The sequence below is a fragment of the Grampus griseus genome (genome assembly GCF_964374135.1).
Source record: "Grampus griseus genome assembly, chromosome: 16".
Classification (NCBI taxonomy): domain Eukaryota; kingdom Metazoa; phylum Chordata; class Mammalia; order Artiodactyla; family Delphinidae; genus Grampus; species Grampus griseus.
The window spans coordinates 23138375-23715090 of NC_139010.1; the positions used below are offsets into that span (position 1 = coordinate 23138375).

At 40.1% G+C, this 576716-nt stretch overlaps 12 protein-coding genes and 1 pseudogene across 28 annotated transcripts; 8 read left to right on the plus strand and 5 right to left on the minus strand.

Annotated features, from left to right (window-relative positions):
* Nucleotides 1-8327: 8327 nt before the first annotated feature.
* SLC25A16 (solute carrier family 25 member 16) lies at nucleotides 8328-42731 on the minus strand. Of its 7 annotated transcripts, none has more exons than XM_082674172.1 (9): nucleotides 42501-42731; nucleotides 37460-37552; nucleotides 32566-32699; nucleotides 31786-31849; nucleotides 21813-21934; nucleotides 21499-21565; nucleotides 17099-17261; nucleotides 12631-12699; nucleotides 8328-9527 (listed from the first exon to the last, which is right to left on the minus strand). In XM_082674172.1, the coding sequence occupies exons 1-9, from the start codon at nucleotides 42622-42624 to the stop codon at nucleotides 9503-9505; spliced, it is 861 nt and encodes a 286-aa protein (XP_082530298.1). In that variant the 5' UTR covers nucleotides 42625-42731; the 3' UTR covers nucleotides 8328-9502. The 7 variants fall into 7 exon arrangements, with proteins under 7 accessions (XP_082530298.1, XP_082530297.1, XP_082530303.1 ...); XM_082674171.1 differs by lacking the exon at nucleotides 8328-9527 and adding an exon at nucleotides 9577-11270; XM_082674177.1 differs by lacking the exon at nucleotides 8328-9527 and adding an exon at nucleotides 9577-11298.
* Nucleotides 24269-24666, minus strand: LOC309834689 (large ribosomal subunit protein eL31-like; annotated as a pseudogene). The gene has a single exon. The product of its transcript is annotated as a large ribosomal subunit protein eL31-like (transcript).
* Nucleotides 42732-67439: 24708 nt separating the features above from the next.
* Nucleotides 67440-190765, plus strand: TET1 (tet methylcytosine dioxygenase 1; the record flags this gene model as incomplete). Of its 4 annotated transcripts, XM_082673487.1 has the most annotated exons (12): nucleotides 67440-69347; nucleotides 97337-97390; nucleotides 143754-146073; nucleotides 148757-148847; nucleotides 149385-149478; nucleotides 171146-171357; nucleotides 176004-176154; nucleotides 176507-176593; nucleotides 180448-180537; nucleotides 182448-182585; nucleotides 184331-184679; nucleotides 189753-190765. In XM_082673487.1, the coding sequence occupies 12 exons, from the start codon at nucleotides 67440-67442 to the stop codon at nucleotides 190763-190765; spliced, it is 6507 nt and encodes a 2168-aa protein (XP_082529613.1). The 4 variants fall into 4 exon arrangements, with proteins under 4 accessions (XP_082529613.1, XP_082529614.1, XP_082529615.1 ...); XM_082673488.1 differs by lacking the exon at nucleotides 176507-176593; XM_082673489.1 differs by lacking the exons at nucleotides 143754-146073; nucleotides 148757-148847; nucleotides 149385-149478.
* On the minus strand, nucleotides 135054-135506 carry LOC309834437 (large ribosomal subunit protein eL32-like; the record flags this gene model as incomplete). Its single annotated transcript, XM_082673234.1, has 1 exon — nucleotides 135054-135506. The coding sequence occupies exon 1, from the start codon at nucleotides 135459-135461 to the stop codon at nucleotides 135054-135056; it is 408 nt and encodes a 135-aa protein (XP_082529360.1). The 5' UTR covers nucleotides 135462-135506.
* Nucleotides 190766-202225: 11460 nt separating the features above from the next.
* CCAR1 (cell division cycle and apoptosis regulator 1) lies at nucleotides 202226-257255 on the plus strand. Of its 2 annotated transcripts, none has more exons than XM_082673593.1 (25): nucleotides 202226-202347; nucleotides 203696-203821; nucleotides 214713-214885; nucleotides 215299-215343; nucleotides 217683-217715; nucleotides 220183-220376; nucleotides 222381-222495; nucleotides 222592-222784; nucleotides 225395-225524; nucleotides 225782-225943; nucleotides 228415-228640; nucleotides 229231-229344; nucleotides 229889-230055; nucleotides 230790-231000; nucleotides 231819-231902; nucleotides 235039-235224; nucleotides 240063-240254; nucleotides 243268-243507; nucleotides 243897-244008; nucleotides 251180-251262; nucleotides 251672-251818; nucleotides 252671-252791; nucleotides 253020-253205; nucleotides 253743-253948; nucleotides 255285-257255. In XM_082673593.1, the coding sequence occupies exons 2-25, from the start codon at nucleotides 203749-203751 to the stop codon at nucleotides 255342-255344; spliced, it is 3453 nt and encodes a 1150-aa protein (XP_082529719.1). In that variant the 5' UTR covers nucleotides 202226-202347; nucleotides 203696-203748; the 3' UTR covers nucleotides 255345-257255. The 2 variants fall into 2 exon arrangements, with proteins under 2 accessions (XP_082529719.1, XP_082529718.1); XM_082673592.1 differs by lacking the exon at nucleotides 202226-202347 and adding an exon at nucleotides 202472-202625.
* Nucleotides 257256-277527: 20272 nt separating this feature from the next.
* Nucleotides 277528-326364, plus strand: STOX1 (storkhead box 1; the record flags this gene model as incomplete). 3 transcript variants are annotated; one of them, XM_082673594.1, is made up of 4 exons in its annotated part: nucleotides 277528-277837; nucleotides 319963-320115; nucleotides 321300-323658; nucleotides 326217-326364. In XM_082673594.1, the coding sequence occupies 4 exons, from the start codon at nucleotides 277528-277530 to the stop codon at nucleotides 326362-326364; spliced, it is 2970 nt and encodes a 989-aa protein (XP_082529720.1). The 3 variants fall into 3 exon arrangements, with proteins under 3 accessions (XP_082529720.1, XP_082529721.1, XP_082529722.1); XM_082673595.1 differs by having other exon boundaries at nucleotides 321300-321496; nucleotides 326217-326237; XM_082673596.1 differs by lacking the exon at nucleotides 321300-323658 and having other exon boundaries at nucleotides 326217-326263.
* A 5940-nt stretch (nucleotides 326365-332304) lies between these two features.
* Nucleotides 332305-332799, minus strand: LOC309834621 (deoxyuridine 5'-triphosphate nucleotidohydrolase, mitochondrial-like; the record flags this gene model as incomplete). Its single annotated transcript, XM_082673599.1, has 1 exon — nucleotides 332305-332799. The coding sequence occupies one exon, from the start codon at nucleotides 332797-332799 to the stop codon at nucleotides 332305-332307; it is 495 nt and encodes a 164-aa protein (XP_082529725.1).
* Nucleotides 332800-333956: 1157 nt separating this feature from the next.
* DDX50 (DExD-box helicase 50) lies at nucleotides 333957-366493 on the plus strand. Of its 2 annotated transcripts, XM_082673597.1 has the most exons (15): nucleotides 333957-334133; nucleotides 337579-337875; nucleotides 340420-340495; nucleotides 341479-341657; nucleotides 343750-343867; nucleotides 343972-344157; nucleotides 344653-344798; nucleotides 348591-348740; nucleotides 357580-357741; nucleotides 358965-359084; nucleotides 359836-359909; nucleotides 360133-360292; nucleotides 361970-362104; nucleotides 363198-363242; nucleotides 366003-366493. In XM_082673597.1, exons 1-15 carry the CDS (start codon nucleotides 334044-334046, stop codon nucleotides 366288-366290), a joined length of 2226 nt encoding a protein of 741 aa, XP_082529723.1. In that variant the 5' UTR covers nucleotides 333957-334043; the 3' UTR covers nucleotides 366291-366493. The 2 variants fall into 2 exon arrangements, with proteins under 2 accessions (XP_082529723.1, XP_082529724.1); XM_082673598.1 differs by lacking the exon at nucleotides 357580-357741.
* A 7588-nt stretch (nucleotides 366494-374081) lies between these two features.
* DDX21 (DExD-box helicase 21) lies at nucleotides 374082-398247 on the plus strand. Its single transcript, XM_082673618.1, has 15 exons — nucleotides 374082-374245; nucleotides 376152-376601; nucleotides 377770-377845; nucleotides 378563-378741; nucleotides 380535-380652; nucleotides 382987-383172; nucleotides 385127-385272; nucleotides 385990-386139; nucleotides 386521-386682; nucleotides 388575-388694; nucleotides 389857-389930; nucleotides 391899-392058; nucleotides 392846-392980; nucleotides 395063-395107; nucleotides 395674-398247. Exons 1-15 carry the CDS (start codon nucleotides 374159-374161, stop codon nucleotides 395941-395943), a joined length of 2358 nt encoding a protein of 785 aa, XP_082529744.1. The 5' UTR covers nucleotides 374082-374158; the 3' UTR covers nucleotides 395944-398247.
* A 4604-nt stretch (nucleotides 398248-402851) lies between these two features.
* On the plus strand, nucleotides 402852-444333 carry KIFBP (kinesin family binding protein). Of its 2 annotated transcripts, none has more exons than XM_082674183.1 (7): nucleotides 402852-403332; nucleotides 410041-410139; nucleotides 426361-426440; nucleotides 426750-426933; nucleotides 429472-429568; nucleotides 438652-438767; nucleotides 442924-444333. In XM_082674183.1, exons 1-7 carry the CDS (start codon nucleotides 402907-402909, stop codon nucleotides 443797-443799), a joined length of 1878 nt encoding a protein of 625 aa, XP_082530309.1. In that variant the 5' UTR covers nucleotides 402852-402906; the 3' UTR covers nucleotides 443800-444333. The 2 variants fall into 2 exon arrangements, with proteins under 2 accessions (XP_082530309.1, XP_082530310.1); XM_082674184.1 differs by having other exon boundaries at nucleotides 429472-429556.
* Nucleotides 414660-415270, minus strand: LOC309834730 (thymosin beta-4-like). The gene has a single exon (XM_082673744.1). The coding sequence runs from the start codon at nucleotides 415208-415210 to the stop codon at nucleotides 415076-415078; it is 135 nt and encodes a 44-aa protein (XP_082529870.1). The 5' UTR covers nucleotides 415211-415270; the 3' UTR covers nucleotides 414660-415075.
* A 73038-nt stretch (nucleotides 444334-517371) lies between the features above and the next one.
* On the plus strand, nucleotides 517372-533811 carry SRGN (serglycin). The gene is made up of 3 exons (XM_082674039.1): nucleotides 517372-517506; nucleotides 526359-526506; nucleotides 532906-533811. Exons 1-3 carry the CDS (start codon nucleotides 517431-517433, stop codon nucleotides 533135-533137), a joined length of 456 nt encoding a protein of 151 aa, XP_082530165.1. The 5' UTR covers nucleotides 517372-517430; the 3' UTR covers nucleotides 533138-533811.
* Nucleotides 533812-548047: 14236 nt separating this feature from the next.
* On the plus strand, nucleotides 548048-573422 carry VPS26A (VPS26 retromer complex component A). Of its 2 annotated transcripts, none has more exons than XM_082674185.1 (9): nucleotides 548048-548142; nucleotides 552713-552862; nucleotides 559415-559490; nucleotides 560603-560759; nucleotides 561396-561560; nucleotides 563209-563315; nucleotides 566744-566812; nucleotides 568765-568907; nucleotides 571667-573422. In XM_082674185.1, the coding sequence occupies exons 1-9, from the start codon at nucleotides 548134-548136 to the stop codon at nucleotides 571778-571780; spliced, it is 990 nt and encodes a 329-aa protein (XP_082530311.1). In that variant the 5' UTR covers nucleotides 548048-548133; the 3' UTR covers nucleotides 571781-573422. The 2 variants fall into 2 exon arrangements, with proteins under 2 accessions (XP_082530311.1, XP_082530312.1); XM_082674186.1 differs by lacking the exon at nucleotides 548048-548142 and adding an exon at nucleotides 550350-550782.
* The last annotated feature ends 3294 nt before the right edge of the window (nucleotides 573423-576716 follow it).

A 576716-nucleotide genomic window follows, 5' to 3' on the forward strand; every position in this document is an offset into this window, starting at 1 on the left:
TCCCTTGTTAGCTTACGGAATTTTTCACTCTTTGGCAAACAACCTCTCCTCCTTTTTTTCTGGCTCAACTGAGAAAATGGAAGCTGTCAGAAAAGAACTTCCTCATCATGCCATGACTAAATCTACAAAACCACTAATATCTCCTCCCCATTTTATAACCTCTTTCCACTTTTTTTCAGCAGTGGACAGAGCGTTCCTCCTATCAATGGGCAATCCCTCTACTTCTACTTGGGATCCCAAGGCCTCTTACATTCTCAAGGGCATTACTTCTTCTGTTATTCCCTCATTCTCTACTATCCTCAATCTGGCCCTCATTACTGGATCACTCCCTGGTTTGTAATGCTTCCCAGTATCTCTCATCTTGAAATGATGTTACCTTGATGGAACCTTTTCTCTCTTGGCCACCCTCCTGAGGAAAACTTCTTTAAAGAATTTTTTTCAAGGCTATATCCAATTTCAACTCCTATTCACTGCCGCAACTAAACATGCCGCAACTAAACATGCAGCAACGAAGATCCCGCATGTGGCAACTAAAACCTGGAGCAGGCAAAATAAATAAATAAATAAATATTTTTTAAAATACAGAAATGTGTAAAATCACTTCCTAAGGGTTTCACCAAACTTAAAATAATTTTTATCAAAAGTTATCTTTCACATTCATGTTTATTCATATAAAATTATGAAGAAGTTATGCTCAACTTCCTGGAAAAACAAGAATGGAAAATCCTTGCCTGTAGTAGTTACAGATTTTGTATCTGTGATGCCACAATCAACTGGTTTTCCTCCAACATCGCAGGCCCTCCTCAATCTCCTCTACTGTCTCTTCATTTTTCTGCCCAATCTCTAAATGTTGAAAGTCCTCAGAATTCAGTTCTGAAAATTTTATTTGTCTACTAGCTCCCTAGGTTATTTCAACCATTTTCATGGCTTTATTTATTTTTATAAACTTATTTATTTTTGGCTGTGTTGGGTCTTCGTTGCTGTGCGCGGGCTTTCTCTAGCTGCGGTGAGCGGGGGCTACTCCTTGTTGCGGTGCACGGGCTTCTCATTGCGGTGGCTTCTCCTGTTGCGGAGCACGGGCTCTAGGCATGTGAGCTCAGTAGTTGTGGCTCACGGACTCTAGAGCGCAGGCTCAGTAGTTGTGGCGCACGGGCTTAGTTGCTCCGCAGCATGTGGGATCTTCCCGGACCAGGGCTCGAACCCGTGTCCCCTGCACTGGCAGGCGAATTCTCCACCACTGCGCCACCAGGGAAGCCCCATTGTCATCGTTTTAAATACCATCTCTATCCTGCCAATTCTCAAATTCATATTTACAGGCAAAGCTTTTCCTCCAAATTCAAGAGTCCAACTGCCTGCTTGACATCTACACTTGGAGGGAAGGGGGAAACTTCTTTAACATGGCCAAAATGGAAAAATAAATTTTTTTTTTTGGCCGCGAGGCTTGCAGGGATCTTAGTTCCCCAAACCCAGGCCTCCTGCAGTGGAAGTGCAGAGGCCTAAACACTGGACTTCCAGGGAATTCCCTAAAATAGAACTTTATATTTCCCCAACAAACCTATTATTCTTCTCAGTAATAGCACTAACCACCCAGCAGATAAGGCCAGAAACCCAGAAATCATCCTTGATTCCTTTCTGTTACTACCCACATCCAATCCATAGGCAGACCCATAGATTCTGCCTCTAAAACTATCTTAAATCTCTTCATTCCTTTCCATTTCCACTGTCACTACCTAATCATTATCTCTCACATGTGCTTCCATTCTTCTCTCCCTGCAATTTATTCTTTTCCCTTTCCTAATATTTTATCATAAAAACTTTCAAATGTACAGAAAAGTTAAAAGAATTATATCATGGGGCTTCCCTGGTGGCGCAGTGGTTGAGAGTCCGCCTGCCGATGCAGGGGACGCGGGTTCATGCCCCGGTCCGGGAAGATCCCACATGCCGCGGAGCGGCTGGGCCCGTGAGCGGCGGCCGCTGAGCCTGCGCGTCCGGAGCCTGTGCTCCGCAGCGGGAGAGGCCACAACAGTGAGAGGGCCGCGTACCGCAAAAAAAAAAAAAAGAATTATATCATGAACACCATATACCTATCACCTAAATTCTACAATTAACATTTGCTATCTTTAGCAAATGTTATCATTCATTATCACAATGTATATCTATCTATCCATCCCTCTATCCATCCATGAATTCAAGTGTTTCTTTTTAAATGCATTTCAAAATAGCAGACATCAGTGCATTTCACCCCTGAACACTTTAGCATGCACATCATTAGCTAGAGTTCAATATTTTGTCTGTGGTACTTTAAATGTTTTATGTAAATTTCATATGTGAATTGTAGAATTTACATAAAATGAAATGCACAAATCTTGTGTGTACCATTTGATGAATTTTGACAAATGTGTTTGACACCAATACTTATTAAGATACAGAATGTTATCATCACCCCCAGAAAGTTCTCTCATACCTCTTCCCAGGCAATTCCCACATCCATCCCTACTGGAAACCCAACCACTAAACTGATTTTTTTTCACCAGAGATCTGATTTGTCTATTCTACAAGTTCATATAATGAAAATCACATGGTATGTACTATTTTGTATCTGGTTTCTTTTACTCAGTATAATGTTTTTGAGATTCATCCATTTTATTACATAAACCAGCAGTTTGTTCCTTTTTATTGCTGAATAGTAGTCTACTTCGTCAGTCTCCAGTTGACAAACACCTAGATTATTTACGGCATTTTGCTATCTTGAATAAAGTGGCTACAAATATTCTTGTATACATTTTTTCATGGATGTGTCCTTCTGTTTCTCTTGAGTAAATACTTTGGTGTGATATTTCTGGGCCATGGGTAGGTTTATATTTAGGTTTAACAGAAGAAACTGACAGACCTTTATGCAAATGGTTGTAACATTTTACACTATAGCTGATGATGTTTCAGAATTCCAGTTTCTGCATATACTTGACAATATTTGATGCTATCAGTCTTTTCAGTCTTAATTTGCACATCCCCATCACTAATGAAATTATTTTATCATGTGCTCAGTCATTTGTATATCCTCCTTTGTAAATGTCTGTTCAGATCCTTTGCCCAGGGACTTCCCTGGTGGTCCAGTGGTGAAGAATCCGCCTTGCAATGCAGGGGATGCGGGTTTGATTCCCGGTTAGGGAACTAAGATCCCACATGCCGTAGGGCAACTAAGCCCACGCGCTGCAACTACTGAGCTCGCGCACCTCAACTAGAGCCCACGTGCTGCAAACTACAAAGCCCACGCGCCCTGGAGCCCGCGCCACAACTAGAGAGAGAAAACCCACACGCCACAACTAAAGAGAAGGCAGAGCACCACAACGAAGAGTCCACATGCCACAAGGAAAGATCCCGCGTACCTCCACGAAGATCCTGCGTGCCGCAACTAAGACCCGACACAACCAAAAATAAATAAAATAAATAAATAATAAATAGGGCTTCCCTGGTGGCGCAGTGGTTGAGAATCCACCTGCCAATGCAGGGTCACGGATTCGAGCCCTGGTCCGGGAAGATCCCACATGCCGCAGAGCAACTAAGCCCGTGTGCCACAACTACTGAGCCTGTGCTCTACAGCCCGTGAGCCACAACTGCTGAAGCCCACGCGCCTGGAGCCCATGCTCCGCAAGAGGAGAAGCCACCACAATGAGAAGCCCGCGCACCGCAATGAACAGTAGCCCCTGCTCGCAGCAGCTACAGAAAGCCCGAGCACAGCAACAAAGACCTAACGCAGCCAAAAATAAATAAATAAAATAAATTTTAAAATAATAATAATAAATAAATCTTTTTCAAAAATCCTTTGCCCATTTTCTTCTTAACTGCATTGTCCTTTTATTATTGAGTTACAAAAAAATTTTTTTTTCTTTTTTGTGTGTGCCAAACAGCGTGGGATCTTAGGTCCCCGACCAGGGATTGAACTCAGGACCTCGGCAGTGAGGGCTCGAAGTCCTAACCACTGGACCACAGGGAATTCCCCGGGAATTCTTTATATAATTCTTAATAAAAGACTTGTCAGATAGGTTTTGTGAGTATTTTCTCCCCATCTGTCACTTGCCTATTCATTTTCTTAACAAGATTGTAACCCAGCAGGACCCTATGGGCCTTCCCCAAATCCTCTGCTTTAGCTCCTCTCTGAAGTCCCTAGATAATAGTATCTGATACACATTTCCTGAGTAGTTCTATAGACGTGAAAACCCCCCACCAAATGGAAGATGTTTGTTTTTTTTTTTTGGCCACACCATGCAGCTTGTGGGATCTCAGTTCCCCGACCAGGGATTGAACCTGGGCCACAGTAGGGAAAGCCGGGCATCCTAACCATTAGACCACCAGGGAACTCCCTGGAAGGTGCTAACTACTTGATGATCATGAACACATAGCCCCCAGGCCTGAGGGAGCCTGATTGATGATGTTAACCCCTGTGACACACCCTGTTACCTCACAAGCTGATCACATACCTTGCGACCCCACCCCCTCACCTGGCGAGGCAGGGAGACGCAAGAGGGAAGAGATATGGGAACATATGTATATGTATAACTGATTCACTTTGTTATAAAGCAGAAACTAACACACAATTGTAAAGCAATTATACTTCAATAAAGATGTAAAAAATAAAAAACCTTTGCTGAAACCCTTCGGGGAGTTTGGGGATTTTAGAGCATGAGCCCTCCATCCTTCTTGTACTGGCGCCTTATAGTAAATGCTGCACTTTGCTTCACCACAACCCAGTGTCAGAACCTTTACTGCAGTGGTGAGCAGACCCAAGTTTGGTTCGGTAACAAGATCTTTAGATATGAGTAAATTGTAATATTTATGAAGTCTAATTTATCCATTTTTCTTCTATGCTTTTCGCTTTCTGTGACCTGTGGAATCCTTGCCAACCCCTAGGAAGTAGAGATATTCTCCTTTGTTTTCTTCTTGAAGTTTATTGCTTTATTTTTCATTTAGGTTTATGATCCATCTAAAATTAATTTTTGTGTGTGGTATGAGGTAGAGAATGAGTCGTGTTCGCCCCTCCCCGTTCCCCCAACCATGTGCATATCCAGTTTTTCCAGTAGCACCTGTACAAAAGACTACCCTTCCCCCATGGTATTGCTTTGGCACCTTGTTAAAAAAAATCAAATGACTACATAAGTACAGGTCCATTTCGGCTCTCTATTCTGTTTTTTTGTTGTTGTTTTTTTCGTTTTTTTTTTTTTTTTTTTTGCGGTACGCGGGCCTCTCACTGTTGTGGCCTCTCCCGCTGCGGAGCACAGGCTCCGAACGCGCAGGCTCAGCGGCCATGGCTCACGGGCCCAGCCGCTCCGCGGCATGTGGGATCTTCCCGGACCGGTGCACGAACCCGTGTCCCCTGCATCGGCAGGTGGACTCTCAACAACTGAGCCACCAGGGAAGCCCCTATTCTGTTCTTTTGATGTTTGTGACTCCTTATGCCAGTATCACATTGTCATGATTACTACAGCTTTATAGTAAGTCATACAGACAGATGCTATATGTCTTTGTTCTTTTTAAAGATTGCTTTGGGTATTCTAGGTCCTTCACATTTCTATATAAATTTTAGAATCAGGTTGTGAATTTCTACAAAGAGCCTGTTGAAATTATGATTGAGATTACATTAGACCTAAAAATCAATTTGAGAAGTACTGATTTCTTTAAAATAGAGAGACTTCTAATATATTAACCTGGTTTATCTCTCCATTTATATAGATTTTCTTTAATGTCTCTCAGCAACATTTTGTAATTGTCAGTGTAAAGCTATTGCATATATTTTGTTAAATTTAAGTATATATATATTTTTTATAAGTTTTTTTAAATTTTATTTATTTACTTTTTTTTTGGCTGTGTTGGGTCTTCGTTGCGGTGCACGGGCTTCTCATCGTGGTGGCTTCTCTTGTTGCGGAGCACAGGCTCTAGGCACGCGGGCTTCAGTAGTTGTGGCTCACAGGCTCTAGAGCACAGGCTCAGTAGTTGTGGCAGACAGGCTTAGCTGCTCCGCGGCATGTGGGATCTTCCCGGACTAGGGCTCGAACCTGTGTCCCCTGCATTGGCAGGCGGATTCTTAACCACTGCAGCACCAGGGAAGCCCTAAGTATATTTTTTGATGCTATTTTAAATGAAATTGTTTTTTAATTGCTTCCTGCTAGTATATAAAAATACAATCCTTAAAGTTTACCTTAGGACTTTCCTGGTGGTCCAGTGGTTAAGATTACACGCTTCCAATGCAGGGGGCACAGGTTTGATCCCTAGTCAGGGAACTAAGATCCCACATGGCGCATGGTGCGGCCAAAAAAATAAGATAGATAAAATTTACCTTATATCCTGAGACTTTGCCAGTAGTTGTTTTGTAGATTCATTAAGACTTTCTATGTAAATAATCATGTCATCTACAAATAGAGGTAGTTTTACTTCTTCCCCTCTGATCTTTATGCTTTTTATTTCACTTTCTTAAGTTCACTGGTTAAATAGAAGTTCTGACACTGGGCATCCTTGCCTTCTACTGATCTCAGGGGGAAAGCATTCAATATTTCACTATTAAATATGATGCTTAGTTGTAGGTTTTTCATGAATATTTCCTATGGTTATCTAATCTATGTAAAAAACAAACCTCCAAAACTTAGTGTCTTTAAACAACAATCTTTTTTTAAATTAATTAATTTATTTTTGTGGCATGTGGGATCTTAGTTCCCGAACCAGTGATCAAACCTGCGCCCCCTGCAGTGGAAGCAAGGAGCCCTAACCACTGGACCGCCAGGGAAGTCCCCAACAATCATTTTTTTAGCTTATGAATTTTCATTTTGGGCAGGGCTCTGTGAGGAAAGCTTTTCTCTGTCCATGAAGCATCAGCTGGAAGCTGGAGGATTCACTTTGAAGATGGCTTACTCAAATGGCTGGCAAGTTGAGGCTGGCTGACAGTTTCTCTACAGGGGCTGCCTGGCTTCCTCACAGCATGTCGTGAGGATTCCAAGAGCAAGCATTCCAAAAGACCAGATGGAAGCTGTTTCAGCTTTATGACGTAACTTCAGAAGTAACACAGCATCACTTCCACTGTAGACACAAGCCCACTCAACCAGATGTAAGGGGAGGGAATGGTCTCTACCTCTTGATGGGATGAGTGTCAATGACACGAGAAGAACATGTGAGATGAGATGTACGGTTGGAAAATTAATCTGATAAAATGCTCTATCAGATTGAGGAAGGTCTACCCTAATGTGATTTTTATAATGTATCAATTTTGAATTTTGCCAAGTGCTTTTTCTGCACTTTTGAAGTGCAGAAATTGAAGAATCATGTGTTTTTCTCCTTTATTCTGTGATTACAGGAAATTACACTATTGACTTAAGACTGTGAAACAACTTGGCGCTCCTAGGATAAACCCAATTTCGTCACGATACAATAAACTTTTTATGTATTGCTGGATTTGATTTGCTAATATGCTGTTAAAGATTTTTCCATCTTTGTTCCTGAAGGATACTGGTTGGTAATTTTATTTTTCTGTAACAACTTGGTCAGGTTTGGGCATCAAGGTTATAGTGGCATCATAAAAGTGCTGTCTTCTAATTTCTGAAAGTTTGTATAAAATTATTTCTTTCTTAGATGTCCAACAGAATTCACAATCTGAGCCTGGAGTTTTCTTTGTGGAAGGATTTTTGATAAATTCAGTTTCTTTAATTGGTTATGCAGATTTTGTTTCACCTACATCAGTTTTGGTTGTGATTTTCAAAGCCTCTGTCCATTTCATCTAAGTCATCAAATTCCTTAGCAAAGAGTTATTTAGAAATCCCGTATTATCTTTTTAACATCCATAGGATCCATAGTAATGTCATCTTTTTCATTATTTTCTTTTTGGCCACGCCACATGGCTTGTGGGATCTTAGTTCCCCAGCCAGGGCTTGAACCCGGGCCTTCGGCAATGAAAGCGTGGAGTCCTAACCACTGGACCACCAGGGAATTCCCCATTCTTGATATTGGTAATTTATATTCCTTTTTAGTTATCAGTCTAGCTAAGGGGCTTACCAATTTTGTTGATCTCTTCAAAAAACCAATTTTGGGGTTTGTTATTTTCTCTATTATCTGTTTTTAATTTTGTTGATTTCTGGTGTTTTTTATTTTGTTGTTTTGTTTGTTTGTTTGTTTTGGCTGTGCCAGCATGTGGGATCTTAATTCCCCACCCGGGGATCGAACCCACACCCCCTGCATTGGAAGCACAGAGTCAACCACTGGACCACCAGGGAATTCCCTGATTTCTATTTTAAGTGCATATAATTGTTGATAAAGCAGTAATCTTTGTACAAATATAATCAGGCAATTTTATTCCCCTACTGAAAACCTTCAAGGCTTCCCATTGCATTTAGAATAAAAGACAAAATCATTACTACATCCTATAGAGCCCTAAATACATTGATCTGCCCTTTGTCTACTTCTCCAACCTATTTATTGCTACTCCCTCACTCAGGGAGCTTCATTCACACAGGGCTTAGATCCACCACTTATTGTGTGAACCTGGGCAAGTTACTTGATATCCCTGGGTCTCAATTATCCCAACTGTAAAAAAGGAATATTTAATAGTGCCTATCTTATAGTACTGTTATAGAGTTAAGGCATCAAATGTGCTTAAAATAAGGAATGGAACATAGTAAATACTCAGGAAATATACATGACTTATTATTTGTCATTGATTTCTAGTTTGTAACAATGTCTAATATTCAAAGAATTGATGTAAGTGTTTAAGTATACAGTTGCTATACAAGTATGTCAGATATCATTGGCCCAACTCTGCAAGGCAACGCATACTCACATAATATAGGTATTATTATTTGCCATTCATCCTGGCTCAAATTAGCAACAAGACATTTCTATGAAGAAAAAACAAATAACTTTCTTTCTAAATTGCTCTTTCCGTAAACTATTTGTGCCTCGTTTCTCTCTACTAGAACATTTTCTCCAAAAACAGGAACCAAACCTTCCTTCTGCCCATCAGTAAACATCACTGAGCAACTATTAATGATGCCATACCCTGTGCTCCTTAAAGGGGATGAAGGTATGACTCTGCCCATGAAGGAACCAATGGGAGGACACATAAACATGCAGTAACCAAAAAGTATGGTACATACCCTGTTAGAGAAATACCCAGTGATAGATGCTATTGGGAATCCAAATCAGACTGCAAGTACAGTTAACAGACCTCTCAAGGTATGCCCCCATAATGCTGATATAATCCGTGGCACACAATGGGTGCTGCAAAAATGGATGTTGAGTAATCTGGAGGAAAATGTTGTAAGATATTATTATATATACCCACTAAGCTTTTCATCTCCATACAGACCACCATTAAGAGCTAGGAATGGTACCTCACTCATCAGTCCCTAAACAAAATCACTGCCCCATTCTATAGATCAGAGGGCTGTACCCAATAAAAGGCAAGGAAAGTATTACAATGGAGATCAAAACAGAAACAGTCAATATTCAAATTGAAGATAATCTGTCAAGATTCACTTTGCGTTATCAATCTGAAATAAATCAGATAAAAATACAGTCATTATTTTAAGTATTCTTCCATTATGTTTAATATTTGTGCTTCAATAATGTAAATAGTTAAAAGAGAGGAATAACTTGAAATATGAAAATTTATTTTTAATAACCTATGTATTCTGTAACAGACATAGAATGCAAATTTTTATTTAAAAAAATATTTGCAGTCCTCTTTTATTGTTAACATAACTGAGATACTTATTTTATAAATTTAAATTATCTTGAGATTTGATAGCAGTATTTAGCTACAGTGTAGCCGAGAAATGAAAATATACAAAATAGTTTTAGGAACACATGTATTTTTACCTGTGGGTACACTTATAAATCATACAAAGATACACATTTATTTTAAAATAAAGACTTTGAAAATGAAACCAGTTCATAAAATTTTTACCAAGTTATGACAAGAAATCTTTTATGCAAAAAAAAAAAAATTGAAGCAGAAATAACACTTTCAATTTAGTTTTCTAATGTCTTAAAAATCACATCAATTCTACAAATTGCTGTTTCTGAGGACAGAACTATAACTGTTCCCCTCCCATTTTTGTCATGCTTATAATAAAACATAAAAACTACTCTAAACATAATAACTGGAATTCTTACATTTTAAACCATTTTAATATAAATGATAGCAATTCAGATCATGTTTTACATTTCTACTTAAGTTTATATTGCACTAAAATTATTTTACGTGGAAGAACTAGTTGCTGTGTCATAACATAATACTTGGAAACATTCTTTGACATTCACACCTATATTAATGGATATTTCACAGTCCACTTAAATAAATTTTCTAGTATACATCAAATCATCTAACAAATCTATAATGCTAACTTGTTTTGAGAGCAAAGATATTCAGTATTTACTATTACTGCCTTTGGGAAATACACTGACTTATAAAAACACATTTAAATCACTCAGAAACTGGGAATAACATTTGAGCAATACCTGAAAATTCTTGACTTACTGATGAGTCTCTACATGGTTACTTTTTGAATACAACATTTATCAAAAAATGAAGAGAAAAAGTGTTTGTCCTTTTATCCAGTGGAGCAGAATTATGAGAAGAGAAATATTAAGAATAATACTTCAATACTGGCTTCTAACCTATGTTTTATATAACTTAAAAGTTCAGCTCTCATCATTCTGCTGCAATATAACCAAGACTGTTAATAATAACAATAACAGCAACCAACATTAGAGTCTTTGAAAATCATGATTACAATTAAAAGCTTGGAATAGCATGATAAAACTAATGGCAACCTTTTGAATCCCATTTTAAGTTAGTTCTATCCAAATAATACTTTAAAATGGTTTCAAATAACCTTACTGATTAGCCAGCATCAGCTTAGGATTTTTTTGCAATGTTCTAAGATATAACTTTTGGCATAAAAGTATAGTAAGCACTTTTGATTTGTGATGAATAGAAAAATCAAGTACTAAAATACCAGTGGTTCCTGTGACAGGGTAAATATCCCCCTTCAAGTAATGTTCTCCCCAAATTAAATTAACATTTTATTTTTCCCTCTGAGAGTTTATTAAGGAAAAGAAATAACGATATTTTTTAATTGAGGTGAAAAAACTGCTTCATAAGTTCATATGTTGTAAAAGCCACTGCCTGAGAAGGAACGCAGCGAATGTAATTAAGAGATAAACCACGATATAATCCTTTTCGAATTCCATGGTGTCCATAGACATACTTCATAGTCTCCCGCATGGTACTGAAAGAGAATGGTTAAATGATGACACCTTTATGCCCAGTCATGAAGAGACAATTTCAGGATCCATAATAGCATTTTTAAAAGAAGCTAAAAATGCCATCTTGAGTAGCTTTTGGAAGGCAAGTGTTAAAACGAAGCCGGCGCACTGCAACAAAGAGTAGCCCCTGCTCGCCACAACTAGAGAAAGCCCGTGCACAGTGACAAAGAGCCAACGCAGCCAAAAATAAATTAATTAATTTTTTTTAAAAAACCAAGCTAAAAATTCATAATAAAAGAGCAATTCATTCTAAACAAGTACAAGCATTATGCACAGAATTCCGTGGCTCATTAATACAATATATTTTGTTTGCATTATGTCTGTGACATTTACTAGCAACACTATTTCATAATAATATTTGAAATATTGATGTAGTCTTTTTAAAGGATATATGAGCAGTTGCCCTTTAAACTCTCAAGTTTCTGCTCAAGTTCTATGCTACTAAAGCTTGAAGGACTATCTTCCAGATTTCATCAATAAAGACTTTCTTGTTTCAGTGTTCTTTCCTTTCAAACCAACATTTTGGGCTTTGTCTTTCTCTTTCAATATGCAATGTAGACTGAAATATTCAAAAAATCTTTTGGGTGAATGAAGGCAATTCATGGTCCTGAATAAACATTCTGCTCTTCCCCTGAGGAACAACACATCACCAATCAAACAGAATGATTCGAAATCTCTACAGATTATAGAAAACTCTAGAGCTGTGTGCTATGCAATAGTGGTAGCCACTAGCCACATGTGGCTACTGAGTACATGAAATGTGGCAAGTCCTAAATTGAGATGTGCTGTGAGTGTAAAATACACCCTGGATTTCAAACACTTAGTGTTTTTTTTAAAAGGATGTAAAATACTGAAATGTTGAAGTGATAAATTTTAAATATATTCGTTTAAATAAAATACTTTAAAACAATTTCATGTTTCTTTTTATACTTTTTTAATGTGGTTAGGTTACCAGAAAATTTTAAATTACATATGTGGCTCACATCATATTTCTATTTAACAGAGCTGCTCTAAAATTAAATTTGTTTTTGTTTTTGTTTTTTGGCTGCAAGGCTTGTGGGATCTTAGTTCCCTGATCAGGGACCGAACCCTGGCCCCCACAGTGAAAGCACCGAGTCCTAACCACTGGACCACCAGGGAATTACCTAAAATGAACATTTTAACAGGAGGATTAGGACCTGATTAAATTCAGTTTACCAAAGAATATTATGGGATATAAAATGAAAGCTCTAGACTACTAGTGAGATCACAGTCCTATCTCCCTACTTACTATACACATTACATTTCCTAAAGAAACTGAACAATGACAAATGAAGAACTTACAGGCACTTTTCAAATTCTGGAAGAACAGTTCCTAACTGCATTCGCCGACGTGTTACATCAAATGGGTAGCTAAAAGAAGAAAAAGAAGGACTTAAAAATGATTTTTAGTTTTCTACTCAGCAATTATTGAATACAAAGCCCTATGTATGCTAGGAAATAATGTGTTCCTATTTTCTTACTGTTTTGTCTAATCTGGGAGTCAGGATATAGGCATATGAATAAAATCAAATAACAATACAGAGGTCTCCTTGCCTTTGCCTAAGTGGTTCCCTTGGGTTAAATGATTCTTCTTTCATCACCCATTATCAAGTTCTATTTATTCCCCCAAACCAAATTAAATGCCGCTTCCTGAGGAAATAGACTGGGTGCTTTCCATTGTTGTAACCCTAAGACAGGGTTTCTTAACTTTGGCACTATTGCCATTTTGGGTTGGAAAATTCTTAGTTGTGGGAGTTGCCCTGGGCATTGTAGGGTGTTTAGGTAAATCCCTGGCTTCTACCCACTAGATGCCAGTAGCACAACCCCAGTTGTAACAACGAAAAATGTCTCCAGACATTAATAAATGTCCACTAGAGACGAAACCACCCCAGTTAAGAACCACTACCCTAAGAGTATTCAGCAAGTGCCCCTGTATACAGTAGGCCAACAAAAAATTCTTCTTAAGGGCTAAAATTAACAATACAGATAATTGCTTATAGAGGATAGAGAAAATTCTATGTGAAAAGATTGCCTGATTCTGCAACTATGTATGGTGATGAATGTTAACCAGACTTAATATCAAATCATTATGTTATATACCAGAAACTAATAGAATATTGTATATTAATTATACCTCAATTTAAAAAAAATTTTAAAGATTGCCTAAAATGAAATATACAAAAGTAATCTCTTAGGAGTGGGACCCTAGGTGATTTTTTTTTTAAATTACTTTTTTGGGGCTAATGTTGACTGCTTATGTTAGGTCCTGTGCTAAGCAATTTATGTACATTATCTCATTCCATCTTTACAACTGTGTTAAGTAGGTACTGTTATCTCAATATTAAGATAAGAAAATTGAGTCTTAGGGCTTCCCTGGTGGCGCAGTGGTTGAGAATCTGCCTGCCAAGGGACACGGGTTCGAGCCCTGGTCTGGGAAGATCCCACATGCCGCGGAGCAACTGGGCCTGTGAGCCACAACTACTGAGACTGCGCATCTGGAGCCTGTGCTCCGCAACAAGAGAGGCCGAGATAGTGAGAGGCCCGCGCACCGCGATGAAGAGTGGCCCCCGCTCGCCGCAACTAGAGAAAGCCCTCGCATAGAAACGAAGACCCAACACAGACAAAAATAAATAAATAAATAAATTTATTTAAAAAAAAGAAAATTGAGTCTTAGAGACATTTGCCATGTCATAAAGCTGCTTTCTACTTCCCTATTCAAAGCTCTCGTTCATACACACATATATATATATACACACACATATGTATATATACATACATACATACATACATATAATATATACGTAAGTGATATATGACAAAAATAATTATATACTTTTATATACATTTAAATTTACTATGAAATAATTGTAATAAAAAAACCACCCATGTACCAACCAAACAGCTTAAGAAATAACATTACTAACAGATGAAGAGCTCTATGCATCTAAGCAGCATCTCCATGAATTATCTTTTTTTTTTTTGGCCCTGCTTCACGGCTTGCAGGATCTTATCTCCCCAACCAGGGATCCAACACATGCCCCCTGCAGTGAAAGTGCGGGGTCCTAACCACTGGATCACCAGGGAATTCCCCTCCATGAATTATCTTTTTTAAAATTTTTAAAATATTTATTTATTTTTGGCTGTGTTGGGTCTTCGTTGCTGCACGCAGGCTTTCTCTGTTGCGGCGAGTGGGGGCTACTCTTCGTTGTGGTATGCGTGCTTCTCATTGTGGTGGCTTCTCTTGTTGTGGAGCATGGGCTCTAGGCGTGCGGGCTTCAGTGATTGTGGCACATGGGCTCAGTAGTTGTGGCACACGGGCTTAGTTGCTCTGCAGTATGTGGGATCTTTCCAGACCAGGGCTCGAACCCGTGTCCCCTGCCTTGGCAGGCGGATTCTTAACCACTGCGCCACCAGTTAAGTCCTGAATTATCTTTTAATGGGAGGTGGAGATAGGAAAAAACTTTATGGGGAATAAAGGGACCAAAACCTCAACCTGAAGGATTCAGTTTCCAAGCAGGAAAAGATGTGTCCGGGTAGAAGGAATTGATTAATAAAGAGAAAGTAAGAAGACAAAGTACAAGGATCAGAACTAGGGAAATAACAATGGGAAAGAAAGAAAATAACATTCTAGGTAATGTTTTTAAGCAAAAAAATGACAAAAATACTTGGATATGTACAATGTGAAAAATGATCTCAAGGTATTATCAGGACTAGAAGATTAATGGTGATCGATAACAAATAGGAAAGTTGGGGGCCGAGGACAGACATGAAAAAAAAGACAAGAAAGCAGTATATGAATTACAGAGCTTGAACTGAGGACAGAAGTCCAGGTATAAACATCCAAGAGCTTGCTAGAGAAGTAATGAGTCAGCAATGAAGATTTAAATAGAATTAGTTATCTGTACAGAGGTGACCATTGAAACAATAAAGATAGATGAGCTATTCTGGATGTTTACAGGAAGAGCAGAGGACCAAAGTCTGGCTAGGCCTTAAAAAATCAGCACAGATAGGTAGGAGGAGGAAGACATGAATCAGCAAGATACCTGAAAAGGGAAAGTTGCCGCAACTAAGAGTTCGCATGTCACAACTAAAGATCCAGTGCAGCCAAATAAATAAATAAATAATTTTTAAAAAAAGAGTCAGTGGGTGTAGAATATAGCTTATGAAGTAAGTGGAAAAGAGAAGACAGATTTTAAAGATCTAAACTGGAAGTAAATAATAAAGAAAAGGGGCAGTAAAACCAAGAAGAGAATCAGAATAGCTAGAGGTGATCATGTCTCCGCAAATGAACAAGGTTCCGCAGCCATGTTTCTAAAAGTAAACTACACACCTTTTTTTTTTTTTTAATATTTAGTTATTTATTTGGCTGTGTCAGGTCTTAGTTGTGGCATGCGGGATCACTCTTGCCACGTGCGGGATCTTTTAGATGTGGCCTTCGGGATCTTTAGTTGCGGCATGTGAACTCTTAGTTGCAGCATGTGGGATCTAGTTCCCTGACCAGGGATTGAACCCGGGCCCCCTGAATTGGGAGCGCGGAGTCTTAGGCACTGGACCGCCAGGGAAGTCCCTACACCTTTTTTCCTTTACTTTCAGTCTAGTACGATCTGCTCCCACACACAAGCATACTGAATCTGCCTTCACAAAAGTAACCTTCATTGTGAAATCCGATGAATACCTTACTTTTCAGTACTTATCTTACTTTGAGTTTTCTTTTTCCATTGGATACTCTTTTTTGAGCCTTTGTGACACTACGATTTCCTGTTGTCTTCCTGTTTTTCAGGATACTCCTCAGTCACAGAGAGCTTCCCTTCTTCCTGTTCCTGAAAAGTTCCTGCTTCTTAGTATTCCAGCTCTTTTTTAATCTCATCTATCCAATCTCTCTTGGTCTACAGAAATTCTCTACAGCCAACTTTCCAATTACACTTTCCACCTAATTTATCTATGTCCCTAATACACTTATATTAATATAAAACTCCCTTGTATTGCTACTGTCTTAATAAGAGTATAGGCTTCTTGGGACTTCCCTGGTGGCACAGTGATTGAGAATCCTCCTGCCAATGCAGGGACACGGGTTCAAACCATGGGAAGATCCCACATGCCGCAGAGCAACTAAGCCCGTGAAGCCTGCGAGTCTAGTGCCTGTGCTCCGCAACAAGAGAAGCCACCACAATGAGAAGCCCCCGCACTGCAACGAAGAGTAGCCCCGACTCGCTGCAACTAGAGAAAGCCTGCATGCAGCAACAAAGACCCAAGGCAGCCAAAAAAAAAAAAAAAAAGAAAAGAGTATAGGCTTCTTGAGGCAATACTTTTGTTTTTCCTTCAGTGAAACTCCCAATGCCTAGCATACTGACTGGCACAAAGTAGGCCTTCAAGATTTAGTGCAAGAGAAGTTGTACCTACACACATACACACACACACACACACACACACACACAATAAATGGCTCAAATTTCAGAAAACTCATACAGGCAATTCATGAGGAAATATGGATGAAAACTATAGTGTTTCTTTCTAGCTTTCTTTTTCCTTTCTTTTAAAATCCACAGAAATTGAGTAGGTTCAAACTAATTTGGTCAATTTGGCACGAAGTTATTTATAATATGCTTAAAGTGCAGGCACACTGGAAAAAATGTATTAAATTAATATTTATATTTTGCAAGGGATCCTGTGTCTTAATAATCTATTAGAAAAAATAAGACAACTAACCAATGCTAAAAATCAGTATTGGATAAATGTAATTTAACTTAATTAAGTTGATGAACAAACTTACGATATTGTCTGTGCTATTGCTCCAGCAACACCACCACAAAGTAAGTTTATGTGAGTTTTCAAAACTAAGACATTAGGATTGTCTGATGAAGGTCTGCCAAGAAGGGTAGGAGCATGGGAAAGCCCAACACTCTTTAAGGTACCAAAAGTAAAAAACGAAACACCTGAAAAACAAAATATAAATTCACCACAATGCTTAACAGAGATGTGAGCTGTGAGAAGACACCATTCTTACATAATAACCAATTAACTCAATTGGTTATTATCAACCAATTAACTCAAGGGACTAACTATGCATTTCCTGATTTCCAATGTTTGGCTTAATCTAAGACAAAAAGATTTAATTAATGTTTACAAATAACCTAAAGATAACAAAATTACCACCTATAAAAAATTATACGTTGGTTTTTCACACACTAACATAATGTTCAGTTCACTGAATAAAGGTAGTAGTTGAGTATAATGCCACCTTATACATGAATAGAATTGAACAGTTTTCCAAGGTTTTACATAAGTAAAAGTTAAATTAATGATTAGTAACCTTACGTAAACATGACATATTTACAATAACAATGATGGTGATAATGTAAGGTAGAGGCAAGAAATTCAAAAGTGATAAAGCATTGTTATTTCAATTCAATGTCTAATGTTGTCTTCCAGGAAAAGTTATGACAATGAGAGACTCACCAGACACATGGAATCTAATGAATATTGAATTAAGTTATTGATAATGTGCAGTTGGTGCTGGCTGAATATTTACACGATTTTATAATAAAAGGATTAAAGTCATACATTAAAAAAATTAGCAGAACTCAAGTATACCTATCAACTAAATATTACTCAAGATATCTTGATATTTACTGAATTTTAAAAACATACTGTAAAAGATACTTGATTCTTAAGAACAAATAAGCACTAACAAAAATTCAGTCTAGGATAACACCTCAATATATGCATTTATTCTTTGTATAAAATTCTTACGATCTTATAGTATTTTATAATGATGCTATACAACTTTAGAATATTCATATACTTTTTTTTTAAAGAAGTGGTTTTTATTTTTTAATTTTAATTTTATTTATTTTTGGTTGCATTGGGTTTTCGTTGCTGCACGTGGGCCTTCTCTAGATGCAGCGAGTGGGGGCTACTCTTTGTTGCGGTGCACAGGCTTCTCATTGCAGTGGCTTCTCCTGTTGCAGAGCACGGGCTCTAGGCACGCGGGCCCCCAGCAGTTGTGGCACATGGGCTAAGTAGTTGCGGCTCGCGGGCTCTAGAGCACAGGCTCAGTAGTTGTGGTGCATGGGCTTAGCTGCTCCGCGGCGTGTGAGATCCTCCCAGAGCAGGGCTCAAACCCATGTCCCTTGCATTCGCAGGCGGATTCCCAACCACTGCGCCACTAGGGAAGTCCCCATACACTTTTATATATGGGAAATCTATTCTATAGACTTAAATACAGAAATTTTAACCACAGGAAAAGCTCACAACAAGGAAATTCATAGCAAATTAAACACAAGTAGAAAAAAAATAGAAATACCTTAATTATGCAGAATGGTATTCACTGAAATATGACACAATTAATAAAAATGTGAATACTATTCAGAAATATGAAAAACATTTGGGAAATGGGAAAAAATTAAGAAACAAAATTATATACATACTATAACTATGTAAAAAATGTATTTCAAAAACAAAACTGAAAACAAACAAAAAAAATTAGAAAGAGAAAAAAATATAGTAAAAAAACTAAAGAGTTCTGATTCCAGCATAATGGCAGTCTAGGTATTCTGAGGGACTTTGTCATTGCAGAACAACTATATCCATTGCTGGGCTTACAAAAAGGAAGAGAAGGTTTCCAAGAATCCCTAGCAGCACCACCTTCCAAAAATATGATATGGGGCCCACTTGGGAATTGTGGCCCATGAGAGAGTTGGAGTGACTCTACATTTTGATGGCAATAGCAGCCAAGCCATTGAGACAGATCCTGCCACTGGGCTACAGAAGATGGAATCACTGGGTCAGAAACTCAGAGGTTAAGATCAAGTAATGGACTCATAATTAAAGACCGCTCAAAAGAAGCCACAAGAAATAAAACAAACAACAAACTAACTAACTAAATAAAGACCATCAAGCATAGGAGGAAGCAAATAAACTTATATATTTATAAAATATTGGGGGGGGGGCTAAGGATTCAGAAAAATAAGCAAACAAGATAAGAAAGGAATAAAAAGAAACGTATAAAGAAAAACAGGGCTTCCCTGGTGGTGCAGTGGTTAAGAATCCGCCTGCCAATGCAGGGGACACGGGTTCGAGCCCTGGTCCTGGAAAATCTCACATGCTGCGGAGCAGCTAAGCCCGTGCGCCACAACTACTGAGCCTGCACTCTTGAGCCCATGAACCACAACTACTGAGCGTGCATGCCACAACTACTGAAGCCTGTGTGCCTAGAGCCCGAGCTCCGCAACAACAGAAGCCACCACAATGAGAAACCCGCACACCACAAGGAAGAGTAGCCCCCGCTTGCCGCAACTAGAGAAAGCCTGTGTGCAGCAACGAAGGCCCAATGCAGCCAAAAATAAATAAATAAAACAAATAAATTTATTAAAAAGAATAAAAAAAAGAAAAACAAGTGGAAATCAATAGCAAGGTAAAGAAACAAGTCCAAATATATCAATAACCATTAAGTATACTGTCAATTAAAAGATTTTACTGACCAGATTAAAGAAATACCCAGCTATATATATATAATGATTACAAAATAAATATCTAAAACAAAAACATAACAAAGTAGAAAATGAAAGGATGAAAAAAGATATCCCAGGCAAATATTAACTTGGATCTGGGCAAAAAAAATTATAAATGGGGGGAATTTGAAAAATGACAATATACTAGATGATATTAAGAAAGTTTCATAATGGTAAGACAAATACCATAAGATATCACTTATATGTAGAATCTAAAATATGACACAAATGAACCTATCTATGAAACAGAAACAGAATCATGAACATAGAGAACAGACTGGTGGTTGCCAAGGAAGAGGGGGTTGGGGGAGGGATGGAATGGGAGGTTGGGGTGAGCAAATGTAAGCTTTTATATATAGAATGGATAAACAACAAGGTCCTACTGTCTAGCACAGAGAACTGTATTCAGTATCCTATGATAAACCACAATGGAAAAGAATATATATATAAAAAAAAAGAATGTTGGGTTTCCCTAGTGGCACAGTGGTTAAGGGTCCGCTTGCCAATGCAGGGGACACAGGTTCGAGCTCTGGTCTGGGAAGATCCCACATGCTGCGGAGCAACTAAGCCCATATGCCACAACTACTGAGCCTGCGCTCTAGAGCCCACGAGCCTCAACTACTGAAGCCCACGTGCCACAACTACTGAAGCCCACGCGCCTAGATCCCGTGCTCTGTAACAAGAGAAGCCATCGCAATGAGAAGCCCACACACCGCAACGAAGAGTAGCCCCTGCTCACTGCAACTAGAGAAAGCCCGCACGTAGCAATGAAGACCCAATGCAGCCAAAAATAAATAAATAAATTTATAAAATCAGTAACGAGCCAAAATGCCAAGTATCATCACTTTTATTGACTACTGCACTGTAGGTCCTTAGCTGCTACAGTAAGATAAGATAAACATAAATAGACAAAGAAATAAGGATTTGAACAGAAGTAAGAAAAATGATGTTATTTGCACAGGATGTGATGGTCCACACAGAAAATCCAAAGCATTTACAAGTAGCATGGTAGCTGGCTATCATATCAACAAGTAGAATAATGGCTAGCTATAAAATCATATAAAAATTAAATTAAGCAATAAACTGAAAATGTAATTTTCTAAAAGACACAACAAAACTTATAAGATGTCTATGAATATATCTAACAAAAACATCCAAGATCTGTATGCAATTTCATTCAGAATTCCAGCAAGGATTTTTGTGCAACATCAAAAAATGATTCTAAAATGCACATGGGGGCTTCCCTGGTGGCGCAGTGGTTGAGAGTCCGCCTGCCGATGCAGGGGACACGGGCTCGTGCCCCGGTCTGGGAAGATCCCACATGCCGCAGAGCGGCTGGGCCCGTGAGCCATGGCCGCTGAGCCTGCACGTCCGGAGCCTGTGCTCCACAACGGAAGAGGCCACAACAGTGAGAGGCCCGCGTACCGCAAAAAAAAAAAAAAAAAAAGAAAAACGACTTACTATAAAACTGCATTCTATTATTGTTTTAAGAAGTAGCACTACAGATCACTGGGGAAAGGAGAAATTAATCAGTGACTATCCTTAGGGAGGAAAAAAAGTAATTCTGGACAGATTAGGGGCTTAAATATAACATGCTAAACTTTAAAATTATTCCTACAAGAAAATGAAAAACGAAGATTTTGCCAAATTTAAAACATACCTGCATATGGAGCCATTCCTAATATAGTAGGCATCAAGCCTCTGTAAAATCCAAGGAAACCACCTTCCTTTTGAGTGAAGAAAAATTAGAAGTGAAATTACACTGGGCTTATTATGATAAATGCAAAAGAACAAAAGCATACATTATATAGGAAAAATTATTCTGGACCCACACTGAAACACATGTGTTTTCACAATTATGATTAGTATCAGTAATTATAAGTAAAACAATAACTATTCAAAACAATGACATTCAAAACATTTGCCTAAATATAAAAGGACATGTTATAGACAAGATAAGTAAAAATGAAATACCTTTGCATAAATTGTTTTGAATGCATGAATAATTCCCGTATAAGTATGTTCCCCTTTCACCTGGAATGCTAGGCGTACTCTAACCATATCAAGAGGGTAAGTACAGATAACTGCTGTCATACCTGAAAAGAAAGCAGAAACTTAAATGTATAAGAATCATATATTATGTGTGTATATATATATATATATGTACCATTACTATCATTAGTAATGCTCTCAAATTATATAGTAATGACGAAAACCCAATGAAATCAAAGTAATATTACTGACAGAATTATATCATAATATTATCAGCTGAAAAACTTGTAAGTAAAAGGGTCAGTTTGTAAAATCTTTTCAAGTTCTTCCCATTGTGAAGTTATAATGTTAGCACCAAAATAGTACAGTATTAGTGGATCATGTTAGTATTTTTTAAATTCTATTACTTGTCTATTCACAGGTAAGACATCAGAAAAGAAAAACTGACTATCTCCAAAGCACTAGGCAGGATATTTGACTTTTTCCTTATTTTCTCTAATCCTAAAATGGAGAGATGCTTAACCTACCTAAGGAATTCTTTTAAAAATAAAATAAAGGCATTTTTTAAAAAAATTCAAAGCATGGTCACTATTTTCTTTTTAAAATTTAGGTAAGGGTAATTCCCTGGTGGTCCAGTGGTTAGGACTCCATGCTCTCACTGTCAAGGGCCTGGGTTCAATCCCTGGTCAGGGAACAAAGATCCTGCCAGCAGAGCAGCTAGACCAAAATAAAAAAACAAAATATACAGGAATTCGATAAATAAATAAATAAAATTTACATAAATTTGTTACTGACTAAACATAATAAAAATATAAATGTCCAAGGTCATAGAAACAATTTATTTTAGGAATAAAATCTCCTGATAAACAAATTTAGTATTAAGTTCTAGATTTTCATCAATATATGATTTCAAATTCCATAAAATATCCAGATGAATTTTTTTAAATATGTATTTATTTATTTGCTTATTTGTTTACTTATTTATTTATTTATGGCTGCGTTGGGTATTCCTTGCTGCGCGGGGCTTTCTCCAGTTGGCGGTGAGCGGGGGCTACTCTTCGTGGCGGTGCACGGGCTTCTCATTGCGCTGGCTTCTTTTTTTTTTTTTTTTTTGCAGTACGCGGGCCTCTCACTGTCGTAGTCTCTCCCGTTGCGGAGCACAGGCTCCGGACGCGCAGGCTCAGCGGCCATGGCTCATGGGCCTAGCCGCTCCGCAGCATGTGGGATCTTCCCAGACCGGGGCACGAACCCTATAACCCTGCGTCGGCAGGTGGATTCTCAACCATTGCGCCACAGGGAAGTCCCCCAGCTGAATTTTTATTTGCATCTTTTTTACTGAGGTATAGTTATGTATCAGTTATTTTTAAAATTAAAAATAATCTTCTATTTTTGTAAAGTACCAAAGAAATATATGCTCAAGGTAAAAAAATTAGAAAATAATTTTTAAATATACATATTCATCCTCCAGAAATAACCACCTAAATATATAATATTACAAACCTTTTATACAGGGGCATTTACACACATCTAAACACATACACACATTTAAAACATGACAATGGGTTTCGCTGGTGGCACTGTGGTTAAGAATCCACCTGCCAACGCAGGGGACACGGGTTTGAGCCCTGGTCCGGTAAGATCCCACATGCTGCAGAGCAACTAAGCCCATGCGCGACAACTACTGAGCCTGCGCTCTTGAGCCCGTGAACCGCAACTGCTGAGCCTGTGTGCCACAACTACTGAAGTCCACATGCCTAGAGTCCATGCTCTGCCAACAACAGAAGCCACCATAAAGAGAAGCCTGCACACCACAATGAAGAGTAGCACCCGCTCGCCGCAACCAGAGAAAAGCCCGCGTGCAGCAACGAAGACACAACGCAGCCAAAAATAAAATAAATAAAATAAATTTATTTTAAAAAAGTACAAGATAATGGTGTAATTCTATTTTGTAGTAAATTTTTCCTACTTCACATTATATTGTGAACATCTTTCCACATGAGAAAAACATTACCTGGATGTACTATAATTTATTTAAACAATCCTCTTAGACATTTAGGTTGTCTCCATTATTTGCTACATGACACTGTAATAGTAAACAGTGCTTTGATGAATGTCCTTATAACTAAATATTTCATTATGGATTAAATTCCTAAAATAAAATTATTAGGACAATGCATAAGGCTTTTAACAGAAACTGCCTTCCAGAATGATTGTGCTGATTTATAATGTCATCCGTTAGAATATAAGTCCTATTTCTCTAACTTATCAGAAGTATTAGATAATTATTAGACAAGCAGAATATTCAATTATTAGATAATTTTTCCAACATTGGATGGGCAAAAAAACACTCTGTTATTTTGGTTTGTTTCTCATATGACATTCTTTTTCTTTTTTGGGGGGGTGCAGGCAGTTTTATAACTTTCTTTGACAATCAGTGGTCAGTTCCCTTCCACATCACCTGTGTAGATTTCTGAGAGTGGTGACAGATTTTTGAAAGTGGTTACCTCCTTGGTACATAGGTAACCAACATATAGAGCTTGTTTGGTGAATCTTCATCATCATTATGTTTTCTGGACAACTGCACACAGATATGGTAGGGGATATTCCTCCTATCTTTGGCCCAGACAGCTTTGTTAAGCATAGTGTCAATGAGCACATCGGGAGTTCCCATCTCCTTGCTGGCCAATTTCTGGATCTCTTTGAGTACCTGAGGGGCACACACTTGAAGTCCACTCCAGGGATGTGCTTGTGAATGTTAGTGGTGTACTCCCTGGTCACGACCTGGTTGGTGAGCAGATCGATGCTTCGTCTCACCACCCTTCTTTGCAGGAACCATCCTGCCAGGCCCAGGTTGGAAAGGAAGAGCTTGAGGTATTGTCAAGACTTTCTTTTTCTCTGTAGGCTTTTAACATGATAATTTCATCTTTTTATTAGTCTTACCAAATGAAAATATAATTTTTTTGCCACAACTTCGGCCTACAATAGCATACTAGGCATAAAAGTGGCAATTTAAGTGATTTCTGTATTCTTAACCTAATTTAACTTTTTAGTTTTAATTTTTTTGGCATGTTATTATTATTACTATCATTATTATTATTATTATTTTGGCTGTACCACATGGCTTGCGGGATCTTAGTTCCCTCTCCAGGGATCGAACCTGTGCCCCCTGCAGTGGAAGCACTGAGTCCTAACCACTGGACTGCCAAGGAAGTCCCAGTGTTAAATTTTTAATATTTGTTTAATATTATTTAAATAGACCTGAGATACCTTACCCCACTTACTTAGCAAATGCTGCTGTAACTTGCATCCATTTTTTTTAGCCCAAACTTAAATCTATACTAATTTTCAGAGCTTCTGCCACTCTCCCAAAAATCTAAATCAGTTCGCCACTCCTTATACATGGATTAGAAAACAATGTTCTTTATGTTATTATCTAGGTATCTCTCATGGCATCTCTACCTGGGTGATTATAACATTATCTCTGAGCTAAAAATCTACACAGCTAATATACTGTTAATACTTTAATGCAAACAAATGCAACCCTTCATTCTCTTTTCCCCGCTTAGTTCTCTCTTGAGAATGACCTCAATTACTTTAGACAATGAGCCGAAAGTCAGTTTGAATATGTTTAATTTTAAAAGCAAGGAATACTTTGTATCAAGTTTAGCCTAATGGTACTCCGAACAGGTTAGACTCATAGAAGAAAGGCTGATTTATGATTCACTTATCTGTGATTTAGCTGTAAACGATATTTTAAACCTTCCTTTTTTTAGTTTGCACATAACAATAAAGACTGTCTACTATGTGCCAAGCACACCATACCAGGCACTTTACAAATACCACCTCTAATCCTCAAATACCAAGTACCACCAACAATCCTACAAGGTAGAAAATTGAGGCTCAAAGTAGTTAAGTGAGTTGACCAAATTCACAGTTTCTGTATCACAGAGTAGAATTTGAGACTAAATTTTCTGACTCATATCACAACATATATTGCCTTCCCTGTAATTTTCTTTTCTCAAACATTTAGTTAGTATTTTCTAAACTTAAATTTTTAGTTCAGAAATTCCATCAGTTCAGTGATTAGAAATGTCAGTCCCTCATTTCAGCCAATTTGATTTTGAGCTGTACATCTGAGCCATTTGTTTTCAAGCTATTCATTTTCAAACTTGTTTTTTATTTAACTTGTTTTTTATCTATTGGTATTCAAACCAGCCATGTCTGGCAGCCAAGGCAGTGACTCTTCTAAATGGCCTCTTTGAAGCTGAATCTAAACTAATACAGTACAAATGTGATGTTCCTAAGACAAGGTTTGGCAATAATATCACATTTAAGTCACAGCAAATACCTTATTATCCAGATATTTATAAAACTACATATTTCGCAGCTTGGTTTAATTTTTTGCAGCTTGTGCTAAATATTTTGCAAGGGAAAATTTTACAAAATAAAATGAGGAGAGATTATCTATAAACTAGTTCCATGTTTATTGAAAATGGTTCATATTAAGGAGTTTAACAAATATAGGAAAGAATCAAAAGGCTGACCATTTTAAGGCTTGATCATCCTGACACAATTTGAACATCAGATTTTGCTAGGATTTGCCCAGATCATCACTATTCATTTTTTTTTTTTTATGCTTCTGTACATTTTTACAACTCCCATATTTTTTTTCTACTCCCTATCTGGATCACTTTCGTCTTGCCTCTCCTATTTGTTCTCCCCACTCCATTTATTTCTTCTTTCCTTCTCACATGCTCCAAGCCTTCTCATTGTCTTCTTACTGGTTTCAAGTGGCTTAACATGAAATAACTGAATTAACAAAGTGATCAAAACAGTAAATTGGTAGAAAATGGAAATGGAAAATGGAAATTTCTGGACATCCAGAAATTTCTAAAGGTAAAGGAGGCATTAGTTTAAAAGCTGTAAGACCATGAGTCAGGCTGAGGAACTGGCATAACCTAATTGTACATCAGAGAATGGTAAAAATAATGCCAATGATTACTATAATGCTAAACTGATGATCTAGTTTTACAATTTTTCGGCCAGTTTACTTCACTATGTTTTTATATGGTATATTTCTTTTGAATTTGAGCAATCAAATCTTCCTAAAGAAAAACAAAACCTTTTAACCAGGATGTTTAAAACTTTCAAAGTTTGGGCTTCCCTGGTGGTGCAGTGGTTGAGAGTCCGCCTGCCGATGCAGGAGACGCGGGTTCGTGCCCCGGTCTGGGAGGATCCCACATGCCACGGAGCGGCTGGGCCCGTGAGCCATGGCCGCTGGGCCTGCACATCCGGAGCCTGTGCTCCGCAACGGGAGAGGCCACGACAGGGAGAGGCCCGCGTACCGCAAAAAAAAAAAAAAAAAAAAAAAACAGCTTACAAAGTTTTTTGTTGTTGCTGTTGTTCACTATTTCTAAAAACAACTCAGTGATTTAAATGTAATTTTAAAATTTAGAATTTAGCAAGAAGATTTTTAATAATTTTGTACTCCGATAAATCTTGAAAACTCTTTAAGATTTTAAATGTTTTCTTTTAAAAAAAAGATTTTAAATGTTTATTTATCCTTGGAATAAGTGGGATGTGAGAACTATTCTTCTGATAGTCATATTTTACCCTTCACTCTAAGTATAAAATTATGAAGCCCTCTACAGGCTGGATTTAGACTTTCAAAAGCTGTAAAAGTCTAAAAGCCCTAAATACAGAAAAGATTATGACATCTTATATTGTTCAAACGAGAAACAATAATGCACTGTAAAGTAAGTTTGAGCATATCCAACTAAGTTCTTTTTTTTAAACATTTATTTATTTATTTATTTGGCTGCGCTGGGTCTTAGTTGCAGCACGTGGGATCTTTTAGTTGCGGCATGAGGGTTCTTTAGTTGCAGCATGTGGGATCTAGTTCTCTGACCAGGAATCAAACCTGGGCCCCCTGCATTGGGAGTGCAGAGTCTTAGCCACTGGACCACCAGGAAAGTCCCTCCAACTAAGTTCTGATTCACTTCATGATGACTATGTCAATGCTTTTTTTTTTTTTATGTCAATGCTTTTTAAAAATACCACACCATTAAGTTCCTTTTTCTCCACACTCTCTCCAGAATTTATTATTTATAGACTTTTTGATAATAGCCATTCTGACTGGTGTGAGGTGATACCTCATTGTGGTTTTGATTTGCGCTTCTCTAATAATTAGCGATGTTCAGCATCTTTTCATTTGCCTGTTGGCCATCTGGATGTCTTCTTTGGAGAAATGTCTATTTAGGTCTTCTGCCCATTTTTTGACTGGGCCGTTCATTTTCTGAGGAATAAGGAATTCAAGTGGCTGGCTCAAGAAATGTAACAAGCCGCTGGCATGGAAAGTTTAATAACATTCCCCCATACTTATGGAGGACCTCAGATCTTTCAGAATGTTTTCACAGAATTCTTTACTCTGACCCTTAGAACAACTAAGAAAGAAAGGGAGTTGAACAATCATAAGTTCTACTTTAACAAATGGATAAATGAATTATGGCAGGCTCAGATGACCTGCCCATAGTCAAAGGACATGTATGTAATGGAGGCCAGCCACGATCCCAGGCAGTAAGTGTTCTGTCCATCTGACCTCCCAGCCTTACGCCAAGCACTAAACTAGAGCAGACCAGAAATGGCCACAAGCAGAACTCAGCTCGTTGCTTCTGGTTTCTGACAACTTCCTTCTTTTTCCTCTTCTCTATCCTGTCACTCTTAGTTTCATAGGAACTGGCAGATCAAGATTTATTTCAAACAAGTGAAACATACAGAAAGAAAGGAGAAGGCCTTCCTTAAATATACAAACCTTGATTCTCAGTCTCTAGTTTTTCCTTTTTGAATGACTGAGATTCAATATGTACTGGATTGTAGTTGTAGGATGAGGGAAAATGTTGAAGTTCAAAAAAGCTTTAAAATAAGCTCTGTTGAAATGATCATGAAAAACATACCATTTTTAATTTTGGCAAATATAAAATTTCCAAACTTATGTTCAAAGACCACCAAAAGTACAGAAGCAAAGATACCAGATATAAATAAAATTAACCAGAACATTTATTTCAACTGTTTAAAATCATAAAAGCAAAATGTAAATTATAATTACTTAAACATGGTAATAAAAAGAGAAATATTGGTTAATGGAAGCACTAGTCTTATCTATAATAGCTAGAATTTTTTTAACCTCTTTTCTTTAAAAATTAAAATTTATACTTGAAGTTCCTTTGGTTTATTATTATTTTCTAGTGTATATTGAAACCTTGATGTTAACACGTCTTTCATTTCAGAAATATGAACACGCTAGTCAAGAAATAATCAAGTGCCACGAAAAGGAAATAATACAAAGTCTTTAGGATTTTACTCATATTCATAATCCTACTTCATCTTTCCTACAACCCTAAAAGAAAGAATTTGACCTGTCACTTATAAAATCAAATTTAAGAGACAAAAAAATTTTTAAGTGATGTAAGAAATCATAAATTTTAAGATTTGGAAACTTTACTAAAATTTTCCTTCTGCAAAATGAGAGATAATCATAGCACTTTCCTCACAGTATCTTTCTGTGAACTACATGTCAAGTACTCAAAGATTACATGGCAAGTGCTCAGGTCTGTGAAGGGTACAAAGCAAGTGAACAATACATGCTAGCTAATGTTACTCACCAGCACTGCCATGCCAGGGTAAAATACTAAAATATTTCTACAGCAGTTGACAAATAGCTGTTGCTCCAGCTTCCAAGATCTCCCACATCATGACTCTGGTAGTCTCTTCCCCAACCAGAGCTCCCACCACCACCACATACTGTGTCCTGATCCAGTCATGAAAAAGTTAGTTGGAGGCTTTCAGAGCCTGTCCTATTTGTTAGTACCTCTACGGTTGGTTTGCTAAATATTTTAGATAATATTCCTGGTTACTTTTAATACTTATTGATCTTGGGTCAGTCTGCCAGAAGTCAAAAAGAGTTAAATAAACATTGCGTAAGGCAAAACCCTGGATAAGGTAGGTCAGGTTGGACATTATAAATCTAGGTCCAAAAAAATCAACTGAAATCCTACAAACCTTGTGATAACCACATAGTTAAGATTTTGATATACCACCTTCCAATGGTCTTATTTCCATTAGCAGAAATAAAAACTGTTAACGTGTTGGTTTATAACCTTGCAGATGTTTCTTTAATGAATATTTACATATGTATTTACTTTTTAAAAACCAAAATATGATATAGCATATTAAACATTCTCTTTTGTAACTTCCTTTCTACATATGATGTAAACATCCTTCTCTGTCAATAAATACAATTCTACAAATGTACAAAAAAAATCTAGTACTGGAAGTATAGAATTCTGACATGGATTTTTTTTTTTTACCACTCTTCTATTGCTACATACTTAAATTACCTTTTGGTGTGAGAAACAAAAAAACAATGAAAATCTAACATTTAAAAAAAAATCAATATAAAAAAAAGTTTTAGTGGAAAACATGAATAAATGTTTTTATCTTAGAATGGGGAAGGCATTTCTCAACACAATTCAAAAAATTTTGAAGCCACAGAGGAAAAGACTAACCCATTTGGCTATGTAATATTTCTATATGGGGGGGAACTTTTGGATGATTTTTCCAAAAAAATCACAAATAAGGTTAAAAGACAAATCTAGAACTGGGAAATAAAATAATAGCAATATTTGACAGAAAAAAAAATGTCTTAATTCCCAAACTCATAAAAATGAATATTCAAAGAATAGAAACAATTCAAGGCTGAAAGTAAGAAATACAAATGGTCAATAAACATTTGAAAAGCTGACCAAGCTTACTCATAATTAATTGCCAAATACTAAAAATTTAATAAGGCCCAGTGTTGATATGGTATGTAGGGGAAAGGGCTACTGAAAGCATTAAGGAGATCAGTTGTTTGCAAAGGTCTATCAAAAATTAAATACAGGGCTTCCCTGGTGGCGCAGTGGTTGAGAGTCCGCCTGCTGATGCAGGGGACACGGGTTCGTGCCCCGGTCCGGGGAGATCCCACATGCCGCGGAGCGGCTGGGCCTGTGAGCCATGGCCGCTGAGCTTGCGCGTCCGGAGCCTGTGCTCCGCAACGGGAGAGGCCACAACAGTGAGAGGCCTGCGTACCGCAAAAAAAAAAAAATTAAATACACATATCCTCTGATAAAGTAATTTCCCTTCTGAAAATTATTCTACAGATATATTCACACAAGTACAATGTGTTATTTGCAAAACAAAAATTTTAACTATCCCAAACGTCAATCAATAGGGGACTGAGTAAATAAATAATGGGCCATTTTTACCGTAGAATATAACACATTTCTTCACAAAATTAAGAAAGATCTATGTACTGATACAGAAGAGAGTCCTAAGATAACTATAAAAGTTCTAATCCTATAGAATAGTATTGGAAAAAAGCACACATAAGAAACTGCTAATAGTGATTGCTTCTAGGGAGCAGAACTATTTTCATTGTATAGGAATATGTATTACTGTAGTCATTATAATTTTTTTAATTTTTTGAAAGAAAAAAATAAACATTTCCAGAAGGAGAACTGTCAAAGGGAATGTATGATTTTCACATAGCTGTAAGTTTAGACTACTCCTTATATCTCCTACTGTAAAACACTCTGAGTTGGGATATTAATGATTTCTTGCATAATTGAGCATAGGAAGATAACAAATGTGTGCTACTTAATCAATGTCACACATATTACCTAAAGCAAATTAAGTATTTTAATAGAAAATTAATTTGCAGAAATAAAATATACCCACTCCTGTATAGCACAGGGAACTATATTCAATATCCTGTGATAAACCATAATGGAAAAGAATATTAAAAAAAAGAATGTCTCTATGTGTATAACTGAGGCACTTTGCTGTACAACAGAGATGGCACAACATTGTGAATCAACTCTACTTCAGTTAAAAACAAAAAATTACCCACTCCTCTTACCTGCCATGGACCCAGCCATTAATCTGTGTACATGACCAGAAACTCCCAGTTTTGTAGTTATTAACTAGAAACCAAAAACATCAAATTATGCACTTTTACAGAAGCAATCTTGCCAAATGTACTATATTACACATTGATGACCACAAATACTCAAAGTGTGAATGGGAGTAGTAGGAATAAAATGCTACTATAGACAGTGAAATCTTGATACTGCTTACTTTTCATTTTAAGATACCCTATGATAATTTTTTAAAAATTATTCTTAGAATACCCTATGAAATTTAATTCATTAAACTCCTTTCTGTGTTAAGATGTTTGAGAGAATAAACTTTCAGTCAGCCAGAAAAGAGAAACTTAGTATGATGGGAAAAGCTGTTAACTTACAGCATTACTCAAAAACAGACTTTCACAATATGGTCTCACTAGTTTATTTAATAAGAAAATCCAGTGTTCCTCTCCTACAACTGAGAAACAAAAAGCATATCAAAAAGCTATTAATATTTTATGGATTTATTATTAGCTACTTGAAGGATATTTTGGCTCTTCTTCGTAAGTATAAACATAAACAATTTACTAAAAAATGACTAACAATCCTGGAACAGATAACTCCAAAACCAAGTTATATTTAAAAACTTAAACTATCACAAGCCTTAGTCTTTCAAGAAGGCATTACTTTATCCATTCATCCAAAGTAACTTTAAAGGTCAAAGCAAATGCCTTGTCAATTAAGTATGATATTCAAAGACACAAAAGAGGAAAACAAGATAAAGTTTCAAGTACCGTTTTATAATGCTCAAATGCCATAAACTGGATTGCACCATAAGGAAAAATTCGAATCATCATTGCACCATTCCCTTTATACAATCCAAGGTATCCCTCCTTTTGGGGAACAGCACGCAATGTAGAAAATACTCCTATTTTTAGAAAGATTTTTAGAAGAAAAATACTATTAAAACCGAGAAAACTACCTAAATTCAAATTTTCATGACAATCACAGATAAAGATTACTATGCCATCATTCATGATATAATTTTGCTTGAGGAATTACATGAATAGTAATTTCTGTATAACAGTTAAAGCTACGTAAAATACATCATATGTCCAAATTATGTAAATATTCCTCATGTAAAAATATAAAACATACTATAGCAAGAACAGTTACAAATTATAGTAAATTATATTTATAATTATTGTAAATTAATTAATCTCTAGCAACCTAAAAGAATATTAATAGAAATATATTCAACATCCAGATAATACACTGTGGATGACTATTTGGAAGGACGAAGGAAGGTTTCCCAGACTGACCCAGACACCTGTGTGGTTTGTTTACGAAAGAAACTGCTAAATAGAAGAAACAAATAAAAAACCTACCAATTAAAAAACTATTTAAATTGGGGGGCAAATTTTCATTAGTAGTACACTTTAATTAGGAATAGAGATAAACAAAGGCCTGAGTTCTGATCCGATATACTGATATGTTTATTATTCTAATAATGTCAATCACTAATCCTATTTGCAGTACAGACTTCTACATTCCATTATTAAACTATTTAAATTCCAATATTAAACTATTTAAATTCAGGTTCCTTTCCAATTTTTCAAACAAAAATCAGATCAAATATGAAGGTAAATCACTGGGCTCATTTCGAATTTTAGAATTCAAGTAACCTTTTGATCCCTTCGCAGAAATCAAAACTGTAGGTACTTACTAACATCCAAGAAAAGATATACTCTAAAAGCATTTTTAATAAGCAGATATCTAAGTGGACTAATAATGTATTAAAAAGAATTTTATTTGGGTTGTTCCCTGCTGGCCTAGTAGTTAGGATTCCAGGCTTTCACTGCTGTGGTCCGGGGTCAATCCCTGGTCGGGGAACTGAGATGTCGCAAGCCACGTAGCGCGGCCAGGGGGAAAAAAAAATAGAATTCTGATATATATATATATATATATATATATATATATACACACACACACACACACACACGTACAGCTATATGTATAATATAAAGTTCTTCCAAAATACATGAATAATACAACTAAATATATTCACCCCTCCCTAAAAAAAATTCTATCAAAGACATCCTCTTGCTGGAAGAGAAGAGTAATGATAAGCTCAGTTTAATTTTATTTAAATGTGTTTGTAATAATTTAAGGGTAATCAAACTTAGAACAGTGGCCACCTAGCAGGAACAGGAAGGCTAACGATGAGAGAGAGTACAGAGGAGGTTTCAACTGTACTGATGATGTTTATTTCTGAAGTTCTGTGCAGCTCCCCATATGTTTATTATATTATTCTCTAAAACTCTTTGATTGTTACAAATATTTAAAGAGAAATCATTAGTAGAAGTGAAATAAAGTTATTTCAAAAAAAGGAAATCCAGGGACTTCCGTGGTGGTCCAGTGGTTAAGCCTGCGCTTCCAGTGCAGGGGAGCACAGGTTCAATCCCTGGGCGGGGGGGCGGGAACTAGGATCCCACATGCCGTGGGGCCAATAAATAAATAAAATTTTTTTTTTAAAAAAAGGAAATCCAGGAAACAAGGAGCAGGGGAGGGTGGCTGGAGAGGATACAAGAAAAGCACAATGAACAGAAAACATAAGTCTATGATTGAAAAGAAAATCTAAAAGATATAAATCCGGGACTTCCTTGGTGGTCCAGTGGTAAAGAATCTGCCTTCCAGTGAGGGGACACGGGTTTGATACCTGGTTGGGGAACTAAGATCCCATATGCTGTGGGGCAACTATGCCCGTGTGCTACAACAAAAGAACCCACAACGAAGATCCTGCATGTCTCAACTAAGACCTGACACAGCGAAAAGTAAATAAATAAAACTTAAAAATATTTTTTAAAAAAAGATATAAATCCTTCTATTAAAAGCCAAACTCTCAAATTCTGTTAAAAGGCAATGCCTAACCAAATGCTTTTCACAAAAATCTCACCTAAAACAATAACACAGAAAGACAGAGTAAGACTGAATGTTGAATGTTTTCAAATGGCATTTAAATATCCATTGAGATAATCACGTTATTTTTCTCCTTCAACCTATAGTCTACTATTTTTACTTTGGGAAATTGAGATTTTCTTTATGGCATAACACTGAACCAAGTTTTGCATGTGTTACAAGCATATTTGGAAAGAATATGTATTCTCTGCAGGGTGCAAAGTCCTCTTGTCTATGTTATATCAAGCTTGTGTGTTATTTAGATCCTTTTCTGTATCTTTATTTTGTCAAGATAGGATTACAAGGAATTAACAGTTGGTAAAATATAAGCATATGCTTGTGTATATATACATAAGCTCTGAAGGAAAAGGGAAGAAAACTGTAAATGCTTGATTCTAACGAGGGGACAAGGAGAAAGACGTTTGCTTTTGCACTTTTTGAATTATGAACTTGTGAAAATATTATACATTCAAAAAATAAATAAAATGTAAAAATAACAAAATTTAAAGGATTTTTAAAGAATCCTATTATGATTCAGCTACCTATTTTTATATCACATTGACTGTAAAAAGTTAAATGGAGGTCAAAGATTTTTAATATACCACAGGAAAAAATTCTTTACATTCGGTGCAAATTGCGGAAGAAGAAATTCTGATTATACCCCTTCCTTTTCATTTGGCCACAATAATTTTGATTCAAAATAAAAAGTAGTTTTTGATGCCTTGGAAATAACGCCATACACTTTTTAAAAGAAGCTAAAGTACAAATTTTATTCAATAGCATACCTTTATCATCTTTAATTTGACTGTGAAAAATCATGTTTTTAAATTTAAGCAAAACTGAAAAACTATCTTATGCATGTAAAAAGGGAGGCACCTAGAATAAAATGCCCAACAATATTTTTAAAATAAATTAATAAGCCATTAATACTTTTCTTTTGGCTTGTATATTTTAAAGATACATGAAACTCCATCCACTACACCAATAGTTCATTGCTGCACTACAGGAATTCTGTTTCAAATTCTGCATGCCTTGTAGGGTACACTGTAACCCGTGGCATGCAGCCCTGTAGAGCGTGAAATCTAATGTGAATATGTAAACTAACGATTACAAATCAGGAAACAAAACAACATACATCAGCATGGGGAGAAGTTTAAAAGAATAAAACAATACTGCTCAGACATTCATATGCTGGGTCACTGTCAAACACCGCGAGATATTGGGTAATATAATTCATCTCCTTTTCACCCTCAATTTAGACTACAAAAGAAAATCATTTCCTTCCTTTCCAGTTTTATATAATCTCTCAATAAGTTCAAAGGTCTTATTCTTTCTATACATGAGCAGTACACTGAGAAGATATAGAATTCATTTCTAGATACAAAGATATTAGCAAAATTTTTCTTTCAATTTAAAGAACAGACTTTGTATTAAAAATATTGACAGGAAAATGAGACACGATAAATATAAAATCACATTTTAAAAACCCAATTGTTAAAATAATTGATTCTTATTCACTCTGTTAAATATCTTTCTTAAAAATGATGCATAGATCATGCAGAGCACACATCATTCCCATTACTGAAGCATGAAACTGTAAAGCAATGGAGTAGTATGAGTTAGTTGCCTTGACCTAACTTCTTTCTTGGTCTCTATTCACATTAAATTTATTCTTTTAAATCTTCTTCCCTCTAATTGAAAATTTAATATATGTTTAACATGTATTATAAATTAGCTTAGAGGAAAAAAATTACCTATAATCTCACCACTGAAAATTAACCACTTAATGTTCATATTTCTCCTTCTAGCCTTTCGTCTAAACACATTTACTTAGATAAAATGCAATATGATTAAACCATTTGCAACATTTTTTCATTTAACTAATATATTATGAACATTCTTCCTAGTCAATTAATATTCTTTTACAATTTTTTATGATTGCAAAATAGTCTATAATATGGACTTATCTATTTAAGTAATACTTTTATTTAACTTAGCCAATTCCCTATTAAACATTTTGGTTGGCTCTTTCTTTTTTTTAACCAACATAAATAATGCTTTCATTCTTGTATATACATATTTGAGCACATTTCTGATTACTTGCTTGAAACAACCTCCTAGAACTAGAATTGCAAGGCCAAAGAATATGTATCTTTTCAAGACTTTTGATGCATATCACCAAAATGCCCTCCAAAAAGGCTATAAAAAATCCTTACTCCCACCAATGATATATCAGAGTGTCCATGTTAATTATAATAGCTGGTTTTTATGTTTACAAGGAACAACTAAGGGCTCGATATTTTTTTAACAATGCAAGTTTATACTAATTGCATTGGATTCTGCTTGCCCTAAGATATCTATAACACATGCTTAAGTGTTTAAAGGAATAAACCTTATCTCTATCACTAGTTGGATTTTTTTTTTAAATCAAGCTGAGCTATTATGTGTGTCCATTAAGGATGTGATTTGTTAATCTCAATAAATAAATATGTAGTACTTACTTCAATGATTCAAAGATTTTAGAGTACATTAGTACCCTAAAATGATAAACATATATAACCATTATTGCAAATGAAATGATTAAAATAGCTAAGAGATACATCCCTTGTAAAATCTGCCCCCAAACTTGAACTCCCTTTTGTGTCCTCTTTCCACTATAATTCACAACTAGAAACGAAGACAGCAGATGGATAACATTTTCATTTTTCTCTTTAGCATCAATTAACTCACCCAAGTGTTTGTAATGGTGATTGTGAGCTTGTAATAAAACCTTCACTCGATCCAAAGGAGCAACTGTTGTTTTGGCACAGCATCCAGCAATACCTAAAAAATTTGAAAAGATCAGGAAGAAATTCCATATCATTTCTTTCCAGATGGAAATCATTATTTAGAGGCTAGCATACCCTCTAATCTCTAATTTGATCTCCATGGGTAGAACTGCCCAGTAGCAGGGATATGTAGATGATGGGTCCCCATTCTCTACAATTTAATTATTGAGAATGTCAGACTTAATAAGTTTGAAGAGTGTAAATCTGCCCCCTAATTCCTGATGAACATTGGAATCTTGCTAAATGTGGTTATGGAGACAGACACTTGGAGGGACTTACCCCCCTATAAGCCTCTGTTTGAAATAACATCTTCTTCTTCTGGATGACTTCTCATTGAAATAATCAAATTTCACCCGTAAAATTCAGTCATTCATTTATCCACTCAGCAATTATGTATTTGGTCCCTACCACATGCCACTGTGCAGACATGTGGATGACGGTAAAGTGCATACATGGGCTTTAGCATAAATCAGAATCCAGGTGAGCCCTAATAGCTTGGCATGCTTCTAAGGTGACAGTATATAAAGATTTTTTGCTACAGACTGTTTGTGTCCCCCCAAAATTCATACGTTGAAAACTAATTCCTAGTGATGGCATTTAGAGGTGGAGGTGGTATTAGAGGAGGTGATTAGGACCCTCATGAACGGAATTAATGCCCTTATAAAAGAGGCCCCAGAGGGACTTCCCTGGAGGTCCAGTGGTTAAGGCTCTGTGCTTCCACTGCAGGGGGGCACAGGTTCAATCCCTGGTCGGGGAACTAGGATTCCGCAGGCTGTACGGCCAAGAAAAAAAAGAGGCCCCAGAGAGATGCCTGGCCCCTTCCACCATGCAGAAACACCAGCTATGAGGAAGCAGGTCCTCCCCAGATATTTGCTGGCACCATGACCTTGGACTTCCCAGTTTCCAGAACTATGAGAAAGAAGTTTGTTGTTTATAAGTCACCCAGATTACAGTATTTTTGTTATAGTAGCCTGAACCATCTAAGACACTTCTGTAAGGTACCTTACATGTAGTAAGCACTCAACCAAATGAGTTGTTACTATCATAACAAGGTGGACAAAAATGTCCTTGGTGTCTTTTTTTTTTTTTTTTTTTGTGGTACACGGGCCTCTCACTGTTGCGGCCTCTCCCGTTGCGGAGCACAGGCTCCGGACGCGCAGGCTCAGCGGCCATGGCTCACGGGCCCAGCCGCTCCGCGGCATGTGGGATCCTCCCGGACTGGGTCACGAACCCGTGTCCTCTGCATCGGCAGGCAGACTCTCAACCACTGCGCCACCAGGGAAGCCCCCTTGGTGTCTTTTTTATGGTTATGTTAAGCTCTTCATCATTGCATATTTGTTAAGGAAGGTACAAGAGGACTGGGATACTGTGAGTCTCTTTACTACTGCATCCCCAGAGACCAGTTCAGGGCCTGGCACCTAACAGGTACTCAATACCTGTTTACTGAATGAATGAAGAGTCTTACTTTACAAACTTTTAAAAATATAAGACAAAATCCACACACATTTACTTAATAGCTCAGCATGTAACTGATGCTAAAATGCATATTCTGAAATACCCAAAAATAAAATGCCTATTTGTACTCAAATATTAAATCCACATATAAGTTTCTATATCAAGCTTCTCTTATCTGAACTAATGGAAATAACAGTTATGGCTACTCAAAATTGAGAATAAGCTAAAAATAATTTTCATTCGGTATATTTGGTTTCAGAATAGTTTTTTATATAATTATCTTCCCATTCATTATGAAATAACCACATAAAAATTATTTAGAAACTGTTGAATAAGTAGTTTCTTTTAACAATATCTTTACTTGCTTATCACACCACTTTATAGCTCAATTAATCATCACAAAAGTCCACTGAGTAAGGTCAAGTAGCCTTTATCTTCATTTTGAACAGCTGAACTTAAGATATTTGCCAAAGACGACTTCCCTGGCGGCACAGTGGTTAAGAATCCGCCTGCCAATGCACGAGACACGGGTTCAAGCCCTGGTCCGGGAATATCCTGCATGCTGCGGAGCAGCTAAGACCCTGCGCCACAACTACTGAGCCTGCGCTCTGGAGCCCACAAGCCACAACTACTGAACCTGCATGCCGCAACTACTGAAGCCCGTACGCCTAGAGCCAGTGCTCCTCAACGAGAGAAGCCATGGCAATGAGAAGACTGCGCACCACAACGAAGAGTAGCCCCCCGCTCACGGCAACTAGAGAAAGCCTGCGTGCGGCAATGAAGACCCAGTACAGCCAAAAATAAATTAATTTATTTATTTAAAAAAAAAAAGATTTGCCAAAGACCACTGCTAATCACCAATAAAAAACATGTATGGGTCTTCCCTGGTGGCGCAGTGGTTGAAAGTCCGCCTGCCGATGCAGGGGGCACGGGTTCGTGCCCCGGTCCGGGAAGATCCCACATGCTGTGGAGCGGCTGGGCCCGTGAGCCATGGCCGCTGAGCCTGCGCGTCCGGAGCCTGTGCTCCGCAACGGTAGAGGCCGTCGCAGTGAGAGGCCCACGTACCGGGGGAAAAGAAAAAAAAAAAAAAAGAATCAGGTTAAAAACACATATGGTGGGGCTTCCCTGGTGGCGCAGTGGTCTGCCTGCTAATGCAGGGGACACGGGTTCGAGCCCTGGTCTGGGAGGATCCCACATGCCGCGGAGCGACTAAGCCCGTGCGCCACAACTACTGAGCCTGCGCGTCTGGAGCCTCTGCTCCGCAACAAGAGAGGCCGTGATAGTGAGAGGCCCGTGCACTGCGATGAAGAGTGGCCCCCGCTTGCCACAACTAGAGAAAGCCCTCGCACAGAAACGAAGACCCAACACAGCAAAAATAAATTAATTAATTAATTAAAAAAACACGTATGGTTTCCTTTGTACCCGGTACTAGGCTAAGAGATTCAACTGCAGGCACTATGCCAAGGCTTTTACAGGTCCTTTCTCATTTAATCATTACAATTACATTCTGAGGTAGGTACTCTATTTTCCCATTTAAAGGATGGGGAAACTGAGGCAAAGGGAGGTTAAGTAACTTGCCCAATGGTATTTTCTCATATCACTTGGACCAGGAGCGCCTATAATGGTTATAAAAATCTGTGAGCAACTTTTTTTTTTCCTTCCCATTTCAATGACAACTTCATCCTTTCAGCTGCTCAAACCAAAATAAGTCCCCCTTTGACTTCTCTTCTTTACCCATCTCTAATCTGTCAGAAAATCATTTATTCTATCTATATCCAGATTATCACAATTTTTCACCACCTCCCCTGCTACTAACCTGATCCAAGCCACCATCATCTATCATCTGAATTACTGCAATAACCACCAAACGGGTCTCCCTGCTTCCATATTTACATCCCTGCAGTTATTCTCCACAGAGCAGCCCAAGTAATCCTTTGGAAACATGTCATATCATGTCACTTCTCTACTAAAGACCTGCAATGGCTCCCTACTTCACTCCAAGTAAAAGTTAGAATCTTTACAGTGGTTTACAAGACCCTTCATTTCCTGTCCCCTTTAACTTTCTAACCTCCTTCCCCCATCAGCACCACCTGGCTCCAGCCACGTAGGTCTCACTGCTGTTCTTTGAACCGATAAGCTCCTCCCTGACTTTGAAGACTTTGCTTTAGCTTTTCTTCCCACCTGGAAGGCTCCTTCTTAGACATCAACTTGCTAAACTCCCTCACGTTTTCAAGTTTGCTCAAGTGTCATCCTCCCAATGAGACATCACGAATTATCCTATTTAATACTGTACCCACGTAGCCTCTACATTTCCTTGCCCCATTCTCCTTTTTACTTCTTCCCATTCCATTCGTCATGTTCTAATATACTATATAACTTATTTTTTCATTTTGCTTATCGCCTTTCTCACAACAAGTCCCCAACCAATGTAAACTCTAGGATCTTTGTTTTATTCCCTTATATACACTGAGCATGTAGCAGACACTGAAATATTCCTTGTATAAATAAATGAATGACTTTTTATCAGCAGAACAAAATAATTCTTAATACTATTGCAGCATACAGATATCTTTCTACAAGTCCTCATAATGTGGAATTTTAAAAATTCCCAGTCTTTACAAATAAATAAATGATGACAACCCAGACAGTCAACTAAGAGAGGGTAGAGACTGAAACACCTCTTTATGGGAAAGCAGAAGAAATTTCTGAGAGACAATATGAAACTTCTGGCCCGACAGTCACACCAATAGTAGGGCTGGGGCTTCCCTGGTGGCGCAGTGGTTGAGAGTCCGCCTGCCGATGCAGGGGACACGGGTTCGTGCCCCGGTCCGGGAAGATCCCACATGCCGCGGAGCGGCTGGGCCCGTGAGCCATGGCCGCTGAGCCTACGCGTCCGGAGCCTGTGCTCTGCAACAGGAGAGGCCACAACAGTGAGAGGCCCGCAAAAAATATATATATATATATATAGTAGGTTTGTACCAGCTACCTGTCAAGTACCTGTGGCACAGTGTTCTAGAATCACCGGAACCAGCTTTGCTTGTAGACAGTTTTGCACAATTTCCCAGTCATCCTTAAAAAGCTGACCTCCCATGTTTATTTTCTTTTAAGCAAACATCAAAATCCAATTCTACTGTCCGTCGTGCAGTCTTTATAAAAGAAAGGAGTGCCCAGCATGTTGCACTGAAACCCTGACGTCCTTTAAGGGACTCCTCTCTTTTTCCTACTATCCAACCCTGAAGAACTGGTGCCTGGTTCAGCCCTTCCACGGCTCCAGTCGCTCCTCGACAGCTCGAGACCCTTCCTCCCCAGGATCCTGCTGTCATTAGTCAAGGGATTCTTAGAGGTTACAGCGGGTCCGGGCAAACACCTGCCAGGGCATTGGAGCAGCCAGAGTCCAAGAATGTTATCGCGGCCGCATACACCCGACCTGCCCCGGATCCCGCCCCGGCCACCCAGTGCGCGGCCAGGTCCTCCCGGCGGAAACCCACCTCCGGCCAGGAAGGAGCGCAGCCAGTAGAAATCTCTGCGGGCGGCTGGCCCTCCGGCTCCTGCCGCCTGCGGCATCGCGGGAGGTGGCTCGGCTGCTGCCAGGGCCGCCGCCGCCTCCGCCATCAGGACCAGGGCCGCGTCGGGAGCTTTGGTCGCTAATTTATAACCCAAGCGCCCTAGCCATGGCCAGAGCAGGCAGTGACAGGGCACCGACCGCCGCACGGCGGGACGGAACACCACGGGCGGCGCGGCGCTGGCTGATGGCGTAGGCCAGGGGCGGGGCCTGGGTCAAGGCCCGAAGCGGGAGTCGCCGGGGCTGGACACCTCCCACTCTCACCAGGCTCGCACCACATCTCTACTTCTGGCCTCGCTGTGCAGGCGTCTTCTGTTACACGCGGAAGAAGGGAAGAATGGCCAGCGAGAAGGTCCTTCCAAAACCCACCACCTCAGAAAGCACTCCCCCGCCCATCAACCCATATTGATCATTGTTCGACATGTAACCGTCCATCGGGCTGCCTTCTGACCTTCCCAAAATGAACCCTTTCCAGAACCAACCTTTGGTTCCTCACTATTTCCAGGAACTTCTGAAATTGCACTCTCTCCCACCTGATCAGCTATACCTTCTCAGATCTTCTCGCTGAACCTCACATTCTGCCTCCCTAACCCCCCCACCAACTAAGCTTCTATTCCACCCCCAACCCCTCTGCCAAAGAAATAATTGCTAAAGCAAGTTCTTCTTTCTTTGGGGTGCTACGAATTACACAAATACTTCTGCCTTGCCAGGACTTTCTGAATCTGTGCTTTGTGCTTAGCTCTGAAATTCCAGTGCTCTACTCCCCACCAACTCCTAAACTCTCAGGAACCTCCCAGTTTCTTCTCCCTGACCCCGCTGTATTACAAGACTATTTTTTTCAAACCACCCCTTACCCAGCACTATTCTCTTACTGTGCGTCCCTCATCACCTCCAACTTGAGCAAAATTCATACCTATTCTTTGTGACCAAAGTTGTTCTGAACTTTTATCCTCTTTTTCAGAAATTACCTATTATAATTTTCATTAATACTTACTCCAATCTTCCCTATTATTGACACTGGTCCCCACTTTCTCTTTCTATGGATATGCCTCTGCAAGGTGTTTCTAGCCAACATTTATCATTAATGGTGAGTCCAGATTTCAAATTTATTTTTTCCCATGCTCCCAATATTCAATTTCTACCAGAAAATACAGACCCATATAATAATATCATTATTTATAATTTGCATGTCTAATGTGAAGAATTGAAAGCTCCCAAAAGTGGGGATGGTTGCACAACATTGTGAATGTAATTAATACTACTGAACTGTACACTTTAAAATGGTTAAAAGAGTAATTTTTTTTTTTTTGGCCGTGCGGCTTACGGAGTGACCAGGGATTGAACCCGTGCCCCCTGCAGTGGAAGTGCAGAGTCCTAACCACTGGACCGCCAGGGAATCCCTGAAGTATGTTTTATTACAATAAAAAAGTACAAGAAAAACCTCCCTAAGGTTTTTTTTTTTTTTCTTTTTTTTTGCGATACGCGGGCCTCTCACTGCTGTGGCCTCTCCGGCCGCGGAGCACAGGCTCCGGACGCGCAGGCTCAGCGGCCATGGCTCACGGGCCCAGCTGCTCCGCGGCACGTGGGATCCTCCCGGACCGGGACACGAACCTGTGTCCCCTGCATCGGCAGGCGGACTCTGAACCACTGCGCCACCAGGGAAGCCCCCTCCCTAAGGTTTTTGTTTGTTTGTTTGTTTGTTTATTTTGGACTGAGTTGGGTCTTCATTGCTGCCCACGGGCTTTATCTAGTTGTGGCGAGCAGGGGCTACTCTTTGCTGTGGTGCACGGACTTCTTGTTGCGGTGGCTTCTCTTGTTGCAGAGCTCAGGCTCTAGGCACACGGGCTTCAGTAGTAGTGGCTCGTGGGCTCAGTAGTTGTGGCTCGCAGGCTCTAGAGCACAGGCTCATAATTGTGGCACACGGGCTTAGTTGCTCCGCGGCATGTGGGATCTTACCAGACCAGGGCTCGAACCTGTGTCCCCTGCATTGGCAGGCGGATTCTTAACCACTGTGCCACCAGTGAAGTCCCCAGGTTTTTTTTATGTAACAAAAAAAAAACAAAGGTCTATGCTTTCATATTACATAACTAGCAAAGCTGTCCCAGCTCCTAGTGCTAATGTGTATTTTTCCCCGTCCTGTAAGCTGGTATTTTTTCCCTGTCCTGTAAGCTGTACTAGTATCTCTTCTAATCCATTTCCGTTTCAAATGAGATGCACCTTACAGATTTAATTTATCACGTAATGGCCCTCAACTCCAAAACTCAATCCAGACCTAGGATGGAAAGTTTATATACATGATAACCGACAAGTCTAGTGACTTAAACATCCAATTATTTCTTCTCTACTCAGCTGGTTACAACTAAGCTACTCAACCTACAGATGTTATTACACTCACTCTCAGAGATCTTACCCAACCTCAGAGTTTTAAATACATTTATATGTAGTCATTGGGATGACTGCTAATCTCCAGCCCTTCCCACCCACTCTCCAAATCTATTGATCCATATTTCCCACATCTCCACCTGTATACCTAACTGGCATCTATTTATCATATCCAAAACTAAATTCCTCATCTTCTTTCCCAAACATGCTACTCCTGCAACCTTTCGTCATTTCATTAAATCACAACTCCAACCTCAGTCCATAAACATTGAGTAATTTCCTAATTAATCTCCCTGCTTTCTCTTGCTTCCTACTTTCTGTTCCTAATATGGCAGCCAAAGCAATTCTTTAAAACCTAAAACAAATCTTGTCACGCCTTATCCCCAAACCCTTCAATGGCTTCCCATATCACTTGGGGGAATTCTTAAAATGGTCTACTGGTTTCCTGTTATATCTCTGGCCTCAACTCCTAGAACTTCCTTCAGTCACACTGGCTTCTTTGTTCCTCATAAATACCTGGCATGATTCCCTCAGGGCCTCTGCACATGCTCTTCTTTCCACCTGTACTACTTTCCCCCTAGATATTCCATGTAACTTCCTCTTTCTATATCCTTCTTCAGGTTTTACACAAATGTAAGCTTCTCAAGGAGGCCTTTTCTGGCTGTAATATTTAAAATTACTACCCACTCCACCCTCACCCCTACCAAAACTCTATCTCTTTTCTCTCCTTTAATTTTTTCCACAGAATTTACCAGTGCTTATAATATATATAAAATGTTTTTATTATTAGTTTTCCCCGACTAGAATGTAAGCTCCATGAAGGTAGGAATTATCTGTTTTGTTCATTTGATTTGACACTGAATAGATGATATACAATGGTGCCTCTACTTAAAGACCAAGTCTTTCTATGTGTGTCTTTCACTGCTAGAATATCTAGCAACTAGTGGCCAGAGGCTAAAGAACTGGAGAAAAATGAATCCCTTTCCTCAATGAATGTACTATTTCATGGAATGAATGTGAACCTAATAGTTAAATAAATAACATACACAAATAAAAAGTAGGGATGCAGAAAACAGACCATGTTTGTCAGAGATCATCAGGGAAGGAGGTAATTGAACAGACTTTTGACACAGCCAAGCATGGGCCAGGGCAAACACACATACATGTATACACATGCATGCACATGTGCACATACACACACACACACACACACACACACACACACACACACAAATAAGGAAACTCAGCTTGGTCAAAGAACAAAGAATTGTCCAGTTTGCCTGTCTTAAGATTCTTGACACCCTCTCCTTGACTCCCCAACACTTGTATGGCAGACCACTGACCAATAGCATTAGAGAAATAGGTCAAGGTTATATCATGAACAGTTTCAATCTTGGGCTAAAGAGTTTAGACTTAATTTAGTGGCTAATAAGAAACTGGTGACAGCTATGTTTTAGAAGAATTAATCTGGGAGAGATGAATACAATAATTGGGAAGACAGTCACTGACAGATCGGACAGTAAAGAAGCCAGTTAGGAAGCTTTTGCAATAATCTAGGCAAGAGAGTTGATGGGAGCATGAAAATATAATCAGAAAGAAAATGGATGGAGGAGATAGCACCTCTGGGCTTGCTAAGGAATTAAATATGGAAGGCAAGGAATAGGATAAGTCAAAACTGATGCAAAGTTTTTTGCTAGGGTGGTTAAAAGACTTGATGGACCATTAACAGAAGAGGGAAAACAGAAAGAGGGACTGGTTTGGGACTTCCCTGGTGGCACAGTGGTTGAGAATCTGCCTGCAAATGCAGGGGACACGGGTTCGAGCCCTGGTCCAGGACGATCCCACATGCCATGGAGCAACTAAGCCCGTGCGCCACAATTACTGAAGCCTGTGCATCTAGAGCCTGAGCTCTGCAACAAGAGAAGCCCACGCACCACAACGAAGAGTAGCCCCTGCTCACCGCAACCAGAGAAAGCCTGCGCGCAGTAACGAAGACCCAACACAGCCATAAATAAATAAATAGATAGATAGATAGATAGATTTAGAAAGAGAGACTGGTTTAAGGCATAGAAAGGGGATGGAAATGTTGGCACAAACTGTAAAGATGAAAATATACAGAATACCAAAGGACAAAGGTTTGGCAAAGGTTTTTGTTTTTGTTTTTTGTGGACCATTTTTAAAGTCCGTATTGAAGGGACTTCCCTGGTGGCACAGTGGTTAAAAATCCACCTGCCAGTGCAGGGGACACAGGTTCACAGGCTCTAGAGCTCAGGCTCAGTAGTTGTGGCGCACGCCTTAGTTGCTCCGTGGCATGTGGGATCTTGCCAGACCAGGGCTCGAACCCATGTCTCCTGCATTGGCAAGCGGATTCTTAACCACTGCGTCACCAGGGAAGCCCCTGCTTCTGTTTTATGTTTTGGCTTTTTGGCCATGAGGCATGTGGGATCTTAGCTCTCTGACCAGGGATTGAACCCGCACCCCCTGCAGTGGAAGGCGAAGTCTTAACCACTGGACCACCAGGGATGTCCCAGGCAGTTTTTCTTTAAATATGGGCAATACGTGAATACCATATAGACTGGATATAGCAATAACTACCTAAAAAGCCTTCTTTGGGGTCTTCCCTGGCAATCCAGTGGTTAAGACTCCACACTCCTGATGCAGAGGGCACAGGTTCTATCCCTGGTAGGGGAACTAAGATCCCATATGCCGTAGGGCGCAGCTTAAATAAATAAATAAATGTAAAAAGCCTTCTTTGAAAGCTTCACCCAACCCCACACATACCCCGACGTTTCATGAAACAGGGATAAATCAATGTGCCTTTTTTTATTATTATTATTATTGGTTTTCGCGGTAGAAAAGTCTTTTATTATATTAGTCAGGCCCCATCTGGCCGGGCCTAGACCTGGGCCCAGGAATAGCTGAGAAGAGCCCGTCCCCCTCCCTACTACTCAAGCTTCTCTTTGTCCTGCTTCTTCTCCTCCTCCAGCACCAGGGTTCGTTCTCACTCTTTCACCAGCTGGACACCACAGTAGATGAGAAACAGGATCGCCAGTGTGGTCTGGGGGAACCCTGTGAGTAGCAGGCACTGGGCGACCAGCTCTGTGAACTCAAGGCTGCTCAGGCTTACAAGGTTGTACATGATGATGGCCCAGAAGTTCATGGCCCCAAAGATGGCTGAGACCCTGAGGGACATCTGCTCCCACACAGAGGCCTCAATTTGCGCTAGGGACCCCCACTCTGACAGTTCCTGTACCCAGAGCTCAAAGGTGAGGCCAAAGCAGTTAAGACATGACCACAGGTAGACATTATCACAAGGCCCAAGCCACAGAGTGGTGATGGCAAATGTGGCCACACTGGCCCCCAACTCTGGAATCACCGCAGAGTTGAGTAGGCTAGGCCAGCCGGGGACAAGGGGCTGTCCCTGCCTGGGGGGCTTTACACCTTCCCCCCCACCCCCCCACTCTGACCTGGGCCTCCCAAAATCCAGGGGAGGCCCCATTTTAATAAACATTGTCATGGACCTTAGCTATCTTTATTTTACTTACTTACTTATTTATTTATTTTTGGCCACACGGTGAGGCTTGCAGGATCTTAGTTTCCTGACCAGGGATCTAGCCCGTGCCCCCTGTAATGGAAGCCCAGAGTCCTAACTGCTGGACCATCAGGGAATTTCCTTAGCTATCTTTAAGTTAGGCTAGGTAGTCTCTTTTAGACCACAGATCATTAATGTTTATTTACTTATATTTACCAGGAATAAGCATCATATATCACAGATGCCTTATAATTTAAATAATTTTGGAGTCATATGTAATTTATCTGATATATAACACACGATCTTTGCTCCTTTAGTAGCATTTGTACGCTCTTTTATATGGTTAGATTTTTTTTTTTTTTTTTTTGGCGGAGCTGCACAGCTTGCGGGATCTCAGTTTCCCAACCAGGGATTGAACCTGGGCCACGGCAGTGAAAGCCTGGAATCCTAACCCGTAGGCCACCAGGAAATTCCCTGATTTTTTTTTTTAACTACTCTTTTTTTTTTTTAATTTACTTATTTATTGATTTTTTGGCTGCATTGGGTCTTCATTGCTGTGCGTGGGCCTTCTCTAGATGCAGCGAGCGGGGGCTACTCTTCATTGCGTGCGCGAGCTTCTCATTGCAGTGGCTTCTCTTGTTGCAGAGCACTGGCTCTAGGTGCGAGGTTTTCCATAGTTGTGGCTCGCAGGCTCTAGAATGCAGGATCAGTAGTTGTGGCGCACGGGCTTAGTTGCTCCATGGCATATGGGATCTTCCCGGACCAGGGCTCAAACCCGTGTCCCCTGCATTGGCAGGCGGATTGTTAACCACTGTGCCACCAGGGAAGCCCCCTGATTTTTTTTTTTAAAGCACACTTTGGTTATATTTTGACCTTAGGTAATTAGATCTTAAGAAATTGCATAAGATAAAGATGATTCTTATTATTTTTGACTCTAGAAATAATATTAGATATGCTTAAGTTGTGACGTCAGCTTTCCATGACTAGTGTACAGTTGAAAAAGTTTGTGAACATGAGGTAAAGTTTAATCAGGAAAGCAGGGATTTTAGGAAACAGCTTCAGGTTTCTTTTTTACTACGGCATTAGTAATCTGGTATTCAAAAAATGAAAAGTGACATTTTTAAATCAAATCTTTTGCTACAGTCCTCCAAAGCTGTACATTAAACTTCTAACAGAGTATAGCGAAAAAGAACAGAAACATGGAATGTCTGTTTCTCTACTTAGTAGGTAAGTGATCTTTTTTTCTAAATTTTATTTATTTTTTGGCTGCCTTGGACCTGCGTTGCTGCACATGGGCTTTCTCTAGTTGCAGTGAGCGGGGGCTACTCTTCATTGCGGTGCACCGGCTTCTCATTGTGGTGGCTTCTCTTGTTGTGGAGCACAGGCTCTAGGTGCACGGGCTTCAGTGGTTGCAGCACACAGGCTCAGTAGTTGTGGCTCGTGGGCTCTAGAGCGCGAGCTCAGCAGTTGTGGCGCAGCACAGACTTAGTTGCTTCGCAGTATGTGGGATCTTCCCGGACCAGGGCTCGAACCCGTGTCCCCTGCATTGGCAGGCGGATTCTTAACCACTGCTCCACCAGGGAAGTCCCGTAAGTGATCTTAAAGACAATACATACCTGATATACAGTTTCTAACCTGTAAAATATGGCTGATCCCCCAGATATGATATGGATATCAAATAAAATCATTTAGACAAAGGACCTACCACAGTGCACAACACATAATATGTGCTATATTCCTTTCACTTCCTCAGTATGTGCACCCCTAGACCTGCAGAACAGATCATTATTCATCCAATCCATACATATTTACTATCCACCTGCTGTGCACCAGGTGTTATGTTAGATGGTCAAGCTATGAAAATAAGATAAAATTCCTACAAAGACTTTTGTAAGAGAGCAAGCAGTTACAAAAAAGTAAGTATAATTTACCAGTATTTGTCTAGTATTAGGGGTATGCATAGAGTACTATAAGGAACAAAGAGGGAAGAGACCAATTCTATTGGGGTGGGGTTGGGGGATGGAATTAAGAAAACCTAGAGAGTTGAACTGAGCCTTGAAAAATGAGTAAGAGTTTTCTGAATATTTCAGAAGAGGAACTATATCATCTCAGTGTAGTTACAATTATATATAGCAATGAACTGGAAATTATTTAGAGAACTGATCTAATTTATTTTTGTTGTTGTTCATCACGTATTTCTTGTACAGGTGCTAGGCATCAAAGATACAATAGTAAATAAAAACTTGGTCCCTGCACTTCAGGGAGCTTATATTCTAGTGGGAAAGAGATCTTAATCAAGTAACCACAGAAATTTATGTAAAATTTAAACTAGAATAAGTACTTCGGGGAACTAAGTTCCCACATGCTGCACAGCGCGGCCAAAAAAAGACCATAAAACAGGGATTGACCTAAACCAGTTTAGAGAAACCTTCCTTAAGGAAATGATGCTTGAACCCAAAGGTGAAGAATGCCTAGGGCTTAACTGAGGAAAGGAAAAAGAAAAAGCAGAAAAAAGAAACAGAGCTTATGGTGGAAGAGTTTGCTGTCTTCAAGGGTCCGATCACAACTTCGAATGCATTACCATGCTATGTCCTTCCAGGCTTCAGGCAGGTCACTCACATTGACAAATGTGTAAGACAATAGAGGGAGCTGCTAGACTGAAGAACTGTAAAGTGCTTGCTTTGCCTAAAATGAAACTTTTCTGCAAATGAAACTTACTGGTTTACAAGAGTGGAATTATTGGTTTCTGTAATTGGTAATTACAGAAGAAAGCCACTGAGGCTGGAGTGAGAAGAACTAGGATGTTTGTGATATAAGATGAGATAGAGAAATAGGTCAAGTCTTACAGCCACTAGCAGACTTATAGCCCATGTAAGAGTCTTGACATTATCCTAAAGCAATATGAAGCCAGTATTAAGCTGTGGCTGACATGGTGAGGTGTGTATTTCAAAATGATCATTCTGCTCATGGCTTGGACAATGGAATAAGGACAAAAGTGGACGTGAGTACACTATTGCAAGACGTGGCAATTGGTCTAGAGTAAAGGCCATGGGAGTGGAGGGAAGTAGGTGGATTCGAGACACACTGAAGTGATGAAATGGACAGAACTTGGTGATCGATTCAATTAGGGTGTGAGGAAGGGGAGATAAAGATAATTCCTAGGTTCCTGGTTTACATGACTGGATGGGGAATTCCCTGGCAGTCCAGTGGTTAGGACTCTGTGCTTCCACTGCAAGGGGCATGGGTTCGATCCCTGGTCAGGAAACTAAGATTCCACAAGCCACGTGGCACGGCCAAAAAGAAACCCACAAAAAACATGACTGGATGGACTCACTGAGGCAGGAATCACTGGAAGAGGGTCAGTTTGTTGTTGCTTTAGGGCAAAGTGGAAGGACAGGGGAGAAGATGAGTTGCATGGTTGGGACACACTGAGTATGCGGAGGCCTCAGAGACATCTAAGAGGAGATATTAAAGAGTAGAATATATAAGGAGCAGCCCGGGCTGAAGATATAATATTAGTAAGCCAAGCCTAAAGAGAGAGTGAGAACCTAGAACTCAGCCTTGAGTAACTGCAACACCTAATGGCCAGTTGGAGAATAATGAGGCGGTAAAGGAGATAGAGGAGTAGCTAGAGATGTGTGTGGGTGAGGGGGCGAGGGTGTAGGATAGAAGCCAACGGAATGGAGTGTTTTAAGAATAATGTAGTATTGGAAACGTTGAGTTTAAGATGTCTATGAAGGATCTAAGCTGAAATATTCTGGGAATTCCCTGGCTGTCCAGTGGTTAGGACTCCACACTTCCATTGCAAGGGGCACGGGTTCAGTCCCTGGTCAGGGAACTAAAATCCCACAGGCGTGTCCAAAAAAAAGGAAAGTCTGGAGCAATGGGATTCAGTCTAGAGAGATAAATTTGGAAGTTTGGGGCATTTACATTACAACTTAAAGCCATGTTTATTTAGAAAGCATAGTATAATGTGTAAAGACATTACTCAATCAACTGTAGCAATTGTTATTCACACACTTGAGCAATAATAACACTGATGGATTTACTTAGTGTTTTTCTCTGAGAAGATAAAAACACTTTGGAGATATTATCCAATTGCTTCTGTCATTCGGTATTTGACCTGTCAGCAATATTTATTGAGGGTATTATAGTATTAGGTCCTATAAAAAGATAAGACACAAAAGAAATAGAAGATATGAGTCTTACCCTTAAGCTTTCACGTAGTTGGGGAAACAAAATGTTGACATATGCGGGCTTCCCTGGTGGCGCAGTGGTTGAGAGTCCGCCTGCCGATGCAGGGTATACGGGTTCGTGCCCCAGTCCGGGAAGATCCCACATACCGCGGAGCCTGCGCGTCCGGAGCCTGTGCTCCGCAACGGGAGGGGCCACAACAGTGAGAGGCCCGTGTACCGCAAAAAAAAAAAAAAAGTTTACACATGCAATACTAATGAACAGAGTCAAAATTACATAATCAGTGATACAAATTAATAAAGTTCGGGCTTCCCTGGTGGCGCAGTGATTGAGAGTCCGCCTGCCGATGCAGGGGACACGGGTTTGTGCCCTGGTCCGGGAAGATCCCACATGCCGCGGAGCGGCTAGGCCCGTGAGCCATGGCCCCTGAGCCTGCGCGTCCGGAGCCTGTGCTCTGCAACAGGAGAGGCCACGACAGTGAGAGGCCCGCGTACCGCAAAAAAAAAAAAAAGAAAGAAATTAGCCTCATTTGTGCAAATATATAGAATTACATAATCGCAGTCACAGAGTTTAAAAAGGACCTCTGAGAGGCGTTTATTTATTTATTTTTTAAATTTTTGAATGCGTTGGGTCTTCGTTGCTGCGCGTGGGCTTTCTCTAGTTGTGGCGAGCGGAGGCTATTCTCCATTGTGGCGCTCAGGCTCAGTAGTTGTGGTGCACAGGCTTCGTTGCTCCGCGACATGTGGGATCTTCCAGAACCAGGGCTCGAACCCGTGTCCCCTGCATTGACAGGTGGATTCTCAACAACTGTGCCACCAAGGAAGTCCTCTAAGAGGTGTTTAACAAAGTTTCTTGAGCTATTGGGTATCTGCTTTGTGCTTAGTCCTGAGCTAGCACTGGGAATATAAAAAAAGGAAGATAAGTCCTTTGAGAGACATACAGTTTGGTAACTGGAGTACAGTGTGTGAGAAGTGCTATGACAGAGATCTGGGGCTGCTGCAGAAGCAGTGTGGAGAGAGTTATGAAGCTCCTAATTCTGCCTGGGTTATTACATGAGGCTTCACAGACAAGGAGTTTTGTGAGCTGGGTTTTTAGGGATGAAGATAAGTTTGCCAGGTTGGCAGGAATGAGAATAATGTAGAGGAAGGAGAGGACGGAACCAGAGGGAGAAGGACATTCCAGGCAGACCTGTATCTGTCCCAACTTTTTCGTCCCCTCTATTCACAGAGCTGGAGAAAGTATGTTTGTTAGAACAGACTCACCAAATAATCAAGACAGCTTTAAATGAATTCTCAGAGGGGAGGAAGAAAACATTCAGAAATAATTCAGTCAGTTGTTTTTAATGTGCTTACTATGTAGAGGTCATGATGTGTGAGGCAACGAGAAGGAAGAATTAGAACGGAGCAGGTCCCAGAATGTCTCAGGTGAAAAATGCAATGAAAGAGGTCAGGAACACAGCACAGTTCTTCAGGGGTTAGAGATAATGGGCTGCAGTTACAGAGCAAAACCTTCAGGGCCGGGGACTTCCCTGGTGGTCCAGTGGTTAAGACTCCGTGCTTCCAATGCAGGGGGCACAAGTTCGATCCCTGGTCGGGACACTAAGATCCCACATGCCACGGGGTGAGGCCAAAAAGTTAAAACAAAACAAAGCCAAAGAATACCCTATTCACTCATGGTGGAGAGTCAGCTTTGGAAGTTTCTGGCTGGACCAGGAGTCTCGAAGTGCTTGCTGTGCCAAGAGGGGTCTGAAGAAGGAAGCATCCAGAGGAAGAAGATGGTGAAGGCATTTTGGTTGGACTTATAGGAGGAGAACCAGGATGGCCTATAGGTGTCGCAGAATTCCAGGACTGAGGAATTTCAAAATGTAGGGGGAAAAAAAAGAGAATGAAGCTGTGTTGTGAATGTAACTTCAGGAGAGTAGGTCAGTGGACTCAGAAATAAACAGATGTTATAGGAACAAGAAAGAGCAAGAAACAGAATTTGTCATGGAGAGAAATAGGGCTAAAGGTAGATGGGAGAGCAAGGTCAAGCAAAGGCATGACCTGGGCATGATAAACATGGACAACCCCTAGACAGCAGAGAAGAAGGCGTTAATGAAGAAGAGACTGAAGATGCTAGAAGGAAGGGCTCATTAATGTAGTAAAAACTGCTTAAATAAAATAGCATGGAGAGACCTCCCTGGTAGTCCAGTGGTTAAAACTCTGCACTCTCAATGCAAGGGGCCCGGGTTTGATCCCTTGTTGGGGAATCAAGATCCCACCTACCGCAACTAAGCCTGCATGCCACAACTACTGAGCCCGGGCGCTGCAACTAGAGAGACCCGCACATTGCAGTGAAGACCCAGCACAGCCTAAAAAGAAAAAAAAAAAAAAGTAGCATGGAGACTAAGCTAAAGCGCACAAGATAATGGACAGCCCCATAACAGGGAAGAAACTTCAGGTAAGGAAGGAAATTGTACTGTTGAGCAAGGGAGGAAAAGATTAATAAGAAATCTATGGTGATCATTTTGTAATGTATAGAAATACTGTGCACCAGAAACTCACATAGTGTTGTAGGTCAATTACACTTCAAAAACAAACAAAGAAACTCATAGAAAAGGAGATCCGATTTGTGGTTACCAGAAGTGGGGAGTGGGGGGGGGAGGGGGAATTGGGTGAAGGTGGTCAAAAGGTACAAACTTCCAGTTATAAGGTAAATAAGTACTGGAGATATGATGTACACCATGATAAATATAACACTGCTGTACACCGAATATGAAAGTTGTTAGGAGAGTATATCCTAAGAGTTTTCATCACAAGGAAAAAATATTTTTTCTTTTATTTTGTATCTATATGAGATAAAGGTTGTTCACTAAACTTACTGTGGTCATCATTTCATGATGTATGTAAATCAAATCATTCTGCTGTACACCTTAAACTTACACAGCGCTGTATGTCATTTATATTTCAATAAAACTGAAGAAGAAAAAAAGAAACCTATTGCTTGAGGGCCTCTTTTTTTTTTTTTTTTTGGCTACAGCACTTGGCATGTGAGATCTTAGTTTCTTAGTTCCCTGACCCCTGCAGTGGAAGGGCAGAGTCTTAGCCAGTGGACCGCCAGGAAAGTCCCTTGAGGGCCTCTCTTGACAGCCTGGGCTATGGGCAGCTTTGGAGGTGAGGCATAGGAAGGCTTAGAACAGGTCCCATGGCAGGAGGATACTCAAAATCTTCCAAAATAGGGATTGCTGAGGAGAAATAAAGACCTCAGGCAGATTTAGGTCTTAAGATTTCAAAGTTGGCTAAGGCTCCCACAGAATTCTGCCGCTTGCAAGCAGCAGAGAAAATGAATGATGGGGATATAGAAGTCAAATCAGGGTGCTTCCAGGTTGAGTTTGGGAGAGGCTAAGCGGACAAATGAATTAGTGGGTTGGAAAGCTTACCATTAAAGTTGCTGGACAAGGCATAAATGGAGAAAATGGCCTAATCTTGTCATAGGAAGTAGAGAAGGAGTTTTCATCAAAATCATACTTGATCACACTCAAGTTCTTGATCACACTCAAGTTCATTATCATAACTAGACTATATCTTCATGCTCTGCAGTTACTATGAAGGTATGCTAATTTTTCCAATTCCTTCCAAAACCAATTCTGGCAATTCCAATTTTTTTTTCTCCCTCACAGTATCAATTTGATTTCCTCTTTCTTCCACCTTCTCTACTGAGGTGTCTTTTGGTTTGTACCTACCATGTATTGTATGTATTCTTGACAATCTCTGGATTCAATGTAGAAGCTTGAGTGAGAAAAAGACCTTAAGTCTGTGTCTGCCAGTAAACTGACCAGTAAATACCAATTCCTGCAAACCTGCTCCATGCAAATTCTCTGAGAATTCCCTTGGGTCTTTTCTACTTTAAGTTTTCCTTGCTCTCTTGGACTCCTAGCAGAATTGACTGCGTTATAGCTTTTTCAATGCGGAGCTATTATTGCAGGTTTATCTTGCCCAGCCTCCCCTGCTCTTCCAGGACCTTGTAGATTGTGGTGTCCCAGATCACCAAGGGACTATTAACTTTTTCCTACCTACTATTATATTATCTATCTATCCCTGATGTCTTTTTTTTTTTTTTTTTTTTTTTGCGATACGCGGGCCTCTCACTGTTGCGGCCTCTCCCGTTGCGGAGCGCAGGCTCCGGACGCGCAGGCTCGGCGGCCATGGCTCACGGGCGCAGCCGCTCCACGGCATGTGGGATCTTCCCAGACCGGGGCACAAACCCGTGTCCCCTGCATCGGCAGGCGGACTCTCAACCACTGCGCCACCAGGGAAGCCCCCTGCTGTCTTTATAGAGAATCATAAGTTTGCCTTTCTTATTTGTTTGTACCATTAATACTACTAGAAATGTGTAAGAGTTCCTCATCAGCACTTAGTATTTCCAATTTAAGAAATTTTTCCAATGGAATAAAAAATTTTTTTTTTGTCAATGGAGATTATATTCCTTAGGAAAGAAAGCATGTGTGTGTGTGTGTGTGTGTGTGTGTGTGTGTGTGTGTGTGTGTGTGTGTGTGAGGGGAGTATATATATTTCCCTAGGACACTGCCTAAGGTAATTAGTAAGCAGGGCAGCTAAGATGAAAGTCCGGTTATGTATTTAGGAAGCTATATAAGCAGAATTCCAATACTCACCTTACGTGTATTTGGAAATACACATAAGGTATATTTGGAAATAAGACAGGAATTCTTGTTTTGTTATTAAGAAAGAATAGATAAGGATAGTGGGAAATTGCTTAAACGTTTATTCTTGGATATTGAGGACTGGAAATAATTGCATTTTCTTTTTTTCTCCTTGGGTAGACACCTCATGTTATTGTTTAGCTTCCCATGGCTTGTTCAACCTTTTAGTTTCTGTTATAATTATCAGACCCCTTTTCTAACAGGTTCAGATGGACATGACGTTGCTAGATGCTATGTTTGAGTTTCAGATGCCAAGGTGGCTTTCAATGTCATCTACGTGCTGATGACTTCCAAATTTGTTTTTCCAAGCTAAACTTCTTTTCCAAACTAAAAATTGTCTCAGACTTGGTCAGTGGGAGTTATATATAATATATATATATATATATATATATATATATATTTTGATGGGCACCTACAGTTTCCAATTTTTTTTACCATTGTGAAATACAGTGAAATTGTGTTGCCGCAGACACAAACCTACCTTCAGGGCCTTTGCACTTGCTCCTTCCTAAGCATAAAATCTTCTCCGGTTTCCTTCCTTAATCTCTTTCAGATCTATTCCATGAGCTGATCGTTGTATTTAAAATTGCAGCCTTCCCCAGCACTCCCTGTCTCCTTCTCTGCTTTTTTTCCCCTCCCTCTGACCATCACCATCTGACACACTGTATGTATTCTGCTTTCTAGCCTTTTTTATTCTCCTGGCCCCATTCCATGATTGAATGCAAGCACCACAAGAGCAGAGGTTTCATTTTGCTCACTGCTGTTTCCCCAAAGTATGGGACCGTGCCTGGCACATGGTATGGACTCAACTAATATTTATGGAATGAAGAGAATAAGCATTGCCATGGTCATTTTTTTTAAATTTATTTTATTTATTTTTGGCTGTGCCTGGTCTTAGTTGTGGCACATGGGATCCTCGTTGAGGCATGTGGGATCTTTCATTGCGGCGCACAGGCTTCTCTCCAGTCGTGGTGTGCAGGTTTTCTCTTCTCTAGTTGTGGCGCGCAGGCTCCAGGGCACGTGGGCTCTATAGTTTGCGGCCTGTGGGCTCTCTAGTTGAGGCCCACGAGCTTAGTAGTCATGGCGCAAGGGCTTACTTGCCCCGGGGGCATGTGGGATCTTAGTTCCTTGACCAGGGATCTCACCGAGTCCCCTGCATTGTAAGGCGGATTCTTTACCACTGGACCACCAGGGAAGCCCCACCATGGTCATTTTTCTACATCTTTGTGTGATTTTCCCATTTCAATACTTTTTTAAGTTAATCATTTCAATTAATTGACAAAAGCCAGGATATGGCTATTACATGATAGTCTTTCTCCTTTTGTTCTTTAAGAAAATCAAGTTTTGAGTCAAACTCTGACAAGATATTAACAATTAGGCTTTTGGAAACATTGACTGAGAAGAGTCCCATTTTTCAGATAAGATTTATTTTAAACACCACATGTCTTTCTCCAATCACTGTATTTATCTGACTGTAGCACTGAAAACACTGTAGTGCAGCCATTGGTTTGTTCTGCTTGCAAACCCAGAATGTGTTCCTCCTGGGTGGGAAGCAAATTGCATTCAACTCTGTAGGCCAAGCTTCTAACTCAATAATAAGTTTGAATGAATCAATCAGTGAGAAAAGTTGAAAGTTTAGGAATCTTTCTCAAAAGAACAATCTGGTTATGCTTATTAATGCAGGTATAACAAAGAATAAAAATTATGTGCAGAATGGGGATAGAATGGTGTGGAAGGCAATGATAGAAGGAGTCTTTACCTTCCGTTGAAGTTTGACCTGGGAGGAATGATTGTTCCATGAACAGCATTTTCCTTCCCACTGTGACTCCATTGAAGATCTGGATTTCCATGTCTGTTTAATAACTGACTGCTGGAAGAAGCAACAGCCATCAAACACTTAGGGAGAAATTCAGATGCCCCAGTCAGTCTTAATTTTGGCATAATGCTACTGGTTATTCCTCCTAATGATAAAAACTTACTTCTTCCTGTGCCTTCATTTCTTCATCCATAAAGTGAATACTGCCAAAGCACGGGGGCAAATAACTAACAAAAAATGTTATGACGACCTTTGCAGACATCAAGCTCTGAGTCAAGGGAACACAACCCTCCTCTGGCTTCTCTCTAAGGTATTGAGGCCAGTTTTCCATTGCTCGCCACGCAGATATGCCTCAATGGTGTCATCTCTGACCTGGCGTCCCATTAATGCACCTACAAACATTCAATTGAGAGACCCTAAAACTTTTCCCTCAGCCAGAGAGTCCCTCGGAAAAAAGATAATGACAAGAAAACGTTGACAACGCTCTCCCTCTTCAATACTCTCCTTTGACCTTAACAAAAAAGAAAAAAGAAAAAAAAATGTCAAGAGAGACGAGGGCCAAGGGGAAGGGGAAGGGTCGAGAGATGAGTCCAGCTCCAGTTTGGGGAAATCCAGCTCGCGTTTTGCCTCTCGCTCAGTAGTGCAGGGTCCAGGGAAGGCAGAGCCCCAGCTTCGCTCCCTGAGGTCTGTCCTGGGGAGACACTGCTGCTCCGGGGGGCTGACCTGGCGGGGAGTGGCAGCGCAGTCCGCTCCCGCGCCGCTTTGTGCGCGCAGCCGCTGGGCCCTCTGCTCCCGGGTCTGCCCCCCGGGACGCCCCCCTGCCCCGCCCCAGTCATGCAACTCTACCTGCCTTTCCGCTGTGGACCTTTGGGAAGCAGTCGCCCACCCCGGGGGCTCGGGCCCTGACCCTGCCAGGAGCCGGTAGGTGTTCGTTCGGGGCCCGCCCGCGCCCCTCGCGCCCCCCGGGGCCCCGGACTCCGAAGTTGTGGGGACGAGCGCAAGTTGGAAAGTTTGCCCGAGGGCTGGTGCAGGCTTGGAGCCGGGGGGACGCGCGCAGCCCTCGGAGCCTGAGGGGGCCAGTGGTGAGTTGGGGTTGGGGCAGAGGGCAGGGGTCCGGGGAGCCACACGCGGAGGCCGGAAGGCGTTGAGAGGGGCAGTGCACCGCTGGGGCTGGACGTGGGCCGGGGCTCGGCGGCCGCGCGGCCGCCGGGGCCGCGGGGGTGGGCCCGCTCCCCGCGACGACCCCATACCCAGGGCTGCTTGGGGCGCTTTTGTTGCGGGTGATAAACAATGCCCCCCGGCCGGAGGACTCGGCTGCGGCGCCGGGTGAGGAGAGCTGGAGCGCCTCGAGGTAGGACCCCGGGCTCCGCTGGAAACCGGATTGGGCGGGGAGGGCAAGTGCGGCCTGAGGTGGGGATGCCTGACTGGGCCGGCGATTGATGCGGCTCGGGCTGAGGAGAGGGAAGAGTTAGGGCAAGTTGCGGGTAGGGAACCCTGGCTGTCCCACGCTCAAGCGTACCCCCAAACAAGTTTTCTCCCTCCCCTGTGCTAATATAGGGGCCGGTTCCTTGAGAAAACATTTGGCACTTGCCTCCTTGAGCTTTTCCGGGAGGGAGCTTCAGGGACGTAGCTTTTGGAGTGGAGGTAGTAGGAGAGTCTTGCCAGAGGCTTGACCTGGAGTTACGCTGATCTGGGAAGAAGGGAGTGGAGGAATAGAACAGTGTTCTGTCAAAATGGCCTAAAAACTCTTAAGAGCGCCACTCGTTCGCCGAACGCGCTGGCTTGCCGTCGCATCGGTCCCACTAGGGCGGAATCCCGGAGCGGGCCCCAAGGATGAGAGGTCCGCAGAGCCGGGTGCCGGGGACCGGCCGGGCGGCAAGTGAGGGGCCGGGGCTGGGCTAGGTCTCTCGCCGTCTCCCCCTCACCCCTCTCTCCTCTTCCTCCCCTCTCCTCCCTCCCTCCCTCCCTCTCACCCACACTCCCAAACGATTCGGCTACTGAGGGCTGTGTGCAGTCCATAAATTTCTACAGAAAGTGGTCGGGAAGTTGCTGGCCTGCCCCAGTAGGCTTTCCACGGTAATGGGGAACACAGATTGGGCTTTTCTGACCCCATATAAATTAATGTATCAACAAGAGAACAGATATTGCTTGAACTAGGAGTCTTTTCCCCCGCCGGCAACTCGTCCTCCCAAAGTAACCAGGTCGCTCCAGTGCCTCTTTCTCTCCTCCCCCGTAACACTCTCGGGCACACAAATGAGCTGCATCATATATCATAGTAAGGGTCAGTTTATAAAGACATGTTTGAAAAGTGTTTCAAGACGCTGAGGGAGGAAAAGATTAGGTGCACAGCCTAGTGTCGGCAGGGTGCGCTGAGCGCTTGCACCCACATGAGTTGAAGGGCGGCGCTACAGGGTAGCAACCCCAGGTCCGCCCTGAACCGAAAAGGGACCATCCTGCTCTCTTCCCCATCTCAACGTTAAAGAGTGAAATAAAAACGTTGGCTTCCTCAGTCCTCACTCAGGATGCCAAAATGAATATGGGAAAGGTGTTTGTGAACCAGTTAGGGCGAGAGCTTTTTAAGGCATATTAGGAATTTTGTCTACAATTAAACAAGGCGGGTGTGTAGATAAGGATGTGTTTGGGGATTGGTCAGCGTTGTTTCTAAGAACTAAAAGCCTCAGGTAACGTGATGTTGGGTGCGCTTCCTGATTTTATTGGTTTTATTAGTTTGTATTAGTTACACAGGTTAAAGCCCAAGTCCCTTGCCTCTCCAATTAAGAGGTCTTAATTAGGTTGGTTGTCAGTGTATGACAGTGTTTAAAACAATGTTATGATTTCAATTAAACCGAATCAAGTACGAGAGTTATTAGTATACACTGTCTGTATCTCTTTGCAAAGATTGGTAGCTCAGATTAAGAACTCCTGGATCACTGCTTACCATTTTAATGAGGGTTAACTATGGCTCCCAGCTCTGGTCTTCCAGAATTGATTGGTTGGAGGTTTGGATCACCTCTGTCCCTGCCCTTTGTTTCTCTTCCTCCTCCAATCTTCTTTATCTTGTTCGTCCCTCCCCTCCCCCACCCTCTTCTTTGCCTCTGTATTTTTCCTTCTCTGTACACTTAAGTTTCTCTTTTTCCACCCCCTCTACCTTTCTAGCTTTAGTCTTCAGCATTTTGATCCCAGTTGTCTTTTTATATTCTAGCTTTATTACTATATAGTCCTTCCCCTTCCTCTACTTTTTGGCTTTTTTTGTTTTTTCCATTTTAGACATTTTCTTCCTTCTGCTTTTTCCTCTTCTTCCTAACGTGTTTTATGCTTTTCTTGTTTTTGGAATGGTCATTCCATCTTCATTTAACTTGTCCCTTCCCTTTTCTGTGGCCCTTTTTGGCCTTTTTTTCTTCGCTCTCTGCAGGGCAGCAGGGGTGTTTTACATATGGAAGGAGGCTTTGACTAAATCTGCTGGCATTCTAGTGAGTTTGCCTCCACAGCCTTTCCATGTGCCGAAGGCTCTCACACTTCCTGTGGTACAAAACTATCTAGGAACAGCAAGCAGCCCGCCCACCTCCTCTTCCTTTAGAACTAAGTTGCTGGAGGAAACTAAGCCAGGTGGTGCCTTTTAAAAAGAAATGTTTTAAGTCTTGTATTTCTCAGTCAAGTGCAGTAGCCTTTAAATTCTAAGGAGCTGAATGGAGTGACTATTAAATCAGAGTTTCTTTTGCAACTAGCTCTATGTATGCAAATACCACTTTTTTGGCCACTGCTGGTGGTGGGAAGGATTGCAGTATAATTTTAAATTGACATGTGGGCTGGATGGTTACATCAGTACAGCCACTTCCTGCCCAGGGGACTTTGGGAGATCCAGAAGGAGGAGGGGGGATGTAAGTGGGAGAGAATTTTTCTGACACGGTACTGTCGATATTGTCCTTTACAGACAACTGATACAGTTTAGGAAGTCAGCTTTTCAGTTTCTAGGCAAGGTGATCACATCAAATAATTGCTTTTTTTTTTTTTAAGACTCTTTAGGGAAAGGCTGACTACTTAGTAAGCTCAGATAATATTGAGGCAAAAGTCTGATCCTGTTTGTTGACCAATTTGGTTAGGTATGTTTAAATTATGTGTGAATAATTAGCAGATCCTTACATAAGCCCTGGGGCCTGATCTTGCCACTTCTCCTCTTTCTCTGTAATCTTATATTTTCTTCCTTGGGCTGGCATCTCTTTTCATGTTTCAAATTATGAGTTGGCCCTTATCTCCTGGACAGTAATATTTGGATCTCAAACACTACTCCAGTCCCCTATGTCACAAGGACATCTTAGGAAAAGAAAAAAAAATTTTTTTATTGTGGGTTAGGGGTCTTGGTGCCCTCTGGTGAAAAGGCTAGTTAAGTAATGTTTTGCATCCCACAGTTGTAGGGAATTTTGTTTGTTTGTTTGTTTCACTTTGTTTTCTCTTCTAGGAAAACAAAAACTCACAGGATAGTGTCAATTAACTGCATGTGGTTCCCCCTCCGGGGCCTGCTATATATGTTTGATAACAGGGACATTATTCTCTTATTTTCTCTCCAATCATGTTATCCTGTAGCAACCTCAGTAGCACTCAGACTCTTGAATATACTCTAGAGTAGAATAAAACTGATTCTGAGAAATATTGAAATGTCAGTTTTCATCAAAAATGAAAAACAGAAGTGGAATTAGTATTTAATTGTAAATGTATTTTTCTATGACTTAAACACTCTGTAGTAAATAAAAGCACAAAAAAAGGAAATAAAGCATTTAATAATGTTTCCAAATTAATAAGGAAAATAAATTTCAGAAGATCTGTGTAGATAATTCCATATTTAAATGTGGATCTATATAATAGAATGGACTCCTCCCCTCCCTCCAGCCCTGGGGATAACTTAGTTTATTTACAAAAGGGGGTTACATTTCATCAGTGGAGCCAAGTAAAATTAAGATCTTGTGGGAGTCCTTATTTTGTTTCTGATTGTTTCTTTGGCTGGGTGGTACCCAGTGGTTTCTTCCCTGCATTTGGGTTTTTCAGGGGTCATTGGCCTCTTTCACAATCTCATAAAATGCTGCTACCATTCAAAGAGGCCACATCTTTCCAATCCATGTTGCTCATACCTTTTCCATTTCCTTGACAGGCTTTTTCAAGAGATAAGGTTTGAATAGTAAACATTATCTTAATTACAAGTCTGGATTTCTAAAGCACTTCCATTTAAAAATATAAAAGAATATATGAGACAGAGATCAATTTATAAACTACTTTCAAAAGCAGATCCCATGACACCCTCTGGCATATTCAGATTACTTGCAACATATATGAATTTTAATTTTCATGGCAGATTGCAATATTTAGATTATAGGCTCTTAATAATTTTTTAGCAAGGTAATCCTGATATAAGAGATAAAGCATGTTTAGACAGATATTGTTGAATTTCTAGAGAATGGAATGGATTGTTTTTTGTTATCCGAAAAAACATCCTTATAAAGATTGCTGACTTTCTGGAGATTAGAATTGGAATGTCTTTTGTTTTCTAAAAATGCTGGTTACAAAAAGCAGTGGTCTTTGGAGAAAATATCCTATAGCTTTTCACAGCCAAAGAGGTAGTGCAGCCAAACTTTTTTTTTTTTAGGAAAAGGGGGAAAACCATAAGCTTAGATGCCAAGAACTCAAGTGGAGTATTCTCTGGCCTAGTATTTGTATTCAGCACAGGTTTATCAAAATGTTATTTTTCTTGTGGTTAATGTTATCACTAATGTCTGTTTTAAAAGTCTTTCTTAAAGGCTCAATGCCTTGACTCTAAATGTTGTTCTCTGAGATCTTTTATTATAGTGTGTGGCCTACAACGTGTTAGATGAGAACAGAAACAAAAGAACTAGATTTTGTTTTGCAGGATACGGCAGACTGAGGATTAAACTTGTTCTACAATAATGATAACTACCATTAAGCTTATGGCTAGTAATGTTTCTGATCTGGAAATTGAACCCATGTCTACCTAATTCCAAAGTCCTCCTTCTTACCTCAGATATCACAAGGATGAAACCACTACCGCTAGGTTTTCCTCAGAGGAACCCATTGATATCTCAAAACAACCTCATTTCAGATGCAGAAACCTTGACTCCTGTTAAGTAGTTTGCTGAAGGACACAGCTGGTGATCACAGATTCAGATTCAGGGTTTTCTGATGTGACACCATCTCTAGCCACTAAACCAACGAGTGCATCCCAGGATTACCAGGATCAGATGAGTACAACAAAAACAAAACCAAGATTTGAGAATCAGTAGAGGGCCGTCAAATTTTTACTTTGCCAAGTAATAACATTAAAAAAAATAAGCCTATCTCCACCCTTTCACAAAAAAAAGGACTTTTATTACTTTATTTATTTATTTGGCCAAGCCTCGCAGCTTGTGGAATCTTAGTTCCCCAACCAGGGATCGAACCTGTGCCCTTTGCTGTGGAAGTGCGGAATCCTAACCACTGGACTGCCAGGGAATTCTCCACGTTTTTTAGAAAGGACATTTTAATGAGAGAAAACAGGAAAGCATGATTAAATAATAATAAATTCAACCTTATGAAAAACTTTACATGGCCTCATTTTTTTTTTAATAGAAGTGTAGTTGATTTACAGTGTTGTGTTAGTTTCAGGTGTACTCAGCCTCTTTTTTTTTTTTTTCTCATTTCGCCACAGACTGGTGATCACTTGGTTGCAGACCAGTTTTTGGTAACCATTCTCCTACACCAGATTTTCTTACAAATCCAGCAACCTGTCAACTGTTAAAGAATCCTCACCCAGTTTGTTGTCACACTCTTGATTCCATGATGTTTAGGAAGTCTACTGGTATGTTTTGTATGGTGAGCTTCACTCTTCCTCATAGCTTGGTCTTATTTGGGGTCAGGGAGGCAATCTGAGGAGACAAAAATGCAACTGATTATGACTCTTAGTCAGTCCCCTTTCGTTTTCTCCTCTTTTCTTACTTTTCAAATAATAGTTGCTTATCTAGTATGCTTTACTGTTCTAATTATCTCATTTTCTCTTTATTTCCAATTTCTTTGCCTAGGCATTGATCATGAAACTTTTGGGACCCTTGGTAGAAGGGAGTTTAGAACCATCAGTCTTTGGATTAAGTTGGGTGAAAGAGGAAGGAGGGACACCATTTCTGGGTGTGGACCGTGCCCGCCACAATGCTTTCCTTATACAGAGGAGGTACTCAACAGTTATTTGTTGGACCTGTGAGTCTTATTTGTAACCTAATCTGTAAATACTAACTCCCAAGAGTTTACGCTACTTTTGTGTGCATGTATAAAACTCAAAATTTGTGTATGGTTAATTGGAATATGGTATTAATGTTACTGGATCTCCAAAGAGTAGAGTTTCTTGGATAATACAAGCCTCTTCTTCCTCTGGCTTTACCAGCTTTACTGTCCAACAGATGATACCTCTGTCTGTATGGTGATGTGCTGAGGAAAGAGCTTAAGAGATAAATTTTTAAGTATCCATATTTGTAAAGATTAGGATTTGAGCTTTAAACTACATGTAACTGCAGTAGTTGTGGTTTCTTTTTTTTTTTTTGGTTGCATTGGGTCTTCCCTGCTGCGTGCGGGCTTTCTCTACTTATGGTGAGCAGGGGCTACTCTTTGTTGCTGTGCGCGGGCTTCTCATTGCGGTGGCTTCTCTTGTTGCAGAGCATGGGCTCTAGGCGCGCGGGCTGCAGTAGTTGTGGTGTGCAGGCTCAGTTGCTCTGCAGCATGTGGGATCTTCCCGGACCAGGGCTCGATCCCATGTCCCCCGCATTGGCAGGCAGATTCTTAACCACTGCGCCACCAGGGAAGTCCATGGTTGCGGTTTCTAATGTAAAGAAACTCCCATGCTTAACTTATTCAAACAACTTCATCACCTTAATCAGTTGTCACAGAAATTGAAGTTAAAGGAGCTTTATTTGTGAATCCAGGATTTATAGGATACTTTAGTATGTTTTATGTCTATTATATTTTCCTTTTACAGTCAATATTCTCAGCTCCTTAATTTTAATTAATACTTGCTAGTAAATATTCTATTTCAAATGAGGGAATGCATAGGAAAAACACTCACTCCCAATGTTTTGTCATTGTTATTTCAGACCAAAACCTCCTGCGACTGAGCACAACCATGGTGCATCCGGATTCTCCTCAGAAGTGAGACTTTCCAAAGGACCAATGACTCTTTTCCTCATGCCCTTTCAGTTTTTCCTGCTCCGTAGCTATGTCTCGATCTCGCCATGCAAGGCCTTCCAAATTAGTCAGGAGGGAAGATTTAAACAAAAAGAAAAACAGCCAACTGAAGAAGGGATCTAAGCCAGCCAACAAAAATGTGGCGACAGTCAAGACTGTGAGCCCTGGAAAATTAAAGCAATTAATTCAAGAAAGAGGTGTTAAGAGAAAAACAGAACCCAAACTGCCTATGCCAGTCAGAAGCCTTCTGACAAGAGCTGGAGCAGCACGAATGAATTTGGATAGGACTGAGGTTCTTTTTCAGAACCCAGAGTCCTTAACTTGCAATGGGTTTACAATGGCTCTCCGAAGCACCTCTCTTAGCAGACGACTCTCCCAACCCCCAGCGGTCATAGCCAAACCCAAGAAAGTTTCACTGCCTAAGAATCTAGGAAAGCAACATGAGTGTGATTATAAGGTACTTACTGACATGGGAGTAAAGCACTCAGAAAGTGATTCAGTCCCAGTGCAAGACCCCTCAATCCCTCCTGATATAAAGAATCTAATTGGCATACAAAATGCATCATTAATAAAAAACGAGAGCCAAGAGACAACCCAGTCTTGGTCCCAAAGTGTGGAGGATTCCAAAATAAATCACTCTACTCATAGTGGCCCTGCAGCAGAGGTTCTTTCTGGGTCATTGGAAGGGACACGTGGTGGTGAAGGACTATTCTCTAGAGAGACATTGAATGATATTAGTGATTCCCCTAGAATGTTTGCTCAGGACACTTTCTGTGTTCCTTTGCTCCAAAAAGCAGCCCTCAGGGTTACCTCTGAAGGAAACCCCAGCATTCAGTTAGAAGATTTGGGTTCACGAGTAGAATCTCTTAAGCTATCTGATTCTTACCTGGATCCCATCAAAAGTGAACATGATTGCTGCCCCACCTCCAGCTTTAATAAGGTTGTACCTGAATTGGACCTTAGAAACTGTTTGTCTATTGGTGGGTCAATATATCCTACCTCATTAATACAACTCCTCTTGGCAGGTTCAGAACAAGAAACCCTTGGTGCTAAACCAGATCATCAAGAGGTACTCAAATCTACCCCAGATGAACAGGAAGTTGCTGATACCACCCCTGTCCTAGGACGGGCCTTTAGTGCTGTCCCACATCAATGGGAAGTTCCTGGTGCTAACCCAGTTCATGGAGAGCCTCTGGGTCAGACCCCAGACCCACCAGAGATTCTTGGTGCTATTCCAGTCCAAGGAGAGGTCTTTGGTGCTATCTTAAATCAACAAGTCCTCGGTATGGTTGGTGGTACTGCCTCAGACCCCAATATCTTTCTTCCTGCTCCTCTTAACCCAATTGCTACCTGTAATGCTCTCCCAGAATGGCCTGAGCCCCAGAGCACTGTTTCATCTGGGCTTGAGGTCCAGGGCACTATGCAGATTTTGCCTTCGGGCTTAGGTCACACTCCTCAACCATCATCAAACTCAGAGATAAGTTCGGTACCTCCCGCAATGGCTATAAACAATATAGAAAATAAGAAGAAGGTTCATATAAGCTTTCTGCCAGCTAACACTCAGGGGTTCACAATAGCCCCTGAGAGAGGACTCCACCATGCTTCACAGGGCATTGTCCACCTCTCCCAGGCCAGTCCCAGCAAATTGGAAGGAGAGAGCTCCCAGATCAGTGCCACCAGCATGGTTGACATCAACACCACAGTGGTGTCTAGGCCAGTGTCACTTGTCAGTACCTCCTCTTCTCCTTCCTACACAACTTTGCTACCTACTTTGGAAAAGAAGAAACGAAAGCGATGTGGGGTCTGTGAGCCCTGCCAGCAGAAGACCAATTGTGGTGAATGTACCTACTGCAAGAATAGAAAGAACAGCCATCAGATCTGTAAGAAGAGGAAATGTGAGGAACTGAAAAAGAAGCCATCCATCATTGTGCCTTTGGAGGTAAGTAAATACCCAAGGGGCTGGGGACACCTGTGAGACTTAGTAGTGTGATTTGTGTGGAGACAGTTTGCTTCTGTATTACATCCTTTTGCTTTGGTAAAATGTTGCTTTAAGTTGCCTATAGGAATTTGTGGACCTACCTGAAGTACGTCTTGGGCACTGAGTGATGCATTAGCTTATTTTTAGAATTTGTCTCAGAAAACTAGAACATAAACATTTTCCATTATAAGTTTTGATGGAGAATAGGAAAACTGTATGAAATGTGGTTTTGGAAGGATTTCCACTGTGCCTCATTTTAGCCAGTTATGTGTCTTTTTTTGGGAGTTACAGATTTAAAAATTAGGAGCACAAACTCACTAACTGTCCTGCAGCCTGAGAAACCAGAGGAATTAAACTTCTTTTCTTTTGAAAGAATAAAACTGTCTCTATCTTTAATCTTAAAACTTTGCCTTGGAGGTATAGTAATGATAAAGCTTTCGTCTCAACTTTTGGCTTGTGATTTTCACCTGCTCACAGGATTGTTGAGATTCAATGGTAATCAGAAGTTGAAAATGGTTTTTAAACTCCAAAGTGACATACAAACATTTGTACTTATTATTACAGTTATGAAACTAGGGTAGTAAAAATATTGGTTGCCTTAGACTTTGTTTAAAGGATTTTATGGAGGTTGGTTAATACTCAAAATTGCTTTAATTAAAGCAAGCTTGCTTTAATTAAAATACCTGTCAGCTATGGTGTTTTATGATTTTTAGATTACTCACTTGAAGTTATATTTATTTTGAGTCTACTATGAATATGGGTGTAGTAGAATAGATTAATTTAAAATATTATGAACTTAATTTCAGTCAACCTTTTTTCTATTTCATTCTGGACTTAAATTATGTCCAAAAATGCTGACTTCCTATTTGACTGACACGTTGCAAATAAGAGATCAGACATTTAGCCAATCATGTATTGATGACATTTAATATTTCCAAAATATTTTGTTATTATAAATCTTACTGCAATGAACTATCTTCTTTACTCAAGTCACTTCACACGTGTGAGAGTAGATCAAAATGTGGCCAGTAACTTAATAGTCTACATACTTACATCTAAAACACTTAGTAGCAATATTTTTATAACAAGAGTGATCTCCCTGATAAGCTCCTGATTTGTAACATTGCCAATAGACATAGTTGCCAAAGGTACTCTATCTCTAATAGGTATAAACAAGTTTGTTCTTTTCTTTTTGTTTTTTTTCGGTACGCGGGCCTCTCACTGTTGTGGCCCCTCCCGTTGCGGAGCACAGGCTCCGGTCGCGCATGCTCAGCGGCCATGGCTCACGGGCCCAGCTGCTCCGCGGCATGTGGGATCTTCCCGGACCGGGGCACGAACCCGTGTCCCCTGCATCGGCAGGCGGACTCTCAACCACTGCGCCACCAGGGAAGCCCTGTTCTCTTCTTTTCTAAACTGGCTCCTCCTCTTGCATTACATTTTTGGTTAACGGCTTACTGTCTACACGGTCACCCAAAATGGAAAATTCAGTCATGTTTAATGCCTTTCTCTCACTCTTGTAGTATCTCTTGTTCTACAACATCAGAGCACTTCTATCTCTCCATTTTCTTGGCTCCAGCTGTAGTTGAGCCTTTATCTCATACTGGGACAATTTCAGTGTCATCTTTATTATCAGCAAGTATTTATTGCACTTCTACTCTGGGTTGAGGGTACCAGCTAGCTGGGAAGTCAGGATGTTGAACAACAATTCTCCTTAGGTACAGTTCAAGTTTTCTTTCTATAACCCTGTTTCTCCTAGTTTAATACATTTAGTGCTCTTCTGTATATGTAATTTATCTCACTCAAAACAAAAGAAAATAGAGCAAAGTTTTCAGCGCCTTCCAGTTGTAGATGAAGCCTAGCTTTCTTAGCATGGAATACCAAGATTTTTTAAAATATATTTATTATTTTTTATTTTTTGGATGTGTTGGGTCTTGCAGCACGTGGGCTTCTCTCTAGTTGTGGCATGCAGGTTTTCTCTCTCTAGCTGGGGCATGTGGGCTCCAGAGGGTGTGGGCTCTGTAGTTTGCAGCACGTGGGCTCTCTAGTTTAGGCACGCAGGCTCAGTAGTTGTGGCATGTGGGCTTATTTGCCCCGCAGCATGTGGGATCCTAGTTCCCCGACCAGGGATCAAACCTGGGTCCCCTGCATTGGAAGGCGGATTCTTTACCACTGGACCACTGGTGATGTGGGAAGGTACCAATATTCAAGATCTTGGCATGACTGATCTCCTCTGTCTTGTTTGCTGTCACTTCTCACATTATACTTGAAGTTTCAGCTGTATCCAGCTACTTATATATCCCCAAGCTCACCGTGCATGATCCTGCCTCAGTGTCCTTGCTCATGGTACATATTCTTCCTTTCCCTATCTGACAAGACTCCATCCATTCACTCACCCCTCCCTGTGCCACACCTGTATCTGTGCATGTTCCCCCGGTTTCATTCCAGGGGACTTTGTTTTTCTAGTGCCTATCTAGCCTTGGTACAGTGATAGGTGCTAAATAAACACTTGTTAGTTAAATGAAAAGAATATATTTGTAACTCAAATAATCAGGTTTAGAAATTTAGATGTTGGCATGTGGTTTATTTCTGTAAACTTGCTCTGGCAAGCAAGTGTGGCCACTGTTGTCAAGGTCCATCCGTGTGAGAAAAACCAGTATTTGTTAATGAATGAATGAATACCTTGGCTATAGCTCACAATCTCCTAAGCACCACATTCTTTATTAAAAACAAAACAAAAAACTCTTTTATTTTGACATGTCAATTTTATAGAAATATTGCAAGAGTAGTATCGAGAATTTGGTTTATCTTTCAGCCAAATGATAATATTTTATCATATTACTTTATCTCTCTTTTTAGCTCCTCCCCATGTGTATATTTTTTTCTGAATCAACTGAGAGTAAGGTTTTCATAGACATGATATCCCTTTATCCTTGCATACTAGAGAATATATTTCCTAAAAACAAGGATATTCTCTCCTATTATTATCAAAATTAGCAAGTTAACATTGAACCATTATTATTGTCTAGCCCACAGACTTTATTCATATTTTGCCTATAAGAAAATATCCTTTTGACCTCCTTTAATTTGGAATAGTTCCTCAAACTTTTAAAACAACTTTACTGAGGTATAATTGACATATAATAAACTGCACGTATTTAAAGGGTACAGTTTGGTAAGTCTGACATATGTATACACTGTGTGAACATTACCACAGTCAAAATTCATTACTCCCCCAAATTTCTTTGTACCCCTTCATAGTCCCTTCTCTCCTACCTGCACCCTTTCTCCTCAGGAAAACACTCTTTCTATACATTAGTTTGCATTTTCTAGAGTTTTATATAAATGGAATCATATAATATGTACTTTTTGTGTGTGTGTGTGTGTGTGTGTGCACTGAGTGATGCATTAGCTTATTTTTAGAATTTGTCTCAGAAAACTAGAACATAAACATTTTCCATTATAAGTTTTGATGGAGAGTAGGGAAATTGTATGAAATGTGGTTTTGAAAAGATTTCCACTGTGCCTCATTTTGGCTAGTTGTGTGTCTTTTTTGGGGAGTTACAGATTTAAAAATTAGGAGCACAAACTCACTAACTGTCCTGCAGCCTGAGAAACCAGAGGAATTAAACTTCTTTTCTTTTGAAAGAATAAAACTGCCTCTATCTTTAATCATTACATTAGTTTGCATTTTCTAGAGTTTGATATAAATGGAATCATATAATATGTACTTTTTTTTTTTTTGGTTTAGAATAGTTCCTCAACATTTGTTTTTAATGACATTGCTTCTTTTGCAAAGTGCAGATTACTTATTTTGTCCCTCACTTTGGGTTTGTCTAATGCTTCCTCATGACTAGATTTGGATTATACATTTTTGTATGAATACCTTCTTACAGGAGGGATGTAATGTCCATTTGTCTGACTATTCATGATCTTAATTTTGATCACTTGGTTAAAGGTAGTGTCTTCTAGATTTCTCCATTGTAAAATCAGTATTTTTCACTTTGTATTTAATAAATATCTTACAGAGAGATCAAGACATGTAAATATACTGCTATCCCTCAAACTTTCACTCCCCAATTTTAATGTTCATCAGTGATTTTTGCCTGATAGTTGCCAAATTGTGGTTCTGTTTCCATTGTTTCTTCTAAATCTGTTAATTAGTTTTAAACTCCAAAGAAGAGCTTTTTCTTCTTATTTGTTTCAGTGTGAACCTGTAGATTTTTGTTATATTCAGTAAGTTACACTCCTTTATTATCATTACTTATTTTGTTGCTCAAATTTCCCCAAATCTGGCCAGGGAGCACCTTCAACCATTGTTTGAATAATTATTTATTTCCTGGGACAAGTATTCTAAGGTTTTCTATTTTCCATCCTGCCCCAGACCAGATGATCAGCTGTTTATCCAAGGAAACTTGGTTCTTTTTGGTGGAGAATGATACTTAGAAACCAAGATCTTGTTAATAGGTATTATCGTTGTTGCTGAAATGTCAGTGGTGTGTTCAAAAGTTAGAATATGCATATGTTGAATTACTTCTCTCTCTCTCTCTCTCACACACACACACACACACACACACACACACACACCACCCTAATGCTTCAATGTAGTTATGTTGTTCATTTGAAATACAATTTTAATTAGTTTATTTGTTTATTTTCTATTTCAAAGGTCCCCTATAGTTGATGATATTCATATTCTCTTGCTTTCCCCCTCCCCCAAAAGATTGCCCTTGCCCCTGACAAAGCTGATTCTGAAGAATGTATTGTGTTGTCCTTATATTGAACTCTGACAGTACAGAGACTTACGCATCCAGCAATGCGTGGAGAGGCAGAGGAGAACATAGGGAACACTTCTCTGAGGAATTTCATTCTGAGAGAGCAAGGAACAGTTGTACACTCATTTGTTTCTGTCTTCTTTTGCTTAATATTATGTTTATAAGATTTGCCAATAATGTTGCTTATAGTTATAGTTGTTCATTCTTGTTGCAGTGTAGTATTCCATTGTATGTATATATCACAATACCTGTATCCATTCTATTGTTAATGGGAAGTGAAATGTTACAGTACAGAACAGAACAGTAGAATGAACATAGCAGTACTACTATGGATTTTTTTTGGGCCGGGGGTGGTGGGCTGGCCATGCAGCTTGTGGGATCTTAGTTTCCCCACCAGGGATCAAACTTGCCCCCTGCAGTGGAAGCACAGAGTCCTAACCACTGGACCACCAGAGAATTCCCTGGACACTTTTTTTTTCTATGTTAAAGTCTCTGTTTTTTTTTTAATGGAACTTTATATTTATTTATTTATTTATGGCTGCGTTGGGTCTTTGTTGCTGTGCGTGGGCTTTCTTTAGTTGCGGCAAGTGGGATCTACTCTTGCGGTGTGCGGGCTTCTCGTTGCAGTGGCTTCTCGTTGCGGAGCACGGGCTCTTAGCACACGGCCTTCAGTAGTTGTGGCACAGCAGGCTCAGTAGTTGTGGCTTGTGGGCTCTAGAGTGCAGGCTCAGTAGTTGTGGCGCACTGGCTTAGTTGCTCCGTGACATGTGGGATCTTCTCGGACCAGGGCTTGAAGCCGTGTCCCCTGCATTGGCAGGGGGATTCTTAACCACTGCGCCACCAGGGAAGCCCCCTGGACATTTTTATAAAAGTCTTTTGGTGACTATATGCATGCATTCTGTTGAGTGTATTTCTAGGAGTGGAATTTCTGGGTCATAGAATATGTGTATGCTTAGCTTCCATAAATATTACCAAACTGCTGTGATTGTTCCAATTAAGACTCTCATCAGTAGTGTATGAAAGTTCCACTTGCTCCACATCCTTGCCAACACCGGATATTTTCTGTCTTTTTAAAAAAATATTTATTTTCTTTATTTTTTTGGCTGCATTGGGTTTTTGTTGCGGCATGTGTGCTTCTCTCTAGTTGCGGTGCACGGGCTTTCTCTAGTTGTGGCAAGCAAGGCCTACTCTTCATTGTGATGCGTGAGCTTCTCACTGCGGGGGCTTCTCTTGTTGTGGAGCACGGGCTCTAGGTGTGCAGGCTTCAGTAGTTGCAGCACGTGGGCTCAGTAGTTGTGGCACACAGGCTTAGTTGCTCTGTGGCATGTGGGATCTTCCTGGAGTAGGGCTCGAACCAGTATCCCCTGCATTGGCAGGCAGATTCTTAACCACTGTGCCACGAGGGAAGTCCCAATTGTGCTTTTTAATGAACAGAAATTCTTAACTTTAATGTAGTCCAGTTTACCAATCCTCTCCTTTATGATAACTTTTTATTTCCTGTTTAAGAAAATTTTTTTGGACTTCCCTGGTGGCACAGTGGTTAAGAATCCGCGTGCCAATGCAGGGGACACAGGTTTAAGCCCTGGTCCGGGAAGATCCCACATGCCTCAGAGTAACTAAGCCTGTGCGCCACAAATATTGAGCCTGCGTGCTACAACTACTGAAGCCCGTGCACCTAGAGCCCGTGCTCTGCAACAAGAGAAGCCACCGCAGTGAGGGGCCAGAGCACCAGGAGGAAGAGTAGGCCCCTGCTCGCCACAACTAGAGAAAGCCCGCGCGCAGCAACAAAGACCCAACGCAGCAAAAATAAAATATAAAATTAATAAATAAATAAATTCTTAAAAAAGAGAAAATGTTGTCTGTTTTTTGCAAATTCCAAGGTCATGAAGATGTTCTCTTTTGTTTTCTTCTTAAAAAGTTACTTTTTAAAACCTTTCACGTTTAGATGTACAAACTGGAATTGACTTTTGTGTATCACATGAGATAGGAGTCAAGACTCATCCTTTTTCATAGGGATATCTACTTGACCAGCACCATTACTGAAATGACTATCCTTTCCCCACTACTACAACATCAACTTTGTCACAAATCAAGTGATTAATTAGTTCTCAATCTGTTTCTAGACTGTTTCATTGGCCTTTTGTCTATTTTTCTGTCTGAACTCTCATTACTAGCCTTTACAACTAGTCTTGCTAACTGGTAGTATAAGTCCTTCAGTTTTGTTTTCAATATTTATTTGGGCTATTTTTTTGGTTGTTTGTATTTTCATCAAAAAATTTTTTTTAATATGTGTATTTATTTGGCTGCACTGGCTCTTAGTTGCCGCGTGTGTGTGGGATCTTTGTTGCTGCATGCGGAGTCTTTTTTTTAAAAAAATAAATTTGTTCATTTTATTTATTTATTTTGCGGTACGCGGGCCCCTCACCACCGCGGCCTCTCCCACCGCGGAGCACAGGCTCTGGACGCGCATGCCCAGCGGCCATGGCCCACGGGCCCAGCCGCTCTGCGGCACGCGGGACCCTTCCGGGCCGGGGCACGAACCTGCGCCCCCCGCATCGGCAGGCGGACCCCCAACCACTGCGCCACCAGGGAAGACCTATTTATTTATTTTTGGCTGCACTGGTTCTTCGTTGCTGCGCGCAGGCTTTCTCTAGTTGCGGAGAGCAGGGGTTACTTTTCGTTGCGGTGCATGGGCTTCTTATTGTGATGGCTTCTCTTGTTGCAGAGCATGGACTCTAGGCACACAGGCTTCTGTAGTTCTGGTGCACAGGCCTAACTGCTCTGCGGCATGTGAGATCTTCCCGGACCAGGGCTCGAACCCGTGTCCCCTGTATTGGCAGGCAGATTCCTAACCACTGCGCCACCAGGGAAGCCCGTGGAGTCTTTTTAGCTGTGGCATGCAAACTCTTAGTTGTGGCATGTGGGATCCAGCTCCCTGACCAGGGATCGAACCCAGGCCCCCTGAATTGGGAGTTCGGAGTCTTAGCCACAGGACCACAAGGGAAATCCCTTCATCAAAATTTTTGAATCAGCTTGTAAATTTCCACCAAAAACCCTGTTGGAAGTTTTATTGTTTGTGTTGAATCTATACATCAGTTTGCAGTCTAATGCTCTTACTGAGCTATATATACCCCCTCTCATCAGTTTGAAGAGATTGACATTTTTTTTTTTTTTTGCGGTACGCGGGCCTCTCACTGTTGTGGCCTCTCCCGTTGCGGAGCACAGGCTCCGCACGCGCAGGCTCAGCGGCCATGGCTCACGGGCCCAGCCGCTCCGCGGCATGTGGGATCTTCCTGGACCGGGGCACGAACCCGTGTCCCCTGCATTGGCAGGCGGACTCTCAACCACTGCGCCACCAGGGAAGCCCCGAGATTGACATTTTTACAATATTGAATCTTCCAGTTCATGACCATAGTATATCTTTATTTATGATTTACTTTCTTTCAATAACATTTTGTAGCTTTCAATATAGAGTTATTTAGTTTGTTTTATTTTTAGGTATTTGATATCAAAATTTTTTTATATTTATTTTATACACATCAATGATTGAAGCCCATTTACTTTGATAAGTAAGAATATTGGTAAGCAAATATATTTCATGTATTTCTTCCTCACATCAGAATTATTTTACTTATTATTGAGAGTTGGAGTGAGAAAGAGAAAATACATTTACAGTTTTTAAATGTTAATATTTTTATTATTAGAATATTTATTTTATTATTTATTTATAATAATATATATATATTAATTTATGTATTTTGGCTTCGTTGGGTCTTCGTTGCTGTGTGCAGGCTTTCTCTAGTTGCAGCAAGCGGGGGCCACTCTTCCTTCCAGTGCGTGGGCTTCCCATTGCAGTGGCCTCCCCCTCTGCGGAGCACAGGCTCTAGGCACCTGGGCTCCAGTAGCCATGGCACGCGGACTCAGCAGCCGTGGTTCACGGGCCCAGTTGCTCTGCGGCATGTGGGATCCCCCGGACCAGGGTTCGAACCCGTGTCCTCTGAATCGGCAGGCGGACTCCCAACCACTGCACCACCAGGGAAGCCCTATAATAATATTTTATTATATGAAACAAATGTACATTTTAAAAACAGAACTGTTAGAATTTTTTTCTTCTAAAATATACTTAGCCCCCAAAGGCATATGCCATTTCTCAGAATGTTAACTACTAATGTCTGGGAGAAGTAAAAACAATTTTGATCTACTCTTTTTTTGATCATAGATTATATTTTTGTCTCCCAGTTGTTTCTTTTAATTGAACAACAAGGTAATTAGATAGTCTTCCCAGTGATCTCTTTGGCCAAGAGATAAAGTGTTATTTTTTGCCAAGTTTAGTTCAGCTTAGTGTTCTCCATATTCAGAAATACAGTTAATTAAAACCATTGACTTTACAACTTATAGTCATCTAGGAATTTGCTCCTGGCTAGGTATTCCTCATTTTGCATTTGTAATTTAGCATACTGAGACATAAGCATTATTCTATTTATTGAATAGTGAGTGATGTTAAAAGCGGGGGAGAGGTGCTTTTTAGGGACTTAAAGTGTAGGTGCTTTGGCCAGGCTACACTTTCACACACTTTTTAGTATGTTCAAAAACAACAACGACAACAAAACACAGTTGTTTGTAGATATGCTTCTGAGGGCAGTGTTTTGAATTATATGTCTATAGCTTGATGATTTGGTATAGTATCACACATTTAAGTAATATGAATTGAATGACTAAGCAGTTTGTGAGTTGGTTGCCAAAGTGAAATAGTCTCTTAATATTTACTCCAATTAATCTTTTTTGTTTCTTGGGTTTTTTTGTTTGTTTTTGTTTTGCCATGCCAGGCAGCTTGTGGGATTTTAGTTCCCCGACTAGGGATTGAACTTGGGCCATGGCAGTGAAAGCTCCATGTCCTAACCATTGGACCACCAGGGAATTCCCTACTCCAGTTAATATTGATTTTTTTTCCTCCAAATATTAAAGGGTTATTATATGCTTGGTTACATTAATAGCAGTATATTAGATAACACTGTAAAATGTGCTATTTATTACCATGCTACCTTCTTAGCTAATAGAAATTACACCTGGGAAAATAGCAATACCTATATAGTTTGTGCTTGAAAAGCTAAAAGTTAAGTAGTATTATATGATACAAATTGAACCACTGACTGTTCACTGTCCTGTGGATAGTGTGATAACAGTCTAGTTCCGGAGATGTCCCTTCAGAATTGGTTGACATACTTGTTTAATTTTATTTTATCCATTTTAGTGGGAGTTGCGTGGGACAGGCCTCTTCTGGCCACTGCTTTTCTCAGTGTTTTCAAACAGCCAGATTTCATTTTGGCATATGTTATATATGGCATATGGAACAAATTTTTGCTACCAACTCTTGCAATTGAGGGCAGATGTTATATGTCCCTAAATGTGCCTTTAAGGAATCTCTTAGGATCACTACTGAGACTTCAGTAGCATACCTCACCACTGAGCTGACCATAGGGAAAAAGCCTGTGGCGTCTAGGATCTTTGCATGTTTAGAATATGTGTATATATGTATAACTGAACCATTTTGCTACACACCAAAAATGAATACAACATTGTAAATCAAGTATACTTCAAATAAATAAATAAATAAATAAAAATAAACCCCAAGCATGTAAACAAAACCATGCTGATCTTGACTGATTATGACTGGTGGGTGTTAATTTCTGGAATCTTGTCAGTATGGTTCAAATCTTACCTTGCCATTTTGTGTAGACCATCTTATCCAGAAAGAAAAATGTGTGAAACTGACTTAACACCTTCATCTAGTATCAGTATAATCCAAGTTATACTATCACTTACTAGTGAGCACTGTAGTTTGGTACATGTTTATTTTGCTACAGAGCTTATCTCCCCATGTCTTTGTTGGTCAGCTTCTTGATAGTTTTATTCCAGAGTAATATTTCAAGAGTTGATGGTTTCAGAGCTGCAAAAGTCATTCTCCCGGGTTTCCCTGGTGGCGCAGTGGTTGAGAGTCTGCCTGCCGATGCAGGGGACACGGATTCGTGCCCCGGTCTGGGAAGATCCCACATGCCGCGGAGCGGCTAGGCCCGTGAGCCATGGCCACTGAGCCTGTGTGTCCGGAGCCTGTGCTCCGCAACGGGAGAGGCCACGACAGTGAGAGGCCCACGTACAGCAAAAAAAAAAAAAAAAAAAAAAAAAAATGTCATTCTCCCTATAAAGTAGCCAGTCACTGTAGTACTATGATGGATGTGGCACTAGTGTAACCAGCTAGGAGAGAAGGTGGGATCATATATTTTTGTAGTATTATCATATTAAAATAAGACACAGCTAGCAAATGCATCAAACTAATCTAAGCAATTCAGGTTATTACCTTGATAATGAGACTCAGTGCTCAAGTCATGATTATCCAGAAAGTTTTGGCTAATTATCTATCATCAGCTCTTCGTGTCTGCTAGTAAGCAACAAGAGAAATCTTGCTCTTTTCTGATTTATTTATGTCCTGTTAACACTGCTACAGTTTTTTAAAAAAGGGCATGGTGAGAAAGCAGGATTAGAAGTGAGATGTTTAAATTACTTCTAAAGCCCAAGCTCAGGCTATAGAGGGTGCTAGCACATCACAGGTGCTCAATACATGTTTGCTGAACAAATGATTCAATGAATGAATGAAATCTCATAAAAAATGTAAGATTCAGCCTATCTCACATACCAATGTCTCTTAAAAAAAAAAAGTGCACTGTAAACCATTATATCCCATGTGTACTTAATATATCATCTTAGCAGCTAGTACCTCAAAACATTTTGGGGTTTATTCTATATATGTCATTTTCAAGTACCAAAGATATTAGGATCATGGGATGTCTGTAGCAGAAATTCAAGTAGAGGACTTGAGAAAAAAGTTTATAGGAAGTACACAGTGCTTTAAAAATATGCTTAAAGGGCTTCCCTGGTGGCGCAGTGGTTGAGAGTCCACCTGCCGATGCAGGGGACGCGGGTTCGTGCCCTGGTCCGGGAAGATCCCACATGCCACGGAGCGGCTGGGCCCGTGAGCCATGGCCGCTGAGCCTGCGTGTCCGGAGCCTGTGCTCTGCAACGGGAGAGGCCACGACAGTGAGAGGCCCGCATACCACACACACACACACAAAAGCTTAAAAAGCAGCTGCTTTTGTTGTTTAAAATTACTGCCATGTCCATTTGTGATTATGAGTTATACCAAGATGCAAAGTTTGGACACCTCAAAGTTCTAAAGGGAAAAGGACCATGAAAGCTCAAAATGACGCTTTTTCTAATTGTAAATGGAGTTTAGAAAAACAATTCTAGAAGGATACATACCTACCAAACCAAACTGTTGGAAGTGTTTAACTCTGAGGACTAGAGTTTTTGGATGGAGGATGGGTGTATTAGAAAATAAGTGACTTTAAATTTTGCTTAAATTTTTATACATGGTTTGAATTTCTACATAAAGAGCTTGTGTTACTTTAAAAAGTAATAAAATCAAAGTAGTGTAATTTGCATTTGGAAAGCTTAGAAGCAGGAAAAAGACAAACTTTAATTCTACTACCTAGATGCAACCACGATGAGTATATAGGCATATTTACTTCCAGTGTTTTTTCTGCATTTATTTTTTAAAAGATTTTTTTGATGTGGACCATTTTTAAAGTCTTTATTTAATTTGTTACAATATTGCTTCTGTTTTATGTTTTGGTTTTTTGGCCCTGAGGCGTATGGGATCTTAGCTCCCCAACCAGGGATCGAAGACTCACCTCCCTTCATTGGAAGGCGAAGTCTTAACCACTGGACCACCAGGGAGGTCCCTGCATTTAAAAAATAACATAGTTTTTAAATTTTTTCTTTTTGTTTCACTGGAAATATGATGCTCAGTTGTAAACGTTAAAAGCGTACAAATTGTGGGCTTCCTTGGTGGTGCAGTGGTTAAGAATCTGCCTGCCAATGTAGGGGACACAGGTTCAATCCCTGGTCTGGGAAGCTCCCACGTGCCGTGGAGCAACTAAGCCCATGCGCCACAACTACTGAGCCCGCATGCCACAACTACTGAAGCCCGGGCACCTAGAACCCGTGCCACCACAATAAGAAGCCCACACACTGCACGAAAAGTAGCACCTGCTCGCCGCAACTAAAGAAAGCCTGTGCAGCAACGAAGACCCAACGTGGCCAAAAAAAAAAAAAGTATACAAATTGCTTTGTTACGATAAAACTAACCGTGTATACACACACACAGAAAAAAATAAATAACATCTTTAAAGTTGAATGAGGTAAAATTTCTTCTTTTTTTCTCAGTATATCATCAACATTTCCCTTGCAAGTAAAAATTTGTAAAGATTTAAAAAGTATGTGTATAATATTCCTTTGGGTAAACGAACATAACCTACTAAATTACTTTTCATGACTGGATGAATTATTTTGGGTCCCATTTCAAATTATGTTCTTTTTTTTTTTTGGCTGCATTGGGTCATAGTTGTGGCATGCGGGATCTTTTGTTGCAGCGCGGGCTCTCTGTTGTGGTGTGTGGGCTTCTCTCTAGTTGTGGCGTGCGGGTTTTCTCTCTCTAGTTGTGGCACACAGGCTCCAGAGTGCGTGGGCCCTGTAGTTTGTGGCAGGCCAGCTCTAGTTGAGGCACAGGAGCTCAGTAGTTGTGGCACGCGGGCTTAGTTGCTTCACGATATGTGGGATCTTAGTTCCCTGACCAGGTATCCAACCTGCATCCCCTGCATTGCAAGGAGGATTCTTTGCCACTGGACCACCAGCGAAGTCCCCTCAAATTATGTTCTTGACACTGGAATCTACTAGTCCTGAATTTCAAGCTAGAAGTATTAGCATAACCAAAAAATTTAGTATTTTGTTAATGATTTATTATTGCCTAATGGTTTCTAAATCTTTACCACTTTTGGAAACCTGAAGTTTGTAGTACAGGTAGGTTTTGGAAAGTCAGGTCCATTTCCTTCTCTCAAAAAGAGAAACTAAAATTTCTTTTACCTTCTTTCTGGTAAACACATCTTCATGCCCTCTCAAAGATGGGGGTTGAGCCAGCATTTAAGCATATCTCAGCGTAGCTAAATGACTGGACACTAGCCAGATCAGATTAGGTACTTGGTGTATTTTTAGCTACCATGAAAAAACCCAGAATTTTAAAGTTATTATTATTATATTAGTGCTTAAGTCCCACTAAATTTTCTACATGGTTTTTAGTTGCTAGGCAAGAGTTCCTAACACTAATTTGATCCTGATTTAAATGATCCCAACACTTGTCTTTCATATGATGTTTCAAAAATCATAAAGTTAGAACTTCTACATCAGAGGTTTTTAATCTGGATGGGCTTCAGTGCTCTGTGATCCCATCTCCTCAAAATTATATGTAACATATTGGTTTTTTTTTATTTTTTGGGTTTTTTTTGCGTTACGCGGGCCTCTCACTGTTGTGGCCTCTCCCGTTGCGGAGCACATGCTCCGGACATGCAGGCTCAGCGGCCATGGCTCATGGGCGTAGCCGCTCCGCGGCATGTGGGATGCTCGCGGACCGGGGGGCACGAACCCGTGTCCCCTGCATCGGCAGGCAGACTCTCAACCACCGCGCCACCAGGGAAGCCCCATGTTTTTTGTTTTTTAACATATTGTTTTATATGCATTTTTCTGGAGAGATGGTCTTTAGCTTTCATTAGATTTCACAGAAATATAAATCATGTCTCCTACTCCCCAAAGTAAAAACAAGTAAGGGGGTCACACCAATCTTTTAAGACTTTGAAGGAGTAAAATTGACAACTGTTACTCTGGTTAAGCTATATTAAGATCCTTTATTCCCCCCACGTGGTCATCAGTGTGAGAATGGATCTATTTGTAACATTGTGATAGACCCCTGAAGCAGGGATGCCTGAGGAGCAGAAGTGATGTCTACAAAGGGTCTGGTAGAGTCCTTGCTACATAGTAGGTGCTTAATGTGGTGGTTATTGTTTTATCCTTGAAGAGATTTGCCTATTCATTTCATTACTTTCACCCATTTCCCTCTTGCTACCTGACTCACGTTACTTAGAGGAAAGTAACTAAAGTCCTCAGAATTAGCCAGTACACACCATTTCACAGGATCTGCAAATGCATTTTTCCTGCAAGAGCATTAGGGTTATGAATGAATTGGTTTCACTGTTCCCATGTGATGCAGAATTATAGCTGTGGTTTCCGGCGAGACGATGCCACAGTTATTTTCTTGTCCTTGTATAATGAGAGGGTTTTGGTGTTTCTGCCATATTCTAGATATTTACACTACATAGCTCATTTTCGTATCATATTTCATATGGAACACCATTTTGTGGTGAGTTTTCTGTTAAAGGGCAAAAGTAGGATCAAGACAGGAGGAAGTGGGAGGACAAGACAGTGGAAGCCCACAGTTGATCCAAGCCATGGACTTTTTTGGAGGGAGCTGATCCAGTTTAGATTTAGAGAGAAAAGTGTGTGTGTGTGTGTGTGTGTGTGTGTGTGTGTGTGTGTGTGTGTGTTAGTTTCCTCCACACTTGCAGGAGTAAGTAACTTGTTTAGGAATTAACACAGAATTACAGGGAGATTTGTCTACTAGGCAACATAAAATTAAGTTACCTTCTTTATTCACCTACTTCCATTTTCTAGGGACATTTCTGGTACACTATGAGATGTCAAAACAAACAAAAATCAATAAAACAAGGAAAACAAAACAAAGTAGTGTTTAACTTATTTCTTTTAAAAAAGTCAGTAACCAGGGAACTTTGTCTTCATTGATAATTAAGTACATAAGATTTTAACAAAATTTAAACTTCTTTGACTTGCAGTGCAGGAAACTGGCAAAGGAAAGGAAAAAGGGAAAAAATGAACATTTATTGAGAGTCTACTATGGGCCAGACACTGTGCTAGAAGGCTTAATGTTACCATATTTGATCCTGACAGTGACCCATGAAGTGTAAGTATTAGGACTCTCATTTAGCAGACCAGGAAACGGAAACCCACATTAAAAAATGTATTAATTTCCCCTGGCTAGCAAGTAGTAGAGGCACTCTTTCCATTATGATAAAGGAGAATCAAACAATTTCTTCTTTTTAAAAAACTGAGATCTGGGGGGGGAGAGAAAAAAAAATAACTGAGATCTAATTCATGTATCATAAAATTCACTCTTTTGAAAGTATACAATAGTGCAATAGTGGTTTTATATATATATATATATATATTTTGTTTGTTTGTTTGTTTTGCCTGCAGAGCTTGCAGGATCTTAGTTCCCCAAACAGGCATCGAACCAGTGCCCCCTGCAGTGGAAGCACGGAGTCCTAACCACTGGACCGCCAGGGAATTCCCGGTCTTTAGTATATTTACAAAGTTGTGCAACTTTTACCACAATCTAATTCTAGAACACGTTCATCACTCCAAAAAAGAAACCCAGTATAATTAAGCAGTGACTCCCCATCCTTCTCTCCCTCAGCTCCTGGTAACCACTGATTTGCTTTTTGTCTTTATGGATTTGCCTATTCTGGGCATTTCATGTAAATGGAACCGTACAATATTTGGTCTTTTGTATCTGGCTTCTTTTACTTTAGCATAATGTTTTCAAGTTTCATCCATGTCATAGCATTTATCAGTACTTCGTTCCCTTTTATGGCTGAATAATATTTCATTGCATGAATAAACCACATTTTGTATAAACATTCATCAGTTGATGGACTTCTGAGTTGCTTCTACTTTTTGGCTACTATGAATAATGCATTTACGAACATTTGTGTACAGGTTTTTTTTGTGGACATGTGTTTTCAGTTATTACGGGTATATCCCTAGGATTGGAACTGCTGGGTCATATGGTAACTCTTTGTTTAACTTTAAGGAATTGCCAGACTGTTTTCCAAAGTAGCTGTACCATTTTAGATTCAACAATCCTCATCAAAACTTATTATCTGGGGCTTCCCTGGTGGCGCAGTGGTTGAGAGTCCTCCTGCCGATGCTAGGGGACACAGGTTCGCGCTCCGCTCCGGGAAGATCCCACATGCCGCGGAGTGGCTAGGCCTGTGAGCCATGGCCACTGAGCCTGCGTGTCCGGAGCCTGTGCTCCGCAACAGGAGAGGCCACAGCAGTGAGAGGCCTGCGTACCGCAAAAAAAAAAAAACAAACCAAAAAAACTTATTATCTGATTTTCTGATTATTGCCTTCCTAGTCGGTGTGAAGTGGTATTCCAGGATGGTTTTGATTTGCATTTCTCTAATGATTAATGATATCAAGCATCTTATCATGTCCTTATTGACCATTTGTATATTTTTTTTGGAGAAGTGTCTATTCAAGTCTGTCTCAGTTCGTTTGGGCTGCTATAACAAAATACTGCAGATGGGGTGGCTTATAAACAACAGAAATTTATTGCTCATAGTTCTGGAGAAGGCACCAGCATGGTTGAATTCTGGTGAAGGCCCACTTCCTGGTTCATGGTTTGTGCCTTCTCACTGTGTCCTCACATGGTGGAAGAGGCTAGGGAACTCTCTGGAGCTTCTTTTAGAAGGCACTAATCTCATTCATGAGGGTTCTACCCTCATGACTTAAGCATCTCCCAAAGGCCCCATCTTCTAATATTATATTGGGCTTTAGGATTTCAAAAAATGAATTTTGGGGGGACACAAACATTGTGTAGTGCCTGTCATTTGGTAGCCACCAAACAAATGTTGGTTGAATTAAATGATACTAGTCATAGATGTGGAACTGGTATGTAGTAAACATTGATATCTGAAGGGGTTAATAACAACTATTATATACTGAGTACTCACTAAGTGCCTGATACTGTATTAAGCACTGACATGCTCATTATCTCATGTAATCCTTGTAATAATCCTATGAAACATACATTCTTCCCCCAATGTATAAAGTAAGACACTGAGGCTTAGACGGGACAAGTAACTTGTCTAAGACTACACAGTTGATCTTGGATTAGAGCCCTTGGCTTCGATGGTAAGTGCTCATTTAAAGCACCATGTTCCCGGGAATTTCCTGGAGGTCCATTAGTTGGGACTCAACACTTCAGCTACCGAGGGCCAGCGTTCGATCCCTGGTCAGGGAACTAAAATCCCACAAGCGGTGTGGCATGGCCAAAATAATAAATAAATAAATAAAATTAACCACCATGTTTCTGAGCAAGGGGAAGAAGCCAAATATGAAGAACCTGGAGGATAGAGAGAAGTGGGACCAAAATGTGGACTGGTTAAGGATAGCCCTGCTAAGGCGATTGCTGCTATCTTTTAGACTTTTGAAACTTTGAAAGAGATGTTGTATAAGAATCTTATACTAGGTTCATTTTAACAAGGAAACTATATAGCACAGGAAACTATATAGCACTGTATAGCACAGGAAACTATATTCAGTATCTTGTAATAACCCATGATGGGAAAGAATCTGAAAAAGAATATATATATGTGCATATATATATGCAACTGAATCATTTTGCTGTACACCAGAAACTAACACACCAAAAAAAAGCTCCCTAGGGACTTCCCTGGAGGTCCAGTGGTTAAGACTCCATGCTCCCAATGCAGTGGGCACAGGGTCGATCCCTGGTGGGTGAACTAAGATCTTGCATGCCACACGGCACAGCCAAAAAAAAAAAAAGAAAGAAACTAACACAACATTGTAAGTCAACTATACTTCAATAAAAATTAAAAGAAAAAAGAATCTTTTTTTTTAAATTATTATTATTTTTTTGCGGTACGCGGGCCTCTCACTGTTGTGGCCTCTCCCGTTGCAGAGCACAGGCTCCGGACGCGCAGGCTCAGCAGCCATGGCTCACGGGCCCAGCCGCTCCGCGGCATGTGGGATCTTCCTGGACCGGGGCACGAACCCGTGTCCCCTGCATCGGCAGGCGGACTCTCAACCACTGCGCCACCAGGGAAGCCCTTAAATGAGTTTTAATTGCTTAATACCTTGTTTATTTGTACATGTTCATGTGACAGCCATCATTCTCCGTTGCTGTAGTGGAACCACCTGCAAGTCAGCTGCCATACCAGAAGCTTTTTTCATAGCCATTACAGCATTTAACCCTAAAGTCAGCTTTGTCCCTCACTGAGTCTATGGGGGGTTAACTTACTCCGGGTCCCATAGTTAATAAGCATCATTGGGATTTGGATCCCACCAAGGACATACTGATCTTGTATAAGATCATATTTTGATATTGTTTGATGTAACATCTTAAGGTGGACAAGCCATGAGGAAATACTACTTTCTTTTAAAAAAATCTAAATTAATTTTCTTTGATCACATACATAGTTACGATTAAGAGAATTGTTAGGTATAGTGGTCCTTCTTCCCCACCACCCCCTCCCCAAACCCACTAATGCTTCATTTATGATGATGATTAGCAAAAGTAGCCTTATAAGAATATGGTATATATTCATAAAGTTGGACACAATCACAGCATCAGTGAATGCAGTTTGACTTATTCTCAAATGATGTGCATGAAAGAACTGTTGTTATGAGCAAGGAAAATATCAATTCACAGTTTATAAATATCTAGTAAAAACATTAAGAACCATTTATTTTATTTTAAACAGCAAGAGCTAATGTACACTTTGAATAAGTGTTTGGAACTCAGGTAAATCAAACAGATTTGGGGGAAAATTGCATTTTCTTAACTAGTCATTAAGAGTATCTATGGAAACGCCATTATAATCGTTTAGGCTAAAACATTCCTGATAAAGATAGGCAAGTTTTTCATTTAAATCTGCACAGTTAACACGGATATAACCTTGAGCTCCATACTTGTTGATTTCTAAGGTGGACTGTGGGGAAAATAACTTTTTTGTTTTCTTGCTACGACAAATATATCTCCTCTTGATCCCACAAGTTATTCCTAAAGGGCTTTACATTGCAAAAGCTCAAAATGATCCCCTCAGACAATGAAATGGCAATCTCAAGTTAGAAGAAATGTCTCTAGGACTTCCCTGGAGGTCCAGTGGTTAAGACTCTATGCTTCCGCTGCAGGTGGCACAGGTCCCATCCCTGGTCAACCCCTGGTTGGGGAACTAAGATCCCACATGCTCTGCGGCCCAAAAAAAAAAAAAAAAAAAAAAGGTCTCTAGTAAGAATATCAAGGACTGTTTATTTATTTTAGTTTAAACAAGAGCTAATGTACCCACTGAATAAGTATTTGGATATCAAGAAAGTTAAAAAGACTTTAGAAAAAATTAATTTTAGGCATTCTATAATTATAAATATTGTGGGCTTCATGTCAAGTTTTTTCTTTTTTCTCTCTACCTGAGTTAAGCTCAATGGAAAAGTTATTCATTGTCAGAGATTCCACAGGTGTTAGGCAGTGCCTCGAATATAGCTGGTGTTCTCTGTTCTATTTCTGGAATGAACAAAAAAGAAGGGCATCCCTTTCTCCAAACATCAGAAGCATCTCTCCAGTACAACCAGAGTTACCCAGCTGAAAGAGTAACATTTCTTGGCAGGCAAATCTTGCTTCTCCATAGATTGTGTGGAACTCGAGTAAATTAGTTCAAAAACTAAAGAGGTTAACCCTTCCTGAGTAACTGATCTCATCTCAACAAAAACCTACATACACTTATTCTCAAAATATTGCTTTACTCTGATTAGGAGACTTAGTTACATGAGAGTTTTTTCTAGCTAAGATACAAAGGTTTCAGACCTAGGATAAACCAGTCACCTCTCCTTAGTTCTCTTGAAAAGGTAGCTGTTTGTGTTGAACAACTTAACAGGGGTATCGTTGTCTTTTGAAAGGACCAATTATGGAAAGTTGAAGGATGGAACAGAAACATTTCAAACCAGAATGTTAGAGAATTAAGGCTGATTACATCTCTTCATATGCATTCTCAATGACCCGCATTAATGCCCATGTTGTAGCTATCTATTTATATGCATTTCTCCCCATAGTGTTACTGTCAATAGCCACAGTGCTCCCAGTGTCCTTGTATATGTTGTTACCTCCATCTGGGGCACATACTTTTCTTCTGTCCCTCTATGTTTAACCAACTCCTACTTACAGTGGAAATAAATGTCAGTTCCTCTGGGAAGCCTTCTCTGGACTTGCGTAGATTTCTGGGCTCATCCCTTTTCTATACTACTTCATAATAATTATCTGTTTCTGTCTCTCCTGAGATGGTACGGTCCAGTGGGGAGCGGGGAGCCCAGCACCATGTCTGCATATTGAAAGTGCCCAACACTTGTTTTAAAACAACACTATTGTTTTAAGTTTTTGGTTATTAAATGGGGGTATTTCATTGTCAAAACATGAATTAACAAATTGGCTTAATTTTGCTAAACTTAGGAGACACCTAGGTCTAACTTTCTCTGAAAGAAGTTGTATGTGTGTAAATGCTTTGAGCTTCTCAGTGAAACAAGACAGTTTTAGGATTTTGCTATTAGATCAAAAACTGAGGGTATTGGACTTCCCCGGTGGCGCAGTGGTTAAGAATCTGCCTGCCATTGCAGGGGACACGGGTTTGAGCCCTGGTCCGGGAAGATCCCACATGCCGCGGAGCAACTAAGCCTGTGTACCACAGTGACTGAGCCTGCGCTCTAGAGCCTGGGAGCCACAACTACTGAGCCCGCGCGCCACAACTACTGAAGCCCGCGCGCCTAGAGCCCATGCTCTGCAGCAAGAGAAGCCACCACAATGAGACACCCGCGCACCACAACGAAGAGTAGCCCCCACTCGCCGCAATGAGAGAAAGCCTGCGTGCAGCAACGAAGACCCAATGCAGCCAAAAATAAAAAATAAATAATAAATAAAACACAAAAAACTGAGGGTACAATGCTCTCTAGAGTCAGCTCTCTTGCATGAATAACATAGAGAAGGAGCCCGAAGGTACAGAACTTCCTTTAAAAAAAAAAAAGAATAACATTAATTATAAAATACACAGGACAGACTAGGAATAATAAGAAGCATTCAATATATCATTCACAAAAGGGGAAATATTTTCTAAATTGCAGCATCCTTTGTGATTTGTTTTTGACAAAAAGCCATAGATGCTGTTATTGGATTTCGCTGTGCAAATTATGGATCTAGACTGTAATAGAGGTAGTAGACTTGTCAGTTTCAAATTAGTACTACGAATTGTTGAAAAGAAATTGGGGAGAGGGGATATTTTAGCCCCGTTTAGTATCTGGCATTATCTATGGTTCACCTCATTGTCAACTGTTCTCACTTGGCAGCTGCTGAAGATCACTGCTTGCTTACTTGTTCCTTAGTTCTTGCTATTGAAGAGCAGTTATTTTTACCAGCAGTAAGCAGGACTGCTAGAGAGAATGGAGTTGGATACTTGGTAGACCAGGCCCCTTAGAGGGAAAAAGCATTACTGCAGATAAGCCTCAGGGAAGGAAGTGGGGGAGGGAAGCCAGGGAAAGGCTGTGCCAGGGGATCGACTCAAATCACTCACGATTAAAAACTGAGAAGATCTCCAGTGTTAGCCTTTCGGGTTCCTATGTCTCACACGACATAAAATTAAACTCACTTTAAGATCTCCATTAGAACTGTTAAAGTATGAACCGCCTTTTTTTTTGTGATTCTTATTGATTGGAAGTTTACAAAAGGTGGTACTTGGAATATCTGAACCAAGTATCACAGCAAAAGCTATGTCTCCAACAGTAAATAAGAGGAGACATATAGAAGGATTTCATGGGAGGCGAGAGTGTGGCTTATATTGGAAGGATTTTGTGCTGCGCAGGTATCAATTTTGAGGAATAGTAAATAACTCGAGATTAATTTAGAAGAAGACTCCTCCTAGGCAGTATCTGTATGTCTAGTTTCTTGTGGGTGCAGAACTGCTTATGTTTAGAAAGAGAAGTAGGATTTTGAAATTATTCATAAATTTATCTCTGAGGGCACACAATATTATCTTTTAAAAAATACACCTAGGGCTTCCCTGGTGGCACAGTGGTTGGGAATCTGCCTGCCAATTAAGGGGGCACGGGTTCAAGCCCTGGTCCAGCAAGATCCCACATGTCACGGAGCAACTAAACCCGTGTGCCACAACTACTGAGCCGGCGCTCTAGAGCCCGCGAGCCACAACAACTGAAGCCTGTGTGCCTAGAGCCTGTGCTCTGCAACAAGAGAAGCCACCGCAATGAGAAGCCTGCACACCGCAACAAAGAGTAGCCCCCGCTCGCTGCAACTAGAGAAAGCCCACACGAAGCAACAAAGACCCAACACAGCCAAAAATATATATTAATTAATTAATTTAAAAAATACTGGGGCTTCCCTGGTGGCGCAGTGGTTGAGAGTCTGCCTGCCGATGCAGGAGACACGGGTTTGTGCCCCAGTCCGGGAAGATGCCACGTGCCGCGGAGCGGCTGGGCCCGTGAGCCATGGCTGCTGGGCCTGCGCGTCCGGAGCCTGTGCTCCACAACGGGAGAGGCCACGGCAGTGAGAGGCCCGTGTACCGCAAAAAAAAAAAAAAAAAAGAAAACTAATCTTTGGACTTCCCTGGTGGTCCAGTGGCTAAGATTCCTCGCTCCAGGCCCGGGTTCCATCCCTGGTCAGGGAACTAGATCCCACATGCCGCAACTGAAGATCCCGCATGCCGCAACGCCCACGTGCCGCAAGTAGGACCCGGTGCAGCCAAATAAATAAATAAACAAATATTAGGAAAAAAATACTAATCTTCTTGAGCTGCTGTTGTAGCCTAAAAACGATGCATGTGAGGGGTTTTTTTTGGAAGTATTGTTGATTTACAGGATTATATTAGTTTCAAGTGTACAACATAGTGATTCAATATTTTTATAACTAAGGGTGTGGTTCTGAAGTGTTTTTTGTTTTTGTTTTGTTTTTGGCTGCATCACACAGCATGTGGGATCCTAGTTCCTGACCAGGGACTGAACCCGTGCCCCCTGCAGTAGAAGCGTGGAGTCTTAACCACTGGACCGCCAAGGAAGTCCCTTTTTTTGCGTGTGAAGATGGTTCTTTTAAGGTTATTTTGGGATATTTGCCAATCCTATTGTTGAGTAATGAAGAGGAATTATAGAGAGAGCAATGTAAATGGTTAGATTCAGGCTCAAGTTCAGGTTTTAACTTGCTGTGTAACCTGAGTTAAGTAATTTTACCTCTTTGGGCCTCAGTTTATCTATGACCTAAATTTTCTCTGATGTTCTTTTTTTAGCTCTGTAATCATGTGACTTTTAAGAGAAAAGAGATAGATCTCATTTTGTAATATTTGAAAAAACCTAATACACTTGAGTTATTACAAAATTAAGTAACTCATGCAACTTAATAATGGTTCCTTGTAGGGAAAAACAAATAGATTTAAATGACAAAAATAAGTTCTGAATAGGTTGGACTACAACGCAATGTGTCTTAGTTTCTCAACTTGTCATTCATTCAACTGGATCTAGTTGTATGCATTTTGCCCTAAATAATAAGATAATGGAGGGCTTCCCTGGTGGCGCAGTGGTTGAGAGTCTGCCTGCCGATGCAGGGGACATGTGTTCGTGCCCCGGTCTGGGAAGATCCCACATGCCGCGGAGCGGATAGGCCCGTGAGCCATGGCCGCTAGGCCTGCGCGTCCGGAGCCTGTGCTCCGCAAAGGGAGAGGCCACATCAGTGAGAGGCCCGCATACTGCCAAAAAAAAAATAGGATAATGGGAATGGCTCTCGACCTCCACTTTCTCTGCTAGTAATTTCTGATTATTTTCTCCATCAAAGTTCATTTCACCTAAGCCTTGAGCTGAGATGGACAAATCGCTAGGTATAGGATTTAGAACAGATGGTCACAACTAATTGATGTTACCAATCTACTCTGTGTTCAAACAAGTATAGATCTTCATGGTGTAGTATCAGTTGGATATTTGGAGTTAATGTTAGTTCTGGTCACTTCCATCAACCCCCATTTAGCTGGGATGAGCTTTGGCTTTATTATTAACTCATTTTACAGAACACTAAACATAGACCTTCGATGTTTGCTTAGGTTGCCAAGTGCGATGTTGTGTGGTTTCATGAGTATCCCATACAGTGAAAACGCCTGTCCATGGGGCTTTAAAAAATGGACCTCTCACCAGTGTGGATATTCAGTAGACCTAAGACTCTGATCCTGATTTTATTTTATTGAGGGAAACATATGGATCACACAGGTAATAAAATGATTTAAAATATATAATTATATCTTTTTTATTTTTTCGCCACACGGCACATGGGATCATAGTTCCCCAACCAGGGATCGAACCCGCATCCTCTGCACTGGAAGCACGGAGTCTTAACCGCTTAACGGCCAGGGAAGTCCCCTATAATTATATCTTAATATATCATGGCCATTTTACTAAATTGTGAGCAATCAACCTGGGAAAATGTTGATGCTTTTCAAAAATGTTATTCGGCTATTCAAGGGGAGAGGCATAACCTGTAATTGAAATGGAAGACACTTTAAGAAATATAGGGCTACCCTTGTGTGCATTGCTGATGGGAATGTAAAATGGTAAAAAATAGTTTGGCTGCAGAAAATGGTTTGGTGGTTCCTCAAAAAATTAAACAGTTGTCATATGACCCAGCAATTCTACTCCCAGGTATATACTCAAATGAATTGAATGCAGGGACTCAAATAGATACCTGTATACCCATGTTCATAGCAGTATTATTCACAATAGTCAAAAGGGAGAAATGACCCAAAAGTGTATCAACAGAAGAATGGGTAACAAAATGTTGTTATTCAGCCTTAAAAAAGAATGAAATTCTTAATACATCTTACAACATGGATGAACCTTGAAAACATTATGCTAAGTGAAATAAGCCAGACGTAAAAGAGCAAACATTGTGTGATACTACTTATATGAGGTACCGAGAGCAGGCAAATTTATAGACTCGGAAAGTAGAACAGAAGTTCGCACGGGAGCGGGAAGTTACTGTTTAATGAGTACAGAGTTTCTGTTTGGAATGATGAAAAGGTTCTGGAAATGTGAAGTGGTGATACTTGCACAATATTGTGGATATACTTAATGCTACTAAATTGTACACTTTAAAATGGTTAAAATGGAAAATTTTATGTTATGTATGTTTTACCACACACACACAAATCTCCAAAGAGAAAGAAATGTAGGGTTAAAAGGTTTAGCACTCATTTTCAAATCTTGTATTTGGTCCTGTTTTCCTACCCATTCATTTCACGGTTGCTTCATTCCCCACAGAGAGCTTCTTAGCGTGGGCTCGGTGTGCTTAAAGTTGCCGTGGTGGACGTGGTTAGGTCAAAATCCACTGGTTTTGCTTGCTGCTTACATTTGTTAAAAATTTTGAAAGTGGGTGGGTGAGGGAGAGGTAGTTTAAAGTGGGGAAACAATGCATGTTGGACTTCCCATTCCAACAAGAAAAGCGTGCTTTTGTGGCAGACTGAAAGGCTAGGAATCAAGGGTGATGAAATACAGGCTTTCCGGCCCTCTCTCTGTTCCCGATTTCTGGTTGTGGGAATCTGTTCTGAATCCAACTGCAAGTGGAAAACCAATCTTTGGCTGAGCAGCCAGTGAGGCCCTCCTGCCAATCCCCCAAATGTGCTGCTGAAACTTTGGCCCTGTGAAGATGGAGCTGAGGCTGTCTTCCCAAGATCTGTGCAGCTGTCAAGGTGGCTGTGATGGGACTGTGACTGGCCTCTGCACTGCATTTTGGCAGTGACCTTGAGACCTGCCAGCTCAAACAGCTGTCCTGGTTCTTCGTCTACTGCCCCTGTTCCATGTCCAGGAAGCTGAAGGGAGGGGCTAAACTCCTCTGGCTCTGTCATTCCCAGGGTCTGGCAAGTTCTAACTGTGGTGCCCAGCTCTCCCAGTGCTTACCACCCACTGGGCATGGGGGCAGTTCAGGTGTGTTGAGTGTGGCTGGTTGCTTGTTCCACCTCTGGCTCGGCTCCCAATCCCTGGGAAGTAAGTGGCTGTGTCTGTCCATCAGCCCGTGCACAGACAGGCTCCACGTGGGGACTTGCTTGGCAGCTCTGCGGAGAGATGCTCAGTGACAGTTGATGATCCTGGGAGGCAGAGGAGCCAGAGGTGCTTCTTCTGTCCCAAAGTTATGAATCCGCCTTCTGGAAGGGATGGATTTCTTTGGGAAATGAAGGTCATCAGAAATGTCCAGAGCAAGAGAGAGAAATCTTTTTGAAACCTCCAGCCACTCAGAGTGGCAAGTGCATTTTGAAAACTCCTCCACCTCTCCTTGCCCTCATCCTGTCCTTTCCCTTTTAAGTGGCTTTATTATTATTTTTTAATCCGCCTTTATCATTGGACATTTATTGACAGAAATCAAATTGCTCTGTTTCTGGGCAAAGCGCCTGCTGCAGAGAGGTGTGGTTCCCGAGGAATGAGACACGCAGCCCAACAGCTGAGCCTACACTGTCCTCACATAACCTCCCTGCCTTAAATATCGCCAATATTTAGCCTTGCCTTATAAAGTAAAAATGCACAATACCTTCCAGAGTTTCAGCAAGCCCAAATGCCCCCATCAGCTCAGTTATATCTCCTGTACGTTAAAGATAGGACCGCGCACCCCTCCCCCCGCGCAGACCTGCCCTCGGAGCCGCCAAGAGGTTACTAATCAGGGAGAATCCGCCATCGATCCGATGGTGGAGACCTGGGGGATTTGTGTGCATTGTTTTTGCTGAAGCCTCCTGTGATTTCGGCGCGACCAGATCCTCTGCAGCGAACTCCATGTCGCAGCTTGTGGCTGCCTGTGTCCTGTGGTGAGAGCGGAGCCGCACAGGAGATCCTTTGTCTAGGAAGGCTAGGCAGAGAAGATCACTTTGGAGTTGCTAAGCTCTGCATTGCCATTGGCTGCACTCTTTGTGGGGCTGTTTTTGCAAAAGGCATGCCCAGCACGTCTACAGTGCTGGCAGGCCAGGGCTGCCTTTAAACACCATGATAATAATACCAAAAAGCAGTTTGCAGAACTGTTCAACTGTAGAGGCTTCCTCTGCAGAAGCAAGCAAGATGGCTACCTCGTGGGCTTCGCTGTGAAGAATGCAGAGGCTAATTAAGACAGACTTTAAGGGGAAAAAAGGGTATTTCCCTACTTCATCTTTATGCAAGGCTTTTTTTCAGTGACTTTTGAAGTGTACATTTTACATAAGCTCTTTAGGTTCTGTCTAGCAAACATGTTGATGATTTTAGATGGTATAAGTAGTTTTATAGAGAATAGCCAAAAATTTTTTGGGGGGGGAGGTGGGAGCTAATTTTTTTTCTCTTATATGGAGGCTCATTTTGCAATTTGATTTTTTTTAGGTTATAAAGGAAAACAAGAGGCCCCAGAGGGAAAAGAAGCCCAAAGTTTTAAAGGTAATCAGCTATTGATTAACTCATATTTAATATTTTTCCATTTCATATAGTATTTTTCTGTCACTTAGGGGTAAATTTGGAGTACAGTAGATGTAAATTCTCCCAGATTTTCAGTAGATAAATGAATTTTCACTCAACTAAAGTGTTTTCTCTCTCTTTCTCTCTCTCTCTCTCTCTTTTTTTTTTGATACGTTGCATAATATGCATATTAGCATCCTTTATTTTCAACTCCACACGAGTCTGCAGACAGAAAACTTTATATGCAAGTGTTGTGAATAAAATTTGTGGCTTTTTTTTGTAGCTCCATTTGTAGCATCTGCATTTGTGGTGTTGCACCAGTGTGTAAACTTCAGCTCTTAAGGAGAAAGACACTATTTAAAGTTGACAGCTATGATCCATTGTGATTTTAATGGACCTTCCATTAGAGACTATTTTAAAATGTGTGATTTTTCCAAAGGAAAAGGTGCTTAGAGGTTCTAGTTCAGCTTAAAATGTGTAAGCCATTGAGGTTTTACAGCCAAATTACAATTGCTTAATCCCAAATTCTCATTATATCATCTTTAATTTGGGCATTCATGGAGCTGTAGGATTGTGTATGCTTTCTTTATTTTCAGTAGTTTGCCTAATGAGTATTTAGTAGTTACCTAATTCAGTGATAAGCTAGCAGTCTGTGTTATGAGCTTTGTATAGTATTTAAAATGGTTAATTTAAAAGCATATGACATTACTAAAAGTTCAAGACTAGCTTTAGCAAATAGGTGCTTATGTGTTAAAGGTTTCAAGTGGTATATTGCTATTATGAATGTAACTATCCTGAGCAGTCAAGCTTTTTAATTCAAGAAGACATATTAAACAATAAAACGACTGGTCTTTAAAATTATATTGTGTATATATAATTGAAAATATCTTACCTTAATCTTAGCTTTTCTTCTGCAAATAAAGTTTTGGCACTCATAGAGGAACAACATGTTTGAACTATGGCTATAGCACATTTTAAAATCTCATTTGTTTCCCCAGTTGTGTACCTTGAAAATGCTATTGACATGCAGAACCAAACCTTGCATTGCTTTCTAATTTGTCTGACCACTTCAAGTTTCTGTTTCCTGTGTGTACACAGCATTGCCATGTATATTTTTCATCAACCAACAAGTATTTATTTAATATTTACCACACAGTCATCAATGTGCCAGGCACTGTGAAATGAATGAGATTGCTTGGCACAAATTCTCACTGGGCCTGGACAAATAGAATACTGGTTATTTTCAAGGTAAATTAAACCCTTCTCTGTTTTTCTCCTGCATATTGATCCACCTGCCCCCTTTTAATCCTTTCCCCTCCCCCAATTATAGAAGAATATCATTAAAATCCCTAAGTATATTTCTCAATCTCTTTTTACACTTCCTGTGTTGGGTGTATCCATCTCAGGTGTTTTGTCTTAAAATCTTCAAGTGAGAAATAGTTTCAGTCCTGCTGTTATAAATGGCTCTCAAATTTGTGTGTGTGTGTGGGGGGTGGCGTGGGGTGGGAAAGCAGCATGGAAGAAAGGGATGGAGACTGCATGGACAAACTAACATGGACTAATCTTGGTAGCTAAATCATCACCTGCCTTTCCTACAAGGTAGAATCGGACTTTGGGAATACTATTTAATTCTATGTTTATTTTGTTAGTCTGTGGGTGTCCTGTCACCTGAAATAAATTTCAGAAGTAAATATACTGTGTATTGCTTTTTTGAATCATGGCAATGGACCCTGACTTTTAAAAAGAAATAAGTGCCTGTGGATGGCTGAAATTCATGTGCCACAGCAAGCAGAACCAAACTGTTGCTCACTTCCTCTATAGTTATCAGTTGTTGTACAACAGTAGAAAAATGCTCTAAAAGGAAAAAAATTATTTTTTTTCTGATGTTGGCATTTTTAAATGTTTTCTTTAATTTTCTGTTGGGCATAATTTTTTTTTGTTCCTTTTCAAAGAAAGCTTTGTTTCTCTGCTCCACAGGAGAAATGCTAAAATACTTTCAGATTTTAGCTTGATATGTGTAAAATATAGTTAGAGCAAGTGTAGAATATTATATAGCCCGAAGGAGATGTTAAGAAAACTAAATCCAACTTTTGGGAGGGAGGGTGGAGGAAAAGTAAAGCTTTCCATTTAGGATTTTATGGGTGAGAACTTAACATTCCAGCTGGCTGCTACCCAGGGGATCAGTCACGGGAATCTACAGGTTACACCTTGGTTTCCTTTCATAATTCTTTCTTTGGTTTTGGCATTGTGCCAGACTTCTACTCTTCTTCCTTTGACTCTGGCCTCTTAAGTCTTCACATCTCCTGCGTCCCTTGCTCTTTGTCAGGGTGGCTGCTACATATAGGTATCCTGACTCATTTTCATCTTCATCTATTGGAAGGTAGTTGGATAAATGAAGAGTCTGACTAAGGAAATTGGGAATAGAATTGAAGCTTGTCTCATCCTACTCTGAACCTGCTAACTAAATACTGAATCCAGTTGTGGGGCTGAAATTGCCTGGTGTGTCTCACACCTCTCATCTTTAAACAATCTATTATCTATTATCTATATCAAACAATCTATTATCTATATCGAAAACCTGTATGCATTCTATTACAATTCGAAGTTTAAAACTATACATAGTGATCTGAAATCCCAGACTACAGAGAGCGTTTTCCTCGAGCTGAAATGACGGTTTCTGTCCAAAGCACTCTAATGGCCAGAATGGGCACCAAATCATGGGGGTGAGGGTGGGGGTGCTCAGCACAAACTCCTGCCCCCACTGGGGCTGAAGGACCAGGTTCCTGCTCAGGCGCTCTTGTTGATCACTGGAGTTGATCTGTCTTCATAGATGGCAGCATGTTAGCTGTGCTATAATTGTTTGCTTGACTGTTGAGTAAGGTGAAGGTATGAGATGATTTCAGGCCTTGATTCATGAACTTGTACTTGTGAGTGGCATGGTTTGGAGCTCCTCTTGGTAGAAACATTTATGTAAATAATCACTATTTTGTGTTTTGGGGTGGGAGAAAGTCAATTTTAAGGTAATATCACTTTAGTTAGGTTGTCACTCCCTGTCCCTAGAGAAAATCAGATTACACAGTCAGTTGGGAGTATTGGGGAGAATTTAATAAAGGGATTGTTTAAAAGATGTGGGCAGGGTTCAGAAAAATCTAGGGATGACAAAGCATCCTGGGACTAATGACAGCAGAGAGATATTGCCGTTCCTAGGCCTGAAGGGACAGGGGCTTTTGTGTGGCCCTTGATAATGGGATCTTTCTTGAAGTGAAAGTCATGGGGAGGTGGGTATGGAAATAAATACTCTGCCATCCAGTTTCCTGCTGCTTTCATTGGTTGATGCCAATCAGAAGCCAAAAGGAAAAAGGGAGCCTACTGATGATGAAATATATCTTGTTCCGCCTCCTGTGTCATGTAAGAGGGTGTAGAAGATGGAGTGGGGACCTGAAGGGCAAACCAAACATACATTCAGCATCACTACTGACCACAGGGGCAATATGGTAGGGTCAAAAATGGTACCAGAATCATGGTTATGTAAGAAAGTAACACTGGACAGGGTTGGGTGAAGTTTATATAAGAACTCTATACTATTTTTGCAACTTACCTGAAAATCTAAAATCATGTCAAAATAAAAAGTGTGGGTATCCCTGAGAATGAACTGCATTTGTACATTCTGTAATTTCTTATCTGGTAAGGAACATTTTCTAGCTATTTGATTATAAAATATCATCAAAGTATTATTTGGAAGAACTGGGTGAACAAATATAAAGAAATGTCAGTGTATATTAAACCAGGACACTGTCTACAAATGATTTAGAAATGAAAAAAAAAAAAGAAAACTAAGTGATCTTCCTGCTAGCTTCTATGCCACCAGCTCTGTTCATCACTGTTTCCTTCCTTCCTTGATGATGCTGATAAGAGTAGAATGAGTGGTTGTTGCGGGGGACAGGGGGTGGGATGGGGGTAAATAAGACATATTTCACTAGGAGAGAAGGACAAGACACTGGCGTGTAGCTATAGTGGTAAGTCTTTTAGAAACGTTTTAAAAGGAGAATCAAATCATAAATGAATCACATTCATATGTGGTCTTGATTTACATGACAGTGATATTCAAAATATTTAGTACCTTCATGGCCTGGCACACAGTTAATGCTCAATATGTGTTGTTTCTTGAACAACAGTATTATTAACATTCGATAAATACTTTTTTAGCCCATACTAAATGCTGGGCTACAATGGTGTGTAAGACCAAAGTGATTTCAGCCCTCAAGGAGATTAAATGTTGCTGAGGAAAGGCCAAAAAAAATTAAAGACAAATTAATAAATTACAAATTGTGGCATATACTTTGAAGGAAACAAAGAAACAAAAAAAATTTGCCAAGACAGGGGAAAACACCCCCTAGGGAAATTTACTTGGTATCTTTGAGAACTATTCCCTTCTTTTGTAAATTGTTACATACACTAGTGAGGGTTTAAAACTACCAAATTAGATACAATTGAGTTACCCTGTTTATCTTAAAAACTCATTAAGCTACAAGAAATGAAAGTAACAGGGTTACTAAAGATTTTTTTTCTGTGCACACTTATCTACAACTTTGTTTCAGTTAGTTAAAGAAATCATTGGTAAAATGATAAACTTTTCTTAACTCTAGTTATAAAGTAACATTCCATGACTTATAGCAGCAACATGTTACAAATTTTAGTGACATTCTATACTGAGCTTGATGGTTGTTCAGGGGGGAAAAAAGCCATTTGATAGTCTTTTTTTTGGCTGCACTATGCGGCATGCGGATCTTAATTGCCTGACCAGGGATCAAAACTGCACCCCCTGCAGTGGAAGCATGGAGTCTTAACCACTGGACCGCCAGGGAAGTCCCTTGATAGTCTTACATAGTCCCAGGCAAAGAATCCCAGACTTCTGAATATAACAGACCATGGGGGCAGTTGGGGGTGGGGGGCGAGGCAGGGGAGATTCAGAGTGGTGAGAGCATCCACAAAGGGATACCAGCTTTATAAACAAAACAATAACAACAACAAAAAACCCCCCACAAACATATAAATTGGAAGAAGATAATCTCAGAATATAGGGTGGTCATATAAAATTTAATAATTTATCCTTATGATTCAACACATGGTCCTTATTTTCCTCATGTCATAAGCTGGCAAAAACTATCAGAGACTAGTGCTTATCCATCAGTGTTTATTCACACGCTCAAAGGCACACATGGGGCTTCTGTTTTGCATACCCAGAAATTGTAACATAGCATTTTGACCAGGGACGATGAGACTGAGTTCAGGCTGAGAACTCAGACTCGGGGCTGAGTTCTCACTAAGTCAGCTCACATACAGTCAAATCATTCATTTATCATCGCAACACGAACATTTCCAGTGATTCAAAATTCATGTCCATTTTGTAATTTCTAGGAATGATCCCAAACAGAGAATCAGTGAATAGAAGCCAAGTGGGGTGAATAGGCTTGAAGAAAATTTCATTCAGGCTACAAAAAAAGTGTTGAGTTTTTCCTAGCTTAGAAAAGAACATATGCTTTGTGTCTTGAATCCTTATGCTCATCTGATAATGTGTTTGTGCTTTGATAGTGCTAGATTCATACTGTTTTCTGAGGTCTGCCTTGCTTGTTGTATAGCTCTCCATCTATTGGCTAGAATATCATCTCAATAGACAGGGGCTTCTCTGGGGCTTCCCTGGTGGCGCAGTGGTTGAGAGTCCGCCTGCGGATGCAAGGGACACGGGTTCGTGCCCCGTGTCCGGGAAGATCCCACATGCTGCGGAGCCGCTGGGCCCGTGAGCCATGATCGCTGAGCCTGCGCGTCCGGAGCCTGTGTGCCGCAGTGGGAAAGGCCAGCATACCGCAAAAAAAAAAAAAAAAAAAAAAAAAAAAATCAATAGATAGGTAAAAAAAGCCAAATTTTTGTTAAAACCTCACTAGTATCTTAAGTCATTTTCAAGTTATAATTAATTTTATAATGGAATGCCTTTCAATATTCAAAATGTGTCATAAAAATAATGTTTTTAAAGATGTGATGGCAAGGGAACTTCCCTGGTGGCGCAGTGGTTAAGAATCCACCTGCCAATGCAGGGGACACGGGTTCGAGCCCTGGGTCGGGAAGATGCCACATGCTGCGGCACAGCTAAGCCCATGTGCCACAACTACTGAGCCTGCGCTCTAGAGCCCATGAGTCACAACTACTGAGCCAATGTGCCACAACTACTGAAGCCTGGGCGCCTAGAGCCCATGCTCTGCAACAAGAGAAGCCACCACAGTAAGAAGCCCATGCACCGCAACGAAGAGTAGCCCCCGCTTGCTGCAACTAGAGAAAGCCCACGCACAGCAACGAAGACCCAACGTAGCCTAAATCAATCAATCAATCAATCAATCAAACACCATTTAAAAACCTTTGGTAAAAAAAAGACGTGATGGCAAGATTTATCCACCGCAGTGGCCTATTCAAGAGAATGAAGGTTACAATGTCATTCTTTAACCTGTTCTGATGCTTCATAGTTTTAAATACTAACTGTTTTAGTATTTTTTGAGCTAAAAACAGGACTTTCTGCACATGAAAAATTTTAAGGGAAGAGATGTTACAGTTTTATTATCTATGTTTAAAATTAATGATATATGAATTTGATTAAAGCATAGGTTCTTTTCATGGTTCTAGGGAACCAGATGTTAAACAGTAAACTTATTTTAGCAACTTAGTTATTTTTAAGTAACTAAATTATTTATTTTAAGCATTATATTGTGTGCTTAATTTTAAATATAGTATACAGAAATACACACTCATAGGATCATAAGATTGTTATAGACTTAAGTGAATTATTTAATACATGTTACATTGCCTAGGACAGCTTGACATATAGTAATTTCTCAATTAGTGGTGTTATTACATCTAAAGGTATAATTTATCCTACTAAAAATATTAAGTGAGCCTTTAAGAAAATGTGTATTTTCTTAGCAATATATTCGCTTGCCTTATTTGAGAAATATAAACCTGTATTACAAAAAGCCTTTTCTTTCCTTTTAAAAATGTCACTTCTGCTTTTTCTAATAAGAATTATCAGAAAGGAGTCTTTAAACCTTGAATATATTAAATTTCTCTCTTTCCTGTTTTATTTACATGTATATATTTTATAGAATCAATAATCCTATAATAAAGAGTAGAACATCATCACTATGAAAAATAATCTCACAGCTGATGGTTAGTTTCAATTATAGAACTCAGCTGCAAAGGACTAGTATGAACATATTTGAAACAGGATATAAGTTATAGTGACGTTTGCAAGTTCTGTACCTTAAGCATGATTTCTTCCAGATAAGAATCACATAAGAAAGTTCTCACTAAATTATCACAAAATTTATCTTAGATATCTGAAAGTATCTTTTTCTTAGAAAAAAAGTTTTTACTTAATATCTTGTGTATTATTCTACTTTAGAAAGGGGAAAAAATCTAATAACTGTGTATTCCACTTCTTGAAGTAAGTTTAATATTATTTTAGACTAACTTCTCTGAAAATAGAAAACACAAATCTGAAATTTTCTGAGTATTTAATTTTTTCTTTTGCCACTTGGCATGTGGGATCTTAGTTTCCTGACCAGGGATCTAACCCGTGCCCCTTGCATTGTAAGTACGGAGTCTTAACCACTGGACCACTATGGAAGTCCCCAAGTATTTAATTTTGATATCATAGGTATTTAGGGCTTTTGATTACTTTTAGTTTTAAAATTTAAACCATGTGTATTTTTGTGGTATCAGCAGTGCCCAAAGGAAAGTGCCTGACTGAGGGAAATTTAATTGAACTATCTGAGAGCTATTTTCATTTTTTTTTTGGATTACTTTTTTCTTTATTATTATTAATAAATTAATTAGTTTATGGCTGTGTTGGGTCTTCGTTGCTGCGTGCGGGCTTTCTCTAGTTGAGGCGAGCGGGGCTACTCTTCCTTGTGGTGCACAGGCTTCTCATTGAGGTGGCTTTTCTTGTTGCAGAGCACGGTCTCTAGGCATGTGGACTTCAGTAGTTGTGGCATGTGGGCTCAGTAGTTGTGGCTCACGGGCTCTAGAGTGCAGGCTCAGTAGTTGTGGCGCATGGGCTTAGTTGCTCTGTGGCACGTGGGAGCTTTTGAGACCAGGGCTCGAACCCGTGTCCCCTGCATTGGCAGGCGGGTTCTTAACCATTGAGCCACCAGAGAAGCCCTATTTTCATTACCTTTAAACCAGAGTGGATGTTCAATAAACGATAGCTATCATCATCATGATTGTTTTTGTTATGGTTGTTAATATAAAATAAAATCCTTTATAGAATATTGATGTGTTTAGATTTTTAGTTGCTTTTATTATTCGGTAAACTAGATTGTAAATCTCTTAAGCTTAGAGCAGCATTCAACTTTGTGTTCTGCAGTCTTAATGTAATGTCTTGTGCCTACAAGTCAATAAATGTTGGTTTAATGAATGATTGAATTAATGCATTTCATGGCCTAACTTTATTTAGTCAGTTAGGTCTGAAGTGTAGAAATTATTATAGTGACATCTGGGTATATAAGGGAAACTGTACTTTCTGAAATCATCAGGCCAGCCTTGAATAGTGTTGATAATGAATTGCTATGGAAATCAGGATATATAGCTAATATGTTTATTTTAATTTGATTAATTGTTCTGTAAATTTTATTTGAAAAAATCAAACCTACAGAAAAGTTGAAGGAATAAAACATTGTCCATCAATATATATATATATTTTTTTGCTGGATCATGTGACATTTTACCTATAAATTCTTCAGCGTGCCTCTCCTTAACTGCAGTACAGTGATCACACTGAGGATAGTTAATGATTCAGAAGGTACTGTCCATTTAAAAAATCTTTTCCATCGTTTCCCCCTCTACCCACTCAAATCCTTTTTAGCTGTTTCCTCCTGATCTAGCCTCTAATCTTTTTTTTTTTTTTTTTTTTTTTTTTGGCGGTACGCGGGCCTCTCACAGTTGTGGCCTCTCCCGTTTCGGAGCACAGGCTCCGGACGCTCAGGCTCAGCGGCCATGGCTCACGGGCCCAGACACTCCGCGGCATGTGGGATCTTCCCGGACCGGGGCACAAACCCGCGTCCCCTGCATCGGCAGGCCGACTGTCAACCACTGTGCCACCAGGGAAGCCCTAGCCTCTAATCTTAAATCATGTCTTGGATTTGGTTGTCTTGTCTCTTTGTTCTCCTTTTATTTGGTCTTACTATCATTTTGAGTGTGTTTATATAAATTTATTTATTTTCAGCTACGTTGGGTCTTCGTTGCTGTGCGCGGGCTTTCTTTAGTTGCATTGAGCGCGGGCTACTCTTCATTGCAGTGCGCGGGCTTCTCTTGTTGCGGAGCTCGGGCTCTAGGCGTTCATGTTTCAGTAGCTGTGTCACGTGGGCTCTAGAGCGCGGGCTTAGTAGTTGCGGCGCACGGGCTTAGTTGCTCCGCGGTATGTGGGATCTTCCCGAACCAGGGCTTGAACCTGTGTCCCCTGCATTGGCAGGCAGATTCTTAACCATTGCACCACCAGGGAAGCCCGTGTGTGTGTGTGTTTCTTGATTGGTGATTTTGAACACTACTTCTCTTCCATTACATTTTTATAAAATGTTTTGATTTGAAGATCAAGCAATCTGGGTAAATTACAATAAATTTCAGGTGTCAGGTAGGTTGTCCAATCTACATTTAGCTGTTGGGGTCTTTGTCAGAGATTGCCCAATGCTTCCTGGATTGGATCCTAAATTCTTAATTAGAGGAAAGTAGCAGATTGAAAAAATAAATGTAGTTGGCTAAACTCAGATTAAATTGACCTGCCCCATCTATACCAGGTAGTAGCAGGGAGTGGAAGAGAAAATGGATACCTTAATTATGGTTTCACTGAAATAAAGAAATGAAAAAAAATGAAGTAGGGGTATCTATAGAACCATGGGGAAGCACTTTCAGTACTATTGGCTTGAAGTCAGGGTATTGATGAACCTTATAAAAATCTGACTGTTATTTGCTGATTAAAATAAATAGAAGCTATTTCCAAATGTTGATTTTTGTCACTCTACACCCATGAAATCTAGTTTATGCCCTCACTTAATGGACAGGATAAAATAACTGCAGTTTAGAACATTTCATCAGAAGTTTTTTTTTTTTTTTTTTTTTTTGCGGTACGCGGGCCTCTCACCGTTGTGGCCTCTCCCGTTGCGGAGCACAGGCTCCGGACGCGCAGGCTCAGCGGCCATGGCTCACGGGCCCAGCCGCTCCGCGGCATGTGGGATCTTCCCGGACCAGGGCACGAACCCGTGTCCCCTGCATCGGCAGGCGGACTCTCAACCACTGCGCCACCAGGGAAGCCCCTCATCAGAAGTTTAATCCAGCTGTCCAGGGTTTACTTAAAGCCTCTGATATTTGATCACTTCATTAAAACAAGTTAGGAGGGCTTCCCTGGTGGCGCAGTGGTTAAGAATCCACCTGTCAATGCAGGGGACATGGGTTTGAGCCCTGGTCAGGAAGGTCTCACATGCCACGGACCAACTAAGTCTGTGTGCCACAACTACTGAGCCTGTGCTCTAGAGCCCCTGTTCCACAACTACTGAAGTCTGCTCACCTACAGCCCGTGCTCCGCAACAAGAGAAGCCACCGCAAGGAGAAGCCTGCATACTTCAACGAAGAGTAGCCCCCACTCCCTGCAACTAGAGAAAGCCCACGCGCAACAAAAAAGACCCAGCGCAGCCAAAAAAACCAAAAAAACCCCCCAAACCAACAAGTTAGGACCATCAGAAAACTGAGTTATCTGGGCCACATTTCCTAAGATACTATGCATCATGACATACCATAGTTATATAAGGGACAGGCTAACTTATGCTCAGTATAATTTCTAGTGAAAAATTATCAAGATTAATTTATGAGCTGCCCATGGTCAGAAAAAAAGGCAATATAAATAATGTGTTTTTCTATTTTGATTTTTGAGTCAGAAAACTCAAATTTATTGGTCAAGCAGTGTAATATGCTCAACTACGAAATGAGAAAGCATCTTGTCTTCCTGCTTCATTCTTGTTAGCCTCATTAAAATTAAAAAAAAATACTTTGACATAATTTCAAACTACAGAAAAGCTGCAAGAGTAGTGCCAAGTATTCTCATATATCCCTCAACCAGCTTACCCATGTTAACATTTTATCTTATTTGCTTTATCTCTCTCTCCTCATATACAAATTTTTCCCCTTGAATTATTTGAGAGTAATTTCAGACATGAGTTCTCTTTACCCATAAGTACTAAAGTGTGTATTTCCTACAAGCAAGGACCTCTTCTTTTTTTTTTTTTTTTTTTTTTGTGGTATGTGGACACAGGCTCCGGACGTACAGGCTCAGCGGCCATGGCTCACGGGCCCAGCCGCTCCGCGGCATGTGGGATCTTCCCGGACCGGGGCACGAACCCGTGTCCCCTGCATCGGCAGGCGGATTCTCAACCACTGCGCCACCAGGGAAGCCCAAGGACCTCTTCTTGCATAACTATAGTACAATGATCAAAATTAGGAAATTAACATTGACACAATACTATTATCTACTGATCAGAATTCACTATTTGTCCTTAATAATGTAGAGCATATCAAAAGATAATCTCAGATTATGAATTTCATTCAGTTGTTCTGTCTCTTTAGTCTTACCAGTCTGACATTTTTCAGAGTAAGGTCAGTTAGAATGTCTCTTAATTTGGGTTTATTTGACGTTTGCTCATGATTAGATTCACGTTATGCATTTTTAACAGGAATGCCACAGAAGTGAGTTAGTGGGTTTTTTTTTTTCCAGTGAATCATATCTGGAGGCACGTGATGTCAGTTTGTTCCATTATTACGATCTTTACATTGAAAACTTGGTTAATGTGGCCTCTGCTAGGTTTCTCCTAAGTTACTCTTTTACCTCTTGCAGTTAATATCTCCTGTGGAGATACTTTAAAACTGTGTAAGCATTCTGTTACTTCTCATTGGTTTTTAGTATCCATCCATGTTTCTTGTCTGATGTAATTATGATGGACTCCATTTTAAGCTAAACATTTTATTTTGTTACCTTTAAGGCATCTTGACTTTCCTTTGGGCGTAGAAATGGCACATGTTTTAAGTTTTAGAGATTAAATGGATAAAACTTTTAAGTAATAATGAAAAATGCCTATAACTCTATTTAATGTCCTCTTGCACAGTGTAGCCAAATGGTTAATTTGGGTTGAGAAAGTTGGACCCAGGTCACTGTATGATAAAATGGGTATAGTGACGATCTGGAATGTTGAAAAAATGCAGGTATGAGGATGATGAGGCTAACTAGGCGTAGAATTCCAAGAGAATGTGACTTAGAGTTCATTCCTTCTTTATCTTGTCCTTTCCACTTTTATCTTCCCGGCAACCCTATCTTACCAAGAACTCAATACAAAAGAAAGAAGCCTAACTCAGAGGAACTCAGTGGAGACAAAGTAAAACAGAAGATAACCAGTCAAGTAGCGACAGCCTACTCCCTCAGTCTAGGACAAAGTAGCATTAAAGACAAGAAAAAAGATTTGTTTATGAGGCAGATAGGAAGCAAATTACATTAAACATCTTTCAGGGTGTATATAAGTAACAAAACTCACAAAATTAACTCCAGGTGACCTTTATAGGTTATCAGAATAGCAGCAAAAGCATCCTAAAATCCTGTGTACAATTAGTGATCTGAGACAAACATCAAAGTGTAGTCAAAATTTTGTTGAGGAAGAAAATGCAAACATCAGGATGATTTAAAAGGAAATCCAATGAACTCATTTAACAATAGTTTTAAATTGCAAAAAAAAAGAATAATCTTGAAAGGAATTTGAACACAAGTGTTTGAAGGAAAGGAAAAATGTTCTCCTTTATACTCATTGTCCCTCCCTTCGTTCATCCTTATTCTCACACCTGAGGGGTATAACCTCTTAGTAGTTTTGTGGGTATTCTTCCAGATAAAGTCTGTATACATACCAGTGTAGCTATAGTTACATATATGTCATGTATATATACAACTGCATCAACTCATTCTTTTTAAACAACGGCCTTATTTTTTGAAATGTACTTTATATATGGTGAAATATCCAGGTCTTAAATATATTACTCAACCAGTTTTGATGAATGCACAGAAAGACACCAATCTTTTCTGTCATCTCAGCCCCTCTTCCTAGTCAACCTGCTCCCCCGCCAAGCAACTACTGATTTGATTTCTATCACTTTAGGTTGGTTTTGCCTTTTCTGTAATTTTTTACATATGGAATTTTATAGAATATACTTTTGGGGGGGTATTCGGCTTCTTTGACTCAGGACTAGGTAGGTAGATGGTTTTGAACATCCTTAGTTGTTTTTTTTTTTTTTGTAATTTATTTATTTTTAGCTGCATTGGGTCTTCGTTGCTGTGCGCAGTCTTTCTCTAGTTGTGGCGAGCAGGGGCTACTCTTCGTTGTGGCACACTGGCTTCTTATTGTGGTGGCTTCTCTTGTTGCAGAGCACGGGCTCTAGGCATGTGGGCTTCAGTAGTTGTGGTACACAGGCTCAATAGTTGTGGCTCGCGGGCTCTAGAGCGCAGGCTCAGTAGTTGTGGCGCATGGGCTTAGTTGCTCCACGGCATGTGGGATCTTCCCAGACCAGGGCTCGAACCCGTGTCCCCTGCATTGGCAGGCGGATTCTTAACCACTGCACCACCAGGGTAGCCCCATCCTTAGTTTTTTGTTTCTGTTGTTTTTTTTAAATAGCCTTATTGAGATATAATATTATACTACCCAATTCACTTATTTAAAGTATACAATTCAGTGGCTTTTAGTATATTCACAGTCGTGCATGGATCACTACAATCAATTTTAGAACATTTTCATTATCCCCCAAAATAACCTATTTCATAGAAATAGGATCATATGAAACGTGGTACTTTGTTAAGAGGTTTTTTTCATTTAACATAATGTTTTCAAGATTCATCCATGTTGTAGCATGTATCCTTCCTTCTTTCCTTCATTCCTTCCTTCTTTCCTGAATAATATTCCATTGTATGTATACAGCACATTTTACTTACCCAATCACCATTTGATGGCCATTTGGGTTATTTCCACTTTTTGGCTCTTGTGAATAATGCTGATATAGTCATTAACATACAAGTTTTTTTGTGTAGACATGTTTTAATTTCTCTTGGGTATATGCCTAGGAGTGGATTGCTGGGCCATATATTAACTCTGTGTTTAACTCTTAGAGGAACTGCCAGTGTATGAGAGGTCCAATTTCTCTACATTCTGACCAACACATTCTTATACAAGTGCTTTTTCTGGGTGTGAACATATATTTTTCATTTATCTTGGATAAATAGGAATTGAATTGCCTGTAGGGTAGGTGTATGTTTAATATTTTAACAATCTTCCAGTGAAATTAAGGGAATATTAGTTGCTCCACATCTTCTCCAACATTTGGTGTGTCAGTTGTTTCATTTAGTCATTCTAATGATAGCTTTGTTCTTGTTCATTGTTACCCATTAAATGGCTCTATAATAACTGCTTTAACTTATTTTTTAACTTATTTTTGAATAATATTCTATATATTACCTAAAATAGTAGCATTATCAATTACAATAACATTTTCAGGAAAATACTATTGTTCAGGAGAATTAATTGGCTTCTAGTTTTTCATCATTATAGTTATTGCTAAAGTAAACATACTTGAACACAGATTTTTTAAAAATGTTATATAATCTATGAGCATGTCATATAACATTAAGCCTGTAATAACAATATGAAGAAGAATAAAGTTAAAAGTGAGGTGAGATTTTTTTTTTATTCTAAGGGTTTGTGTTTAATTTTGGTAACTGTAGAGAGGAAACAGAATTTATCTTGTAGTTTGCCATTTATTTGCCTTTAATCTTTAGATTAAAGCATAGATAGAACATAGAGAAGAGGAATTAAACTTACTAAGTGGTCAGCCTCTATAATAATTTGAAGAACATACATTATTATAAGATATCTTTTTTTCCCATATGAATTTGGAAAGGTAGGAGAACACAATTAGCAAATACGGAAAATGTGAGTTGAAATGGGACAGTCTTGGAACTCTGTGAGAAAATAAATTGGTACTGTCTTTCTGGAGAGCAGTTTGGATAGTTTTGAAAGTGTGAGTGCCTACTTCAGTCTAAAGAAAGGAAGAGAGCTTCAACAATGTTTTGTTTTTTTTTTAACATCTTTATTGGAGTATAATTGCTTTACAATGGTGTGTTAGTTTCTGCTTTATAACAAAGTGAATCAGTTATACATATGTTCCCATATCTCTTCCCTCTTGCGTCTCCCTCCCTCCCAGCCTCCCTATCCCACCCTTCTAGGTGGTCACAAAGCACCAAGCTGATCTCCCTGTGCTATGCGGCCGCTTCCCACTAGCTATCTATTTTACATTTGGTAGTGTATATATGTCCATGCCACTCTCTCACTTTGTCCCATCTTACCCTTCCCCCTCCCCATATCCTCAAGTCCATTCCCTAGTAGGTCTGTGTCTTTATTCCCGTCTTACTCCTAGGTTCTTCATGACCTTTTTTTTTTCTTCTTAGATTCCATATGTATGTGTTAGCATACGGTATTTGTTTTTCTGTTTCTGACTTACTTCACTCTGTATGACAGACTCTAGGTCCATCCACCTCACTACAAATAACTCAATTTCGTTTCTTTTTATGGCTGAGTAATGTTCCATTCAACAATGTATTTTTAAAGTGAAAAAAATTAGGTTACAAAATGACATATGGTGTAGATCTCATTTTTGTTTTAAAAATATAGTGCATCAGGGGCTTCCCCGGTGGCGCACTGGTTGAGAGTCCGCCTGCCGATGCAAGGGACGTGGGTTCATGCCCCGGTCCGGGAAGATCCCACATGCCGCGGAGCGGCTGTGCCCATGAGCCATGGCCGCTGAGCCTGCGTGTCCGGAGCCTGTGCTCCACAACGGTGAGAGGCCCAAGTACTGGAAAAAAAAAAAAAATATATATATATATATATATATATATAGTGCATCAAATATAATATATTTATATACATAAAAAGGAATCTGACAGACTTCATACTAGTTTTTCCTGGGTAGATGATATGGAGTCTTTCCTCTGGTTTTCCTTATCTATGTCTGCTGGGTTTTGTTTGTTTGTTTTCTGTTCTGAGAGTGTAATAAAGGCAAATAAATTTCTAATTAAAATTTAAAAACACAAACCCTAGGAAATATAAAAAAGAGGGAATATATGTATAACTGATTCACTTTGCTGTACAGCAGAAACTAGCACAACATTGTAAAGCAACTATAAGCCAATAAAAATTAAAACAAAAAACAAAAACTCCAAAACAAAAACACAAACCCTAATATTATGATTAAAAAGCAGAGTGATCAGCACAGTGAACATTGTGAAAACTATTCCCTCTGTGTGAAAGTTCCAGTTAAGCTTTGAGAGGGGACAGGGGTCTTTGGGAAAGGGGAATGGGCTCTAGACTATGATAGGTATATTTTTTTTGACTTTTTATTTGCTTATCATTTTTAATTTATAAAAACATTGCAAAAATAGTACAAGAATTTCATTTTACCCTTTACCCAACATTCCCAAATGTTAACATCTTATATCACCATAGTTCCGTGATCAAAACCATATCATTGGGCTTCCCTGGTGGCGCCTGCCTATGCAGGGGACACAGGTTCGTGCCCCGGTCCGGGAGGATCCCACATGCCACGGAGCGGCTGGGCCCGTGAGCCATGGCCGCTAAGCCTGCGCGTCCGGAGCCTGTGCTCCGCAACGGGTGAGGCGGCAGTGAGAGGCCCACATACCGCAAAAAAAAACCCAAAACAAAACAAAACAAAAACCATATCATTGGACTTCCCAGGCTGTCCAGTGGTTAGGGCTCTGCGCCTCCACTGCAGGGGGCATGGGTTTGATCACTGGCCCGGGAATGAAGATCCCGGGCTGCATGACCAAAAAACCCAAAAACAAACTAGGTCATTAAAATTGACACAATACTACTACCAATTCTAAAGACCTATTTCAAATTTGACCAATTTCCCCACTAATGTACTTTCTTCAGTGCAGGATTTAATTTTGATCCCTCATTGCATTTAGTTGTCAGGTCTCTTTAGTCACCAAACTGTAGTAGTTCCTCAGTATTTTGAAGTCTTTTATGACTTTGGCACTTTCGAAGAATTCTGGTCAGTTATCGTGTAGAATGTTTCTCAAGTTGGGTTTGTTTGATGCTCCCTCATGATTAAATTTAGGATATGTACTTTCGGCAAAAATCTACAGAAGCAGTGTACCTTTCTCAAATATCTTATCAGGTCTCATATTTGAGTTAACATTGTTCACTTGCCTTAACTGCACATATCCTGTTTTCCATCATGTTTTTACCCACTAATTTTAGCATCCATAGGTAATTCTTTTTTTCTTTCTTATTTTCTTTCTTTTTCTTTTCTTTCTTTCTTTCTTTCTTTCTTTCTTTCTTTCTTTCTTTCTTTCTTTCTTTCTTTCTCTCTCTCTTTCTTTCTTTCTTTTTCTTTCTTTCTTTCTTTCCTCCCTCCCTCCCTCCCTCCCTTCCTTCTTTCCTTCTTTCCTTATTTCTTTCTTGCTGTCTGTGCCAAGTGGTATGCGGAATCTTAGTTCCCCGACCAGGGATGGAACCCATGCCCCTGAATTAGGAGCTCAGAGTCTTAACCACTGGACCACCAAGGAAGTGCCCCATAGATAATTATTGCCTCCAACAATTATTAATGTTGTGCTTACCAAGTGGTCATTTTCTATTTCCACCATTCCTCTCCATCTTTGCAGTGGGAACTCCACTGCAAAGAAGCACTGTCCCTCTTCTCCAACTTATTTATTCATTCAATTATTTATTATATCAATATGGACTCACACTGTTTATTTTATTCTTTGGAGTATAATCCATCACTGCTAGATAAATGAAGGGTTAAGGGAGACTCGCCCTGTTGGGTTCCAAGGAAAAAGCAGGACAGGTGGGTGAGGGGTGGGACAAAAGAGCACACTGGACTGTTTGCAGGTAGTTTCTTGTTACTTTGAGTACTTAAGCAGAGGTTGATGGATTGCTTAACAGAGGTAATGCAGAGATCGTTCATGCCTGGCATCACTCCATGACCTTGAAGGTCTCTTCTAACCTTGAGATCCTCTCAGCAGCTTAAGCAGAAAACACAGATGGCCACTTTATAACTTACTTAACCACTAAGCTTGTGCAGTAAGGGTTTTATATCAGAGCATGTTTAGCCCCTGGTGTATCTGTCCCATAATTAATAAAACCCAGCCGGCACCACAGGCAAAGGGTAAGGTGTATAGAACTTCAATGTAAATAATCTAAAAATGCCAGACCTAACAGATTCCACTATTATTTTGTAGCTCAGTTCTCACTTCTTAGAACTAAACATTATGATGTGTAAGTTTAGCTCAAGGTGACTTCTTCTTGGGATGTGTAAAGGAGATTATTGCATTTGCTGGTATAGTTGTGTTTCCTAGTACCGAGTACATTGCTTTATGATTTGTTGCCTTAATGCCACTTCAAATCCTTTTTCATCACTTCTTCAGAATTTCAGCTTTGGATTTATTCCCCTCCAGACATTTCCATATTTATCAGATGAATTCTATACTTGTCTTTATTTCCATGATACTTCCTTGAAGCAACATAATTATTTTAACAAAATTATTTTTCTTATTTTGTATTTATTTATTTTACTAAAATCAAACTTTATTTTGATTGAAACGTTTTTTAAAATTATTTTTTTCCATTCTTCATTGAGGTGTAATTGACACATAACACTATATAAGGTTAAGGTGTACATTGTGATGATTTGATATATGTCTTTTAAAAATTTATGGCTGTGTTGGGTCTTCCTTGCTGTGCGTGGGCTTTCTCTAGTTGTGTCGAATGGGGGCTACTCTTTCTTGCGGTGTGCAGGCCCCTCTTTGTGGTGGCTTCTCTTGCTGTGGAGCACGGGCTCTAGGTGCGCAGGCTTCAGTAGTTGTGGCCTGTGGGCTCAGTAGTTGTGGCTCCCAGGCTCTAGAGCACAGGCTCAGTAGTTGTGGCACATGGGCTTAGTTGTTCCACGGCATGTGGGATCTAGCCAGACCAGGGCTCCAACCCATGTCTCCTGCATTGGCAGGCAGATTCTCAACCACTGCGCCTCCAGGGAAGTCCTTGATATATGTGTATGTTGTGAAATGATGATCACATTTTTATGTTCTTTTGGAACGTCACTGAAATTTTCTTCCCTTTTAGTAGCTTGTAGCATTAGTCTCTTTATTACTGGCCCCAATTTTGCTCTTTGCTGTGTTTTTCAATTAATTGTTAGTTAAAAGGTCTTAGATATTATTTGAATCTCTACTAGCCAAATACTGCTCACCCCTGGCGCAAGGGTCCTTTGTTTACCATATTTAATCCAGCTTTTAGTTCCTCTGATTGCTCATCCCCAAGCTGATTGGTTTGAATCAGTTTTGCAAGTAAAATACCAAGAGATCTTGTTGGAATTGCTTCATTATCAATGCCCAAATGTATAACATCTGCTGAGGTTTTTTCGTGCCTGGAGTCTTGTGTTCTCAAAACTCTTATTAGTTTCCACAGTTGTCATCTCATTTGTTAGCAAGCATCAAAGTGGTTTAAGAACAAGCCACAAAAGTCTAGCTCACAGCTTTCCAGCGAGGTGCAGAATAGAGGTAATTTAGGGTCAGGTTGTAACTTTGTAATTTTTAAAAGAGAGGTGAGAAAAATTCAGTGTTAGCAAAAAGCCCTCAGTGTTCACAGACTAGGAAACCATTTTGTTGCTATTTTTGTTTATTTTTATTAAAAGCCTTACACTCAGCTGTCAGTCTTTACAACCAAATTCAGTGTATGATATTAAAATTCAATGATATCCTATTTTATTGTATAACACCAGTCTTTTGGGAACTGTGAAATTCAGAATCTTCTTTCTGATTTATGACTTTATTCTTGTCTTCCTTTATTTGATTTATATTCCATGATGTTTAAGATGTTTATGAGGAATTAAAAAGTAATGGAGGCCCAGAAGTGAATTTGTCTGTTTATAATTGTTAAAGAAATACTTAAAAGGAAGGGGGAAAATGCAGTGCCCTCCTCTGTATGATTATAATGACTTCTAACTTGGTTTTTTTTTTTTTTGGTAATGCCTACATATTTTTTGTAATGCCTTCATTTTCATCTGTGGCATTTTGTTTGCACTGTGAAGTACATGAAACAATGGTGGCAACTCATGTGCTGGTGTTTTATTTCAAATAATGTGAGTCCAAGCAGATGATATTCTAGACACTTATTAAGTATCTTTTCCTTTAATTGTAAATTTATTTGTTGTGGACTATTAGCCTCCTCCAACTCACCCAGCTGGACAGTATTAACAGTTGTCTCATATTCTTTCAGATCTTTTTAAAAAGTATATTTATTTATTTATTTGGTTGTGCTGGGTCTTAGTTGTGCAGGCGGGCTCCTTAGTTGTGGCACGTGGGCTCCTTAGTTGTGACATGTGAACTCTTAGTTGTGGCAGGCATGTGCAATCTAGTTCCCTGACCAGGGATCAAACCCGGGCCCCACTATATTGGGAGCTTGGAATCTTAACCACCGTGCCACCGGGGAAGTCCCTTTCAGATCTCCTTTGTTACATATATAAGTACATAAAGAGAATGGTATCATACTATAATATATTTTGCCATATACTTTTTTTTTTTTTTTTGCGGTACGCGGGCCTCTCACTGTTGTGTTCTCTCCCGTTGCGGAGCACAGGCTCCGGACGCGCAGGCTCAGCGACCAGCCGCTCCGCGGCATGTGGGATCTTCCCGGACCGGGGCACGAACCCGTATCCCCTGCATCGGCAGGCGGACTCTCAACCACTGCCCCACCAGGGAAGCCCTGCCATATACTTTTTAAAACTTTTTTTTGAGTTCTGAAATAATACATACAGAGTGTGTGTAAGATGTTTGTGTAGTTCAAACTTATTACAGGAACACTCAATCACCAGTCAAGTGGTTAAGAAATAGAATATTGCCAATACTGCAACCATCTGTGCATATCCTTCTATCATCTCATCATCCTACCAACCCCCAAGAGGAAGTTTCTCTCCTGACCTTAGGATAATCATTTCTTTGTTCTTCTATATAAAGTTTTATCATTCTTGTATTCATCTTCGACAGTATAGTTCTTAAGGGTAAATTTCTATAGGTTAAATACCTAGGAGGGAGATGGGCTTGTAGTTAAAAAAATTTTTTTTTCTCTTGCATAAAATTTTTATTTTTTTCTCATTACAAAAACGATCATGTTTATTATAAAGTTATTTGACATCATTCTACAAATTAAACACTACAGAAATGTATGATATAAAACATGAAAGTAACCAGTAACTAATCCCATACCAAATAATATACATTTGGTTTATGTTCCTATACTACACTAACATTTATTATTATTTTATAAAAATTAGATTGTATAATATTACTTCTTTGAGGCTTCATTCTTTTCATATTAATTTTACGTACTTCTTTTTGGGTCCCGGTAAGTAGATTTCTATCATAATTTTAATAGATTGAGAAATATGGATTTAAGAGTACTATTTATTTATTTATTTATTTATTCGGTACGCGGGCCTCTCACTGTTGTGGCCTCTCCCATTGCGGAGCACAGGCTCCGGACGCGCAGGCTCAGCGGCCATGGCTCACGGGCCTAGCCACTCCGCAGCATGTGGGATCTTCCCGGACTGGGGCACGAACCAGTGTTCCCTGCATCGGCAGGCGGACTCTCAACCACTGCGCCACCAGGGAAGCCCCCAAGAGTACTATTTAAAGACATAAAGGGAATCAGTCATAAAATTAGAGTGTATGTCTTTTAAATTAATAGAGGAAAAGAGAAAAAAAAGAAAAACAACCCATTTAGCAAAACACCTGCCTGCACCAAACATGTATTATTACAATAAATGTTTATGAAATATAGTCCCCATCTAAAAGAAATGCCACAGATTGTATAAATAAAACAAAATCTAAATTAAATGATATATTGTCCACAAGAGACACTCCTAAAAGCAATATGAATTGAAACACAAAGGATGGGCAAAAAATATTCCAGAGAAATGTAAACAAAAATAGAATGTACTTCTAGGTGTAAATTGAAAATTTTTGATAGTTATTGCCCTCTAAATTTAAACTTGAACCAAGAGCGTCAAGTTTATCACCTCTAAATATTATCAATCTTTATTCTTTGTCAGTCTGATATTTTTAAGTGACTACATTATTTTTATTTTGAGATTATTACTGAGATTATTTTCAGCCTTATGGAGGTATAATTGACAAATAGAGGGAATTCCCTGGTGGTCCAGTGGTTAGGACCCTGTGTTTCCACTGCTGGGGGCACAGGTTCAATCCCTGGTCAGTGAACTAGGATCCCACAAGCCATGCAGCCGGGCCAAAAAAAAATTGACAAATAGATTTGTAAGCTATTTAAAGTGTACATTGTGAAAGTATTCCCTCCACTGAGGTAATTAGCACACCCATAACCTCACAGATTTATCTTTCTTAGTGAGAATATTTAAGTTCTACTGTCTAAGCAAATTTCAATTATACAGTACAGTGTTATCAACTAGAGTTACCATGTTATGCATTAGAAACTCAGACCTTATTCATCCTATAACTGAAAGTTTGCACCCTTTTACCAACTGCTCCCTATTTCCCTCACCGCCCCCAGATCCTGGCAATCACTTTTTTACTCTCTGTTTCTGTGAGTTTGCCTTTTTTGTTGTTTTTTTTTTAGATTCCACATATATGTGATACCATGCAATATTTATCTTTCTCTGTCTAATGTATTTTACTTAGCATAATGGCATTAGGTTGATCCATGCTGTTGCAAATGACAGGATTTCCTTCTTTTTAAAAACAATAAAATCCCGTTGTATATATATCCCACATTTTCTTTACCCAGTACCCATTCATCAGTGGACAGACACTTAGGTTGTTTCCTTACCTTGGCTATTGTAAGGAATGCTGCTACTTCATTTGAGGTGCTATCTCATTGTGGGTGTTTTTTTTTGGCTGTGTTGGGTCTTTGTTGCTGCACGTGGGCTTTCTCTAGTTGCGGTGAGAGGGCCTACTCTTCATCGCGGTGCACGGGCTTCTCATCGCGGTGGCTTCTCCTTCTCATTGCGGGCTCTAGGCGCGTGGGCTTCAGTAGTTGCAGCTCGAGGGATCTAGAGCGCAGGCTCAGTAGTTGTGGCACACAGGCTTAGTTGCTCTGCGGCATGTGGGATCTTCCTGGACCAGGGCTCAAACCCGTGTCCCCTGCATTGGCAGGTGGATTCTTAACCACTGCGCCACCAGGGATGTCCTCATTGTGCTTTTGATTTGTATTTCCTTGATGATTAATGATGATTAGCACATTTTCATGTACCTGTTGGCCATCTGTATGTCTTCTTGGGAAAAATGTCCATTTAGGTCCTTAATTTTTATTTCTTTATTATTAATGGCAAGAAACTATTTTTCATAGAAAGTTTATTAATACTGAAATTTGGTAGATATGGTTTTCTGAATTTTATTTCAATTTTTTTGTGTAATTAGAATTTTTTCAACCTTTATAATAAAGGTAACGGATGCTGGTTGAAAAAAATAATAAAATAGCAAAGTGCTGACAGATAAATATTCTCTGTTTTCTTTGTACCCTCCTCTCTATCTCATACTTCACAGCAGTAACCTCATGACTAGGTTGTGTATTTTTTCAGATGTTTTAAATCTACACTTACATAGATAACTCTCCAGCACTCCCCACATACACATGGAGGACTGTATCACATGTAATTTTTCAGCTGTTCTCTTAATGCTATGTTTTGAACCTTTTGCCATTTCAGTGCATGCTATTTTAATGGCTACCTAGAATTCCATTGTATAGACATATCATACGATACTTCATTCACCCAGTCCTGTATTCTTTTGAAATATTTCTTATGATGCAGCTCAATCAAGCCTTACATAAATATTCTCATATTTTTTTACTCTTAGTAAAGAAAAATCTAAAAATATTTTAGTTATTACTTTTAATAAAAAGGGAAGGATAAAGAGAAATTTCCATCATTGTAAATTATCTACAAGAATAAGAGGAAAAAAGGACAACTCATGATGGGAATTTTGATGAGTGTGTAGTACCTCTAAGCTTCATGACTGTGCCTGTAAGTGCTTATCTTGGTTTCTCTTCCTGACTTTCCAAAACTGAGTCATGCAGTAAGAGAGGAATTAGATGGAAAAAGACCAGAGCTGTGGTTAAGAAGAAGGGTGTTGTATCCAGACTCAGTGGTGGGTGACAAAGTTGATGCTAGATCCTGTAGACTGTTTTGCAAGAGGCAAGAAAAGAGTAGAACAAGTGCATCTAAAATAGCTTTTCCTAACCAATCCTGCTATTTAATGTGTCTGGTTCCAAAAGAGCCATATTCTGAAAAGAAGTATTGGAAAAGTTGACATTTAGAAAAGAGAAGGACTCTATTCCTTTATTCTAAAATAATATTTACAAATGCAGAGTTGGCAAATCTCCCCAGATTAAGCCACTGTGCAATACCTGTTTCTTCTTTATTTTAAAATCATTTGTGCATTTATTCATATTTTTATTCTTTAAGATAAACATCGAACTTTTTTTTAAAATCAAATTTATATTTATTTATTTGGCTGTGTTGCGTCTTCGTTGGTGCGTGCGGGCTTTCTGTAGTTGCACTACTCTTCGTTGTGATGTGTGGGCTTCTCATCTCTGTGGCTTCTCTTGTTGCAGAGCATGAGCTCTAGGCACACGGGCTTCAGTAGTTGTGGCATGCAGGCTCAGTAGTTGTGGCACATGGGCTTAGTTGCTCTGTGGCATGTGGGATCTTCCTGGACCAGGGCTCGAACCCATGTCCCTTGCATTGGCAGGAGGATTCTTAACTACTGTGCCACCAGGGAAGTCCCAACATCCAACTTTTTAAATGAAAATTTTCAAGCATAAAACAAGTTGAGAGGATAATGCAATGAACACCACAGTACCCATTATGTCAATTCAATAATTGTCTTTTGGTATGTGTATTAACCATTGGAAAGCTGTAGGTATCATCCTTAAGGTTAAATCTCTTAAGAACATTGTGCACAATCATACCATTATTACCATTTCCTAGTATTATCTAATATCTAGCCTATATTTTGATTTCTTCCCCAAATAAAGCACACATATTTGAGTCTAGAGGACAGCCACCAAGATCTGTCCTCTGGGGACTAAAGTCCAAAATGAGGAGACAGCATTGCAAACAAATGAGTAAGTGCAATCAATTGATGTGATAAATATCTGTGCCGAGATAGTACAGAAGGGAGTGTTCAGTTTTATCTGAGTGAAGCAGAAGGATAAGAAATACTTGATTCTACCAGCTGGAGGATTGTTAAGAAATACTTGATTCCACTGGTCCCCTTTCCTCTAGTTCTCTAGAGGTGAATTGGTGCTTTAGAGGCAAATTGGATGGGGGAGGGTTGAATGACCAAAGAGCTTTCTATGTTGAAGCTGCTACTTGAGAAAAGACGGAGCTGCTTAAAATAGCCTAGAGGAAGCAGGGCTGGGGGTAGGGCTGGTGTGGGGAATACTGTTGTACAAGATGGTCTGTAAACTTTGGCTAGGGGTAGAACTGGGGAGGCCTTGCTTTGCTTGCTGGACTGAAAAATGTGAATTTTGCTCTTGGGATTAGTGGTTCCCACTTTCCTTTACCAGGCTACTCTCTGAATCTTTATGGGGTTTTTAGCTTCAGACCTAAGGGAGCCATGCAGGGGTTAGTTTAGAATCTGTGGTTTTCTAAAACCCACTTGGATGATGTTGATGTTTAGCCAGGTGGTGTGGAATACAGCCTAAAGCAATGAGATTTGCATTTAAAATGAATTCCATAAGTAACTGCATTGTCTAATAACTTGAAATTTGGATAGGACAACTGAGAAACTGACTTTGTGATTTTATTTTAATTAATTTCAAATTTAAAACTGAAGCAAAGTGAAATATTTTCCCATTAAATACAACTTTATTTTGGTACCACTACATTTTACTTTAACCATTGAATATTTAGCACTGAATTGTGATTCATTAAGTATAAAATATAAACTAAATTTCATAGGTTTTATATAAAAAAGTAAAATATCTGATGATTTTTATATTAATTCCATGTTGAAATAATATGTTTGATATGGTGGCTTTAATAGAAATATATTAAAATTTATTTCACGTGCTTCTTTGTACCTAAAGAAAATATCTCCTAAAACCTTTAAAATGATTTCTGTAGCCCACGTTGTATTTCCATTGAACAGTGCTTCCTTGGAAGAATATGAAGGTTTGGGAGTGCTACATTCTGGAAGCCAATCCCAATTCTGAGATTAATCTACTAAGGGTACAAGATGAAAGATTAGGTTCTGAAAATGTTTGTTATCTAACACCCATTAGATTGTGAAGCCACTGCAATGAGAAGCTCACGGTGCAGCAACGAAGACCCAATGCAGCCAAAAATAAATAAAAATTAAAAAAAAAAAGAGCTGGTACCTTTTTTCTCCTATTAACCATACATAGAGCATGTTATGGGTACTCCATAAATGTGTTGAATGAATGTACTGAGGCAGGGCAGTAGGAATGGGGAACGCAGGGGTAAATGGAAGAGATTTTTAAGTAATAAGATCCATCGAACTTTGTAGCTGAATTTGGGTCTTGAACTAGGAGGCTTCTTAGAAGACTCATGGATCATTAGGTGGATTTGGGGGTTAAAGCAGGCCCCAAGGACAAGGTAATTCTTTAAATTTTAGATGTGGTTCCATCTTTTTGTTTTTTTTAAAGGTTGGTTTCTTTTTTTTTTTTAATTTATACATTTTATTTATTCATTTTTGGCTGCTTTGGGTCTTAGTTGTGTGCGGGCTTTCTCTAGTTGCGGTGAGCGGGGGCTACTCTTTGTTGTGGTGCATGGACTTCTTATTGCGGTGGCTTCTCTTGTTGCGGAGCACGGGCTCTAGGCACGTGGGTTTCAGTAGTTGTGGCACACGGGCTCAGGAATTGTGGCTCATGGGCTTAGTTGCTCTGCAGCATGTGGGATCTTCCCAGACCAGAGTTTGAACCCGTGTCCCCTGCAGGCAGATTCTTAACCACTGTGCCACCAGGAAAGCCCCAAGATGTGGTTCAGTTTTAATTGCCAGGTGAAGATGTCCAGTTGGTGGATGACTGAATTTGACATTCAGGAGAAATATCTTGTCTTGTTGTGAGAATTAACAGCAAATAAGCGTAGACTGAAGGGCAAGTATGTGGATAAACGGGCGATTGGGGATGAGGCAAAGGGAGACACTATCGTTTATAAGTGGGCAGAGAAGCCAGCCAGGGAGACTGAAATGATGCACAGAGAATTGAAGGGAGGATCTTAAGTGAGAAATGGTATCAAAAGATACTCTGCAAGTCCACTGAATTTGGTATTGGACTACACTGGTGAATCTTGGGTAGTTTCAGTGAGGTGGTGGGAGCAGAAGCCTAATTACAATGGGTTGAAGAGTGCAGGATAGATAGGGTGATTGCAGTTTGGAGGAGTTCTTTGTAAAATAGGACAGTGAGGTAGGGTGGGAGCTAAATATTTCTGGAGGATTTCGTTTTCTTAAAATAGAAAAGATTTAAATTTGTTATAGCCTGTGGGGAAGGAGGTAGTTGGGAAAGATTTACAGATCTTTGGCTCCAGAATGCTCTCTGATTTTTCTATTAGGAATGTGTAAATACCTCTGTGCATACCATCACCAGCTAAGTGCTGAATAAATACTCAGTATTCGTGACGATTATATTCTTATTCTTAGAAAGTCTAAACTGAAATAGGCATATTTTCTTCAAAGGAACACCTTGGAGGAAGGGAGTAGAGACCCAAAGCCACATGGGCGATGTGGAAAGAACTAAAAGCTGAAACCTGTCTTGGTGCCTTGTAGGATCATGAATTAACTAGTTATCTGATGGCCTTCTGGAAGGAGTTAGGTGAGGCAAGGTCCTTGAATATTATCTTTGATTGAGGGAGCATTCCAGGTGGGGTGACTTGATAGAAGCCAAACCCTAATGGAAAACAGGATTACAGATCTCCTGAAATCTTGAGGAGCATTTAAGCGCCATTAACAAAAAAAAAAAAAGGGGAAAAAAAAAAGTGCATATAAACTGAATTTGTAAAGAACTAGCGTGATTGGATTAAATAATCTGTAATTTGTATGTCATTCTTTTGTTTTTTAAATTAATATGGCAATTCATATTGGGGTACTAATTAATACCAAGAAGTTTTCAACGAATTTTACTCTCCTAATTATATGAAACTAACAATTTTTTTAACTACTTCAAGTTAATTTCTTTTTTTTTAAACATCTTTATTGGGGTATAATTGCTTTACAATGGTGTGTTAGTTTCTGTTGTATAACAAAGTGAATCAGATATGCATATACATATATCATCATATCTCCTCCCTCTTGCATCTCCCTCCCACCCTCCCTGTCCCACCCCTCTAGGTGAATACAAAGCACCGAGCTGATCTCCCTGTGCTATACAGCTGCTTCTCACTAGCTATCTATTTTACGTTTGGTAGTGTATATATGTCCATGCCACTCTCTCACTTTGTCCCAGCTTACCCTTCCCGCTCCCCGTGTCCTCATGTCCATTCTCTGCATCTGTGTCTTTATTCCTGTCTTGCCCCTAGGTTCTTCAGAACCTTTTTTTTTTAAGATTCCATATATATGTGTTAGCTTACGGTATTTGTTTTTCTCTTTCTCACTTACTTCACTCTGTATGACAGTCTCTAGGTCCATCCACTTCCCTACAATTAACTCAATTTCGTTTCTTTTTATGGATAACATTCCATTGTATATATGTGCCACATCTTGTTTATCCATTCATCTGTCGATGGACACTTAGGTTGATACCATATCCTGGCTATTGTAAATAGAGCTGCAATGAACATTGTGGTACATGACTCTTTGAATTATGGTTTTCTCAGGGTATATGCCCAGTAGTGGGATTGCTGGGTTGTATAGTAGTTCTATTTTTAGTTTTTTAAGGAACCTCCGTACTGTTCTCCATAGTGGCTGTATCAATTTACATTCTCATCAACAGTGCAAGAGGGTTTCCTTTTCTCCACACCCTCTCCAGCATTTATTGTTTGTAGATTTTTTGATGATGGCCATCATCAAAATGGCCGGTGTGAGGTGATACCTCATTGTAGTTTTGATTTGCATTTCTCTAATAATTAGTCATGTTGATCATCCTTTCATGTGTTTGTTGGCAGTCTGTATATCTTCTTTGGAGAAATGTCTATTTAGGTCTTCTGCCCATTTTTTTTTTGCGTTACGCGGGCCTCTCACTGTTGTGGCCTCTCCCGTTGCGGAGCACAGGCTCCGGACATGCAAGCTCAGCGGCCATGGCTCACGGGCCCAGCCGCTCCGCGGCATGTGGGATCTTCCTGGACCGGGGCACGAACCCGCGTCCGCTGCATCGGCAGGCGGACTCTCAACCACTGTGCCACCAGGGAAGCCCATTTTTTTATTGGTTTGTTTGTTTTTTTGATATTGAGCTTCATGAGCTACTTGTATATTTTGGAGATTAATCCTTTGTCAGTTGATTCATTTGCATATATTTTCTCCCATTCTGAGAGTTGTCTTTTCATCTTGTTTATGGTTTCCTTTGCTGTGCAAAAGCTTTTAAATTTCATTAGGTCCCATTTGTTTATTTTTGTTTTTATTTCCATTTCTCTAGGAGGTGGGTCAAAAAGGATCTTGCTGTGATTTATGTCATAGAGTGTTCTCCCTATGTTTTCCTCTAAGAGTTTTATAGTGTCTGGCCTTACATTTAGGACTTTAATCCATTTTGAATTTATTTTTGTGTATCATGTTAGGGAGTGTTCTAATGTCATTCTTTTACATGTAGCTGTTCAGTTTTCCCAGCACCACTTATAGAAGAGGCTGTCTTTTCTCCATTATATAGTCTTGCCTCCTTTATCAAAGATAAGGTGACCATATGTATGTGGGTTTATCTCTGGGCTTTCTATCCTGTTCCATTGATCTATATTTCTGTTTTTGTGCCAGTACCATGCTGTCTTGATTACTGTAGCTTTGTAGTATAGTCTGAAGTCAGGGACCCTGATTCCTCCAGCTCCATTTTTCTTTCTCAAGATTGCCTTGGCTATTTGGGGTCTTTTGTGTTTCCATACAAATTGTGAAAATTTTTGTTCTAGTTCTGTGAAAAATGCCATTGGTAGTTTGATAGGGATTGCACTGAGTCTGTAGATTGCTTTGGGTGTATAGTCATTTTCACGACCAATCCAAGAACATGGTATACCTCTCCATCTGTTTGTATCATCTTTAATTTCTTTCATCAGTGTCTTACAGTTTTCTACATACAGGTCTTTTGTCTCCTTAGGTAGGTTTATTCCTAGGTATTTTATTCTTTTTGTTGCAATGGTAAATGGGAGTGTTTCCTTAATTTTTCTTTCAGATTTTTCATCATTAGTGTATAGGAATGCAAGAGGTTTCTGTGCATTAATTTTGTGTCCTGATGCTTTACCAAATTCATTGATTAGCTCAAGTAGTTTTTGGTAGGATCTTTAGGATTCTCTATGTATAGTATTATGTCATCTACAAACAGTGACAATTTTACTTCTTCTTTTCTGATTTGGATTTCTTTTATTTATTTTTCTTCTCCGATTGCTGTGGCTAGTACTTCCAAAACTATGTTGAATAATAGTGGTGAGAGTGGCAACCTTGTCTTTTTCCTGGTATTAGTGGAAATTGTTTCAGCTTTTCACCATTGAGAATGATGTTCGCTGTGGGTTTGTCATATATAGCCTTTATTATGTTGAGGTAAGTTCCCTCTATGCCTACTTTCTGGAGAGTTTTTATCATAAATGGTTGCTGAATTTTGTCAAAAGCTTTTTCTCCGTCTATTGAGATGATCATATGGTTTTTCTCCTTCAATTTGTTAATATGGTTTATCACATTGATTGATTTGCATATATTGAAGAACCTTGCATTCCTGGGATAAACCTCACTTGATCATGGTGTATGATCCTTTTAATGTGCTGTTGGATTCTGTTTGCTAGTATTTTGTTGAGGATTTTTGTATCTTTGTTCATCAGTGATATTGGCCTGTATTTTTCTTTTTTTGTGACATCTTTGTCTGGTTTTGGTATCAGAGTGATGGTGGCCTCGTAGAATGAGTTTGGGAGTGTCCCTCCCTCTGCTATATTTTGGAAGAGATTGAGAAGGATAGGTGTTAGCTTTTCTCTCAATGTTTGATAGAATTCACCTGTAAAGCCATCTGGTCCTGGGCTTTTGTTTGTTGGAAGATTTTAAATCACAGTTTCAATTTTGGTGCTTGTGATTAGTCTGTTTATCTTTTCTGTTTCTTCCTGGTTCAGTTTCAGGAGGTTGTGCTTTTCTAAGAACTTGTCCATTTCTTCCAGGTTGTCCATTTTATTGGCATACAGTTGCTTGGAGTAACCTCTCATGATCCTTTGTATTTCTGCAGTGTCAGAAACTAACAATTTTGAGGAAAAAGTTATGCTAGAAGGTAAAACATGTAAGGGTTATCCAGAAATAAAGAGGGTTATAAGCCAAGGAACATTTGCGGGAGGAAATAGACAGTGACCTCCTACTGCTTCCTTAAGAACTAGATTCTAAATTGTGTTCCAGTTTCACTCCTTTCTGTAATAAGTTTGCGTGAACCCAGCGTGCATATACTGAATTTGGAGATTAAGTTATGATATTTTGAATAGCAGTGTTGTACTGCTACAACTCACAAACAGATGAATAAAAGTAGACCTAAGAGAAAAACAGATACTGTATGCTAATGCATATATATGGAAGTTTAAAAATTGGTAGTGATTAACCTAGTGGCACGGCAGGAATAAAAACACACATGTAGAGAACAGAATTGAGGGCACAGGGAGGGAAGGGGAAGATGGGATGAAGTGAGAGAGTAGCACTGATATATATACACTAACAAATGTAAAATGGGTGGCTAGTGGGAAACTGCTACATAGCACAAGGAGATCAACTCGATGCTTTGTGAGGACCTAGAGGGATGGGATAGGGAGGGTGGGAGGGAAGCTCAAGAGGGAGGGCATATGGGGATATATGTATACATATAGCTGATTCACTTTGTTATACAGCAGAAACTAAGACAACATTGTAAAGCAATTATACTCCAATAAAGATGTTAAGAAAAAAAAAAAGTAGGCCAGTCAGTTCAGAAAGATAATTCCCACAATCTAACAAAGGAAACTTCCATAGGAGCTGTGTTGTTCTTTTTAGTTCTAAGCATCTATGGCAATCTTAGTTCAGTAAGCATTAGTAAATATTAGTAAGTAAAAGAATTTGTTTTAAATGTTAATACTTACTTGCTGCTGACAGGATTATTTTTAGGACAGTGCATTTGATTAAACACTAGGACCTTGTGACTAACACTAGGACCTCTCTAAAGAGACATTTGGTTTGAATTTTGGCTCAGAGCATTGATCTGACTTTGGCTAGTGACTTAACCTTATCAGAATCTTCCTTGTTAAAAGACTGGAGAAGTGAATATGATTTTTTTTTTTTTTTTGGCTGTGCCACACAGCTTGTGGGATCTCAGTTCCCCAACCAGGAATTGAACCTGGCCCCTGGCAGTGAGAGCACCAAGTCCTAAGCACTGTACCACCAGGGAATTCCTGTAAATACATTTATCTCAGTAGGAAAATTAAATGAGATAATTCATATAAAGTGCTTATAATGACGCCTGGCAAGCATTACATGCTCAATACATAGGTAATAGCTATTAATAAATATTCTTTTCTTAATTGTGGATTTGAGACTGGAATTACTGAGTTTTTGCCATATATTGAAGGACATGTAGAAAAAGAACTACCTAATATGTATTTTTCCCTAAATAGTTTGTTTCTACACATAAGATCCAACACTTATAAATGTGTATAAATAAGTTGTTTGATTTAATCCCCACAATAAACCTTTTCAATAAGTTCTATTACTAGTCTTGATTTATCTTTTTTAAATTTATTTTTTATTGAAGTAGAGTTGAATTACAATGTTGTGTTAATTACTGCTGTACAGCAGAGTGACTCAGTTATACATATATATACTTTCATTTTCATATTCTTTTCCATTACAGTTTATCACAAGATATTGAATATAGATATATATTGTGCTGTATAGTATAGTATTGATATATACTGTGCTATACAGTAGTTATTTATCTTTTTTTAATAATTTTTTTAAATCCTGAGAAATTCTTTTTAAATTGAAGTATAGTTGATTTATAATATCGTGTTACTTTTAGGTGTACAGCACAGCAATTCAGGTATATATATATATATGTATATATGAATATATATAACACACACAGATATTCTTTTTCAGATTCTTTTGCCTTATAGGTTATTAAAAAATATTGAGTATAATTCCGTGTGCCATATAGTAGGTCTTTGTTGGTTATCTATTTTATGTATAGTAGTGTGTATAAGTTAATCCCATAGTCTTGATTTATCTTAAGGAAACTGAGGCTCAATTAGCAAGGACTCGCTCTATGCCATGTGGTTGGTAAGCAGTCGGAGAGTCACCAGTTCGATTCCAGTAAAACTCACGTTATTAAAAATATATGAAACAGTTAAGATACATAAAAAGTGTAAAGAATAATAACTGGGGACTTCCCTGGTGGTCCAGTGGTTAAAACTCCGCACTTTCAATGCAGGGGGCGTGAGTTTGATTCCTGGTCGGGGAACTGTGATCCCACATGCCGTGAGGTGTGGCCAAAAAAAAAAAAAAAAAAAACACTGAACATGAGAGTTGGTTATTAACTTTAAGCTTGGATAGGATTGTTCATGAAAAGTGCGAAGAACAAAAAGTCTGTGGGTTTTGACTTAGAATCCTCTATGGAATGGGCTCAGGGGGACACACCCACAACCAAGGGACAGACACCCAAGAGTGAGGCTCCAGGGGAGACCTAGATTATAGTTTCAGTTGAGAATCTCCTTGGGGATCCACAAAAGAGCAGGTTAGGTCTATGATATTTAAGGAATGATTGGACTTGGCAGTTAAGAACTCATTTATAACCTTGGGGGATAACTACTTAAGATATTTGAATCAGGAGGGAATTTGATGGGATGATAGCTTGAGGCAGATTTGGGGTCTGACAGGCTTTTTGTCTTTTGTTGTTACATGAATTAACCCAGTTATTGTAAGCTAGCAATGTTACCAATGGTGGACCTTCCACTGGTCTTACAGTTCCTTCAGTCAGATTTTATAGCGATGGTAGGAGCGGTACTGTAGGTCTAGGCATCAACTGCAAGCTTTCAGGAACCATGGCGCCAGGTCCCCAAAGCTCATTTCTTCATTTTGGTTTTGCCACCAGAGAAACAAGTGTACTTGGCGTGCTGGCTGATTTCAGTTTTCTTCACCGTCTTCCTGAGGGAGGCAGCATAATGGGCCCGTATTTACCGACAATCCTGACCGTAGTGCTTTTAGCATTGTCACCACAAACTAGCTCCGAGCCCAGAGAGTGGGTTTTTATCTTTTTGACTGGGAATAAATTATACTGACTCTTAGCTCCAGAGGAAGAGGTCTAGGACTAGGTCATCTGTGACTACAGAGGTTTAGCTCTTAGGTCAGTTTTGTATACATTTGGAACTAATCTGCAATTAACTTGGTTTTTTTTTTGTTGTTGTTGTTGTTTGTTTTTATTTGCGGTACGCGGGCCTCTCACAGTTGTGGCCTCTCCCATTGCGGAGCACAGGCTCTGGACGCGCAGGCTCAGCGGCCATGGCTCACGGGCCCAGCCACTCCGCGGCATGTGGGATCTTCCCGGACCGGTGCACGAACCCGTGTCCCCTGCATCAGCAGGCGGACTCTCAACCACTGCGCCACCAGGGAAGCCCCTAACTTGGTTTTTGATTAAATACAAGTTGTCCCTCCGTTTAGTAACTCTCCTCCTTTGCCCCACCCCCAAGTTAAAGGAATTACTTTGGATACTAAGACCCTGTGGCCAAACGAGGGTGGAGTTTTTGTTTGGGGATAAGAATAAAAACATTAGAAAAGCTGTCTGGATCTGGTGTCTGGATCTGACTGAGAGAATTGGGAAACATTTGAAGTTTCTGCCATGGCTCCTATTCGGCGCAAACTTGGAAAAGCCGTAAGTCCGTATGGCAATGAGGTAGGGCAGGTGGGGATGCATGCTGACCTAGTTCCTTAGACTCCCCCTCTCCTGGCTGACGCAGCCCTGCCTTTCTGTGGCCTTTGAACCCCTCACCGGGTGGCTCTAGGCAAACTGGAGAAACAGAGATCAGAGGCAAAGCTCAGAGAATGTTAGGGCTACAAAACTTGGTCGGGCAGGTATTCCCTTTTTATGCCTAAAAAAAAGGAAAAAGAGAGCTTAATGGCTGGGATTCTGGAGAAGGTAATTTCACTGCTATACGAAAATAAGGTAGCTTTTTGCAGGTCCCCTTTGAAGGAGGATATTTTTGGTGTATGTGTGTTAAATGTCTATTTTAGAATCCCCTTGGGTGGATCTTGATTCATCTTTACTTTTGACTTAAATTTGGTTTTGTTATCAAGCAGTTGTGGTTAGCATTGCATGGTGGTAGGTTGCAGAGCAGGGCTGACCTCCATGCTTCTTTTTAGAGAATGTGGGAGGGAAAATACAGTATCAGGCATGATTGTGTCATCTTAAAGTCAAAATTAATGGAGGCCCCAGTGGTTCTCCCTCAAAATTTTCTCCAAGCTCTCAATTTTCAGGTTGAGAACGTAGATTTTGAAGGTGTCACTTCCGATTAGGAATAAATGCGCTGTGGGCTGCTCCTCCTGTTCTACATGTTTTTAAAATTGTTTTTTACTCTGAGGGGATTTATATTGGTGAGGGGGCAGGGCGAAAAAATCTTAGATATTACAAGGGGGCCACAGTACGTAAACAGATACCCACAATATCTGTCGTATTAAGATCTCACGGGGAGGGCTATTAGGGAAAAAAATGTTTTAAAAGACTCCTGCAGGGACTTCCCTGGCGGTCCAATGATTAAGACTCAGCGCTTCCACTGCGGGGTGGGGGTGGCAGGGTGGGGTGTTAGATCCCTGGTTGGGGAACTAAGATCCCACATGCCCACGGGGCAGCCAAAAAATAAAAAAAAAAAAAACTAAAAGACTCCTGCAGTAAGGGATGAAAAAAAATGAAAAGAAAGTTGAGAAACACACTGATCTACCTGTGTAGCAAAGGTCATAGTCTTGTAGGACCACGTCTCTGAACATGCTTCGAAAGTCTTTATTTTTTCATGTGATCTGGGTACCTGTTTCTTGATACAGGACATGCAGCATGTAAGGAATGTGAGTGTGTGTTGGGAGGAGCTACAGTCAGATCCGGTCCATAGGGCAGGGTCATTTCAGAATAAAATACCCCTTTGCTCAGTGTCATTTGAGCTCCTTCAAGAGCGGGTGTAAGAGTATCCTGATGATAGGAATGTGGAAAAATGACAAGATGGAGGGGGCCTGGGAACTACCGGACCCAGATCTGATCTAAGGAGTTCAACATTCCTGTTAGTTCAGAGTGCGAACAACCTATAATCTTGAAATGGGTATAGAGTGGAAGACAGACAACTAGGGGAGTTTTAATCACTTACTGTCTTGTAAACTGTTCCCTTGGGCCCTTTTGGAGTAGCAGAGGACAGCAGTGGGACCGGAGAGGGAGGGGGGTTGGAGGAGGAGGAGAAGAGACATAAACACAGGTGGGTAGGTGGCAAGAGTTTGGTGTCCCCGGAGTGTACATGAAACTTGAGGGGATAAAACAGCCAGCATTCCAATATTCTTGAAACACTTCACTTCCTTCAGAGAGTTGGCTTCTCTTTAGAGATAAATGTTAACAATAATAATTTGAGATTCAAGATAGATGTTCAGGAAATACACTATACCTAAGCAGATTAAATGTCAATAAAATCTTCATTAAAACAATGTAGCCACTGGGGCCTGGATTAGTGCTCTCAGTGGTGTCATGGAGACAGCTCCTTCCAGCTCACTAGATGTGTGCATTTCTTCCCAACTCTTGCTCAGGTGGTCACACTGATAGTTTACAATCCACCGTGGTGGGTGTATTTACACCACAAAAATTGGCCAACCCTACAAAACAGGGCTTTCTCCCCACCACTTCCCAAGTTGATTGTTAAACATTTACCAGAATACCACTGAGTACAGTTTCTATAATACAAATGTTGACAGTTGTATATACCCTTCCTGAAATATCTTAAACAAATATTAGCAAATACATATGTACTCTGCACTCTTCCTTTTGCTCTAATTTGTTTGTAATTTGATACTACATAAACTATTCTGCATTTAGGTTTTTTCACTTAATTGTACCCTAGAAATCTTTCCATAGAGTGCTTTGTCAATTTTGGTTTAATTTTAAAGGAAACATATTAAAAAGTCAAAACAGTGTTTAATCAGATCTGGGTCTAAATAGTTCCCAGACCTCCTTGCTGTTTTCTCACTGTCAGGTATTTCTCCTAAACTAAACTCTTCCTATTCAGCATTAGTTTCTTTTGTATTCTTCCATAGTTTCTTTTTTTTAGCCGAGTTTTATGGTTTTATTAACACAAACTAAATGTGTACGTGAGCTGTCTATTCATTTTCTTCGCTGAGCAACCTGGCGTTGGGATTGGTGATTCTGATGGCCAGCTGGGCTGCTCTTTCCACAATGGCTTTTTGGTTCTTGGAGGAGAGGTTGTGAGCAATCTCAGCATAGTAAGCTTTGTTGCACATCAGCCTCACTTCAAGCTCCTTGACCAGGTGGACCAGGCACTTACGGAAGCTGCTGGGCAGCGTGTGCTTTGTTTTCTTGTTGCTCCCGTTACTGATGTTGGGCATCAAGATCTGGCCCTTGAATCTCCTGCACACCCTGTTGTCAGTGCCTCTGGGTTTCCACCAGTTCTGCTTAATTTTGACATGTTGGTCTGACTGGTGCCGGATGAATTTCTTGGTCCTCTTTTTGATGATCTTGGGCTTCACGGGGGGTCTGAGGGCAGCCATGATGCCGAGCTGGAGACAGCTGCCACCTCCGAAGGCAGTGCTGAGGAACAGCTGTATTCTTCCAGAGTTTCTTTATGCAAATATGAATGTGTATATTATTTCTTTTTATACAAAAAGATATATTTCATATACAAGTACTATATTTTTAAAAACATATTTTGGACATCTTTGCCTATTAGCTCTGGAACTTTTTATCATTCTTTTATTTATTTATTTGTTTATTTTTGGCTGCGTTGGGTCTTGTTGCTGCACGCAGGCTTTCTCTAGTTGCGGCTAGCGGGGGCTACTCTTCGTTGCGGTGCACGGGCTTCTCATTGCGGTGGCTTCTCTTGTTGCAGAGCAGGGGCTCTAGGCTCATGGGCTTCAGGAGTTGTGGCACACGGGCTTCAGTAGTTGTGGCACGCAGGCTCAGTAGTTGTGGTTTGTGGGCTTCAGGAGTTGTGGCACACGGGCTTCAGTAGTTGTGGCCCACAGGCTTAGTTGCTCTGCGGCAGGTGGGATCTTCCCAGACCAGGGCTGGAACCCCTGTCCCCTGCATTGGCAGGCGGATTCTTAACCACTGCACCACCAGGGAAGTCCCTATCATCCTTTTTTATAGTTGCAAGGCATTATATTATATTATATTATATCACAATTGAATTAGTCTGCTACAGATGGACACTGGGATATTTTCAGCTATTTGTTAAAATATACAAAGCTGTCAAAACATGTAATTATATGCAGGTATAACTAAGATAAATTTCAAACTGCTGTATTAAAGTTGCACTTAATTTTGATAGTTAATTATTGCCAAATTGCCCTAGGAGTAATTGCATAGGGGTTGCACTATTTTGTACTTCCACCAACATTTTATGAAAGTTTATCTCCCTACAGCTTGCCCAAGGGTCTAGGTGGTCAAACTTTTTCATTGTTACTCTGATAAGTGAAAAATGTTATCTGTGTCACTTTAATTTGCATTTCTTTTAATGCTGAGCACCTTTTCACAGCGTCTTCATCAGGGTTGTATGAAGATTAATGAGTTACTGCAAGTAAGGAGTATATTAGAATACAGCTAACTTTTTTTGAATTATAACTATTGTAATGAAATTGTGCTCTCTCAGTGATAGCTCATCATCACTGTGCTCTTGAGTCATATTATCTCATCTAATTCCCATCACAATCATATATGATCTCTTAGAAGGAAGAAACTATAGTTTAGGCCAAGTACCGTCTCCTGGGTCACACAATTCCTAAGGATTGCTCTCTTCCCTTCCCCATCTTAGTGTTCAAGATTAACCAGTAATAGCACATAGGTTAGTTTCTTTTCTTTTCAACACTTTTATTTAAAAACAAACCTAGGTATAGTTTGTTTAGATGTATGTATACTTTATTTAGATGTATCTATTTAAAAAGTTGATTTTATGCATTTTTAAAAATTGAGGTATAGTTTATTTAAAATATTATATATTATAGTTATATATAAAATACTATATAGTTGTATGTTATAGTTTCAGCTATACAACATAGTGATTCAAAATTTTTATATAGATTATATATTCCATTTAAAGTTATTATAAAATATTGGTTTTATTCCTTGTGCTGTACACTAGATCCTTATAACATTTATTTTATACATAGTAGTTGATACGTCTTAATTCCCTACCCCTATCTTCACCCTTCCCCCTTTCCTCTCCCCATTGATAACCACTGGCTTATTCTCTACATCTGGGATTCTGTTTCTGTTTTGTTATATTCATTCATTTGTTTTATTTTTTAGGTACCACATATAAGTGATATCATACAGTATTTGTCTTTCTCTGTCTGACTTATTTGACTAAGAATAATATTCTCCAAGTCCATCCATGTTGTTGCAAATGGCAAAATTTCATTCCTTTTTATGGCTGAGTAGTATTCCATTGTATATAATATACCACATCTTCTTTATCCATTCATCTGTTGGTGGACACTTAGTTTGCTTCCATATCTTGGCTATTTAAATAATCCTGCTATGAACATTTGGGTACATGTATCTTTTTGAATTAGTGTTTTCATTTTCTTTAGATATACCTAAGAGTGGAATCACTGAATCATATGGTAGTTCTATTTTTAGTTTGTTGAGGAATCTCCATACCATTTTCCACAGTGGCTGCACCAATTTATATTCCTACCAACAGTGTACGAGGGTTCCCTTTTCTCCACATCCTCACCAACATTTGTTACTTGTGGTCTTCTTGATTATAGCCATTCTGATGTGAGGTGATATCTCGTTATGGTTTTGATTTGCATTTCTCTGAAGATTAGTGATGTTGAACATCTTTTCATGTGCCTTTTAGCCATCCATATATCTTCATAAAAATGTCCATTAAAATCTTCTCACCATTTTTTAATTGCCTGTGTTTTTTTTATATTGAGTTGTATGAGCTGTTTATATATTTTGAATACTAACCCTTTATTGGTCATATCATTTGCAAATATTTTCTCTCATTTAGTAGGTTGTCTTTTCATTCTGTTGATGGTTTCCTTTGCTGTGCAAAGCTTTTAAATTTAATTAGATTCCATTTGTTTATTTTTACTTTTGTTTCTTTTGTTTTAGGAGACAGATCCAAAAAATAATGCTGTGACTTATTGCAAAGAGTGTCTGCCTATGTTTTCTTCTAGAAGTTTTATGGTTTCAGGTCTTACATTTTGTTCTTTAATCCACTTTGTGTGTATTTTTATATGTGGTGTCAGAAAATTTCTAATTTCATTCTTTTACATGTAGCTGTCCAGCTTTCCCAAGCACCACCTATTGAAGAGACTATCTTTTCCCCATTGTATATTCCTGCCTTCTTTGTTGTAGATTGACCATAAGTGCATGGGTTTATTTCTGGACTCTCTATTCTGTTCCATTGATCTATGTGTCTGTTTTTGTGCAGTACTATACTCTTTTGATTACTGTAGCTATATAGTATAGTCTAAAGTTAGGCAGTATGATACGCCTAGTTCTGTTCTTTGTTCTCCAGATTGTTTTGGCTATTCAGGGTCCTTTGTGTTTTCATACAAAAATTATTTGGTAATTTTGATTTGGTATTTTGATAGGAATTGCATTGAATCTGTAGATTGCCTTAGATAGTATGGTCATTTAAAAAATGTTAATTCTTCCAATCCATGAATGCAGTATATCTTTCCATCTGTTTGTGTCAGCTTCAATTTCTTTCATTAATGTCTTATAGTTTTCTGAGTACAGGTCTTTTACCTCCTTAGTTAGAGTTATTCCTAGGTATTTTATTCTTTTTGATGGGATTCTAAATGGGATTTTTTCCTTAATTTCTCTTCCTGATGGTTTGTTGTTAGTGTATAGATATGCAAGAGATTTCTGTATATTAATTTTCAGTCCTGCAACTTTACCGAATTCATTGATGAGCTCTTATAGTTTTTGGTAATTTTTTAGGATTTTCTATGTATAGTATGTCATCTGCAAACAGTGGCAGTTTTACTACTTCTTTTCAATTTGGATTGCTTTTATTTCTTCTTCTTGTCTGATTGCTATGACTAGGACTTCCAATACTATGTTGAATAAAAGTAGCAAGAGGGGCATCCTTGTCTTGTTCCTCATCTTACAGGAAATGATTTCAGCTTTTCACCATTGAGTATGATGTTAGCTGTGGGCTTATGGCTTATCATAATGGCCTTTATTATTTTGAGGTGTGTTCCCTCTATACCCACTTTGTGGTGAGTACATTATTTGGATGTATCTCTTTTTTTTTTTTTGGCTGTGCTGCACAGCTTGAGGCATCTTAGTTACCTAAACCTGGGTCCCTGGCAGTGAAAGCGCCAAGTCCTATCCACTGAACTGCCAGGGAATTCCGTTTCCTTAAAGTTTAGTTTTATAGTTAGCAGAGTTTAGGACATGTTTTCATGTACTTATAAACTTGTGATACCCAGTGTTTTTTAAAAGCTGCATGAGTTATAACTGAATAATAAGTCAATTTTTTTTCTAATATGTATACCAAGTATGTTCTATTACCTGCTTTGTCTTTGAAAAATGCAGGAGATCAAAGAATAAAACTATTGAAACAGCAGTCCAAGGGATCTAGATTGAGTAGGAAAACAAGAAAATCAGAAGTTGCAAAATGAACTGTGAATAGGTAGGGGTGGTCTAGAAACTAGAGGGTATCGTAAAGTAAAGATCTTTAGTACTATCAGAATTCTTGGAAGTACATTTTTATTTTTATCTTATTTTATTTTATATATATATTTTATATCTTTATTGGAGTATAATTGCTTTACAATGTTGAATTAGTTTCTGCTGTACAACAAAGTGAATCAGCTATATGTATACATATATCCCCATATCCCCTCCCTCTTGAGCCTCCCTCCCACCCTCCCTATCCCATCCATCTAGGTGATCACAAAGCATCCAGCTGATCTCCCTGTGCTATGTGGCAGCTTCCCACTAGCCATCCATTTTACATTTGGTAGTGTCAATGCTACCATATATGTCAATGTTATATTCTCTCACTTGGTCCCAGCTTCCCCTTCTCCCCCATGTCCTCAAGTCCATTCTCTACATTTGTGTCTTTATTCCTGCCCTGCCACTAGGTTCATCAGTACTGTTTTTTAGATTCCATATATGTGCGTTAGTATACAGTATTTTTCTTTCTTTTTCTGACTTACTTCACTCTGTATGACAGACTCTAGGTCCATCCACCTCATTACAAATAACTCACTTTCGTTCCTTTTTATGGCTGAGTGGTATTCCATTGTATATAGATGCCACATCTTCCATATTCATTCATCTGTCGATGGACATTTAGGTTGGAAGCACATTTTAAAAAATTGAAGTTTAGCTGATTTACAATTTGTGTTAGTTACAGGTGTCCAGCAGAGTGATTAAGTTATACATATTTATATACATAATCTTTTTCAGATTCTTTTCCATTATAGGTTATTACAAGATATTGAATATAGTTCCCTGTGCTATACAGTAGGTCCTTGTTGTTTATCTATTTTATATATAGTAATGTGTATCCGTTAATCCTGAACTCCTAATTTTTCCCTCCCCCCCTTTTCCCTTTGGCAACCATAAGTTTGTTTTCTGTGTTGGTCAGTTGCTTTTTAATTAAGCTCATTAATTAATGAGACTGTCTTATGCTTTTAGTACATAAATTTTAAAAGAACCTCAAGATCGTCTCTGTAAGGGAATGTATAGTCCAGTGTGTTCGAATATGCATACCTATAAACTTAAAAGCTTCAAGTAAAAAAAAAAAAAATTCCCCTTTAATTCTATTTCACAGTGGTAACTATTATTAACATTTTAGGTTTATACTACCAGCTTTTTTTCTGTGCTAGATCAATTTGTGTGTGTGTGTGTGTTTGGCTGTGCTGCAAGGCTTATGGGATGTTAGTTCCCAGAGCAGGGATCAAACCCCGGCCACAGGAGTGAAAGTGCTGAGTACTAACCACTGGACCGCCAGGGAATTCCCAGTGTTTGTGTGTTTTAAATAAAAAGGGATGATAATGTCACATGTGCATCTTATTTTGGTTAATGATATACTAAGAATATTGATACATAGAGTAATGGCTGCACATTTTTCACAATATGATTATATGAGTTTATTTCATACTTTCTCTACTGTAAATGTTATGTTGTATTATGATTTGCTTACATACATTTCTACTTTTTCAGTTTTGCAATTTGGATGGATGAAAACATGACATTTATTTTCACTTGCTTGTCTTCTAGTAAAGTTGGACAGCTTTTGATCCTTTTGATTTCCACCTAAGTGAATTGCATATGCCTATTCTTTCCTCACTATTCTATTGAGTCATTTTCCTTCTTAATTTGTTGGAGCTTTTTTATTAAGAATGGTAACTCTTTACATGTACTGCGAATATTTTCCCAGTCTGTCACTTGACTTTTCAATTTATTTTTGGCAATATTTCTCCTACCTTTATAAGTAGCTACGCATATCAGGAAATAAATACATTTTACATCACGATTCAATGCACAAACACATACATAAAAATTTATATGATAGGGTTTCCCTGGTGGCGCAGTGGTTGAGAGTCCACCTGCAGGTTCAGGGGACACGGGTTTGTGCCGCCGTCTGAGAAGATCCCACATGCCGCGGAGCTTCTAGGCCCGTGAGCCATGGCCGCTGAGCCTGCGCGTCCGGAGCCTGTGCTCCGCAACGGGAGAGGCCACAACAGTGAGAGAGGCCCGCATACCGCAAAAAAAAAAAAAAAAAAAAAAAAAAAAATTATGATAATACTTATCTTTACTAAATGTAGTGTACACATTTTTCTTTAATATTCCATTAAAAGACACTTGTCACAAAGCATGATACTGGTATTGGGACACATAGGTTGTGATCAGCAATTTGAAAAGCATATTATGGTGTCTTTGCCTTTAAGATTGTTAATATCATATGTAGTTAAAGAATTCTATCTTTTCTTCTATGGCTTACCACTTTTTGCTCTTGCTTTGGAAGATTTTTCCTTACACCTTTTTATATTTACATTGTTAATGTATCTGGAATTTTTTTTTTTTTTTTTTTTTTTTTTTTCTGTACGCGGACCTCTCACTGTTGTGGCCTCTCCCGTTGTGGAGCACAGGCTCCGGACGCGCAGACTCAGCGGCCATGGCTCACGGGCCTAGCTGCTCCGCGGCATGTGGGATCTTCCCAGACCGGGGCACGAACCCGTGTCCCCTGCATCGGCAGGCCACCAGGGAAGCCCCTGATTCTTTTTTTTAGTCGATACTCCTGTTTTTTCTTTGCAGTCAGTTATATAATCATCATTCAGTAAGAAGTCTCCTAATTTTTTATGTTTAGATTTTACTGTCTTCAAGGCATTGACTAGAACATCCAGAGCCACGTTAAATATTATAGAGCTTATTTTCTATTTGCTCTTGACCAAAATGTCCCCTATTGTCTCCTCCTGTGGTATAATTTTGGATGAACTATTTCAAGGTTTAAAAAAATAGGGATTAGAGGGGGGAATAATGATTCCTTAATGGGTACAGTGTTTCTATTAGGGGTGATGAAAATGTTCTGGAATTAGAGGTGATTGTTGCACAACACTGTGAATAAAATCAGAATTACACAATTTCAAATGGTAAAATGATGACTTTTATTTCATAGGAACTTCATCTCAAAAAAATTTTTGAAAAGGGGTGTCACTACCCACTCACCAGAATGTCTGATGTATAAAGATAGAAAATACTAATTGTTAATAAGAATGTGAGCTAATTGTTAATAAAAATTGAAACTCATAATTTCTGGTGGGAGTGTGTATTGACAACCACTGTAGAAAATGATTTGGCCTATCTCCTAAACTACACGCATATATACACACACTGAATGACTGAGCACTTCCACTCCATGCAATGTATGTACAAGTTCACCAAAATATAACAGTAATATGTTATAGCAGTGTTCTTTGTTATAGCCAAAAACTAAAACTAAATGTCCATCTACAGTAGAATAGAGATATACATTGTAGTATATTCAGTCAATGAATTACTGTATAGCAGTAAGAATGAATGGATTACAGTTAAACTTTACAACATGGATGACTCTCAGAAATATAATTTTGAGTAAAAGGAAGTCAGCTGTATAAAGTTGGGAAATAAGCCAAAGAAATCTATGATAGATGTGATAGCAGTAGCTACCCTTTGACAGTGGAGTGATGACTAGATGTGGTTTTTTTAATTTAAAAAATTCTTTTTGTTATTTTTATTTTTTTATTGAAGTATAGTTGATTTACAATGTTGTATTAATTATTGCTGTACAGAAAATTGATTCAGTTATACATATATATACACATTCTTTGTTATATTCTTTTCCTTTATAGATTATCGTAGAATATTGAATATAGTTCTCTGTGATATACAGTAGGACCTTATTATTTATTAGATGTAAGTTTCTTGGTTGGGATCTGGGTATATAGGTGTTCATTTTGTAAAAATTCAACAAGCTATATATTTATGATTTATATTTTGTGTGTGTGTGTGTTCTACTTCAGTACAATTTGCATTGAAATGATAAGTATTGTTCATTGAATGGCATCAATGTAAAAATATTTTAAAATTTTATTTTGGAAAAAAATGAATATACCAAAATATTAACAGTCATGGGAATATGATGGTTTCCACCTCTCTTTTTTTTCTTTCCCCTTTTTGGTATTTTATAACTTCTAAAAATGTAAAAAGTGAAAATAAAATATTTTCAGGGACTTCACATTTAGTTGCTTTTAAATTGTAAAGCTCTTACAGCTCTTACTCAGATATTTGAGCAGATTATAAAAGTAATTTCTCTGTTTATTTTATAGGCAGATTTTGACAACAAACCAGTAAATGGCCCCAAGTCAGAATCCATGGAATACAGTAGTTGTGGTCATGAGGAAGAACAAAGATTGGAATTGAATTTATGTCCCTTAGAAAATGTAACTAAAAATGAAGAAAGTATGACAGGTATTGAAGTGGAAAAGTGGACACAAAACAAGAAATCACACTTAACTGATCATGTTAAAGGAGAATTTAATACAATTAAAACAGAAGCTGAAAATTTGAAAAGCTCTGAAGATGACAGGAAAAAAATCCTACTTACTGACCTCCTTGAACCTCAAAAGTTGTTTGCACAAACTGTAAGAAACGGCATTAAAAATGTACACTATTTGCCAACTGAAACAAATTTGTCATTTAAAAAAATCAACATTGAAGAACTTGGCAAGGCATTTGAAAACAATCCTTATAAATTCCTGAAAGACACTGCAAACCATAACAATGCCATGAGCGCCATTGCTACTAGTGCGAGCTGTGATCATCTCAAGGGGAGAAGTAATGTTTTGGTCATTCAAAAGCCTGGCTTTAATTGTAAGTCTTTTCCAGATCCTGCAAACTGCAACTTAAATAGTCATACAAGTATACACAATGAAAGTGATCAACCAAAATCCCTAGAAATTATAACAAATAGAGAACTAAAAGAAGGATCAACACTTCAACCAAGTCTTCTATCCCTAATGAAAGATAGGAGATTAACGCTAGAACAAGTAGTGGCCATAGAAGCTCTAACACAACTTTCAGAAGCCCCATCAGAAAATTCCTCACCATCGAAGTCAGAGAAGGATGAAGAAACAGAACAGAGAACAGCTAGTTTGCTTAACAGCTGTAAAGCTATCCTGTATTCTGTAAGAAAAGACCTCCAAGACCCAAATTTACAAGGGGGGCCACAAAGCCTTCATCACTGTCCATCTCTGGAAAAGCAAAGTTCATGCAACACATTGATGTTCAATGGCCAAAATATTTCTAAGTCACACAGCAGCTCACCTAGTGACCAAGCATCCACAAAGACACAGGAATATTCAACAGTCACAAATTCAGTATCTGTTTTTATACCAAATTCAAATTCATCTAAAACCGATACCAATAAAAATGTTGCTCAAGGTAGAATTGCTCTTGACAATTCCAAAAATTTGCATCAGTTGACAACAACAACTAATAAATCGGAGTATTGTAACCAGTCACTGGACAGCAGCATCAAGTTGGACTCAAAGGATGATCCCTCATGTCAAGATACAGTTCATAGTAAAATAGAAGAAGATGTTGCTGCACAGTTAACACAACTTGCATCAATAATTAAATTCAATTGTATAAAACCGGAGGACAAAAAAGTTGAAAGTACACCAACAAGCCTTGTTGCATATAATGTACAGCAAAACTATAGCCAGGAGAAGGGCACAATAGAGCATAAACCACCTTCCAGTGTCCAAAATAATCAAGGACCTTCAGTAACAAAGCAAAAGAACACAATCCAGAAAAAGACAAAATCTACCCCATCAAGAGATCGACGGAAAAAGAAGCCCGTGATCATAAGTTGTCAAGAAAATGACCAGAAAAAACAGGAACAGTTGGCATATGAATATAGTAAGTTACATGACATTTGGATAGCATCCAAATTTCAAAGATTTGGTCAATTTGGTCCACATGACTTTCCTATTCTATTGGGAAAAATTCCTCCCTTAACCAAAGTATGGAAACCACTGACTCAAAGGAGCTCAGCATTAGAACACAAAAAATTATTTCCTCCACTCACTCAAATAAAATTTGAGCGGTATTATCCTGAATTAGCACAGGAGAAGATGAAGGTTGAACCCTTGGATTCTCTCCCCATAATCCAGTTGAAAACAGAATCCAACGGACAGGCGTTTACAGAAAATGGATATGCTCAGGTACAGCCAACAGTGAATGTCAATCAGAAAGCTCATCCTTTACTCCAGCCATCCTCTCCAACTAACCAGTGTGCTAATGTGGTGGCTGGCAATGACCAAACACAGTTCCAACAGGATGTTAAAGACCAAGTCACACATCAGAGGCTGCCAACATTGCCTGGTATCTCTCATGAGACCCCTTTACCAGACCCAGCACAAATTCTCAGGAACCTAAATGTAGTATGTTCAGGTGGAATTACAGTGGTTTCTACCAAAAGCGAAGAGGACGTCTGTTCATCTAGTGTTGGAGCATCAGAATTTTCCCCAATAGACAGTGCACAGAAAAGTTTTAATGATTATGCGATGAACTTCTTTACTAATCCTACGAAAACCCTGGTGTCCACAACAAAAGATTCTGAATTGCCTACCTGCAACTGTCTTGGTAAGTGAGTTTCTTCATTTTCTTGCATTAATGGCCTCAAGTTGTGACTGAATCAAGTTTGTTTTACGTTTTATATATGACATTTTTGCCCCACTCATATTCTAGCTAGGATGGACTAAATAATTCTATACCCATTTTTCTGTGGGACCTTTATTTATGCTGCTCAGATAAATGGGAAATCCAACTGGTAATTTGGAAACTTTCTTAAGTGGAAAATTTGATTTCTCTCAAGCTAGATGTCTCTCAAGTTGTTTACTGTGCATATCATAAGAATGAAGTCCCTTAATACGTTATCACAGTTTATTCTTCCTATATTCAAAAGAATTTCAACCTTTAAGTCTTTTGTTTAAAAATATATATATTTTAAATTGTGCAGTATAGCATGCATACAGAGAACATAAAATATATGTACAACTTAACAAATAACTATAAAAAAAAGTATCTGTGTAATTGCTAACCCAATCAAGAAGCAGATGGTTCATTAGTATATTCCAGAATGGGTGGTTAAAGGATTGATGGGAAGGATAAAGTAAATATATCATTCTGATATTTTTTTAACCACAATAGAAAAAATAGTGAAGTGTAGCAATGACTTTTAGTTCTTGATTTTTCAAAGTGCATTTGATGCTCTGAAATGAATCCTTCCATTTCTCTGCTCATCATTCAACACTCAGTTTTGACAGCTTACCACATACCAGGCACCAAAGATAGGCTCCTCTGAGAATGAAGAGCCTCCAAGGAGGAGGATCTGACAATCTGGAAGGGGTGGCAATGCTGTCTGAGCGGGGTCAATTTGGCAGAATGAGAGATTCTTGGACCAAGGACAGAAGATTGTAATAATGATAACGGCTCCTATTCCAGGTCTTTTACTGCAAGTCTGATAACTGTCCTACACCCTTGACTTGTTATATTCACAACAACCCACCAAAGGGAATGCTTATTATCCCCATTTTACAAGTAAGGAGACTGAGTCAGAGAAGTTCACAGCTAGTAAATGATTAAACTGGAATTCTAAGACAGGCAGTCCCAGCTCCAGCGGCTGTATTTGTAACTTCCATCCTACGTTGCTTCAAAAATCTGAAGTGAAAAAGAGACTGTTTCTCTGAATATCATTAAAAATGGAAAAAAGGCCTTTAATTTAAAATGCCAGTAAGATTTATATACCTGAGCTCGTCTAATTTGACTGCATATATAAATTTCAATAGGATGATTGTCTAGTTTCAAGACCCTTATACATACTACCTTAACACAATGTGGGAGTCAAGACAGCCAGGCATTCAAAGTTCATTCAGTATCTGCAGTGGACCTGGAACTGTTGAATACCCTTGTCAGTTGCATGTTTTCCTATAATTGTTACATTTGAGGTTTTTGTGCTCATTGTGTAGAAATCGGAACTTAAAAAGAGAAACAAAAAAGTAGACTTCAGAAATCATCCAAAGTGAGGGTAAAGGATCCCAATCATATCTGAGGGTAAAGGATTTCTGTGGAAGTGTTATTATGTTCTAGCAAAATTAGAGTAATTAACCTTTAGATCAAGTTTCCTCAAATTTAGCACTATTGGCATTTTAGGTGGGATAATTCTTTGTTGTAGGGGGACCACCTTATCTATTGTAGGCTGTTTAGTGGCATCCCTAGCCTCTACTCACTAGTGATGCGCAAACACACACACACACACACACACACACACACACACACACACACACACACACACACACACACACACACGGGTGCCCGTTTGCAGTTGTCACAACCCAAAGTATTGCCAAATGTCCCCTTTGGCAAAAATACCCCTGATTAAAAACTACTGCTCTAGATTACCAATAAGTTAAAAATTATTCACCATATCTTGCTTAAGTAGCCCCAGAAATAATCCTATGTTATATCTGATATCTGATTAAAATGGTAAGTAATGATCTCTTGGTGTAGGTAGACATGCATTTCCCAGTGATTCTAGTTAGACATGAATCTCAGAGGCCAAGTTTTAAAATACCATTTTCTAAGAACTATGTAATTTACACAAAAATTCAAATGGTACAGAAATATGGTGCAAATGTCTTTTTCTAGAGAAAAACGGCTGTTATATTTTTTCTATACAAATTAATATTATTAGTGATTTTAATTTTGTTTCCAGTTTTACAAAATTTAAGGCTTTTAAAACATACTATTTAACTATTACCTCATTGAAAGATGTTAAGAGTGTTTCTCTTTTTTAATATTACATACAATTGTAACAAGGAATATTCTTGTATACATGTGTATTATAAATACATAATTGCGCGCATGTGTAATAGAATAAAATCTTAGCAGTGCAATTGTCGGGCTCAATTTTAATAGGATTCTGAAGCCAAGCTTTTAAGATGTATTGCTCTTGGGTAGCTTAATTTTGTACCTCAATTTTTATAGAATTTTTTTAAAGCAGGAGATCTGAGAATAAATATGAACCACAAGTTAAAATATGTTTTTCCTCCTCTGATTCTTAGAGAAAGAGTGGACTAATTAGGAGCAGAAAGAAAGAGATAAGTTAAATTCCAGGGCCTATTGTCCTAGACTTTAATTACTAAAGCTTACCAAAATCTTGTCAAGATTCATTGTTCTGAATTGAAAAAAAAAAAAAAAATAGCTCTTCCTTGCCCCTATGCAATTCTGTAAAGTTTTGGGTCTAATAATCTTATTCCTTCCACAGATCGAGTTATACAAAAAGACAAAGGCCCATATTATACACACCTTGGGGCAGGACCAAGTGTTGCTGCTGTCAGGGAAATCATGGAGAATAGGTGAGGAAATATGCTTCCCTGTTAAAATCATTCATTATTGGGGATCTGACTCAATGCAGAGAAATCATCTCTGGGAACAAACTCGAGGTGAATGGAAAACTTCCAGGAGCATGAGTTTGATGTTTCTTAGGGCCCAGGAAAAGCATAGAGTCCTGGTGTCCCTGCTGAGTCACTCACATGAGCCATTGGGCACTCAATAAGACCTTCATAAAGCAAGGCTATCTTTGTTAAATGCAGACATACTTATTTTTATTATTGTATAATGGTAGAAATAGTTAAAATTACCTCTGTCAACACTGCATTCACATTCCTTTTGCTTGTCTTGGAGCCAGGCCATTTTTTAAAAGAGTGATCCTTAAGGACAAGTAAACAGAACTGGATAACAAATAAAAATACCTGCCACACGAAAGTAAATTTTTAACAAAGTTATAATTATGAGTGTTTGAATTTTGTACTTCTGTAAATCTATATCTTATGCACATGAAGATGTTAAAAGTGTATTGCAATTATTTTCCCTTCACTGTGTTTCATACTCAGGTATGGTCAAAAAGGAAACGCAATAAGGATAGAAATAGTAGTGTACACGGGGAAAGAAGGAAAAAGCTCTAATGGGTGTCCAGTTGCTAAGTGGGTAAGTATTTTGCACTTATACATTTTTCAAAATGGATATATTCCACATATAAACTAAATCAATTTTTTTCCATGAAGATGTGGACTAGAAAAATACCCACCCCCATTATTCCCAGGGAAAAAAGGAAGCTATTTGTCTTAGCCTGGGCTTTTTATGTTAACGAACAAAAGGGTATGGCCATTCTCAGTTGGTATCTTGTGATATAGGGTCATTAGTCTTAGAGTTTTTTGTTACTTTTAGACAGCATTCAGTGCATTTATAATTAGACAGCATAAATAAATGGTACTAAATTATATATATTGTTTCCTATATCTTTTTTTTGTACATTCTTTTTCATATTCTTTTTCATTATGGTTTATCATAGGATATTGAATATAGTTCTCTGTGCTAGACAGTAGGACCTTGTTGTTTATCCATTCTAGATATAAAAGCTTACATCTGCTCACCCCAACCTCCCACTCCATCCCTCCCTCAGCCCCCTCCCCTTTGGTGACCACTAGTCTATTCTCTATGTCCCTGATTTTGTTTCTGTTTCATACATAGGTTCATTTGTGTCATATTTTAGATTTCACATATAAGTGATATCATATGGTATTTGTCTTTCTCTTTCTGACTTACTTCACTTAGTACGATAATCTCTAGTTGCACCTATATCTTACTTTTATCAGTTATTTTGAAATTCTAATTCATTGTCTCATAGGGCCACCTTAATGGAGATCATACAATATCGAAAACAAAACCAAACTTTTTACAACATATTTCCAAAATTGTTTTATGACTACTTTGAGTTTTCTAAATTTGCGGAGCTATAAGAAGAACTGGATTTAGCTTCTTTAGGAAGTTCTCAACTGAGAAACAGTATCATATCAGGAGGATGTTCACATCCACAAGGATATTGACCAGTTTACTTGGAATTCTTGACCAAAGGATCATTTGAGATGCTGTCCTATCATTTGTCAATAATGATGATGACTATAATAAAATAGTCAATGAGTAAAATAATAACAACTACCTCTCATTAAATATCAGGAACCGTATTAAGAACCTGACATACGTTGCCTCATAAATCCCTATAGAGAGACTCATGATTTTGGAAAAGGGAAAAGTCATTGTTTTTATGCCCATTTCAGAAGAATAAAAAACATTAAATGCAAAATGGAGATAGGATTGGAACCTCGGTATTCCTAAACCAAGACCATTGAGACATCCTTATGTATTCCAGCAGACTGTATGACGTGGTTATTAATTTATTTATTTTTGGCTGTGCCGCGCGGCATGCGGGATCTTAGTTCCCCAACCAGGGATTGAACCCATACCCCCTGCAGTGGGAGAGCGGAGTCTTAACCACTGGACCGCCAGGGAAGTCTCTCTGGTAGGGTTTTGATTAGAATTGTATCAGATTGTATCAAACCAATTTGGGAGAATCCTAACCATTGGACTGCCAGGGAATTCCCTGTCTTGGTTACTTTTCAGCCTTTGGAGGGTGACAGCAGTGATGAGCACAAGAGCTGGGCACTGAACACTAAATACCTTAGAGTACTTTCAGTTTCTTCAATCCGTTTGGAGTGCATAGTCTTGTCAAAATATAAATGAACATATCAAGGAATTCTCCATATGTATAACACTACCCAGATAGTGATATAAATCTTTCTAGCACCCCAGAAATCTTTCTGGCCCCTCCCAGTTGGTAACTCCATGCAAAGATAACCACTATATAACCACTTCATTATACAGGTCTTTTTCATGATTTCTATACAACTAGAGTCATATAGAATGTACTTTTTTGTGTCTATCTCCTTTCCCTCAACATTTATAAAACATGGGTTTAATGGCTGGAGCTCCCACAGCCGACTGGAACCATGAATTGACTTGATAATAGAAGATATGTACTAGGATGGGGAGAAGAAAGATAGGAGCCCGAGTCCCTGATGATACCAATAGAAGCGCTGTACCAACCTTAGGCTTCTTAAACCTGGATTTCTGTAACATGAGAGAATTTTTTTCACTTCTTTAAAACCTGTTACTAGACAGTCTTCTGTTACATTAAATAGAATCGAATCCCAAGTAAGATACCTGCCTTCAATTTGCTCAATTTCCACAAAACATTCACCCACACAAGTCAGTCTCCACATGTAAGAGTTTTGGTGAAGATATATGTAAACGGTAGTCAGAGTGATCTTTATTTTTATTTTTATATTTTATTCACTCTTGAGAAAGTTAAGACAGTCAATCCATAACATTTTAAAGTAGGAAATAATACAGAAGGGCCGTTTTTTCTATTGAGTTATTAGGCTTCTATTGATTTTTATAGAAGATCCTTTAGAAAACTGACTGTGGTAAGTTGCAAATATATTTTCTCTTTGTCTTGTTTCTTTGGCTGTGCTGCACAGCATGCAGAATCTTAGCTCCCAGACCTGGGATTGAACCCACGCCCCTTGCAGTGGAAGGGTGGAATCTTAACCACTGGACCACCAATGAAGTCCTTGTTTGTCATATTTTTTAACATACAGATTTTTTTTAATGAAATGAAATTTAAAAAATTTTTTTTTTTTAATTTTTGGCTGTGTTGGGTCTTCGTTGCTGCACGCAGGCTTTCTCTAGTTGTGGTGAGCGGGAGCTCCTCTTTGTTGTAGTGCGCAGGCTTCTCACTATGGTGGCTTCTCTTGTTGCAGAGCACAGGCTCTAGGTGCACGGGCTTCAGTAGTTGTGGCACCTCTGTCTCAGTAGTTGTGGCTCGCAGGCTCAGTAGTTGTGACACATGGGCTTATTTGCTTTGCGGCATGTGGGATCTTTCCAGACCAGGGCTTGAACCCATGTCCTCTGCATTGGCAGGCGGATTCTTAACCACTGTGCCACCAGGGGAGTCCCCAATGAGATGAAATGTTGAGTTAAATTTTTAATGGAAAACTTTGCTTTTATGGCTTCAGTGTGTCTTAATTAGAAAAATCTTTACCACTTCTACCTTATAAATCTCGATTTTTCTTTTCATAATATTTTAATGATTTCATTTTTTTCTACACTTAACTGTTTTATTCATCTTGTGTGTAGAATGTTAGTCACAACTTGAGTTTTTTCAACTGGCTACCCAGCTATCCAACACCACTTTCTTTTCCCTACTGATTTGTATTTGTTTATATTAGTAGATTTTCTGTTCTGTCACATCATGTTATGAATCAGCATCAAATTACTCTAATTATTTGGGTTTAAAAATATGTTTTAATATCTGATAGAGCTAATTCTTCAGAAATTTCCTAAATATTCTTGCCTTGTTTTTTTTTCCGTATGAGTTTATGATCGCCTTGTCTATTTGCAAGAAATACCTTGTCGATTTTGGGGTTTTTTTTTTTGTTTAAGATTTATTTTATTATTTATTTTTGGCTGCGTGGGGTCTTAGTTGCGGCTCGTGGGATCTTGGTTGAGGCATGCGGAATCTTTCTTTTGTTGTGGTGCACGGGATCTTTTGTCGCAGCATGCAGGCTTAGTTGTGGCATGCAGGTTATCTCTCTCTAGTTGTGGCATGCAGGCTCCAGGGCACGTGGGCTTAGTTTCCCCGCGCCATGTGGGATCTTAGTTCACTGACCAGGGATCGAACCCACATCCCCTGCATTGTAAGGCAGATTCTTTACCACTGGACTACCAGGGAGGTCCCTCGATTTTGGTATTTTTATTGGAATCATATTACAGAGAGAATTTGGAGAATTTACATTTTTGATGTTTAGTCTTCCTATCCTAAGTGCTATACCTTTCCATTTGTTGATGTCTTCTTTTGTCCTACAGGAGTGTTCTAAAGTTTTGTTCCCATAGAGTTTACATGCTTCTTGTTTTCCAATTTATTTCTCTTATGTATTTCAGATGTACAATCATAATCTGTAATGAGAAATTTATCTTCTCCTTTCCAAATTTAAACTAGTAATTTCTTTTTTTCATTTAATACAGTTAGTCTAACATACTAACTCCAAGTTTATATTGCTTTAAATATGGTCTCATCTTTTTCCTCTCTTTAGTGGGAACCTTCCAGGGTTTTCTTCTTATGAATGGGTCATCAGGGAAGGCCTCACTGGGGAGAGAACTTTTAAGCTGAGGACTACTGAGTGACAAAAAGGAGCTGAGTATGCAAAGAATACCCCCAAGAATGCAAGGAAGAACATTCCTAGGCAGAGAAAACAGCAAGTACAAAGGTCAAGGAAGAGAGTACATTCTTTTTTTTTTTTTGCGGTACGCGGGCCTCTCACTGTAGTGGTCTCTCCCGTTGCGGAGCACAGGCTCCAGACGTGCAGGCTCAGCGGCCATGGCTCACGGGCCCAGCCGCTCCGCAGCATGTGGGATCTTCCCGGACGGGGGCACGAACCTGTGATGCCTGCATCGGCAGGCAGACTCTCAACCACTGCACCACCAGGGAAGCCCTAGAGTACATTCTTTAATAATCTGAGAGGAGTCTAGTGAAGTTGAGGAGGTAAAGAATGGAAATCGGAGACGGTAAAAAGGTAGGCAGAAGCCAGAGCGTGAATGGTTTTGTAGGTCATAGTGAATTTTAGTCCATGAACAACATGAAGCCTTTGAAGTATTTTAATTAGGGATGTGTTCTCTATCTGGTTTATGTTTTATAAAGAGCATTCTAAGTAATTACTTGATAAGCTCAGTATTATTTCTCTGTTGCTGCTGTACAAATTACCCAAATTTAGTAGCTTTGAACAAAAAACATTTATTATCTAATCAGTTTCGTGAGTTAGTAATCTGTGGGTAACTTAGGAGGGTGCTTCCAGAAGAGGCCTCTATCATCTCAAACTTGACTGGGGAGGAGGGTGCTGGAGGGTCCACTTCCCATGTCATTTGCAGGAGGCTTTAGTTCCTTGATAGCTGTTCACTAGAGGACTCACTTTCTTATCATAGGATTTCTTAAATGTTTTCTCATGTCATAGCAGCTTGTTTTCCCCCAGAGTGAGTCAATCAAAATATAATAAGGAGGAAGTCACAATGTCTTTTATGACATTAACCTTGGAAGTTGCTACATTATTGAGCCTTATTTAGTGTGGGAGGGGACTATGCAGGGGCATAAATACCAGGTGGTGGTGATGATTGGGGGCATCTTGGAGACTGGCTATTACAAAGTTCAATATCTCTTCTTCGCTAAAAATATCAATATGTTAAGGATACTACATTGACATTGTAAAATATAGCTATCTTAGCCCTATCCGATATATTTAATATATAATACATCTGATTGAATCTATCTTCCTTGGCCCTATCATCTCTAAAGGCAAAAAACTTTAATTTGTGAATCTTTATTCACAAAATAATGCTCTTAAGCAGCAACATTGTTCGTTATGGAATATATAAAAAAAAAGTTTGTAAAATATAAAGGTAGAGATGACCTATGATTATAAATTGAACACTCATCAAGCAACTACCCAGGTGAAAAATACAATTTTTCTAGGTTCCCAGAAGCCCCAAGAACCCCTCCATCTTAACTTTTGTGGTAATAATTTTCCTGCTTCCCCCCCCCCCCCGCCCCCCTTATGTATTTCTTAACGGTATGGTTACTGTTCTTTTGTGTTTTCCCCCACGTACGACCTTGCATATTTGCTGAAATAAGTGGTAGGGACTGGCTCCCAATATTTGGCGCTGATAGTTTACATAGGTTTGTTAATCTGTATCTGTTAGATATTTCTGAATATTTTACTTATTTGCCTTTAAGTAACAAAGGGTGAAAATATGCTTATGGCAGCTGGCTTCCTCTTGAGTAAGTGACCCAAAAGAGCAAGGTGGCTGGGTTAAGTGGTAGAATTTTGGGTGATTCTTCCCGCCGTTCAAACCTTCTCTAGCATAATAATAATTACACTGATCGAATTTTGATATATATCAATTCTTCTGTTTTTTCTATGAAGACAAATATGAAATCTGCAGCTTAAAGATTTTGGCAGCAACTTTCTGTTTAAGTCCTATTAATGGCTTAAGTCTTCTTAAGGGTTGCTAGGTATGTAAAAGATATATAGCATTTTCCATGAAGCAGCTATAGTAAAATTACTTTCTTTACCTTTTGCAATTTTTCTTTCAGAATCTGGCTCTTTTCACAAATACAAAAACAATTCAGAGACGAGACTGAAATAAAATATAGTTGCTAAGAACTTATGCAAATTTTGATATCTACTAATGACAATGCAAAAGAATCTTTTTAAAAATTTATTTATTTATTTTTGGTTGCATTGGGTCTTTGTTACTGCACACGGGCTTTCTTTAGTTGCGTCGACCTGGGGCTACTCTTCGTTGGGTGCATGGGCTTCTCATTGCAGTGGCTTCTCTTGTTGCGGAGCACGGACTCTAGGCACGGGCTCTAGGCACGCAGCATGTGGGATCTACTTCCTTGACCAGGGATCGAACCCAGGCCCGCTGCATTGGGAGCGCAGAGTGTTAGCCATGGGACCCCCAGAGAAGTCCGGCAAAAGAATAATCTTGATAACAAAACCAAGAATTAATTCTGTGTATCTGTGAAAAAAATAGGCCTCATAAATGATTATATGTGTTAGAAAAATCATAATGTTAATCGAAGTTTATTTGAAAAATCATAATGTTAATCGAAGTTTATTTGTTGCAAAATTTCCAAGTTATGTTGCTTGTGCCTGGAGCAATGCCCAGCACATATTCAGGACTCAATAAATTTCTGTTGAGTAAATGAATATAGAGCTTAAATAAGACTGTTATTGAATATTTTCAATTGGAATTGATACCTTGAAATAGTATTGCTCTGGTATACATTATTAGCTCTTTCCTGAGACAGGGGCCATTTTAAGTATTAGAACTAATAGTCTGCTAAAGTTGTCCAACCCAAATTTGAGCTCTTGAGATTAAATAAAAAGTAGAGTAAATGGTTAGGTTTCTCTATAGTCTACATTGTTTTTAGGACTTTATTATTTTGAATGACACTAGCACAATCAAGTCTTATATGGAGGGACTTCCCTGGTGGCACGGTGGTTTAAGAATCCGCCTGCCAAGGCAGGGGACACAGGTTCAATCTCTGGTCTGGGAAGATCCCACATGCCGCGGAGCAACTAAGCCCGTGCGCCACAACTACTGAGCCTGCGCTCTAGAGTTTGCGAGCCACATCTACTGAGCCCGTGTGCCACAACTACTGAAGCCTGTACACCTAGAGCCCATGCTCTGCAACAAGAGAAGCCACCACAATGAGAAGCCTGCGTGCAGCAATAAAGACACAACGCAGCCAAAAATAAATAAATTTATTTAAAACAAAAAAAAAGCTGAGCTCTCCATTTAAAAAAGAAAAAAGAGTCTTATATGGATACTTAATACAGGAATGAAGAAAAAGGAGAGAGAGGAAATGAAGGTAAATCATTTTAAACTAAGGAATCTAATAAACCTTCAACTGGTAGATTGTATTGCTCCAAACTTACTTTTCATCTTGCATAGTTTACGTTTTTCATCTTGCATAGTTTATATTTGTCCTATATTTGATATTAAACATTAACGTAAATCAAGCATCTTGTGATTTTATGTACATTTTTCTCATCTCTGTGTGCAGACTTATGTGTAGAAATAGTGGTTGAATTCTATCCTACTTTTTAAAAAATTAATTAATTTATTTATTTTTGGCTGCCTTGGGTCTTCGTTGCTGTGCATGGGCTTTTCTCTAGTTGCGGTGAGTGGGGCTTACTCTTTGTTGTGGTGTGTGGGCTTCTCATTGCTGTGGCTTCTCTTGTTGCGAAGCATGGACTCTAGGCGCAAGCTTCAGTAGTTGTGACGCACAGGCTTAGTTGCTCCGCAGCATGTGGGATCTTCCCGGACCAGAGATTGAACCTGTGTCCCCTGCCTTGGCAGGCGGATTCTTAAACCACTGTGCCACCAGGGAGGTCCCTCTATCTTACTTTAATCATGCTGCTCTTGCCTCCTTTTCTTGAAGGGAGGTGTTAGGGTTAGGTCACACACAGAAAGCCTAAAAACAAATTATAACTGAGTAGCACAATTTTCTAAGCCAGTTTCACAATGTTTTGCCTTTGTTCTTAACACTGTTTTAATCTTGGAAATGTTTCTTTGCCAGGGTGTCATTAACACTCCTCCTTAATTGTTAGCCTTTGACAGACGTTTGCGACTCTTCTCTGCCATCACTTTGGATCTGGTCAGGGAGTAGTTACCTTGTTATTCAGTAGATCTTGGTGGAAAGGGTGATGTAGTTTCTTGGATACAGTAGGCTCTATTAACTCCCTATACTACCCCACCCCACCCCCCCCACCCCACCCCAACTGAGCCTTTGAGTTGGGAGAAGAATTCAAACAGCAAGCCTTCCCCAGATGGCTCCAGTGCTGAGCAATTCACACCAGGCCACCGGTTCATGGGTTCCCCTATGTAGGATTGTTTATTAGTCAATAGAGCAGGTGTGGCAATGAGTATGTACAAGTTAATGTTTTATTGCCTATTTGGGTGTGATGTGACCAGAGTTTTTGGGGTGAGGTGTAAACCAAGCTGAAGTATCTAAAAGTTTTAAAACTATCTAACCTGGATTTACACATTTATATAATCTTCAAAGACTTCCCTTTTTTTATTCCTTTGTTCCAAGTTTCTGCCTAGTATCTGCCTTGGTTTTCTTCACCCTGTACCATGGTACTGCTTATTTCTGTGCCCAAATCAGGCACCTCTTTGTGTATTACCATGTCAACATAATAAAGGGGTAGTTGGTGTCCTGGGCTACTTGTTTGCTGTCTGCAAAATCTTGCTAATGTGAAAAAAACATTTTATACTTCAGTGATCAAAATTAGGCAAAAGCCAAGAGGTTGATGCTATCAGTTGATGTTAAACTGACTTACATTTTTCACTGTCCTTGCTTTTCTTTTGTTATAAAACATTTTTCTTCACTTAATCCTACTGTCCACTAATGTACCATTAGAACTACTTTTATGTTAGCTTGTTTGCTTATAGAGTTCTCTTTTTTTTGGGTGCGTGCGGGATTTCTCTAGTTGTGATGAGCGGGCTTCTCATTTCAGTGGCTTCTCTTGTTGCGGAGCACGGGCTCTAGGTGCACGGGCTTCAGTAGTTGTGGCTCTCAGACTCTAGAGTGCAGGCTTAGTAGTTGTGGCGCATGGGCTTAGTTGCTCCGCGGCATGTGGGATCTTCCCGGATCAGGGCTTGAACTCGTGTCCCCTGCATTGGCAGGCGGATTCTTAACCTCTGGGCCACCAGGGAAGTCCCATAGAGTTCATTTTTTAAGGAAACTTTTTATTGAGCTATAATATACACAAAGAAAGTACGCAACTCACAACTGTGTAGCACATTGAAGTTTTACAAAGTCAAACCATCCAGATCAAGAAATAAATTATCACCACCTCCCCAGAACACCCCACATGCACCTAATCATCACCACCACCACCCCCAAAGGATGAAGTTCATTAACTATAATATATAGGCAGATTTAAATGGATGATTTTGGTTTTGTTCACGGGGGTGTGGCCACCATCATTTGTGTTGAAAATTTAACCCTACTTTTCTCTCACATGGGTATGGATAAGCTCAAAAGTGATTTCTCTTTGGTAATATACCCGACACTTGACATAAACGTTGCTCCTAGCTGTGATTCTAGCCAAGTCCTTCCGTGGAGCCCAGATTTTTATCAGAGCTGATGTAGGACCCTACTCACTGCTGCATCTTTAGAGCTAAGATTGTATTACAACAATTATTTTATTTGCTCTTTTTTTTAAAGTAACATAGTTCTATAATGTTTATACAATTATTAAATTTTAAAGTAAAATTAAATTCAGTGTTAATTTGAAGTATCCAGTCAGAAAATTAAAGTTCCATATTAAATTAAAATTAAATTTTAAAAGTCTGTTATTTTCAAAATTTATCTTAGTTTTACCCTCTGAGATGATGATTAGCAATTTTGGGTATACCCAAACTAAGAGCTAGGATGTTAAAAATTGCAATTAAAAATTATGGACAACTGCTGAAGCATGTTAAGCAGAAGAGTGACAGTCAGTAAAACTTCTGGTAAAAACTCTTTATTCTACAACTTCCTAAATTTGAAGAAAGTTTGATTAAATGAACATAGGATTGTTTTCGAGCACAGGCCACTCAAGAGTTTTCGATTCTCTTTGCATACTGAAATAGAATATATAGCTCAATTCTTCATGGGTTGTTTGAATGCAGTATTAGAAATTATAAAAAAGGCTTCAAAGAAATTGCTTAATGTAAAAAAAGGCTGAAAAAGGATGGATTCTTCCCCCAAATTCTTAATTTATAATACTTAGTAAAGAATAAATCTTTTTCTTGTTAAAAACATTTTTACTATAAAAAAATTAATCTACTGGTGAAATTTATTTTGTCATTGTTTACCTCGTAAGTAAAAAGTCAATATCTTGGGACTTACCTGCTGGCACAGTGGTTAAGAATCTGCCTGCCAATGCAGGGGACACGGGTTCGAGCCCTGGTCCAGGAAGATCCCACATGCCGTGGAGCAACTAAGCCTGTGTACTACAACTACTGAGCCCACATGCCACGAGCCGGTGCTCCACAACCAAAGAAGCCACCACAGCGAGAGGCCACGACGAGAGGCCCGCACACCGCAACAGAGTAGCCCCTGCTCACTGCAACTAGAGAAAGCCCACAAGCAGCAACGAAAACCCAACGCAGCCAAAAAAATCCACTTCATTTTCCACATGTCCTTTTCTCCCCCCCTAAATATTTATTTATTTATTTATTTATCTGCTTGCACCCGGTCTTAGTTGTGGCAGGCGGGCTCCTTAGTTGCGGCATGCATGTGGGATCTAGTTCCCTGACCAGGGCTCGAACCTGGATCCCCTGCATTGGGAGCTTGGAGTCTTAACGACAGCACCACCAGGGAAGTCCCATGTACATGTCCATTTTTGTTGACATTGTTCATTGACCCATTAGGTTAGACCATTGCTGGGCTGGTACTGCATTTTTTGCTATGGTTTTGTAGAAAAGTTTTAAATTTAGAAGGACATTTCCCTCTCCGTTGTTTAAAAAATCTTTTTCATGACTTAATGTTCATTTAATCTTTCATATGAATTTTAGAAACAAGCTAAATATATCTTAGAATGGGGAGTAGATTAGTGGCTAGAATTAAAATCTTTTAATGTCTAACCTTCCATCTAGGAACAGCTTAATTAAGATTTATTTACATGCATTTCCCTTAAGATAATCATTACAGCTATGTTTAATTTAAGCTGTAAACCAAACTTCTGTTTGGTTATTGCTGGTATATATTAAAGCTGTTGAGTCCTCAACAGTTATAAAGAGCCACCTCTTTTACTCTCTTTAAAAATCCAGTAGAGTTTTCTTTGATTCTCTTGAATTTTCTAGAAAGAATTTTCTATAAAAAATAATTGTCTTCCAATTATAATACCACTTGTTTCTTTTTATTTATTTTTTATCACATTGTCTATTTGATCTAAATTCTCACCTTTAATTCTAGTTTTCAGAAGTAATAGTTTGATTAGCCTTTGTATGTTCAAATATCTGCAGGTACCAGCAAATGTAGTAGTAATTCTGATCCAACAAACAAAATGCTGTGTTTCCAAAATAACAATTACAAAGTCTATATACCAGTAAGGGAAATTAGTGATTATAGTGGAAGATAATTAAATGTCAGCATACCATTCATTGACATTATGAATATTTTTTTGTTTTGTGCAAAGCAAGAATGTATATATCTAATTTTCTCTGGATTTTGGAGGCAGGGGAATTAAAAGGCTACTTTACTTTTTCTGTTAACCTATATAAATATACTATGGCTAGAAGCTGAGTTTGCCTGCTATAGTGGAAACTGCTCTTGGTCTTTGAGACCTTTCTATGCCCTAAGAATATAAAAATATTGTTACCTACAGTTACCTCCTTATAAATTGCAAGAGTACTTTGTGTCTTCTCTCTCCACCAGTTTTTATATCCTTAGTAAAAAATGGCCCGCTTCCCTGGTGGCGCAGTGGTTCAGAGTCCGCCTGCTGATGCAGGGGACACGGGTTCGTGCCCCGGTCTGGGAAGATCCCACATGCCGCAGAGCAGCTAGGCCCGTGAGCCATGGCCACTGAGCCTGCGCGTCCGGAACCTGTGCTCCACCACAGGAGAGGCCACAAGAGTGAGAGGCCCGCGTACCGCAAAAAAAAAAAAAAAAAAATGGCCCTAAACCCACTAGACCACCAGAGTTTATTTAGAATATCCCAGGTTATCACTCTTGATCCTGGTCTATCGTGCCTTAAGATCTCCCTGCGGGGAATTTAAATAGGTTGTCCCATCGAGACCAGGGTAACAGAAATAGTTTACAATGTACTTTTCAGAGCTATACATAAAGAGGCTGTTGAGGCAAAACAATTTATAACCCAGGACAAGGGGACTCCATCATAGAAATGCTAAGAAATCTTTTACTAATGATCATCAGACTGATCTTTTGTCTCCACTTCTCTGAAAGTACTATCACAATGATCACTAATACCTTAACTGCCAAAGAAAGTCTAGATCCTCAAAACCTTTCTTCAGCTGTTCAAACTGTTGCTTACACTCCTTCTCGGTAACATAGCTTTCCCCAAAAGATCACTCCTCAGTAACTGAAGTCAGCAGCCTGTCTATAATACGTCTTCTTAGGTGAAGAAGGCATGGCCATACCTCGTGTTATCCATGTGCTAGTTACTACTCCCCTATCACTTGCCCCTTGAAAATGGCATGTAGAGGGAACAAAGAGGGAGGAACCAAGAGTAACTTTTGGAGATGAGGTTCCAGGAAGGACTTTGGGGAGGTGTTGACCTTTGAGCTACATCTTGAAAACAGACAAAGCATTATCTTTATGTCAGAGATCCCCAAAATAGAACCAATTATGTATAATAATTTAATAAATGAAGTCTTATAATCACAGAAGCCATCTGGTATGGATACAATTGGCGGAATTCTTCCTTAAATAACACCCTTGCCTTGTAGGCTGGTTTTCCAAGAATATTAGAATTGCCTTTGTACTATCTTTTTTCTGGTGGCAAACTCTTTTTCAGTCTTTTAAGAAGGGTCTCCTCCATGAAGCCTTTCCACTGTCTCCAAACAGAAAAGAGTATGACCCTACTTTGCACCCTTATTCATACAAACCTCTCACAAGTGTCTTATATTCGCCCCTAAAAATATCACAGTAGAAAAATACATTGCTGATATTTTCTCCATTAATGGAAATGACCCTTTACGTTCAATTTTGGGTTTCACTTATGGTATTATTTGATCAGCTTCCCAGGTAATTATAATTTGCAGCATACCATGTTTAGGCAGAATAACGTCTTGCTAACCTGACAGTATTTTGGACCTGGCTACTAATTGCTTTATCTAAATTCATATACTTAATTTATATCATCAATTTATTTCTGACATCTAAAACAATACACATTGAATATCCATTGCCGCACAGATTGAGTATAACCAAAAAGAGAGATATTCCCCCATTGTTCATTCCTCAGGTTATACAAAGATTTACTTGTTGCTCTTACATTGTTTCTGACAGTGGCCTGTTTTTATTTTTTTTTACTTTATTTATGTATTTATTTTTAAACTATTTATTTATTTATTTTGGCTGTGCCCGGTCTTAGTTATAGCACAAGGGATCTTTAGTTGCAGCATGCAGAATCCTTAGTTGTGGCAGGTGGACTCTTAGTTGCAGCATGCATGTGGGATCTAGTTCCCCAACCAGGGATCAGACTCGGAGCCCCTGCAGTGAGAGCACAGAGTCTTACGCACTGGACCACCAGGGAAGTCCATTATTTTTTTAATTATTTTATGTTTCAGCTCTTGGACCGTGTATCTTTTTTTTTTTAATTTATTTTATTGAAGTATAGTTGATGTGTAATGTTGTGTTAGTTTTGGGTATACAGCAAAGTGATTCAGTTATACATACATATATACATATATATATATTTTTAGATTCTTTTCCATTATGGTTTATTACAAGATATTGAATATAGTTCCCTGTGCTACATAGTAGGACCTTGTTTATCTATTCTATATGTAATAGTTTGCATCTTTTGTTTCTCCTAATCCCAAACTCCCAATCCATCCCTCCTCCACTCTCTCTCCCCCTTGACAACCACAAATCTGTTCTCTATGTATTTGAGTTTATGTCTATTTAAGTCTGTGAGTCTGTTTCTGTTTTGTAAATAAGTTCATTTGTGTCATGTTTTAAATTCCACATATAAGTGATATCATATGGTATTTGTCTTTCTCTTTCTGACTTACTTCACATGGTATGGTAATCTTTACGTCCATCCATGTTGCTGCAAATGGCATTATTTCATTCTTTTTAATGGCTGAGTAGTATTCCAGTGTGTGTGTGTGTGTGTGTGTGTGTGTGTGTATCTCACATCTTTTTTATCCATTCATCTGTCAATGGACATTTAAGTTGTTTCCATGTCTTGGCTATTGTAAATAGTGCTGCTATGAACATAGGGATGCATGTATCTCTTTGAATTATAGTTTTGTCTGGTTATATGCCCAGGAGTGGGATTGCTAGATCATATGGCAACTCTATTAGTTTTCTGAGGAAGTTCCATACTGTTTTTCATAGTGACTGCACCAATTTACATTCCCACCAACAGTGTAGGCGGGTTCCTTTTTTCTACACCGTCTCCATCATTTATTATTTATAGACTTTTTAATGATGGCTATTCTGACTGGTGTGAAGTGGTACCTCATTGTAGTTTTGATTTGTATCTCTTTAATAATTTGCAAAGTTGAGCATCTTTTCATGTGCCTGTTGGCCATCTGTATTCCATTTTGGAGAAATGTCTTTAGCTCTTCTGTGCATTTTGTGATTGGCATGTTTGGGTTTTTTTGTTGTTGTTATTGAGCTGTATGAGCTGTTTGTATATTTTGGAGATTAATCCCTTGTTGGTCACATTGTTTGCAAATATCTTCTATTCCGTATATTGTCTTTTCATCTTATTTATGGTTTCCTTTGCTGTGCAAAAGCTTATGTTTGATTAGGCTCTTTAGAAACTTACTGTTTATTATCAGCTACTTTTCAAAATTGAGAGCATAAGGTCTTCATTTCCTTCTCCAAATTAGTTTGCAGAAGTATTTTTTTTCCTTGATAGTTGCTTTTGATGTTAATTTCTCTAGAAATTATAGGAGGATTTGATTAGACACAGCTTTAATAGCTACCCAGAACTCTTTTGCTCAAATAATTTTGATGATAATTTAGAGAAAATAGAAAATGCACGATTTAAACTCAGGAGAGAAATAGTGATAGTAATACAATGGATTTTAAATACAAATTTTAATCAGAAAAGTTGTATCTAATACATTAATTAATGAGAATGGCTTTTCCTGTGGAAATCCTACTTCAGTTTTCTCTGTGATACAAAGTATTGAAATGTAGTGGTTACAGGGATAAATACTAAGTATGGGAATAAATTCTCAGAGCATACCAATCTCCAATCACTGGTCATTTTGATTTCGGCTGCTGTTTACATTCTCAGCATCGTGTCTAAATGTATGAGTGTCCTATCTTAAGTTAACAGTAAAATATGTTAGAGTAGCCAGAATAATCTTGAGAAAGAAGAGCAAAGTTGGAAGACTCACAGTTCCATATGGCCAGGCAATTCCACTCCTAGGTATATACCCAAGAGAAATGAAAATGTGTCTATATAAAAACTTGTTACATGAATGTTGATAGCAGCTTCAATCATAATAGCAAAAGTTGATACAATCCAAATGGCAACCAATGAATGGATAAACATAAAGTTGAATATCCATGCAATGGAATATTATTTGGCAATAAAAAGGAAGTACTGATAAATACTATAAACATGAATGAACATTATGCTAAGTAAAAGAAGCCAGAAACAAAAGGTCACATGTTAGAGGATATCCTCTGTCCCAAATAAGCAAAACTTACAGAAATACAAAGTAGAGTAATGGTGGCCAAGAAAAGAGAGAAATTTGGCATGGGTGCTAATGGGGTTCTTTTCAGAGAAGGAAAATGTTCTAAAATTATATATTGGTGGTAATGGTTGGCCAACTCTGAATGTACAAATAACCATTGAATTGCATACTTTGAAAGGATGAATTTCGTGATATTTAAATTACGTTTCAATAAAGCTGATATCAAAAGACAAGTGGATGGTGGGACTTTCCTGGTGGCACAGTGGTTAAGACTCCACACTCCCAATGCTGGGGGCCTGGGTTGATCCTTGGTCAGGAACTAGATCCCACATGCGAGCCGAAACTAAGGAGCCCACCTGCCACAACTAAGAAGCTGGTGGGCCACAACTAAGGAGCCCACCTGCCACTAAGACCTGATGCAACCAAATAAATAAATACATATTAAAAAAAAAAAAAGACAAGTGGATGGTATTTACAAAAGCCATTTATTTTAAACATTCTTCATTCCAACATTATTCAATTTGGGTTATGATTTTAGCACAAGTGCTAAAAGAATGTGTGATGTTTCACAGATATAACAATTGCATAGCATGTAATATAAGAATAAATATTAAAAAGTGACAGGACAGTAGTCATGATCATTACATTACTCAGATGTTTGGGTGCATCATTTATCATCTAAAGTGAGTGTTGGGCTCCCCTGGTGGCATAGTGGTTAAGAATCCGCCTGCCAATGCAGAGCCCTGGTCCAGGAAGATCCCACGTGCCGCAGAGCAACTAAGCCCATTCATGCTCTCTAGAGCCCGTGAGCCACAGCTACGGAGCCCGTGTGCCTAGATCCCGTGCTCCGAAACAAAGAGAAGCCACTGCAATGAGATCCCACGCACCGCAACGAAGAGTAGCCCCAACTCGCCGCAAGTAGAGAACGTAAGCGCTCAGCAATGAAGACCCAATGCAGCCAAAAATAAAATAATACAAATACATTTATAAAGTGAGTCTGTCATGAGGCCTCAGCTTCAATAGCTTACCAATCAATACTTGTTCCAGTTACAAAAAAAATGTGGTTATCTCCAAAAGTTTTAAAATTTAGACTATTCGTATCACTTAAAATCTGTTTCTGAAATGAGAGTTTCTGTCTTATTAATAGTATCACTTGGTTTTGAAATTTTCATAAAATGCAACCACATTGGGTTTTTGTGGGTTCGTTCAACAAATATTTGACGAGAGCCTCCCATAAGCTGAGTTCTGTGCTCAGGAGCCAAGTATGCAGTAATAAAGAGACATAAAATAGTGGGTAATATTTATTAGATCCGAGGTCTGTGCTCCTATAGAAAGGTTAATAAAATTGCTACAATGTCCTGAGCCAGTAAATGACTAAGCAGTTTCTGTTTTTTGTTTTAAATTTAGGTTAAGGTACACTCTTAATCTTAGTGTGATATACATGCAGAAGACTTCAGAAATCCCTAAGGTCACAGAATTTTTCTAAAGTGTACACACCGGTGTAACCAGCAGTCAATATTACAGAAGTACTCTTGCACCCTCCCAGTCACTAGCTACTCCCTAAAGAGTAACCACTCTCCTGCCTTCTAACATTATTGATTAATCTTGCCTGATTTGAACTTTGTATGTAAATGCAGTCTTCTAATATGTATTCTTCTGCATATGTCTTCTGTCGTCTTCCTCACAGTATTATAATTGTGAGATTAAGCCATGTTGCTTGTAACTGTAGATCATTCTCATCTCGTTGAGCCATTCTTCTGGTGGTTAACATTTGGGTTTTTACCAGTTTTGGGTCGTCATCAATAGTGGTGTTATCTTTAGGAAATATAAGAATACATTTCTGTTTGTTATATACCTAGAAGTGGAATTGCTGAGGGGGCGGGATATGCATATGTGCAGCTTTGGTTGATACTAACACATAGTTTTCCAAAGTGGTTATCGTTTTTTTACGTTCTCATATGAGTAATGTACCAGTGTTCCAGTTGCTCTACATTCTTATCAACACTTGACATTTTCTATCTTTTCCATTTTAGACAATCTCCTGGGTCTGTAGTGCTTTTTTAAAGAAGACTTTCCTCTCTTTTTTATTGTGGTAAAATAACACATAATGTAAAATTTACCATCTTAACCATTTTTAAGTGTACAGTTCAATAGTTTTATGTATATTCACATTGTTGTGAAACAGATCTCCAGAACATTTTCATGTTGCGAATCTGAAACCCTATACCCCTTAAACCAACTTCCTATTTTTCTATGACCCTAGCCCCTAACACCATTCAACTTTATGTTTCTATGACTTTGAATATGATTTGTAAGTAAAATCATAAAGTGTTTGTCTTTTTATCATGGGCTTATTTCACTTTGAATTATGTCCTCAAGGTTCATCTATTTGCCACATGACAGGATTTCCTTACTATTATTATTTTTTTTTTTTTTGCGGTACGCGGGCCTCTCACTGTTGTGGCCTCTCCCGTTGCGGAGCACGGGCTCCGGATGCGCAGGCTCAGAGGCCATGGCTCACGGGCCCAGCCGCTCCGCGGCATGTGGGATCTTCCCGGACCGGGGCACGAACCCATGTCCCCTGCATCGGCAGGAGGACTCTCAACCACTGCGCCACCAGGGAAGTCCTCCTTACTTTTTAAGTCTGAATAATATTCCTTTGTGTGATTCAATGAACATGGGTTTGCAAATATCTGTTTCAGACCTTACTTTCAATTCTTTTGGATAAATATTCAGAAGTGGGATTGCTTGGTCATATGGTAGTTCTATTTTTAATTTTTTGAGGAACTTCATACTGTTTTCCATGGCAGTTACACCGTTTTATAATCCCACCCACATATGTAGTGCTTTTAAGTTTTTTTACTTTGCTAGATGACTAATAATGTTGAGCATATTTTCATATGCTCAACATCTGTTTGGATATTGTCTTGTGTTGAGCCTATTTAATTTTTTCAGCCAGTTTTCTACTTTGCTTTTATTACTCATTTGAGGAGGTTCTTTATATATTTTGGGTAAGAATAGTTTGTCGATTATATATATTGCAGCTATGTCTCCCACTGTATTGATTGCCTTTATACTTAATCTTTTGTTAGTTAATGCTTTTGATAAACAGAAGTTCTTAATTTTAATATATTCCAGCTTCTTAACTTTTTCCTTTAGGATTATTAAATTTGGTAATCTATTTTAAAATATTATACCTATTCCAGGTTTTGAAGGTGTTTTCTTCTAAAAACTTAATGATTACCTTTCATAGTTAGATCTACAATATAACTTGTCACTCGTGTGAAGTAGGCATCAAGATTCTTTTTTTTTTTTTCCCATATGGATGTCTATCCAGTACCATTTATTGAAAGACTGCTTTTTTGCCTTTCACTGCAGTGTCAACTTCGTCATACGTCAGGTGACCATATTTATATGGATCTGTTTTGTTCCATTGATTTCCTTATCTGTCACTGCACTAATACTAGGGTATCTTAATTACTATAACTTTACAGTAGATCTTGATACCTGGTAAATCACTTTCTCTGTCTTTGTTCCTTGTCACTTCTTGGTCCTTTGCATTTCCATATAAACTTTGCAACAAGTTTGTCAATTCCACCCCCAAACAAAACTAATTCTGGTAGGGTTTTATGTATATATATATATATATATATATATATATATATATATATGAATTTATTTATTTATTTATTTTTGGCTGTGTTGGGTCTTTGTTGCTGCGCGGGCTTTCTCTAGCTGCAGTGAGCAGGGGCTACTCATTGCTGTGGCTTCTCTTGTTGAGGAGCACGGGCTCTAGACGCATGGGCTCTGTAGCTGTGGCGCACTGGCTTAGTTGCTCTGCGGCATGTGGGATCTTCCCGGACCAGGGATCGATGCTGTATCCCCTGCATTGGCAGGTGGTTTCTTAACCACTGTGCCACCAGGGAAGTCCCTCTGGTAGGGTTTTGATTGGAATTGTATCAAATCTGGAAACCAATTTCGGGGAAATTGACGTCATTATAATAATTACTCTTTCATGAAAATGGTATCTCTCTTCATTTGTTTAGGTCTTCTTTAATTTCTTTTAATAATATGTTTATAGTTTTCAAAGGTCTTATACAGGTTTAATACTTGTCTTACTCCTTTTAGACTGCTATGAGAAAATATCAGACTGGGTGGCTTATAAACAACAGAAATTTATATCTCACAGTTCTGGGGTTTGGAACTTGAAGATCAGGGTGCCAGCATGATTGGTGATCCCTCCTCTCTTTGTGTCTTCACATGGTAAAAGGGGCTGCATAGCTCTGTGGGGTCTCTTTTATAGGAACACTAATCCCACTCATGAGAGCTTCCCCCTCATGACCTAATCACCTCCCAAAGGCCCCACCTATTAATACCATTGTTGGGATGTAGGATTTATTTTATGAATTGGGGGGTGGACATAAATATCCATATCATAGCAATACTTAAGCAGCTTATTAAACCTATATCTGAATTTAAAGACTCATTATGTTTAATTTTCCATTATTCACTGAAGGAAATATGCAAGATCTGACAAAGGCACAAATACAATGAATACAAAGCATTTTAGCATTTCCCACACAAAGACTGGATCACTATAACTTTGTTGGTTTGACAACATGAAGATTATCTGGTGTAATTTTGTTTGCTACAATATATCATTTTGCGTTTGAGCTTATTTGAAAGCAAATGTATTCTTATTTGGCTGTTAAAGGACATATAAATATAGAAAAAAATTTTAATATACGTAATTGTGTTTAGGGGGAAGGTCCTAAAGCCAACTCTACTCAAGGGATGCCTTGGTAGCAATGATTGTTAACCATCTGGAGTGACAGAAGAAAGTGATATTGGGTAACTAACATCTTAAGAAGTTTCATCTCAAGTTTTTGTAATATTATAGCAACAAAAATAGAATATTAATTATGCTATTGGGTGCTCCATTCTCGTCACAGGGGTGGGCAGTTTCATCATTTACTGATTAATGTGATCAGTCTCACTGTAAATTTGTGATATATGGAGGGACTTTTAAACATAGTTGGATGGTTTTACATGATGTCAATATTTTAATGTAATTTAAAAAAATAAACACTAGGATAAACACTAAGACCACCGGGCAGTATTTTAAATACTTAGGAATCCTTTTTTAGCAACTCATGGTTATGATGCAGTGTAAGATAAAAGGATAAATATTCAAAATGAATTGTTGTAATTTGCATTCTCCATGTCAGGTAGACCACCTTAATCTTATGATAAGTTGGGTATGATAAATCCCTGTGATAGCATGGAAAAAAATCACAGGAATTGCAGGAGTATTGCTTTATGTATTAGTTATTCTATATGGCAAAACCATTTGCCCAAGGAAAACATCAATAACTTTCCTCAGATGCTAAATACAGCGCTCAGAGTTTATTTTTAATGCTGGGAGTACTAGGTTATTTCTATCTAGCTAGATTTGTCCTGTTGTGGCAATTATGGAAGAGCAGATGAGTTAATTAGGCTCTTTTCCATGGGATCTTCTGTTGTCTGTTTTGCAATACTGTATCAACAGTGAGATAAAACACAGACTGCTTCCACAGATTTCTGCCTGTTGTTTGTTAGTCAAGTAACCTTGGATACCCTGTGATGAGTTGTATGGAGGCAGCTAGTCTAACACCTGAAGGTCCTATAGGCTTCAACCCTTTAAGAAATAGTAATTTTTTAAAAACTAAAATGTAATGATGCAGAGCTTTAAAAACAATATCCACTGCATTCAATATTAGGTTTCTTGTTTTCCATAAATGTATGCATTCTGCTTTGGCAGGTTTTAAGAAGAAGCAGCGATGAAGAGAAAGTTCTTTGTCTCGTTCGACAGCGTGCAGGCCACCACTGTCCAACAGCTGTGATGGTGGTGCTCATCATGGTATGGGACGGCATCCCTCTTCCAATGGCTGACAAATTGTACTCGCAGCTTACGGAAAGTCTAAAGTCATACAATGGTCATCCCACAGACCGAAGATGCACTCTCAATGAAAAGTAATCAAATCTGTTTTGTACTGTTTTGCCATTCAGTCTATTATATCATGTTAAATTAACTACCAACTACATATGTTATATGGGAGAACAGAATTTTAGGTATTGTGCAACTAAAGAGTGAACATTTCTTTAACGAGAGACTTGGTTTCATAGTGGGCTAAGACCATTTTAGGATATTCTCCTTTAGAATATTCTTTTCTTGCTTCTCTCTTTGGTACCTGATCCTTCTCACCCCTGGAGTCTGGAGGAGAGAGGTTTTTCTATAAAGGAACAGCTCCTCCATAAGGAATTGTACAATTTTGCATTTCCTATAGCACTGTAAGAGAATATCTGTTTTTCTACAGTTTTCCAATGTTGTCAAACTTGAGTTTTTGCCCATCTAATAGAGGATAAATGTCATCAGTTTACGTTGATTTGAATTTTTCATATTATGAATAAGAGTATTTTTTCATATGGTTAAGAGCATTTGCCATTTGTTTGTTTTTTATTTTTTAAATTTTGTTGACGTATAATTGATTTACAATGTTGTTTTTAATTTCTGCTGTACAGCAAAGTGACTCAGTTATATATATATGTATATATATACATATTCTTTTCCATTTATGGTTTATCACAGGATATTGAATATAGTTCCCTGTGCTATGCAGGAGGACCTTGTTGTTTATCTATCCTATATCATAACAGTTTGCGTCTGCGAATCCCAAACTCCCAGTTCTTCACTCCCCCACCCCTTGGCAACCACAAGTCTGTTCTCTATATTTGTGAGTCTGTTTTTGTTTTGTAGGTTTATTCATTTGTGTCATACTTTAGATTCCATGTGTAAGTGATATCATATGGTATTTGTCTTTCTCTTTCTGTCTTACTTCACTTAGTATGATAATCTCTAGTTGTATCCATGTTGCTACAAATGGCATTATTTTGTCCTTTTTTATGGTCAGCCATCTGTTAATTATTCTACCCCCTATTTCAAAAGGAGTGTTCATTTTTTCTCTCCCTTTGCGATTTAATTCTAAATGCTTTTGCCACTTTGATATTTGTCTTTTTACTTCTGCTATGTCACCTTTTGCACGTTTTCTTTTTAATGTAATTTATTGTATCTATGTTTCCCCTTATTGTGTCTGAATTCTGAGTGGTATTTAAGAACATTTTTCTCTCACGTGAGTTATAGAATAATTCACCCATGTTTTCTTTTATTGTTGAAATTTGAAATTTTTAAAACGTAAATCTCTGATGCATTTCAAATTTATGCTGGACAGAAGTGGGAAGAGGAGATCCATTTCTATTCTTTTTTCCATTTATCCCAATACTACTTACTAAAGAGTACTTCTTTTCCCCTTGATTTGAAATATTACCTTATACAAAAACTGTATATAATGGAGTCCTCTCTTTTATATGAATTCTGTATCACTGTCTGGTCTTTTCACGTACTAGTACCACATTTTTTAAGTTATAGAGGCATTATAATATATTTTAATATTTGGTAAGGCTAGCTCACTATTTTTGCTCTTTTTCAAGGCTTTCTTTGTTATTTTATGTTTGTGCTTCCAAATGAACTTTATAATCAATTTGTCTAGTTTTAAGATAAATCTAATGGTATTTTTAATGGGATTGCATTAAATTAACTTAGAATAAACTGACATTGTTATGATATTGAATCTTCCAGTCCCATAAGATGATTTTTCTTTCCATTTGTTAAAGTTTACTTTTATGTTCTTCAAGAGTGTTTTGTGTAGTTTTCCTCATAAAGTTCTTTCTTTTTTAAAAGAAATGTCATTATACAAATTATAAACAAAATATATATCATTCACTCTCTAACCTCCACACAACATTATTTGTGTACCTTCCAGAACATTCCTTTATGTTTAAAATCATTTCATTATATTTTTGTTAATCTTCCTAATCCCAAGTATGTATACATCACTTATTTTTTGAATTTTTGAATTTTATTTTATTTGTTTTTTATATAGCATTTTCTTATTACTTATCTATTTTATACATATTAGTTGTATACATCATTTTTAATGTTTCTATTTTATTATGTGGATTCACAATAATAAAATACCTCTTGTATAGAAACAGTTCTAAATGATATACATATAAACTTATTTTTCCCAAGAATTCATAAATAGTTTTATTCTATATCACTCAATGTAGATCTAGCCTATCACTTTTAAAAAACTTTATAATTACAGAAATGATGCAAGAATATTTCAGTGAACTCTTATATACCCCTTACCTGGATTCCACAAATGTTAATGGTTTGTTACATACACTTATACACATGGTCACACATACACATAAGCTTACATGTTATTATCATTATTGCTTTTCTATACTTTCTTTCAGAATAATTTGTGAACTAGTTGCAAACTTTATGACTTTTCCCCCTAAATAATACTTCAGAGGGTGTTTTCTAAGAATGAGGACATTCTCTTACTTAACACCAGTACAATTATCAAAACCAGGAAGTTTCACTTAGATAAAATGCTATTCTCTAATTCAAATATCATCTATTCTCCAGTAATACTTCATACTAATTTTCCCCTACCCATGATTTATGGATTGAGTTGTTTTGTCTTTTGGGTCTCTTAATCCTTTTATCTGAGTCTTTTTTTTGTGTTTCGTGGCATTTCCTTTTTGAAAAGGACAGGCTAATTTTGTAGACTGTTGCTCAATTTTGGATTGTAGGATTGTTTCTTCCTGATTTAATTCAGTTCAGGAATTATTGGCAGGCCATAATATTAGGAGCTATTTTAAGTCTATTTGTCTCATCATTGGTGATGTTGACTGTTTAACAGAAACTTTTAGGTCTCACAGTTAAGAGTTAAACTACATTTTTCTACTTGTTTGGCAACTTCTTTGAAATTTTGCAATTTCAAATTTACCTTCTTTGATCCTATTTATATCCTATTTTTCTTCCTTTTCAAGTTATTGTAATCTTTTGCCCCTTTAAAAGCATATATTCCATCTTAGTGGAAGTTAGAATATTTGAACTATTCCTCCTTCCTTTTTTTCCTTCATAGTGTCTTAAATGATCCTTTTTACATTCAAATATATCAGGCATTTTCCTGACTTTCACAACTAAAAATACTTATAGTTTTTTTTTTTTAAAGATTTTATTTATTTTTGGCTGTGTTGGGTATTAGTTGCAGCACGTGGGATCTTCTTTGAGGTGTGCGGGATCTGTCGTTGTGCCGCGCGGACTCTTCCTTGTGGTTCTCAGGCTTCTCTCTAGTTGTGGCGTGTGGGTCTTCTCTTCTGTAGTTGTGGCGCGCAGGTTCCAGAGCACATGGGCTCTATAGTTTGCGGCATGCCGGCTCCAGTTGAGGTGTGTGAGCTCAGTAGTTGTGGCACCCGGGCTTAGCTGCCCCGCAACATGTGGGATCTTAGTTCCCTGACCAGGGATCAAACCCACATCCCCTGCATTGTAAAGTGGATTCTTTACCACTGGACCACCAGGGGAGTCCAAAAATACTTACAGTTTTGATCTCTAAATCTCTATATTCTTTTTACTCACTGTTTTTTAAAAACGTGTGTTTTTTAATTGTATTTTTTTAATTTAAGTAATTTAATTTTATTTATTTATTTATTTTTGTCTGCACTGGGTCTTCGTTGCTGCGTGTGGGCTTTCTCTAGTTGTGGCGAGCAGGGGCTACTCTTTGTTGCAATGCCCGGGCTTCTCATTGCGGTGGCTTCTCTTGTTGTGGAGCACAGGCTCTAGGCTCGCGGGCTTCAGTAGTTGTGACATGTGGGCTCAGTAGTTTTGGCTCACGGGCTCTAGAGTGCAGGCTCAGTAGTTGTGGCGCATGGGCTTAGTTGCTCCGCGGCATGTGGGATCTTCCCGGACCAGGGATTGAACCCGCGTCCCCTGCATTGGCAGGGGGATTCTTAACCACTGCGCCACCAGGGAAATCCCTGTTTGTATTTTTAAGTCATATAAGTACTAATTCCATACTATTAGAAATTTCAAGCATTATGCAAATAGGAACCACAAGGGTGTACATTCCTTCTTTGGTTTCACAACTTTGTGTGTATGTTCTTATCATTGTCATCCTTAGTATAGAGTCATTTTGGGGTTTCAGAAATGCCCCCAAGGTTATAAAATTACTCAGTCACTGAACGAAACGAGCTTCCTCCTCAATTTTTTCTCATGACATTTATAAAGGCTTTCTTTAAAATTGACAAAGTGATTTCACATACAACACATATTATCCTTAATCAGTCCTCACAGGAGTATATCAATGTCATTTTACAAAGGAAGGATGAAGTCCAAAGAGATAATGAGATGCTTTAATTTTCACTTCTGACAGGAAACCAATCTTGGATTAAAATCCAGGCCCTTTATTTCCCTTCCTTGGACATCTCCAAGTCAAACAAGTTATGGATATATCAGATCTGTATAGTTTGTTGCCTTTTATTTGTATTTACAATCTTGAACAAACATTTCAATTGAAGATTTAGTTATATTCAAGTGCAGTTAGCCTTGTGTTGTTAACATAACACTACTTTAAATAAGTAATAAAATAGATGTGTTAAAATGATTTCATTATCCATCTATACTTCTATAGTTATATGAACCTGAAATGTTCTATTTGAGGTATTGTCCTACTTTATCAGTTCATTCCCTTGCAATTACCATCTTACAGTCGTACCTGTACATGTCAAGGAATTGATCCAGAGACTTGCGGAGCTTCCTTCTCTTTTGGCTGTTCTTGGAGTATGTATTTCAATGGCTGCAAATTTGGTAGAAGCCCAAGTCCTAGAAGATTTAGAATTGATCCAAGTTCTCCCTTACACGTAAGTGTCCTTTTTACTTATGAATTGCACAATGAATATATAAGTACATTCCTTTTAAAAAAATTTTTAATCGTAAAAAAATTAAATATTAACAAGTAGTGACAAAATAGTAACTATATGTGTATATATATATATATATATGAAAATAGTTTAAAATTCTAAATAATGTAGGTAAAGTCTTTAACTATCAACCCAAATTCCAATTGTCCCTGGCTCCCTCCTTCTTCTCCCCTAACCCCAAAGAGAATCACTGTTAAAAAAAAATCTAGAATTTTATACCCAGCCAAAGTAGGAAGAATAAATAAAGCTATTTGCCAACATTTCAAAGACTCAGTAAGTTTACTACCCACAGCACTACTATGAAAGAATTACTAAAGGACGTAATCCAGAAAGAAGATATATGAAACCGGAACCAATCTGTCCGGAACACGAGGCCATGGTGAGCAAAGAAATTAGTCAACCTTACTGTTAAGTTTAAATAAGTTGAGTACTTACATTTTTTTAATTGAAATAACAATAAGTATAATTCAATATTCTTATCAAATCAGGGGTGGGTAGGTAGTGGGAGGGGGTGGGGCACCTATATAAACTAAGTGTGGTAATGTTTTATGCTTTGTTTGGAGTTGGGAGGATTTAGATACTGATTAACTCCAAGATCAGTGTTTTTCAAACTTTGTGCTGTGACCATGAGTAAAAAACATTTTATAGTACAAACAACTATACAGGCATATATATATTCAAGTAAATAAATAAAACAAAACAATACTTCACCTTATTATATGTAGCAAAAATAATATTTAGATATTAAAAAGTTAATATATCCTATATAGTTATTGCTGAGGATCACTATGATTCAGTAAAATATTTTTTATGAAATTTTATTTCTCTTTTAAATGCTAGTTTTGACCTACTAAACTGATTTCATGGTCCACTAAAGAGTCATGACCCACAGCTTGGAAAACACTGCTCTAGATATTGTCAGAAAAACATATTTGAGAAGTGTATGTTTAAAAATTTTTTAGATGAATATGAATAGAATTTATAACATTTGAACTAGTGGTGGAAAAAAAATCCATTCATCAGTCAGCAAGGTTAGTTTAAAAAATCATTAGGGGCTTCCCTGATAGTGCAGTGGTTAAGAATCCGCCTGCCAATGCAGGAGACACGGGTTCGAGCCCTGGTCTGGGAAGATCCAACATGCCGCGGAGCAGCTAAGCCCGTGAGCCACAACTACTGAGCCTGTGCTCTAGAGCACACGAGCCACAACTACTGAGCCCGCGTGCCACAACTACTGAAGCCTGCGTGCCTAGAGTGCGTGCTCCTCAACAAAAGAAGCAACCGCAGTGAGAAGCCTGCGCACCATAACGAAGAGTAGCCCCCGCTCACCGCAACTAGAGAAAACCCTCGCGCAGCAAGGAAGACCCGACGCAGCCAATACATACATACATACATACATATATACATACATACATACATATATACATAAATAAATAAAAAATTTATTTAAAAAATCATTAAGATACAGGATAAATAGGAATCGATAAAACAGCAGGAATTAATCTAATTGTATCTATAATACAAGGAATATAACATACAAAGAAAGCTCAGAATAAATAAATAATCCCTTTAAAGAGACAATCAAAATTATTTGGTTTTTCTAGAGTTCCCATTTACTGTAATAAATGAAGGAAATGACTCTAGACAGAGAACTATCCTTTGCAGATAAAGTACCTTAGAAGAAATCTGACAAGAAGTTTATCAGAACTTTAGGGAGAAAACTATAAAAATTGCTAAAAAGACATATAAAATACCTGATAATGAGAAGATACCATGTTCAAAGGTCAGAACACTTGATAATGAGATGTGAATTCTCCCTTAAAATTTTTTTTTCCAAATAAGTATCTGATAAAGCTGTTAGTATACAAATATATTATTTATATTGACATGACTGTTAAATTTTTATTCTATAACAAATAACTCTGTTATATAATGAATGTAAGATCAGTTTTTGCTTATGGTTATTATTAACAATGAGTAATGTTTATGTAGTGTTTATAATACAGGAAGAAGCATTCCTCTTTCCAGGAACTGACAAAAGGCCAGTGAAGCACAGCAGGCAAGGGAAAGTGAGGTGCATAAAGCGACCTTGTAAACCATGTCAAGAATTTTGGAAGATCATTGAAGACTTTTAAGGCGGAGAGTGATATAATTAAACTTTTCTTTTTAAAAAGGGATCTCTCTGGCTGCTCTGTGGATTGGAGTTGGCCAAAAGTTGGTATAGCAAGATGGGCTAGCTTTGACAACAGTCCAGGGAAGGAATAGTAGTGACTTAGAATATGGCTGTGACAGAAGAAATGATAAGCAGTGGTTGTTCTGGAAAGATTTTTTTTAATTAGGTACTATTCCTTGACATAGGATATGCTGAAACAGGACCAGGTTTATAGAAGGCAGATTATTAATTCAGTTTGAATGCATTGGCTTGGAGATTCCTAAGAGAAATCCAAGTGAGGTTGTCAGGTCATTAATAAGAACCTGAAGAACCTGAAGCTCAAGGGGTGGTCTGTGGTCCAGGTGGTAATTGTAGGCATTGATGTGGAGAAGATGGTCCTAGAGATGAAGTACAGGGTGAGAAGGGCAGAGGGATGTAGGTGTGAGCCCCATTAGGTAAAGATCTGATAAGAAATCTCTATCCGACATATTCATTGTAATGAAACCATTAGAAAGTCAGGATTTTTACAATATGAATAAAGAACCTACATTCAAAAATGATACTAATAATCATCTATTTAAGTTTCATTTAATTAGCTTCTATTTGCCTACTTTATTTCATTTCCACATAATAAATGAGATATTCCATAAGATGACAAATTGCCCAGTCTGACTTGTGACACTGAATGATTCTTAATACTCTATTAACAGTAAAACACAATTACCCCACCCAATATTTCAAGTGTTATAAAATATAATAAAGTCTTTTTAATAGGCATTTAAATAATAATTCCTGAGTTTTCCTCAAATTTATAATTAATGTGTGAGTATAGCTAGGAAGTGTTTTTAAAGTAGGGGTCTGACCTCCCTGACTATATTTATTAAGCTACATTGAGTAACAAATACATAATTAGACAGATGAATGGAACAGAGCAATCTAGATATAGACCCTATATATACATGAATATCCTTTTCAATGAAAGCACCAACATAAATGAGTAGGAAACCAAAAGGATTATCACTGATGCTTTGCAGTTGCCAAGACTGAGGCTTGTTAAAAAGCAGTCAAGAATTAACTTCCTGTGTCTATATTGGCTTTGGTTTTTATAATAGTCTGCTTCATACCAGAGATGACCTGGTCCACATGAAGGCTTCCTTCCTGAGTTCTAGGCATCCACCAAATCTCAAATGAGGCGGAAGCCTTCAAACCTTCTTAAGTCCTTCATTCATCCTTCCTGTCAGTTCTCCATCACTTGTCTTCCTTAGATGTGACTGATCATTTATCAAGTCTCTGACTTGGTTTAGGATATAATCATCTCTGAAAAACTACCACAATGATTTTCCAACTATTGTTGCCAAAGGCTGCTTTCTCTCCTTCGAACCTCATGCTGTCATCAGTGACATTTTTAATATTCTTGTCATGACGGTTTTCCTTTGAAAAAATCTTACATGTTTCTACTGTCATTAGAATCTAGAATCTTGAAATGGTGTTAAGGCTTCTCCACAGTTCTATCAGATCTTCCTCAATTTATAGCCATTCCTGTGTAGAAAAGAAAACACTGGTTTTAGACAGCCCATTGCCTACTTATTACGTTTGAAGCTCTTAACACAGGATCTGATAACACGGTATGTGCTTTATGTGTGTTGCTCTCCCATCTCTGTTATAGAAACTTGTTTCACTGTCAGAATTTTTCCAAGTCTCCACTTGTTAGCAGGAAAATTGTCTTGATTTACTTCAAGTGCCCTGTACTATTGAATAAATATGAAATATGGTTCTTGTTTTTAACAACATGAGCAGTTTTGCAACTTACCTCTAACACCAGTTAGATTTCTCATTAGCTGATAACATAGACTTTTAATTCCAAAAGACTAAATTCAAGCATAACAGTGACTAATAGTTTAGATTTTATGAAAACTATCCATGTCATTTTCTATGGTAGCTCTTTTATCTGGGTAAGTATGAACCATGCATCAACCACACATCAGCAATGATGTATAATTCATTTTCATACGTTATATAATAAACTCATCACTCATCTTATATGTTATTATGAAACAACTTTTATGGACTGTCTCTTCCTTTAGGAAAAAAACCTTGAAGATAATTTACAGAGTTTGGCTACAGAATTAGCTCCAATTTATAAGCAGTATGCTCCAGTTGCTTACCAAAACCAGGTATGTTTTGGTTCCTTATACAGTACTCTTAAACATGGTTGAAATTTATATCTTAACAATGTCATTGTTAATAGAAAATTTTTTCAAATCTGAACTTAATGTAGATCTTTTATCAGACAGCTTAAAAAATTGTCTAGCGTTTTTTAAAAAGTCTATTATGGGGCTTCCCTGGTGGCGCAGCGGTTGAGAGTCCACCTGCCGATGCAGGGGACACAGGTTCGTGCCCCGGTCCGGGAAGATCCCACATGCCGTGGAGCGGCTGGGCCCGTGAGCCATGGCCGCTGAACCTGCGCTTCCGGAGCCTGTGCTCCGCAACGGGAGAGGCCACAACAGTGAGAGGCCCGCGTACCTCAGAAAAAAAAAAAAAAGTCTATTATGGCAATTGAATTAAATCTCCAGAGTGACAAAGTTATGATTGTTTCTAGGAATAAAACTTATAAAAGCAGAAATGCCTCATCAAGAAAGTAATTGGGAAGTGGTGGAGATGGGGAGATGTTGGTCAAGGGGTACAAACTCCCACCTATAAGATAAATACGACCTGAGGGGGGCTTCCCTGGTGGTGCAGTGGGTAAGAATCCGCCTGCCAATGCAGGGGACACGGGTTCGAGCCCTGGTCCGGGAAGATCCCACATGCTGCGGAGCAACTAAGCCTGTGCGCCACAACTACTGAGCCTATGCTCTAGAGCCTGCGAGCCACAACTGCTGAAGCCCACGAGCCACAACTGTGGAAGCCCGTGCACCTAGAGCCCGTGCTCTGAAGCAAGAGAAGCTACTGCAATGAGAAGCCCGCGCATTGCAACGAAGAGTAGCCCCCGCTCACCGCAACTAGAGAAAGCCCGCGCACAGCAACAAAGACCCAACACAGCCAAAAATAAATAAATAAATAAATTTATTAAAAATATATATATATGACCTGGGGATCTGGTGCCCAGCTTGGTGGCTATAATTAACAATACTATATTATATACTTAAATGTTTTAAAGACATCCTAAATGTTACTTCTACACACCAAATAATCGTAATTATGTGAACAGATTGCAATGTTCACTAACCTTATTGTGGTAATCATTTTGTAATCCATACATGTATCTAATCATCACATTGTATACCTTAATCTTACATATGTTGTATGTCAGGAATACCTCAATAAAACTGAGTTGGGGGAACACATTGTTTTAAAAAGAAAATGAAAAGACCACCACAGATTGGGAGAAAATAATTGCAAATCATATATCAGAGAATGGAGAAAATAAGTGTGTAAAATACCTAATTTTAAACATAGGGAATTCCCTGGCAGTCCAGTGGTTAGAACTCTGTGCTTTCACTGCCGAGGGCCTTGGTTCAATCCCTGGTTAGTGAGCTAAGGTCCTGCAAGCAGAGTGGCGCAACCAAAAACAAAAACAGAAACATAACCAGAAGTCCATATTTTTTTAAATATTTAATAAAAATTAAAATATTTATTTGTATTATCATGAATAACACGCTCTCTGTTAAATTCCAACCTTTCATTTAAAAAAGTTATTAATTTACTTTCTATACTGGTTCATGAATATATATGTACATCTACTTTATATAGACATTGAGAACTAGATACATGATCAAAGCACTGTATTATTCTTTCTTCCTAATGAAATATTTCAGGCTACTGTTCTTGTTTATCTACCCCCAGTAGGTATTAATGCCCTCACCCTGCCTTCAGTGATTGCCACTTTAATCCATGTAGTCTCAAATTCTTTACCCTGAATATTACTAAACTAGACAATCACTAAAATAATATACTGTAGTGTCAGATATCTCTGAAATTATAAAGTGTAATTAACTCATAAACTTTATCAGAAAGTGAGTTTTACTCTTTATTGAAGGTGATTCTTTCTATCTCTTAAAACCATGGGTCATACATTATTTTTCAGGTGGCGCTTGAACACGCTGCTCAAGAATGTCGGCTTGGCAAGAAAGAAGGTCGTCCTTTCTCTGGGGTCACTGCTTGCCTAGACTTCTGTGCCCACCCCCACAGGGACATTCACAACATGAATAATGGGAGCACGGTGGTATGTACCTGGATGGCTTTTGATTCTAAAGGCTCCATCACTGTACATTCAAGCTGAGGTCCTTAAGGATGATTATTGTGACAAATCCTATTTTATGTCTGTTCCACATAGTATATATCGATAGTGCTCCCCAAAAGTTACAGAACCAGCCTGAAATACTTTGTTGAAAATCTTGAATTATACATTTAATTGTGGTAGGTTTGTTGGGATGTAGAACTACATGATTATTCAAAGCAACCATTCTGTGCTATCAAACTGGTAGATAGGAAGTTAAGCAACTTACTCTTTCTTGCCATCTGTACTTCAGGTTTTTTGTGAGGGAACCATGCCAAATTTACCATCCTTTTTATTAATATTGGTTCTTAGTGCTCGTATGTAGAGATATTTAGAAGAAATATTTGCACATATATGTGCATACTATGTTTATAGCCATGAAAAGAATCACATGCCCATAGCAAGAAGTCAATCAAGATAATCTTAAATTAAGGAGAAGACCACAGGAAAAATCGTGCAATAGTCCTTTTATAAGGGAAATGAGTTTGCTTCAAGTAGTTCTCTTCTTACCTAGTAAAACAGATTAATAGAGAGTGATTACCTCTATTTCTGCACTACATGATTTTGGCCTCTTAGAAGACATAGCTATGATTATTACATTCTGATTGGAAGTGTACCGTCTGATCCATCAAAAGGCAGCCTTCCTTCCTTATTTGCTCAATGAGGTCTATCAGTAACAGATTAAGGAGCCAAAACAACTTTTTCCCTATCACACCCTTTCACTGATGTTGCCTATGGTCTCTGAGACCAATGTTATTTCCAAATGCTGAAATTTTATACATCCATCCAGATGAATCTTAGCCAAAGAGTGATTCGACATCATGCTTGGCTAGTACATTTTATGTGAGTTGCTCTTCATTAGAGAATATTAGTGATCAGGTTGGATTAGGTTCAGAGTCAAACTAAGTTTTAGTTCCTCTTCTCATGTTTGTTTGTTTAATTATTTATTTATTTTTGGCTGTGTTGGGTCTTTGTTGCTGCGCGAGGGCTTTCTCTACTTGAGTCAAGCGGGGGCTACTCTTCGTTGCGGTGTGCGGGCTTCTCATTGCGGTGCCTTCTCTTGTTGTGGAGCACGGGCTCTAGGTGCACAGGCTTCAGTAGTTGTGGCACGTGGAATCAGTAGTTGTGGCACACGGGCTTAGTTGCTCCGCGGCATGTGGGACCTTCCCGGACCAGGGCTCGAACCCATGTCCCCTGCACTGGCAGGTGGATACTTAACCACTGTGCCACCAGGGAAGTCCACATTATTTAAGTATTAAGAAATAGTGTGAAAAAAAAAAAAAAGAAATAGTGTGATTTATAAGCTAAAGTAATATCTTTTTATTAGTTAATATTTAATATGAAGGTAGTGAACAATTCAGTGACTGTTCCTTAACTTAGACAATGAAATAAGATGGAATGTAACAAAGAAGGTGACTTAAAATATTATAAAATGCATAAACATGTATAATATGTACTTACAAAATCAACTCAACATTATACTGGTCTGCTTACAAATAGTTGATAAGTTATTCAAATTGAAAAGCATTGAGTGGCTTGATATATAAAATATTTTTCCAAAATGAATGAATATACCAGCAGTAACCAACTGAAAACAGTTCCCTTTCACAATGGCAACAATAAGAAGGTAGGAATATCTATTATGAATGTGCAGGATCTCTAGTTCCCATTTCATGTTTTCTTCCTATCAGGTCTGCACTTTAACACGAGAAGATAACCGCTCATTTGGTGTTATTCCTCAAGATGAGCAGCTGCATGTACTTCCTCTTTATAAACTTTCAGACACAGATGAGTTTGGCTCAAGGGACGGAATGGAAGCCAGGATCAAATCTGGGGCCATCATGGTCCTCGCACCCCACCGCAGAAGAAGAACACGATTTACTCAGCCAGTTCCTCGTTCTGGGAAGAAGAGAGCAGCAATGATGACAGAGGTTCTCGCACATAAGATAAGGGCTGTGGAAAAGAAATTTATTCCTCGAATCAAGCGGAAGAATAATTCAATGACAAACAACAGTAAGGCTTCATCGCTGCCACTTTTAGGTAAGGCTTATTGAGCCTGATAATTTTCTGTGCACAACTTTCACTGGCAGTTCAGTTTGCACTTGTCTTTGCATCTTATTTTTCTTTATTGTCTTTGCCACTCTCTTAGGAGTGAGGCATTATGAAAAGAAAAACTTTAGATCAGATATCTACCAATCAAGTTAGCCAATTATTTTTATATAGTTTGTTTAGAGTTTAAACTAAAACAGTGAATATATTACCATGTACTTGCCAAAATTAAAAGCCAACAAAAAGGTGACCCATCAGTATTTCTTGGTATTTTTTTCTCTATTTATATTCTTTTTAAAAAAAAAAAGCAAAAACGAAACATGTTCTTATCGTTTGTTCCCCAGCTATTTTGAAGCAAAGCCCCTTCTCAGCATACATAAAATGACATCACTTCCTTGAAGTCCTACTTCATCAGCTTTTTTTTTCTTCTTCATCAGCTTTAGCATCAGTTTAAGTAGTCCATTCAACAAATATTACTGGGCACTACTTTGAACTGTTCGAGGTATCAGAAATGTAGCAGTGAATAAGAGGGGACAGAGTGCTGTGAAAGAATTCCATTTGAATAGGGTTGTCAAAAAAGGATTCACTGAGAATGAGGCATTTGAGCAAAGTCCTAAAGGAAATGAGAATCAGCAATGTTTTTATTTGGAGAAATAGCATTCCAGGTAGAAGTGGCAAGTGCAAAGTTCAGGAGATGGGAATTTACCTTGAATACTTGATGTAAGCAAAGAGGCCAGTATGGTTGGAGCACAGTGTGAAATGGGGAGAATTGTAGGATGTGAGATCAGAGAGGTAAGAGGGGCATCTGAGCCATTCATCTTGGGCTTTGTAGATTGCTGTCAAGACTTTGGCCTATATTTGAGTGAGAAATAGAGAAGGGCTATAATCTGACTCAAACCTAACATCCCAGTTACTGGATTGAAACTAGAGTCAAGTGGGGTAGGGTGATCATAAACAGGCTATCCTAACAACTCAAGAAAGAGATGATGGAGCTTGGACCATAGTGACTAGTGAGGAGGACAGGAGAAATGTCTGATTCTGGATGTTTTTAAGGTAGAGTCAATGGGATTTCTTTTCTTTTTTTTTTTTAAATTACTGTATTTTATTTATTTATTTTTGGCTGCCTTGGGTCTTCGTTTCTGCGCACAGGCTTTCTCTAGTTGCAGGGAGTGGGGGCTACTCTTCGTTGCGGTGAGTGTGCTTCTCACTGTGGTGGCCTCTCGTTGCGGAGCACAGGCTCTAGGCACGTGGGCTTTAGTAGTTGTGGCACGTGGGCTCAGTAGTTGTGGCTTGCAGGCTCTACAGTGCAGGCTCAGTAGTTGTGATACACGGGCTTCATTGCTCCGTAGCACGTGGGACCTTTCTGAACCAGGGATCGATGCCGTGTCCCCTGCATTGGCAGGTGGATTCTTAACCACTGTGCCACCAGGGAAGTCCTGGGGATTTCTGATAGATTTAAGTCTCGAGTGTGGACCAAAAAAAGTGTCAAGATTTACCCTGATGTTATTGGCTGGAAGAAACTGGAAGGATGGTTAAACCACCAACTATCATGAGGAAAGGAGGGAGAAGAACATATTTGGCAAGATAAAGAGGGAAATCAGAGGCCCACTTTTGGACATGGTAAAAGTTCGAGACACCTGTAGACATTCAAGTCTAGACGTTAGGTAAGCAGTTGAATAAGAGTGTAATTCAGAGAACAGTTTCAGACTGGAGATAAAATTTAAGAGGTCAACTGGATAGAGATGGTATTTGAAGCCTTGAGTGTGAATGAAATCACAGAGAAGGAGGTGAAAAGGGAATTTGATCGAGGACAAATCCTGGGAATTTTCAATTTGTAGAGGTTTCAGAGATGTGGACGAACCAGCAAGAGAGGCTTAGACTGGGAAGGTGTGGTGTGGTAGGCATGAAACCACAGAGGAGTGATCAGCCCTGTCAAATGCTGCTCCTGTGGCAAGTGAGAGGAAAACTGAGATTTTATCTTTACATTTGAAGATGACTGCTAGAGCAGAGTGCAGAACAGTGGTGAGAATGAAGGAAGTAGGTTTATAGGGAAATGGGAGAGAAATGGAAGACATGCATGTTGGCTATAAAGGGGGTCAACTGAATGGAGTGAAGGTTATAGAGTTGAGGATTTTTTCCTTAAATGGAAATTTAAAAAAAGGTACAAAGTGAGTGAATTACATAATGAATTCCACTTCCCTCATAGACTCCTAGTTTAAAAGTTTTTCAATACATAGCCATTCTATGTCATCTATACCATTACCCAGGCCACATGGGTATGAAAATATAAAGATATGACTTGTGCAGTTTTTTTTTTGTTGTTGTTGTTTTTGGTAACAAATTGTAGAAGTCATATCTTACCCACTGAATCATCTTCTATGTGTCACTAAAAGAGAGGGAATCTTTATACCCACAATACCTAAGACAAGCAAACAAAAATCAAATAACGCCTTAATACCAATCAGTGTTCAAATTGCTCCACTTGTCTCCTAATTGATTTTTTGTTTTTCACATTTGGTTTGTTTAAATCAGTATCCAAACGAGGTCACACATTCTATTTAGTTGATATGTCTCCTATACATTTTTTTTTAATTTAAAGCTTGCTTTTCTTCTTTTCCCTCATTTTTTCATTTTTCATTATAGCAGAAACCATTGTCCATAGAGGCAAATTCAACTTCAGTTTAAAAAAAAAAAAATTACTATGGCCAGAACAGTATCTGTGATTTATATACTCCTATTTCTTCACATCAGGAAGTACATAGTGTTTGGTGTGTCTTTTTGTGATGTTAAGACTAGGTCATGGGACTTCCTCAGAGGTCCAGTGGTTAAGACTCAGCGCTTCCACTGCAAGTGGTGCGGGTTCGATCCCTGGTAGGGGAACTAAGATCCCACATGCCGCATAAAGAAAAAAGACTAGGTCAGGTGTTGTTAACCTAATTGACTGATTATAATGTTCCCTAACAGCTTTCTACCTAATGGTTTTAGAAACACTTATGGTCATATTACATATTCTTTATTTCATTAGGAGTTTGTTATTCTTTTTCCACTTTTTAAATCTTCTTTTAAAAAGAAATTGTCCTTGTAATAACTTGTTAATTCTGAGGTATGGGTGATTAAAGAAATCAGAATAAATGCTTAGCTATTTGCCTTTATTCACCAGTGTTAACAAAACAAGTTAGTTCCCAAGCATCTTCCAGTGTGATCAATTGTTTTTCTTTTTTTTTAATTTAGTATCATTTTGAACTTATGTCTTTTTTAACATAGTTTATATTTCAATGTATATTAAGAAGGGGTTTTTTTTCCCACTATATTTGAAAATGCTTTAAAATCTTCAAATTCATATGCTTTCATTCAAATTCCTGTCTTGGATCAGTAGAAACACTTCAAGGTGGCTTCTGATTCTTTCGTCATGACCCCGATTGTCTTTGGTAACTTCCTTAGTTTCTGTTCTGACAAGATGTTCCAGGTTCCTCTTATGTAATCCTGCCCCATATCTAAAATCAGCCATTCCTCCAAGGAGCCTAAAAAATTAAAAAACACTATTAATTTAAACTGACATTCAAACTAAGAATTACAGTGTATTCTTTAACTTCTTTGATTTTTATATTTTTAAGAGAAGTTGTTTGTTTAAGATGAGACAACTGACTGTGCAGACATTTATATAACACTGAGAAAGATTCAATAGAGATAGTGAAGAGGCAAGGCAAGGGACAATTATCATTCCTTTTTGCTTGTAGTTCCACTTTACAGATATTTAATTTAGGTTTATTTTAAGATTCACATATCTGGTTCCATGCTGCTTGTAAACAGTAGTCATAACATTTTCATCTTTGTGTCATTTCCTAATAGCATCTTTACATGCTATTCTTTTATATATATATATATAGAGAGAGAGAGAGAGAGAGAGAGAGAGAGAGAGAGAGACCCTATTAGTAGCCAAATGCACAATATTTGGCCTAAAACTTCTTGTCCTTTTGTAATATTACCCATGAAAGCTTTTTTACAGGTTTTTCCAATTAAATAAAAGACTCATCATATTTTAAATCTTTCCTTCCTGTGAGTTGTACTTTGTTGACAACTTAACCTCTAAAATAGTAGATGCAGCCACAGATAGTAGCACAGATTTCTTGATATACCGCTCCTTGGGTCCTGTATATAAGTTCTCTTTAGACATGAGAATTATTGTGTCTCCAGGTTATATCATCTGAGGGAAAATTGCAGATCTTCTGAATTAGATAAATGTTTACTATTATATTAATTATTTTAAAACAAGACAACTTTGCTATTTATTGGTCCTTAAAATCTACTACTTTTGCCTTGCAAACATTTTATTAGAACATCAAAACAGGGAGAATGTCCTCAAGAAAAATGTTTTCAGTTGATATTAGGTTTGTGTGGATATGTCAGAGCAGATGGCCCACCTTTTGTCCAATGTCATAATAATGATCTACCTACTTGGTGAGAAAGAAACAGAGCTTAAATGCACTTGTTCTGAGGGGTAGGAATAGCTTATTTATGTGACTTTTCTTTGCCTAATAATTAACTTTGCCGGTTATGATGCTTTCATTACTCAGAAATCTTTATAAACTGTTACTTTCTTTAACATTTTCGAAAATGAGATCATGCAATACCTAAAATGTATCTAAACAGCTCTTTGGGTAGTGAAATATTGCTCTTGGTCACCATATTATCACTTGCACTGTATTCTGATGTATGGTTTTAATATTTACTTCATAGCCAATTGGTTCATTTCCAATATCTTACCATTTTAGACAATGGATATCCTTCTGGCTAAATTTGTGAACTTATTTATGATTATTTCCAAAGTAAATAATTTTTTAAGAAAAAAATATTGGGTGAAAAAGCGTACGTAAACTACCTACAATTTTTAACGTGTGCATATGTCAGGCTTAAAGTAAATAGAACAAAACTGGCCAAATTGCCACCATCAGTGTTCTGTTCTCTTATTCTCTGTACATCTCTTTAAAAATACTGTTTAAAGACAACAGCTACCAAAAGTAGTTTGTATTTATCTTCACATTTGGTGTCCTTTTCTCTGTTTAGGGAATAAAACAGAGACTGTGCAACCTGAAATAAAAAGTGAAACTGAACCCCACCTTATCTTCAAAGGTTCGGACAACACTAAAACCTACTCACCGACCCCATCCATTCCTCACCCAGTGAAAGAGGCACACTTAGCTCCAGGCTTCTCCTGGTCCCCTAAGACTGCTCCGGTCCCAACAGTTCCTTTTAAGAACGATGCATCAGTTTCGTACGGGTTTTCAGAAAGAGGTAGCAATCCCCACTGCACAATGCCTTCTGCAAGACACAGTGGTGCTAACGTAGCTGCTGGGGAGTGTGCTGAAATTGCACAGCCTGGTGAAATGGTTCCTCTTTCCACCTTGTCTACTCCCATGACAGATTCCCCGGCTTATTCTGAGCCTCCCACTGGTCCATCTGAGCAGCTAACTTCTGATCAGCCAAACCAGCAGCCCCCGTTCATCCCTTCTCCTCATGAACTTGCTTCTTCTCTGGCGGAAGAAGACGAGCAGCATTCTGAAGCAGATGAGCCTCCGTCAGATGACCCCCTATCAGACGACCCCCTGTCACCTGCTGAGGAGAAACTGCCCCACATTGTTGAGTATTGGTCAGACAGTGAGCACATCTTCCTGGATGCCAATGTTGGTGGGGTGGCCATAGCGCCCGCCCACGGCTCTGTTCTGATCGAGTGCGCCAGGAGAGAGCTTCACGCCACGACTCCTGTCGAGCACCCCAACCGGAATCACCCTACACGCCTCTCTCTTGTCTTCTACCAGCACAAAAACCTGAATAAGCCCCAACACGGCTTCGAACTAAACAAGATTAAGTTCGAGGCGAAAGAAGCAAAGAATAAGAAAACTAAAGCCTCCGAGCAGAAAGACCAGGCAGCTAACGAGGGTCTTGAACTGTCCCCTGAAGTTAATGAATTTAACCAGATTCCTTCCCACAAAGCGTTAACATTAACCCATGACAATGTTGTCACCGTGTCCCCTTATGCTCTCACACATGTTGCGGGGCCCTATAACCATTGGGTCTGAAGGCTTTTCTCCCCTTCTTAATGCCTTTGCGAGTGCAGTGTATTTTTTCAAGGTGCTCTTAAAAGAAAGTCACGTTGTCGTTTACTCTATTTTCATCTCACCCATTTGAAGGCTGAGGTAAAAAAAAAAAAATGGGGGGTGGGTATTTCTTAACTGTGACTATATTTTGACAATTGGTAGAAGGTGCACATTTTAAGCAAAAATAAAAGTTTTATAGTTTTAAATACATAAAGAGATGTTTTGGTTAGGTGTTAACCTTGGTAGAATCACTCAGTTTGGTGCTTTAAATTGTTTACTATGAAACGAGTCATTTTTAGAGGATTTTAACAGGTTCATGTGCTATGATGTAAAATTAAGACACACAGTGTTAACTCTACACAGCTTCTGGTGCTTAACCACATCGACACAAAAATAAGCTGAATTATTATTTCATGGTGCCATTGTTCTAACATCTTCCAATCATTGCTAGAAACTCGGCATATTCCTTTGAAATGAACCAATGAAATGTTTTCTCTCTTAAAATCTCTCTCCTGTATAAAATAATTCATTATTGTTGGTGATGGTTGGAGGCTGTTCATAAATTGTAAATATATATTTTAAAAGCACTTTCTATTTTTAAAAGTAACTTGAAATAGTATAGTATAAGAATCCTATTGTCTGTTGTTTGTGCATATTTGCATACAAGAGAAATCATTTATTCTTGCTGTGTAGAGTTCCATCTTGTTACCTGCAGTATGTATTCTAATCATGTATATGGTTTGTATTTAAATGAGTCCTTTCTCATTCAAAGATTAGCTACTTATATAAAATAGTTAGGTCCTGCAAAAATGGTTAATTCTCTCTAAAATTGGAATTAGGAAGCATATTACCAATATTGATTAACTTTTCTTTGGAACTAAATAAGAATGGTCTCTTCTGATTTATTGAACAACAATGGCCCTAATTTACTTTCACCCCAGCTTTCTCAATATAATCCATGAAAGGTGTTTCCAAAAGGAGATGAGACATAACAGGATTCTGAAGAGTCAAATGCTTCTAAAGTTTCAAGGTGATAAAATACAAAAATTAAGTAGCAAGAACCTTATCCACCCCAAATTGCCTTATTCATGCTGAAAGTCATTCTGATCCAGAATAAGAATAAATTGTCCTGTAGAAATATTTTGAAAATAAGTTCCCTATCATCATCATCACACACACCCCCACACTGTAAACAAACAGTAGGAATGGTATTATAAGCATGGTTTGTCCATTAAGAGCTAATCCAAAGTAGTTCATCTAAGTATATTGTTCTGGGGAAATGTTAACTCATGTTCTTCTAGGTAATGGGAAAATAGGCATTCCATTTAGTTTAGTCCCCCCCCCCATTATTTTTTCCCATTACTTTATTAACTCATTTTATAGCAAAACAAAAGTAATTGCCCAAACAAAGAACAAGAAGAAATTTCAATGAAATACTTGATTCTGTTAAAATGCAGAGGTGCTATAACATTCAAAGTGTCAGATTCCTTGGGAGTATGGAAAACCTACTGGTGCTTCTCCCTTGGAAATGCCATAGGAAGCCCACAACCGCTAACACTCACAATTCTGGTGCAAAAGCAAAAGTTCCAACAAGCTCTCTAAAGGAAAACTCATTGTAACTTATATTAAAATAATATATGGTGCAAAGTATCAGTTTCAAGCTTTTGACTAATTTTGACTAAAGGAATATGAAGGGATTGTAAATAACAAAATGTCCATTGATAGACTATCATCTTGTCGAGTAGATTTCTGCTTCTTGAATATGTAAAATAGAGTAATTCATTGACTTGTTTTAGTATTTTGTGTGCCTTAGATTTGTTTTAAAACATGTATATTTTTGTGAGCCTAAGGTTACTTATACATATAAGTATATAAATAAGTGATTGTTTATTGTTTCAGCTGCTTCAATAAGATATTACTAGTATTAGACTATCAGGAATACACCCTTGTGATATTTTGTTTTAGAATTTAGGCCTTAGCTCCCACTAGAAATTATTTCCTCACCAGATTTAATGGATAAAGTTATAAGATCCTTTATCCATCCACCCATCTATCCGTTCTTCCATTCAATTTTTATTGACTGTACCCCAAATTTAAGTATTAGCTTTTGTTTTTCTTTGTCACCACCCATGACATAGTAAACTTGAAGAATTAAAATCCTAAAAGATAATCTAACACATTTTTCAAAAATAGCAAATTTCCTTCAAAACAATCCATTGTGATACATCTGCAGCAATTCAAATCAGTTTGTCACCAACTTTAAATAAATTCCTTAACAATCTAAACCTGAAGCACCAATGTTGACTTAGGGGAATATTTGGATTTGTGAAGTTAGTTGCAATTTACCAAAACAAGTACATGAAAATACCCTATATCAACTAAAATATTTCCATTCTGTTATTGTAAGTAACACCATGAATGGCCTGCCTCAACTGATAACCCCTTGGTGGGACCCACATATGATTCTTTCCTTGTTGAACTCTATTTCCTAAATTTCACAGTGTACCATCCCGTTGTTTGCCCTGTGACTTTTTTTTTTTTTTCAAAGCTCATGCTTATTCAGTGTCCTGCAGCATTGTGATTGTATGCTGGCTATACTGTTTTTAGAATGCTCTTTCTCATGAAGCAAGGAAATAAATTTGTTTGAAATGACATTTTCACTCAGAAAACTGGTCATCTAACATTATTTCTACACTTATGTTTTACTGTACTATCACCTTTTGTTTTACCCCTTTTATAGCACTCGTTGGGTTTTTAATCTTCTGCCTTTGTTCATGGTATGATAATTGAATTCATTGATACTTGACTCCCAAGTTAGCCCAATCTGTTCATAGTAGTTACAGAGTTACCAACTATAATGAGAGAATAATTCCTACCTGTTGTAGAATCCTACAAAGTGTCATGCTGCCCTTCAAAATCCTGCTTCTAATGGATCTCAGGCCATCGATGAAAAGTTTTTCTTGTGCTTGTCAGCCTCACCTACATCTTTCCAATTCATCCACAAAGTACCAATACATCGTGTCATAAACCTGATTGAAATATATTATTGGAAAGTGAGGCTAGCTGAAAATGTTTAACTATAGGTAAATTTTTGCAACATGTTAGCAAAATGTTTGCATCTTAAATAACCTTCCACATCTTTATTATGCAATCTGCATGTGGATGAAACAATTTCATTTGTTAAATATAGAATTTCAACTAGATGAGATTCATAAGCAATTAGACATAACCCCACTGCATAGTTAATTGAATGCATACCCCTGTGTAAATGAGATACTGACTTAATTCATATGAAGTAACCTACTTTCTAATGTTACTACTTCAGTGGACTCCTACAGATTATTATTTATTTCACAATAGCATGTATGAAAATCACCCCAATCTATTTAAATTAGTCTTCTTAAAACAAATTATATCTTTTATCTGGAACAAACTTTTGACATTGCATGACAACTTCCACTGAATATGGGCACAGCATTTCCTTTGAATGTGCCAAGTAAATCAGTAGCTGTATGTGACCTTTAATATATAGCTACCATCTATTTCACAACTTCTTGATGCATGGAAATCTTTTTTGTCTAGATTTAGTACAACTGGGAATTTTGATCTTTTGTAGAAATTTTTGATGAGAATTGTGAAATAAGGTAATATAGAGGCCTCTCACAGCCCTGGAAGACACCTTAGAAGACATACAATTCAATCACTGGAGCCCAGACAGCAGATGTGAGTGTCAATGTGCAATTATGTTTGTAATTAAAATTTAAACAGTCAAGTGAAGGCCACTTTGTGGTTAAGAAGACTCTAGGAAAACAGACTTGATCTGCTCACCCACAGGGGATTTTATCGCTGCGAAGTAACCTTATTTTTGGTACAAGTCAAAAATAAAATGGCTTTGAGTTTTTTTCTGAGTGGTTCAGGGAAAGAAATTAAGTGAAATTGGATCAAGATTTCCCTGCCTGCAGAGTTCTGTGGGCCTTGTGTGGGAAATCTAGATGACTTTTACCTATGAACCTGTTCTGTTAATTCATCTCACAAAATGTGGCAATAGTCCTATTTGCTATTTCAATAAACAAATATCAAGTACTGATAGAGTACAGGTTTTTATTTCCCCTCGAACAAGTGTTTGGCATATATAAGGAGTTAGAAAAGACTGAATGGTTAGAATAATTGGGGAAAGTATATTTCTATTGTACATACTCCCTAGCCATAGTTGTACAGTCTATTCACACTCTTGCCTAGTTGGCCTCACAACTAAGTCCCAGCATAGTTTATTTTGATGGGACTATCTATCAGTATTAGAATAATTTTGTTGTGCACAGCTCCTAAACTTGCCCATAAATGTATGGAACTTGTATAACTTCAATGTCAATGGTTGTGGCACACTTATCCAAGTGATAGAATCAGTGCTCTGATTTCTGAAGAAGTCTGGATTTATCTAAATCAAATTATGCTCCATGTTGAGCTTTCTTCTAACAGGTTTAGAAAATGATGCCAGGAGCAGTCCCTCAGAACTATCCGAGAGATTGCCTCCTGGGCTTGAATTCCTCAGAAAGTCCTCTGAATAAAACACAATCCTCAACTTAAAAAAAGATGCCATCCACGGCTCTGGAATACAGTTTGGAAAGAATCAGTATGTCCTTTATCAGAAGTGGAATTTGTGTATTTCCTTAAAATGTTTTGAGAACATAGGAATCTTTGCTTTTCTCTAGTGTATAAAATAAGAGTGTAAGTTCCTCTGTTAATTTTGGAGATGGTGGAGCTTGCTTTTATGCAGGACATCACTTTTTTTGTCCACAATGAACTCTACAAACTTTAATTCTCTGCGTTCCAGGACCTGAATGACTTTGTTTCAATGCCAGTTTCTTCTGGGCACCCAATCGAATACCATTGTTCGCTTCAAAGGGCATGTGTTTTGTTCCTTCAAGTAATCCAAATGTATTTCTAATTTTGCCACTCCTCATTTTCCCTTCTTCTGTAAGGGCACCAAAATGTGTTTCTCTTTGGCTAGTATGCAATGTTTAATATTTCTAGCTTTAAAAGTCTAACGTTAATCTTTTCTTTGTTGGTTGTACTCCTTTCCCATCCCTACTGTGATGTCCGTGACCCTGTCTGGGTCATAAATTTTCTTCTAGTTCGTTCAGCCATAGTTGTCCCTTAAATTAAAGCAAAACTTAGTCTAAGGTAGAAATGTTATACATTAGTCAATTTAACCCATTTATGTGTGAGTGCAACTTTGGAAACCCTGGGTTAACAGTATAAACCTAGTTTTCCTAAAAAGAAAAAAATTTCCTAGCAGCTGTTATGAAAGGCATTCTCTCTTGTCTCATTCATCAGGAAAAAAATCTCGCAACTGTCAGAAACATTTTCATTTTTGGAGAAACTATATTGGAAAGTAAATTGGTTTCTTCTCCATTTGGCTAGGCATAAACTTATCATCTTTGACTAGAAACTCTGCTTGTTATTATTTTTCTTTACTCATTTTACTGAAGCTACAATGTCACTAAGTGTACTTTCATTCTTTTTACAGTTTTTAATCCTCTTTAATTTTCTTTAAATTAAAACTCTATTGCTTCCACCCTCTCTGTTCTGTCGCCATCCCCCATGTCCCCTACACAAACACACAGGGTTCATTTTAAGGATAGCAGTGATCTAGCTCAGGTTGTCTTTTCCTGTCTTTTAAAATTGTTTCACCAATCCTTTTTGGAATAATACCAAAAAGAATTAAAAGCTTTTATTCAGCCCTTTCACTTAGAGGCAAATTAAGTTTTTAGGAACCCCAGGTTAGCATCAAGTGTTCCCCTTACCTATCCCAGCAATGTTTGACCCTCAACTTTATTAGTGTTTGAGTGTTTTACAAAAAGTTGTGTAAGAAGTTATATATTCTAGCACTCTGTTTGGCTCTGCTATTTCTGTGTAACGCATCATACTAATTATCAATTGTCTGGTGACTTTGAATTATCGGGTGTGACCTATAGCAGTGGTCCCCAACGTTTTTGTCACCAGAGGCCAGCTTCATGGAAGATAATTTTTCCATGGGGGGTGGGGTGGGAGGGGATGGCTCAGGCGGTAATGCGAGCGACGGGTGTGATGGGGGAGCCGCAGATGAAGCTTCGATCGCTTGCCCGCTACTCACCTCCTGCTGTGCGGCCCTGGGGTTGGGGACCCCTGATGTATAGAATAGAAAGTTGTTTTTTTTGTTTTGGGGGGTGGTTTTTTTTTTTGCGTGTTTTCCTCCTTATCTCCCAGCTCAATTTTGTGGATGGTTTCTATTTTCTAATGTAAATTTACCCCTTTGGAATTTGGTTGTTGGCAATAATAGGAACTGTTTTTTGATCTGGGCGAGACGCTTTAAAAAATGGACAGAAAGGAATCCGAACAGTTCTTATAGAAATCAGTCATCAGAAGCTCTTTTGAGTGCACTAGGGGGAAGTTAAGGGGCAGAAAAGAGGGAGAATTTTGTTGCTTTAAGCAGCCCGCAGGTTCACCTACCAGCTCAAAAGCAAGTTGTAATGTTTCTACCCCCCACTCCATACCAGTTTCTTCTGAAAAATAGCAGCTCAATATGAGGAACCTTTTGAAAGCAAATATGGAAGTAAGAAGAATTATAATCCTTGTACTTTATAATGTTTTAGGCTATCAAACTGCTTTCCTATGTGCTGCTTTTTTCTCCCCAACACTGACGGTTGGACAGAGAACAATGTTCCCATCTTACAGGTGAGGAAGCTTGCAGATTGGCAAGAATAGCAAATGGCTTGATTCAAATCACACAGCAAGTCAACCCATGTGAAACTAAAACAGGTAATATCTGCAGGCTGCTGAACACATTTCTGTGCCATAAACTATGACTTAGAGAGTGTTGTTGAGTGGAAATTTTGTCAGACCTAATCTAAGAATAATACAAAATCTACTTATTGTAGAGAAAATACGCTTCTGAGGTATTTTGTCTCCACTATTTATTTTAGCCAGCTATTTTCTTATTCATACGTTGGAAGGTCTACCCAAATTCCTAGGACTTCTGCATTAGGGCTTAGATTAATGACGTTTTATTTTTTCCCCTGTAAAAAAATTTTTTTTCTTTGTTGTTTAAAGAATGTCCCTGTACTACTGAAACAAAGGGAAACCTCCTAAATAATATTTTTAAAGACCAAGGTCAGCAATTCATAATCGAAGTTTACTGTTTTTGTAAATTGAAATGCGATTTTCTTGAAGGGAATGTGCTGGGTAAACTGATTATTTTAGTTCCCAGGCACTCGTGGTAAAAATGTAAACTTTTTGGCATCTCTAAGAGATAGCTCTGCCTTCCACTTATTTGAAACTGTTTTGTTTTTTATTCCACTTTTCCAGCCACATCAAATCTCTGGGTCAAAGATTAAACATACCTTGGCCCAGAGAGTTAAGAAAAATAATGAGATGTATTAGTAAAGTTTTTAGTAAGCTCTTTATAAATATAAAGAGGTAGGAAAGTTGGCCTATTTCATCAGTAGATTATGGGTTACTAACAAAAAACATAGGCCAGACTGCCCTAAATAGTCAAATAACATTTTTGGTGATTCAGTTCAGTAACTGCCTAGCCTCACTAACGCCTCTTTGTGACATTATAAAATAAATAGCTGATGACATAGGACTTTACAAAAAGAGCTCTTAAAAAAACACAAAGATATATGGACTTGAAAAAAAAAAAACTTTTATGAGATAACATTGTGATAGGTGCTTTGAGAGAAATATTTTTCCAGAATGGTTTTGCGGTAAAAATAAAGGGCAGCTTTTGCATTGTTACGTATGGGTGGATGGTCCTCTTTGGGTTACTAAGAAATCACGAACTGTTCCCTAAAGAGAAGGTCGAAAAACTACTCAGCAGAAAGAAAAGCATTGATTTCTGGTTTCTTCATTTTCTCTTATGATATGTGGTGACCTACCAAATAGATTCACATGCATATCAATATCCCGTTTTGAAGGAGAAGACATTATATTCATCATTAGTGGGAGTAAAATATTCAGATTCTTCACCATGGTGAAGTAGAGTACTACTAAATTCCCAATAGAGAATTATCAATTTCACAAAATAATATTCCTGTCTCTAGCTGACTTTTTCTCTCTTTGGGGTGTATTTACTATTTATTTTGTACCTTTGGTTTTTCCCTTTGGAGGATTTTACCTATTGCCGTCCTACTGTATTAAATATCCCATACATTGAAATAGGTTAGTAAGGAAAAGATTTTCAAACCCCACATATATCCGTTTTTGGTTCTCAACATAAGGGGGAAACAGTTTAAAGAGAAAGCACTTCAACATGTAGAAGGGAAAGAGATAATCTTAATTATGATGATTTCTATTCAGGATCAATATGTAGTGCTCTGCATACAAGGGAACACTTACTAGCAGTACTTGAAGACTTGTGAGTTGGAATTGCATGTTACTTGAAAGACCTAATTAAGCTAAATTTTGGTGCACAGCAGTTGTACATGATTTCATGTTTATGTAGCAAAATGCTTTGAAATGTACTAGTTTTGAAACATACATGTAAGATAGTTGTGAAAAGTGTCTATTATATTTTCCTGTGTGTCTCATTTATTTAGAGCATAAAGTTTTTTTTGATTGTTCTAACTGAATAAGGCTAAATGAATACTGTAATTGAAATTATATTTTAAATTTTGTCATGAGTTTTTAAAAAAACTATTGCAAATTGTATCATTCCTGATTACACAGAAATTTGTGGGTCGTTTTAAATAAATTTTATACTTCTATTTTGCACCTGGTGGTCTAATTTTTCTTTCCTCTTCAAAATCATAATTTTAAAATTTAATATCCAATAAAATTCACACATTTTTAACTACAAAGGACTATAAGATTTAATATTTGGAGATGACCAAATGTATGGATTGGGTTCAACACAAAATCAAGATGGCTACACTTATGGAATCCTTATTATGAGGCAGAAGCCTTGCATTTTATGTAAACTATTTATCTCCACAGTGATGCTATTAAGTAAGGGCTCTTATCAGCCCCACTTTACAGATCAATTCAGGAGCTTAAAGTGGTTAAGCTCACACTCCTAGTTTTTAGCAAAGCTGTTAATCAACTTGGCTCTAGATTGACTCATGCCCTCCCTTGGATGTATCATTATTTTAATAAAACTTAATCCTGAACACAGTATGCTAACAGTATTTTAAAGTTGACATCCTAAAGTATTTATTGAAACCTGAAATGAAACAATACACTGACAATAGGTGTCTAGTGATATTCCAGCAAATGTCACAGAAAAATAAGTTACTTTAAATTCATCTAGTTTGAAACCTACTTCTCTGTAGCATCCTGGTAGTCCTCTTCTTCCTTCTACTGATGGGAACAACTCCATTCCCCTCCACCTCCCCTTCCCCACCTCCTCCCCAGGTTCAGCTGGGCAGCTAGAGACTACATTTTCCACATTCTTCCTGACTGGTTAAAAGGGTAACATGTGAGATGCTGAACATACAAACAGACCTGGCAACACCCTAGGGGATGAAAGAATAAACAGCTCAACTAATATCCTTTATCTATATCTTATTTCCCCCACCAGGGACTAGGGACCAGGGATTGAACCCAGGCAGTGAAAGCACTAAGTCCTAACCACTGGACTGCCGGGAAATTCCTGCCTTTATCTTTTAGATGCTCTTTAGACAACAGCTTGAGTAATATTTTATATTTTATTTTTAAAAAAATATTTATTGGGGCTTCCCTGGTGGCACAGTGGTTAAGAATCTGCCTGCCAGTGCAAGGGACACGGGTTCGAGCCTTGGCCTGGGAAGATCCCACATGCCGCGGAGCAACTAAGCCTGTGCACCACAACTATTGAGCCTGTGCTCTAGAGCCCGCAGGCCACAACTACTGAGCCAGTGTGCCACAACTACTGAAGCCTGTGCACCTGGAGCCCGAGCTCCAAAACAGGAGAAGCCACGACAATGAGAAGCCTGCTCACCGCAATGAAGAGTAGCCTCTGCTCACTGCAACTAAAGAAAGCCCACACACAGCAGCAAAGACGCAACACAGCCAAAAATAAAAAGTAAATAAATAAATAAATAAATAAAATATATTTATTGAGACTTCCCTGGTGGTGCAGTGGTTAAGACTCCGCACTCCCAATGCCGGGGGCCCAGATTCCACCCCTGGTCAGGGAACTAGATCCCACATGCATGCTGCAACTAAGGAGCCTGCGTGCCACAATTAAGGAGCCCACCTGCTGCAACTAAGACCCAGACGCAACCAAATAAATATTTTAAAATTTTATTTATTTGTCTGCTCAGGGTCTTAGTTGCGACATGCATGATCTGTGTTGCCATGTGTGGGATCTTTAGTTTCAGTATGTGAACTCTTAGTTGCAGCATATGGGGTCTAGTTCCCTGACCAGGGACCAAACCTGGGCCAAGTCCCATGAGTGATGTTTTAAAACAGTAATCTTTTAAAAACTGACCTTGGGGGGAATTCCCTGGCGGTCCAGTGGTTACAACTCTACGCTTCCACTGGCAGGGCCAGTTCGATCCCTCATCTGGGAACTAAGATTCCACAGACTGTGGTGTGGCCAGGAAAAAAAAAGAGATGTGAGAAATTGAACTCTGAAATACGTAATACATGTTGAAAGAAATTTTAAAAGACCTAAATAAATGGAAAGATACTCCATATTTATAGAATGGATACTTTATGTTGTTAACCCTGGGAATGTAAACTGGTGTAGTCACTGTGAAAACAGGTTCGCAGTTCCTCAAAAAGTTCAGTATAGAATTTACCAAGTAACCCAGAATTCCACTCCTAGGTATAAACCTAAGAGAATTGAAAACAGGAGTTCAAACAAATACTTGTATGTGAATGTTCATAGCAGCATTATTCATAATAGCCCCAAAGTGGAGACAACCCAAAAGATCAACTGACAAATGGATAAACAAAATGTGGTATTATCCATTAAAGATAATTATTTTAGCTATAAAATCGAATGAAGTACTGATGCCTGCTACAACATGAATCTTGGACACAATATAGTAAATTACAAAAGCTAGCCACTAAAGGCCGTATGTTGTATGATTCTATTAATATGAAATGTCTAGGACAGGTAAATCCATACAGAGAAAGCCGATTAGTGGCTGCCTGGGGCTGGAGGGAGCAGGGATTAAGCAGTGACTGTTTAATGGGTAGGGGTTTGTCTCAAGGGAGGAGGCGATGGTGGTTGCTTTTCGTATTTAGATACTAAAAGCCCCTGAATTGTACAACATAAAATACTTAGAGCAGTGAATTATACGTTAAAAGAATTTCATCTCATCTCAATTATTTAAAAAAGTTAGCAGATGCCACTGGATATATCCATTCTCCCAAATACTTGTACAAAAAAAAAAAAAGCGAAAAAACACAAAATGGCGGAAGCCTTATCGGATCACGTGACTGCCGATTCCTTTCCTTCCCACACTCAGGGAAGCCTTTTCCTTTGAGCTTGCGCAGAGACATAGGCTCATTATTATGCGAGGCCAAGGTAACCCTTCTTAGGCGCGCTCTAGTTCTAGCTGCGTAGTATGAGGGGTGAGCGCCTCGAAGTCTCGCTGGTAAGCGCGCACGTAGAACGCAGGCCCGTAAGCGCCGTTCCTCGGAGAGATGGGGAGGAGGGGAGAGGCGCGGAGGAAAAGGGGGAAGTTGGCGCATGCGCGTAAGGCTGACGGGTTTGAAATGGCTTCGGTGTTAGCCGGGACCGGGTTCAGGTGAAGGTCTGGTCCTCGCGGTTGGAGCGGCCGGCGGCTGAGCCGGGGTTCTTAACGTCCAGTCAGATCCGCGGAAGGGCTGGGAGCGACCGATTTGGTAGCACGGCGTCCGTAGGCCGGCGACGGTGGGCCTCTCGTGGGACTGGGACGGGAGGGACACGGTCCCTTTTGTGCGGGTCGGAGCAGGCCCCGCGCGGCCGGCCCCTCCCCCACCGCCTCGCTTTTTTCCGGCGGCCCCTCGGGTGTCCCCGGCGACCGTCAGCCTCATCCTCGGCCTGGCGGCCTCGAAGGAACTGCTGACCGCCGTCCCTAGCTCTCGAGCCGCTGAGGCTTTAGCCTCCTGGGCTGCGGTCCGGGACGTCGGGGCCGCTCACGGCGGCACGGCTTTTGGGGGATGGAGGCCTTCTCCGCCCCGCCGGGGGCTTAAGGGGATCAGGGCTCTCGGTATCCCTCTCTTGGCGTTCGCCTTGGCTCGTGGGACGGAGGTTTCCGCCTCCCCTGGTCTGCGGCCCGCGAGGAGCTAGGGCTGGAGGAAGATGGGTGGCAGAGCTGTGGCCTCTCCGAGGAGTGGGGGGAAAGGGAGTGCGCGGGCTGAGATCTTCGCCTCTTCTGGCTTGATTTTGGGTGGAGGGGTCTTCGCGATGGTTCTTTAAGGGGCAGCCATTATTTCAGCTGTCTTTCCCCTCGAGGGAGGGGAGAGAAAAGGAGCCCCCCAGTTCCTTCCCTGCTCTAGAAAGTAAGAAGATGTTCGTTATTTAAATGATATTCTTGAATCCCCTTATTCGGTGTCTCGTCCCAGCTTCCGTTATTGGTTTCTCCACTTTCAGCCCCCAGCTCATTGCCAAAAGAAACACGCAGGCTATATTTCTTTTGAACGTAAGGCTGTGTACTTTTTATTGTTAAGAATTGGATAGAAAACAACAGATGGTATTCTCTTTAAATGTGACAGTTTGTAGTCGCAGAAGGAAGTGCCTTTCTTGTAAGTCTACCCCAAATGTCATATATTGAAATTGGGTACTTTTGGTGAACTACTTGATGTGAAATGTTTTTCCTGCATATCGGACGTTCATATGCCCCTTGTTAAATAACTTGGCCTACAAAGATGTCCTTGACAAATTGAACATTTCTTTAAAATAATACTTCTGTGATATTTGTAGTTTGGTTGAACTTTAACCTGTGGATCCTTTCTTAATAGATCGCTGCTATAGAAGACAAACAAGTGAAGGTTTTCTCCCTCCCCCTTTTATCATGGCTCAGTTTGGAGGACAGAAGAATCCGCCATGGGCTACTCAGTTTACAGCCACTGCGGTATCTCAGCCAGGTCAGTCGTCTTCTGAACACATGTACTGTAGATGTATGTCGGGTTGGAGATAAAACTATGTGAATTAGGCTATGCATAATATTGTAAAAAAGTTTGCAAATGCTGTATGTTTTAAGCTTATCTGTGAAGCTTCTTTTAAAAATTCATGGACCAACTATCAAAATATGTTTTACACAGCAGTTTGGACAGTTATATATAGTTTTTCAAACATTAAATTGATTAATTGGTTTAATTATGTTAGAGGTTCCTCATTTGTCATGTTAAGGTGTCAGTATTCATAAGTTATACTTAAAAATAAATGTATTAATCCATACTTTATAAAAACTATACATGACTGGTTTTCAGTTATTTGAATTTAAAGTAGAAACACCAGCTCTAAAGAATTTATCAAGCAAAGGAAAATGATAAATAGATGTAAAAGGAGCAAATGAATATTTACATTTTCAAAATAAAGTCAACAAAAAGTCATTTTCAAAATAAAGTAACAAAATATGTCGTTGAAAGTGTTTGTTTCCATATTTCTTCCCATTGCTCTTAGGAAGACTTTTTTTTTTTTTTTTTAACTGTTTCTTGACTTATGGTTTGAAAATTAAAGCAAGTTTCCTAAGGAGTTTACAGAATGAAATTTTGGGTTTCTTTGAGTACCCAGAAAAGTTTCACCTTATTCTGTTAATTTGAATATATTTTTATTTATGACATACCTGGTACTAGTTCTTTGCTGCATTTTACTTAAAATTTTGTTATTTGAGGTCAGTTGCAGAGACAATGTGATCGTCTAACTTCGGTGTTCTAAATATGATGGACATGATTATCTTGTTATATAGGTGACCTTTCTCTTTTTCTATTAATTAATTAATTAATTAATTTTGGGCTGCGGTGGGTCTTCGTTGCTGCGCACAGGCTTCCTCTAGTTGCGGCGAGCAGGGGCTACTCTTTGTTGTGGTGCGCGGGCTTCTCATTGCGGTGGCTTCTCTCGTTGCGGAGCACAGGCTCTAGGTGCGCAGGCTTCAGTAGTTGGAGCTCGCGGGCTCTGGAGTGCAGGCTCAGTAGATGTGGCGCACGGGCTTATTTGCTCCGCAGCATGTGGGATCTTCCTAGACCAGGGCTCAATCCAGTGTCCCCTGCATCGGCAGGTGGATTCTTAACCACTGTGCCACGAGGGAAGTCCCGGTGACCTTTCTCTTTAAGGAAATGGATATATTAGGGTTTTTATTTTAATTACTCTTGATTTGAGGGGTTAAATGATCAACAGTTACTTCTGCAGACAACTGAAAATAATATGAAATAATAGTTAAAGATTATGTTTATTCAGATCCAAATATTTCTCCTCTGTGTTAAATAGTGGGGAACCTGATAATGACTTAGTTTTTTTAATAAATTTATTTATTTATTAATTTATTTATTTTTTGGCTGCATTGGGTCTTCGTTGCTGTGCGTGGACTTTCTCTAGTTGCGTCGAGCGGGGGCTACTCTTCCTTGCGGTGTGTGGGCTTCTCATTGCGGTGGCTTCTCTTGTTGCGGAGCACGGGCTCTAGGCGCGCAGGCTTCAGTAGTTGCAGCACGTGGCTCGGTAGTTGTGGCTCGTGGGCTCTAGAGCACACGGTCAGTAGTTGTGGCACACGGGCTTAGTTGCTCCACGACATATGGGATCTTCCCAGGCCAGGGCTCGAACCCATGTCTCCTGCATTGGCAGGAGGACTCTTAACCACTGCCACCAGGGAAGTCCCAGTGACTTAGTTTTGTTGAAACAGGAATTATTAGCAGCTACTTTGTGTCCAGAAACAAGTGCTGTGTACTGGTATTTTGGTAAACTAAGCATGTTTACCTGTTTTTTTCTGCATATAATTTGTTTTAATTTCGTACCAGTATTGTTCCAGTAGAATAGCTGTTATGGTGGAATTCTATTGTCTGTAGCTCTTAACATTTGTATTATAATTACTTAAATGTATACTATACTGTTTGTTTTTAAAACTTCTATTTTTTTTTTAATAAGTTTATTTATTTATTTTTGGCTGAGTTGGGTCGTTGTTGCTGCGCATGGGCTTTCTCTAGTTGCAGCAAGCGGGGGTTCTTCTTCGTTGTGGTGCGTGGGCTTCTCGTTGCCATGGCTTCTCTTGTTGCAGAGCACGGGCTCTAGGCACGCGGGCTTAGTTGTTCCGCAGCATGTGGGATCTTCCCGGACAAGGGCTTGAACCTGTGTCCCCTGCATTGGCAGGCGGATTCTTAACTGCTGCACCACCAGGGAAGCTCAACAGTTTCTATTTGTGCTGTAGGAAATTATTTATGGATTTTCTGGGACCTGTCATTAATCACAGTTTTTCAAAATCTGATATATATTGGGTTTTTTTTAAATAAAATCTGGTATTTTATTGATACATTATGACTTCAGTAACTAGGCAAGTGTTTTGTTAGCATCTGTGGTTAGTTTTCTTACAAAAATCCTGGAGTAGTTTCTAAGTGGAATTCTATTGACAATGTTTTTATTAAAATATTTAATTTTTAGGTGCTATATTTTGAGCTGTTTCCTGAAAGCCTGATATAATATTTTCTAACCTTCATTTTCAAGTCTTTGTGACTAATCATTATCTTATTAGAGTTGATTCTCAGAGCCAAGCTAATTTCTATCAAAGTTGAATTTTTTTCAACTCTAAGGCAATTAGAATTTTGTTTACACCTTAAAAACCTTATAGTTTTATTTACACCTCATTTCAATGGAGAACATTTTAGCCTAAGTATATAATGCCTTAAGTTTTCTCCTGGCAGCTTCAACTACAATTTGAGAAAAGATTTCAGCAAAGAGCATTAAAAGGACTTAATCTGGGTAATAGTATAGCTACCTGTTTTATTCTAGTTAAAAAATATATATATATATATATGCATGCCAGATATATTAGTATCAGAGGTCAATGTCATAAATCAAATAATCACGCAACAGAAAAAGGTTAACTGAATAATTCAGTTCAAATGAAATATTTTGATCTTTGTGGCTATGTATCTGACTCATTTTCTCCTGAAAGCAATATAAAAAATTACTACTGTTTCCTTTTTGTATATAACTTAAGGTGGTTTTGTTCAGTTAATGGCTTTGCTATTCCATTTTCTAGCAAGGTTATCTTGCATTTGTACTAACTTTGAAAATTCTCAGCTAACAGTGATTTGAAAATTTCAGTGCATTCACACAGGTGACGTATTTAAAATAAGATTAAAAACTTCAGTAAAAGCATGCACGCTAGCACTTTATTGCTGAAATCTGTCATAAAGTCCAAGATCAGTATTTGAATTGTTTCTGATTAATTTTAATGCTGAGTCTGTTCAATTAAGGAGTTAGTAATTTCTACATGTCTGTCATTTAATTTTCTTTTCCTTTATTTCCCGTATTCAAACATATATCAAACCTTGACTTTTTCCCCCCTTGAAAATGCCTCGAATATATTCCTCTATTTTACATTTAGGCCCTTTGCACTTTACATGTAGATAACTGCATCAGCTTTCCCTTGCTTGCAGATCTTATGCCAAAGTCTCTCACCTAACTTTCAGGCCCTTCCATACCTTTCCCAAAGCTTTATATCCTAATCTGTGATGCTTACCGTAAATCATTCACTTAAGTCAGGATGCTCTTTTCCCCATGTATCACTTAGTCATACTCTATATTTATTATCCTCTATTAAGTTCTCACTGCTTTTATTTGCTTTCCTCTTTTACTGGATATGTTGCTTATTATTTCTCCCCCAGCTCCAGTGTGTCTGTCAGATATGATATTCCTAAAGCATAATTTCTATCTAAATTACTGAACTTTCCAAAGCTGAATGGGCCCTGAACTAGATTCTGTCTCAGTTCTTTTTTCTAACAGATGAAGAATTTGAGGCCCAGATAAGTGAAGAAATTTGTTTATCAACAGAAGGTCACAGAAGAGTCCAATGTTAGGACCTCAAAATAGTGGTTATTGTTTCTTCCATTACTCTGTTCTTTTATTCATCCTCAAAAATATCTTCAAGGACTTTTAGAATACAGTTCAAACTCCTTGAGATGGTATTCAGGATCTTCTGTATTTCCAGCCTCATTTCTCATATCTCCTACACTGAAATACTTCTTTTTAAATATTTACCCTCTTTTCTATCTCCTAGCTGAAGTGCTGTATTACATATTCAATGACAGTCATAATTGGGACCAGAGCTTTAAGGTTTGAAAGCTTAACAGTTTTCTGTCGTGTAAAGGGACATTGAGAGAGAGAGCTGGCAAATCACTGACTGAATCTTTAAATATCCCGTAGATTAATTATAGTGACTTAGGAGTATCTTCAGTATATTTGACTCAAAATATTTGCATGTGTATATGTACATAATTGCAACAGTATTAAAATGTTTGGGTGGATTTAGCCAATTCAGACCTATTTTCTCACCCATTTCTTTGACCATTTGTAAGATGACTACATTCTGGCTATAGACAAAAAAATGAACTAGTTCCGGAGTTAAGATCATAGTGCTATGTGGTACTTTAACACAGGTGACTGAGGCTAATACAATTGTTTTAAATGTGACTTCATTTAAAATTGTTTTATACGAATTTTATTTTATTTTATTAGTTTATTTATTTTGGCTGTGCCATGCGACTTAAGGGATCTTAGTTCCCTGACCAGGGATCGAACTCGGACCCATGGCAATGAAAGCACCCAGTACTAACCTGGACTGCCAGGGAATTCCCTATACAAATTTTTTTTTTTTAATTAAAAAATTTTATTTATTTTTGGCTGTGCCATGCAGCATGTGGGATCTTAGTTCCCTGACCAGGGATGGAACCTGCACCCCCTGCATTGGAAGTATGGAGTCTTGACCCCTGGACTGCCAGGGAAGTCTCCCCTGTACAAATTTTAAAGGTCACACTTCATTTAAAGTTATTACAAAATATTGGTTATATTTCCTGTGCTGTACTATATGTCCTTGTTAGCTTATCTTACACTCAGTAGTTTGTACCTCCCGCTCCCCCACCCCAATCTTACCCATCCCTGCCTTCTCCCCACTGGTAACCACTAGTTTGTTCTCTGTATCTGTGAACCTGCTTTTTTGTTATAATCACTGGTTTGTTGTATTCTTTAGATTTCACAGATAAGTGATATCATATAGTATTTGTCTTTCTTCTGTCTGACTTACTTCACTTAGCATAATGCCTTCCACGTCCATCCATATTGCTGCATATGGCAAGATTTCATTCTTTTTTATGGCTGAGTAGTATTCTATTGTATATGTATACCCCATATCTTCTTTATCCATTCATTTGTTGATGAACACTAAAGACGCTTCCGTAAAATATGACTTCATTTTTTCTACCTCTTTAATCTGGCCCACTGGTTGTCTTTTAAAACCCCTCTCTCTTGAGTCAGAAGTTCAAATTGTTAAACTGCAAGATTCATGATCCTTTTCAAACAAATAATAGCTGATGTACTATGTATACTTATATTCGTTATCTCTTGATAGAGCTGGATATTTCCAACTTATTTGGTAGAAAAAGAAGATTGCAGGAATTCCCTGGCTGTCCAGTGGTTAGGATGCGGCGCTTTGCCCACTTTCATTGCCGGGGCCCAGGTTTGATCCCTGGTAAGGGAACTAAGATCCTGCAAGCCAGCATGGCCAAAAAGATTGCTATTGGTGTGGGCTTAACTCTTGTTAAACACTACTAGTGCTATGTAACAAGAAACTGTCTCCAAAACATTGTTCTAAGAGTAAAAAAAAAAATGCACAGAAATCTGTTAAGGTTAAGCCTCATTGTTAGTACATATTTTCTCCCTTATTCTCTGAGCTTGCCTTATTTGTGCTCTCATCCAGTGAGAGCTGCATCAACATACCAAACCAGTGAGTGCCCGTCTCTCTATCCTTAGTTGAGTGTGCAACTCATGTTTATGCATTTGTGGCTTCTCTTGCACTATGTGTTTTATGATCTGGGAAATAATTTTGGTCTATTATAGCTGAAAATGTATTGGAAGTAACATTGAAAGTTGGAATATTAACTTTGGGTGATACAAAACTCGTTGAAAGAAATGGAGTTGAAAACTAGGTAGATATCTGAGGCATTCAAGGATGGAAGAAATCATGACATTACAAATAGTGTCTTTAACTTCCTGGGAGGGTTGACCAACATACTTGAGTAGTAGCTAGAAGAGATTATGGCCAGGATCACTAGTCATCACTTCCATGGGACTTCAAGAGAGTGGAAGAGCTGTTGTCTGCCAGGCTATTAATCTTTATAGAGACTCCCATATAACACTGACTTATTTAAGGCTTTGCCTCTCCTTTATAGAACAGTTCTCTCCACTAAGTAGAATTTTCTGTGATGATGAATATATTCTGTGTCTTCATTATCTAATATGGTAGCCACTAGCCACATGTAGCTCTTGAGCCCTTGAAATGTGGTTAATGTGACTGAGGGACTGAGTTTCTAATTTTATTTACTTTTCACTAATTTAAATTGAAATAACCGTATATGGCTGGTGGCTAGTGTATTGAACAGTGCGGTTAGTATAGAAGATTACAACATTTAGAATATGTTATATTTAAAATACTATTTTGTGCCTTAATTTTTTTTAATATGCCCATGACTTATTTATTTTACAACTGGAAGTTTGTACCTTTGACTCCCTTAATTTCTTATTCTTAATGCCTTAATTTCTAATTCTTAAAAAGTAATGAGTATTTCCAGTTATTTGGGTACGTTATGGGCTTAGAATAGTACCTCAAAAGCAATAGCAATGCCTTGACCAGTGAGTTGTCTGATTGTAAGAAAGTTATCTGTGCATGAGGGCATCAAAAGTTTTGAATTTCTATGAAATCTAATCTTTAAAGATCACTTTTTAGGAAGGATGTTGAGTTGAAGATGACACTTAGGAGACTTGTTCACTTGGTTTAAAACTTGGGTTTATACGTGTTTTAGTAAATCCACAAGTTATAAAGAGAATCCCCCACGTCTTTATGTTGTTTTTCTTTCCATACAGTGTAAGATTGCTTTTGAACATATATTGATATATGGAAATTCCGAAGAATAAAGCATTGCTTGACCAGTGCCTTAAAAAAATTTTGCAAAAGATGAAAAAAATGAAGTTTCTCGGATTAGCTTGAGTTTTTTTTGTTTTTTATTATTTTATTTGTTTTTTATTTATTTATGTAAATTTATTTATTTATTTTTGGCTGCATTGGGTCTTCGTCGCTGTGTGCGGGCTTTCTCTGGTTGCAGCGAGCAGGGGTTACTCTTCGTTGCGGTGCTTGGGCTTCTCATTGCGATGCCTTCTCTTCTTGCGGAGCACAGGCTCTAGGCATGTGGGCTCAGTAGTTGCAGCACGCAGGCTCTAGAGAACAGGCTCAGTAGTTGTGGCGCACGGTCTTAGTTGCTCCGTGGCATGTGGGATCTTCCCAGACCGGGGCTCGAACCGTGTCCCCTGCATTGGCAGGCGATTCTTAACCATTGTGCCACCAGGGAAGTCCCAGAGATTTTTTGTTTTTTTAGCCTTAGGTTGCTTCTAAGTAGTTTTTTTTTTAATTGAAGTATAGCTGATTTACAGTGTTGTGTTAGTTTCAAGTGTACAGCAAAGTGATTCAGTTATGCATATGTGTATATATATATATGAGGTTTTGAATTTTATTATTTCAGAAGGATCACCCATCTTAGTAAAGATGGATAATACATCTTAGGTATAAGGGTAATAAGGATTTTTAAATTTGTGACTTTGATAAGATCAAGGAACAACAGACGGGACAGGTTTCTCTTATGTGTTTTAATGGTGTGTTCACTGGTATTCAGTATGTCATAACTACTAGTATGTCATAAAATGAAAGCTTCAGTCATATGAAACTGATTTTACATTTTAGAAAATAATATATTTTACATTTGTCCTTAAAGCTTTAAGGAAACTTACCCCTTAGATTTACTTATTAACCTCTGGTAGCCTTTGGTCATTTAGGGCTCATTTCATAGGTTTGTCTGTGGAAGTATTGTTACATAGTTATAAGTATATCTGTTTCAGATGGGCCATGAGACCTTCAACAATCATATTGAATCAGGTACAGATAAATGAACAGCCTGTTCCAATCTGGGTAATTGGAAAAAAATCTCCAACTGATAAGTGTTAGGCCACTTATGGAGAGAGAAAGATTAAGTCAGAGATTCATACCTTTGTACTTTGTAAGTATAGAATTATCTTACAGAATATTGATTATAGAAATTCACAAGAAGAGTGGAGAATGCTATGAACAGGTATTCAAGGATACCTTCTTAGATAGCCACAAAAAAGAGGAGCATTAATAAATTTTAATGAAATGTACTTTATTGAGGTTAAAATCGCAAAGGTAAATGATTTTAAAGAGAGCTACATTATACAGACATATAAAAGCCACAACCACATGCACAGTGATTTCACAAAATTTGAATTAAGTAGCTAGTAGAGTGCAGCAACTACTACTACAGTGTCAATTTCCTTCCCATAAAGTTCTCCTACCAATCAGTCTGCTTTGTAGTTTCTAATTCATCACATTGACTGTCAGCAGTGGAAAAGGGATTGTGGATATCAGCTATCATCCCACTTACTAAATGCTGTGTAGGAAAAAAAGAGCTCTTTCTGAGATATTAGCCCTGAGCCCTTCTGTGACAGCTATCAGTACTTTCCAGTGTTCTGGAAATTGGTACCAGCAGATCTGAGGTCAGAGCTCAGGTGGGTGAAGGAGATGCATGCGGATATGGTACTTGAATCACAAGATGTTACTTTTGTCAAGTGCAGAACATCCCAATCTAAGAATTTTAAATACTAATAATTTTTCCTAGGTTCTTTCCCTGTCTTGTGTTTACAAGAGAATTTTGCTTCTGTTATCCTAAAACAGTGGTTCTTAACCTTTTTTGGGTCCGTTATCCTTTTGAAAATCTGATGAAAGCTTTGGAGTTTCTTGTCTGTAATTTTACACACAGTTTCAGAAGGTTAACAGGAACTGCTGGTTAGAACCTGTGCCCTAGTTTCATTACCTTTATCTCCATTCTCACTGCAGTTAACTTCATTTTGAATTTACGTTGGTGTTAAGACATTCCTCATTTCTTTCTATTTAAATTAACTTTGTTAGTCTTGGTTTCTCCTTTCTGCCCATCTGTGGCGTCTGACTTACCTTAAAAACAAGAGAGATCTAGAAAAATGATACAGATGAACTTATTTGCAAAGCAGAAATAGAGACACAGAGGTAGAGAACAGACATATCGGGGCAGGGGGATTGGGGTGAATTGGGATATTGGGATTGACATATATGTACTACTATGTATAAAATAGGTAACTAATGAGAACCTACTGTAGCTCAGGGAACTCTACTCAGTGCTCTGTGGTGACCTAAATGGGAAGGAAATCCAAAAAAAAGGGGATATATGTATACGTATAGCTGATTCACTTTGCTGTGCAACAGAAACTAACACAACATTGTAAAGCAGCTGTACTCCAATAAAAATTTAAGAAACAAAAACAGGGCTTCCCTGGTGGCTCAGTGGTTGAGAGTCCGCCTGCCGATGCAGGGGACATGGGTTCGTGCCCGGGTCCGGGAAGATCCCACATGCTGCGGAGCGGCTGGGCCTGTGAGCCATGGCCACTGAGCCTGCGCGTCCAGAGCCTGTGCTCCGCAATGGGAGAGGCCACAGCAGTGAGAGGCCTGCGTACCGCAAAAAAAAAAAGGGAATAAGAGATTAATGTTGTAAGGGTCTAGAATTGTGTATTCAGGACACTCAGTAGGTTTTTTTCCCCACCTTAGATTCTTTTTTTTTTTTCTCAACCTTTTTTAATTTTTAAAAATCAGTGTTTTAGCAGGGGATAATTTGTAATTTATATTAATTCCAAACATGATTTCTGGGATTTGTTTGTTTATTTTTGCCTAAGTTTGTTGGTTTGTTTTACTTTTGAGTAGAATTAACCTGGACTCTTAAACAACTGATTGATGATGAACCTCACACTTCTAAAGATTTTCTGGTAGATTCTAGACTAGGTGCTTTGGTTAATTCATTAATGATTTCTGTTCTTTTCCTGTAAGGCACAATCTGTTCTTTCTGTAGGGTTATTAACTTAGTAGCTATAGAGCAGCATTTTTTTTAGTTATTCTCAGATATAAGCAAGATGCTTTGGAAAATGGAGTGTTACATGAGCAAATATTGCTTTTATGGCGACCTCTTTGAGATTCACAATGCTTAGTGGCATATTAAAGGTTCTGAGGATTCCTGCAGTAAACATATGTGCTTATTAATTCACTGTTTTCTAAACTTTTTAAACCTTGAACCCCTTTTTCCCAAACTTTAATGTCCCAGGAAGCTAGTCATTACTCTAGGAGATACAGTTTGGGGAAGTGCGGTGCTAGACTGCTGTTTAGTGCTTTGTGTTTTTAAACTGTTCCTATTGTCTGTTTCCTAGTTTTACAGTTCTTTAATAGAGTAGAAGTACATGAAAATTCTCTCCAGTAGGATGTTTTAAGGGTGGATCACTTCCAGCAGCGCTGTCCTTAATGTATGATTCTAATCTGCTTGAAGATAATACATTCTAGATTAGTAAAATAAGATGGTTTATTTTCTGCTTTTCTTACTAAAAATATTTCTCAAGGGTACTTTAGCCACTTGGTCTAGGTAAGGTTGGTTGGGTTCATTCTGTAGTTTAATTTTATAGATTAATGTTTTCTTATATCTGTCATGACTTGAGCATATATTTAATATAAAGCCATTGGAATCTGAAGTGGGGCATGAATCATTTAAATTCAACAAGCATTAGTAAAATTTTTCTTTAGGTTTTTACTAAGCAATGACAGACTGTAATTCATTACTAAGCACTCATTGAAAATTCCTGGACAGGATCCAAATAATCTTGATTTTTTTCCCCCTCTTTCTAATCTCATTTTAGCTGCATTGGGTGTTCAGCAGCCATCACTCCTTGGAGCATCTCCTACCATTTACACACAGCAAACTGCATTGGCAGCAGCAGGCCTTACTACACAAACCCCAGCAAACTATCAGTTAACTCAAACTGCAGCATTGCAGCAACAAGCTGCAGCTGCAGCAGCAGCATTGCAACAGGTGAATCTTTAATAGGTTTTAATATGTGACATGCAGAACTTTCAAATCTGAGTAGCTAGGGTAGGTACCTTCACATTTTAAAGAATGAATAGTTGTGGGGTTCTATTATGCTTATTGTTTTATTCTGGTGATAAAAATTCTTTATGCCCAGGACATACAGAGAGATGTAGTTGCATAGTCAAAATTCTTAAGTTCTTGTATCTTAATTATTTGAGTAAAATTCCATTCTTGATGAATCCCAAAGTATAAGTAATCATTATTTTGTTTATTTTAGATGAAGTGTAGATGTTCCAGAAAATTTCTTTTTAGTTTAATTCTGGTTATGTATTTGAATGTATATATATATGTATATGGCTTTTTGAGAATGACTAAAACTAATGTCCATATTTTTCTTTAAAAAATCTTTTTTCCAGCAATATTCACAACCTCAGCAGGCCTTGTATAGTGTGCAACAACAGGTTAGTTTATATTTTCCATGTTAAAAACTGATTTTTAAAAAGTCATTTGTTCCAACTGAATTTTTGTAGATTTTATTTCCCATCAGTAACCTTAATGTGTGATTTGAATTCTTTTGGGGTGGAGGAAATGTGGTAGGTAAAACGGAATGTCTCCAAGGGAGAGGAGGACAGGAGAGAGGTCCTGAAGACTCAAATCCTCATCTAGTAGCCAGTCCTTGTCACATGTTTCTAAGAAAGCATGCAGAAGAATCTGGAAGGAATCACTCTATTAATGAGTCTTTGGCCTAGTACTCTTATTTGAAACCTCTAGCCCTACTGTGCTGTACTGGACCACATGTGAAAATGAAAAGCTCCTTTTTCCCATTTGAAGCTAAACCGTAGACAGACCTTTGGCTTTCAGCCTGTATTTATTTAAAACAATGGAACCCTGCCTTTTTTTCCCCTAATGAAATTGTGTATTGAAACCTAATATATAAAATATAAAAATAGTGTTGAAAATGGGAGGAAGCCTCCCCTTGTAGTTCTCACCCCTATTCCCAAGGCACATTTGAACAATTTGAAAACTCCTTACTTAGAGTAAAAGTTTCTTTGGCTCCTTTTCCCTAAGCTTATACTCTAATCATATTCTTCAAGGGTTATTATATCTGGGATGGTAGAAAGAGGTAACAAAGTGAACCCAAGGAGAAGCATATCAAGCAAAGAAGAGTTTGACTTGCTCAAATCTAGATGGGTTCCAGTCTAAGCACCCATTCTAGGTTTTCCAGGGTTAAGAGGTAGTCTTTGTCCCTTCTCAGTGCCATTAAGGAAGCTTCAGGAAAGTATAGCAGTCAGGAGAGGAAAAGGGGATACAAGAGACAAGGACCAAAAACTTGGATCCAGAGACACTGTGGAGAAACAAGAGGCGTCTCAATCCATTAACACTTGTCCCTAGATCCATGCCCCAATTTCATCCTTGCCTGTTAGGTTTCAGAAGCATTTCATTTGCCCTGAAGATTATAGTATCCCACTAATAATTGCTTTAAACTTCTAAAAAATTGATAAGAGATTGGGGTCCAAGTTGGCTATCTTGTTTTCAGATACCCTTAGACTTATTTTAGTACTGTTAGGAAATACATTATTAAAGACTGTGTTTTATTTTGAACCACATGAAAATGGCAATACTCAAATGTTCTTGCCCTAAAAAAATGCCATTATTCATCCATTCTTAACTTACAGAAAAATGGAAATTTGATAGATTTAACCTTTAATACATGTCGACCTAGGTAAACAGTGTTTTGAATTAGAATGTCATATAGATTGTTTTCTCCTAGCTTATTTTTAAGTCTGACAAAGATTTATTGGGAAGCTTATTAGTCATAGTAAATAAGAAGTCATGAACAGAAGAACTGTGATCTTCAGATTCTGCCATTGGGCTTAAAACACTAGTTAGAAGCTAATAAGCATTAAGGATGTCTCAAGGGAAATCTTACCTAAGTCCAAATCTTACCCTGACCAGGATATCCACAAACACAGAAATGACGCCCATGTTCTCCTCAGACTGCTTACCTGGGCAGTAGGAAAAAAGACCTTTTCCTCAAGCTATTAAGCATCATCAGGAGATTCCTGCTCTTCTAGCTGTAACCATGGGACACTAGTGCATGATAGACAACTCCAAGCTGGGCAGCTTGAAAAGAATGCTGAAGGATGACAGGGAGCAAGCAGGGATAAGTATTTCTTTGGAGACCCTCCTGATGGTTAATACAGACACAGTCCTGAGGCTTCAGAAAGTTTACTTCTGTTCCAGAGTTTTAAAATTTCCCCCTTCCCACCAATTCCTTTTGCTTTCTGGTAATGTTATACTTTGCTATTGCCAGAGAAACTATGTCAGGGTGTATGGTCCTTTATGGTCCCCATACCTTTGGCAAGTCTGACTGTAAGGACTGCTTCTCATATTAGAGGGATATATATGAATTGGACAGTGAGTAATATTTTTGATACAGGTAGCTTACGGATGATATTGAATCATTTCTGTAGCATGGTAATTAATATGGGGCAGAAGTAGAAATTTACCCCTCTAGGGACTTGTGGGGTTTTTTGGTGGGTGTTATTCCTCTGAAATAACAAAAAAAAAAATTCTTTATCATTATTGAATGAGTTAGTTATATTTAAAGTCTGCAGTTGTTAAAAATAGTTGTAGGAAACCTTATACCTAATGACCTCTGTTACTTTTCACATATTTCTTAATTAGAAATAAAGTACTTATTTAATAGGAATTTTTCCTTTTGTAAAACATCTGTGTAACAGCAGTTCTGATTGATTCTTTTATCTTTACTGCTTTTGTTTGTTTTTCCTGTTTTTAGTTGCAGCAACCTCAGCAGACCCTGTTAACACAGGTTAGTTTGGCATTACTTTATTTCTTATGAATATCTGAATGAAAAGTAGACCAAAGTTTTATTCCTGTTCTAGGTTTTCTTTCAGGGTTTTTTTTTTTTTTTTTTAAATGTATTTATTTATTTATTTATCTGGCTGTGCCGGGTCTTAGTTGCGGCATGCCGCGTGCGGAATCTTCGTTGTGACATGAGGGATCTTTACTTGCAGCATGTGGTCTCTTAGTTGTGGCATATGGGATCTAGTTTCCTAACCAGAGATCGAACCCTGGGCCCCCTTCATTGGGAGCGCAGAGTCTTAACCACTGGACCACCAGGGAACTCCCTCTTTCAAGGTTTAAAGATGAATATTTGTTGGATTCATGTAATAGTTTTAGCAATATAATGTTAAATAAAGATGGAAAACATGTTTTTGTTTTTTCTTTTATGCTGTTTGATTGCTGTTCCTGCTGTGATCTAGTTTGAATAAATATGAGGTCTTATTTTAAATTTAATACTGATTTTGGCTTTTACATTTTCTTTGTAGCTAGTATTTTTAAGAATGTTTTTGTACATGTTATATCTTTTTCACTTTGACCTTAGGAGGTGAGTTATTGTGTTGCATTATCAGCTTGATTTTTCAGCAACATTAAAAAGTTTGTCAACTTTCGATATGTAATGCTACTTTAGGCTTTGTGGACCACTTACAGTCTATGTTGCATTTTTTTTTTTCTTTTTAAACAATTCTTTAAAAGTGTAAAAACTGGGAATTCCCTGGTACTCCAGTGGTTAGGACTCTGTGCTTTCACTGCCAAGGGCCTGGGTTCGATCCCTGGTCGGGGGACTAAGATCCCGCAAGCCACACGCCGCAACCTAAAAAGAAAAAAAAAAGTGTAAAAACGACCCTTGGCTTGTAAGTTTGTGTAAAGATGATAAACTGTGGGCTGGATTTGGCCCGTGGGTTGTGGTTCACTGACCCCTGGTGTATGCAACTGTTAAAAAGAAAGCAGAACTTCTAATAGTAACTGGAGACAGTGATTGCCCCATGGATAGGGAACTAGGTAGCTAAGGAACAGGAATAGGTGAAAAGCTTTTTACTGTATAACCTTTTGTACCTGTATAGTCTTGAACCTGTTAGTTACTTTAAAAAAATAAAGTATACTTCAGTTGAGAAATAAACCTCACTTTGTATTTATTAAAGAACTAAAATTGGGACTTCACTGGTGGTCCAGTGGTTAAGACTCTGTGCTTCCACTGCAAGGGGTGTGAGTTTGATCCCTGGTCAGGGAGCTAAGATCCCACATGCTGCACAACCAAAAAAAAAAAAAGAACTAAAATTGATGAACACCTACGTCCTATTTTCAATCTCCAATAGTAGGATTTTCAGACTGAATAGAAAAGCTGTAAAAGTTAGTCTTTGCTTAGAATAACACTTCCCAAAGTGTGCCCATAAAGCATTAGTGTCTTATCTTATTATGTTAAAGAAACTTTGTGAGAAAATTTTGTGGCTACACTTTAAGAAATGCTGAGTTCCTTTAATATATATATAGGCCTTAACTTTTTTTTTTAATTGTAGAACTTGGAGACTTGCTTTATTGGGCAGGTGTAAAACGAATTATGGAATTCATTTGAGTTGAAGAATCAGATGATCCTTTCTTTTTAATGGTTTTATTTCTGTTTACATACAGAAGTTTTAATCAGTAATATGTTGTTATTCATGTTTGATTATGTCAGAAGAGACCAATGAAAGTGTTACCTTTCCTCCCAGTTTGAGATATAATTGACATATAACATTGTATTAGTATAAGGTGTACAGCATGATTTAATAATACATATATATTGTGAGATGATTTCCACAGTCAGTTTAGTTAACGTGCATCACCTCTTGTAAGTGAATTTCTTTTTACTTCTGATGAGAACTTTCAAGATCTACTCTCAGCAAGTTTCAAATGTAGGATACAGTATTGTTAACCGTAATCACCATCCTATACGTTACATCCCCACTGGAAGTTTGTACTTTTCAACCACCTTCACCCATTTCCCCCACCACACCCCCTCCTCTGGCAGCCACCAATCTGTTTTCTGTTTTTATGAATTCTTTGTTTTTTTTAGGATCCACATATAAGTGAGATCATATATATATTTGTCTTTCTCTGACTTATTTCAATTATCTAGGGCTTTCCTGAGTCTTTGTTATGTCATTATGGATTTTGAATTTCTAAGAGGGGGCTAGAGTATGCGGTGTTTTTTTAACTCATTGCACTGTGGTGACTTTTTCCTGAAACGTCCTGTGGAAACTTTCATCTGAGGGAACTTAATCATGAAATCGATCAAAAATAACGTAATTTTTCAGACTTGATTTTCATCTTCAAGGTGTACGTATGTGTTTTCTAACTTCAAATTGTTTTTAGCATTTTGAGCTATTTTTAACTAGTTTTAAGTTCTAGACTGCTTCATATCATTACCTTAATTTGGTGTTGATTTTGTTTTATAGCCGGCTGTCGGACTGCCTACAAGCCTTAGCTTGTCAACTCCTCAACCAGCAGCTCAGATAACTGTATCATATCCAACACCAAGGTCCAGTCAGCAACAGACACAACCTCAGAAACAGCGTGTTTTTACAGGGGTGGTTACAAAACTACACGATACATTTGGATTTGTGGATGAAGATGTATTCTTTCAGCTTAGGTAAACTTCATTAGGTGTTGACAAATGCCTTCTTGTATTTAGCATTAAGTATATTGATAAGACACCTACTTAACTGTGGCATGGAATTATGGTTTAGCTCTAATTTTCTGCTTTAATCATTCAACCTGTACCTGTGACATTTTTTTAAATTAATTAATTAATTTAGGCTGCATTGGGTCTTCGTTGCTGCACATGGGCTTTCTCTAGTTGTGGCGAGCAGGGGGCTACTCTTCGTTGTGGTGCGTGGGCTTCTCATTGCGGTGGCTTCTCTTGGTGTGGAGCACAGGCTCTAGGCACACGGGCTCAGTAGTTGTGGCTCGCGGGCTCTAGAGCGCAGGCTCAGTAGCTGTGGCGCACGGGCTTAGTTGCTCTGTGGCATGTGGTTTCTTCCCAGACCAGGGCTCAAACCCATGTCCCCTGCACTGGCAGGCAGATTCTTAACCACTGTGCGAGCAGGGAAAGTCCCCTGTGACATTTTTTGATGGAGAATGTGACTGAAGGTATCTTTTTATCATTGACAAAGTAGTCATCATGAATTCTTTATAAATGTTTTGTAGGAGTGAGTTTACATTTCTAGCTATTCATGAGCAGACTTACAGTGAGATTAAAAATTGAAGGGGTTGGGCTTCCCTGGTGGCGCAGTGGTTGGGGGTCCGCCTGCCGGTTGAGGGGACGCAGGTTTGTGCCCCGGTCCGGGAGGATCTCGCATGCCGCAGAGCGGCTGGGCCCGTGGGCCGTGGCTGCTGGGCCTGCGCGTCCTGAGCCTGTGCTCCGCAGCGGGAGAGGCCACGGCGGTGAGAGGCCCGCGTACCGCAAAAAAAAAAAAAAAAAAAATGAAGGGGCTTCCCTGGTGACGCAGAGGTTGAGAGTCCGCCTGCCAATGCAGGGGACACAGGTTCGTGCCCCGGTCCGGGAAGATCCCACATGCCGCAGAGCGGCTGGGCCCGTGAGCCATGGCCGCTGAGCCTGCACGTCCGGAGCCTGTGCTACGCAACGGAAGAGGCCACAACAGTGAGAGGCCCGCGTACCGCAAAAAAAAAAAAAAAAAAAAAAAAAAATTGAAATAGTCATGTGCCTTTTAAAATTTAATCTTTTGTTTGACATATCTAATGACATGTATGTAAAATATTTTAGTTGAAAAAATGATAGGATTAAATGACTTGGGCTTCCCTGGTGGCACAGCGGTTAAGAATCCACCTGCCAATGCAGGGGACACGGGTTCGAGCCCTGGTCCGGGAAGATCCCACGTGCCGTGGAGCAACTAAGCCCATGCACCACAACTACTGAGCCTGTGCTCTACAGCCCACAATCCACAACTACTGAGCCCATGTGCCACAGCTACTGAAGCCTGCGCACCTAGAGCCTGTGCTCTGCAATAAGAGAAGCCACGACAATGAGAAGTCCGCACACCGCAACTAGAGAAAGCCCACGCCCAGCAACGAAAACCCAACGCAGCCAAAAATAAAATTAATTAATTAATTAAATAAATTTATTTTAAAAAACAGAATAAATGACTAATCAATGGATTTGAAATAGTATTTTGTTAGTGTTGTGGTGGTTGCAGGAAATATATATTTCCTTAGTTATTTCAAATGTATTTCTAATTAGCTTCCTTAGAAATACTTTGGGAAATTAAGTTTAATTACTATATAAGCTTTTTCTGTACAAGTGGGTCTCCTGTTTTCCATCTTTTCTGCATTTCTCTCTTTCCAAAGCCCAAGGCAAATCTTACTCTTGGGTTATAAAAGAAAGTGCTTTAGAGGGAGGGACACACTATTAGGAGGATACAGGGTAGAAAATTATCTCTTACACTTGAAACAGTTTATAAAGCAAGGTTGAAACACGATCAGTTCTAAAAATAAGTCTAGGAGGTATGTCTATTTTTTAATAGAGCTTTTTAGGCTTCCATTTCTGGTATAGTTTACTTTAAAATGCTAAATATATAAATCTTTTTTGGAGGAATCTCTTCTAATTGTGTTTGTATTTACCTTAATTTTTTTTTAGCGCTGTCAAAGGGAAAACCCCCCAAGCGGGTGACAGAGTATTGGTTGAAGCTACGTATAATCCCAATATGCCTTTTAAATGGAATGCACAAAGAATTCAAACACTACCAAATCAGGTATATAAAATAGGTATTATGAAAACTTGGTGGTTGGGTCTTCCAATTTACAAAGATTTTTCTTTTTAAAAATTTTTTTTCTTTATTTTTGTTAAGAATCAGTCGCAAACCCAACCTTTACTGAAGACTCCTCCTGCCGTACTTCAGCCAATTGCACCACAGACGACATTTGGTGTTCAGGCTCAGCCCCAGCCCCAGTCACTGCTGCAGGCACAGATTTCAGCAGCCTCTATTACGCCACTATTGCAGACACAGCCCCAGCCTTTATTACAGCAGCCACAGCAGAAAGGTATTACATGCAATGTATCTTTTCCTTTTAGGGTTCAGACTAACACACAAATGTTCGGTTATTGAAATAATGAGAGTATGGTATTAATTACAAAAAAGGCAGGAACTTCCAGAATACTTGAAAGGAAACTTAAATATCTTGTGTTAAGCACTTCTACTTGTATAGCGATTTGGAAGTGTTTTATTTTATTTCTCTTATTCAAAGACGTACTCTTTGTGAACTTAAATATCAAAACTCATAATCCCCTGTCCCTCTATTGGCATCTTATCATTTACGGAAGAACATGTTTTGAGCCTTATTTTCTTAATGAACATAACATTTTATATACATGTAGAATCTGGTGGCAGCACTTTACTCATTGAACCATAGTGCATCAAATAAATGAGCTGTGTTTTATTTTTTTCTTTTTTTTTTTTAAATAAATTTATTTATGGCTGCGTTGGGTCTTCGTTGCTGCCCACAGGATTTCTCTAGTTGCAGAGAGTGGGGGCTACTCTTCCTTGTGGTGCGTGAGCTTCTCATCGTGGTGACTTCTCTTTGTTGCGGAGCACGGGCTCTAGGCACATGGGCTTCAGCAGTTTGGGCTCGCGGGCTCTAGAGTGCAGACTCAGTAGTTGTGGCGCATGGGCTTAGTTGCTCCGCGGCATGTGGGATCTTCCCAAATCAGGGCTTGAACCCGTGTCCCCTGCATTGGCAGGCGGATTCTTAACCACTGCGCCACCAGGGAAGTCCCTGAGCTGTGTGCGGGTTTTTTTGTTGTTGTTGTTTTTAATTTATTTATTTTTGGCTGCATTGGGTCTTTGTTGCTGCACGCGGGTTTCTCCCTAGCTGTGACGAGTAGGGGCTGCTCTTCATTGCGGTGCACGGGCTTCTCATTGCATTGGCTGCTCTTGTTGCAGAGCACGGGCTCTAGGCATGCAGGCTTCAGTAGTTGTGGCACGCGGGCTCTAGAGCGCATGCCCAGTAGTTGTGGCGCGTGAGCTTAACTGCTGCGTGGCATGTGGATCTTCCCGGACCAGGGCTCAAACCCGTTTCCCCTGCGTTGGCAGATTGATTCTTAACCACTGCACCACCAGGGAAGCCCTGAGCTGTGTTTTAAATTTTCTTTTGCAAATTGATAATTTGAAACTCTGTACGTTTTCTTAACAAAATAATATTAAAAATGATAGCCTTGACTCTAGCAGAAGTCTGCTTAATTGGTATTTTTTTAAAATGTAATTGTGGCATTTTCTCTTATCATAAATTGACACAAATATAGCAAAGTTATAAAACAGATTTCAGTGTAATGAGCTATTAAAATGAGCACCCGTGTAATCACTACTTGTTAACTATTTTTCTTTTTTAATAGTTTTACTCTAAGTATGCATGCTCATAAATATACTTTAGCTTTGTTTGTTTTCGAATTTTACATAATGTGTGATTCCACCTATAGAATCTTTTCTGTAAGACTTTTGTTCAACATTATGTTTTAAAGTTTTTCATATTTATTCCATGTGGCTCTAGTTTCTTTGTTTTCATTATTGCACAATATTCCATTGTATGACTATTGTACAATATTCCGTTGTATGAATATTGTACAATATTCCATTTTATGAATATTGTACAGTTTATATGTTTTTCTTTGCTAAACGTTTGGATTGTTTCTAGTTTTTGTTTTCTGAAAACACTGCTGTGAGTGGTCATAATGCAAGCATTATGACATTTCACCCCTGTTTATATTAAGCATGCCTTTCCTAAAAGAGAATCCTTTCCTATATTACCAGAATCTACTGTCACTTCTAAGAAGAAGCATTTAGATACCCTGTTTATATTCAGACCTCCCCAGTTGTCTCTGAAATGTCTTTTAAAAAGGTTGTTTTTTGTTTCCTAAACGAAAAGGTAGTCAAGTTTCGTGTGTTGTATCTGGTTATGTTTCTTTAGTCTTTTTTATTCCAAAATGGTTTCCCACTTTTTGTTTCTTCGTTTATAACATTGACTTTTTAAGAAATTGGTCTAGTTGACTTGTAGATTCTTTCGGAATGTTGTGTTCTGGATTTGTCTTGATTCCTTGTGATATTTTCACCTTGTTTCTCATTCTGCCATATAAACTATAAACTAGAAGTTAAGTCTAAAGGCTTTTGGCAAGACTACATTATAGGTGATGTTTTCTAATTCATACTGCATCATACTAGAAGGCACGTGTAGTTAGATTCTTCTACTGTTATTGATGTTAAATTTGATTACTTGGTCAAGTGGTGGCCGTAGATCTCTCCATTATAGAGGTTCTTTTTCTTTGTGTGGATAATGTCTGGATGATACTTTGGGGCTCTGCGAATGTCTTGTTGTATAGCGGTCTTTGGTTTAATATCTGTAGGTCAGAGATTGGCAAACTACACCTCTTGGATTTGGTCTGTGGCCTGGTTTTCTATGGTCCCTGAGCTAAAAATGGTTTTTACATTTTTAAACAATTATTTTAAAATATACAAATATGCAGATGGTCTCTACCATTTACCATTTATGGGTCACAAAACCTAAAATATTAGCCAAATTTTTCTGTATAAAATTTGACCAAGTAATGCTTTTGAGCTTCATTTAAATAAATTAAAACATCTTTTTCTGTGTCTTTTAAAGCTGGTTTATTGCAACCTCCTGTCCGTATAGTTTCACAGCCACAACCAGCACGAAGGTTAGATCCACCATCCAGATTTTCAGGAAGAAATGACAGAGGGGATCAAGTGCCCAACAGAAAAGATGACCGAAGGTATGTTTTTAAAAGTATACTTTTGATGGTGGTGATGGTTGCACAGTGTGAATGCACTTAATGCCACTGAACTGTATACTTCAAAATGGTTAAAATGGTAAGTTTATTATATTATTTATATTTTACCACAATTTTCAAAAAGTTATTAAAAATGTATACTGTGGATTTTTGCTTATATTACCTGTGACATTTATTTCACTAAAGAACTCTTCAGTAATGCCAGAAATAATAGTAATTTTAGAAAAATTTGCTTTAAGTCGTGAAAGGGAGAGAGAAAGACGTAGATCCAGAGAAAGATCTCCTCAGAGAAAACGTTCCCGGGAGAGATCTCCTCGAAGAGAGAGAGAACGGTCACCTCGGAGAGTTCGACGTGTTGTTCCACGTTACACAGTTCAGTTTTCAAAGTTTTCTTTAGATTGGTAAGTTCTTTTTTTCCCCATTGTTTTCTTAAATTACTAATTTCATAATTTTGTGTAATTTGGAGGACTGTGATACATTGAGAGATATTTTTCTTACAACTTTCATTTCCTGACATTTGGTGCTCTTAGTTATATAAGGGCAGAAATGCAGTTGAAGTAGCATTTTAGTTCTTTGCAAGAGTGCATTATTTTCATACACTCATTAAAGATACCAGCCACTGAAAAAGGCAGCCCCTCTGTAATGGAGTAGTTCCTTAAAGGTAAAATTATTTAAGATTCAGATTTATTGATAACTTTACTAAGGGCATACATAGTTCATTGTGTATGATGAAGTAATGATACAGTAGTAACCAATTATTTTAAGTTAGCTGTGGCCATGTAGTATAATAGAAACACAGGTCTACATATATACTCACAAGACACGTAACATATACACATATGTGTGTATACATCAATACATTTTTTAGCCTTTGAAATCAGAGGTAAGTAGAAAGTTACCAAGAATTTCTGAGCTTCACTTGTGAAATGGAACTTATATCAACTAGCAGAATTATTGTGAGGTTGAGTTGATTTCATGTATCTAAAGCACTTATAACCCAGTGTATGGCAGTTGTAGATACTCAGTGGTGGTTGGGATGTGGTGACCAACTAGGTAATAGCTGGAAAATCCTAATTCATGTAGAGGCAAATTGGTAAATGACTAATTTGCTCTAATGGAAAGGAAGAATCATCTAAAGGTCTTGGGGCTGGCAATTGTGTGTAAGATAAATTAATAGATGGAAAAAACAAATTTACAGTAAAATAAGAAAAATGAATCATTAATAGTGTTTAAAGCTGTTCGGCATAGGAACAAATAACTGTGCGCAGTGTCTTGAGAGGGTATTGCTGCATTTCAACAAAGTATAATAATTAATATTCATAATACTGGCCTACAAAAGTTAAAATTTCTATTTATTCAGTTCTAGATTGAGTAAATCAGTGTAGTATTTAAGCTACTCAGTGCCCAAAAAAATCTTGCTTGATGACTTTGCTTAATTGTTAATGTAGTAGATGTTCATTTACTCTTGCATGTGGTCAAATCATCAACTATTCTTAATTTTTACTAGTTTTCTTGTTATCCCTGTTTACTTGTATACTTAAAAAATATCTTGTCTGCATATTTCAGAGAAATTCATTGGAAGCAAAACCACTTCTCCAGCCCCAGAAATATTAACTAGAGCAGCTCTGCTTTTAAACTCATCTGTTCCCAGTCTAGAATGCTATTCTGGGAGGAGCTGATACTTAGGATATAAATTGAGGAGCTGTCTTTCTCCTTCCAAGTTAAATCTTCACAGTTTCACTTCATTACTTTTTTGCTGTACGCGGGCCTCTCACTGTTGTGGCCTCTCCCGTCGCAGAGCACAGGCTCCGGACACGCAGGCTCAGTGGCCATGGCTCACAGGCCCAGCCGCTCCGCGGCATGTGGGATCTTCCCGGACCGGGGCACGAACCCGTGTCCCCTGCATCGGCAAGTGGACTCCCAACCACTGTGCCACTAGGGAAGCCCCATTCTATATTTCCTATTTTTAGGTTTCACATAAAAAGACATCCCTGTAGATACATTAGTTCATATTACGTACTCTTGCCTTTAGTTGTCATTTGAAAGGACGGTGTAGTTATCTTTTCATCTTACAGACTGTTGGTGTTTTCCACTCTTCATTATGCTTTTAACAGAAATCTCTTGGCCTATTAACCAGATTGATTTACTTTTGAGTTTCTCTCCTTTAAAAGCTCTGTTTCTTAGGAAAAAGTAAATCGTCCTTTAAAAACAAAAATTCATTATGCCAGATTTAAAAGACAAGAAACTTATCCTCTCTTTACATAGTAAATAATCAGGTATGGATCTTAATCATTAGATAGAGAGGTATGGAGATGTGGATAATCCAAAAAACGTTTGGATTTTGTTTTCATATAGACTTTTATATTTAATTTTAAATTAACTATGCCTGATCTGGGATCTTACTGTAGAATAAAGGTTGTATTTTTTCCGACACTGTATAAACCTGATTGAGGAGCACTCATACTAATTGGTACCACTCTTACTCCTTTTTTATGTCCATTTTATATGAATCATAATTTTCTCAAAAATGCAGCTTCAACTGAGGCAGAATTGCTTTTGTTCAGATCTTTTCTGGAGCTTGAAGTTATTTCAAAGGGTCTTGTCTAAATGAATTTTAAGCTACACACAAAAAATGAAATAACGGTAACACGTAGATACTAGTTATTTATTCAAAGCTGTAAGTAAACATATTTGAAAATGACATTTTCATGTACTTCTATGTAAATCTATAGCTCATTCATTAACAGTGACTGTTCATTTTCAGCTGGCTGTTAACTGTATCAGATTATATATTTAGCTTTAGAATTGAATGAATCTTTGCATAGTATTTGGTGTTAAGGCTCTTTATTCACTCCTTATGTCTGTTTTTCAGTCCTAGTTGTGACATGATGGAACTAAGGCGCCGTTATCAGAATTTATATATACCTAGTGACTTTTTTGATGCTCAGTTTACATGGGTGGATGCTTTCCCTTTGTCAAGACCATTTCAGCTGGGAAATTACTGCAATTTTTATGTAATGCACAGAGAAGTAGAGTCCTTAGAGAAAAATATGGCCATTCTTGATCCACCAGATGCTGATCACTTATACAGTGCAAAGGTTTGTATTCTGTGATACACAGCTAAAATTTCTGAGTAGTTATTCATATTAAGAATGTATGTGGAATTAATCTTCAGAAAGTGGTTATTACATTTAAGATCTGAATGCCTGTGTTTTCTTCTTGTCTCCCAGATTCTGTTTTGGTTATTTAAGTAATTTAATCTCTTTTTGCCTTTACTCTTGAGCTGTAAAAATATTGTTATTGCTTTAACATTTTGAACCTTATAAAAATGTGAAGATGAAGTTCATTTTATTGAGCTTTTTGGAATGTTCTATGACTTCTGGTAGCCCCAGATAAAAATGTAATGTTGGGTGAATGCACTATATGTGAGTCTTCAGGGTAACATTCAGTACATTGTTTATGGTCAGTAGTTTTCTGCTATTCGAAAAACATTGATCAAAAAGCATTCCTTGAAAAGTTAAAAACTATGTAATTATAAGGTATCTAATACCATTTCTGCTATAGTGTTTTACTTTCCATTTTTATAAAAAACTTCAGATATCTATTATGTAAGGATAATTAGTAGTGCTTCTCATTTTTTTACATTACTTTAGACTTTTGACAGGATTGAATTATTTGACTATAATAGGTAATGCTGATGGCTAGCCCTAGTATGGAAGATTTGTATCATAAGTCATGTGCTCTTGCTGAAGACCCACAAGAACTTCGGGATGGATTTCAACATCCTGCTAGACTTGTTAAGGTAAAGTGAAACATTTATTTTAACTTTAGGTGTATATTTGCTTTGCTTAGTTCTAACTGTGTATATATAGAATTTAAAAATACTACCATTTAAATTTTGTTGATTTGTTTTATATCTAATTTTAATATAGTTATGGCACTCAATGATGTAGATGTTTTTCTCATTGCAGATTAACGGCTATATCTTATTTGTATGTCACTAGTTCAACTGTCGTTTTGATGTTTTATATTTGAAGCATAGTAAAATCTTAGTGATAATGGGTTTAGTGTATCAGGATGCTCTTAAACTTTGAATTATAGCTTGTTTCTTTAAAAGAACTTTTTATCTGAGGAAATATTTTAGAAGGATGAGTTATGATGTATAAATCCTATTCCATTGCTGAAATGCAGTGTGGAACACGATGAACTGAACTCTTCCTTGACTGACAGATACCCGAGGTAGTAAAAATGATATTAGAAAGGTTTGTTCCTTTACTTTTCCAGTATTTCATTTGTAATTTGACAAGTTGCATAATATATGTAAATGATTCTTTGTTTTAAATTAGTTTTTAGTGGGCATGAAAGGCAAGGATGAAGCCATGGCCATTGGAGGCCACTGGTCTCCTTCGTTGGATGGACCAGACCCAGAAAAAGACCCCTCTGTGTTGATTAAGACTGCTATTCGTTGTTGTAAGGCTCTGACAGGCATTGATCTAAGTGTATGCACACAATGGTAAGTACCAATTCATTTCTTGATTAGAAATGTTTTTCTAATAGTTATATAGATGTTCTTGTCTATCAGCCTTCTCCCCCACCCCTTATTTTAGCAATCTTGATCATGCAGGTAATCTCAAAGGAAAATACTAATTTTAGCAAAAGTTTATTTGGTGCCAAAAATGTTTGGGGGAAAAAGGATTAAGAACTAATCAAAATAAACTGAAATTTTTAATGTTTTGTTATGCTGAACTTTGGAAGTTGGATGTATGTTGAAAATATTTTTCATTTCATGCATAGCTGGAGAAGATCGTCAAGAGAGAACTTCATTTCATTATAATTCTTTTGTTATAAAATGATGTAGTTGCTGATTATTTTTGTTCAGCCATATTTTCTCTTGAGGCTTATTTGTCCTGTGTATTTTAGTATATTTCTTGTGACTTAATTGAGAATATTCTTTTTTTAGCACATGAAATCTGAACAGCTATCCAGCTTCTTCAGGTATTCTCTAAAATATGGGTAGCTCTGTAATCAAACTTTGAAAATGCCTTGGGGAACATATTCTTCTTTTAACCATAAAATATTGTACAAATGTACCAAAAGAGGAACTATGGCTTCTATAATTTTTTTTTCTTTAGACCAACCTCAAGTTCTTGCAGCAAAATTTCTTTACTTGATGTGCTACAAGTGAACTAGGGTCTTTAAAATGTATTTTAGAATTTTTTTTCCAACATGCTTCTTCCCTTGCAACAGGTACCGTTTTGCAGAGATTCGCTACCATCGCCCTGAGGAGACCCACAAGGGGCGTACAGTTCCAGCTCATGTGGAGACAGTGGTTTTATTTTTCCCGGATGTTTGGCATTGCCTTCCCACCCGCTCAGAGTGGGAAACCCTCTCCCGAGGATACAAGCAGCAGCTGGTCGAGAAGCTTCAGGGTGAACGCAAGGAGGCTGATGGAGAACAGGCACTGAACGCTAATCCCTTTTTCTATTTCCGCTTCTCACAGGCACAGGAACACAGGCACAAATGCACACCACACACTACATAACAAACACACATGGAGGAACATAACTGGTAACAGCGACTGGTAATCCAGCTTTCAGCAGTATAGTTGTATGTTCTTTTCTCTTAAAAAAAAAATCTGTCTATTATGCTAACTTTAAGAGTGCTGAGACCTCAAAGGAAAATAAGTTGTGCTTAAATTGCACAGAATTTTGTTTTTATCATAGGTCTAGTTGCTGGAATCTGGGACCAGTTGTTGAGCAAGATTCAGTATTAAGCCATTTTAAACATTTTGCCATTTTCTAAAATTTAAAAAATTTTCTCTTTCACGGTCATCAGTTCTAGTCATGGATATTTGAAATTGGACAACCACAAGTCTGAGAGATTTGAAATTTCAGGCTATGTGGCATCGTCTTTGGTACATTTGAAAGGTCTGACTAAATCAGTCTTAACTTTGGGTGGCTTGAAAATTGGGGCAAGATCACACACTGTTTGGTTAGTGGAGATCGGCAGTGTTTGTGCATCCCTGATATCCTTTGTGTTGTAATTTATCACCCTTTTGTGTTTCACAGATCTGGCTTTGATTGGCTGATGAGTGTCTTTGTGATCAGTTAAAAGTGGTAGAATGTATGTACGTGGACTTGCCTAAATAATAACTTTAGGAGAAGACAATCTGAAACATTTGTGACCTTGCACAGATCAGCAACAGACTTTTAAAAGTAAATTACCTTTATTTTAAGGTTTCAGAATAGTAATTCTGTTCTTTACTTTGTATATCAGGATGAAGAAGAGAAGGATGATGGTGAAGCTAAAGAAATTTCCACTCCTACCCATTGGTCTAAACTTGACCCGAAGACAATGAAGGTAACTTTGAAAGTAATGGTATTTAATTTGAAATCTCTGAACAGGAATAGAGGATGTTGTGGACAGTAGTTTTTCAGATATAAGCCATTAGAAATGAAGTCCACTGGTTTTCTATAAATATTCTTCGTTGTTTTTGTGTGTGTGTGTGTGTGTCAAAATTAAATAAAAGGTGACTTCATACATCAGTTCAGCCACTGTCGAATGTAATATACATGTGCCTATAGTATGAGCAATATTTGCTTTTTGCTTTGGGAACTAAGCAAGAGGTGGAATTTCTGCACTTAATTAACTTAAATTCAAGCAGAAGGAATGAAACATAGGAAAAAGATTATGCAGTTTTTAAATAAAATTTAAAAATAAAATGTGGATTGATATACATCTGAAATAGGAAGAAGATAATTTAAGAGACTTTTTTGAAAATCTTTGATTAACCCATCATACTAGTTTGTTTTTGCTCCCCATCGTCTTTGGACCTATTATCTTTTTGCAGTTTTGCATCTCTGGGCCTATATTGTGAATGTAGATCCATAGATTCTACGTACATAAATTCTACATAGATCAGAAGATCAGAAGCTGGCTTGCTTTTGCAACTTCCTGTTTAACACATAAAAGCTGACCTTTTTATTAACTTCTGTCCTCAGCAAAATACAGGTTTTTTTCTTTTTTATGAAAGTCTAGTTTTTAAACCAGCATTGCTTTGTTTGTTTGTTTTTTGCGGTACGCGGGCCTCTCACTGTTGTGGCCTCTCCCGTTTCGGAGCACAGGCTCCGGACGCGCAGGCTCAGCGGCCATGGCTCACGGGCCCAGCCGCTCCGCGGCATGTGGGATCTTCCTGGACCCGGGCACGAACCCGTGTCCCCTGCATCGGCAGGCGGACTGTCAACCACTGCGCCACCAGGGAAGCCCAACATTGCCTTTTTAGTAGAGAATGTGTATCATAAGAATGTGCTCTTCTTACCCTATGCCAAGTTATTTTCCCTCAACATCAGGTTTCATATAGAGTGCTATAGATTCAGAAAGTTAGATTAAGCCTGCACTCCAAGGACTTTTTGTCAAACTGATGGCTCTGCTATTGTTTCTTATTTTAAAGTTTGTATTCCTTTTCTTCTTTTTATGAATAGACATTTATTATTTGTAAAGCACATTTCCAATAAAATTGGGATGATTTTCAGTATCTCTCCCTTAATAAAGAAAAATTTTAGTAAACAAGATGACAAATTACCCATATTATCGCGAGAAATTTTTTTTTCTTTTTTAACATCTTTGTTGGAGTATAATTGCTTTACAATGTTGTGTTAGTTTCTGCTGTATAACAAAGTGAATCAGTTATACATATACATATATCCCAATATCCCCTCCCTCTTGGATCTACCTATCCCACCCCTCTAGGTGGTCACAAAGCACCGAATTGATCTCCCCATGCAATGCAGCTGCTTCCCACTAGCTGTCTATTTTACATTTGGTAGTGTATATATGTCAATGCTACTCTCACTTCGTCCCAGCTTACCCTTCTCCCTCCCCATGTCCTCAAGTCCATTCTCTACGTCTGCATTTTTATTGCTGTCCTGCCCCTAGGTTCATCAGAACCTTTTTTTTTAGATTCCATATATATGTGTTAGCGTACGGTATTTGTTTTTCTCTTTCTGACTTACTTCACTCTGTGTGACAGACTCTAGGTCCATCCACCTCACTACAAATAACTCAATTTTGTTTCTTTTTATGGCTGTATAATATTCCATTATATATATATGTGCCACATCTTCTTTATCCATTCATCTGTCGATGGACACTTAGTTTGCTTCCATGTACTGGGTATTGTAAATACTGCTGCAGTGAACATTGTGGTACATGACTTCTTTTGAATTATGGTTTTCTCAGGGTATATGCCCAGTAGTGGGATTGCTGGGTCATATGGTAGTTCTGTTTTTAGTTTTTTAAGGAACCTCCATACTGTTCTCCATAGTGGCTGTATCAATTTACATTCCCACCCACAATGCGAGAGGGTTCCCTTTTCTTCACACCCTCTCCAGCATTTACTGTTTGTAGGTTTTTTGATGAAAACTTGTATTACTTTTGATTATAAAGATAAGGCATGCTTATTTTAAAAATTGGTGTATGCATAAAAAATTGAAGAAAAAAAATTTCTCAAGCCTTTCATTCAAACACAGCTTTTCTTTAAAATTCTGTGCATTTATATTTGGAATTTAAGAAAAAACAAAACTGTCATGAAGAACCTAGGGGTAAGACAGGAATAAAGACTGTGTCCTACTAGACCTACTAGAGAATGGACTTCAGGATATGGGGAGGGGGAAGGGTAAGGTGTGACAAAGCGAGAGAGAGGCATGGACATATATACACTACCAAACGTAAGGTAGATAGCTAGTGGGAAGCACCCCCTTAGCACAGAGAGATCAGCTCGGTGCTTTGTGACCGCCTGGAGGGGTGGGATAGGGAGGGTGGGAGGGAGGGAGACACAAGAGGGAAGAGATATGGGAGCATATGTATATGTATAACTGATTCACTTTGTTATAAAGCAGAAACTAACACACCATTGTAAAGCAATTATACTCCAATAAAGATGTTAAAAAAAATTCTATGTATTATTTTCCATTATATTTTCTGGGTACAAGCTGGTTGGTTGGTTGGTTGTTTGGTTCTAATCATGTTGTGTAAAAAAGTTGCTGTCTCCTTTTCAATTAATAATAGAGTTTCACATGTAATTATTTTTAAATGTTCTATACTGTTCCATTTAGTTGATGTACTGCTTTTTTTTCTTTGGTATTACCCTTTTATTGGATATTTAGATTCTTCACTTTTTTGGAGGAAGGGATTATGACAAGGAATGTATCCATATAAAAAGTTTCTTTCTTGTGTTTAGGTTATTTCCTTAGGGTAAATTCCCAGAAATTAGAATTTCTGGGTCAAAGAGCATTAACTTCTTCAAAGCATCTTAAAACATGTTGCAAATTATTTTCAAAAAATACTCTGTCGGTTTGCATTTTCACAAACCTTTTTATGAGCTGTACAACTGTCCCTTTCACCAAAATTTAAAAAAAAACCATACAGAAGATCATTGCAGTTCCCTATTTCACTATCCTGTTTTCTTTTTCTGTGTTTTTATGGTGTGTATATTTAGGTAAATGATCTCCGAAAAGAATTAGAAAGTCGAGCTCTTAGTTCCAAAGGGTTAAAATCCCAGTTAATAGCCCGATTGACAAAACAGCTTAAAGTAGAAGAGCAAAAAGAAGAACAAAAGGAATTAGAGAAATCTGAGAAAGAAGAGGAAGAGGAGGATGATAGGAAATCTGAAGATGATAAAGAGGTATATACTCCTAAAAATACCCTGTACCCCTTTGTAAGCATTTTCTTCTCCCACCCCTTCAGCCGCTGGAAGCCACTGATGTGTTTTCCTGTAGTTTGCCTTTTCCAATATATCATGTAAATGGAATTACATAACCTTTTTAGTCTGACCTCTTTAACTTAGCATGACGCATTAGAGATTCACCCATTTTATTGTGTTTCTATAGTTTGTTCCTTTACATTTCTGAATAGTATTCATAGTATCAGTGTATCACAGTTTGTTTATTCATTCTCCACTTGAGACACAGTTGAGTGATTTCCAAGTCACGTATTTTATTCCTCCCTCTTAAAAATGAATAATAATGTTTTAGATATAAAAAATGAAATGAAATTTGGTGGACAAAGCCACGAAGTTCAGAGATGGAGTTCTAGTGAAGTGCTTCTGTGAGAATTGTGCTGCTTTAAAGCTGTGCGTTTGATTGCATTTCAGTCCTTAAGACTCAGAGGCTGTTTATTCACTCCCATTTATGCCTCAGTCTTATGCCCAGAAGAGTAACTTATGGATGTTTTCTGAATTTGAAACATGGGGATAACAGAAGTGTGTTACAACACCAGTAATTGGATAAACTGACATTATGTGTTTCCCGATGGAATGCATTGTGAAGTATACGTCATTATTTATGAAGTATTCCTGCCGAAAATGTTTTACCTTAATCTAATTGTAAGAAAACATATAAATTTAGAATGTACGAAATTCTACAAAGCAGCTTGTCTGAACTTTCAAAAAATGTCCATGTAATGAAGGAAGAAAAATGGTTTAGATTACAGAAGGTTAACAAGACATGACAACTGAATGCACTGAGCGAAACTTGACTGGATCCCGGATAGAGGGGGAAAAAGCCATAAAGAGTATTTTTGGGGTAATTGGAGAAATTTGATTATGGATGTGATATTAGATAATGAGGAACTGTTAAATTTCTTGGATGTGATAATGATTTTGTAATTATGTAGGAAAATTACCTTGTTCTGAAGAGATGCATGATTTCTTATTTTACTATATAAGTTATATTTATTTTTATAGTGAAATTGTCTCAGAGTTGGCCAGCAGGAGGCCTTTCAAGTTGTCTTCTGTGTTCTTGGAAATGTTCTTGTCATTTTCTGAGAACTTTCTTATTTTGCAGCACAATACAGTGTTTTAGTCTCACCGTGTACTATCCCTGCCCTATTACTGAAATCAGCCATTTCCCCAGCAAGTCCTGGTATCTTTTAGTGAAGGATGGTACATCATATTTACTACAATAAAGTCATAAGTTTGTACTAATATCTCCAATTCTACTCCAGCATCACAGAGTTCATTCTGGTTTTCTCTCTTTCCATGTATCTTAACTCCTTTCTCCAATAATGAGAAACATACCTTCTATTATACTTAATATATTTGCTTACTTTCTCAGTTGTCCATCACACTCCCTCTCCAATTTGAATATCCTCACTCTGCTCTCATTCCCTGCCCTGTGCTTTCTCTGTATGGATACCCTCCTTGCTTCATTTGGGTTTCAATTCCTGGTAACTGGGCAGCTCATCTGCTCTGGGCCATTGTAGCACTCCTTCCTCACAGCCTCCATCCCCTGTATAGACACCTGCTTTGCTTGTAGGAATTGCTTTAGAACTGAATTGTTCAGGACAGGAAGAGCAGAAAAAGAAGGCAAAGAGTTGATTTTCACTTTTTGATGTTAGTGGCCTTTGGTGCTCAAATCCTAGATCCATTGATTTATTGGGGTTCAAAAATGGTGATATCATAATTCTTATTCTGTGTTCACCTATTCCCCTCATCTGCTGTTTGGTTACCCAGGTGGTACAGGTTTGCCTTTTGGTAAATTCATATAGAAGAAGGCAGGATCAATACTTGATTCTTCTCTTTCTTTCTTTTTAAAATACAGAATATTAGGACTTCCTTGGTGGTCCAGTGGTTAAGACTCTGTGCTTCCACTGCAGGGGGCATGGGTTCAATCCCTGGTTGGGGAACTAAGATCCCACATACCACATGGTGCGGCCAAAAAATATTTGTGTGTGTGTGTGCTGCTAAATCAAGCACTATTTTTGTTTGTTTGTTTATCCAGCTTTCATGAAAATGCATTGATTCCCTGCCATCTTCAGGTGGTTACCTGTTTGTTTTTATTTTATTTCTTTTTTTTGGCTGTGTTGGGTCTTCGTTGCTGCTTGAGGGCCTTCTCTAGTTGCAGTGAGCAGGGGCTACTCTTATTGCGGTGCGCGGGCCTCTCATTGCGGTGGCTTCTCTTGTTGCGGAGCACGGGCTCTAGGTGCACAGGCTTCAGTAGTTGTGGCACACGGGCTTGGTAGCTGTGGCTCGTGGGCTCTAGAGTGCAGGCTCAGTAGTTGTGGCACACGGGCTTAGTTGCTCCGCGGCATGTGAGATCTTCCTGGAACAGGGCTGTAACCCATGTCCCCTGCATTGGCAGGCGGATTCTTACCCACTGTGCTACCAGGGAAGTCCAGTAATCGTTTTTTTGGGTTTTTTTTACATCTTTATTGGAATATAATTGCTTTACAATGGTGTGCTAGTTTCTGCTTTATAACAAAGTGAATCATTTATACATATACATATGTTCCCATATCTCTTCCCTCTTGTGTCTCCTTCCCTCCCACAGTAATAGTTTTTTATTTGTTTTGTTCCCTTGCTTTTGTTTTCTTTAAGGAATTCTGATGTCTTGTATTGACCTTTTTTGCTTCCTCAACATTGGTTACTTTTTCTTGAATACTTTTCATTTCTTTTTGATTTTTAAGATTTCCACACTACCTTCTGTTCTTTTAAGGCATTATCTCTTGAGTTTATTTTCTTTTTTATTCCTTCTAGTTTATTTTTAAATTTCTGAAACTATCTTTTCTGATTGTTCCCTAAATTCTGTCACCTCATTTTCTTTTTGTTTTTTTTAGATATGGACCCTTTTTTTTTTTTAATGTATATATTTATTTATTTATGGCTGCATTGGGTCTTCGTTGCTGCGCACGGGCTTTCTCTAGTTGCGGCGAGCGGGGGCTTGTTGTGGAGCACAGGCTCTAGGCGTGCGGGCTCAGTAGTTGTGGCTCGCAGGCTCTAGAGTGCAGGCTCAGTAGTTGTGGCGTACGGGCTTAGTTGCTCCGCAGCATGTGGGATCTTCCCGGACCAGGGCTCGAACCCGTGTCCCCTGCATTGGCAGGCGGATTCTTAACCACTGCACCACCAGGGAAGCCCTGGACCATTTTTAAAGTCTTTATTGAATTTATTATAATATTGCTTCTGTTTTTTTTTTTTTTTTTTTTGATGTTTTGGTTTTTTGGCTGCAAGGCATGTGGGATCTTAGCTCCCTGACCAGGCATCAAACCTGAACTCCCTGCATTGGAAGGCAAAGTCATAACCACTGGACCACCAGGGAAGTCCCTGTCACCTCATTTTCTACTTCTAAAATTCTTATTCATGTTGTTCTTTCATATCTTGTAACATTTTCTTTTCCTTTTTTTAATATTTATTTATTTGGTTGTGTCAGTTCTTAATTGTGGCAGGCAGGCTCCTTAGTTGCGGCTCGCCGGCTCCTTAGTTGTGGCATGTGAACTCTTAGTTGTGGCCTGCATGTGGGATCTAGTTCCCTTACCAGGGATCAAATGCAGGCCCCCTTCATTGGGAGCACAGGGTCTTAACCACTTTGCCACCAGGGAAGTCCCTGTAACATTTTCTTAATGTCTTTTAGCACACTTTAAAATAGTAAGTTAAGATTTTTATCTGCCTTTTGGCCATGGCTTTCTGGCCCACTTTCATTGTCTGCCAGAGATGTGATTCTGCTCCTTGTTCTTTTTTTTTTCTAATAATAACTTTGGGATTTGACCTCAGTACTTTTCTACTGCTCGTGTTTATGTGAATGTAGTTTGCCTAAAGTTTATTAGGAGATTGCTTCAGATAGCTTTTCTAACTTCACAGAGCCCTGTGTTCTGTTATTTTCTTGTTCTGTCAAAAAATATGGTGGCTTGCTGAGATTTCGATCTTTATTGCCCTCTATCACTTTTTATCTGGACCTTCTCCTCCCTTGTCTCTGTTGTCCCTGTCCGGCTCACTATTGATTTTGTTCTCAGAAGTTTCTCCTCGTTGTGGGGCCCTGTGCTGGAAGGATGCCCTGGTAAATCAGCTTTGCAAGTTCATAGGTAGGGCTAGAATGTCTGGGCCCTTTTAGATCTTAACACTGACCCCTTGTATACCCTTACTCACCTATTCCTATTTTTAGCTGCTATTCTTAAATTTACCTGCTGTGCTTTCCATTGCCTGATTATTTTATGGTTTTCCTGTTCTTGGATCCAACAGGCAACCTCGTTGCTTCCTTCTGCTTCCCCCCACACACAGATGTCAGTAACACATAGATGTTGGGGTCTGCTCACTTGTATATTGGGGTTTGTGGGGATACCTTATCACCTCGTTTTGTTGTGCATATACATGGATTTTGGTTTTGGTATCTAGATTATTCTGTCTCTTTTTAAATGTGAGGATTCAGGTAGACCCACAAACTATGTTACCACCACTGTTTTCCCAGAATCTCCTGATTTATATGATGTTAATATAGGTTTGTCAGGTTTTTTCCTCTTTAGAAGGCAATTTCTTATGCTGGGAAATTGAAAAGAAAGAGAATTAAGAGCCATAAAAGCTGCTGTCCTCTTTATTAAATTTGAACTTTGCTCCCTTCTTAGCCCTTAAGGTTGGTATTATCATCGTAAGGAGTCATAGAAATTTGCCCTTTTTCTTTACATATGGTATACATTTGGTATGTATACATACTGTACATGCAGGTTTAACCATTACTTAAAATTTCAAATATGTAGGAAGAAGAAAGAAAACGTCAAGAGGAACTAGAACGCCAGCGTCGGGAAAGAAGATATATTTTGCCTGATGAGCCAGCCATTGTTGTACATCCAAACTGGGCTGCAAAAAGTGGCAAGTTTGATTGTAGCATCATGTCTTTGAGTGTTCTTTTGGACTACAGATTAGAGGATAATAAAGAACATTCATTTGAGGTAATGTTTTAAGTTTGAATTGGGATCCAAATAAAGTTCACACGTTGGTTAATATAGCTCTTAAATCTCTTTTGAGTGCCTCTTTCACTGTTTTTGTATTTTCCTTACAGTGTATTTTTTGGGGAAAGAACAACCAGATGATGTTCGCTACAGACTCACTTTTGCTTATTGCATTCCTGTGATATGGTTTAAATGTTCTTCTGGCCTCTCTATTTCCCATAAATTGATATTTGGACCTAAAGTCTCAATCCGGTTCAGGTTCAATTATTTTTTTTCCCAAGACTACATCACAGGTAGTGGTGTAGTGGTGTGTTCTTTTATCAGGATATTGGGAGACATACGATACAATAATCTCTAATTGCTTCTCTTGGGAATGTGGTAGCACTTTATTATTTACTCTAGAATTAAAATACCATTTAGTGGGATTGAAACTTTTACTTGTGATTGATTTAGGTGTAAGATAAAATAATTGATGTTTATATTTTCAACATGAATCTGTTTCTTTGTACCATTACTTTAGAATAGCTTTACAACAAACAGTTCATGTCATTTTTCAAAACAGTTGAAATGCACTTTCATCCCTAAGTAAGTGATTGCGTCATTCTTTAAACAAAACAATGTAAAATATCCCCAAATATCAGTTTTGTAAATAGCCTGTACAAAATTATAATTGTGTTCAATTATTGTATCTTATCAACATGTCTCACATTGTGTTATTTGATAAATTATATTGTAAAAATCAATCATACCTACTTGACCCAGGAGGCATTGGTAAGATAAAAATGAAGTGCTTAGACTAGAGACATTTGCAAACAAATACAGAGGACTACTGAGGCAATTAATAAACATGAAATTCATGTTTATTGGTCTTGGAATAAACTATGTTACAATATTAACATATTTATATTTTTTGAAACATTGATAATTCTGGTAAGCCAGTGACCTTAAACATTATATACAATGTGATTTTATTTTTATTACCAATTGCCATAAATTTAACTCTTAACAGTGCCTATCATGTAGTAATCATTCAAGAAGTAAATAAATGAACAAAAATAGTCTTTGGTATTACTGCTTAAAAAGTATATACTGTATACCTAACGGATGCTGTAAGAGGATGCCAAATTAATGCTGTTCGGTGGAAACAAGGTGATTTAGGAACAGCCCTCTGCTAGCAGAATGATCCTTTATTTTTCTTCCTCTCCACCTAACATACCCCCTTGGTTAGTTTCCTTTTAATCTATCATTAGAATGTAAGTCATTTTGGTATATGAATTTAAAAGAAATTATTACTAAGAAAAACCGTATATCAATAATAAATAAATTTTTGACTGATTTAATTTTAATGCTAGGTGTATCTTTGTCTTTCACTGCTTGTAGATGAAAAGAGATGTAGAATTAATACTTATCTTCTAGTTACTTCTCTAGGTTTCTTCCAAGCTAACACGTTTTAATTGCTTTTTTGTTTGTTTGTTTTTTGATTATTTATTTATTTTTGGCTGCATTGGGTTTTCATTGGTGCACATGGGCTTTCTCTAGTTGTGGCGAGCGGGGGCTTCTCTTGTTGCGGAGCACAGGCTCTAGGCGCACGGGCTTCAGTAGTTGTGGCACGTGAGCTCAGTAGTTGTGGCTTGCGGGCTCTAGAGCGCAGGCTCAGTAGTTGTGGTGCACAGGCTTGGTTGCTCCGCGGCATGTGGGATCTTCCCGGACCTGGGATCGAACCCTTGTCCCCTGCATTGGCAGGTGGATTCTTAACCACTGCACCACCAAGGAAGTCCCTTAATTGCTTTTTATTTGAGTAATAGAGATAGAAAAGTCTAAGAAAAATATGTGACTCTTGCTATTTACTTACACAAATGGAGATTTTATTTAATTTTTACATTAATGATTAAGAGAAAAGAATTCTCAACATCTTAATGGTCATTTTACTGATAATAGATTTCTTTTTATTTAAAATGTATAAGGATGGCATGAATGAAAGAAAAATAGATTGTAAGATCAATTATAGTTTTAATACATTGTATATTTCTTTCTGATCAGGAAAATAGTCTGATTGAAGTGTTTTACCAATTATACTGAACACATTGCCCAAAATTACATATTTTAGAACTGTTGTAACTATTTCAAGTTCTAGACCCTTTTAATCTGTTGAATGCAATTTCCTTAGATATATTTACATAGGGAATTCCCTGGCAGTCCAGTGGTTAGGACTCAGTGCTTTTACTGCCTGGGTCCAGGTTCAATCCCTGGTCGGGGAGTTAAGATATCCTACAAACCATGTGGCATGGCCAAAAGAAAGAAAGAAAAAAAGATATATTTACATAGGATATTTAGTATATAATTTTAGGTTCATGAATATATTAAAGCTAATTATCCCTGGATCCTTGCATAGTAATAATGCTTACTCCCTACTCAAGAGTTTGATTTGGTTTCCCCTGCGTGTAATGCTCTTCTGGGTATCTATTTAATGGCTCATTCCCCTTGCTGCCCTCACATCACTTTTCAAACGTCACTTGATCAAAAAGGCCATCTCTGGCTACACTCCCTTGTTACTCTCTGTGCTCTTATCCTGCTTGTTTTTCTTATAATTCAATGTTGATTTGATTATTCCACACTTTGTCCCACTAGATTGTTAGCTTATGAGAGTTGGGATTTTTATCTGCTTTCTTCACTGCTGTATCCCCAGTGCCAAGAACAGTCCCTGGTACATAGTAGGCATTTCATAAAAACTTGTTGAGTACACCTCATGATAAATGTATATGATAAAGTAATGCAGTTATTATTTTTTGTAATATTTGGCCCAAAGTATACCAAACATAGTATTTATATCTTCAGGAGAGTTTTTGAGGATTTTGAGGCTACTCAGCATCATTGACATCAATTATTATAATTTTATTGTTACTGCACATTAATTGTCAGATGTGACAGATTATCATTTGATAAATTACTGATTTGCTGGATTTGTTCAATATTTCTATTAAAGTTGGCTGGGTTACTGTTTGTCTTTTTATAGGTTTCATTATTTGCAGAGCTTTTCAATGAAATGCTTCAAAGAGATTTTGGCGTCAGAATATACAAATCATTATTGTCTCTTCCTGAGAAAGAGGATAAAAAAGAAAAGGAAAAGAAAAGCAAAAAAGATGAGAGAAAAGATAAAAAAGAAGAAAGAGATGATGAAACTGAGGAGCCAAAACCCAAAAGGAGAAAATCAGGCGATGATAAAGATAAAAAAGAAGATAGAGATGAAAGGAAGGTCTGTAAATATTTCCAGGACCAGCAACCGGGTTTAGTTTCTAATTAGTCTTCTGGAGTGTAACACATAACAATGAATTCCATCAGAATAGTAAAATGTAAAGGCCAAACTAAAAACTTTTAGTGTATTATTAGAAATTTAAGTCTTTGAATTAAGCCTATATAAGCATCTATAACTAGTTTTCTGGTACTTTATTCTTTAAGGTATATAGCATGATGGTTTGATTTATGTACATTGTGAATGGTAGTTTATTCTTAAAGTATATTATTGTTACAAGATATTTATAATGTGATACTATTTCAAGTAAATTTAGTCAATTTAATGTTTTTCTTTTAGTCATTTGATGTTTGGTGAGATCTTGCTTAATTTTAAGACATTTTAAATTACAGAAAGAAGATAAAAGAAAAGATGATTCTAAAGATGATGATGAAACTGAAGAAGATAATAATCAAGATGAATATGATCCAATGGAAGCAGAAGAAGCTGAGGATGAAGAAGATGGTATGATTCCAATTTATTTTCCCTTAGGATGAAAAATACAATTTTTGTTTGGGGACTTTGTATCACTGAAATCTATAATTATTTTTTAGACTAGAAACAGTAAAATATTCTCTAGTGAAAATATGTTAAGTATTGTTTTACTAATTTTTAGGTGAGAGGATTGTTTTAAGAAATGTTATTTTTAACTGTCATATGTTCCATATATAATTAATGGTAACTCAACTTGAGGGAAAAAAAATTTCCCAAACGTGGTGTTAAAATGTGTCATGAAAAGGTATAATAGTCTTCCTTGTTTCATAGAATATAATCTTCTTCAGAAAACTAATTAATTATGAAGACTGTCATACAAGCAAAAGAGTACATATAGCATATAGAGTTTAAAGACTAATAATAATAAGCACCTGTATACCTATCACCCATGTTTTAAATAACAAACTTACCAGTAGTAATGATACTCAAAATACTTTACAAGTCATAGATGCCAGCCCTAAAGTACTTATGGAGTACCACTGAGTACCTGTCAGTTTCCATGTAGATTTGGGACTTTTTTTATTATTATTTATTTATTTATTTATGGCTGTGTTGGGTCTTCATTTCTGTACGTGTGCTTTCTCTAGTTGCGGCGAGCCGGGGCCACTCTTCATCGCGGTGCGCGGGCCTCTCCCTGTCGCAGCCTCTCTTGTTGTGGAGCACAAGTTCCAGATGTGCAGGCTCAGTAGTTGTGGCTCACGGGCCTAGTTGCTCCGTGGCATGTGGGATCCTCCCAGACCAGGGCTCGAACCCGTGTTTCCTGCATTGGCAGGCAGATTCTCAACCACTGTGCCACTAGGGAAGCCCAGGGACTTTTTAACAAAAAAATTTTTTTTTTTTTTGCGGTACACGGGCCTCTCACTGCTGTGGCCTCTCCTGCTGCGGAGCACAGGCTCCAGACGCGCAGGCTCAGCGGCCATGGCTCACGGGCCCAGCCGCTCTGTGGCATGCAGGATCTTCCCAGACCGGGGCACGAATCTGTGTCCCCTGCATCGGCAGGCGGACTCTCAACCACTGTGCCACCAGGGAACTCCCCCAAATTTTTTTTTGAGGTGACAAAATCATAAGAGTTTTTTTGTTTTGGTAGTACATATCTTTGAGGATTATTACTACTTAAGGTGTTTTTGGTTTGCCTCTACATTTTTTCTTTCTACGGCAGCATTTTATTTTTCTTCTAATTGATGAAAATATTCAGACATAAAAGAAGTTGAGAGAATAGTGCATTGAATACCCTATATCCCACAGTTGATTCAGTAGTTAATATTTTATCTTATTTGTGTTGTCTGTGTGTTTGCATGTGTATGTTTCTGATCCATTTGAAAGTAGGAATTCAACTTGCCTAAGAAAATACATTCTCTTAATCACAATTCCATAATCACCCCTAAGAAAATTAACAATAATGTCATACACCATCTATTGATGCCATCTAATGTGTAGTCTTAATTGTTCTAATAATTCAGTAGCAGTGATATAATATGCATATATCAGTATTTATTTTATCTTCATTACCTGCTCTGCTCAATGAAGATTAGCCCTTTTTTCGGTTTTTTTGGCTGTGTTGGTTCTTCGTTGCTGCGCGTAGGCTTTCTCTAGTTGCGGTGAGAGGGGCTACTCTTCATTGTGGTGCACGGGCTTCTCATTGTGGTGGCTTCCCACTTTGTGGAGTGTGGGCTCTAGGCACGTGGGCTTCAGTAGTTGCAGCACGTGGGCTCAGTAGTTGTGGCTCGAGGGCTCTAGAGCGCAGGCTCAGTAGTTGTGACACACTGGCTTAGCTGCTCTGAGGCATGTGGGATCTTCCCGGACCAGGGCTCAAACCCATCTCCCCACGTTGGCAGGAGGATTCTTAACTGCAGCACCACCAGGGAAGTACCAAGATTAGCCTTTTTTACAGTCCCATTTTCTCTCCCCCATCCTCCCAGTATTGTTTTATCACTGCTTTTGTTAAATCACTGAACAGTGTTCTCATTATTTTATGTCAGAATGTCCTAGCTCTCATCCCTTAGTTGTCTTCTTTATTCCTTTTCTACCACATAACTCCCTTGTTGGTGGTCTCTTCCATTCTCCCAACTTTAAGTACAATCTGCATGTACTGACAGTTCTCAAATTTATATCTCAAGTCAGACTTCTCTTATTCTTCTATATCAGCTGCCTGTTTGTCATCTCCACTTAAGTTATCTGACATTTCAAGATAAACATGTCTAAAACTGAACTCCTGCTTTTCCTTTTCACCATAAAGAAAACAAACAAAAAAATCCTCTACCTTCTGCCTTCCCCACCTCTTTTGATGGCAATCCCATCCTTAGAGTTGTTCAAGCTAAAATCTAGGAGTCATCCTTGACTCTCTCTCTCTCTCTCTCTCTCTCTCTCTCTCTTTTCGTCACATTCCATTTCCAGTCTATCAAGAGGTCATATTGCCTCTATCTTCAAAATATAACCAGAATCAGACCATTTCTCAGCAGCGTCACTGATCTAACCTTAATCCAACCCATGTTGTTTCTTGCCTGGATTATTTTAATAGCCCCTTATACTGGTTTCCCTGCCTATCCCCTTCCTCTAAAGTCTCTTTTCAGTACAGTTGCCAGAATAACCTTTGTATAATTTAAGTCATTTATTTGTTCAAATTCTTACAGTTGTTCTCCATTTCACTCTATGAAAAAAGCCACAGTGTTTACAATGACCTGTAAGACCCTACCATATCAAGTCTTTAATTTTGTCTCTTACAACTCTTTGCACTTGTTCATTGCACCTCAGTCACTGGGACCTCCTTGAACCCATTATATATGTTCCTGTGTTAAGACCTTTGCATTGGCAGTTCCTTCTGCCTGCACACTCTCCTAGAGACCCACCTTGCTGACTCCCTCAACACCTTCAGTCTCTGTTCAGCTATCGCTTTCTCAGGGAGGTCTACTCTGCACCCTATTTAAAATTGCAGTCTCCTCCCCACCCCCACCAAAGTACACATTCCTGATGCCTCCTTATCCCCTTCTACTTATAGCGCTTATAACCTAGTCTACTCTACTGTTTACTTAGTTTACTTATTGTCTGTCTTCTTTCCACTTGAATATAAGCTCTTAATAAGAAAGAGATTTTTCTTTATTTTCTTTGCTGATATATATTGGAAGTTCCTAGAACAACCTAAATATCCAAATAGGCTCTAAATAGATATTTGTTGAACTAATACCATAAACTGCAAAGCCAAGTAGGGTGGTATGATTATAGTTTTGGGTTTTTTTTGGTTTCCTTGGTATTTCTAATTGATGCTTGCTTATGTTATCATTTTTCCCCATACTTTGCATCTCATTATCCAATCAAGTTTCCAGAAAACCACTTTTTTCCTCATGGAAAAATAGAATTTGTGGTTAAAAAATATATATATATATATATTTGTGTGTGTGTGTATATATAGTGCCAGTTAATGTCTAAAATGGTGTTGAATCTTCTTAGTAATCAGAGGAGCAAATAACAGTGAGGGTCTAATTTTTACCTGTCAAATTGATGAAACTTAAGTTTCTAATAAAAGGTAACATCAGTTTAACAGGGGTAAAGAGAAGATTACTTTCACTCTTGGGGTGAGTTTAAATTGTTGCACCTTCACTGGACAGAAGTTTGGAAATGTTAATTAACCATATCCTTTCAAATACCAACACGAATATTTATTTCATAATTATTTATAAAACAAAAAACTAAAATCAGTCTTAATATTCAACAATAGGGAATTATTTAAATGCATTTTGACATAGACATGCAATTAAATTCTGTGCAGTCATTGAAAAAGAAGTTAGAGGATAGTGATGCGGAAAAAGATTACCAAATGGTTTTTGTAGACATAGACAGCATGTTCCAGGATGAGCAAGGATTACTTGGATTGTTTTTTCGGCCGTGCTGTGCGGCATGTGGGATCTTAGTTCCTCGACCAGGGATGGAACCCGTGCCCCCTGCACTGGGAGCGTGGAATCTTAACTACTGGACCACCAGGGAAGTCCCTGGATTTTTTAAAAAATACTTTAAAAATATAGGTTTCAGGGGAGATGATTTTAAAAGTGACACCTTTCAAGTTAAATACTCAAAATAAGCTGGGTCATGTCTGTAAAATGTGAATAAATGAAAGGAGAGGTTTCTTAATCATTTCTTAACTGAGGAATCTGAGGCTCTTAGCACTAAATCAATTTACCCATGATAATAAAACTATAAAGCAGCTGAACCACTCTGTACTGTAGTTTATATATATATATATGAAATAGTTAGGTTCCAAGGACATATTATCTCTCTTTCTTTAAAACAGTTTATTTCTGTTCCAATACATATCACAAACTCACCCATTTTAAGTGTATATAATTTAGTTTAATAATTTAACAATTTAATAATTCCTAGTAACTACATAGAATTGTGAAACCATCACTACAATCCAGTTTTAGAACATTTGTCTATTTCCTTTTTTTAATAACAACTTGAGATATAATTCACATATCAACCAGTTCACCCATTTAAAAGTATACAGCTCAGTTTCTTTTGTTTTTGTTTTGTTTTAATATGTATTTGGGTGGTACGCCAGTCTTAGGTGTGGCACGTGGGGTCTTCGTTGCCGCATGCAGGATCTTTTAGTGCAGCATGCAGGATCTTTTTAGTTGCAGCTTGAGAACTCTTAGTTGCGGCATGTGGGATCTAGTTCCCTAACCAGGGATTGAACCCAAGCCCCCTGTATCAGGAGCATGGAGTCTTAGCCACTGAACCACCAGGGAAGTCCCAACTCACTGGTTTTTAATATATCCATCAGTCAATTTTAGAACATTTTCATTTCCACAAAAAGAAATCCTGTACTCATTAGCAGTCAGTCCCATTTCCCCCCCATCTCCTCAGCCCTAGGCAAGCACTAGTCAGCTTTCCATCTCTATAGATATTCTGGACATTTCATATATATAAATAGAATCATGCAGTATGCAATCTTTTGTGACTGGCTTCTTTTCACTTAGCATAATGTTATCAAGGTTCATGTGTGTTTTATCATGTATATTCTATTTAATATAAAGTTTTCTCTATATTGTTACTATTCGCGTACAACTTCTCACCTAAAGCAGTCTTTCCCAGAGTGTTCCAAAATATTAACAGGTATTAAGGTTAATAAAGTATACTGGGGTCAAATAAATTTGGGAAACTTGGGCTAAGCAAAGGTCTGCATGTTTTACTACAGAATTTCTTAGCTGCTTATGTATGTTGTGGATGTTCAAGAAGGGAATATAGGGCTTCCCTGGTGGCGCAGTGGTTGAGAGTCTGCCTGCTGATGCAGGGGACACGGGTTCGTGCCCCGGTCCGGGAAGATCCCACATGCCGTGGAGCGGCTAGGCCCGTGAGCCATGGCCGCTGACCCTGCGCGTCCGGAGCCTGTGCTCCGCAATGGGAGAGGCCACAACAGTGGGAGGCCCGCGTACCACAAAAAAAAAAAGAAGAAGAAGGGAATATAGTGTGAAATATTATAAATTTATGCTGTGTAATATTTCAAGGGCTAATTAACTCCTAGTGTTTACTGTATCTCCTATTTTATCAAGAAACCCTTTGTTACTTCGGGCTTTCTGATGGAGATCCATTTGAGAGATCCAGAAGCCTCTAGAAACAAAATTTCTCTTAAAATTGTTGACAGATCATTAAATATCGACAAAAAAGCTGTTTAGTTGTATATAATTCATGAAAGGATGATGTATTAGTTCACTAGGGCTACCATGAAAGGTACTTCAAACTGTTTAGCTCAAACAATAGAAATTTACTGTCTTCACAGTTCTGAAGGCCAAGTCTGAGATGAAGGAGTTAGCAGGGTTGGTTTCTTCTGAGGGCTGGGAGGAAGGGTCTGTTCCAAGCAGCTCTCCTCAGCTCTTGTAGATGGCCATCTTTTCCCTGTATTGTCACATCATCTTCTATCTGCATGTGTCTGTCTAAATTTCCCCTTTCTGTAAAGACAGCAGTCATTGTATTAGAGCTCACTCTAATAACCTCATTTTAACTTGATTATCTCTGTATAGATAGACCCTTTCTCCAAATAAGGCAACATTCTGAACTACTAGGGGCTTAGGACCTCAGCTTTGGAACTTTAGGGGATAACAGTTGAACCCGTAACAGATTTATTCTTCATTATTAGTTGAATAACAAGCTGTTAATGGTGCTTGACCTGAGGGCGATGGCTGAGGTCTTCAGGAACTGGGTAGCTTATGGATAGGTAAGAGAAAGGAGTTTACTTTTTGTCAGTTTTCTGTTTATTTATTAAGAATAATTTATCGAATTTCCTATCTTTTTTTAAAATTTATTTTATTTATTTTTGGCTGCGCTGGGTCTTCGTTGCTGTGCACGGACTTTCTCTAGTTGCGGCGAGCAGGGGCTACTCTTTGCGGTGCGCGGGCTTCTCATTGCAGTGGCTTCTCGTTGCAGAGCACACGCTCTAGGCGTGTGGGCTTCAGTAGTTGTGGCACGTGAGCTCAGTGGTTGTGGCATGTGGGCTCCAGAGCGCAGGCTCGGTAGTTGTGGCACATGGGCTTAGTTGCTCCGTGGCATGTGGGATCTTCCTGGACCAGGGCTCGAACTCGTGTCCCCTGCATTGGCAGGCAGATTCTGAACCACTGTGCCACCAGGGAAGCCCAAATTTCCTATCTTTTATCAAAGGACACATACATTAGTGTCAGCAAATCTGGGTATTAATACTGTTAGGTCTTCTTTATTAAGAACATTTCAATTCTCATATGTAGTTTTATTTTGCAATAATCCATCTGCAGTTAGTTTTACTATATTGGCTGTTTTTCCTTTTATCTTGTAGTAAATATTCTCTGCCCTGTTTTGTTTAAATTTATGTTTCAGTTTTTTGTATAAAATTCATTCATGTTTGGGAACTAATTCCCCCAAATATTTATTGAATTGAGTCCTTGTATTTGAATCAGTAAAGTCCATTTTTTTCTTCCCTGTAGTTTCTTTATAAATTTCTTCCTGTTCTTATTCTTTATAATTTTCTTATAAAACCCAAACTGTTTTTAGTCGTATAATGTTTCTTTGTTATTTTATCTTTTGAAAACTGATCAGTAATAGAAAAGTATTTTCAATCTGTACAGTAGTTGAAATTTTATCTATTAATGAGTCTTTTGCTGCTGTTGTATTTATTTTATAGATCGGGATGAGGAAGAAATAAACAAACGAGATGACAAAAGAGATATTAACAGATACTGCAAGGAGAGGCCCTCTAAAGATAAGGTATGTATTAAATACGGAAGTGTGTTTGACATACATTATTATGTTTAATGTGTACAACACAGTGATGTGACATTTCTGTATAATACTGTATTTTTTATAATATGATAATTTCCATTTCTTACATAATCCAGACTTATTAAACATAACTAAGTGATGAACTTTATTGATCCTTGTATATCTATATATTACCACTCATCAGAATTCAGTCGGTTGTATTTTGGTATTTGTGGTTTTGTCAGATAATCAGTATGTCTTACTTCTTTCTTCTCTATACATAAATCAGATCAATTCATTTTAGCTAAGATGAGGTAAAGATGTTTGCAGATTTTTGGTATTATATGGACACAGTCTAATTTTCTCACTTATCAGGGGTAAAAATTATGTACTGTATCTTCTGCATTTTCTTTAGGAAAAAGAAAAGACTCAGATGATCACAATTAACAGAGATCTATTAATGGCATTTGTTTATTTTGATCAAAGCCATTGTGGTTACCTTCTTGAAAAGGATTTGGAAGAAATACTTTATACTCTTGGACTGCATCTTTCTCGGGCTCAGGTAATCTATCTCGTGAATATTTAAAATTAAAAGCATGTTTAAGTAACTTTGTCTTTTTAGTACCTTTGACTTTTTGAAATATAAAAACAATACAGGGACTTCCCTGGTGGTCCAGTGGCTAAGACTCTGTGCTCCCAATGCAGGGGGCCCGGGTTCGATCCCTGGTCAGGGAACTAGATCCCACATGCCACAACTAAGACCCAGTGATGCAAAATAAATAAATAAATTTTTAAAAAAAGCAATACAGGCTTATAGTAATACAGTTAAGCAATACTGAAATAAATAAAGTAAAAGAAGTTAAAAGTCTCTTCCTCTAGTTCCACTCCTTTGGCCTAATATATAAACTTCTAGATCCTTTTGTAAGCAACTCATATGTGTATATATATGATAGTTCCAGTTTTATAAACAACACATGAAATCATTCTAAACATACTGATGGACAACTTTTTTTCATTTAATAATATATCATGGGCATTCTACCATGAAAATGGAAACCCATTTTGTTCTTTTTATTACTGCCTAGTATTCCATGGTGTAGATGTGCCTTTATTGCCTTAACTAGTCCCAGTTGCTAAATGGCTTTCATTTTTAGAATTACAAGCTATGCTTTAATAAACGTGTTTGTACGTATACTTTATGTATTGACGTTTTTATCAGTTAGACTTTTTTTTAACAATTTTTTTCAAGTGGTAATTTGATTTTAGGTTTATAGAGGAGACAGTTAAAAGTGTAAGTGCTCTAATTGAGTGGTAGTGGATACCTGAGATGCCATTGATGTTTATCATATGTGAAAATTAGAACACTGATGTTCAAGGAGAATCAAAAACTTATTTTCATCTTTTTAAATAACAGGTAAAGAAGCTTCTTAATAAAGTAGTACTCCGTGAATCTTGCTTTTACCGAAAATTAACGGACACCTCAAAAGATGAAGAAAATCATGAAGAATCTGAAGCATTGCAGGAAGATATGCTAGGTTTGAGTATATTATTTTAAGATCATGCCATTTTATAACCATATTATTAATTAAAGAAGAAAATAACGTAATAAAATATGGTATCTTTTAGGGACTTCCCTGGCGGTCCAGTGGTTAAGACTCCGTGCTTCCCCTGCAGGAGGCACGGGTTCAATCCCTGGTCAGGGAACTAAGATCCCACATGCTGTGTGGCGTGGCCAAAAGAATATGGTATCTTTTATATTATAGGAAACAGATTGTTACTTCCAACACCAATAGTAAAACAGGAATCAAAGGATATGGAAGAAAACGTTGGCCTTATTGTGTATAATGGTGCAATGGTTGATGTAGGAAGCCTCTTGCAAAAATTGGAAAAGAGTGAAAAAGTACGAGCTGAAGTGGAACAGAAGCTGCAGTTACTAGAAGAAAAGACAGGTAAGGAAAAGCATTGGAGATGAGGTACTTTTAACACTCTATTGGGATATATATGTGTACACACGTATATACATACCTATACTTGTGCATATCCATACCTTGTTTTAGTCTAGACACATAATGTAAGTTTACTTTTCACCATTTCTGTTAAAGGTTATAAAATTGCTTAGCTTTATAAGAATTAATCTTAGATCTTCATGTGCATTCTCAAGTTCGATTGTTGTTCTGTTGCATCCTTTTAATCCTCCCCTAGTGCCACTTAGTCTTCATTAGTTTCTGCTACTTTCTCTAGTCTGTACAATTATCTTAAAATGGAACTTGGATTTAGAAGTAATACTCTAGGTAAAACTTAATTTAAATGAAATGAGTTATTACAGTGTGTTTTATAACTATTAAAATTGACACTTGTGGCCAGTTTAAAGAATTATATACACTTTTTATTCTCCTAGCTTAAGTATTTTTAACCTCAGAGTTAAATTGGAAATTTTAAAGGGTAAGATGGTGAATTTGGTTTTGTTTTGTTTTGTTTTTTGACAGATGAAGATGAAAAAACCATATTAAATTTGGAGAATTCCAACAAAAACCTCTCTGGTGAACTCAGAGAAGTTAAAAAGGACCTTAGTCAGTTACAAGAAAACTTAAAGATTTCAGAAAACATGAATTTGCAATTTGAAAACCAGCTGAATAAGACAATCAGAAACTTATCCACAGTAATGGATGAGATCCACACTGTTCTTAAGAAGGTTAGCTGTTTTGTACCTTCAACATTTTCATAGTTTATTCCTTTTCTAAAAAGTCTATTTCTGGCAAATTTAATATTATTAAGCTCTTAGTGGCTTTTCTAACAGAAAATAGTGATAGCATTCTGTCCTTCATTAGATTAGTCAAAAGCAATTCCCCAAAGATGGTATTTTCCTAGAACTTACTTCAGATGTCAACATGATTTATTTGTCCAGACTTTTTTTTTTAATCTATTTTTGGCTGCATTGGGTCTTCATTCCTGCGTGTGGGCTTTCTCTAGTTGTGGCGAGTGGAGGCTACTCTTCATTGTAGTGTGGTGGCTTCTCTTATTGCGGAGCATGGGCCCTATGCATGCAGGGTTCAGTAGTTGCAGCATGCGGGGTTCAGTAGTTGCAGCACGCAGGCTCAGTAGTTGCAGCATGCAGGCCCTACAGCACATGGACTTCAGTAGTTGTGCACGGGCTAAGATGCTCTGCGGCATGTGGGATCTTCCCAGACCGGGTATCAAACCTGTGTCCTCTGCATTAGCAGGCAGATTCCTAACCACTACGCAACCAGGGAAATCCTGGTGTGCAGACTTCTTAAAAAGCAAGTTTCACTTGCATTTCTTTTAGAATCAGAGGTTGAGTTTGGACTTGAGGAAGAAAAGCCATTCACTTTTTGTGTGTGTGTGTGTGTGTGTGTGGTACACGGGCCTCTCACTGTTGTGGCCTCTCCTGTTGCGGAGCACAGGCTCCGGACACGCAGGCTCAGTGGCCATGGCTCATGGGCCCAGCCGCTCGGCGGCATGTGGGATCTTCCTGGACCGGGGCACGAACCCATGTCCCCTGTATTGGCAGGCAGACTCTCAACCACTGCGCCACCAGGGAAGCCCCATTCACTTCTTTTTTAAACCCATTTATTGGGCAGAGTTGAGAAACTTTTTGACACTATCAAAATTAATTTATTAGTACTCTTTGTCTCAAAAATATCTAGTAACTCAGTGCCCTTGTAAACTAACTTCAGTAATTGAGAGACCTTCCACCTCCTGGGTCTCACTCAGAGAACAAGAAGAAGAAAAAGAAAAACTACAGTGCAAGGAATATACTGCTGTTAGTAATATAGTCCTAAGAACCTCTAATTTCTTAGGATTTAGATGGCTTTCTCAAATACTAGAAGTCATTCTGCACAGAATTGAGAGATTTCTTTCCTACTCTCCCCTTCCCCCCACCCGGTTCAATTTTCCATAGATGGTGAAATGGGCTATCTGCAGTATCTCTGTTTAGTAATGATTATTATTTTTAAAGTTACATTTAAGAGAATTTAATAAAATATACTTTTCCTTTGTGTATTTTATAGGATAATGTGAAGAATGAAGATAAAGATCAGAAATCCAAGGAGAATGGTGCAAGTGTATGATACAATACATGTAGTGATGAAGAATGCTGATAAGTAATGTAATATATAAAATCATGATACAAGAATGTTTGAAAGTGATGCATGTTTGAATTTAGTAGTATAAATATCTGTTAGTTCAAATGATGTATAAAGTTTTATGAATGTGAGAGTCTTTGCTTTTGAAAATTGCTTGTAATTCCTGGCATCCAAATTATTAAACACTCCTTGAGTGAAATAATTTTGCATTGCAAAATGTTTTAGGATGAACTTTGTTATAGTTTTAACCCCAATAAAGTTCATCAGTTTAATTGACGGTAGTGTTCAATTACAAATCTCTTTTATTAAAAACCTAGACAGTTGTAATTTTATTTATAGAATTATCATTACTAGGGGTTTTTTTTTGTTTTTTTTTGTTTTTTTTTTGCTGTACGCGGGCCCGTCACTGTTGTGGCCTCTCCTGTTGTGGAGCACAGGCTCCGGACGCGCAGGCTCAGTGGCCATGGCTCACGGGCATGTGGGATCTTCCCGGACCGGGGCCCGAACCCGTGTCCCCTGCATCGGCAGGCGGACTCTCAACCGCTGCGCCCTCAGGGAAGCCCTCATTACTAGTTTTTTTTTAAAAATTTAGCCTTTTAAAATTTCAGTACGGGGCTTCCCTGGTGGTGCAGTGGTTAAGAATCCGCCTGCCAATGCTGGAGAGACAGGTTTGAGCCCTGGTCCGGGAAGATCCCACAGGCCGCAGAGCAACTAAGCCCATGCGCCACAACTACTGAGCCTGCACTCTAGAGCCTGCGAGCCAAAATTACTGAAGCCCGCATGCCTAGAGCCCATGCTGGGCAACAAGAGAAGCCACCACAATGAGAAGCCCGCGCACCACAACGAAGAATAGCCCCCCGCTCAACGCAACTAGAGAAAGCCCGCGGGCAGCAACGAAGATGCAATGCAGCCAAAAATAAATTTTAAAAAAAAATTTCAGTATGAATCATAAAATAGGATTCTGCTTAAAATTTGCAAGTTTTTTGGACCACACTTTTTTTTGTTACTTGTCCTAAAATCCTCTCCAATTTTCAGTCTCTAAAAACATTTATTAAAAATTTAACTCATCTAAACGACAGTACATCAAAAACTAAGAAAATAATTGTTAATTGCCATTGTTATTATATATGTTAGGCTTTACATAAAACACATAGTTTTGATGTTAATGTTAACTGCTTTCAATTAACTGTTCTAGTTTCCCAGAATAGCACCTATATTACTTTTAATTTTGAGGTTTTTTTTTTTTTTTTAATGCAGTATATGTCAAATGTACGGTCTAGTACCAAGCCAGTAGATGTCAGTATGATGCCTTAAGTTAAGCCTTCCTTAATTAAAAAGTTTGTTTTATTAGTCTGTGTATTTCCTTCAGAATTTTAGATACATAATAGTTTATTAACTATTGAGTGAAAAGGTAGGAAATGTGACATACTCTAAAGCAGTGGTTCTCAACAGGGGGTGCATTAGCCCCCAGAAGACGTTTAGCAGTGCCTGGAGACATCTGTACCCTTCCCACCAAGGTGAATGCCACTGGCATTAGGTGGTCGAGGCCAAGGACTTGGCTGAATCACCTGCTTTGCATGGGACGGCCCCCCGCAACAAAGGGTTGCCTAGCCCCATAAGTCAGTAGTGCCCCGCTGGAAAAACTCTGGTCTAAAGGAGTACAGGGTTAAAAATGACATGTCTTTGAGATAACACTAGTGGAAGCTGAATTGCATCTGTAGGAAATATCAGGTTTTCTGTATGTAAATAACCCTCCCTGGAACGTTTCACTGTCAGAGAATTATATAGTATATTAGGGTTTTTATATTTTATTTTGCTAGAATAATGATTTGGTGTTCCAAACGGGTTAATATGAGAATGTAAGTGCCCTGTTACATGTATCTTAAGCTGAATGGAATCCACGTAGCTCTTACTAAGAAATAGATTAAAATACTTAAAATTCTTTCAAACCAGTTTTTTTTCTTTTTACCTTAAGTTGCTCTTTCTGATTGTAATGGTTTGTTGAACTTCTCTGAGGTTGAATTACTGATTGACCCATAATTATACAGTTACTGTATAAATGTTTCTCTATCTTTTAGGTAAGATAAATCATTATAGGGTAGTTAGAAAGTTTTTTTCTCCGAGGAAAATCCTGGAGATAATCTTTTAACTAAAAGACAGTGAAGAATATAGTTCTTTAATACAGTATGATTTTTGAATGAGAAAAATCATTATAAAGTCTACCTGTCAGACTTATTTTTCCCAGAGATAGTTAAATGAGAATAATATTGGGAGAATGGAGAAAAAATATAAATCTTTCCATTATATTATTACTTAGAGGTAAATTAGAAGTGGAAAATGAGATGAGTAAGCTAGGGGGGAAAAACTACATATAGAATAATTGGTTTTAGTGAAAATGAGGTAAAGAGAACCTGTTTTTGTCTTTCTATAAACTGTTTTGGATTTTCATTCAGAAGTAAACATGCGGTCTGTTCTTATATTTTATCAGCTGACATTGACCAAACCAAAAAAAACTTAATCAGATAACAAAGTAGGTCTATGATAACATTTAATTTTGTTTTCCCATTTTTTTAATGTTCTGGATGCCTGTTTTTGTATTTCTAATACTCATTTAAGTCATTTTAAGACAATGAAATTTTAAGATTTTAATATTTCTTTCTGAATATTGCCTAAGTTGTAGAAAATTACTCCTCAAAATGTAACAGCACAAAAAAATCCTTTTTAAAGAGAATTACAGTGACACTTAGACTTTATATGTGTACAACTTTTCACTCTCAAAAGAAACATGTAAAGACCCTGAACCGGGTGGGCTGGGGTAAGTGGGACAGACTAGCTGATGCACTTTTCGTCTATCCTTTCTATGCACCCTAAAGGCTCACAGTACACTTCACGTGTTACCATACAACTGCACCTCACCCCTTGCACAAGTGCATGACGTGCGGAGAACAGTCTCCATCTGTTGTGTACCCCTGGGCAACTCATTCTCTCTTTATACCCTAAAAGTGGCCAGGATATGGAGTTGTACCTTTGCTAAGGGGTCAAGCTTTGGGGACTTTTGTCAAAGATGGACTCAGGAGGAAAGACACTTGAAGATGCTTTTACATTGGTAAATCTTAGTATTCATCTTCAGCACCAGTGGAGACATGAACTTGGACACAGGACCAAAGACCATGACAATTCCAAGAGTCTCAGTTCTCAGGTACCTCCCCTGTGCTTCAGCTGAGGGAAAAATCTCAGGTGCCTTTGTTTTGTGGGCCACGGGGTCTTAGCTGAGATCATGGGGACAAACAGCAGGGATTTGTGCCACAGTGACAGTTGTGTTGTGCCTTAATACAAAGGCAGTTACTTCTTTCTGGTCAGAAAAGCAGTATTTGTTAGAGGGCAAAAAAAAAAAGCTTGGAAATTTCTAATTTTCTGCTAAAGAAAGGCATTTGGAATACGTTAAACATGGATGAGTTTGCTTATTAAACTATGGGTGAGGACTTGCCTGGTGGCACAGTGGTTGAGAATCCACCTGCCAATGCAGGGGACACGGGTTCGAGCCCTGGTCTGGGAAGATCCCATGTGCTGCAGAGCAACTAAGCCCGTGCACCACAACTACTGAGCCTGCGCTCTGAGCCTGCGAGCCACAACTGCTGAAGCCCGTGTGCCTAGAACCCGTGCTCCGCAACAAGAGAAGCCACCGCAATGAGAAGCCCACGCTCGCCACAACTAGAGAAAGCCTGCGTGCAGCAACAAGACACAATGCAGCCAAATAATAAGGAAAGGAAGGAAGGGAGGGAGGAAAGAAGGAAGGAAAGAAAGAGATATTAGTTTCAGGAAGATGTAATAGACATACTTTCCTGTATTCTTCCCATTTAACAATAACTAAAAAACTCTGGGACACGTCCACACACCCATGTTCATCGCAGCATTCTCTATATTAGCTATAATAGTAGGAAAGTTGTTAAAAGTAAATCCTAAGAGTTCTCATCACAAGGAATAAAACTTTTTTTTATCTATATGAGATGAAGAATGTTAACTAAAATTATTGTGGTAATCATTTCACAATATATGCAAGTCGTCATGCTGTACACCTTAAATTAATACAGTGCTGTGTGTCAATTATATGTTAATAAAACTGGGGGAAATTTTTAAAATATATATATTAACAGGAATAAAAAACTCGATGACACAGCACTTCCACTCCTAGGTATATACCCAAGATAAATCAAAAGATATGTCCACACAAAAACTTGTTACATGAATGTTCACGGTAGCATTATTCATAATAGCCAGATTGACTGGTTCTCTTCCAGAAACAGTATCTCAAAGGTTAAAAATTCATCTCCTAGCAACATTTCCAACAGCCAGGTGAATGCCTCCTAAATTTGCAAAGCTGGTAAAAACCCTGGGATTAAATAACAGATGGATTTGGGAAATGGCATAAGTGCAGCCCAAGGCTAGTGTACTTTGTGCTTCAAAGAAGAATGGTTCAAAGTAGGTTTTAATTAAATATTTATGTTATAGCCAGAAATAGCAAGTGGTCTTTGTGTGGTCAGGGACTGGCTTTCAAAAGGTCTATCTATCTAAGAAAGAAAATGAATGGGCATTAAATATTTATTCTTTATATGTTAGAAGTAGATTCTGTTCTTTCCCTGCCTGAAGGAAGATAAAAAGACTAGAGATAGGCTTCCCTGGTGGCGCACTGGTTGAGAGTCCGCCTGCTGATGCAGGGGACACGGGTTTGTGCCCCATTCCGGGAGGATCCCACATGCCGCGGAGCGGCTGGGCCCGTGAGCCATGGCCGCTGAGCCTGCGCGACCGGAGCGTGTGCTCCGAGGCCACAACAGTGAGAGGCCCGCGTACCGCAAAAAAAAAAAAAAAAAAAGGGCTAGCGATAACCAGTGAGCTGCATTTGGAAATACAATCTTACAAAGACTAGGAGGCTAGGTTCAACTATTAAGTGGATATGAGGTTCTACTGAGGCCAAATAATATGAAATATTAAACCCTTTACCATTTAGCTGGGGACCACGAGGGAATAACTTTCCATTGTTTTGGGCTGAATTTTTTCACCTTTAGAATGGGAAAAATAACATGACAAATTTCTTTGCTGAAGCATAGGCTACTAACTGCTGTATTAATTTTCCAAACCCTTATATGACCCTTGCAAAAAATTTATCATAGCAAACTAAACCCAAGACAAGTTTATGTTTTTGATTTATCTTGAATCTGAAAATTTAGAATGATCATAAACCACACAGCGTGCAAATTCCTCATATTTTGTCTCTTTAGATGAGAAAGTTTTGAACTCCAAGATCAGTGTTGTAATAACTCTATATAACGGCTGCCTAGAGATCACATTTAAACTTGTACCCTGCTCTTTATGATGCTTCATTTGCCTGAATTGCTACAGCAATAGCACAGTATCAATTGTTATTGGACCAAAGGTAAAATTTGCACCTGATTTAGTAGCCCAGAGAATTTTTAGGGCAAAAGCCATGAAAACACAAATGCTAATTTTTAAAAAAGTGTTTAGAAAAAGTTCCATTCTGAAGTTAAATTAATCCCCCAAATTTGAGAATCCAGAACAAACTTCATGTGAAGAGGCACCATCTTAACCATGTTAACAATAATGAAACTGCAGTATTGCAGTAAAGGAGGAAAAGTGATTATATGGCATTCTTTGACGTTAGGTGCAGGGCACATGGGTTCTAAAACTGGTGAATTGGAAAGCCATCTGCCCTCGAGAGCAGATGTAAAACAATGCCAAGATCCAAATATTTAAAAGATGATTGAAATATCTAAACCTGGACTTCAAAATATTTTTAAAGTTTTTAAATAACTTAGTAAAGCTTAGCATAACTTAGTAAATATCTACTTAGAAAATACAAAGGGGGAAAACCCAATGAGAGATAACCCAGAAACTAGTTACCCCAGCAATGCCCACAATAAGATTTTTGTTACCTTTAGAAGGAGGCTCTCCTAACAGATTCATACACTTTATATGAACAAAATCTCAACGCGCAGTTTCACAACAGCTTAGGATCTCCTATAGAAAACACAAGGACTCTTTAAAAGCATTGGTTTTGCTTCCCATCTGGAGTTTACCTTTAAGCAAGAGTACTGCTGGAGCAATGCTGAATGTCTGGGAAAGCAAGAAGCTTGTGGATCATAGCTTTTACCTCCAGAGGCTTCAGTTTCCTAAGGTAGTCTTTATCTAGATGCAGACTGCTAGAGTTCCCAGGCAACCAAGAGCTAAACATGACCAAGCTCTAAAAAGAGAAAAAATTAACTGGAGTTGAAGGCTAAGCTTTAGGATAGCAGGGTTCTTACTTCATTCCAAATTCAGGTTTACCCTGGATTTGATTTTACTCAGTTTGAAATTAGGATGGCTCACACTAAAAAAAATATTAAATATATGAAAATGCTTAGATAGTTTTGATAAATAAACATCTGTAAAGCCACCTGAGGCAGTTGAGCCTGCGTTTCAGCCCTGCCTAGCTAGAAGTTTCAGATATCTTTAAACTGTAGATTTAGGCGCACCAGGTTTCTGATCTAATCCAAACTGCCTGACCTGTTTTGAGGCGTTACACCACTAGGTAGGATTTATCACTTTCATTGTCTTTAAATGTGGTGTGAACCCAAATGCCACCACCCTCACCAAACTCTAGTCTTCAATTAAAATCTGTGCAGATGAGCTACCTGGCTCCTGGCTTCCGCCTTCCTTGCAGAACCCGAGGCCCCAGCTCTGAATCCTGCCTCTATGGTTGGGATCCTGACAGTCTGCAAAATCCTCCCTTCTTTAGGGGCTGGACTCTGTATTCATGAGCTTGACACTGGTTGAGGTCTAATTCTAACTGATCAATTTCCCCTGGAACAAAGATTATAATCTGCCTAATTTTCAGTAATACTGACAAAGCCTGGAAGATTACCATCTTCGCACCCCCTTTGCTCTCCTACCCACCAGACGGAACTTTGGACCGTGAAGTCAGTCATTCCATATTAGTTAGATTATGTTCAATATCTGACACCTCACAAAGGAATTATATAGTCACATCAGTTTGAGGATGAGAAGTGAAAAAAAAAAAACTATAAAGACTGATCTAATTCAGTTGCTTAAGCAGTTGTGACCCTTCCCATAAACTATTTCAAAGTATATAGCTTCTCAAAGTGACTATGCTGCAGGTTCCTGGACTTGCTTTCAGTCATTCAACAAATATTTCAGTGTCTATCCATTGTAAAAATATTTACCAGTGGATTAATATTTACCCCTCCTGAGAAAGCCCAAAATGCTTAGAGATAATATCTCCAAGACAACAGCTACTTTTCTTGGAGTTTTGAAAATCACATATCAGCACTTTGTTATAAAGCAGAAATAAACACACCATTGTAAAGCAATTATACTCCAATAAAGATGTTAAAAAAAAAATCACATATCAGTAGGAAAAACTGCTCTCTGTGTATACCTTAGTTCAGAGGTTCTCCAAGCATGTTAACTTAGAAAGGCAGCAGCAGTATCTGGGAACTTGTTAGAAATGCAAATTCTTGAGCCCTACCCCAGACCGTCTCAATCAGAAATTCTGGGGATGGGACTCAGCTATCTGTGTTTTAACAAGACTCCCAGGTGATTCTGATGCTTACTAGTTTAAGAACCACTGCCTTAGTTTAGGCCCAGGGATCATATTCAGATTCCACCATTAATGGGGCTGAAACAAGGAGATGACTCTGACTTAAGTAGTACCCTACCTGAATACCTGACATAATATGTCCTCTCTACAACAAGAAAAACCAAGTGTATAATTTATGGTCAAAAATATTTGTGGACTTAACCTTCATTCATGTATAAGCCTGCGGCTTGTTTTTTATTTATTTTTTTAAACCCAGCAGTTCTTTTTTGGGGGGGTGCTACATTGGGTCTTTGTTGCTGTGCGCGGGCTTTTCTAGTTGTGGTGAGCAGGGGCTACTCCTCTTTGTGGTGCACAGGCTTCTCGCTGCGGTGGCTTCTCGCTGCGGTGGCTTCTCCTGTTGCAGAGCACGGACTTTAGGTGTGGGGCTTCAGTAGTTGTGGCGCACGGGCTCAGTAGTTGTGGCTGACAGGCTTAGTTGCTCCGCGGCATGTGGGATCTTCCCGGACCAAGGATCGAACCTGTGTCCCCTGCATTGGCAGGCGGATTCTTAACCACTGCACCACCAGGGAAGTCCCCTGAGGCTTGTTTTTATTTTATTTTATTTTTATAAATTAATTTGGGGCTGCGTTGGATCTTTGTTCCTGCGCACAGGCTTTCTCTAGTTGTGGCGAGCGGGGGCTACTTTTCGTTGCGGTGCACGGACTTCTCATTGCAGTGGCTTCTCTTGTTGCGGAGCACAGGCTCGAGGCGCGCAGGCTTCAGTAGTTGCAGCACACAGGCTCATTAGTTGTGGCTCGCGGGCTCTAGAGCACACACTCAGTAGCTGTGGCGCATGGGCTCAGTTGCTCCACGGCATGTGGGATCCTCCCAGACCAGGGCTTGAACCTGTGTCCCCTGCATTGGCAGGCGGATTCTTAACCACTGTGCCACCAGGGAACCCCCAAAACTAATATTTCTAATTTAAAATGTGATATAGAGTATGATTCCATTTTTCTAAATTTCTTTCTTTCTTTCTATATTTACCCAGAAAGATGTTCACCTTGTTAAAGATAATAATTTCTGGGTGGTAGAATTTCAAGTGAATTTTTTTCTTTTTGTACTTTAAATTTTTAATAATGAAATAATGATGTATCATTTTTCGGAAATAATAGAGGCATTCTAATCTTTATTTTTTGGCCATGCGCACGACATGCAGGATCTTAGTTCCCTGACCAGGGATTGCACCCGCGCCCCCTGCATTGGAAGCACGGTATCTTAACCACTGGACTGCCAGGGAAGTCCCGAGAGGCATTCTAAAACAAATGTGTGGTTTGGGGGAAGATAGGGAGGTATTAATGTCCCCAAAGAAATGTCTACAATCTAGAAAACCTAGTAGATCTCCTTTCTGAGTGGTCGTAATCGGTTTAAAAGAATTTTCTTTTCCTGTTGTCCACTAGTGTGATTTACCTCTCATCACCATTTGGCAATTTGAATATCCACGAGGGACAGTTTATTGGTTTAAAAAACAATTCTTGACTTGAGGAACGTGGGTGTATGAGGAACGTGGGTGTATGTGCCCTTTGAGGAACGTGGGTGTATGTGCCCTCTTAACAGTCAAAATATAAATATTAAATATTAATATAATACTATTATAAATATTATGAATAATATAAATATAAAAGGCTGCATTGACATAAAAACAAACCATGACATTCTGAATGTACTGACTGCCACTGAATTGTTCATGTTATTTTATTTATTATTTTTGGGTGCATTGGGTCTTCGTTGCGGTGTGTGGGCTTCTCATTGTGGTGGCTTCTCGTTGTGGAGTACAGGCTCTAGGCGCGTGGGCTTCAGTAGCTGTGGCATACGGGCTCAGTAGTTGTGGCACACGGGCTTAGTTGCTCTGCGGCGTGTGTGATCTTCCCGGACCAAGGATTGAACCCGCGTCCCCTGCATTGGCAGGCGGATTCTTAACCACCGTGCCGCCAGGGAAGTCCCTGAATTGTTCATTTTAGAATAAATAATTTGATTTATTTAGAATAAGAAATTTATATTATGTGACTAGCACATCAATTTTTAAAAATCGTGAATTATTTTGAATAACAAACTATGCACTCTCCAGGAACAAAAGTTTTATCTATGTTTTATGAGATGATCCACCAAAGGGTTTAAGAAGTAAGCTCTGCTCATCTTATTAAAATATTGCCATATGCACATAAAAATTTATTTACAGTAAATTTTTAGGCTTTCTAGTACAAAACAAAGTTGCCTATCAAAATATTTTCACTTGTGGGCTTCCCTGGTGGTGCAGTGGTTGAGAGTCTGCCTGCCGATGCAGGGGACATGGGTTCATGCCCCGGTCCGGGAAGATCCCACATGCCGCGGAGCGGCTGGGCCCGTGAGCCATGGCCGCTGAGCCTGCGCGTCCGGAGCCTGTTGCTCCGCAATGGGAGAGGCCACAACAGTGAGAGGCCCGCGTACCGCAAAAAAAAAAAAAAATATATATATATATATATATATATATTTTTTTTTTTTTTTTTTTTCACTTGTAAGAAATGCATTTGAGAACTCACTGGCCCTTGGAGCTGGGTCTTTGATTTCCTAAAAAATTCAGAACTCTGAAGTAGAGAGCCTAGTTCTCTTGAATTGAATTCCAAGGAAGCTGATTACTACACATGGCTCTAATAAAGTTTTGCCATAAACATCTGTGGGAAATCTGTGAGTAATCTTGTGGAGGGATATTAAGTTTGCAGCACCTGTTGCTGTTTACCCCTGAAGTGTTAGGTCCCCTCGTGGTAAATGAGGTGAGTTCTTTGACACTTTTTCCTAAGGTGTCCAGAAAGCTCTAGGGATTGGTAAGAGGGTTGCCTTTCACTTTTTAAGCCCTGGTTTGAATCTAACCAGGTTAACCTTGTGACCTTGAATTGTTTGTGTGAAATGAGGTGGTGATCTCAGTTCTGCCTTAAGGAAATGCCTTTCACGTAGAAATTGGCACTAATTGGCCTCCCTGTTGACAGGGTTAGCTGAGAGGCTCATGATTAAATGGGCAGTGAGAACAGAAACTAAATCACCCCACCTCAGCTCAGCATGTTGGCTGGAGGACACGCAGGGCAGCTACCAGTTCTCCCCTCTTCCAGCAGCATCCAACACGCAAAGCAACTGGGTTGAACCAGGAGGCCCAGAAGGCCTACGATTTGTGCATTAAGGATACTTTCTATATGTCTGGCCCTGTTCTGTAAAGCAATCTTGACACAAATAGGGCTCTGGACCAGGATTCTGCAAACTTTTTCTGTAAAGGGCCAGAGAGGAAATGTTTTAGGCTTTGCAGACCGTACAGTCTCTGTTGCAACCACTCAACTCTGCTGACAAGAGCAGCCATAGAGAACGCATACATGAAATAGTGTGCCGGTGTTGGAGTAAAACTTAATGGACAGCACAACATTGTAAACCAACTATACTCCAGTAAAAATTAATTTAAAAAAACTTAATGGACACTGAAATTTGAATTTCAGATAATCTTCACGTATCAAGAAATATTATTTTTCTTTTGATATTTTTTCTCCAACTTTAAAAGTGTAAACACTATTCCTAGCTTGCAGGCCATATTAAAACAAGCAGTGGGCCGGCTTCGGCCCACCATCCTTAGTTTGCCCATCTCTGCTCTAGACTGAGTGTTGGAGGGACTTTTCCTCACTCTCCCTCACTTTCACTCCTGGCTCAAACACTAACTAGCTATGGACCCAGGGCACTTTAACTTCTTTGGCCCTCAGTTTCTTCATGAAGTATGTTTGACAGAACAGATGAAACAAAGTTCCTTTTAGCCATAATATTAAATTTCCTGATTCCATTATAGGAGCAGAAGTCAACCCAAGCAATGTTATGTATGCGAAATGGAAATTAGTTTACTTAAAGGAAACAAATCTTAATATCCTCAGTGTGAATCTTTGTCCTGCTGTGAGGAACAATGTCACAACTCTGATAGCGAGATCAAAATTTGTAGCCTCATAGATGATTCACTTTGTTATAAAGCAGAAACTAACACACCACTGTAAAGCAATTATACTCCAATAAAGATGTTAAAAAAAAATTGTAGCCTCCTAACTCCATTCAAAGGCTCATTCATACCACTTCTTTCTATTTCTCCAGTGCTATTCTTCTTTCCTGTTGTTTTTTTGGTTTGTTTTTGTTTTTGGTGAGTGAAGAAAACACAGTGCCAGAGATTATTGGAAAACATCTTTCTCCTTCAAAGATGTTATTTAAAAATGTTAATGTTTTTGTGTCTTATTGGCAAGTATATTTTACAAGCACTCCGCTACCTAGGTATACCTTATTGTTCGAGGTGATGACTGAGGGTTAGTAATCATTTTTACTGAAGAGCAGAAAAGAAAATCACCAAACAACTTATTCAAAACATTGATATATATATTTAAAAGTGAAGGTATTTTAAGAGCAATTTATTTCTTCATAGATCACGTTTCATGTAACCCTTCACTTTTCCTTTTGTTCTTTATATCAGATATCCTTATATCAGATATCCAGTCAATGTTCGCATTTCTCATAAATCGTTTTTTTTCATTTTTAACAAGAAGTATATTTAAACAACAAGGTGCTTGACTTGAAAGGAAAACTAAGATTCATTTCTTTTAGAGTAATTTATCCCTACTGAAAGACGGATTGCCCTACATGTAACAGCTACGTACAAAGAAGTTATAAAATTGTCCTTTGTTTTACAATGATAAATGAAAAACATTAAAATTCCCCAATCGAACAAGGTATGCAAGAATTTTTATGTTGTTCTTTTTTTGTTAAACAGTGAGAGCAAAATAACTTACCGGAATATAAAGATAAGAGCTGATGAGGATGCCACTAATGGAGAAAAGGGGGTATTTTCACAGAACCAGTATTTTTTCCCAGCCCATCTCCATTTGATGTCGATCAAAACATACCATTGGCCATTTAGTTAAAAAAAAATGCAGTATGCTTGTGCACATACACCAGTTACTTTATGTACAATAAAGGAATGGGGAACGGGAATACGAGAGAATAGAGAAACTATACTGTAGTAGTCAGGGTGTGGTGGAACCAAATTGCGGTTTTCTAATTGAAAATGTCTTCTTGGTCTGGAGGAGCAGAATTCTGGAGTAAACTAGCAGGTTTCCTTTTTAGTAGACACCCCCTGTCTGCCGCTGGAACACGTCAATTTTATCTTCATCCGCCATTTCCAACTGTGCAGGTGTGTCTGTTTCATTGATTGGCTGCCCGTCAAATCGGAATCTGATCTGCCTCATTGACAAACCCTGTCGTTCACAATAGGCTTTCTTAGTTTACTAAGTGGTGTATGCCTCTTAATCTTTTTTTTTTTTTTTTTTTTTTTTTTTTTTTTTTTTTTGCAGTATGCGGGCCTCTCACCGCTGTGGCCTCTCCCGTCGCGGAGCACAGGCTCCGGACGCGCAGGCCCAGCGGCCATGGCTCACAGGCGCAGCCGCTCCGCGGCACGCGGGATCCTCCCGGACCGGGGCACGAACCCGCGTCCCCTGCATTGGCAGGCGGACTCCCAACCACTGCGCCACCAGGGAAGCCCCCTGCCTCTTAATCTTAAACTGCACCACAGAACCGTCCTGCCCCGCCACCTTCAAATTAATATGATCGTTGCTGTCAGTCTTGACTCCTCCCTTGGGCTTTCCTCGGCCATGGCGAGCGCCGCAGTCCCCTCAGCTGCCGCTTCACAGCAGAGGAATGAGATCCGCACCGAAGGAGCACGCAAGCACCACCCGGAGCAGCAGAAGAGGGAGGCGGCAGCGGTGGAGAAGGCGGAGGGTGCCTCTCCTACGTTGTTTTACGTTCCGTTTGTTCAAAGCGTTCAGTGACCCAAAGAAGGCCCACACTTTGCATTGCGTCGGTTGGCATGTCTCTTAGTCTCTCAAGTTATATTCTGTCCTCCCCCGCTTTGTTTTTCCTGTCATGAAGGCTCTGAGGGTTTGAAAAACATTAGATTGTAAACTACTTGAAATAATGGAAATGTATCCTTTCTCCTTGTATCTTCCTCTTTATTACCCAGGGCAGCCCCTGGAATTCAGCAGGCTTGGTATTTGTTCTTGTACTATAGGTACTTCTACAAAGCCTCATGTTTTATTCAGATCCTCTGTAGAATGTCGAGGGAACTGCATCTGTTTAGGCCTAAACCAGGGTTGGTTGGTACCGACTTGAACATCTAGTCCTCCTGTCCCACACTTTTGTTCTTTATCATCTTATTCAGGGAACCACGTCCTTGCTTTTTTTTTGAATTGTGTTGCATTCTTTTTCTTTTAATTTATTTATTTATTTTTGGCTGTGTTGGGTCTTCGTTTCTGTTCAAGGGCTTTCTCTAGTTGGGGCAAGCGGGGGCCACTCTTCATCGCAGTGCGCGGGCCTCTCACTATCGCGGCCTCTCTTGTTGTGGAGCACAGGCTCCAGACACGCAGGCTCAGTAGTTGTGGCTCACGGGCCTAGTTGCTCCGCGGCCTGTGGGATCTTCCCAGACCAGGGCTCGAACCCGTGTCCCCTGCATTGGCAGGCAGACTCTCAACCACTGCGCCACCAGGGAAGCCCCCCCCATGTCCTTGCTTTTGAGCAGCACTGTGGTGGCATTGTAGAGGACACATAGATGAATAAAAGGTAATCCTGGATCCCTGCCTTTGAGAAGCTTAAACAACTGGTAACAAGTAGACTGTCGGAAGGGGGAAAGCAACAGTTTGTTTCACAATCCATGATGATTTCAGTGTGTGAAGGAGATGCCTTAGTATCTTTTTTCCCCTCCCCCCATAATAAAGCAGAGAAGAGAGACTTGTACCTAGAAGGCACGGGCCTCCCTGGAAACAGAGTTCCTTCGAGATCTGGGTACCTGGAGTAGGGCCAACTCATTTTTGATCAAATTTGCATGTAAATAGTGAGATATGAGGCCCAGCTTTATACCCTCTGCTGTAACAAAACCGGGTAAACCCTGAAACTGGATTTGGCATCTTGTCTCAGGCCCCCATACTTTATTTGTTGGTGTCAGGGAAAGACTTAACCTCACTTTCCATGTTTCAAATAATAGGAATTTTGCTGACTTGCTCTGGCTTCAGGGCGCTTAGTTGCACGCCTTCTTGACAGGCTGCTGCTCCAGCTTTCTTTCCAGAAGTAGTATTTTCCAGCTCTGAGACCTGCCCTCTGACCCTGAGTTTAATGGGGAGGTGGAGTGATGGAGTCTGTTCATTTTGGTTAGAAAACTTACTGGCTTTGATGGCCCCAGTGCAGAAGAGCCAGCTGCCTTTACTTCCTTTAACTCAAAAATTATTGGGGCCACTTTTTAATTGTAGAATATTTGGGAAGTATAGAAAAGCTCAAAGAAAAATAAAAATTGCTTGTAATCTAGAAATAACTTTTGTTAACATAATCATAATTATTCCAGTTTTCTTCTCCCCAAACAAAAATGGGATTATGGGGTATTTTATTTTATATTATTTATTTATTTATTTAAAATTTTTATTTATTTTATATTTGGCCTCATTGGGTCTTCGTTGCTGTGCAAGGACTTTCTCTAGTTACGTTGAGTGGGGGCTACTCTTTGTTGCGGTGCACGGGCTTCTCATTGCGGTGGCTTCTCTTGTGGAGCACGGGCTCTAGGCGCACGGTCTTCAGTAGTTGTGGCACACGGGCTCAGTAGTTGTGGCTCATGGGCTCAGTAGTTGTGGCGCACGGGCTTAGTTGTTCCACGACATGTGGGATCTTCCCGGACCAGGGCTCAAACCCGTGTCCCCGACACCGGCAGGTGGATACTTAACCACTGCGCCACCAGGGAAGCCCTAAGGGGTGTTTTAAATGCTTTATGGATATTAATTCCTTTAACGACGTAGGGAGGGGCAGAGTGATGGGAAGTTTGTACTGGCTCCTTGACCAAACTACATAGTCAGCTTCCTCCGAGACCTCTTTTTAAAATTTTATTTATTTGTATTATTTTTATTTATTTATTTATTTTTATTGAGGTATAGTTGATTGACGATATTGTGTTAGTTTCAGGTGTACAGCATAGTGGTTCAGTTATATATATATATATATTCTTTTCCATTATATGTTATTACAAGACATTGAATAAGTTCCCTGTCCTATACAGTAGGTTTTTGTTGTTTATTTTCTGAACCCTCTTTTTGACTAGGCCTCCACATTGGGCCTCATACTATCTTCTGCCTGCCCTGCCCAAGAATATTGCTAAATCAGTTTAGTGCATATCCTTAACCCTTGATAACTGATCAACTTCTGTATCCCCCCACCTTTGATGTATAAATCCTTGAGGTGACTTTAGCAAGGACCCCCTTCGGTCAGTTTAGCAAGAATCCCCCTATCCTTGATGTCTCCTATCAGTAATTTTCTATCCACTGACTTCCTCACTCTGTTCCTTGGCAAAAATCCCCGGCTTCTTTGCTGTCTTTGCTTTACAGCTATCTTTGCTGCCTAGACTTTGCAATAGTCTTGAACAAAATCATCCTTACCATTTTAACAAGTGTCAGAATTATTTTTAAAAAATTTTTATTGGAGTACAGCTGGTTTGCAATGTTGTGTTTCTGCTGTACAGAATAATTTTTTTTATCACTTCTCATCAGAATCATGGGGTTTCTTTTTTTTTTTTACATCTTTATTGGAGTATAATTGCTTTAAAATGTTGTGCTAATTTCTGCTGTATAACAAAGTGAATCAGCTATACATATACATATATCCCCATATCTCCTTCCACTTGCGTCTCCTTCCCACCCTCCCTATCCCACCCCTCTAGGTGGTCACAAAGCACCGAGCTGATCTCCCTGTGCTATGCAGCTGCTTCCCACTAGCTATCTATTTTATATCTGGTAGTGTATATATGTTCATGCCACTCTCTCACTTTGTCCCAGCTTACCCTGCCCCCTCCCCGTGTCCTCAAGTCCATTCTCTACATCTGCGTATTTATTCCTGTCCTGCCCCTAGGTTCATCAGAACCGTTTCTGGTATTCTTAGCCTCTTAGTGTTCCAAGCTAAGGACTTTTTTTCTTCAATGCTTATTTTCTTTTTTGGCCCCTTACCATTGAGAAGATAAAAGAAGTGAAATGTTTAAAAGGCAAATCAGAATTAGCTTTGGGGATATCTGGCTCTCCGCCTCTGATTTTGCATCTCTTAGGACCTCACTGGGCTCAATGATTACTGAAACTGCATTAGGGTTCCTACTGTTGGGAGTGAAGGTGGAGCTGTAGAATCATGAAGCTGGAAGGGACCCTAAGAAATCCTTCAGGTCAGCCAAGTATTTTTACTCCCATTTTACAGATTAAGCTACTGTGGTCCAGAGTCTCGTCTAAGTTAAGCAGCTAGAATAAAGAAGGTAATGTTTTTTCTTTAAAAAGAAATGGCATTGTGACTTCCTTGGTGGTCCAGTGGTTAAGATTCCGTGCTCCCATTGCAGGTGGCACGGGTTTGATCCCTGGTCAGGGAACTAAGATCCCGCATGTCATGTGGCACGGCCAAAAGAAAAATAAAAATAAAGTATGCTGCTACTTATTTGAAAGAAAAAAGGAAAGAAAGAAAAAAGAAGTGGCATTAAATGTCCTTCACGTTTAAGAAGCGGCATTAAATGCTCCCAACCTCCTTTTCTCTGTCCTTTGAGTCAACACAGTTGCTTAGCAAAGCCTCACATTTCTCTTTGATAAATAGAAACAAAAGTCTCTACAGCTTTTTTTTTCCCCCCGATAAAGGGAAGAAATGTGCTGTAGAAGCAGAAATGGTCATAATAAAGAGAACCCAGATATAAAACGCTTTCTAAATCAGCCTTAAGTGTCAAGGCTTGATTTTCTGAGTTAAGGGGAAAGAACTTCAACCTGATGAATTTTGGCGTGGAAAAAATTTGGAGGTGGTTAATTCTGAGTATAACATGAGTCTGTAAACAGACTCCAGAGAAACCACTGAACTTCAGATACCTGGGTAGCTGAGGCCTGGGTGTGCCTGTTCCTTGAGGTTTTGCCCTGGGCATTGACTGTTGGACACCAGGGTCTTCCTGTGATTCACCCTCAAACCAAAAATGCTTTTGTGAATGGTGACACCAGGCTAGCAAGAAAGTAAGAAAAACAAGATTATCGTGGATCAAGCACTAGTTAAATTAGATTTGATTCAGGTGGAACAAATCTATGGCACAGGTACTGGGCTACATGCTGGGCCGCAGAGATGAATCAGAAGCCTGGCCCTTAAGGAATCTCAGGTTGCCTGATGAGACAGGTAACTAAATATTACAGCCTTTAACACACATGTGTTATGAGAGGGTTAATGAGGTGCTCCAAGAACAGATTTAATCTTCCTGGATGTGTCACAGGTTTTACAAGCTGGCCTTTGTAGTATACCACCTGATGGAAAGGAGAAAGGCCTTCCAGGCAGAGGGAATAGTGTAAGCAAAGATGTGGGAGCATGTTTGGGAAGGTGTGTAATTTTGAGTAGCTGGAGCATAAGATCCTTGGTGTGGATTGGAGGAGGAGGGAAAGCATGGAAATGGAGATGAGGCTGTAAAGACAGGCTGGAGTAAGTGTGTGAACAGCATAGAATGCTCGCTCTCCTTAGGACAGACACCAGGCAGGTGTGAGCATCAAATGATCCAGTTCATCTTCTCTAACAATTATAGTGTAGCCAGAGTGAATTTGTTCCCCTTCAGGTCCAGTTTTCTAAACCAAATAAAATCAAACTCCAAGTTCCATTTGCCAGAGTTGGCCATGTCTTGGCATGTTTTGGGAAGTCCACTCCTTGGAATTGTCAAAAAAAACTTGGGGGTTTACATGATACCCAGAAAATGGGGAAAATGGGGGCCTGATCTTTTTCCTGGGGTGCTCATTATAGTTACCTTGGTACCTGCCGCCACACGGTACCGATGTCAAGGGCTGCTCCCCCACTTCCACTGACCACCGAGTTCCAAAGCTGTGTTGGCTCCGAGAGGCTCCTGCAATGGTCCTGACTGCCTTGCCTCAGACACCCTTTCACTGTGGTTCTCAAGGCTGATGCCTTGGAGTTTACTCTCCACAAGTATCAAGTGTCCCTCCATTCGGGGTGCTCTTGGGAAAGGCATCTCCCAGTAGTGTCACTCTCTCAATTCAGTCAAAGGCAGTAGCTTCCCTTTCCCTTCTCTCTAGGACAAGCCATCTTAATCTTCCTCAGTGGTCTTGAAGCCCAAAGCTCTTTACCAATCCTGTGTCCTTTCCCATGAAAGGCCACTGTATTTTTGAAGTCAACAGCAAATTGGATGAGCTAAATAAATCTTCACAAAAAGTGATAATGGGAGAAGCAATGCATGTGCCCTTAATGGTGACTTTGGAGACATAGTCTTCTCTAAGGTGGGATTGTCTGAGCAGGAATTTCAGGTCTGATAAGGTGGCCAAGAGAGACATCATCTGGAAATAGGAGAGGGGAAAAGTGAAGTCAATTGTTGGCAGTTATTTACTCTGGAAGGAATAAATTGGACAGTTGTTATTGTATTTCTCAAAATGACCAGAGCTAATCTCTTAATGTTCTGATATACGTTTTTGAGAGCATTTTTTGAACACGTATTTGCACATGGTAAACATAGTGGAAGATAAGCCTCCCTTTTACCCTGTCCCCTGTTTCTTTCTCTGGAGGTAACCACTGTTATCACCAGCTTCTTATGTACGCTTCCAGAGATCTTCCAGCCACACATGACTATATGTGCCCTTTTTCCTTTTTCTTTCTTCTCTTTCTTTTTCTTTCTTTCTTTCCTCCTTTCTTTCATTTTCTTTCTTTCTTCCTTTCTTAGTTTCTTAATTTCTTTCTTTTCTTTTTTTAAAAATCATACTAGACCTATTTAGTTTTCTTTTTTACTTAAAATATATATATGGGATATTGTCTTGTATCAGCATGTTAAGTTTTGTCTTATCCTTAATGACTGCATAGAATGCCATTTGGATTTGTATATAATGTTAGAATTACTTTGTCCTTTCTCAGGCATAGAGTCCACTGGGGGGCAAAAATCCTTCCACCTTGAGACTTTCTAGTTTTTAGTTTGACTATTCTGTGCCTCTTTAAGTGGAGAATGATAACAAATCCATCTTCTAAAATGTTTGTGTCTGGTCTGCAGAGACTCCAAAGATGGAAGGCCCTTGAGAAGTTCCAGTTTCTCCAGTTTTGCCATGTAATACAGGCCATTCAGGTTGGAGGCCTACAGTTTTCCTCTTAACTTTTAAAGACATGTTCCATTTTGTAGGAGTTTGGAAATATTTGGATGGTAGCTGATCCTTTGGGAAAACAAGTGACTATGTAGTTGACTGTAGTTTAAAAGTTTCCCCCTCACATTCTTTCTCCCTTCTTTTGTTAATTGGACTAGCTTAAATAAAATGATAGGACAAATTTCACACATCTGAACAAAAGTTTCCACAGTTTAAGGCAGCTCTACCTCATAATTTCAGGCCATGAAACCTCATAGCTGGGTCTACCTGCCAGTAGCCTTGCAGCTACAGGCCTTGCTAGTAAGGGCCTGATTGTCTCTGTTTATTTCCAGTTCAAATTCTTGGGACAGAGACTCAAGCTCAGGACAACTTTTCACAGCAGACCACAGGTCCAATGAGTCAGGGCGATGGTCTCCTGCTTCCCCCTCTAGCCAGCTGTGTGGGGAAGGAGACACTGGGATCTCTGCTTCACCACCAGCAGCTTTGTCCTCATGGGCAAGCTGCCTAAACTGTCTGTTTTTTTGTGGAAGATGGGCCTCAATATTGCCCCTTTCAGAGGGTTAATTTTGAGGATAAAATTAGATCACACATGTAAAACTTAGTACAGTTCTAGGCACAGAGCAAGCTGAGAGTAAGTGGGAATTTATCACTATCATTATTATGGAAAAGACACTGTCGTAGATGCTAGAGATACAGAGGTAAAAGTCATAATTCCCCAGGCTGGGGAACACAGGAAAGTCATCTTTATCATGACGGAGAGGGGAAGCTTGGCCCTCCCTGTAGGCTATACAGACATAGACATTTAGTTCATTTGGGCTCTCTGCTGTATTCACCCACCCATCCATCCATCCACCCACCCATCCATCCATCCATCCACCCATCCATCCATCCACCCATCCATCCATCCATTCACCCATCCATCCATCCAGAGTCAGACTTCCGATGTGAGATGGTTGTCTCAGGTTCGCATGCTTATTTGAACTGAAAATTGTGTCAGACTTATTTGTCATAGGGAACCCTGACTTGGTGGTTGTCTGACTCCATTTCTTACTGTGTGACTGGGAAATACTTCTTAATCCAACCTATCTTCGGTTACCTCATCCGTTAAAAAAAGATAGAGATACTAATAGAAGCTAACACAGAGTTGTGAAATGAAGGCCCCCAGCATACAGTGTTCAATAAATGTTAGCAATGGTTATTAACATCACCTATCATTTACCGTGATAAGTGACTCACTAGAGGCAGAGAGCAGATTATCTCGAATTATTGTAGTTATTATTGATGATTGATAAGCTGAGGGAGTGGGAATCTGGAACGACTCCCAAGTCTCATCAAGTCCCTCTTATAGTACTGATTGTACTAAGAATGTCCTTCCTCTTCTTTTCCAGAGAAGCCCTCACCCAGTGCAACAATAAGGGTTCCAGCCTTTCTGTCCCTCAGCTTCTGAATTGTACCTCATGCTCCGAGGTGGTCGCTAGAGTCTGCTGTGACAGATCACAAGTGCCTCTCCCTTCACTCCTCGGGATTCTTTTCGGAATCCCCATCCCAACCCAGGCCTGAATCCCAGGGATCTCACCCCTGCGCCTCGCCAGCCATTGGGGCTGGCACCTCCGGATCACTTTCCGTCCCTTACACTTTAACTCTGTTGGATAACCCAGGAGCGAGACCAGATCCCAGAACCTCAGAAGGTCATGAAAAAGGTCCTTAGAATTGAGTCCCAACTCCTCATTTTACAAGACAGTAAACTGAGGCCAGAGAGGGAAAGAAACGTATGCAAACTGATTAGCAGACGGAGACTCAAATCTGGGTCTCCTGCTCCCGACCCGAGCGAGTCTGCCCCTCGTGGCCTCTCTCCCTGGGGGCGATCCCAAAGCCAGGGCGACGGCGGCCATCCTGGTCCTCCCGGCTCTGAGGAACCCTGGCCGTACCGTTCGCGCCGCAGTTGGAGGCGGCTCGGCTCCCCGGTGACTGCGGGGCTGCCCTAAGGCTTGGAAAAGCCCCAGTGAGCGCCCATCGCGGGAAGAGGAGCTCCGGACTGCCGGGGAGCAGAGAAGTGAAGGGAGTCGCCCGGGGTGGGAGTTCGGGGACTGGGTGGGCAGAGACCTGGCTGGGGTGTGGAGAAGGACCTGGAAACTTAGCGCCTGGAAACCACTATTGGGCTCCTGCGGGGGGGAGAGCGGTGGGCGTCCCAGCCTGCGAGTCCCGCCCCACCCCCGGCCTGGCGCGTACATCGGCCCCGCCCCCTGGAGTCCCGTTCTCCCGGCAGCCGGCGCTGAGCGCAGTAAGCTGAACCCTCCCGCCGGCCGCAGCCACCGGTGCAGCGCGGTTGCCGAGCCCGGCGATGCGTTAGGCTACGGGGCCTGGCCGCCGAGGCAGCATGGCTCGGCCCGTGCAACTGGCGCCGGGCTCCTTGGCGCTCGTGCTCTGCAGGCTGGAGGCGCAGGAGGCGGCGGGGGGCGCGGAGGAGCCGGGCGGGCGGGCGGTGTTTCGCGCCTTCTGCCGCGCCAACACACGCTGCTTCTGGAACTCGCGGCTGGCGCGCGCCGCCTCGCGGCTGGCCTTCCAGGGCTGGTTGCGGCGCGGGGTGCTGCTGGTGCACGCGCCTCCGGCCAGCCTGCAGGTGCTGCGCGACGCCTGGTGCCGTCGGGCGCTGCGCCCTCCGCGCGGCTTCCGCATCCGGGCGGTGGGTGAGTGTGGGGCCCAGAGGGGAGGGCGCCCCGCGCTAGCTGCGGGACCGAGCCCCAGCCACCGGGTTGCGTGCGCCCGAGGCTGAACGCTGAGGAGCGGGAGGTGGCGGTGGGGGCCGAGGGGTTGGGAGGACAGACTGAGTGGCTGGAGGAGGGCCGTCCTCCTAAGACATTCCCTCTTGTGGCACACAGAAGCTTCGGCCTCTAAGATATGCCTGGGCGCTGCCCTGAGCCGACTCCAGTGTGACTCCATTCCTCAACTCTTTCAGCCAGTGGAGTGCACAGGGTCCTGGTCGAAGGAACTTTCTACTTGCAAAAGTGATGCCCTAGGCAGAGAGGTTTTGGGCCCGGGGAGCCAGAGTTGCGGTCAGGAGACAGGGGCCTCAGTCTCGGCTCCATGGGGGTGCTTAGGAAGGGTGCACCAGGGGCTGGCCAGATTTTACCGATTGTGAGCTGGCTTTTTAAAATAATTAATTAATTATTGACTGCGTTGGGTCTTCATTGCTGCGTGCAGGCTTTCTCTAGTTGTGGCGAGTGGTGGCTACGCTTCGTTGCGGTGCGCGGGCTTCTCGTTGCGGTGGCTTCTCTTGTTGCAGAGCACAGGCTCTAGGCTCGCGGGCTTCAGTAGTTATGGCTCACGGGCTTAGTTCCTCAGCAGCATGTGGGATCTTCCAGCCCGAACCCATGTCCCCGGCATTGGCAGGCAGATTCTCAACCACTGCACCACCAGGGAAGTCCATTTGTTTGTTTGTTTCAAATGACAGACTGGGAGCGGACTACAGGCTGTGGTTTTCATGCCCTGCTGTACTGGATGCTGCGGTGGTCTTGGATCAGGGCCTAGGGGAAGGTTTGGGGTTGTTAACTGCTGGGGAAAAAGAAATAACAAATGGCACTGTGGACACATCCCATCCCGTTACCTAAATAGAGAGAGTTCCTCTTTTCCAGTCTTTTCAGAGAGCCCGTTTGTTAGGAAACAGCAGCTCTTTGCTTGGATAAAATAGCTTCTCATTTGAGAACTTAAACCACTGCACCGCCGAGTGGTCTCTGTTACCTAACGAAACTCAGGTGGGTGTCAGCTCCTTGTCACAGGCTGGTTCTGTCTGTATTTAGTGGGGTTGTGAGGACCATTTGATGGTGTGCTGTTGACAAGTCACCAGTTGTTCCAGCCCAAAATTTTGACTCCTACCAAGCAACTCCCCTCTCTCTCAGCCCATAAATCATCCTAGGAGAAGGGGGAGGAGAAGAAGCAGCAAATAAAAAACATTTGTTTTAGTCCCCAGGTGTAAAGCAACAGGGTATCATGAGGCACTTGATGTTGTGTATCATCTAGTCAGAGATGACGTCTCCACATCCCAGGCCAGTGAGGTTACACCTTGGCCTCTCACCTCCATGCATCCAGTTCTGTGTGGTACCTCTACCCCCGACCCCCACCTTTCTTCCCTTAAGCGCAAAAAAGAGCTCAGTTGCAAAGCCACATACACACATTTCACTTCCTTTTATTTGCAGGAGTGAGTGAAGAAAATAGGTTTCTGGCTGACAGCGGTGAGCCAAGTAGCCAAGCCAGAATTCTTAAAGGGGAAGGGGTCTTTCAGACAGACTGGATGAAAAACTCTTTTCACTTCTGTGTCCTCGGGTTTTTCTGGTTTGAATTAGTGGTTGCATTCTCTGGTTCCCCCACCCCCTTTCAAAGGGTGAGCATAGAGTACATTGCAGAGAGGGAGTGGATGGGGTTGGGGTCTGGACCTGAGGGTGAAATAGAGAGGGCCTGTGCTAAGCCAGAGGCAGCCGTGATGCCGCCACCTGGGGTCCAGCCAGCAGTGGTGAATGCTGGTTCCTGGGTTGGCCCTGTGTTCTGCCATCTGAAAGATGCAGTGGACAAAGTGAATGTATTATCAAGTACTCTGATTCTCCACCCACTAGGTAGTGCTGCCTACCTATTGCGCAATTCAGGATGTGATGGACACTGTAGTCTGTGGAGTGTGCAATACAGTGGTCTTTACACTGGGTCATCTCCCCTGATGTGGGGCTCTTGGCAGGAATGATTTTGCGGTTTTTAACAGAGTCGTGATAAGAATTTGGACATTTAGCTGTAATTTGTACAAAACCAGCTCTTAGGACATTTTGAGGAGCAAAACGGGGAAAGATCTTATTTGATGCTAGTCGGTGGATGCACATGGGGAGGGAGGTTTGTTTTGAATAGAGTTGCTAATTACTACTCTCACTTGGGGGTCCTTGGGTCAGATCAAAGGAGAGGAGGCATCAATGCAGCTCTTGGGCCATCTTAAGAGTCCCAGAAGTTGGCAGGAGGAGCTGACTTCTCCCAAAGAAACTGGAAGTTTCAGTCTGCTTGCTTTCCCAAATCTGGCATCATTGGCTTCCAGAGGCTAAAATGGGCTTCCAGGAAGGCAAGGAAGAGCAGCTGAGAACTATTGCAGGTTCTCATTCCACTCTTGCTGTTACTTTGTGGGAAAGAGCAAAATTCTAGAAAAAGACAAAAGCATCAATTTGGTCAGATCAATTTGGTCTCTTTGCTATAGATTTTGTTGTTGTTTTGTTTTTTGAGGCTCACATACTCCTACATAAGAGCATTTGGGCGTGGGGAGTGTTGCTTATCAGCTCAGAGAAAATGCAGGGAGGGGAGGTGGGGTGGTCATCAGCTTTATAAACCCACTGTGCTCCACGGGTCCTTTTCCTGGGCTTCTGGACCTGGGGCTTATGGAGGCCTCATAAGATATGAGGAAGGAGCGCTGTGGCCAAGCAGACAGGAGCATCCTGAGCCCCAGGGACAGACCTGAATTTAAGGTCTGCAGGACTTCATGTTTTCTCTATGTTTTGTGTCTCTTCTTTCCCTCTTCACTTTCTCTACCTCAGCTTTACTCTGATGAGAAAAATAGTTTCCAGGCTGACAGCATTTCCCTAAAAAGGGGACAAAGGATCTTTAGCAGGATAACCAGGAGCTAACTCTTCTTTTGTGCTCTAGTCCTCAAGTGTTTTCTGTTTCTTTTTTTTTTTTAATTAGCAAATGACCTTAACAAATGAAAGGGTTGAGCTCTGGAAGCTGGAGGGAGTCCTCTGCTTCCCAGGCTGAGCCACTGCAGGTGGTACAGGTGGGGGACACCTGTGTTTGTTTGGGTGAATCAGTTCTTGCTAGAGGACCACACCCACTGGGGAGTTGAAAGGTTAATGATGGCCTCCTGGGGTAAGGGAGGGATGGCTACTTGGCCAAAGTAGTTTGTTCCTCGAAATTTATAGCTGAGGTATCCCCACTCTTTTAGATGAAAGGCTCAGTGTGGCCTTTCATCCTTTTTCATTGAAATAAGATAAAAATAAAAATGCCTATGGGGAGTTCCCTGGTGGCCTAGTGGTTAGGATTCTGGGCTTTCACTGCCGTGGCCTGGGTTCAGTCCCGGGTCGAGGAACGGAGATCCTGCAAGCCGTATAGCGGGGCCAAAAAAAAAAAAAAAAAGGAAAAAACCTGTGGCTTCTTCAAAATACTTGCTTCATTAATGTATTCATATGCTAGGTACTGTTCTAGTTTTTTTTCTATGTTTTAATGTATGTTTCAATTAGAGTTGCATGTGTTCTCGGAGAAAACGGAGTCGGCCTGTTTATTTCATATGCAGTTCAAGAGGGGATAGTTGAGGGGCTTCCCTGGCCGTCCAGTGGTTAAGAGTCCACACTCTCACTGCATGGGGCACGGGTTTGATCCCTGGTCAGGGAACTAAGATCCCACATGCCACATGGTGCTGCAAAAAAAACCCCAAAAAACAAGTGCTCAGGAAGAGTAGAGGCCAATCACTCTTTTATACTAGGTATAAATTTCAGAATCGATTTTGGGATCTTGTTTGGGAGAAGAACAGCTCAAGGGTACCTGGTGCCTGATGGTACAAGAGTTGGGCAAACGGCTTATCCTTATCTGATTTGGGGAGTGTCCAAGGGGAGTGTGTAGAGATGCTGAGAAGAGGGAACGGTCCAATTCCTATTCTTGTTTCTGAAGTCCTATCATGAATTGGCAGTGGGCATTCTGTTGGATTTAGTAGCTAATGGAATTTTTAAAGTGAAATTTGCATTTAGTGAAATGCACAAATCATAAGTGTAGCATTTTATGCATTTTCAAGTAATATACATGCGTGTAACCCAAGTTTCCAGCAGGATTTAGCACATTACCGTTACCCTAGAAAGTTCCCTCTTGCCCCTTCCCAGTCAGCTCTTCCCCCACCCTCAGAAGTAACCACTATTCTGATTTTTTAAACCGTAAATGAATTTTGCTTGTTCAAGAGCTTCAAGTAAATGGAATCATATACTATGTACTCTTTTGTGTGAGGATTCTTTCACTCAGCGTCATGTTTCTGAGATTCATCTCCGTTGCATTACTAATTTGTTCCTTTTTATTGCTGAGTAGAATTCCATTTTATTAATATACCACCGTTTATTCATTTACCCCTAGATGAACTCCTGGGATGTTTCCAGTATGGCTGTTATGAAAAAGCTTTTATGAATATTTGTGTACACATTTTTTAAGCTTTTATTTCTTTTGGGTCCTTACTTAGGAGAGGAATTGCTGACTCATTGAGTAGGTTATGTTTAGTTTTAGGACACCTTTTTCCAAAGTGGTTGTACCATTTTACACTCCTACCCATGAAATGAGACATTTTGGTTGCTCCACATCTTTGTCAACACTTGATGTTGTCAGTCTTTCTAATTTTGGCTATTCCGGGGGTATATAGTGGTATCTTGTAGTTTTAATTTGCACGCCCCAAAGATTTTCTCCTGTGTTTTCTTCTAGAAGTTTTATAGTTTTATGGTTCTATATTTACGTCTATGATCCATTCGAGTTATTTGTGTGAATGGTATGAATTGTAGTTTGAAGTTTTTGGGTTGTTTTTTTTTCTGTCATATGGGTGTCCAATTGTTCATGACAATTTGTTGAAAAGACTAGTCTTTCTCATTGAATTCCCTTTGTAATTTTGTTGAAAATCAGTTTACAATATATGTGAGGGTCTGTTTCCATTCATCTTGAGTCTGTCCTTTCACCCAATACCGTACTTACTGTAGTTTTTAGTAAGACTTGAAATCAGATATTGTGAGTCCTCCAACTTTGTTCTTCCTCCAAATTGTTTTGGCTACTCTAGGTTCTTTGTTTTTCCACATAAATTTTGGAATCAGCTTGTCAATTTCTAAAAAAAAAACAGCTGAGATTTTAATTGGGATTGTATTGAAACAATAGATCAATTTGAAGTTAGATGAGAAATTCATCCTGGTTTTCCCCAAACTGCCCTGGTTTTAGAAATGATACTCTTGCATCTTGAGAACCCCCTCCATCCCAGGCAGACTGGGATGATTGGTCACCCTTATTTAGGGAGAATTGACATCTTAACAATTCATGAACATGGTATAACTCTGCTTGAGTGTTCTTAATTTCTCTTGGCAATGGTTTGTACTTCTAAGTGTACAGGTCTTGAATATATTTTTAAATTTATGTTCCTAAGAATGTTTTTGGATGCTATTATATATAGAATTACTTTAAAATAAACTTTTTATTTTGGAATTATTCTATTCTATGCCACAAGGCATGTGAGATCTTAGTTTCCTGACCAGGGATCCAACCTGTGCCCCCTGCATTGGGAGCACAGTCTTAACCACTGGACTGCAAGGGAAGTCCCTGGAGTAATTTTATATTTACAGAAAAATTGCAAAGATAGTACAGAGTTTTATATTCATCACCCAGTTTTCCCATAATGTTTTTTACCTTACCTTTTAATTCACATATAAAATTAACCATTTTAAGGTGTACAATTCATTGGGTTTTAGTATATTCAGAATGTTGTGCAATCGTCCCCATTATCTAATTCCAGAACGTTTTCATTACCCCCAAAAGAAACACTGTACCCACTAGCAATTTCTCCCCATTCTCCCCTCGCCTGAGTCCCTGCCAGCCACGAATCTACCTTGTCTTTTTTTTTTTTTTTTTTTTTTTTTTTGCGGTACGCGGGCCTCCCACCGCTGTGGCCTCCCCCGCTGCGGAGCACAGGCTCCGGACGCGCAGGCTCAGCGGCCATGGCTCACGGGCCCAGCCACTCCGCGGCACGTGGGATCCTCCCGGACCGGGGCACGAACCCATGTCCCCTGCATCGGCAGATGGACTCCCAACCACTGCGCCACCAGCGAAGCCCTACCTTCTGTCTTTATGAGTTTGCCTATTCTGGACAATTCATGTAAATGGAATCACACGTAAATGTGGTCTTTTGTATCTGGTATATTTCACTTAGCATAATGTTTTCAAGGTTCATTTGTGTTGTATCGTATGTACTTCATTCATTTTTATGGCTGAATAATATTAATTGTATGAATATAGCATGTTTTGCTTATCTGTTCATCAGTGGATGGTTATTTGGGTTGGTTTCACTTTTTGGCCACTATAAATAATGCTGCTATGAACATATGCTGCAAGTCTGTGTGTGGACATATATTTTTATTCTTGGGTAGATCCCATTTGGTTATTTTTTAATAATTTTTTCTCTGATGAGATTTCCAATTTGTTCATTACAAGTATGTTTTCTTTTTAAAATCTTTCAGCATAGTTATACCAGCTTCTGTAAAAATCCATGTCATTCTAATATCTCAGTCATCTCAGGGTCAGTCTCATTGGTTGCCTTTTCTTTTGAATGGTTCGCATTTTCCTGTTTCTGTGTTGTTTAGTACTGTGGATTGTATCTCTGACATTATGAGTGATATGTTTTAGAGACTCTGGATTGTTATGTTCCTCTGTAGAGTTTGATTTTTCTGTTTATCAGGCACTTAATGTGGCTGGGCTCAAATCTCTGAACTCTGTTTCCCCTGTAGTAAATGGCAGCTAAAATCTCTTAAAGTAGGCTGGTTATGCCCTCTGCATGCATAGTTCATAGTTCAGCCATAGAGTCAGACTGAGTTTATACGCAGACTTTGCGGTTCCACCTCCTTGGCTCGGTCCTTTCCAGCATCACTTTCTTGCTGTTGTAGCTGCTCCAAAGTGGCCTTAGATTCTTTAAGCCAGTAAGACTGGTTTTTGGGTTTCTACCAAAGTTTTAGCCTCCCGGCCTGGCTCCTAATGGAGCCTGCCTTTAGGTGAAGAGCTATAAAAAGAAATGGAAAACTTATCCATTGCCATTTCCTTCCAAGAGGATCAACCCTCCGGTTTATGCCTGATTTTGTTTGCTTTTCAGTACCTTCAGGGAAAAGCTTTTCTATTTTGTCCAAAGGTTATGGTTATTTTCAAGAGGGTTAGTCTAGTAGCATCTTGTCCACCGTTATTAGAAACAAAACCTCATTAACGAATGTTTTTAGGTCCTGTCTTTTCCTTTTAAAATGTCATGACCCTGGGACTTGCCTGGTGGTGCAGTGGTTAAGAATCTGCCAGCCAGTGCAGGGGACACGGGTTCAATCCCTGGTCCGGGAAGATCCCACATGCTTCGGAGCAACTAAGCCCATGCGCCACCACTACTGAGCCTGCGCTCTAGAGCCCGCGAGCCACAACTACTGAGCCCATGTGCCACAACTACTGAAGCCCGCATGCCTAGAGCCTGTGCTCCGCAACAAAAGAAGCCACCACAGTGAGAAGCCCGTGCACCATAACGAAGAGTAGCCCCTGCTCGCCGCAACCAAAGAAAACCTGTGCACAGCAGTGAAGACCCAATGCGGCCAAAAATAAATAATAAAAAGTTAAAAAAAAAATGTCATGACCATAAAGAAACTAATGGTGATGACAAGATCGTTTAACCAGTCACTAAAACAAATGCCTCTGTTCCATCTCTTCCTTCTCCCAGAGAGACCTTGGTATTTTTCCAAGTCTTTTCTGGCTTAATTATCCCTTTTCTCCTGTTTGGTGGTAAGTGGAATAACTCTGCCCATTTTGCAGACAGGAAATGGAGTCAAAGCTGTGATGTGGGTGGTGTTGCTTGGGTTTCTTGTCTTCCTCTCTGTTCACCACCAGTTCTCCCAGGGTTCCTGTGGAAGCTCTGGTATTTTTCACCAGCCAGAGCCCCAGCACTCCCTCTCCCCCTGAGGCTATCAGATTCCCACCAGGCCTTTGGTCTACTCCAAGGTCTGGGAAATGGCAGAAACAGCTGCTCTGACCATGCCCCTGCTCTCACCTCCCTCCTTCCTACCCAGGATCTTTCCAGCCAGGTTTTTCTGGCTTTGTTCTGCCAGATGTTGCCTTTTACCTTACTCTGCACAGGGGCAGCTGAAGGATTCAGTCTAAAAGAGCCAAAGGGCTCACAACAGGGTGTCTTGTAGGCGTATCCTTGTTATCAAGCTGGATGATCTGTATGTAGCATCTGGGTAGTTAGTGAGTGTCCTTGGCTTCATGTTTTGATTTGGCAGCTGGTGCACGAGAGATGGCACCTCTAGTTGCTGCCATGTAGCGTTGAGGTCCAGCGGGATGAAAGGCGCCATCAACCTGAAAATCAGCTTGGAATCCTCTTCCCTCTCCCTCATCCCCAGCCAGTAGGTCACCAAGTTCTACGAGGCTGAACTCCTCGGTTTCTCTCAAACCCACCCCTTTCTCTCCATTTCCACTGCTAGGCCTTTGTCCAACCAAGATCTCACCATTTCCTACCTGAATTATGGCTCCAGCTTCCTCCCTTTTTGTGGTGCCACCTCCTGTCTTGCCCTGTATGCTCCAGTTCATTCACCATCCTACAGGGAGACAGGCTCACAGCATCTAAAATGCAGATCTGATCCTGCTCTTCATCTGCTGGAATCCCTTCTGCTTCTCCCCTTATCTTTTCAGGAAAAGTCCAGAGCCTTTAACATGCACTGCAGGGCTCTCTAATCCAGGTCCAGCTTGAGCTTCCCCTTTATCCCCACCTTCTGAGACGTGCCTGTCTTCCTATATCAGTTAGGGATCAATCAGAGAAACAGATCCAGTGTGAGATATATATTGAGAGATTTATTACAAGGAATTGGCTTTGCATGATTGTGAGGTCTGGCAAGGCAAGTCCCAAATCTGTAGGTCTGGCCATCAGGAGGGGCAGGCTGGAACTCACAGGCACAAGCCAAGGCCGCTGGGCGTATGTGGAGTTTCTTCTTTCGGGGAGCCTCAGTTCTGCTCTTAAGCCCTTTCAACTGATGGAAGCCTAGATTATGTAGAATAATCTCTCTTATTTAGGTTAATGGATTATAACCTTTAATCACATCTGTAAAGTAGCTTCACAGCAAAGCCTGGGTTAGCATTTGATTGAATAACGGGAGCCGTAGCTTAGCCAGGCTGACATATAAGACTGACCATCACACTTCCCTTCAGCCAGACCTGGGTGCTGTGTTCTGAACAAACTGGGCTCTCACATAGGCTGTCTTTGCATGCTGTTCCCTCTCCTGGGTGCCTGAGATGGGTGCTCTTCGGTTTCTCCCATGTCTGCCATGAGTAGAGTCTCCAGCACTGGGTATGTTTACGTGTCTGTTGCTCTCCAAGGAAAAGCAAACTGTTGAGTCATCCTTGAGTTTCAGACACTTCCGTTCTTACCTCTGCTGCTGGCTGAGGGATGAACGTCCCAGAAAGTTTGGTGGTCAGCTCCAGACTGTTTGTTCTAAAACACGGTCATCTTCCTTCTTTCATTGTACCATGCATGGAGCCTCTTAAATGCCCCTGTGGATCTCACATGGATCACTACTGAAGGACACCAGCACAGAATCATCTTCAGCTGCAGACAGCAAAACTGAGACTTGAAGAGTCACTGCAAGCTGTGGTTTAAAGTTTCCTGATCACGCAAAGCCACTTTGGTTAGTAGAGAAAACCCAGGTTCACATTCCTGCCCTGCCACTTACTAGCTCTGGGACCTTGAGCTAAATACTTACCCTTCTCAGCTCTATTGTCTTTATAGGTACCAATGAGGATCTAATAGCTGCTTTGCAGGTTATTTTGAAGATAAGGTACCTGAGGCATTCAGCCTGCAGCCTTGTCCAGAGTCAAAGTCAGGAAAGCAACAAACACACGGGAATCTTTAGCACGGAGGGAGAAGAAAATGTGTCTCTGGATTCTCATTCTCTCGATAGCCTATCTCCGCCGGGACCTGTGCTGATTATTGCTGGTCTGGCACATGTTTATGTTCAAGATCTCTGTCTGTCCTTTTGTTGTGTGCTTCCTGTCCTATGTAAGACCCTTGGTGCCAGTCAGGTCCACAGCCCTTTGAGCCTGACCTCAGATCCAAAGGGTGCCTGGTGCTGTAGAGAGAGCCCTGAACTGGGATTCCGATGCCTGAGTTTGGAACTAACCCTGCTGCTAAGTTTCAGGGAGCCTTCAGGTCAGTCACCTCATTTTTCTGGGCCGCTGGGTCTTCAGCTGTGAACAGTCCACTGCTCACTTTGGCTTTGTTGACTGGCTCAGGTTTCCCAACCCCTGGCTGGGCACTAACCTGTGTCAGGAGGCCCAGGGAAGAACAGGCAAAGGCTCACATTGAAGTTGCTTAAGATATTTTCCACAATCAGGGAAGTTGCGCCTTCCCCTTATCCCTTCCCAGACATCTTGATGCTTTAATAGCATCCCGCTTTGCGAAGCGTCTGAAGTCGCGAGGCTGTTGGAGCGCTCCATGCTGGGCCTCCGTGCTCGCACAGTCATTTGTTAGGTATGTGTTGAGCCTTTACTGTGTGCCTGGCCCTGTGCACACACGATTCAGAGGGACAAAAGGCTCATGCCCTGACCTCAAGGAGCTCATAGACTAGGGGTCAGATGGACAAGTAAGTGATACAGAATCATATGGAGCGATAGAAGGACAGCTGACCAAGAGTCCCATGCATGTGTGCACGTGTGCATATGTGTCCAGGAGAAGGTGATGCCTGAACTAAGATGGAAAGAATAAGTAGATGTTAGCTTGATGAGAAGCACATTTTTTTTTTTTTTTCCGGTATGCAGGCCTCTCACTGTTGTGGCCTCTCCCGTTGCGGAGCACAGGCTCTGGACGCGCAGGCTCAGCGGCCATGGCTCACGGGCCCAGCTGCTCCACGGCATGTGGGATCTTCCCGGACCGGGGCACGAACCCGTGTCCCCTGCATCGGCAGGCGTACTCTCAACCACTGCGCCACCAGGGAAGCCCAAGAAGCACATTTTAAGAAGAGGTGGGGAGAGGGCATGTGTCCCTGGGCATGGCCCACATGAGGAACCACAAGCAGCCGAGCACAGCCAGAGCATGGAATGGGAGGTGGGCAGTGGCATGAAGGGCCTGGAGAGGGGCTGGCCTGTGACTGGCCTTGACTGCTATACTGAGGAATAGGAATGTGGATTTAAGCCTGAGGCCGCTGAAGAGTATCAAGCAGTAGAGTACATGTATGTGTGTGTGATTACGTTCATAATCCTATTTAACGTGATACAACGTAGATGTTTCCCAGCCTTATGTGTGTATCATCTTCCGTAGAGATTGTTGCCTGCACTGGCGGTGCCTTTGACGGGGTTACATAACCCTTGTGGTCCACTGCAGTTTATGCTGCTGGTGCTCATTAAGTGGTTACTCTGTCATCTGAATAAGGCCGTAGAAAGAGCCCAAAGGCCATGCAGGACACCCAAGATCTAACCCTCTGTCACTAACCTGATGAATAACCAGCTTCTCATCCAGTCCTCTTGGGGCCTCAGTTGCCTTGTCTGTTGGCAAGACTTCTACCTGCCCTTCTACTTCACAGCATTGGCATCAGGCTCAAATGAGATACTATCGTGAAAACACTTTATAAAGTACAAAGTACAAGCACCAAGCTATGTTTCCATTTATTTCTTATCTTTCATCAATGTTTTCAGTGTACAAGTCTCTCACATCCTTAGTTAAATTTTTTCCTAAGGATTTTATTCTTTTGGTACTATTGCAAATGGAATTATTTTCTTAATTTCCTTCTCAAGATAGTTCCTTGTTAGTAAATAGAAAGGCAACTAATTTTTGTATGTCGATTTTATATCCTGCACTTTGTTGATTCATTTTAACAGTTTTCATTTCATTTTAACAGTTTTTTTGTGGGGTTTTTAGAGTTTTCTTCATATTTGATCCTGTCATCTGCAAATAGATAATTTTACTTCTTCCTTTCCAATTTGGCTGACTTTTATTTCTTTTTCTTGCCTAATTGCTCTGGTAAGGAGTTCCAGGACTATGTTGAATAGAAGTGGTGAGAGTGGGCATCCTTTTCTTGTTTCTGATCTTAGAGGAAAAGCTTTCAGTTTTTTCCTATTGATTATGATATGAGCTGTGGGCTTCTCTTATATGGCCTTTATTATGTTAATTAAGACTAAGATAATGTTCATGGAATGGAGGACTTAATATTTTTTAAATGTCCATGCCACCCAAAGTGATCTACAGATTCAGTGTGTTCCCTGTCAAGGTCTCAATGACAACCCTGAATAGCCAAGACAATCTTGAGAAAGAAGAACAAACTGGAGGTATCATGCTCCCCAATTTCAAACTATATTACAAAGTTACAGTAATCAAAATGGTATAGTACTGGCACAAAAACAGACACATAGATCAATGGAGCAGAATAGAGAGCCCAGAAATACGCTTATATGATCAATTAATCTGTGACAGAGGAGGCAAGAATATACAATGGGGAAAAGACAGTCTCTTCAATAAATGGTGTTGAGAAAACTGGACAGCTACAGGCATGAGAATCAAACTAGACTACTTTCTCACACCATTTACAAAAATAAACTCGAGGGATTTCTCTGGTGGTCCAGTGGTTAAGACTCTGTGCTTTCACTGCAGGGGGCACGGGTTCGATCCCTGGTCTAGGAGCTAAGCTCCCACATGACGTGTGGTACAGCTAAAAAAAAAAAAAGAAAGAAAGAAAGAAAGAAAAAGAAATGACAAAAATAAACTCAAAATGGGTTAAAGACTTAAATGTAAGACCTGAAACCATAAAACTGCTAGAAGAAAACATAGGCAGTACACTCTGATATCAGTCAAAGAGCATTATTTTTTTGAATATGTCTCCTTAGGCAAGGGAAACAAACTACATCAAACTACTAAGCTTTTACACAGCAAAGGAAACTATCAGCAAAATAAAGAGGCAGCCTACTGAATGGGAGAATATACTTGCAAATGATATATCTGATGAGGGGTAATATCCAGAATATACAAAGAACTCATACAACTCAACATCAAAAAAAACCAACTCAATAAAAAAATGGACAGAGGACCTGAATAGACATTTTTCCAAAGAAGACATACAGGTGGCCAACAGACACATTCAAAGATGTTCAACATCACTAATCATCAGGGAAATGCAACCAAAACCACAGTGAGGTATCACCTCACACCTGTCAGAATGGCTATTATCAAAAAGACAACAATGGGAATTCCCTGGTGGTCTGGTGGTTGGGACTCAGTGCTTTCACTGCTGGGGCCCGGGTTCGATCTCTGGTTGGGGAACTAAGATCCCACATGCCACGCGGTGCGGCCAAATAAAAAAAAGACAACAAAAAGCAAGTGCTGACGAGGATATGAAGAAAAGGGAACCTTGCGCACTGTTGGTGAGAACGTAAATTGATACAGCTACTATGAAAAACAATAGGGAGGTTCCTCAAAAAATTAAAAGTAGAACAATTGTACCCTCCAGCAATTCCACTTCTGGGTATTTATTCGAAGAAAACAAAGCACTAATTAAAAAAACACTAATGTTCATTGCAGCAGCATTTACAATAGCCAAGATATGGAAGCAAACCAAGTGTCCATCAATAAATGAATAAATGAATGAATAAAGAAGATTGTGTGTGTGTGTATACACACACACACACACACACACACACATATACACAATGGAATTTTACTCAGCCATAAAAAAGAATGAAATCTTGCCACTTGTGACAATATGGATGGACCTAGGAGATATTATGCTAAGTGAAATAAGTCAGACAGAGAAAGACAAATACTGTATGATTTCACTTACATGTGGAATCTAAAAAACAAAAAAATTGGGAATTCCCTGGCGGTCCAGTGGTTAGTACTCTGTGCTTTCACTGCCGAGGGCACGAGTTCAATCCCTGGTCGGGGAACTAACATCCCACAAACCGTGCTGCATGGCAAAACAAAACAAAACAAAACAAAAACTTAACAAGTGTCACAAAATAGAAGTAGACTCATAGATACAGAAAACAAACAGATTGTTGCTAGAGGGCAGGGGGTTTGGGGGAATGAATGAAATAAGTGAGGGAGATTGAGGTACAAATTTCCAGTTACAAAATAAATGAGTCACAGGGATGAAATGTACAGCATAAGGAACATAGTCAATAATATTGTAATAACTTTTTTTTTTAAAGGGAACTTTATTATTTATTTATTTATGGCTGCGTTGGGTCTTCGTTGCTACACGGGCTTTCTTTAGCTGCAGCGAGCAGGGGCTACTCTTCATTGCGGTGAGTGGGATTCTAATTGCCGTGGATTCTCTTGTTGCAGAGCACAGGCTCTAGGCACACGGGCTTCAGTAGTTATGGCACGAGGGCTCAGTAGTTGGGGCTCGTGGGCTCTAGAGCGCAGGCACAGTAGTTGTGGCACATGGGCTTAGTTGCTCTGTGGCATGTGGGATCTTCCTGGACGAGGGCTCGAACCCGTGTCCCCTGCATTGGCAGACGGATTCTTAACCACTGTGCCACTGGGGAAGCCCTAATATTGTAATAACTTTGGTGACAGATGGTAACTAGACTTTGGTGCTGATCATTCTGTAATGTACAGAAATACTGAATCACTATGGTGTGCACCTGGAACTAACACAGTGTTGTAGGTCAATTATACTTCAATAAAAATATAAATAAATTGGGATTTCCCTGGGGCTTCCACGGCACGTGGTGCAGATTTGATCCCTGGTTGGGGAACTAAGATCCCACATGCCATGTAGCACGGCCAAAAAATTAAAATTTTTTTTTTAATAAATAAATAAAATCTAAAAACTTAAAAGAATCTCAACAGCATTTTTTTGTTGTTGGTTTTTTTTTTTTTTTTTTTTTTTTTTCGGTACGCGGGCCTCTCACTGTTGTGGCCTCTCCCGTTTTGGAGCGCAGGTTCCAGATGCGCAGGCTCAGCAGCCATGGCTCACAGGGCCCAGCCACTCTGCGGCATGTGGGATCTTCCCAGACCGGGGCATGAACCCGTGTCTCCTGCATCGGCAGGTGGACTCGCAACCACTGTGCCACCAGGGAAGCCTGAGTTTGCCTTTCTTGAGTTCACAGGTTTCCTGGATCAGAGGGCATTCAGTGCCCCCCTGGAGGTTCAGCTAAATTATGCTAGTAGGAAAGTCAGACTTTAAGCTTTTACAATGCAGAGAACTCTTTAGATCAGCTAAGTTTTTACAGATGAGGAAACAGAAACTGCTTGCCCAAGATCATTTGCAATATTAAGCTTGTTACATGATAATTGACTTGAAAAATTTATCTGTTGGGGAAAAATGTGCAAAATGATCCCCTTCTTGTTGATATAAGGTACCTACCTTTCTAAGGCTCTGCACCATTTCTTTAACAGTTAATTAAGGATAGGAATTCCCTTGTGAGATTCTTTAAAAATCACAACAGCTCTTGTCCCCCCCAAGTCTAAGACCATCAGTTTTAACTATTCATTTGATGGAAGGGTCTAGCTATACAGAATTTTCCATGGCTGATTAGTCTTGCATAAGTGCAGTTACTTATAAATTATATTTATTTATTTAAAATGATTTATTTATTTATTGGCTGTGTTGGGTCTTCGTTGCTGTGTGCGGGCTTTCTCTAGTTGTGGCGAGTTGGGGCTACTCTTAGTTGTGGTGCGCAGGCTTCTCATTGCAGTGGCTTCTCTTGTTGCGGAGCACGGGCTCTAGGTACTTGGGCTTCAGTAGTTGCAGCACATGCGCTCAGTAGTTGTGGCTCGCAGGCTCTAGAGCGCAGGCTCAGTAGTTGTGGCACATGGGCTTAGTTGCTCTGCGGCATGTGGGATCTTCCAGGTACAGGGCTCGAACCCGTGTCTCCTACTTTGGCAGGCAGATTCTTAACCATTGCACCACCAGGGAAGCCCTATAAATTATATTTAAAAAATGAAATATTTGCCTTCTTTTCCCGGGATTTAGTGAGGTATAATTTACATACAGAAAAATGAACGTTTTTAGGTATACAGGTCTGAGTTTTGACAAATATAAACAGTTTGTAATCGCCACCACAATTAAGATATAGAATATTTCCATCACCACCCAAATTCCCTAATGACCCTTTGGAATCAATCCCATCCTTCTACCCCTGACCGTTGGCAACTGCTGATCTGATTTCTGTCTCTATAGTTTTGCCTTTTCTGGAATGTTATAAATGAATCATACAGTGTGTAGCCTTTGTGTCTGGCTTCTTGCACTTTGGATAATGCTTTTGAGATTCATCAGTGTGTGTATCGTTAGTTCGTCCCTTTTTGTTGCTGAGTAGTATTCCATCACATAGATGTTCCACATGTTCATCCATTCACCTAGATGATGGATATTTAGGTTTGCGTACAGATTTTAGTGATTATGAATAAAGCTGCAATAAACATTTGCTAACAGGTCTTGGTGTGGCTGTACGTTTTCATTTTTCTTGGGTAAGTACCTAGGCATGGGATTAGAGGGCTATTTTCCAAAGTGACTGTACCATTTTTTATTCTCAGCAGCAACATATGAGTGTTCCGTTTCAGCGTTGATATTGTATTTGATTTGGTTTGATTATTTTTGGCTATTCTAATAGGTGGATAGTGGTATTTCATTGTGTTTTTACCTTGTATTTCCCTAATGCATCTTTTCATGTGCTTATTTGCCATTTGTATCTTTGATGAAGTGTGTGTTAAAATCTTTTGCCCACTTAACAAAAAAAAGTTTGTTTTTTTCCCTTATTGAATTGTAGGAGTTCTTCATACATTTTGGATATGCCTTTTATCAGATATGTGTTTCGCAAATGTTTTCTCCCAGTCTGTGGCTTGTCTTATTATTTCTTTTTACCAGAGTCTTGGGAAGAACAGAAATTTTTAATAAAATCCTATTTATCAATTTTTAAAAATTGTGTGTTTGTTGTGACCTATCTAAGAAATCTTCGCCTAACTGAAATCACAAACATTTTTGTCCTATGTTTTCTTTTAGAAATTTTATACTTTTAGGTTTATATTTAGATCTATGGTTGCATTTCATGTAAATTTTTGTTTACAGTGTGAGTTATGGGTCAAGCCTTATCTTTTTTTTGCATATGTATGTCCAGTTTTTCAAGAATCATTTATTGAAAAGGCTGTCCTTTCTCCATTGAATAACCTTGGCCCTTTGTCACATATCAGTTGACCACGTGTGTTGGTCTATTTCTGGTCTGTATTCTGTTCTTTTGATCTATATGCTTATCCTTTCACTAATGCTACACTGTCTTGATTACTGTAGCTATGTAGTAAACTTGAAATCAGGTATTGTCAGACTTCCAACTTTGTTTCTTTTTGTTTTGGCTATTTTAGGTCCTTCCCCTTTTCCATATAAATTTTAGATTCATCTTGTCAAGTTCTACAGAAAAAAAAATCCTGCTAAGATTTTTATTAGGATTGTGTTAAATCTATGGATCAATTTGAGGAGAATTCACATCTTAACAATACTGGGTCTTCTGCTGTATGGACACAGTATATCTCTTTATTAAATCTTCTTTGTGCCTGACTGTTACAAATGTCAATTTTGACCTTTGACTTGTGGAGTCTTTGAAAGCCTTCTGTGAAACCAAATGGCTTATAGATACCAAGGAGTAAGCAGTGCAGGTGCATGAGGTTCTGGAAACCCCAGAAGACCCATTTAAATTCTCGAGAGGCACAGAGGCACTGAGGATCAAAAAGGGACAAATCCCTTGGGAAGAATTAGAAAATTCATATCAACTGAGAGGAAAAATATTTTGAAAGGCAACAAAAGATGACCCCAGGGCTTCCCTGGTGGCGCAGTGGTTGAGAGTCCGCCTGCCGATGCAGGGGTCGCGGGTTCGTGCCCCGGTCCGGGAAGATCCCACATGCTGCGGAGCGGCTGCGCCCGTGAGCCATGGCCGCTGAGCCTGCGCGTCCGGAGCCTGTTGCTCCGGCCACAGGAGCAACAGTGAGAGGCCTGCGTACCGGAAAAAAAAAAAAAAAAAAAAGATGACCCCAGTTTAACATTTAAGAGCATAAGCAGATACATGTTTGTTGGGTGGCTTGGGTTGTTGGGGAGTTTGTTGTGTCAGGTCTGGAGTGGGTTTGGAGATTGGAGGGTAGACATATTCTCAAGTCTTCTTTTCCTCTGCCTGTATCCTCCCTGGAATTGATCAAGACCTTTCCTTTAGTTGTTAATCAAGGACCATGCTAGGCCAGCTCTGACCTGGGTGCCAGGCAGGGCACAGTGAAGGGTGATGAGTCTCCTTGCCCCAGGAGCATAGGCTGAGCAGCAATTCCTGTACTGGAAAAGATATCTGTCATTTTTCTTTTTTTTTTTTGAGAATTTTATTTTGTTTTATCTGTTCCCTGGTGGCGCAGTGGTTAAGACTTCATGCTCCCAATGCAGGGGGCCCGGGTTCGATCCCTGGTCAGGGAAATAGATCCCACATGCATGCCGCAACCAAGAGTTTGCATGCCACAACTAAGGAGCCTGTGAGCCGCAACTAAGGAGCCTGTCTGCTGCAACTAAAGACCCAGTGCAACCAAATTAAAAAAAAAAAAAGTTTGAAAACAAAATTTTTGGCCACGCAGCATGCAGGATCTGAGTTCACTGACCAGCGGTGAAACCTGCACCCCCTGCATTTGAAGCGCAGAGTCTTAACCACTGGACCACCAGGGAAGTCCCGTCTGTCATTTTTCTACTCATATCTCCTGCAGGGCAGAGGCAAGGAGCCAGCCCCTAGTCCCTACTAATCGACCATAACTGAAAGGTGCTAATTCCAGCCAGACTTAAGCCAGGTCAGGCACAACCCAGCTTTACTGCCACTTTCACCTAAGACCAAGTAAAAGGATCAGACTGAAGAGAACCAGGGCACTCAAGGCATGTCCCCACCTTGTTTTTGGGTGTGTGAGGCCTGTCCCATCTGATTGGGCTGTACACAGAAACAGAAAGCTAATTAGGGTGGAAGCTTAGCAGGATGAGGTAGGTATGTTTGTCCCTAGAATTTGTTTCATGATTGTTTTTTCATTCCTGTTCTCCAGATTTTGATTCCTACTGGAATACAGGTTGAAAAAAAATTACCAGCAAGGAGAAGTTTTGATGTTTGGTTTTTGGTTTTTTTTTGCGGTACGCGGGCCTCTCACTGTTGTGGCCTCTCCCGTTGCGGAGCACAGGCTCCGGACGCACAGGCTCAGTGGCCATAGATCACGGGCCCAGCCGCTCCGCGGCATGTGGGATCTTCCCAGACCGGGGCACGAACCCGTGTCCCCTGCATCGGCAGGCAGACTCTTAACCACCGCGCCACCAGGGAAGCCCGTTTGCTTTATTTTGTATGTTTGTTTTTTTATTTGTCACAGCCTTCGCCAGAATCTGTTTCTCTTAAACTTTCCGTCATCTGACTCTCCACAATGCTAAGAAAAGAGAATAAAGAAATGGTGTGCCCTTTCAATGGTAATTGTGTGTCACATAAAGTGGTCCATCTCTGGAGAGCAATAGCATTTGGTGATGGTGCTTTTCAGAAATCCCAGGGCTGTGTTTTGTCCTTAAAACTGAGCTTAATTGTCTAGCCCTGCAGTTGCCCATAGTTACATTAACTGGTTGAAAGCCCTGGTAATAAAAAGAACTTTTTTTTTAGTATTCTGTTATAACTGAATCAAAGCGCTGTAGAGATTAGTGGTTACTTGTGCCTTTATAAAGAAAGTTGAAAACAGTCTTTTTAGAAGGAAGCCTGGTTCTCGAACCCAGGGCACTTCACAGATGGTGCCTTCTGTTTGTGGTCTTACCCTTTCATACCACACAGTGGATTAGGACATTATTTTAGGGCATTGTTTTCCAAGTGTGGCATGTATAGCACTGGTGGTGGTAACAGAATTTGATTTAGACATTTAAACATTAAACAATTTTTTTAATGAACTAAGGCATACCTTCTACTTAACAAATGACACCAATTTTCTACTTAAAGTAAGAACATAAAGTTTCCCCAGTAATTATAGTAATACAGTTGATTTGGAGATAAATATTATATATATGGATAGGTCCCAAATCTCAAAGGGGACCCAAATGATTTATCTTTAGGAAACAATGGACTAGGGTTTCTAAGACACTTAACTTTTCTTTTTTAAAATTAATTAATTTTTAGCTGTGTTGGGTCTTCGTTGCTGCGCGTGGGCTTTCTCTAGCTGTGGCGAGTGGGGGCCACTCTTCATTGCCTTGTGGTGGCTTCTGTTGTTGCAGAGCATGGGCTCTAGGCATGCGGGCTTCAGTAGTTGTGGCACACGGGCTCAGTAGTTGTGGCACACGGGCTTAGTTGCTCCGCGGCATGTGGAATCCTCCCGGACCAGGGATCGACCCTGCGTCCCCTGCATTGGCAGGCGGATTCTTAACCACTGCACCACCAGGGAGGTCCCAACACTAACTTTTCAACTTCACTAAACTGTAGGGAAACCCCTCGTGGGTTTTGTGTTGCAAAAGTTCCCTTGGAGTTCAATTCTGTGTTACACACTCATTTTAAAGTTGACACTTTATCAGTAGCTGAGATTCCATGACATCTGGTTTATTTATACTTAGACTTTTATGTTGTTTTTCCAGTTACACAGGTTGGAGGCATAGAGAATGAGGGGAAAGCAGGAAGGGTGAGAGGTGTTTTTTCCTTCTGACACCTACTAATTCTCGGATTCTCTGCAGATGCCAACTGGGTGTTGTGCAATTAGCTCTGGGTAGTTACTGTCAGATTCCACAGGTTTCAGTGTTCAGTCCCACAAGACTGTCCCCACTTCAGACGCCAGTTGAAAGTATTAGGTCCCCAGGTTACCAGCACTTCTGTCCAACTTGGCTACAAAGTCAAGAGTTCCTACCAGCACCCTCCCCAGGTTCAGTAATTTGCTAGAACAACTTAGAACTCAGGAAAGTGCTTTACTTACTGTTACCAGTTTATTATAAAGGACACAACTCAGGAACAGCCAAATGGAAGAGTTGCATAAGAGGTATAGGAGAGGGGTTCAGAGCTTCATGACCTCTAGAGCACCCACCCAGAAGCTCTCTTAACTCTGTTGTGTAGGAGTTTTTATGGAGGTTTCATTACATAGACATGATTTGTGAAATTATTGGCCATTGGTGATCAATGCAGTCTCCAGCTCTTTACCCACCCCCAGAGGTTGGGGAGGGGGGCTGAAAGTTCCAGGCTTCTAATCAGGGCATGGTCTTTCTGGCAGCCGACCTCCATCTTGAGGCTCTCTAGTTGCCTGCCAATTACCTTTATCACTCAGGAAGTTCCACAGGTTTTAGGAGCTCTGTGCCAGGAACTGGGGACAAAGACCAAATATCTTTCTGTGATACGATAAGGGGGAACAGGTTTCCACACGAAGTCAGACGCAACTCCGTCCTTGCAAAAAGGATGGAAGAGGGAGCCTCAACATTCTAGGACCTTTGACTGCGCCATAGGTAAACTTAATCATGTGGGTCTTAACTCACTTTCTAATGTAATTGTCCTCCAACTGTGGCAGTAAAAAGTCATTAAATTTTAAAATCTTTTGATTAGAGCATTGTTGGTTTTTTAATATCCATCTTTAATAATTTTATCTAGAATGCACACATGTGGTATTCTGGGTCAAAGACAGATTATTCTTTCATCACTTTAAATATGTTATCACACTGCTTTCTGGCCTATATTGTTTCTGGTGAGAAGTCAACTGTTAATCTATTTGGGGCTCCCTTGTATGTGATGGATTTTTTTTTCTCGTTGCTTTCATGATTTTTTGTCTTTGGCTTTCAGTGTTTTCTTTCTGATGTGTCTATGTGTAGAATTATCCTACTTGAAGTTCTTTGAGCTTCTTGGATGTATCGATTATTTCTCAGCAAATTTGGGAAGATTTTACTACTATTCAAATATATATTTTTTGCCCCTTTCTTTTTCTCCTGTCCTTCTAGCATTCCTCCTTACACATAGACTGATGCCTTTAAAGGGGTCTTACATTTCTCTGAGGCTCTGTTCATTTTTCTTCATTTTGTTTTCTGTTTTAGGAATGTTTATGTAATCTCTATTGATCTAACCTCAGGTTCACTGATTCTTCTGCCAGTTCAAATCTACTATTGAGCTCCTCTAATGAATTTAAAATTTTGATTATTGTACTTTTAAAATTAATTAATTTTTGGCTGCGTTGGGTCTTTGTTGCTGCGTGTGGGCTTTCTCTAGTTGTAGCAAGCGGGGGCTACTCTTTGTTGCGGTGCGCGGGCTTATTGCGGTGGCTTCTCTTGCTGCGGAGCATGGGCTCTAGGCGCGTAGGCTTTGGTAGTTGCGGCACGAGGGCTCAGTAGTTGTGGCTCGCGGGCTCTAGAGCGCAGGCTCAGTAGTCGTGGTGCACGAGGTTAGTTGCTTCGCGGCATGTGGTATCTTCCCGGCCCAGGGCTCGAACCCGTGTCCCCTGAATTGGCAGGTGAATTCTTAATCACTGCACCACCAGGGAAGTCCCCTAGCTCATTATTCTTAAGAGGAGCTGTCTTTAGGAGTGCCTTTAGGCCTGAACTTTCCTACACACTTTTCAAATAAGGTCCATTCCTTTGGGAAGTGCTTTGAAACTTTCTTATGGACTGCCTCTCCCCCCTGGACAAAATGACCCACTGCTCTGGGCGCTGGGCACAAGGAGAAGAGCAGCTTGCTTTCCCAGGGTGGAACCTATGCCCTGTGAGTGAGCTGGCGTGAAGGTGATTGGAGTCCCAGAATTCTTGGGCTGCTGTTCCTGGGATAGAGTCAGGACTGGGTGGGTACAGACTGGGTAGAGGAAGGGAACCCGAAATCTCTCAGCCACACTCACCAGGAATTTAAATTAAGCCTCTTTGGCTTGGAGTTGGAGGGGATGGAAAATGCTGGCAGCTTACCCCTTTCAGCGAGTTGTAGTAAACCTTGGCTGGGAGCTGAGGAGAGGGAGCCCTGACTTCTTGGCTGTATTTGCGTGAAGTGGGACTTTCATCAAACTGAGCTGGAGTGGGGGAGGGAGAAGGTGGTGGTCCAATTGCCACAGACTCTCAATTCTCTTACCAGGTTTTACTAGGTTTTCTTGAATGAATGTTTCCTTGTTTGGTGCATGCCCTTAGAAGAATTTCCAGAGACTTTGAGTAGTGTTTTATGGTTTCCACCAGCTTTGTTTTGCTAGGCAGTGGTCCATGGAGTTCTTCACACTGACATCCCCAAGTGGAACCAGGTTAATTATTACTTATATAACAACTACATCAGTCCTGGGGCAGCTCCATGAGAAGCAGTTGGAAAAACCTCCCACACAAGTGGCTGCACATTCCATAGGTGTGGGAGTGAGAAAAATTGATTTTCCCTGCTTATACAAAGAAGTTAATTGCCCCTCCTTTCCTTCCTGAAAGGAGAAAAACCTTTGCTCTTTGGAGACAGGATGGAAAGCACTCTGGGTTCTCTAACTTTTTGCAATGTAAACACATCTTTCCAGCAGTCAGATAAGCTCCAGTTTTTTGACTGGAGATGTCTCTAAGGTCCTGGGCCTCATTTTCCCTTGAAATATAAACACATACCTCCAGAGTTGGGTGAATCTATGGAGTTCACTGTCTGTATAGTTGCAAATTAATTTTGTAAGGCTTGCTCTTAGCCCAGCATCCCAAGTTTTCAGAAAATTTATTTAAAAAACCCCAAGTCTGCAGAAACACAAAACTATTTTCTCTCTACCCCACGTTTCCACCTCTTGTGTTTCTCCATAGTTGGCTACTGGTAAATTGTCCCATAACATGCCACTCCATTGGTCATTTTGTTTTAATCTGACCAGTGGGAGCTAGGACTAAATCCATTGGGTTTGTCTCATATAACTTTATTTTTGGCTGTGTTTGGTCTTCGTTGCTGCACGCAGGCTTTCTCTAGTTGCAGTGAGCGGGGGCTACTCTTCGTTGCAGTGCGCGGGCTTCTCATCGCGGTGGCTTCTCTTGTTGCAGAGCACAGGCTCTAGGTGCACAGGCTTCAGTAGTTGTGGCTCGTGGGCTCTAGAGCACAGGCTCAGTAGTTGTGGTGCACGGGCTTAGTTGCTCCGCGGCACCTGAGATCTTCCCAGACCAGGGCTCGAACCCGTGTCCCTTGCATTGGCAGGCGGATTCTTAACCACTGCACCACCGGGGAAGTCCCTGGGTTCGTCTTAAACAGCACTTACCCAGCAGGACTCCCAAGGGCAGAATGCGGTCAGTCCCATTGTATTGGTCTTAGTCTCAGCCTCCAAGGCTCCTCCTGGTTTTAGTCAGTTGAATGCATCTCATTTACCATAAAGGTCTACCTTAGAATGTGTGGTGGCTTCCTCAGGTTTCTGTACTAACGTTCCCTACCGGGCCCGAGGCAGACACCCAGGTAGAGCTGTATTTATTAATGCTTTGCACAGACTTTGCCATGACCTGCAAGAATTCTATCATCCATATAACTGGCCCCAGTGAGTTGCAGCTGCCCTGAATGCCTTTGAGGCTGAGGCAGGGTCATGAATCACATCAGCTAAAGTGAGGATAAATTTCATACCAGTTTTCTAATGGAACAGCTCACATTGTAGGTAAGCTTCCCGCAGAGTACATGTCTGAGGGCTACTTGGTCTACCTGGGGTATTTCCTTAAAGAGCATCTTTTTTTTTTTTTTTTTTGGCCACGTGGCATGTGGGATCTTAGTTCCGCCAACAGGGATCAAACCCACGCCCCCCTGCAATGGAAACGAGGAGTCTTAACCACTGGACCTCCAGGGAAGTCCCTGGGGTATTTCCTTAAACCCTTGAAAGTTTCTGATAACCGTCTCCAAATGTAAGTCAGTGTTTTTACCAGAGGTAAGTTAATGCCTGCATTTCACGCATACAGCCCCAGAGGGCACACATGGCACCCCTGGAAACAAAGAGTTTACAATTATTAGGGCCCCCAAGTGAGACTATACATCAGTTAGGCCGCACAAGTGGGCAGGATGCCTACTGGGGCCTCCGACCTCCCACCAGTGGATAAGTTTGGGCACTCTGCACTTCAGCCCAAATAATTCAGGTCAGTTCAGTTTTCAGTGCAGTTTCAAGCAGTCCTGCTTGCTCCTGCCACCAGTTCATCTGTCCCTGCAGTGCAGGTGACATCTGGAGGTGTTCTTCATGTAAGCACAGGAGCCGGGCCCGTCCCCTCCTGTCTGGTCAGTGTCAGGCAGCAGTCAGCTGGAATTTGGGAGTGTTCATAGCAGCAAGGAGGGTGGGTAGGAAAGGGGGCGCAGGGCAGCTGGTCGTGAGAGCAGTGAGGGGTGGCCTCCTTCTGGGAGGAGGGCTCCAGGAGCAGATTCTGAAAAACAGAGGTTGGTAATCCCTGCCCCCACCCCGCATCCCCCCGGGTCTAAAGTTTTCCCTTCCCTTGCTTTTTTTTTCCCCTTCCATTGTTACAAAATCAGTGTGTCTCATTACTGTAATTTCACAGGTTTCTTCCATCCTCCTCCTCTCTCACCCAGACCTTTCCTCCAGGAGGGTGGGTGCAAGAGAGGCAGAAAGCCTTCTCACAGAACGTTTTCACACAATTCAAACAGACTTAATTATTAAATCGAAATCTCCTAAGAGCCTTTTCAGGCAAGCTGATCTGGGGTTATTGTTAGGGAACAGAGAGGAAGATACATTATGTCCAGAAGAATGGTCGGGGCAGAGTTTTGAATTAAAAACATTTTTTGAAACCAATCTATACGGCCCCTGCCCTTAGAGAGAGGGTCAGCCTTCCCTGGTGAACGCTGAAGTGAAGAGTCAAGCTGCCTTACTGAGGTGTAAGGTGAAAGGTGAGTCAGACCAGCAGCTGATTGGTAGTGACCTCTGCCCGAACCAGAAAAGGCACAAATCACCCTGACAGCAAAAATCAGAGAGACCGAACCCAAAAAGCCAACAGCAGTGAGATCTTCCCAAGGGGGTGGATGGGCCCCGCTTCTTGTGATTTGACCTTCCTTGTCTTGCAGCTTCCCTAGGAGTCCCACCAGGAGAGTCAGGCTTTCCTGATCGGCAGCGACCTCTTCAGAGGACAGGCCTTTCCATAGGCTTCTGCTGTGCAGACAGGTCCACCAGCATTCATGGTCCATTTCCACAGCTCACAGCCCCACAAGAGGGTGTCTTCCAACAGTTTCAGAGTCCGAGTTGTGCTCACGGAGCAGGGAGACCACACTTGTTTTCAGCTTAGCAGAGCTTGAAACCACAACAGGCTTCATTCAGTGAGCCTGGCCCAGGCAATTGAGGGAAACCTTGTGAATCCATGATTCTCCCGACCCCTCCCCAAACCAGCAGCTTTTCCTTGCTTGGGGCGGCAGAGGGGATAGCTGCCCCTTTCTTGTACAAAGCTAAAACGCTGCTTGGCTAGCAGGGCTTTTCTTGCAAGGACTTTTTTTTAAAGCTCCTTTCACCTGTCAGTCACAGAGTTGACCCACAGCTTCATGATACACAAATGGGTGATCTGATTTCCTCAAGAGCTCATGGGCAAGCTTAAAAGCCACTTTTCAAAAAGGCATGTATCTAGGAACCATTAAGTGTACCTTAATCTGGAAACTGTCTCCCTTCTCCTACTCTCTTGGCATACTACCTTTCCTAAAGCAAACGTCGTAGCCAAAATCCAGTACAGGGACTTGTTCTGTCTGCCACACCTAGAGTCCATTAAGATTTCAGACCTCCAATTTGATGGTAAGAAGCCAGCAGCTTTCTCCTCACTGCCAGAACCTCTGGGTTAAGAGGCATCTGTTTCAGCTACAGATGGCAAAAAAACAAGGGAATTCCATTACCACTTCTTTTTGCATCTTTCTCTGATTGAGAGGAGGTGATCCCTCTCGCACTTACGACAAGCATATAACATCCAGATCAATTTCTGCCATACATTCAGATGCAGCAGCACAGAAACCAATGCAAAGCCATGTTGAAACTCTTTTTTCCCCACTGCAAAGTTTTGCACAAACTCCTAGCCGTTAAAGTCAGCATTTACAGGGATAAAAGTCACAGCTGCAGGGAGAAGCTGTTTCCTCACAGCTAGTGGGGAATGTGGAAGGGAGGCAAACTGCAGGCTGCAGGGTGGCATTTTATTTATTTATTTATTTGGCTTCATGGGGTCTTAGTTACGGCACGCAGGCTCTTCGTTGCGGTGTGCGGGCTTCTCTCTAGCGCGTGCGCTCTCTAGTTGTGGCGCACGGGCTTAGTTGCTCTGTGGCATGTGGGATCTTAGTTCCCCGACCAGGGCTCGAACCCGTGTCCCCTGCATTGGAAGGCAGATTCTTAACCACTGGACCACCAGGGAAGTCCCAGGGTGGCATTTTAGAGCAGCGCTCTCCTTTTGCCCCCTTGACCTATGTGAGAAGGCTCCAGGACTTTTCTGCTCACTCACTGAGGTTTCGCTCTGTATTCCTCAGTATCTCCATTCATCCCGTGTCCCCTCCCCACGTGGCTACATGGTGCTGGTATCCAATGGAGCTCTCAATATTCCAGTCCCCCATCCACTCCCATTTCCCCCTGTGTAAAGGGACTCATGTAGTGCCTTCTGAAACAGGAAGATCAGCTGGGGTAGAAAAGGAGCTAAGGATCAGTGGGGAGCAGAGAAGTGTCTTCAGGATAGCAATCCAGATTCTGTCCCTGCGGTACTGGGCAGCTTAGCTGTGTGGTCCTCCTAGACTTGCTCTGGCTGTGGAGCTAATTACCTCCCTCCTCTCCCCTGTGGGAGAGAGCAGCCTAAGCTTCTCTTGTCCCACCTAGAGTCCACCTTTAAGAATTTCAGGGTCCAGTCAGAGGAGAGAGCAAAATCCCAAAGTGCCATTAGGCTGCTGTGTTTCAAGCCTATCTCCTAACACCCAGCTAACAAACTTCCTAATCCTTTCAACAGACCTGCTTCTGGTTCCCATGGATCTTCTTCACATCCTGCTAACCAGCCTCAGGGCTCTCATCTGTCTCTCCCAGTAAACCATGAGACACACAGAATCCCGTCATCCTTGCTACCAGAATTGTTGGGCCTTTACTATTCATCTTTATTAATTTCATTCTCAATGCACATAGATATTCTAGATCAGACAGGTTAGTTATTATTTATGCAATAATTTAAAAATAATAATATTACGTAAGTAATTATAACTGCATCAGTACCCCTTGCCCCAGTGCTTACCTGGGCGATGCAATGAAAGCCAGATGGGAAAATCTCCAGCAGGGGTGTCAGGCACTCCATAGGTGAGGGGTGGAGAAAAGTGAATTTTCTTTGCTTATGTGTAGGAGAAAGAGGCACCTGCTTCCTTCTCTCCCAGAAAGAGGGAGAAAAACCTTTGTTGCATGGAGACAGGATGGAAGGATCCCGGGTTCTTCCTCTGACCTTCTGGAACATAAATACATCTCTGCAGGAGCCAGAACAACCCTGGTGGCTCCAGTTTTTATGACTTAGAGCTGACTCCAAGGTCTTGGGCCTCATTTTCGCTTGAAATGTAAACACACCATCCTGAGTTAGGTAAATCTCTCTAGAGTCATCTCACTATACAGTTGTAAGTTAACCTTGCTGAGGATCCCAAGTTTTCAGCATCCTTTATCCAGAAAACCCCAACTCTTCAAAGTCAGAGATTTAGCTTCTCTTGCTAACAGTTTGCTCCACTGGGCCACGTTGGGAGCAGGACGGAGGCACCACTCCCAAGACCCAGCAGTTTGTGCTGCCCCAGGTAATTCCACGAGAACTGGCTTTGCTCTCCTGCCATGTGAGCTTCAGCACCACGCCTTGGGCTGCCAGGCTAACGCGTGAGGCAGCAGCGAGAAAGGGAGGAGGCAGCTTGGGCAAGAGGGTCGGTGAGTGAACAGGCGTTGAGGAAACCTTCCGCCTGTGGGTAGTGGGAGTACTTTGTGTGCAGTGCTCGGGGGAGAGGATATTTCTTGAGTAAACAGAGAACATCAGTGTTAGATTCCTAAAAAGGAAGATGAGGGGGCTGGGGAAGCAATAAGCTAGGAAGCAAGTGTATTTAAAAGGTATATTGATAAAAGCCACTTCCTCTGGAGAGAGGAGGGAGGAAGAATCTGTTCCTTCCCGAGGCTGGGGAGGGAGGGGCCGGCCTGATGCCAGGAGCTACAAATACCATCCCCCAGGACCCCTGCCTCTCCCAGGGGCCCAGGGGGACCCAGGGGGACCCGGGCTCGAGGTGGCATGTGCTACTGCTGGTAACGGGCTGAGCTCTGGCTGCCTCCTGTCCCCCTCCCACCCTCAGTCTCCTCCCCCTCTGATCAGAAAGACCAAAGGGTCCAGAGGTCCTGAAAGTTGCCAGGAGCCTCCTGACTGCGGTCTTTGCTGGAGTGAGGTCCTGGATCCCTGGCCAATGGTTTGCGGAGGGGTGGGGCTTCCAGGGCTGGGGGCCGGGCACACACACACAAAAATAAATAAATAAAAAAATTTAAAAAAAGATGGTGGAGCCTCTTTTTTGGGCTGAAACCCAAGAGAGCGCTGAAGAAGGAGCATGTGCATTTGTTCTGCTTGGGGTTAGGGGGCTGTGTCTGTATGGAAGGCAAAGCGGGGGTCAGGTAACCTATGCAGATGGACCCTAGCGGCTTCTGCCTGGACAGCCTCACCACACGATGTGCACGAGGCCACACTTTTTCTCCCAGAACATAATCTGAGAAACCGTCTGGCTGCCTTGGGTCAAAGGTGCAGTAATGGATGGCTTAGTGAGAAGTAGGTGGTCAGCTCCTAGAAGCAGTGAACAGATGACCCTCACATGTAAAGATCATAGTGATCAGGACCTACGGCCTCTTAAGATTTCTCGGGGTGGTGACCTTCACATTTCATTCCTAAGGCCGTGACCTTGTAGAAATATGTTAAAGTCCCGCTGAAGTAGTCACATCTGCCCCGATGTAAGATGAAGCTTCCTGTGCTGAAGGAAAGGAAATTCACAATCTTAAAATCAAAAAGTTTATGTCTTTTAAAGTTTCTAACAGCCTAGAAGTGCTTCTTAGTAAAATACATTTATGTGAGTTGTATCCCCGGAGTGGCTTTTATCTTTTAAAAGTTAATATTTCAGGGGTCCAAAAGATAGTCTGTAGTCAACTTGAAAGCAGGCGGAGCATAGCAGACAGTCTGGGAGAAGTGAAAGAGAGTGTTGATGCAGAAACTCAATGATGCTTTCCAGATTTGGTGGGAGAGAGGGTGGCTGACCCAGGCAGAGCAGCCTGCTGGGGGGCCTGGCGAAGCACCTGTGGACACTGATAAGCCTCCCTGGATTCTGGGCAGATCCTGTTCATTTTTCTGAGTCACCCAACCCTCACCTCCTTCAGTAGGAGAGGAGCAGGTAAGGCTGTGATGTTTGTGATGCTTTTTTGTAAAGTGTGTGTGTGGGGTAAGAGGTAGCATTGTGTGTGTTTATCTCATGTTGCAAAGTAGAGCCCTGTCCCAGCTCCCTTCACACCACAGAACCCAGTCCTCTCTGGAGCGGGAGGCCTCTGCTGGGCTTAACCCACCACCACGCAGACCCAGCCGCAGAGACCTGGGACCTGGGTGGGTCCAGGCACTTTCAGGACCGAAGACAACTTTCTTCAACAAATGACAGGGATTACTCACCCCTCAAATATAAGTGGGGGTTATTCATTATTTGCCTCTTTAAATCTTGAGTTAATCTTACATTGATGTTAACGGTGATATTGACTTACTGGCTCTATTTCACAAGACTTCCTTTCAGGAGAGATTGAAAGGCATCCCGTTCCTAGGGCTATGACTGTAGATACCCATTTTGAGATCGAGCTGTGACAGTTCTTATCTTCCTCTCTGTGATTTCTACATGCAATAAGGATATCCTTTCTCATCTAGAGGAGAGTGCCACTGTAACCTTTTTAGTACAGATTTCCCCAGTTAAAAATTAGCAAAACTAGCTAAAGCTTCTGCATCTCTTTCTTCTCATGGCATGTCCCCGACTTGACGTGATAAGGGAAAAGCAGCAGGGGCCCTGACACCTTTTCTGTAAATATCCATCAGTGTGATATTCTAGTTTCACAGCAGTTAAGCTGTTGACATAAAAGCGTCCGGCTGGTATAAAATCCAGAAGCTTAATCAGGCCCTCGGCAAGACAAACATTTTGCACACAGCAGAAAATATGAGGAGGAGATGAATGTCTCTCTCAATACTTGACTAAGTATATTGGTTAGACATGTGTTGCAGATTATAGAAAACCCTCTAGAAATGGCATGAACAAATAAGGCGTAGATTTGCATCATCACAAGAAGTTTGGAGGTAGGCAGCCCCCGGGGGCCAGCACAGTCGCTCAGCAAGGCTGTCAGACACCAGGGCTCTTTCTTTCTTTCTGCTTTGACTTCCTTAGTGGGTGGTCTTTTGACATCATGCTTTGTCACCTCATGGTCACAAGGTGGCTGCAATCTCTTCGGGATCCAGGCTGGAAGAAAGAGTCAAGAATGAAAAGGGAAAATATGAGGGAAGGGCCTTTTCTTCGTGAGGCCTCTTCTTCTGGCACTGGTAGCTGGCTGCCTGTATCTCGTTGACCACCATGGTGATGTCACATGCCCACTAGTTTTAAGTGAGGCTGGGAAATTAAGTAATATGCTTTCCTGCCTCCACACTAGAGGAAGGCAAAGAAAAAGATGACTGGGAAGGTGGGTTGAATGTGCCAACCTATAATTTCTGCCACAAGGGGTCACAGTAAAGTACTACTGAATGGAAGAAAACAGGGCTAGCAGTAGGCCTTACCTACATAAATTGTTTTCTCCCAGGTGGGGAGAAGGTCATGGTCAGGACTGGTGTCTGACCAAATAGGCTATGGAAGTTGGGAAAAGAAGAGTCAGGATTGGCTAAGAAATCCATCCATGTGCAGAACTAGCGCCCTACAAGAAGCCCTCCAAGTACTAATAATGATGGAACGAGGGACGGTCAAGTTTAATATCCCTAATTTGGGAAGAGATGTTAAAGAGTGCTAATATCGGTAGGACTGATGTGTGTCAAATATTATTCCAGGTACTTATGGATGTTTTCCCACAGTAACGTTTGAACCAAATACTGTTGTTCATGTTGAACAGTCACTAATGAATACTCGAAGAGGGCACACAGTAAGTGGAAGTGGAGGATTTGAGCCCAGGCCTGCCCGACCAATTCCAGGACTCTCTTTCTTATCCCATGCGGCCTTAGGTACCCTGAGGCCCCACAGGGACAACTCTGGTTCATCTTCCTTATGATGGTGGTGCCCAGGCATCCACGAACTTCTGAGTGGGACCAGGAATACTGAGTCCCAGTCCTACCAGTTATAACCCTCATAGTGGGTTATGATTGCCTCCAACCACTGCTCTTCCTCTAGAACAGGAGCCCCCCTGAGGGCGAGGACTGTGTCATGTTCACTGTTGTATCCCAACCTAACTGGCATAGAGTAGGTGCTCAATAAATATTTGCTGGATAAGCAATGATTGAAGGACTGTGCTATTACAATATCTGTATTATGAGTGCCTGATGCTACACTGTGGTAGCCACTCGTTAAATTTTTCTTAAGTGGTCCATGTAGGAAGGAGACTGTATCTCCAACTGACAGGTTTAGAGAACAATTCATGGGAGAGTCAGTCAGCGTTGAGCCTGTCTTTGTGACAGGAGTTTGAAACACTGAGGCTTGGGGAAGAGTGCTTTAGGTGGAGAAAGTGGGGACAAGGTCGTAGAGATGGGAAAGTACAGACTATTCAGGGAGAGGCCAACCTGAATGGAGAGAAGTCACAGCTGAAGGGTAATAGTAGGTATGGGAGAAAAGGGATTGTTGCCAAATATGATTGGGAAACATTGGGTTAAATAAGCTAGGTTTTCTGTTACAATTCTCAGAGCCTTTAACAATGCTCCTGTGACTCCAAGCCTCATTTCTCAAACATTTGGCCTTTGGGGCCCTTTTCTTGCAGAGCATTTCATGGAAAGAATTTTCCACAGAATGCATTTTGCGAAATGTTGATCTAGTTCAGCTCCACATTTATAGACAAGGAAACTGAGACCCGGAGAAGAGAGGTGGCTTATTCAGAGCCACATAGCAGAACTTGGATTAGAACCCAGATCAGATCACTTGACCTCCAGTATAGTGCTCGTTTGTAATGTGAAGACTATGTGTTTATAAAGGACAGCTTCTTCCTTACAGGGAACTTTTATTTATCTGTTATTCAGACAACAACCTTGGTGCTAAAATTTCCCCCAGTTTTGTACAGTGGTATTTTATATTCATCACCATGATGCTGAGCAGAGATGAGAGCTGCTGTCATTGCCTGTGCAGCCTCCAGAATCTTGGGAAGGTTTGTCTTAAATCAGCCCCATGTTTGCCTGGAGGGCAAAGAAAAGATGCTTTTTCTGTACAGCCATTTTTAAGGGGATACAGGGACTGCAGAAGTTTACAACTTGTGCTTCTCTCCTCAGCCTTTTCTTGTCCCCAGCCTGCTGTGGTAGGCAGAATGGGCCCCCAAAGATGTCCACATCCTAATCCCTGGAACATATGAATATGTTACCTAATATGGCAAAAGGGACTTTGCAGATGTAATTAGGTTATGGACTTTAGGGAGATTATCCTGGATTATGTGGGTAGGCCCAATCTAATCACATGAGCCCTTAAAAGCAGAGAACTTTCTCTGGCTGGAAGCAGAAGCAAAACAACAGAAGGGCAAGCCAGAGAGAGATGAAGTATGAAAAAGACTCCATGCTGTCTTGAAGATGAAGGGGGCAACATGACAAGAAATGCCGGTGGCTTTGAGTTGCTGAGAGAGGCGCCATCAAAGGAACAGGGACCCCAGTCCTCAGTCCTACAACCACAAGGAACTGAATTCTGCCAAAAACATGAATACGCATGGAAGCAGAGTCTCCCCTCCAATCAGAGCCTAGACCCTGAGTCCCGGAGCAGAGGAACCAGTGGAGCCCATCAGACTTCTGACTTCTAGGCTGTGAGATAATAAATTTGTGTTGTTTTAAGCCGCTTGTTTATTTTGACAGCCTTAGGAAACTAACACACCTAAGTCATTAACATATCCAAAGTGGAAGCTGTGAAGGGAATAGAGGTTAGGAAGGGGCACCACTGGGCTGAGGGCTTTGGGGCTGTGTGTGAATTAGTTTTTAGCATTTTTTAAAAAGATCAGTTGATTTGAGTCATTCACATCCTTCCCTCCCAGCCAGGCATCCCTGTATCTCTATGGGGAAAGGCTGCTGGAGGCTCAAAGGGCTCCCTGACAGGGCCAAGTACGTGTCTTTTCAAGCATATCTGTGCGCTGTGACAACCAGATTCTGAGGTCTCCTTCATAAATGGCCCAAGACCTTTGCAACTCAACTGCTGGCCAATGTTAGTGGATATATCACTTGAAATAAAGGGGGCCTCTCATTTACTAATCCTGACAGGTTGAAGTGCTGTTATTAAAGATAGCACTAAGGGCTCCTGCTGGTGAGCAGCCCAGGCTTCTCTGGGAAGCCTGTAGCTTTTCAACAGAGGGCATTTCCCAGAAGGGGAGCCGTTTGTCTGGGGCTCCAAAATAAACATCACCATGCCGGAGAAGGAATTTCAGCTTCCATGGTAGATAACCCGACTACCCTTAGATCTACAGCCAGTTTCTGAGTCTTGGTACTCTTTTGTTTCTAAATGTGGAGGAAAGTGTTTGCATTCTTTTATTTTACTAAAATAAAAGGGAGACATGGAGAGGGGCTCGGCTTTGCTGGCCTGAAACCTTTCTTCTTTTTGTTCCCATTTTGTTTGATTTTCTGAACCTATTTAAGGTTTTAACACAACAGATCTAATTATTTAAAGTCATGGAAATTTTTGCACAGCGTCTAATCTCGGATGAGACACATTGTTACAGAGTACTTTTCATTTTTTAAAAGCTCAGGATTAATTTTAATGTTAAAGAAATTTGGAAATTCTGTACTGGATAAAAGTGCAGTTTAAAATCAGGGAAGCTTCTTGGATTACTTAGGACAAAACATCCTTTTTTATTAAACTTGACTGTATCTGCAGGCTGTTTTATTCACGCTCTATTGTCATCTCTAAAGCACGTAGAAGATGCTTTTCCCACAGTGTGATTCAATACAGGCGCCCAAAAAGATGCTCTCAGATTTCATGTGTCTGGGTAATTAGCTGAGTTTGAGCGGCTCAGTTAAACCGTTTGAAGGTCAATAATGCATGAATTTCTGGCAAACTGCCTAGAAGAGCCCATAAACACACTTGTATAAGGACTAAACATGTTTATTTTGTGTTTTAAATATGAAATAACGTTAGGATTAGTTTTGCCTAGAATTTAATTTTATGGCAGATTCATGTTTTAGTGTGACACAGAATAGTTCTGATGTGAATCCTTTCCAAATTTCCAAAGAAGTATTTCCTCTCTTTTGCATATTTGGTAGCACGGTTTCTTATGGACCTTAAAATCAAATTCAAGCACCCCAAATTAAAATGTCAGAGTTTAGATTCCATGAGGAGGCCCTCTTGGAATTTGTTCAGGTGCCTTAATTCAAAGCATAAGATAAATGTAAATACTGCATGGTAGTTAATTTTTTTCCCCTAAAGATAAAGTTGTTTATGGAAAACTAATTTTGTCCCTAAAATTTAACTAGAGCATTCAGATATCAAAATAAACATTCAATTTTGATAAAGATGCTTTTACTTCAGAGATTTTTTTCAGTGAACAAAGCAAATGCAGGTTTGGGACCGGCAGCTTGTATCTTGATTTTGGTTCTGCCTTTCTCACTTGGAAAGTGCAATGTTTAGGCTTGTTTTAACTTTAGTAAAACTTCCAACTGATTATCTGTAACTGGCAGATTTAGGAGTCCTGGGTTCCTGGTTGAAGAGTTCTCCAGTACCATAGCTCCTGGGGAGGGTTTGCTTGTTCTACTCCAGCTGCCTTATCTGGGTCTGGTGAAAGGCAATCTTACTGTGTCCATATTTGTCATGAGTGTACCTCTTGCTGTTTTTACACTGGGGCATGAGTATTCATGCCTCATGAATTGTCCAGGAAATAGCTCTTTCAGCCACTTCTCTTTGCTGTTAGAAAACAGCCAGGTTAGGGTATTCTAGAGGCCTTCAACCTGAGGCATATGGTGGAGGCCTTTGTGTCCTGACATAAAGAAACCACCTCCTTTTCCTCAGAATTTTGATGAGGTTTTTCATTGCAGCGGATTATTGCTGAGCTATTGTCACCAGCTCCGGGAACAAGCCACACTCCCAGGGTTCTGCTCCTAATGGCCAGGGGCTTTCTAGACCACTGTCATTAGGCACCAGGGAGCAGGAATTGATTGCCTGGGGCTATATGAATTTATGTCCATCACACAGGAAGGTGATTCTAGTCACAGTTTTAGAATCCCAAGCCATGAGGAGCCTGCTCCAGACTTTACTGGATGTCATCTGCTTTTGATAGTGGAGAGCTCCATATTTTCATTTTATCTACATGCTACATACATTTAATTTGCCTTGCATTTTTTTCTTCCCTAAAAAAGTGGACTCTTAAAGAATAATTGTTTTCAAACTCATATAATTTGCCTCATTATTATAACTTGGAATTTTTAAAAAAATTTATATACCAACTAAATCCTTTGGGAATACAACAAGGTAGCAATAAAAATGTCCTTTGCAGAAAAGGTAGCATTAAATGTAGCAGGTGCTAATCTGTATGATTCTACTTTGTTGGTTATTTTTTGTGAAACCAGCCTTTTGGCTAAACACTTCTCCCATTTCCGTAGCACCCAAGAGTACAAGACTGTGTGAACTGAGAGAACATTTTTGTGAACTGTTTACTCTGGCCCACCCTGCTCCAGCTCAAGGGTCAGAGGTCCACAGCAGGCCTGGACTTAAGGGTGCCTTCAGTTCCTCTGAGGTAGTTGAGGATAAAGCCAAAGGTCTGGCCTTCTCTTATTGTGAAATCTAATTACATTTATAAGAGGGGTCTTCTGCACAGGAAGTTAATTTTTGGTGGAAAACTCTGTAAGAGTCATTGCATTCCAGAAACCCAAGTGCAAGAGTAAGTGAAGCAAACTATGGCTGCAGCTGGAAAATGATTCCTGCATCTGTCACCAATGTTCCTGTGTCAGGGTTCACTCTGCTTTCCTGCACAAAAAACTCTTGATGATTTATGCACCTGAAGACGTATCTTAGCAACGGCTGTGAAGGGGAAATGTACTGAGAAACTTTCTCTAGCCTTTGTCTAGAGGGAGCTCCAAAGCAGAGGTTACATGCTATTTAACATGTTCTCTACAAGGCAGTTGACATATAATTGTATTAGTTTTAAAAAGAAAAAGGCAGGGACTTCCCTGGTGGCGCAGTGGTTAAGAATCCACCTGCCAGTGCAGGGGACACGGGTTTGAGCCCTGGTCTAAGAAGATCCCACATGCCGCGGAGCAGCTAAGCCCGTGCGCCACAGCTACTGAGCCTGCTGCTAAGCTTAAGGATTGAACTAGAAAATGGGCTGTTTTAGGTCTGACCCAAAGGCATAGTGGAGACCCCTTACTGGACCTTAGTACAGCTTCCTTGTTTCATTTGCACAGAAATGGGCAGCCACTGGCAGGGGGCACAGCAGGGACATCAGACATGTACTGACTTTCTAGCCACTCATCTCTTTATTTTAATGTCTCTGGTCCTCCCCCCTGCACTACACGCCAATCTCAAAGTTCAAAGATCAAAGTGACTGGGTTTAGGCCAGGGATGCAGTGAGGCTTGAGTGTGTATTGTGTGGTTGAGCAAATCCTTTTTAGGTTTTGCTCTCTACTTCTCCAGTACTCTAGCCTTTATCTTTCTAGGAGAGAAGAACTTTTCCCTCCTTTTTGAATTAAGGACTTCTAAGTCCATATGAAATGGGGCAGGTAATCAATTTAAGATCACATACAAGAAAAAAGTCACTTAGACTGTCTTGGAAGATGGGGAAGAGAGTTATATAAGTTTGTTATAAATTAAGCACATAGAGTTATGTTTAAGAAGCATAAAAATATGTGAGATTGTACTTTAATTCTATATTTTGTCAGGTTGAGGAGGGAGATGAAAGAGAAGAAAATAAATCTCAGATGCGGAGGGTAAAAAGAAAAGCAAAGGGAATGAAGATAGGGAGAAAGGCTTATTACCCTTAGTTCAGAGGTGGAGTTTCTAGGAGGATTTTGAGTTTTAGGTCAGTTAACGTTCCTCTTGGACATTAAGTTTCATAGCATCATCTCTTATCACCGCCCTTTGAAATGCTGATTGATTAGTCATTCATGCTAGTTTCTCAGAATGCCGTAGGTATCTTAGCATCACCCAATGGGAGAGCAGCAAGCAGGCCAAGAGGAGATCCTTCCCTTGGCTGACAAAGCAGGCAGCAATTCTGCCCTGTGTTGTGACCGTCCAAGGTCAAAAATGCCCCAGCCTGCCAAATAGAGAAGCTTAGGTAAACAAGGGAACAGACCAAATGTGATCTTTAACAGCAAACTGCTTATCACTTCCCTGATGGCAGTCCTTTATCTTTCATGAAGATACACGAAGTACTGTGAGCCACTTACCAGCTTTGGCTACAACCCTTTACCCCTGGCCAGTCCTGTCACTTTCCTTCCTCCTTAACAACCAGTGCAATGTATTGGTTTCCTCACTGTCACTGGAGAGTCAAATGCAGGGTATAGCCAAGTTTTCTAAATTCTTTGGCTTGCCTCTGGCCACAGTTGACTCCCATGCAGCCCCAGGACCATATTTATTGTTCAGTGGTTAGCTACTTTGACACTGCTGTCATTAACACCCTAACGTCTCCAAAGAGCGGTCCTCAGACCTGCAGCATGAACATCAACTGGGAGGTTGTTAGAAATGCAGGATCATAGGCTTATTTTCAGATCTTCTGAGTCAGATTCTACACACTACCACAATTGCCGGATGATTCTCACATGCACATTAAAGTTTTAGCCCTTTTGGCCTCCCTGACTCCCATCTTCTCGATTCCAGATTGCTTCATCTGCCAGAAACCACACTTAAGTGACCTTGAGACTCAGGGCTCCTTCATAATCTTTGTGTTCATTTTAAAATTTCCTAGGGTACTCTGAGAATGACCCCTCAAATTCCCTTTCTCCTCTTCACCTCCTCATTCCCATTTTTTCTCCTCCCATTGCTATTTTCTTTCTCCCTAACTTTACAGAGATCAGATGACTTTGCTGTGCTAATATTTTTTTCCTTCTATGCCTCAATATATTTCTGGTCTTCTGCCACCCTCTATTTTCTCAAGTTTCAGATGAAGTAATATCCTTCTCATTTCTAACAATAGTTCTTTTACCAGTGCCTTTTATTTATTTTTTAATTAATTAATTTTTGGCTGAGTTGGGTCTTCGTTGCTGCACTCGGGCTTTCTCTAGTTGCGGCGAGCGGAGCAGGGGCTACTCTTTGTTGCAGTGCACGGGCTTCTCATTGCGGTGGCTTCTCTTGTTGCGGAGCACGGGCTCTAGGCACGCGGGCTCAGTAGTTGTGGCGCACGGGCTTAGTTGCTCCGCAGCATGTAGGATCTTCCTGGCCCAGGGCTCGAACCCGTGCCCCCTGCATTGGCAGGCAGATCCTTAACCACTGCGCCACCAGGAAAGTCCCTACCTGTTCCTTTTATACACTTTCCTTTTCCCTTCCTTTAGGATCTTGCTGTCTTACTGGTCTTCTTTCTCACAGAATTATTTCCATCGTCTCCACTAAACCCTTCCTTTTTGTATCCAAATGTGCAAACATGTTCTTTTAAGAAAATCACAGCATACACATTTTACATTCACTTGATCCTACTTTTTTTCTGGTTTGTGTTCTGTTTCTCCTCTTTCACAATCAGATTTTTCCAACAAATGGTCTAGAACCATGGTTTACAGTTGGGGCAATTTTGACCCCCAACCCCTTCCTTTCAGGGACATTTGGCAGTATCTGGAGACATTTTTGGTTGCTGCAGCTGTGGGAGATGTTCCTGGCATCTGGAGGCCAAGGATGCTACTGAACATCGTGCAGTGCACAAGACAGCCCTCACAACAAATAATTCTCTGGCTATGGTGACCAACCATCCTGGTTTGCCTTCAGCTTTCTGGTTATAGCACTGAAAATCCTGTGTCCCAGGAAACCCCTCATTCCTGGGCATACTGGGATGGTTGGTCACCCTGTATCTGGCCCCAAACGTCCAAAGTGCCAAAGATCACAAACCCTGCTCTAGAAGGAAGACCCATTAACTTCACTTTCTTCTCACCAACTCCCTTCCCTTCAGTCTGGTTTTTTTTTTTTTTTTTGACTGCACACCACGTGGCTTGTTCCCCAACCAGGGATTGAACCCGCACCCTCGGCAGTGAAAGCACAGAGTCCTAACCACTGGACTGCCAGGGAATTCCCCAATCTGATGTTTAATTTCTGTTCCTTCCCATGAAAACAGTTCTCTTGAAAGTCACCAATGGTCACCTTGTTCCAATCAAGTAATCCAATTGCCTCTTCTCCTCCCCTCAACCTTTTTGATCTCTTTCAAGCATTTGACACTGTTAATTTGCTCTTCATTTTTAAAAATATTTTTTATTATTTATTTGGCTGCACTGGCTCCTAGTTGTGGCACGTGGGATCTTCGCTGCAGCGTGTGGGGTCTTTAGTTGTAGCATGCAAACTCTTTGCTGAGACATGCATGTGGGATCTAGTTCCCTGACCAAGGATCAAACCCGGGCCCCCTGCATTGGGACCACAGAGTCTTAACCACTGGACCACCAGGGAAATCCCTGCTATTCTTTTTGAAGTCTTTTCCTCATAATCTTGCTTCTCTCCCTCCTACCCTCATCATTGTGCCTTCTCTCTTTTGTGGGTTCCTATTTCTACTACATCTTAAACGTAGGTAGTCTCTCAGTTAAGTGTTCCTTGGCTCTCTTCTTTACTCTTCTAATAAAAGAATTTCACTCCTTTTTTTATTTTTTGCCTGTGCTATGCAGCTTGTGATCTTATTTCTCCGACCAGGGATTGAACCTGGACCCTCGGCAGTGAGAGCACGGAGTCGTAACCACTGGACTGCCATGGAATTACCTAATTTCACTCCTTATCTTCAGCTCTCATCTTTATTGGTTGATTCCCAAATCACTTTCCTGAGTCCTAGTCCTTCATTTCCAATTAATTGAGGGGTTCCCTTGGATACCCAGCAGAATCTAAAACTCAACCTGATTAATGGCAGGTTAAGAAGAACAATTTTATATGTTGGCAAAGAGGAAAGATAATACAGTCTACCTTCTATTTCCAGTCTTATCTTCTATTTTGGTCTGATATAACCCTTAAACTCTATCCAACCAGGATAACTCTCTCCATGCTCTTATATAACTTGTGATTCCCTCCTTCCATGATTTTGTTCCATGTATTCTTAAATGTAGTATTTTTTGTTTGTTTTTTTGTTTTGTTTTGTGGTACGCGGGCCTCTCACCGCTGCGGCCTCTCCCGCTGCGGAGCACAGGCTCCGGACGCGCAGGCTCAGCGGCCATGGCTCACGGGCCCAGCCGCTCCGTGGCATGCGGGATCCTCCCGGACCGGGGCACGAACCCGCGTCCCCTGCATCGGCAGGCGGACTCCCAACCACTGCGCCACCAGGGAAGCCCCTGTTCCATCTATTCTTGAAAACTGTAAATCACTTCTGCCTTTTCCTTCTTCAGATCTTCCTAATCATTTCAATCAGGAAAGTGTGGAATGACAAAAATACTGGATTAGGAGTCAGAAGATCTATTTCTGTCACTTTACTTTCTTTTAGGATTGGGACAATTACTTGAACTTTCTATGGCTATATATATTTTAAATGAAGAAATAATAATCCTATCTGTGCCTATCTCAGGTAGCTAATATGAAAAAATGCTTTGAAAGATGTGAATTGCCATGTAAGCATTGTCTGACTTGAACTCCAATAGCACTTTGAGCCTTTCATATAGAAACTTATTATCTCTTGCTTATAAAGTAGTGACAATTAGACTTCTTAAAAGTAGAGATCATAAACTAAGCCTTTTTCTTCTGTAGTTTCTATCATTGTGCATATAATGTTAACAGATTGAGTAAAGACTGATGAAAGAAAAGCAATTCCACCTGATATTCAGTCTTTATTCTTGATTCACTAATTCCAGATATTTTATACTATATCAAATTTATCACCCTTTTTTTTTTTTTTAAATCTCCAATTTAGGTGATGTCTTTCCAGTGCAAATGAATCCAATAGCTCAATCTCAGTTTATACCTTTGGCTGAAGTTCTTTGCTGTGCTGTATCTGATATGAATGCCGCTCAGATTGTAGTAACACAGGAATCACTATTGGAACATTTGGTGAAACATTACCCAGGTAGAGTAACAAGTTTTTCTCTATTAGTTCATTGTATGTGTTTGGTTTCTATTTATAAATCATCTTAAACACATAAACTGGGCAATATCTAATTTTTTTTCTATTATAGAACCTTGTATTAGAGCCCCGGTGGAAAAAGGTCTGCATCAGCAAGTTTATGAGTATTTCTTTTATTTTCCAGATGAACTTTTTCAAAATTATGTTTATGGTAATAATTAAGTCAGACTCTGTAGAAAGGAGTGCAAAGGGAAAAATGAAGATTCAATTTCTCCCCCGCCTCCTTTTTTTTTGACCGTGCCCCTCGGCATGTGGGATCTTAGCTCCGCAACGAGGGATTAAACCTGTGCCCCCTGCAGTGGAAACGTGCGCGCGAGTCTTAACCACTGGACCACCAGGGAAGTCCCTGCCTCCTATTCTTTTTTTTTGTTGTTTTTTGCGGTACGCGGGCCTCTCACTGTTGTGGCCTCTCCCGTTGCGGAGCACAGGCTCCGGACGCGCAGGCTCAGCGGCCATAGCTCACGAGCCCAGCCGCTCCGCGGCACGTGGGATCTTCCCGGACCGGGGCACGAACCCATGTCCCCTGCATCGGCAGGCGGACTCTCAACCACTGCGCCACCAGGGAAGCCCTTTTTTTCACATTTTTAACATTGTTTTCATAATATGAATATAATTTTGAACTCTGCTGTTCAGAAAAGGAATTTCTTTTAAAATTGTTACCTTCTCAGTTTGAAAAACCACCATAATCCAGATGTTAGGTAGTTTGCCCTCACCCAAGCACAGACTGATTTTCATTTTCTCTTTAGATTCTTACTGAGGTTTAAGCTATGAGACTGGTTTTCAAAAACTTCCATGTTTGCTCTCAAGAAGGCTTTCCTTAGTCACAATTTAAATTTATAATGAGGTTGTATAACTTGGTGTTTGTGTTTGAGTGAACAGATTTTTTTCTTTGCTTAACCGGTAACCTAGCCATATGTCTTTGTGTAGATGAAATTATATTTCTGTTACTCAGTTTAATTATGATTATTGTTAATGCTTCTTTGACATTTTAATTATATATATTAATTGTGTTACAGTTAGCTCTGGGTTCATCAAGCAAATGTGTGGTCATTTCTGAGTTACTGATTTCACTCATTAAAATGTTTCTTATTCAGAACGTATCAGTGTAAAGTGCTTATTTGTTTTAGGCATTGCAATTCCATCTCAAGATATTCTCTATACCACTCTGGGAACTCTCATTAAAGAAAGGAAGATTTATCACACTGGAGAAGGATACTTCATAGTTACTCCTCAGACTTACTTCATTACAAATACAAACCCCCAAGAAAATAAGAGAGTCCTATCAGATGAAAGTCCCCGGATGCCAACTTCCATTACATACCTGGTGAACGTGGAAAGCTGTGCAGACCTAGCCAAAGAAAATGCGGCCCCCATATCCCATTGTCATTCTTGCCAGTGTTTCCATGATGTGTGCACTCAGTATATACAGGAACCACCAGCTGCTGCAGAAGTGACTAGAAAATGCCAGAAAGGTCTTGGGGAATCCAAACCTTTGGTACAGAATCGAACAGTTTCAGTGTCTGAGGAGAATCGCGTCTGTGACAGCGCCAAACCTTTACCATTCACAAAAGACAGAGAAAAAGCCAAGAAATTTGGCTTTAGCCTCTTCTGGCGCAGTATATCCAGAAAGGAGAAGTCCAGAACAGAGCACAGCAGTTTCTCTGCCCAGTTCCCACCAGAAGAATGGCCCGTCCGAGATGAAGATAACTTGGACAATATCCCTCGAGACATTGAACATGAGATAATCAAACGAATTAATCCCATTTTAACTGTTGACAACTTAATCAAACATACTGTCATAATGCAAAAATACGAAGAACAGAAAAAATATAATAGCCAGGGCACTTCCACTTATATGCTGACACTCAGGCATAAGTATCCTTCAAAAGTGGGAGTTAAGAAAAGTCAGGGCCGGTCTGTAAAGCCTCGAAGGCGGGGCCATTCACATAGAGATAGAGACAAAGCCAGGAGTCAGGGAAGTGGGCCTCAGCCAGGAAGCATTAGGCTGGAGAAACACCCCAAGCTCCCTGCTACACAGCCCACCCCCGGAATTGAAAGCCCTAATGAAGTAGAGCTTCAGAAACCACTTGGTGAGAATCCATCAGTGCTAGGTTCCCATTTGATTTACAAAAAGCGGATCAGTAATCCTTTCCAGGGTTTCTCTCACCGAAGGAGCCCAATAACCAAAGAGCACAACATCCAGAAGATCGGTGATCTGAAACCCAGTCAGATTGGACCAAAGGGAAAGCCTTTCCAAAGGGCGAGGTCTTTGGATTCCTCAAGAATCTTTGAGAGTGAAGCCAAACAGTCATACAGTGAACAATGTAATGATAAACTGAGAGCAGAATCCATTTATGTGAATCACTCTACTGTCAAACCTATCAGTGATGACTTTAGAGATTACCTCTTCAACTACTCTCAGTGTGGTGTTTTGCAAAATGATAGTAAATGCTGTTCCTTCAGGGAAAGCACGTTGAGACGTGATGTGTATGGTGGAGAAAATGAGGCAATCCCTGAAGTCTCGAGGAAAAGCTACTCTCATTTTGACACATTAGAAGAGACAAAAGAAACACAGCATGTCCTGCCATCACAAGGTTCCTCTTCTTTAGACCAAGCATCCTCTGCTCGTAGATCAGTTGATGAAACAATACACCAGTTCCAAAATCTTGGTCTTTTGGATTACCCAGTTGGTGCAAACCATTTGAGACAACCTGAGAGACAAGACAGAGACTCAGAGGAAACTCTGATGAGAAAGGCATTTATCCAGGAAGCAGAGACTGTGAGTCTAGAAAATGAAGGACTTTCTGATGACGACCAGGCCTTGTATCAGAATGAAGCAGATGATGAGGATGGGGCCTGCAGTTCATTGTATCTAGATGAGGATGACTTTTCTGAGAATGACGACTTAATTCAAATGCTGCCTGGCCACATTCAAGTTTCCTTTCCAGGGGGAAACAAGTGGAATCATTTAGGAAAACGAAAGGTGACCGAAAGGTCTCTGACTGAGTACAATAGCAACATACAGAGGTTTGAGCCTCTGGTGCTCAAAGGAAATGAACATTACAAGCCCACTGGGTTGCTTACTAATCCCGGTGAAAGCCAAAAACCTAATCTCTCTGCTGAAAACTGTGTCCTCAATTTAGGGATCCAGTCTGGTTTTGACTATGAAAAGGAACCCAGTGTAGCTAAATGTGTACAGGCCTCAGCACCTGCTGATGGAAGTATATTTGATTACTACGGCACAAGGAAAAGTGCTTCAGAGGCTGAAACCCTACAAGACCCTGTTGGTGACACAGGAAAGAAACCAGCCACCTGGAGTCAGAGTGCTCAGAATCAGGAAATGAGAAAACAGTTCACACACAAGTTAGAACTGTTCAACACTTCGCATATGCCAGTGTTGGCTCAGGACGTCCAACCTGAACATAGTCACTTGGAAGGAACCGAAAATCAGAGCATGGCAGGAGATAGTGGAATAGATTCTCCACGGTAAGTGCACATAGAAGTGATTGGCCACTATCCCACAGGAATTATTAAAATCAAGGGCATATTGAGTTACCTTGTGGGAGACTCCTGAATAAATTTTTTATAATGATACAAGTCTACCAGCCTTTACTGAATAAGTTGTATGAAGTTACAATGAAACCTCTTATATAATAGGATAGAGTTCATTTTTAATGTGAACCAAGATTTGACTGTTCCACTACTACTAAATCTTGAATTATTTCTAAAAATAGGAAGGGACTACCATAAACCAAGCACTTCCTGAACTGAAGGTTGGAAAGTTTTCACTTATATTCCTGGTTCTACACAGGTTGAGATAGAGATGTGGCTACTTTCCACTAATATTTTCCATGCCAGTTTGTTTAAATAACATTGTTCAGCATATAAAAGTAATTTGGTCATAATAGAACATTTAAAGTACTGAAAAGTAGTTTTTTAAAAACATCTATAATCACCCTACCATCTAGATATTTTTAAAAATCTTTTTATATTTGGTGTATTTATACTTTGGTCTGAACATATTGAATCTATATATTTTGTCTGTTGAGCTCATACTGTAGTTACTATTTTGCATGTTGCTTTTTTCAGTAGAATATAATGAACATTCCCCCATGTTATTAAATAGTTTTCTAAAAAGTCATCTTAAAATTTGGCATATATCTTCATTAGTTTTTTTATTATATAAAATTATTGTGTACCTCTTTTTTAAACAGTAATATAGAAATGTAAAAAGTAAAACTGGTAGTCTCCATTCCCTAGCCTTTTCCATTCCTGTTCCGTAGAGGTGACCTAAATATTGTTAACAGTTTGGCGTATATTCTTTCAGACTTTTTCCCTTGCATTTATAAATATAATTAATTTCTAACAGCAGAGCATACAGAGCTGTGGCTTTCTTTTTCACCTAATTTATCATGGATATCCTGCAATCAGTACATATATATCCTGCTTTTTGGGGGGGCACTGCGCTGTGCAGCTTGCAGGATCTTTGTTCCCCGACCGGGGATTGAACCTGGGTCCTCAGCAGTGAAAGCTCAAGAGTCCTAACCACTGGACCACCAGGGAATTCCCTCCAGCTCATTGTTTTGTTTTTTTTTTTGCTGTGCCACGCAGCATGCATGTGGGATCTTAGTTCCCTGACTAGGGATCGAACCCGTGCCCCCTGCAGTGGAAGCATGGAGTCTTAACAACTGGACCGCCAGGGAAGTCCCTTATTTTTTGAAATGGCTGCTTAGTATTCCATTATGTGGACCCTGTTATTTACATAACCATTATTTTCCTTGCTTTGACATTTAGATTGTTCCCAGTTTTTTTGCTATAATAAATCAATCTGCAGTGAATTGTTATTACTAAATGTTTGTGGACATTCCTAATTATTTATAACTTAGGCTAAATTCCTGGAAGTTTGCATTTTTTTAAACACATCTACTTTATTGGGGAACAAGATTTTTTTGCCTGAAACAATAGTTTAATTCATATTAAGTCATTGAAGTATCAAAACATGTTGTCTTTGAAGTAAACAACAGTGTAAACCAATAAGCCATGGGTTCCCTTTTTTTCCTCTCTGGCAAAAACAAAAATAAAACCAAAAACAAACCCAAAACAGATAAGAGAAATTGACATGAATTGAGAATTTAAATTTGAGAAATCTTGAGAAATTTAATTTTTAAAAATTGCTTATAATATGGTTTTCTTGAAAGATTTATAACTATAATCATTAAAGACATTTATAGGAAAAGGGAGGGGAGATAACATTTGGACATCAACTATGTGCCATAATTGGATTAGGATTAGGGAGACAGAGATGAACAAGGTGTTGTTGCTACCTATAGGAAGCTTACAATTTAGCTTAGTTTAGTTGAGGAGACCAACAAACAATAAACAAATTGAACTCAACAACAAAGCATAAACTCTTAATTCCACATCTCTTTGGCAGTTATGAAGAGTGATGGGCTGTGTGGGAAAGATTTATGGAGGACACATTTTTGAGACATCTCTTGATGTAATGGACAGGTGAGGGAGAGGAGGCAAGGTGGGAGAAGGGGAATGTCAAAAACAAAATGCCCAACCAGTAATGTGAGTTGGCTGAAGCAAGGCAGATGTGTTGGATAAGGGACTAACATCGCTTACAGCTCCTAGGAAAGGAACGCTAGTCAATATGAAAAATATTACAGTTGGCTTTTCCTTTCCATATGCTTACTCAAAAAAGAAACAAATTATACAAGAAGATATTGGTCATTTTAGTTGTATAGAAGAGTTTTTCATGGAGCTTATTGTTTCTGCCTAGAATATACTTGATATTGGATCGAGAACAGATGTTCAGAGAATATGAACTTCTTAGAAAGCAGCTGTCAAATAATTGAGTTGCTATTGGGAATCCTTTAAAATGTAAAGAGCACTTTAGATTTTTAAAGGTTAACTTATTTGATAAGTTAGTTCCTGTTAGTAAATGTACTCCTTCAAAGTAACAAATGAAGGTATTTTGCCTTGGTTAGAAATCCAGGCCCTTTTGAAGGCAATAATTCTGTTATTTTTAATATCTTTAGGACACAGAGTCTGGCATCTAATAACTCAGTCATTTTGGATGGACTAAAAAGAAGACAGAATTTTCTGCAGAATTTTGGAGGCACAAAGAGCAGTCAAACACCCACGTCCAATTCCTTACTACAACTAACTCCAGTCATAAATGTTTAATTCTTTTTTTAAGATTTTTTTTTTCAATGTGGACCATTTTTAAAGTGTTTTATTGAATTTGTTACAACATTGCTTCTGTTGCATGTTTTGGTTTTTTGGCCTTGAGGCATGTGGGATCTTAGCTCCCTGAACAGAGATCTAACCCATGCCCCCTGCATTGTAAGGTGAAGTCTTAACCACTGGACCTCCAGGGAAGTCCCATAAATGTTTAATTCTTACTTTTCTTTTGGAAACTTTTTTTTTTTGTAAAAATGTACAGCATTAATATAGAATGTTTTAATCAACTGAGTTTGTAAGAATTCTCTAAGGCCAAGCATATATGTTATTAACCTCATTACATATTTTGCTGTAGTTACTGTTTTTTTTCCTTTTTTGACATTGGCTTTTTTAAAGCTTATTTTACTATAAATTTATTGGGAATATATAGATTGTTTACAATAAAAAACATGGAATCATTGGTCTTCTTCCAATTAAATGTAATTTAACTTGAATCATCAGACGGACATTCATTAGTTTCTCAAATACATAGGAAGCTAATTTACTACCTAGTAGTGAATTTTTGTACCCACATCAATACCAAGTTCTTACGGTAAGTGGATCTCACCAGATTTCAACACAGAACCAGAAAATAGTGTGTTAGGGTTGCATAGATACGTTGTTTGCAACTTAAGTCTTTTATAATCAGAAAGAATTTATATAGATGTGTTGGGTGCAACAAGAATTCCTTCTATCCAGTCATTGCTGCCAAGGATATCCTTTGTGAACAGCTGGAACATGAACAAATGTCTCCACACTATGATTGACTGACAATGTCCAAAATACCCATGGCAGTAGACATATGGCTCAACTGTTTGGTTCCTCCCCACGTTTGAGGCTCTCTCTATAAAATGGCTTTGAGAAGTCAGGATGTTCTCAGATGGTGGAGATAGAAGGGAAGCAGAATGGTTGCAGGACGGCTGTGAGTGAAAGGGAGGTTCTGAATCAGAGATTTAGAGGGAAGATGCAAGATGGCTGATAGACAATTTTTCTACATTTGATCCACTTCTGTTCGCGATAAGACCTCCGTAGCCTTGCCAGAATTTTTTCTGGCAGGACTTTTCAGACCAAGTAGTGGAATGGTCAGTTCTCTTGGGTTTGGGGAACATGGAACAGTCACGAGTGGTTTCAGCATGTCGGGTAGATGCTAATGCTGATTTCTGGTTGAGGGGATGTTTCTACTAAGAGGTTTCTAAGGATTATCAAAGCCTTAGAGCTCAAGGATGATTGAATAGAGAGAGAGAGTGCCTCTTTCCAGCTCTCACCATCCAGATAACAGTGAAGGCCAGAATGAAGCTCAGCAGTGTGGAGAGCTGACTCCAGGCCCTGTGGGAGTGCAGAGGAGGGGAGATCAGATGCGCTGCTCTGTTTCATTGTGGTTGCACCACTCATTTCTGACTGTTGGTTTTCAGTGGCTCTGACCAACCTACCGTGGCATTCCAAGATTACCTGTGGTTACAGGGGGCAAAGTACCAAGAAGGGTAATCTGGATAGAAAAGCCTTGTGGGGGAGGCATTGGTTTAGGGGGGTCTTACAGCTTGGAATCAGTATCAGTGAGTGGAAGTTAGGAGAGAGAAATTTTAGCTCAATATGAAGAACTTCCTATTAGACAAAACTATCTGAAGATGAAATAGGTGGCTTTGTAAACAGATGAACTTCCTGCTGTTTAGGACATTCAAGCAGAGGCTTGGTGATCCCTTGACCGGTATGTTGCAGAGGTATTTCCAGTACTTTTCTTAAAAGGATGACTGAACTAGATGATTTTGAAGATTCCTCCCAACTGTAAGGTTCTGTGCTTATAAAACTCAGTGAAGGTGATATGTCAAATCTATCCAATTAAAAAAAAGGAAAAAAAAAAGATTCATTGAGGATCCTGTGAAGTACTGAACTCACTCAAGATTCCCAAGTTGCTTCCAGTTCTTCATTTCTGCACCGATCCCTGCCAATCCTTGGAAAAATGAGTACCAGCAACTCTTCTATCTTTGATCTTGGACCTGGACAATTTTCTTAATAGAGTAAGGAATCCAAAGTCTTTTGTGACTCTGTCCACCTCAAGGGACCAATGAAATCCATCTAATCTTGCCACCAGGTGCATTATGACACTCTCTAAATATATTAAATGAAGCCTATTATGAAACCAATAAACCTCCCTTCTATAAAACACAACATATGACCACAGGTATTAAAGATGAGTGTGCATGTTATTAAATTGTTTGGGAGATTATTCTCTACAATGGGTGACTTGAATTTTTTCCCACTATTTTTGTGTGTGGAAATTTTACTTATTCTCTTTCCCATTGCAGTCTGTTTGCTAAGAGAAAACTGTTCTCTTGAAACAGCATGGCGACCTGAGCTTCGGAGTCAGATAAGTTTAAATCCCAATTCCAACCCTTGGTAGCTGTGTGATGGAGAAAGTTACCAAACTTCTCTATTCATTTTTTTCATCTGTAAAGGATATCTACTTTATAGGATTGTTGTAAGATTTGAGGATAATCTATTGAAAGTGTCCAATGCAGGAGGCACCTATTATTGTTACAAACATATGTGTGTATATTTTTATATATTGATTCACAAAACTTGTCTAATACATGGCCTACTATACAGGTAACCTGTTTTTGCCAGGTTGTCTGGAATTCCTCCATTTAGAGAGTCCTTTCGGTTAAGATTATAGAAAAGTATCGTTAATCAAAATCCAGATATGCCTGGGGGAGGTATTATGCTTTTGGCTAACAGGTTTTCAGTTCATACCTCATGCTATAAATAGGATAAAGTATGCAAAGCATGGGCTGATTGTGGCTACTCATAATGTGAGATCATGTGCATCCTCTTTCATCTGGGATCTCAGACCCCTAGGAATCCTCAGAATAGCTGGCTTCTGCAAACTATTTTCAATATTTAAAAAATCCTAATGGAAATTGTACATTCCCTTTGCTTAACTCCTTGCTACTATAACATCAGTTTCTTTGCCAATGACTGAAATTACACCTGCTCAGTAATGCAACCCTATCACATGCTGGTGTGACATTGTTAAGCTTCATTTATATCTTATTCATATATTAGAAGAATGATCATGAATCAATTATTATTAAATGCAATTTAGCAGACAGAATGTTTCAAAGTGTCAGAGCCATGAGGAAAAAACAGAAGAAAGAGCCGTAGCAGTGAAAAAATTTGGGATCAACTGTATTTTGAGAACCCATCCTACAGCTACCTGAGAAGGCTTTTAAGGAATGGGGAAGACAGACTAGTGCCTAAAGGGAGTGTGGAAGAGAGACATGAGAGTCACGAAACAAGAATGGTGAGGGGATATATCGAAAACAAACTCATGACTATCTTTCTGGCCTCTACAGATCTTTCTCTCAGTTGAAGTCTTAGACACATGTTCCATTTTTAGCAGTTGAGCAGGTCCTATTTCTTGGGGAATGGTGCCCTCTTCTGGAGTAACTGATGTGACTGTTCCCTTCCACCACTTGATTGAAAAGCATCTACAAAGTAATTGATTAGAGAAACAGACCTCCTCCCTCTATTTAAAAAGCTTTCCCAAATAATTTGAATTAGGAGCTAGATACATACATCAGTATACATATGCTAAATATTTTCAAAGCTGTCTCCTCGCCAACACTGTCAAAACGTGGAGCTAAAAGTAGAAATATAAGTACCTCTGTACATCATCTCTGCTGTACTGTAATATCAGGGGATCCCCCCAGTTTTCCTGAACTATCAGTAGGGAAGGCATTTTTGCCCCCCACTTTAACTAACAACACAGGTTTTCGAGTTTAGTTGGCCAAGGTCATGTGGCTAGCAATGGCAGAAACATCATTCCTGGTCTCTCTTTCATTTTCTTCTTCTTAGTACTCTCCTCACTCTCTGCCCCCAGTATCTCTTGATCGATTTATAGCTGACCCTTAAACTATTTCCATCTCATAACATGATGGTTATGTTATTTTAAAATGATGGTTCAATTCCTCTTGTCACATAAGATTGACATGCAGATGCAAAATGATGGTTCTTTTTACCTTCTACTCTCTATGGAATAAAAATTAAAATCTAGCCCTCTAGGTTTGAGAATGACCAGAGAGAGGCAAGTTTATAAAAAGTCATCTTAAAAAAAAAAAGTCGGGGGAAGGGGGGAGGGGGGAGAAAAAAAAAAAAGTCATCTTGTTTTTATAGAGTTTAATGAGCCAAAGTGAAAGGCAAGGGAAATCTTTATAGAATGTTGCAACAGACCATCAGATGAGGCACCCCAACTGTCAAATTTTGAGAAAGAAATTATATCAGTGGCTCTGGCAAGATATTTGGAAAACAAAGATGTTCTAATAAGATTACATTTTGAGTTACTTGTACATTTTAATTATTCATGCTACCCCTTCAGGTTCCTCCCATAAATTTTTTAAAATAAATTTATTTATTTATTATTTTTGGCTGCGTTTGGTCTTCGTTGCTGCGCACGGGCTTTCTCTAGTTGCATCGAACAGGGGCTACTCTTCGTTGCGGTGCGCGGGCTTCTCATTGCGGAGCATGGCCTTTAGGCACACAGGCTTCAGTAGTTGTGGCTCACGGGCTCTCGTTGTGGCGCATGGGCTTAGTTGCTCCGAGGCATGTGGGGTCTTCCCGGACCAGGGCTCAAACCCATGTCCCCTGCATTGGCAGGTGGATTCTTAACCACTGCGCCACCAGGGAAGGCCACCCCCCAATCAATTTCATCATCAGTATAAATCTCTTGAGACTTATAGGGACCAAATATGAAAAAAAGAATTATTCCATCATCCCCATTCCCAAGTTTTCTACTTGATGCCCACTGAGAACACATATGTAGTGGTACCCCAATTTTTTCAGCTAAGCCACAGTTTGGTCAAGTTACTTATGACTAGGTTTAATTTACACACAGTTGCCCTTTCCACCTGACATAGACAGCAGCCAGTTTTGTTTACATGAGTTTGGTGCTCAGAAAGGTAGGGTTTTTAGAGTGTCCCAAATCACAGAAGGTCATTTAAAAAACACTAGTATACTTATTAGTCTCTTGCCTAGAGCGTCTCCAACAGTCTAGTCCTTTCCTTTTTCAGACCTGCTGTATGACCTTCGACATAAAAATGAATGCCAAAAATAGTCTTGAGGAGCTAAAACTTCATCTGTGTTTGATTTTCAACCACAACATACTAACATCTATTCCTATTATTATCCCAATTTTATACCTGTGACATTCTTAGCCACACCCACTCCTGCTTCCATGCACATCATACCCTGGCAGGAGAACCTTTGTACCCTGTAGGCTTTGTACCTTTGTACCCTGAAGGCTTCGTACCTTTGTACCCTGAAGGCTACAAAGACTTCACAGTGGTAGAATTGGGAGTGGGTGTGAGAGAGTGGGACAAAAAGGTTTTAGAAAAGACCAATCTAGAGATGCATAGCTATTCCCATAATCTAGGGAGAGAGATGCATTTTTTCACCATCAACACCTGAACACTCCATTTGTTCACAGTATTGAATCCATAAGGTAACATTTAGATAAACATATAGCCCCTGACTTCAGGCCAATCCACACTTAATGCAGGAGGCCTGTAGCAATCACAGATTTATCATTTGTGGTTTCAGCTATTTAGGACCAATCCCCAAACTCCAGGACTTGTAGCAATCTGAAATTTTGCTAAGACGTAAGTTTGATGCTCAGGTTACAAGGCTAGTGTGCTAGACATTGTCAAGTGGTTTGTGAAGTGCCCCTGCTTCTACATTGCCATTTGCTTTCTTGTTCTCAAGAGTAGGTTGAAGAGATCATGAAGAGTTAAAAGGAAATGGCTCTGAAATGAAAGCCAATCAGCTAGCACCTTTTTTTGTTTTCACTTTAAGCAAAGTCTTTATTTTCAAGGAAAAAGTATATTTTCTTATTTTCTGTTCTTGGCATAAATTTTAATTATTTCCAGTAGATCCAAAACCTCCTGAACCCCTTTCAGTGTCATCTAAAACTTGAACTTCCTCTATTTCTGGGTAAAATATACGTTCACAAATGAGCTGTGCAATTCCATCACCCTTTTTGACTTCGAACTTTTCTTTGCCAAAATTAAACAGTACAACACCAACATTTCGTCTATAATCTTCATCTATGACACCAGCTCCTACATCTATGAAGTGTTTTGCAGCCAAGCCAGAACGTGGAGCTACTCTCCCATAGCACCCATTAGGAAGAGCTATCTGAATGTCTGTTTTCACAAGAGCTTTCTCCATAGGTGGTACTGTGTATTCACAGGCACTGTATAGGTCATAGCCCGCGGCGCGCTCGGACCCCTTGGTCGGAGCGGTGGCGTGCTCCGAAAGCCGGACAAAGCGGAGCCGCATGCCGCCCTCCTCCGCAGGCCGGGCCCATTTGCTGGGGGAGATGACTTGTGCCTCTTGAGAGCAGGGCATGGCAGGGCAAAATGGGAGCACAAAGGGAGCAGGCGGAACAAGAGACAGCAGGATGAGCGTAGCGCACCCCAGCTAGCACCATTGATGTAAGAAAAGAAAGGTACATTCTCAGGAGTTAGTCCTTTGTATTATCAAAAGGTTTCCAGTTTTGTTCAAGGCTGTAATTCAGGGCCAGTTAATTCCCATAACTAATATCCTTTTATCCACTGCAAATACATAATCTGTCAAAGACATTTAGGCTTGTTTTTTCTCTAGGTTTCTCCAGGTTTTCCTAACATCATTCATTCTATGTTTCATAGGAGCATCTTCCCCCCAAACGCTTTGGTAAGCCCAAAGCTTTAAGGTTGGTGTGGCAGGGAAAGCATTGATCTCGGATTCAGGAGTTGAGTTTTCTAGTCCTGTGTGCCACGAACTGTGTGACTTCAGACAAGTAAATCCCTCTTTTAGGGGGTTAGTTTCCTCTAATGTCAAATGGGTGGGAAGGCCCTAAACTAAACTAAGGACCAACTTCATGACTAAAACCTAAGACTTGAGGGAAGGCTGTCCGGGCCTAGTCTTCACCTCAAACCCATCTAGCCCACTCCAGACCCCAAGACACCCTTTCCCACCAACTCAGGGCCGCTGGCCTCGGGCGAAGCTGTTAGACGTTAACGCCTCACCCCGCAACGGGCGGGGCCGAGGCCCGCAGCTTCCGGCGTCGAAAGGCGACGCGGCGCGTGGCGCTCCCTTCGCCCCGCCCGCTCCCCCCCGCCCTCCACGGGCAGGTTCTCCTGCCAGCACGCCGCGCGCGCGGCCGCTGTCCGGCGCCGTTGAGGGGCTTCCTAGCCCCAGCAGTGAATGCTGGGAAGCCCCGAAGCATCTCCGCTGTGGCAAAGAGAAATGTTCGGAGTGGGGGAGGGGGAGAGGGAGAGGGAGAAAACAAATCCGAACATTTTATGCTAATCAGTTCGCGCCTCCTTTATGGAGATTGGTCAGGGTTTTACTCTAGAAGCCAATCATTTCAGAAGAAGGGTGAGCCAATCGAGACTCCTCGCATTCATTGGCTGGGAGACTGAGTCGCAAGGAGAGAGTTTAAACGGAGAGTATCCGGGATTGTTTTCCCCCGCCGTGCGGTGCGTGTCCCGGAAGTGACGCAGGCTTTGGCCGGGAGGCTGCCCTGCCCCCGCTTCCTTTCACCCTGTCGCTACCTGTAGGTAGTTGTGGCCGCCGTGCTCAGAGGGAGGCGGCGGCAGCAGTAGCGGCGAATGATGCCTGGGAAACTCCTCTGGGGGGACATTATGGAGCTGGAGGCACCTTTGGAGGAGACCGAGAGCCAGAGGAAGGAGAGGCAAAAGGTGCGCTGAGGACGGGCCGCGCCTCCTTTTGGGCTGCGCCGGCTTGGGCGGGGAGGGGAGTCTACCTGATGGCCTGTCACAACCGGGCCGGAGCATCCGAGGGCCTCTCCTCGCGCCACCCTCGTCCCTGGGAGGTCGCTCCGGGACCATTACTACCTCCACACCCCTAACCTGGAGAAGGGCAGCACTGAGCTTGGGCCCGGCCTCTCGTGGTCCCCGTCCTTCCTGTCGGCGCCTACGAGATGGGCAGACTCAAGTTCTCATCGTGGAATCTGTTCTTTCTGTCCTCTTCTTAAGCAGCGAGGCCTGTCATTTGGTTCTGGTTGGCCGTCTTAGAAGATGATTAAGAAAAACGATTGCCTTGAATATGTGTAACTTCTCCGTCATTCTGTCCTGTATGCGAGAATCTTGGGGAAAGCGATCTTAGATTTACAAACCTCGATAACGGGTCAGTAGAGGATTGAGGAAAAGTGTCACAGCGAAAATTGCCAGGATTTGGCTGTGATGGAGATCGCGTGGGTTGTATTAGTAATAGCCTTTTATGTTAGTATTTTCATTCAATTCACAAATGTTTATGGAGCCTAATTTATGCCAGACTCTTTGCTGGGCACCAGGAAGGTCCTTGCTCTCAACGAACCTGTTAGAAGAGTTGTAGAGACTTCCTGCCCCATCCCTCAAAAGAAGAAAGAGAGAGAAAAGAAAACAGAGCTTGGAGGGTAAGGAAGCAGTGTTTGAAGGCTGACATTTGACAAAAGAATGAAAATATTCTCTGTAGTCCCAGAGAGCAGAACCTACCCTTCTGACCTTATCACCAAGGTAAACTTGCCATTCTAGCCAAGCAGTTATTATTTTTTATTGTGGTAAAATACACATACTATAAAATTTACCATTTTAACCATTTTAAAGTATACATTTTTGTAGCATTAAGTACACTCACATTGGTCTGCAGACATCATATTCATTCATCTCCAGAACTTTTCATTCTCCCAGACTGAAGCTCTGTGCCCATTAAACACCAACTCCTCGGTTGCCCTCTCTCTCCAGCCCCTGGCAACTACCATTCTCCTTTCTGTCTCTATGAATTTGACTACTGAAGATAACTCATGTAAGTGGAATCACCAAGCAGTTATTTTAAGTTTTGCTCATTCTAAAATACTTGTCTCTCCTTCTGCATCCATATCCTATCCATCTGTCAAGGTTTAGTTTATGTCTTTTATAACCACTCCAGTGTACACATACAGTAATCTCATTCCCCCTTGAAGTCTTGTTCGAGTGCTATCTTTATCATTTGATTGGCATTTATTATGCCCTTCCTTGTAAAGTTAGCTCATTCTTCCTGAGTATATCTTTCCCAAGTATTTCCCAAAGATCCTTGAGGGAAATGACCATATCTTTGTCCATGCTTGCATTTCACTATATCCTTGTGAATTAGTGGCTTTCACATTGTAGTTTCTCCAGAGGTACTTGTTGATTTTCCTTTAATTATGAAAGATAACTAAAGATTTGGAAACAGATTGGAGTACCAACTAATAGAAATAGACATTCAAATAGTGGTCTGGCATCCAGATGAAGGTAACTGGTTTTGGATGTGTTAAGATATGGAGCTGGGCCTTAGGTTCTCAGAACTGGAGTGCAGGTTAGGAAGGAAGCCTGGAAGTGTATGTTGAAGCCATGAAAATGGTATGAAAGTGTACATAGAGAACAGAGACTTAAAGAGCGTCCACAGAAGGAGAAGGGAGAGGAGACATTGAAGAAGATAGAGGTAACAGGGTAAGGAGGGAATGTAGTGTGTTGTGGAAGCCAAGAAGATGCAGAGTGTCGAGCACTGTGGATCTGATGTGGAACAATGTATTTCATCACCTTGAGTATTGCTGGGCTTGAACCTAGAGGTCTCATTTTATCTTGCTTCATCTCCCTGAAGTGCAGGCCCAGGAGCAATTCAAACCCTGAGGCTTGCTCTATAAATAATCTTGTTTTTCTATAGAAGAATCTAGTGGTTTGGGGAGATGTGGGATAGTTCAGTTAACTAAAGATCAAATGATGTAACATATAACTCTATAACTTATATTAATGTAAAACTCTAATGTTTACAAAGCATTTTCAAATATTCAGTTTTCATAGCAACTCTTATTTCATGAATGAGAAAATTGTATGTGAAAGTATTCTGTAGAAACTGTGTAAATCATGGTGAAAATTTTGGTGCTGGTTGTTTTTACCAAGACTAGTCACTACCATCTAATTTATTTTGAACATTTCCATCTAATTTATTTGGAACATTTGACCGAGTGATTTTGAAGTGCTAAATTTCCAAATCATTTCTTGCTGTCTGCAAATATTAAAACAAAAGTTGGCATTTCAAAACTAAAGTTGCAGAAAGCCACCCCCTCCCCCCTTTTTAAAGTTCTATTAACTAAATTTGTAAAACTTTAAAAAATTTTCTGGGATTACTAATATAGTTATCCTTCCATAGGAGTATAACAATTGGGCTTTTCTTTAACCTGTTTATCAAAGTTCAGGGGGGAAGCATGATGTGAAAAGAGCATGGGTTTTCAAGTCAAACAGGGCTTGATTTCTAGCACTTTCACTTGCAAGAAATCCCATATGTGGGTCTTTGGCAAGTTACTTATCTCTAAGAACTTGTTTCCTCGTCTGTAAAATGGCAAAGGTGATACAGGTTCGCTATCCCTTATCCAAAATCCTTGGGGCTAGATATGTTGTCGAATTCAAAATTCTGGGGTTTTTAAAAGGGTAACACCCTAGTAGGGTTTGGGGCCCCGAACCTATAATCAAACACCTTAATGTTAAATGTGAATATTCATACTAAGTGGAATAAATAAAGATTACAGATTGTCTCACATTAGTTGAAGTCAAATTTTACCACAAAATGAGTTCAGGTCAGGTAAGGTTTTGTCTCCAAATAAATTACAAAAAAACTTTCGGTTTTCAGAGCTTTATGGATATTGGAATTTCGGATAAGGGATTATGGACCTGTACTTCCCTTATAGGGTTGTTATGAAGATTTAAACAAGATAAGCCGAAAACATATTACACAATGCTGGGTAGGTACTCAGTAAATATTAATTTTTTTCTTGGAGATATTAGAAGTTTTTGATTGTTTTTTAATTTATAAATCTTGAGTTCTCATTCTTTTACTGAAAAGAAGCTATTTCAGTTTCCCTTAAATGTTATAATGGGATTAAAGAGGGACTAGAGGCCAGGTCTTAAGAGTGCAAGATTTGGGCTGAGAAAGAAAGCAATAGGTAAAGCTTAGGCTTGGCATTAGCAACCAGTCTGGATTTCTACCAGGTACCTTTTCAAGATTACTGTAGATTGAGCTTTGCTGGTTGGGGGAGTCATACTCTAACTTCTCTAGAGTCTTAAAAGCAAAGCAAACCTTGTGACCCTCTTGTCACCCTCTTGTCACTGCTTCTTTGTTTTTCCACAGAGTGATAGAAGGAAGTCAAGGCACCATTATGACTCAGATGAGAAATCAGAAACAAGAGAAAATGGTGTTGCAGATGACCTGGATGCTCCCAAACCCAAAAAAACTAAAATGAAAGAGAAACTAAATGGTGACACTGAGGAAGGATGTAATAGACTTTCAGATGAATTTTCTAAATCTCGTAAGTCAAGAAGAAAAGATCTGTCAAATGGAGATATTGATGAATATGAAAAAAAATCAAAGCGAGTGTCATCCTTAGATAGTTCTACTCATAAATCAAGTGAAAATAAACTAGAAGAGGTATGGATACTTTTTGTTTTGCATTTGACATTATCCTTGAAATACAGGATAATTTGATTCTTTAAGACTAACTAGAATTGATTCTACAGTATTTCCTGCTTACTGTCCAATACTCTCAGTTGGACTGGGGAGTCTATACAGCTGAAACCTGAGCCTTTTCCCCTTTGTCTCTTGTTTCTTTCATTATATTGCCTTTTTCTTGGTGAAGAGATTGGTGCGGGGGGGACTTGGTCAAGTTTAAACCTTGCCTGTACATTTGGGTTCCTAAATAGATTTTCCAAATGCTTATTGATGATCACTTACTTGCATTTCTTATGGTTATTTCAGCCCTCATCATTACTCATGAATTAAGTTCTGACTTTCTGAAACGGGGTACATAAAGGCCTCTTGACTTTGTATATTTTGCCTTCTGTTTCTTGTGCTTCTGTAACAATAGCAACTTTCAATGATTTTTAGGTCTTACTGTAACTCAATCTTAAAGCTGTTTGCTTTTTTAAAACAGAAATGAAACATATGAAAATGATCTGAAGAAATTTGTTCTCCTGAATATTAATTTTTTGGAAGGTATAGAAAACATGCTTAGTATAGAATCGTCATTCCTGGACTCATTACTTTTGCCAGTATCTGTTAGAGTAGGTATATTCTTGCACAGAATTTACTCAATTTGTTCTTGCACTTTTTTTTTTTTTTTCCCCCCGGTACGCGGGCCTCTCACTGTTGTGGCCTCTCCTGTTGCAGAGCACAGGCTCCGGACGCGCAGGCTCAGTGGCCATGGCTCATGGGCCTAGCTGCTCCGCAGCATGTGGAATCTTCCCGGACCGGGGCACGAACCCGTGTCCCCTGCATCGGCAGGCGGACTCTCAACCTCTGCGCCACCAGGGAAGCCCTGTTTTTGCACTTTTCCTCTAGCAGAGTTCATAGGTTTATCTGGGCATTACAAATTGTCATTAAATTACTCAGCTCTTAAACAAAAAAGAACTTTAATATTCTTAATAACTCTTGGTATTTAATAATCTTTACATTTAAAGAATCTGATAGTTGCTGTTAATTTAAATACATTTGAGCTTAATTTAATGTGTAATCTTTGGGGAGCTTTGAGAAAAAATGTTGAATCCTTGCTTTACAATATGGTGTTTTTTTATTTGTGAGTTTGCTATTTGTCAGGAAGCATATATGTTAGAGAGTTGTTCTAAATAAGGCCCTACAAATCTGTATCGCTGAGCAGCAGAGTGTACTTCTTGCTCTGTTGGGATTTTGCCAGCTATAGTGCTCTGTATTGTAATAAGCTTAACTGTTTATTATTTTGTTTAGATTATGTTAGGGTTCAGGAGTTCTACTTCTAGGAATTTATCCTCCTAAGGAGATTATCACGAGGTGTACAGAGATGTATGAATCAGTATCTTATCACAGTGATGTTGGTAATAGCGAAAAATTTAAACATCCTAAATGTCTGATAGTAGGCAATTGGTTTGATAAAATATGCTATACCTATGTAATAGAATGCATTGATCTTAAAGGGCATAGATATGTTAGAAAGGTATTCAGTCTATCTTATTAAATGAAAAAAATGATTACAAAGGAGTATATACATATGTTTTTATTTCACTTAAAAATGTATATGTACATAGAGGAGTGTGTGTTTCAAATGTGTCTTTAGCTGATTGGATTGTAGATAATTTTACAATTTCTTTCTTTTAATATGGTTTCTAAAATTTCTGCAATGAAAATGTGTACTTTTCTAATAAAATTTTTTTCTTTAATCTTAAAAAGATAACATACAGGTTTGCTTAAATGGATTAAATTTGAATTTGATGTTATGTCTTTTATCTGGTTCTTAGTTTGAAACTTGTTATGGTGTGTGGTTTTGGAACTACCTTCTTTAAACAACCAGTAATAAAGTTTTTAAGTAGATATATTGTCTTTGTTCTATATATGCATTGACTAGTACACAAAGTTTTCAATAGATGTTAAATGACAATGTCATGCTGACCTCTATATATGTTTGAGAAATTTTCAAGCTTACAGGAACTTTTCCTTGTATTAATGACATAAAAAATGCTTTTTAGATTCATAGAACAACTTATTTAACTTTTAGTTTTAGAAACAATTTACTTTCCTCATTGCTTAGCTTCTTTTGGGGCGGTTTTATAGGCTTGTGTTAATCTTCATAATTAATATTATCTATATCTGTGAATATGATTTAGATTATTGAATACCTCTTTCATAATACATTCAGTCAAGTGGAATTATATTTTGATCTATGTAGTAAATGTATTTCTAAAGAGTTTTATGTGTGAATTAATCATTTTTAAATGTATTATGGGAAAGTGTATTAAGCTTGTTATTTGAAGAGACAGTTTTGAAATTAAAAGAATTTGCCACTAATTTATCTTGTAAGTTAATCTATACAGTTTTTGCAAATACTAACTAAAGTTGGTTTGTTAGTTCATTTAGTAGAGCTAAAAGCAGTAAATGAGTGAAAGATTCTAAATACCTGGTCGGATATGAACTATATCAGTTAGGCCTTTGATTTCATTTTGACAGACACTAACACGTGAACAGAAAGAAGGAGCCTTCTCCAATTTCCCTATTTCTGAAGAGACTATAAAGCTTCTGAAAGGTACAATGAATTTTTTTTTAATTTATTTTATTTATTTTTGTCTGCGTTGGGTCTTCATTGCTACACGCCAGCTTTCTCTAGTGCAGTGAGCGGGCTTCTCATTGCAGTGGCTTCTCTTGTTGCGGAGTACAGGCTCTAGGCGCGCAGGATTCAGTAGTTGTAGCTCACGGGCTCTAGAGCTCAGGCTCAGTAGTTGTGGCGCACGGGCTTAGTTGCTCCGCGGCATGTGGGATCTTCCCGGACCAGGGCTCGAACCTGTGTCCTCTGTACTGACAGGCGGATTCTTAACCACTGTGCCGCCAGGGAAGCCCCGGTACAATGAATTTTAATGGATATGCAATTGAAAATCTAAAACTAGATTTTAGAAACTCTTGTGCCTTTTCTGACCAAAAGGAGAATATACAAAGCATAGAGAAATAGCTTTTTTCATTGCAGTTATTTCTACATCATTTTTTTGGTATTCGGTTCGGTTTTTAACTTTAAAGAATTATATGTATTTGTCAAAAGATCAGGCCAATTTTTTTTTTTAATAAATAAATTTATTTATTTATTTTTGGCTGTGTTGGATCTTCGTTGATGCGTGTGGGTGTGCCGGCTTCTCATTGCGGTGGCTTCTCTTGTTGCAGAGCACGGGCTCTAGGTGTGTGGGCTTCAGTGGTTGTGGCTTGTGGGCTCTAGAGTGCAGGCTCCATAGTTGTGGCGCACAGGCTTAGTTGCTCCGCGGCATGTGGGATCTTCCTGGACCAGGGCTCGAACCCGTGTCCCCTGCATTGGCAGGCAGATTCTTAACCACTGTGCCACCAGGGAAGTCCCTCAGACCAATATTTAAATAATTCCTCTTTGGGGTAGGAATAAATGTAAATGTTGTTAGGTGATGTATCTTTAGGCACATGTTGATGAATCAGGAATGTTATTTTCAAATAAATGTAGTTTTTCCTATTGCTGGTTTTAAGTAAATATTTCAATGAAATCTCATTTTACAGGTCGAGGGGTAACATATCTCTTTCCTATTCAAGTTAAGACTTTTGGTCCTGTATATGAAGGAAAAGATTTAATTGCTCAAGCGCGGACAGGAACAGGAAAGACATTCTCTTTTGCCATCCCCTTGATTGAAAGACTCCAAAGAAATCAAGAGACAATTAAAAAAAGCCGCTCACCAAAGGTAACCATTATAGGGAGTAAAAGGTTTAAATATTACTCTAATGGAAAGAGAAAGAAAGAGTATACTGGTCTTGGGAATGCCCTGGTGGTCCAGTGGTTAGGACTTGGCGCTTTCACTGCCGTGACCCGGATTCAGTCTCCAAGCAGGGATTGAATCTGGGAACTAAGATCCTGCAAGCTGCACAGCGTGACCAAAAAAACAAACAAACAAACCACAATATACTGGTCTTAAGTTCAAGTACCCCAAAGATAGAAAAGTTAGTCAGTCCTGGGGCATAAAGTAAAAATTTGGGTCCTAAAGCAAAAATTTGATTTTTAAGATAAATCTCAAATAAAGCTAAAGTGAGTTACTGCGTATGAATGTAATGTGTATGGATCCATAGATGTCTTTGATAACTGTATATTATGAAGCCAGCATATCTGATTTTAGGAGTATTTACAAAGTTAGTATATTTAGTGACCTTTTTCTTCTCTTTTTTCAATTCTGACCTTTGCTTTTAAACAGTAATTTTGCTGAAGTGGTATTTATTTGCTCATTCAGTAAATAATATTTATTTTACTGATTGACTTTAAGAGTATTGTAGAAATGATACTGCTACTCCCTGTGTTGTTGGAGTACTGGAGATCTGTCTTAATTTATCAGTAGTAAAGAACAGAGAGGACCTAGTGAAATTTTAGCCTAAAATTTGACACTTTTAGAACCTATGTTCACTTTCAGGTTCATAAACGTGAAAAAGAAAAGAATCAGTATTGGAACTTCCCTGGCAGTCCAGTGGTTAAGACTCCACACTTCCACTGCAGCAGGCACGGGTTCCATCCCTGGTTGTGGAACTAAGATCCTGCATGCCGCACAGCGCGGCCAAGAAAAGGAATCAGTATCAAAATTTGAACAGATATGTGGCTAAAAGTAATTTGTTCTTTGAGACTTCTAAATATTATTACAGTGTGAAAGTAAATTCACATATATGAATGTAATTAAATAACAGTGGTCTTGGAACAGGACAAATCTTTTTTTAGAGAGTTCTGTTTCTTAGGTGAAATTAGGAAGTCTGAAAGTAATAGAAATAGGACACAGTCCCAACACTGCATTTAAAAAGCTTTTATGCTAGAAGGACATTACTGGAGATTCCAGCTCCACCACTTCTAGCTACTTGATCTTGGGCAAGACTCAACTTCTCTAAGACTCATGCTCCTCATTTGTAAAACTGGGAAAATAATGCCACCTCATTGGGTTTTTGTGAGGATCAAATTAAATAATTCGTGTAAAGCACTATTGTTGTTTGCAGAATTATAATCGGCATTGTACATAGAAAGTTTATGGCTACTTTTTGTTAAATCTGCACTTTCTAAATATCAAAAAAAGAGAAATAGAGGTAAATCAATTTTTGTATAACCTGTTTGAAACATGAGTTTTATTTGCTTAATAAGGGGCTTTGCCCCTTTTTCGGTAAGTCTGCTGGGATCCTGTGTAGAAGAAGCTGCTCTCATTAAACACCAAACAGTTAAGTCCACTCTCTGGTACTAGCTACAGATTCGGTTTCATATTCTACTTAACAAATAAATTGAAATATTTCTTTTTAAAAAATGGCACATATTGGGCATTCATTCATTCACTCATTCAACAAATATTTTTTGAGTATCTATTCTGTGCCAGGCACTGTTTGAAGTTCAGGGAATATATTGAATAATATGACATAAATAACAGTACTGACATAAATAATAAATAGTACTGACATAAATCCCTGTCTTCATGGAGCTTACATTTTAGTGGGTGAGACAATGAGCAAATCAGTAGAATATAAATATTTTATATGGTGTAAGTGCTAAGGAGAAACAGTTAAGCACAGTTGGGAGGATATGAAAAGAGGGTTAGAAACCTCACTGAGAAAGTGACTTTTGAAAGGGGACCTTAAGGAAGTAAGGGAGGATATAATAAACATAAGCTGTTCTTGTTATTTGTGCTCTGTCTTTAAATACTATGACATTAATGATGAGATTCCTAGTTTTAAATGCACCTTAAAAAATAGTCTTCTCAGTTTGAACTTAGAGGTCTACAGAAACTTACCTTTTGGTTTTTTAAACCTTTTGCTTAGGTACTTGTTTTGGCTCCTACAAGGGAACTGGCAAACCAAGTAGCCAAAGACTTCAAAGATATAACTAGGAAACTCAGTGTGGCATGTTTTTATGGTGGAACATCATATCAAAGCCAAAGTGAGTAAACATGTCTGATGGTAGCACAAAGATCTATTTGCTACTCAAATCTAAAATCTACATTTGAATTTTTACATATTATTGACATTTCTCTCCTCTCACAGTTAATCATATTCGAAATGGTATTGACATCTTGGTTGGGACCCCTGGTCGTATCAAAGATCATCTGCAGAGCGGCCGATTAGATCTTTCTAAACTGCGCCATGTTGTGCTTGATGAAGTGGATCAAATGTTAGATTTAGGTTTTGCTGAACAAGTTGAAGATATTATCCATGAATCCTACAAAACTGGTATATCCTAATTCAAAATAAGCACATTAGCAATTCTTTTCTTATCTAAAAGCTTATGAATTTTTTATTTTATGATTTTTAATACATTGTCCCCAGTGTTCTAACAAAACTAAAGGTATTTGGTATCTGTTTTCTTCCTGAACAAGAAAGTATAATAGCATACTTTAACCATTTTCTTAGCTTTCTTTGCTTTCTTCCATGTATTATTTTATAGTAAGTAGTTTTACTAACTCATTTTACTGATTTCTTTGCTCATTGTTATTTCTTAAATTCTCATCTTCCTTCTAGGTTCAGTTTTCTTCATATTGATATTTTCCCTCAGTTTTGAAAGTAGAAAGTTTTGATAATTGCAGTAAAGTTTATATGTTCAAAATTCACCCCAAGTTTTGAATTTTTCATTATTTCTTTGAAGTTTGGGGGGATTTTTAAGAGCTGACTACATTGTGGGATATTAAGAAATTAAGAAAGCATTTGAATTCTTTTTGTTTATTTAAGATTCTGAAGACAATCCTCAGACTTTACTTTTTTCTGCAACTTGCCCACAGTGGGTATACAAAGTTGCAAAAAAATACATGAAATCCAGATATGAACAGGTTGACCTTGTTGGGAAAATGACTCAAAAGGCTGCAACTACTGTGGAAGTAAGTAGCTTTCCAGTGTGATAGATTTTAGCTTTTAGTTGATATTTTGAAATTTGTTGAAGTTAAACTTATGTTTTGGGTACCAGTTCAGGCCAAATATCTCTTTTTTGCCCTTAGTCAATAAGATACCTATGTATTTCTATAGTTTGAGACTCAGGAGCAGAGTAAAATAAATAGGGGGAAGAAAGTTTGTGAACAGGCAAGTCCTAACAGGAGATATACAGGCATCCATAGGGACAGACTTAAAGTATGTAGAATGTGAAAAACGAAGTAATTCATCCCAATTTGCTGGTGTTGGGATAATTTGTTAAAGCTTAGGTGGAAAAAAGATCCTCATTTCATACCGTATACCAAAAATATTCCCAAAGATTTAAAAAAATTAAGCCATAAAATAATTTACAGCAGATTGTAGGTCAACAGTTATTTGATTTGAGGAAAGGGAAGGCTTTTCTAAACATAAAGACAGAAGAAAGCACCATAAAGGAAAAGGTTTATAATTTTGACTCCATGAAAATTTAAACCTATAGTATTTTTTTTAAAAAAAGAATTAAAGGTAATATTTGCATTATTTTGACAGGTATGTACCATATATGTCACTTTTACATTTGACAGATGTACATATATGTGTATGTAAATAAAAATAGTCCAGGTGAACAAGAGTATAATCTATAAATACAATGTAATGGTTAAAAAGAATGAATTTGACTCATAAAAAACAGATTATAAAATGATAAGTACTGAATCATACTATTTTAAAAAATACACAAATAATCCTAAATGGATTTTTAGGTATTTATGTACAAAGTTAGGTGGGAAGGATAAACATCAAACTAATAATGATGTTTACTTCTGGGAAAGAGGACTTTTATAGTATGGGATGGTCAAAGGAAGCTTTTTGTATATTTTGTAATGGGTGAAAGTTTTACATTAAGAACATAAAATGTATCAGTGAAGAAAAGTTTATTAATGGGACTTCCTTGGTAGTCCGGTGGGTAAGACTGTGCACTCCCAATGCAGGGGGCTTGGGTTCGACCCCTGGTTGGGGAACTAGATCCTGCATGCATGCAGCAACTAAGAGCCTGCATGCCGCAACGAAGATCCCGCATGCCGCAACTAAGACCTAGTGCAGCCAAAATAAATTAAAAAAAGAAAAGAGAAAAGTTTATTAAGGACACTTTCAAACATGTACAAAAGTTGAATAGTACAAAGTATCTGATGTACCCATCACCAGGCTTTAACACTGATCTTTTCTATACCCCCATACATTCTTTAATCCTTACATTTGAAGCAGTCCAGTCATCATTTCATTTTTGTATAATTATATATTTTTTTAAAAGAATAAGGCCTCTTTAAAAACAAACAAAAAACCACAAAGTTACCATCATAGTAAAAAAACCCAATTTTTTAATATCTTTAAATATCTAGTGTTCACATTACCCTAGTTGTCTTTTTTTTGTAAATAGGTTGTTTGAATATGGATTCAAGTAAGATCCTTATATTGCTACTAATTTATATGTCTTAAGTCTTTTTTTATCCATGTGTTGAACGTTTATTCACCATCATTTTTTTTAATTGAAATATAGTTGACGTACACTATTTTGTTAGTTTCAGGTGTACTGCATAATGATTTGATATTTGCATATATTTGTGAAACGATCACCACAATAAGTCTAATAACCATCTGTTCCCATACAAAGTTGTTGCAATTTTTTTTTTTTTTTTTTTCGGTACGCGGGCCTCTCACCGTTGTGGCCTCTCCCATTGCGGAGCACAGGCTCTGGACGCGCAGGCTCAGCGGCCACGGCTCACGGGCCCAGCTGCTCTGTGGCATGTGGGATCTTCCCGGACCGGGGCACGAACCCGTGTCCCCTGCATCAGCAGGCGGACTTTCAACCACTGCGCCACCAGGGAAGCCCCTGCTGCAATATTTTTGACCGTATTCCTTATGCTGTATATTGCATCCCCCTGGCTAGAAGTTTGTACCTGTCAATCCCCTTTACCTGTTTCGGGTCCCCATCTCCCCCGCCTGCACTTTGGCAACCACCATTTTGTGCTCTGTATCTGTGTGTCTGTTTTCATTTTGTTTTGTTTTGTTTTTTAGGATTCCACATATAAGTGAGATCATACAGTATTTGTCTCTCTGTCTGACTTACTTTCTAGATTCATCCATGTAGTCGAAAATGGCAAGGTTTCATTTTCTTATTGATGACTGAGTAATATTCCATTGTATGTATACTCCACATCTTCTTTATCCATTCCTCTGTTAAATCCTTTAAAATACAGGTCCCTCTGTCCCTTTTTTCTTTGCAATTTTTTATTGAAAAGAACTGATCATTTGTCTTACAAGTTTCCCATAGTCTCAGTTTTGCTGATTTGCAGCCCTGTGGTGTTAGTTAACATGTTCCTCTGCTTTCATTTTCCTTTGAGTTGATGGTAGATTGTGAGGCTTGATCAGATTCAGGATCTTTTTTATTTTTATTTTTGAGAGGTAGGGAGGAAGAAGCAAGACTTTGACATACCTGGTACAAATGATTCTTAGTTTCTTCTTTGTGCTTATCTCTATTTTCCCTGTGTTATGTAATTAATTGTTTTAAACAATGTTACTGAGATATAATATGTTAAAATGCACAGACTTAAAATGTTACAGTATATTTTTTCCCCAACATTTTATCATGAAGATTTCAAACAGGCTGAAAAGTTGAGAGAATTTTACAGTGAACACGCATATACCCACCAGCTAGATTCTGCCATTAATATTTTGCTATATTTGCTTTATTGCATATCTTCTCATCCCTATATCCATCTTATTTTTTTATTTATTTCAAATTGCAGAAGTAAGTATAATTCCCCATAAGTATTTTAGTTTGCATATCTTTAGCTAGAGTTCAATATTTACAATTTTTTTATTGACGTAAAGTTCACATAACTAAAATTAACCACTTTGAAGTGTACCATTCAGTGTCATTTAGTACATTCACAGTGTTATACAACCATTGCTTCTATCTACTTCAAAACGCTTCATTACCCGAAAAGGAAATCCTATAACTATTAAGCATTTACTCCCTATTCCCCCCTTCTCCTAGCCCCTGGCAACCATCAATCTGCTTTCTGTCTCGATGGATTTACCTCTTCTCGTTATTTCATATAAATGTAATCATTACAACATGTGGCTTTTTTGTGTTGGGCTTCTTTTGTGTAGCATAATGTTTTCAAGGTTCATCCACCTAATATTTACAATTTTTGAGATAAGATTTACATACAACAGAATGCAAAATTTTAAGTGTACATTTGCTTCGTTTTGACAAATTCATACACCTGTGTAACCCAAACCCCTATCAAAACAAAGAATATTACCATGATCCCAGAAAGTTCGCCTGTGCCCCTGCCCAGTCCCCGTTCAGAGGCAACTACTGTTCTGCTTTTTTTCCATCATAGATTATAGATTAGTTTTGCCTGTTTTAGAGCTTCAGACAAATGGAATCATATTGTGTATACTCTTTTTCTGTAAGGCTTCATTCACCCAGCATATGTTTTGAGATTCATCCATATTGTTGCATGGATCAGTAGTTGGTTCCTTTTAATCACTGAACAGTATTCCACTGTATAAGTACACTACAATTTGCTTATCCTTTCACCTACTGATTGCTGTTTTCAAATGGGGTTGGGGAGAATCGTTGTCTTATTGTCTTCCAGGAAGGCCAGTTCTTGAACAAATAGAAAAAACAATGTACAAGAGAAATCTTTTTCAATAATTTTAATGAAGCAGATATTTGATATTTTCTTTCTTCAAAGCATCTGGCCATCCAGTGCCACTGGTCTCAGAGGCCAGCAGTTATTGGAGATGTCCTTCAAGTCTACAGTGGGTCTGAAGGGAGGGCTATTATCTTCTGTGAGACCAAAAAGAATGTAACTGAAATGGCCATGAATCCACACATAAAACAGGTAAGTCTTTTTTCATGCTTTCTCTAATTGAGATTATAGGTATGAATCACTGAGCAAAAAAAAAATCATGTCCTTTGTGGACTAGGTTTGATAGTCATTCTTGGAATTGAGTCTCATTCAGAAAGAATTTATAGCTAGCTTCTCATGATCTGTTAAGTCAGGATAGAATTCTGTCCGTTTTCATCAGAAGTTTTCTTAAAACTTTGCAAATGTGATCTTGAAAATACAAAGAGTGAAACAAAATGAGTTTCTATGGGTAAGAGTGGGTAATATTTTAGAGTTGGGTATAAAAAGAATCGCAAATATTTATTGAATGAATGGATCAGAACGCTAAATCCATGTGTTTTTTGCTGTTAACTTTTTATAGTAGAAAATTTCAAACTTATACAAGACATACACAGAAGTTGACAGTGCAATGATGTGTTCGTTTTCCAGCTGCAACAATTATCTTATTTCATCCAAATGCCCACTCATTTCTTGCTTCTGAAATTATTCTGAAGCAAACCGTAGATAACATGTTATTATGGCCATAAATATTTGGGTACGTATCTCTAATGGAAAAGCATTATTATTGTTTTTTTAAATTTATCCTTTTGGTTGCACCATGTGGCGTGTGGGATCTTGGTTCCCCAACCAGGGTTCGAACCCGTGCCCCCCTGTAGTGGAAGCGCGGGGTCTTAACCACTGGACTGCCAGGGAAGGCCAGGAAAGGGTTATTTTTTTAAAAACTCATAATACGGGCTTCCCTGGTGGCGCAGTGGTTGGGAACCTGTCTGCCAGTGCAGGGTACAAGGGTTCAAGCCCTGGTTCGGGAAGATCCCACATGCCACAGAGCAACTAAGCCCGTGCGCCACAGCTGCTGAGCCTGCGCTCTAGAGTCCGCGAGCCACACCTGCTGGGCCTGCGTGCCACAGATACTGAGGCCCGTGCATCTAGAGGCAATGCTCCACAACGGGAGAGTCCACTGCAGTGAGAGGCCCGCGCACCGCAGCAAAGAGTAGCCCCGCTTGCCACAACTAGAGAAAGCCCACGCACAGCAACGAAGACCCAATGCAACCAAAAGTGAATAATAAATAAATTAAACAAACAAAAACACTCACAATACTGTTATGACATCTAAAAAATTAATAGTAATTAATATCTTCAAATATAAATTAGTCTTCAGATTCTCAGTTGCCTCATACATGCTCTGTTTTCTGTAGTTTGTTATTTGGAACCTGGATCCAAATAAGAGTCGTTTTTTTTTTAATTAATTAATTTTTTTTGACTGTGTTGGGTCTTCGTTGCTGTGTGCAGTCTTTAGTTGCGGCGAGCGGGGGCTACTCTTCATCGCGGTGTGCGGGCTTCTCATTGTGGTGGCTTCTCTTGTTGTGGAGCACAGACTCTAGGCGTGTGCTCTTCAGTAGCTGTGGCATGCGGGCTCAGTAGCTGTGGCACACGGGTCAGTAGTTGTGGCTTGCAGGCTCTAGAGCGCAGTCTCAGTAGTTGTGGCGCACGGGCTTAGTTGCTCCGTGGCACGTGGGATCTTCCCGGATCAGGGCTCGAACTCGTGTCCCCTGCATTGGCAGGTGGATTCTTAATCACTGAGCCACCAGGGAAGCCCCAAATAAGAGTCTTGTGTTGTGTGATTTCATTAAGTCTCTTCAATATATGGATTCTTCCATCTGTTTTTTTCTTGTAGTTCTTTTTATTATTGTTTAAGAAACCAAGTTTTCATAATCTAGAGTATTGCTTCCCTGTGATATCATTTAACATGCTCTTCTGTTTTCTGTATTTCCTATAAATTCAGGTTGGTTTGTTTGTGGCAAAATTATTTCATAGGCAGTGGTGCACTTCCATCAGGAGGTATATAATGTGTAGTTCTTTCTCTTTTTGTCATGTTAACATTCATTGATAATAACACTCTTGGTCCTTGTGTCAATGCCTCTCCAGTTTTTTGTTGTTGTCTGTCACTTGTTATCTAGAAGATTCCCAAGGAAGGGCTCATGGAAACAATATTCACTATTGATAATAGCTTGTTTGTAACTTTATACCTTAAAAATAATTTTGGATGGATATAACATTCTTGGTTCACATTTTCTTTCCTTCAGTATATTAAATATGTTTTTCCATTGGAATAAAGCATACTATAATAAAAAGTCTGATGCCAGTCTGATTTTTTTTTCCACCTTATAAGTGATTTGGTTTTTTGCCTGAATACAAAAGCTTTTTTCCTTTTTCTTTAAAAATCAGTAGTTTTACTAGAATATATTTTGGTGTTGTTCTTCTGAGTACACAGTGTACACAATTTGTAGTTTCAAATATATGTATTTTTTAATTGCAGCAAAATTTTCTTGAATCCTAATTTATTGATATTTGGTTTGTCTGATTGCTTTGGTTTTTCTCTTTAGGGACTCCTGTTATATGTATGTTGGCTCTTTTTTCCTCTATCCTTTGTCTCTTTATCTCAGATCTTTTTTATCTTTTTCTTTATTTCAGTTTTCAAAATTTTCAAAATTAAGGCATCATCTGTTGTGTTTAATCAGTCTTGTATTTCTTCCAATATATTCTTCATTTATGAAGTCTTTGTCTTTTGTTTCTACTTTTTTTTTTTAAATAAATTTATTTATTTATTTTTGGCTGCATTGAGTCTTCGTTGCTGAGTGCGGGCTTTCTCTAGTTGTGGCGAGCAAGGGGTACTCTTCGTTGCGGTGTGCAGATTGCAGTGTCTTCTCTTGTTGCGGAGCACGGGCTCTAGGTACGCGGGCTTCGGTTGTTGTGGCTCGCGGACTCTAGAGCGCAGGCTCAGTAGTTGTGGCGCACGGGCTTAGTTGCTCCGCGGCATGTGGAATCTTCCCGGACGGGCTTGAACCCGTGTCCCCTGCGTTGGCAGGCAGACCCCCAACCACTGCGCCACCAGGGAAGCCCTGCCTCTCTTATTTTTGATAGTGTTTAAGGTACAGTCTACAAATTATATCTCAATAAAGCTGTTAGAAGAAATAAAGGTCTCCCACTTTCTGAGCTCTGGTTGATTTTCCCCTCACTTTTATCTGGGTCATCTCTTTCCTTTGTTTCTGGGATCCCTGGCATCCTCAGTTTGGATTCTGGGTCCAATAATTTCTCCTCAATGTGGGGGCACTTTGTCCTGGCAAGGGATCATTGGTTTGTTAGTTTTGAAGGTTCATGTGGGCCCAGGATGTTCCAGCCTCTTTCACACCTTACCTCTGTCTCACAGTTACCCTTGAATGTGCAGAAATTCTCCCAGTTTCAGCTGACTTTCTCAAATTGGCCCATTATACTTTCCAGGGAGTATCTGTTCTTAGGACTAGCAAGTCCCCCCCTCCCCTTCACCCCTAATACATACAGGTTTTGTCCCTACCTGCTCATATTTTGGAAACCATGAAAATACCTTGTCACTAAGTTTTGTCATAGATCTTTGTGGATTTTTTATTTTGTCATCCTAGTTGCCCTGTTTTATTTATTTATTTTTATTTTTGGCTGGGTTGGGTCTTTGTTGCTGCTGCGCGTGGACTTTCTCTAGTTGCGGCGAGTGGGGGCTACTCTTCATTGAGGTGTGCAGGCTTCTCATTGCAGTGGCTTCTCGTTGCAGACCACAGGCTCTAGGCGCACGGGCTTCCATAGTTGTGTCATGTGGACTCAGTAGTTGTGGCTTGTGGGCTCTAGAGTGCAGGCTCAGTAGTTGTGGCTCACAGGCTTACTTGCTCTGCGGCATGTGGGATCTTCCCAGACCAGAGCTCCAACCGTGTCCCCTGCCTTGGCAGGCAGATGCTTAACAACTGCGCCACCAGGGAAGTCCTGCCCTGTTTGTTTTTATGTGAGAACTGGAGATTCAAAGACAGTGCAGCCACAATCTTCTCCAGTATCATTTTAACTAATTGTGTAACTTTAGCTTTGTATCCAGTAAAAACAGAGAGTCTAAATAGTGAAAGAATGTTTAAGAGTAGTTAATTTACCTTTCCTTTCTTTGCTTTAGAACACTCAGCAGCAGCTGTCTTGTAGAGCTATTGTTTTTTTTTTGTTTGTTTGTTTTTATAAATTTATTTATTCATTTATTTAATTTTTAGCTACATTGGTCCTTCGCTGCTGCACGCGGGTTTTCTCTAGTTGCTGAGAGCGGGGGCTACTCTTCGTTGTGGTGCGCGGGCTTCTCATTGCAGTGGCTTCTCTCGTTGTGGAGCACAGGATCTAGGCGCATGGGCTTTAGTAGTTGTGGCACACGGGCTTCAGTAGTTGTGGCTCGTGGGCTCTAGAGCACAGGCTGAGTAGTTGTGGTGCAGGGGCTTAGCTGCTCCACAGCATGTGGGATCTTCCTGGACCAGGGCTCGAACCTGTGTCCCTCGCATTGGCAGGTGGATTCTTACCCACTTCAGCACCAAGGAAGTCCCTTACTTGTACTTTAAATATTGGCATTCCTCACAGTTCTAACCTCTGTAATTGTTTCTTCTCACTTAACATATTCTTTCTGAGCATAGTGATTAGTTGCAGTTTGGAGTCTGACGGATCAAGATTTTTTTTTCTTTTAACTTTTTTTTTTTTTTTAATATTTATCTATTTATTTGGCTGCACTGGGTCTTACTTGTGGCACGCAGGATATTTTTTAGTTGTAGCATGTGAACTCTTAGTTGCAGCATGCGGGATCTAGTTCCCCGACCAGGGATCAAACCGGAGCCCCCTGCATTGGGAGTATGGAGTCTTAGCCGCTGGACCACCAGGGGAGTTCCCAGATCTGGATTTAAATCCTAGTTGTGTTACTTACGAGCTGTATAACCTTGGGCAAATAACTTCCTATTTCAGTGCCCCTGTTTCCTTTTTAAAAAGTGGTATTAGGGACTTCCCTGGTAGTCCAGTGGTAAAGAATTCGCCTTCCAGTGCAGGGGACACAGGTTCCATCCCTGGTCAGGGAACTAAGATCACACATGCTGTGGGGCAGCTAAGCCCGCGTGCCTCAATTACTGAGCTCACATTGCCTCAACTAGAGAGCCCGCACACCGCAAACTACAGAGCCCACGCGCTCTGGAACCCACGTGCCACGGCTAGAGAAGAGAAAAACCTGCATGCCACAACTAGAGAGAAGCCCGTGTGCCGCAACGAAAGATCCCGCCTGCTGTAACTAAGACCTGACATAGCCATAAATTAATTAATAATAAATCTTTTTTAAAAAGTGGTATTAAAAATTTTTTCATACTTTTAAGACTTAAATTATCATTTAAAGTATTTAGTATAGTGCTTTTATAATAAGCAGTCAATAAGTGTAGAAATATAGAAGTACAGAGATGTGTATAGATAAATATATCTATCTAATCACTCCTGTGGTTCCAGTCATTGTGTATATGCTGATGATGTCCAAATCTTTTTCCAGGTTAGCTCTGTCTCCAGAATCTAGACTTGTGTTTATCATACTGGCCACAGACACCCCAACCCATTGTCTACCTAAAATTGAGTTTATTCTTTTATATGCTTATACCCACTGTCTCCAGCATTCCCTGTTGTTGAATGATACCCATAGTTCAAGCCAGAAATCTACATATCACCCTTGACTTCTCTTCCTTCCTTTTGCCATCCAGGTAACTACAAAGTATTTTAAGATTCTATTTCCTATGGTTTAAAGTGGTCCATTTCTTCCCTACTTCTGTTGCAGAAGCTCAAAATCTGGGAGTCATATATATGCTTCTTTCCCTTATACCTCATTTCTACTCCCTTCACCAAGTCCTCTCAATTTCATATACTAGTATTTATTTTTTTCTTTTTTCTTTTTTTTGGCTGTGTTGGGTCTTTGTTGCTGTGCACAGGCTTTCTCTAGTTGCGGCGAGCAGGGGCTACCCTTTGTGGTGGTGTGCGGGCTTCTCATTGCGGTGGCTTCTCTTGTTGTGGAGCATGGGCTCTAGGCGCGCAGGCTTCAGTAGTTGCGGCACGTGGGCTCAGTAGTTGTGGCGCATGGGCTCTAGGGCACGTGGGCTTCAGTAGTTGTGCACGGACTTAGTTGCTCTGCAGCATGTGGGATCTTCCTGGACCAGGGATCGAACCTGTGTCCCCTGCATTGCCAGGTGGATTCTTAACCTCTGCGCCACCAGGGAAGTCCCTGCTAATAGTTCTTGAATTCATTTACTGCTTAGCCCCTACTTATCTTTCCAGCCTCATCTTATCACACTTTCCCCTTATTTCTGCACTCTCACCATACCTGCTATTTTTCCTGTCACCACAGGGCTCTTGAACTTGTAGTCTGTCTTGCCTAGCAGCTCCCGTCCTTCAGATATCAGTCCAGAGTACTTTTCTGTAAATTCTTCCTTGCCCCAAACTAGGTCAGGTTGTCCTCTTCTAAACGCCCTTTGCCTCTTAGACCCATGCATCTTGAGTTACACTTGTTGGCTAAATTTATTTGTGTGCCTAATTACTTGATTAATGCCCATTTCCTCGACCAGAGTATCAAGACGATGAGGACAGAGAAAGTTTTAATTTTTGTTTGCCATTTTATCCCTAGTACCTGATGTGTAGATTACCACATATTTGTTAAATGAATAAATGGTCATTGCCACTGCCTTGATGAGGCCACTGATATCTCTCCTGAATTTCTACAACAGTCTGCTATCTGAGTCTCCCTAGCTTTTGCCTTGCCCTTGTCTAATATATTCTATACATTGTAGCCAGAATATTCCTTATAGAATACAAATATGTTCATGAAAATTTTCTGCTTACAATTATTCAGTTGTTCCATATTGTCCTCAGGATAAAATTCATATTCCTTTTCAGTCTCATCTCTCACCACTTCTCCTTTTAACTCTGTGCTTCAGCAATACTCAAATATTTGTAGTTCGCCAGAAACATTAATTATGTGTGATATTTCTTCTTTCTGGAACTCCCTAACCTCCTCCTTTTTTTTTTTTTTTTTTTTTTTTTTTTTAACCTGACTACTAGTTCCTTATTATCTGTCAGGTCTCAGCTTCAGTGCTGCCTTCCCTTCAAACTAGATTGAGTTAGGTTCCCCTCTTAGGTATTTCTATAGCACCCTACACCTTCTTATAGCACATATCATACTGTATTGAAAATACTTGTCAACTTGTCTGTCCCAGGGTCGTTTCTTTATGATTGTTCCAGAACCTGGCATAGTACCTGGAGCATAGCAAGTGCTCAGTGAATTCACTCATGAATGCATTATGCTTAGATGCTGCAGTTTAGATACTGTTGGAGTTATATAATTGTTACAAACTTTTAACTTTTAATAGTGGCTAAGAATACTAGGAAATTTATTTGTAATACTAGGAAATTATTTGCAGCATACATGGAAGATCAACCCAGTATAAATTGGTTCAGCTTCACTGAAAATTACAGAAATGTAAATTAGAACAACATTGGGAAATCATTTTTGCCTATTAGGTTTACAAGGATTATAATGATTCATAGTTTACAGGTGGGCGGTGTATATATATATATATATATATATATATATATATATATATGGGGTAAGATGAAATAAACACTCATAGAATGTTGAAGAGTAAATGGGCATAATTTATTCTTTTTAAATTGAAGAATAGTTGATTTACAATATTGTGTTAATTTCTGCTGTACAGCAAAGTGACTCAGTTATACATGTTCTTTTTTATATTTTCCATTTTGGTTTATCCCGGGACATTGAATATAGTTCCCTGTGCTATACAGTAGGACCTTTTTGTCCATCCATTCTATATGAGATAGTTTGCATCTACTAACCCCAACCTCCCAATCCATCCCTCCCCCACCTCCCCTTCCCCTTGGCCACCACAAGTCTGTTCTTTATGTCTGTGAGTCTGGATTTTGTTTGTTTATTTACAACTTCTTTTTATAATATAGTTTTAATTTAATAGCAATAACTATTAAAATGTTAAATGTTCATAATTTTTGACCCAGAAATTCAACTTCTAGATATGTAACCTACTGAAATATACTAAGGGGTCTGCAGTTGTAAGTACAAGGTTATTCGTTGTAGCATTGTTTCTGAAGATGAAAGTTTGGATCCTACCCAAATCAGTAGGGTACTGCTAAAATAAATGATACTGGGAATTCCCTGGCAGTCCAATGGTTAGGACTTGGCACTTTCACTGCCAGGGCCCAGGTTCAATCCCTGGTCAGGGAACTAAGATCCTGCAAGCTGTGTGGCATGGCCAAAAAAAAGATACTGCAGCCATATGAAGAAATCATGTATAATTTAAAAAAATTAAGTAGATGTATATCTATAGATGAAGAAGAATGGCTAAGATATAAAAGGTTTATAAAGCAGGTTGTAAAACAGTACATATATAGTAAAACCCCATTTTTATAGGTGAATACATAAAATTGTATGCTAGGATTTGTGAGGGGTCTGTGTGTCCGTATGTATTTAAAAAATAATATGCGGGGCTTCCCTGGCGCAGTGGTTGATTGTCCGCCTGCCGATGCAGGGGACACGGGTTCGTGCCCCGGTCCGGGAAGATCCCACATGCTGCGGAGCGGCTAGGCCCGTGAGCCATGGCCTCTGAGCCTGTGCATCCGGAGCCTGTGCTCCGCAACGGGAGAGGCCACAACAGTGAGAGGCCCGCGTACCGCAAAAAAAAAAAAAAAATATGCGGAGGAATATTCACCAAACTGTTAGCAGTTAATTAGTAGGAGGCTGATATTAAGGGAAGCTTTTGCATTTTATGTTAAATGTTTTTCTGTAACGTTTGAGTTTTTAAAAACAATAAGCATGTATTTTTATAATTATCAGAAGGTAAGATTTAAAAACAACAGCAACAGAAAAGAGCACAGACTGTATGGTGTCTGGTGCTATGAATTGCAAATATGTGCTATACACTTATTTTTCCTTTTTTTTTTTTTTTTCAAATAGAATGCCCAGTGTTTACATGGCGATATCGCACAGTCACAAAGAGAAATTACACTGAAAGGCTTCAGAGAGGGTAGTTTTAAAGTTTTGGTGGCAACCAATGTGGCTGCCCGTGGTTTGGACATTCCTGAGGTTGACCTGGTGATTCAGAGTTCACCTCCACAGGTAGGAAATAAGATTTTCCCCCCCCAGTTTTATTGAAAAATAATAGACATACATCACTGTATAAGTTTAAGCCGTACAACATGATGGTTTGATTTACATATGTTGTGAATTGATTGCCACAATAGCTTCAGCTAACATCCATCTTCTCATGTAGGTATAAAAGAAGGAAAGAAAAAAAAAGTGTTCTCTCTTTGTGAGGAGAACTCTTGTGCTTTACTCTCTTCACAACTTTCCTATACTATATCATATAGCAGTGTTAACTATAGTCATCATGTTGTACATTACACCCATAGTACTTATTGTTCAACTGGAAGTTTGTATCTTTTGACCACCTTCCTTCATTTCCCTCCCCCCATCCTCTGCTTCTGGTAGCCACAAGTCTGATCTCTGTTTCTATTTCAAAAGTATTCAACTTTTTTATTCATTCATCTGTTGATGGACACTTAAGTTGTTTTCATGTCTTGACTATTGTAAATAATGCTGCTGTGAACATGGGGGTGCAGATATCTTTTTGAATTAAGTGTTTTTGTTTCCTTTGGATATATACGCAGAAGTGGAATTGCTGGATCCTGTGGTAGTTCTATTTTTAATTTTTTGAGGATCCTCCATACTGTTTTCCATAGTGACTGTACCAATTTACAGTCCCACCAACAGTGCACAAAGTTATCTTTTCTCCACTTCCACAGCAGCATTTGTTGTCTTTTGTCTTCTTGATGATGACAGTTCTAACAGGAATACGGTGATACCTCATTGTGTTTTTAATTTTCAAGGAAATGAGATTTGATTTGGAGAAAATAAGAACAGCTATATAAATTGCTGTTTTATTTTTAAGACATTGCTTATATATGAAAAATATGTTATCTTTTCTTGCTCTTAGCCATTTTTTGTTAGTATGATGTTAAATTGATCAGAATCTGGTGCCTTTGCAAATTATTAACCTCTTTATTTGGATTTGAGGCATGGAATCATGCAAGAGAATTATAAAAAGTTGCCATGTAAAGAACCCTGGGATGGAGTGGATAAAAAGTTTTTAAATCCTATACCCTTTATTGCAGATGGGATGTTTCAACATCCCCCTTTGGGATATTGAAAAGAGCAACAGTATTGAAATAAAAATGTTATTATTGATAGTAGTAGTTTTGTTATTTTTCTTATTATTTGGATGCTGGAATGACTGTTTAATTTGCCAGATTTTTAAGAAGAGTTACCTCTTTTATTTTTAGGATGTTGAATCCTATATTCATCGCTCTGGGCGCACAGGTAGAGCTGGCCGGACAGGGATTTGCATATGTTTTTATCAACCAAGAGAAAGAGGTCAATTAAGATATGTGGAACAAAAAGCAGTAAGTAGAGTTAAATTATTTCAGGCTTATTATCTGAATGGTGCTGTAGAAAAGAGATCTTTTTGTATTTGTTCTCACAATTAGATCGTTATAACTTTTCTCAGTTTAAGCTGCATTTGGATGTGAAGCATGTGGAGAGCTAAATTTATATTAGCTGCAAGATCTTGTTTTAATACAGCTTTTATTGTGAAGACAGAAGAGCTGACTTTCTCATTTTTCCCTTGAACTTCTCCCTTGATACTAAAATCAGAAGTGCATTGTGATTTCAGTACCTCTTAGTCCAGTATTGTAAATGGATGAATGTGACATTGTGTTGGTGTAATAGTTAAGATTATGTCGAGTAATGGTACACTAACCAGTTTCTATAAGAAATTACACATTTTTTGTGGTCTGGAGTTTTTGTGGTATTTCACATTTTTCCTATTTTTATGATGGGTGTTTTCATACACTATTTCATATACTGTGTAAAATGAGGATAATAAGAAAAAAGTTGATTGATATAAAGAGCATCCTTTTCTTTAAATCAGCTTTATTTTGCAACTGAAATTCCATGATTGTAACTAAGAGACAATTCAAAAACATTTTTTTCTCTTTCTAGAATTTGTAATTGATGATTTATTAGAAAATCTTTTGATCTGCTAGAGCTTGGAAATCTTTAAGTCCAAGAAATGGAAATTCAACAAACTAGATTAATTTAGGAATTAATTGTAAAGACTTCCATTTTTCTTTAATGTAATTCTTTCATTTTCAGGGAATTACTTTTAAACGTGTAGGTGTTCCTTCTACAATGGATTTAGTTAAATCTAAAAGCATGGATGCCATCAGGTATGCTTTCTGACCTTGCTGAATGATTTTTTTCTTTTGTATTAGGCTATACATCTTTAAGCTCTCCTAGTTCACATATCAGAAAATTTAATCACCAGTTTTACCAGCAGACATTTAATTATATTAAAATACGAAAACGTTTCTCTCTTTTCCCATTCATTCTCTTATCTTTAATTTTTCCCCTTTGTCTTGACCAAGAAAATTTACTATTTTTAAACCATAGGTCTCTGGCTTGCGTTTCTTATGCTGCTGTTGATTTTTTCCGACCATCAGCTCAGAGACTGATAGAAGAGAAAGGGGCAGTGGATGCATTGGCTGCAGCATTAGCCCACATCTCTGGCGCATCAAGTTTTGAACCACGTTCTTTGATCACCTCCGATAAGGTAGAAGTCTGTGAGAAAATTGCATGTGGTTGAGAAGGATTAAAACTGAACCATAGATATGTCTCTATCTGGAGGGAAATATAGGACATCTTCACTTTGCCCAGTACTTTGTTAACCGAAACTTGCATACCAGAACCTAGTCCTCATTTTGTTTGCCATGGAGCCATGCAAATCGAGAAGTAGACTCTGCAGCTAACACAACACCACTGCAAAGTAAGGATTGCTTGTATATGTGGAGGGTGTCTGTGTGTGTGTGTGCGCGCGCGCGCGTGCGTGTGTGTGTGTAAAAAACACCATCTGATCTGTCCCCCTGCCAGTTCAGTATCAGATGTCAAAACAAACCATACCCAGAGCCATATATTCCCATTATAAAGGTATATTTTACTCTCTATAATTAGTAAGTAATCTGTGGGATGATACTTTAGCACTGAGCAAATGCCCTATCCCTAATAACCCACCAGATACTTCTCAAGAAAACATTTAAACCATACTTCTTAAGCAAATATGAAGATAGACTTTTAAAGCTAAGAAGTATATAAGAGGTAATTTAATCCCAACTTTTATCTAATAAAAGTATCCCTCTTTCGCAGATGGGTCATCTATTCTCTGATTAAATATCTTAGCAACAGGGTGTTAGTGGTTTGATATTTCTTTTATGGGTTAAACCAAAATCCGGTCTTTACCATGAATGTCCTGTAGGGTCTTCCCTTGCTACTTCTTTGGCCTCACCTCCTATCACTCTCCCCTTGCTTGTTTTCACTACCCTAACCTACTTGCTGATACTCAAACATAAACTTAATCCTACAAAAGGCCTTTACACTTATTTGTGCTGTTTTGAACGTTCTTTCCTTTTAATAACCTTGGCTCTCTCCTTCACTTCATTCAGGTTTCTACTCAGATACCACTGTGTCAGAGAAGTCTTTTCCTCATCACACTCTAAAATAGCTTACCCCTCCCTTTACTCTCTATTTTCATTTTCTTCCCCTGCTTTATTTTTTTTCATGATTCTTGTTACTATCTGACATTATATATATTTCCTTATTTGTTCACTGTCTCCTCTCCTACCATTATCCAGTGCCGCCATGCCAACCCCCTGCCACACACACACTAGAATGTAACCTCCATGAGACAAAGGACTATTTACTGCTGAATCTCTAGCACATAGAGCATCTCTGGCATATACATAGGGGGCACTCAAATATTTGTTAGATGACTGCCTCCCTATATCTTCTTCATGTTGATCCTTTTGTTGTCCAGTGAAGTTCTACAGAACAAGTAATTTTTGCTTATGTAATAGTCCTTCAGAAGTTTAAAGAGGTTTATGTCCTCTTGTTTTTCCACTCAAAGCTAACTTTGATTCCTTCAGCATTTCCTTAATTCTCCACTACCTTATCTTTTCTGGGATGCTCTAGTTTGTTTAATTTCCTCTTAAAAAACGATGGTTAGAATTAAATGTAGTCTTTACAGCAATGTATAGAAGAATGGTACTTTCAATTATCTATAAACATTAGTCTTCTATTAATATAGTTTCAAAGAAGTTGTTTTCTCAGCAGTCATGTTATACTATTGGCTCATAAGAAGTACATGGTTAAGTCAAAAAGGGCTGTCAAGTTAGAATGTCATTGTCCTGCTGCTGCTGCTTTTTTCCCAAACATAATGTGACTTTTATTCCTTAAGGGGTTTGTGACCATGACTCTGGAAAGCCCAGAAGAAATACAGGATGTTAGCTGTGCTTGGAAAGAACTTAACAGAAAGCTGAGTAGTAATGCTGTGTCCCAAATTACCAGAATGTGCCTCCTAAAAGGAAATATGGTAGGCTTTTCTAGACAACTGCCGTACGATTATAAAGACTAGCAGATTCTTTTTTTTTTTTGAAGCCTAGTGGGATGTTCTCCATGTGTTAGTATGTTTCCACTTGTAAATTTGGGGAGTTATTTAAGTAACTCATTCCTCTAGAAAGCTGTAAAGTCATTCTGCTTAATTTGACTAATATCCGAGTTTTCTGAGTTTCTTCCTTTGTATACATATTACATGTGGTTGTGTGTGTTTATTTTCTAAGGTTAAGTAACTTATAATTGCAACAGCTAAACAGCTCTATTTTTTAGAGAACACAATATTGGTTTTTAAGTGGCCTGCTATTGATTGATAATGAGGATAATAAAGTGAATTAAGTATTTTCATAGAATTATGAAATAGCAAAGTTAAGACCATCTGTAATATAAGTGACTGATTTCTTCTAATGGTTTTGAGAAAAGATGTTACATTTATTCATCTCACTTGACAACATAGGTTCATTCTAGTCTATAATTTATTAGCCCATTTATTGGAAATAGTTATCTTTCTCAAATTTAATACTACTTACCTTGAAAAAAGATCAGTGGCAAGTATGAGACAAATATGCACATTCAGAAAAATTGTGGAGGGGAAGGAAAATATACCAAGGTCCTTAGGGCAAAGCTATATTTGAATATTAAACTAACTTGCAACTTATCAGCAACCAAAACCAAAGAGGAAGCATCTTAGATTACTTCATTCTCGGTATCTGATAAACATTTCAGCACTTTACGAGAGAAAGTTTCTGGCACTACATTTTTAAAGGAGTTTATTAGATGGGTCATTTTACAAGGGACATGGAACATTATAGTGTCTACAAAAACTTTTCTAGAGAATACTGTAGATTCTCAGTAGTAGTCAGTTCTTATTAGATACTGGTTTACTCTTAGATTTAGGAAGTACAATTAGCAGCCATTCTGTGTCATGCATTATTATATATTAGCTGGTTTAGTCGTATAGGCAATCATGGGACAAGCTTAATCTTTTTTTAGCTAATACAAGATTACAAGCAGATATTTTAAAAAATCAACTCATATGCATCTAAATAAAAATTTTTTCATTTTGCTTTTAGGGTGTTTGCTTTGATGTTCCCACAACTGAGTCAGAAAGGTTACAGGTATTTAAATTTTATTTTTAAATAAATTATTTATTTTATTTTTGGCTGCATTGGGTCTTCGTTGCTGCACATGGGCTTTCTCCAGTTGCATTGAGCAGGGGCTGCACTTTGCTGCAGTGCGTGGGCTTCTCATTGCAGTGGCTTCTCTTGTTGTAGAGCACGGGCTCGAGGGTGCGTGGGCTTCAGTAGTTGTGGCTCGCGGGCTTAGTTGCTCCGCAGCATGTGGGATCTTCCTGGACAAGGGCTCGAACCGTGTCCCTTGCATTGGCAGGCGGATTCTTAACCAGTGCGCCACCAGGGAAGCCTGGTATTTAAAAACTTTTGTCTGTTAAATAGTTAAGTATGTTTCTCTAAAAGATAGGGATTAAAAATAACATAGTCATATATCATTATGACATTGATTGAGGCTAAATGCCTAGATCATTTAACAATTCCTTAATAAAATAATAATAAATAATAAATATCCAGTCTGTATCATAACTTAAAACATTTAAAAATCATGAATAATTTCAAACGTGAAAAAATAGAATTGCATACTGAATCCTCATGTACCCATCACCCACCTTCCACAGTTATCAACTCATGGCCAATTGTGTTTCATGTCTACTTCCAGCCACTTCCCCACTCTCTCCTGTATTCTTTTGAAACAAATTCTAGGAAGTCTGTCATTTCAACCATAAATATTTCTATATACCTAAAATATTAAAAACACTTTCCAAAAACACAATCGTAATACCATAACTAAACCCCCCAAAATAATAATTCCTCAATATTATCCAATTTTCTGTTTAAATTTTCCCTCTGTCTCCTACATCTTTTTAAATATAAGGAGGTCCATAAGGTTCATACATTGTAATTTTATGTTTGTCTCGTTTACTTTATAGGTTCTCCTTCCTTTCTCTCTTCCTTTAAAAAAATTTTCCTTGTATTTTATCTGTTGAAGAAAGAGATTGTCCACTAGATTCCTACACTGTGGAATTTGTCTGTTACATCCCTGTGCATATTTATATACATATTTTGAAACAAGAATGGGAGTATTTGGTTTTTAAAGTCTTTTTACAAATTCAGAATATATTGTAAACACATTTCTTTGTCAACTGTATAGTTACTTGTTTTTATTGGCTTCCTGGCATTTGGCCACCTGGGTGGCCAACTTAATGTCCTATTTTCTGACATTTAGATTATTTCTAATACTAATATTCTGTTATAAACAGGTCAGCCTTAAATGTTGGCATAGCTAACTCTTTATGCATTGCCATGTTTGTCTCTTTAAGATGAACTTCTTAAGATGTCTGCTTGGCCAAAAGGTGTGTGTATTTTTAGGGCTTTGGTCATATATTGCCACCAGTGGTGTATGTGGCTGTTTGTCTCTGCTCACTATTACCTGAAGGTATTTTAATATTAACTTGCCTTGGCAACTCATGATCACAATGAAAAACAGTTAATGTAGCTGGATATGACATACCGATGCTCTTATGAGCTACAATGATTTTTTTTTTTTTTTTTTGGCACGGGCCTCTCACCGTGGCGGCCTCTCCCTCTGCGGAGCACAGGCTCCAGATGCGCAGGCTCAGTAGCCGTGGCCCACGGGCCCAGCTGCTCCGCGGCATGTGGGATCCTCCCGGACCGGGGCATGAACCCACGTCCCCTGCATTGGCAGGCAGACTCCCAACCACTGCGCCACCAGGGAAGCCCCTGCAATGATTTTTATATCTTGAGTTGTTTACCCCGATACCAAATTGTTTCCAATGGCTACATTTTTTAGTCCCTGGCTGCTGTTGACAGATTTTTAATCTCAGCTCACACTCCTTGCTTCTGTCAATGTATCTGCTGAAAGCAATGTACTACTTATTAGTGACTTATTCGTTTTGTGCTGAGAAACTGGTGCTCTCTTTTAGAATGTATAAACTGAGTAGGAATTTAGAGTCCCAAAATCAGCCTGAAAATTTCTCCTGAGACTAAAACTTAACTTCTAGAAACTTTTTTTTTGGTGGGGGGGGGCACTGGGGAGGGGAACAAAGCTTTGTATTGTTATGTTAAATTTGAGATTTAAATTTTAACAGGATCGATTTTTTTCATTTTTAATGACATTTATTTTCTTTCTAATTTTACAAGCAGTACATGTTTATCGCACACAACTAGAAACACATGGAAGAATAAAGTAAAAAACAACAAGCACTCATAATCCTCACCCCCCAGAGATAACCACTGTTAGCATTTTGAAGAATTTCCTCCCATTGTCTGCATTTTTTAAAAAATTGAAGTATAATTGACCTACAAAACTGTGTTAGTACCAGATATACAATATAGTGATTCAATATTTCTATATATTACAAAACGATCGCTGTGATAAGTCTAGTTACTGTCACTGTTCAAAGATATTACAATGTAATTGACTCTGTTCCCCATGCTGTACATTTCATCCTTGTGATTAATTTATTTTGTAACTAGAAGTTTGTACTTCTTGATCTCGCTTATGTGTTTCACTCTTACCCCCATCTCCCTCTCCTCTGGCAGCCACGTGTTTGTTCTCTGTATCTGAGTCTGTTTCTGTTTTGTTTGTTCATAAAACTTAGAAACTTTAGTGAATGAGCTTTGAATATGTTTTTGTTTTCTGGTCTTCTGTTTTGTTCTAGATACTTTGAACTTAATGGCTAGATGGCCTTTAGCTAATGGATATGAAAAGAGTCTCCTATATTCACGTGTTTGCTTATGGTTTCTATTTTGCATTTATATTAATCCTGTAAATTATCCCAACAGGCAGAGTGGCATGATTCAGACTGGGTACTCTCAGTGCCAGCCAAGTTGCCTGAAATTGAAGAATATTATGATGGAAGCACATCTTCTAATTCCAGACAGAGGAGTGGCTGGTCAAGTGGCCGGTCAGGCCGGTCGGGCCGGTCAGGTGGTCGATCTGGTGGCCGGTCAGGTAGACAGAGTCGACAGGGGAGTCGGTCAGGAAGTCGACAAGATGGTAGAAGACGAAGTGGGAACAGAAATCGGTCAAGAAGCGGGGGCCGCAAACGGAGTTTTGACTGGGATAGTTAATCTACCAGTGTGAGCTTGCCTATTTCTGCCTAATCATGTACATTATCCACCAAAAATTAGGTCATCATAGTTGAGGTCTGTGTCTGCTTTTGGCAAAGAAGTTGGTTGTATTTTTTTAAAAAGTATTTCACAAGAATGGTTGTAAACAAATCTACTTATCCAGTTATACCTTTGAATAAAAAAACCTCCTTTTATTGTCTCTCTTCACTGTGCATTAAGAATTTTCTCAATGTAATCTTTTAAAATTTCTTCTAAAATGTGGCAGTTAAGTCAATCTTAAGGTTACTTGCATTTTACAAAATGTGGTGTGTCTGTATTCAGATCACTTCTTCCATAGGATATATGGTAGAAAATAAGAAATCCCTTCTACATTAAAGGGCTGTATAGATTGGTGACATGATTGGTTAGATGTAACATTTTAGATTTTAGATAAAGTTAATTAAAAGGTGTGCAAGCAGTGCATACTCAATAATTTATTCAACAGGTATGGGTTGAATGTCTTCTATGTGCCCATCACTATCCTAGTCCCTAGGGACATAGTAGTGAATAAGGCATGGTCACTATCTTCAAGGAACTTACAGTCTAAAGAAGCAATTATGGTTGAGATTAACACCTAATATTTAGGATGAAAGTAGGTATGGAATGCTAAGGATCTAGTTGGGGTGCACCTCACCAGCCTTAGGAGTCAGGCTTTTACAAGAAGTGATACCCAAGAGGAGATGTAAAGCAGAAGTATAAGTTGATCTAGCCAGTTTAGAAGGGAGAGAGGGTTTGCAGTCAGAACAGTACAGGCACACCTTGTTTTATTGCATTTCGCAGATACTGTATATTTTACAAATGGAAGATTTGTGGCAGTCCTGTGTTGAACAAGTCTATTGGTCCCATTTTTCTGACAGCATTATTTTTTAATTAAGGTATGTACATTGTTCTTTCAGAGATAATGCTATTATACACTTAATAGACTCTGGTATTGTGTAAACATAACTTTTATATGCACTGGGAAACCAGAAAATTTGTGTGACTCACTTTATTGCAGTATTTGCTTTATTGTGGTGGTCTGGAACTGAACCTGTAATATTTCCAAGGGATGCCTGTATATGCAGAGGCCCAGAGGCAAAGAATAGCACTGTAAGTCTGAGGATCTCCAAATAGTTCAGTATGGCGTGCATGTGATGGAGGACAGGAATAAGAGAAGGAATTAGGGACCAGACTTTAAAGGTCCTATGTGCATTTTTAAGGGGTTGAAATGTTTTCTTGAAGGCAATGGGGAATCATTAAAGAGTTTACAGTAAGGAGTAATGATGAGATTTGTGTTTTAGAAAGATTACTGAGGAGGTTGGATTGCAGAAGGGCCAGACTGGAGACTAGTAGCCCTCTTAAGATGCTGTCGGGGTAATCCAAGGTAGAGGTGATGGCGGTCTGCACTAATGATAGGTAACATATTTTGAGTAATGAGAACTGAGGCACTTGAGAAGTTGTTGCTTGTGTAGAATCACACAGCTGGATAATATATAGTGGAGTGAGGATTTGAACCAAGTCTAGCTTCTGAACCAGTGCTCTTAACCACTGTGCTAGATAGTGGCAATGGACTTTGAGGAACATGGATAGATTTCAGAGGTTTTTAGGAAATGGAATTGTTAGGACTTAGTGCTTTGAATTGGAAGATAAGAGAGGCAGAAGAATAAAACCTAGGCTTTGTCACTGAGATAGGTACTAGAACAAAGCAAGAAGAGTTATGGGGGGAGAGAGGGAATATGATTAGTTCAGGATTAGATGTATTTTAATATTGAGTAGTCCATGAGATATAGCAGAGGAGATAAACAGTAGGCGGTTGGATTTATAGGTCTGAAGCAGGAGAGAGATCTGTTCTAAAGATTTGGGAATAATAAACAAAAAATGGTAATTGTAGTTAAGTTAGTAGATGAGATGATCCAGGGAAAGTATAGTGAGGTAAGAGGGCTGAAAAGAACCCCGAGGCACACCAACATACTTAACTGCATAGCAGAGGAAAGGGGATCCCACTGAGAAGGGATGACAAGAAGAGGGCATAAAGCCCAGAAGTACAAGGCTTTCAAAGGAACCAGAAGACAAGTCTGAAATGGCCCTTGGATTTGGCAAAAAGACATTGACATGGGGAGCAACCATATATATATATATATTTTAATTTATTTATTTATCTTTGGCTGTACTGGGTCTTCGTTTCTGTGCGAGGGCTTTCTCTAGTTGTGGCGAGCGGAGGCCACTCTTCATCGCGGTGCGTGGGCCTCTCACTATCACGGCCTCTCGTTGTGGAGCACTAGCTGCAGAGGCGCAGGCTCAGTAGTTGTGGCTCACAGGCCCAGTTGCTCCGCGGCATATGGGATCTTCCCAGACCAGGGCTCGAACCCGTGTCCCCTGCACTGGCAGGCAGACTCTCAATCACTGCGCCACCAGGGAAGCCCCGGGAGCAACCATATTAATAGAGTATTGAGAGTAGAAGCTATTTAACTGTGGCTTAAGCAGGAAATGGGAGATAAAGCAGTAGGGACAACAAACATGAACACGTCTTCCAGAAATTTGGCTGTGAATTCAAGGGAAGAATAAGCTAAAGCTGGACGTAGAAGAAAGGATATGAAATGGCAGTGAGAATTTTGTGTTGGTGAGGTGGAGAGATGAGGGAAATCGGAGCATGGTGAAATACTAATATGGGAGGGAGCCAGAAAGGAGGCAGGAGGAGACAGAATGAATGTATGATGGAGCAAAATCCCTATGAGGACCCAGACAGATGAGCTCAAGCACACTCTGGAGATTTTAGCCTTAGATGGTAGAAGCACATCTCTAACATTTTGTCAGAGGAAAGTATGATTATCATGTAGGTGTTTGCAGGTATTAAGGTAAAAAGTTGAGGGAGTGCCTGCCTGATGTCTTCTGTTTTTTTTTTCCCTGTGGTATTTTTGCATGGTCATCCACTGAAGGTGAAGAGGGAAGTAGTACGCTAGGAGATTTGAGGAGAGTGGAGAAATGCTCAGGTATTGACTACAGAACATGATGAAGAACTCCTCAGGCAAACTAGGGGTCACAGCTGAGGTGAGAGACTGAATTTGTAGTGGCATTAGTCAGAGTGATTATGTGATTTCCTATGACAACACTCAGCATCGAGTTGTAGGAGTGGAGATGGGAGACAGTTGATTGAGGATTGGGGTTTTGCTCTGTAAGATGAAAGGATGACAAGGTGAAGATGTTAAGGACTCAGCAAAAGTGATCAGAGTAATGGTCCAAGGAATCTAGACTGCTTAGGGATTGAAGTGGAGATGGGGTTGATAGCAGGGAGGACGTAGAAGGGGCATGGGAGTGAAGGTCAGTGAGGGCTGACTGAATTTGAGATTTCAAAAGTGGAGCAGTTGAGGAGAAGACAATTGCAGAGTATGGTGGTAGGCCTGTTGGGGGCAAAGGTTATTTCAGTTGAGGTGGTCAAAGAACTGAGAAGCCAGTGTTATGTGGATGGTTTTCATGGACAGTGAAGTCCTCTCGAATGAAGACAAACAAGGACTGAGGAGGGAGAGGAAGACTAACCCAGGTGCCAAAATACCAGGAAGTGGTGGAGGTTGGTAAATTACCTGAATTAGCAGGGGGGAAAGGTGAGATTACCACAGATTTTCAAAGGGACCAGGGCATTTATGTGAAAGTCAAGGAGTAATAATCAGGAAGCTTTGGGGAAGAGAGGAGGACACCAGTGTATATCGAATGTGAGGGAATAAGCAACATATGTATGAGAAGGCTATATGGGAGTATTTTCCAGTAAGAGCCAGATTTTAGTTAAACCAAGGAGGGAAGAAGGACTCTCAGTGCTGGATTGAGAAAGGGGGAAGTTTTGATTATAGGCAGTGGGATTCCAGATAGCTATGACTGGGAGGAGGGGATCTCAGTTGCCTCTGCATCTGAGTAAATGTGAGCTCTGTATTTATACCCAAGATGGAATAGGGGCTCCATTCCTACTGAGGTGCTTGGTTCACCAGCACCTACTGCAGGTGCTGTGTTCCTACGAGGTGCCAGGCACTATGTTTGGGATATAAAGGTGAATAAGGAGTTCTCAGTCTCTGCCCTTGAGAGCTCAGAATCTAGTGAAATAGATGGACACATAAACCTAGGTCCATGGCAGTGACTAAGTGTGATGATTTGAGAGTTCTGAACAAGGAAGCCTAGCTCACCCCAGGAATGCAGGTGGGAGTTCAGAGAAAGCTTTTGGGCCATGATGACTGAATGTGAATTAAGTGAGGTAAAAGAGACAGAAGTGGGAACATGCATCCAGGCAAAGGCACAGAATAGCTAATAAAACACAGCCTATGTATGGCGAACTGTAAGTAGCTCTTGTTGCCAGGATCTTAACTATGAGGAAAGCAGTGGTGAGAACACGACAAGTGTCATATCTTGTTGTGTGTGTTTTTTTTTAAGTGTCATATCTTGAAAGGCTTCATAGGCCTTGTTTTGGACAGCCACTGAAGGGTTTCAGGGAGGAGAGTGAAAAAGATAAGCATGTAGGCAAATGCCAGCAAGGGGGAGGATGGATTTAAGGGGTCCTCCTGCTAAAGGCTGGCTTCCCTATTAGCAAGGAAAGGGGGACAGATCCTAAGAAGATAAAATACCTTTCCATGTCTCCTGAAAGAAGGAGGGGGCAGGGCAAATTCCTCACCAAATTCTCAGCTTTGGACTGCATTCAGCCACTTATATTTACTCTGCTCCTTCTTCACAGAGCCCAGCAACTTCATGGCTCCACCTTTTGGCTATTCAGAGCCTTCTGTTTAGTACTCTGTACCCTAATGTTGTGGTCCCTTAATATCTACTTGAACTTGAATCTATTACCCTGATCTTCAGCTTTTGAATTTGTAAATAATATGTTTTATTCCCTTCAGCATTATAAATCTGAATAATAAATTCACATTTAGGTGTGAATGTCTGAGAGCCTTCTCTCACATTATTTTTGTTTTGTATAATTTGGGAGTAGTGCTTAATAGTCATTTTTAAAAAACTATATTCCTTTTCTTTTTAACAATTTTTAAAATTTTTATTTATTTATTTTTGGCTGCGTTGGGTCTTTGTTGCTGAGCGCGGGCTTTCTCTAGTTATGGCGAGCGAGGGCTACTCTTCGTTGTGGTGTGTGGGCTTCTCATTGCAGTGGCTTCTCTTGTTGCGGAGCACGGGCTCTAGGCGCGCAGGCTTCAGTAGTTGTGGCTCACGGGCTCTAGAGCGCAGGCTCAGTAATTGTGGCGCATGGGCTTAGTTGCTCCGCGGCATGTCGGATCTTCCAGGACCAGGGATCGAACCCATGTCCCCTGCATTGGCAGGTGGATTCTTAACCACTGCGCCACTGGGGAAGTCCCAAAACTATACTCCTTTTAAAAAATATTATAATAGTAATATATGTCCATTGTTGAAAATTTGAAAAAATAGAGAAGCAAATGGAAGAAAATTAAAACCACCTATAATACCTCTCTCAGAGATAATTACTGCTAACATTTTGTGGTATAGACTTTTGAATTCACTGTGTGTGTATACAAACTTTTTGAAATAGAAATTCTCCCAATTTTATGAAAACATATTACATCATCTACATCAGAGGAAACTGGTCTGGCAGAATCAATATTCAAGAAGTACTTCCCGTTTCCTATCAAATGGATATAAGACCCATATATTCTACTTGTTACTGAATTTTGTACTGATGATTAGATTAAATACAGTAATTTGGCCACCTTTGAGCCAGAAAGGGCCTTTCGCATGTTTCCTCTTGGAATTTTGGCCTTGTGCCTATGTGCAGGTATGTTACAAAGGAATTTATATACTTTATAAGCCTTGACAAAAATTTTCCATTTAGTACCATTTTGGGCTTACCCTGTTGCTGAACATCTGTTGGTAATAAAAATGTCCCCGGGGCTTCCCTGGTGGCGCAGTGGTTGAGAGTCGGTCTGCCTATGCAGGGGACACGGGTTCGTGCCCCGGTACGGGAGGATACCACATGCCGCGGAGCGGCTGGGCCCGTGAGCCATGGCCACTGAGCCTGCGCGTCCGGAGCCTGTGCTCCACAACGGGAGAGGCCACAACAGTGAGAGGCCTGCGTACTGCAAAAAAAAAAAAAAGAAAAAAAAAATGTCCATGTACTGTGTACAGCCATATCATATACTGCAGTATCACATAATTTTGTGGTTTATTAACCAGACTGCAGGTTCCTAACTGCTTTCCTGCCTGGGCATACAACTAAAATTTATTTCAAAGGGTTTCTTCCTTATCCCACTACTAGTGGTAGGCTAGTGTGTGTCAGGCACTGTCCAAAATCTTAAGGATACAAAGAGAAATCAAAGCTCCTGGCTCAAGGATATCAGAGTGTAAGTGAAAGCATTGTTGTATATTTACATAAATTTATCTGCTAAAAAATTGACACTGTGAAACAATAATTTGTGAAATATGAAAAATTTCCTTTAAACTGTCAGATTAAAAAATGTGCAGCAAAAACTAATCTTATGAAATACAGAAATAGAACTTCCAGCATTTTCCTTTGTCATAAAATGATTACATTTTGAATTGTCTTTCTAAAAGCCTTGACATACCTATGAGGTTTTTTTTTCCCCATGGTTTTATTTTATTTTTTTATTGAAGTATAGTTGATTTACAGTGTTGTGTTAGTTTAGGTTAGTGATTCAGTTATACATCTCTATGTATTTTTTTTCAGATTATTTTCTCTTATAGGTTATGACAAAGTATTGAGTATGGTTCCCCCTATGAGTTTTAATAGCTCTTATTTATTGTGCTCTGAGTGCCAGGCAATGCTAAACCTTTTTCATTCATTATCTTACTTAATTTTGTCAACTGATGAAATAGGTTTTCTTATCCCCATTATGCATGAGAAACTCAGGTTCAGGTTAAGAAATACACACATTTGTCATGTGTCCAAAATCACAGAGGAAATGGTGCAGGTTTTCAAAGCCAGGCAAGATTTCAACCCATTTTTAAAAACGATTTTGTAATGCACTGGCTCCCAATTCTTTGCCTCACTTGTTCTTCACAGAAAGTTTAGCAATATTGTCACACATCATTCAACGAACCACTTTCCCTCAACCGCTTGAATTAGTACATGTCCAAATTCTTCAAGACTAAGAGCCCCTGTATTTTCTAATAGAGGTCTACGTGGTTTGGGGATCCTTTCTACAGGTCCCAAGGCCGGCTTAGGTGCCTCTCCGTGCCTTCAAAACAACTGACACTCATCAGTCTCCCACAAGCCCATAAAGCTTATTGAAGACAGGCTTCTGTGCTGAATCCTAACCTTGTTTCTCACACCTGACACGGTGAATGCTCAGGAGATGTGTGTTGAGTGCACACATAAACGAATGACCAGACCCGCCCGACCTCTAGTTCTTATCCAGGTTTGTGAGCCTGGGTGTCTCCTTTCAAGTGTCGACGTCTTCACAAGATGATCAAGAATACACATCTAGCGAGTCTGCGCGTGAAAGGACCTTACAAAAGAGAGCAATCTAATATAAAGCACTGAAGGGGCGCTATTCAAAAGCAACTAGAAAGCTTCATTTATCAGGCCGGGGCTGGCGAGAATCTGGGCAGGGTGTGAACGAGAATAAAGCCAGCCTCTGGGTTTCCTACCCTTCTGTAGGTGCCTTTTAGTCCAGGCGCCTTACTCGGCTAATTCAGCGAGTCCAGCCACCTAGAGTGGCAGCTGCTCTGGAACTACCACGTGCGCCCCAGCCTCTCGGCACTTTCCGCTTCCGCAGGATACGCTTTGCTGCCGGAAGTGACGAAAGCTGGGTGGGCTAAAGAGAAAGCTGGGCATTTTCTTCCTTTCCACGCGGTAGACGAAAGCGGTCGGCCTGTTCTGCTTGTCCTGAGTGATGCCGGGGAAACTTCTTAGTGAAGCGGATTTGGAGTCGGACACGGCCATGGCGAAAGTGGAGATGCCGCGAAAGCGAAATGAGAAGGTACCGCCGGGGGCCGAGAGACTTGGGGCAAGACAGGACACGGAGTGGGGGGACGGCCGCTAAGAGGAGGGGCCCGGGCTGGGGGCGCGTGGCGCGCCGCGCGAACCCGGCTCGTCCCGAGACCCGCGTGAGTTTCGGCCAAGGGGCGTCCGGGAGTGGTCGGTGCTCTCCGCGGGCGGTGGGCGCGCTGCCCAGAGGTCCGGGCGGATCGGAACTGGAGAGCGGGCCGGGTGTCCCACGTGGTCCCTGAGTCTGGGCGTCCCGCACCCGGTGCACAGAGTAGGACGGTCATGGTTAGGCCCCACGTTTTGCCCCAGACTCAGACCTACCGGCTTTCGACTAAACTGGCGAGACCATAAAGCCATCCGCACACGTGGGCGGCGTCCGTGGTGACATTTTTTTTACCCTAGTAGTGGGAGTACAGTTTTCTGGGAAGCGACCCTTAGATGATAAAGTAGTTCAATTGCTCTTAAGATTTATTGGCCATATTTCCCGTGGAAATGTAGACATGTTGTGGTGATAACTGCGCACCATATTTTTTATATAGGCCGCCAGTGTGCGGAAGTCTTAAGTTACCTCGATAGCTGTCTGCCTCCTTGCTGTTACTTCCTTAGATAGCGATTTAACTTGTGACTGAGTCTGTTCTGAGATAAGGTCAGTGAGAACAAAGATTGTCTCAGAACTTGTGTTGTACGTGACTTAGAATTTTCATTCCTTGCTGTTTCTGGCAAGGAATATTTTGCTGTTGTAGGAAGCCGAGGTAGCTCAGACTTGTCCCCACAGGTGGAGGAAGTGGTCTTGGTTTTACCTGCCTTGCATTAGTCAGCGTGTCCTGTTGTGAGATGCTGAAATTAGAAGGGACATGACCAACAAACTCCATTGTATTCCAAAGACCACCGGGATTGGAAATCCACTGATTGGTGGAACCAAGGGATGAAAGAATTGAAGTCTTGGGATGGGGTGGACCAGATTGGTTTTCAGATGTCTGAAGGATGGGTCATATGGGAGAGATTATCGTTCATCCATGATTTAAGAGCAGAGGCCAGGCCTGAAGTTTCATGGAGGCAGACAGTAATAGTAGCTCAATGTAACAGTCCCCATACTTCAGGAATTGGCCTGAGGCTCTGCCACAGAGGTCTTAACAGAGGGTAAAACACGTTTTCAGTAATACTAAGTTTTCAGAAATACGAAAAATTGGAGAGGGTCAGACATTTCAAGTAGGAGCTGTAATCTGGTTTGGTTTTGAGGTTTCACCCATTCCGTTTTCTTGTAACTTGTGCTCTTTGTTTTTCCCTGTAAATTAGGTACACCTTTTTTACACATGGGGTGATAGACTGTGGGTTTTTATAACTTTTTGGTTCATAACATGTCTTTATGTAAATTTATGTGCGTTTGTGAGATTAGCAAGGCAGATACTATGAATTCCTGTCTTACTTGTAGAGGAATTCTAGCAGAGAAAGAAATCTGCTTAACACCATCCGTCTGTGGATATACATGGTCTTATTACTCTACCAGAATTAAGTTAAATTGTTCTTGATCACTTCCTATATAGTGTGTGTAGTTTACAATGTGTTGGAGCATCCCATGAGCCACTCCAAGTCCCACATGAAAAATTGACTTTACAACTAGTTCGACCACCATGAATTGAATAATTACCAAGAAGCGCGTTTTTTTCCAAGCTAATGAAGTTATTGATATATTCTTCTTTCCATATAGCCAAGAAATGGTATTAAAAAACATACCGTTTGATTTTTGCCTTATTTCAAGATGAAAGTACACATGTTGAAAATGCCCCCAAATTGTATTCTTCATAATTATGTGATCTTGAATTAATGCAGAATCGATATATTATACAAATGTATCAATGTTTTGTTCATTGTTTGTATTGTCTTTATTAATTTTTTAGAAAGGTAAAAAAGAGAAGCCAAAATCTAATAAGACTGAAGAGGCAGCAGAAGAAAAGGACGAAACGATTTCTCCCAAAGCTAAAAAGGTTAAAAAGAAAGCAGGGCCTTTTGAGGCTGACATGAGTTCTCCTAAATCCAAAAAGGCAAAAAAGAAAGAGGAGCCATCTCAAGATGACATTATTTCTCCTAAGACCAAAAGTGCGAAAAAATCAAAGGAGCCCCGTGAAAAGACAGTTGTTTCTCCTAAAACCAAAAAACTAATAAAAAATGAGGAGCCTTCTGAGAATGACTTGGGTGTGCCTAAGTCCAAGAAGATGAAGAAAGAAAAAGAAATGAATGGAGAAATTGGAGAGAAAAGCCCCAACCTGAAGAATGGATTCCCTCATTCTGGACCTGACTCCGACTCCAAGGAAGCTGCCAGTGAAGAAAGTAACAGTGAGTTAGAGCAGGTAAAGTGGCATTTTAATATGTAGAATGTATCTTTCGATGTTGTTTCAGGTAAATAAGTATGTAATTATTAAATGAATTATTTAATAATGGGAGGAAATTTGATGTGTCAGCACTTCATGGGGGGGGTGTCCCTTGAGCTGCAGGGTGAGACTTCATCTTAAAAACTGCAGTGTTAGAATGCCTCCTTTGCAACTGAGCAGATCTGTTTAAGTTTTGAGAAAGTCTTCTCTCCACACATGGTCTGCTTATTTGCAAGTCAGAAATCAACAGGAGGGATCTGGTTATGCAAATATGCTCCAGTTTCCCTCTGAGGGGTTTCACCTAATAAATCATGATTAAGTGGAACCACTGAAAAGGTGTTTGCTTGATTGCATAAGTCTTTTTGTATAGGCCATAAACTAACTTGAGTTGAATAAGATACTTAAATGTCCCTTTGGAAGCTAATACTGCTATCTTTCAGAAACTCAGTCATCAAAGAAAAATCCTAAATCTAATAATTTTCTCTTTGCTGTAGGTCATGATCAGCATTTAAAAATTTTTCCTGATTATAAAAAATATATACAGCTTTTTAAAAATCTGATTATGATTGTACTATATGCAATATTGTAGTTTGCCTTTTCCTATCTTGCCTATATTTTTATATAGGCATTTTTCCCACTTTTAAATATTAAATATTTTAAATGGTTACATAATACATCATATAAATGTTTAGAAATTCACTTAATTATTCTTTTGTTGGGCATTCAGATTGTTTATAATCAAATAGTGCCAATGTGATCATTTTGTCATAAATGTTTGTTCCTTACTTTCTGTGGATGTATATATGAAAGATGTTGCTATGAGAAGGGGTTAATAACCTGTTCAACAGTGTATTGTTCATTTGGAATGATTGTGGAAAAGTTCTTAGTTGAGACTGAATCTGCTTTCACTAGCTACACATGGTATATATGTGCTGTATATATTTGCTACAAACTTTTCTTTTGTTAGAGTTTTACCTATTACTATGATCTATTTCCATTTCAAATCTTGATTTACCTACCAAAGTTTTTGTGTCTTTTTGGTTGATTTAGAAGAGATGTTTTGGAATAGTTTTTCTCAGAAGGCTTTCTGTATTTAGCTTGTAGGGGTAAAGTTATTGATTTCTTTCTGTGGCCCTTTACTTGACAGGAAATAACTGTGGAGCAAAAAGAAGGAGCTTTCTCTAATTTTCCCATATCTGAAGAAACTATTAAACTTCTCAAAGGTAATGTTCTTGGAAATATTGAATAATGTTAGAACATATTATTTGGAAGCACTCCACTGTTTCTGTTGAGATGAACCGGCACATGTTCTTATTGGAGGATGATATAGGCGACCATATAATGAAGTAGATCTGTATATTTGGTATAGGACTAAACTAGTGATGGCCTTTGCTACCTCTTAAACGAGTGATTAAAATTTATTCAATACAATATATATATTCAGAAGTGTAATGACTGATCGTGCTGGTGAAAGTAAACAATGGATACCATGTTGGTATTTTCTTTTTTACCTTCTTCCACTTCTTGAGGCATCTCTAGGTTAATGATACCAGCCTGACTCAGAACTCAGCATAGTGCCTGTGAACCAGGTAGGAAGTCACAGATGCCCAACTTAGGTGTTTTCTGAATCAGGTGTGGCAGTCAGACAGCAAAACACCTGATTTTCAGGCTTCTACTGGCCTTTGGATGAGATTTTGTGACAAGGGGCTTAATCTCTTAAGATAAGTATTTACTATAATTTGGTGCTTTAAAATTTATTGATATCTTTTATTCAAGCAGATTCTTGCCAGAATATATTTGAACTTGACTTTGTAGATGTGACCAGAATGTAGAATTCCATAATTCTGCAGGACCAGAAGCATGGCTATGCTTTCATTCTCCAGTATGGCTGGGACTTTTAAGAACTGCAGTGTCAAATAACATGGTTCATTTGTTCACAGCCCGTGGGGTGACCTTCCTGTTTCCTATACAAGCAAAGACGTTTCACCACGTCTATAGTGGGAAGGACTTGATTGCACAGGCACGGACAGGAACTGGGAAGACATTCTCCTTTGCTATCCCTTTGGTTGAGAAACTTCAGGGAGAACTGCAAGACCGGAAGAGAGGCCGTGCCCCTCAGGTAAGTATCTTTAATGCAGTCCTTAGGGGTTCCAAGTCTGCACAGGAAGAGACATTGCTTGAGCATCATTTACATAACCCTGTTGTTTTTTATTGGATTCTCCTTAAGGCCTTTCTCTGGTATTTATTGGAGATCTTTATCTGAAGGTAAACCAGGATAATTCTTTTAAGACTGTTGACTACAAACCTTATATATTTAAATATTGTAATCTGCCCCCATGGTTGTGATCACCTGTATTATTAAAGCTCGCATATTTCTTTCAGACTCTTAGATGTCCCTGGGGCTCACAGGTTTGGTCAGGTTTTGCCTAAAATGGAGAAAGCATTTTTAATAGAGATGCCTGAATAGGAGGGGTATCAGAGGTGAAGAGGCCAGGCCCTGTGATCAGGATGGTGCTCATTGAGCTCATTTCTGGAGAAGCTGGCATTTGACAAACCTTAACCTCATTGAAATGCCTGTGTTGTCACCTTGGCTTTGGGTTCTTTCACCTAACTTTCTGGTCTCATCTCATTTATTGGCTTTCCAGTGTCCATGCTCCCTCCTAATTAATTGATTTGTTTACTGTTGTATTAATCTACAGTTACAACAGCAGTAAACAAACGAATTATTCTAGCACCTGGAATAGTGCCTGACACATAGTGGATGTTCAGTAAATATCTGTTGGATGGTTATACTAAGTTTTTTTTTTTATTATTTATTTTTATTTATTTTTTGTTTTTTGGCTGCGTTGGGTCTTCGTTGCTGCACGCGGGCTTTCTTTAGTTGCAGTGAGCAGGGGCTACTCTTCGTTGTGGTGCGTGGGCTTCTCATTTCGGTGGCTTCTCTTGTTGCGGAGCACGGGCTCCAGACACGCAGGCTTCAGTAGTTGTGGCATGCGGGCTCGGTAGTTGTGGCTCGTGGGCTCTAGAACGCAGGGTTGGTTGTTGTGGCGCACGGGCTTAGTTCCTCCATGGCATGTGGGATCTTCCCGGACCAGGACTCGAGCCCGTGTCCCCTGCATTGGCAGGCGGATTCTTAACCTCTGTGCCACCAGGGAAGCCCCTACAAAGTTGTTCTTAAATCATATTTGTTTCATGCTGTTAGCCTATTTGAGGACCTGTAGTGGTTGTGTCGTGTGTTCTGTTAACTGCTGTAGGATTCAGAGCCCCTCACCACGTTGGCCCTGCCTTACTCTTCTGACTTCCATTCTACTTCAGATTCAGTGTAGTGCAGAGGTTCAGACTCTAGGTTTTGTAGCGTGGCTACCTGAATTTAAATCCAGGCTCGCCTTTTGGTTTTAGAGATCTGTTGTATGTTATTGTAGATATTATAATACAATTGTACAGTGTAGTTGTAGGTAACTTCATTGTAAGAAATAAAAATAATGCATATTAAGCATTTAGTAGCTCCTGACACATAATAAAAGCTCAAATATTAGCTGATATTATCATCAGCAGTATTACTCCTTGCTCAAGTTGTTCTTTTCCTGGAATGCTGTTCCTTAAGTACTAGTAGCTCCATGAAACTTATCCCAATTCCTCCAGCTTGCTGTGTGCAACCATCCTAGAGCACCATAAATTTGAGTACCTGTTTCTCTTTTGATTGGTAAGATCACAAGCTTTTCTAGTGGGTAGATTTGTCAGAAACCATATTATATTTACTATTCTCCCACACCACAGTGTATTGCAACGCACATAATAGATGTTTTGAAAATAATTATTAGGATAAGTTGAACCTCCTGGTGCATTCCAGATTTGTTAAGAAACAAATACTGCATAATACTTTGGATTCCATTATTAGTTTTTCCTTTTCAGGTACTGGTTCTTACACCCACAAGGGAGTTGGCAGGTCAAGTAAGCAGAGATTTCAGTGACATCACAAAAAAACTGGCAGTGGCTTGTTTTTATGGTGGAACTCCCTACGGAGGACAAAGTAAGTAAATCCAATGTGAGGGAAGGAAAATGCCATCTCCTGTTGGGTGCCCTGATTGGATTTCTTCTGACCTTGACCTCTGGCTTTACCTACCTGATCTAGTCATTTATGGTGGTTTTCTTTTGTCATTATTGTGTAAAGATGGTCAGGCACATGGTCCTGCATGATGATGTATCAAATCCTGTATGTGGTTCTTAGGACTTTTGTATTATTTATCTGTATTTATCTAAAGGCTGCAGTGGTACTTTACTGAGCCCAAGAGGACAGAGTCTAGGAACTAGAAAGTCAGAATTCAAGGTTATTTTTACCTGTCAGGGACCTTGGGTCTCTGCCTCTTTTTACTGTAGACAGGCTTTCTTTTTTCTGGTCCTGAGGACCAAATCTTGTAGCCTCTGCTGTAGTATTCCATTACTTCCCAGTTCAAGACCTTGAAGCTTTATTTTGTAGATTAGATATGTAATTTGGGAAGGGATTTAAGCATTTTAGAAGTCTTAGCATTGGACAGATAAATGGGTAAAGAAGATGTGGATATATACAGTGGAATATTACTCAGCCATAAAAAAGAAAGAATGCCGTTTGCAGCAACATGGATGCAACTAGAGATTATCGTACTAAGTGAAGTAAGACAGACAAAGACAAATATCACATGATATCACTTATATATGGAATCTTAAAAAATGATACAAATGAACTTATTTACAAAACAGAAACATACTCCCAGACATAGAAAACAAACTTATGGTTTCCAAAGGGGAAGGGTAGGGGGGTGAATAAATCAGGAGATTGGGATTAACATGTCCACACTACTATATATAAAATAGATAATCAACAAGGACCTACTATATAGCACAGGGAACTCTACTCAATACTCTATAATAACCTACATGGGAAAAGAATCTGAAAAAGAATAGATATATGTATATGTATAACTGAATCACTTCGCTGTATACCTGATACTAAAACAACATTGTAAATCAACTATACTCCAATATAAAATAAAAAATAATATGAAAAGATAAAAGTAGAAGTCTTAATATTGGCACAGAAGGCTTGTGATTGTCTCTTTTCAGCTTTGGTGGAACTAACATAGGCTTTGGCATCAGGATGGCCTGGGTGTGAATCTAAACTCTGCTCACAGAGTAACTGATTTTTCAGTTCAAGTTGCTTGATTTTTTTGTACTTTAGTTTGTTTATGTATAAAGTAGGGTTGCTAAACTCACCCTGCAGTGGTGTTGTGAGGATGAAACTGGGTAAGTAGAGTGCCTAGCAGTAGATCTCTTTTTTTTTTTAATAAAAAACTTTTATTATAAAAACGTGTATATTATTTAAAAATGTAGCTCATGGTGCGTCAAAGTATTACTTGCTTTATTCTTGCCTTTTCTCGTTAAATCCAGTATGTGGTGAACAGGCTATTTCCTTTTTATTCTTAGGTTTTATAATAATATATAAAGTTACTATTCCATTTGTTCTTTCTGCTCCATATACTACATAGGTCTGGAAACAATAATTTCTTTTTAACTTTTAACCGATTTCATTTCTTTTTATGGTAAGGAGCAGTAATTAGGTCCCCTGATTTAAATTGTTCTAATTTATACTTAAATCGTAATCCTTATACAAACAAACTTTTTTAATTTGCTCACAACTCTCTCCCTCTCACACACACACACACACACACACACACACACACACACACACACACTGTATTTTATTTTTACAAGAGATAAATAAACTGACACCAAGCATTGTAAATGTGACCACAACAAAAGCAACAGTGATTGCAATTACCAAACACGAAACACACTCACACTATGTCATAATATTGACATTCAGTCCAGGAATCCTCCCTAGCAGTAGGCTTCTTTACTGCAGTAGTAACCCAATAGAAAGTTGCATCATTACCATCTCATCCTAGTTATATTGAACTCCATTTTTCTGAACATCTCTGTACCTTCTTGGAATATTTGCCCTTCTATCTTGTCATTCTCCCTATACCTGCTTACCTTATAGAAAGTTCTCATTTCTTTTAAGATTCTTATTTTCACTTTGTGAAATCTTGATACCTTCCTCCAGCAAAGGAAATCATTTCTTTCCTGGTGCTACCATCCCCCATTGGTGCATTTTTCTGTTTTGTCATGTAATACACTGGACTGTCACTTCTTACATGTTTCCCCAGTAGGTCAAGGAGTGCCTCGAGCGTCTTTATCTTCAGTAGTTTACATATTACCTTGTATGTAGTTAATAAATATTTTAGAATAAAAATGTATCTAATTTGGTATCCCAGATTAATAAAAGGAATTAAAAATCCATAATATTTTATCATTGGTGTTCTTATAGTTGAACGCATGCGGAATGGGATTGATATCCTGGTTGGGACACCAGGTCGTATCAAAGACCACCTGCAGAATGGCAAGCTAGAGCTCACCAAACTTAAGCATGTTGTCCTGGATGAAGTTGACCAGATGTTGGACATGGGCTTTGCTGATCAAGTGGAAGAGATTTTATGTGTGGCATACAAGAAAGGTAAACTCCACATTCAAGAACTGGTATAAGGGATTGGAGGAAGGGTGGTGATTAACTATCTCCTGAAAGTTAAATGAAGCCTTAGGAAAGTTGGTAGGTGGCTTATTTTATTCAGGAAAACTTAAATTAAAAAAAATATCCGGGACTCCCCTGGTGGTCCAGTGGTTAAGACTGTGCTTCCAATGCAGGGAACATGGGTTTGATCCCTGGTCGGGGAACTAAGATCCCATATGCCGCTCAGCGCAGCCAAAAAAAATTTTTTTTCCCCATCAATTGCACATAATTACAATAGGGAAAATAAAAGAAACCAGCTTGGTATACTTTGCTTTTGGTTTATTTCTTCCCGATTTGTGGTATTGTGTGTATGTGTGTGTTAATTGTAATCTTACTGTACATATAAAACTCTGAACTGTTTGTGCCATGATTTAATCCATCTATATATTTTAAGTTTTACATAATATAAATCTGCTTGCAGACATTTTTATGTAGACAGCTTTCTTCAAACATCAGTATTTGGGGGCTTCCCTGGTGGTGCAGTGGTTAAGAATCCACCTGCCAATGCAGGGGACACGGGTTCGAGCCCTGGCTCAGGAAGAGCCCATATGCTGTGGAGCAGCTAAACCCGTGCGCCACAACTACTGATCCTGCGCTCTAGAGCTTGCGTGCCACAACTACTGAGCCCATGTGCCACAACTACTGAAGCCTGCGCACCTAGAGCCCGTGCTCCACAACAAGAGAAGCCACTGCAATGAGAAGCCCGCACACCACAACGAAGAGTAGCCCCTGCTCGCTGCAACCAGAGGAAGCCCGCACACAGCAACGAAGACCCAACGCAGCCAAAAATAGAAATAAAAAATAAATTTATAAAAAAACAAAAAAAAATAAGTATTTGGCATCAGTTCTTAAAGATAGATTTCCAGAATTGAAATGACTGAATTGAAAGGTATAAATAGTTCATGTTCTTCAATATACTTTGTCAGCTTACTCTCCAGAAGGGTTCTGTCAGTTACGCTGCCATTTGAAATATATGAAAATGCAATGGTATTCTAAGAGCAAACGAAAAAAAATTGGGGTTGGGGAGCTATTTTTAGTACCTGACCTCAAAGGATGAATAGACTAGAATTCTAACCTTAAAGTGTTGAGGAAATGCTAGGGAGTATAGATGACTATAAAATCTGTTCTGGAAATGCTAGGGAGTATAGATGAATAGAAAATCTGTTCCGGTGTTTATTATAGATTATTTATTTAGTGATTTAAGTTGGTTGGTTACTGGGCTTGATTAATTGTTTTCCACTTAGTAGGTCTCATTATAAAGGACAGATTTCCCTCGTGGTTCATATAGGCCAATGGTTAGAAAGCAAAACAACTTGAAAGTACTCTGAGTATTTCAAGGATCCTTTACATAAATTATTTAGGCAGCATTTCTTTGTCCATTGGGTACTTCCCTGTTTTGCGCTTTTTTTTTTTTAATTAATTTATTTATTTTTGGCTGTGTTGGGTCTTCGTTGCTGTGTGTGGGCTTTCTCAAGTTATGGCGAGCGGGGGCTACTCTTCATTGTGGTTCGCGGCTTCTCATTGCAGTGGCTTCTCTTGTAGAGCACAGGCTCTAGGCACACGGGCTTCAGTAGTTGTGACATGTGGGCTCAGTAGTTGTGGCTCGTGGGCTCTAGAGCACAGGCTCAGTAGTTGTGGTGCATGGGCTTGGTTGCTCCGCGGCATGTGGGATCTTCCCGGACCAGGAATCTGACCCATGTCCCCTGCATTGGCAGGCGGATTCTTAACCACTGCGCCACCAGGGAAGCCCGTGTCTTCCATTTTTGTGTCCTTGATGCCTCGCTTGGCCTCAGGTGTTTTCTGTAGAATGCTGACGAACCCTGGAAGAATTGGGTGAGGTGAAATACTGTGTAGGCTTGTTTGACTTATTCATACTGACTTTTTTTTTTCCCCCGCAAAGATTCAGAAGACAATCCCCAAACATTGCTTTTTTCTGCAACTTGCCCTCATTGGGTTTATAATGTTGCTAAGAAATACATGAAATCTACATATGAACAAGTGGACCTGATTGGTAAAAAGACCCAGAAAACGGCAATAACTGTAGAGGTAAATGATTCATTCAGTTGCTGGCATTAGTAATAAATTGTATATAATTTTTTTTACCTGTTGGATAGTATTAAGACTGGCAAAAACAAACTTCTTTTCCAAATAAATACTAAATCCATGTCAAAAGCCATGTGAAGTTATATTTCTATTTGAATTGTATATGGTATCTGTGTTTTCTAAATTTCATCATCTGGTGGCCTGATTGCAGAATCTTTTGGAACCTAAATCTGTCTGAATTAGTAAGCAGAGTGACATTACACCTAGAGTTTATACACTAGAGGGCAGTAGAGAATCCTAGTGTTTATGTTGAAGCTGTTTTTATCTTAGGGTCTGGTACCTAGATGAATTCGTTGCACCCAAGGAATAGACCTGTACGGAAACTGACTACTGACTGCATTTTTAAGTGGATGAAAGGACAAAACACAGAGGCTTTTCTCCTGTCAGTTACTTGGTTTCCTGTAGCAATCTAGGGAATGGTATTTCTTTTCCTACATTACCTGTATTAGGTCAGAAAATGGATAAAGAAGCCAGATGCTCTTTGGAGAAAGGGGAAGGGCTCTCTTCTTTAGTGGTTTAGTTTTTTCCTCTAAACAGTGGTGGCAGAAGTTTGCTCTAGTCAGGCTTAAACAATTGCCTCTAGTATCATTAGGGCTGAGCAGGTGATTTTAGATTCCAGCTAGGCTTTACTAAATAATCTTTTTTTCCTTCTTTCCTAAGCATCTGGCTATCAAGTGCCACTGGACTCAAAGGGCAGCAGTTATTGGGGACGTGATCCGAGTGTACAGTGGTTATCAAGGGCGCACTATCATCTTCTGTGAAACCAAGAAAGAAGCCCAGGAGTTGTCACAGAATGTGTCCATAAGGCAGGTTGGTCCATCCCCTCTCTTCCCTTTTAGGGAGAAAGCATCTTTCAATTAATAGAGTATACATCTTAGCGCTCATCTGATCTGCCCATCTCATCTCACAGATGAAGAAAGGGTAGCTCAAACCCAGCGTTACCCTGACAAAGTAGGTTTGATCACTCATGTTTGGTGTTCTTTATCTTGTAAGTATAGTTGGATACAGTTGATTTCATGACCAAGGGTTGGAAATTTGAGGCTTGTCCATGTAAGGCACGTTTTCCCCTTTGTATTATTTTCAGCAGAAGGGTCACCAAAATATGAATGTCTTTATAGGCCTAATTGGTGATTTTAAAAGTACCTGTATTGTAGGATCTGGTATTCTTAAATGAGCTTATTTCTTTGGCAGGATGCCCAGTCATTACATGGAGACATTCCACAGAAGCAAAGGGAAATCACCCTGAAGGGTTTTAGAAATGGTGATTTTGGAGTTTTGGTTGCAACCAATGTCGCTGCACGTGGGTTAGACATCCCCGAGGTTGATCTGGTTGTACAGAGTTCTCCACCAAAGGTAAGTGTTTTACACTTAGATTTTACTTTGTTGTTTCTTTTGGGTGCTAAAACAAATTGGAAGTTGTATCTCTTCCTTTCCCATGATTAGTAATAGCTTTCTCTTGGGTGTTATGTTGCTAAGGGTGATTTTAAAATGAACCTCTTGGGGCTTTCCTGGTGGCACGGTGGTTGAAAGTCCGCCTGCCAATGCAGGAGACGGGTTCGAGCCCCGGTCCGGGAGGATCCCATGTGCCATGGAACAACTGGGCCCGTGCGCCACAACTGCTGAGCCTGTGCTCTGGAGCCCGTGAGCCACAACTGCTGAAGCCTGTGCGCCTGGAGCCCATGCTGTGCAACAAGAGAAGCCACAGCAATAAGCCTGCACACCACAGTGAAGAGTAGCCCCCACTCGCCACAACTAGAGAAAACCCTGCGCAGCAACGGAGACCCAACGCAGCCAAAAATAAAATAAATGAATGAATAAATAAATAAATAGAATGAACCTCCTCAGAACTGACAGTTGAGGGGAAGTGCGGTGAGTGGCCAGAGGTTGGCAAGGTAGTTTCTAGTCAGAGGGAGTCCTGAAAGGCTGCATGGGTGGGGGTAGTACAATTTTGAACTGGACTTTGAAGATAGATAAGACTTAGATGGGGTGGTGGTAGGGTAGATAAACTTGTGAGCTAGAGGACAGAGAAGGGAGAAGAGGCCTGTAGTTAACAGCCTCTGTAGTTAAAACTGCTTGGGTTTGTATATGATAGGAACTGCCCAAAGAGAGCCCTGAAGCATAGTTTATATGGTGTGGACAATGCTTCACTTACATATAAGTTAGTCTGAAGGAACTTGTTCCCATCACTTCAAGCGTGAAGATGCTATTACCCCCAAATTTGGCAAATCCCTCAGGATTAATGTTCACAGTGATGGAAAAACACATTACTGCGAAGCCACTGTTTCTTGTAAAGAAAGTCCCGTACGTGTGTGCCATCGACTTGTTTAAATAGCCTGTGTACCTGTGCTGTCCAGTATGGTGGCCACAGCCACATGGGACTCTTCAGCACTTGAAAGGCAGCTCGTCTGAATTGACGTGTGTGCTGTAAGTATAAAATATACAGTGGAGTTCTAAAAATTTCAAACTTTCTATTATGCACAGTGGATTTTGAAGACTTGTGGAAAAAGAACGTGTAATATTTCATTGATAACTTGTTTTGTAGAGATAGCATACTGAAATGATAAACTTTTGGATATATTGGGTTAAATAATAATAAAGTTAACTTTTTTTAACTTTTTAGTGTGATTACTAGAAAGTTGCCTATTAAAATTACATATATGGTTCTGTTGGACAGTACTATTTAGATAATGCTTTTTGCAGATTTACCCACAGGATAAGGACCATTCTTCTAGAGGTTTTTAAAATGTTTTTATAGTTCTTTAATAAATAAATTAATTTTATTTTTGGCTGCGTTGGGTCTTCGTTGCTGCGCACAGGCTTTTCTCTAGTTGCGGCGAGCGGGTGCTACTCTTCCTTGCGGTGTGCAGGCTGCTCATTGCGGTGGTTTCTCATGTTGTGGAGCACAGGCTCTGGGTGCATGGGCTTCAGTCGTTGTGGCATGTGGGCTCAGTAGTTGTGGCTTGTGGGCTCTAGAGCGCAGGCTTAGTAGTTGTGGCGCACGGGCTTAGTTGCTCCGTGGCATGTGGGATGTTCCCGGACCAGAGCTCGAACCCGTGTCCCCTGCATTGGCAGGAGGATTCTTAAACACTGCACCACCAGGGAAGCCCCTACAGTTCTTTAAATTAAAGTGCTTGGGAGCCTCCCCCAACCCCGGTCTATAACCACCACACTTGCCTCTGCCTAGGCTACTCAGGTCTATGTCTCTCTTTGTTGTTCGCTGTCACTGACGTATTTTACTTCAATAGGATGTGGAGTCCTACATTCATCGTTCTGGACGAACAGGTAGAGCTGGAAGGACTGGGATTTGCGTCTGCTTTTATCAGCACAAGGAAGAATATCAGTTAGCCCAAGTGGAGCAAAAAGCGGTAAGACTATTTTCTAAGCCTTCACTCAGCAAACGTTGAGTTTTAAAGTCAGTCTTTGGTCTCTTTATTCAGTTTTTATTAACTTGAAATTTTTATTTCTAGCACATGGCCATGACTGAAAGATTGTTGTTAGATATGTGTTTTATATGTTGTCCTATGATATACAGCCCATTTTGAATACTTTGCATTTGAAAACAGTGGTTTTGTCTTCATATTTATAATGACAAGAGGTCTTTTTTATGTTTGAGAGGTGGTTTTCAGTTTTCAGATACACTGTGAATGCACAAGAAATACTTAAGTGTAGATTTAGGGGGTTATAGGAATTGCTTGAAAACCAAAAAGATGAGAATATGTTAAAAGGATAAATTTTTAAATGGGAAAGAAGACATTGATTTTTTTTACAGAAGAATTTTGTAAGGAAAATCTTATGCTGGTACTTCCTCCTCTGGGAAGTAGAGTTTAATCTCCCCGCTTCACTGTCAGTGGACGGTACTTAGTGACTTGCTTACAAAGAGCGGAGTAGGGTCAGGGGGGAGGACTTTCCAGGGCAGAAGGCAGGCAAACACTACCTGGCCAGGTGATCATGGTCAACATCAGTGATAAGCAGGTGCCCCTGGTATGCAACGAAACCAGTCATCTTCCCCCCAAATCCATAACCGCAGTCTAAAGATGTAAAAAACTGATGTTCACGAATTGAGGGACATTCTACAGAATACCTGACGAGCACACCTTAAAACTATCAAGGTCTTGAAAACCAAGGAAAGACAAATTACCACAGATTAGAGAAGACTAAGAAGACATGTTGACTAAATGTAATGTGGTGTCCTGGGTCGAATATCAATAGGAAAAGGATATTAGTAGAAAAACTAGTGAAATTCGAATGAACTCTGGGGTTCAGTTAATAGTAATGTAACAATGTTGGTTTCTTAGCTGTGACAAATGTACCAAAGTAATAACAAAGTAATAGGTGCAGGTAGACAAGAACTCTATACTATCTTTGCAACTTTTCTATAAATTTAAAACCTTTCTAAGATAAAAAGTTTATCTTTTAAGTTTGTAACAAATACGTTTGGTAAATATTAAAAAATTGGGGGAATACTAATCTCAATGGAAACAGTTGATGGCCTCATTGTACATTAAGTTATCGTTCATTTTCTTATAGGGAATTAAATTTAAGAGAATAGGTGTTCCTTCTGCAACAGAGATAATAAAAGCTTCTAGCAAAGATGCCATCAGGTATGTTCCCTACCACTGCTATGGTCTGTTTTAGTGCTTGCTCTATTTATTACATGTTTTTGTGTAGTAATGAGATTTAGCCTTTTAAAATTTATTTTATTTATTCATTGTTTTAAAAATTGATAATCTGCTTGTTAAAAAAATAAGCTGTGCTTAGAAAACAAAAACTCTTGTTTCTACTCATCCCTACCCAATCCTGTTCACCAGAGGAAACCACTATTAGTAGTTTGGTTTGTCTTGGGCATTTTAAGTAACTGTACCTTATATATCGTGTAGGAAAAAGTTATGGTAAATATCTAGATGGTGAGGATTAGATTAAGAGTGTCGTTGGAGGTGCTGCTGGCATGGGGGCAAGAAAATTCTTTATTTTGTGCAATTGTCTTACAAGTTGAAGAATATTTATTTTTTATTGAACTATAGTGATTTACAATATTGTATTAGTTTCAGGTATATAGCAAAGTGATTCAGTTTTGTGTGTGTGTTTGTGTGTGTGTATAATTTTGCAGATTTCTTTTCCATTACAGGTTATTACAAGACATTGAACATAGTTCCCCGTGCCATATAGCAAATCTTTGTTGTTTATTTATTTTATATATAGTAGTATGTATCTGTTAATTCCATACTCCTAATTTATTCCTTCTACCCCTCACTCCCCACCCCCAGCCTTCACCTTTGGTAACCATGTTTGTTTTCTATGTCTGTGTGTCTATTTCTGTTTTGTAAATAGGTTCATTTGCATTACTTTTTAGATTCCACATATAAGTGATATATTTGTTTTTGTGTTGCTTACTTTATTTGTATGATAATCTCTGGGTCTGTCCATGTTGCTGCAAATGGCAATATTTCATTCTTTTTTATGGCTGAGTAAAATTCCATTGTATGTATGTACCACATCTTTATCCAGTCATCTGTTGCTGGACACTTAGGTTGCTTCCATTCTTGGCTATTGTCAGTAGTGCTGCTATGAACGTTAGGGTGCGTGTATCTTTTTTTTTTTTTTTTTTTTGCGGTACGTGGGCCTCTCACTGTTGTGCCCTCTCCCGTTGCGGAGCACAGGCTCCGGACGCGCAGGCTCAGTGGCCATGGCTCACGGGCCCAGCCACTCCATGGCATGTGGGATCTTCCTGGACCAGGGCACGAACCCGTGTCCCCTGCATCGGCAGGTGGACTCTCAACCACTGCGCCACCAGGGAAGCCCACGTGTATCTTTTTGAATTAGAGTTTTCTCCAGATATATGCCCAGCAGTGGGAACTATCACATGGTACTTCTATTTTTAGTTTTTTAAGGAACCTTTGTACTGTTTTCCACAGTGGCTGTACCAATTTACATTCCCACGAACAGTGTAGGAGGGTTCCCTTTTCTCCACACCCTCCCCAGCATTTATTGTTTATATAGACTTTTCGATGATGGCCCTTCTGACCACTGTGAGGTGATACCTCATTGTAGTTTTGATTTGCATTTCTCTAGTAATTGGCATTGTTGAGCATTTGTTCATGTGCCTATTGGCCATGCATATGTCTTCTTTGGAGAAGTGTCTGTTTAGGTGTTCTGCCCATTTTTTGATTTGCAAGGATATTTAGCTGTTTAGCATCCCTGGTTGTGCAGTGTATTCCTGGGAGGTGAGTGACGTTGGTATTATGGAGACCAATAAGGTTCCGACTGTTTTCCAAATGTTTCCAGGTGGTGAGCTACATCCTCTGCTTCAGAACCAGAGTCTGAGCAACATTTTTAGAGTGCTTTCCACAATTACTATTATAAATATATGAGATGCTTATTTAAAAAATAGACAGGGAGGATTCATGATCAAAAGAAATGCTAATAAGTATTATACACTGCATCAAAATGATGTTAGACGTATGCAAGATTTGGTTTCAAAGATATTGATTTATCTTGAGATGATGTTGTCTTGAAAATGAAATCTGTCCACTTTTGTCCTTTCTCCTAACAAATATATTCTCAAACCACAGGCTTTTGGATTCTGTGCCTCCCACTGCGATTGTTCACTTCAAGCAGTCAGCCGAGAAGCTGATCGAGGAGAAGGGAGCCGTGGAAGCCCTGGCAGCAGCCCTGGCCCATATTTCAGGTGCCACGTCAGTCAACCAGCGCTCCTTGATCAACTCAGATGTGGTAAGGGTCCCTGTCAAATTCCTGACACTTCACAATTTAGAGTTTGAGCAGGATTCAAAAGTGTTCCATTGAAACTTCCAGTTGTTTTAACTTTTTCATGAAGGTTGAGATATATATGTAAAAACACAAATCCGTAGGGACAGAAAGTAGATTAGTGGTTGCAGTGTCTCCTCAGAGGAGGGAATGACAGTGACTGCTAACGGGAATGTGGGTTTTTGTATTTGTTGGGGGGGGGGGTGGATAATGACATGTTCTGGAATTTGAGATAGTGGTGATGATTGCAAATCTTGTGAATATACTAAAAACCCCTGAACTGTATACATTAAAATGGCAAATTTTATGGTATGTGAATTATATGTCAAGTTTTTTCATCCTAAAAAACCCAATCATGTGGACACATAAGTGCATATGATACATTTAGCCAGCATACTTAGAAACTTAAGAAGGTGATGCTTTTCTTTTTTTTTTTTTAAGTTGAAATCTTTGAGATAATTGTAGGTTCACATAAAGTTTTAAGAGTTAATACGGAGAGATTCCTTGTACACTTTGCCAGTTTCCCCCAGTGGTGACATTTTGCAAAAGTGTACTATCACAGTCTGGATACCAACGCTAGCAGTCCACCAATCTTATTCAGAGTTCCCCAGTTTTACTTGTACTAAAATGGTGGGGTGGGAGGGGTATGCTTTTAGGAAGAGCTTTCCTATAAATATTTCAGAAACATGCGGACAAGTGCTTATCACTTACGTTTGTTTCTGAGACTTTAATTTTGTTCCCCTTTCTTCCATAGGGTTTTGTGACCATGATCTTGCAGTGCTCAATAGAAATGCCAAATATTAGTTATGCTTGGAAAGAACTTAAAGAGCAGCTGGGTGAGGATATTGATTCCAAAGTGAAGGGAATGGTCTTTCTCAAAGGAAAGCAGGTAAGGCTGGGGCTTCTTTTGTGACTTTGCCTTGGTTCGTTAGCTTCATACTGGCAATAAAACACTGCACAGTAGCTTCTCCCTGTTCTATGGGGATGCTGCGTGTTTTCACTCTGTATATAGTCTTCTCTGGGCATTGTCATCCATGACCCTCAGTTACCACTTAGTCATTGACAGCTACCCTCTGTGTATCTCTAACCTGAACCATCTGCATGAAGTGCCAGACTTGAAGATCCAGCTGCTTCCCTGACATCTCCACCCAGATTGGGTTTATTAAGCACCTTAATACAAACTTACTCAAAATTGAATTCAGAATTTAAAATCTTGCCTTCCAAGCCTGGTGTTCTTTCTTCTGACTCCTGTTCTCAGTTAATGGCATAGACTAGCACAGCAATTCTCAAACATTTTGGTCTTACGACCTCTTTACATTCTTAACAAATGTTGGGGATAGCAAAAAGCTTTTGTTTAGATGGGTTATATCTATTGATATTTAGAGTATTAGAAATAAAGACTGAAATTCTAATAAAGCGTAAGAATATCATTTTCTGTTAGTCATCTGAGCAATATCACGTGTAATGTAGTGTCTGGTAAACTCCTCTCTACCCTTAATGAGAGTGAAAAGGACAGAAGAGGCCCGTGTACTGCAAAAAAAAAAAAAATTTGACTTTGTGGACCCCCCCCGCAAAAAAAAAATCTCAGGGTTCCAGGGGTGCATGGACTATACTTGGAGAACTACTGGCTTGTGAACCATATCACGTTTATCTTCAACTCATTGCTTGTCTGACGATGTTTTTCACCTCCTTAAGCAACTCCACATAATCTATGGGGTAAAGTCCCAACTTTCACATGGAGCTTCTTCACGAGCTGGCTTCTGTCCTCCTTACCAACTTCATCTGTCTCCTCACCACCTATGCCCTCCACTCCCAACAATGCCAAGTACATCTTGCTTTCTTTCATCCTTATGCTCAATCCACTGTTTATATAGTATTGCTTATCTCCATAGTATCCTTTATGACTTGGTCTTAAGTCTTTTTGGAGCTTCCCCTGGCCTCTACATATACTTCACAGTTCTTAAGACATAGCTTTATTCATGTAAATTTTGCCTTGCTGTGCTTGCTTACTGACTGAGAGCCTCAAGAACACGGTGGCTGAGTCAAGGGCCAAAACTGTTTTCTAGACGTCTCTGTACTGCAATGAGTGCGTGGTATTGAGTACTTAGTAAATATGTGAATGAAGATTCCCACAAATGGCATTAGTACCTGATGCTACCTGTGGTTATAATTGGGTAAATTGTTGGGTGGAAGGGATGTTCCTCAAAGTTGTAATTAAAGACAGCCAGGGGAGAGGAGTGCCTGTGTCAGTTGCGGGGGGAGTTTGATTATTTTGTGGACGCCAAGAAACAGGATTTTTTTATTTTTTATTTTTTGTCTGCACCCCGCAACTTGCAGGATCTTAGTTCCCCAACCAGATATTGCGGACTTCATTGGAGACGATGGTACTGCTTGTTATCAAAGCTAGTGTCCTGTAAAGTATTTAATTTTTAAACTCTTTTCATAGGCGGCTGAATTATAAACATAGAAAACAATACAAGATCATTTATTTTTCTGCTTTTAGTTAGGTCATCCTCACTAGTTCAGTCTTTCTGATGGAAGGCAGTATATTTTAATGTTTTTAAACCATAGGTATTATTTAAGAGCCATACTGACCAGATTTTTAAAAGCTGCTCTTACCAGCTGCGGGGCCTTCGACAAGTGAGTTAGCCTCTCCAAGCCTCTGTTTCCTCAGCTATAAAATGTAGCTAATAGCTCTGTGAGGATTAGCACAGTGTGAAAGCCAAGAATGATCTCTAGTCGGTTCCAAGTAGTTTTGAGTCCTTCTTTTTAATATCCCTGGCTTTTTATTATTGTGCTTTGGGGAGGTATTATGTGTTGGGGCTTGGTCTAAAGTTTATCTAAAATGGATACCTGGTTTGTTTGGGTTGTTTCTTTTACATAATACCTGGTCTTTTGGAGTATCATTTAAGGTGCATTTTATAATTCTTGTCACAAGTGTGGATTAACTGGCATTTGTTTTGATTTCTAGGGTGTTTGCTTTGATATCCCTACTGCATCAGTAACAGAAGTACAGGTATTCTTTTCTCTTAGATTTTGAAGTTAACATATCTAAACGGTAAAATATTTATTATTTAAAATATAGAATAATAGAACGGGAAACAATAGCTCTAGTCCCTTTACTAAAAATAACTAAGAATTATATTTTAGTATTTTTTTCTCCTACCCTCTTTATACTAATATTTTTCTTATTCAGCCTGCCTGTTTTCCTTTTTTCCTTTCTACAGCATTGTGAACAATATCCAGCTTTTTTCACAAACCCTGTGTATGTTACACGAGGTTTATATAGACATTGCTATATCTTTATTCCGTACTGCTGTGAGAAATGTGTTTGCAAGTGGTATATTTATATGTTTACTACCTGACAGCTGTGGATATCCTGTAGTAATTGAATTGAGTAAATGATGAGGGTATATCTCATAGTGAAACTTATTTTATTTTTGACCAGTGATCTTTTAAGCACTTAGGTTATCAATCAAGTTTTTCTTCAGAAAAAGGGAAAAAATGTTATCTTTCTCATGCCTTTTTAAACCAAATTCAGTAAAAATCAGAGCAGGTAAAAACGAAACCATCTCTCAACAGGAAAAATGGCATGATTCACGGCGCTGGCAGCTTTCTGTGGCCACAGAGCAACCAGAGCTAGAAGGACCACGGGAAGGATATCGAAGCTTCAGGGGACAGCGGGAAGGAAACAGAAGCTTCAGGGGACAGCGGGAAGGCAATCGAGGTCTCAGGGGACAGCGGGAAAGAAATAGAAGCTTCAGAGGACAGCGATCAGGAGGTGGCAACAAAAGTAACAGATTCCAAAACAAAGGCCAGAAGCGGAATTTTAGTAAAGCATTCGGACAGTAATTTGAGGTAGAGGATTTATGTGGCAAAAACAGAACTATGTTCAGCAACAGGAAACTGAACATTATTTTTCATAACAAAGTTAAAAGCATATTGTATTTCCTTCCTGACCACTTGCCCAGTCCCCATCTCTTCAAGAGAGACAGGCTTCATCTAAATTATTTCATCTGATCATTGTCGTTTATAACTTTGTTGCTACTTCTGTTTCGGGTATTCCTTTGGAAAAGGTGTGTGAATTCAGTACATATTCTAATGCAGTGTCTATAGATTATAAGATAGAAGCAAGCATGTATCTGCTGATACTTGTGAAGTTGACCTGTCTTTATACTTAGAGGTGTCTCTTAATAGTGTCCTTCCTAAATACCATGGGGGAACGCAACACTTTCTGGAGAAGCACTTTGAGCACTCAAGGCTTTGTTCTGTAATTGGTATTCCTCAACCACTGGTCTAACATTTACTCCTATGGTCCTATAATGTATCTTCTGAGAATTAACACTGAGCAATGTTTTGAAGCAAGATTCAATCTCAGCTGGGATGTAACACAGTTTATGCCAGCATATGCTCTAGATTTGGAGGTGGGATACATTTGATAGGCGATAGTATATAGATTAGCCATTGTTATGTGCATTTTGATACATTATTAGCTTCTCAATATAAGGTGATTCATGCTTCAGTGAATTCTTCACAGATTTTTAAAAAATATATATGTACATATAGAAGTATTTTACTAGAAAGCAAGTATCCTTAAGGAATTCCAAGTGTATAGCATGGCCCAGTAACTTTCTTCATAAGTAAGGAGACAGGATAAATGGTGCTTGATGATAACATAGTCCACTTCCTATTGGAAGATTAACATTATTTACTAAGGAGGAACTAGAGGAGTAGGGGGCAGAGATTTGCATGGCTGAAGAGTCAAAAAAACCCCACTGAAAATATATTCCACATGCAAGAAGGAAACGTGTATTGAGAGCAAAGAAAAGAACAAGTGAAGGTGTGGGATAAAGCATTCTTTTAATGGTGAAAACTTAATGAGTCATTAATGTTTCTAGAGTTTAACTTCTAACGGGCAAGCTGGGAATTTTAGGTAGAATGATCCAGTTTAGTTTCTCAAGGCCTAGTTCCTATAGCCACGTATAGGATCTCTTTCTTTTTATTAGACGGCTGCTACTCTGTTGATAGGTTGCAGCTACCTAGAGACTTCCTTTTAAGACAAACTCTATATGGTTATTTTTAAGTTGTTACTTTGAGGGAACTGAAGAACTTAATATAGCCCCTGGCCCGATATTGCTCTGAGGTCTCAAGTATTATTTTTCTGGGAAACCTTGTGCAGGAGCTTACGAGTAACATTGTCTTCTTGCCTTAATTCCTAGAAATTCTGTATTGGGAATCTCAGGAAATAAACTATGACAGGAGGAGTTCAAATACATGGCCTGTCTTGTTTTCATTTAATTATTTTGAACAACTGAAATCTTTCTAGGCACTGGTTTCTCTGGCAGGGTCTTTATATCCAACTGGTTCTTAGTCACCTTTGCAGTAAGGGGCTCAGATAGCCAACTCAACTCCTTGATTCTTGAGGCAGCGTCCTTTTTCTATTTGGACTTCATTTCTGTCCTTGCATCCTGACTGGATGTTTCTCTGTTCTCAAATTCGCTTGGCTTTTGTTCCTTGATCCACTTGACAATTTTATCGCTTGACCTTCTCGTGGTTTCCCATCAAGCCAGAGGGAGTCATGGGGAGGTAGGTATTTGATGACCAACAACTCATGCCTTGTGGATCATGTTTTATTAAATTCTGGTTTTGCTGAGATGCTGAGCATACTTAAATAACAACCAAAACATTTAAGTTTGGGTAAGAATGGGTTACTTTATCAAGTAGATTAAAAGAACAGTGTACCTGTCCTTTAGGAAGAAATAATCAGGCATAAATCAAGAGTAAGGGGGAAGATTAATGGGAATTTCACTTTACACAACTTAGGACAACATGGCTGTTTTAGTAAATGAAGCTAAAGTTTCTCCTGGGTCCCAGAATTCAAACCATATTTATAAATGTGTAATTCAGCTACTGTACGGTTTAAATGGGCTTGTTGTGCTAGCTTGGGAAATGTTAGCATTTTTACTATTTTCTACAGAGAAAATATTTTCCAATTTATGTATCAAACAACTCAGTGAACTTTTAAAATACCAATTTTTATGTTGGAACTATCTGTGCAGCAGTTTCTTTACAGTTATACATAAAGTGTTTTTACTGTAAAATTGAGTTAATGTATAAAAATACAGCTTTATGCCACAATAAAGTTAGTATTTACTATTTATGTTTTTGGTGACTTTTTCCCTAAAATTGAAGCTTGAAATTTTTGTTTTAAACATAATAAGTGATGGGTATAAAAATCCAAACATAGAAAAAACAAGCAAGTCACCACATACCCAACATATTTGTGAGCATCTCTTCCAGGAATTCGTTTACAAAACTGGAATCATTCCTTCAGTTTTGTGAACTGCTTTTCCCTCCGTATGTGCATCCTTTACTGTAAGTACAGATCTGTGCCTTTTTTTTTTTTTTAAGTTCCCCGACCAGGCATCAGACCAGGGATCCAACTGGCGCCCCCTGCAGTGGAAATGCAGAGGCTTAACCACTGGACCACCAGGGAAGTCCCTGTGCCACTTTTGATGACTGTGCCATCTCATAGTATCTCACAGTATGAGCATGTTATTTTATCTTTCATTATTATAAACAACCCTAAAATGAATGTCTTTGTGTAATCTTTGTGTATTTGTCTGATTGTCACTTGTAGGAGTGCAGGGTCAAAGTGAATGTATTTTAAATTTTGATGCAAGTTGCTCTCCAAAGCAGTTCCAGTTTACGTTCCTACCCTAAAGCCTAGGAGAGAACCTGTTTCCCCACAGCACTAACATTAGGTGTTGGCTTCCTTTTGTCACTTTGCTAGGTGCAAACTAATACATCGTTTTCATTTGTGTCTTTTAATTGAACGAGGATTAACATCTTACATTTATTGGTCACTTGCATTTCTTGAAAAGATTTTATTTTGAAATAATTTTAAGACTTACATAAATGTTGCAAAAATAGAACAGAAAGTTTGTGTATACTCTACACTGTTTCCACCAGTGTTAATGTTTTCCGTAATCATAGTACAATTATCAAAACGATATTAACATGAAGGGTGCCATCCTATAGATGCTTCTTTGAGCTTTTTTTTCTTAACAGTATATGCTGGAAATCACATCAGTTCATAGCAATCTTATTCTTTGTTTTACAACTGCATCATACTCCACTGTGTGGGTATACTATAGTTATTCAACCATTTTCTTATTATGTATGGGCACATAGGTTGTTTCCAATATTTTTCAATTACAAACATTGCTGCAGTGAGGAACCTTGTTATATATGTATTTACATACTGTTGGAGGGGTATCTTCAGAGTAGATTCCTAGGAGTGGGACAGCTGAGTCAAAAGATAAGTGCAGGGACTTACCTGGTGGCGCAGTGGTTAAGAATCCGCCTCCCAATGCAGGGGACACGGGTTTGATCCCTGGTCCGGGAAGATCCCACATGTCGCAGAGCAACTAAGCCCATCCGCCACAACTACTGAGCCTGTGCTCTAGAGCCTGCGAGCCACAACTACTGAGCCCGCGTGCTGCAACTACTGAAGCCTGCACACCTAGAGCCCATGCTCCGCAACAAGAGGAGCCACCGCAATGAAGAGTAGCCCCCGCTCACCGCAACCGGAGAAAGCCCGTGCACAGCAACGAAGACCCAATGCAGCCAAAAATAAAAAATAAATTTATTTTTAAAAAATTAAAAAAAAAAGATAAGTGCATATATAGTTTTTTGGGTTTTTTTTTTTTTGATGTGGACCATTTTTTAAAGTCTTCATTGAACTTGTTACAACATTGCCTCTGTTCCATGTTTTTGGTTTTTTGGCCCAGTGGTATGTGGGATCCCAGGTCCCCGACCAGGGATCAAACCCACAACCCCTGCATTGGAAGGCAGAGTCCCAACCACTGGACTGCCAGGGAAGTCCCCATTTGTTCTGTAGATTCTGCCACATTCTGAATTTTGCTGAGACATCTCCATCTGTCACTTTACAAGCTCCTTGTCCCCCTGCATCTAACGTAATAGATAATTAGATCGAGAAGTGTACCCAGTGTCCAGTTGTCCCTCTGTCTTTTGATGTTAACAGCAAGAGGTGATCATTGCCTAAATGTCAGGTCACTGTGTTAATGGTGACCTGTACTCTGTGCCATTCATTGGACAGTTTCCACAGGGACTGTTCCCCAAATGGCAGGCAGAACTCTCCCATCTTGAGTTTCCTAGTCCCATGTCTTTGTGTTTCTCAGGTGTGTCTGTCTAAGGATTTATCCTTACATTTATAAAAAATCTTTATTTTAATTTTCATCTGGGCTATTTCAGTTTTCATCTGGGCATTTTTCCAGCTAGGTCTTTAGAGGTCAGCACTGTGTATTGCAGTGGTTTATTGAGCTCCTACTACAAGACAGTATTGCATAATGATTAAAAGTGTGGGCTCTGGAGCAAAACTGCCTATTTATTGTATGTGACCTTTGATAAATTATTAATCTCTAGACTTCAATTCCTAATCTGCAGAATGGGAATAATAATAGTATCTCACAGAGTTCTGAGGATTAGATGATTTAAATATAGAATGTTAACTGGTTCATAGTAATGATATACCATTATTAACCATGTGCCAATCACTTTCCTAGTCACAAACAGATATATACTGAGCACTTACTATGACTTTTTTTTTACACTACTGATTTTTTAAATAAATTTAATTTATTTTTGGCTGCATTGGGTCTTTGTTGCTGCGTGCAGGCTTCCTCTAGTTGCAGCGAGCAGGGGCTACTCTTCGTTGCGGTGCGCGGGCTTCTCATTGAGGTGGCTTCTCTTGTGGCAGACCACGGGCTCTAGGCACACAGGCTTCAGTAGTTGTGGGAAGATCTCACATACCGCAGAGCAGCTAAGCCCGTGTGCCACAACTACTGAAGCCTGCGCACCTACGACCTGTGCTCCGCAGCAAGAGAAGCCACTGCAATGAGAAGCCCGCGCACCGCAACGAAGAGTAGCCCCTGCTCGCTGCAACTAGAGGAAGCCTGCGCGCAGCAACAAAGACCCAATGCAGCCAAAAATAAATAAATAAATAAATAAAATAAAAATAGCAACCTTGCCTCACCTGCTAACGTTCCTTATCTCCTCCTTTGTTTCCATAACACTTACCATCTGACATTACTATATAGTTTATTTAATGTCTTTCCCTATACTAGGGCAGAAAGTTTTTTAGTTGCTGAATTTCCAGATCCTAGAACAGTGCCAGGCAAATAACAGGCATTTTAAATATTTATTGAATGAACGAATTAGTCATTTGAAGTGTTGTGGAAAATGCTCTGATAGGAAGCCAGACTGGCAGCAAGAGTACCTGTTAAAAGTAATTCAGAAGATGATGGTCTAAGTCACTGGAGATGAAAAGTAGACCAATGTAAGAGCTTTTTAGAAGGTGGACTGGAGGTGGCTAGTACTGGGTTTTATATTTAAGGATGAGAGAAGAAAGGAGAGTGAGTGTAGGAAATCATCAGCTTGGTGTATGGTGGTGTCACTCACTGAGATGCAGAACTTAAGAGCAAATTTTGGTGTGGGAGGGAAGGGGTATGTGAAGAGGAAACTGATTAGTTCCAATTTGAACATGCTGATATACAGGAGTCAGTGGGACATTCAGGAGCGGTTGTTCCAGTTGAGAGATGAATATTGCATTCTGGAGCTCCAGAGTGCCATCTGGCCTGGAGACCCAGGTTTTGGAAGTGAGCAGCCCATGTAATGAAAGTCTTGGAAGTGGGTAAGATCTCCCTGGGACAGAATTTAGGAAAGAATCCTGAGGAGCACTAACATTTATAAAGGACAGATGTTTAATTTCATTTATTCCTAATAATTATTCTGTAGAGGTAAGTAATATTATCATTTATGTTTTACTTGAGAAACCCGAAGCTTAGAAAATTAGAAGCTAATCAGTTTGAAGCTGAGATTCAAACTTTGTGTCTATGAGCCTCCAAAATCAGTGCTCCTTTGTGTATCTCAAAGCATTTTATATACCCAGCTCTTGAGAGTAAACCTTCTCCGGCCTGGCCCCCGCCCCTCGTATTTGACGATAATTTTGGAAAGTTATGTAATGGGAAAAGCCTTGCTTGAAGTGTCTTGTCACAGCTCTGGCACTTAACTCTTGTATTACTTTGAGATGTTGTACATATCCCTACAACCTGTATTTCAGGGTTGAAGTGAAAATACTTTTCGATCACTCAGTGCTTTTTACATTCTTTTTTTTTTTTTTTTTTTTGCCCGCGCCATGTGGCATGCGGCATGTGGGATGTGGGATCTTAGTTCCCTGACCAGGGATCAAACCCGTGTTTCCTGCATTGGGAGCGCGGAGTCTTATCCGCTGGACCACCAGGGAAGTCCCGAAGCTATGCATTAATAACAATACACGGATCCTTGTTACATTTTTATCCAGTGATGGGCTGGGTTATATACTGTCAAAAGGTTTCTGCCTTTCAGCTTATATCAATTAACGAGAGTACTTAACCAGCTATGTTTGTAAACAATATTTCCTTGTGATCTGCTGAAGTCAATCGTATTTTTAAGCATCTACAACTTCACCGGGTCAACAAGAGAGAGACTCACCACCGCAGAGGGCGGGGCTGGAGGTGGGACTATCGTCAGTACAGGTTCCTTTCCATGACAACGGTTGCTATGGTGACTGCTGCGCCTTCCCATTGGTCACTGCCAAGCATATTGCCTTTCCCCTGGCGGACGTCATTGGATAGCGTTCTGCAGTGCGCAGGCGTAGGGCTCTCGGGGGCCGTAAGTGAAGTGTCGCAAAGCAGAAGGAAGGCGGGAGTCCTGTTTGCAAACACTGAGGAAACCGAGGCTGTGGAGGACGGTATGGCGGATGCTCCGTGGGCCGAGATTCGTGAGAAATTCCAGGCTGCGCTAGCCTTGTCTCGGGTAGAATTGCATAAAAACCCGGAAAAGGAACCGTACAAATCCAAATACAGCGCCCGGGCGCTGCTGGAAGAGGTCAAGGCTCTGTTGGGCCCTGCGCCTGAAGACGAGGATGAGCGACCTCAGGCCGATGACAGCTTGGGCGCAGGGGACCACGCCTTGGGACTGCCGGCTGAATTGGTGGAGGCCGAGGGGCCCGTCGCCCAGGGGGCAGTGAGGCGGGCGGTTATTGAGTTCCATCTCGGGGTGAACCACATCGACACGGAGGAGCTGTCGGCGGGGGAGGAGCATCTGGTGAAATGCCTGAGGCTACTGCGCAAGTACCGACTGTCGCACGACTGCGTCTCACTCTACATCCAGGCTCAGGTGAGAGCGAGCCCGGCCCTGGTGTTGGCTGGAGGCTAGTGGGTGGCGAGGGGCCCCAACTCTTGCCGAGACCAAAGGCAAACGTATAAGACACGATTTGTCCCCACGTTTTCGCACTTTTGTGATAAGCGGCTTCCAAACTCCCTCTCCACCCTCTTCGCACACTCCACCAGCATTACTTAATTGCTTTGCGTAGTCGTGGTCAACGCGTTGGTTTCCCGAGACCCTCCAACTCTCCACTATTCCAAATCCTGTTCATTCTGTTAAGAAAAATGCAAGGTAATTTACTTCTTAATTTAAGGTCTCAAGGAAATTGTAAAGAATGACCAGAGTACATTCTTAATTTGAAACAAAGTATCTAAAATCTTACGTTTCTGTTCTTGCCGTAGTCATTCGTTTGCTTCCCAGGGAATTCCTGCCTGTTCTTCAAAACCGATCTCAAGACTCACCTGATACTTGTATATAACTTTATTTGGATCATTTTGTTCTTAACTGACCTCTTCCTCCTACCTTTGAATTCTTAAAATACTTGTTTCCTATTTATATGGTGCTTGGTTTATTAAGAAATAAGTCTGACATTGTGGTCAGGAACATAACAGTTCAGAATACAAATATGTATGAACTTTTTTTTTAAGTTATTTATGTATATTTAATTTATTTACTTATTTATGTTTTGGCTGCGTTGGGTGTTTGTTGCTATGCGCGGGCTTTCTCCAGTTTCAGAGAGCGGGGGCTACGCTTCACTACGGTGCACGGGCTTCTCAATGCGGTGGCTTCTCTTGTTGTGGAGCACCGGCTCTGTAGTTGTGGCACGCAGGCTCAGTAGTTGTGGCTCACGGCCTCTAGAGCGCAGGCTCAGTAGTTATGGCTTACGGGCTTAGCTGCTCCACAGCATGTGGGATCTTCCTGGGCCAGAGCTCGAACCCGTGTCCCCTGCATTGGCAGGTGGATTCTTAACCACTGTGCCACCAGGGAAGCCCTTGTATGAATTTCTTGTGTCAGGTACTTTGCTTAAGTAAGCTCACAAACCCTTATATTCAGTAGTTCAAGTTCCTAGGATGTGTGATCCAGGGAACATTTACCACAATTGATCTTATGGTGAGTAGGTCTCAAAGAAAAACTTCAGAATTAAAAAGGAAATTGTATAGGTTATATTCTGTTATCATGGCCCAATTAAATGAAAAGTTACACATATAACAGGAACTATATCTCTTTTTGCTCACTATTTGTAATCTCAGTCCCTGGCACATAATAGGCCCATTCTAAATATTTGTTGAGTGGATGAATGATCTAATGAAATCCATAAGATATTGAATTCAAACAAAATCTCAGTTATTTGAAATTTTCTTCAACCATTTGGCTGCCTAAAATCTTAATGAACATTAAAAAAAAGTACTTCAATATCTCAAAAATTGAATTAGAAACCTTCCTTAATGTAATATAGGATCTCCAGTATTTGCTGTATTTTATTGATTTTAATATGCATGTTCTTAAATATATTAATATCTCTGAAATCAGGATCCATCTTACAGCTGATTGATTTTGTGTCATAATTTTCTTGGCAGTGTTTTCTTGTTGATACATAAAATAATTGTGTCTTAAAACTTGTGACATCGTACGCTCAATTAATTACAGTATTTTGAACAGTAAGCCTTTTCTGAAGGGTGAATTATTAGAGATATTTTTACTAACACCAGGAACAAAACCTTGATTAGATGTTCTGGCCGTTGCAATAGTATAGAAAGCAAATAAGAATATCAGTCTTTAAAAATAAAAATCATCTTTTTTTTTTTTTTTTTTTTTTGTGGTACGCGGGCCTCTCACTGTTGCGGCCTCTCCCGTTGCGGAGCACAGGCTCCAGATGTGCAGGCTCAGCGGCCATGGCTCACGGGCCCAGCCGCTCTGTGGCATGTGGGATCTTCCCGGACCGGGGCACGAACCCGTGTCCCCTGCATCGGCAGGTGGACTCTCAACCACTGTGCCACCAGGGAAGCCCCCAAAATCATCATTTTTATATGTGATCCTTATATACCTAAAAAACCTAAAGTCATCAACTGTAAAAGTCTTAGAACTATCAGTTTGATAAAACAGGAGGATATAAGGTAAATATATAATATCAGTAATATTCTATATATAAGCAAGAACTTGTTAAAATATTATTTTTAGAAATTGCATTTACAAAGAGAGTATTGGGGTAATAGAACTGATAATCTTAAAAGGAATGATATACCATGTTCCTAGGTGGCAAGATTAAACATATCATTTTCGTGATGTTCATTTATAGGTCTGATACAATTCCTGCTGAAATCACAATAGGCTTTCTTTTTTCTTAGAACTGGACAAAATGAATATGTTTATCTGAAAGAATAAAGAAAAGTGAATATAAAAATATGAAAAGAAAAGTAATGCACTGGAACTAGCCTGGGAGGTACAACAGTAGTATTTTAATTAGATTGGGCTTATGCTAGTCTGTTTCTGAACTCTACTGTTCAGTTGATCTGTTTATTCCAATGGCATTACCACTCTATAGCATTTTATTACGTTTAATATTTGCTATATATGATGAGAGATTTGACCTCACTACTAATAAAGCAAACTGAAAGAATGAGATAGAAAAATTGTATCACATTGGCAGAAATTATTAAAGATATTGGTTACGTTTATTGTTGGAGAAACAATGAGGAGATGGATACTGCCCATTAGCATTATCGCTAGTGGAAATATAAATTCATAGAACTTTCTGGAGATCTGTAGGTATCAAAACTCTTGAGTCAAGACTTTGACTTAGGGCTTCCCTGGTGTCGCAGTGATTAAGAATCCGCCTGTCAATGCAGGGGATACGGGTTTGAGCCCTGGTCCTTGAAGACCCCACATGCCACAGAGCAGCTAAGCCTGTGCGCCACAACTACTGAGCCTGCGCTCTAGAGCCCGTGAGCCACAACTACTGAGCCCACGAGCCGCAACTACTGAAGCCCGCGCTCCTAGAGCCCGTGCTCCGCAACGAGAGAAGCCACCACAATGAGAGGCCCACGCACCGCAACAAAGAGTAGACCCCGCTTGCCGCAACTAGAGAAAGCCCACGCGCAGCAATGAAGACCCAATGCAGCCAAAAATAAATAAATAAAATAAGTAGTTAAAAAAAAAAAAGACTTAAAAATTCCACATCAATATTCTAAAATAATATTGAGACAGGTATGCAAAGGTAGGTTAACATGGATGTTTGTCACAGCATTGTTAGTTTCAAAAAAAGAATAAATTAAACATTAGTGAGATCTATAGTTAAATAAATACTGGTACATCCATACAGAAGAACAATATGCAGCCATTAGAAATAATGATTTATACTTGTTAACCAAAACTATCAATACTAAGAGGAGAGGGAAGACTAAAAGGCATGTTTGGAATTACATAGAGTGATTCTATTTTGGCAAAAGACTACCTGTGTGTGTGTATGTATGTGTAGGAAAAAGTTTGAAAGTATCAGTCCATGGGAATTTGTGATATTCTGACTCTTTTGTCTCAATCTGGTGTCTCCTTCCTGGGAAACTACAGATATACAGGACCTGGACCCACATTAGATTATCAAGGGAGACTGTCCCCGTCTACCTTCCCCAGAAGAAGGGGGCCTTAGGAATGGTTTTTATCTGGTTTTCCTTCTAATTTGTGCTATCAGCAATATACACTTGCATTTCCTGAGTGAAATTTAACTTGACAAATTAGTAGATTATTCTCCCCACTGCCAGGATACATATATATAAGGAGGGCGGTTTTTGTGTGTTTATAGCTTTATTGAGGTACAGTTGATGTACAGTAGACTGCACATATCTAAAGTATACAATTTGATGAACTTTGACATCTTTATATTCTCATGAAACAGTTACTGCAATCAAGGTAATGAACATATCCATCACCACTAAAAGTTTCCTTGTGTCCCTTTGTAATTCCTCTCTCACTCCTTTATTCTCTCTCCCTTCTCCTTGCCCTCCTCCACCACATTTTCTAGAATTTCATAATGGAATCATATGGTGTATACTCTTCTTCTGGTCTGACTTCTTTCAATCCGCATCATTATTTCATTGCTGCATCTGAGATGATTTTTTTTCTTCCTTTTTTAGTCTGTTAATATGGTGAATTACATTGATTGATTTTCCAATGTTAAACCAACCTTTCTTTCCTGTGATAAACTCCACTTGGAGTTTTTGCCAAGCCAAACGAGTAAAATATTACTCTTTTATATATTGTTGGACTGGATTTGCTAAAATTTTGTTAATATTTTTTGTCTCTTTGTTCATGAAGGATATCAGTCTGTAGTTTTCTTGTTGTGTCTTTGGTTTAGTATGAGATGGGAAGTGTTCTTTCCTCTTTGCTTTTCTTGATGAATTTGTGTAGAGTTGGTATTATTTTTTCCTTACATTTTTGGTAGAATTCACCAGTAGTACTTTTTTAGCAGTTTTTGTTTTATATTTATTTTTTTCCTTACCTATTCTGTTATCCCAAGGGCAAGAACATGATGTTGCTTTGTGAATGATACAGTACTTTCTGATGTATTATGGGATTTATATTGTAAAAATAATTCATGTAGAATGTCAAAAGCAGTCACCTATGTGGAGTAAACACTGAAAAAAACATTAACACTATTAATTTTGAAAAATCAAATCAGTTCTAGATCCCTTGCGTGGTCCTTAACTTCAGGACCTCAATAGGTTATGGTTAAAAAAAGCCTTTAGTCGTTTGTAGACACACTCTAGGGTCTCTACTTGATTTAAGATTTATCACACACCAGAGTTGTTGCTTTCTGTGGCACAGCCTACCCTGGATCTAGCAGCCTAAATGCATCACCATCCCGTCAAAATAGAGTAAATGTGGCTAACCAGTTCCTGGTAGTGGGTGTGTCGCTAATCTGTCTAGGCTAGGTACAGTCTGCTGGGGTTGTGCTGGTGTCATGGCCAAATGGAGTATCTCAAGGACTGTTGTCAGAGGAAAAATAAGCTGACCTAGGGAGTGAGAAAAGGTGACTTGTGGATTCATTTCTAAATTCAAGAAATGAATATTAAGGGAGATTATATTCTCTGAGGCTAGGTGGGCAGAATAATCGGTAAATTAGTAGTGGGCCAGAGCCCTTTAAGCTTCCCCAGGGTACCGCAAAGGATTGCATAAGTAATATAGAGGAGAGAACTGCCCAATCTCAGTAATTTATCACTATGACCTACCTGCAGTCCTAGACACTGAGAACTGATCAAGTCACTTAAAAAAAATTATAGAATAGGTATATTACGTGAAGCCATGAGACCAGAGGTCTGTGTTTCAGGGCAGTGATCATGTCACCTTTAAACTGTAGGGTTTCTAAACATGTTTTTTTGTGTCATGTACCCCTTTTGCAATCTACTGAAGCCTGTATTTCATGAAACAGAATAATGATTTTAAATGTATAAAATAAAATGTAGGGGTTATAAAAGAAACCAATAACATAGAAGTTACTAAAATATTTTTTAAAACAAATGTATGATATAGTGATACATGAGCTTCCTTATTAACACATTAAATAACATCTGTGTCTAATAACTTCCATAATTTTAAAGTACTAATGAATATAAATGGTATTTTGAGATATCTGCAAGCTATAATATGAAGATTTTTTTCACTTCTATAGGCCACAGAAATCCCAGGTACTGTAATACTGTTTCGTAGGACATAGTGAAAATAAGTTTGTAATAGTTCTCCATCTACATTCATAGACTCTGAATTCTCTTCATGGGTAACTTGTGGGTCCTTGGGCCCAGGTTAAGAATTTGCTTTAAAAACTTTGTTTTCCTTATTCTGTTCCCTTCCCTAGGGAGGTAAGCAAAAGATGTTGGAAGCCCAGCCTCAGAGGTATCCCTGTGCCTGAAAGCCTGTCACAAGCGTTGGGAGGCAGAGTAACCCGTCTAAAGGGGAGCTAGTCTTGAATTCTGACCATGTAAACAGGCCTGATTTTCCCTATACAGAGTCTGATAAAAAGAGTCCTGTGGCCGGGGAAAAACTGGCTTAGTTTTTAAAATGTAACATTGTACCCCTAAATGTAGCAGATTGAAACAACAAACTTTTATTATAACAGGAATCCAGGCATGGCTTAGCTAGTTGCTTCTGGCTCAAGGTCTCTCATCAGATTGTTGGCCTGCTTGGGACTGCACTTGAAGGCTCAGCTTGGGGAGAACCTGCTTACAAGCTCACTCATGTGGTTGTTGGCAGGATTCAGTTTCTTACAGGTTGTTGGTCTGAGGGGCCTCGATTCCTTGCTGGCTGTTGACCTCCCAGACCATGTGAGTCTATCCATAGGGTGGCTCAGAATATGGCATTTGGCTTCCCTCAGAGAGTACAAGCAAGAGGGAGCACCCAAAATGGAACCACAGTGTTTTGTAACCTGATGTTGGAAGAGACCTTCTATCACTTTTGCCATATTCTATTTGTTAGAAGCAAGTCACTAAATCCAGCCCAGACTTAAGGGGAAGAGATTATACCGAGCATGAGCACCAGGAGGCAGGAATCACCAGGGAATCCATCTTAGTGGCTGCCTCCCATGACATAAGGACAGTAGTATTATGAATAATTAATTCATGGTTAATCAGACTGTGGTATTGATACTATCTGATAGGTAAGTATTGACTTTGAAACTATGAAAACTACTTCATTGGAAGATTTATATTGTCATTATTTGTCTTTATTTTCCAGAATAACCTGGGTATCTTGTGGTCTGAAAGAGAAGAAATTGAAACTGCACAAGCTTATCTAGAATCATCAGAAGCTCTATATAATCAGTATATGAAAGAGGTATGTTGCATGTCAGATAAATTTTAATCTTTTTTTTTAAAAAAATATTTGTTTGGCTGCACTGGGTCTTAGTTGTGGCACGTGGGATCTTCATTGCAGTGTGCGGGAACTTCTGGTTGCGGCGTGTGGGATCTAGTTCCCTGACCAGGGATCCAACCTGGGCCCCCTGCATTGGGAGCCTGTAGTCTTAACCGCTGGACCACCAGGGAAGTCCCTAAATTTTAATCTTTGATTGAAACTAGTCAAGAATTGACATTAAGAATTCCTCACTCATAATATTGGAATATGACTTTTCAGTATACTTTGGGACCTCTCTATAGAGCTGTCTAGGTGGTCATCTAATAGCTGAAATTATTTTATATTAAAAACTTCAGAGTTCTTAAAAATAACCCTTGGATAAGGTCTAATGGCAGCCTTAATCCAAATATAATTGTGTAAGAAATATTATTCTAATATCCTAAAATACTGATATTTGCATGTTTTCATCTATAATCTAAAATTTCTGTTTTGATTTCCACTGAGGATAGCAGTGCTTAAAGGAAGGCAAACAACTACCTAAGCAAAATATATGAAATATTGGAGGCACTGGTTCTCAAATTTCAGCATGCATCAGAATCACCTGGAGGACTTGTTAACACACAATGCTCATCCCCAGACTCTGATTCAGTAGGTCTGGGTTGGGACTTGAGAATTTGCATTTTTAACAAGGTGCCAGGTGCTGCTGCTAGTTTGAGTACTGCACTTTGAGAACCACTGCTTCAGGGCAGTGATTTTCAATAACTTTTTTTTTTTTTAACTGTAAAACCCTTCTGAAATACAGTATGTAAAAACTGATTGAGGTACTCTGGTTAAACAGGTCAGAAGAACCCTGAGCCCAATCCACTACAGATACCTTCTTCCCTCCCCATTGTGGTAGTACAAAAGAGATGCTGTAGAACTTCTAGGGCTCTGGAGAGCCTAGATTGAAAACTTTTACTTTAGAGGGTCACGGTCCTACAAAGGTGAACTTTGTAACACCACTGTGTTACCGTTCATTTCCTTAGTAAATTTTACCTACCACTTGGCAACCTGGAGGAGGCTATACATGTTTGGGGGCAAGGAGGTAGATAGGAAATCTCTGTACCTTCCACTCAGCTCTGCTGTGAACCTAACACTGCTCTAAAAAATGAAGTCTATTAAAAAAAAACTTGGCAGTCTTCTAAAATTAAAATGGATTTAGTTAATTTTGTTTTGAGGCTATGTGTAGCACTTCTTTCTTTTTTTTAATATTTATTTTTGGCGCTTTGGGTCTTCGTTGCTGCATGTGGGCTTTCTCTAGTTGTGATGAGCGGGGTCTACTCTTCGTTGCAGCGCGCAGGCTTCTCATTGCAGTGGCTTCTCTTGTTGCGGAGCATGGGCTCTAAGCACGCAGGCTTCAGTGGTTGTGGCACACAGGCTTCAGTAGTTGTGGCTCACAGGCTCTAGAGCGCAGGCTCAGTAGTTGTGGCACACGGGCTTAGTTGCTCCACGGCATGTGGGATCTTCCCAGACCAGGGCTAGAACCTGTGTCTCTGGCATTGGTAGGCGGATTCTTAACCACTGTGCCACCAGGGAAGTCCCAAGCACGTCTTTAAATAACCAGATATTTTGAGGTTTTTCAAGCCCACGGTTAAGAATCAATGTCTTATCAAGTTCACCAGTGATTTATACTTTGCCAAATTTAGTGGTAAATTCTTAGTCCTCATCTTACTTGACCTATCGGTAGCATTTGGCATAGTTGATCAATCTAGCCTCTGGCTCAGTTGATTAGTCTCTCTTCCTTGACATACTTTTTAAGTTTAGCTGCTGCTTGTCTGTTTTTCCTTCTTTTCAGTCCTTGTTGCATCCTCCTTATATCCCCAACCTTTGAACAGTGGGGTACCCAGAGTTCAGTGTTTCGATGTCTTCTCTTTCCATCTGCATTCATTCCCTTGTTCTAAATATCATCTCTGTGCTGATGACTCCCAAATTATATCCGCAGTCTGTACCTCTCTAATTGCAGACTTGTCTGTCCAACTGCTGATTTGGCACTTGTACTTTTTATGGGGTAGGTATCTCTAAAACTACTAACACTGAGTTTCTGATAGCCTTCCTCTCCCTACCTTGCTTGCTATAAACACCAGCTTCTTTCTTCAGTTGTTGAGGCCTAAAACCTTGGAGATGCCCCTTCTCCTCACACTATCTAATACGTCAGCAAATTCTGTTGGTTTCACTTTTAAATTCTGTCTAGAATCAGACCACTGCTGTCACCATCATCTCTTGTTGTAGTCTCCTAGTTGGTCTTCCTGCTGTCATACCCCCTTCAGTTCAAAGGTATATTAGACCACATCACTCCTTTCCTCAAAATTTTCAGTGGTTTTCCCATCTTACTCAGACTCCAAAGACCTTTGAAGACCGGCAAGTTCGGCAAGTTCATTTTCTGATCTGGCTACTATTACTTCTCTGATTTCATCTACTATTCTCCCCTGTCTTGTTCTGTTCTAGCTATACTGGCCATCTTGTTCTAAAACACAGCAGACAAGCTCCCAACTCAGGGCCTTTGCCCTTCTCTGTTTCCTCTGCTAATGCCACTCTTCCCCTAGATATCTATCTGGGTCACTCCCTCATTTCTTTCAGATTTTTTTTTTAAATAAATTTATTTGTTTATTTTTGGCTGCGTTGGGTCTTCATTGCTGCGCGTGTGGTCTTTCTCTAGTTGTGGAGAGCGGGGGCTACTCTTCGTTGAGGTGCACACGGGCTTCAGTAGATGTGATCGCAGGCTCTAGAGCGCAGGCGCACGGGCTTAGTTGCTCCGCGGCATGTGGGATCTTTCTGGACCAGGGCTCGAACCCATGTCCCCTGCATTGGCAGGCGGATTCTTAACCACTGCGCCACCAGGGAAGCCCCATTTCTTTTAGATTTTGACTCAGACATCTCCCATCTAGTGAGGACTCGTTGGCCACTCATCTGACACTGTAGACCACCCCTCCGCAGCACTTCCTATCCTATCCCCCTTTCCTGCTGTTTTTGCTTTGCACTTATCACTAACATATTCATTTTAATGATTTATTTATCACCCATCTTCAGTACTGGAAAGATAAGCTCCAGGACAACAAGGATATTTTTACTATTATATTCACTGCAGCATCTAGAACAGTATCTATTTCTTGATAACGAATGATATTCTGCCTTGTTCATCCAGATCAACCAAAAAAAGAACAGTGTTACTACCGTGTGAATGCTTGAATGAATTTAATGGAGGGTTTCAGTTTTAAAATATGTAAGGTAGTGTTCAGTTGGAGAAGTTTAATTGCTTATATGGTTTTCTGCTTGTTTGGTATCAGTCAATAATTAATAATTCTGAATAAAAATATTTTTAATATTTCATAAATTATTGACCTAATGGTGGCAGAAGTTAGAATGTCATTTTTAAAAATCTATAGATACAAAATGTAGTTCTAGATAAAGGAGAGATCTAAACAGAGTGGAGAATCACTGAATTTGAAGATAGGAAACCTGGGATTTCTAGTTTGACTTTGGTTGTAACGAACTGACTTGGGAGAATTCAAATTTTCTGTGCCACCTATTCCTCATTTGTAAGATGGGGATACCCCTCCTGTCTCAACAATACAGAAGTGTTACGGGGATCAGATAATAAAGTAGTTAATGCAGAGTCACTAAAAATACACTATCTAATAATTGCAGAATGGTTAAATAAATTATGATACTCTTAGCAAGGGAATGTGATATAACCATTAAAATGATAAATATTTAGATCATCAATACATGGAAAAGGCGTATAATATGTACACCTTGATTACAACTATATTAACATTTTTCCTGGTAAGGCCCTGCAAAGATGAACTAGATGATATAAAACTAACATTTTAGTTTCATAAAACTAACATTTTAGTTTTAGACGATGTAACTAATAAAAACTAGTATTTATTGAGTGCTTAAGCAGGCTACATTTTATTCTCACAACAATACTATGAAAGAGGTACTGTTATTCTCATTTATAGGTAAGGAGTTTGTGATTCAATGAGGTTAGCATATACTATGTGACACAATCAGAATTTAAATATGGTTCATCTGACCCCAAACTTTGGTTCTTTCTACTCTACCATGCTACCTTCCAAGGTAATATTATAGTTAAATATTTAGTGTATTAAAGGGATTCTTTTTCTCCATAAAATTGCTCAAATATAGAATAATAAAAAAGAAAATGTAGTTGTGAAGAGTTATTTATTAGTAGGTTTTGGGTGGGGGGGGTGGTAAAGAGACACAATCTTATAAGCCAGAGGGATTTTAAACATTGATTCATTCATTTATTTTCAGATTTGAGATATACTTGATGTATATACTACTGTGTACGTTTAAGATGTACAGTGTGATGATTTGATTCACAGATACATTGCAAATGATTACCATAACAGGGTTAGTTAACACCTCCATCACCTCACATAATTACCTTTTTTTTTGTTTTTGTGATGAGAATATTTAAGATTTACTATCTTAGCAACTTTTTTTTTTCAGGTTTTAAAACTTTTTATTTGCATATTAAAAAAATTGTGCATTCCAATAATTAAAATCATTTGAACAACAATAAAAAAAATGGCACTGATTAAACTGCATTTTACAGCCCGCAGGACACCCTGGACCAGCTTGCTCTTTACTCTAGATTTCACTGTCGTCCCACCCAGCCTCCTTCACCAACATGCAAGTTCTTTTCCTTCCCTGCCAGCCAGACAGGCAGATGGGAAGCAGGCGCGGCCTTCGTTGTCAGTAGTTCTCCATTCTTTGATGTGAAAAAGGGCAGCACAGTCATTTAAACTTGATCCAACCTCTTTGCGTCTTACAAAGTTAAACAGCTAAAAGAAGTAAAATAAGAAGGCAATGCTCGTGGAATGTACAGTGCATATTGGCGGCGCACGCCTCATTACGACTCGCCTGCTTGCTTCTCCTGTTCAGTCGTTTCTTGTGAAGGCAGTGGATTTTTCTCTTTCGTTTCTGTTTTCTTCAGTTTCGACTTATCGAATTTCTCAATCTCAGCCATATCGGGTTTGTCAGACATGGCTGCAGAGGAAGCGGAGCGAGTTACGAGCGAACGAGGTCCGACCTGCGCAGTGGTCGCCGCCGAGTCTATCTTAGCAACTTTTGAGTATACAGTACAGTATTTTTTTTTTTAAGATTTATTATTTATTTATTTATTTTTGGCTGCATCGGATCTTAGTTGCGGCACACGGGATCTTTGTTGAGGCATGCGGATTTTTCATTGCAGTGCACGGGCTTCTCTCTAGTTGTGGCTTGTGGGTTTTCTCTTCTCTAGTTGTGGCGTGCGGGCTCCAGGGCGCGTGGGCTCTGTAGTTGTGGCATGCAGGCTCTCTAATTGAGGTGCACGAGCTCAGTAGTTGTGGCGTGTGGGCTTAGTTGTTCTGCGGCATGTGGGATCTTAGTTCTCTGACCAGGGATCAGACCCGTGTCCCCTGCATTGGAAGGCAGATTCTTTACCACTGGACCACCAGTGAAGTCCCTACAATACAGAAGTATTAACTGTAGTTAACATGGTGTACAATTAGATCCCCAGAACCTATTAATCTTATAACTGGAAGTTTGTACCCTTTGCCAAACATTTCCCCATTTCCCCCATCACCTCAGCCCCTGGCAACCACCGTTCTACTCTCTGTTTCTAGTTCACCATTTTTTTTTTTTTTTTTAAGATTCCACGTACAAGTGATACCATACAGTATTTGGAAGATGACCATTTTAAAAGCATTTGGCACACATTATAAAATTGCTTTCCAAAAAGACTACTAATGTATCCTTACTCCACTAGTGTATGAGAATTCTCATCTCCTTCACAACTTTTCCTTATATAGCTTTAAAAGAAAGTCTTTGCTAATATAGGCAGAATGGTCTCATTTTAACTCAAATTTCTTTGATTAAAGAGATTAATTTTAAAATATTATTTTCTGTTTGTATTTTCTCTTTTGAAAGTGTTCATGGTTTTTTACATTTATTTACTCATTTGTGTTTTCTTGCTAATTTTTTGCTCTTTTATGTTAAATCTTTTAAAATTGAGTTATAATTGGCATATGACATATTAGTTTAAGGTGTACAACATAATGATTCAAAATATGTATATATTATGAAATGATCACCACAGTAAGTCTTGTTAATACTCATCACCACACATTTTACAATTTTTTCTTGTGAGAACTTTTAAAAGCCACTCTCTTAGCAACTTTCAGATATACAATACAGAATTAAAAAAAAATTTTATTGGAGTATAGTTGATTTACAGTGCTGTATTAGTTTCAGGTGTACAGCAAAGTGAATCAGTTATACATATGCATATATCCACTCTTTTTTAGATTGTTTTCCCATAAGGGCCATTGCAGAGTATTGAGTAGAGTTCCCTGTGCTGTACAGTAGGTCCTTATTCGTTATCTATTTTATATATAGTAGTGTGTATATGTCAATCCCAATCTTCCAATTTATCCCTTCCCCCCACTTACCCCCTGGTAACCATAAGTTTGTTTTCTACACCTGCAACTCTATTTCTGTTTTGTAGATAAGTACATTTGTACCTTTTTTTTTTTTTTTTTTGGCCGTGCCCCACGGCGTGCAGGATCTTAGCTCCTTGACCAGGGATTGAACCCATACCCACTGCAGTGGAAATGGTAGAGTCTTAACCACTGGACCCATTGCGTGCAGGATCTTAGTTCCTTGACCAGGGATTGAACCCATTCCCACTTCAGTGGAAACAGTAGAGTCTTAACCACTGGACCACCAGAGAAGTCCTTGTACCCTTTTCTTAGATTCCACATATAAACAATATCATATAATATTTGTCTTTCTCTGTCTGACTTACTTCACTCATTATGACAATCTCTAGGTCCATCGATGTTGATGCAAGTGGCATTATTTCGCTCCTTTTTATGGCTAATATTCCATTGTATATATGTACCACATCTTTATCCATTCATCTGTCGATGGACATTTAGGTTGGTTCCATTTCCTGGCTATTGAAAATAGTGCTGCAGTGAACACTGGGGTGCATGTATCTTTTCCAGTTTTGGTTTTCTCTGGATATGTGCCCAGGAGTGGATTGCTGGATCATACAGAATTATTAACTGTAGTCACCATGCTATACATTATATCCCCAGGCCTTATTTATTTTATAACTGGAAGTTTGAATCTTTTGACTGCCTTCATTTGCCCTTTCTGACCACCCCCCAACCTTTTGCTTCTAGAAACCACAAACCTAATCTGTTCTATGTATCTGTGAGGTTGGTTGGTTGAAGATTCCACACGTGAGATCACTGGTAGTATTTGTCTTTCCTTGTCTGACTTACTTCACTTTGCATAACATCCTCAAGTTCTATCCATGTTGCAAGTGGCAAGATTTCCTTCTTTTTTTTTTTTTTTTTTGTGGTACGCGGGTCTCTCACTGATGTGGCCTCTCCCGTTGTGGAGCACAGGCTCTGGACGCGCAGGCTCAGCGGCCATGGCTCACGGGCCCAGCCGCTCCGGACACACAGGCTCAGCGGCCATGGCTCACAGGCCCAGCCACTCCGCGGCATGTGGGATCTTCCCGGACCGGGGCACAAACCCGTGTCCCCTGCATCGGCAGGCGGACTCTCAACCACTGCGCCACCAGGGAAGCCCTATTTTGTTCTTTTTTATGGCTAAGTACCTTATAAATCATTTTTCAGTACAGTTTCGTGGCATGAAGTGCAACTCATATTGGGCAATTATGACCACTACTGCGCTTTCTGGGTAGCAGTCTACCAGTTTTCCTTTAAGGAACCACCGACCCCCAAGTCTCTGTCCATGTGGTTTGGTGGGGCTTCCCCTGTTTCAGCTCCAAGGGTGCATATGAAATTCATACCTGGCCAGTGAAAGTTCTCTCCTAGGCCAGAGTAGTTGGCCCAGGGACAGTCTTGGAAGGAAGTTGGGTGAATCAGAGTCAATGCTCATCATCCTGGGTTGTGCTAAAGTACTGGGAGAGGGGACTGCCATGCTGCTAAGCTGGCAGGATGTAAGCCTGGTGATGCGGGGTCCTGTTCATAGAAGGAGGTGCCTGAAAACCAAGAGAGGAAAGTAGATCCAAGCAGTGAAGAAAGACACAGGCCTCAGTTATTTAAGCCAATATATTTCTTTTCTTCTCCTTCTCCTCCCTCTCCCTCTCCTTCTCCATTTTTGTTTTTGCTTTTGTTATTGTTGTTGTTGTTGTTTGCTTGCAAGGAGTTGCAACTAACTAGCCCAGTATGGCAGGCAGAATAATGGTCTCCCCAAGATGTCTCTGTCCTAATCATCCTAATCCTTGGAACCTGTTACCTTACATGGCCAAGGGCAATTAAGGTTGCAGATGGAATTAATGCTGCTAATCAGGTGATCTTAAAAGAGGGAGTGGCCTGGATTATCCAGGTGGGACCCATGTAATCACAAGCGTCTTTAAAAATGGAAGCCAGAGGCAGAAGGAAAGTTCAGGGTGATGTGGTGTGAGAAGGTGCGGTTTGCCTTTGCTGGCTTTGAAGATGGACTAAAGGGCCACAAGCCGAGGAATGCAGAAGCCGGAAAAGGTAAGGGAGCAGATTCTCCTCTGGAGTTTCCAGAAAGAAAGGCAGCCCTGCCAACACTTTATTTTCAGCCCGGTGAGACCCATGTCAGACTTATAGCCTATAGAACTATAAGGGGACACATTTGGGTCATTTTAAGCCACCAAGTTTTGGGCAGTTCGTTACAGCAGCCACCAACAGTGTGGTGATTTGTTACAGTTAAGCTGAGAAAATTAAACACCGTGCGTTCTACCTGTTGCCTCCCAACACTGCCCTGTGAAAGCACAGCCGGTGGTTCCACACGCCCGCGGGCCAAGCCCACAGTCCTCACCGGGAATTGAGGGCTTGCGTGGGCCGCCTGGCCGGCCTCAGCCTATTTTTCCAGACTCATGTCTCCATCCGTGCTTCTTTCAGTAGTTTCTTCAGCTAGGGTTACTCTTCTCACTTTCTTCTCCAGGCCCTTGGTGTTGAGGCTGAGCCGCCCCTCCTTTCCAGCCCTCCCCCCACAGATGATGCCTTGCTCTCCTTTCTGCCATTGTAGCACTCCGACACGCCCGTCCCTTCCTTCAGGGCTCAGCTCTCGTCGCACCTGCCCGCACAAACCCTCATTTGGGCCTGGACACTCCTGCCTAAAGCTGTGACAGTTTCAGATGTGCGAGGACTATGGGTTGTCCCCTTGGTGCTGTGTTCCTGGTCCTGGAGGGACCTGCCCAGGCTGGGCATCTGGTGCTCTCAGCACTTCCAAGCTCTGCTTCTTGGGAGAAAATGGGCTCTGAGAGGGCAAGCGATGCCCCCCAAAGCCTCCTAGCCTTCAGTCCATAGGTCTTTCCACTTTTCCCTGCAGCCTTCAGGCCCTCAGTAGAGATGTTGCACGTGTGATTGCTTGATTGTTTCCTCAACGCGGCTGGATGACTCACCAACCTCTACAGGCCAGCCATCCCTGCCTGCGTTCAGCAGGGCTCCCTCCCTCAATGTCCCCAAGCTGAAACCGCAGAAATGCGTCTGGGGTAGGGGGAGCCTCCAAGAACCTCCACCTTTTTATGTCTCAGGGCAGAAAGAATCCATCGAGAGGCAAAGTGATAGAAGTGATTTATTAGAATAGGACACTTGTGAGGCTTACAAGCAGGTGAGCAAGGGAGTGCTGTACCCTGAGAACGTAGTGGGCTACAGTTTTATAATCAAAATTGGGGAGGGGGAGAAGGCCACCTTCTTCCTCGTTCTTTTTTTTTTTTTTGGCAGTATGCGGGCCTCTCGCTGTTGTGGCCTCTCCTGTTGCGGAGTACAGGCTGCGGACGCGCAGGCTCAGAGGCCATGGCTCACGGGCCCAGCCGCTCCAGACGCACAGGCTCAGCGGCCATGGCTCACGGGCCCAGCCACTCCGCGGCATGTGGGATCTTCCTGGACCGGGGCACGAACCCGTGTCCCCTGCGTCGGCAGGTGGACTCTCAACCACTGTGCCACCAGGGAAGCCCTCTTCTTCTTTTTTTTAATGGCTGAATGATGCTCCATTGTGTGTGTGTGTATACACATTTTCTTTATCCATTCATCCACTGACAGACACTAAGTTGTTTCCATGTTTGGCTATTGTAAATGTTGCAGTGAACATGGGGTGCAGATAACTTTTCAAGTTAGTGTTTTTGTTTCCCTTGGATAAATAAACAGAAGTGGAATTGCTGGATCACATGGTAGTTCTATTTTTAATTTTTTTTTTTGCGGTACGCGGGCCTCTCACTGCTGTGGCCTCTCCTGCTGCGGAGCACAGGCTCCGGACGCACAGGCTCAGCGGCCATGGCTCACGGGCCTAGCCGCTCCGCGGCATGTGGGATCTTCCCGGACCGGGGCACTAACCCGTGTCCCCTGCATCGGCAGGTGGACTCCCAACCACTGCGCCACTAGGGAAGCCCTATTTTTAATTTTTTGAGGAACCTCCAGTTGTTTTCTATAGTGGTGGCACCAATTTGCATTCCAACCAACAGTGCAGCAGGGTTCTCTTTTCTCCACATCCTTGTCAACACTTGTTATTTCTTGTGTTTTTAATAATAGCCATTCTAACAGGTATGAGATAATATTTCATTGTGGTTTTGATTTGCATTTCCCTGATGATTAGTGATGTTGAGCGCGCTTTCATGTGTGTGTTGGCCATCTGTATGTCTCCTTTGGAAAAATTCAGATCTTTTGCCCATGTTCTAATCAGATTTCTTTTTTTTTTTTTGGCTATTGAGTTGAATGAGTTCTTTATATATTTTGGATATTAACCCCTTATTGCATATATGATTTGCACATATTTTCTTCCGTTTGATAGGTTGCCTTTTCATTTTGTTGATGGTTTCCTTTGCTGTGCAGAAGTTTTTTTTTAAATGTTTGATGTATTCCCACTTACTGATACTTTATTTATTTAACAAACATTTATAGTAGCACTTGTGGACACTGTTACAGGTGATTTACAAATTTTAACTCATTTAATTCTCACGACAACTTAAGAGGTAGATTTTTTTTTTTTTTTTTCTGTATGCGGGCCTCTCACTGTTGTGGCCTCTCCTGTTGCGGAGCACAGGCTCCGGACGCACAGGCTCAATGGCCATGGCTCACAGGCCCAGCCGCTCCGTGGCATGTGGGTTCCTCCCAGACCGGGGCACGAACCCGTGTCCCCTGCATCGGCAGGCAGACTCCCAACCACTGCGCCACCAGGGAATCCCAAGAGGTAGATATTTTTATTATTTTATAGATGAGGGAACACATGCAGAAGAGATTACATGACTTGCCCAAGTCCACACACCAGTAAGTGGCAAAGCTGGGGTTACAACCTATTGTTAACGTGGTCTGACTCCACACCACACACTTTTAACCACTATATCCTACTGCCTCCCTTAGTAGTTGGACTTAGTCTAAAACACAAGTATGAAGTGCTCCTTTAAGAACTGTGTAGTGTAGCGAGGACTCCATATCTGTACCAAAATAATGATGGCAGATAAAAGAAATGTGCTGTAAGCAGAGTGCATAGACTAAGCGTTCCTATTTGCTTTGTCGGTTTAATTCACTAGACATTTATTGTTTTTACTTTGTGCCAGGTACTATGCATAATGCAGGGGAATCAAATATGAATAAAATATGGTCCTGACGCATGACAAGCTTCCCCTGGAGGAGAAAGATCGGAGCAAATCAACATGTTAATTACACCCACAAGAAATTTTAAAATGTACTTTTAGGTTTTTTTTTTTTTTTGGTTGCGTTGGGTCTTTCTCTAGTTGATGCGTACGGGCTTTCTTTAGTTGCGGTGAGCAGGGGCTATTCTTCGTTGTGGTGCCCGGGCTTCTCATTGCGGTGGCTTCTCGTTGTGAAGCATGGGCTCTAGGCGTGCGGGCTTCAGTAGTTGTGGGGCGTGGGCTTAGCTCGTAGGCTCTAGAGCGCAGGCTCAGTAGTTGTGGTGCACAGGCTTAGTTGCTCCGTGGCATGTGGGATCTTCCCAGACCAGGGATCGAACCTGTGTCCCCTGCCTTGGCAGGCGGATTCTTAACCACTGCGCCACCAGGGAAGTCCCTAGTTTTTTTTTAATTTTTATTTATTAAAAAAAAATATATTTTTTAACATTTATTTATTTATTTGGCTGTGCCGGGTCTTAGTTATGGCATGTGTGGGATCTTTAGTTGCAGCATGCAGGATCTAGTTCCCTGACCAGGGACTGAACCCGGGCCCCCTGCATTGGAAGCGCAGAGTCTTAACCACTGGACCACTAGGGAAGTCCCTAATTTTTATTTTATACTGGAGTATCATTGATTAACAATGTTGTGTTAGTTTCAGGTGTACAGCAAAGTGATTCAGTTATACAAGTATCTATTCTTTTTCAAATTCTTTTCCCATTTAGGTTATTACAGAATGTTGAGCAGAGTTCCCTGTGCTATACAGTAGGTCCTTGTTGGTTATCTATTTTATTTTTCTTTTTTCTTTCTTTTCTTTTCCCTCCCTCCCTCCCTCCCTCCCTCCCTCCCTCCCTCCCTCCCTCCCTCCCTTCCTTCCTTCCTTCCTTCCTTTCTTTCTTCCTCCCTCCCTCCCTTCCTCTTATTGAAGTATAGTTAATTTACAGTTGTGCCAATCTGCTGTACAGCAAAGTGACTCAGTTATACACATATATACATTCTTTTAATATTCTTTTCCATTATGGTTTATCACAGGATATTGAATGTATTTCCCTGTGCTATACATTAGGACCTTCTTGTTTATCCATTCTAAATGCAATAGTTTGCATCTACCAATCCCAAACTCCCAGTCCATCCCTCTCCCTCCCCACCCCCCTTGGCAACCACAAGTCTGTTCTCTATGTCTGAGTCTGTTTCTGTTTTGTAGGTAGGTTAATTTGTGCCATGTTTTAGATTCCACATGTAAGTGATATCATATGGTATTTGTCTTTCTCTTTCTGACTTACTTCACTTAGTATGGTAATCTCTAGTTGCATCCATCTTGCTCTAGTGACATTATTTCATTCTCTTTCTATGGCTGAGTAGTATTCCATTGTATATATGTACCACCTCTTCTTTATCCATTAATCTGTTGATGGACATTTACGTTGCTTCCATGTCTTAGCTATTGTAAATAGTGCTGCAGTGAACACTGGGGTGCATGTATCCTTTTGAATTATGGTTTTCTCCAGATATATGCCCAGGAATGGGATTGCTGGATCATATGGTAGCTCTATTTTTAGTTTTTTAAGGAATCTCCATACTGTTCTCCATAGTGGCTGTACCAATTTGCATTCCCACCAACAGTGTAGGAGGGTTCCCTTTTCTCCATACCCTCTCCAGCATTTGTTGTTTGTAGATTTTTTTGATAATGGCCATTCTAACCAGTGTGAGGTGATACCTCATTGTAGTTTTGATTTACATTTCTCTAATAATTAGCGATGTTGAGCATCTTTTCGTGTACCTGTTGGCCATTTGTATTTCTTCTTTGGAGAAATGTCTATTTAGGTCTCCTGCCCATTTTTTGATTGGATTAGAATGTACATTTAGAATATGTGTTTATAGCCCTTAATACTTTTTTTCTGAGAAGTATATCCCCAAATTGCAGAATTTTAAAAGTCATGGATCTTCTACCTTGGCGTTTTAACTTTCCTCCTAAAGTGCTAAGAGGAGCAGAACACCACAAAGCCAGACTGAGATGTTAGTTGCCTTTCGTGACTTTAGGCTCACACTCTTACTCATGAAATTGTTAGTTTAAAATGTGAAGAGACCGAACACCTATAATATTTCATTAAAAACTGGTATAAAGGGACTTCCCTGGTGGTGCAGTGCTTAAGAATCTGCCTGCCAATGCAGGGGACACGGGTTTGATCCCTGGCCCGGGAAGATCCCACGTGCTGCGGAGCAACGAAGCCTGTGTGCCACAACCACTGAGCCTGTGCTCTAGAGCCCGCGAGCCACAAGTGCTGAGCCCGCGTGCCACAACTACTCTAGCCTGTGCGCCTAGAGCCCGTGCACCGCAATGAGAAGCTTGCACACTGCAACGAAGAGTAGCGCCCGCTCACCACAACTAGAAAAAGCCTGCGTGCAGCAATAAAGACCCAATGCAGGCAAATAAACCTGGTATTATTATGGAAACATAAAACACATAGCAAAACTCTTTGTACTTAATTATACCTATATTTTAGTTAAGAGAGGAGACTATTTTGACTGTTAGTGTTACAGGATGAAGTGTGATGGTCATAACAGTGAAGTATGTACATAAAAAATACATTGATTAATTTCCCTCATCAAGATAGGGCTAAGCATACAAAACAGCCCTCAAACTTCTTAAGGAGATCTTTGAAGAACAGTTTATCTATTGTGTTTGCCTTGTGCCTTGCTTCCTGGCTTAGTCATTTTTACTTTTTGTGAATTCTAGGGACCCAAGTTGTGGTGTCCTTTTTTTTTTTTGTCTGCGCTGGGCCTTAGTTGCGGCAGGTGGGATCTTCACTGCAGCATGCGGACTTCTTAGTTGCAGCATGTGGACTCTTAGTTGCACCATGCACGTGGGATCTAGTTCACCGACCAGAGATCAAATCCGGGTCCCCTGCCTTGGGAGCTCTGAGTCTTACTCACTGGACCACCAGGGAAGTCCCCCAAGTTGTGATGCTTTTAGTGTTTGCGTCCAGAATGTAAGGTCACATTTTTTTTTTTTAAATGGAAACCATGGCTGCTATTTGGAGTTTAGTGAATTCAGTTTAAAGTTGAGGATCCTATCCTCACAGAAGTAGAATGAGGCAGTGGTTGAGGCAGTGGTTAAGTAGTTCTGCTTTTTTGGAAGACCTCAGATGGGATTATATGTGATATACACAACTTGCGGCGAGCAGGGGCTACTCTTAGTTCGGGTGTGTGGGCTTCTCATTGTGGTAGCTTCTCTTGTTGTGGAGCATGGGCTCTAGGCGCGTGGGTTTCAGGTAGTTGTGGCTCGCGGGCTCTAGAGCACAGACTCTGTAGTTGTGGCTCACGGGCTTAGTTGCTCCGCGGCATGTGAGATCTTCCCGGGCCAGGGATCGAACCCGAGTCCCCTGCATTGGCAGACAGGCAGATTCTTTTTTTTTTTTGGCTGCGTAGGGTTTTAGTAGTGGCACGCAGGCTTCTCTCTAGTTGCCGCACACAGGCTTAGTTGCCCCGCAGCATGTGAGATCTTAGTTATGCGATCAGGGATCGAACCCGCGTCCCCTGCATTGGAAGGCGGATTCTTTACTGCTGGACCACCGGGGAAGTCCCGGCAGGCAGATTCTTAACCACTGCGCCACCAGGGAAGTCCCATCCTTATTTTATAGATGAGGAAACATAAGCACAAGAGATGGGGTGACTTGCCTAAGGCAATAAACAATGGAATCGTCCCTGTATTGAAAGGGTATAATCTGTATATCATCTTTTGTGCCCTTGAGAATATTAGAATATTAAAAACTTTGATTGGGCTTCCCTGGTGGCTGAGTGGTTGAGAGTCCGCCTGCCGATGCAGGGGACACGGGTTTGTGCCCCGGTCTGGGAAGATCCCACATGCCGCGGAGCAGCTAGGCCCGTGAGCCATGGCCGCTGAGCCTGTGCGTCCGGAGCCTGTGCTCCGCAACGGGAGAGGCCACAACAGTGAGAGGCCCGCGTACAGCAAAAAAAAAACAACAAAAAAAACTTTGATTTTTCAGATGTCATCCTGAAAGTGTCATCTTTTAAGAACAGGTAGCTTGTATTTTATGACATAAACTGGATAGAAAAATGCAGCCCAGTTTGCCAGTGTACTAAAGTGGTCAGTTTAGAACAGTATTGCTCTCAGGATGTATACATTTTTGGTTTTTGTCATTCTTATGTAGGTTTTCAAAAGAGCTTTTCTTTACCAGACAAAATTAAGACTTAAAATACTTAAAGAATTATACATCTCTAAAAGCAAAATGGTAGACTTTTGTGTGTGTGTGTATTTGAAGTTCATCTGCAACAGCAGTTAAAATTTTGTCAGGTGTGAGCTTGTAGGGAAGTCTCCTTTTATTTGTTTGACTCTGATTTTATGGTTAAGAAAATTACTTCTTGGATAATATGAAAGTGAACTAGTAAAAACTGAAGTAAAAATTAAAAATTTTTTAAAATTTTATTTCTCCTTTTCCTCCAGAGGAGGGCGCTTGATGTTTACAGTAAAATTTTAGAGTTTTGTTTTGCTTTAATTACAGATTGGGAGTCCTCCTCTTGATCCTACGGAGCATTTTCTTCCTGAAGAAGAGAAACTTGCTGAACAAGAAAGATCAAAAAGGTGAGTAGGTCTAGAAATCAGCCCTCACAGGTATTTCCACATAGTGTATTTGAGATGATTGCTCAAAAAAAGCACAGTGCTTTCTTTTTCAAGGCACTCAAAGGTTATAGAATGTGGATTCTGGCATGGATTAAAACCTTCATTTGCCACTTCCTAGATAAGTTACCCTGTTCAAATCTGGGGCTCAGTTTCCTTATCTGTCAAATAGATACAAGTCATACCCAACTGAAGGGGTTGGTGGGAGGATCAGTATATTTGAAAGTTCCTTATAAATTGTAAATCGTTACACAAATGTTTTTTCCTTCATAGATTTGAGAAGGTTTATACTCATAACCTATATTACCTGGCTCAAGTCTACCAGCACATGGAAATGTTTGAGAAGGCTGCCCATTATTGCCATAGTACCCTAAAACGCCAGCTTGAGCACAATGCCTACCATCCTATGGAGTGGGCTATTAATGCTGCTACCTTGTCACAATTTTACATCAATAAGGTAAGCTTCTCAAAGTAGTTATCTAACAGAGTTACCAATAGTGTGTATAAAAATAGAACCAAAAGTACCTTGAAAATGTCATCTTTTAAAAACAGGTAGCTTGTATTTTATGATGTAAACTGGATAGAAAAATGCAGCCCAGTTTGCCAGTGTACTAAAGTCTGTAGCTTTTTGTTGCAGTAATCCTTTTGAATCTTAAAATAATTTTATCATAATTTTATCATGTCCTACGTTGCCTAAGACCAGTTCTTTTTTGATACAGACAGGCTATCTCTATTTTAGTGAGATGTTATTTTAAATTGCAGATTTTATCTTGTAGGCTTAACTATCTTTATGCAGTGACTATGAGAATTTGTCTGAGGAAGTTGACTGTTAAATGTGGGCTTTGATAAAAGCATGTGATGCATTTCAGTTATTCTTTAGAATTAACTCCTTCATAGTACTTTTTCTATGTTGGGAATATCTCTGCTTAATTTCTGAGTTCCAGGTCGTTATACTTTTTCTGGAGTATTACACAGGGACAAATTTGAGCTTCTTAGTTGCTTTCAGAATTCAGAATCATGTTGGTATATTCTTAATTGACCTTTTAAATTTTTTAGTCCTTAAGAGAATTTTTAATGCTAAAACACTTTAAAGCCACCTTTCCCAGCCAGATTTTCTATTAATTCTCAATTAGGTATCTCAGTGATAGAAATTACTTTTATTTGTATTTCTAATTCACAAGCCTCTCTGAACTTTTAGTAATTCTTTGTTTATCAGAGTTTCTTCTTAGATCTCTGTTTACCTGCTGCTGTATCCTTACTGGGCCTTTATCCTTTCTAAGTTTTTTTGCTAGTGCTGGTTCTATAAATGCGCCCTATGTTTAAAGTATTGTCCCATGGAATTTCATTCAGAAAAGCTATTAGCAGGAGAGAAAGGGCTGTGGTGACTGCAGCATCGCTTCTAGGACTTTGGTCTAAGATCAAGCGTGTAAGTAACGCTACTGCATCTATATCAGAGCATTCAGTTAAATCTAAATCTCATGAATCCATTTCATTGTGATCATCATCAAAGTGTTACCTGGTGCTTCTGCTTGTGGCACCTTTTTATGGTTTTTTTTTAAAAATAGCTTCCAGAGGCCCTTTGTTTTGTTTAGCAACTTCAAAATTACATATTCACTGTAATTTTAATTAACATTTAAAACTCCATGGATTCTAACAGTACTAAGATATCTAGATATTAAAGTGTAATTAAAAATTTTAAGTTGTTAAGCACTGCTTATGCTGAGCATGCAGTAAATTTCATGAGTACCTCCCCACTCTGTGCTTTTATTTTTTTACCAAAATGTTTTATAAGTTGTGTTATAACTAGCTAAGTTATACTGCAAAAAGAGATTTGATCCATGTTTTTAAAAAATGCAATTGTCATTTATATCACTATCATCTTCATCTGGTTCCATGAGGTTTTGCTACTTAGTGAGTCCCTGCCTTGCAGGTGAAGTCCCACATTTACCAGCCACCTAGAGGGCACAGGGCACTCACTGTTTTCTAACAGTGGTTGCTTTCAGATAGCCAATCTGGACAAAGCTGAAGTGATAATGATGAGTAAGGGATTATAGAGCAACAATTAAAACTTCTTTATGTAAGCTGTAACTTTCTTTTGGTTTGAGGTTTAACACCAACATTTTGATCTATAAATACTGCTGGGCTAATACTACACATGGTGCCCAGCTGTTCTCAAGATGCCTTCTGAATTTGCAATAATGGGGAGATACATTTAATGCTGAGATTTTAAAGTCGTAGTCAACCATTAAAAATCCTCTTAGCAAAAATCAGTGTTACTAATATGAAGTAGACATACTTAATGAGGGTGGCTTCCAACTAAAAGTTGGACTTGGTAATTCTGCTGAGTAGTCCTGTGACTTACGTGACAAATGTAAAGCGTTAAAGTAACAAGGAGATGTTCTCAAAGTGTTTGAGAAGTTTACCGTGCCCCAGTTTGGATTATGAAGTCTTTAACTGTGTTGGTAAAGCAGTTCCATAGAGTTCATCTGTGGAAATCTGCTGACTTCAGAACTTGGTGGGAAGCCTCGTATTGTAAATTCCAAAGATTTTAGAAGACAGGAATCTCTATCAAAATTTATCCTGTTTGCCTTTGAATGGTAGGATGTAAAAGGGATCTCTAAACCTAAGAAAGATTAAATCTTCAAGTCCTCTGACAGAATGTAAATGGTCTAAAAATTGATCATGTGTGGAACTTTGGCTACTTAGCCTGCACCTAAAAGGACTGTGAGGTACTTTGAGTCTAGGATGATAGCCATTCTTGTATGCTGATTAAAAGTTAGCTCTCCTTCAGTAGTCAATCAGCAGTTGTTTTTCAGCCAGTTTGGATTAAGAGTTTCGGGGTATTGTTATTTTAATCTTTAAGGTAGTTTTTTCAACCAGATAATACTAAAATATATCTTATATACCTTCTTGTTTAGTTACTATACAGGGTCTCCTTAGTAGTGGTTTCTACCTGATTTTGTTAAGACTTTATTCTTGTTTATTTCCTCAACAGCAATGCTTTATGGAGGCCAGGCACTGTTTATCAGCTGCTAATGTCATTTTTGGTCAAACTGGAAAGATCCGAACCACAGAAGACAGTAAGTTTAGGTGTGCGTGTTTAATTACATAGCTTTTTAAAATTTTTATTTTAAAATCATGTTAAACTTTAGAAAATTCAAGAACAGAACAAAGAACTACCATATGCCCTTCTAAATTTACCAGTTTTTAGTATTTGCCTCATTTGTAGTCACATTTTTTCTTTCTGAACCATTTGAGAGAAGATTGCATACATTAGGTTCCTTTACCCCCTAATACTTCAGTGTTTTTCCTAAAAATAAGAGTATTTTCTTATATTATAGAACAGGAAATATAATTGTTATACAATTCTTTTATCTATAATTCATATTTAGTAGCTGTCCCTGTAATGTCCTTTATAGCAATTTCTCTAGTACCAGAGTATCCAGTTCAAGGTTGTATTTAGTTGTCACATCTCTTTTTAAAATTTTTATTGGAATATAGTTGATATACAATGTTATGTTAGTTTCTGCTGTAGAGCAAAGTCAGTCAGTTATACATATATCCACTCTCTTAGATTTTTTTCCCATATAGGGCATTAGAGTATTGAGAAGAGTTCCCTGTGCTATACAGTAGCTCCTTATTAGTTAATCTGTTTTATAGGTAGTAGTGTGTCTGTGTCAATCCTAATCTCCTAATTCATCCCACCCCCTCCTTACCCCCCAGTAACTGTAAATTTGTAAATTTTCTACATCTGTAATGCTATTTCTGTTTTGTAAGTAAGTTCATTTGTACCATTTTCTTAGATTCCACATTCCACGTCTGAGCAACATCATGATATTTCTCTTTGACTTACTTTGCTCAGTACAACGATCTCTAGGTCCACCCATGTTGCTGCAAATGGCATTATTTCATTCTTTTATGTCTGAGTAATACTCCGTTGTATACATGTACCACATCTTTTTTATCCGTTTTTCTGTTGATGGACGTTTAGGTTGCTTCCATGTCCTGGCTACTGTAAGTAGTGCTGCAATGAACACTGAGGTGCATGCATCATTTCGAATTATGGTTTTCTCTGGATATATGCCCAGGAGTGGGATTGCAGGATCATATGGTAGTTTCTGTATTTAGTTTTTTAAGGAACCTCCATACTATTCTCCACAGTAGTTGTCACATCTCTTTAGTCATCTTTAATCTGGAACAGTTCCTCAGCCTTTCATCACAGATATTTTTGAAAATATATAGGCCAGTTATTTCATAGATTTTTCCAATTGGTGTTTGCTGTTTCTTTACACTAATATTCACGTTATACATTTTTGGTTGGAGTACAATGTGATATGTCCAAGTATCTAGTTTATAGTGTTTCATTTGGTTTTATAAATCACAGTTAACATGTATATTTGAGCACATCAAAACCACAATGAGCTATCACCTCACGCCTATTAGATTATTATCAAAAAGACAAGAAATAACAAGTGTTGGTCAAGATGTGGAGAAAAGGGGACCCATGTGCACTGTGGTAGGATTGTAAATTGATGTAGCCACTATGAAAAACTGTTTGGAGGTTCCTCAAGAAATTAAAAATAGAGCTATGTATGATCTAGCAGTTCTACTTCTGGTACAGTCATCCCTTGGTATCCATGGGAGATTGGTTCCAGGGCCACCATGGATACCAAAAATCTATGGATGCTACAGTCCCTTATATAAAATGTCATAGTATTTGCATATAACCAATGCACATCCTCTTGTATGCATTAAATCATCTCTAGAGTATACTTATAATACCAAATACAGTGTAAATGCTATGTAAATAATGGGCAGCACATGGCAAATTCAAATTTTGCTTTTTGGAACTTTGTTTTTTTTTAATTTTTTTGGCCACACTGCACAGCAAGTGGGATCTTCGTTCCCCAATCAGGGATCAAACCCATGCCTCTTGCGTTGGAAGTACGGAGTCTTAACCACTGGACTGCCAGGACGTCCCTTAAAATTTTATTTTATATTGGAATATAGTTGATTAACAATGTTATGTTAGTTTCAGGCGTACAGCAAAGTGATTCAGTTATACATATACATGTATCCTTTATTCAAATTCTTTTCCCATTTAGGTTGTTACAGAGTATTGAGCAGAGTTCCCTGTCCTTGTAGTTAGCCTGTTTTAAATATCAGTGTGTACATGTCACTCCCAATCTGTCACCCTCCCCGCCCCCCCATAACCATAAGTTCCTTCTCTGTGAGTCTGTTTATGTTTTGTAAATAAGTTCATTTGTATCTTTTTTTTTTTTTGCGGTACACGGGCCTCTCACTGTTGTGGCCTTTCCTGTTGCAGAGCACAGGCTCCGGACGCGCAGGCCCAGCAGCCATGGCTCACGGACCCAGCCGCTCCGCAGCATGTGGGATCTTCCCAGACCAGGGCACGAACCCGTGTTCCCTGCATCGGCAGGCGGACTCCCAACCACTGTGCCACTAGGGAAGCCCTGTATCATTTTTTAAGCTGTAGTATATGATATTTGTCTTTCTCCATCTGACTTCCTTCATTTAGTATGATAATCTCCAGGTCCATCCATGTTGCTGCAAATAGCATTATTTCATTCTTTTTAATGGCTGGGTAATATTCCATTGTATATATGCACCTCTTCTTTATCCATTCATCTGTCCAATACTAAGACTTTTAAAATGCTTCAAGTAGCTAACTAATGAGAACCCACTGTATAGCACAGGGAACTCTACTCAGTGCTCTGTGGTGACCTAAATGGGAAGGAAATCTAAGAATGGATATATATTATACATATGACTGATTCCCTTTGCTGTACAGCAAGAAACTAACAACATTGTAAAGCAACTGTATTCCAATAAAAAAATTTAAAACTGAAAATGGATTAAAGACCTAAATAAGATTGGATACTATAAAACTCTTAGAGGAAAATACAGGCAGAACACTTTTGACATAAATCACTGCAAGATCTTTTTCAATCCAAATCCTTGGGTAATGGAAATAAAAAAAACAAGAATAAACAAATGGGACCTAATTAAACTCAAAAGCTTTGCACAGCAAATGAAACCATAAACAAAAAGACAACCCACAGAATGAGAGAAAACGTTTGCAAATGACACCACAGACAAGGGATTAATCTCCAAAATTTACAAACAGCTCATGTGGCTCAACAACAGAAAAAAACAACCCAGAAGACCTAAACAGACATTTCTCCAAAGAAGACATACAGATAGCCAACAGGCACATGAAAAGATGCTCAGCATTGCTAAGTATTAGAAATGCAAATCAAAACTACAATGAGGTATCACCTCACACCAGTCAGAATGGCCATCATCAAAAAGTCTACAAATAAAAAGTCCTGGAGAGGGTGTGGAGAAAAGGGAAACCTCCTACACTGTAGGTGGGAATGTAAATTGGTGCAGCCACTGTGGAGCACAGTATGGAAGTTTAAAGAACTAAAAATAGAGCTACCCTGTGACCCAGCAATCCCACTCCTGGGCATATCTCCAGAGAAAATCATGGTTCAAAAGGATACATGCACCCCAGTGTTCACTGCAGTGCTGTTTACAGTAGCAAAGACATGGAAGCACCCTAAATGTTCATCAACAGATGAATGGATAAAGAAGATGTGGTACATATATACAATGGAATATTACCCAGCCATTAAAAAGAATGAAATAATGCCATTTGCAGCAACATGGATTGACCTGGAGATTATCATGCTAAGTGAAGTCAGTCAGATGGAGAAAGACAAATATCATATCACTTATATGCAGAATCTAAAAAAGATGATACAAATGAACTTTTTTACAAAACAAACAGACTAATAGAGATCAAAGTTATGGTTACCGGGGAGGGGTGCTGGGGAGGGATAGATTGGGAGTTTGGTATTGACATGTACACACTGCTATATTTAAAAGAGATTACCTACAGGGACTTCCCTAGTGCTCCAGTGGTTAAGCTGCCTTCTAATGCAGGGGGTGCAGGTTCGATCCCTTGTTCGGGAACTAAGATCCAACATGCCATGGGGCATGCCATGGGGCAACTAAGCCTGTTTGCTCTAGAGCCCGCCCGCCACAACTAGAAAGCAGCCCTGTGCACCGCAACAAGAGATCCTGCAGGCTACAATGAAGATCCCATGTGCCACAACTAAGACCCAATGCAGCCAAATAAATATTTTTTTAAAAATTAAAGAGGACCTACTCGGTAGCACAGGGAACTCTGCTCAATAGTCTGTAATAACCTGATAGTTATAGTAAGGGACGCAGCCTAGCCCAAACCTGTCTTTTCCAGCTCGTTTGTCACAAAAGCAGTTATTTAAAAATCTGACACCCACCCCCTATCCCCATCTTACCACTTTGGTTTGATTCTCTACTGGGATATTTCAGTTCATTTGGTAGGGGACCAAAGTTCTGTCCCCCACCAAAACTAAGTTCTCAGTTTTGGGTTTTTTGGTTTTGTTTTGTTTTTTTTACAGTGTTGAGAAGGGGCTCTTGTCATGTTGGTTTCTAGTGTGTGAGATGCTGTCTGCTGTGCTTTTTTTTTTTTTATTTTTTGACTAACTGTATGGAAAGTTGTTAGTAAAGCCTTTGTCATAGGATGGATTTAAAAAAAAAATCTAATAACCTAAATGGGAAAAGAATTTGAAAAAGGATACAAGTATATCCTATGTATAACTGAATCACTCTGCTGTGCACCTGAAACTAACACAACCTTGTTAATTAACTATACTCCAATATAAAATAAACATTCAAAAAAATAAATAAGATCAGTAATATGTCCACCAGGACCTCTGAGCACATTTTAGTAAGGTATACAATCCAGTAACTTTTGCTTCCAAACCTTAAGTCAGTTACCCAGATCCATAAGCTATTTCTGAAAAGGAAAGATCAAGGACTTCATATGTAAGTGCAGGTTCCAAAATAGTCAATCCTCATTATTTGTAGATTCCATATTTTTTTTTTTTTTTTTTGCAGTACGCAGGCCTCTCACTGTTGTGGGCTCTCCCGCTGCGGAGCACAGGCTCCGGACGCGCAGGCTCAGCGGCCATGGCTCAGGGGCCTAGCCACTCCGCAGCATGTGGGATCCTCCCGGACTGGGGCATGAACCCGTGTCCGTTGCATGGGCAGGCAGACTCTCAACCACTGTGCCACCAGGGAAGCCCTGTATATTCCATATTTTTGAATTTGCCTACTTGGCACAATTTACTCATAACCCCCAAAATCAGTACTCGAGGCACTTGTGTGGTCATTTGCAGACAGCAGAGGATTTGAGGCACCTGAGGTGCACATTACCAGCTGAGGTTAAACAAGGTAATGATCCACCTTCTTGTTTCAGCTCTCATACTATAAACACGTATCCTTTTTGTGGTCTAAGTTACTCAGTGCCACATTTTTCACATTTTTTTTTTGCATTTTGTTGGCGATTTCATTGTTTAAAATGGCCCCCAAGTGTAGTGCTGAAGTGGTATCTAATGTTCCTAAGCACATGAAGGCTGGGATGTGCCCTCTGGAGAAAATACTGTGCTAGTTAAGCTTCATTTAGGCACAAGCTACAGTGCTATTGGCCATGAGTTCAATGTTAATGTCAATGTTAATGAGTCAATTATATATTAAATAAGGTGTCTTTAAACAGAAACACATTAAAATAAGGTTATATATTGATCAGTTGATGAAAATATTGTGACCAGAAGCTCATCAGAACGTAACCCTGTATTTTCCCTAGGAGTGATGTTTTAGCATTCCCAAATTCACTGTTCACAGCAGCTTTATAGAACATAACTACCAGGAACAATGAGAATCAGCTATACATTGTTTCCTTATAAGAGAATCCAGGTACAAAGTTTTACTGTTGGGATTAAAAACCACTTTTTCTATGGAACTGAATGTTCACCTGAAGGAGACAATCCAACTGACTGGTGACTTACATCAGTGTTGTGCTTCTATGTTGCTTCCATGTTGCTTGGGAGGTGAGCGACTTGATTCTTTCCCTGTAGAGCTGGGCGGTGCCTGCTGTACTTGGCATTTGTGTCACACCCATGTTGAGGGAAAAAGGAAGATTATAAAGGCAGAGCAAAGTACACAGATTAATGGCAATACTGCATTAAATCTAACATGACGACTGAAAATGTTACTTCATGTTACAAAGGATTTTTAAATACTAGTGAAAACCAAAATAATTTAAACCATGAAAAATTAAAAAATTGTTCTTTGCAAAAATAAATTCCTTCCACAGATGTAACAGTATTTTGATAAAACTGGACGTGGGACTCATTACAAAATGAAATATTTGACCCTTCATTAAATCACCCCCATCATTCCAAACATTGTTTTGGGGGATGCTTTCCACTCAGGACCCCTTTTAATTTATGAAAAATCCATTTCAATTTGGAGTCTACTAAATTGGAATTTGACAGATTAATTAGGAGCTGTGCTAACCTTCACCTTGTTCAACACTATTTCTTCATTTACAGAGACCATAGCATAGGCGAGGTGGTAAAAGCAAGTGCTTCAACATTAGAGGAAACTGCTTTCAACAAGCTACCTCTTAAGAACCCGTGTATAGATTCGGGGTTGCCGGGGGGATGGTGTTGGGGAGGGTTGGATTGGGAGTTTGGGACTAGCAGATGCAATCTATTATATATAGAATGGATAAACAGCAAGGTCCTATTGTAACTGTATTCAACATCCTGTAATAAACCATAATGGAAAAGAAAAAAAGAATCCAAGTAGACATGAATTATGGAATTCTTATCCTAAAGTATTCTAAAAACCTGTATGAGCAATCCTTTTATTAATCTAATTCGATTAATAATGGTATTAATCACCCACATATACCTGTTCTAAGGTCTAAGAAATTGTTTTGGGGTGCCACTAACTGTGTCCATATAAGATGGTGAACTTAATTGGTAAATGTGTGTTCTGACTACTCCACTGACTGGCTGTTCCCCCATGTCTTCCTCCCTCTCCTCCGGCCTCCCTGTTTCCTGAGAACACAACACTATTGAAATTAGGTCAGTTAATAACCCTACAGTGATCTCTAAGTGAAAGGAAGAGTTGCAAATCTCTCACTTTAAATCAAAAGCTAGGAATGATTAAGCTTAGTGAAGAAGGCCTGTCAAAATAGACCAAAAGATACTCCCTCTTGCGCAGGTTAGCCAAGTTATGAATGCAAAGGAAAAGTTCTTGAAGGAAATTGAAAGTGCTACTCCAGTCAACACATGAATGATAAGAAAGCAAAACAGCCTTATTGCTGATATGGAGAAAGTTTTAGTGGTCTGGATAGAAGATTAAACAAGTCACAACATTCCCTTAAACCAAAACCTAATCCAGAGAAAGGCCCTTTCTTCATTTCTGTGGAGGCTGAGAGAGGCGAGAAAGCTGCCGAAGAGAAGTTTGAAGCTAGCAGAGGTTGGTTCATGAGATTTAAGAAGCTGTCTGCATAACGTAAAAGTGCAAGGTGAAGCAGCAAATTATCCAGAAGTTCTAGCTAAGATCATTAACGAAGGTGGCTACACTAAACTGATTTTCAGTGTGGATGAAACAGCCTTCTACTGGAAGGAGATGCCATCCAGGACTTTCATAGCTAGAGAGAAGTCAGTGCCTGGCTTCAAAGCTTCAAAGGACAGGCTGACTCTTTTGTTAGGGGCTAGTGCAGCTGGTGACTTTTAACTTGAAGCTAATGCTCATTTACTACTTTGAAAATCCTAGGGCCCGAAAGAATTGTGCTAATTATGCTTTATGCTAGTTATGCTACCTGTGCTTTGTAAATGGAAAAACAAAACCTGGATGACAACACATCTGTTTACAACATGGTTTACTGAATATTTTAAGCCCACTGTTAAGACCTACTGTTCAAAAAAAAAAATTCCTTTCAAAAGATTACTGCTCATTGACAATGTACCTGGGTCATCCAAGAGCTCTGATGGAGATAACAGTGCAATTAATGTTTTCACGTTTGCTAATACAACATCCATTCTGCAGCACATGGATCAAGGAGTAATTTCGACTTTCAAGTCTTACTGTTTGAAGAAAAAAATCATAAGGCTATCACTGCCATAGATGTGATTCCTCTGATGGATCTGGGCAAAGTCAATTGAAAATCTTCTGCAAAGGATTCACTATTCTAGATGCTATTAAGAACATTCATGATTCATGGGAAGAGGTCAAAATATCAACATTAACAGGAGTTTGGAAGAAGCTGACTCCAGCCCTCAGGGATGATTTTGAGGGGTTTAAGACTTCAGTGGAGGAAGTAACTGCAGATGCGGTAGAAATAGTGTGAGAACTAAAAGTCGAGCCTGAAGATGTGACTGAAATGCTGCAATCTCATAAAATTTTGACAGATGAGGATGAGCAAAGAGAATGGTTTCCTGAGATGGAATCTACTCCTGGTGAAGATGCTGTGAAGATTCTTGAAATGACAACAAAGGAGTTAGAATAGTACATAAACTTAGTTGATGAAATAGTGGCAGGGTTTGAGAGGATGGACTCCAATTTTGAAAGAAGTTCTGCGTTGGGTGAAATGCTGTCAAACAGCATTGCACGCTACAGAGAAATTGTTCATGAAAGGAGGAGTCCATCAGCACAGCACACGTCACTGCTGTCTTGTTTTAAGAGATTGCCACGGCCCCCCCACCCTTCAGCAACCACCACCCTGATCGGTCAGCAGCCACCAGCACTGAGGCGGGACTGTCCACCAGCAAAAAAGTTTATGACTTTCTGAAGCCTCAGATGATGGTTAGCATTTTTTAGCAATAAAGTATTTTTTAATTAAGATGTGTACATTTTTAAGACGTGATGCTATTATTGCACACTTAATAGACTACAGTATAGTGCAAACATAACTTTTATATGCTATGGAAAACAGAAAATTTGTGTAACTCACTTTATCACAGTGGTCTGGAATCAGTCCGCAATATCTCTGAGGTATGCCTGTATTCAAAATTTAATATACATGGTGACCTTAGTTTTTACCTATAGGTAATACATAAGAAAACACTAGAAAGAAATATGCAAATAATAGTGAGTACCTCTGCGTGGTAGGAATTTTTTTTCCCCCACTGCTTCAGTGAGGGCTTGTTACTTTTATAATGGGGGGGGTAAGTAATACAAAAAAGAATGCAGTACACAATGAAAATTCCAATTGTGACCCTTAACTTACACCAATCATGTATCATTTTAGCTACTGAAGCTGAAGGAGATGTGCCAGAGCTTTATCACCAAAGAAAAGGGGAAATAGCAAGATGCTGGATCAAATACTGTTTGACTCTCATGCAGAATGCCCAACTTTCCATGCAGGTAATACAGTCAAAAGTGGTCTTTTCTTTCTTAAATAGCAGGATGTTAAGTAAAAGCTTAAAATGGGGAGTATGCTCATTGGGCTCACTGCATGTGTATTATTCAAGGCATGCAGAATGCTCATATGTATTTGTTTCTTGTTCTCCCCCATCTCGGCCTTTTCAAATCTTACTCATCAATCGAGGCCATCTCACATAACACCTCTTCCTTCAAGACTTCCCTTTGGATAGAGCATAAGCTCCATGAGAGGGAGTCTTCATCGTATTTGTATCATATACTAATCTCCAGACACAACAGGTTCTCAAAAATTATTTTTTTAAATTTATTTTTGGCTGCGTTGTCTTTGTTGCTGCACAAGGGCTTTCTCTAGTTGTGGGGAGCACGGGCTTCTCACTGCTGTGGCTTCTCTTGTTGTGGAGCACGGGCTCTAGGTGTGCGGGCTTCAGTAGTTGTGGCACGCAGGCTTCAGTAGTTGTGGCTCATGGGCTCTAGAGCACAGGCTCAGTAGTTGTGGCACACGGGCTTAGTTGCTCCGCGGCATGTGGGATCTTCCTGGACCAGGGATCAAACCCGTGTCCCCTGCGTTGGCAGGTGGATTCTTAACCACTGCACCACCAGGGAAGCCCCTCTCAAAAATTACTGAATGTATAATTCTTCATCCCCTACAGATATCTTCTCCCTCCTTTAAATTCCATAGAACCCTACCTAAGTCACTTGACTTTGTATTATCCCTGTTATCCCTATTCATATTCTTATCTTATTCCTTTTCCTCTTTTTAGACTATAAGCAACTTGATGGCAGGAAGTCTTACTAATCTTTACATACTTTATGGAGTAAATATATATTTAATAAAAATATAAGTATAAACGTATCTGCAAACAGCCCTGCTAGTTTGTAGCTGTGTATTCATGGCAGTTAACTTCTCTTTGCCTCAATTTCCTCACAAGTAAGATGGGGGTAATAATAGTACTTAATAGTGTTGCTGTGAGAGTTAAATGTATATAAAGGGCTCAGAAAAGTGCCTGAGACATAACCAAGTCCTCAGTAAGTTAACTATCATCATTGGTGTTGTTATTACTGATCCATACCTAATGGATTCTAGTTCCTAACCACTACAGAGGAAAATAAATCATTTGGATGCACCACACTAAGTGTAGATACATTGGAGACTTTCCTGAAGGAGTTATGCTGCTTTTCTATTTACATGCATTAAAGTATAATCAGTTTTAGTCAATATAGAACCTTGTGAAACTACTAAACAAAATAAAAGCAAACAAGCCACAAACTCCTGGAAGCATGGGTCTTTCAAAGATGAGAGCACTTCAGAGGTAGAGAGTAAAGATGAGGCATGTTTGGAAAAGAAAGGAAGTGGGGAGTAAAACTAGGGAGCTTTATGTCTAGAGAAGTTGCCAGGAAAATCTGTCAGCTTTCTTCTCAGAAAGCAGCCTAGAAAGCATGTAAACAAACAAGCAGCCAGGAAGCACATTAAGTAAACAAGATTTAGAGACTTATGGCCTGCATTTGAAGTAATTATGTCAAGCAAAACACCCTGTGTCATTTAACTCTTACCCTTCCTTTAGTTGATGTTTTCCAGACTGGACACTCGAGTTTATCACCTGGTTACTTTAAACTCAAATAGTTGCCATGCTACTAAATTACTCAGATTTTCTTAATCTGGCTTTGTTACTTTAACTTTATCCTTTGATGATCTGTTTACCTGAAAAGCCTTCTTTAATTCAAGTTTAATAACATACAAATTTAAGTATTTCTGCCAGCTCTATGGTAGTCATTGTACTATGATGAACAAAATTAGACGGTGTTTTTTTTTTTTTTTACTTCGTATGAAAGTGCAATTTTAGTAAGTTCCACAAAGGAGAGATACATGATAAGAGAAGTCATAGTAGCAGGAAGTAACATCTGAACGAAGCTCTGGGAATGAGAAAGCATAGCATTCCAAGGAGCTGAAGCTGCACGTTTAAAAATTCTATGGCGGGGGCTTCCCTGGTGGCGCAGTGGTTGAGAATCTGCCTGCTAATGCAGGGGGACACGGGTTCGAGCCCTGGTCTGGGAGGATCCCACATGCCGCGGAGCAACTAGGCCCGTGAGCCACAACTACTGAGCCTGCGCATCTGGAGCCTGTGCTCCGCAACAAGAGAGGTTGCGATAGTGAGAGGCCCACGCACCGTGATGAAGAGTGGCCCCCGCTTGCCACAACTAGAGAAAGCCCTCACACAGAAAAGAAGACGCAACACAGCAAAAATAAATTAATTAATAAACTCCTACCCCCACCATCAAAAAAAATAATAATTCTATGGCATAGGGAGCATGGTGTTAGAAGGGATGGAACAAAGGCCTGTGAGGCTAGAGCAGAGTGAGAGCACATGTGATAAACGATAGAGTTAGAAAGGGATAGAACAGGGACCTCCCTGCTGGCACAGTGGTTAAGAATCCGCCTGCCAATGCAGGGAACACGGGTGCAAGCCCTGGTCCGGGAAGATCCCACATGCCGCGGAGCAACTAATCCTGTGCGCCACAAGAACTGAGCCTGCGCTCTAGAGCCCATGCTCGGCAACAAGAGAAGTCACCACAACGAAGACCCAACGCAGCCAAAAATTAATTAATTTTAAAAAAAGGATGGGATAGAACAAGCAGGGCCTTCAATGAATGGAAGCCTTGGAGAGTTTTTGGACTCATCACTTATGTAGCAGAATGGAGAATGAATTGAGGGAAAGCAAGAGTGGATGGGGGAAATTAGACCATTGGAACAGTGGAGGTGAGATGTGAAAGGAGCTTGGTCTAGGGTGGTGGCAAAAGATGGTGGAAAAGAATGCATTCAGGAGGTATTTAGGGGGCAAAATGTAAAGGACCTGGTGATGGATTGGAAGTGTGGGGTAAAGGGGAGAGGAGAGGAGAGGAACATCTCAAGGGTGATTCCTCGACTGCTGGCTGTCCAGATCGATGGAGTGTCCTTCACTAAACTACTACTAGAATAGGAATGTGTTTGCTGAAGAGTAAGAGTTCCATTGTGGACATGTTGAGGATCAGGTGTCTGAGTCTTCTGAGAGAAGATGTTGTGTGGGGAGCTGTAGTTATGGGTCTGGAGCTTGAGAAGAGGTCCAGGTCGTACCTGTAGATTTGTGAGTCCTCCTCCCATGGATGGCAGTTGCAACCGTGGGTATGGATGGAGTCACCTGTGTAGAGCAGTGCTGTCCAACAGAAATAAAATTACATATGTGGCTGGTATTCCACGTTTTCTAGTGGTTACACTAGAAAAGGAAAAAAGCAGGTGAAATTTATATTTCTTAGCCTAGAATATAAAAAGAAATAATCATTTCTATTTGTCATCAATACTAAAGAGTTGAGCTATTTTAAATTTTGTACTAAGTCTTGGAAATTGGGTATGTATCATTTTACACCGATGACATCTCAGTTTGGACATTTCAGATGCTCAATAGCCATCCACACGCAGCAAATGGCTACTGTTTTGAACAATGCAGATCTAGAGAGACAACTTCAAATGAAAAGAAGAGAAGGCCTTGGGGCTGTCCACTGAGGGGTCTGATGTTTAATTTTCTTGTCTAGGAAGAAGAGAATGAGCTTAGCCTTTTTTTTTTTTTAACCATCTTAGTTTTTTTTTTTTGGTCCCAGGAGGTGGGGGAGATAACTTTAACTATGAGTAGATTTAACTCTCTTTATTTTAGTATCTTTGAGACTTAGAGCATTTCTCTGTAATATATTTCAGTAAATAACTTAGCATAAACATGTTGTTAATTTTAATTGCATTGCTATACAATATTTTTAGGATGTAGATTTCAATCTTACTCTAATGTTAAAATACTACTAATAATGTATTAGATGTATATAATGTTTCACAGCTCTTACAGTTTTCATATGCATTTATCTTACCTTAAAAAGAGTAACTATAAATGAGTTAGTGCCCCAAAGAGGAAATAAGCAGTTTTACTTTTTCCTAGTTTCTTTCATTTTTAATATAAGTGGAATATAATTAGAAAGAAGTCTAAAAACATGTGATTATATCACCTCCCTAAACCAGGCTGGGAAGAGGGTTTTCTTATCTTTACTCTTAAGTTTGCTGTAGTATTGACAGCAGGAGACCAGTGTCTGTCCTCAACCATAATTTATTTTTTTCTTTCAGGACAACATAGGGGAGCTTGATCTTGATAAACAATCTGAACTTAGAGCTTTAAGGAAGAAAGAACTAGATGAGGAAGAAAGTGTTAGGAAAAAAGCTGTGCAGTTTGGAACCGGCGAACTGTGTGATGCCATCTCTGCAGTGGAAGAGAAAGTGAGCTATTTGAGACCTTCAGATTTTGAAGAAGCCAGAGAGCTTTTCTTAATGGGTCAACACTATGTTTTTGAGGCAAAAGAGTTCTTTCAGATTGATGGTTATGTCACTGACCATATTGAAGTTGTCCAGGACCACAGTGCTCTGTTTAAGGTGCTTGCATTCTTTGAAACTGACATGGAGAGAAGGTGCAAGATGCATAAACGCAGAATAGCTATGCTAGAGCCCCTAATTGTGGACCTGAATCCACAGTATTATTTGTTGGTCAACAGACAGATTCAGTTTGAAGTTGCACATGCTTATTATGATATGATGGATTTGAAGATTGCCATAGCTGACAAGCTGAGGGATCCTGATTCACACATCGTGAAAAAAATAAATAGTCTTAATAAGTCAGCATTGAAGTACTACCAGCTCTTCTTAGACTCCCTGAGAGACCCAAATAAAGTATTTCCTGAGCATATAGGGGAAGATGTTCTTCGCCCTGCCATGTTAGCTAAGTTTCGAGTTGCCCGTCTCTATGGCAAAATCATCACTGCAGATCCCAAGAAAGAGCTAGAAAATTTGGCAACATCACTGGAACATTACAAATTTATTGTTGATTACTGTGAGAAGCACCCTGAAGCTGCCCAGGAAATAGAAGTTGAACTAGAACTTAGCAAAGAGATGGTCAGTCTTCTTCCAACAAAAATGGAGAGGTTCAGAACCAAGATGTCCCTGACTTAATAATCCTTGTTTTTAATGACAGAAAATGTGCACTAATGGATTTTTTTCCCCTTATTCAAACAGGCCCAATTCCATTATGATGTCTACCTTCATAGCCAGATGAGTGCTGTTTGAACTTGAAATAGACCAATTGAGTTTTTGCTAGGACCTTAATCAACAATAATTTATACCTAACTATGTAAATAAATTGCCTTGTTAAGGTGACATGTGATTGGTATTTAGATTGCTCGTTTCCTATTTAAATATAAACCTTTTCTGCCTCATTTTCTAAAAGTAGGTTCTTTGTTGGCTAATACTTGATGGATTCATTATAAAGGAAAAATGCTGGGTAATATACCTGGTGGGCAAGCTGTTACTGTATTAAAGTTGAAAAAATAACTTCTTGTAGTTATTCTTCCCAAAATATTTGCTTTCCTAAATTCCCAAAGAAATCTTTCCCTTCTGGAATATTAAAAAAACTAAGTTATGTTGTAAAATATTGTAGTTTGTTTCATTATAGAGGAAGAAGGCCATGTTGGAAATATAATAAATTGACTTGCTTCACTAATAAAAGCTTCCATTTATTCTTTTGTCTTCTTGTAAGAGTTGGTTTGTTTTCGATACTTCAAAGGGTATTAGCTTATTTGAAGCCAGAGAAGAATATTTCTTTGGTAACATTGTATAGAGAGAACACATTAAAACATTCATTGAATACACTTTTTGAAATACTACTATGTTCCAGAAAAATTTTATTGACTGCAGTTTCTCAGAGGATCCTAGTATATCTATTAAGCTTTAAGCACTGTTGAAAAGATATGCAAATAACAGTTAGTATATGTCATTTTAAGTGGTTGCAGAATTGAAATGAAGTCAGAATTGAAATGAAGTCGCTATCCAGTGCAAAAATCAAGATCAGTTGTAAAATTTGATACAGAGAATAGCTTTGTATGTTGACCTAGTCCTAAGCCTTCCAAAGCCAAGTCTAAGATTCGGTAACATGTATGTATGTGTGGTAAATACCTTGCTTTTCCTTTGAGATCAGTTTGCCAGGAAAAGAAGGTCTTTGAGTATAACAGCAGTGTGTAATTCACTCAATATTTAATATTTATTAAATGTCTCCTGTGGATCGGGCACTGTTCTCGGTTTTCTAGGCTTAGAGGATACAATAATGAACAAGATCAGCAAGATCCTATTCTCATGGAGCAGATCAATAGATAAGAGGATTTCAAGTCATGAATGCTATTAAGAAAGGAACCAGAATCCGAGGTTTCATGGGAAGTGGTGCGACAGTGATCTGAAAGGCCGCTGAAAAGGTGGAAAGTGACAGTGAGCCGAGAACTAAACGGCCAGAAAGGGGCAGCAAAGTAAAGATTCTTAGGTAGAGTGTTCCAGAGAATGCTAGGCCCTCAGGCTGGCTCCAGCTTAGGAAGGAGTTTTGCATTTTAGAAGATGGGAAAGGCCAGTGTGGCTGGAGCAGATGAGGTGGGAGTAGAATGGGGTGGGGCAGGAGTAAGGAGTCCAGATGGACAGGGCTTTGTAGATTGTAGCGAGAAGGGAGAGGCACCAAAGGGGAAGCATGGAGACAAGCTCTATTAGGATTAATCCGAATGGTTTGGACCAGGGTCATCAAGTAGGGATGGAGAGAAGTGGATAAGTTCATTATGTGCTTTGGGAGTAGAATCACAGGACATGCCAGAGGATTACGTGGAAGGCATGAAGGGGAAAGGAGAATCAAGAACCATATGAAGTTGGAGTATGCAGGTGAAGCACATTTCTATGAGGGAGATGTGGGGTTAGAATTAAGAGTTCTATTCAGGTCATACTGAGTTTAGGATATTAAGATGCTTGAGATGGGATGATTGCTAACACCCCCCTTTAATCAAACTTTAAAAGGAAAGTGAAGAGGGTCAAGAGGCAAAGAGGGGAGGGAGGTTTGGGGGTAGTGAGATGGACTGATTCTAGAACAAGTCCCCCTGTTATGAGCCTTTCTTGATATAGCCATTTTGCTCTCAACCTTAGTCAACCTCATAACTTCATTTTAAAGTCGCTCATTAGCTTGCTTAACCAATACTGATCTCTTTCTCTATGCTGCTCACTGTGCTAAGCTCTAGAATATGGTCTATAAGGCACAGCCTCTTAAATCCTGATAGCTTTTCCTCTTCCCAACTGTGTTATTCAACTTGAGTTCAAGAGATAAAATTCAAGTGTAACAGGCATTAGTCTTAAAACCAATCTTTATCCTAATAACCATCAACATACTTTGCTATTTGTCATTTGCTGTCTATAGTGACTTTTCATATTTTAAAACACTGTCTTTAGTTAACAGCAGAAAATCTCACTGGCTGCTTTGCGTCCTGCACTGTATTCATGTAGCCTGTTCCACAAACTGCTTTCCCTGAGCACGGCTTCCTAGAGACATCTGCCCTCCGAGACTTTGTTGCTTCTCTGGATTAGTAGTTCTTAAACTTTTTGGTTGCAAGGCCCCTTTGCACTTAAAATTGAGGATGCCAGAGAGCTTCTGTTTATGTAGGTTATATCTCTCGATGTTTATCCTATTTGAAATTCGATTTAAGGAAATTTTAACAATTTATGTTAATGACAAATCCATTGATTTAAACAATTTTACGAAAAACTTATTTTCCAGAAGTGGCATATTTTACACTTTTGCAAACATCTTTAATATCTGGCTTAATAGGAAACAGGTTGATTCTCATAACTGGTGTGATATGTCATATAGCCTTTGGAAAACTCCACTGTACATTTATGAGAGTGTGAGTGAAAAAAATAATGTCTTATTATGAAGCTAGTTTCATGGGATCTCCTGTCCCAGTCTGAGGTCCCCTGAACCCCTACCTTAAGAACTGCTGCCCTACTTAATCTCCAAAATATACAAACAGCTCATACAACTCAGCAACACCACCAAAAAAAAATCCTAATCAAAGAATGGGCAGAAGACCTAAATGGACATTTCTCCGAAAAGACTACAGATGGCCAATAGGCACATGAAAAGATGCTCGACATCACCAATTATTAGAGAAATGCAGATCAAAACTACAGTCAGGTACTATCTCACACCAGTCAGAATGGCCATCATTAAAAAGACTACAAAAAAAAAGTGTACAAATAACATGCTGGAGAGGGTATAGAGAAAAGGGAACCCTCCTACACTGTTGGTGGGAATGTAAGTTGGTGCAGCCATTGTGGAAAACAGTATGGAGCTTCCTCAGAAAACTAAAAATCGAATTACCGTGATCTAGCAATCCTACTCCTGGGCATATATCCAGAGAAAACCATAATTCAAAAAGACACATGCACCCCAGTGTTCATTGCAGCACTATTTACAATAGCCAGGTCATGGAAGCAACCTAAATGCCCATTGACAGACGAATGGATAAAGAAGTTGTGGTACATATATACAATGGAATATTACTCAGCCATAAAAAGGAACGAAATTGAGTCATTTGTTGAGATGTGGATGGACCTAGAGACTGTCATACAGAGTGAAGTCAGAGAAACAAATACCGTATATTAATGCATGTATGTGGAACCTAGAAAAATGGTACAGATGAACCGGTTTCTAGGGCAGAAGTTGAGACACAGATGTAGAGAACAAACATATGGACACCAAGGGGGGAAAACCGCAGTGGGGTGGGGATGGTAGTATGCTGAATTGGGCAATTGGGATTGACATGTATACACTGATGTGTATAAAATTGATGGCTAATAAGAACCTGCAGTATAAAACAAAACTAATAAACCTTCTTTGGGTTATTTGTATGGAAATATGTTAATATAAATATTTCAGACATTACATGAAATTTCTAAAAATCTTATGTTCTGGTATAATGTTATAAGTCAATTCTAGTTATTACTTTAAAATGTATATCTCAAATAACTAAAATTTCCTTGTCAATTGCATTATTATGAACTTCCATCAAATCTTTAACCGTGGTCATTTTTAAGTCTTTTGTCATTTACAGACAGTTCTGGGTATACTCTGTTGCTTTTGCAAAAATGTTTCTATAAAAGGGTTTCATCTTCAAGGAATTCATGGAAAAGACTGACAAGTACAGGTTTCTGGTAACTGACTATACTGCTGAACTGAATGAATAAGCATTTTCAGAACTCTAACGGAAAACTGATGAATTCATAAAAGTGCTAACAAAAGATCAAGATGAAAAAAAATTACATGGGACTGAGTGAACTGATGAGGATAATTATAATTTTTGTGACTTTCTGTTTGAATAAAAATAATAATTTTAAAAAATAAAATAAATCCCACAAGGACTCAGAGGCAAAAAATATACAAATCAATTTTCACTGCAAAGTAAAGGAGCTGTTACATTGGAAGGTTCCTGGACTGAATGTCAATATTATGACATAGTATGAGTGTATTTCGTGTTTGGTAATTGCAGTCATTGTTGTTTTTGTTGTAGTCATCCATTTACAATGCTTGGTGTCAGTTTATTTATCTCTTGTAAAATAAAATAGTGTGTGTGTGGGGGGGGGGAAAGAAAAGCTACATATACCCTAATGTACATTGCAGCACTATTTACAATAGCCAGGACATGGAAGCAACCTAAAGGTCTGTCGACAGAGGAATGGATAAAGAAGTTGTAGTGTATATATATATATCTATATATATACACACACACACACACACACACACACAATGGACTACTACTCAGCCATAAAAAAGAATGATATAATGCCATTTGCAGCAACATGGATACAACTAGAGATGATTATTATGCTAAGTGCAGTAAGTCAGCAAGAGAAAGACAAATACCATATGATATCACTTATATATGGAATCGAAAATATGGCACAAATGAACCTATCTACAAAACAGACTCACGGAACAGACTGGTGGTTGCCAAGGGAGGGCAGGTGGGGGGGGAGGACTGGGAGTTTGGGGTTAGTAGATGCAAACTATTATTTAGAATGGATTAGGGACTTCCCTGGTGGTCCAGTGGTTTAGAGTTCACCTTCTAATGCAGGGGGTGCAGGTTCGATCCCTGGTCAGGGAGACAAGATCCCACATGCCTCCCGGCCAAAACCACCAAAACATAAAACAGAAGCATTATTGTAACAAATTCAATAAAGACTTTAAAATAGAATGGTTAAACAACAAGGTCCTCATGTATAGCACAGGGAACTTTATCCCAATCTCCTGGGATAAACCATAATGGAAAAGAATATAAAAAAGAATGTATACATGTGTCTAATTGAGTCACTTTGCTGTACAGCAGATGTAACACAACACTGTAAATCAACTATATTCCAATTGAAAAAAAACAAACCTGCAGCTCTATAGCCTGCACTGTGTTGGGCAAGGTGCAGCAGAGTGGATGCTGAGAGTTAGTTTAGGAAAGTAATGTGCCTGCAGTGGCTGGTCTAGGTCTCCCAACCAAAGAAAAAATTGACTTCTCTATTATTTAGTGCACATTGGTTTTGGGTGAGTCAAGAATCATGGCAATGCCATGGCTTTATTATTTTATCATGGAATGTACTGGGTTTCTTGGCAATGCTGGGTTTTGGGTTTTTTTTGACATCTTTATTGGAGTATAATTGCTTTACATTGCTGTGTTAGTTGCTACTGTATAACAAACCGATTCAGCTATATGTATACATATATCCCCATATCCCCCCCCTCTTGCGTCTCCCTCCCTCCCACCCCTCCCTATCGCACACCTCTAGGTGGTCACAAAGCACAGAGCTGATCTCCCTGTGCTATGTCGCTGCTTCCCACTAGCTGTTTTACATTTGGTAGTGTATGTATGTCCATGCCACACTCTCACTTCGTCCCAGCTTACCCTTCCCCCTCCCCGTGTCCTCAAGTCCATTCTCTATGTCTGTGTCTTTATTCCTGTCCTGCCCCTAGGTTCTTCAGAACCTTTTTTTTTTAGATTCCATATATATGTGTTAGCATACAGTATTTGTTTTCCTCCTTCTGCCTTACTTCACTCTGTATGACAGTCTCTAGGTCCATCCACCTCACTACAAATAACTCAATTTCGTTTCTTTTTATGGCTGAGTAATATTCCATTGTATATATGTGCCACATCTTCTTTATCCATTCATCTGTCGATGGACACTTAGGTTTCTTCCATGTCCTGGCTATTGTAAATAGTGCTGCAATGAACAGGCAATGCTGGGTTCTTTAATACTGTTTTATCTGCTTGAATTCTGTCAAAGCTGTTTCATTGTTGTTTTCATCCCTATTACTGTAGAGTCACTGAAAGGTAACAGAAGTTCTCCCTTACCTAGACAGTTGGTTCATTATTCTGGGATAGTTTTGCAAAATCTTACATGAAATACATATGCCCAGAACCCTTAGAAGTGTTGGCAGCATGATAGAATTTGGGCAAGAGGCATAGGGTTATTTTAAATAGACTTTTGTTCTTTTGCTCACTCCTAAAACTAATTATTGAGGCAAAGAGTATATACTGAGCTAATAAAAAGTGGGATTTTTTTTTTTTCTTTTTGCAGTACACAGGCCTCTCACTATTGTGGCCTCTCCCGTTGCGGAGCACAGGCTCTGTTCACACAGGCTCAGCGGCCATGGCTCACGGGCCCAGCCACTGCACGGCATGTGGGATCTTCCCGGAACAGGGCACAAACCCGTGTCCCCTGCATCGGCAGGCAGACTCTCAACCACTGCGCCACCAGGGAAGCCCAAAAGTGGGAATTTTTGATACAAGAGTCCTTTGCCATTTTCTTTTCAGTCTTGCTAGATTTACATATATACAATGGACAATCACACAGCCATTAGAAAGAATGAAATAATGCCATTTGTAGCAACATGGATCGTCCTAGAGATTACCATACTAAGCGGAGACAAATATCATGTTATCACTTATATGTGGAATCTGAAAAAATGATACAAATGAACTTATTTACAAAACAGAAACAGACTCACAGACTTTGAGAAAAAAATTATGGTTACCAAAGGGGAAAGGTGGGAGGGAGGGATAAATTAGGAGTTTGGGATTAACATATATACACTACTATATATAAAATAATCAACAAGGACCTACTGTATAGCACAGGGAGCTCTACTCAATACTCTGTAACGGCCTATATGGGAAAAGAATCTAAAAAAGAGTGGATAACTTCAGACCTAGAGACACATACAGACTGAAAGTAAGGGGATGGAAAAAGATATTCCATGCAAATGGAAACCAAAAGAAAGCTGGAGTAGCAATTCTCATATCAGACAAAATAGACTTTAAAATGAAGACTATTAGAAGAGACAAAGAAGGACACTACATAATGATTAAGGGATCGATCCAAGAAGAAGATGTAACAATTGTAAATATTTATGCACCCAACATAGGAGCACCTCAATACATAAGGCAAATACTAATAGCCATAAAAGGGGAAATCGACAGTAACACATTCATAGTAGGGGACTTTAACACCCCACTTTCACCAATGGACAGATCATCCAAAATGAAAATAAGGAAACACAACCTTTAAATGATACATTAAACAAGATGGACTTAATTGATATTTATTGATATTTATTGATACTTATTGATATTTCTCAAGTGCTCATGGAACATTCTCCAGGATAGATCATATCTTGGGTCACAAGCCTTGGTAAATTTAAGAAAACTGAAATTGTATCAAGTATCTTTTCTGACCACAACTATGAGACTAGATATCAATTACAGGAAAAGAGCTGTAAAAAATACAAACACGTGGAGGCTAAACAATACACTACTTAATAACGAAGTGATCACTGAAGAAATCAAAGAGTAAATAAAAAAATACTTAGAAACAAATGACAATGGAGACATAACGACCCAAAACCTATGGGATGCAGCAAAAGCAGTTCTAACAGGGAAGTTTATAGCAATACAATCCTACCTTAAGAAACAGGAAACATCTGGAATAAACAACCTAACCTTGCGCCTAAAGCAATTAGAGAAAGAAGAACAAAAAAACCCCAAAGTTAGCAGAAGGAAGGAAATCATAAAAATCAGATCAGAAATAAATGAAAAAGAAATGAAGGAAATAATAGCAAAGCTCAATAAAACTAAAAGCTGGTTCTTTGAGAAGATAAAATAGATAAACCATTAGCCAGACTCATCAAGAAAAAAAGGGAGAAGACTCAAATCAATAGAATTAGAAATGAAAAAGGAGAAGTAACAACTGACACTGCAGAAATACAAAAGATCATGAGAGATTACTACAAGCAACTCTATGCCAATGAAATGGACAACCTGGAAGAAATGGACAAATTCTTAGAAATGCACAACCTGCCAAGACTGAATCAGGAAGAAATAGAAAATATGAACAGACCAATCACAAGGAATGAAATTGAAACTGTGATTAAAAATCTTCCAACAAACAAAAGCCCAGGACCAGGTGGCTTCACAGGCAAATTCTATCAAACATTTAGAGAAGAGGTAACACCTATCCTTCTCAAACTCTTCCAAAATATAGCAGAGGGAGGAACACTCCCAAACTCATTCTACAAGGCCACCATAACCTTGATACCAAAACCAGACAAGGATGTCACAAAGAAAGAAAACTACAGGCCAATATCACTGATGAACATAGATGCAAAAATCCTCAACAAAATACTAGCAAACAGAATCCAACAGCACATTAAAAGGATCATACACCATGATCAAGTGGGGTTTATTCCAGGACTGCAAGGATTCGTCAATATATGCAAATCAATCAATGTGATACACCATATTAACAAATTGAAGGAGAAAAACCATATGATCATCTCAATAGATGCAGATAAAGCTTTTGACAAAATTGAACACCCATTTATGATAAAAACCCTGCAGAAAGTAGGCAGAGAGGGAAATTTCCTCAACATAATAAAGGCCATATATGATAAACCTACAGCCAACATCATCCTCAATGGTGAAAAACTGAAAACATTTCCACGAAGATCAGGAACAAGACAAGGTTGCCCACTCTCACCACTCTTAATTAATATAGTTTTGGAAGTTTTAGCCACAGCAATCAGAGAAGAAAAGGAAATAAAAGGAATCCAAATCGGAAAAGAAGAAGTAAATCTGTCACTGTTTGCAGATGACATGATACTATACATAGAGGATCCTAAAGATGCTACCTGAAAACTACTAGAGCTAATCAATGAATTTGGTAAAGTTGCAGGATACAAAATTAATGCACAGAAATGTCTTGCATTCCTATACACTAATGAAAAAATCTGAAAGTGAAATCAAGAAAACACTCCCATTTACCACTGCAACAAAAAGAATAAAATATCTAGGAATAAACCTACCTAAGGAGACAAAAGGCCTGTATGCAGAAAAGTATAAGACACTGATGAAAGAAATTAAAGATGATACAAATAGATGGAGAGATATACCATGTTCTTGGATTGGAAGAATCAACATTGTGAAAATGACTATACTACCCAAAGCAATCTACAGGTTCAATGCAATCCCTATCAAACTACCACTGGCATTTTTCACAGAACTAGAACAAAAAGTTTCACAATTTGTATGGAAACACAAAAGACCCCAAATAGCCAAAGCAATCTTGAGAACGAAAAACGGAGCTGGAGGAATCAGGCTCCCTGACTTCACACTATACTACAAAGCTACAATAATCAAGACAGTATGGTACTGGCACAAAAACAGAAAGATAGATCAATGGAACAGGATAGAAAGCCCAGAGAAAACCACGCACATATGGTCACCTTATCTTTGATAAAGGAAGCAGGAATGTACAGTGGAGAAAGGACAGCCTCTTCAATAAGTGGTGCTGGGAAAACTGGACAGGTACATGTAAAAGTATGAGATTAGATCACTCCCTAACACCATACACAAAAATAAGCTCAAAATGGATTAAAGACCTAAACCTAAGGCCAGACACTATCAAACTCTTAGAGGAAAACATAGGCAGAACACTCTATGACATAAATCACAGCAAGATCCTTTTTGACCCACCTCCTAGAGAAATGGAAATGAAAACAAAAATAAACAAATGGGACCTAATGAAACTTCAAAGCTTTTGCACAGCAAAGGAAACCATAAACACCACCAAAAGACAACCCTCAGAATGGGAGAAAATATTTGCAAATGAAGCAACTGACAGAAGATTAACCTCCAAAATTTACAAGCAGCTCATGCAGCTCAATAACAAACAACCCAATCCAAAAATGGGCAGAAGACCTAAATAGACATTTCTCCAAAGAAGATATACAGACTACCAACAAACACATGAAAGAATGCATCTCATCTAACACCAGTCAGAATGGCCATCATCAAAAAATCTACAAACAATAAATGCTGGAGAGGGTGTGGAGAAAAGGGAACACTCCTGCACTGCTGTTGGGAATGTGAATTGGTACAGCCACTATGGAGAACAGTATGGAGGTTCCTTAAAAAACTACAAATAGAACTACCATATGACCCAGCAATCCCACTACTGGGCATATACCCTGAGAAAACCATAATTCAAAAAGAGTCATGTACCAAAATGTTCATTGCAGCTCTATTTACAATAGCCCGGACATGGTAGCAACCTAAGTGTCCATCAACAGATGAATGGATAAAGAAGATATGGCACATATATACAATGGAATATTACTCAGCCTTAAAAAGAAACGAAATTGAGCTATTTGTAATGAGGTGGATAGACCTAGAGTCTGTCATACAGAGTGAAGTAATTCAGAAAGAGACAAATACCGTATGCTAACACATATATATGGAATTTAAGGGAAAAAAAGCCATGAAGAACCTAGGGTTAAGACAGGAATAAAGACACAGACCTACCTACTGGAGAACGGACTTGAGGATATGGGGAGGGGCAAGGGTGAGCTGTGACAAAGCGAGAGAGAGGCATGGACATATATACACTACCAAACGTAAGGTAGATAGCTAGTGGGAAGCACCCGCTTAGCACAGAGAGATCAGCTCGGTGCTTTGTGACCGCCTGGAGGGGTGGGATAGGGAGGGTGGGAGGGAGGGAGATGCAAGAGGGAAGAGATATGGGAACATATGTATAACTGATTCACTTTGTTATAAAGCAGAAACTAACACACCATTGTAAAGCAATTATACCCCAATAAAGATGTTTTAAAAAAAATTATTAGCTTCAACATATGGCAGAATCTTAAAATAGGAGATATATTTTGTGATTCTTTGATTCTGTCCTATCCCAGGTCATTATATTATAGCATGACAATAAAAAAAAGAGTGGATATATGTATATGCATAATTGATTCACTTTGCTGTACACCTGAAACTAACACAACATTGTAAATCAACTATACTCCAATATAAAAGAAAATGACATTTAAAAAAACAAAGAACTGGGGCTTCCCTGGTGGCGCACTGGTTGAGAGTCCGCCTGCCGAAGCAGGGGACACAGGTTCGTGCCCCGGTCCGGGAAGATCCCACATGCCGCAGAGCGGCTGGGCCCGTGAGCCATGGCTCAGGCGTCCGGAGCCTGTGCTCCGCAACGGGAGGGGCCGCAACAGTGAGAGGCCCGCGTACCGCAAAAAAACAAAACAAAAAAAAACAAAGAACCATTTAGGTGGAGACCAGGCAAAAGTCTGTGAAAATTAAAGTATATAATTTAAATAATTATATATTAAATAATTATATAGTTTAAGTAACTGTTCAGGGAAAAGAGTAAGAAATATCCCAGGGTATTGAATGCTTAACGACTAGGCAAATGACGATCCATGAATAACTTTTGGCTCGTGGGACCTGAACAGGCATTAGAAAGCAATGGAATTAATAACACTGCTGTATGTCGAATATGAAAGTTGTCGAGAGTACACCCCTAAGAGTTCTCATCACAAGGAAAAAATTGTTCCCTTTTATTTTGTGTATGAGATGATGGATGTTCACTAAACTTACTGTGCTCATCATTTCATGATGTATGTAAATCAAATCATTATGCTGTACACCTTAATTTTTTTTTTTTTTTTTTTTTTTTTTTACACAAACAATTTTTTGGGTTTTTTTGGCCATGCTGAGACCAGGCCACATTCAATCCTGACCATGGGTCACACCCGGGTCCCCCAGCAGTAGAAGCACGGAGTCCTAACCACTTGACCACCAGGGAAGTCCCCTGTACACTTTAAATTTATATAGTGCTTATGTCGATTATAGCTCAATAAAACTAGAAGAAAAAAATCTCCAAAAAAAATCTTGCTAGATTTAGACAACAGACTAAATGCATCATTCCTTCATTCATTCAACAAGTGAATGCCTACTATCAGAAGACTGAATTTTTTACCTGTCACTTCTGAGCAGTTATGTGAGAAAAACACTGAAATTTGTCTATGAATTTTAGGGTCTTTCAGATGGTGCAGGCTATCTTTGGGGGAAAAACCTGGTTATTAAGGCTAGGTTTATTTAAATGCCATTCTCAATTCTTGGCTGTTATTCTCAGGGGCCAACACTGGGTGCAGGAGAGACTTCTTCCCTTGAAATTGCCTTGGGGGAAAGTTTTTGCAGTTGCCTGTAATTCAGTGGAGTTTTCTGGGTTATTTACACCTTGTTCATCTCTGCTCCTCAGATCAGTTTTAGCCGGTGCTGTTTCTCCCCAGATCATGTGAGAGGGAGGGCTTGATAGATTTTGTATTTTCCTTTTTTCGTTTTTGTTTTTGACTAGAAAATAGCCACATCCCCATTTCGAATGCTACTTTTGTTTTGGCCAATTAAGTTTCTTCTCCTTGTACTTGGGGGTTGGCAAACTCTCTGTAAAGGGCCAGATGGTAAATATTTTAGACTTTTCATGCCATGCAGCCCATTGTAGCTATTCAATGCTGCTGTGAAAGCACCTGCAGGCAATACATAAATGAATGAATGTGGAATGAATGTGGCTCTTACAAAAATTTACTCTTGACAACAGGCGGCAGGCCAGATTTGGCCTAGGGGCGTGGTTTGCCAACTCTTGCTTTTACTGGTTTACTGTTGGAATTTCTTTCTACCTTATATATAAAATGTACTTATAAAAACTAACGTTATTGAGCACTACCTAGTCTATTCCAGGTACTCTGCTAAGCACTTTATATGCATTATTGCATATAACTGTCTTGAAAACTTTAACGTGGATACCATTATCCTCTTTTTTACAGAATGTGCAGCTGAGGCTTAGAGAGCTCCAGTGACTTGCTCAAGGTCATGCAGCTAGGAAGTGGCAGAGCAATTTGTTTTCTGGGGATTTTTTTTTTTTTTTTTTTTTGGCTACACCGCACAGCTCACAGGATCTTAGCTCCCCTACCAGGAAATAAACCTGGGCCCAAGGCAGTGAAAGCTCTGAGTCCTAACCACCGGACCGCCAGGGAATTCCCCAGAGCTCTTATTTGAACCAAGGTCAATATGAGTATCTTTCACAAAGTTAACAAGCTGCTGGTTCTATTAATTTTAGTTTAAATGGACTATAAGAAAAGACAACCATCCATAGACAGATGAATAAATAAGATGTGAGATATACACACAAATATTACTCAGCCATAAGAAAAGGATAGGAGGGTGGGAGACGCAAGAGGGAAGAGATATGGGGATATATGTATAGGTATAGCTGATTCACTTTGTTATAAAGCAGAAACTAACACACCATTATAAAGCAATTATACTCCAATAAAGATGTTAAAAAAACACCAAAAAAAGAAAAGGATAAAATCTTGCCACTTGCAACAACATGGATGGACCCAGAGGGCATTATGCTAAGTGAAGTAAGTCGGACAGAGAAAGACCATACCATATGATTTCACTTACATATGGAATCTAAAAAACAAAAACATGAATAAACAGAAACAGACTCATGGATACAGAGAACCGGTGGTCACCAAAGTGGGGGGGGGGGTGGGCAAAATAGGTGAAGGAGATTAAGAGGTACACACTTACAGTTATAAATCACAGGGATGTAACGTACGGCATAGGGAATATAGTCAATAATATTATAGACATAGTATTACCATACAGTAACTTTGTATGGTGGCAGATGGTTACTAGACCTATCGGGGTGACTATTTCATAATGTATATAAATGTCAAATCATGTTTTACACCTGAAACTAATATTGAATATCAGCTGTACATCAATAAAAAAGTTTTGGTTTTTTTTTTTTTTTTTTTTTTTTTTTTACACGGACCTCTCACTGTTGTGGCCCCTTCCGGACGCGCAGCCTCAGCGGCCATGGCTCACGGGCCCAGCCGCTCCACGGCGTGTGGGATCTTCCCGGACCGGGGCACTAACCCGTGTCCCCTGCATCGGCAGGCGGACTCTCAACCACTGCGCCACCAGGGAAGCCCAATAAAAAATTTTTAAAGGGCCAACTACACCTGAAGTAAAATTGCTGACAAGCCATTGAACCAGGCCGTTGAACCATTCCCTTCCTATAATAAGGGAAGATTAACCTAAAATTATGTTGTCCAAATCATAATTGTAGGTATATCTATGTATATAGACATAGATGTTAAAAATTACCCATTTTGTAGCTAAGTAGCTGTTGCAGTATTGCTAAACTTTTCATAGCTACCTGCATTGCAGGTCTGTTCTTGATTATCAGTCAGTCAGTTACTAATCATGAGATATGAAGGGAGAAAACTCAAATATGTTAGGACAACAGTTTTTAAATGGTCCAGATGCATTTTTATAGGGTAAGTGTCAGTACACAACTGGGCCTTTTAATCATTTTGCACTTAAGAGAGATGTGATATTTTTGGGGGGAAAAAAATCAGTTGGGGGTCGTAGTATCCATTCAAGTTGTTTTCATCATTACTTATTTTGGGACTTTGAAAAAACCTAATAGGAAAAAAATTCAAGAACGCAACCAGGGGCTTCCCTGGTGGCGCAGTGGTTGAGAGTCCGCCTGCCGATGCAGGGGACACGGGTTCGTGCCCCGGTCCGGGAGGATCCCGCATGCCATGGAGCGGCTGGGCCCGTGAGCCATGGCCGCTGAGCCTGCGTGTCCGGAGCCTGTGCTCCGCAGCAGGAGAGGCCACAGCAGTGGGAGGCCTGCGTACCGCAAAAAAAAAAAAAAAGAAAAAAGAAAAAAAGAAAGCAACCAGGAACTGTGTGTCAAGGAGAAATCCCAGAGAAAGTACAGTTCCCATAAAAAATCTCACCCATACAGCCCAGTCAGACTCTTGTGCTACGCGGGCCTCTCACTGCTGTGGCCTCTTCCGCTCCGCGGCATGTGGGATCGTCTCAGACCGGGGCACGAACCCGCGTCCCACATCGGCAGGCAGACTCTCAACCACTGCGCCACCAGGGAAGCCCTGGACTCTTGAAGCCAGTAACTTCTCAGGGAGGTCACAACCCAGTATTAACTTTTCATCTATAGAAGTGCCAGGAAAGCCTTATTACGTGCGTTGTATGAAATTGGGTTCAAGAATACAGTTAAGAAAAACCAACCAGAAAACCTGCTGGATGATAATGTGTTTCTGAATCTGACATGATCTGCAGCAGTCGTGCACCGGCTATCAGTACAAAGCTCTTTACCCCCTCTTCCTTCTGAATTTTCTCACTCACTTTTCCTCCCCTGGTTATCTTAATCACTTTGCCTTTCCTGTTATCACCCTAAGTCAGGTTTTGTTATCAAGAGACTCATCACCTTCCAAAGTCATCTGTGATCTCCTTTAGATGATGTTTATGCTTTTTTCACCCCAAAGCTATTGCTTGGACCTAACAAAATGGGGGCTTCCCTGGTGGCGCAGTGGTTGGGAGTCTGCCTGCCGATGCAGGGAACACGGGTTCGTGCCCCTGTCCGGGAAGATCCCACATGGCGCTGAGCCTGTGCTTCCGGAGCCTGTGCTCCGCAAAAAAAAAAAGAAAGAAAGAAAATGGTACAATCATGTAAGAAATTATAAAAAATAAAACAGAGTAATTGCCAATCTGCTGATTATGCAAAACTATAGAATGGCTTTATGTTAAAAACGTATTGTCCTTTTAGACTGGGGTTTTGAACTTTGCTTCTGAATAGTTAATCTTTCATTTGTCTTTCTCTGCCTGGAGCCCAGAAAATCTAATTACATTCCACTTAAAAATAAGGAGAAATGATTCCCAAGCTCCTCTGGAAGAATACCTTAAGTTTCACTTACTGAGGATGTGCCAGAGTATCTGTTGCAATTTAATTCAATTCCATGGGCCTGCTTTTGCCTCTCTAATTTGAATATATATCTTATCACACAAACTTAATAGAGCATGTATACTAAATACAGAGGGTATGTTTGCAATGATCGGACTTGATGTATGATTACACGTTAGAAATGACAGTCACTTTGAGATTGCTTGGTGTGCTTACAGAACTTGGCAGGCACCCTCCATAGCAGCTGATGTTAGAGGCTTTGCTGACCACTGTTCAGCAGAGGTGGCACTAAGCTGCCAGGGACGGAATACAAATAGCTTTCAAATATGAACTCAAAATTCAAGTACCGACTGCTAATTAAGCAGCTTCTCATGTGGGGCAACTCCGCTGTTCCAGGATCAGCAGCAGGAATTTGTTTATAAAATTAGTTAATGATAGTCAATGACTGTTGAATAATTTCGATACTTACACTTAAGATGTTTTTAATAAGTTGTGTTAGCATAAGCTGTAGGGCATTGTTTCCTAGAGTTGAGTCCCAGGGCCCACCTGCATCAGAATCATTTCAAGGCACTTAAAATGCAGATTCCCAGGCTCCAGCCCAGAACTAATCAGAAACTCGGGGTGGGAACCAGGGATCTACATTTGAGTAGAAGCCCATGCGATTCTTATGTACGTAAGTGAAAGAAGCTCTGCTGTAAGAATTAAGAGAAGGAAGCTAGAGCAGCTTCTGTAGGGAGAAGAGTCCTGAACCACAAAGCTACTCTGTGCCTTTGGTTCCCAGGGGGAACCAAGCCTGAGGACAGGGCATTCCCAGCAGCTTTAGGCAGCCAAGGAGCTACAACTGTCTCCTGCTAGTTCTCCAAGCACTTCCTCCTGTGCGAGAAGGAGAATTCTGCTGGGTGCACCCAAGTAGGGGGGCTGAGACTGGTAACCACAACACTAGGGCTTTCAGGGCCCACGGGGAACCATCCTAGATGAAAGCTAAGGATTCCCTAGTGACCCCTGAAGAATGTTCTAGAATACCTCAAGGGAGGTGAGGAAAAAGGAGGAGGTTGTTCTGCAAGGAACACAGACTAGGCAAGCAGCAATTTTGGGGGGATTTGAATGGAAACACTCAAATTGTTGTCCCAGTGGCCTGGTGTTAACTACTCTGCCTAGAGAGCCAGGACCATCTTTCGGGAACTGGACAAGTTTGGGGTAGAGCAAATACTCATTCCCCCACTTTCACATTCCAAGACAGGCTGTGTTCTGGTGACATCTGGTTAAAATGAAAATTGAGTGCCTGCCTGAGGGGATGCAATCGTTTCTCCTATAGTAGAGCATCTCTTCCCTAGGGAAATCCCCAAATTGCAGAACGGAGAAATGCTTCTAACTTGGACCTGCCATTGATACTCTTCCTCAGGACTTCCCCCCTGGTGGCGCAGTGATTGAGAATCTGCCTGCTAATGCAGGGGGACACGGGTTCGAGCCCTGGTCTGGGAGGATCCCACATGCCGCGGAGCAACTAGGCCCGAGAGCCACAACTACTGAGCTTACGCGTCTGGAGCCTGTGCTCCGCAACAAGAGAGGCCGTGATAGTGAGAGGCCCACGCACCGCGATGAAGAGTGGCCCCCGCTTGCCACAACTAGAGAAAGCCCTCACACAGAAACGAAGACCCAACACAGCCATAAATAAATAAATAAAGCAAACTGTCAATAAGTAAAAATAAACACTATAAAAAATAAAATAAAAAATATGTGTTATATACATAATAGTATATAATGAATTTATATATAAATATGTAGGTATACTTATGTAAATAAAATATTTTATACGTGTATATTGTTCTATTTTTTCTATTGTTCCATTTCTTGATCATCCACTAAGGATATTAGTGTCCAAACCCTTGCCTTTAACTTTCCTCAACCTCACAAATCACCTATATTTTCATTTATACATTGGCAGTGTTGATAAATACATTCTATTATGTATACATTTTACTCTGTCATAATCAAATTTCTGTATCTTTGTAGAGGGATTCTAAAAGTTGATGACGAATAAGCTGTATTTACATTACAATGATTATATAAATACCACCCACTGCAGAATTAAGAATATATTATGATTATATTCCTTTCCTGTACAGATTTATATTCTTAGAGCTTCTAACTGCCCCCCGCCTCAGTATTTGCCCTTATATTCTGACTGTCAAATCCACCATCATAGTCATCTATTCGTCCTTTCCCGCCTCAAAGACCTCCCTCCAGGAGCCCTCCCTCCTGCTCTGATCTGCACTGATTGCTCTCCAGATCAGATGCTCCACTACCAGGCTGGGACTCCCCTTCTCTACTCTCCCAGTGTGTAGCTACTCTTTCCTGGAGCCTGTGTCTTCCTTTTTCTTGGTTTATTAAGATTTCTAATTTAAAAAGTATAACATGCTTGTTGTAACAAGTATATAGATATAAAAATCTCCCCTCATTCTCCTCCAACTTTGCACCTCTGAGGGAATCTAAGTTAAAGGTGTGGTGGGTCCCCTTCTACACCTTCATCTATGCTCAAATACACATCCTCGAACATATAAACACATATGGGTTCCTTCTGTTCTTTTAAAAAATGGAATATTATACATCTTACTCTGCAACTTGCTTCCGCCACCCCTGATTTAATGATTTATCATAAACCTTTCTCCAGCTCAATACAGATTGATGTACATTTTTAAATAATCTGCTTCAGGTTCCACAGTGTGGATGTACCTTATTTATTCATCTATTTCCTATGATAAACAGTTTATTTTGTTTTTATGTCACTGCAAATCAATAAACATGCTTATGAGGGAATCCTGACATATTGATGCTTTTATTTTTGTAGGATAGATTTCGAAAAATCAAAATTACTGGGTCAAAAGACAAGCATATAATATTTTAACTATCAGAATATAACATATGTACCAAAAAGTGCATCATAAATGTAGTTGTTCATAAATTCTCACAAATACAACACACAATGTGACCAGTACCCAGATCAAGAGACAGAATATTGCCAGCACCTGAGGTGCCCACCGCAAACACCTGTGTCAATACTCCACTCCCAAGGGTACCCTCTCTCCTGACCGCTGACGGCGTGCGCATTTTTCATTTGAAGATATTGCCACACTCTTCTCCCCAATGGCTGTAGGAATTCACATTCCCACAAGTAACGTGCAAAGGTATCAGTTTCCCCTGTAACATTAGATATCACTTTTTACAACTTTTGCTTACCTGATGGGTGAAAATAGTATCTCACCGTTATTCTAATTTGCATGTTTCCTGACTGACCAGTGACCGGTGAGCATTATGGCTCACATTCCTTCATTTACAGATGAGAAAACCAAGGCTCAGAGCAGAGCACTGACATCGCTGAGTCAGTTTAACACCTGCTTTGTTTCTGTGGTTAGCACAGTATTGTGGGCCCCAGAAAGGAATCACAGATCCCTCCCCCACTAGTAAAGTTCCCTAAGCACACCTTATTCAAACTCTAAAGGAAAGCGGGGAGAAGAAGGACACACGCACATTCCATTTTACTCTGCTGGACTGAGAGACGAACACCGTTCGGCTCATACAAAGCTTCTGTTATTTTGCAGACTTGGCCCAAAGACTGGTTTTGATAGCAATGGAGTAAAGTGACAAAGTAGGTGATTAAATAGTTAATCCCACTAGAGGACTGTAAGTAGAGAAAAAGGTATGGGAGACCCCTGTAAGTTAATGATCACTCAAGAAACAGGTTTGCTTAACCACAAAGCCATGCAACAGAAACATGAGTCATGCTCCCAAACAATAAGCAAATGGTGGAACGCAACCCACATCCTACCCAGTGAGCTCAGTAAGCTAATGATTCCTAGGATGTGCTCCTCTGTGCACACTAAGCACAAAAACATAAGGAAAAGGTGACATTATACTGAAACCTGAGATGATTTCTGTTTTTAGTATATGTTACCGCCTTTTTGCTCATTTCCATTGCTCCAAGTCAGTCCCCATTTAATCACATAGAGACAAGAAAACTCCCCTGCCTAACCTGGAGGAGGAGCTGATGATGGAGGCATGACATCTACTCAAGAAAAAGGAAGTGGGGCTTCCCTGGTGGCTCAGCGGTTGAGAGTCCGCCTGCCGATGCAGGGGACACGGGTTCGTGTCCCGGTCCGGGAAGATCCCACATGCCGCGGAGCAGCTGGGCCTGTGAGCCATGGCCGCTGAGCCTGCACTCCGCAACGCAAGAGGCCACAACAGTGAGAGGCGAAAAAACTGAGAGGCCCGCGTACCGCGCAAAAAAAAAGAAAAAAAAAAAAAGAACGAGGAAGAAGGTGGCCTTCTCCCCCTCCCCAATTTTCCTTTGATTATAAAACTATAGCCCACTACGTTCTCAGGGTACAGCACTCCCTTGCCCACCTGCTTGTAAGCCTCACAAGTGTCCTATTCTAATAAATCACTTCTATCACTTTGCCTCTCGATGGATTCTTTCTGCCCTGAGACATAAAAAAGTGGAGGTTCTTGGAGGCTCCCCCTAACCCAGATGCATTTCTGCGGTTTCAGCTTGGGGACATTGAGGGAGGGAGCCCTGCTGAACGCAGGCAGGGATGGCTGGTCTGTGGAGGTTGGTGAGTCATCCAGCCGGGTTGAGGAAACAATCAAGCAATCACACGTGCAACATCTCTACTGAGGGCCTGAAGGCCGCAGGGAAAAGTGGAAAGACCTGTGGACTGAAAGCTAGGAGGCTTTGAGGGGCATCGCTTGCCCTCTCAGAGCCCGTTTTCTCCCAAGAAGCAGGGCTTGGAAGTGCTGAGAGCACCAGATGCCCAGCCTGGGCAAGTCCCTCCAGGACCAGGAACACAGCACTAAAGGGACAAATCATTGTCCTCGCACATCTGAAACTGTCACAGCTTTAGGCAGGAGTGTCCAGGCCCAAATGAGGGTTCGTGCGGGCAGGTGTGACGAGAGCTGAGCCCTGAAGGAAGGGACGGGCGTGTCGGAGTGCTACAATGGCAGAAAGGAGAGCAAGGCATCATCTGTGGGGGGAGGGCTGGAAAGGAGGGGCGGCTCAGCCTCAACACCAAGGGCCTGGAGAAGAAAGTGAGAAGAGTAACCCTAGCTGAAGAAACTACTGAAAGGCGCACTGATAGAGACATGAGGCTGGAAAAATAGGCTGAGGCCGGCCAGGCGGCCCACGCAAGCCCTCAATTCCCGGTGAGGACTGTGGGCTTGGCCCGCGGGCGTGTGGAACCACCGGCTGTGCTTTCACAGGGCAGTGTTAGGAGGCAACGGGTAGAATGCACGGTGTTTAATTTTCTCAGCTTAACTGTAACAAATTACCACACTGTTGGTGGCTGCTGTAACGAACTGCCCAAACCTTGGTGGCTTAAAATGTCCCAAATGTGTCCCCTTATAGTTCTATAGGCTAAAAGTCTGACATGGGTCTCACCGGGCTGAAAATAAGGTGTTGGCAGGGCTGCCTTTCTTTCTGGAAACTCCAGAGGAGAATCTGCTCCCTTACCTTTTCCGGCTTCTGCATTCCTCGGCTTGTGGCCCTTTAGTCCATCTTCAAAGCCAGCAAAGGCAAACCGCACCTTCTCACACCACATCACCCTGAACTTTCCTTCTGCCTCTGGCTTCCATTTTTAAAGACGCTTGTGATTACATGGGTCCCACCTGGATAATCCAGGCCACTCCCTCTTTTAAGATCACCTGATTAGCAGCATTAATTCCATCTGCAACCTTAATTGCCCTTGGCCATGTAAGGTAACAGGTTCCAAGGATTAGGATGATTAGGACAGAGACATCTTGGGGAGGCCATTATTCTGCCTGCCATACTGGGCTAGTTAGTTGCAACTCCTTGCAAGCAAACAACAACAACAAAAAAAAGCAAAAACAAAAGCGGAGAAGGAGAGGGAGGAGGAGGAGAAGAAAAGAAATATACTGGCTTAAATAACTGAGGCCTGTGTCTTTCTTCACTGCTTGGATCTACTTTCCTCTCTTGGTTTCCAGGCACCTCCTTCTATGAACAGGACCCCGCCTCACCAGGCTTACATCCTGCCAGCTTAGCAGCATGGCAGTCCCCTCTCCCAGTACTTTAGCACAACCCAGGATGATGGGCATTGACTCTGATTCACCCAACTTCCTTCCAAGACTGTCCCTGGACCAACTACTCTGGCCTGGGAGACAACTTTCACTGGCCAGGCATGAATTTCATATGCACCCTTGGAGCTGAAACATGGGAAGCCCCACCAAAGCAGATGGACAGGGACTTGGGGGTCGGTGGTTCCTTAAAGGAAAACTGGTAGACTGCTACCCAAAAAGCGCAATAGTGGTCATAATTGCCCAATATGAGTTGCACTTCATGCCACGAAACTGTACTGAAAAATGATTTATAAGGTATTTAGGCATAAAAAAGAACAAAATAGGGCTTCCCTGGTGGCGCAGTGGTTGAGAGTCTGCCTGCCGATGCAGGGGACACGGGTTCGTGCCCCGGTCTGGGAAGATCCCACATGCCGCGGAGTGGCTGGGCCTGTGAGCCACGGCCGCTGAGCCTGCGCGTCCGGAGCCTGTGCTCCGCAACAGGAGAGGGCACAACAGCGAGAGGCCCGCACACCGCAAAAAAAAAAAAAAAAAAAAAAGAACGAGGAAGAAGGTGGCCTTCTCCCCCTCCCCAATTTTGATTATAAAACTGTAGCCCACTAAGTTCTCAGGGTACAGCACTCCCTTGCCCACCTGCTTGTAAGCCTCACAAGTGTCCTATTCTAATGAATCACTTCTATCACTTTGCCTCTCGATGGATTCTTTCTGCCCTGAGACATAAAAAAGTGGAGGTTCTTGGAGGCTCCCCCTACCCCAGCCGCATTTCTGCAGTTTCAGCTTGGGGACATTGAGGGAGGGAGCCCTGCTGAACGCAGGCAGGGATGGCTGGTCTGTGGAGGTTGGTGAGTCATCCAGCCGGGTTGAGGAAACAATCAAGCAATCACACGTGCAACATCTCTACTGAGGGCCTGAAGGCCGCAGGGAAAAGTGGAAAGACCTGTGGACTGAAAGCTAGGAGGCTTTGGGGGGCATCGCTTGCCCTCTCAGAGCCCGTTTTCTCCCAAGAAGCAGGGCTTGGAAGTGCTGAGAGCACCAGATGCCCAGCCTGGGCAGGTCCCTCCAGGACCAGGAACACAGCACTAAAGGGACAAACCATTGTCCTCGCACATCTGAAGCTATCACAGCTTTAGGCAGGAGTGTCCAGGCCCAAATGAGGGTTCGTGCGGGCAGGTGTGACGAGAGCTGAGCCCTGAAGGAAGGGACGGGCGTGTCGGAGTGCTACAATGGCAGAAAGGAGAGCAAGGCATCATCTGTGGGGGGAGGGCTGGAAAGGAGGGGCGGCTCAGCCTCAACACCAAGGGCCTGGAGAAGAAAGTGAGAAGAGTAACCCTAGCTGAAGAAACTACTGAAAGAAGCACGGATGGAGACATGAGTCTGGAAAAATAGGCTGAGGCCGGCCAGGCGACCCACGCAAGCCCTCAATTCCCGGTGAGGACTGTGGGCTTGGCCCGCGGGCGTGTGGAACCACCGGCTGTGCTTTCACAGGGCAGTGTTAGGAGGCAACGGGTAGAACGCACGGTGTTTAATTTTCTCAGCTTAACTGTAACAAATCACCACACTGTTGGTGGCTGCTGTAACGAACTGCCCAAACCTTGGTGGCTTAAAATGTCCCAAATGTGTCCCCTTATAGTTCTATAGGCTAAAAGTCTGACATGGGTCTCACCGGGCTGAAAATAAGGTGTTGGCAGGGCTGCCTTTCTTTCTGGAAACTCCAGAGGAGAATCTGCTCCCTTACCTTTTCCGGCTTCTGCATTCCTCGGCTTGTGGCCCTTTAGTCCATCTTCAAAGCCAGCAAAGGCAAACCGCACCTTCTCACACCACATCACCCTGAACTTTCCTTCTGCCTCTGGCTTCCATTTTTAAAGACGCTTGTGATTACATGGGTCCCACCTGGATAATCCAGGCCACTCCCTCTTTTAAGATCACCTGATTAGCAGCATTAATTCCATCTGCAACCTTAATTGCCCTTGGCCATGTAAGGTAACAGGTTCCAAGGATTAGGATGATTAGGACAGAGACATCTTGGGGAGACCATTATTCTGCCTGCCATACTGGGCTAGTTAGTTGCAACTCCTTGCAAGCAAACAACAACAAAAAAAGCAAAAACAAAAACGGAGAAGGAGAGGGAGAGGGAGGAGAAGGAGAAGAAAAGAAATATACTGGCTTAAATAACTGAGGCCTGTGTCTTTCTTCACTGCTTGGATCTACTTTCCTCTCTTGGTTTCCAGGCACCTCCTTCTATGAACAGGACCCCGCCTCACCAGGCTTACATCCTGCCAGCTTAGCAGCATGGCAGTCCCCTCTCCCAGTACTTTAGCACAACCCAGGATGATGAGCATTGACTCTGATTCACCCAACTTCCTTCCAAGACTGTCCCTGGACCAACTACTCTGGCCTGGGAGACAACTTTCACTGGCCAGGCATGAATTTCATATGCACCCTTGGAGCTGAAACATGGGAAGCCCCACCAAAGCAGATGGACAGGGACTTGGGGGTGGGTGGTTCCGTAAAGGAAAACTGGTAGACTGCTACCCAGAAAGCACAATAGTGGTCATAATTGCCCAATATGAGTTGCACTTCATGCCACGAAACTGTACTGAAAAATGATTTATAAGGTACTTAGCCATAAAAAAGAACAAAATAGGGCTTCCCTGGTGGCGCAGTGGTTGAGAGTCCACTTGCCAATGCAGGGGACACGGGTTTGTGCCCCGGTCCGGGAAGATCCCACATGCCGCGGAGTGGCTGGGCCTGTGAGCCACGGCCGCTGAGCCTGTCCGTCCAGAGCCTGTGCTCCGCAACGGGAGGGGCCACAACAGTGAGAGGCCCGCATACCGCAAAAAAAAAAAAGAACAAAATAATGCCATTTGCAGCGACATGGATAGACCTATAGATTGTCATACTGAGTGAAGTAAGTCAGACGGAGAAAGACAAATATATGACATTGTATGTGGAATCTACAAAAAGGCTACAAATGAACCTATCTTCAAAACACAGTAGAGTTACAGATTTAGAAAATAAACTTATGGTAACCGGGGGGTAAAGGGGAAGGGATATATCAGAAGAATGGGATTGACAGTATACACACTACTATATATAAAATGGATAACTGTTAAGAACCTACTGTATAACACAGGGACCTCTACTCAATACTCTGTAATGGCTTATATGGGAAAAGAATCTACAAAAAGAGTGGATATATGTATAACTGATTCACTTTACTGTACACCTAAAACCAACACAACATTGTAAGTCAACCATACCCCAAATAAAAAGTATTAAAATAAAAAAAAACGATTTACAGGGTATTCCCTGGTGGTCCAGTGGTTAGGACTCCGTGCTTTCACTGCCAAGGGCCCGGGTTTGCTCCCTGGTCGGGGAACTAAGATCCTATAAGCCACCTGGCTGGCCAAGAAAAAAGAAAAAAAAGATTTACAACGGTAAATTTTATGTCATGTATATTTTACCACATGCACACAAATTTTGGAGTTTTGCTAGACCTGTTAGAAACGAGGATCTTTGTTTTTCCAGACATCGCTAGGCGATGTGAGCCTAGTTTGAAACTGCTGGGGCCACCGTGCCACCACGTGGGGACAGAACCTTGGCTGAGAGCAGAGAACAAAGGTGCAAACAGATTCCTGATGATGATGGTGGCACCTGGACCCAGGTGTGCCTGAAGCCCTGACATGCACAATAAATTACCTCTTATGCTTAGATCAACCCAGTTTGAGTCTCTGTCACTGGTAGTTAAGAGTACTGACTTAAAAAAACACAACACAACACAACACAACAAAATTCCTCATGCCCTGCTGGTGGAAGAAGATAGCAACTGTCAAAAAATCACCCACTTTATTGGAGTTACCTGTGTGTTCTCTCCAAGCTTAACCGTTCACAGGGCCCATTTTGAATGAAAAGATGTGATATTGTTACGTAATGAAGCTCGCGCAAAGCAAACTCCCTGTAGAGTGATTCACTTTAATAGAAAATGTAAATTGGGAGTTATTTCCTTAAAATAGTTGTTCTCAAAGTGTGGTCCCTGCAGCAGCAGCAGCATCAACTGGAAACCTGTTGGAAATGCAAACTCTCAGGCCCCACACACCCCAGAGCTGCTGAATCAGGAACTCTGGGGTGAGGCTGCTGAGGTGCTGACTAGCCCTCCAGGTGGCTCTGCTGCAAGCTCAGGTTTGAGAACCACTGTCTCCAAGGGTTCTTTGTTTTGTTGTTCTCCTGAACATTTTAAACATGATTCACTTTGAACAAATAGACTTAACCGTGGATTTTCAGGGGATAACAAATTATTGCATAAAGTGATATGCAATACACATGGGAACACATGTGTCATATTAAAGTATTTGCCGTAACTTGTTTAAAATAAAATAAAATATAACTACAATTTAAAAATTTTAAAAATTAAAAAAAGAGAAGAAGAACAGGAAATGTAGGGTAGTAAATGCAAGAGAAATCTACAAATAGGAGCTTCCCCGAGAGGGTGGATCAAGGGCAGGCAGCCTGAAGGCCAGAAAACATCTGAAGGTTCTTAAAAATTTTAGATGTGAGATGTTGAGGAAATGGAAAGGAAAGACAACAAGAAAAGCTTTAAATCAATGGTTCTCAATATTTTTGGTCTTAGGACCACTTTACCTTTTTTTTTTAATTATTGAATTTTGTTGCTGTGGGTTATATCCACTGATGTTTACCATAATAGAAATTAAAACTAAGAAAAATCCAAATAACAATAATAAACCCATTTTGTGTTAACTTAGTTAACATATTTTCTGATTGATAGTTATATACTCCAATAACTGAATCACTTTGCTGTATACCTGAAACTAACACAATACTGTAAATCAACTATACTTCAAAACAAAAATCATGATATATTCCAACATGAAAAAAACTAGTGAGAAGGGAGGCATTGTTTACATTTTTTCAGATCTCTTTGATGTCCAGCTTATGAGAAAGACAACTTGTTGGATTCTCATATCCATTTCTGCATTCAATCTATTGTGATACCAAGTATCACAGCTTCTGAAACTCCACTGTACCCTTGTAAGAGAATGAGAGTGAAAAAGGCACATAACTTATTGTGAAAAAAGTTTTGACTTCACAGACCCCTGAAAAGGCCTCAGTGATCCCCAAGGATCCTTGAACACACTGAATAAACCTGCTACTCATTGGAAAGAGACCTGGGTTTGAGTTCCGGTTATGCTTCTTTCTAGCTGTGTGACCTTGAGCAAATTATTTGACCTTTCTGAGCTTCCCTTTTCTCATCTGTGATGGAGCTCACCTCATGGGCTTCTGGGAGGGTTAAATTAGAAAATATATGTGCCTGGAACATATTTAGCCCTCAGTAGATGACCCATTTCTGTTGTTACTGAAGTTTGGGGCTGGGGTGACTGGGTAAGTAGTGGTGTCATTGGCAGGAATAGGGATGCAAAGGTGGGGATTAGGGAGGGTAAGAAAACTTTGATCAAGTCCTAGTGAGTTGGGCCATCCAGATGTACCAGCTGGGCTGGAGCTCTGGGGTCAGGTCCCAGCTGGAGGTCAAGATTTGTGAATGGTAGATTCCCATGAAGAAATGGAAGATGTAAAGGCCAAGAATGCCAGCTCTGTGAGGGCAGGAACAGTGTAGGGGTGCCCCTGCTCTGAAAGCAGTGCTGCACACCAAGCAGCTCTAAGTCAGTGTTTGGTGATATGGCTGAATGCTCTCTGGGGGGAAATCCACCGCTCGGGACTGGAGGTGGAAATGAACCAGAGAAAGGGAAGGACAACCAATCCTGGGGCTACGGAGAAGAAGGAACAGCTCTGATGTTGGAGATGAACAGGGATGCCAATCTCCTCTGGAAACATTTGCTTTCAATCAACAAGGGGATCCTTCCTGAAGCTTTGGTTGAGACACCCACCTTTTAAATTGGGACCATTGGGGCTTCTCTGGTGGCACAGTGGTTAAGAATCCACCTGCCAATTCAGGGGACACGGGTTCGAGCCCTGGTCCAGGAAGATCTCACATGCCCCAGGTCAACTAAGCCCGTGCACCACAACTACTGAGCCTGCACTCTAGAGCCCGCAAGCCACAACTACTGAGGTCCGCATGCCTGGAGCCTGTGCTCCACAACAGAAGAGGCCACCACAATGAGAAGCCCGAGCACTGCAATTAAGAGTAGCCCCCGTTCACCGCAACTAGAGAAAGCCCGCGTGCAGCAACAAAGACCCAACTCAGCCACAAATAAATTATTAAAAAAAAAATTGGGACCATTGAACTTTGGTCCAGATCCGGACAAACAGGTCAGCGAGGGGTCTTGGCTGTGCTCTGGCCCTCCAGGTGTCCCTTCACACTTAGTCTCTCATTTACTTAGGTTACCTTGCCCCTGAGCTGTCTTACTTCATATTGCAGGAGGGAGGGAAGGTGTGTTTTCATGTGATTCTTGAAGTTGGGATTTAAAGTAGAAGATCGCCGACACTCTAGTCTTTCTGTCAGTCCTCCACCCAGAAGAATAAAGAAGAGGTGCAGGACATGCTACCATGTCTCTTCTCCACCTGTGTCTGCTCCTGCCCCGGATATGCCGCGGGGTACGGGGATGGGGGCCCTCCATCTCCACCCCCGCTTGGCCCAGTGCTCTCCTTTTCCAGAATATGCATGCAGGCCATCGTCTTGGAGGCAGCAGTTGTGTGTCCCATAATTTTTCCATCAAACCTGGAATGGACATTTTTAAGGTCAGTATGATTTTTTAAAAGTCATTCTTAAGTTTAAATTTTATTTCAGGCGTCTTAGGGCAGTGTCAATGGCTGAAAATGACTGGATAATGGAAACCTAGGAACGTAGCTAGATTTTGGATTTTAATGCTTAGGGAAATGTTTCCCTTTTACATGTGCGTTTGCTATAAGCTGTCTGTTTTCAGGCTTAACTTTGTCATACAAGATGAACTCTTTGCTGAGGGCCTCCTGGGGATCCTTTTTTGGATGGATGTATCTGATGGCCTGATCCTTCCTCTAAGGTGAGAAGGGACACAGAGACAGGTCACTGGAGCTGGCCTGCCTCGGGATGAAACCTGGTCTTTCTTCAGCTAGTGCATTGGCATCACTGCCCTCAGGATGGAGCTCAAAAGTGACCATGAATGGACTAAATACCTTCCCAAGACATCTAGACTGGAGTTTGACCAAACAACTGGCATTGTAGCCTAGCCCAGCCCAGCCAAGTCAGGCCATCTAGAGAGAGGCAGCTGACACCTATGACTTCTGTGTTTCCAGAAGGAATGGGTCATGAATATGCGTCCCTGCCCCAAGCTGCTCTCTAAGCTGGCAGAATGCGTATACCTGGTTGGAAAGGTGGCTCAGCTGCCACTGCCACTCGCATCAGAGGCCTGGATCCACCCCCACCACCATACTCCGCTCCCAGGGGTCCCACCCAGACTTGACCGCACTCACCATGTGCCAGACACTGTGCAAAGCGCTGGTGTGTGTACCTTGTCTGACCCTCCCAACACTTTTAGGAAGTAGATGCCATCACTGAGGCCCAAGTCACAATCCAGTAAGTGCCTGAGATGGTTCGTTTTATGTGTCAGCTTGGCTAGGCTACGCTGCCCAGTTGTTTGGTCAAACCAGTCTAGACGTCATTGGAAAGGTATGTTTTAGAGGATATCTTAGTCCGTTCAGCGTGCTGTAACAAAGTATCATAGACGTGTCGGCTTACAAGCAACAGAAATTTATTTCTCATACTTCTGGAGGCTGGAATTCCGAGATCAGGGTGTCAGCATGGTTGGGTTCTGGTGAGAATCCTCTTCCAAGCTGCAGATGGCCATCTTCGTCCTGTGTCCTCACAGGGTGGAAGCAGAGCAAGCTAGCTCTCTGGACTCTCCTTTTTTTTTTCCATTTGCAGTTTTTTTATTGAATGAGTCTGCATATAATTTTCTACATTAAAAGGTTACTTATATTTATTTTCCTGTAGACTCTCTATTCATACCTTCAGTCACTTTTTTCTATTTGGCTGTTCATCTTTTACTTATTTACATATTCTTTCATTATTAATGTATTTATTGTTGGTATCCTTAATTATTAAACAAAAAAGAGCCTTTTAACAAAGTAGAGAACTATCATTGTAATGCATGTTGGCCTTTTGCTATATTAAGAAAATTAGCCTACATCATATCTATTATATCTATTATTATACCTGTGTTTTTCCCACTTTTTTTTTAACTTTGTATGTGGTATTTTTTTCTACAGAGTTCTTTTTTATTACGTCAAATTTGTTGGTTTTGTCTTTTGAGCATCTGGATTTTCTTCCTTGCTTAGCAAAATCCCCCAGTGAAGAAGGCCTTCCTGAGATTATCAGAAATCATCCAGTATTTCCTTCTAGCACTTTCATGCTTCCATGTTCTGTGGTTAAGTCTTGACCTCTTGGAATTTATGTTAGTGTTCACCCAGCTGTCCCAGCATTGTTTACTGAATTCAGCCAAGGTCAGCGGGGACACATGGGGGATCCTGGAAGGAGGAGGGGCCCAGCCAGGTTGGGAGAGAAGAGCAGGGCGGGCACTGGGCCAGGCAGGGCTGGCTGGCCAGGGGCCCCATGGGCTTCTCACTCATTCCCTTCATGTTCACTGGGGGCCTGCTGTGGGGCCAGCACTGTCACAGGCACTGGGGAGACAGCAACCCAAAAGCAAACAAAAAAAAGCATGTTGTAAGCAGCCGCACAGCACAGGGAGATCAGCTCGGTGCTTTGTGACCACCTGGAGGGGTGGGATAGGGAAGGTGGGAGGGAGGGAGACGCAAGAGGGAAGAGATATGGGAACATATGTATATGTATAACTGATTCACTTTGTTATAAAGCAGAAACTAACACACAATTGTAAAGCAATATACTCCAATAAAGATGTAAAAAAAAATTTTAAAAAAAATCAGATCAGAAATAAATGAAAAAGAAATGAAGGAAACAATAGCAAAGCTCAATAAAACCAAAAGCTGGTTCTTTGAGAAGATAAACAAAATTGGTAAACCATTAGCCAGACTCATCAAGAAAAAAAGGGAGAACACTCAAATCAATAGAATTAGAAATGAAAAAGGAGAAGTAACAACTGACACTGCAGAAATACAAAGGATCATGACAGATTACTACAAGCAACTATATGCCAATAAAATGGACAACCTGGAAGAAATGGACAAATTCTTAGAAAAGTACAACCTTCTGAGACTGAACCAGGAAGAAACAGAAAATATAAACAGACCAATCACAAGCACTGAAATTGAAACTGTGATTAAAAACCTTCAAACAGGGCTTCCCTGGTGGCGCAGTGGTTGAGAGTCCGCCTGCTGATGCAGGGGACACGGGTTCGTGCCTCGGTCCGGAAAGATCCCACATGCCTCGGAGCGGCTGTGCCTGTGAGCCATGGCCGCTGAGCCTGCGCGTCCGGAGCCTGTTACTCCGCAATGGGAGAGTCCACAACAGTGAGAGGCCCGCGTACCGCAAAAACAAACAAACAAACAAAACCTTCCAACAAACAAAAGCCCAGGACCAGATGGCTTCACAGGTGAATTCTATCAAACATTTAGAGAAGAGCTAACACCTATCCTTCTCAAACTCTTCCAAAATATAGCAGAGGGAAGAACACTCTCATACTCATTCTACGAGGCCACCATCACCCTGATACCAAAACCAGACAAAGATGTCACAAAAAAAGAAAACTACAGGCCAATATCACTGATGAACATAGATGCAAAAATCCTCAACAAAATACTAGCAAACAGAATCCAACAGCACACTAAAAGGATCATACACCACGATCAAGTGGGGTTTATCCCAGGAATGCAAAGATTCTTCAATATATGCAAATCAATCAATGTGACACACCATATAAACAAATTGAAGAATAAAAACCATATGATCATCTCAATAGATGCAGAAAAGCTTTCGACAAAATTCAACACCCATTTATGATAAAAACCCTTCAGAAAGTAGGCAGAGAGGGAACTTACCTCAACATAATGAAGGCCACATATGACAAACCCACAGCCAACATCGTCTTCAATGGTGAAATACTGAAACCATTTCCACTAAGATTGGGAACAAGATAAGTTTGCCCATTCGCACAACTATTATTCAACATTGTTTTGGAAGTTTTAGCCACAACAATCAGAGAAGAAAAAGAAATAAAAGGAATCCAAATAGGAAAAGAAGTAAAGCTGTCACTGTTTTCAGATGACATGATATTATACATAGAGAATACTAAAGATGCTACCAGAAAACTACTAGAGGTAATCAACGAATTTGGTAAAGTAGCAGGATACAAAATTAATGCACAGAAATCTCTTGCATTCCTATACACTAATGATGAAAAATCTGAAAGTGAAATTAAGGAAACACTCCCATTTACCATTGCAACAAAAAGAATAAAATACCTAGGAATAAACCTACCTAAGGAGACAAAAAACCTGTATGCAGAAAATTATAAGACACTGATGAAAGAAATTAAAGATGATACAAACAGATGGAGAAGTATACCATGTTCTTGGATTGGAACAGTCAACATTGTGAAAATGACTCTACTACCCAAAGCAATCTACAGATTCAATGCAATCCCTATCAAACTACCACTGGCATTTTTCACAGAATTAGAACAAAAACGTTCACAATTTGTAAGGAAACACAAAAGACCCCAAATAGCCAAAGCAATCTTGAGAACGAAAAACGGAGCTGGAGGAATCAGGCTCCCTGACTTCAGATTATACTACAAAGCTACAGTAATCAAGACAGTATGGTACTGGCACAAAAACAGAAAGATAGATCAATGGAACAGGATAGAAAGTCCAGAGATAAACCCATGCACATAGGGTCACGTTATCTTTGATAAAGGATGCAAGAATATACAATGGAAAAAAGACAGCCTCTTCAATAAGTGGTGCTGGGAAAACTGGACAGCTACATGTAAAAGAATGAAATTAGAACACTCCCTAACACCATACACAAAAATAAACTCAAAATGGATTAAAGTCCTAAATGTAAGGCCAGACACTATCAAACTCTTAGAGGAAAACATAGGCAGAACACTCTATGACATAAATCACAGCAAGATCCTTTTTGACCCACCTCCTAGAGAAATGGAAATGAAAACAAAAATAAACAAATGGGACCTAATGAAACTTCAAAGCTTTTGCACAGCAAAGGAAACCACAAACACCACCAAAAGACAACCCTCAGAATGGGAGAAAATATTTGCAAATGAAGCAACTGACAGAAGATTAACCTCCAAAATTTACAAGCAGCTCATGCAGCTCAATATCAAAAAAACAAACAACCCAATCCAAAAATGGGCAGAAGACCTAAATAGACATTTCTCCAAAGAAGATATATAGATTGCCAACAAACACAAGAAAGAATGCTCAACATCATTAATCATTAGAGAAATGCAAATCAAAACTACAATGAGATATCACCTCACAACGGTCAGAATGGCCATCATCAAAAAATCTACAAACAATAAATGCTGGAGAGGGTGTGGAGAAAAGGGAACCCTCTTGCATTGTTGGTGGGAATGTAAATTGATACAGCCACTATGGAGAACAGTATGGAGGTTCCTTAAAAAACTAAAAATAGAACTACCATATGACCCAGCAATCCCACTACTGGGCATATACCCTGAGAATTATGAATAATTCATAATTCAAAAAGAGTCATGTACCAAAATGTTCATTGCAGCTCTATTTACAATAGCCAGGACATGGAAGCAACCTAAGTGTCCATCGACAGATGAATGGATACAGAGGATGTGGCACATATATACAATGGAATATTACTCAGCCATAAAAAGAAACGAAATTGAGTTATTTGTAGTGAGGTGGATGGACTTAGAGTCTGTCATACAGAGTGAAGTAAGTCAGAAAGAGAAAGACAAATACCGTATGCTACCATATATATATATATGGAATCTAAAAAAAAAAAAAATGGTCATGAAGAACCTAGAGGCAAGACGGGAATAGAGACACAGACCTACTAGAGAATGGACCTGAGGATACGGGGAGGCGGAAGGGTAAGCTGGGAGAAAGTGAGAGTGGCATGTACATATATACACTACCAAATGTAAAATAGATAGCTAGTGGGAAGCAGCTGTGTAGCACAGGAAGATCAGCTCGACCACCTAGAGTGGTGGGATAGGGAGGGTGGGAGGGAGGCAGACACAAGAGGGAAGAGATATGGGGATATATATATGTATAGCTGATGCACTTTGTTATAAAGCAGAAACTAACACACCATTGTAAAGCAATTATACTACAGTAAAGATATTAAAAAGTAAAATAAAATAAAAATAAAAACCTAAAAGTAGAGCTACCATATGATCCAGGATTCCACTCCTGGGCATATATCCAGAAAAGATGAAAACTCTAATTTGAAAAGATACATGCACCCCAATGTTCATAGCAGCAGTATTTACAATAGCCAAGTCACGGAAATAACCTAGGTGCCCATTAACAGATTATTAGTTTAAGAAGATGTGGTATATTTATACAATGGAATATTTGTCACACAAAAGAATGAAATATTGCCATTTGCAGCAACATGGATGGACCTAGAGAATATCATACTAAGTGAAGCAATTCAGACAAAGACAAATACTATATATCACTTATATGTGGAAAATAAAAAGTAATACAAATGAATACATATATAAAACAGAAACAGACTCACAGATATAGAAAACAAACTTATGGTTACCAAAGGGGAGAGGGAGGGATGGGGAGGGATAAATTAAGAGTTTGGAATTAACAGATACAAACTACTATACATAAAATAGATAAGCAACAAGGATTTACTGTATAACGCAGGGAACTATATTCAATATATTGTAATAACCTATAATGGAAACTAATCTGAAAAATATATATATATATAACTGAATCACTGTGCTGTACACCTGAAACTAACATGACATTGTAAATCAACTATACTTCAATTTAAAAAAAAGATATTGGCATTTTTTAGAGCAGGCTGGCTGAAAGTGACATCTTTTTTAACCATTAACTCCACAGACTCTCTATGAAGACTCACTATGGTACCTTCACTTTCTGCCCCTGACATGTGATTTTGTAGATGTGGTGCCTATGAGTCCACAGGTTGGCATCACCCAGACCTGGGCTTGGGTCCCAGCCATCCATTTGTCAGCTGTGTAATCTTGGCTTCATGACTTAATCTCTTCCAACTTCCCTTTCTTCATCTATAATACTAATCTGAGAAAAATAACAGTTCTGTACCTACCTGGTGGGCCTGTTCGGGAATTTAGTGAGATGATATGTACTCTAGTGCCTTGCATAAGTGCTAAAAAAATTTTTTTAATAAATACTTTAATATTTATTTAATAAATAAAAGCTTCCATAATATTATTTTCATCATTGTTACTCATCTCCTTATATATATATATATTCTTGATTCTTCAAGAACCATTTTTTCCCCTTCTCTTTTTACCCTCCACATTATTCTAAATAGAACTTATGGCAAATTTCAGCAGGTTGATGAGAAAAATAAAGGGAAAAATGAAGATGTGAATATAAAACAGAGGCAGTGAAGAGACTGATATAGAAATGGACATCCTCACATTGGTGGGTCACAGGATTGACCCTGAGGTTCCTAGCAACCAATGAGAAAAGGGAAACTAGATCAATTAAATAGTTCAACATTGTGTCCATGAAAAAAAATAAGCTAATGACTCAGGAAAAACACACTCTGGGCAGGATTTTTTCCTTCTCAATGTGCTTCATCCTTAACTTTGTGGTTCATTTTGCTTAAGGGAAGCCCATTTATGGAAAAGTGTCTGAATATGACATAGGTTCTAAAACTTAGTAGAGGCCCACCCCTGACTATCTTCAGCTGATCCAATAGAGAAGACCTAGTTCCTGGCCCAGGGAACTAATCTTGCAATAGGCCTGTGTTTCTGAAACCAAACGTGTCACATACAGATAACAAACAAGATATGTGCACACTGCGGTGAGATTGTTTTGTAGCAACCCCTGTTTCCTCTCTTTTGCAACTTCAGGTTCAATGAAATTCAACGTAAACATGAGTCATGGAGACCCAGTTCTCAGACTGATATAATTTATGTCTGGGCCCTAAGTTAATCTGAATTTCCACTTCCACCTCTTGGAGAGCTTATCTAACTGTACAATTGGCAAAGCTTTATTGAGCATGTCTTTCGTGCAAGGCCCCTGCACTGGGCCCTGCCTGGGAATCCAGGCTTCCAGTAAGAGGTCAAGGCGGAAGTGCAGGTAATCAAGGCTTTGGGAACTCAGAAGAGGGAGCTTGCAAACTCGGGGAGCTGGAGAGGCCTGGAAACTTCTTGGAGGAGGTGGGACTAGAAGGGTGAAAAGGGGCAGAGAAAAAAAGAAGGCACGGGTGATGATGAGGACTCAGGCTAGGCTGGGCCAGTGATGTTCAGGCACAAGGAGGAGCCTCATGTACATGGAGTGGAGGTGCATGAATGGGGAAAGGAGAAGAGAGTGTGGATATGAGTCTGTTCTGTGCAGCCAAGCCTGCTGGAGCTGCTCCCTGAGCCCCCCACCATCATCCACCCAGCACAGGGGAGAGGGAAGTACATACTTGTTCCTCATGACAACCCCCCCGAGGACCTTTGGGAATAATCTAATATGGGACTTTCTGAAACAATTTGTTACTTGGGGGTTTATGGACTTTTTAAAGTACTTGGTCTCACAGCCACATGTAAATCAAGGAAGTTAGAACACACCCTCTCACTATACACAAAAATAAACTCAAAATGGCTTAAAGACTTAAACATAAGTCATGACACCATAAAACTCCTAGAAGAGAGCATAGGGAAAACATTCTCTGATGTAAATCGTACCAATGTTTTCTTAGGTCAATCTCCCAAGGCAAAACAAATAAAACCAAAAATAAACAGATGGGGAGCTTCCATGGTGGCACAGTGGTTAAGAATCCGCCTGCCAATGCAGGGGACATGGGTTTGAGCCCTGGTCCGGGAAGATCCCACATGCTGCAAAGCAACTAAGCCCATGCGCCACAACTACTGAGCCTGTGCTCTAGAACCTGTGAACCACAACTACTGAAGCCTGCACACCACAACTACTGAAGTCCGTGTGCCTATCACCCGTGCTCTGCAACAAGAGAAGCCACTGCAGTGAGAAGCCTGCTCACAAAGAGTAGCCCCCACTCGCCGCAACTAGAGAAAGCCCTCGTGCAGAAACGAAGACACAACGCAGCCAAAAATAAATATTAAATAAATTTTTAAAAATAAAAAAAAAAACACACATAGGACCTAATCAAACTTATAAGCTTTTGCACAGCATAGGAAACCATAAACAATACGAAAAGACAACCTATAGAGTGGGAGTAAATATTTGCAAATGATGTGACCAACGAGGGCTTAATCTCCAAAATATACAAACAGTTCATACAACTCAACAACAAAAAAATGAACAACCCAATCGAAAAATGGGCACAAGACCTTAGTAGACATTTCTCCAAAGAAGAAATGCAGATGGCCAATAGGCATATGAAAAGATGCTCAACATGGCTAATTATTAGAGAAATGCAAATCAAAACTACAATGAGGTATCACCTCACACCGATCAGAATGGCCATAATTAAAAAGTCTACAGGGCTTCCCTGGTGGCGCAGTGGTTGAGAGTTCGCCTGCCGATGCAGGGGACACGGGTTCGTGCCCCGGTCCGGGAGGATCCCACGTGCCGCGGTGCGGCTGGGCCCGTGAGCCATGGCCGCTGAGCCTGCGCGTCCGGAGCCTGTGCTCTGCAATGGGAGAGGCCACAGCGGTGAGAGGCCCACGTACCGTAAAAAAAAAAAAAAAAAAAAAAAAAGTCTACAAATAACAAATGCTGGAGAGGGTGTGAAGAAAAGAGAACCCTCCTACACTGTTGGTGGGAATGTAAATTGGTGCAGCCACTATGGAGAACAGTATGGAGGTTCCTCAGAAAACTAAAAATCGAATTATCATATGATCTAGCAATTGCACTCCTGGGCATATATCCAGACAAAACTGTAATTCAAAAAGATACATGCACCTCTATCTTTATTCACAATAGCCAAGACATGGAAACAACCTAAATGTCCACTGACAGATGAGTGGATAAAGAAGATGTGGTACATATATGCAATGGTATACTACTCAGCCATAAAAAAGAATGAAATGATGTCATTTTCAGCAACACGGATGCAACTAAAGGTTATCATACTAAGTGAAGTTAAGTCAGAAAGAGACAAATACCATATGATATCACTTACATGTGGAATCTAAAATATGGCACAAATGAACCTATCTATGAAACAAACAGAACCATGGACATAGAGAACAGACTGGTGGTTGCCAAGGGGCAGGGGGCTGGGGGATGGATGGAGTGGGAGGTTGGGGTGAGCAGATGTAAGCTTTTATATATAGAATGGATAAACAAGGTCTTACTGTTTAGCACAGAGAACTATATTCAATACCCTATGATAAAACCATAATGGAAAAGAATATTTAAAAAAAGATTGTACATATATGTATAACTGAATCACTTTGCTGTACAGCAGAAATTAACACAATATTGTAAATCAACTATATTTCAATTTAAAAGAAAGTACATGGCCTCAAAGGAAAAAGAAAAAAAAAAACCTTGTCTCTGAGTGTGGCCGAGGGTCAACATTAACATTTCTGTTGATGGAAATTGCAGGATCCTAGACACTGGCTTTGTGGGAAATCTGTAGTGTCACTTTGGATCATGTCAAGACTGAAATTGGTTGCAGGAATATTCTTTTTCCATTGGGGAGGGGATGGAAATAACTATGATTATCTTTATTTGGGCATCTTGGGAGGAAATTAAGGAAGTGTCTTGACCCTCAATGTGCTGGTGTCTGAAATATTTGGTTCTTCTTCAAGCCACTAGAGCACATTTTTGAAAGAAAGTTCCCAGTTAGATGGGGTGGGGGGAGTGCTGGGCTCAGGAAACTGCATCTGCAGAGCTCTTACAGTGGCTAAAGATTTAATCTCATATTATCTCTATTCTGCATGTAAGGAAATGGAGACTCAGAGAAACTAAAACAAAAACTTGCCCGAAGTCACAGAGCTAGAAAGTGGCAGGAGTCCAGCTTCAAAATTCAGGCCACTGCAAAGCCCAGCCCTCATTCTGGCACCTTTCTTAGGAAAAAGAAACAAATCCAAAGGCAACCACAAATGGAATCACTAGGAGAACTCTATCAATAGAGGATTCCTGGGCCCTTTTCCCAGAGACTTGGGTGTAATGAGTCTGGGGCCCAGGCACCTACAATTTCAACACCCCCAGGTGTTCTGATAACCAGCCAGATTTGGGGACCCTCACTGTATAAGAGCCTTCACTGTAGGTCTGCCCTGGGTGGCGGGTGAAGGGTCACTGCTGGGAACTTCCCTCCGAGCAGCAGGGTGGAGACTCACAGATGATGAACTCTTGACGACGAAGATGGGGCAAGAACAAAAAAAGGAAGATGTTCTTTCCGTGGCAACTTGTGTGAGAAGGAAGATGAGTGCAGAAGAATGCGTCACACTTGTAAGCGCAAGAAGCTGTGGAAACTACTGCTCACTGACTTCAGCTCCAACCTCCACTCCACTGCTGGTATCACATGAAGAATCTGAGCTGCCCTCCAGGGCTGGGGGCAGAGGTGGTGGAGAAGGAAAACAGGCCCCAGGCATGGCTTCTATTCCGCGCTGTGTTCCTTGAGTGCAGTGCTCCCCCACAGCTCGTCCACAGACTCCTGTGCTGCAAAATGAAGGCGTTGGACTCCATCCTCAGCCTATAAATCTGTACCCACTATGGCGGTTCTTAACCTTTTGGGGGACCTCCTTTGAAAATCTAATAAAACTAACTCCTGAGGAAAAAGTACATGTACTCAAATTTTGGCTAGCAATTTCAGGGAAATTAATGGACTTCCCAAAGCTCATTCATGAAGCCCTAGGGGTACATGGCCCCCCCCGTTAAGCCCTGCCAGTCTGTCTGGTGCCTCTATGACTGCATTGTCCAGTGCGGCAACCTCTAGCCACACGTGGCCACTGAGAGCTTGAAATGGGGATGGTCTGAATAGAGCAGTGCTGTGAGTGCAAATTGCACACTGAATTTTGAAGACTTTGTATGAAAAAAGAATGAAAATGCCTCAATAATTTTTATATTGAGTATATATTAAAAGAGAAGTTGGATATTTGGGGTTAAATAAAGTATTTTATTAACATTAATTTTGCCTTTTTCTTTTTACCTTTTAAAAGTGTGACTAAAACATCTGAAATGACATCCGTGACTGTCATGTGTCTATCGGGCAGCGCTGCCCTGTGATGCCATCATGTTGGCAGGGACTCCCCGCCCTTTTCGCTCAGTCAGCATGTGCCCTTCACAATGTATGCTTGCTTCACTGCAACCCATCACTTCCTCTTTCTAGAAGATGCAGTTACAAGAATGGACAGGGAAATCTTTGCAAGCACAAGCTGTAAGTCATGTCTTCCCAACTAGAAAGAAGCTCCTTGAGGGCAGGGGCTTGTGTCTAGTTCCCTCCAGAGACGGGAACCCAGCAAATAGAGTGATCTATCTTTGGCCATTTAAGAGACTAGAGTTCCAGGTAGCATTGATGTGTTACTTCCTAGGGCTGCCCTAACGAAGCGTTGCAAGCAGAATGGCTTAAAACAGAAAAGTATTCTTTCACAGTCCTAGAGACCAGAAGTCAGAAATCAGGGGTCAGCAGGGTCATGTTCCCTTGGCAGGCTCTAGGGGAGGATCTTTCTTTCCCTTTTCCTGGCTTCTGGGGGTGGCCAGCAATCCTTGGCTTGTAGATGCATCACTCCAATTTCTGCCACTGTGGTCCTATGGCCTTCTCTCTCTGTCTCACATCTTCCTCCTTCTATGTCCAAACTGTCCTCTTCCCATAAGGACAACTGGATTCTCCAGTATGACCTCATTTTAACTAAATTTCATCTGCAAAAACCCTATTTTCAAGCAAGGTCACATTCTGAGGTTCCAGTGGACATGAATTTTGGGGAGACACTATTCAACCCAGTACAGCTAGTGAGTATCATTTGTGGGAAAGATATTTCCAAAGAATCTGGTTAGTGATCAGGTATTTTTCCCTAGCATGTTCTAACCCCAAGAAAGGGAAGATCACAGATAAAACTATAATTCAGAAAGATACATGCACCTCTATGCTCGCAGCAGCACTATTTACAATAGACAAAACATGGAAAAAACCTAAATGTCCATTGACAGATGAATGGATAAAGATGTAGTATATATACAATGGAATATTACTCAGCCATCAAAAAGAATGAAATAATGCCATTTTCAGTAACACGGATGGACCTAGAGATTATTATACTAAGCGAAGTAAGTCAAAAAGAGAAAGAAAAATACCATATAACATTACTTATATGTAGAATCTAAAATATGACACAAATCAATATATCTATGAAACAAAAACAAACTCACAAATATAGAGAACAGACTTGTGGTTGTCAAGGGGGAGAAGGGGTAAGAGAGGAAAAGATTGGGAGTTTGGGATTAGCAGAGGCAAACTATTATATATAGGTTGGATAAACAATGAGGTCCTACTGTATAGCCTGTGCTATACAGTAGGACCTCATTGTTTATCCATTTATATTCAATGTCCTGTGACAAACCATAATGGAAAAGAATATATGAAATTAAGAAAACACTCCCATTTACCATTGCAACAAAAAGAATAAAATATCTAGGTATAAACCTACCTAAGGAGACAAAAGACCTGTATGCAGAAAATTATAAGACACTGATGAAAGAAATTAAAGATGATAAACAGATGGAGAGAAATACCATGTTCCTGGATTGGAACAATCAACATTGTGAAAATGACTCTACTACCCAAAGCAATCTACAGATTCAATGCAATCCCTATCAAACTACCACTGGCATTTTTCACAGAACTAGAACAAAAAGTTTCACAATGTATGGAAATACAAAAGACCCCAAATAGCCAAAGCAATCTTGAGAAAGAAAAACGGAGCTGGAGGAATCAGGCTCCCTGACTTCAGACTATACTACAAAGCTACAGTAATCAAGACAATATGGTACCGGCACAAAAACAGAAAGATAGATCAATGGAACAGGATAGAAAGCCCAGAGATAAACCGACACACATATGGTCACGTTATCTTTGATAAAGGATGCAAGAATATACAATGGAAAAAAGACAGCCTCTTCAATAAGTGGTGCTGGGAAAACTGGACAGCTACATGTAAAAGAATGAAATTAGAACACTCCCTAACACCATACACAAAAATAAACTCAAAATGGATTAAAGTCCTAAATGTAAGGCCAGACACTATCAAACTCTTAGAGGAAAACATAGGCAGAACACTCTATGACATAAACCACAGCAAGATCCTTTTTGACCCACCTCCTAGAGAAATGGAAACAAAAATAAACAAATGGGACCTAATGAAACTTCAAAGCTTTTGCACAGAAAAGGGAACCATAAATAAGATGAAAAGACAACCCTCAGAATGGGAGAAAATATTTGCAAATGAAGCAACTGACAAAGGATTAATCTCCAAAATTTACAAGCAGCTCAGTATCAAAAAAAAACAAACAACCCAATCCAAAAATGGGCAGAACACCTAAATAGACATTTCTCCAAAGAAGATATACAGATTGTCAACAAACACATGAAAGAATGCTCAACATCATTAATCATTAGAGAAATGCAAATCAAAACTACAATGAGATATCACCTCACTCCGGTCAGAATGGCCATCATCAAAAAATCTACAAACAATAAATGCTGGAGAGGGTGTGGAGAAAAGGGAACCCTCTTGCATTGTTGGTGGGAATGTAAATTGATACAGCCACTATGGAGAACAGTACGGAGGTTCCTTAAAAAACTAAAAATAGAACTACCATACGATCCAGCAATCCCACTACTGGGCATATACCCTGAGAAAACCATAATTCAAAAAGAGTCATGGGGCTTCCCTGGTGGCGCAAGTGGTTGAGAGTCCGCCTGCCGATGCAGGGGACACAGGTTCGTGCCCCAGTCTGGGAAGATCCCACATGCCGCGGAGCGGCTGCGCCGTGAGCCATGGCCGCTGAGCCTGCGTGTCTGGAGCCTGTGCTCCGCAATGGGAGAGGCCACAACAGTGAGAGGCCCGCGTACCACAAAAAAAAAAAAAAAAAAAAGAGTCATGTACCACAATGTTCATTGCAGCTCTATTTACAATAGCCAGGACATGGAAGCAACCTAAGTGTCCATAGACAGATGAATGGATAAAGAAGATGTGGCACATATATACAATGGAATATTACTCAGCCATAAAAAGAAACGAAATTGAGTTATTTGTAGTGAGGTGGATGGACCTAGAGTCTGTCATACAGAGTGAAGTAAGTCAGAAAGAGAAAGACAAATACCGTATGCTAACACATATATAGAATCTAAAAAAAAAAAAAAAAAAGGTCATGATGAACCTAGAGGCAAGACAGGAATAAAGACACAGACCTACTAGAGAATGCACCTGAGGATACGGGGAGGGGGAAGGGTAAGCTGGGACAAAGTGAGAGAGTGGCATGTACATATATATATACACTACCAAACGTAAAATAGATAGCTAGTGGGAAGCAGCCGCATAGCAGAGGGAGATCAGCTCGGTGCTTTGTGACCACCTAGAGGGGTGGGATAGGGAGGGTGGGAGGGAGGGAGATGGAAGAGGGAAGAGATATGGGAATATACGTATATGTATAACTGATTCACTTTGTTATAAAGCAGAAACTAACACACCATTGTAAAGAAATTATACTCCAATAAAGATGTTTTTTAAAAAAATGAACATATATATATGTATAACTGAGTCACTTTGCTGTACAGAAAAAATTAACACAACATTGTAAATCAACTATACTTCAATAAAACTTTTAAAAATTAAGAAAAAAGGGCTTCCCTGGTGGCACAGTGGTTGAGAGTCTGCCTGCCGATGCAGGGGACACGGGTTCGTGACCCGGTCTGGGAAGATCCCACATGCCACGGAGTGGCTAGGCCCATGAGCCATGGCCGCTGAGCCTGTGTGTCCGGCACCTGTGCTCCGCAACGGGAGAGGCCACAACAGTGAGAGGCCCGCATACTGCAAAAAAAAGGGCAGAACAGAGTACTTAGCGCATGGAAGGCACTGGTCTAGACTCTAGGGACACAGTGATGAATGTGACAGTCTTTGCCCCATGGAACCCACTTTCTAGTGATGGAGACAAACAATCAATACATCCATACAAGGACTTCCCTGGTGACACAGTGGTTAAGAATCCGCCTGCCAATGCAGGGGCCATGGGTTTGATCCCTGGTCCAGGAAGATCCCACATGTCGCAGAGCAACTAGGCCCGTGTGCCACAACTACTGAGCCTGTGCTCTAGAGCCCGCGAGCCACAACTACTGAAGCCCACGCGCCTAGAGCCCGTGCTCTGCAACAAGAGAAGCCACCACAATGAGAATCCCGCGCACCGCAACGAAGAGTAGCCCCCACTCGCCACAACTAGAGAAAGCCCGCGCGCAGCAATGAAGACACAAAGGAGCCAAAAAGAAATAAATTAATTTAAAAAAACACATCAGTATACAATATCATGTCAGGTTGTGGTAAGCAGGATAGAGGGATAGAGAATAACAGGATGATAGAGGTGCTGGGCTATTTCTGATAGGATGGGATGGGCAGGGAAGACCACTCTGAGGCGACATTTGAGAGAAGAACTGAGGTGACAGTGAGTCACAGAAGTACCTAGGGGCAGAGATTCAGGGCAGAGACGAGAGCAAGTGCAGATTCCCTGAAACAGGACTGTGTTTGATGAGTTCAAGGAACACAGGGCGAGCACAGGTGATGTGGGTTGCCCACGAAGGTGCCAGGGCCAGGATGGAGCAGTGAGAAGGCCTGGGCTGGGGGCAGGGCATCTGGACCCTCCATCCAGAGCTGCTGGACTTGGTTGGGGCTGGCAGTGGGGAGGGGCCTTCCAAGTCCTCTGGCTCAAGTGTTTCACTTCCTCCAGCCCCACTTCCCCCATTGTTTGGCTGGGGTGGAGGTTGGTTATCCCTGGCTCTCACTGAATCAGTGCAATGCCATTGTCATATTGTTTTCTCCAGACAATAAAAACAGAATTGGGTCTTGTCTTTGCTACTTGCTCTTGAAGCTCAAGGTCCTAAAACCCTTTCTTCTATTTCTTCCTTGCTTCCCCCAGGGATTGGCCTGAGACTTTTCACTCTGTGTCTCCATGGTTTGAGGCTGGCTTCTGCTTTTCTCTGAAAGGAGGCAAGTAGCCCCCAGGCTCCTGAACAGGTGGGCTCTCCACCTGCCTCACTCCTCCACCTCCTTTGAATCTTCACTCAGATGTCATCTTCTCAGGTGAGCCCCTTGAATTATTAAGAAGTGTGCATTCCACTGCAAACTGCCTGCCCTCTTCGCTTTGTTCATTTCCCCTATAGCACACTGTGCAATTTCCCTGAGCGTGCTGTGTCACTTAGTGCCTCCCCGGACTCCCCACTCCCATCCTGCTAAACTGTAAACTCCATGAGGGCAAAGATGAGTACATTTTCTTCACTGATATAGACCAAGCACCTGGTAGAGTGCCTGGCACGTGGTAGGTATTCAAATATTTTGGATTGAAATGAATAAACAAGTGAATGTGCTGTGGAAAAGAATCTTAAATGGCTGAATTAGTAGAGCCCAGAATAATTACTGCCTTGTACATTCCCCTACAAGGGAAATGAGATGCAGAGAATAGGAAGGAATTCTTTAGGATACTTCCAGAGTGTGCCAGGCTTGGCGCCAGAAGCAGAGAGGTGGCGGGGAGTAGAGCTGAATGCAGAGCCTGCCCTCAGGGGTTCACATTCTAATTGGGGTGGGTAGGTCCCCTCCTTGCACAACTCCAGGGAGCACAATTTTCATAGAACACGATATAAGTGGTACCCCTGGCGTTCTTTCAAGATAGTTTCCTGGGGGTGAGGTAGGTGGGAGAGGCTGGGGATGGACCATGTTATAGGGCTCACAAGAAAGAGGGGACACAATTGTGCAGGATGTGACAGCTCAGAGGGAGGGCCCAGCCCAAGAGCATCACCAGTCCAAGGCCAGGAGGAGCACGGGTCAAGGATGGCCTCTATGGTGTTCTCTGTGCCCAGCATAAGGCCTAGCCAGGGCCAGCACCCAGTAGCTGAAGGCTTGATGAGTGGGCAGTGATGTCCAGGCTCCTGTCTTGCTCTTGTGCCTGGCCCCCTAACCCAGTGGGGCTCACTCCCCTTGATTCTGTTCCAAGTGGCATGTAGTAGAAACAATAACTTGATCTCTTGTCCTGTGTGGCCTTCCAGCAAAATCACACCATTCGTGGTCAGGGCTATCTGACCTGCCCTTGGGTTGGGCGCCCTGGCTCATCACCCCATGTCCCATCTCTTGGCAAAAGTGCCCCTTCACCCTCCTTGGCAGCCCTGGAGGAGGCCTGCCTGTTGATGCCGGGCTGAGGCTGTCCTTTCTGCTGCATCAGCCCACTGGGGAGGGGGCAACCCAGACAGCGAGGAAACAAGAAGAGCTTGGACTGGAAGAGAGCAATTGTTCCCTGAGCCTTGGCTAGTGCGTGTGGACCACTGGCTCCTTGCTGCCTTCTCACCACTCCTTCTTACACCTATTGTTAGTGTAATAATCAGCCAGAGGGAGGAAAGGGGAGACCCACTGAGTCAGACCCCTTCTTCAATTCAGCAGATGCAGGGCATCCAAGCCTGAGCCATAGTCCTTGCCCTCAGGAGCTCCGAGTCTGGCAAGGGAACCAGAGCAAAGAATTCAGAGTAGGAAGAGATTAAATCCTTATAAGGTTTGGAGGCAAAGGCTGGTATAGGTGTGTAGAACAAATCAGAAAAACTAAGTTAATTTTAAATGGTGCTGCAGGGCTGTTGGTGGGTTGCTCAGTGGGACCAAGGCTGTTTAGTGGAAATGAGAAGTAGAGGCGCAGGCAAGAGCTGGAAAGAGGAGTCTGGGCCCACTTCCTGGGCTGCTCAGCTCATGCTGAGAAGACACCATTTCCAGGCAGCCTGTGTGGCTGCGGCCTACTTTCCATTCAGATTTCAGCGACCTCGAACGCTCCAGGTCACCATGGTTCGGTTCTTGTTAAAATCCTGAACATTTTCTCTGCTTGAGGAGGAAGGTCTTGGATAAGAAGGGGCTGGAGTGTTAGCTGCCCAGCTCACACAGTGTCCCTGGGGCCCATCCCCCACCCCATGGACATGCACACTGTGGATGGCATGCACACTGTGGATGGCATGCACACTGTGGATGGCATGCACGCTGGTGACCAGTCGGTGAGAGGTGGCAGTTTCACCATGTGGGAACTTGACTTCTTGGCTCCACAGTCAAAAACAAGGCATTGTGAAACCACAAGAATAGTAGTTGTTGGTGGCAGGCAGTCTGGAGGGGGGTCAGAGAGCTCGGGGCAGATGTCTGAGCTGGGAGTGGGAGGTCCCTGAGATAAGAGCCTGCATAAAACCCTGTCAAATGGCGTGGCCAGGAAATGGCCCCCATGGGGCCCAGAGTCAGAGAACAGGGCCCTCAGACATGACCTGCCTCCTCAGGGGATCAGGGAATTATTTTAGCCCCTGGTGAAAGTTACAGACACTTCTCTGCAGGAGAATGCATGTGCACCATGTAAATCTGCACAGCATTCAGAGGTTCTCAACCAAAGGGTGGAAACCCCATGTTTGCAGGAGAAAGACATAAAGCCAGAGGTGTGGAATGAATTCCCCACGACCCATTGCACGGCTGGTGGCAGAACCAGGACCCCAGATCTGACGCCCTTTCCCCTCCCTACACTGTCTCCTTTGGAGGGGAACTGGGATGGATAGCAGGCCACACTTCTGGTTCCACACCACACCCAGGAGACTACTTGGTAGAAATACACACAGATGTCACAGGCACCAAAGGTGGCAGAGGCCTCTAGTTCTCCCAGTTCTTACTCTCCTTCCGAATACTTGATTTCACTGCAAAACACCAACAGGTTTTCTCCCTGAGGCATAACCTGGGGATGTTATAAAGAGTCTTCTAGCCTCTTCTGTAGTCAATACCTTCCTCCTCAAGCATAGAAAGTTTTCAGAATTTTAACAAGAACCAAACAACGGTGACCCCACAGTGTCCTCTTTGCTGAAAACTGGGAGGAAAGTGGGCCAAAGCCTTCACTCCAGGGCTGCCTGGAAGTGGTGTCTTCTCAGCATGAGCTGAGCAGTGCAGGACAGATTCCCCTCCCCACACACCCTCCTCGGCAATGGTGGAGGGGCTGCTGGTGACAAAAGGAACCTGTAGAGGACCGCCCACAATCTCTCAACTGCCTCTACCTACAAACAAGGACGAAAGGGTAGGGAATGTGCTTCTAGGGAGCTAATCCCTCCCAGAGTTGGGGCTGATCCCCAAAGGGCTCAAGAGTGATTCAGGCTACAGGTATCTGAGGCTGGGGTTCGAGAGGGCTATGCCCAGATGTCCTGGATTTTCTGAGTCAGTGTTCATTTCAGATTTGCTATTTCCTTTCAGCTGCTGTGTCCTGGTTATTGATTCAGAAAACACGTCATTATAAAGGGGCTAGGGCAAAGTCCTGGGATGTCTGCCATGGGCAGGGCTCAGTGGTGTCCATTGGAGCACGTGGATTCGACAGTTCTGCCCCCAGCATTCACCCTCTGGGTCTGATTGCTTTCTGATTAATTTCAGTTCAGCGTGGACCAGTTCATTCCTCTTCTCTGTTTTCTCTCTTCCTTCTCTCTCTTTTCTTCTGTGTTGCCTAATTTTAGCCACGATCAAAGGGAAGTCACCTCCCTCTTCCTGCCTCCAACCATCAATTTTTTATTTTATGGTCAAATTTGACCAATTTGGGGCAAAATATAGACTGATTAGTGAAGAATCTATCTTACAGAATATTTGAAAAGGGGACTCTAGATAAGAATGATCTATAATTGGCATGTCCCTTGACTAGTCTGGAGTCTTAAGAGAGTTTATTCTCTTTAGCTTTTCTTAAATCATTAAGAACCCCCCCAATCCTGGATCTCATTTGCATAATTTATTTGCTCTCTTTCAGGAGTTTACCAAGGGAAAGTAGATTTCAGATCCACCCCTGCCAAAATGAGTGAGATTTCTCTGAGTTCTGAATTTTATTTGGAGACTCCTTCTGTACAAAATTCTCCTGGTTTGTAAGTGCCTTTGAATACAAAACCAACATGAAGGAGAAGCTGCCACGACCCCTTTTCAACACCCCAGGAAGCTCAGGTACCATGATGAGACTTGCAGAGATGATAAGCCTCCCCACATAGCTGCTGCTTCTCGGAATTGCCACAGAAAAAAATTGGAAAGTCACTTAAAAAAAATATATATATATATATATGTATATATATATATATACATATATATATATATACACACACACATACACATGACTTTTATTTTTGGATTCTTGCTCATTGCAATAGAAACATTCTGTGAGCACTTTTTTTTTTTTTTTTTTTTGTGGTACGCGGGCCTCTCATTGTTGCGGCCCCTCCCGCTGCGGAGCACAGGCTCCTGACGCGCAGGCCCAGCGGCCATGGCTCACAGGCCTAGCCACTCCGCGGCACGTGGGATCTTCCCAGACCGGGGCACGAACCCCTGTCCCCTGCATCGGCAGGCGGACTCTCAACCACTGCGCCACCAGGGAAGCCCTGTGAGCACTTCTGATACAAATAAGCAGCTCATCCTTAATGAAGCCCACATGAAGAAAAGACACTTTTCAAAGGCAAACATATTATTCCTCGTGTGCTTCTGAAGATTAACTATGAAAAAAAAAAGATTAAATATGGGACATGCACTGCTGGTGTGTGGTCCCCTTTGCAGGGCACCATCGAGTTGGAGGAATTTTTAATGTCCTCTGTCATAACTCTTAGGTAATGTGTTAAAGTCAATCCAGGAAACTTCCTGGGAACAGAGCACAGTTTAGGAGTTTTAGTATTTTTCGGACGGGTGGGCTTATGATGAGGCATGGCAGTTTGGGAATTACACAATTTCTGCTCACATGCATTTCTTAATAGTTCACTGAATACAGTTAAATGAATACTTTTTGTTCCTGTTGTTGCTTCATAAAAAGAGCAAAAGAAGCATCTATGAGGTTAGGAGAGGAAAAAAGCCCAAACAGCAAATTCTGTTCCACTCAACCCAACGTATGTGATAGTGATCAGAGGACATCTGTGAGAACTCATTTTCCTTTTGACCTTGTGTACTTCCTGTACTCTGCTACCTCAGCTGGGTGTGCTGCCCCTGCTAGGCTCCAGCTCCTCTGCAGTACTGCCATGATGAGATTGGTGGCAAGCATGCTATGGGTGTCTTCCTGGCACAAGTAAGGCACTTCTGCAGCTCACTACAGATCCACCATGGCTCTGAGAGGCCGCTGCCCCACCAGCATTTCACAGATGAGAATAGGAGGCTCGGCCACCTGCGCAGGGCAGGCGGCTCTTGGTGGAGGAGAAGAGCTTAGGACCCAGGTCTGTCTGGTTCCAGAGCTTGTGCTCCTGCAGCCCTACCACCCACTCAGTGACTCGGCCTCCATTTGTTTTTCTCACCAAAATTTTTTTAGCAGTACGGAAGTGAGAATGTCTGGCTTCAAGATGCCCACAATCTGGTTAAGGAGAAAAGATGGATAAAAAGCATTTCCTTCTCTGTACTATGAGGAACCTGGCCTTCAGGGATTCTAACTGGGGCACCAAACCAGATGAGCTGAACTGCAGGCCGCCCCTGGAACAGAGCACTGTGGGAATTCTACTTCATTCTGGCCAGAGCTGTGTGTACAGGGCAGTGGTAGGGAAATGCAGTGGGAAACAGAGCAAGTTGGAGGAACTAGAATTTGTACTCCTGAATGATGGGCAAAGTATACAGTATAATAGCAACCTCAACAGTATTTATTTAGTATTTAGTATTTATTTGAGCTTTACTAGGGCCAGGTTTTAAGTGCTTTTTAGATTTTGATGCATTGAATCCACCTTACACCCCTCAGAGTAGGTACTATTACTCTGTCCATTTTCCATATGAGAAACGGAGGCATAGTGGGTAGGGAACTTGCTCAAGTCCCCCAGCTGGTATGTGGGGAGCAGGGATTTGAATCTGGGATGGCTGGCTCCAAGCCTAAGCTCTTCCTCACAACTCAAAGAACAGGCTAAGATAAGGCATACCCTCTCATAGACTTCACCATTACGCTTGCCCAAACTGTAATTACTTGCTGTTTTCCCCACTAGACTATATCTCTGAGAAAGCAAGGATTAGGTCTATCTTTCTCTGGGAGGTAATTTCAGTGCATAAGCTAGTGACTAGCACATAGAATGAGACCCAAAAGTTTTGAAGAATGGATGAAATGCTTTGGAAAGAGGATTCCTTTTCATGAGCAACCCTCACGCATCCCCTGGGTCCACCATTCAATGCTGGGGAGTACGAGCAAATCACCTCACTTCCTCCCCACCTCAGCTTCCTCATCAGCAAAGTGAGGATGATGACAAAGGTGAAACTTGAGAAGACAGTCTGGCAGTTCCTCAAGGAGCTCAACACATAGTTACCATATGACAGCAATTCTACTCCTGGTATATACCCAAGAGAATCGAAAATACAGTTTATGTCCACACGAAAATTTGTACATGAATATTCATAGCAGCATTACCATAATAGCCAAAAAGTAGGAACAACTCAAATGTCCAACATCAGATGAATGGATAAATGAGGTATATGCATCCACACAATGGAATATCATTCGGCTATTAAAGGGAAAGAGGTACTGATACATGTTACAACATGGGTAAACTTCAAAAAGTGATTCTAAGAAGCCAGTCACAGAAGGCCACATACTGTTTGATTCCACTTATATGAAAATGTCCAGAATAGACAAATCCACAGAGGCAGAAAGTAGATTAGTGGTTGACAGGGGCTGGGTGGAAGGAGGGATGGAGAGTGACTGCTAATCGGTGTAGGGTTTCTTTTTGGACTGATGCAAATGTTCTGGAATCAGATAGTGGTGATGATACTAAAAAACGACCGAATTTTAAAGGGTGAATATTATGGTATGTGAATTATATCTCAAAAAAATAATGGAAGTGAAAACAATATACTAAGCTCTGCATAAATTTAGGTGGGCTATTTTTTACGTTTAGTAGGAACTTGGAAGTCTGAGCATAACTCTCAAAATTTAAGTTTCTGTTTGTTTGTTTTTTTGTTTTTGCGTTTGATCTAGTTCAGGTGTTGATATTAAATCGAAAGGCAAGAAGGAGACAGGAAAGATGCAGGTTTTAGACTGGGTTCCGCAGGCCTAATATGGGGGGGATGGTGAAAAGAACACTTGGGCTGGGGACCGGCCGGCTCTAGACTTGCTCAGCCTAACATTCCAGAACTCTCACTGCCCTTTGCCACCATCTCCTCTGCCACGCTTTTACAAGCCACCGTCATCTTGTGTCTGAGCTACTGCATTTGCCTCTTAATTGCTTCAGTCACTCCAGAAATATTTACTGAACACCTACTAGTTTTGTTTTTTTGTTTGTTTTGTCCACACTGAGTGGCTTGTGGGATCTTAGGATCTTAGTTCCCTGACCAGGGATTGAACCTGGGCCCTTGGCAGTGAAAGTGGAGTCCTAACCACTGCACCACCAGGGAATTCCCCTGAACACCTACTAGTGTTGGCACTGTTCAGGTACTGGGGATCAGCAGTGAACAAAACATACAAAAATCCCTGCCCTAAAGCAGCTGACATTTCAGCAGAGACAGACAATAAACAAATATGCAAATTATTTGATGTGTTAGAAGATGGTAAGTACTCTGGAGATAAATAAAGCAAGGATGGAGATGGGGAGTGGTGGGCTGAGGAGTTACAACTTTAAATTTGGAGGTGGGGAAGGCCTCATTGAGAAGATACCATTTGAGCCAAGATTGACAAAGAGGGAGTGAGCCATGTGGCTTTCTGGGGGAAAAGCGCCTAGGCAGAGGGAACAGCCAGTGTGAAGGACTCAGGTAAGAGTAGTCTGGAGTGGTCCTGTTTCTAGAAAAGCAAGGAGGCCAGCAGTGTGGTTGGGGGAAGGGAAGGAAGCAATGAAGTCAAAGAGGTAAGGGGAAGGGGAGCCACTAGGGTCTGAAAGGCAACCATTCTTTCCTTTCTGCAAAACCTTCCAGTGGCTTCTAGCTCCTACTCTATAAGCATCTCAGACCCCAGCGCCCCCTCACTGCTTTGCCAAGTTCTTTCCCACCTCAAGATCTTTCCCTTGCTGTTCCCTCTGCCTGGAAAGCCCTTCCCCCCATCTTCTCCTGGCTGGCTTGTTCTTATCATTCAGGTCTAATCTCAAACATCGCTTTTTCTGTGGACCCCATGCAAAGTACCCCCTCCGCCTTTACCCCATTACTGGTTTTATTCTCTTCTTGCTTTCTGATGACCTAAAATGATCTTGCTTGCTTTACATGTGAGTGGTCTGGCTGCTCCTCCAAAAAGGACACACATGAGGTCAGGAACCTCCTCTGCCCCTGAACAGTACCTTGGTATCCCTGGAGACTTCCTCAATAATTATTTATTGAATGGGTGAGAGATTCAATGACTTCATCCTCCTGGGAATTTCGTTGATTAAAGGCGTGGCTTCTGGGTGTCATCATAGCCCCTAAGTTTTCCTAAGGGGCTTGTTACTGTCCTGTCCAGACAGCCTTTGTCCTAGGGGAAGACTGACTGTACCTTGGGCTGGGGCCATCATTCTTTCCTTCTGTCTCTCTTAAGAACCAGTGCTTTGTGTCTTCCACCTTCTATTCATTCTCAAGTACTTCCAAAGTCACGCATGCTTTCCTCCTCCTAATCTTATTTTAGCTGGCCCGGTCTCTAAGAACTTGGGGGGCTTCTGAAATCACTGATCTCTGAGATTTGGTAGGGTCTCAGGGACCACCAAGCCAAGGGAGTCTAGAGAATTCATGTTACAGATGGGGAAACTGAGGCCTACAGTGGGGAAAGAATATGTCCAGGAGAATTGGTGGAAGAGCTCAGGTAGAAAACAACGGACTAGGAGGTCTAACTCTGTGGATTCATTAAACCCCCTAAAATTATGTAAATAATTTAATGGTTACAGTCATTTTTCTGAAAAGAGTGTTCATCGATTGTCTTAAGGGGTTGCTGTAGTGGCCTTAGGAGTTAAGAACACTTTGAAGAGCATGGACTCCTTCGAGAAAATTATAACTGGACTCCTTGGGCTGTCATGTTACCATTCCCCTAAGTATATAGCAGTGCCAGCTCAGAGTCGACGCTCCAGAACTATCTATTGAATTAGTGAATGAATGAGTGAATGGATAAGGAGTGAATAGATTAATGGATTGACAAGTGAAACCACCTTCTCCATTGCTCTTTTTACCAAGTCGCAAATGCAAGAAGTTAACCTGAGCCCCCAAAGGACTGAAGACCTAGGATCCCTGTCCCTCTAGGATGGTCTCCAGGCTGGCTGCATGTCTGTGCTTTCTGGGGTGGGCAGACCTTGAGAAGCAATCTCTGACCCTCCGTTGGACCGGAAGGTCAGCTGACCTGAAGATGGTCCCATTGTATGCAGAAGACTCAAGCTCTCCATGTCTGACTTTGCCGGGGATCTAGAAACACAACCTCTTGCTCAGCTCCAGCCCTTGGCGCTGCAGCTTGGGCAGGGACAAAGACAGAGACAGGAGCCAGAGAGAGGTGAGTGGCTCCAGGTCCAAACTTTCCTGCCTTTTCTGGGCATGGACTAGTGATTCTACTGGGAGTGGCTGGGTTTGAGACATTAAGGTTCATTAAAAGAAAATCACCACGCAGATCTTTGTGTTTTAGACCTCAGTCACATTGGTCAAGAAATACCTGGACCAAGGGTCTGAGATCAACTGAGAAGGGAAGAGTTGGACCCCCAGGCTGGAAAGGCTGAGAGGTGGAGAGTGCTTGGGGGGCTGGGGGCTGCTGACTTGGAGATTTTACTGTCGCTGCCCTGATTCTGAGGACAGCTTGGCAATGACTTTCATCGGGAGCTCTGAGACCTTCCTGCGGCTGCTGTTCTGAGACCAAGAGCAGCTATTGGGAAAAAGCACCAGTCTTGGAGTCTGGAGGCTTGGACCTGAGCTTAGCTATTAGAAGATGAAAAAGTCTGGTGTCTGGAGATAGATCTGGGTTTAAACTCTGGCTGTCTCTTTGCCTGGTGTATGACAGGCAAGTTGCTTCATTTTCTGAGCCTCAGTTTCCTCATCTATAAGAGGAGGACGCTGGTCCACTTTGATCCCCACCACCCTGTAAGCTCCTTCCCCAGTATGTGGGGACATGCTCAGGAAGAGGGAACTTCCCATGGTCCGTTGTATTGCTCTAAGGCAACCAGGTGCCCTCGACTGCTCCTGGATCAGGCAGGGCCCTTTCCCTTTGTTTAATGTTGAGGCTCCTGCCTTGCGAGGGGCCTAGGAAAGTGACAAGCTTACTTTGAGGAACCTCCCTTCCTCCTCGTTCCTCATTTTCTTCCCCTTTCCCAGTTGACCCCCACAGCATCATCATCATTATTATTATTTTTGGCCACGCTGCACGGCTTGCAGGATCTTAGTTCCCCCACCAGGGATCAAACCCGTGCCCCCTGCAGTGGAAGGGCCGTGTCCTAACCACTGGACCGTCAGAGAATTCTCCCCACAGCACTATTTTGAGGACACTATTTACCAAATGTTTTTAGACATGGATGGTGAGGAGTTCTGTGCCCGTCACTCTTTTAATGGCTTCTCCAGGCTCCTTGGTGACCCCAGGGAACAAAGGTAACAATTCAGGGGTACAGGGTAAGCTGGTGGCACAGCAGGAAACAGCTCTACTTCTCATGCCTGGATTCTATAAATACAGCTGGGGATTGATGATTGAGCAAATTAGCGATTACCGGGCAGCCACAGCACTCCCTTCTCACGTACAATCCCGAGGCTGGGTGCAGGCCTAGAGTGAGGGGGGTTACAGTAGAGATGGAATGATACCAGAGGACGTTTCTCATACCCCACTTATTTCAGAGAAAGCTTTCTGGGTATTTTAAAGCTCCCAGATGATCACAATGTACGGCAAAGTGTGAGAACGAGGAGGCTAGAGTGAGGGAGCTAACGAACCCACCTGATTGACATGAACAACAGGGAAAATAGAAAGGCGGCGAATGGGGACAACAGTGGATCAAGGAGCCGAGGAACCTGGCCCTAATCCCGCTTCTCCTCTGGGATGCTGCAGCCTTGGCCGACGCACAGCCCCCCTCCCCGAGGGGCTCAGCTCCTGACTGGCATGAGGAGGGGCCTGGTCACAAACCTTGGTTAACATCAGAATCACTGGGGAGTTTATGAAAAAGAATACAGGCTCCTAGGGCCTAATTTAGGAGGTCTGAGCCTGGTTCTGGAATCGGGTTTATTTTTCCCCCCAAATTCCTTAGGTGATTCCAGTGTACAGCCAAGTTTGGGAACCACTGGCTTTAGCTAGCGTGCACCAGAATCACTGGAAGGTGTTTCTGAAATACCAATTGTTGGGTCCACCCCCAGAGTTTCTGATTCTCTAGATTTGGACTAGGGTCCCGGAATTCACATTTCTAACAGCTTCCCAGTTGATGCTGATTTTGCTGGTCTGAACCACACCTAGCCCACACCAGACAAGGAGAGTCAACCTTGGCTGGACACTAGAACCACCCTGGAGCTCTTACAACTCTCAATGCAGAGGCTGCACCAATTAAATCCATCTCTGGGTTGGTACCAGGCATCGGGATTTTCCTTCCAACATTGCATTATGAAAATGTTCAAATATATGGTAAAATTGAAAGAATTCTACAGTGAACAGCCATATACTTACCACCTAGACTCCGCCATGGCCATCTGACTCTGCTTCCTTCATCACACAGCTACCCATCTACCCATTCCCCAAACACGAGGGTTTCTTAAAGCTCCAGTTACCCAATTTCAGCTGAGTTTGAGAACCAGGTGCTAGTTATTTCTGGGCTCTTCCTCTGTAAGTCTCTCTCTGGCTATGCTCTGCAGAATCTCTGCCAAGAAAATAGATATTTAGCACCTACCGAGTACAATTAGGGATCTCTTTTCCTTGAGCTGAGACTGCTGGGAGATTTCTTTTTCTGAAATGTTTTAAAGCCAGAGAAATCCAGGCCAAGGAACCTAGTGTACTTAGTGTGTGGCCCTCTATTGGCGGGGAGGGTCCTGCTGTTGTCCCATCACCAGGACCTCACTGGATCTGGATATGACTTGCCTTGGATCCCCTATCTAGTAAAGACTGGGAGGGGATGAAGCTTCCAGAGAGGGCTCCTTTGTCACTGATTCCAGGGTACTGACCAAGCTGTCACTGTGAGATCTATGCCTGCCCCCAAGCTCAAGGCTTTGTAGGGGCAAGTACACTTTCACAATACGTGTAAGTGCTCTGCCAAATCCCCCAAGATTTCCCAAGTGCTGGAGATAGCCTTTGAGGCCAGCCCTGGAGGGGAAAACAGTTTCTGCTGTGTGGAAGAAGCTTCTAGAAGGGCAGTATCTGACCAGTAACCATTTCTCCTCCCACACCACTGGCCACACAGCTGATCCTGTGGGACCTCAGAGTCTAGAGGAAGAGGGCAAACCCACAAGCACATAAACTTGCCCCAGGCTGCCTGAGGCCTGGAGTTTCCAGCTGGGCTGTGTACCTTTGGGTTTTCTTCTATATCCATTTCTGGCAGCTGGGTTAGGGTGGGGGACCAGATCCTGGGGTTTTATGGGAGAGACAGTCTTGGTGGGGTAGAGTAAGTGAACGTGTGTTCTTTTTATTTCCAGAAGAACAGTGCAGGGATTCCCTGGAGGTCCTAGTGGTTAGGACTCCGCGCTTCCACTGCAGGGGGCCCGGTTTTGATCCCTGGTCGGGGAACTAAGATCCATCAAGCCGCACAGCGTGGCCAAAAAAATAAAAAAAACCCCTAAAAACCCAAAACAGTGGAAGAGTCAATTAACAAGGAAATCCAAGCCATGGTTCTTCTAGGGCTCCTTTCCTCCCCACTCTGTTTGGAGTGAGAAGTAGAGAGGAGACAGGTCCAGAGAGAGGCCAACCCATGCAGTAGCTCCGTCATGCTGGCCACAGGCCTGAACTCTCTCTCCCGTGGGTGGGCTAGAAGTCTGGAGTTTCCTGGCTGGTCAGTAGGGTTAGGGAATTCATTCTGAAATAAAGGTGGGTTTTCCCTCACTTGTCAATGAAATCAGAAGACTTGCTATTTAGAAATACAACTTTGGGGCTTCCCTGGTGGCGCAGTCGTTGGGAGTCCGCCTGCCGATGCAGGGGACGCAGGCTCGTGCCCCGGTCTGGGAGGATCCCACATGCTGCGGAGCGGCTGGGCCCGTGAACCATGGCCGCTGAGCCTGCGCGTCCGGAGCCTGTGCTCCGCAATGGGAGAGGCCGCAGCAGTGAGAGGCCCGCGTACCGCAAAAAAAAAAAAAAAAAAGAAATACAACTTTGTGTGGAGGTAGTTTCAGCTTGGCTAGTGACTGAAACTTGGGAGCTGGGACTTCCTCAAACACTTGACTTCAGTCATTTTGAAAACGTAAAATTCTTTTGGGACCGTCAGACATGAGTCCCTTTTGCTGGGGCTTTTTAGAATGATTGCATTTTGCTGAAATGGTTTGTTGGTGTTCCTTGGGACTTTATGGGCCAATGAGCTCTGGGAGGACTGTGGCTGGTGGCCCCTGGGCCCCGATGCTCTCAGCACAGGACCTGGGTGGAAGAGGTGCTCCACAGGCAGTGCTGAGTCCATGAACACTGCACTGTTTTCCACAAATCCAAGAAGAAAAAAAAAGTGGAAGTCCAACAATAGGGGAATAGTTTGTAATTCTGGCACAGGAAGCAGGATAGAACAGTATGTAGCTTTTTGAAAGGGATAATTATGAAAACTAGGCAGGAATATATAAGAATATAAATGGTGGAAAAATATTATCTGGTAATTCTGTTGTGATTGCCGCTGCTCTAAAACATGATGTGTATGTTATGGTTAGGAACTGAAAGGAAAGACAAATGGAAATAGTTGTGCTAAGACAGTGAGATTATGCACAGTGACTATTCAAGGTTTTTCTTAAATTTTAACTGTTGCATCATTATTATACTATAAAAACCAAACCTCTGTGGGAGTGTTCTATGGTAGGCATAACCAGGACTTGGGCGGCCAAAGTCCTTTGCTTGTCCTGGCCAGATGGAACTCCTCCAGGAAGGGTCTGTGTTGTTCATGCCTCACCCTCATGGCCCCGCATCTCGCACACAGTAGGTGCTTGATAAATACTTGCTGAACTAGTGGCTCAGTGGGCAGCTTATTCTAAAGGTTTGGGTCTTTTTTGAAGGTATCCAGAGGTATTTTTTTGGTTGTGCCAGGTCTTAGTTGCAGCAGGCAGGCTCCTTAGTTGCAACATGTGGGCTCCTTAGTTGGGGCAGGCGGGCTCCTTAGTTGCAGCATGCGAACTCTTAGTTGCAGCATGCATATGAGACCTAGTTCCCTGACCAGGGATCGAACCCGGGCCCACCTGCATTGGGAGCGTGGAGTCTTAACCACTGCACCACCGGGGAAGTCCCACCCAGAGGTATTTTGATTGGAGGAGAAAAAGACCTGGGGAAAGAATCACATCTGATCCATACACCACCAATCAAAGGAAGTTTAAGTACTGTAACCTCTTGTTTAGATTGCATGTAAGTTGGTTCTTTTCAGTTAAAATGGTTTAGTAAGCAAATAACCAACTAATTTAATTTTCTTAAACTTTAAGCTTTTTTGTGTATGAATAAAATCACAAAAAGGAGGGAAAAACCCCTTGTCCACATGGGAGCTCATTCTGGGTTCAGAGAACAGCAAGGTGAAAAAGGCCAGCCCTCAGGGAGGAGCGGCTGCCTGACCTCTCCTTTCCACCCAGAACTCGGAGTTGAGAACTGCAGGTTGACCTCCCTCTTGCTCCGAGTGTGGGCCTCTGTGAAGTTGGGAGGTGGGCATTTGCTGCCATTTTCCCTTCCTGAGTCCTGGTGCATATAGGTCCACGACTCTGCCAGCCTCGTTGGGGCCGTCATGTCAGCACGTGGGGGAGGACTTGGCCTGGGGACAAGGAACTAGTAGGGTGTTTTTGGTTTGGCTTGGCATTTGCTAACTGGTAAAGGTCCTGCCTCTGAATAATCCCTCACTAACCACCCTTGGCTGAAATACAACCACTAATTCATTCTTGAGGGTCGGGTTTTGAGGGCTTCTGCTCAGGCACAGGTCTGGAAATGGAGACTCTCTGAGCCATTTCTCCAATGGAAAAAGCATGACTAGGTGGCTCAACAGTGGGGGAAATTAACCACTGAATCCAGTTGGCGGATATTAGGAGCTATTCATGATGTGACCCCAGCAAGGGAGGCCCAGAGAAATTCTATCTTTTCCAGAGAGTCTATCTGGACTACTAATTTTTTAAAAAATAAATTTATTTATTTATTTTTGGCTGCATTGGGTCTTCCGTGTTGCACATGGGCTTTCTCTAGTTGTGGCGAGCCGGGACAAGTGGGGCTACTCTCCATTGTGGTAGGCGGGCTTCTCACTGTGATGGCTTCTCTTGTTGCAGACCACGGGCTCTGGGTGGCACTCAGGCTTCCAACGTGTGGGCTTCAGTAGTTGTGGCACACAGGCTCAGTAGCTGTGGCTCGCAGGCTTTAGAGCGCAGGCTCAGGTGTTGTGGCGCACGGGCTTAGTTGCTCCGTGGCATGTGGGATCTGCCCGGACCAGGGCTCGAACCCATGTCCCCTGCCTTAGCAGGCAGATTCTTAACCACTGCACCACCAGGGAAGTCCAATATTTTCTTTTTAAATATTTATTTATTTATTTATTTTGGCTGTGCCAGGTCTTATTTGCGGCATGCTGGATCTTCATTGCGGCACGTGGGATCTTTAGTTGGGACATGCGAACTCTTAGTTGTGGCACGTGAACTCTTAGTTGCGGCATGCATGTGGGATCTAGTTCCCTCACCAGGGATCAAATCCGGGCCCCCTGCATTGGGAGTGTGGAGTCTTACCCACTGGACCACCAGGGAAGTTCCGTGGACTACTAATATTAATTAATATATCCAGCCAGTTGGTTACTCAACTAGCAAGACCCTCAAAGAATGGAACACAGCACAGTAAATGACTCACTTCTTACCCATTGCTTTCCAAGCAGTGTACTAAACCCTCTACACGTGACAATCTCAATCTTCCCAACAACCCTGTGAGGTGGTTAATATTACTACTCTCTAGGAAAAAAAACCAAGGCTCAGAGATGTGATTTGCCCAGTATCATGCAGCTAAATATAGTAATGCTAATTAGCAGCTAACAACCATTGAGCACTTACTACTAGAGGGCTTCCTTCTTCAACTCACTTAATCCTCATAATGTCCTTGTGAAGGAGGTAGTAATCCCCCATTTTTAACAAGTGCAGAAGCTGGAGTTCAGGAAGGTTAAAGGCTCCCCAAGGCATTCAGCTAGCAGATGTCAGAGCAGGGATGTGAACACAGGCAGCTCGGCTCAGCCATGCTCTGAACCCCCATGCTGTGTACAGTTAAGTGTTGGATTCAGCTGTGTCTGGTCCACAAAAATATCCTGAGAGCCTGCTCTGTGCCACGCACATATGGCTACCCATATCAGACCCAGTCCCTGCCCTCACCAGCTTCCATGCTGGTGTCATTGCACCCAGATGGTGTGAAGACAGGCCAGAGTGGGGAAAGGGTTGGGACAGCCAAGAGTAGGGCATCCAGAGGACACTGGGCCCAGGCAGAGGGGGGCCCTGCCTCCCGTCTCCCCCTGCTTGCAGAAGGCAATCAGGGGTGACCCTAGCCTCATCCTGTGTGGCTGCCCTGAGATAATAATTATCCTTTTTGGGGGACTGAAACAAGAGGTTCAGGACCTGCTTATCTCCAGGACTTGGACCTCTGTGGGGTCTTGCCTCACACGTCCATCGTTAGTTTTTCCCTATCTCTGCTTCACGTACACACTGCAGAACAGGAGGTGCTGCAGATGGATCCTATCAGAGAAAGCTCCTTCTAATGAGATTTTGAGGCCAGGATTACGAGGCCTTAAACTGCAGTTTCTGAGAGGGAGAAATTGTGCTTGACTAGGTGATTCTGCCTTGGGAAGGTCTGGAGGGGTGTGACGTGATGTGATTTGTATTGTAACAAGCTGGCTCTGGCCACTGGGTGGTAACAGGATAGCGGGGCCTGTGTCTGGACTCTCTCTCCTCTAAGGTCAGCCCTCTGGGAACCCAACTCAGCCTGGGCTCTGGAAGCCTGCCCTGGATTGGAGGGGTCCCCTCCGTTCTACACCTCTGGACCTCAGCCCCAGCTGATCAAATTCTGTCCTCAGCTTCCTCACCAGAACAATCCTCAGTGGACTGTGACAGAATTAAATGCGTTGATATGTAAAAAGTGCTGAGAGCAATGCCTGCTCATCTTTCACATGTGAGTGATGGTTACTGTAATTACACGTGGCCTGTGACTAGATATGGACAGAAGCCTCAGTCCATCCCAGCTCCCTCCCCTTTACCAGCCAGCCTTGAGCCTCAAGTCTCATCTGTGGGGTGGGGCTGGTCAGGCCAACCTGGCAGAGTTGTGTGAAGATCAGATCTCACACCCACACCCTGCCTGGCACGAGTAGGCCCCACCTCACCCAAGATTTTAAAAAATGGGTTTAAGATTTCTCAGGAAGGTTTTGCTCCTGCTGTTTTTCCTTCCGGAGTTCCCAATTGTCCACCCCCTCACTGCCACCAACCCCCAAGCTTCCCATCCTCTAGTTCCCAGACCTAGTGTGTCTCCTTGTAGCTTCTGTCTCCACTGAGATTCCCCGCTGTTCCCTATTCCAGTTCTCCACCTCTACCTTTAAGGACTACTACTTCACTCACCACACCCGTATGGTAAGAACGCCTGCTTACTGGGCACTGGCTGGGTGCCTGCCTGGCTTTGTTCTTTATTGCCAGGTGCCAGGTCTTCACATGAATTCAAATGTGCTTGTCTGATCCTTGGTGTTCCTTGGAGGTTGGTGCTATTATCACCCCATTTAAAACGTAGAAAAATTGAGGCACAAGTGACTTAACAACTTGCCTGGATCACAGCTAGGATGTGTCAGGTTTAAACCCAAGCAGTCTCAGTCTAAGCCCCAGCTCCCAACCACTCCATTTTCTTGCCACTGTATGACCCTAATGTTTAGAATCCAGAAGAACTGGGAAAAGGAGCATCATTTTTGTGCTGTGAATGTCAGAGTTTTATTTGTTTGCTTTTTTTTTTTTTTTTTGCAATACGCTGGCCTCTCACTGTTGTGGCCTCTCCCGTTGCGGAGCACAGGCGCCGGACACGCAGGCTCGGCGGCCATGGCTCACGGGCCCAGCCGCTCCGCGGCATGTGGGATCCTCCCGGACGGGGGCACGAACCCGTGTCTCCTGCATCGGCAGGCAGACTCTCAACCACTGCACCACCAGGGAAGCCCTGTTTGCTTTTTTTTTTTAATCAAAATTTCTTTCACTCCAGAGTTGCACGTCTCAAATTTCCCCTGGTTATATTCTGCTGGTGTTTCATCTCCTTCTGAGGAGGGTATTCTCTAAATCTCATTGAACACTCTTATACTCAGAAATTGGCATATTTTCTCTTGCTCTGTCACCTGTAGAGATGGAAAACTGCTGATCAGCATGTTCTTTCTCATGCTTGAAAATAGTCTTATGATGTCTCAAAATCTCTCTGAGCAAGAGGGACCTGGCCCCTTTTCCAATGGGCTGGTTTCCTGTCCCCGGCCCTGAGAAAAGTGTTCAGAGTTTACAGCCTCTCCTTCCACTGGTTACGTGCTGAGGGTCACACCTAGGGTGCACATGGGGTCCTCAGAATTTTGTTTTAGCTTAATTTGTTATTTCCATATTCCAGAACATTCAGACAGGAAATAAACGTGGAAAGAAGTAGTGGAAAGAAGTTATCCCTAAGACCTACTCTCCTGACATTTTTGTACAGATTAGAATTTACTTTGAACCCAAGGGCCTGCCTGTGTGCCGGGCACAGCCCTCACCCTGCGGTTCTTACCGTCTGAGCTGGTGAGCATCAGGAACGGTTTTGAACACTTTCCATTTCACCCAGTATTTGCTGAGCATCTGCTGTGACCAGGGGTTCTTGTGCACACTTGGGGTACATCAACGAACAAAGATCCCTGTCCCCGTGGAGCTTACATTCTAGTGGAGAAGGCAATTAGTTGATAAATGCTATAGAAAAAAGAAAAGGAAGGGGGCTGGGGTGCAGGGTGAGGGTGAGGAGGCTGCAGTACTGTATTAGATGGGAATCAGGGCCTCCTAAGAAGGTCAGATATGAGTCAAGACTTGAAAAAGGGATTTATCCATGAGGGTATCTGGGAATCCAACATTTCAGGCAGTGGAAATAGCTAAAGCCTCAAAGAAAAAATCTAACACAAACATCAGGAAGGGCCCAACTGAAAGATAAGGAATCTGAGAAAAGGCCAAGGGGAGGGAGGAAGGAGGCCATGCATGCCTATGCTAATTGCACTGTGGCTGCCCCACTGGGTGGGATGATTTACCTGACCCAGGGGACCAGGCTCTGCCCAAACCTCTGGGCCAAGGGAAGTTAGCCTCGATCCAGGCTCTTTCACAACTAGGCCATGGCCTTGAGTAAATCGCATACTCCCTGGGCCTCAGTGGCCACATCTGTCAAAGAAGACAGGCAACATCTAGCGGCTCCCTGGTTTCCTGCTCACCAATCTCCTGAGTGCACTTTATAGTAATAATAGTAATAACAATAATAGTTACAATAATAATGATAATAATAATAAAGTTACAAGATGGCAGTTGCAGCATTTTTCCGGGGTGAATAAGAGAATTATTCTTATTTTTGAGACTTTTTAAAATCAAAAGCAAAACCATCTAACTTCTGTGGTTTCTGAGGAAAAGAAAGGCAAGAGTATGGCCTTTGGTCAGGAAAAAAAATGAGGTGAAAGAGGCAAAAGGCTTCCTCTCACCAGCATTTAACGGTCATCCCTTTGTGGGAAATGGGCTCTGAGGCCCTCTGGGCTGCTCCCTGAGAATATTTCCTTAGCTGAGCTTCAGAACATCCGCAAGCAGCCAACCGTCAGTTTGGGAAGGTTTGGAAAGTATTATGTAAGGTGAAAAAACGGTCTTTGACAAATTAAAAAAAGATAAAACCTGGCAAAGTCTCCTAGCCTTTAGGCTGCAAGGTCTAGAAATGCAAAATTGTGTTCTCACGATTTACTGAGTTGCTAAGAGGGGTTTGAGAACACCGTATTTCCAGACACTTGGTTTTACCCAAACTCCAGGATTCAGGGCCCAGTGTGTAGGGGCTTTCCCTACCCGTGACAGACAGGAGTGTTTGGTTTTTTAGTGCTAGGACAGAGTCGGGGTGGAGCTGCTGGGGAAATAGCACTAACAAGGAAAATTCCCCCCAGAAAGTACAGCCGGAGAGCTTATATGAGGGGTCACATAACCGGTACAAGTCAGGGTCTGAAGTCTGATGGCCAAAAGTCAAATCCCGCCTGCATTTATACCTCTCTGTGCCTCAGTTTCATCATCTATATAATAGGTGTAAAAATGATGCCTACTGCACAGGGCAATTATGATGATCAAGTGAATTAACACGATGAAGTCTTTAGAATTATACATATGTCCTAAAGAAAAAGCCAACAGTGGGTGCTTTTTCTTTGGGTTACATAGGTTCTTCCTAACCAACGTCTGAGTGATTTTCATCGAGAACTCCTATTTAGGGACATTTTTGGTGCAAGCACACTGTAGGTCATGCAGCTCTCTCTCTCTCTTTTGTTTTTTTAAATTTTTTTACAGAAATATTTTATTTTTTTTATTGAATATAGTTGATTTACAATGTTGTGTTAATTACTGCTGTACATCAAAGTGATTCAGATATATATATATATATATATATATATACACACACTCTATTTTAAAAATATTCTTTTCCGTTATGGTTTATCATAGTATATTGAATATAGGTTTCTGTGCCTCTCTTCTTTCTAACCAATATTTTTCTTAATCTTAAAAGGGCCTCCATTTTCAAGGCCAGCACTGTCTAATAGAAATATAATGCAAGCCACAAATGCAGGCCACCATATATGATTTCAAGTTTTCTGGTAGCCCCATTTAAAAAAGTGAATGAAACAGGTGAAATTAATTTTAATAATACATTTTAACCTAATATATCTAATATTATTTCAACATATAATATAGAAATTATTAATGAGATTTTATATTCTTTTTTCTTAACTATATCTTTGAAATCCAATGTATATTTTACAAATACAGCACATCTCAATTCAGACTAGTCACATTTCAAACACTTAATAGCCACATGTGGCTACCATGATGGACAGTACAGTTCTAAATGACAGGAGGATGGTTCTTGGCAGTGAGCTTGGATGGGCTAGTCATTCTGGGCCCTGACTCTCTTCCAGTCACCACTATGATAACCAGAAAGGCCTCTGGGAGGGGTGGTCTTCTGGTCATATGGAACAAGGAGGTTCTTGATGCAAGCCCTAAAAGCCCAACAGTGTGGTTTGAACTGAGATCTATTGAGCAAGCTCTTGCTTGCCCCTAACGGTCTTTTCCTCCCACCCCACTAACCCCATCTTCCACCTCCACCGGTCTTGAGGATTAAAATCTAAAATAAGTTTATTAATGGTTATCATCCTCTATTAAGATGCAAATGTTGGGATAATACCTTCATTGAGTATCACTTGAGACTAAAGTAGTTGAGATAGAGATGAGGATGGGAAGTAGAATGTCTTTTTGGGTTCTGTTTGGAAGCTCTGGCAAGTAGCATCATAGGAAAGCCAGCAATGATAGGAAAGCCTTGCAGAACTAATTTTGCAGGGTCTTGGCCTTTAATGAGCTCTTCCATCATGAGTCACTTAGCTCTAATGGGAACCTCATTAACCAAAGGCAGCAGCTATGACAGTGAGAGCAGAAACCAGCATTCTGAGCACCTTGGGTTGATATTTTTCTAGGTGAATGAATCCGAATATAAAAACGACATCAGGAGTCCCTTAACATAGGAATTTTGCAAACTTGTTCTGCTCATCCATTCCTAGCAGCCCAGAAGAAGGAGAGACCACTCCTTCTCCCCATGGGGAAATGCTCTTTGATTCCATTCAAGGAGATTTCAGTTTTGTCTTTAAAGTAGGATGTGCCTTGGGAAAGGCTGGCTTGATTTCTCTCTTCATCTCTCCCTCTCCCCATTCTTTTGTTTTAGGGTGAATTTGCACATCTTTCCTCCAATCCATTATTATAAGTTTGTTTGAAGGTGGTCTCATTCTCCTATTTCCAAGTTCTTGGAAAGAGTGAAAGGGACCTCACTTCCACCCCCATTAGCCAGTAGTATTATTATCTCTGTGGATATTCTAAAGTCTGAAAAGAAACTCTATTCTTTTTTCATCTGTGATGAGATTGGACTATCTATGTAACCCACAAATGTCCTTTCCCTTCAGCTTTCCTGACTGCTACTTTTCCCCAACATATAGTATTCCCAGCTACGTTGTCTTGAGGAAAATTACTTTTATCAGGCAGTTCCTGAGTGCTGATCACTGACCCAACTTCTTTAGTCTCATTGTGTCCCAACGGAGGTTATCCAAATAATGTTCTCCATTAAAAGTTTTTTTTTAAGTTAACTTTTATCAACAATCAAAATATTTTTATTGGCACTTTCCTGGTGGCGCAGTGGTTAAGAATCTGCCTGTCAATGCAGGGGACACAGGTTCGATCCCTTGTCTGGGAAGATCCCACATGCCGCGGAGGAGCTAAGCCTGTGCGCCACAGCTACTGAGCCTGTACTCTAGACCCCGTGAGCCACAACTACTGAGCCTGCGTGCCTAGAGCCCGTGCTCTGCAACAAGAGAAGCCACTGCAATGAGAAGCCCGCACACTACAGTGAAGAGCAGCCTCCGCTTGCCGCAACTAGAGAAAGCCCGTGCACAGCAACGAAGACCCAATGCAGCCAAACATAACTAACTAACTAACTAAATAATATATATTTTTATTGTTTTTTCCTTGATTACTAATATGATACATAATTGTATTCTACAAAATTTGGCATTGTCTTGAAATGATAAAGGAGAAACATTTGTCATCCTACTGTCTAGAAAGCACCACTGTTAACTTTTTGGAAAGCAACAGTTATTTGAGTTCATTATATTCTATACCAGTCAAAACTATATCCTTGGAATAATCTAGGTGTGAAGATAAGACTAGCACATACAACAAAATAGAAGTATTCAATACAGATTTCATTCATTTATCCAGTCATTCATTGCCTTATGGGAATGTACAGAAACATGCTAACCTCATCTAGAAGTTTAGTCCATTTGGAGATGTCATCAAATAAAAGTCATCAAATGTAGAGTATATCATTGATGTCAGAAGAGCAACTGATTCCAGCAGTGGATTCTATCTCTTTGGATGGAGAGTAGGCAGTATCTTTTCATTCTTTAGTGGGGGTTAAAAGTTAAGATTCCCAAAAAAAAAAAAAAAAAAAAAAGTTAAGATTCCCATGAGAAAAATGTTCACTACTTCAATGTAATAACTGTGACCAAATGGTGAAGCTTCTAAAAAGCATTTAACTAAGAGATTTTGTTCATTTTTCATGTTTGTTACCGAGGGCCACCTCCCACCCCACCCCACTCCCAACCCCAGCCAAAAAAAAAGGAACCTAGAGTCTGGCAAAAAATAAGAACCAACTAAAGTGTAGTAACTTAATTGGTAAATGTGGTCCGCCTCAGAAGATTGAAATCAATAGGCCGTTGAAGATCTGGTTGATGTTCTGTGGTTACAAGTTAAGGGGCAAGAACTTCTCTCTTCCTTAGTAACCAATAACCTTAAATATAATTGTAGGTAAGTGAGTGGAATTTCGGTATGTGTGTGTTTTGGGGAGTAGGAGTGAAGTTGGTTGTGAAGCCTAGGAAATACCGAGTTTGGGAACTTGGATCGTTTGCTAGTCTGCAGAGGGAGCTCAGAGTCTTCGGGTGGTGAATTGATGGGTGGGTTATAGAATTGGCTGGAATCAACAACAAAGTTAGTTCTGGGGACCCTCGTGGGGCCAGGTAGTGCCACAGGGTAAGGTGTAAAATAAAAGCTGTAAGAGGAGATGAACGGGATCCCAGTGTGCAAGCAAGAGGTATGTGCTACCTGAATTACCAAAGGCAGGACATGGCAGTGCTAATCTCTGGATGGAAGGTGGTAAGGGATTTGTACTTTCCTTTAAGTCCTCTTTTGCCATCCCTCAACTACCCACTTTTCCATAGTAAACATTTATTAATTTTTAATACAAAATATAATTTAATAAATATATGAAAAATAATTTAGAATAGTATTGATAGATAGAATCTTAGGAAATAGATAAGACTTCAGAAGTCAAATAAGGAAACTCCTTTCCTGATTCATTTTCAGATAATCTTATTCCCCCTAATCATGTGTCTGCTCCCATTCCCTCATGTCTGAAATGTTTCTTAAGAGATTTGTTTCCAGTATTTTTGATCCCTGTGAAAATATTCCCAAGAAAAGTAACACATCCCCCTGTTCCCAGTTATTTATATCAATAATATTCAGCAAGTTCCATTGCAACTTTTGGTTCTTCAAAGCCCTATAATTTTGGAATTGGAATGTCATATTCTACTAGACTGTAGTTAGTATTTGAGAAGTTCTTTTATGCCTCTTTTTAAAAATAGAATTTATTTTTTAGAGCAGTTTTACGTTCACAGCAAAGTTGAGCAGAAGGTACAGAGATTTCCTACATACCCACTGCCCCTTGTTTTTCTTCTTGTCAAATTGTAGATCCAAACTATGGGAGGAGGGGTGTCCTTCCCCTCCCCTATCTCCAGTCCAAGACTAAAACACTCAAGTTCCCAAACTTTTTTTTAATAAATTTATTTATTTTATTATTTTATTTAATTTATTTATTGTTTCTGCCTGCGTTGGGTCTTTGTTGCTGCATGTGGGCTTTCTCTAGTTGCAGCAAGCAGGGGCTACTCTTCCTTGTGGTGCGCAGTCTCCTCATTGCGGTGCTTCTCTCGTTGCGGAGCACGGGCTCTAGGCGCACGGGCTTCAGTAGCTGTGGCACGTGGGCTCAGTAGTTGTGGCTCGCGGGCTTTAGAGCACAGGCTCAGTAGTTGTGGCCCATGGGCTTAGTTGCTCTGCAGCATGCGGGATCTTCCCGGACCAGCGATCGAACCCGTGTCCCCTGCATTGGCAGGCGATTCTCAACCACTGCACCACCAGGGAAGCCCCAAGTTCCCAAACTTTTATGTACTTGGCAACACCTGGAGCAGCTTCTGGAGTAGGACTGTGGAAACCTTCAACAAGGGGCACCTGCTCCTGGGAAACTGGATATGCGGCTACAGTGATGAGAAGGGTAGATCCAGGAAAAGAGCTGCTGGGGATGTCTGTGAGCCTGTGCCCTCTCCCAGGGCACTCATCCTATGGGTTCCCATCCACTGATACTTGGTGAGAGGTCTAAGAACACAGTGGTAGCTGTTCTCATTGTACCAAAAGCATCAAGATACTTTTATGTCTTAGATACTGTCTTCCCATGCACTGAAGGGAGGGGTGGTAGGAATGAGAGTAGAACCGAAAGAATGGGAAACTCAAAGGATGACTGAGATCCAAGAATAAAGAAGTGCGTTTTTAAAGAAAAGAATTTTTTTTTTCCTGGACTTTCCTTAAAAGTCCTCTTTTAAGTCAGGAGATGTTTTCTTATTTATATGGACTCCAAATAAGATAAACATACCTTTTTAAAAGGTTGATTTTTTAAAGTGTCTTATTATGGAAATTCCAAAAAATATATTAAGGTAGGGAGGCTAGTATAATGAGCCCCCACTTTTCCCATTGTTCAGCTTCAGCAATCAGCAGCCCACTGCTATACCTCTCTCATAGCCCCCTCCTCAAACTGCATTATTCTGAAGCAAATTCCAGTCATTTTATCATTCTAAACAGGAATATTTCAGTACATACCTCTAAAGACCAAAAAGACTAAAAGGAAGACTTCTGATGATTACAAAGCTTAATCTTGTTTCTTCCTCATTCTTCCTCTGTCACTGGACTTTGAACTACGAAACCTGAGTTCTAGACCTGGTTTTGCCACTCACCAGCTGTGGGACCAGCTGCAAGTCCTGTAACCTTTCTGGACTTCTTCTTTTCCCACCTGAGTGGGTGAGGTAGATGATTTCTAAGGTCTCTTCCAGTTCTAGAAATAAAAAAAATCATTGGAAAATTCATTCTTTTAGCCTCCAGAGACATGATATAGATTTGGTACAGGATCTATTTCCTGTTTGTTTGGGGTTTTTTGTGCAATGCCCAGTTCAGAGTTAAGACCTTCTCAGTGAGCAGCCAAGAAAGCCTCAGAGGCTGCTGAGTGGCAGAATCTTTAACTGGGAGCTTTAAAAAAGAACTGAGCCTTGGAGCCATCCCTTGGAGTAGTTTTGTGCTGCCCTCAGTATCTCCTCTGACAACCTCAATTTGTCTTAAAAATTGTTCTGCTGACTCGTGATTCTGGGAAGGTTCAAGTGCTCCAAACAGATCCCCCGTTTCCAAAGGCCACCCTGAGACCAATAGCAGGTGAAAGGCAACGTTTACATTGCTTTGGGGCAGGGGGGTAGTTACACTTTTACACAACAAGGAACTGATTTCTGTCCTGTTCCAGGATGACCATTAAGGCTTAAGGATACCCATTTTACAGGCAAATCAACCGAGTGTGAAGTAAAGTAGGTGCATTTAAGGTTGCCTGGTAAATGAAGGACTAAGTCTAGAATGGAATTTGTCTTTTAAAAATACTGAAAACTTGTTGTAGAGAGGCTGAGGTTTAGGGATACATCCTGCTCCTCCACAGTTTGAAGAGGACTAGGGAAATGAAGCTGGAGGAAGACTGTTTGGAAAAAGAAACTTGGTTGTCAGTGTAGCGGAAGCAGAGTAAATGCTTATGAATGTTGCAAATGTTTTTTAAAAAATCACCACGACCAGAGAATTAAAAAAATAAAGTACTCAAATGGGAAGAGCCTCCAAAATTACCATTTTAAAGCACAAACTCTAATCAGATCTGAGACGTTGCAGCAGCCTTGTTGAAGCTATTGACAGGGATTATTGTTTTGGTGCCAGGGTTTTAAATTGGGGGATAGGATTAAAAGGGACCAAAGATGAGGGTTGTTATTTCAAGCTGAAACCAATATTCCATGGTGGGGAACTCACTGGGTTTGTGAGTTTGGGAGTTGGTTACTGCACTTGGAGGAGTCCCCGGACACATGTCCAGCTGGTTCTGAGGAGGGTCAAAATGTGCATTCTTTGTAGCCTTTGTGGACTTGTACCACAGCTACTCAGCGATTAGATCCTGAGGCCCGTCCTTAGCAGGAAATGGTAAAGGAATCAGCAGGAAGGCTAGAACAAGGGAAGGGAAACTCCTCCCTCCTGTCAAAGGACAGGCCAGAGTGAGGATGAAAATGGAAAGTGGGCATTGTAGGGTTAGACGTGTTGAAATGGAGAGAGGTTGAATCTTGACTGGAAGTAAGGGAAAAGTACATGCCCCAAGGACAAGGGCGTGTGATAAACTGTGTTTATTATGTGACTTTAATAAGGAGCCTCTACCTCATGTTCCTAGGGCCTCAGTCAGCACACAATCCCCAGGACATGGGGAAAATGCTGTTCCTTTACTTTGTTGTTTTGTATTTTCTGAGGTCCAGCAGCCCACTGACAGGACAACCTCCCCTTGTTTTTGATTTCCGGCTTATTCAAGCCCAGAAGACCAAAAGTCAAGTTGAAAAGTTTTACCAGGAGAAAAACATGAAAGTATTTCTTATGAAATCATAAGAAATACTCGGTGTGAAGGAGCAGAGGACTGCAAAATCATTTTTCTGTTTTACCCAGTTCTTTGTAACCGAAAATCCTCACTAGATTCTTGAGGCAGAGGGAAAGCTGGTGAGCCAGTGGGAGAAACTGAGTCCAATAAGAAGAAACTGCTCATTTGAAATCTGACAACACTTTCTTGTAGATTAAAACTCAGTTTTGAAGTTTCACTTCTTGAGCTTGGCTCAGTGAGTTATGCTACTCCTGATGAAAAAGAAAATTAAGAATATTTTATGTTGAAGGGCATCAGTGATGAAAAGGCAGCATGGCAGCATCTAGCTCCCTTATCTCATCAACTGTGCAGCGGGCTCTTAATGTTAGCAATCTCGTGTTTAGATTGTTACCTGAAGAAAGAAAAAACAAAGTGTCCTGAATGCTGATTCTACTCAGCAAGTGGCAAACAACAAGACTTTTGAAAAAGCAGACCTGGGGAGAGTCCACTGCAGTTTCATAATGGGTATGAATAGTTATTTTTCTGCCTTTTTTTTTTTTTCTAAATCTTTCTGGGGTTTGATGTGGATTTCTTTCTATTTGTTCAGGAAACTGTGACGTGTGTTCTGGGCAGGGTTTGAGGTTTTGGAACCTTTTCTAAAAGGGACAGAGAGCACCCTGCTACACTTCCCTGTCGTGAGGTTGGTGTGCAGACGGTGGAGCTGAAGCAAGTTGGTCATCATGCAGGTGCTCCTCCAGTGCAGTAGGCTTGTCCTGGCTCTTGCCTTCATCCTGATTTTGGGTTCTTCAGTTCAAGGTAAGACCCAGGAATCTTGTCCCCCTACAATCTTCCTTGTAAGTCCTGGGGTCCACACAAATGTTTATATTTGCTTTAAGGTATGGAGTGTATTATACTGTGGGAAAGGAGGCCAAAAAAAGAAAAAAAAAAAAAAAAAAGGGATTTGGGGTAGCTGAACTCCTTGGTGTGAGATTGGTTAAGTTTGGTACCAAAAAAGTTAAACTCTGAGGGAGGTGTGGCCTTATAAGTTCTTAAAATGATTGAAATGTACTATTTTATTGTCAGATGAAAATGGTTTATAAATTTTTCAACGCTTAAGAAAGGAATATAGAAAATGACCTACCCCTAAGTGTCTACATCAATCCCAAGTTTTAACATAATATGGTAGCGTCATAATTATTGTGACACTGGGAAATACTATTTTTAAAATCAGAGTAAATTTGCGTGTATTTTTTCTCCTTTTTAAAACTTGGTTCTTAGTGAAAATTCAATTATGTTTAGACATAGTTAATGAAAACCATCTCAGATTTTAAAGAGAGGCCAAAGAATTTTAGTAATTGTTTTGTTGCTCAGAGAAACATCACATTGGGAAATTTCTTATTAGGTCTATCATTTAGGGTTGTTTAGTCAGAATGAAACAACTTAAAACCTTTAATGACTAAGAAAATGAAAACAATCAGTTTGTAGGAAAAATACAATTTCTTCTCCTTTGGTAAATAAGCGATCATGTCTGAATAAGGCAGAAAGTCATGGCCTGATAAGTAGATGGGAGAATTTATAGTAGAAAAACTAGAGTTCCTCCAAACGGTAAAGGAAATATTGAGTCATGGTGATTGCACATATCCTGGATTTGTTTCTTCGAAGTTACTTCTAGTTGTCTTGTTTTTACTTCTGGTGGAAATGAAATTGTACACATGATCTCAGATACATTCATTATGTATTGGAAATTTATAAAATCACTTTCTTCTTGTTATGCAATTATTGAAGAAAAAACCAGCAAATAATGTTGCTGAAATTTTCCATTAGTCTATTTATTCTTTAAGGTATAAAACATTGTTGACTGTAAGGAACAGGCTTTACTTGGATCTTTTAGGGAAAACCTTCAGCTTGATGAAATAATCCCCTCATGTGCTCTGACAAGATCCAAGCACTCAGGTCCATGTTTGTAGCACAGACTTGAGTGACCTGTTGGTGCTGGGTCTACCCTGACCAGAGCTCTGTGAGTCTTTACATCTTCAAAATTTCCCAGAAATGTCACATTCTCCACTAAGGTTCTATAGGGAAAACTAAAATGAAAACAAAAGCATTCTTTATGTAATAGGTATTCTTCAGAATGTAGTGAAGAAACTATTATAACATTTTATAAAGTACTAGTATTTATGTCATCACCATGTAGGTTTAGCTCTTTGTTGGGAAAGGAACCAAAAAAGAGAGAATGAATGGACTGAAAAACTAGGGAGTTTCCAAAGGAGAAGTGCAGTTGGTATTGGAATCAAGGGTTAGTGTTCACATCTGAATAAGAAGGGAAATAGATGTCCACCCACAGCTGCGTGTGTGAGTGACATCAGCTCAAGGCTGCAGAGAGGTCACTATTTCATCATACTTCTATGTGATGCCAGATATGATTCTGTAGCATTCTTTCCCCACTTAAAAATTTTTTTTTTCTTAACCCATTGATTTGACTGAACTGATCAACTGCACTAGGCTTTTGGCTTGTTTTTACTGAAACAAAACATCTTAGGTTATTGTATTAGTTTGCTAAGGCTGCCATAACAAAGTACCACAGACTGGGTGGCTTAAACAACAGGAATTTATTTCCTCACAGTTCTGGAGGCTAGAAGTTCAAGATCAAGGTGTCAGCAGGGTTAGTTTCATTCTGAAGCTTCTCTCCTCAGCATGTAGATGGCCATCTTGTCTCTGTCTTTACATGGTTCTTTGTGTGTGTCTATGTCCCCATCTCCTCTTCTTGTAAGGAAACCAGTCATACTGGATTAGGGCTCATCTGCATGACCTCATTATGTCTTAATTATCTCTTTCAAGGCCCTGTCTCCAAATACAGTCCCATTCTGAGGTACTGGGGGTTAGAACTTCAACACATTGAATTGGAGGGACACAATTCAGCCCATGTCAGTGACTATAAGTGAAGCTGAAGTAAAGACATGCTGTAAAAGTATGTCTACCAAGTGCAAAGAGATGGAAGTTTGGCAATGTGTGGGAGACCCTGGAGAGGACAGATGGCTAATCAATTTAATGTAGAGCTCCAGGGGATTATTGATGGGGCCTTACTCATCAATTGATGAGGTGACTCTTACTCTTTTATTGCCTCTCTTTTTAAAAGATGCCCATAAAGAGGGAAAATGGAAAATCCATGAGCAGGTGTGGCCAAGGGGGTCATTGCCAGACTATGTTTCCACTCTACACTGCCTCTGAGATCACGATAATGATATTGATTCCACCTATGTGCGCTGCTCTTTGATTGTAAAGTGATTCACATCCATTCTCGGGTAAAGGATCATCACATTCCCTAGGAGGAGGAATTAACACCAATTTATAGAGGGGAAAATTGGATCTTACATTCATCATTTCATTTGCTCTTTACATCAACCTCTTGCAAAAAATTTATGAGACTTGCCCAAGGCCCATTACAACTAATTAATGGCAGAGCTAGTCATCTGATTTCAAGTTCAGAGTTAACTTTCTACTGCAATTTAGCTGTATTCTAGGTGGATTAGAGATTTTCTTTATTTAAAACAACCTTGCTTTGACTCTAGCCCTTGCTACAAAAACCACTGAGTTGAGGGACAGAGAAGGAGAAATTGAAAGTAAACTTGGAACTTTTTATAGCTTGTCAAACCATGCAAGGGTGGGGGAACTTTATTCATCTTGTGGAATTGATTGGCCTGTAGGAAGCAGCTCCAGCTTAGATGGTGACTTCTGTTTGAATGCCACCAAACAATGAACGAGATGGTCTCCCTCCCCCCCTCCCCACAACATGGCAGTTTCCGCTTAAATTTTTCTAGCACACTTGTAGCAAGTCTCCATTAAGAATAGGAAATTAGTAAATTGAGATAATGTTGGAGAAAAATTGATATTACAATACGATATTACTGGGGTAAGTTATTTGCTCTGGTAATGTTTACTTATAGAAAGTATTTGCTAAAGCAAGACTAGTGACTCTGTGTGTATGTGTGAAAGAAATAGGGGCAAAGACAGAGACAGAGAGAGACAAAGACAGACTGAGAAAGGGCGGGGGTAGGCAGTGAGGGAAGTGATTGTAAATAAAAAACATTCTTCTCCCTTGAATCCACCACAAAATTAACCAGGAGATCTGTAAGTGGGGCCTCTTAGGAAGATAATTTTTCTGTCTATGAGCATATTCCCTTTTATTTTTTAAATTACGGTAATCTTAAGATTTCTCTCAAGCAAGACAGAATCAAGATACTCCCACACATAGGGGGCTGGAACTGTTGAATTTTCACATTCTGCCAACACCCTTGAATAAATATGTCAGGAACTTGGTATCTGTAACCATGTTCTTTATTTTAAAGCAGATTTAAAATCCCCAGTGTGTTGATCATTTTATAATATATAGCAATACAGGACCACTATGTTATGCACCTGAAACTAACATAGTATATTAGGTCAACTATACTTAAAAAAGAAAAACCACCTCGGGACTTCCCTGGTGGTCCAGCGGTTAAGAATCCGCCTTCCAATGCAGAGGAGGTGGGTTCAATCCCTGGTGGGGGAACTAAGATCCCACATGCCATGGAGCAACTAAGCCCACACACTCTGGAGCCTGCCCACCACAACTAGAGAGAAGCCCGTGTGCCGCAATGAAAGATCCTGTGTGCCGCAGCTAAGTCCCGACACAGCCAAAAATAAAAATAAATAAATAAATATTAAGAAAACACCTAATATGATTTTATTTACATGAAACATCCAACTTGCTTAAAAATATAGAGATAAAAAGTAGATTGATTAGTGGTTACTTAGGGATGAGAAGCATGAGATACAGGAGCTGGCTAGCTAAAGGATAGGGGATTTCTCTGTGATGATAAAATTGTTCTAAATTTGTGGTGATAGTTGCACATACCTATGAATATGCTAAAAACCACTGAATTTTACATTTTAGAAGAGTGATTGTGTGCTATGTTACATACATACCAATAAAGCTTTTTTTAATTAAAAAAATAAAATCACCAGTCCCAAACTAGATAAACATTTCTGTGGGGGAGGTGGACTTCTATCTTTGATTTCTTTATCAATTTTGGAATAGCTTTACTGAGATAGATTTCATATACCATACAATTCACCCATTTAAAGTGTACATCGATGGTTTTTTAGTATATTCACAGATACGTGCAACCATCACCATAGTCTATTTTAGAACATTTTCGTCACCCAAAAAAAGAAACCCCTCTTTATAAACTTTAAAAGCTGAGATTCTAAACTCTAGAGGGAATTTGTATTTTAGAAGTTTTCTAATTTACCAGAGTTGTGTTTCTTACACCAGTGAAAAGATGAGATCTTTCACTGAGATGCTTCCTCATTAAACTATTAGTTTTACTTTTCTGTTTAACTTCCTATCTATGCAAGCACTTACTTGGTTTGATATTCAGCCATCCACGACAGTAGAGAAGAATGTCTAGACCTGCTCTGTCTGAAATGGTAGCCACGGGCTTCTTGTGGCTACTAAGCACTTGAAATGTGTGAAATGTGGCGAGTCCAAAATGAGGTATTGTGTAAGTGCAAAATACACACCAGATTTGAAATCTTAGGATGAAAAAAAGTGTAAAATATCCATTAATAACTTATATTGATTATGTTGTGACAATATTTGAATATATTTAAGTAAAATATTTTCAAATTAATGTCACCTCTTTTTTACTTTTTAAAATATGGCTGTTGTAACATCCATACGTGTACGGATGGTTTCTCTTGTTTCTATTGGACCGCGCTGGTCTAGACGGCATGGGGTGTGAAGACATTGCCCTCTGCTGGAGCAGATGTTGAATTTTTACCTGACTCACAATGATGACGTTTCTAAGTAACAATTCAGTAGATGCCAAGCTTAAGCTTCTTCAGGAAAGAATCAGAGGAGAAGGAGCTAAAATGTATTAAATACCTACCATGTGCAAAGGCTTGTGCTAGATGTTTCAGATACTTTTATCTTGTTTAAACAGGAACTCTTTGGGATTCTATTATGGGATACTGTGGTGGAACAGGAGTTTAAATTTGATCTCTCTACAAGCTGTTCACTATCAGAGATAGGTCAATAGGTCATTCTCATTCTCCTCCTCAGCAGAGAAACTAGCATTTAAAGAGCTCTGACGGGACTTTCCTGGTGGTCCACCGGTAAGACTCCGTGCTCCCAATGCAGGGGGCCCGGGATCGATCCCTGGTTGGGGAACTAGATCTCCTATGCCTGTGTCAACTAAGAGTTCACATGCCGCAACTAAGAAGTCCGCATGCTGCAACAAAGATCCCGCATGGCACAATGAAGATCCTGCGTGCTGCAACCAAGACCCAGCGCAGCCAAAATAAATAAACAAATAAATGTTAAAAAAGAAAAGAAAAGAGAGAGATTAATTTAAATAAATAAAGAGCTCTGGGCTTCCTTGGTGGTGCAGTGGTTGAGAGTCCGCCTGCCGATGCAGGGGACACGGGTTCGTGCCCTGGTCCGGGAAGATCCCACATGCCGCAGAGCGGCTAGGCCGGTGAGCCATGGCCGCTGAGCCTGCGCGTCCGGAGCCTGTGCTCCGCAATGGGAGAGGCCACAACAGTGAGAAGCCCGCGTACCGCAAAAAAAAAAAAAAAAAAAAAAAGAGCTCTGACCATGGTGCTAGGTACTATTCTACGACCCTAATATTTATATCTCATTATTAGAGCTACTACTGTCCCCATTTTATGGATGAGGAAATTGAGGTACAGGGAGGTTAAGGTTACACAGCTAGTAAGGGGGAGACATTGTGATGTCAACTTGGCATCACAAGTTGATGTCAAGCCTTACCTCCAGCCTCCAAGCAGTGACAAAGCTAACCCATTCTGGATGAGTAGCGTCCCAGACCAGAAACTGTAAGCTATATTCAGGAACTATGGGGAAGATTGTGATAGAATAGTAGTTCTAAAAGAAAGAATGAATGAAAGTAAGACAGACAGAAAGAAAGAAGGAAAACAACGGGAGAACATTTACTTTCTACATTAGAGTCTTTGTTTTGTTTATATTTTTAAAAGAATATTGTTTATTACAACAATTTAGAAAACAAAGTGAGAAAAAAATCACCAGAGTCTACCACTATAGTTATTTCTGTGTATTTCCTCCCATTCCTCACCCCCCCATATCTATTTATGTAGTTGCATTAACAACTATTATGCATAGAGTGGTATTCTGCTTTTTAAAAAATATTTATTTATTTATTTTTGGCTGTATCAGGTTTTAGTTGCGGCACACAGACTCCTCTCTAGTGGTGCGCAAAGGCTCCAGCACATGCGGGCTCAGTAGTTGTGGCGCAAGGGCTCTCTAGTTATGGCTTGTGGGCTCATAGTTGCGGCGCGTGGGCTTAGTTGCCCTGCAGCTCATAGGATCTTAGTTCCCTGACCAGGGATAGAACTTGAGTCCCCTGCATTGGAAGTCCCCTGGACCACGAGGGAAGTCCCCTCTGGACCATGAGGTAAGTCCCCTCTGCTTTTTTAAAACTCATTTTTGAACATAGATTTTCCTATGATGCTATATAGTCTTTTCCATAATTACTGCTTTTTTCCCATTTGTTTAATAGTCTCTCATATGAATGCCTCATAATTAATCTGAGTATTTTCTCTTGTTTTGATTATTTAGTTATTTCCTGTTTCCCTATTTTAAATAATACTAAGGTGAACAGCATCATGAATTCTTTATATATTTTCTCTCTCTCTCTCTCCATATATATGTATATAATGTATATCTTAATGATGTTATTAATAACTTAGCAATGTTGTATTTATAAAATTAATCAGAAATATTAGCTAGGACAAAGTTGAGTGTAAACAGACATAATAGAGTTTCATGAGGAAAGAGGACATTTTGCAAAAGTTCTGTGGTTCTGCAATCTTTTAAGAACAAATTCCTTGGCCATCCCATTGAGATGTAAAGTGAATTTGACCTCAGTAGAGGCTTCACTTTTCAACCTCTGATAGTTGAGAATAGGACACAACTTGTGCATACTCTCCTAGAAATACAGATACCCAGAGGGAAAAAAAGCAAAACTCCAGAACTTATGGTCTTTGGGAGGGCTGGGTAATGAGATTAGGAGTAAATTTTTTTGTATGTTGGTTTGCTACATTTTTCAAAATTTTCTATAATGAACATACATTCCTTTTCTAAGATAAATGTTATTAAAAATTGCAACAAAAGCAGTCTAGATGTAAGGAATATCTAAATAAACTCTCCATTTCTAGGAGAGAGTACTATAAAAGGTAGAGAGCCCTCTAGAACCTGATTTAAAGTCAGGAAACCATTGACAAGTTGCTGTATGTATCCATTTACATAAAATTCTAGAAAATGCAAACTAATTTATAATGACAGTAAGTAGATTGATGGTTGAGGGGGGCTGGGGGGAGTCAGGAGGAGGGAGGGAGAAGGGCAGGATCACAAAGGGGCACAAGGAAACTCTGGGGGATGTTGAATATGTTCATACCCTTGATTGTGGTGATGGTTCCATTGTGTATCCATTTGTCGAAACAAATTGTGCACTTTAAATATGCACAGCTTATTGGATGTCAAGTCCACCTTAAGAAAGCTGTCAAAAAATAAAAATAATTTTGAATAGATAATACATACATATGGCTCAAAAATCTAATGATTCAAAAGGATATGCAGTGAAAAGTCAATGCTCTTCCTTCCACTGTCTTCCAGCCACCAATTCCCTCCACAAAGATGATCAGTTTGCTGTGTATCTTTTCAGAGATGTTCTGTGCATATAAGCATATATGTAAATATAGTGTGAAAAAACACAAACACACACAAATGGTAACAAACAATTCATAGTGTTCTTTACTTTTTTTAACTTAATAATATACCTCGGAGGGAATTCCCTGGCGGTCCAGTAGTTAGGACTCCAGGCTTTCACTGCCGAGGGATTTTTGAAATCTCTGACTAGATGTGAGGGCAAAGAAAGAGGCCAAGTTTTTAACCTACTTTTCATTCCCAAGAATACCCAAGAATTTCTTTTCAATACCCAAGAATGGCCCTAAAGAACTAGGGCTCTGTAGTATCTCGGGTACCAATTGGTACATGCCTTAACCTTTCTGAGCATGATTCGACTCATCTCTACCAGAACAGGCAGGATTCAGGGTCAGATACAGGTTTGAATCCTGGGTCCTTTACTTAGTACCTGTGCAGCCTCAGTTTTCCTTTGTATAAAATGGAAATAATAGTACAAAGATAATGATAGTTAATATTTTCAAGTGTTTACTGTGTACCTGGCACTATGTTAAGATCTTTACATGCATTTTCTCATTTAATTTTTGTGACCAGCTTATGAAAAAGAGACACTCTTAGTACCTCAGTTTTCTGGTGGGGGCTTGGGGAAGTTAAGGTTTCACAGCTCACCAGTAGCAGAGCTGAGACTTCACTCCAGGCAGCTAATTGCCAAAGCCTGTTCTAACCTTAAACTCTAGGCTACTTTAGAGGGGTGTTGTGAGAAGGACAAATGGTGTGCATAAAGGGCTAGCAAATAGTCGGTGCTCCTGTGATATTAATGATCATAAAACCTGTCCACACCTTACCTACCAAATTTAGAATCTATTTAATTAAAAATTTCTTAGGGACAGAGTGATTAGAAGCTGTGTAAGAGACATTTATTGACCACGTGGGTTCCATGTTTGGGCAGGTTCTCCTGTGCGGAAAGCCAGATACCAGTGGGTACGCTGCAATCCTGACAGCAATTCTGCAAACTGCATTGATGAAAAGGGACCAGAGTTCGATCTACTTCCAGGTGAATACAACAGAATCCGACCTCCAAGGACTGACCCTTTTTCGTAAGTGGACTTTCTTGATTTTACTTTCACCATCCGCTGCTGAGATCTTGGCATGGAGGTGGGAGGGTTGCCAAGAGTGTTTTTCTTCAGGCTCTTGCTTCCATGGTTAGGTTTTCACTGCACAGTACAGGGTAAAACTGTACTGTCTTTACTGGTATATGAGATGCACAAGAATACATGATTCACCTACCTTTTTAAGAATTTTATTTATTTTTTAAAATTTATTTATTTTTGGCTGAGTTGGGTCTTTGTTGCTGCACGCGGGCTTTCTCTAGTTGCTGAGAGCAGGGGCTACTCTTCGTTGCGGTGCACGGGCTTCTCATTGTGGTGGTTTCTTTTGTTGCGGAGCATGGGCTCTAGGCATGCGGGCTGAGTAGTTGCGGAGCGCGGACTTAGCTGCTCTGCGGCATGTGGGATCTTTCCAGACCAGAGATAGAACCTGTGTCTCCTGCACTGGCAGGCAGATTCTTAACCACTGCGCCACCAGGGAGGTCCCTATTCACCTACACTTTTGCAAGGTCTTTTTCTTGTGGCAGAAACAAAAATTGAATACTTTTCACCAATAGGTATTGAAAATGATTGAACATTATTTTATTAATGTAAATAGAGCACATTGTATATTTATATTAAAATCCAATAGGAGTCTATCACCTGAATGGATAAACAAAATGTGGTACATCCCTTAAGTAGAATATTATTTGGCCATAAGAAAGAAGGAGTTATTGATAAATGCTACAACATGGATGAATCCTGAAAATATTATGCAAAGTGAAGGAAACCAGACACAAAAAGCCACATATTGTATGATTCCATTTATGTGAAATGTCCAGAATAGGCAAATCCATAGAGACAGAAATAGAGTAGTGGTTGCCAGGGGCTGTGAGGGAGGGAGGAATAAAGAGTGACTGCTATTAGGTACAAGATTTTTGAGGGGTGACAAAAATGTTCCGTTTAGATAGTAGTGATAAAAAAAAAAAGAAGAAATTAGGGAAAGGAAGAATAAGTGACCACGACTCATAAAAAAGAAAGTCAAACTCTTCTTTTTTTTAAATTAAGTTAAATTAATTTACGTTTTATACAGCAGGTTCTTATTATCTATTTTATACATATTAGTGTATAAATGTCAACCGCTATCTCCCAATTCATCCCTCACCCCACTTCCTCCCTTGGTGTCCATACATCCAAAACTCTTCTTGATCAAATAAAACCTGCCTTATACTTGCAAAAAAGATCCAATAGGAATTCATAAGTAACAAAAATTGAATTGTATTAAAACCCATTATTTCAATGAATATCAAAATTATATGTAGCAAAGATACATTATGAAAAGAATTATCATAAAAGTTTTAATCTTCAGGCTTAAATAGAAGATCACTCCCCTGAAAGCCACGTAAATCATCATGCCCAAACCACGTAAGTCTATCATCACTTTGGGGATCCTGGTAACCCCCTTCATCACTGAAATTATATCACCACCATCCTCAAAATGCAACTCTGCAACCCTGCGCTTTTAGGTCCACGGCATAAAGCCTGAACGTGATATTATAGCATCCTCCATTATTTTAGTCATGGATTTCAACAGTGATTCATTTAAATCTAAGATATTAGAGGAACAACGCAAGTCCTCCAAAACAAATATTTACACTATTTCTTCCCTCCTCAAATCTGTATGATCTTCCACACTCTTTGACATAAATTGTAGCAATATTTTTTTGGATCCGTGTCCTAAGGCAAAGGAAACAAAAGCAAAAATAAACAAATGGGACCTAATTAAACTTAAAAGCTTTTGCACAGCAAGGGAAACCATCGACAAACAAAAGGACAACCTACTGAATGGGAGAAAATATTTGCAAGTGATATGACTAATAAGGGGTTAATATCTAAAGTATATAAACAGCTCATACAACTCAACATCAAAAAAACAAACATCCCGATTAAAAACTGGGCAGAAGATCTGAATAGACATTTTTCCAAAGAACACATCCAGTTAGACAACAGGCACATGAAAAGATGCTCAACATCGCTAATCACCAGAGAAATGCAAATTAAAACCACAATGAATATCACCTCCCACCTGTCAGAATGGCTGTCATCAAAAAGATCACAAATAATAAATTGCTGGCGAGGATGTAGAGAAAAGGGGACTCTTGTACCTTGTTAATGGGAATGTATATTTGTGCCACCACTGTACAAAACAGTGTGGAGGTTCCTCAGAAAACTAAAAATAGAGTTACCATATGATCCTGCAACTGTACTCCTGGGTATATATCCAAAGCAAATGAAAACACTAATTTGAAAAGATATATGTACCCCAATGTTCATAGCAGCATTATTTATAATAGCCAAGATATGGAAGCAATCTAAGTGTCCATCAGTAGATGAATGGATAAAGAAGATGTGATACACACACACACACACATTGGAATACTACTCAGCCATAAAAAAGAACGAAATTTTGCCATTTGCAGCAACACGGATGGACTTGGAGGGTATTATGCTTAGTGAAATAAGTCAGACAGAGAAGACAAATACTGTATGATATCACTTATACGTGGAATCTAAAAAATAAAACAAACTTGTGAATATAACAAAAAAGAAACAGACACACAGATATAGAGAACAAACCAGTGGTTACCATGGGGAGAAGGAAGGGGGAGGGGCAAGCTAGGGGACGGGGATTAAGAGATACAAACTACTGTGAATAAAATAAATAATCGGGCTTTCCTGGTGGCTCAGTGGTTCAGAATCTGCCTGCCAATGCAGGGGACGCGGGTTCAAGCCCTGGTCCGGGAAGATCCCACATGCTGCAGAGCAACTAAGCCCGTGTGCCACAACTACTGAGCCTGTGCACCTAGAGCCCGTGCTCTGCAACAAGAGAAGCCACCGCGATGAGAAGCCCGCGCACCGCAACGAAGAGTAGCCGCGGCTCGCGCCAACTACAGAAAGTCCGCGCACAGCAAGGAAGACCCATCGCAGCCAAAAATAAATAAATAAAAATAAATAAATAATCTACATGGATGTATTGTACAACACAGGGAATATAGCCAATATTTTATAATAACTATAAATGGAATATAACCTTTAAAATTGTGAATCACTGTTGTACACCTGAAATGTATATAATATTGTAAATCAACTCTACCTCAACTAAAAATAATAAATAAAAAAAAATCTCTAGGATCTTCCCTTTCCTCAGCCAGCAACTTTCCTTCTTGCTCTGACACTCCTGTTAATATGGATGCACAGCCCCTGCTTCTGTGACGGTCTTGGACACTCTTGCTCTCAGATCCATTTCTTCTCCTTCCATCTCCCTGCTCTGCGTTGGGTGAGGGTGGTGAGGGCTGATCCCTATGGTCTGCATTTCTCAGGCTCTCAGATCTGTGGCTGAGTTTGGCCAGTGGGATGCCTGAAAGGGAGACTGGTCAGCGTGGGCGGCAAGAAGAGACAAGGATGTTTCTTCTCATTCCTGCCTTGGGTGTCACCTCTGGCAGGGCTGTGTCTCATCCATGGCTTCAGCTTCCACCAGATGCTCTTGGTCCCTGGGCTCAGGTAGTACCACCTCCTCCACTGTCCCTCTAGCCCAGGGAGGGAAATATTTTCTTGCTGTTCCTCATCTCTGGGTTTCCTTATTATTCCCTATTTGGCTTTGCTTCTCTTCCATCTCATGTGTTAGCAATTCCCTGTCTTAAATATTTAGGTAAGTTTCTTGACTGTACTATGACTGTGGCAGCTTCTAAGGCCACCCTTCCTTGTGCTGGGCATCCTATCCCCATGCACCTTCTCCAGGACTTTAATTCTGCAGTTAACCCTCTGAACCCAGCATCTTCTTCTCATCAGTATGCAGACATTCTCTAGTATCTCCTACATTTAGGTAAAATCCCCTCTTTGACTCTGCATCCTTTCCACCTGTTGCCCCATTCTCTGCTCCTCTTCATTGTAACACTTCCTGATAGGGTTGCTGATGCTTACTATCTCCTCAACCCCTTCTGGTTCTACCTTCACCCAGAGAGCTTGGTAGAAGCACTTACTTTTTTTTTGTGGTACATGGGCCTCTCACTGCTGTGGCCTCTCCCGTTGCGGAGCACAGGTTCCGGACGCGCAGGCTCAGAGGCCATGGCTCACGGGCCCAGCTGCTCCGCGGCATGTGGGATCCTCCCGGACCGGGGCACGAAACCGTGTCCCCTGCATCGGCAGGCAGACTCTCAACCACTGCGCCACCAGGGAAGCCTACTTTTTTTTTTTTTAATTTAAGTTCTTTTTTTTTTTAATTGAACCTGGGCCCTCGGCAGTGAAAGCGTGGAGTCCTAACCACTGGACTGCCAGGGAATTCCCAATTTAAGTTCTTTTTTATTTTCCTCCACACTGGTAAAAGTTCCAAGGGAGCTTAAAGTTTTTTAAACATTTTAACTATTCCTCTTTCCCACCCCCGACTTCTGAATTTACAAAGCAAAGGAGAGCAGGAGTCCCAATTTTTAATGGTTCCCCATCTCCTCATGTTATTTGATCCAAAAACTATATACAAGTTTGTAGCAGTCATAGTTATTGTACATGTTTAGGAGGGACGGAGGCAAGAAGGGATAGGGAGGTCTTCCCTAGTGGCGCAGTGGTTGAGAGTCCGTCTGCCGATGCAGGGGACATGGGTTCGTGCCTTGGTCCGGGAAGATCCCACATGCCGTGGAGAGGCTGGGCCCGTGAGCCATGGCCGCTGAACCTGCGCGTCCGGAGCCTGTGTTCTGCAACGGGAGAGGCCACAACAGTGAGAGGCCCGCGTACCGCAAAAAAAAAAAAAGGGGGATAGGGAGAATGGTGATCCAAAAGGATAAAAACAGCAACCAAATAGGTCACAATTACTTCCTGTTGACACATCTGCTGGTTACTTCTCTATGTTTAGCTAACTTGACTTCTCTCTCTTTTTTTTTTCCTGCGCCACATGCCTTGTGGGATCTTAGTTCCGGGCTAAGGATTGAGCCTGCGCCCTTGGCACTGAAGTGCAGAGTCCTAACCACTGAACCGCCAGGGAATTCCCACTTGACTTGTCAGTTGTTTTCAAAAACAGTTGACCACCCTTCCTCTGAAATACTTTTTTCTCTGGGCTTCCATGGCCCCACCTTGTCTTGGGTTTCCTTCTACTTCCCTGGCTGTTCTTTCTCTTTTGATTAATATTTAATATGTTGGGGTGGCCCTAGCTCTGTCGTGGGCTGCTTTTGTATCTGCATGCCTTTTTTGGGTGACTTCATCCTGTTCCATGGCTTTAAATACTATATGTGTGTGTGTGTGTGTGTGTGTGTGTGTGTGTGTGTGAGAGAGAGAGAGAGAGAGAGAGAGAGAGAGAGAGAGAGAGAGAGAGAAAGAGAAAGGGAGAGGGAGAGGGAGAGGGAGAGGAAGAGGGAGAAACTACCAAATCTGTTTCCAGCTCTGATTCCTTTTCCTAACCAGCTGCCCAACTATCCAGCAGGTCACCCTCTATTACATTATTCCACTTTGTTTCTCTGCATAACATTTAGCCCCACCTAATATTTTCCTGATTTGCTTATTCACTTTTTATTGTCTGTCTCCCCACCAAAGTTATAAACCTCTGAGCAGGGACCTCATCTGTCAGTCCCCATTCTATCCCAGGCCCTCAGAACAGGGATCAGATATTCAATATTTATCGAATGTAGGCATGAAGGAAACTCTAATCTGTTGTATGGCCTGTGGTTTATTATTTTCATGTAGAAAATGACCCATAGGCGGTGAAACACAACTTTTGTCTCTGATGCTTTGTTGCCTTATTCTGCCACTGATGGGTGGCATCATTGCTCTGGTCCTTTGGTGCTGAGTGGATTTCAAACTACCCCACTGAACCCAGTTGAATGAATGCACTTATTTGCGGGGAGGAGATTGAATGTTAACATGCTGGCAAATATAATGCTTGACTTGTTGCAAAGAATTTCTTAAGCGTGAGCTTTGTTGAAGCCCTGTGAAGTTATTAGAGATTTTGCAGAATTTTTAAAATAGGAAAAATATATATCTAGTCTAATTTACTTGTGTGTCCTTTCTTCAGTGGGAGAAAGTGTAAAAATGGGATCTTTTCTGTAAAAAATAAATGACCCATTAAGTATATTCTAAATATAGGATTGCTATGTTAGTGATAAGAAAATTAGCATTTTTATATGCATCTGCAATGAGTAGATGTGAAGCTGATAAAGGCAACGAGTTAGATACAGTAAGTATTGTAAATATGTGGAAAGGTCTGACTTATTTTTTGTTTTAAAACATTAAATAACTGGGAAACTTTTAACTTAAAATTTGAGCAACGGAGTGGCTACATTTACTTTCATATCTTAAAAAATTTGTTATGATTATCTTTTCATGTCTCAAACTTTAATGTTTCTTTTCCACTTTTCTGTCATGCTTCAGAATGATGAAATCCAGGAACTTGAATGATGTCTTCCCTCTTTCTGAGGACTTTTCAGGATCAGGCTCTGGAAGTGGCTCTGGAAGTGGCTTCCTACGTGAAATCGAACAGGAATACCAACCACTAGAAGAAAACGATGCTTTTTATTACAACTTTAGGTCTCTGGAGAGAAATTTGCCCTCAGACAACCAGGACTTGGGTCAGAATGGACCAGAAGAGGATTTTACTATATAAAAGAGAGGGTTTCCCAGCTTGACACCAGGCAATGTATTTGTGTACCATGGTTAAATGATTAATTTGAGGACAAAAAGCTTTATAGAAAATTTAAAACATCTGAAAAGGAAGTTTAAGTTTTATTATCTTTTTTTTCTCATGAATTCTTAAAGCCTCCTTTTTCTATCCTAATGTCCTGGAAAATACCTGCATTTGTTTTGTATTGTATTCAACAACATCACTATGAAGTTAACTAGACTCCACATATGTATAAAATTGCTTTAAAGAATAAATTATACTGTTCTTAAAACATTTAGTTTGAGAAACAAATTGACAGGCATTATTTCATATCTAAATCTTCAGGAAGCTGACTCTGATTATGAAATCTAGATATGCCTCTTTTTTTGTGAAAAAACACAGATGAAACATACAGTGAATTGGGTATTTGACATGTTTGGGTTTGACATGTTTTACAGTGTGACGTTAACTGCTTTAATAGTACCACTGGAGGTGTTTGCAGAGCTAGTGGACAGCGTTTGCTTAGAAGTGTGATTGCTGTCACAATTAGAAACTTAACACCCAGATTAAAGCACAATTGTGCTCTCAATACCTCATACTGCTTTACTTTTTTTCCTGGATATCTATGTATTTTCAAACATTACTCTATTAAAGCAGAAGTATAATCAAAGGGTCAAGCTGTCTGGGCTCTCTTGTTCATGAAGTAATTATTTGTTCAAATGTTTCTAGATTCTCATCAACAAAATATCTGTAAAGTTATTTTACAGTGAGACCAAATTTTGTAACTGGAATCAAATCCTGTTAACTAGCAGATGAAGAAAACAATCATGCTACAGAGAGGGTTACTCTTGTCCAAACAATTCCTCTTCTTTAGGGCTATACTATACTCATCTCTGTTCCCCTTAATTCTGAAAAGCCTGTCAGCATCATTGTCATGGATCCTGTTCTGTACCATGTAGATCCCCTCTTCAGAACTGAGGACTTATTCAAATTAACCTCTGTGGAAGAGAGACACCTTGTTCAAGGGCACATCTCTTCCCATGGCAGCCTGCACCCAATGCCTGGTTGATGTGAGCATATGAGTGCCAGTCCCCTCCCCTGAACTTGGAACAATTCAGCAGGGCAATCACAGATTCAGAGCTCCCTGAGGAGTCATCTGAGGCTTTGTTGGGACTGTTTTGCAGCTCAGTTTCTTCCTTTACTTAGTCTTGCTTCCTTCCATTCCCCCCTGAGAGAGCTCCCTTAGGAACTTTCTGCACACTAGTTTTCATCTCAGAGTTTGCTCTATGGGGAATCCAACCTGTAAAAGTTGGTGCCAGGATGGGTAGAAAGCAGATGCTAAAATGGGATTTTGGAGCTGGATCACCTACTGTCTGGCTGGCAATGAGGACCCCGTCACTGGCTGTAGATGCAGAACAACCACAAGAGAGCACTGCAATCGTTCAAACTTTCACTGATGATGAACTGGGATGGTGTACCAGTGGAAGGAAGTGCACCAGGGTGCGGTATATGAGGCATCTGAGAAATATGGGGAAGTAGTAATTATAGAGACAATGACACTGGATGGCTCTTGCTGGAGGCAATTAATGAAACACCAAGGATGATTAATTAAAGACTAAATGTGAAAACTAATGGACCTCCTCAGCAGCATATTAAGAAACTCTCTTCTGCAGTGGAAGGGCAGGAAAAGCTGAGGCTCAGGCCCAGGATATAATCAGAAGAATAGCAGAGTTCAAGAATGTTAAGTTGCCAAGTTAGCCAATTCTGTTATACAACATCAGGGCCCTGACTGGGAAAATACTGGACCCTCAGAAATGAAGACCTCTGAGTAGAAATGTATCTGGGTTGATAGATTCAGAATTCAAATCCCCAGACTTCCTCAAACCCTCTGAATCTATAGAAGAGGCCCACTCCTTAAGAATTAATGCTTTCCTCTGGCTTGAAGATGATTAAGAAGGCTCTGACCTTTAAGACCACATGCACACTCCCTCTAGGTCTGCCTTGCCACCCCACCTAGCCACCAGATCCATAACTAAAGTTACAATATAAACCAACAGGAAAGTGTTGGGGCTGCTAAGGAGGAAAGGTGAAGGTTTCTGCAGAGCTTAGCTGACATGCACCTCAGAAGCCTAGAAAGTGTCTATGTGCCTTAACTCTAAGAGTGCTAGATCAAGGGATGGAGGAAAAACAAAGTTGGATAAGGAAGTGTTTATCAATATGGAAGTGTTAGGGGAACCACTGACCAAAACAACCTGCCCTGGCCAGGCATGAGAGTAACCACTTGCATGAGTTATCTTACAACAGGAGGTCCTGGTAAGGAAGGACCTTACCACTGACAAGCTACCACTGACTGGAAGAATTCGGGAAAGGCCAAAGGAGAGAGGTGACGCCAGTCCATATGTCCCAGTATCCTTCTTGCTGGAACCCATCTTGGCTGAGCAATGTGCGCACCACCATGAAGGACCCTGAGTCAGAATGATTGGCCAGAGACAACCTGGAAACTAACCCCATTACCCCTGAGACTATGGGCTGCGTGGCAGAGCAGTTCTCCTGGGTTCCCTTACCCAGCTGCTCCCTGCCTGGGTGCCCCTTCCCAATAAAGTCTCTTGCTTTGTCAGCACATGTATCTCCTCAGACAATTCACTTCTGAGTGTTAGACAAGAGCCCACTCTCGGGCCCTGGAAGGGGTTCCCATTCCTGCAACAGAAGTACTCTTCTGGGATAAAGGTTTTATCACCCTGGCAAGAACTCCAGGAGGAGGTGTTGACATGCTTCTAGAATGGCTCTTAGAAGCTTGGAAAAAGTGACAGCTCCTCTTAAGTAGAAATGCTAGAACTACCATGGCAGGCAGTGGAAAAGGGGTCAAAAAGTTTAAGGAAGTTAGCATGCTAGAATGGACAGTTTGTATAAGCCCTAAAAACCTACCAAATGACTTTGTTCTGAAGGAAGGCCAAAGCAATGAAGAATATGCTGGTAAGAGGGGCAGCATCTCTGAGCTATCAGTGGTAGCTCTCCTCTAAAGGGCAGAGGTGATGGTAGAATGTTGTTACAGAATTGGGTTCACAAATAGCAATGGGAATGATGGGGTGGGGGAAATCCCAAAATAATAGAGGACAGGTGGAGGTGTTCAGCCATCAGACGCCAGGTGGTACAATTATCATAATGAGGAAGGTCAGAGTGGAAGGCAGGGCAAAGTTATAGAGTGGCATCTTCAGAGGTAAGATAGTTCGTAACAGTTCTGCACCCAATTCCATTGTGTGTTGGAGGGGTGGGGTTGGCAGGGTAGGGGTGAGGAATTTCCCCACACCAACCAGAAAGTTTCTGACATCAGCTGGGTGTCCTACAATTCAATTCAATTCTGACACTATCTACCTGGAGCTAGCATCAGATTCTACAGGTTAAAGGCTCAGTGCCACAAGGCTTCCCTCCACTTCAGATGCCAATCGCAAACCTAGGTTGTTACCTGTGCTTCTGATCGACTGGCTGTACACTGGAGCTTCCAATGACCACCTCTTCAGGTTCAGTTAATTTGCTAGAGCAATTCTCAGAACTCAGAGAAACATTTCACTTACCTGATCACCAATTTATTATAAAAGGGTGTAAATCCAGCTAGATGAAGCGATACACAAGGTGAGGTCCTGAACAAAGGAGTCTCTGTCCTCTTGGAGTTTGGGGCCTGGCACGGTGGCACATGGAAGCTTCTGGTTCCCCAACCTAGAAGCTCTCTGAACCCTGTCCTTTGTGGGTTTTTTGAAGTCTTCATTACATAGGTATGATTGATTAAATCATTGGCCACTGGTAATTGAACTTAATCTCTAGCCCCTCTCCCATCTCCCTTGCCTGGAGGTCAGGGGTGGGACTGAAAGTTGCAACCCTTTAATCAAACAGTTGGCTCCAGTATCCTTACCTGAGCCAGTTTTCAGACCTGGAACCCACTGACTAAAAGAGAGGTTAGGTGCTCTGGAATAAGACCCTGTGACACCATGGCAAGTATATACAGCACTGATTCCTCTAATGTTTACCCAAAGGGACTGATGGCCATTAACTCAGGTACTATAACCTGGGGAAAGGAGAGTATTCAGACATCTCAAAGACAATCAGTTACAGGGTCTAATTAACTTTGATACATGGAGATCCAAAGCATCATCATGGCCTCCCTGTTAGTGGGGCATTAGGTGATCAGGTATTAAGTGGAATCTTGACCCAGCTCACAGTGGTCATTTTTCCAGTCCCTAAATGTGTAATTAGAATGGACATAATTGGTAGCACAACACCACATTGATTTCTTGACCTGTGTGATAGGAGCTATTGCAATGGGGAAGACCAGGTGGAGACTTCTAAAGCTACCCACCCCCATCTGTCAACAAATCAAAAACATTTCATCCTGGGGGGAATGTCAGAGATTAGTAGTACCTTTAAAAACCTGAAGAATGCAGGGATACTAGTCCCCAGTGTATCTCCATTTAATTGACCAGTCTGGATCTTGCAAAAACCAGATGGATTCTGGGAGGTGACAGTAGAGTATCACAAATTCAACGAAGTAGTAGTTGTACTTGCAGCAGCTATGCCAGATATAGTACTTTTGCTGGAGCAGAGTTACACAGCTTCAGGTATATGGTAAGCAGGCATTAAGCTGGAAAATGCTTTCATTTCCATCCCTATCAAAAAGGAGAGAAAAAAATAAAAATTTAAAAAAAAAAAAAGGAGAATCAGAAACAGGTTATGTTCTCTTGGAACGGATAACAGTATATATTTAGTCTATTCTCAGGGCTATGTTAAATCTTCTGCCCTCTGCCATAATATAATCTGAAGACACTTGGACTAACTGGACATCTCACAGAATATCACAGTGGTCCACTCTATCGATGGATCATGAGCCTGCATCCAGACCCCCATGTCATGTGCCACTGATGAACTGACATCTCTCCCTCAGCTCAAAACTATGGCCATATGGTGGGGGTAGAGAGTGTTCTTTATGACTGACAAAGCAGGAATAAGATCAAGCTGGGTTCATAGGTGAATTGGCCTCTTATATAGGTTCAAGTCAAAAATGGATGGCAGGTGCACTGAAGTGCCAATTAGGGGTAGCCTTGAAAATAGCTGTGAGAGGAAATCCAATGAGCAGAGCTTCAGGTGGCGAACCTGGTCATTTACCCTGTGTAGAAAGAGAAGGAGCCCAAGGTTAGGATATACACAGTTCCATGGGTAGTGGTAAATGTTTTGGTAAGTTGATAAGGGGCCTAAAATAGAAAATATCGCAAGATTGGGGAGTAAGAAGTCTGGGGTAAAGGCACATGAATGGACCAATGAGAGAAGATGCAAAGTGTGAAAATCTTTGGGTCAAACGCCAAGGCCAATCAGAAAGCATCCAGTACAGAAGAGGCACTAACAACCAGGTAGATTAAATGACCGGCAGGTATTAGTCAGCCTCTGTCACGGGCTACCCTAATGAGAGCACAATGAACTAATGGAGGAGTAGCTATAATGGCAGAGAGGGAGACTATGCATGGGTTCCCACTGGCCAAGACTACTTTAGCTACTGATGTTGCCAAATGTCCCATATGCTAGCAACAGAGCTCACTGCTGTGCCACTGATATGGCACCATTCTTCAAGGAGACTTTGGTGGCAGGTTGACTATATTAGGCCCCTTCCATTCTGGATGAGCCAGAGATTTGTTCTAACAGGAATAGACATGTATTCTAGGTATGTATTTGTCTTTCCTACCCACGGGGCCTCCAGCAACATCAATATCTAAGGGCTTACAGAATATTTGATCCACCAACATAACTTCGTATATAACATTGCATCAGACCAAAGGACCCACTTTATAGCAAGGAGATTCAGCAGTGGCACGTGACGATGGGATCCACTGTTGACCCTAGATGCCACCAACATGATAGAATGATAGAAGGGTCTATCGAAGGCACAGCTGAGGTACAAGCTTGGATATGATATATCGAGGTTGGCACACCAACTGCCAGGATGCAGTATACATGCTAAATCAGTAACTTCTATATTGTACTGTGCCCTTAATACGTGGAGAATATATGGGTCCAGGAACCAATGAGTGGAAGTAGGCTAGGACACACTTAACATCAAGCCTACTTGGGGAATTTGTGCTTCCTATCCCTACAATTGTGTTCTGCAGATTTAGATGTTATGGTACCCTTGGGGAAATGTTTCCACCAGGGGACACAGTAAGAATCCTATTGAACTTTAAGCTATGGTTCTCATCATTCAGGCACTTTAAGCCCTTTGTGCCAAGGGATGAACAGTCAATAAGAAGTAATCATCTAGGTGGGGGAAATGGACCTGATCATCAGGAGGAGAGAGGGCTGTTGCTACACAATGGGGACAGGGAGGACTATCTTTGAAATCCAGGTGACCTACTGAGGCTTCTCTTAGTACTTCCTTATCCAGTTTTGATGGTAAATGGATAAAGTTAGCAGTTAGGCCCGAGAAGTGCATGGTAACCGGGGGCTCAGATCCTCATGGTTGAAGATCTGGGTCAATCCTCCAACTAAGCCGTCTAGACCAGTAGTGGTGTTAGCTACGGATGAGAGAAAACTACATTGATAACAAAGGAGGAATTTGATGAGTTTTGATTATATCTTGCTACCAGTTGCAGCAGAAGCAGCTGCAGTTCATTCCACTGACCCTCCCCTCATAAGTTTTCCCTAAGAACCCTCCAGTGTCCTGAAAAAGCTGCTTCCAGAATGTATATGAAGCAAATGGATCTAAGAGGCACAAAGGTGGACTGTTATGGATGCTGTGCTGTACTGTGTTGCCCAGATTCCCCCTTTAGAACTGGAGGACTTATTCCTCCAGCTACTGGGAAGGTTGGCTGATAGCTACAACTTAGATGAAGAAGCCACATCATCTAAGGTCATGCTCCTTTCCCAGGACAGCTCACAGCCAAAGACTCATGTATGTGGGGGTATAAAGGTTCAGACCTCATGCTCCACTTGGGACAACTCTGAAGGGACAACTGCTTCAGAACTCTCTATGGTGTCACACGAAGACACCATATTGTGATTCCATTGCAGCTCGGTTTATTCCTGTCTAATCCTGCTTCCTTCCAATCCTCCACAGGCATTAATCCGAAGGACACTCCCTGATAAATTTCCTCTATGGGTTTGCGTCTCATAGGACACAACTCATAGGAATTATCTTTATAGCATTTTACTTCTGGTGATAGTTGTTAAGTTATACCCTAATCTTTCCATTAATAAATCTATCTGTGATTATTTAACAGGAACTTTGTGAGTTTTTATGCCCAGTAGGACATTACTGTCATGAGACCTATCTTTTGGGTACCCAAAAATACATAGCAGAAAAAATAAGGCATGGTTTAGAAAAATATACATACTATTTTGCATTTTCTAGTTAAGTGATAAGTTTTACACATTTGAAGAAGGGGTAGATAGTCTAGGCTAATTTTTATCAAAAAATGACACTTTTTTTTACTAAGAAAGATCTTAAACTTGCCACAAAGAAAATGTAGAATATTTCTATTTTTAGAGAGGTAATTAGACTAATTTAAAAAAGTACGAGGTTTAGAATTTCAAAGTCCTGGCTTAAATACCAATTTCACTCTTTATTAGCTTTGTAACTTAAGGCAAGTTACTTAATTTTGCTAACATTGTCTATGGAGGGCAATGTTGTGAAGGGGTTAATTGTGTGGTCTCTGAAGCAAGATCACCTGGGTTCAAAGCTGTCACTTACTAACTAGGTAACATCAGATGAGTTAACTCATTTAACCTCTCTGTACCTCAGTTTCCTCCTCTTTAAAATGAAGATGATGATAGTGACTACCTTATAAGTTTGTTGAGATTAAATAAATTAATGTATGTAAAGTGCTTAGAACAATGTCATTGAGCGATGAATAAACTTACAAGCTGTTATTGTTATCTGTACTATAGGTTAACAATATTTGCCCATAGTGTTGTGGTAAAGATTAAATGAGGCAATACATGTGATACGATTAGCTCAAAGCCCCTAAACAATTGTAATCGTGAACATGTGTTATAGCTACTTCATAAGATTGTTTTAAAGATTCCTGGCATGGCCAGGTACTGTGCTAGGCATTGAAGATACAAATGGGAACAAAGACATACCAGACAGCCTTTGTGCTTGAGCTTAGAGCCTTAACAGGGATCAAGTGAGAGTGAATGTAATATGTTAGTCTTGCCTGGCACAAAGGAAGGTAGATAGATAGAAGTAAATATTCTTAGGCACATAGGGGAAATAGTATATAACCCATGTTCTTTCTCACTCTTACTCTTTTACCTTTTGGGTTCTATTTATCAATCATTTGCCATAATTATAGAGTTTGAGGGAAGGGAAGGGGTTGGGCTTCTTTCAATTTGTACTTTTTGTACCTCTCTAACTCACAGTCACTTTTTCTCATATTATACAATCAACAAAAACCTACTAAGGACCAAGACACCAGGAATAAACAGTTAAGACTAACTCACGATGTGGGGGGGGGGAAACAAATAAATAACTGTAATACATTACATTATAGATTTTTTTTCCAATTTACAATAGTTATAAACAAAATGCTAAGGCAGCAAAGACAAAGGGATGATTGATTTTGCAGAAGCTTTTTGTCTCCATTCCCTCAGCACGTAGTCTGTTTTACCACTCAAATCACTGCTTAAAATATTAATACGATTGATCTTTCAGAATTCTGTTTGTCTTCTTAGGTTTATACTAAACCAGGGTTTCTCAGCCTTGTCATTATTGACATTTTGGACAGGATATTTCTTTGTTGTAAGGGGCTGTCCTGTGCATTGTAGGATGCTTAGCAGCATTTCTGATCTTAGTAGCACTCACCCAGACTTGACAATCAAAAGTGTCTCCAGACGTTGCCAAATGTCCATTGCCCCTCTGAGAACCACTGCACTAAATCAATGATTATTTGTGGACTACAGTCTTATTAGTTATGTTCTCACCTTATAATGGAATAGTAATTATTTATCATTTATCATTGGTACATACGAACTAGAGACTTTACTATCATGATCATTCAGCCACTTAATATGTGATTTGATATAAAGGAAATTACGTCAGTGATTTATGCACAAATCTACATTTTTAGATGTTTATATGTTGATTACTGGATCTTTTGTTTCTTTATCTTCACAAGGACAACATGATATTAAAATGGGACTGTCAGAGAATAAGAAAGAGCTCTTGGAAATCAAAAATATAATAGCATCTAATGGTTATCTATTGCTGTGTGATAAATTACCTCAAAACTTAGTGGCTTAAAACAAGAATAAACATGTATTATTTCAAATAGAGTTGCCATATGATCCAGCAATCCCATTCCTGGGCTTATATCCAGAAAAAAACTATAATTCCAAAAGATACATGCACCCCTATGTTCATAGCAGCACTATTCACAATAGCCAAGACATGGAAATAACCTAAATGTCCATCGACAGAGGAATGGATAAAAAAGATGTGGTACATATATAAATGGAATATTACTCAGCCATTAAAAAAAGAATGAAATAATGCCATTTGCAGTAACATGGATGGACCTAGAGATTATCATACTAAGTAAGTCAGACAGAGAAAGAAATATCATATGATATCACTTATATATCAAATTTAAAATATGACACAAATGAACTTATCTATGAAACAGAAAGAGACTCACAGATATAGAGAACAGACTTGTGGTTGTCAAAGTAGGGGGTAGGGGAGGGATGGACTGGGAGTTTGGGATTAGCAGATGCAAATTATTATGTATAGAATGGATAAACAACAAGGTCCTACTGTATAGCACAGGGAACTATATTTAATATCCTGTAATAAACCATAATGGGAAAAAATATGAAAAGAATATACATATATGCATAACTAAATCACTTTGCTGTACAGCAGAAATGAACACAACTTGTAAATTAACTATACTGCAATAAAATAAATTTTAAAAAATAACATGTATTATTTCATAGTTTCTATGGATCAGAAATTTGGAAGTGGATTACCTAGGTGGTTGTGGGGGGGTCCCTCATAAGATTGCAGTTAGAATGTTAGCTGGGGCTGCAGTCATCTGAAGACTTGACTGGGGTGGGAGGGTCACCTTTCTAAGATGGCTCAAACACCTGGCTGGCAAGTTAGTGTTGGCTGTTTACAGGAGGCCTCAGCTCATTATGTGGGCCTCTCCATTGGATTACATGACATGGCTGCTGACTTCTCTCAGAGTAATTGATCCAGAAAAGAGCAAGTCAGAAGCAAGCTTATAAGTCATACATCATCACTTCCACCTTACTCTGTTGGTCATACAGACCAACCTTGATAGAATTTGAGAAGGGAGTACACAGAGATATGGATCGTTGGAGAGCATCTTAGAAGCTGTTTACCATAACACAGTAATAAAAAAAGTTCTAAGAGCTGTAACATAAAATCAGGGAAAATCACCTAGAAAGGAGAACCAAAACACAAGTAGATGGAAAATAGGAAAGAAAAAGTAAGAAAATGACAAAATCAATCAGGAAGCCCCAATATGACTAATAGAAGACTCAGGAAAAGAGGAGAGAAAAGAGAAGGGAGGACATTATCAAAGAAATTTAACAAGGTTGTAAGTTATAAAGTCAACATAGAAAGGCAATCTCTCTCTCTCTCTCTCTCTCTCTCTCTCACACACACACACACACACACACACACACACACACACTCAAGCATTGAACAACTGGAAAATGAAATTTTAAAATTCCATTTACAATATTATTAAAAATATAAATGCTTAGGAATAAATTTAACAAAAGATGTGTAAGCTTTCTACACTGAAAATTACAAAGCATTGCTGACAGAAATTTAAAAAGACCTTAATAAATAGAGAAATATACCATGTTCATGGATTGCAAAGCTCAGTATTGTTAAGATGTCAATTTTCCTCAAATAGAGCTCAATCAATTCCAATAAAGATCACAGCAGCTTAAAAAAAAGTGGATTAACAATTCAAAAATTTATATGGAAACACAAAAATCTTAGAACCAAAACATTCTTGAAAAAGAACTAATTTGGAGTAACTACACTTCCTTACTTTCAAGGCTTACTATAAATCTATAGTAATCATGACAATGTGGTTTGTATAAAGATAGACAAACAGATCAATGAGACAGAATTAAAAGTCCAGAAATAAATCCATAATTATATAGTCAATAGATTTTTGACAAAGGCTCCAAAGCAATTAAATGGGAAAGGAAATTATTTTCAACAAATGGTGCTGGAACCATGTGGACAAAAATAAGCCCTCAAATCTCACCTCACATTATTTGCAAAATTTAAATCAAGATGAATCACATGCCTAAATGTAAAAGCCAAAATTCTCAGGTCATCGAAAAAACATTATTAAGAGAATAAATAGTGAAGCTACACACTGGGAAAAATATTTGCAATTAATATATGATACAGGACTTGTATACAAAATATTAATAAACTCAATAATAAGACAAACATCCTAATGAAAAATGGAAAAGTATTTCCACTTTTTCCTGTTTGTTGAAGTACAATTGACTTACAGTATTAGTTTCACGTAAAGAACATAGTGATTTCTTATTTTTATATATTTTATCTATACATTATAATGCTGACCTGAGCATCAGCAATAATAGAGATAAACTTTAAAACATGTATAAAGATGTTGTCCCACGTACACAAAAAAGCACATTTAACCATAGTGTAGGGCTAATCCACAGATCACTGTTTTCACAGCAATTTCTGCTTTATAAACTTTAGGATTTTTTTGTTTTCCTTCCTTCTACTTTCTTAGAGTTTAATTTGCTTTGTGTGTGTGGGGTAACAAAACACATAAAATATACCATTTTAACAATTTTTAAGTATACAGCTCAGCAGTGTTAACTATTTTCACAGTGCTGTAAAACAGACCTCCAGAACGTTTTCATCTTGCAATCTGAAACTCTGTTTCAGCAACTCCCCTTTCTCCTCCCCTCAAATCTCTAGTAACCGGCATCCTATTTTCTGTTTTATGAATTTGACTACTTTAGGTAACTCATATAAGTAGAATCATACAGTATTTGTCTTTTTGTGACTGGTTTATTTCTCTTTTTTTGGCTCCACCATGAGGCATGCAGGATCTTTTTTCCCTGACCAGGTATCAAACTCATGTCCCCTGCAGTGGAAGTGTGGAGTCCTAACCTCTGGGCCACCAAGGAAGTCCTGTGACTGGTTTATTTCACTTAGCATAATGTCCTCAAGTTTCATCTATGTTGTAGCATATGACAGGATTTTCCTCCTTTCAAAGATTAAAATTCATCTGTCCATGAACATTTGTGTTGCTTCTATCTCTTGACTATTATGAATGAACAGGAACGTTCATATGTGCTGTGAACGTGAGTATGCAAGTACCTCTTTGAGACCCTACTCTCAATTCTTTTGGATATTCACCCAGAACTGGGATTGCTATATCATGTGGTAGTCCCATTCTCACTTTTTTGAAGAACCTCCATACTGCTTTCCACAGGGGCTGTACCATTTTGCAATCTCACCAACGGTGCATAAAGGTTCTGATTTCTCCACATCTTCACCTACACTGGTTATTTTCTTTTTTCCAAATATTAACCATCCTAATGAGTGTGAGTCGACATCTTGTGGTTTTGACATGCAGTTCTCTGATGATTAGTGATGCTGAGTATCTTTCCATATGCTTGTTGGACTGTTTAATCAGTTTGATTTTTTTGTTACTGAGTTGTAAGAGTTCTTTAGATATTCTGGGTATCTTATCACATATATGATTTGCAAATATTTTCTCCATTCCATAGGCTGCCTTTTCACTCTGCTGTGTCCTTTGATGCACAAAAGTTTTTTTTACTTTTTATTTTTGGCCGCACAGTGGGGCATGTGGGACTCTTAGTTCCCTGTGCCCCCTGCAATGGAAGTTTTTAAGTTTGATGTAGCCCCATTTGTCTATCTTTGCTTTTGTTGCCTGTGCTTTTGGTGTCATAAACAAGAAATCATTACCAAGAGCAATGACCTGAAGATTTTCCCCTAGGAGTTTTTCTTCTAGGAGTTTTATAGTTTTAGGTCTGATGTTTAAGTCTTTAATCCATTTTGAGTTAATTTTTGTATATGGTATAAGATAATGGTCCAAATTCATTCTTTTGCACATAGATACCCAGTTTTCCCAAAACCGTTTGTTGAAGAGGCTGTCCTTTCCCCATTGAGTCATCATTGCACCTTTGCCAAAGATCATTTGACCATGTATGTGAGCGCTTTTTATTTTTTAAATAGACTTTATTTTTCAGAGCAGTTTTAGGTTCATAGCAAGTACAGAATTCCCATGTATCCTCTGCTCCCCTCCACATGCTAAATATGCTTTTAACTTCCCGAGGCGAACACAGATTGCAGATTTTAAACCTTTCTTCTTTTCAAATACATGCATTTAATGCTACAGATCTCCCTCTAAACACTGCTCACTGCATCCCATTAATTCTACTATGTTGTATTTTCATTATCCTTTAGTTCAAACTATATAAAAATTCCCACTGAAATATTCTTTGACATAGAGGTTTAGAATTATGTTGCTCACCTTCCAAACATTTGTGGATTTTCTGGCTTTTTGTTATTTCTAGTTCAATTCTAATGTGGTTAGAGACCAAACTCTAATTTCAAGCCTTTTAAATTTGAGACTCGCTTTAAGACCTTGCTTCACAAACTTGATGCTGTTTTGTTATGATGGGAAAACCGGTAGGTTCAGACTCATTTTTTTCTGCTTTGGTTATGTATAGTCTACTGCGGTGGCTCAACGCTAAGTTTTGAGATCTTAAAACAGTATTCCTAACACACCACTGTAAAGCAATTATACTCCAATAAAGGTGTTAAAAAAAAAGAAAAAAAAACCCCAGTATTCCATTCAGGGGCCCGTCCTCTAGGCTTACACCACAGTGATTAGGCTGCGGTTAAAGACAGAGTACTTTTTTTTTTTTTTTTGCGGTACGCGGGCCTCTCACCGTTGTGGCCTCTCCCGTCGCGGAGCACAGGCTCCGCACGCGCAGGCTCAGCGGCCATGGCTCACGGGCCCAGCCGCTCTGTGGCATGTGGGATCTTCCCGGACCGAGGCACGAACCGTGTCCCCTGCATCGGCAGGCGGACTCTCAACCACTACGCCACCAGGGAAGCCCAAGACAGAGTATTTCTGAGCAGCATCATTGCGCTTTTCAGGAACGCCTTCCACCCCTCACGGAATGGCAGGGCGGTACAAGTGATTTCTCAGTCCTCCACAGCTAAGGGGTGGATAGTTCAGGAACTATCTGTGTACTTTACGAGGCAACGGATACAGTACCCTTTTTTTTTTTGGTCTCCTCATAGGTGACAAAGCTTCTGAGTTCTCAAATCTCAGAAGCTCAGGGAAAGAAAGGAAGTTGGGTAGAGTTCGAGAATGGTGGCAGAATGCCTCATCCCCGAATTGAGAGAGCACGTCTCTTGCGAGGCCTAACGCATCAGGGCCTCGGGTAACAGCGGCCCTTCAACTCCTCGGCCTAGTAACCCACCCGCAGAGATGGCCTCCCGCACGAACCTTTTCTTTCCTCCTTTCTTCTTTCCCAGCTGCTCAAACTTCCACTAGAAGTGGAACTGGGTGTGGCAAAAAGCCCGTCAGCGAACCGCCGGTCAGCGAACCGCCCCTCACGTGACAGACAAGAGGGCGCGGAGGACCTGGGGAACCTACGTCCGCCCTGGCCCCACCCACTTGACGCCACTCAGTGACCCCACCCCTCCGCCGTGGGGTGGAGCACGAGGCCCCGCCTCCAAACGGCCTCTCCTCGGAGCGCCAGGCTGACCAGTGGGGCGGGGCGAGAGGCCCGGAGGGGGCCAGTGCTGGGCGAAGGGGAGGAAGGGAAGGGAGGGGTCACGTGCGGCGAGCTGCCCGAAGTCACGTGACGAAGACGCTGGGCGGAGGGAGCCGGGGCTGGGAGTTCTCCTGAGGGAAGAGGAGTGAAGTGTGGGGCACGCGGCGGCGGCGATGACAATGGTGAGTGCGCGGCGGCCAGCGCGCTCGCTTGCAGCCCTCGCCCCGGAGCGCGCGGTGGGACGGCCAACGGCGGGCCAGATGTCGCGGGAGGGGATGCGGGGAGCGGCTGGAGGGGGCAGGCGGGCAGGGCGGGGGGGCCGGGTTAGGCCTGTTTGGCCGCCGCGGGGTCGGAGACTATTGGGCTGCGCCGCCCTTTCCCGGTCTCGGCGATGCCCGAGCACCTGCGGGTGGCGGCGCGTTCTCCTGGCCATGTCGGAGCCTCTGCCCGAGTTCCTCGATCGGCTGTGGGGGCCCTGGCTGGGTACTCGGACCCCGCCTCTGCGGGGGCCCGCCACCCCCTCCCCTTCCAAGGTAGCCAGCCCCTCTGCTCCTCCCGGGCAGCCTCGCTTCCTTTCAGGTGGGGTGACTCAAGAATCCCCCAGTTCCGGACTCGGGGGGACTCTCTTCCAGTGTTGATCGGGAGCTTGATAAAGTCCGTGATTTTTTTAGCCTGAATACGGTGATATTCTGCGATTTCCTGACCCTAGTTCAGCCTTGATGTTGACAGTTATAGAATGGGAGAGAAAAAGAGAAGGACGTTGGAGGGGAGGACGTTTTTAATGCAAAAGGCAGTAGTTTCTTGAGCGCTGTTTTAAGCGTTAGGTCTCGTTTCCCTCACCAAGCCATTCTGGAAACTTACCGCTTTGGGATGTTGAAATGGCCTAGGGAGCAGAGGAGGGAGGGAAATCTGAGTACTCTCACCACAGTTAGTGGGAAGCACCAGCGTGGGCGCGATGGCGTGTAGCTTTGTGTGTGTTGGCGATCTTCTCTAGATTTGATCTCACTTGGCTCATTTTATGGTAGTATTCATTTACTCGGTTCACTTAGCAATCTTATGTTGAGCGCCTACTGTGTGCTCTCCTTAATAGTACCTGCTTTCCCAAAGCTCACCCGGTTCCGTAAACTGCTTGAGACTTTTGGCTTATAGACCAAGCTAGGTTTATTTAAAAAAAAAAAAAAAGTTACTTTGAATAAATACATTTAAAGTCAGAAATCGAGTTGTTTTAATTTATAAAGAGAGGACAGACATGTTCATTCTTAAACTTGGAACCTTTTCCTCTTTTTTTTAAACAAATAATTACAATACTTAGGTGCTCCCAGGGGCCCTGAGCAAGACTGAAACAGCCCTTGCTCTCTTGTAGCTTGCAATCCAGAGGGAGATAAACATTTATTTGTGTAATTATTTGTTTAACGTGGAAACAAATAATTACAGTTGTGATAAGAAGGAAGTACTGGGGGACCTTGCCTTGTCAGGGAGTTAAAGAAGCCTTCTTTAGTTGAATATAATTTGCAAAGAAAACTTAAAAGGCCCTCCTATCTTTTGCTTACATTTAAAATTATTACTTTTAATGAGCTTTTGAATTATGTTCAAGAGCAATTTTTATTTTCAAGTTACTCTTGAAACAAACACAATTGTAAAGCTTTATAACACTGAAATGGGCACAAGTGTAATAATATATGTATGAAAATTTGCTGTTTCATTGTTCGTGTATGCCCTAAGTGAATAAATTTTGAGAGCCTCTCTTCTGCCTCACCTTGAGTTGCATTTCTTTACAGCCACTGGATGTAGTGAAATTTCTTCAGTGAGGGCTAAAAAGTTTGTATTTTAACATATACACGTGTAATTTTGCTAGATGGTAATGCTCAGTGTTAGGTTTACAAATTATGTGAAAAATCTTAAATTAAGCTAAATTCAGTGATATGTAGTTTACGCTACGATTGGAAAACTGTGAGAACAATTGCTCTAATATTTAAGTAGTCATATATATTGCCGTCTAGTTATTTAAAGGCCACCTAAGAGTTTGAACCTGTATATTGTCTAGTATTGCTGCTGAAAATCCCCTATTTTGAATGCTCACTTGAAGATATCTTTTCTAAAAGAACTTGGTGGTCTTTCTCGTAAATGATTTCAAAACTGCCTTCTGTAATTTCAGCAGAAGTATATGTTAATATATCCTAACTCTCTTTACAGCTTTTATTCCTTTTCCTTCTTCTGGTCTTCACCATTCTGACCATTTTTTTCCTCTTTATATATCGGAAGTATTATAATTTGATTGTGAATAATTTTAAGAAGATTTTAATTTTGTGACTTTTTGTTTGAAATACAGAAGATGCACATCTTGAAATAAAAACTTCATTTATTTATTTGGCCACACCATGCGGCTTGTGGAATCTTAGACCAGAGATTGAACCCACGCCCTCAGCAGTGACAGCGCAGAGCCCTAACCACTGGACCGCCAGGGAAATCCCTTCTGTTTTTTTTTTAGAAATAAAAACTCTAGAAGACTTTGGGTAGAGAATCTTTCTTTCAACTCCTTCTAGAAGGAAAACAAGACAAACTTTTTTCTCAGATATTTTTCTCTCTGTTATCTACATGCACAATTTTCTGGAGGCTTTTACCAAGACTAGTTCATTTTTGATGTGTCCTGGTGTAAAAAACTGGATGTTAACCCAATGCTAAATTCTCATGGCCTCATTAACTTAACCGTGTTAAAGTGCTGTAGTTTATCATCAACCTTTTGTTTTTCTGCGTATGCTACACTAGGCTTTTTTTATTCCTTCTGATCTCTCCCAATCTTAGTGTTTTGATTGTGTTGAAAAGTAAGTCCATTTTTAATTTTTAGTTATGAAATACTTCATGCATACAGAAAATAATAGAGGATAACACATAATTTTTACATATTTTTAATGCCTAAGACCTACATTTTTACATATAGTGTCAAAATAAAACTTATTGTTTACAATTACTAATTGTTGTTAATTGTGAAGTTTTATGTGACTTTTAAGTCTTTTATACCATTTTAATTAGTGGCAATTTTGATTTTATTTTATTTTTGATTATTTGATCTTCTAATATCAACTTTCAAATCCCAGTTCAGCTGTATGTGTTAAGTATATGTATGTGGGAAAAGTTACCATAATATTTCCTTTCATTTGTAAAATAATTTTTATAGTTTTCAAATCTCATTTTCCTGCAACCAGCTCTAAGAATATTAAGGGGGAATGAGAAAATTAAATTTTATTTTCCTGCTTCTATTTTATAACCCGAATTTTGGACTGTCATGTTCTACCCTTTCATAATTGCTCCTCCCACAGCAGGCCCCCCCCCCCCAGCTTTGCTGGCTCAGTGCTTTGCACATACTTGATAAATAGTAACTGATTTTCAGCTGCTATACATTCTCATATTTGTAACTCTTACGAGAATGTATACCATTTTGAGCAAGTTTTGAATTTAAAACTTGGGGTATGAAAGCTAACTAGGAAGGGACAGTGCACATGCCCTATCATTGATGTTTTTCATTCTAAGTTCAGAATAGTTTTCTAATTAAAATTGTTTGTCATTTATAATATTGCCAGGAAAGATTAAAACATCTTGCCAAAAGGAAAATTTGCTGGTTATGTCTTTGGAGTATGTCATAAGTACTAATCTGGCAATTCTTTGAGTTGATTTCATGAAATTATAAGCCTTTTGTTAATAAAGGATTAATAAAAATAAAGAAGTGGGAATTCCCCGGCCGTCCAGTGGTTAGGACTCTGAGCTTTCACTGCTGAGGGCCCGAGTTCTATAACTAAGATCCCACAAGCTGCGTGGCACTGCCAAAAAACAAAGAAGCAAGCTCAGAATTTAGGAAAACACTATCTCCTTTGATCATAGTATCATCCTATGACCCACATAGCCTTAGCAGGATCATTAGCTTGTTTGCTGTCCTCCTGAGGACAGAACTGAGCCTTAACGCAAGTTCCTTGCTCTAGATTTTGCTACTGCACCAATACTAACTTCCTGCGGGAGGGCTGGTCTTACCAAACATGCCTAGTTTTAGCTCACTTCTTTTGGGTATTCACAAAATTTACAGAAATTTAATTAGTCTCCTCCATTAGAGCCAGTTTTATTCCAAGGGCTTACTTACACAGTGTAACACATGCTGTTCAGACTTATATAGCAGTAGATTTTACCATAACTAGTACATTGTAATAACTCATGAGTAATTGGGATTGTATGAGTTTCATTATAGCAGTATAATGAAAGAACCTCATAGATGTATTACTAAAGGTAACCTTTCAAATCCAGTTGTTAGGATTAATTTTTTAGCCCCGCGGCATGCATGCAGAACTTCCCCAACCAGGGATTGAACCTGTATCCCCTGTAGTGGAAGCGGGGAGTCTTAACCACTGGACCACTGGGGTAGTCCTTTTAGATCTTTGGTATATGTTACTATTTGATTATTTATAGTGGTTACCTATGGAAATGATTGAAATTATAGCGTGTTTAAATTTGTTTTCTTTTTTGTCTTTTAATTTTATTGTGGTAGAAAACATATAACAAATATATCCTCAGCAAAATTTTAAGCATACAGTACAGCATTAACTGTATGCATATTGTATGAAATTTTAGTTTTGATGTAGTATTTGATATAAGTTGTTATTTCCTTGTGAATTCATAGATTAACTGTAGGTTATAGGTAATTAAATTTGAATTTAGAAATGTAGTGACTGACAAAACATAATTATGAACATTTTCCTTTTATTTCAGAGTTTTCTTGGAGGATTTTTTGGTCCCATTTGTGAGATCGATGTTGTCCTTAATGATGGGGAAACCAGGAAAATGGCAGAAATGAAAACTGAGGATGGCAAAGTAGAAAAACACTATCTTTTCTATGATGGAGAATCTGTTTCAGGGAAGGTAAATATTTTGTTTGGAGAATTACCTAGTTGTAGCGTATTAGAATTAGTCATGAGAATGGCTTGTGCTGTATCTAAATTTGAATGATTTTATTAGAGATGGAAAATTTTTTTCAGAAGGTCAGTTAAATCCTTGATTCAATAGAACATTTACAGGAAAGATTCTTAAACTGGAAGGGTTACAGGGGCAGAGTCTAAATTAAACTGTGTGGAAAATTTTGTGTGTTTGTGACTATGTGCATCTGTTTAACTTCAGACACTTTCTACAGTGGGGCTGTGATCCACTTAAAGTTTGTTTCTCCTTTAACATAAAGTTGAGTTGTGGAGATTGGGGATAATTCTCTAGTATACCTTTCTAAAAGTTTCTTTCTCATTCTTTATAGCTTATCTGTCTGTACTACTGTCATTGTGTCTGTTGATCTCATTTCTTGATACTCTGTAGAGGACTTAAGTACATTTGGAACGTGTCCATGCATGGTCAGATACATTTATGATACCTTCTGTGGTTTAACTTTTTCCTCCTTTTCCTTACCAAGTGATGTATAAGATTATTCTTATACCTTATGAAACATGATTAGTACTCATTAGTTTGTGATACTGAAGAATGGTAATATCCTAGATAAAATCAAGTCATAAAACATTTGAAATAATTTTTCAATTATTTTCAGTATTTTTGAAATATTAAGAGTTTCTCTCCCCTGCTTGTTAAGGTGATACATACACATGGTAGATAGTTTGGGAAATAAAATAATTATCTATATTCCCATCATATGGAAATAATTCACTGTTAAAATTTGAATGTGTTTCCTCCTCGTCTCTCTGCATTAGTTAATGTATGTATAATATATTAAGCATAACTTTTCCCTATTATTGGATATTTAAATAGTTTCTACTGTATTTTTCAGACTGCTTGTAGTATATCACTGTATCTTTAGTAATACAGGCATGTTTTTAGTTATAAAACTTTAGTACATAAGTTTTTCTCCAAATTTCTGTAGGATAAGATTACTTCCTTAGAATGAATTCCTGGAAGTGAGTTGCTGGACCAAAAGACGTGAATATTTGAAGGGTATCAATACATATTAACCTGGAGAATTTGCATCAAATCACATGTTCACTTAATGCCTTGTTTCACTCAGGGTAGTACTGAATATGGTCACTTTTTAATCTTTGCTATTTCTATAGGCAAAAATGATATTATTCTTTGATAGCATTTCTTTGGTTACTAGACAGGTTGAACTTAGGTTTATTAGCTATTTTACTGCATCGTCTATTCTGGTCCTTTGCCAGTTTACTTACTGATGTCTTAGTGTTATATTTGAAATAAATTTTTTGCTTTTCTACTTTACTCTCCCTTTAAAATGATGGGGAGAAAGAGAAGAGGCCTGGAAGAGAGCAGACAATCATTAAAAGGATGGAACATGTCAAACGAGTAAAGGAAATAGTGTTGGTTCTGTAAGAAACTGCCAAACTATTTTCCAAAGTAGCACTACCATTTTCAGCAATGAATGAGAGTTCCTGTTGTACCACATTCTAGCTAGCATTTGATGATGTCAGTGTTCTAGATTTTGCCCATTCTAATAGTTTTGTAGTGGTATCTCATTGTTTTAATTTGCAGTTCCCTAATAATATGATGTTGAACATCTTTTCATATGTTTATCTTCAAATATATATCTTTTTTGGTGAAGTGCTTGTTCAAATCTTTTGCCTAATTTTCATTCGGGTTGTTTGTTTTCTTCTTATTGAGTTTTAAGAGTCGGAAACAGCCCTTTTTGGAAAACAGCCTTTTCTCAGATGTGGCTTCTGCAAATATTTTCTCCCAGTTTATGGCTTGTCATCTTACCTTCTCATTTTCTCGCTACATGTGTAAATTTCCATTTCCCTGACATCTAATGAGGTTGAGTGACTGTTCATATATTTATTGGCTATTTGATGTCCTTTGTGAAATGCCTATTCAAGGCTTTGGGTTTTGGTGGGGAGTTTTTTGGGCTCATTTTTATACTCAGTTGACTTTTTTTCTTATTGATGTGTAGGATTTTTTTTTTTTTTGGTATGTTCTTGATACGTGCTTCTCAATATAGAGTCCTTTGCATATGTATTATAAATATCTTTCTGGCTGGATTTTTCACTATCTTAATGGTATCGTTGGATGAACAGGAGTTCTTAATTTTAATACTCTACAAATGTTAGTGCTTTTTGTAACCTGTTTAAGATATCTTTGCCTACCGTATGGGCATGAAGATGTTCTCCTGTTTTTCCTATAATTTAAAACAATTTTACATTTCACATTTAGATCTTCAGTTTTTTGGAATTGATTTTGTCTTTGTGATATAGGAGTCAAGGCTACTTGTTTGTTTGTTTGTTTTTTCCCCACATGGATATCTTATTAACCCAGGACATTTATTGAAAAAGCCATCCTTTCCCCCACTACACTGCAGCATCACCTTTGTCATCAGCCAGAGGTTGTATGAGTCTGTTTCAACATCTCTGTTCTGTTCCATTGGTTTATTTGTGACATATACTTTCATTTTTTATTTTTTTCATTTTTTTTAAAGATAGCTTTATTGAGTTGTAATTCACATACCATAAAATTCACCCTACTAAAGTGTACAGTTCAGAGGTTTTTACTATATTTGCAGAGTTGTGCAACTGTCACCACTATCTAATTCCATAAGGTTTTCATCACTCCAGAAGAAACACCATACCATTAGCAGTAACTCCCTTGGTGCCATAAACTGAATGTTTGTGTGCTTATAAGATTCATGTGTTGAAACCTAATCCCCAGTGTGATATATTGGGGGGGTGGGGCTGGGGGGGGTTGGGAGATGATTAGGTCATGAGGGCAGAGCCCTCATGAATGGGATTAGTGTCCTCAGAGAAATCCCATGTGCACCTTCTGACATGTGAGGACATAGTGAAAAGACAGCCGTCTGTGAACCAGAAAGCAAGCTCTCCCCGGACACCAAATCTCCTGGCGCTTTGATCTTGAACTTCACAGCCTCCAGAAGTGTAAGCAATAAATTTATGTTGTTTTTAAGCCACCTAGTCTATGGTATTTTGTCATAGCAGCCAGAATGGACTAAGACACCTAGCATCCACTAATCTATAAATGTGCTTTCTTTCTCTGTGGATTTGCCTATTCTGGACATTTCATATAAATGGAATCATAAAATATGTGGCCTTTTGTGTTTGGCTTCTTCTACTCAGCATGATGTCTTCAAGGTTTATTCCTTTTTAAAAAAATTTTGGTAAAAAATATATATAGTAAAATTTACCATATTAACCATTTTTATGTGTCTAATTCAGTGGCATTAATCACATTCACAGTGTTGTGTAATCATCACCTTTTTTTTTTTTTATAAATTTATTTTATTTATTTATTTTTGGCTGTATTGGGTCTTCATTGCTGTGCTCGGGCTCTCTCTAGTTGTGGAGCAGGGCCTCCTTTTCGATGCAGTGCATGGCCTTCTCATTGCAGCGGCTTCTCTTGTGGCAGAGCAAGGGCTCTAGGGCGCACGGGCTTCAGTAGTTGTAGCACTTCAGTAGTTGTAGCACGTGGGCTCAGTAGTTGTGGCTCCCGGACTCTAGAGCGCAGGCTCAGTAGTTGTGGCACATGGGCTTAGTTGCTCCGCGGCACGTGGGATCTTCCTGGACCAGGGCTCATACCTGTGTCCCCTGCATTGGCAGGTGGATTCTCAACCACTGTGCCACCAGGGAAGCCCCCGTCACCACTATTTTAAAAATTTGTTCATCACCCCAAACAGAAACTTTGTACCCATCAAGCAATAACTACTCTTTTCCCTTTTCTCCCAGTCCATGGATACCTCTAGCCTACTTTTTTTTAAAAATAAGTTTATTTATTTATTTATTTTTGTCTGTGTTGGGTCTTCGTTGCTGCTCACAGGCTTTCTGTAGTTGCGGCGAGGGGGGGCTACTCTCTGTTGCGGTGCGTGGGCTTCTCATTGTGGTGGCTTCTTTTTTTTTTTTTTTTTGTGGTCGCTTCTCTTGTGGTGCACGGGCTCTAGGTGCATGGACTTCAGTAGTTGTGGCATGCAGGCTCAGTAGTTGTGGCTCACGGGCTCTAGAGTGCAGGCTCAGTAGTTGTGGCACATGGGGTTGCTGCGTGCATGTGGGATCTTCCTGGACCAGGGCTCAAACTGGTGTCTCCTGCATTGGCAGGCGGATTCTTAACCACTGCTCCACCAGGGAAGTAAGTCCCTCTAGTCTACTTTTTTTCCTATAAATTTGCCTGTTCTGAGCCTGTTCTATTTCATATAAGTGGTCATATAAGATTTGTCTTTTTGTGTCTGCCTCATTTCATGTAGCATAATGTTTTCAAGGTTCATTCATGTTGCAGCATGTATCAAAACACCATTCTTTTCTATGGCGGAATAATATTTCAGTATATATCTGTGTAGTATATGGATGTACCACACTTCATCCATTCATCAGTTGACGACATTTCAGTTGAGGATATTTGGGTTTCTATTTGTTGACTGTTATGAATATTGCTGTACATTTGTGTGTTAAGTTTTTGTGTGACTGTGTGTTTTCATTTCTCTGGTGTGTATACATAGGAATGGAATTGCTGGGTCATACGTTAACTCTATGTTTAACTTTTAAGGGAACTGCCAGGCTTTTCCAATGCAGCTGCACCATTTTATATTCTCTTCAGCAATGTATGAGGGTTCCAGTTTCTTCACATTCTTGGCAATACTTATTATTGTCTGTATTTTTTATTGCCATCTTAGTGGGTGAGAAGTGGTCATAATGGTTTTGATTTGCATTTCCCCTAATGATGAATAATATTGAGCATCTTTTCATGTGCTTATTGCTGTTTGTATGACTCTTTTGGAGAAAAGTCTGTATATATCCTTTGACCATTTTTAATTGGGTTATTTGTCTTTTGATTGTTGAGTTGTAAGAGTTCTTTATATACTCTAGATACAAGTCTTTTGTCAGTTATGTTTTGCAAATATTTTCTCTATTTCTGTGAGTTGTCTTTTCACTTTCTTGGTGGTGTCTTGAAGTACTAAAATTTTCTATTTGATGATGTCCAGTTTATCTTTTTTAAAATTTCATTTCTCATGCTTTTGGTGTCATCTGAGAAACAGTTGCCTATCCAAGATAATGAAGATTTACACCTATGTTTTCTTCTAAGAGTTTTGTAACTGTAGCTCTTACATTTAGTTCTTTTATCCATTTTGAGTTAATATTTGTATATGGTGCAAGGTAGGGATCCAATTTCATTTTTTTGTATGTTGAGATTGAGTTGTTCCAGCATTATTTGTTGAAAAGAATATTCTTTCCCCATTGAATTGTCTTGGGACTCCTGAAGCATATACTTTTTAAAGTTAAATTTAATTGCCGTCTGTCAAAAAAAGCTACAGAGAAGGAAACAAAATTACCCATAAGCATACATTCCAGAAGTAACTCCTGTTAAGAGTTTTTTCTGTAGTTTAAAAAATATAATTGGCATTATACTTGTATACAGTTTGACCATGCTTCCTTCATGTGACATACCATGCACATCTTCCCACATTATTAAATATTCTTTGACCTTATTATTTTTATACTTTAATTATACTCCATCATATGATGTACTACAATTTGTTTAATTATTTACTTGTTTTTCTGAGATATTAATTTGGAAGGCAGGTAACTAACTCATCCTGGTCACAGATATATGGAAGATATAGAAGCATGAATATTTTAATTATGTAGTTTACAGACAGAAGTAACTGAACTTCGGTTTTTATTGGTCCTTAATTTCTGTTGTCTTTTGAAAACACTATTTGTAAGAAAAGCTTTTAAGAGTCATGCTACCCATATTTTTTATAGTAAAGAATAAACCCGGAAGTATGCTTTTTGGTATGTTAGCTAATCCTTAAATGTTTCGAGTTTTGTTTTTAATATGTATGTACTTTATAGATATTTTGTCAAATTAAAATGTTTAAAATTAAGGTTTCCATTTGGCACATATGAATTTAGGGATTTTAGATTATATATTTAATTTGAAAAGTACGTAAGATAATCATACTCAAAATTTAAATCTTTAGACATTCTGTTTTTAGGATGAGTAGCAGACTCAGGGCAATAAGCATTGCTTTTAAGATCAGGAATTATAACAATATATTGTTGGTTATAAAAGGCTGAAAGTGATCTTTAAGATCAGTTCTTAGAATTAGTAATAACCTTACATTAAAATGCTGTTGTAGAATTTAACTATTTGACCTGAAAACATATTTGAATAGTTGAAAGTTTTCCCTTTTATTGAGTCTTTATAGTTCTCCAGCTGTAAAGAAGGATTCCTTACTAACAAAGAAGATGCTTTAAGTGTACGTATAAGTAAGAGGTTCATTACTGATTGTATATGAGTAGGTTTTACCTTCTCTGGCGCTATAAGGTCTAGGTAGGATCTAGGTATGTGGTGGTGTCTCAGACTTCAGAAATGAATACCTGAAATATTTATACATTGTATTCATCTGGAAGCAATCTGCTAGTAGGCCCGAAAAGGATTGTTAACATCTCTTACAATTTCATGTTTTGGCAGGTAAACATAGCCTTTAAGCAATCTGGAAAGAGGCTAGAGCACCAAGGAATTAGAATTGAATTTGTAGGTCAAATTGGTGAGTTTTAAAATAGTATTACTTTTTTTTTCTTTGATAACTGAGTTTGAAGAGAGTTTAATTTGGCACTTAGCTTTATGGAAAGAAGGAATTGATTTTGCGTAATAAAAGAGGATTTATTTTATAAACATTAAATCATGTTTCTTTTAATTGTATTAAATGATATTTGACTAATCCTGCCTTTATTTGTGATTAAACTTAATTACTAAAAGTGAAAGGAGTTATGTAAGCTACCAGCCTTGAAAAATAATTCAAGTAAATTAGTTTACTCACTGAAATTTCCATCTGCCTACATTTTTCACCAGGTTTATTCACAATTAGCAGTGTCACCTTCATCCTTCACTTTCTAATTACCCATGCCATTTGTCTTCCTAACTTAGTGTGTACCTGTAGCCAGACTCACTTGTCAATAGAAAATTCCATGTGAAAAGGAAAAGTGTAATTTCTTTTTGACTTAGATCAACTTGTGTATGTTTCCATATGTGTATTTCAGAGACATTCTTGATTTAGTAGGAGTTAAACTGTATAAATCTTTTGGTACTGCAGATTCGGAAAAGAGAAAAGAAAATACGTCCTAGCTTTCTAAGTTTTATTGTACATTTTTAAAGTATCAAAATTGGAATGGGTGGATATTTATTTACATGTCTATTTTGGATGAGATTATATTTAAGGGGCAAATTATAGTAATTAACTGATAGTTGATTTTAGTCTTTTGCGTATTATAGTTTTATCAAGGTAATATATTTGCCTAACTAAAGCAAAACAAGACAATACATTTTTTGCCTAGAAGGGAGGAAGTTCAAATAATTGCTGGAAATATGTCTGTTAAAACAGCTTCATACTGGGCAAACCCTAAATGCATTAAAGGAATGAATTCATTTTTTTATAATAGAAATTTTCATTTTGCTATGCTGCTTGAATTTTTTTATGCCTAAGTGGAGCATAATAGTGAGAAAGATAATGGAATTTAGATCATAGCTCTAGTATTTAAAGTGGAGACAAATCCAACTACTTCTTTTTGTAAAAATTATTTGCTTTGGAAGTAGAAGTTTGAGTTTTAATGAGATGGGTATTAAATATAATTGGTCTTTTTGCTTTTTAAAATTTCTTAGAACTTTTCAATGACAAGAGTAATACTCACGAATTTGTAAACCTAGTGAAAGAACTAGCCTTACCTGGAGAACTGACTCAGAGCAGAAGTTATGATTTTGAATTTATGCAAGTTGAAAAGCCATATGAATCTTACATCGGTGCCAATGTCCGTTTAAGGTATGAACGTGTATCAGAAACTGTAGACAGAATCAAAACCAGAAAGTAATGACTACTATTGAATGTCTTATTAGAACGTCTAATTATAATTTTGGACTGGAAGGCTTAAGATTTTTTAAATTCTGTCAAAAAATTTTTTTTTTTTCTGGGTAATGCTCATCTGATGTAGTAAGAGCCTTCTGTAGTTTTAGAGAATCCTATTATGAGAAGTTTTAGTCATACACTTCCCTGTATGAATCGTTCTTAGGTACTTCATTTGTCCTGTAAATGGAATTACTCTCTAAATCCATTAGTTTCCCAATGAATCTCATTTAGTGTATGGTTAAGAAGTGATCTAGAAAAAAAGAAAAAACAAACAAAAAGCAGTGATCTAGAGAGATGTCCTCAAGTAGGCTTGATGATGGTGCTTCAAATTGATCTAAAAAGTATGTACACTGTTCTTAAAATTGAACTTTGTATTTTTTCTATGGTGGGGGCATTTATTTAAAAATTAAAACTTCTTCATGAAGTAAATGGAGTAAATTGATCCCTAAGGAGTTCCAGCAGAGAAAGCAGAGTTGCAGTTAATGTTTGCTTATTTAAAACACTGAGATATATCACAGGAGATTTAACTTGTCCTCTCCATTAATTTTGTAGGTATTTCCTTAAAGTGACGATAGTAAGAAGACTGACAGACTTGGTAAAAGAATATGATCTTATTGTTCACCAGCTTGCTACCTATCCTGATGTCAACAATTCTATTAAGATGGAAGTGGGCATTGAAGATTGTCTACACATAGAATTTGAATATAATAAATCAAAGTAAGTACCTTTCACAAACAGATAACATAAATGTTCAGGGAAAATTAAGAAATAAACCTTTTATGTCTTTGTAAATTGGTCAAGGTAAGGATAGAATCAACATTAATCTGATGTTAACAGACCAACAGAATCTCTGAGCTGAAAGAAACTTTAGGAATTTAGTTTTGTTTCTGACTCAGCGCAGACGTCTTTATTATTCTATTCCTGGTAATTGACCATTTTTTATAGAGGATCTCACCATCTCAGAAGGCATCTAATCCTATGTCTCAAAAAATTTATCTTCTTGTCTTGAGATCATTTTAGCTGGTCATCTCTTTAAAAATAAGCAAAAATGCTCTTTTTCTGACTACATGAGCAATACATTTTTATTATTAAAAAAATTGACAATGTAGAAAAGTCAAAGGAAGTAAAAATACCACATATTTTCACCATTACTACTTAACCACTATTAAATCCTCATGTATATCTTTTCATGGGAGGGGGTATATATGTTTATATATGTTGTGCATTTTCAGAAATGGGCTCTTATTTTATTTATTAATGCCTTTTAAAGCTTTATTATGGAAAATTTCAAACATATACCAAAGTATATATCTAACAATATTAATAATTTCTTAACCTCGTCACATATTTAGTCAGTGTTCACTTTTCCCTAATTTACTCATAAATGTTTTGTCGCCATATGGTTTGTTCAAATCAGTATCCAAAGAAGACTTGCTCAAATCCAGTGGATCCAAACACACTACATTTGTTTTTTTATTCTTAAATCTCTTTTAATTTATAGGTTTTCTCTTTTATTTATTTATTTTTCACTAAAGTTTATTGTTGAAGAAATGGATGTTCATTCTTTTGTCCCCTTCCTGTGCACTCTTCTGTTACATCATTTTTATTACTTGTCATGTCTCAGTTTATATCACTGAAATTGTGATACACACGTGTTCAGGGTCTTAAATTATATTGTTGATAAAATTATTAGATAGTTTAGGACCTAAAACTTGTCACTGGAAGCCTCCTTTCAGACTAACATAATTGCATTAATCAACTCTTGGGATATTATTTTGAGATCAAACCTGGGAGAAGTTTAAAAAAAAAAAACCCCTCTGGGAATTACAGGAATTCCTAGGTTTGCTACCATGTTATTTCAAGGTCCCTGGAAAAGTCTTTGATTAGTAGGTATTACAGCAACAAACTCAATTTATGGAGTCTCTCTTTGTGGCCAGGTGATTTGTTAGCTGCACTATTCTAGCACTTGGAGTAATACTGACACTAAACCCATGTGTAGAGTTTTTAATGTTCAAAACATCTTCATACACCAAATAAAAATTTTCAGGCATAAAAATCTTAATTTTCCATGTTTAAGCTCTTTGGAAACTAAGTTAACCTCTACATAGGGACCAACAATTAATCAGGCTAATTCTTCCCTCTGAGGTGTATCGATGGTCAAGTAAACTTTGCTTCCTTATTTTTATAGTAAAACGATGAGTACTTTTTTCAAAAAAGAACATTAAACACATGAATGGTCAGAATGGTATTCTTAAATAGTAATTATCCTACAGATACCTAATAAATCCTTTCAGGACATATTTCACTCCTTTTGTTTGTTTTGTAAACTGATATTTAGTAAGTGACAAATACTCTTTCCCCAAAGGTATCATTTAAAGGATGTGATTGTTGGAAAAATTTACTTCTTATTAGTAAGAATAAAAATCCAACATATGGAGTTACAACTGATCAAAAAAGAGATCACGGGAATTGGTAAGTTGAAGAGTATTTGAACTGAAATTCATTTTAGTTGAAATTTTGAAATCTTAAAATATTGTTTAAACTTAAAATAAATATCCACCTTGGAGACTAACTTTGATACTTAATATTGCTGGCAGTGAGTTATTCATTTATGTTTTTAAAAAAATTAATTTTTGAATACATAATAAATTCACATCGTTCAAAAATAAAGTGTGAACGATTATACAGTAAAAAGTGTCCTGTTTATGTACTCCAGCTACTCATAGGTGATATGTTTGTAAGTTTTAAAATCCTTTAAGTATTTATCCATATACCTGCAAGTGCCTCTACATTACACCCTCCCCCTTTTTTTAGTTAAGTGGTTATATACAATACATACTTTAGAGTTCTTTACATATCAATGTGTGGAACACTTCCTCATCTTTCTTACAGTATTCCTTTCAATGGGTGTACTAGCTATTGGTGGACATAACAGGTTGTTTCTAGTCTTTTGCTATTATAAACAATGCTTTAGTTAATAATATTATTTCACATATGTGTTGGTTTGTGTGCAAGATAAAATCTTAGAAGTGGAATTGCTGTTTCTAAGGGTATATTCATTTGTAATTTCAATTCATATCAGTTTCTCCTCTTTATGGACTGTACCAGTTTGCATTACTACCAGCAATGAATGTAGGAGGGTGCCTCTTTCTCCCTGTATTCTCATAAGCATGATGTTACAAAACTTTTAGCTGATCTCATGGGTGGGGGAAAAGTTTAATTCATTTTTCTCATCTGAGTGAGGGTGAGCATCTTTTCATGTGTATAAAAGCCATTTGTATTTCTTTTCTGTAAACCACCTATCCATATCCTTTGCCCCATCTCTATTGGATTATTAGTCTTTTCCTTTTGATGTGTAGAAACTCTTTATATATTAGGAAAATCAATCCCTTTTTCTTCTGTTTTTTTTTTCTTTTTTGGCTGCATTGGGTCTTCGCTGCTGCGTGCAGGCTTTCTCTAGTTGCCGCGAGCGGGGGATACTCTTCATTGTGGTGCACAGGCTTTTCATTATGGTGGCTTCTCTTGTTGCGGAGCATGGGCTCTAGGCACATGGGCTTCAGTAGTTGCAGCATGTGGGCTCAGTAGTTGTGGCTCACGGGCTCTAGGGCGCAGGCTCAGTAGTTGTGGTGCACGGGGTTAGTTGCTCCATGGCATGTGGGATCTTCCTGGACCAGGGATCGAACCCATGTCCTCTGCATTGACAGGCGGATTCTCAACCACTGCACCACCAGGGAAGTCCCCCTCTTTCTGTATTAAGAGCAGCAAAATTTCCCCAGTTTGTCTTGCTTATGGTGGTTTTTGCCATCTAGAAGTTCTTGATGTTTACGTAAGTCAGATTTATCAGTTTTTACTCTTATGGATTCTGGGTTTTATACCACAGTTAGAAAGGCCTTTTTTACACTGAGGTTCTAAAAATTTTCTGTGCTTGATTCTACTAAAGTAATACACTATAGTTTAGGAATTTTAATTAATTAAAATTAAATTAAATTAATTAATTAAACTTTTAATTCATTTGGAATTTGTCCTGATGTAAGAGATCAGCTATGGATCCAACTTTACTTTTCTCCAGATAGCTGACCAGTTGCCCCCAAATCTTCTATTGGTTCATAACTGCTTTTTTTTTTTTTTTTTTTTTTGCGGTACACGGGCCTCTCACTGTTGTGGCCTCTCCCGTTGCGGAGCGCAGGCTCAGCGGCCATGGCTCACGGGCCCAGCTGCTCCGCGGCATGTGGGATCTTCCCGGACTGGGTCACGAACCCGTGTCCCCTGCATCGGCAGGCGGACTCTCAACCACTGCACCACCAGGGAAGCCCCATAACTGCTTTTTAATTTTAATTATTATTATTTTTTTGGCCACGCCATGTGGCTTGTGGGATCTTAGTTCTCTGATCAGGGATCAAACCTGTGCCCCCTGCAGCGGCAGTGCAAAGTCCTAAGCACTGGACCATCAGGGAATTCCCTGATTTTAATTAATATTTAGATTTAGTTTGTTCCCTTTAACTTTGCTGGTTTTCTGCCAAAAAGAATTTTAGACAACACTTTTTAAGAATTTATAATTGGTAGTCATGATTTTAAATATCTGTAATTTCTTAATCTCCATTTTTCACCTGCTAATAAAAGTTAAAGTGATTAGGGACTTCCCTGGTGGCACAGTGGTTAAGAATCCTCCTGCCAACGCTCAGATGTGAGTTAGAGCCCTGGTCCTGGAAGATTCCACATGCCTCAGAGCAACTAAGCCCGTGCGCGACGACTACTGAGCCTGCATGCCACAACTACTGAAGCCTGCGCGCCTAGAGCCCGCACTCCCCAACAAGAGAAGCCACAGCAATGAGAAGCTTGCGCACCTCAATGAAGAGTAGCCCCCACTTGCCGCAATTAGAGAAGGCCCGTGCACAGCAACGAAGACCCAGGGCAGCCAAAAATAAAATTAATTAATTAATTTAAAAAAAAGAAAAACTGTCTATGGTTTAGAGAATAAAAAGACAAGCCACAGACTGGGAAAAAAATATTAAAAAAAAAGTTAAAGTGATTTAAAGATATTAAAACCAAACTTCAGGTTCCCATTTGTTGTTTAAAAAGAAATTGTTTATTTAAACATTTTTTTCTAGTTATAAAAATTATATTCAGTTCTGGAAAATTTTAAATAAAAAATAATTTGTACTCATAGTCCAGAACAGACCTTAGCCTTTGCATATTGTATATTTCACAACATTGGGATCATTACTGTGTTTTAGTGTACCTTTTAAACTTATCTCATTGACTTTTTAAAAGAACTGTATGTATGTCAGGTATTCACTTTGATGTTTTGTCTATGTTAAAGTTAACAAGAGAAAACATTTTGGGTGTTGCAGAGAAAACTAGCATGTCAGTGCACTGCTATGCATTGATAGTTTCTATTTTAGCAGATATTAGAAATGATAGAAGGAAGTCTGTGAAGATTATTTCTGAACTGTGTACAGTTGACCCTTGAATAACATGAGGTTTGAACTGCATGGGTCTACTTATAGCAGATTTTTTTCAGTAGTAAATATTACACTACTACATGATCTGCAGTTGGTTGAATCCACAGATAGGGAGGAACCGTGGATAGGGAGGAGTGGAGGATACAGAGAACGGACTATAAATTATACACACGTTTTCCTGTGTGTACGGTCAAGCGCCCCAGCCCCTGCAGTTTTTCAAGAGTCTATTGAATTACTTTGGGAGGAAGGGAGTGCGATCTTCAGTTGGGTGGTAAGTAAGTGTAGATCAAGAAATAGAAAAGAATGATCAATATTTTCACAAAAGGGGAAAGTAAATTAGTACTAAAATAATGTAGTCAGAAAATAGGAAGAAGGTATAAGTCTGGAGATCATATTCTAGCAGTATTTAAATTAATATCATTTACATTATTGCACTAGGACCCAGTACCACAACAGAAACAGAAACAATCGCTAAATATGAAATAATGGATGGTGCACCAGTAAAAGGTAATACACTTTTCATTTACTTTTAAGTTACAGGTAGTGCAGATAGCACTGTTCATGGCAGATTAGTTTGAAAGTATTTATTCAGTGTGAATATATCTGTGAATTCTTAAAACGATTCTTACAATGATTTTTAAGATTATCTTTGTATAAATGCTGAGAAGACTATAGTAGTACTTCCTAGTTTGAAATAAGGTTTAATTTTTTACTCAGTTTAAATTTAGAAGAGACATTTATGGATATCTCTTCCCTAGTTCTGAATTTATAATATTTTAATTACCTTTTGTTACAGTAGTTTCTCTCTGTAAATCTTTTTTACTCATGCTGAACATAAGGTGCAGTATAATTAAGTATTCATTGTGGGATTTTGGAGTTCTTATATAGCCCTCAAGAAAATAAGCAGTTCCCTTAGTAGATAATTTTCAGTGTCTAAGACAATGAAGCCAGTATTTATCATTTTAAATTTATGTCTTTGGGTTTTTCTTACTCTGTTAGTAATTACTTCAAAGAGTAGTTACCATTTACTGAGTACCAACTATAGATGAGGCATTGTATTCTCAGGCGCTGTCAAGTTCCCTACCACACTTTGAGTTAGGTAGTGGTAACCCTTATTTTATACATGAAACTGAGATGTAGAGGTAAAAAACTTGTTAAAGGTGATATACTGTAGGGGAGGCAGAACTTTCCCTCTACCCGTCTTAGATTTTCAGCTGGAATTCTTTAACAAAAAGATCAATAAGAGAAAAACAGTTGATTAATGCATGCAGTACACATCACCCAGGAGAAACCTCAACAAAAAAGTAACTCAAAGCTGTGACTTAGAATTTCAGCCTATATAGCATCTTCAAAAGAACAATAAATTTGGAGAGAAATGACTGGGCAAAGGAAAGCAGTTTAGGCTTCCCAGGGCGGCAAACTACGGGCAGGTAAATATGTGGGAGAAAACCAATGGAGTAGGCTTGTTTGCAGGTTCCTCTGGTGCCATCCCCGGCCTGAAAAAAGGCTGTCTTCAGTAAAAGGAGAATTTATATCCTGCCTTTAGGCAGAACAGGGGATTCTTTTCTGATTTTACTGCTGCTTAATTGCCTTCAGCTCAAAATAATCTGTATGTCAAAGAGGAATATTTTTCGGTGACATATTCTGGTTTCCTTCAATATCTAGTCATTGCACAGTTGGAGTTTGAGTCCAGGGGTTTCTGACTCCAGGACTCTTGTGTGTGTACTCTTGTGTTATGCAACATAACTTTGTAAAATTCCAGCAGCCACAAATTTTTATGTAAAGTGATGGGTTGTACATCTTTAAGGAAATAGATATACATAAGAAAACTATTACATAAAAAGGATTCAAAGCAGAATATGCAAATAATTATTCTTAGAAAAAGAGAAGCCATGAGAATCTGAATAGCAATCTTTTTGCTATTGCTTCATTGCTAATGAAGGAATGTCATCATTCTAAACATGTTTGTTGCTTTGGGTGAATTAGTAGTAAGTATTCAAGAATTTATACACATGATTAGAAATTATGGTACAGATGAAACAGATGGTTAAGTGACTTGGCTGGAGTTGGGATTCAAATCCAGGCATTTTGGCTCTAGAGCAGTGGTTCTCATCTAGGGGCAATTTTGGTCCCCCCTCCCCAGGGGACATTTGACAATGCCTGGAGACATTTTTGGTTATCATATTTGGGGACTGCTACTGGCATCTTGTGGGTAGAGGCCAGGAATGCTGCTGAACTTCATACAGTGCATAGGACCTTATCCATGACAAAGAATTATCGGGCCTAAAATGTCAATAGTGTCAAGGCTGAGAAACCCGTCTAAAGCTTTTGTTATGCTGCTGTCTTGTGAGGAACTGAAGCATTAATGTCTTCTCTATGATGCTTAGTTTTAGGTGTTATGTAGCTATTGATATATTTAATCATCCTTTAGAATTAAATGGAAATTGCTTTTCTTTCAGGTGAATCAATTCCAATAAGACTGTTTTTAGCAGGCTATGACCCAACTCCAACAATGAGAGATGTGAACAAAAAATTTTCAGTAAGGTACTTTTTGAATCTAGTCCTTGTTGATGAGGAAGACAGGAGGTACTTCAAGCAGCAGGTATGGTGCCACCCAGATGTTATTTTGTTCTGTGGCAATTCCAAAAACACCTGGAAAGCAGCCATTTTTCTAAGCTTTATTGTACTGAGCAAGTGGGGGTTTCTAAGTAAGTGAAAACACTGACAGTATGTTATAGAAGTAAGCATGAATGGAACTATGTTGTAATCCATCTCTTCCCGGTCATTCTGCAGGACTCCAGAATGGGCTATAATTTGGCAGGGCTTTTTTTTTGTTTTGTTTTTTTTAAATTTAATTTTGTGGCATGCGGCATCTTAGTTCCCCTGCCAAGGATCGAACCCGCGGCCCCTGCAGTGGAAGTGACGAGTCTTAACCACTGGACCACCAGGGAGGTCCCTGGCAAGGCTTTTATTTTTCTCTTGAAACCTTTGTTTTTTTATAAAAACAATACCTGCTATTTGTTTTAAAAAAAAAATCAGGCAATAAAAAACAATGAAGTAAAAGGTCAACAAAAATTCCACCACCATTGTGATTAGTTTTCTAGACAAATTTGTATATGTGCTTTTAGATCATTATTATGCATATTGATCTTTAATTTGTTTTTTCAGTCAATAGTATCTTGAATAGCTTTCCTTTATCAACAAAGATTTCCTTTATCACTTTTAATGACTGCATCAACTTGATGGATTTGGGGGTTTCCATTTTTCCATAATTAAACAATCTTCTTATAAATGTTTTTGAGATGACCCAAATCTAATACTTTTTTTTTAAATCTATGGCTGCGTTGGGTCTTTGTTGCTGTGTGCGGACTTTCTCTAGTTGTGGCAAGCGGGGGCTACTCTTCGTTGTGGTGCGCGGGCTTCTCATTGCAGTAGCTTCTCTTCTTGCGGAGCACAGGCTCTAGGCATGTGGGCTCCAGGCGTGTTGCGGCTCGTGGGCTCTAGAGCACAGGCTCAGTAGTTGTGGTTCACGGGCTTTAGTTGCTCCACGGCATGTGGTATCTTCCCGGACCAAGGATTGAACCCATGTCCCCTGCATTGGCAGGTGTATTCTTAACCACTGTGCCACCAGGGAAGTCCCTAATACTTTCTTTTTTTTTTTTTTTTTTGCGGTATGTGGGCCTCTCCCCTTGCGGAGCACAGGATCCGGACGCGCAGGCTCAGCGGCCATGGCTCACGGGCCCAGCTGCTCTGTGGCATGTGGGATCTTCCCGGACCGGGGCACGAACCCGCGTCTCCTGCATCGGCAGGCGGACTCTCAACCACTGCGCCACCAGGGAAGCCCCCTAATACTTTTTTTTTTTTTTTTTTTTGCACTGTACGCGGGCCTCTCACTGTGTGGCCTCTCCCGTTGTGGAGCACAGGCTCCGGACGCACAGGCTTAGCGGCCATGGCCCACGGGCCCAGCCGCTCCGCGGCATGTGGGATCTTCCCAGACCAGGGCACGAACCCGCGTCCCCTGCATCGGCAGGCGGACTCTCAACCACTGCGCCACCAGGGAAGCCCACCCCTAATACTTTTTTAATATAAGATGTTTATCATAAAACTTGTTCTCATTTGAAAATCAATTAAAAGCCTTTGGTGAATTTTGAATAAAAAATAGTGATTAGAATGGTCTTCTGTATTCGGAATCAGATTAATAAATATTTGAATGTCAGTTGAGTGTTCAAAACTAAATAAGAAATTATTCTGGAAAAAAAAAGGAAATTATTCTGTGTTGAGTACTGTGATGAATACAAAAGCTACCTTTTTAAACATGGTTTGTCCTCAAGGCCCTCACATTGCCGATATGTGGAAAGAGAGAGTGTGTATAATTAACAGAAAACTTAAGTAATAGTTTGACAGTAATTGGGAAGAGAGAAAAGTTACTCTGCTAATGCTGCCATAATGCTGTATAATTAAACATAGGTGATTTATAATTTCAAATTAGATTATATGAAATTTACAATTTCCAAATCAATTACATATTGTGGCCCTATTGAGTAGTATATGCTTCCCACGGGCATTCATTTGGATGTTTAAATTCTGCTATGTTGGTTAAAAAACAAACAGCCTGCCATGACTTTATGAAGCAAGTAATTTTAAGAATTTAGAAGAGAAGAGATCTCAGGATGTATTGGTTAGGGTGAGACTTAGATAGGCAGAGGAAGAGGGATTTGAAGAATATCAAGGGGAAGATGGAGGGAAAGTTTAATTTGAAGTGCGTTAGATGCAGAGAGTAACCCAGTTTGGCTGGTGGGGTACTGGGGTCTAGGTAGGGAAGAGAGTGATGTTGATAAATTGGATAAAGGTTATGGAGGGCTTGAATGCCGGGTTGGAGATTTATCCTGGAGGAACTGAGAACTATTGGAAGAGTCATCCAAGCAATGTTTTAGACTAATCTGGAAGTGATAGGAAGGATAGCTTAGAAAGGGGTATCAGGCAAGGGAGGGAGAGCCATCTACCAGGAAGCTATTTTAGTATCTAAGGTTGAAGTGACAAGGGCTTGAATTTGGATAAGGGCAGTGGAACAACAAACAAAAGGTAGATTTTAGGAATTCTTTAAAGCAGTAATAGCTAGGACTTTGTGCCAGATTGGATTCATGGTGGTGGCATGCATGGGTGCTGGTGGGAGCAGAGTTGCCAGAAGGGGAGGCCCAAGATTAGAATTGGAAGAAGGTGAGTCAATAAGGAAAGAGGAGGGCTTTTGTAGGGAAGAAGTTAGTTTTGTTATGGTTAAAATTGAAGTGGCATTATTTCTATGGTGAAAATATAAGGAATAATATGAGGACATTAATTTGTTGTCTTGCATTTGTCTTCTAGGAGATAATTTTGTGGAGAAAAGCTCCTGAAAAACTGAGGAAACAGAGAACAAACTTTCACCAGCGATTTGAATCGCCAGAATCGCAGGCATCTGCTGAGCAGCCTGAAATGTGAACTGAATAGGAGAAAAAAAAGAAAAAAACTCCTATATCTGTTGAGATTGAAGTTCGGCAGGTTAAAGATGGTCGCAGTGTGTAGGGCGGGGAAAAGGCCAAAACCCCATTTATGATAGTCTTCCTTTATCTTACAGTGCTGAGTTTATTTTATGACATAACTAAATGTTATTCATGTATATACATTTAAAAAGTGCTTTCTTTGAAACACTGGAACTTTCTTAAACTGCCGTGTTGTTGTTTTTTTAACCACACACTTTCATTTAATGATAAGCACTCAGCTGTACATCAGCATAAACATTAAAGATTTTCATGTGAGTAGGTTGGTATTTGTAATTTTGCTTTCTTTCTGCATAATGTTGATTACAAATTCTTTTATTCTCCTTTTTCATGCTAATGATTACCTCTTATTCTCTACACGCAAAAAATTAAACATTTTGTGTTCAAATAAAATTAGAAAAACCTGAGTGGCCCTTAATCCTGCAAAGATTTAAAACATGGCATCTCAATATTTTTGAAAACTACATTTTTGTTTTTCCATACGTGTTTGAGAAATGCATATGAGTGTTTCGTTGTAGGTGCCTCTGAGCCTACCATTTCATGGCTTCCTGAATTTTGTTCTCTTTGAAGTCTTCTGTGATGTGAATATTAAATTTTTTTCCATAAGAGATTATGTGGCATGTCATTGCAGCTTTTTTTGGGGGGGGTACCATATTAAGTAACCATTTTGCTACTACTATCAGATAGGTACCACGGTATGTTTTCTGCAATGTGGAGTTGACTCTGTGTTGGCATTTTAGTTTGTTGAAACTATATAATTTTTCCATAAATACTTTGAAAAAAAATTTTTTGATTTAAGGAATCTTTTTAGCACATATATGCAAATATAATTTTCTTGCAAATATTCTCTTCCCTTTTCAGGGGAAAATTTGAGGATGGGGGACTCAGGAGAACTGGTGAAGTATGTAGTTACCCAAATCTCGACAATTTCATGTTTGTTAAATTGGAAAGTTGACTAGTTCAAACTCAAATTTAAACCAGTTCATCCACTCTGTTTAAATTTTTTTAATATTAAATTCAAGTATTGTTCAAAGCCTCTGAAAAAGAAGGTTGTAGTCATCTGTTTTTATGCTATGCATGGGGTCTGATCGCAAATACACTAAATGTGGGGTGTAGGAACTAAAATGAAGCCTGTTGTGTGAAACTACTTTCACTTACGGTTCATTGGTTTTTGTACCAATATTTTTTTATACACTTCAGTGCAAGTCTTGTCAGTTAACCTTACTTTATGGGTAAGCTAAGTAACCCAAATTACATTTCTTTAAGCCTGTTTTACTACTATGGCACTTTGAAAAATGGTCAGTAACCAACTTCTTAACTGGCAAAAGGTTCCAGGTACCATGTGCTGGAGCATCTATTTTAAATGTGGATATCTGTGAATGGTAATGTTTTCCTTCATGTAAGTGCCTGTTCAGAGTTTCAAAATTTTAAAATGCCAAATATTTTCATGGTCACTTGCATGTAGTAATCTGGAAAATATTCAAAGAAAAATTGAAAAACAATTGTATTTAACCAGCCTCAAATTGTGCAACCATGATGTATAATAAAGAATTTGAAACATACTGAGCTTGCTATGTGAATGATTAAAATATTTATATTCTCAAATCTCTTCTCATTGTCATATTTATCTTTGGGGGCAGGATTGCTCAGTAGTTTAGGAAGCTATAATTGTGATGATTAGAAGGTTTTAAAAATATTCAATTTCAATTTTAAATATATAATGCTTTTAATTAGGTGGCTTAAAACACTGTCATAAATAGGACGCTTATTCACTTGGAACTTTGTTGCATAACCGATTTAAAAAATAAAAATTTGAACTCAGTATTTGGTGAACTGTAAAAAGTTGGCCAGTTAATTAGAAATGAACTGAAAAAGAAATTGTGTCTTTAATAAAGAGTACAGTATCTAATCCAGTGGTTCTCAACCCTGGCTGCACATTCAAATCACTTTAGGAGTTTTTAAAAATAATCATGCCAGGCCCTATCCAGGCCAATAAAATCAGAATTTCAGGGGCCCGGACAGCAGCATTTAAAAACTACCCCAGGGCCTCCCTGGTGGCGCAGTGGTTGAGAGTTCGCCTGCCGATGCGGGGGACGCGGGTTCGTGCCCCGGTCTGGGGGGAGCCCACGTGCCGCGGAGTGGCTGGGCCCGTGAGCCATGGCCGCTGGACCTGCGCGTCCGGAGCCTGTGTTCCGCAACGGGAGAGGCCACAACAGTAAGAGGCCTGCGTACTGAAAAAAAAAAGAAAAAAAAAACTACCCCAGATTGGGGCTTCCCTGGTGGCGCAATAGTTAAGAATCTGCCTGCCAATGCAGGGGACACAGGTTCAAGCCCTGGTCTGGGAAGATCCCACGTGCTGCAGAGCAACTAAGCCCACGTGCCACAACTACTGAGCCCACGTGCCACAACTACTGAAGATAGAGTGCCTAGAGCCTGTCCTCCGCCACAAGAGAAGCCACTGAAATGAGAAGCCCCGCACCGCAACAAGGAGTGGCCCCTGCTCGCTGCAACTAGAGAAGGCCCGTGCACAGCAACAAAGATCCAAAGCAGCCAAAAATAAATAAATTTATTTAAAAAATAAAAACTACCCAGGATTGAGAACCACCGTTCAAACCATTTAATTAGTTATTTCTCTCGCTGGTGAAGAGAGAAATAGCTAATTTCATTGTTTTGAATTGTTGGGGAGGAAAAACTACCCACTTTTGTGTTTGAGAGCCTACTAATTAAACTGACAGATTAGCAAAAGAAAAGACAGTTGTAGTCGAGTTAGAGGAAGTTCACAAAAGTGTGACTTAAAGGGGTGGTTAGAATTTGGGGCTTATATATCATCTTGCTAGGGGAAAGGGTGAAGTGCGCTTATAAATGACTTAGAGGAAGTTGTGGGGAGAAAGCACTAATGGGAAAGCCAATGATTTTTAGGAAAGATAAAACGATCCTTAGGAAAATAGATGGTAGATATGGTAGTTCTGTAACGAAAGTCTGTTTAGGTGTCGATATCTCGCCGTCTCTGGTGATGAGTTAATCTTCCCTGGTTGCTCCCTGTGAGGGGATTTATGGCAATGGAGTTCTTTGGGGAGGCTCTGCTATTAGGCAGACAGGATTTCAGGAACTCCAATGCCTTCTACTAAAAATTTTATGCCCCAGTGGCATATTCTGGACCCCTTCAATGTGGATCAAGTAGTTGGAATACTCAATTCTAATTACCATGTGAGTCAGTAAATTCTTAAATTGTTCCTTTTATATTCAGCTGGATCTGTTGAACACATACACAGGCACTCTCCAGGGGGTTTATACTAGCCTGGATTGAAATGTAACACATTTTACAGTTTCAAATCAAAGATACAGTGAGGAAAATATGCACTCTCAAATATGACAGATCCCTTTTTAGGCTTGGGATCTTCTATGAGCATAATTCTTATGTCACTCCCCTATTTAAAATCTTTCAGTGACTCGATTCCAGGAAAAGCTTAAATTCTCTATTACAAAACACCTTAAGCTCCAGCTATGCCAGACTCCTTGGAGAAGGCGTGCCCTTGTGCTGGCACTTCACTTAAATTCTTGTAAGACTCTCCGGGCCTTGTCTGACACCATCTCCACCTCTAAATCAAAGACATGTCCCTTTGTTGTGCTTCCAAGTCATGCTGTGCACACCTCCAGGACTGTTTACCACACTTCTAGAAGACTTTTTAATTGTATGGACTTAATAAGCCTCTTGAGGGCTCAGCCTGTTTTGTTTTGGTATACTTTGTGCTTATCACATAATACATTCAATATCTGAATAAATGGATGAAGCTTATTTTCCTAGTGCTTATAAAATTAAAGGTGTCCTTTAGAAAAAAATGTGTCTAAATGTAATAAAATTGCAGATAAGAACTGTTATGCAACTTAGTATTGGAATAAAGGAAATAGACTAGGCTCTCTAGGAGTCTTATCAGGCTGGGGAGAGAAAGCAAGACAGCAGAGCAGGACCATTTGGACACTATCTACAAGTGCTACAAATGCATTTGATAGTTGCTCCCTCCCTAGGTCTGGGGAAACTGGACCAGATAATCTCTAAGACCCCTTTCCTGCTCTATTACTCCATGATTCTAAGGGATAAACAATTTGTTATCCAGATCATGATAACCTTACATTAGAAAAATACTCTAGAAATGTCAAATTACAGAATCTGTAGGCAAGATGTGAGGGGGAGAAATCTACTAGAATGTGCTTTTGAGAAAACTTATAAACCAGGTTTTGTTAATAGCAAAGGCAAAGAAGAGAGAACTTAGTTTATTCCCCACCACCAAGGATATCTTTACTTCTCCCACTTCCTTTCCCTGTCCCCCATTTATTTCTCTATTTATGCATTCATTCAGCATTTTCCTGAGTATTTCCTTAGTGCTATTTTATTGCCCTACCCTGAAGGAACTATAACCCAGAGCAGTGGTTCTCAAAGTGTGGTTCCGCAGACCAGCAGGGTCAACATCACCTGGAAACATGTTATAAATTCGTACTCTTGGGCCCCACCCCAGACCCTATGAATCAGAAACTCCAGGATTAGGGCCCCAACAATTTTAACAAACTTGCCAGATGTTTCTGATGCACCCTGAAGTTTGAGTACTACTACTCTATAAACACAATTATGATACAGTTTTAGTGGTTTGATAGCAGTTGTACTAGGCACCCAATGTGTTCAGAGGTATGTAGGTGAGAAACGATGACATAACAACTGGCCTGTAGTTCTGGCATGAATAGTTCTTTGAACTCTCATTAGCCTAAGAATAATAAACATTTTCATTACTTAACGTTAACCGTTAGTATGACCAAAACCAGATCAAAAACTCTTTGAGGGCAAAGGGCCGTCTACTTGAATCCCTGATGTTTAAAAAGTATTT

Excerpts from the sequence above, each read along its gene's own strand:
- VPS26A (XM_082674185.1), top strand. Across the intron at positions 560,760-561,395 it reads GGTGCCAATGTCCGTTTAAG|GTATTTCCTTAAAGTGACGA; the intron begins GTATGAACGTGT and ends TTAATTTTGTAG. Across the intron at positions 566,813-568,764 it reads GGATGGTGCACCAGTAAAAG|GTGAATCAATTCCAATAAGA; the intron begins GTAATACACTTT and ends CTTTTCTTTCAG.
- SRGN (XM_082674039.1), top strand. The coding sequence starts at position 517,431 with ATGCAGGTGCTCCTCCAGTGCAGTAGGCTTGTCCTGGCTCTTGCCTTC. Across the intron at positions 517,507-526,358 it reads TTTGGGTTCTTCAGTTCAAG|GTTCTCCTGTGCGGAAAGCC; the intron begins GTAAGACCCAGG and ends ATGTTTGGGCAG. Across the intron at positions 526,507-532,905 it reads CCAAGGACTGACCCTTTTTC|AATGATGAAATCCAGGAACT; the intron begins GTAAGTGGACTT and ends GTCATGCTTCAG.
- SLC25A16 (XM_082674176.1), bottom strand. The coding sequence starts at position 42,624 with ATGGCGGAGGCGGCGGCGGCCCTGGCAGCAGCCGAGCCACCTCCCGCG. Across the intron at positions 21,935-31,785 it reads AATGGCTGGGTCCATGGCAG|GTATGACAGCAGTTATCTGT; the intron begins GTAAGAGGAGTG and ends CTTTCTTTTCAG. Across the intron at positions 11,939-12,630 it reads CCAGAATTTGAAAAGTGCCT|GGGAAGAGCAGAATGTTTAT; the intron begins GTAAGTTCTTCA and ends GTTGTTCCTCAG.
- DDX21 (XM_082673618.1), top strand. The coding sequence starts at position 374,159 with ATGCCGGGGAAACTTCTTAGTGAAGCGGATTTGGAGTCGGACACGGCC. Across the intron at positions 386,140-386,520 it reads AGAATGTGTCCATAAGGCAG|GATGCCCAGTCATTACATGG; the intron begins GTTGGTCCATCC and ends TTTCTTTGGCAG. Across the intron at positions 388,695-389,856 it reads CCCAAGTGGAGCAAAAAGCG|GGAATTAAATTTAAGAGAAT; the intron begins GTAAGACTATTT and ends ATTTTCTTATAG.
- LOC309834730 (XM_082673744.1), bottom strand. The coding sequence starts at position 415,210 with ATGTCTGACAAACCCGATATGGCTGAGATTGAGAAATTCGATAAGTCG.
- CCAR1 (XM_082673593.1), top strand. The coding sequence starts at position 203,749 with ATGGCTCAGTTTGGAGGACAGAAGAATCCGCCATGGGCTACTCAGTTT. Across the intron at positions 229,345-229,888 it reads ATCCTGCTAGACTTGTTAAG|TTTTTAGTGGGCATGAAAGG; the intron begins GTAAAGTGAAAC and ends GTTTTAAATTAG. Across the intron at positions 244,009-251,179 it reads AGCTGAGGATGAAGAAGATG|ATCGGGATGAGGAAGAAATA; the intron begins GTATGATTCCAA and ends TTTATTTTATAG.
- KIFBP (XM_082674183.1), top strand. The coding sequence starts at position 402,907 with ATGGCGGATGCTCCGTGGGCCGAGATTCGTGAGAAATTCCAGGCTGCG. Across the intron at positions 426,441-426,749 it reads GAACAAGAAAGATCAAAAAG|ATTTGAGAAGGTTTATACTC; the intron begins GTGAGTAGGTCT and ends TTTCCTTCATAG. Across the intron at positions 438,768-442,923 it reads ATGCCCAACTTTCCATGCAG|GACAACATAGGGGAGCTTGA; the intron begins GTAATACAGTCA and ends TTTTTCTTTCAG.
- DDX50 (XM_082673597.1), top strand. The coding sequence starts at position 334,044 with ATGATGCCTGGGAAACTCCTCTGGGGGGACATTATGGAGCTGGAGGCA. Across the intron at positions 348,741-357,579 it reads TGAATCCACACATAAAACAG|AATGCCCAGTGTTTACATGG; the intron begins GTAAGTCTTTTT and ends TTTTTCAAATAG. Across the intron at positions 359,085-359,835 it reads GATATGTGGAACAAAAAGCA|GGAATTACTTTTAAACGTGT; the intron begins GTAAGTAGAGTT and ends TTTCATTTTCAG.